The 520533-nt window shown below is 47.0% G+C and overlaps 1 protein-coding gene across 5 annotated transcripts; it reads left to right on the plus strand.

Annotated features, from left to right (window-relative positions):
- The first annotated feature begins 78618 nt into the window (after positions 1-78618).
- CREB3L3 (cAMP responsive element binding protein 3 like 3) lies at positions 78619-409454 on the plus strand. Of its 5 annotated transcripts, XM_063914872.1 has the most exons (11): positions 78619-78753; positions 203503-203617; positions 329420-329551; positions 329625-329859; positions 365252-365364; positions 365507-365638; positions 380160-380266; positions 398693-398761; positions 398928-399012; positions 400786-400882; positions 405477-409454. In XM_063914872.1, the coding sequence occupies exons 3-11, from the start codon at positions 329447-329449 to the stop codon at positions 405827-405829; spliced, it is 1296 nt and encodes a 431-aa protein (XP_063770942.1). In that variant the 5' UTR covers positions 78619-78753; positions 203503-203617; positions 329420-329446; the 3' UTR covers positions 405830-409454. The 5 variants fall into 5 exon arrangements, with proteins under 5 accessions (XP_063770942.1, XP_063770941.1, XP_063770940.1 ...); XM_063914871.1 differs by lacking the exon at positions 203503-203617; XM_063914870.1 differs by lacking the exons at positions 78619-78753; positions 203503-203617 and adding an exon at positions 78780-78902.
- Positions 409455-520533: the final 111079 nt, after the last annotated feature.

Below are 520533 nucleotides of genomic sequence, written 5' to 3' on the forward strand. Positions count from 1 at the left end.
CTGGCTCTTGGTGACAAACGGATCCTCCATTTGTGCAATAGATCTAGCTGGAAGGGCCTCGCATGAAACCTTCCGTACTGAAGCGCCTCATAAGAGACCACCATTTTCCCCAGAAGGCGAATGCACAGATGCACCGAGATCCAGGTTGGCTTCAGGACAGCCTAAGCCATCGACTGAATTTCCATAGCCTTCCCCACGGGTAGGAACACTCTCTGAAATTCCGTGTCCAGTATCATTCCCAGGAAGGAAAGCCTCTGCATCGGCTCCAGGTGAAATTTTGGTAAGTTCAGAATCCACCTGTGATCCAGGAGTTTTCTGGTTGAGAGGCGAATAGTGTCCATCAACTGCTCCCTGGATGGTGCCTTTATCAGAAGATCGTCCAGGTATTCAATTATGTTTTCTCCCTGTTTACGGAGTAGAAACATCATCTCTGCCATCACCATGGTGAACACTCTCGGTGCCGTGGAGAAAACAAATGGCAGGGCCTGGAACGGGTAGTGGCAGCCCTGCAGTGCAAACTGTAGATAAGCCTGATGAGGCAGCCAAATCGGAATGTGAAGGAACTTCATCCTTGTTATCCAAAGACACTAGGAATTCCCCCTCCTCCAGACCTGAGATCACCGCTCTCAGAGACTCAATTTTGAATTTGAACACTTGTAAGTACGGGTTCAATGACTTGAAGCTTACCGAACCATCCGGTTTTGGTACTACAAACAAGTTGGAATAATATCCCTTGTTTTGCAGATGTGGTGGAACTGGAACAATAACATGAGTCTGTACAAGTTTTTGAATTGCGTCCTGTAAGGTTATACTTGCTTACTGTGAAACTGGTAAGCCTGATTTGAAGAATCGGTGAGGTGGGAGCTCATGAAACTCCAGTCTGTTGCCCTGGGAAATAAGATCTATGACCCAGGGATCCTGGTATGATGTTGTCCAGATGTGACTGTCATGCTGAAGGCTTTGGGGAAGTAGAACTTGAGCTCTGTTACTGTGAACCTGCAGTTGTTGATTTTCGTGGTTTACCTCTAGCACCTGTAGTGGCTATAGAAGAACCTCTGTTTTTTTCTTTGATCTTGGCAGTCCGAAAGGACTGCAGATTAGGTCCTCAGTAAGCTTTCCTGGCTGGAGGAGCTGCAGAAGGAAGATACGTGGACTTACCCACAGTAGCTTTGGAGATCCATTTGTCTAGTTCATCTCCAAATAAGGCCTCTCCTGTGAAGGGCATGCTTTTCCTGGAGACCGCGTTGGCAGTCCACTGGCGTAGCCATAAGCCTCTGCATGCTGACACTGCCATAGCAGTGGTGCATGCATTAAGCAAGCCTATTTCTTTTATGGCTTCCACCATAAAATTTGCAGAGTCCTGTATATGTTGCAGGAGTAAAATAATGTTCCCCTTAGGCAAGGTACCTAACCCCTCAATTAGGTTACACAACCATTTGCGATAGCCTTAGTAATCCACCCTCATGCTATAGTGGGTCTCTGTGCCACCCCAGCAGCTGTATGCAAAGATTTGAGTGTATTCTCCATTCTACGATCAGTCGTGTCTTTTAGGGAGGCTGCACCCGGGACAGGCAATACAATTTTCCGTGACATGCTGGATACTGATGCATCCATTATCAGTGGATTTTCCCATTTTTTCCTATCCTCAAAAGGAAAAGATGATAGCAATCTTTTAGGGATCTGAAAATTCCTATCAGGATTAACCCACGTCTCTTCAAACAGGGTATTTAGTTCCTTTGACGCAGGAAAAGCGGCTGAGGATTTATTTTTTATATTAAAATAAGATTCCTCAGTCTCCTCGGTCACCTTATCAGGAATATGCAGAACTTCTTGGTTAGCTTCTATGAGAGCCTCTATTCCCTGTGACAGAGTAGCCTCCCCCTCCTCCATGTCTGACCCTTCATCATCAGAGTCAGACTGCAAAATATGGGCCAAAGGATGTTTTTACGGACAAATGGCAGGGGACTGAGATGCTGGTTTGGTTACAGAGTCTCTTCATAAACTCAGTCATCGATTGTCTTAAGTATTGCGTCTCTCATTGCGGGACAATTTAGTAGAAATATTGGAAATCATTCCCCTAATGGAGTCCAGCCGAGCTGGCTCTGCCCCGCTAGCCTGGGAAGGTACACTGCACTGAGTCAACTGTAGCAAACCCCCTGGTGAAGAGAAACACTGTGCCTTACATGAAACACACTCTTTGTCTGACATACAGTGACCGCACACACACAGAAAAAGGTTAAATGCACAATTAACCCACAAATAACCCTTGAAGAGAGACGCAGATAGCCTGGAGCCAGCACACAGTGCCCTTACTGCTAATGCCAATCTTAGCTGGGTCACAGACTAAGTACCCAGATTGGGTACACTAGCAAGCGCCCCCCCTCCCCTCCTCTCCTGCTATGACCCACTGGTACCGCTGAGGTAAACAGGAGTCTCTACGGAGGAGATACGCGTCCCTGTTGGTCAGCGTCTGTGTCCACTGCAGAGAGAAAATGGTGCTGGTGAGCTGCTGGATCTGCTCATAGTGAAGCCCCGCCCCTTCAATGGTGCGCGGTCTTCTCGCTTTTTTATACTGGCTGAGGTAATTTTTAGTACTTAACATGGAGTCAGTCGCCTTTAAGTCTGTAATGCCAGTCTGGGTACTGTGTACACCCGTAGTGTACTTAGACACAGTTCGCTCCCTCAGAAGCGGTGCATTTGCACTGTGTACTGAGTCTTGAGACTCCGCCGCCCCAGTAGAAGCCATGCGTCTGTACCTTCATGCCGCCATAATGGCCGGCGACCCGCTAGTCGTAACGCCGGCTTAGTACTCACCACTCTTCTTTCTTCTGGCTCTGTTAGGGGTGGCGGCGTGCTGCGGGGATGTACGCTTGCTGTGGTGGGGCGTGCGAATAGTTCCCTCAGGAGCTAGTGTCCTGTCAGCGAGGAACAGGACCATTAACCCTTCAAGAGGTTGGGCCGTTAGCCCCCCTAAGTACCACGAAGCAGGCAAACTGCCTGAAAATAACTCAGGAGCTTCCAGCGATGTGACCGGCTCCTCCGGGCACATTTTCTAAACTGAGTCTGGTAGGAGGGGCATAGAGGGAGGAGCCAGTGAACACTATCAAATTCTTAGTGCCCAAGGCTCCTAGTGGACCCATCTATACCCCATGGTACTAAATGGATTCCCAGTATCCTCTAGGACGTAAGAGAAAAAACATTTTCTCTTTGTCTGTGGCAATAATAAGACCATCCATGGCTTCAGCCTGGATGGCAAAAGCAATAGTAGCCTGGGCTGATGCATTGGAGGATGTTCAGAAGATAAGCCATCAGCCTGATGGTGCGAGCCTTCACCTGGGGGACCCCAGGGTGTGAAGCAGACTTCTTCAGTTTGCACAGATCTGGCAGCAATCTACCACAGATGCCTGAGTGCAAGAATCGGTATCTCACGGTTATGCAGTTTCCTGCACAATGAGGACAAGATTTTTATTCCAACCGATTTCTAGTCTAGAAGCCAAATGGGTCGTTCTGGCCCATACTCAATATCAAAGTGCTGAACAAGTACATTTGGGTGCCTTGGTTTCATATGGAGACTTTACGTTCCATTATTTTTGGCCATGGAGCTGGAGGATTTTATGGTATCTGTATATCCAGGATGTTTACCTACATGTTCCTATAGCACTGTCCCATCAGTGCTATCTCAGGTTTGCTTTCCTTCAGCATCATTTTCGGTTTGAGGCCCTACCATTTGGATTGGCCACAGCTCCCAGAGTATTCACCAAAATTATGGTGGTGATGGCATCTTATCTCCGTCAGCAGGGAATAAGGATTTTTCCATACCACGACGACTTATTAATCCTGACACAGTTTCAGGAATTGTTTCAGTGTCATCTGCAACAGACAATTGCTTGTTTACAGAGACGTGGTTGGCTCATAATTTGGGCAAAGTTGTTCCTGGTTCCGTCACAGTGGATGACTCATTGGGCGGCTGTGCTGGATTCAGGTCTTCAGAGAGTAATTTTACCTCTGAACAAAATATCCAAAATACAGTCAAATTCAGAAGCTGCTTCATAGTCAAAGGGTATCCATTCACGCTGCAATGCGTGTGATGGGGTTGATGGTGTCGACATTCGACATGGTGGAGTGTCAGGAATCTGCATTTTGCATCACATCACTTACCAGTGCTCTGATGTACTGGCCTCTGGAGGTCACATTCCCAGCCTGGCAGCATGTTCCATGATTGCCTGCAATGTGCAGAGACTCTCTCCACTGTGTACCCCGCTCACCATGCAGCGATGACCATGTACCCTGATATATTCCCACCATCTCCACAGTATGGGTGCTGCCATGACACTTACAGTCAGCTGACTTGGTGCTATCCACTCCTGAGCATTGGAGCGCTCACATGACTTGATTTTCGATCCAACTCTTTCCAAGCATAATCAGGCTTTGTTGAATCAATGCACCAGAGATTTCAAGAATTACAGGAATTGGAGAACTTCAAAACCAGTTCAAAGTCTACCATCTGTTGACGTAAGAGTTGGCTATGCTTCCGTTAACTCTATTCCTGTTGTCTCACAGAGGGGGATATCCAATCATCCCCGTTAAAACATCTGGTCCGAAAAACGGCCATTTATCTGACTTTTTTTCCGATGTTTCACCGATTTATTTATTTTTTAAATTGCGTGTAAAAAAAAATATTTTCTCCCGAAAACAGGTTTAGTGAAACCTGTGTGTTTTCGGGTGAAACAGCCCGTTTTCGGACGAAAACGTGGCTGTTTCCGAGGATTCTGCTTCAATCCCTGATAAGCCGGCGCGTGCCGCGGCTTATCAGGGCTAATTAGATATCCCCCGGTGGGACAATTAGCCCCGGTAAAAAACAGGGGTAATTGGATATCCCCCATAGTTTAAATTCACTGGACCACAGGTTGACTCAGATATTGTTGTTCCTAAACAAAAGACTCCTATGACCACACTAGACCTGGACTCTGAAAGTGAGATTGTTGATGACAACTCAAGTTACATTATGGGAGGTTCTATCCTTCCTAGCTATGTCTTTTCCCAGGAAGTAAATTCTGTCTCAAATGATCGTGAATGGTCTACTTGTTCTGATGAGAAAAGTCTTTCTTCTGAAGATGAAAGTTGGGAAGACTTTTGAGGATCTCTGCTTTTGTGTATTCCTAAGTTCTTCTTCAAGGATCCTCAAGTTCCAGCGTGGGTGTTCGGTACCCACCCATAAAAGGGGGGGTACTGTCAGGAATCTGCATTTTGCATCACATCACTTACCAGTGCTCTGATGTACTGGCCTCCAGAGGTCACATTCCCAGCCTTGCAGCATGTTCCATGATTGCCTGCAATGTGCAGAGACTCCAGTGTGTACCCCGCCCGCCATACAGTGTGTACCCTGATGTATTCCCACCATCTCGACAGTATGGGTGCAGCCATGACACTTGCAGTCAGCTGACTTGGTGCTATCCACTCCTGAGCATTGGAGTGCTCACATGACTTGATTCTCCAATCCCTGCTGACCAGGGAGTATATACTCAGAATTCCTGCTCAGTATCTGTGCCTTGAACAACGTGTCACATCCTGTGAACAAGCGCCTCCTGGCTCTAGTCTCCTGCCTTCAGAGATTCTCCAGTGTATTAGCTCCGTGGAACTACAGGCATCAGCCATCCAGTTTGGTACAGTACCATCTGCATTCAGATCCAGTCACCAGCAGTCTCCAGTGACTTCCTAGCTTCAGTGTCTCCGTGGAACTACAGGCTCCAGCCATCCAGCTCTGCTACAACTCCTTCCACAGTCATCTTCCACTTCTAAATGCATTAAGAGACTCTCTTCAGGTGCTGCCTCCTTATTCTCACCTGTGTGTTGTTAATCTGCATTCAGCACTGTGCTATTGCATCCAGCACTTAAACAACCAGCCTGTATATTACCAACTGTCTCCTGCTATAGCCTTGCTTGGCTCTGTGGACTTTGGGGGTAATTCTGAGTTGATCGCAGCAGGAACTTTGTTAGCAGTTGGGCAAAACCATGTGCACTGCAGGGGAGGCAGATATAACATGTGCAGAGAGAGTTAGATTTGGGTGTGGTGTGTTCAATCTGCAATCTAAATTGCAGTGTAAAAATAAAGCAGACAGTATTTACCCTGCACAGAAACAAAATAACCCTCCCAAATCTAACTCTGCCTGCAAATGTTATATCTGCCTCCCCTGCAGTGCACATGGTTTTGCCCAACTGCTAACAAAGTTCCTGCTGCGATCAACTCAGAATTACCCCCTTTGTGCATACATTCTGACTGTGTGAATCTATTGCTGTCGGTTTCCAGAGTGATTACCGGAGTTACTTATAGCCTGTATTTACTACCGTCGGCTGCATTACCTACCTACTGCCTATTGATCCTGTTACCATCGGCTTCCAAGCCAGCCATCAATTTTCACCATCAGCTTCCAGGCCGATCATAGCAGTTTGCTAATTACACTGGTTCCCAAACCAGTTCATTACCTGGAACTGTTATTACACCATTTGTATTACTTACCACTAGAGTACTGATTTCAGTTGTCATAGGCTCCCAGGCCAACCATAGTTATTTGCAAGTTGCTAATGGTTTCCAGACTGAATACAAAAAGTTACTTATTGCCTGTGTTGTTCCATCACATTCTCCCATCAGTTTCCAGGCCGATACTCTGTGTCATAATTTAACCTCAGGATATAGACTCTGCTGCACATCGGCTCCCATGCCGACCATCGTTTATTTGCCATCGGCTCCCAAGCCGACCAACATTGATAGCCATCGGCTCCCAGGCCGACCATCATTGATTGCCATCGGCTCCCAGGACGGTCATTACTGTTCTCTAATTACAGCTGGTTTCCAGATCAGCTCATTCTTCGTGACTGTACTTAAAACCAATGTCAGCTTCCACTCTGTGAAACTTCTGTATTGTTATTCCTGTTCCAGTAATCATTATATTGCTGTGTGTATTTAATAAACATCATTGCGCACATGCGCTGGAACTTACTACCCCCCCCTCCGGGCACAGACATTTACACAGACCTGACAGGAAGCAAGCACTGCTTGTGAAGTGATTGCAGACACTGGTGAAAGGTCACACCCTGCTGGTGATGGATGGCATTCACACACAGGTGTAAATTGTGCACTCTGTCAAACACCTTTTCCATTGCTGCAATAACATGTGTCATTGCCGGGTCTGCCCAGGTTACAACTTGGTGTAAAAGTGTCCTTGAAAAATAATCCAGTTCAAGTGACCTGGGAATTAAACCCTGGTAGCTGCTAGGGTTGGTCCCAGGTAACAGTGCAGTGTAAACAGCTCAACCCAGGTTATCTGACCCGGGTTATACTTAAAAGCTGCTGACTGGTTTTGTATGCAGAGGTCCGCCTTAAGGGAGAGTCTGTGAGTGACATGCAGGGCAGATCTGGGTTCAGTGTCCTGAGTCGGACCTGGGATTTTAGTGGAAAAGTGGTATAAATTAAGAGTGGTAATGCACACAGGTAATGGGTGTCTGCTCTGTAGGCTGTAAATGAATGCACGCAGGTGATGAATGTGATCTCTGCAGGTAGTGAATGAAATGCACGCAGGTACTAGATATACTGTAGGAATGATAGCATACAGAGGACAGCAGTGGTAATTGAACAGGCTTTGCAAGCTAACAATGATTAGCAATGTGGATACTGCTCAGGATTGCAGTGGTTAGTAACTGCAGAGGCTTTACTAGCTGGAGTTGATGAGCAGTGTCACAAAATTACAACTTTACTGGCTGGAGATGAGGGCTTCAGTCAGACACAAGATAGGAGGGGATGCCAACCGGTGGAATACCAATGCTGGAATCCTGACACTGGTCAGGAGACAGACGTTGGGATCCTGACATGGATCGCAATGCCGCAAACAGAATCCCGACTGCTGGCATCCTGATCGTAGGTATGCTGGAGCGGGTTAAGTTCAGGCTACGGGGGGAAGGTTAGGCTGCCGGTAGTGATGTTTAGGGTTAGGTTGCAGTCAAGTGGGATTAGGATTAGGTTGTTAGGGTTACAGTATGTTTACTAACAGGTGTCGGGATCCTGCCTATTGGGATGCCACTGCCGGTATTCTGACTGCTGGCAGTATCCCAATACCATCCTGATATGAGAAGCTGAGAATAGGAACTGGTGAATTCAGAACTTGAGTATACATCATGAAATGTGCACCGGACAGCAGATACAGCAATCAAACCTAGAAAAGGAAGTAGAGCTGCTGATACTGGAGTGAGGAACTGATCACATAAAATTTGCACTAGCAATGAGCAGATGCAAGTGAGGGGACCAATTGAGAAGCCCATTGTATATCAGAGAAGTTAACACCACCACTGGATGTGGGTTGTGTTGTAAATTCAATAATCCAATATGTGGCCATTTCCCTTGCCAGATGAAACGTCAAAATAAAAGTGGGTATGTGTAATATCCCTAGGAGTCAGTGGCAATGGCAAGATCTGCCTCAGGTACATAAGACAGGGAAACATAATTTAGATGAGATTTTTCCTGCCAATATATAGAATAGGGAGGAATTTGTAGTTCTCCAGCTCAACCGAAATCCCGCACAACTAACAGGTGAAATTAAGGTGATAAAGAAGCCTTCCCAGATAAGTAAAGTAATCTGATCACCAAGATAACAAGGAAGCATCCACTCCAGCAGGATGGGGACTATCCTGACCCAAATGGAGTGCATTAGATTTGTCCCAAATGACAGTAAAACCAGACACTTCCCCAAACAAGTGCAATTTTTCATTTATGTGAACTAGTGAGTCAGAAGGATTGGAAAGGTATAGTAAAATGTCATCCGCACAGGCAATTTTATTTCTTTGGAACCAATGGTTATGCCCCAAATGTGAGTGTTATTTTACAGTATACGTAAAAGGGATCAAAAGCTGTGTTAAATAGAAGTGGGAAATGGGACAGTCTTGATGGGTGACACGGTCAGAGGATTGGCACAATATCCATTAAGTAAATAAGTAATAAGTGGCAAGGGACATTTAAAGGTATCAAATAAAATCTATAAAAAATGGGTAATAGTTTTGGCTAACAATTTAACATCTGTTTTAAGCAGTGTAATGGGGTGGTAGAATACAAGTAGTAGGGGTCACGTTTAGACTTAGAAAGCAAAATACTCTGGCCTGAAGTGAAGTAAGGAAAGTGGGTGTGGTTGTGAAGACCATCATTGAGTAATTACACTAAGGTAGGGGCAATATTGGGCTGCAATATTTTGTAGTATACTTTAGAGAAGTCATTGGGACCTGGGATTTTGTGTAGCTGCAGTTGGGAGATGGCTGCAGTATTCTTGTCGAGTGCAATATCTTCACCTAGTGCTTCCGATTGGGAATGAAAGGAAGGAGGCAAGTCTGCTTCTCATATTAGGCTATCATATTTGACTTGATCAAAAGGGAGGGAGGAGTATAGGTTGATATAATAACATTTTCAAAGTTTTAAAATATAGAAATAGCTGATGGTGATCTGTCTGTGGATGTTTAATTGCTGTTATGAAGCAGCTGGGTTTCTCTGATTTGGCCATGTTCACCAACAAGCGACTAGTTTTATTACCCCAATGAAAATATTTTACCTCGGAGAACACCAAGTCCCATTTAGCCAGAAAGAAAGTGATAATACCACTGTATAGGTCATTGGTGCGGCCCCATCTGGAATACTGTGTCCAGTTCTGGAGACCATATCTCCAGGAGGATATAAATACATTAGAGAGTGTACAAAGAAGGGCAACTAAAATGGTGCATAGCCTACATCACAAAACTTACCCGGAAAGGCTAAAAGATCTTAACATGTATAGTTTGGAGGAGAGAAGGGAAAGGGGGGACATGATAGAAACTTTCAAATATATCAAGGGTCAGGAGGGAAACATTCTTCAAAGGAAGAGAAGTATTAGAACTCGAGGACATACACTGAGACTGGAGGGGGGGAGGTTCAGGGGAAATTTAAGGAAAATTACTTCACAGAAAGGGTAATGGATAAGTGGAATAGCCTCCCATCAGAGGTGGTAGAGGCTAAGACTGTAGAGCAATTTAAACATGCTTGGGATAGGCATATGAATATCCTTACAAAGAATTAAGGTTCAAAAAGGGTTGAGATTGCTTAAAGGATTTAAAAAAAAAGGGGCAGACTAGATGGGCCAAGTGGTTCTTATCTGCCGTCAAATTCTATGTTTCTATGAAAGAAAATCATTTAAAGATGTTTAGCTTGTGTGTAGTGATGCAGAGAATCATCAGATGGGGAAGCATGATGGACCTGCAGCGCCTGTGATAAGGCATTGTGCAAGGATTTATATTGTGCCTCTGGTTTATTCTTTTGTCTAGATACAAAGTCAATAATGTGACCTCTAAAAATCACTTTGGGTGCTCCTGGACATACCATTGGCCTATCCCACCGACCCAGGATGTCATCTAGATAGTTCACCCATTGTGTGGTAATAAAGTCCCTGAATTCTGTGGATTGGTAAAGATAGCTCGGGTAGCACCATAGACATGTCCCACCTGCTTTAGAGATAGATTAAGGGACAACGAAACTAGGGCATGGTCTGAAATTAAGATATTGTGGATGTCATTATGATGTACTGAGGAAACCGATAAGAATTGTTTCAACTCGTGAAAAAAAATTGAGTAGCTTAAGTTAAATACACATAACCTTTTAGTACATTGGGGGTCATTCCGAGTTGATCGCTCGCTAGCAGTTTTTAGCAGTCATGCAAACGCTAAGCCGCCGCCCTCTGGGAGTGTATTTTAGCTTGCCAGAAGTGCGAACGAAAGGATCGCAGAGTGGCTCCAAAAAAGAATTGTGCAGGTTTAGAGTAGCTCCAGACCTACTCAGCGCTTGCGATCACTTCGGACCATTCAGTTCCGGATTTGATGTCACAAACATGCCCTGCGTTCGCCCAGCCACGCCTGCATTTTTCCTGCCACGCCTGCATTTTTTCGAGCACCCCCTGAAAACAGTTGACACCCAGAAGCGCCCCCTTCATGTCAATCACTCTGTGGCTGCCATTGCGACTGAAAAGCTTCGCTAGACCTTGTGTAAAAATACATCAGCTGTTGTGAAAGTACGTTGCGCGTGCGCACTGCGCTGCATGCGCAGAAGTGCCGGTATTTTACTTAATCGCAGTGCAGTGAACATTTTCAGCTAGCGATCAACTTGGAATGACCCCCATAGGCAAATCACAGAAAAAAAACCTTAACTATCAAATTCAGCAATGAGGCCTAGCATGCTAGTGACATGCGCCCTAGCCTGGGCCAGGTCAGCGAAGTAGAAGGTGCAGCTAATATCCTGAATTCTAAGCTTGGCCAGATACAGTAATGCAAAATGAGTGTTATTATCATGGAGATGCTTACAGATGTCAGAAAATGCTCTGGGTTTCTGCGATACTGATGCAGAGAAATCTTGAAAAATTTGAATGTGAGCCCTTTCAGCCACCAATTAAGGAATTCTGCAGTAAGCAAGCTGAATGTACTCCTTCATGTGGAAATCTAGAAATTGACAGGTCTACATTTAGTGTCTGCGTCTGGTCTATCTGGACCTATACAGTAAGCTCTTTCAATATATGGGTGCAATGAATTACCAAAAATTTTGAGAGCCCCAATAACTGAGTTGGTGAGGAATTCCGAAAGTTGGTAACCATTGATGGTCTCAGGAATTCCTATAAACCAGAGGTTACTTATATACTGTATGTATATTTTCAAAATCGTCTATTTTAACTTGCATGGCCTGGACTGAGAATGTTAGGGTATCTGAGGAGTTTTGTAAGGCATGGACCTTGTCCTCAGAGTCACTGACCCTCTGCTCTAGAGAATCAAGGTTGAGCACAAATGCATTTGCAGTTGCTGATAATCGAAAACACTGCACACGCACAAAATTTGCATGGCGCATGTCTGCCGCTATATTTGCGTGCGGAATAGCGCAAAAATCACCTTCACTATATTATTCAGCAGACTTGCACATAAAAGCAACCCCTCAATGAAACAATGTTAAAAAGGCATGGCAGAGGAGTATCTGTGGGCAAGGTAACAAATCTGGGCATGTAACAGGAGTGTGCAGTGGGAGTATGTACCTGGGTCCAGGGCGGTGCATATGCATATCTGCAGATAGGCAACCGTAAAGCATACCTCCCAACATGAGCCTCTCCAGGAGGGACAGAATGTTCTGCTCCTGGACCTCCCTCTTAATGTATAATTGCCATCACCTGTGGTGAATCACCTTTCTTATCCACTAACCTGTTCAAAAAAGGTGATGGTAATCATAAATTAAGAGGGAAGTCCAGAAGCAGAGCATTGTGTCCCTCCTGGAGAGGGTCATGATGGGAGGTATGCGTAAAGTACAGAAAAAGTCAGTGCAGATTCTGGGCAGGTATAGAGCTACGCACATTCTGCAAGTCACTATAATGGCAGAAGTATCATCAATGATTGATGCAATCGCTGCACAATTAGCGAATAATCACACACAGCTGATGTTGTTTAATAAAATCACACACACCATTTTAGCTGCAGGTTTTTAACCCTTATGCATTCTGAATTTCAGGTTTATTTCTTTGTTTATCTTATGTTGATAAGTGCATCATTCAAACTGTTCATGCATTACAATTACAGTCGTAACATATGCACATTACCCTGTGTTTGTAGTTTAATTTACTGGAAACACTAAGGCAGAGGTTCTCACACTTTTAAAATTTATGTCACCCTGGAGATTGTTAATTTTTTTCATGCCACCCCAAGGCCAAATTAATCTTAAACTACTAAATTATAATTTTATAAAAATGTGTTTATATATTATCTTGGTTACTAGGATGGTGGTGGAAATGTGTTCCAATGTTTTAGTGCAAATGAATGCTAATCTGCAAAATAACTGCAGTAATATTGCTTCTAATGCTAGTTTGAATAGCTTCCAGGGTGACTCCTATTTTGTGTATTTACTTTTTTTTTTTGTTAGTTTGCACTGTGTGCAGATTTGCGTTCATTTTGGAATTGATTGCAACTTTGCTTTTGCTAATACATTTGCATTCAACCTTGAATTAGGCCCTTAATCTAGAAGAATAAGCCTCAATTTTGGTCAGTCAAAATGTGGGGGGGGGGAACAAAAAAAAAACACATTTTGTTTCCCCCAGCACCATGAATAATAGCAGTAACCAGATTTAAATCCCATACAATATCTTAGAATTCAGAGATCTTGGTATATGAGGACCTGGATCTCCTCCTAATGCAAGGCCCTTTTGCCTCTCACAACAAGCATATATAGTGAGTGACAGATGCTCAATTAGCTTAGTGATATCATTCAGGTGCTTGAAAGGGAGGGGTTTTTCTAAGCAGAGAAAAAAAACCAAAAACACATTTTGTTTTCCCCAGCACCATGAATAATAGCCGTAACCAGATTTAAATCCCATACAATATCTTAGAATTCAGAGATCTTGGTTACATATATCTGCGCAAATGTATGTATAAGCCCCCAAGCCGCGTCAAGGCTTCTCTGTATATATTGGGGGTCCCTAGCGCTATATCTAGGTGCAGGGCATGGCACCCCAAAAATCAGTATAAGCCAGACAGCCCAGGGTAGCATACCAGTAAAAAAAACTAGAATATTAATAGATTAGTGTTAAGAAGCCGAAGCTATAGAAAAAGTGATACAAAAATGAGATGTAATTAAAATAAGAAATAGTGATAAAGAAATTAACATGTAAAAAGTGTTAATAAAGTGTAAGGGTTTGCCACAGTAGAGCCATCCAGCTCAATCAATCCAGGGGCACCACGTCCCACACCTCCCACACTTTTTTTTTTCTTGCTTAGAAAAACCCTTCCCTTTCAAGCACCTGAATGATATCACTAAGCTAATTGAGCATCTCCCACTATATATGCTTATATCAAAACGTGTCTACATATTCACAAGCTTTTTCTCAATTTGGGGAATAATGATTTTTTAAATTTCTTGGGCCATTCCGTAAATCTAAGTAATGCCCAAAAGTGGTGTTTTGAGGTAGGGAACTCGCTAATGAGGTGTTCCCTGGTGGGGTATGGGATTTCCATGAGGACTGTTTGGCTTTGTTCATTCTTGTATTGACAGTGGATTGAGACAATTTGTTACATGAATTCTTATGGACGTATTTGTCCATAGCACACCCCACAGAACCTCAAGTGAGTTAGAGCAGGTGCAGAAAAGGACTCAGTGATGGGAGTATTGCATAAAAAGTTGAGCATCTATAGTTTAGCCAGGTACACACTAGACGACATTTGAAATTAATTTGCAGAGAATGACCATTCGTTATGACAAATTCTTAAAATCGTTCAGTGTGTATGCGAGTGCTAGTGATGCAAGCTCCCACAGGTCGCTAGCAACGTCCTTCATCATCTGTACATTCAACTCAATATCAAAAATGTCAATAACAACTAGGAGCAAATCGTGCAGTGGGTACACTTCCAATAATGAATGATATGTTAAATTAGGCTGGAAGCCAACAATTTGGTAGTGTCGAACGACTTGGTCATTTGTAAAATCACTCCAATATCATTTGTCCAGGAGTTCCAGGGAAATCATGAGCGACATCGTTTCATGTGCATGTCGTCTAGAGTGTATCCAGCATTTCACTTGATGTAATAGCAGTGGGCACTAGGTGGATATAGAGCTACAAATAAAATCAGAACAGCGATTTAGATTTCCTAACAAGACACTTATTTCCTCAAACAATCCATAGCACTATATCCTGTCATCACCGCCCCCTGGCTGTGCCTGCTGTGTGTGTGTGCGCCTCCCTTCCTCCTTTGCATGTTCATGAACCGACAGCAGCAGTACAGGTCCTACCTTCACTCCTGCCATGGGGACCAATTCTGCTCATCTCCAGCCTCCACCACCATCACCACCTCTCCCAGCTGCTGGGAGAGCTGCTGCTGGTGACGGACACTGGAGGGGCGGATCTATACTTTGATTTTTGGTGGGAGCTGGCAGTGGAAACCCCCCCCCCCAAGGTGAGGGGTTTCTGTTGCAGTTTCAGAGAGAGAACGAAGCCAAAGGGGGCTAACAACAAAAAGGGAGAGAGAGACCATTGACATGTACAAGAAGCGATATATAGGAGTTGGCAGTAAACATCTAAGAACAGAGAGAGAAAGAAAGCTCCAGTCAGCCTAATCTCCCATTAGTGGCCCTCACACACAGACCCTGACTGCCACAGTAACCAATTTATGGCCTTAACACCCCCATACCTCAGTGTTTTTTATTTTTATTAGATTTGCAAAAATCTCAAACTTTTTCCACGTTATCATTATGGGGTATTGGGGGTAATTCCAAGTTGATCGCAGCAGGAATTTTGTTAGCAATTGGGTAAAACCATATGCACTGCAGGGGAGGCAGATTTAACATGTGCAGAGAAAGTTAGATTTGGGTGTGGTGTGTTCAATCTGCAATCTAATTTGCAGTGTAAAAATAAAGCAGCCAGTATTTACCCTGCACAGAAATAAAATAACCCACCCAAATCTAACTTTCTGCACATGTTATATCTTCCTCCCCTGCAGTGCACATGGTTTTGCCCAACTGCTAACAAAATTCCTGCTGCGATCAACTTGGAATTACCCCCATTGTGTGTAGAATTTTGAGGGAAAAATGAATTTATTCCATTTTGGAATAATGCTGTAACATAACAAAATGTGGAAAAAGTGAAGTGCTGTGAATACTTTTCGGATGCACTGTATGAAAACTACTAATTTAAAACTCCTATCATGAGACTTAACAATGAAATGCAATATACCATTACGGAAGTGCTATGGAAGGCTCCTGCTGCCTCCTGCAGAAACACTTCCCCCATTGTCTGCTGTTGTTCATGCTTAGCACGCTCCCGCCACCACCTTGAATGGGTAGCGGGAGCTTGTGCTTCCGCTAGCTCTGCTGTATAACCTGCACCGGCTCCCTCTACGAATGGGTAGCGGGAGCACTGCTGCCTGCTACCCTGTCAGGCACCCAACCGATTGTTACCTTGTGCTGCTAGCGGGAGCATGCGTGTGCACGTCCAAGCTTTAATAGGTTATGCCGCGACGATATATAAGGCCACACTGTATGTGTTAAACACTGCTGTATATGAAAACTACTCATTTGAAACCCCTATGTTAGAACACTGAATGCTCTAAAACTGCGCTCCACGTCACATGAGGTAAGAGGTGCAAATTTGATGGCTGCTATTTCCATAAGATTCCAAGGCAGTGTTTCTTGCACAGAGAACAAAGCCCACTATTTCAATCTTCTTGAAATCAGGATTGCATGCCAGGACAGCCTCCAACTTGTTGGCTATGGATGCCCCAACTTCTCCAGGAACCACTTTGTTCCTCACTTCCTGCATTAGCTGAAGTGCCTCTGTCATTCCAAGAGTTGCTATTTCCAGCTTCTTGACAGTACAGTACATGTCTGACCACACACACATACTGTACATATGTGACAGTGCCACCATGGTGGTCAGTAGGTTCAATACACCCAAATGAGAAATCAAATCACACAGGGTGATGCTGGAACTGTCTGCCTTCTATTTCCAAACAGTTCCACAGTAAATGTATATACTTTCAACTTAAGTAACAGAATTAGGTTGTTTTAGGTTCTAATCATCAAAATAGGTAATTTTAGGTACTGACACCTAGATCAGGTAATTTTAGGTACTATATAAATTAAGTATGTTACTCCCTGGTATATAAAATATAAAAAGAAACTGAAATTTTGGGTGTAATGGGAACGGATTAGAATAAGTTAGAACCTAAGACTCCTGGGCATACTCATCACTACTCCTCCTGAGCCCTCTACTTAGATCCCAGCAGGGCTGTCTCCCGCTCCCCATCCTCATAGTCAGGTAGACAGTTGTCACATATTCCACTCCATCAGGGGACACTCTGCTCACTCTCTGGCTGCCCCTGGGACCCTCAACCTTCAGCAGGTGGCTGATCAGACTGTCAACTTTCAGACTGTCTCAATCCTCCATTTTGCATTTTGCAGTTAAAGTCCCTCTCCCAGTTCCTTAGGCTCAGTTACTTTGGACTCTGATCACAGTGACTACACTCCTCTGTTTGCTGCTGTACAGGCAGAGCTTGGAGGGGAAAGGTCACCAATGGATCCAGAGCATTCTCTCAGCACGGCCCATGCCCAGTTGGTGGGTACATCTGCCAGTCCTGGCTCCTCCCAGTTGGCTCAGGTTCTGCTGCGCACATCCCCAGCCACCACTCCTAGCAGTAGAACAACTGCTCCTGCAATCTGTGCCATGAAGAGGAAGCAGCAGCATCCCACATGCCTCTACTCTGGTCCGCTGTACTTGCCATGACAGGTGCTGGTGGCCTGCCTGTCTTCCAAAAAAGAGCAATCGCTATTGAGGGTCACATGTAAAATAAAAAAATGATTGGCAGGCTGCACTCCATAATATAGCCCTGTCAGTGGGCCCCTGGCACCCGCCGGGCTGTAAGCAGCTGCCTATGTTGCCTAGTGGTAAATATGCTACTGGCAGTAGATGTTAGCAGTAGCCAGCAGGTGGGGGTACAGAGCACTAAATCAGTGAAATAGAATACTTTGTTTTATCACTGAAGTTTTGCTATCTATACACACTCAATTAGCATACCAACATTAACTGGTGTTTACTTTAACCACAAAGCAGAGTTAGCAAGAAATCCATATAACAACTTTGCTGAACAGTAGTAAGTCAATGTATTAGTAAACATCAATCCAGCCAAAAGCTGAGGTTACCAGGTAAGAAAAACCTACCACTAGGTGGAGATATACCAGATACAGTGAGTTACAGTACATAAGCAGTAAGTATTCAAACATAGGAATCCAGGATAGCAGTAATTGTTAGCAGTAGCCACCATAGCTATGAATCGTGAAGTTACAGAGCTTTAGTAGTAGAACCAACTCAGAGAGAGAGGGGAAGATGTTAATAGTGTTAGGGTTCAAGGACCACCTCTTAATCTGAACATCAAATACCTTTGAACATCAGTCAGTGGTTCTGTACTTCGCAGCCGGCTGGAGACCAGAAATAATGAGACAACACACAGGAGATATGTAGAAGCTCAGCAGGTCATTTCTGATCTGCCTCATTGCTCTGGGAGTGTTTATTATACACAAATGAACAAAGGAATAAAGGTATGGCAGTGTATTAGCCAATCAAAGTACATTGTGTGCAAAGATAAACAATTCTTTAATTAAACCAATTTTATAATTCCTGAATATATTCTTATCACTTCTTGCTCATTAATTTAATGAGAAGTCCTTCTTCTTATCGCCATCTGGACATTAATCTTGAAAGCCTTCTTTCCATTGTCACCTGGACATTCCAAAACCCTACTCCTTTATTGTTCTCATCACACAATTAAAGTTTTATCTTAGGCTGGGAGTTAAACCAAATGTCCTTGTAACTGCAGCTGGAGAAATCATATTTCTCTTAAAAATAAGTTTCTCACAAAATATCTATGTAATTCATTTAAGATAATTACATATATTAGCTGGCTATGTTCATTGATTATAGCAATGAACATTCTAATCAATACCAAATTATGAAACATAGAATCACATAACTGCTTATTGGGTTGAAACTTATTATATAGCATTATACATCTTTTAGCTATTAAATACAAAACTTACAACAATTATAAAGATGTTTTTATATTTATAATTGTTCTAATTCCTTCAAAACTGTTGAAGGACAATTTTCTGGGCATCTTGCCAAAAAATACTATCTAGCAACTATAAATCTGCAGGTATGAATTCCTTAGTCTAACGAGCTAGCCTATACGTGTAGGGAGGTTCTGCCCTGTAAGATTACATTTTTAACAAGCTACTGACTTCTTATCATATAATAAACATATTGCTGGCTACAAATATATTTCTAACTGTTAATTGAAAGCAAAGTGCTTATGAATCAAAAAGACAAAACCTATACAAAATGGAGTCTTTATGGTTAATGTGTTTTAGCCCCATCATTCCCTTCTTAACTATTATTTCCTACCTAACAGGACCATAGTCTTGTTCTTATCATGATAGGTAACGTATACACATGCATCCCTGCTGCAGAAATCCATGCATAGGACCCCCCACACACACAGTCTGTGGTCTTCTTCTTGTGGGAAAATGATCCATCCCCCATCTTTGACAAGCACATGATCCTTTTCTTTAGTTGTCCCATGTTAAGCCTCTGGGCTCAGCAACATTTAGGAAATGATGAGGTCTTTGCATTAGTCACAAGTATTCACATATGTATCTGAAAAGATTTCTCCACAGACTCTACAGTTCTTTTGAAGTTGGTACTTTGTCTGGTAGTGATTGGATTGCGGTCTGACTTTTGTGTAGGTTTCAGCAAACATCAGGTTCTCAGGTAGTTTCACCTTAGCATTACAGTGTAAATATTTTTCAAATTATCCATATAACACCCTTAACCAAAATGTATATAACCTCTTGCGATAAAATATAGGATCCCTGAGATCCATCCACCTATTTCTGTACCTCAATGGCTTCTTTAATGAATTCTGTCTGAATTAAATAATTACAACATGTTTTTGCCACCATCAGACACATCTTTCCATCCTTAGTAGTAAGGAAGCTTAAACCCATTCTGTGGGCCTGCATTGAAAGCGGTCCCTGCTGTACCAAATGTTATTACATTTTCCAATATAACTCCTGACACTCTCTTAAAATTAGTGTAAAATTATGGAGAAGACAATTAGCGCCACAATCACTGACATCCCCATTATGCATCCCCAAAGGCCTTTATCAGGCTTGGGATCCAACAGGTTAAACATGGTATTAGTTTAAAAAAAAAAAAAAAACTAACTCCCCTTGGGTGAAGGTCTTGCAGTGGGATGCGTGTCTCCGGGTGTCTTGTTTTTACAGCTTCATAAACCTTCAAATCTGGGTTCAAGAGCCTTTGTGTGTCTTTTCAGATATACCCAATTGCCTGTTTGCAAGTTATAAGCTGCTGATCCTTCTGGATCTGGAATGGGAGATAACTCTTGACAATATATATTAGTCAGAGTTTCACAAGTTTGATATAACCTGTGAAATCTCCATGATCATGTTACAACTGTTGTGGGTAATAACATCCTGTCCTTGGTACTGAACCAAATAATATCTCATAGGGTGTCAATTTGTGTTTCTTTACTGGAGTGGTTCTACTATTAAACAGTACTATAAGTAAACACTCTGGCCATCTCTTTTTAGTTTCTGTGACACACCCACTAGCCTGTGGACGATACAGCACATGGAATGCCTGTTGTATTCCTAAATCCTGCATTATGTGCTACATTATTACTCCAATGAAGTGAGTACGTCTATCTGATACTATAACTTCTGGTACTCCAAATCTACAAATAACTTCTGAAATTAATTTTCTAGCTGTTGATTTTGCTCTAGCTTTTGCCACTGGCCAATAACTAAAAATGTCTGTGGCTACCAATACATCCATTATTTGGCAGCTGGATATAATTAATTAATTAGCAGTCTCTGAAAAGGATATATAGCCTTTGGTATGCTTCCTGATGGTGTCTTCACTTTGGCCTGGATTATGTATCCCACAAATCCAACAAGCTGCTATGTACATTGCTGCTGCTTCTGCGTTGAATCCTGGTGTAATCCAGTTCTGACATACTTTTTGTTATGGCTTCCTTGGAATGATGTACTTGACCGTAGGCTATCCTAACAGAACTGGAAAAAGTGCTGCAGGTAGACAGTATCTATCGTCTTTATCTCTCCAAAGTCCAGCTTCTGTTTCTTGTGCTCCCAATTTAGTCCACTTTTCCTTTTCACCATTGCTTGCTGATTTCTGAAAGATTATCGGATCTGCAAATGCTGGTATTTCTTTTTTGTCGTGTGCCATATAAACTGTAATTTCTTCTGGCTGTCTTGATCTTAATGCTGATTTCCTTGATCTTAATGCTAATTTCTTCTTATGGTTTCCTTGATCTTGATGCTGCCTTTTGTTGCTTCTTCATCTGCTAAGGCCTTTTCTTTTGCTTCTGGAGTGTTATTTCTGGTATGAGCTTGTACCTTTATGATGCCTACTTCTTTTGGTTATTCTAAAGCTCTGAATAACTCCATAATTAGTTAAGCATGTTTTATTGGCTTTCCATTTGACCCCAGCAAATCTCTGCTCTTCCATATAGGGCCATAATCTTGAGCCTTGCTCCACGAGTAGCTTGAGTCTGTATAGATGTTAGCTCACAAGTTTTCTGCTTGTATGCTTGCTTTTGTTAAAGCAACAAGCTATTCTTCTTGTTCAGACATGCTTGGAGGTAAGTGTCCTGATTCCAGAACTTCAAATGCTGTAGTTACTGCATACCCTGTTTTAGGGGTTTCTTCTTCATAATATTGTGATTCAGCAACAAATAAGGTAACATCAGGGTTCAGGAAGGGATCCTCAAACACATTCGACAATGGAGCAGTTCTCCATCTGCTCCCGCTTGTCCTGATGATTCACCTTCATCATTGATGCATTTATTATTGTCTGTTCTCCCCTCATTTTGAATCATCAATAGGGAGAAGTGTTGCTGGATTCAGGACTGTTCATCTTACAATGGTTGCATGAGATGCACTCAGTAAAGCCACTTAGCATTTGGTCAGTCTTGCTGCTGACAGGTGCTTGGTTCTTAGTCGATCCAGTATCTCTGTTACAGCGTGAAGTACTTTAAATATACAGTTGATGGTCAAGCACAATGTCCACCACCTTTTTCTTAAATATTGCTGCTGTTACTTGTTCTGACACAAGATGGTGCTTCTTTGATAATTGGATCCAGCTGGGCTGAGTAATATGCCACTGGTCTTTGCTGGGTTCCATGTTTATGAGTGAGCATTTTTAATGCATGCACTTTATTTTCATGGCAAAACAGGTTAAAAGGTCTCCTGTAATCATCAGATGCCTCCTAAGGCTGGCTCAGCGCTCCAGGACCGGATCCCATCTGTTATCCTGATGTGTACATTCCTGTATCCTCTCCTGTCACTCTGGGACGCTGTCACAGTAAACGCCATATTACACCTGGCATGGCGTCTCCCGCGGCCTCCGCCGCCGTCCCTGAACTTCTGCATGCAGAGTGTCTGAGTGGCGATTACGTCAGCCGCGGCCTCCGCTGTGTCCGCGTGGTTGGATGTGCATCTGTCAGCCTGGCGCCTCCTGTCTCCGGTGGCCGGCGCCGCCATTACTGTTTTCATTACCACATGGATTACAAACCAAACTTCCCTCCAAGTGTCTGCATGGGCGCAGCCATCTTGGATTCTGTCAGCTGATCATTTCCACCAATCTGTTCTCAGTATTGATAATCTGCATAATTGCCTAGCCAATCCCTTCCTTGCTGCAGGTATAAATACACTGTGCCTGAGCAAGGAAGGCGTCAGTGCTTTGGTTGTCAAACCTAGTTCCTGTTTGTCTCTCTCCTGTGATTGTCTTCCAGGTTCCAGCTCCTGTCTCAAGACTTCCACCATAGAGACCCGCACCAGCATTCCACCTGCGGTGTAGCCTGACTCTCCAATCCATTGTGGATTCATCTGTTTCCAGCTACAACATTACCTGCTTCCAGCTCAGCTTCCAGCAGAGTACAGCTTCCCTTAAAGGGCCGGTGTCCTTTCTACACTTTACCACTCTCCACCGGTATTATTATTTCTCCGCTCTCAAGTTCTACATTTCAGTTCATATTTCATCGCTCCCAAGTTCATTTATTATTTAACTGGTTCCAGCCAGTATCCACTCCGTGCTAACAACAGTCTGGTTCCAGCCAGTATCCACAGCAGCTGTTTTATCTTCAGCAACCCAGCTTTTCCTGGAACACCAGCTGGCACAATCCTGGGTTATCTCCATTGCTACAGTCGGGCCTGTAGATGGAAAGTCCTTTAGAAGATCATAAGAACTATCTCACACTACCAGTGCCCTATGGCTCCTGCCATCCTGTAGTACCCAGGAACTGTATTTATTCTTTGCTGACTTTTACGTTTTCTTTTACTGCTGCTGTGTTGCGGAGTTGTCATAATAAACATCATTGACTTTTATCCAAGTTGTCGTGGTCACGCCTTCGGGCAGTTATTATTCATGTTACTTACATGTCCAGGGGTCTGATACAACCTCCCAGGTTCCGGTACATCTCAGCCCCTACAACTGAGGCTGCCTCCCGTCAGCTCAGGCCCTCAGTTGTGACAGTAAGCACTGACCTAATGAATCCAGCCGGAGACCAGGATCAAGCGGCCAGGCCGATGCAAGAACTGGCAGCCCAACTAGAACATCAGGAGGCTGCACAGGGCCACATCATCCGCTGTCTCCAGGATCTCTCTACTCGGCTGGATGGGATTCAGACAACTCTCCGTGGATCAGGCGCGTCTGGTGCGTCAACCACAGTGACTCCAGCTATAACCCCACCCACCTTACCCATTTCTGCTCCACGTCTTCATCTTCCAACGCCAGCAAAATTTGACGGATCTCCAAGATTCTGCAGGGGATTTCTCAACCAGTGTGAGATTCAGTTTGAGCTACAACCTGGCAATTTTCCCAGTGACCGTACAAAAATTGCCTACATTATTTCTCTTCTCAGTGGCTCAGCCCTTGATTGGGCATCACCGTTATGGGAGAGGTCCGACACCCTGCTATCTTCCTACACTGCCTTCGTGTCAACATTCAGGCGCATCTTCGACGAGCCAGGCCGGGTAACCTCAGCTTCATCCGAGATTCTCCGTTTACGCCAGGGGTCACGTACTGTAGGACAATATCTGATACAGTTCCAGATCCTGGCATCCGAACTGGAATGGAACGACGAGGCCCTGTATGCTGCATTCTGGCATGGCTTATCTGAGCGTATTAAAGATGAGTTAGCTACCAGAGACTTACCTTCTAAGTTAGATGAGCTAATCTCACTCTGCACGAAAGTTGATTTACGTTTCAGAGAGAGAGCAACTGAGCGTGGAAGATCATCTGCTCCAAAATCTTCTGCTCCTCCTCCTCGTCAACTGTCACCATCTAAAGATGAGCCCATGCAACTTGGCCGTTCCCGTTTAACTCCTGCTAGGCGCCGAAGACGTCTCTCCGAGTTTCTCTGTCTCTATTGTGCAGCTCCGTCTCACACCATTAATGCCTGTCCCAAACGTCCGGGAAACTCCAAATCCTAGCTCGCCAAGGAGAGGGCCGGCTAGGAGTAATGATCTCCTCTCCATCTCCTCAAGATTGTAATCTCCCAGTCTCGCTTCAAGTTGCTCAACGTTATCGGAACGTCATTGCCCTCCTTGATTCCGGAGCAGCTGGGAACTTTATTACCGAAGCCTATGTTAAACGGTGGTCCCTACCCACCGAGAGACTTCCTTCGTCCATTTCTTTAACTGCCGTGGATGGCAGCAAAATTTTTGATGCAGTTATTTCTTTAAGGACTCTACCAGTTCGTCTGAGAGTGGGAGTTCTTCATTCCGAACTTATTTCTTTTTTAGTGATTCCAAGAGCCACACATCCTGTGGTCCTGGGCCTTCCATGGCTCCGTCTTCACAATCCTACAATTGATTGGACGACTACGCAAATCCTGGCATGGGGTTCCTCCTGTGCTGAGACATGTTTGTTTAAAGTATTGCCTGTCTGTTCTTCCTCCCCCAGGTCGTCTGATGTTCCACCTCCTCCATATCAAGATTTCACGGATGTGTTCAGTAAAGCTTCTGCTGATATCCTTCCTCCTCATAGAGAATGGGACTGTCCGATTGATCTCGTTCCAGGGAAGGTTCCACCTCGAGGCCGAACTTATCCGTTGTCTCTGCCTGAGACGCATTCTATGGAGGAATATATTAAAGAGAACCTAGCAAAGGGGTTCATTCGACCTTCTTCTTCTCCAGCCGGCGCAGGCTTCTTTTTTGTAAAAAAGAAAGATGGTGGTCTGCGGCCGTGCATCGACTACAGAGGTTTGAACGACATTACCATCAAGAACCGTTATCCTTTACCCCTGATTACTGAGCTCTTTGACAGAGTTAGCGGAGCTACCATCTTTACAAAGCTGGACTTGCGAGGTGCATACAATCTCATCCGGATCCGTGAGGGTGACGAGTGGAAGACCGCCTTTAACACCCGTGACGGACATTATGAGTACCTCGTCATGCCCTTCGGATTGAGCAATGCTCCAGCTGTCTTCCAGCATTTTGTCAATGAGATCTTCAGAGACATTCTATACCGTCATGTCGTGGTCTATCTAGACGATATCCTCATTTTTGCCAACGATTTAGAGGAACATCGTTTTTGGGTTAAAGAGGTTCTGTCCCGTCTCCGTGTCAATCATCTCTATTGCAAATTAGAAAAATGCGTCTTTGAAGTCAAGTCCATTCCGTTTCTAGGGTACATTGTGTCCGGTTCCGGACTAGAGATGGATCCTGAGAAACTACAAGCAATCCAAAATTGGCCGGTACCCTTAACCCTCAAAGGGGTCCAGAGGTTCTTAGGGTTCGCCAACTATTACCGAAAGTTTATACGAGACTTTTCCACCATTGTGGCGCCTATTACTGCTTTCACTAAGAAGGGTGCTAACCCGTCCAAGTGGTCTGAAGAAGCCATGCAAGCATTTCATCTTTTAAAACAAAGGTTCATCTCTGCGCCTGTTCTGAAACAGCCTGACATCGACTCTCCTTTCATCTTAGAGGTGGATGCCTCCTCCGTTGGAGTAGGAGCGGTGTTATCTCAGAGGGCTAAAGATGGCCATTTACACCCTTGCAGTTTCTTCTCCCGGAAGTTCTCCCCAGCTGAGCGCAACTATGCCATTGGCGACCAGGAGTTGCTAGCCATCAAGCTCGCTCTAGAAGAGTGGAGGTATCTGTTGGAGGGAGCTTCTCATTCAATCACCATACTTACAGACCACAAGAACCTTTTATACCTGAAGGGCGCACAATGTCTCAACCCTCGTCAGGCCAGATGGGCACTTTTCTTTTCCAGGTTCGACTTTAAACTCCAGTTCTGTCCGGGCTCTCAGAATCGCAAGGCCGATGCCCTTTCCCGCTCATGGGAGCAAGAAAATGAGTCAGAGTCTTCAGACAAGCATCCTATTATAAATCCGTTGGCATTCTCCACGGTAGGGATGGACTCTACGCCCCCATCAGGGAAAAGTTTTGTGAAGCCGATGCTAAGGAAGAAGCTCATGCATTGGGCCCATGCTTCCCGTTTTGCTGGACATACAGGTATCCAAAAAAACCTGGAGTTTATCTCTAGGTCCTATTGGTGGCCAACTCTGAAAAAGGACGTCTTGGAGTTTATTGCATCTTGCCCAAAGTGTGCCCAACATAAAGTATCCCGCCAGTCGCCTGCGGGGCAACTGGTTCCACTATCCGTTCCCCGTCGACCATGGACCCACTTGTCGATGGATTTCATTACAGACTTACCCATGTGCAACAAGTTCAATACCATCTGGGTGGTAGTTGACCGGTTCACCAAGATGGCACACTTCATTCCTCTCACCGGTCTTCCGTCAGCTTCCAAGTTGGCTCAAGTATTCATACAAGAGATCTTCCGACTCCACGGTCTTCCTGAAGAAATTATCTCAGATCGAGGAGTTCAATTCACAGCCAAATTCTGGCGAAGTTTATGTCAAGTCCTCCAAGTCAAGCTAAAGTTTTCCACGGCTTACCATCCTCAGACCAATGGTCAAACCGAGAGGGTGAATCAGGACTTGGAGGCCTTCCTCCGCATCTATGTGTCCTCCTCTCAAGATGACTGGGTTCGATTACTTCCCTGGGCCGAGTTCTGTCATAACAACCAGTATCATTCTTCATCTGCTTCAACACCATTCTTCACTAACTTTGGATTCCACCCTAAAGTCCCTGAGTTCCAACCGCTTCCAGCAACTTCTGTTCCCGCAGTGGATATCACCTTGCATCAGTTTGCCAATATCTGGAAGAGCGTACGATCAGCTCTGCTCAAGGCATCGTTCAGGTACAAGAAGTTTGCGGATAAGAAGCGTCGAGCAGTTCCTGCTCTCAAGGTGGGTGATCGGGTATGGTTATCCACGAAGAATTTGAGGTTAAGAGTTCCCAGTATGAAGTTTGCACCTCGCTATATCGGTCCTTTCAAGATTGAACAAGTCATCAATCCTGTTGCTTACAGACTCCAGTTGCCTCCCTTCTTAAAAATACCCAGGACATTCCATGTTTCCCTGTTGAAACCGCTGATCTTGAATCGGTTTCATTCCTCACTTCCTCCAACTCCGAAAGTCCAAACTCAACGAGGCGTTGAGTATGAAGTGGCCAAGATCCTGGACTCACGTCACCGTTACGGTCAACTACAATATCTTATTGACTGGAAGGGTTATGGTCCTGAGGAACGTTCATGGACCAATGCTTCTGATGTCCATGCTCCTGCCTTGGTCCGGAGATTCCATTCCAAGTTTCCTCAAAAGCCAAAGAAGTGTCCTGGGGCCACTCCTAAAGGGGGGGGTGCTGTCACGATTCGGGTATCTGGACGCCATTTCTTACCCATCAGATGCCTCCTAAGGCTGGCTCAGCGCTCCAGGACCGGATCTCATCTGTTATCCTGATGTGTACATTCCTGTATCCTCTCCTGTCACTCTGGGACGCTGTCACAGTAAACGCCATATTACACCTGGCATGGCGTCTCCCGCGGCCTCCGCCGCCGTCCCTGAACTTCTGCATGCAGAGTGTCTGAGTGGCGATTACATCAGCCGCGGCCTCCGCTGTGTCCGCGTGGTTGGATGTGCATCTGTCAGCCTGGCGCCTCCTGTCTCCGGTGGCCGGCGCCGCCATTACTGTTTTCATTACCACATGGATTACAAACCAAACTTCCCTCCAAGTGTCTGCATGGGCGCAGCCATCTTGGATTCTGTCAGCTGATCATTTCCACCAATCTGTTCTCAGTATTGATAATCTGCATAATTGCCTAGCCAATCCCTTCCTTGCTGCAGGTATAAATACACTGTGCCTGAGCAAGGAAGGCGTCAGTGCTTTGGTTGTCAAACCTAGTTCCTGTTTGTCTCTCTCCTGTGATTGTCTTCCAGGTTCCAGCTCCTGTCTCAAGACTTCCACCATAGAGACCCGCACCAGCATTCCACCTGCGGTGTAGCCTGACTCTCCAATCCATTGTGGATTCATCTGTTTCCAGCTACAACATTACCTGCTTCCAGCTCAGCTTCCAGCAGAGTACAGCTTCCCTTAAAGGGCCGGTGTCCTTTCTACACTTTACCACTCTCCACCGGTATTATTATTTCTCCGCTCTCAAGTTCTACATTTCAGTTCATATTTCATCGCTCCCAAGTTCATTTATTATTTAACTGGTTCCAGCCAGTATCCACTCCGTGCTAACAACAGTCTGGTTCCAGCCAGTATCCACAGCAGCTGTTTTATCTTCAGCAACCCAGCTTTTCCTGGAACACCAGCTGGCACAATCCTGGGTTATCTCCATTGCTACAGTCGGGCCTGGTAAGGACTTTCCATCTAGAAGATCATAAGAACTATCTCACACTACCAGTGCCCTGTGGCTCCTGCCATCCTGTAGTACCCAGGAACTGTATTTATTCTTTGCTGACTTTTACGTTTTCTTTTACTGCTGCTGTGTTGCGGAGTTGTCATAATAAACATCATTGACTTTTGTCCAAGTTGTCGTGGTCACGCCTTCGGGCAGTTATTATTCATGTTACTTACATGTCCAGGGGTCTGATACAACCTCCCAGGTTCCGGTACATCTCAGCCCCTACAACTGAGGCTGCCTCCCGTCAGCTCAGGCCCTCAGTTGTGACACAGGGGTCTCTAGAGGAAAAGGTTCAGATCCCTGTGATAATTTAACCATTTTGATAGGAACACATATTCCAGATCCACAATATTTGTTACACCTTATTGGTCTTAGTTGGAGAGGATTGTTAATAAATTTCTCACCAGTTCAGGGAGGAAAAGGCAATACAGCAATTCCAGTCATTAGTCCGCAATCCAGATACAAATAAAAACTTCCCATGGCCACTGTTAAAACAATATGAAGCAAAAACTGTGGTTGGGAGAGGGTTTCACATAAACATTGTCTGTGTGGGAGATTCTTCTAGCCAGAATTTAGGGTTGAAGGGTCCCATAAGGGTAATCCTGTTTACAGGAGAGGGGACATTTTAACAAACAAGAAATTACTAAGTATTCCCCTCTATTGCAGTCTAGATAGAAGTGGGCAATTCCTGAATTAAGTGAAATGTCAAGGCCAGACAAACCCGTAGATATTGTTCAACAGAGGGAAGGAAAAACAAGCCCTTAAAAAGGAATACAGGAATCTAAAGGAACAGAATTAGCTGCATGGGGGGACATTTGACAGTGATAAATGGAAATAGTTTGAATCCAAGAATAAAGTGTATAGAGACCAAGTAGCAATGTGGACAAATTTAGCTAGGGAAATGTGTGGTGAAAAGCAGAAAAGCAGAAATGCATAGAAGAGATGGCTGGAATAACGATATCACCATCAATTCTACAAAGACACCAGATATACCTATCACCATATGGTGCAGCATTTTTTTCAATACCTACATCACCAGTACCAGTGACCCCAATTGAGATCACAGAACTACAAGGACCAACAGTACCTCCAATCACACTCACGAGACAGGGAACATTATGGATAGAGAGCAGTGATGGAGCCAGTTTAAAAAGAACATGCACATTATCTTCAGAAAAAAATGTTCAGTGTATGCTAATAGAGTTTTTGAAGATTCCATAGTATGCTCATTTAGTGGATTTATTTACAAGTCTGGATCAAGGTTCCAGTACAGGAGAGTCTCCTGAAGAAGACCACAAATATATACAGTGCAAGTACCAAGAATAAGAAACCCAGCTTATATACCAGAAAATGTGGCTACAAGCCAATACAACCAGCAGTGGGACAAGAATATTTCATAGGTAACCAGCAGCATAAACCGTGGTTTGCCTCAGATATGCATGACATTGTATCAAAAGCTCCAAACCCAAGGAAGCATCCAGCAGCATTTTGGTCTTACATGAAGAGAGTATATGCAACTTGGACACCAGCATATGTGGACTTAGACCAAGTATGTACAGCCCTATTGGGAACAGAAGCAGCACATGAAATAGCTACAAGACCAACACAAGTAGATGAACATGGTTGTAAAATTGACTCTGCGCCACTAGAAAAGACAAAGAAAGACATCTGAGAGTGGTCAATATTACATGGCAATATTACAGAGGTGATGCCATGAGCAGAAGATGAGAGCACCAGCAGCTCAAGAGTTAAAACGAAAAATTATCTGGAAATTGAAAGACAATAGACGTTCACAGAGAAGTATTGTATATGTAGTACAAGAAGTTGGAAAATGGAAACAGGCAAATAATAAGGATCAAGACAAAAGAAGTACCAGACCGAATGTCAAGAAAGAAATGAAGACAAATGAACGATTCTTCTTCTGCAAGACCAAAAAGGACATATGAAGAAAAATTGTTTAAAGTATCAGGATTGGCTGTCTAAATAGCCACAAGCACAACAGTCAACATGAAGTGCAGGCTTCTCCAGGTTCCTCCCAGTGAACATAACGTCTCCAGAAGAAACAACAGAAGGTATGGTTACAGTCACCTTGCCCAATGGAGAAGAAAGTTTGTATCTAATCGATACTGGAGCCATCCGAAGCATATTACAGCAGAGGGAGGTACCACAAGAAATAATGACATCAGAAATACTTGAAGGGACAGGAGATGCAAGAACTACAGTCCTGTTAATAGAAAGCAAACCAGTTATTTTGCAAGTTAAAGACACCTATACACCAATACCAGTCCAGTTCTTAGCCTCAAGTACATGTCCAGTGAATTTGCTGGGACGCAATGTATTGAAGCTTATCCAAGCGAGACTACAGTACACCCCAGAAGGAGTTGAATTTTCCAGCAACTTCAAAGGAGGTACAGAACCAATTGGAAGCAACCATCTACCTCATGACTATAAAGAACACTGAAGATAAGGATACAAAATACCTACCTGAATGGATGAAAGAAGTGCCAGCAAAGGTATGGTCAAAGGGAAAGCATGATGTGGGTAATCTTCAAGTGGATCCAGTAAAATTACACCTACACCTGGTGTGCAACCAGTCTCTAAAAGACAATACCCACTAACAGAAGCTCAGTCAAAAGCCATTACAGAGCAAACCAGAAATACAGAGATATTGGAGTTATTAAAAAATGCAGATCACCATTCAACACTCCACTATTTTCAGTGAAGAAGCAAGTTGGAACAGAAGTTCAGTACTGGCTCGTTCATGCAGTACCAGTTGCGGAAGAAAGTAAACAATACTGTTGGACCAGTAAACAATGTTGGACCAGACTGCCACAAGGGATGCAACCAGCCCGTCAGAATTCTCTGAAGCAATGGCACTAGTCCTACAAAAATGGAAAGAAAAAGAAAAAGGAATGACTCAGCTTATCCAATACGTGGATGCCCTCATGCTAGCTGTCACAACTGAGGGCCTGAGCTGACGGGAGGCAGCCTCAGTTGTAGGGGCTGAGATGTACCGGAACCTGGGAGGTTGTATCAGACCCCTGGACATGTAAGTAACATGAATAATAACTGCCCGAAGGCGTGACCACGACAACTTGGATAAAAGTCAATGATGTTTATTATGACAACTCCGCAACACAGCAGCAGTAAAAGAAAACGTAAAAGTCAGCAAAGAATAAATACAGTTCCTGGGTACTACAGGATGGCAGGAGCCACAGGGCACTGGTAGTGTGAGATAGTTCTTATGATCTTCTAGATGGAAAGTCCTTACCAGGCCCGACTGTAGCAATGGAGATAACCCAGGATTGTGCCAGCTGGTGTTCCAGGAAAAGCTGGGTTGCTGAAGATAAAACAGCTGCTGTGGATACTGGCTGGAACCAGACTGTTGTTAGCACGGAGTGGATACTGGCTGGAACCAGTTAAATAATAAATGAACTTGGGAGCGATGAAATATGAACTGAAATGTAGAACTTGAGAGCGGAGAAATAATAATACCGGTGGAGAGTGGTAAAGTGTAGAAAGGACACCGGCCCTTTAAGGGAAGCTGTACTCTGCTGGAAGCTGAGCTGGAAGCAGGTAATGTTGTAGCTGGAAACAGATGAATCCACAATGGATTGGAGAGTCAGGCTACACCGCAGGTGGAATGCTGGTGCGGGTCTCTATGGTGGAAGTCTTGAGACAGGAGCTGGAACCTGGAAGACAATCACAGGAGAGAGACAAACAGGAACTAGGTTTGACAACCAAAGCACTGACGCCTTCCTTGCTCAGGCACAGTGTATTTATACCTGCAGCAAGGAAGGGATTGGCTAGGCAATTATGCAGATTATCAATACTGAGAACAGATTGGTGGAAATGATCAGCTGACAGAATCCAAGATGGCTGCGCCCATGCAGACACTTGGAGGGAAGTTTGGTTTGTAATCCATGTGGTAATGAAAACAGTAATGGCGGCGCCGGCCACCGGAGACAGGAGGCGCCAGGCTGACAGATGCACATCCAACCACGCGGACACAGCGGAGGCCGCAGCTGACGTAATCGCCACTCAGACACTCTGCATGCAGAAGTTCAGGGACGGCGGCGGAGGCCGCGGGAGACGCCATGCCAGGTGTAATATGGCGTTTACTGTGACAGCGTCCCAGAGTGACAGGAGAGGATACAGGAATGTACACATCAGGATAACAGATGGGATCCGGTCCTGGAGCGCTGAGCCAGCCTTAGGAGGCATCTGATGGGTAAGAAATGGCGTCCAGATACCCGGATCGTGACAGCACCCCCCCCCTTTAGGAGTGGCCCCAGGACACTTCTTTGGCTTTTGAGGAAACTTGGAATGGAATCTCCGGACCAAGGCAGGAGCATGGACATCAGAAGCATTGGTCCATGAACGTTCCTCAGGACCATAACCCTTCCAGTCAATAAGATATTGTAGTTGACCGTAACGGTGACGTGAGTCCAGGATCTTGGCCACTTCATACTCAACGCCTCGTTGAGTTTGGACTTTCGGAGTTGGAGGAAGTGAGGAATGAAACCGATTCAAGATCAGCGGTTTCAACAGGGAAACATGGAATGTCCTGGGTATTTTTAAGAAGGGAGGCAACTGGAGTCTGTAAGCAACAGGATTGATGACTTGTTCAATCTTGAAAGGACCGATATAGCGAGGTGCAAACTTCATACTGGGAACTCTTAACCTCAAATTCTTCGTGGATAACCATACCCGATCACCCACCTTGAGAGCAGGAACTGCTCGACGCTTCTTATCCGCAAACTTCTTGTACCTGAACGATGCCTTGAGCAGAGCTGATCGTACGCTCTTCCAGATATTGGCAAACTGATGCAAGGTGATATCCACTGCGGGAACAGAAGTTGCTGGAAGCGGTTGGAACTCAGGGACTTTAGGGTGGAATCCAAAGTTAGTGAAGAATGGTGTTGAAGCAGATGAAGAATGATACTGGTTGTTATGACAGAACTCGGCCCAGGGAAGTAATCGAACCCAGTCATCTTGAGAGGAGGACACATAGATGCGGAGGAAGGCCTCCAAGTCCTGATTCACCCTCTCGGTTTGACCATTGGTCTGAGGATGGTAAGCCGTGGAAAACTTTAGCTTGACTTGGAGGACTTGACATAAACTTCGCCAGAATTTGGCTGTGAATTGAACTCCTCGATCTGAGATAATTTCTTCAGGAAGACCGTGGAGTCGGAAGATCTCTTGTATGAATACTTGAGCCAACTTGGAAGCTGACGGAAGACCGGTGAGAGGAATGAAGTGTGCCATCTTGGTGAACCGGTCAACTACCACCCAGATGGTATTGAACTTGTTGCACATGGGTAAGTCTGTAATGAAATCCATCGACAAGTGGGTCCATGGTCGACGGGGAACGGATAGTGGAACCAGTTGCCCCGCAGGCGACTGGCGGGATACTTTATGTTGGGCACACTTTGGGCAAGATGCAATAAACTCCAAGACGTCCTTTTTCAGAGTTGGCCACCAATAGGACCTAGAGATAAACTCCAGGGTTTTTTGGATACCTGTATGTCCAGCAAAACGGGAAGCATGGGCCCAATGCATGAGCTTCTTCCTTAGCATCGGCTTCACAAAACTTTTCCCTGATGGGGGCGTAGAGTCCATCCCTACCGTGGAGAATGCCAACGGATTTATAATAGGATGCTTGTCTGAAGACTCTGACTCATTTTCTTGCTCCCATGAGCGGGAAAGGGCATCGGCCTTGCGATTCTGAGAGCCCGGACAGAACTGGAGTTTAAAGTCGAACCTGGAAAAGAAAAGTGCCCATCTGGCCTGACGAGGGTTGAGACATTGTGCGCCCTTCAGGTATAAAAGGTTCTTGTGGTCTGTAAGTATGGTGATTGAATGAGAAGCTCCCTCCAACAGATACCTCCACTCTTCTAGAGCGAGCTTGATGGCTAGCAACTCCTGGTCGCCAATGGCATAGTTGCGCTCAGCTGGGGAGAACTTCCGGGAGAAGAAACTGCAAGGGTGTAAATGGCCATCTTTAGCCCTCTGAGATAACACCGCTCCTACTCCAACGGAGGAGGCATCCACCTCTAAGATGAAAGGAGAGTCGATGTCAGGCTGTTTCAGAACAGGCGCAGAGATGAACCTTTGTTTTAAAAGATGAAATGCTTGCATGGCTTCTTCAGACCACTTGGACGGGTTAGCACCCTTCTTAGTGAAAGCAGTAATAGGCGCCACAATGGTGGAAAAGTCTCGTATAAACTTTCGGTAATAGTTGGCGAACCCTAAGAACCTCTGGACCCCTTTGAGGGTTAAGGGTACCGGCCAATTTTGGATTGCTTGTAGTTTCTCAGGATCCATCTCTAGTCCGGAACCGGACACAATGTACCCTAGAAACGGAATGGACTTGACTTCAAAGACGCATTTTTCTAATTTGCAATAGAGATGATTGACACGGAGACGGGACAGAACCTCTTTAACCCAAAAACGATGTTCCTCTAAATCGTTGGCAAAAATGAGGATATCGTCTAGATAGACCACGACATGACGGTATAGAATGTCTCTGAAGATCTCATTGACAAAATGCTGGAAGACAGCTGGAGCATTGCTCAATCCGAAGGGCATGACGAGGTACTCATAATGTCCGTCACGGGTGTTAAAGGCGGTCTTCCACTCGTCACCCTCACGGATCCGGATGAGATTGTATGCACCTCGCAAGTCCAGCTTTGTAAAGATGGTAGCTCCGCTAACTCTGTCAAAGAGCTCAGTAATCAGGGGTAAAGGATAACGGTTCTTGATGGTAATGTCGTTCAAACCTCTGTAGTCGATGCACGGCCGCAGACCACCATCTTTCTTTTTTACAAAAAAGAAGCCTGCGCCGGCTGGAGAAGAAGAAGGTCGAATGAACCCCTTTGCTAGGTTCTCTTTAATATATTCCTCCATAGAATGCGTCTCAGGCAGAGACAACGGATAAGTTCGGCCTCGAGGTGGAACCTTCCCTGGAACGAGATCAATCGGACAGTCCCATTCTCTATGAGGAGGAAGGATATCAGCAGAAGCTTTACTGAACACATCCGTGAAATCTTGATATGGAGGAGGTGGAACATCAGACGACCTGGGGGAGGAAGAACAGACAGGCAATACTTTAAACAAACATGTCTCAGCACAGGAGGAACCCCATGCCAGGATTTGCGTAGTCGTCCAATCAATTGTAGGATTGTGAAGACGGAGCCATGGAAGGCCCAGGACCACAGGATGTGTGGCTCTTGGAATCACTAAAAAAGAAATAAGTTCGGAATGAAGAACTCCCACTCTCAGACGAACTGGTAGAGTCCTTAAAGAAATAACTGCATCAAAAATTTTGCTGCCATCCACGGCAGTTAAAGAAATGGACGAAGGAAGTCTCTCGGTGGGTAGGGACCACCGTTTAACATAGGCTTCGGTAATAAAGTTCCCAGCTGCTCCGGAATCAAGGAGGGCAATGACGTTCCGATAACGTTGAGCAACTTGAAGCGAGACTGGGAGATTACAATCTTGAGGAGATGGAGAGGAGATCATTACTCCTAGCCGGCCCTCTCCTTGGCGAGCTAGGATTTGGAGTTTCCCGGACGTTTGGGACAGGCATTAATGGTGTGAGACGGAGCTGCACAATAGAGACAGAGAAACTCGGAGAGACGTCTTCGGCGCTCAGCAGGAGTTAAACGGGAACGGCCAAGTTGCATGGGCTCATCTTTAGATGGTGACAGTTGACGAGGAGGAGGAGCAGAAGATTTTGGAGCAGATGATCTTCCACGCTCAGTTGCTCTCTCTCTGAAACGTAAATCAACTTTCGTGCAGAGTGAGATTAGCTCATCTAACTTAGAAGGTAAGTCTCTGGTAGCTAACTCATCTTTAATACGCTCAGATAAGCCATGCCAGAATGCAGCATACAGGGCCTCGTCGTTCCATGCCAGTTCGGATGCCAGGATCTGGAACTGTATCAGATATTGTCCTACAGTACGTGACCCCTGGCGTAAACGGAGAATCTCGGATGAAGCTGAGGTTACCCGGCCTGGCTCGTCGAAGATGCGCCTGAATGTTGACACGAAGGCAGTGTAGGAAGATAGCAGGGTGTCGGACCTCTCCCATAACGGTGATGCCCAATCAAGGGCTGAGCCACTGAGAAGAGAAATAATGTAGGCAATTTTTGTACGGTCACTGGGAAAATTGCCAGGTTGTAGCTCAAACTGAATCTCACACTGGTTGAGAAATCCCCTGCAGAATCTTGGAGATCCGTCAAATTTTGCTGGCGTTGGAAGATGAAGACGTGGAGCAGAAATGGGTAAGGTGGGTGGGGTTATAGCTGGAGTCACTGTGGTTGACGCACCAGACGCGCCTGATCCACGGAGAGTTGTCTGAATCCCATCCAGCCGAGTAGAGAGATCCTGGAGACAGCGGATGATGTGGCCCTGTGCAGCCTCCTGATGTTCTAGTCGGGCTGCCAGTTCTTGCATCGGCCTGGCCGCTTGATCCTGGTCTCCGGCTGGATTCATTAGGTCAGTGCTTACTGTCACAACTGAGGGCCTGAGCTGACGGGAGGCAGCCTCAGTTGTAGGGGCTGAGATGTACCGGAACCTGGGAGGTTGTATCAGACCCCTGGACATGTAAGTAGCATGAATAATAACTGCCCGAAGGCGTGACCACGACAACTTGGATAAAAGTCAATGATGTTTATTATGACAACTCCGCAACACAGCAGCAGTAAAAGAAAACGTAAAAGTCAGCAAAGAATAAATACAGTTCCTGGGTACTACAGGATGGCAGGAGCCACAGGGCACTGGTAGTGTGAGATAGTTCTTATGATCTTCTAGATGGAAAGTCCTTACCAGGCCCGACTGTAGCAATGGAGATAACCCAGGATTGTGCCAGCTGGTGTTCCAGGAAAAGCTGGGTTGCTGAAGATAAAACAGCTGCTGTGGATACTGGCTGGAACCAGACTGTTGTTAGCACGGAGTGGATACTGGCTGGAACCAGTTAAATAATCAATGAACTTGGGAGCGATGAAATATGAACTGAAATGTAGAACTTGAGAGCGGAGAAATAATAATACCGGTGGAGAGTGGTAAAGTGTAGAAAAGACACCGGCCCTTTAAGGGAAGCTGTACTCTGCTGGAAGCTGAGCTGGAAGCAGGTAATGTTGTAGCTGGAAACAGATGAATCCACAATGGATTGGAGAGTCAGGCTACACCGCAGGTGGAATGCTGGTGCGGGTCTCTATGGTGGAAGTCTTGAGACAGGAGCTGGAACCTGGAAGACAATCACAGGAGAGAGACAAACAGGAACTAGGTTTGACAACCAAAGCACTGACGCCTTCCTTGCTCAGGCACAGTGTATTTATACCTGCAGCAAGGAAGGGATTGGCTAGGCAATTATGCAGATTATCAATACTGAGAACAGATTGGTGGAAATGATCAGCTGACAGAATCCAAGATGGCTGCGCCCATGCAGACACTTGGAGGGAAGTTTGGTTTGTAATCCATGTGGTAATGAAAACAGTAATGGCGGCGCCGGCCACCGGAGACAGGAGGCGCCAGGCTGACAGATGCACATCCAACCACGCGGACACAGCGGAGGCCGCGGCTGACGTAATCGCCACTCAGACACTCTGCATGCAGAAGTTCAGGGACGGCGGCGGAGGCCGCGGGAGACGCCATGCCAGGTGTAATATGGCGTTTACTGTGACAGCGTCCCAGAGTGACAGGAGAGGATACAGGAATGTACACATCAGGATAACAGATGGGATCCGGTCCTGGAGCGCTGAGCCAGCCTTAGGAGGCATCTGATGGGTAAGAAATGGCGTCCAGATACCCGGATCGTGACACCCTGCAGTTGCTTCTTTTGATAAAATTATTACCTTGGGCACTCTATGTTTGTTTGCCAAACAATAAAACCAGTACAATTTTTAAACATTTAAAATTAAACATATGTTCTCCCAATTAACTGGTTAATTGACCAACAGACAAGAATAAAAAAAATGCAAAATCAAATGTACAGGTGGCAATTATGACAGTATTACACTTTAAATTCAGTTATCTCCTATTAAAAATTATGTGTCCCGTTCACCCTGGGCAACCATACAAGAGCCCCACTCTCTATTGACTCCAGCTTGCACTTAGAGCAATGATACCCAAACTCCCTTTCTATTGAGTTCATCATACCCTTGAGTCTGAATTACAATATATTGTATATATTGCAATGTGTGCACGACAATCTAGACACTGGTTCCCTTACCTAGAAAATGCTTGATGCCTTTAAACCTCTCAGTAATATATCAACAGATCACACACACAAATACTACAAAACCAAGAGCAACAACAAGCACTGACTCTATTGGAATTTTGACCTTCTTACATTTCTTATTTTCCTGTCTTGTGGATAACTTTTTACCATTATCTCTGCTGCTCGAGTATGTTGCAGCTGTTTAATACTATATGGGCAAATGGGTCTTAAACCTGGAAATATATGATTTTTAGGCCAATAGACATTAGACCAATCTTCTTCAATGTATATTGGCCCTCATTCCGAGTTGATCGGTCGCAAGGCGAATTTAGCAGAGTTACACACGCTAAGCCGCCGCCTACTGGGAGTGAATCTTAGCTTCTTAAAATTGCGACCGATGTATTCGCAATATTGCGATTACTAACTACTTAGCAGTTTCAGAGTAGCTCCAGACTTACTCTGCCTGTGCGATCATTTCAGTGCTTGTCGTTCCTGGTTGACGTCACAAACACACCCAGCATTCGCCCAGGCACTCCCACCGTTTCTCCGGCCACTCCTGCGTTTTTTCCGGAAACGGTAGCGTTTTCAGCCACACGCCCATGAAACGCCGTGTTTCCGCCCAGTAACACCCATTTCCTGTCAATCACATTACGTTCGCCGGAGCGAAGAAAAAGCCGTGAGTAAAAATACTTTCTTCATAGTAAAGTTACTTGGCGCAGTCGCAGTGCGAACATTGCGCATGCGTACTAAGCGGATTTTCACTGCGATGCGATGAAAAATACCGAGCGAACAACTCGGAATGAGGGCCATTGTTTTAACAATTCCCTTTTTAAATGACAACCTATTGTGCAATATAATTCATTTTCATTTTCCACATAACCAAATGATATGTTAGTACTTGTAATTGCAATCAACTTAGGTGCAATAGACCCTTTATATCTTAAAACAACAACAACACTGGTACAATTTCTACACACACACCCCTTTGAATATCTATTGTTTCAAATTGTCTGCAGACATCATAATGTATCTTATTTATATAACAATTTATATTCTTTACCTTAAAGAAGATTTCTTCTGACTGACACCAGGTTAATTAGGATACTCTCTGATCCTCCCAACTGAACTTCCACAGATACACACAAGTGCTGAATCGAGCAAGCAGGTAGAAAATCTACACATCTCTTACTCACTGGCTTTGACCAGCAAATCTGAGATATCAGAAGATTCTGTCATCAGGTGGGAAGATTCTGGAGTATCCCGGACGAGCCCCCCAGAAATGTTAGGGCTCAAGGACCACCTCTTGGTCTGAACATCAAATACCTTCGAACATCAGTCAGTGGTTCTGTACTTAGCAGCCAGCTGGAGATCAGAAATAATGAGACAACACACAGGAGATATGTAAAGGCTCAGCAGGTTATTTCTGATCTGCCTCGTTGCTCTAGGAGTGTTTATTTATACACAAATGAACAAAGGAATAAAGGTATGGCAGTGTATTAGCCAATCAAAGTACACTGTGTGCAAAGATAAACAATTCTTTAATTAACCAATTATAGCATTCCTGAATATATTCTTATCACTTCTTACTCATTAATTTAATAAGAAGGCCTTCTTCTTATCGCCATCTGGACATTAATCTTGAAAGCCTTCTTTCCATTGTCACCTGGACACTCCAAAACATACTCCTTTATTGTTCTCATCCCGCGATTAAAGTTTTATCTTAGCCTGGGAGTTAAACTAAATGTCCTTGTAACTGTAGCTGGAGAAATCATATTTCTCTTAACAATACTTTTCTCACAAAATATCTATGTAATTCAGTTAAGGAAATTACATATATTAGCTAGCTATGTTCATTGATTATAGCAATGAACATTCTAATCAATACCAAATTATGAAACATAGAATCACATAACTGCTTATATCTTTTAGCTATTAAATACAAAACTTACAACAATTATTAAGATGTTTTTATATGTATAATTGTTCTAATTCCTTCAAAACTGTTGAAGGACAATTCTCTGGGCATCTTGTCAATATCTGGGAATCTTGCCAAAAAATACTATCTAGCAACTATAAATCTGCAGGTGTGAATTCCCTAGCCTAACGAGCCACCCTATACATGTAGGAAGGTTCTGCCCTGTAAGATTATATTTTTAACAAGCTACTGACTTCTTATCATATAATAAACATATTGCTGGCTACAAATATATTTCTAACTGTTAATTGAAAGCATAGTGCTTATGAATCAGAAAGACAAAACCTTGGAGTCTTTATGGTTAACGTGTTTTAGCCCCATCAATAGACAGCTAAAAGGTCGACAGTCAATATGTTGACACCATACAGTTGACATTCAAAGGTCAACAGGGTCAAAAGGGTGAAAAGGTTGACAGTCAAAAGGTCGACAGTGTCAAAAAGTTGGCACACATATGTTCGACACGTATTTTAGGGTGTTTTCCTGATTTTACAACTTTTTCTGCATTTACTATCCATGTCACAAACTATTACCTTTAGTAACCTTTTGGTGAGCGAAGCGGAGCAGAGTGAGCCACCAAGTCTGAAGCGTGACGAGCTGCGCCTAACGGGCGATGTCTATCTTCTGTTTCACACCCAGAGACCGAACAGCATATATCAGTATCACCAATATGTGGGAGAATTGTATAACAAGAGACTTTGCAGTCACACAGGCTGTGTAGTGTAACTATAAGGAAAAAGTAGGCTGATGACAATGAGGCTGTGAGGACAATACTAAATCCAGAGCAAAGTGGAGGTGCATATGCAGAATACTTTCATTGTCACAAAACAATTAATTAATAACAACGAATTACAGAAGCCAGGTGTAGCAGATGGATCAGCAAAATGTCGTTTTTTTGTCCCTTTTTCTGTTAGAAAAGGTATTCTGGCAGTATGTGGAAATAGTAGTTTATGATGTAGACATGCAGGTCACTTTGACCACCAAGTTCTAATTTAAATGTTTAGGGTCCAGTAGATAAAAATGGAGAAAATTGAGGGAGAGAACGAAGTGACGGTAAGTAGGTACTGGGAGAGTAAGGAATACACATGAGGAGGGAAGGGATGCAAGTAAGGAGAAAAAGAAGCTGAAACCAAAAAATTGCTAATAAAAAGTAGAAGGGGGTTTAACAAACAACATTATTACCAGGAGAGAAGACAACAGTCAGCAGCCACCACGATCACCAGGGCTCAGCGCAGAGACCCCAGAGGAGCAGCTCACATGCAGAAGCAGAGATGTCCTACAAGGCATGTCACTGTCCCCATCAGCAAAGTTGTGCAGGGCAGATCCTGGTCTGGGAGTCCAGTGCAGGCAGGAGCAAAGGAGTGAGGCATTTGATCCCAGCAGCAACACTCCACAGGAGAATGGATCCGCCAGGGAGCGTCACCCAAAGCAAGAGCAGAGGTCTGGAAACCACCACTTGAGTCAGCAGCAGGAGGGCGCACAACTGCACACAACCATCTCCCAGTCCTGCCGCCAAACTGGGGAGCAATCCACAGTCCTCAGCAATGAGGGAGGTAGGGTCCATTGCCCAGTGGTGCCATGAGGTACAGGCAGCATCAAAGAGCTCTCATGGCTTGAGGGCCACCCTGACAGCACTGAAGTCAAGACAGACCAGGAGCCAGTAAGTATATAGTGTCTTCAAGTCAGCATTCAGTGAGGGAGATCCTCTATGAGTAGAGCCCACAGGTTTCTGGTAATGATGCTTTGGCAGTCATGCAGGCCGTTGCGATTGATGGCCAGATTCCAGCAAATAAGTGATGCTCCAGCACAAAGGGGATTTTCCCAGGCTCTGCAGGTGATGGAGAATACAGTGGGAACTACAATAAGCCTTAAGGCAAAGATTAGAAGAAAAAAACAACACTAGCCCAGGCGCTAATCAATTTATAGTAATGAATATAATAAATATTCTTAGTTCTTTAACGTAATTTAAGCTGCAACCTCCGTCCAGCTGTACCTGTGTTCGTGCAGCTAAAATTGATTATGAGGTAGGGGGGCTCACTTGCTCTCCTTCCTCAAAAACCAAAGAAGTAGAAAAGAAAACGAAATGACTGATTGCGCTATATATTACCAGGTGAGTATATGAATAAAGACACATTTAAAGTTACCTCTCTGGTTTTTATTTAAATTCAAAATATCACAGATGTAAATATATAAAAACTCAATATGCATGCATATTCGCTATGAGCTCACTTAAAAACTACAACACTAATTTTTATGTTTAAGCGTCCAGTGCACAGATCTGTTTTTGGAAACCGTTTTATTTCTCCCACTGATATATATAAATATCTCGTATTTCCACACCAATAGATGATGTTTTTCCCAATATATTGGGACTCAGCTAGGTGGGGAGTCTGCTCTGCATGTGTCCGTATACAAGCGGCTCCAGCACGTTGAGGGATAGAGACCATCCAGCACCGCTACCACCGCTAAAGGGAGACGGGAGAAGGGAGAACTAGACACGCCGCTGTGCACAGCGAGGATCTCCCTAGCCCGTCTGTGCTCACGGCTGCGGCGGTAAGCGGCATTCATCTGTCTTAAAACTGACAGTTCATAGACTGTGGCCAGCACACAAATAGGAACTGTGTCTTTATTTAGAGGACTGAGTCTCAATATATTGGGAAAAACATCATCTATTGGTGTGGAAATACGAGATATTTATATATATATCAGTGGGAGAAATAAAACTGTTTCCAAAAAACAGATCTGTGCACTGGACGCTGAAACATAGAATTAGTGTTATAGTTTTTAAGTGAGCTCATAGCGAATATGCATGCATATTGAGTTTTTATATATTTACATCTGTGATATTTTGAATTTAAATAAAAACCAGAGCGGTAACTTTAAATGTGTCTTTATTCATATACGCACCTGGTAATATATAGAGATGAGCGGGTTCGGTTTCTCTGAATCCGAACCCGCCAGAACTTCATGTTTTTTTTCACGAGTCCGAGCGACTCGGATCTTCCCGCCTTGCTCGGTTAACCCGAGCGCGCCCGAACGTCATCATGACGCTGTCGGATTCTCGCGAGGCTCGGATTCTATCGCGAGACTCGGATTCTATATAAGGAGCCGCGCGTCGCCGCCATTTTCACACGTGCATTGAGATTGATAGGGAGAGGACGTGGCTGGCGTCCTCTCCGTTTAGACACTTGATTTACTAATTTTGGGGAGCATTAGGAGTACTCAGTAGTGTACAGTGCAGAGTTTTGCTGATAGTGACCAGTGACCACCACTTTTATTTATAATCCGTTCTCTGCCTGAAAAAAGCGATACACAGCACACAGTGACTCAGTCACATACATACCATATCTGTGTGCACTGCTCAGGCTCAGGCCAGTGTGCTGCATCATCTATATATATTATATATCTGTCTGACTGCTCAGCTCACACAGCTTATAATTGTGGGGGAGACTGGGGAGCACTACTGCAGTGCCAGTTATAGGTTATAGCAGGAGCCAGGAGTACATAATATTATATTAAAATTAAACAGTGCACACTTTTGCTGCAGGAGTGCCACTGCCAGTGTGACTAGTGACCAGTGACCTGACCACCAGTATATAATATTAGTAGTATACTATCTCTTTATCAACCAGTCTATATTAGCAGCAGACACAGTACAGTGCGGTAGTTCACGGCTGTGGCTACCTCTGTGTCGGCACTCGGCAGCCCGTCCATAATTGTATATACCAGTGACCTAACCGTGGTTTTTTTTTCTTTCTTTATACATACATACTAGTTACGAGTATACTATCTCTTTATCAACCAGTCTATATATTAGCAGCAGACACAGTACAGTGCGGTAGTTCACGGCTGTGGCTACCTCTGTGTCGGCACTCGGCAGCCCGTCCATAATTGTATATACCAGTGACCTAACCGTGGTTTTTTTTTCTTTCTTTATACATACATACTAGTTACGAGTATACTATCTCTTTATCAACCAGTCTATATATTAGCAGCAGACACAGTACAGTGCGGTAGTTCACGGCTGTGGCTACCTCTGTGTCGGCACTCGGCAGCCCGTCCATAATTGTATATACCACCTAACCGTGGTTTTTTTTTCTTTCTTTATACATACATACTAGTTACGAGTATACTATCTCTTTATCAACCAGTCTATATATTAGCAGCAGACACAGTACAGTGCGGTAGTTCACGGCTGTGGCTACCTCTGTGTCGGCACTCGGCAGCCCGTCCATAATTGTATATACCACCTAACCGTGGTTTTTTTTTCTTTCTTTATACATACATACTAGTTACGAGTATACTATCTCTTTATCAACCAGTCTATATATTAGCAGCAGACACAGTACAGTGCGGTAGTTCACGGCTGTGGCTACCTCTGTGTCGGCACTCCGCAGCCCGTCCATAATTGTATATACCAGTGACCTAACCGTGGTTTTTTTTTCTTTCTTTATACATACATACTAGTTACGAGTATACTATCTCTTTATCAACCAGTCTATATATTAGCAGCAGACACAGTACAGTGCGGTAGTTCACGGCTGTGGCTACCTCTGTGTCGGCACTCGGCAGCCCGTCCATAATTGTATATACCACCTAACCGTGGCTTTTTTTTCTTTCTTTATACATACATACTAGTTACGAGTATACTATCTCTTTATCAACCAGTCTATATATTAGCAGCAGACACAGTACAGTGCGGTAGTTCACGGCTGTGGCTACCTCTGTGTCGGCACTCGGCAGCCCGTCCATAATTGTATATACCAGTGACCTAACCGTGGTTTTTTTTTCTTTCTTTATACATACATACTAGTTACGAGTATACTATCTCTTTATCAACCAGTCTATATATTAGCAGCAGACACAGTACAGTGCGGTAGTTCACGGCTGTGGCTACCTCTGTGTCGGCACTCGGCAGCCCGTCCATAATTGTATATACCAGTGACCTAACCGTGGTTTTTTTTTCTTTCTTTATACATACATACTAGTTACGAGTATACTATCTCTTTATCAACCAGTCTATATATTAGCAGCAGACACAGTACAGTGCGGTAGTTCACGGCTGTGGCTACCTCTGTGTCGGCACTCGGCAGCCCGTCCATAATTGTATATACCACCTAACCGTGGTTTTTTTTTCTTTCTTTATACATACATACTAGTTACGAGTATACTATCTCTTTATCAACCAGTCTATATATTAGCAGCAGACACAGTACAGTGCGGTAGTTCACGGCTGTGGCTACCTCTGTGTCGGCACTCGGCAGCCCGTCCATAATTGTATATACCAGTGACCTAACCGTGGTTTTTTTTTCTTTCTTTATACATACATACTAGTTACGAGTATACTATCTCTTTATCAACCAGTCTATATATTAGCAGCAGACACAGTACAGTGCGGTAGTTCACGGCTGTGGCTACCTCTGTGTCGGCACTCGGCAGCCCGTCCATAATTGTATACTAGTATCCAATCCATCCATCTCCATTGTTTACCTGAGGTGCCTTTTAGTTGTGCCTATTAAAATATGGAGAACAAAAATGTTGAGGTTCCAAAATTAGGGAAAGATCAAGATCCACTTCCACCTCGTGCTGAAGCTGCTGCCACTAGTCATGGCCGAGACGATGAAATGCCAGCAACGTCGTCTGCCAAGGCCGATGCCCAATGGCATAGTACAGAGCATGTCAAAACCAAAACACCAAATATCAGTAAAAAAAGGACTCCAAAACCTAAAATAAAATTGTCGGAGGAGAAGCGTAAACTTGCCAATATGCCATTTACCACACGGAGTGGCAAGGAACGGCTGAGGCCCTGGCCTATGTTCATGGCTAGTGGTTCAGCTTCACATGAGGATGGAAGCACTCAGCCTCTCGCTAGAAAACTGAAAAGACTCAAGCTGGCAAAAGCACCGCAAAGAACTGTGCGTTCTTTGAAATCCCAAATCCACAAGGAGAGTCCAATTGTGTCGGTTGCGATGCCTGACCTTCCCAACACTGGACGTGAAGAGCATGCGCCTTCCACCATTTGCACGCCCCCTGCAAGTGCTGGAAGGAGCACCCGCAGTCCAGTTCCTGATAGTCAGATTGAAGATGTCAGTGTTGAAGTACACCAGGATGAGGAGGATATGGGTGTTGCTGGCGCTGGGGAGGAAATTGACCAGGAGGATTCTGATGGTGAGGTGGTTTGTTTAAGTCAGGCACCCGGGGAGACACCTGTTGTCCGTGGGAGGAATATGGCCGTTGACATGCCAGGTGAAAATACCAAAAAAATCAGCTCTTCGGTGTGGAGGTATTTCACCAGAAATGCGGACAACAGGTGTCAAGCCGTGTGTTCCCTTTGTCAAGCTGTAATAAGTAGGGGTAAGGACGTTAACCACCTCGGAACATCCTCCCTTATACGTCACCTGCAGCGCATTCATAATAAGTCAGTGACAAGTTCAAAAACTTTGGGTGACAGCGGAAGCAGTCCACTGACCAGTAAATCCCTTCCTCTTGTAACCAAGCTCACGCAAACCACCCCACCAACTCCCTCAGTGTCAATTTCCTCCTTCCCCAGGAATGCCAATAGTCCTGCAGGCCATGTCACTGGCAAGTCTGACGAGTCCTCTCCTGCCTGGGATTCCTCCGATGCATCCTTGCGTGTAACGCCTACTGCTGCTGGCGCTGCTGTTGTTGCCGCTGGGAGTCGATGGTCATCCCAGAGGGGAAGTCGTAAGCCCACTTGTACTACTTCCAGTAAGCAATTGACTGTTCAACAGTCCTTTGCGAGGAAGATGAAATATCACAGCAGTCATCCTACTGCAAAGCGGATAACTGAGTCCTTGACAACTATGTTGGTGTTAGACGTGCGTCCGGTATCCGCCGTTAGTTCACAGGGAACTAGACAATTTATTGAGGCAGTGTGCCCCCGTTACCAAATACCATCTAGGTTCCACTTCTCTAGGCAGGCGATACCGAGAATGTACACGGACGTCAGAAAAAGACTCACCAGTCTCCTAAAAAATGCAGTTGTACCCAATGTCCACTTAACCACGGACATGTGGACAAGTGGAGCAGGGCAGGGTCAGGACTATATGACTGTGACAGCCCACTGGGTAGATGTATGGACTCCCGCCGCAAGAACAGCAGCGGCGGCACCAGTAGCAGCATCTCGCAAACGCCAACTCTTTCCTAGGCAGGCTACGCTTTGTATCACCGCTTTCCAGAATACGCACACCGCTGAAAACCTCTTACGGCAACTGAGGAAGATCATCGCGGAATGGCTTACCCCAATTGGACTCTCCTGTGGATTTGTGGCATCGGACAACGCCAGCAATATTGTGTGTGCATTAAATATGGGCAAATTCCAGCACGTCCCATGTTTTGCACATACCTTGAATTTGGTGGTGCAGAATTTTTTTAAAAACGACAGGGGCGTGCAAGAGATGCTGTCGGTGGCCAGAAAAATTGCGGGACACTTTCGGCGTACAGGCACCACGTACAGAAGACTGGAGCACCACCAAAAACTACTGAACCTGCCCTGCCATCATCTGAAGCAAGAAGTGGTAACGAGGTGGAATTCAACCCTCTATATGCTTCAGAGGTTGGAGGAGCAGCAAAAGGCCATTCAAGCCTATACAATTGAGCACGATATAGGAGATGGAATGCACCTGTCTCAAGTGCAGTGGAGAATGATTTCAACGTTGTGCAAGGTTCTGATGCCCTTTGAACTTGCCACACGTGAAGTCAGTTCAGACACTGCCAGCCTGAGTCAGGTCATTCCCCTCATCAGGCTTTTGCAGAAGAAGCTGGAGGCATTGAAGAAGGAGCTAAAAGGGAGCGATTCCGCTAGGCATGTGGGACTTGTGGATGCAGCCCTTAATTCGCTTAACAAGGATTCACGGGTGGTCAATCTGTTGAAATCAGAGCACTACATTTTGGCCACCGTGCTCGATCCTAGATTTAAAGCCTACCTTGGATCTCTCTTTCCGGCAGACACAGGTCTGCTGGGGTTGAAAGACCTGCTGGTGACAAAATTGTCAAGTCAAGCGGAACGCGACCTGTCAACATCTCCTCCTTCACATTCTCCCGCAACTGGGGGTGCGAGGAAAAGGCTCAGAATTCCGAGCCCACCCGCTGGCGGTGATGCAGGGCAGTCTGGAGCGACTGCTGATGCTGACATCTGGTCCGGACTGAAGGACCTGACAACGATTACGGACATGTCGTCTACTGTCACTGCATATGATTCTCTCAACATTGATAGAATGGTGGAGGATTATATGAGTGACCGCATCCAAGTAGGCACGTCACACAGTCCGTACTTATACTGGCAGGAAAAAGAGGCAATTTGGAGGCCCTTGCACAAACTGGCTTTATTCTACCTAAGTTGCCCTCCCACAAGTGTGTACTCCGAAAGAGTGTTTAGTGCCGCCGCTCACCTTGTCAGCAATCGGCGTACGAGGTTACATCCAGAAAATGTGGAGAAGATGATGTTCATTAAAATGAATTATAATCAATTCCTCCGCGGAGACATTGACCAGCAGCAATTGCCTCCACAAAGTACACAGGGAGCTGAGATGGTGGATTCCAGTGGGGACGAATTGATAATCTGTGAGGAGGGGGATGTACACGGTGATATATCGGAGGGTGAAGATGAGGTGGACATCTTGCCTCTGTAGAGCCAGTTTGTGCAAGGAGAGATTAATTGCTTCTTTTTTGGGGGGGGTCCAAACCAACCCGTCATATCAGTCACAGTCGTGTGGCAGACCCTGTCACTGAAATGATGGGTTGGTTAAAGTGTGCATGTCCTGTTTTGTTTATACAACATAAGGGTGGGTGGGAGGGCCCAAGGATAATTCCATCTTGCACCTCTTTTTTCTTTTCTTTTTCTTTGCATCATGTGCTGATTGGGGAGGGTTTTTTGGAAGGGACATCCTGCGTGACACTGCAGTGCCACTCCTAGATGGGCCCGGTGTTTGTGTCGGCCACTAGGGTCGCTAATCTTACTCACACAGCTACCTCATTGCGCCTCTTTTTTTCTTTGCGTCATGTGCTGTTTGGGGAGGGTTTTTTGGAAGGGACATCCTGCGTGACACTGCAGTGCCACTCCTAGATGTGCCCGGTGTTTGTGTCGGCCACTAGGGTCGCTAATCTTACTCACACAGCTACCTCATTGCGCCTCTTTTTTTCTTTGCGTCATGTGCTGTTTGGGGAGGGTTTTTTGGAAGGGACATCCTGCGTGACACTGCAGTGCCACTCCTAGATGGGCCCGGTGTTTGTGTCGGCCACTAGGGTCGCTAATCTTACTCACACAGTCAGCTACCTCATTGCGCCTCTTTTTTTCTTTGCGTCATGTGCTGTTTGGGGAGGGTTTTTTGGAAGGGCCATCCTGCGTGACACTGCAGTGCCACTCCTAGATGGGCCCGGTGTTTGTGTCGGCCACTAGGGTCGCTAATCTTACTCACACAGCTACCTCATTGCGCCTCTTTTTTTCTTTGCGTCATGTGCTGTTTGGGGAGGGTTTTTTGGAAGGGCCATCCTGCGTGACACTGCAGTGCCACTCCTAGATGGGCCCGGTGTTTGTGTCGGCCACTAGGGTCGCTAATCTTACTCACACAGCTACCTCATTGCGCCTCTTTTTTTCTTTGCGTCATGTGCTGTTTGGGGAGGGTTTTTTGGAAGGGACATCCTGCGTGACACTGCAGTGCCACTCCTAGATGGGCCCGGTGTTTGTGTCGGCCACTAGGGTCGCTTATCTTACTCACACAGCGACCTCGGTGCAAATTTTAGGACTAAAAATAATATTGTGAGGTGTGAGGTATTCAGAATAGACTGAAAATGAGTGTAAATTATGGTTTTTGAGGTTAATAATACTTTGGGATCAAAATGACCCCCAAATTCTATGATTTAAGCTGTTTTTTAGTGTTTTTGGAAAAAAACACCCGAATCCAAAACACACCCGAATCCGACAAAAATAATTCGGTGAGGTTTTGCCAAAACGCGTTCGAACCCAAAACACGGCCGCGGAACCGAACCCAAAACCAAAACACAAAACCCGAAAAATTTCAGGCGCTCATCTCTAGTAATATATAGCGCAATCAGTCATTTCGTTTTCTTTTTAAAGATTAGAAGAAGAATGTCTAGGGATTTCATTTGTGCTTGGGGTAGCCATTCTAAAAAGCATCTATACTTGATGGCCTGTCCACTGGAAGTCTGGACTATATATGTTTATGTTTACTGTAGTTAACGTGAGAGCACAGTGTCTGGTAGGAAGGAGTTAGAGCCCATTGCGTGACAATACAATGTTAGTTTCTGTCATATTTGTTGCATATTTTTGTTTCTGCCTGTAGCTGGCTTCGAAATACTATAAAACCTCATAAAGATGTGTCTCCCAGCGGTGCTTATCCCTTTCGGCATCCTCAGAAAGTCAATATTTCACATTGTGAAATTTCAGATGTTGACATTGTGAACCTGCCGGCAGTCTGAGTATATCGACTTGGTGCTTGATGACAGTTGAACCATGTTGACGGTCTGATGTTGACATTATGAATATCGACATGGTTACTGTTGACCTTCTGACTGTATAGTTTCCAAACCTAAATTGGGCTTTGCATGAGCATTCTGAGGTGTATAAAGTTTCTACACAGATATTTAATTACACACATATAAAAGGATATTAATTAAGAGTTTCATAGTTCTGCCCAATGTGCCAGCTCTTTTCTCCCAGGTATTGACACAGCTACTAAAGACTCTGAGAAAAATTCAATTAAAATTACAGCTGCAGCAGGTACTTGAATAGGCAAAAAAGGAAGGATAATCCATATGCTCCTTTGATACACATTCTCACTCCCTTCTAAAAGCCATCAACAGAGCTGCTTTATTTTGAGTCAAGCATTTAAACTATTTTTTTCAAAATGTTATTGTTTTTCATATTCATAACCTGAGATAGGAGGATTGAATATTCATCACCTTATAACACAGAAAAGTATATTTTTTATAATTTGTGCTATATAGTGTTTAATATTTCCTTACTCAAATCCTGTGGGGAATCTTAGGAAGCACCATTTTCCAACACCACTCTCATTCTGTATATCTATCTGTGAGGCCAGAGTATTTGTATGGACAAATGGACCATAATCACTTGTAACTGGGTGGGTTAATTCCTCCGCGCCTTACCAAAATAACGGATAACGCCGGGCACAACGAAATTTAAGATAAATGACGAATATATCAGAGGAACTGTTTACATACACTAAACCAGCGGAGTTGTAACTATATTTATACACACTACACCAGCAGCGTTATGCCCCAAGTACAGTTTGGGCGGAAGTGACACCCAAAGCCGTAATAACCAGAATCTGAAGTGAAGCCAGAAGTCCGCGGTGATGCCAGCCGCAACACCGGAACCAGAAGTGACACCCAGGATACAAGTCGCTACCAACCACTGGAACCGGAAGTGCCGCGAGATGGTGCGGCGGGTTTAATCCCACCCAGTTACAAGGTTTAAAAGGAGGCAGGAGGCAATCCACTCTCCATCCTGACGAAGCCTGCATGGACAGGGGAAACGCATTGATGATCGAGATGAGAAGGGGACAGTGATTGCCATATCACCCACAGCACCCTTCTAGTTTGCCGGCAAACTACTTCTGCCTCACTCCAATTGGCATTGAAAGAACAGCAATAAGGACAACAAAGGTTTGGAACAATCTGAACTTTACCAATCTGCATTGACTTTTAATCATCTGATACTGTTGGATTACAAAATATTACAATTAAGATCCAGTGGGTGTGAGTAAGACTGCTATAGAGCGTCACTCCCACATGACTTTGGATCCCTTTTTAGGGTATGCACACCTGTCACTTGTTTCTTTTCTGATTACATGTTATGTCTTTGTCTTATATGTATGTACCGGTTTTTAGTTTATTGATGAACCAATTTGAATTCAATCGAGTGTGAATACTTTGAATAAATTTTAATTATATCAAACAAACACTCTATATGTATTTATTTTAGCAATTGTATATGAAATAGCATATGTATACGTTTGTGTAAGGGGAAGCGCCAGAGGAACACCTATTGTACACGTACTATATATCTATCAGGGGAGGGTGGATCCCCTCAATCCTCACCGGCAGCACAACCACTTCATTACAAAGAAACATCAGAGCGGTCAGTGCAGCCTTCAACCCAATTATCCCAACATTGGGTTTATATTGACTTTGCTGGGCTGTTCATAGATTGTATGTTTCTTATTGCAGAGGTCACTCATTCCAAGTGGTCAGAGGTGAAGATAAAACCCACTACATCTAAGAACCATATTTGCTAGAAATGGTCTCCCTGAGCAGATATGCAATGACAATGGGCCATAATTTATGTTCATGGAATTCAAAAGTTCATGTGGGACAATGGCATTAAACATTTTATGTAAGCTCAAAACCATTCAGCCATTAACGGTTTGGCTGAGAGATTTGTATAGACATTCAAAACAGCTATCAAGTCCATGCAACATGAGCATCTGCCTTTGCAACACAAGATTTACAACTTTCTGTCTATATATTGATGCAGCGAGCACTCCACTACTGGTCAGTCACTGGCTGTGCTATTTATGCAGTGTAACTTGAGGCCTCAATGGAACTTGATAAAACCAGAAGTGAGACATTGGGTGCACGACAGACAATTTCAAACTGTGTATAACAAACCTACTCAGGCATTTAACATTGGTCAAGTGGTACTTGACCATGATCACAGGTGAGAAAAATGGCAACTAGGAATAGTTTCTTCCAAAGCCGGCCCTCTGATGTACTGTATGTGGTTGATGTGGGGGGGGGGGGGGGGGGGTTGGTGATGCCACATTGACTAAATAATAAAGGTTAGGGGGCTAACAGACTGCACGCCAGCATCTGGTCATAGCCAGTGTACAAATATACAGTCCCCGTACTTCCCATACATAGAGGAGAAGCATGAAAGTAAACGGAGCAATAATATCTATATGTACAGGCATGACAAATGATAGAGTAATAGCATAGCAACATAGGTATTGGCTGGATGAAGAATAATAATCCTATTAAACCCAGTGGGAAAAGTTATCAGGTATCCTGTAGATTATCTGAAAATCCACCAAAATAAATGGTACATTGTGGGACAATAGTAAACTCAACAGGACCTTACAGGTATCCTTATATAAGAATAATTATAGATATTGTCGAAGTCAAAAATATTACATAGAGAGAACATACAGACTCCACACATTATGAGTCGCTATGCTTGCAAATACGAGCACAACAAATTTGGTAACATATGCATTTACACAGACATACCACAGAGATAGATTCAACACATATTTCATACAGCATATACATTTGAACATACCAAGCACCAGACATCATAAGGTTTTAAATTATATAATGGAGTAATGTCATGTATGTGTATTATTGGAACGGAGCAAGATGGACATGTCGTGCTTGGTATCAAAATAACCAGATTAATGTGTGGATTCATTTGATGCCTGTGATTCAGTTATAGCTCATTGCAATAGTTATGATTAAATGTAGGAATATGAAGTCACTTTTACTGGAACAAAAGGATTCTCAAAGGAGCATGTGATAGACAGGAAACCCGAGACCAGCAACCTTGAACAAAAGCCCTCACACTGACCAGTGACTCATCATGAATGAGAAAGTTCCCTCCCCTAGACTAATAACAAGAGATCTGTGCATGCCCCCAACTCTCAGTGTATTGCTGAACACACACACATGGCCCTTTTTGTCCCAGATGCTGAGCGAGATGGAGTGTTGGTAATATTTTGCTGCTGTTAGCTGGAGTTGAGACACAGCTAAAGATGGAGGAACTGGAGCGATTATAAAGGGCATTGAGGGAGATGGTGATGTATTACTGGCCGTGTCTGTATTTGAATAGTTTGTAATATCTGCTTACTGTGTAAATTGTAACCATGTAACTATATATATATATATATATATATATATATATATATATACTGTACATTGTGATATATTGAATACATATCCTTTTAATAACAAATATATACATCAATGAACTTTGGAACTCAGATAATGTGTGGGTGTATTGTTTCCTCTTATGGGATGTAGTGTTTTTGCGATGTATAGCGCATATTCATAGCACATGGTAATAAGATGCGCAGGCGTCCACAGTATATAATAGAGCTGGCATTTTAAATATTTGTTAAAAAGTAATTTGACTTTTACAGATGGGGGCTCGGAACCACGATATCACGTTCTTAATGATGCACTGTACATTACATACGCGGCTGTGGTCGACCAGCTAACGGTGGATGCATTGCGACGCTGACGAATCACATCCGTGTGTTCTATTGTGTTACCAGTAAGGCGCTGACATGAAATTCAAGGGACAGTGTGTTTCTCACAATATTTAAAATGCTCAAATGTATTTTTATTGTTGCAAAACAAAGTTCAAATAAGTCATATTGTGTTTGATTCAGATTGGATTGTTTATCTGTTAAGTAGATTTAAAGTACATTTAAAAGTTGCTGCATAGCCATAATATAGCTGTGTTAGCATGCTGAGAAAATTTGTATACTTTTTAAACTCAGGCCTAAAGTAACTTTTGGTGCCTGTATAGAGTGTGATTTCTTTGTGACAAAGGAGCTGCATGGTCTGTCCTCCATTTTGGCCTAGCCACATGGCCTGTCCACCATCTTGTACAAGCCTCATGGATGTGGAAGGGGGAGGAGCAGTGGTCATTTTAGGAAGGTCACTTTCTAAATAGCTGGATTTCAGTCTGGTTAGAACAATCAGTTTCCTTTGTCACAAAGTTTCCACATATCTACAAATCCAGCACCATTTATGAGTTACCAATTAATTTATTTAACCCATGCCATAATCAATTACAAATCGTTTCAATTGGGCCTAGTGAGAGTAAATGGTGAGATAAGTGAATGCCTTTCTTTGTTTTCTTGTCTGTGTGTAATTACCTTACATCAAGTGGGGGTGGGGGGTGGGGGGGGGGGGGGGGGATGTGTTGCACACAGATAGAAAAGGGAAAGAAAGGTGTTTTTTTTTCTTTCTTTTCTTCCAAGACTTGTGGAGTCTGTTTACTAGGGTAGGATAGCCATTGAAATGCAAATTAACCTGTGTAACTCCTTTTTTTTAGTAGTGCAAGTCAAATATCTTTGATATGCAAATTAGAGGCAGTGAAGAGGTGAGCTGTCTCATAGGAGTGCAGTAAATGGTGTGTGTGTGTGTATATATATATATATATATATATATATATGTATATATAATATTTTTATAATTATGTGTATATTTTTATCAGTGTATGCCCTGCAAGATAGCTATCCAATCTGAATCATATCATTTAAATTATAGATTATGGCAGTCATTATAAATCTGTGTGAAATCGGATACATTTATTTGCTATATATATATATATATATATATATATATTTGAATTAGTGTGATAGGGGAGTAATTCTAAAAACATGAAACGCAGTTCTGGCCTAGTCGCTTAGGTTTATACGGAAACAACTGTGAATTGTGTTTGTGAGCGATAGTAGTTTTATTGCTCACATTTATAGAGATTGTGTGGTTTATTGAGTTGCGAATGCACATTTGTACACATGGTACGAACAAAGTACAGGAGCTTGCACGTGGCGCAGGGTCGCACACGTGGTGTAAAGGCACGCTCGGTCGCGTGTTTACGCAAGGTTACGTAGGATTGCAGATGCTAAATATAAATCACACGATAGTTGTTCAATTAAAGGCGTGATAGTACACGTTTAATACAATAGCACATAACTATCCGATTTTAAAAGCAGATTAGTGTAAGACTTTGTTTAAACGGTACTGCCTCTGGGTTAAAACCATTGATCGAAGGGAGTGAAATTTTCTGTACAGAAAAGAAAAACACTGTGTGTTTGAGTGAGTGAAAGCAGGAGTGAGTGTATTGAACCCCGAAAATTCGGGTCCCATGGAAACACTGGGTTAGTAGAGGCTCAGTGGCGTAGGGTTTGCAACCTTACGTGAAAGTGAACTAGGTGTCCCAAGTGAACTGTGTGTTCCAAGTGAACTAGGTGTTCCAAGTGAACTAGGTGTTCCAAGGTGACAGCGATCGTAGGGCGGATAGATAACAAGTATCTTGTAAGCGATTGTTCCACACAGCACAAAGTGATACTATTGTGTCATAAGCGCTGTGGAAAGCAGACGTGATTGTGTAAACAAGGGGGTTTTCTCTGATTACATTAGGAAATCTCCCTGGTGGGCTTCCACTGGAAAGGGTGAGCAATAGTTATTGAAGTTTTCTATTTTTCACCCTATAAAAATTTCAGTGGAAAGATACCGAAAAGGAATTTCTCGAACGTCCTAGTGGATGCTGGGGACTCCGTAAGGACCATGGGGAATAGACGGGCTCCGCAGGAGACTGGGCACTCTAAGAAAGATTTAGTACTACTGGTGTGCACTGGCTCCTCCCTCTATGCCCCTCCTCCAGACCTCAGTTAGAATCTGTGCCCGGACAGAGCTGGGTGCATTTTAGTGAGCTCTCCTGAGCTTGCTAATAAAGTATTTTAGTTAGGTTTTTTTATTTTCAGAGAGCTTCTGCTGGCAACAGACTTTCTGCTATGTGGGACTGAGGGGAGAGAAGCAAACCTACTAACTGCGGCTAGGTTGCGCTTCTTAGGCTACTGGACACCATTAGCTCCAGAGGGATCAAACACAGGAACCTAACCTTGGTCGTCCATTCCCGGAGCCGCGCCGCCATCCCCCTCGCAGAGCCAGAAGACAGAAGTCGGCGGGTTGAAGCAAGAAGACGTCAAAATCGCCGGCAGAAGACTCCTGTCTTCATATGAGGTAGCGCACAGCACTGCAGCTGTGCGCCATTGCGCCCACACTAACCCACACACTCCGGTCACTGTAGGGTGCAGGGCGCAGGGAGGGGCGCCCTGGGCAGCAATTAAGTACCTCCTGGCAAAAGCAGCATATATACAGATGGACACTGTTATATGCATGAGCCCCCGCCATTAATTTCACACAAAATCGCGGGACAGAAGCCCGCCGCTGAGGGGGTGGGGCCATCTTCCTCAGCACTCACCAGCGCCATTTTCTCTCCACAGCTCCGCTGAGAGGAAGCTCCCCAGGCTCTCCCCTGCAGACTCACGGTAGAAAGGGTAAAAAGAGAGGGGGGGGCACATAAATTTAGCGCATTAATCATATATACAGCAGCTACTGGGTAAACACTAAGTTACTGTGTGATTCCTGGGTCATATAGCGCTGGGGTGTGTGCTGGCATACTCTCTCTCTGTCTCTCCAAAAGGCCGTGTGGGGGTCCTGTCCTCATATAGAGCATCCCCTGTGTGTGTAGTGTATCGGTACGCGTGTGTCGACATGTTTGACGAAGAGGGCTATGTGGAGGCAGAGCAAGTGCAGATGAATGACGTGTCTCCGCCGACGGCGCCGACACCTGATTGGATGGATATGTGGAAGGTGTTAAATGATAATGTAAACTCCTTGCATAAAAGGTTGGATAAAGCTGATGCCTTGGGACAGTCGGGGTCTCAGCCCATGCCTGATCCTACAGCGCAGAGGCCGTCAGGGTCTCAGAAGCGCCCACTATCCAAAATTGTTGACACAGATATTGACACGGATTCTGACTCCAGTGTCGATGAGGATGATGCAAAATTGCAGCCTAAAATGGCTAAAGCTATCCGCTACATGATTATAGCAATGAAGGATGTATTGCACATATCAGAGGTAAACCCTGTCCCTGACCAGAGGGTTTATATGTATGGGGATAAAAAGCAAGAGGTGACTTTTCCCCCTTCACATGAGTTACATGAATTATGTGAAAAAGCGTGGGATTCCCCCGATAGGAAAGTGCTGATTTTCAAAAGGTTACTTATGGCGTACCCTTTCCCGCCAACGGACAGGGTGCGCTGGGAATCCTCCCCTAGGGTAGATAAAGCTCTGACACGCTTATCTAAGAAGGTGGCCCTGCCGTCACAGGATACGGCCGCCCTAAAGGATCCTGCAGATAGGAAGCAGGAAAGTATCCTGAAGTCTGTTTATATACATTCAGGTACTCTACTGAGGCCGGCAATTGCGTCGGCCTGGATGTGTAGTGCTGTAGCAGCATGGACAGATAATCTGTCTGAGGAAATGGATACCTTAGACAAGGATACCATTTTACTGACCCTGGGGCATATAAAAGACGCTGTCCTATATATGAGGGATGCCCAGAGGGACATTTGCCTACTGGGCTCTAGAATAAATGCAATGTCAATTTCTGCCAGAAGGGTCCTGTGGACTCGGCAATGGACAGGAGCAAGAAGGTCAGAGGTGCGTCCTTTCTTGCCAGAGGCAGGGGTAGAGGAAAGAAGCTGCTCCATACAGCTAGTTCCCAGGAACAGAAGTCCTCCCCGGCTTCCACTAAATCCACCGCATGACGCTGGGGCTCCACAGGAGCCAGGAGCGATGGGGGCGCGTCTCCGAAATTTCAGCCACCAGTGGGTTTGCGCACAGGTGGATCCCTGGGCTATACAGATTGTGTCTCAGGGATACAAGCTGGAATTCGAAGTGATGCCCCCTCACCGTTACCTCAAATCGGCCCTGCCAGCTTCCCCCATGGAACGGGAAGTAGTGTTAGCGGCAATTCACAAGTTATATCTCCAGCAGGTGGTGGTAAAGGTTCCCCTCCTTCAACAAGGAAGAGGATACTATTCCACAATGTTTGTGGTACTGAAACTGGACGGTTCGGTCAGACCCATATTGAATTTAAAGTCCCTGAACATTTATCTGAAAAGATTCAAGTTCAAAATGGAATCGCTCAGAGCGGTCATTGCAAGCCTGGAAGACGGGGATTTTATGGTGTCTCTGGACATCAAGGATGCTTACTTGCATGTCCCCATTTATCCACCTCATCAGGAGTACCTCAGATTTGTGGTACAGGACTGTCATTACCAATTCCAGACGTTGCCGTTTGGGCTCTCCACGGCACCGAGAATATTTACCAAGGTAATGGCAGAAATGATGGTGCTCCTTCGAAAGCAAGGAGTCACAATTATCCCATACTTGGACGATCTCCTCATAAAGGCGAGGTCCAGAGAGCAGTTGCTGATCAGCGTAGCACACTCTCAGGAAGTGTTGCAACAGCACGGCTGGATTCTGAATATCCCAAAGTCGCAGCTGATTCCTACAACGCGTCTGCCTTTTCTGGGCATGATTCTGGACACGGACCAGAAGAAGGTGTTTCTCCCGGCGGAGAAGGCTCAAGAGCTCGTGACTCTAGTCAGAGACCTCTTAATACCGAAACAGGTATCAGTGCATCGCTGCACGCGAGTCCTGGGAAAGATGGTGGCATCATACGAAGCCATTACCTTCGGCAGGTTCCATGCGAGGATCTTTCAGTGGGATCTGTTGGACAAGTGGTCCGGATCACATCTTCAGATGCATCGGCTAATCACCCTGTCCCCGAGGGCCAGGGTGTCTCTTCTGTGGTGGCTACAGAGTGCTCACCTTCTCGAAGGCCGCAGGTTCGGCATACAGGACTGGGTCCTGGTGACCACAGATGCGAGCCTCCGAGGGTGGGGGGCAGTCACTCAGGGAAGAAACTTCCAAGGGTTGTGGTCAAGTCAGGAGGCTTGTCTGCACATAAATATCCTGGAACTAAGGGCCATATACAACGCCCTGAGTCAAGCGGAGCCTCTGCTTCGCAACCAACCGGTGCTGATTCAGTCAGACAACATCACTGCAGTGGCTCATGTAAACCTCCAGGGCGGCACAAGAAGCAGAGTGACGATGGCGGAAGCCACCAGGATTCTTCGTTGGGCGGAGAATCACGTGCAAGCACTGTCAGCAGTGTTCATTCCGGGAGTGGACAACTGAGACTTCCTCAGCAGGCACGACCTCCACCCGGGAGAGTGGGGACTTCATCACGAAGTCTTCACTCAGATTACAAATCGATGGGAACTGCCACAGGTAGACATGATGGCGTCCCGTCTTAACAAAAAGCTACAAAAGTATTGCGCCAGGTCAAGAGACCCTCAGGCGATAGCTGTGGACGCACTGGTAACACCGTGGGTGTTCCAGTCGGTCTATGTGTTTCCTCCTCTTCCTCTTATACCCAAGGTGCTGAGAATCGTAAGAAAAAGAGGAGTGAGAACAATACTCATTGTTCCGGATTGGCCAAGAAGGACTTGGTACCCGGAACTGCAAGAAATGCTCACAGAGGACCCATGGCCTCTGCCTCTCAGACAGGACCTGTTGCAACAGGGGCCCTGTCTGTTCCAAGACTTACCGCGGCTGCGTTTGACGGCATGGTGGTTGAACGCAGGATCCTAGCGGAAAAAGGCATTCCGGAGGAAGTTATTCCTACGCTGATAAAGGCTAGGAAGGACGTGACAGCAAGACACTATCACTGTATATGGCGAAAATATGTTGCCTGGTGTGAGGCCAGGAAGGCCCCTACAGAGGAATTCCAGCTGGGCCGGTTCCTGCACTTCCTACAGTCTGGAGTGACTATGGGCCTGAAGTTGGGGTCCATAAAGGTCCAGATTTCGGCCTTATCCATTTTCTTTCAAAAAGAACTGGCTTCTCTGCCTGAAGTTCAGACGTTTGTAAAGGGAGTGCTGCATATTCAGCCCCCTTTTGTGCCTCCAGTGAATCCTTGGGATCTTAACGTGGTGTTGAGTTTCCTGAAATCACACTGGTTTAAACCACTCAAAACGGTGGAATTGAAATATCTCACGTGGAAGGTGGTCATGCTATTAGCCTTGGCTTCGGCTAGGCGTGTGTCAGAATTGGCAGCTTTGTCACATAAAAGCCCTTATCTGGTTTTCCATGCGGATAGAGCAGAATTGCGGACCCGCCCACAATTTCTGCCGAAAGTGGTTTCATCCTTTCATATAAACCAACCTATTGTGGTGCCTGTGGCTACTACTGACTTGGAGGATTCCGAGTCACTGGATGTGGTCAGGGCTTTGAAGGTTTATGTTGCCAGAACGGCTAAGGTCAGGAAAACAGAATCTTTGTTTATCCTGTATGCTTCCAACAAGCTTGGGGCGCCTGCTTCAAAGCAAACTATTGCTCGCTGGATCTGTAACACGATTTAGCAGGCTCATTCTGCGGCTGGATTGCCGCTGCCTAAATCAGTTAAGGCCCATTCCACAAGGAAGGTGGGCTCTTCTTGGGCGGCTGCCCGAGGGGTCTCGGCATTACAGCTGTGCCGAGCGGCTACTTGGTCAGGTTCAAACACTTTTGCAAAGTTCTACAAGTTTGATACCCTGGCTGAGGAGGACCTTGTGTTTGCTCAATCGGTGCTGCAGAGTCATCCGCACTCACCCGCCCGTTTGGGAGCTTTGGTATAATCCCCATGGTCCTTACGGAGTCCCCAGCATCCACTAGGACGTTAGAGAAAATGAGATTTTACTCACCGGTAAATCTATTTCTCGTAGTCCGTAGTGGATGCTGGGCGCCCGTCCCAAGTGCAGACTTTCTGCAATACGTGTACATAGTTATTGCTTAATAAAGGGTTATGTTATGTGGGCATCCACTGTTGATGCTCTGTCGTGGTTCATACTGTTGACTGGGTAAGTTTATCACAAGTTATACGGTGTGATTGGTGTGGCTGGTATGAGTCTTACCCTGGATTCCAAAATCCTTTCCTTATAATGTCAGCTCTTCCGGGCACAGTTTCCTTAACTGAGGTCTGGAGGAGGGGCATAGAGGGAGGAGCCAGTGCACACCAGTAGTACTAAATCTTTCTTAGAGTGCCCAGTCTCCTGCGGAGCCCGTCTATTCCCCATGGTCCTTACGGAGTCCCCAGCATCCACTACGGACTACGAGAAATAGATTTACCGGTGAGTAAAATCTTATTTTTTCGCTGCCTCTCTCAGGAAAATATTCCAACAGAACTTCCACCGAAAGAAATTGCGGTGCTGTGAGGTCTGATAGGAGCCCTAAGTTGGGTACATTGCGATTTACTATCGACAGTATATCGTAGTACTGGCCAGCGTGGGCGAGAGCGGGTGAAGAGCGCTTGGAGAACTTTCACCGTCTGCTTGCATTGTGTATTTTGGGTTTGGGAGCCAGTTGCTCAAGTGAGAGACGTTCAGTAGCCAGGGTTCAGGCAGAAGAGGTGCGGCCCAGAGGGTCAGCGAGGTTATGGTCCACACGCGGAGGTTTTTTGCAATGAATGGATGCGTATGACTGCTGAAGATAGGGCATCATTCCCTGGGGTTGGTGAGTTTGATCCTAAGGTATTGCAGGTAGTATGTCTAACCAAAGTCATATAAGACAAGAACGGAAATATAAGAACTGTTTGAACTATAAACAAGTAGGAAGAAAAAGAGAAAGCAAGTACACCACCATATGTAGATGTAGTAGCAGTTACGGCCAGCATACAAACTATAGAAAATAATAAAAATATGAATGTAACCTATATATGTACTAATGAATGTCGAAGTTTTATCTAGGAGGAGAAGGCGACCTGACTAGTTTCAGCCATTTCTCATGCACTCAGAGGAGTATCCAACCGGTAAAAGAAGAGCAGTAGCCTGCGGGGGAAGTGGCTGAGACCATTGGAACTGGTAAGTATGGTGTCATTTGTGTACATATATAGTAAAACCCAAAAAAATAAAATAAAAATCAAGTAAGTAACGTCAGAAATGGAGAAAAACCTGTCCGCACATTAGTATTTGCCAGTAGGAAAGAGGACAGAGACAGGGTAACCCCCGGGTATTTCTTTTAGTTACCATATAAGAAGTATTCATTCCTAATAATGCCCCTAGTCAAGATGAGCTCGGAAATGTTTGTTGGACCATGTACAGACCCTTAATACGGGATGAGAAGGATTGAATGAATACTTCGCATGACCTAGAAGCTTCAAGCTTGTTAATTTTATTTTTTTTGTCTTTTGCAGTAATAGAAAATTCTCCGTCTGGATAAGATCACTGGTAAACACTAATTCAGCAAATGGGAGGAACGAAAGAATTGCAACATTACCCTTTGACAAAAACCTGCTGAAGTTACGATTGGGCCACCACAATGCCACTAACTTAATCAACAGAGATTTTGTTAAATGTGAAATACATATATTGTACTCCCGCTCAGGAAGTACAAGGAATGTTAGATACCCTCAAAGACTAATGTTGCATTCCACTGTTCTAGATTCATGTCCATCACAGGTAGAGGAAATTATCTCACAGATACCGGGTTCCCTTTGGACCAAAGATGGACAGGACACTGGATTGATGGCTGAAGTAGTCCCAGTAGTGACACAGCATGCACAAGCTTTAAGGGGGGTAGACAAAGTAGGTAATCAATTCCCCGTAGTGCCCAATCCAGTTGGCATTTTAATAAAATCCTCTCCACCTCTACAAACTTATCTGTCACCAACCTCTATTCTGTTTATCCACAGTTTCCTCTTCATCTTTTGCGTTCACACAGGGTGGTACAATACATGTACCAGATTACAGTTCAAACACTACATGCCTAATTGGTCCTTCAGAGTTCTGCCCGAACCCAGTATATCTCACCAGCACGATGACACCAGTATTACTGAAGTGTGCCTTGTCATGCACAAAGGGTGGAGGAAGGATGAGAATACTGGTGAAGGGAAATTTTTTATAGACACTGATATGCCTGTTGGTGAACGCAGATCTGATATTTTCTTCTTCTTTCTCTCCTCTAGAGATTTTTTTTCTTTTTTTTTTGAGTTATGCTCATGGTACTCTACATTGCAAACACACAACAGTTAAATTAAGATACAAATTTGTGTTCCCTACAGGAAAAGGATTTCTGGAAGTCGAAGGGGTATGGTTAGGAGTCCCCAGGACTCTGGAGAGACGGACAAGGTAAGCCAGTGGCCCCCAGGACGTATCTCCAAAGCCTAGCTGAGGCGGCATATGGTCTGACTCAGCTAGGGTAAGAAAGGTATGTGCAAATTGGTAAGAGCTTACTGGCATGTACCAGGGTTCTCTTCTCAGGCAAGCAGGAAAGCAATGACCTGTCTTACTTGCATGAGGAAGAACATTTGGTAAGGTAGTACTAACAGTGCCATCCCATATCCCTCCTGCAGACGGACCTTTTCAGGTAATACAAATCGACTTCGTACAGTTAACACCCTTTAGGAATTATTGTTATGTTTTGGTGTGCACTGATGTTTTCTCAAACTGGGTAGAGGCATTTCCTGCCGCCACGGATGCTGCTGTGTTTACCGCAAAGAAAATTGCGCAGAAATTTGTGTGTAGATATGGTACCCCTAGAAGTAGGAGCAAAGTGAAATTGGACTATTGTGGTTATATACACTGCCACTAGTATTATGTAGCATCGGAACCACTCCCAGATCTTCACTTAACGAATCACCTTCTTCAAAATTTTTGTTTTTGTGTGGGGTTTTTTGGAAGACAAACTCATGTCATGATTGATCCGCACAATGATCAGAAATACACCAATGAGGTGACAGTACAGTACCTTATCGAGATGAGCCAGCATTTGAGAACTTGACAAAAGAACTTGAAACTGTTGATTCCTGGTATGCCAAATACTAACTGTTTTGATTGTGAACCAAGAGACTGTGTGATTGTTCTTACGCTCAGGTTGCCTAATAGACAGGTGGGAAGGACCGTACCAAGTTTTGTTGACAGCACTATCCCAGTGAAAGTAGCCGAGACAGAGACTTGGGTCCACGATTCCCATTGCAGGAAAGTCGGTAGTCCGGAAGGAACACGTAAATGGAGTACGATCGCAAAAGTATCACCAGAGAGTCTGTTCCGTGAAGACTGAGAGGCGGCACTGTTGAACACTACCTAAGCGTACTAAAGGATTACAGAAAGACCAGTCGTTGTAATTGATTTGCTATGGACAAGATTTGTTTTGATCTATTGTTTTCCTTTCCTCTTTCCCACTGACAAACATTTTTTTTCAGGACATTCTATTTTTGCGAGGTTTTTTTCATAGGAGTCGAGTGTGGGACTGGAACTGGTTCTGGAGGAATGAGTGATTTCCTTATAGGATCCCAGGATTAGCCGATCAGTTTGTTAAAGCCAGAGAAAAATCAGAGGTCTCGTAGTTACGGAGTTCGGAGGTAACGTGATAGGCTATTGTCTGAGGAATACTGTATTTTGTAGTTATTGTGATCCCATATTTGAAGATGAGAGCATCCAGAGATGTCAGTCTAGCAAAAAGGTGACAGACATCCCTTGAGTGATTACCACTCACTAGTGGGTAAGGTCTTAAACCAAACGGAATGTTGGATGTGCTCACAGGTACCTCTAAGATGAAAAGATGCAGGATTAGTGCTATATTTTTTTTAGAGTTAGCTGAGGTACTTGAATTACACGGAAGGGGGAGGGGACCGGTGGACAAAGAATATAATATAACTAGACCCCCTAGCCTTAAGATCCACCAGTACCATAGATAAATCCTTGGTATGTTTAAATCTCACCAATTTCAGGAAATTGGGAGGTAATCAGGAGCAATCAGACAATGGCTATTCACACATAGCAGATAAAGAGCTCATTAATATATGTGGAAGAAAGGTTTATGAGTGGCTCTCCCCGAACTCTGAAGGTTTATGTTATTTAGGAAGGACACTACTTATAACCCTTGTTCAATGATGAAACAGACCTAGCATACTTTCCAGAAATGGAAACAATGTTCAGAAAATGATAGGAATATGTAAATCATGAAAATTTTATGTCACTTTCACGATTTGTTTGTGTTTTCTCCCTCTACCCAGCAAAACCTCAATTGAATCTGAACATCAGTGTTTGAATACATGTATGTGTAAAATGTTCATTCAAATCAGACATTATAGGCCAAAGCACTGTCCTAGCAAACTCTATAGGTTGAATGTTGTCCCACACCCAACCAGTGGTCCCGTGACCGCCAAGTGCATATAGAGGATGTCTCGTCCTCCTCCCTGTCTTCCCCAAATATAGTCAAATGTCTGATTTGCGAAATTAATACATACGTGTGTCTAGGTCACCGATTATTGTCTGAAATATTTTTTCTTATGTTAATTTATGGCAGTTATTGTTTACTGCCAAAGGGTGGACTGTTGAAGTAAAAAAATATTACATAGAGAGAACATACAGACTCCACGCATTATGAGTCGCTATGCTTGCAAATACGCGCAGCAAGCACAGCAAATATGGTAACATACGCATATACACAGACATGCCACAGAGATAGATTCAACACATATTTCATACAGCACATAAATTTGAACATACCAAGCACCAGACATCATAAGGTTTTAAATTATATGATGGAGTAACGTCATGTATGTGTATTATTGGAACGGAGCAAGATGGACATGTCGTGCTTGGTATCAAAGTAACCAGATTAATGTGTGGATTCATTTGATGCCTGTGATTAAGTTATAGCTCATTGCAACAATTAGTTATGATTAAATGTAGGAATATGAAGTCACTTTTACTGGAACAAAAGGATTCTCAAAGGAGCATGTGATAGACAGGAAACCCGAGACCAGCAACCTTGAACAAAAGCCCTCACACTGACCAGTGACTCATCCTGAATGAGAGTTCCTTCCCCTAGACTAATAACAAGAGATCTGTGCACGCCCCCAACTCTCAGTGTATTGCTGAACACACACACACACACACACACACACACACACACACACACACACATGGCCCTTCTTGTCCCAGATGCTGAGCAAGATGGAGTGTTGGTAATATTTTGCTGCTGTTAGCTGGAGTTGAGACACAGCTAAAGATGGAGGAACTGGAGCGATTATAAAGGGCATTGAGGGAGATGGTGATGTATTACTGGCCGTGTCTGTATTTGAATTAGTTTGTAACATCTGCTTACTGTGTAAATTGTAACCATGTAACTATATATATACTGTACATTGTGATATATTGAATACATTTCCTTTTAATAACAAATATATACATCAATGAGCTTTGGAACTCAAATAATGTGTGGGTGTATTGTTTCCTCTTATAGGATGTAGTGTTTTTGCGATGTATAGCGCACATTCATAGCACATGGTAATAAGATGCGCAGGCGTCCACAGTATATAATAGAGCTGGCATTTTAAATATTTGTTAGAAAATAAGATTTTACTTACCGATAAATCTATTTCTCGTAGTCCGTAGTGGATGCTGGGGACTCCGTCAGGACCATGGGGAATAGCGGCTCCGCAGGAGACAGGGCACAAAAGTAAAAGCTTTGGGATCAGGTGGTGTGCACTGGCTCCTCCCCCTATGACCCTCCTCCAAGCCTCAGTTAGGATACTGTGCCCGGACGAGCGTACACAATAAGGAAGGATCTTGAATCCCGGGTAAGACTCATACCAGCCACACCAATCACACTGTACAACCTGTGATCTGAACCCAGTTAACAGCATGATAACAGCGGAGCCTCTGAAAAGATGGCTCACAACAATAATAACCCGATTTTTGTACCAATAACTATGTACAAGTATTGCAGACAATCCGCACTTGGGATGGGCGCCCAGCATCCACTACGGACTACGAGAAATAGATTTATCGGTAAGTAAAATCTTATTTTCTCTAACGTCCTAGTGGATGCTGGGGACTCCGTCAGGACCATGGGGATTATACCAAAGCTCCCAAACGGGCGGGAGAGTGCGGATGACTCTGCAGCACCGAATGAGAGAACTCCAGGTCCTCTTTAGCCAGGGTATCAAATTTGTAGAATTTTACAAACGTGTTCTCCCCCCGACCACGTAGCTGCTCGGCAGAGTTGTAATGCCGAGACCCCTCGGGCAGCCGCCCAGGATGAGCCCACCTTCCTTGTGGAATGGGCATTTACATATTTTGGCTGTGGCAGGCCTGCCACAGAATGTGCAAGCTTAATTGTACTACACATCCAACTAGCAATCGTCTGCTTAGAAGCAAGAGCACCCAGTTTGTTGGGTGCATACAGGATAACAGCAAGTCAGTTTTCCTGACTCCAGCCGTCCTGGAACCGATATTTTCAGGGCCCTGACAACATCTAGCAACTTGGAGTCCTCCAAGTCCCTAGTAGCCGCAGGTACCACAATAAGTTGGTTCAGGTGAAACGCTGACACCACCTTAGGGAGAAACTGGGGACGAGTCCGCAGCTCTGCCCTGTCCGAATGGACAATCAGATATGGGCTTTTGTGAGACAAAGCCGCCAATTCTGACACTCGCCTGGCCGAGGCCAGGGCCAACATCATGGTCACTTTCCATGTGAGATATTTCAAATCCACAGATTTGAGCGGTTTAAACCAATGTGATTTGAGGAATCCCAGCACTATGTTGAGATCCCACAGTGCCACTGGAGGCACAAAAGGGGGTTGTATATGCAGTACTCCCTTGACAAACTTCTGGACTTCAGGAACTGAAGCCAATTCTTTCTGGAAGAAAATCGACAGGGCCGAAATTTGAACCTTAATGGACCCCAATCTGAGGCCCATAGACACTCCTGTTTGCAGGAAATGCAGGAATCGACCGAGTTGAAATTTCTTCGTGGAGCCTTCCTGGCCTCACACCACGCAACATATTTTCGCCACATGTGGTGATAATGTTGTGCGGTCACGTCCTTCCTGGCTTTGACCAGGGTAGGAATGACCTCTTCCGGAATGCCTTTTTCCCTTAGGATCCGGCGTTCAACCGCCATGCCGTCAAATGCAGCCGCGGTAAGTCTTGGAACAGACATGGTACGTGCTGAAGCAAGTCCCTTCTTAGCGGCAGAGGTCATGAGTCCTCTGTGAGTATCTCTTGAAGTTCCGGGTACCAAGTCCTTCTTGGCCAATCCGGAGCCACGAGTATAGTTCTTACTCCTCTACGTCTTATAATTCTCAATACCTTGGGTATGAGAAGCAGAGGAGGAAACACATACACCGACTGGTACGCCCACGGTGTTACCAGAACGTCCACAGCTATTGCCTGAAAGTCTCTTGACCTGGCGCAATACCTGTCCAGTTTTTTGTTCAGGCGGGACGCCATCATGTACACCTTTGGTCTTTCCCAACGGTTCACAATCATGTGGAAAACTTCCCGATGAAGTCCCCACTCTCCCGTGTGGAGGTCGTGCCTGCTGAGGAAGTCTGCTTCCCAGTTGTCCACTCCCGGAATGAACACTGCTGACAGTGCTATCACATGATTTTCCGCCCAGCGAAAAATCCTTGCAGTTTTTGCCATTGCCCTCCTGCTTCTTGTGCCGCCCTGTCTGTTTACGTGGGCGACTGCCGTGATGTTGTCCCACTGGATCAATACCGGCTGACCTTGAAGCAGAGGTCTTGCTAAGCTTAGAGCATTATAAATTGCCCTTAGCTCCAGTATATTTATGTGGAGAAAAGTCTCCAGACTTGATCACACTCCCTGGAAATTTTTTCCCTGTGTGACTGCTCCCCAGCCTCTCAGGCTGGCCTCCGTGGTCACCAGCATCCAATCCTGAATGCCGAATCTGCGGCCCTCTAGAAGATGAGCACTCTGTAACCACCACAGGAGAGACACCCTTGTCCTTGGAGATAGGGTTATCCGCTGATGCATCTGAAGATGCGATCCGGACCATTTGTCCAGCAGATCCCACTGAAAAGTTCTTGCGTGGAATCTGCCGAATGGAATCGCTTCGTAATAAGCCACCATTTTCCCAGGACTCTTGTGCAATGATGCACTGACTCTTTTCCTGGTTTTAGGAGGTTCCTGACTAGCTCGGATAACTCCCTGGCTTTCTCCTCCGGGAGAAACACCTTTTTCTGGACTGTGTCCAGAATCATCCCTAGGAACAGCAGACGTGTCGTCGGAAACAACTGCGGTTTTGGAATATTTAGAATCCACCCGTGCTGTCGTAGAACTACTTGAGATAGTGCTACTCCGACCTCCAACTGTTCTCTGGACCTTGCTCTTATCATGAGGTCGTCCATTTTCTTCGAAGAAGAATCATCATTTCGGGCATTACCTTGGTAAAGACCCGGAGTGCCGTGGACAATCCAAACGGCAGCGTCTGAAACTGATAGTGACAGTTCTGTACCACGAACCTGAGATACCCTTGGTGAGAAGGGCAAATTGGGACATGGAGGTAAGCATCCCTGATGTCCCGGGACACCATATAGTCCCCTTCTTCCTGGTTCGCTATCACTGCTCTGAGTGACTCCATCTTGATTTGAACCTTTGTAAGTGTTCAAATATTTCAGATTTAGAATAGGTCTCACCTAGCCTTCTGGTTTCAGTACCACAATATAGTGTGGAATAATACCCCTTTCCTTGTTGTAGGAGGGGTACTTTGATTATCACCTGCTGGGAATACAGCTTGTGAATTGTTTCCAATACTGCCTCCCTGTCGGAGGGAGACGTTGGTAAAGCAGACTTCAGGAACCTGCGAGGGGAAACGTCTCGACTTTCCAATCTGTACCCCTGGGATACTACTTGTAGGATCCAGGGGTCCTGTACGGCTCCAGCGTCATGCTGAGAACTTGGCAGAAGCGGTGGAAGGCTTCTGTTCCTGGGAATGGGCTGCCTGCTGCAGTCTTCTTCCCTTTCCTCTATCCCTGGGCAGATATGCTTATGGGGACGAAAGGACTGAGGCTGAAAAGACGGTGTCTTTTTCTGCATAGATGTGACTTAGGGTAAAAACGGTGGATTTCCCAGCAGTTGCCGTGGCCACCAGGTCCGATGGACCGACCCCAAATAACTCCTCCCCTTTATACGGCAATACATCTTTGTGCCGTTTGGAATCTGCATCACCTGACCACTGTCGTGTCCATAAACATCTTTTGGCAGATATGGACATCGCACTTACTCTTGATGCCAGAGTGCAAATATCCCTCTGTGCATCTCGCATATATAGAAATGCATTCTTTAAATGCTCTATAGTAAATAAAATACTGTCCCTGTCAAGGGTATCAATATTTTCAGTCAGGAAATCCGACCAAGCCACCCCCGCGCTGCACATCCAGGCTGAGGCGATCGCTGGTCGCAGTATAACACCAGTATGTGTGTATATACTTTTTAGGATATTTTCCAGCCTCCTATCAGCTGGCTCCTTGAGGGCGGCCGTATCTGGAGACGGTACAGTGACGTGCGGTGGGGTGAGGCAGGTGAGGCAGAGCCTTTTCTGTCAGACTTACGTTTAAACCAGAGTTTTGACTGAATAAAATATATGAAAAATACTGATAATTTGTTTGAAATATCTTCTTTGCATTATTCTAATAATTTTTATAGTCCAAACTCTGGAGTAAAAAGTATATGGCAGGTGAGGCAGTGCCTCACCTGTGTATCCTTTCCACACATCTCTAATCAAAACTCACCAGATTTCCAGGAGTTTATACTGCTGCACCTGTGTATAATGCCCAGATGTACCCTTTGGCTCATGTATTGCATTTAAATCTGGCTATGGGGTTAGCCAGTGCCTCCTGAGCCATTTAGCTCACCGCACGTCCCTGGGTACCGCCACTTGTTTTGATAAGCGTGTGAGCGCCTTATCCACCCTAAGGGGTGTTTCCCAACGCGCCCTAACTTCTGGCGGGAAAGGGTATACCGCCAATAATTTTCTATCGGGGGAACCCCGCGCCTCATCACACACTTCATTTAATTTATCTGATTCAGGAAAAACTATAGGTAGTTTTTCCACACCCCACATAATACCCTTTTTTGTGGTACTTGTAGTATCAGAAATATGTAACACCTCCTTCATTGCCCTTAACAAGTAACGTGTGGCCCTAAAGGAAAATACGTTTGTTTCTTCACCGTCGACACTGGAGTCAGTGTCCGTGTCTGTGTCTGTGTCGACCGACTGAGGTAAAATGGGCATTATAACGTCCCTGACGGTGTTTTAGACGCCTGGACAGATACTAATATGTTTGCCGGCCGTCTCATGTCGTCAACCGACTTGCAGCGTGTTGACATTATCACGTAATTCCTTAAATAAGCCATCTATTCCGGTGTCGCCTCCCTAGAGAGTGACATCACCATTACAGGCAATTTGCTCCGCCTCCCAACATCGTCCTCATACATGTCGACACACACGTACCGACACACAGCACACACACAGGGAATGCTCTGATAGAGGACAGGACCCACTAGCCCTTTGGGGAGACAGAGGGAGAGTTTGCCAGCACACACCAAAAACGCTATAATTATACAGGGACAACCTTTATATAAGTGCTTTTCCCTTATAGCATTTTAATATATGTAGTCATATCGCCAAATCAGTGCCCCCCCTCTCTGTTTTAACCCTGTTTCTGTAGTGCAGTGCAGGGGAGAGCCTAGGAGCCTTCCCACCAGCATTTCTGTGAGGGAAAATGGCGCTGTGTGCTGAGGAGAATAGGCCCCGCCCCCTTTTCGGGCTTCTTCTCCCGTTTTTCTGAGACCTGGCAGGGGTTAAATACATCCATATAGCCCCCAGGGGCTATATGTGATGTATTTTTAGCCAGAATAAGGTACTATCATTGCTGCCCAGGGCGCCCCCCCCAGCACCCTGCACCCTCAGTGACCGCTGTTATGAAGTGTGCTGACAACAATGGCGCACAGCTGCAGTGCTGTGCGCTACCTTATGAAGACTGAAAAGTCTTCTGCCGCCGGTTTCTGGACCTCTTCATTTTTCGGCATCTGCAAGGGGGTCGGCGGCGCGGCTCCGGGACGAACCCCAGGGTGAGACCTGTGTTCCGACTCCCTCTGGAGCTAATGGTGTCCAGTAGCCTAAGAAGCCAATCCATCCTGCACGCAGGTGAGTTCACTTCTCTCCCCTAAGTCCCTCGATGCAGTGACCCTGTTGCCAGCAGGACTCACTGAAAATAAAAAACCTAACAAAACTTTTACTCTAAGCAGCTCTTTAGGAGAGCCACCTAGATTGCACCCTTCTCGGCCGGGCACAAAAATCTAACTGAGGCTTGGAGGAGGGTCATAGGGGGAGGAGCCAGTGCACACCACCTGATCCTAAAGCTTTTACTTTTGTGCCCTGTCTCCTGCGGAGCCGCTATTCCCCATGGTCCTGACGGAGTCCCCAGCATCCACTAGGACGTTAGAGAAAGTAATTTGACTTTTACAATATCTAGTAGGTCCACTTACTACTGTTGAATATCAAAGATGTGTTTTAAAATTAAATATCTGAGATATAGTGCCACTATTGTTGTGAAAAAATAATACATATACCCAGTGACCAGGTAAATCATCGATAGTAGCAAAATGTTATACATGCTATCAAGAAAGAGCCCATTGTGTCAAAGTGTACGTGAATATCCGTACAAGGACCGAGTCTATAAGATCAAGTATGTCCGTATAGCCTGCAGCTTTTTCAAAGGTACCGTTGAAAAGCTGCAGGCTATACGCAGCGAAGCGCGTCAGGTATTGCTGATCTCGTTAGGATGTTTTACCCAATTGGAGCCGATCCAACCCTGGAAAACCACATCTTCACCAAAAGAGACTCAGAGAGGTTTCCGTTTTTTTATAGATACCGTATGGCATGAGGAACCCACTTATATAATGGGACAATTACAGCTACCATCTCTTCAAATGGTAAATTGGAAATTGCGCCATAAACTGGACTCCCTCTTTACCAAAGAGACTCATTGCATTGGACTTGCATTTCCACAAGGACACCTTTGGACCGGACCCCTTAAATGAAACTCCATTACATTTCCTGACTTGATACCCAGGGTAATATATACCCAGGGCCGAAACTAGGATTTCTGTCACCCGGGGCAAGGTAGTCATTTGACACCCCCCCCCCCCCCCCCCCGCGCAAAAAATAAATAAAATTATTTTACAATAAATAAATAAAAATAATAAAATAAAAAATAAATAAACAAATGAATAAAAATACTATATTTATATATATATATCTCTTTCAGAACTTTTTAACCTGAAAAACTGCCTTTTCTAACATAAATTTCATATCCAGGTAAAGTGTCCCCATTTTACACATTGCGGCAGGAAAAAGTGTCCCCATTTTACACATTGCGGCAGGAAAAAGTGTCCCCATTTTACACATTGCGGCAGGCACGTGTCCCCATTTTACACAGTAAGCTGGCAAGTGTCCCCATTTTACACAGTACGCTGGCAAGTGTCCCCATTTTACACATTGCGGCAGGCACAGGTCCCCATTTTACACAGTACGCAGGCACAGGTCCCCATTTTACACAGTACGCTGGCAAGTGTCCCCATTTTACACAGTACGCTGGCACAGGTCCCCATTTTACACAGTACGCTGGCACAGGTCCCCATTTTACACAGTACGCTGGCACAGGTCCCCATTTTACACAGTACGCTGGCACAGGTCCCCATTTTACACATTACGCTGGCACAGGTCCCCATTTTAGACAGTACGCAGGCACAGGTCCCCATTTTACACAGTACGCTGGCACAGGTCCCCATTTTACACAGTACGCTGGCACAGGTCCCCATTTTACACAGTACGCAGGCACAGGTCCCCATTTTACACAGTACGCAGGCACAGGTCCCCATTTTACACAGTACGCTGGCACAGGTCCCCATTTTACACAGTACGCTGGCACAGGTCCCCATTTTACACAGTACGCTGGCACAGGTCCCCATTTTACACAGTACGCAGGCACAGGTCCCCATTTTACACAGTACGCTGGCAAGTGTCCCCATTTTACACAGTACGCTGGCACAGGTCCCCATTTTACACAGTACGCTGGCACAGGTCCCCATTTTACACAGTATGCTGGCACAGGTCCCCATTTTATACAGTACGCTGGCACAGGTCCCCATTTTACACATTACGCTGGCACAGGTCCCCATTTTACACAGTACGCTGGCACAGGTCCCCATTTTACACAGTACGCTGGCACAGGTCCCCATTTTACACAGTACGCTGGCACAGGTCCCCATTTTACACAGTACGCTGGCACAGGTCCCCATTTTACACAGTACGCTGGCACAGGTCCCCATTTTACACAGTACGCTGGCACAGGTCCCCATTTTACACATTACGCTGGCACAGGTCCCCATTTTACACAGTACGCTGGCACAGGTCCCCATTTTACACAGTACGCTGGCACAGGTCCCCATTTTACACAGTACGCAGGCACAGGTCCCCATTTTACACAGTACGCAGGCACAGGTCCCCATTTTAAACATTACGGCAGGTGGTGGGGAGAGGGAGGGAGAGAGAGAGAGAGAGAGGAAGGGAGAGGGGCTGACTTACATTTGAAGCGGTTCTCGCCGCTCTTCAGCCGCCTCTCCCTCCTCGTCTGCGCGGCTCCGGGCTCCCCCTTCAGTTCTCCCTCCTCCGGCGGGGTTTCGTTGAATGACGCGTTTGCGCCGTGACGTCACGACGCAATCGCGTCATTCCGCGAAACCCCGCCCCCCGAGCTGGGCACTCGGGAGAAGGGGGTTTAAAAGTGCCGCGGCGGTGTTTGGGGGTCTCGGCGCCCCCTCCAATCCGGCGCCCAGGTCGCCTGCCCCCCTAGCCCCCCCCTAGTTTCGGCCCTGATATACCTTTCTTAAACACTACGTATGAATTCATACTATTTTTAATGTTGATTGTATGCATTTTGTGTATTTTATTAAAATATTTTTAAATATACTTACCTATTAACAGCTACTATTGTTTTAAATTATATGAGCACAGCCTCCATTTCTGCTTTACCCTGTTCCACTGTTGGAGTGACTTCCCCCTAATTTTTGGCAGCAGCTTAGCAAAGGTTCACATAAATCCAGGGCCCGATTATACCATGGCATAGTTTCCTTTTTGCATTAAATTTTTTTCTATGTCTGCAGTTAGCTAAGTTTGGCAAAGTGTAGTTTACATATTTCATTGAATCACATGTATTCGATGGAAGGTTACAACAGATCTAGTTTTATTGTGTGTGCATTGGTTGGAATATGAATCTCTCTTCTGTTTCTTTAGTTTCCTGCAGTCTACAGTAAAGAAGCATGCAACAACTACTGTGTCCTGATTAATGACCACATTTTTTAAACATAAGTCATAGACTTAACAGTTTTGTCCCATACAGGCGCTTCCCCTGATTACATGTGTCCTTGTAGACTTTGAATTAATAAAATGTGGAAATAATAAGGATGAAAAAACATAGTATAATAGTAGAAATCAGTAATAATATAACATCTAGAGTAAGCAAAGAATGAATGGTAGTGATCCCTTTTCCTACAAATAAATGGCGATGACCCTTTAGGGTGTGGCGCCTTACTAGAATTTGTCTTGATGTATGGCACTGTACAATACAGCTAGCTGCCAATTATATCACTCTTTTTTTCTCCTACTTCCTCAATGGATGGGATAATCCCTTCCATTCATAAAAGTGGTATAGGAAAATAAAAAGAGCGTTAATAGTGCAACACCTTCTAAATCTCCAATATTTAATGATGCAAAATTAGACTCACATGCACAATATTAAACAAAAGCATGGTTATGTTAGTACACTTGATTGACTTCTTAAGGTGATATAATGCCTACCAGATGCTCAGATGGTAAAAGTATGTATCAAAGCCAGCAAGATCCTACTCAGTTGTACTGTAGGTTCAAGTCAGCAATGGGTGTCCTATCACTACTGCTTAATGTGCTTCAAACCCTCTGCTTCTACCACAGAAGCGTGGTGGTCATTCATCTTTCTGCAGCTTGGAAAGTACAGCAGCACTGATACTCACAGAGAGAGAAACCAACAATAGTGGGACACTATGGAATTACAGACTTGCTGCAAAATAGGAACTAGGAATCCAGCAATGTGACATATTGCTCTGTCAGTGTGCTAGTGAACAGAAGGGTTTAAATAGGAGCTGCAGGTCACAGATTGGCTACCAGTCAGCTGGCAAGATCCAACATGGTGCCACCCATGTGTTAGCTCCACCTTACAAGTATAGCTAGAAAACCTGACCTGCGGGACAGGTAGCAAAGAGGTATGTTACAAGGTAAGGTTCAGGGGCATGACAAGTAGACTTTTACCATTAACTACTAAACTTTTTCACAACATTATATACTAAATAACTTATACAATTCAAAAAACAATTACCAATACAACAACCAATTACCAATACAATTACCCTTACGAATGAACTATTCTTATAGTTCAGTATAATATATTTTAGTCTAATTTAAGTGTCTTTAAGTTCACCATAGACAATAGCTCAGTGCTGCACAATGTTGCTTTGTTTATCCTGATAGTGCAATGTCCAGTTGAAACAAAGCCAGTAGCTGATTTAAGCTTTAATTGCACTGGGTGGGATTTCTATGACACATCCAAATAATATAATTGTTCAGAGGAAATCTGTAGGTTAGTAGCTGCAACTTTTGCTAATTGTCAACTGTTAGAGAAAAGTTACATTGTAGCTTCTAGCTACTGAGTCTAAGCAGTGGACCAAAGTACAGTAGGGATCTTTGCTAAATATCTCACTCTTAATGTCGAGTTGCTGAGTATATCTCCTTCTGTAGGTGTCTCAGTATGCCGGACACTTATACTTACCCGGTCCAGCAGCAATGGGGTCCCGCTCGGTGGTGGAAAGCAGGTGGAGAGTCCTTGGTGCCTGCTGCTGAGGTCCCAGCTCCTCTTCTCCAGCTTCAGCATCAGAGCACAGGCATCCACGGGACACAGCACTGATGTACGTGAAAGTTTAAAGGAACAGATTCCCAAACGTGATGTCATAATTTACACGAGTTTTGAATCTCCTCCCTATACAAGGAAGTCTCTGAGCACTGAACAATGCCAGACTGTAGGCTTTAATACCTCGCTCCAGCATTTAGCCTTGTGCTTCCCAACGTTTTGCCTTCCTGTGCTCATTTGTGGATGTTGCCTTCCTTGTGCCCCATTCCTGCTTCCCTTCCCTGTGCTCCGTTCCTGGTTCCTGCCACCTAGTGTCTTTTACTTACTGCCTGTGATATCCCACTCCTAGTGAGGACATTTGCTGTTAATTTGTAAATACTCCTTTATATACAGTTAATGGGACCAGAGCATCATTGGTGACAGTGGGACTAGAGCTATAGAGCTAGCTCGTGGTGAATGGGAACTCTCACACATGTGCTGGCTACACAGATGTCACATGCAGCTTCAGGGAGAGGCTGGCTCATGTTGGCTGGTGTGACAGTTGAGCAGTTGGGCAGCCATCTTAGAGAACATCCAGCGGCTGGCAGTGAGGAGAAGTGCTGCGCTATTTTACCTGGCCCTGACTACTGTTCCCGGTGACCAGAGGGGAGAGTGGCAGAAGGAGAGTAGCTGTGTGTCTTCCCCCAGTGAGTAGCAGCTTCCGACAGGCGCTAAACAGGGGCAGAGCAGCAACAGGGATCCCTTTGCAGTGTGGCTGGAGGGCAGTGATATGACTCCCCACCACTATGAGATGGCACAGGAGGCAGCCACAGCTTGGAGTGGCAACCAAAGAGGGGTGAGCCAGCTGCAGCACTGATCAGGCTGTAACACGGAAAGCGAAAGATCTGTAAAACCCCCCAATTACACTGCTCAGCTCACACCATCAAGAGGATAGGGATAGCAATTACATAAAGTTAATCCATCGCTTCCCAGCAGCTTCACCTGCACTCCTATGACTAGGTGAATTTAACTGAGACTATAGCTCCCTACAGATTGTACTTAGACTGAATGCATCAGATGAGAGTGGTTTTGGGACCACAAACCACCCAAGTATTTATCACCAGCAGAGGCGTATCTAGCACGGGGCGAGCAGGGCACGTGCCCTGGGCACCGTGGCAGCCCCAACAGAGGGGGCGCCACTGACACCTGCACGGCCCGCTCACCCCATGCAACAGGGATTCCGCCGGCGCTACCCGCGGCACTCTCCCTGTCTCCCTGGCTGCTGTGCCTGTCACACTGGACAGGCAGCGGCAGCCAGGGGTGCGCGGCTTTGGAAGTGCAGGTGAGCGGGGTTTATACTTTCCTGTCGGGAGAGGGGGGCAGAGGGGAGGGGAGGGAGGTGCGGGACAGTCTGTGTATGTTAATTGTGTGTGTGTGTGTGTGTGTGTGTGTTAATTGTGTGTGTGTGGGACAGTTTGAGTGTGTGTTAATTTGTGTGTGGGACAGTGTGCATGTGTGTTAATTGTGTGTGTGTGTGTGTGTGTGTGTGTGTGTGTGTGTGTGTGTGTGTGTGTGTGTGTGTGTGTTAATTGTGTGTGTGTGTGTGTGGCAGGGACGTGCAGTCAGGGGAGGCAATGCCTCCCCTGTGATTGATTATTAAAATAATATAAAGAAGATACTTATATGACACATATTCTGTGTCATAAGTATCTTCTTTATTTAATTCTAATAATTTCTCTTACGTCCTAGAGGATGCTGGGGACTCCGTAAGGACCATGGGGTATAGACGGGCTCCGCAGGAGACATGGGCACTCTAAAGACTTTAGAATGGGTGTGCACTGGCTCCTCCCTCTATGCCCCTCCTCCAGCCCTCAGTTAGATTCTGTGCCCAGAGGAGACTGGGTGCACTGCAGGGGAGCTCTCCTGAGTTTCTCTGAAAAATACTTTTTGTTAGGTTTTTTTATTTTCAGGGAGCACTGCTGGCAACAGGCCCCTGCATCGTGGGACTGAGGGGAGAGAAGCAGACCTACTTCAATGAAAGGCTCTGCTTCTTAGGCTACTGGACACCATTAGCTCCAGAGGGTCGGAACGCAGGTCTCACCCTCGCCGTTCGTCCCGGAGCCGCGCCGCCGTTCTCCTCACAGAACCGGAAGATAGAAGCCGGGTGAGTATTAAGAAGAAAAGAAGACTTCAAAGGCGGCAGAAGACTTCAGATCTTCACTGAGGTAACGCTGCGCGCCATTGCTCCCACACAGACACACACAGCGGGCACTGTAAGGGTGCAGGGCGCAGGGGGGGCGCCCTGGGCAGCAATATAAACCTCAAGGGACACTGGCAGATGGATTAGATACTGCAGTGGCAGTATATTAAAAAAACCCGCCAGTATAAATAATTTGAGCGGGACCGAAGCCCGCCGGTGAGGGGGCGGAGCTTGATCCTCCAGCACTAACCAGCGCCATTTTCTCCACAGCACACTGCAGAGAAGCTGGCTCCCCGGACTCTCCCCTGCTGAACACGGCTACAGAGGGCAAAGAAGCGGGGGGGGGGGGGGCACAATTGATTGGCGCAGTGAGTGTGTGTATGTATATTGTGACAAGAACACTGGGATAGTGTTTGAGGGCAGGTATATTTGTCCCAGGTTCTTGTCTTACATGTTTTAGAAAATGTTAACTTCTAGGAAAAATGCTTTTTGTTTTGTCTGAACCTTTTCAGTTTGCTGTAAAAGCTTGGTAAAGGCTCTGAGAGAGAGATAAGGCGAGTTCTAGACATTGGGCCCAGTTCGGGTCTTTGGCCTCACAGAGGGCTAATCAGGGTTTCAGCTGTGTAAGAGTGATATAGTGCTTCTAACCTGATTAGTATGGGCAGACTGCCTGGGAAGGCTGCAGGATCTGTGTGTGAGAGACACGCTTTCTGATGCAAGTAAGCTATACAGTATGTACTGAAGAACTCTGTGTTTTGTTTAGTGACAGTTAGGAACATCTTATGTTTAGTTAGTGCCGGACAGGCAAGGTATTTTTATTTTGGGGTTTGTTTTATTTTCTGTTTCAATAAAACTGGCCGGGGTCAGTTGTACCAGAAACTGGACTTGTGTTGTTCCTCAGCTGCTGTGTGCTGCCATATTCCCCAGGAAAAGGCACCTTGCACCCCTACAGTGTTACAACTTGGTGGAGAATGCGAGCAGGCCGTTCTGCGTATAAGTGAAAGCAGCAGCTTTGTGAGGCCTGCAGAAAACGGTGGTTTATGCAGATACAGCCCAGTGTGAAGTTACTGAGACTCACCCCTGAGGGTTTGATATATGTCCTGGGTGAAAGCAGCTGCAAAGCCGCCTGAAAAATCTGTTGACATGGAGGATCTGCTTAAAGCCTTGCTGCAAGCTACAGCGGCTCAGCAGGAGGCCAACCGACAGCAGCAGGTGGCAATGGAGGAAAATTGGAGACTACAGCGTCAGGATAGAGAGGCCTTAGCAGAAGTGGTGCAGAGACTTGCAGCTCGGGTTGGAGATGTGGCCGTCAGTGCTCCAACCAGCTCTAGTTCTATACGAGCCAGTCACTTCCTGCAGAAAATGACAGAGGCTGATGATGTGGAGGCCTATCTGACCACGTTTGAAAGGACTGCCGAGCGTGAGAACTGGCCGAAAGCACAGTGGGCCAGTCTGCTGGCACCTTTCCTGTCAGGTGAGCCCCAAAAAGCTTACTTTGATTTAAGCCCTGCTGAGGCTCGGGACTATGATAAACTAAAGACTGAGATCCTGACCCGCCTGGGAGTCACGCTGTCAGTACGAGCACAACGGGTGCACCGTTGGCTGTACGCCATGGAGAAGCCTCCGCGCTCCCAGATGCACGACCTTATTCAGCTAACAAAAAAATGGCTGCAGCCAGAGACATTAACTGGTCCCCAGATGGTGGAAAGAGTCGTCATGGACCGCTACTTGAGATCTTTGCCCATGGTCCTGCACAAGTGGGTGAGCCATGGAAACCCGGGTACTGCTGACCAATTAGTGGACATGGTAGAGAGGTATTTGGCAGCAGAGGAACTACTGATGACCACCCAGCAACCCATAGATCCTCGACAGCGCCCTTCAGTAAAGACTGATAAGACTGTTCCGTGGGAAAACGTTGCTGGGCGGTTAAGAGAACGCAAGGCTGGAGAGACTGTAAACACTGGCCCTGGAAACAGGCCAATGGGGCTAGAACGGTCTATGCTGCCCAAATGGGTTGATAATCGTGTGGTTAAATGTTTTAGGTGTGGTATGCCAGGTCATGTTATTGCCAATTGCCCAGTCACGCAAGAACCCATGCAATGTGATGCTGCCTTTGAATGTCGCAGAATGTCTTTCTTTGCTAGGTTAGCCTGTACTGTGGTACCTTCACCTGAGCTGGAAAAACAAATGTGTGATGTGTTCTTAGAAGGTAACCGGGTAGAGGCCTTGCTAGATTCAGGAAGTTTAGTTACCCTCGTGAAAGCTGGGTTAGTGAACCCCTTAAAGGTCCAGCAAATACCTATTGGGGTAACTTGCATACATGGGGATACCCAATATTATGCCACTGCTGAGGTGAATATAGAAACTTGTTGTGGGTCAGCAATGGTTAAAGTGGGACTGGTCCCTACCTTGGTGCATGAGGCCATAATAGGGAGGGATTTTCCTCATTTTTGGAAACTGTGGGAATCACGGTTATCAACAGATGTGAGAAGTAAAAAGCCAGTTGATAATACCGGTGATTTTTTGGATGTACGTGGGTCTTCGGAACTTTCTGGCCCTTTGCCTTTTGCTAGTTTGGCTGGGGAAGTGACAGATGGGGAGTCCAGTGAGGACCCTCTTGCCGGGAACAGAGACATAGTAGTTAGAACTGAAAGCGTGCCTGACCTGGAGGTAAAGAAGGATCTGTTTGCGTCTGAACAGTTAAAGGATCCTACCTTAATAAAGGCTAGAGAGAATGTTAAGATTGTTAATGGGGAACCTGTGGTACCAGGTGACAGGGTTACGTATCCCCACATGGCCATCTGTAATGAGCTCTTGTACCACATTGTCAAAAGGGGTGAGGATGTGGTGGAACAGCTGGTAGTTCCCCAGCCTTATCGGAGAACGGTACTAGATTTAGCTCATAGTCACGTTACCGCAGGACATTTAGGGGCAGAAAAAACCACTGAAAGAGTTTTACAAAGGTTCTTTTGGCCAGGGGTTTATAAAGAAGTGTCTGAATATTGTTCTTCCTGTCCTGAATGCCAGTATCATGCCCCTAGACCCCATTTCAGGAGCCCACTAGTTCCCATGCCTATTATAGAGGTCCCGTTTGACAGAATAGCCATGGATCTCGTGGGGCCCTTGTTAAAGTCTGCTCGGGGCCATCAGTATATCCTGGTAATTATGGACTATGCCACTCGATATCCTGAGGCTGTCCCTTTACGCACTATCACAACCAAGGCGATAGCTAGGGAGCTGGTGCAGGTATTTAGTACAGTGGGAATACCAAAAGAAATTTTGACTGACCAAGGTACTCCATTTATGTCAAGGATCATGAAAGAATTGTGCAAGTTATTTAAGGTCACTCACCTCAGGACGTCCATCTACCATCCCCAAACTGACGGGTTGGTGGAAAGGTTTAATAAAACATTAAAAAGTATGTTAAAAAAGGTTGTTGAGAGAGATGGGAAAAACTGGGATTGTTTGTTGCCCTACTTGTTAATGGCCATCAGAGAAGTTCCTCAGTCCTCTACGGGGTTTTCTCCATTTGATTTGTTGTATGGTAGACACCCCAGAGGGCTGTTGGATGTTGCCAAAGAGACGTGGGAAGGACAGCCCACTCCTTATAGAAGCGTTATTGAGCATGTAACACAAATGCAGGATAGGATTGCAGCCGTGGTACCTGTTGTCAGAGAGCACATGGAACAGGCCCAAAGTGCTCAACAGAGGGTCTATAACCGGAGTGCCAAGATCCGGGAATTTGCTCCTGGAGATAGAGTTCTTGTTTTGGTACCCACTGTGGAAAGCAAATTCCTAGCTAAATGGCAGGGTCCATTTGAGATTAGGGAAAAAGTGAATGAGGTTAATTACAAAGTATACCAGCCGGGAAAGAGAAAACCCGAACAGATCTACCATGTTAACTTAATCAAACCCTGGAAAGATAGGTTGTCTCTGTCAGCGGAGCCTTGCCCTTCGGTGTCTTCACCCCGGTTGCTTCCCGCAGTGAAGGTGTCAGAGACATTATCAGCTGATCAGAACAATCAGGTTAAAGAATTTCTCATCCAAAATAGGGAGGTATTTTCAGAGCTGCCTGGCCGAACGACCATAATAAAACATGACATTGTCACAGAACCAGGGGTCAGGGTTCATTTAAAGCCATATAGGATTCCTGAAGCTCAGCGAGAAGCTATTTCTAAGGAAGTTAAAACCATGTTAGAACTTGGAGTCATAGAGGAGTCTAACAGTGAGTGGTCCAGTCCCATAGTGCTCATCCCGAAGCCCGACGGTAGCATACGCTTCTGTAATGACTTTCGTAAGTTAAATGAGGTGTCCAAGTTTGACGCATACCCCATGCCCCGTGTGGATGAGCTTGTAGAAAGGCTGGGAACAGCCAGGTTTCTCACCACATTGGACCTGACCAAAGGTTACTGGCAAATACCTTTATCTGATAGCGCCAAAGAAAAAACAGCCTTTTCGGTTCCGGAGGGGCTGTACCAGTATAAGATGTTACCCTTTGGGTTGCATGGGGCTCCAGCAACCTTTCAACGGGCGATGGATAAAATTTTGAGGCCCCATAGAAAATATGCAGCTGCCTATTTGGATGATGTGGTAATTCACAGTACAGACTGGGGGTCACATTTGGTTAAAGTACAAGCAGTACTGGACTCAATCAGAGAGGCAGGGTTAACTGCTAACCCAAAGAAGTGCTGCCTCGCAATGGAGGAGGTCAAATACTTGGGCTTCACCATAGGCAGAGGTCTGATTAGGCCCCAATTGAATAAAGTTGATGCTATTCAAAACTGGCCTCGTCCAGTGAATAAAAAACAGGTAAGGGCTTTTTTGGGAATTACTGGGTACTATAGACGGTTTATTCCTAATTTTGCGACCACAGCGGTGCCGTTGTCAGACCTTACCAAAGGGAAGCAGTCAAATGTGGTGAAATGGAACCCTGATGCAGAAAAGGCGTTCCAAGCGTTAAAAGTGGCTTTGTGTTCACAACCGGTGTTGATAACACCAGATTTTTCAAAAGAATTTGTGGTACAGACAGATGCCTCAGAGGTAGGGATAGGTGCTGTGCTGTCCCAAACCAGAGATGGGGACGAACACCCTATCATTTATTTGAGTAGGAAACTCAATGAGCATGAAAAAAGGTATGCCATTGTGGAAAAGGAGGCTTTGGCCATTAAGTGGGCACTAGATACCTTGAGATATTACCTCTTGGGTAGACAATTCAGACTAGTGACAGACCATGCCCCTTTAAAATGGATGTATGTAAATAGAGGCATGAATGCTCGTGTAACTAGATGGTTTCTAGCATTGCAGGACTTTAAGTTTACTGTCGAACATAGACCGGGAACACAATTGGCCAACGCAGATGCATTGTCTCGCATCTTCTGTTTGGGGGCTACAAGTGTTCCGGCCCCTAGGTCGAAACAGGGGAGGGGGATATGTGACAAGAACACTGGGATAGTGTTTGAGGGCAGGTATATTTGTCCCAGGTTCTTGTCTTACATGTTTTAGAAAATGTTAACTTCTAGGAAAAATGCTTTTTGTTTTGTCTGAACCTTTTCAGTTTGCTGTAAAAGCTGGGTAAAGGCTCTGAGAGAGAGATAAGGCGAGTTCTAGACATTGGGCCCAGTTCGGGTCTTTGGCCTCACAGAGGGCTAATCAGGGTTTCAGCTGTGTAAGAGTGATATAGTGCTTCTAACCTGATTAGTATGGGCAGACTGCCTGGGAAGGCTGCAGGATCTGTGTGTGAGAGACACGCTTTCTGATGCAAGTAAGCTATACAGTATGTACTGAAGAACTCTGTGTTTTGTTTAGTGACAGTTAGGAACATCTTATGTTTAGTTAGTGCCGGACAGGCAAGGTATTTTTATTTTGGGGTTTGTTTTATTTTCTGTTTCAATAAAACTGGCCGGGGTCAGTTGTACCAGAAACTGGACTTGTGTTGTTCCTCAGCTGCTGTGTGCTGCCATATTCCCCAGGAAAAGGCACCTTGCACCCCTACAGTGTTACAACTTATATATATGTGTGTGTATATATATATATATATATATATATATATAAAGCACTGTACTGACTGGGATTTTATTCCAGGGTCAGGTGGCGCTGGGTGTGTGCTGGCATACTCTCTCTGTCTCTCCAAAGGGCCTTATTGGGGGACTGTCTCCATATAGATATATCCCTTAGTGTGTGGGGGTGTCGGTACGTGTGTGTCGGCATGTCTGAAGCAGAAGGCTCATCTAAGGAGGAGGTGGAGCAGATGATTGTAGTGTCTCCGTCGGCAACGCCGACACCTGATTGGTTGGATATGTGGAATGTTTTAAATGCAAATGTGTCTTTATTACATAAGAGATTGGACAAAGCAGAGTCCAGGGATAAAGCAGGGAGTCAATCCATGGCTTTGACTGTGTCACAGGGCCCTTCAGGGTCTCCGAAACGTCCCCTGTCCCAAGTAGCAGACACTGATATCGACACGGATTCTGACTCCAGTGTCGACTACGATGATGCGAGGTTACACCCAAGGGTGGCCAAAAGTATTCATTATATGATTATTGCGATAAAAGATGTTTTGCATATCACAGATGACCCCTCTGTCCCTGACACGAGGGTATGCATGTTTAAGGAAAAGAAACCTGAGGTAACCTTTCCCCCATCTCATGAGCTGAACGCGTTATTTGAAAAAGCTTGGGACACTCCTGACAAAAAACTGCAGATTCCCAAGAGGATTCTTATGGCGTATCCTTTCCCTGCACAGGACAGGGTACGGTGGGAATCCTCGCCCAGGGTGGACAAGGCTTTAACGCGCTTGTCCAAATAGGTGGCGCTACCGTCTCCAGACACGGCAGCCCTCAAGGATCCTGCTGATCGCAGACAGGAAACTACCTTAAAATCAATTTATGCACATACGGGTGCTTTGTTCAGACCGGCAATAGCGTCTGCTTGGGTTTGTAGCGCTGTAGCAGCTTGGACAGATACCTTGTCAGCTGACATTGATACCCTAGATAGGGATACCATTTTATTGACCTTAGGTCACATTAAAGACGCAGTCTTGTATATGAGAGATGCTCAGAGAGACGTTGGGCTGCTAGGTTCGAGAGCCAACGCCATGGCGATTTCTGCTAGGCGAGCCCTGTGGACCCGCCAATGGACGGGTGATGCTGACTCAAAGAGGCATATGGAAGTTTTGCCTTACAAGGGTGAGGTTTTATGTGGGGAAGGTCTCGCAGACCTGGTTTCCACAGCTACTCCGGGTAAATCTATTTTTTTACTTTATGTTCCCCCACAGCAGAAGAGAACACCACAGTATCAGATGCAGTCCTTTTGCTCGCATAAGTCCAGAAGAGGTCGGGGCTCTTCCTTCCTCGCCAGAGGTAAGGGTAGAGGGAAAAGAATGGAAAAAACGAAAATACCACCTGCCAATAACGAAAGAAGTTCCTGCGCACTAGAAAGGGTATATAGCACACCTTATTCAGTGTTATCAAATCATAAACCAATCTTTCTAATCATATGAAAGATGCTTTCTTCCAAACAATTCTCTCCAAATATATATATAAATAAAGAAAAATATTCTCCTACGTGTTTGAGAGGATATATAACACACCTTATTCAGGATTTTAGGATTATGACACCAATCCTTCTGATCACAGAAGGATAAAGTAATGTGCGAAATATATTCTTCCAAGTGATTTTCACCAAGCAAAAGTCTCGTAATTGTAAAGCTTAAAATGTCCAAATAAAATCAATCAGTCCAATAAAAATGGAATAAGTCATTTTGGGTATGCATTTCAAGTGTAAGAATATTGTTTCTGTAATAAACTTGTATAAGTCTGCACCATGATTCCCTATTATTTGTTTTGCATGTACCTTAACTGAGGAGCTTGACAAAGAATCATACACGGTGGGGACGACTTATTACAAGCATTTAGGAGGAGACCAGATAAGAGACTTATTCCATTTTTATTGGACTGATTGATTTTATTTGGACATTTTAAGCTTTACAATTACGAGACTTTTGCTTGGTGAAATCACTTGGAAGAATATATTTCGCACATTACTTTATCCTTCTGTGATCAGAAGGATTGGTGTCATAATCCTAAAATCCTGAATAAGGTGTGTTATATATCCTCTCAAACACGTAGGAGAATATTTTTCTTTATTTATATATATTTGGAGAGAATTGTTTGGAAGAAAGCATCTTTCATATGATTAGAAAGATTGGTTTATGATTTGATAACACTGAATAAGGTGTGCTATATACCCTTTCTAGTGCGCAGAAACTTCTTTCGTTAGAGGGAAAAGAATGCCTGCTACGGCTAGTTCCCAGGAGCAGAAGTCCTCCCCGGCTTCTACTAAATCCACCGCATGACGCTGGGGCTCCACTGAGGGAGTCCGCGCCGGTGGCGGCACGTCTTCGACTCTTCATCCACGTCTGGGTTCAATCAGATGTGGATCCTTGGGCGATGGAAATTGTATCCCAAGGCTACAAGCTGGAATTCGAAGAGGTGCCTCCACGCCGATTTTTCAAATCGGCTTTGCCAGCTTCTCCGCCAGAGAGGGAAATAGTTTTAGCTGCAATTCAAAAGCTGTATCAACAGCAAGTGATTGTCAAGGTTCACCTAGTTCAACAGGGGAAGGGGTACTATTCAACCCTGTTTGTGGTTCCGAAACCGGATGGCTCAGTCAGGCCCATTCTAAATCTAAAATCCCTAAACCTGTACTTGAAAAAGTTCAAATTCAAGATGGAATCGCTCCGGGCGGTTATCTCCAGCCTGGAAGGGGGGATTTTATGGTGTCACTAGACATAAGGGATGCATACCTTCATGTCCCCATATATCCCCCTCATCAGGCGTACCTGAGATTCGCTGTACAGGACTGTCATTTCCAGTTTCAGACGTTGCCGTTTGGGCTTTCCACGGCCCCGAGGATTTTCACCAAGGTAATGGCGGAAATGATGGTGCTCCTGCGCAGGCAGGGAGTCACAATTATCCCAGACGATCTCCTGATAAAAGCGAGAGCAAGAGATCAGTTGCTGAAAAGCGTGTCGCTCTCCCTAAGAGTGCTGCAGCAACATGGCTGGATTCTAAATCTACCAAAGTCACAGTTGGTTCCAACGACTCGGCTATCTTTCTTAGGCATGATTCTGGACACGGAACAAAAGAGGGTTTTTCTCCCGATGGAAAAAGCCCAGGAAATCCAGAACATGGTCAGAGACCTGTTAAAACCGAAAAGAGTATCAGTTCATCAATGGACTCGAGTACTGGGGAAAATGGTGGCGACCTACGAGGCCATCCCCTTCGGCAGGTTTCATGCAAGGACATTTCAGTGGGACCTTCTGGACAAGTGGTCCGGGTCCCATCTTCAAATTCATCAGAAAATAAGCCTGTCCTCCAGGGCCAGAGTGTCTCTCCCGTGGTGGCTGCAGAGTGCTCACCTTCTAGAGGGTCGCAGGTTCGGCATTCAAGACTGGGTTCTGGTGACCACGGACGCGAGCCTCCGAGGATGGGGAGCAGTCACACAAGGAAGACATTTTCAGGGAACATAGTTGAGCCAGGAGGCTTGTCTACACATCAACATACTGGAATTAAGGGCCATATACAACGGCCTATGACAAGCGGAGTATCTTCTTCGCGACCTACCGGTTTTGATTCAATCAGACAACGTCACAGCAGTGGCTCATGTAAACCGCCAAGGCGGGACATGGAGCAGAGTGGCAATCGCGGAAGCCACAAGGATTCTGCGCTGGGCGGAAAAGCACGTAAGCGCTTTGTCAGCAGTCTTCATTCCGGGAGTGGACAACTGGGAAGCAGACTTCCTCAGCAGACACGATCTCCATCCAGGAGAGTGGGGACTTCATCAAGAAGTTTTTGCAGAGATAACAAGTCAGTGGTGTCACAACTGAGGGCCTGAGCTGACGGGAGGCAGCCTCAGTTGTAGGGGCTGAGATGTACCGGAACCTGGGAGGTTGTATCAGACCCCTGGACATGTAAGTAACATGAATAATAACTGCCCGAAGGCGTGACCACGACAACTTAGATAAAAGTCAATGATGTTTATTATGACAACTCCGCATCACAGCAGCAATAAAAGAAAACGTAAAAGTCAGCAAAGAATAAATACAGTTCCTGAGTACTACAGCATGGCAGGAGCCACAGGGCACTGGTAGTGTGAGATAGTTCTTATGATCTTCTAGATGGAAAGTCCTTACCAGGCCCGGCTGTAGCAATGGAGATAACCCAGGATTATACCAGCTGGTGTTCCAGGAAGAGCTGGGTTGCTGAAGGTAAAACAGCTGCTGTGGATACTGGCTGGAACCAGACTGTTGTTAGCACGGAGTGGATACTGGCTGGAACCAGTTAAATAATAAATGAACTTTGGGAGCGATGAAATGTGAACTGAAATGTAGAACTTGAGAGCGGAGAAATAATAATTCCGGTGGAGAGTGGTAAAGTGTAGAAAGGACACCGGCCCTTTAAGGGAAGCTGTACTCTGCTGGAAGCTGAGGCTGGAAGCAGGTAGTGTTGTAGCTGGAAACAGATGAATCCACAATGGATTGGAGAGTCAGGCTACACCGCAGGTGGAATGCTGGTGCGGGTCTCTATGGTGGAAGTCTTGAGACAGGAGCTGGAACCTGGAAGACAATCATAGAAGAGAGACAAACAGGAACTAGGTTTGACAACCAAAGCACTGACGTCTTCCTTGCTCAGGTACAGCTTACTTATACCTGCAGCAAGGAAGGGGTTGGCTAGGCAATTATGCAAATCAACAACACAGACAGCAGATTGGTGGAAATGATCAGATGACAGAATCCAAGATGGCTGCGCCCATGCAGACACTTGGAGGGAAGTTTGGTTTGTAATCCATGTGGTCTGGGAAACAGTAATGGCGGCGCCGGCCACCGGAGACAGGAGACGCCAGGCTGATAGATGCACATTTAACCACGCGGGCACAGCGGAGGCCGCGGCTGATGAAAAGACCACTCTGTATGTGGAAACTCAGGAACAGCGGAATCCGGTCCTGGAACGCTGAGCCCGCCTTAGGAGGCATCTGAAGGGTAAGTAATGGCGTCCAGATACCCGGATCGTGACAGCACCCCCCCCTTTAGGAGTGGCCCCAGGACACTTCTTAGGCTTTAAAGGAAACTTTGCGTGGAAATTTCGGACCAAGGCAGGAGCATGGACGTCAGAGGCATTGGTCCAAGAGCGTTCTTCAGGACCATAGCCCTTCCAGTCAATGAGATACTGAAGTTGACCGTAACGGTGACGTGAGTCCAGGATCTTGGCCACTTCATACTCAACGCCTCGTTGAGTTTGGACTTTCGGAGTTGGTGGAAGTGAGGAATGAAACCGATTCAAGATTAGCGGTTTCAACAGGGAAACATGGAATGTCCTGGGTATTTTTAAGAAGGGAGGTAACTGGAGTCTGTAAGCAACAGGATTGATGACTTGATCAATTTTGAAAGGACCGATGTAGCGAGGTGCAAACTTCATACTGGGAACTCTTTACCTCAAATTCTTCGTGGATAACCATACCCGATCACCCACCTTGAGAGCAGGAACTGCTCGACGCTTCTTATCCGCAAACTTCTTGTACCTGAACGATGCCTTGAGCAGAGCTGATCGTACGCTCTTCCAGATATTGGCAAACTGATGCAAGGTGATATCCACTGCGGGAACAGAAGTTGCTGGAAGCGGTTGGAACTCAGGGACTTTAGGGTGGAATCCAAAGTTGGTGAAGAATGGTGTTGAAGAAGATGAAGAATGATACTGGTTGTTATGACAGAACTCGGCCCAGGGAAGTAATTGAACCCAGTCATCTTGAGAGGAGGACACATAGATGCGGAGGAAGGCCTCCAAGTCCTGATTCACCCTCTCAGTTTGACCATTGGTCTGAGGATGGTAAGCCGTGGAAAACTTTAACTTGACTTGGAGGACTTGACATAAACTTCGCCAGAATTTGGCTGTGAATTGAACTCCTCGATCTGAGATAATTTCTTCTGGAAGACCGTGGAGTCGGAAGATCTCTTGTATGAATACTTGAGCCAACTTGGAAGCTGACGGAAGACCGGTGAGAGGAATGAAGTGTGCCATCTTGGTGAACCGGTCAACTACCACCCAGATGGTATTGAACTTGTTGCACATGGGCAAATCTGTAATAAAATCCATCGACAAATGGGTCCATGGTCGACGGGGAACAGATAGTGGAACCAGTTGCCCCGCAGGCGACTGGCGGGATACTTTATGTTGAGCACACTTTGGGCAAGATGCAATAAACTCCAAAACGTCCTTTTTCAGAGTTGGCCACCAATAGGACCTAGAGATAAACTCCAGGGTTTTTTGGATACCTGTATGTCCGGCAAAACGGGAAGCATGGGCCCAATGCATGAGCTTCTTCCTTAGTGTCGGCTTCACAAAACTTTTCCCTGATGGGGGCGTAGAGTCCATCCCTACCGTGGAGAATGCCAACGGATTTATAATAGGATGCTTGTCTGAAGACTCTGACTCATTTTCTTGCTCCCATGAGCGGGAAAGGGCATCGGCCTTGCGATTCTGAGAGCCCGGACAGAACTGGAGTTTAAAGTCGAACCTGGAAAAGAAAAGTGCCCATCTGGCCTGACGAGGGTTGAGACATTGTGCGCCTTTTAGATATAGAAGGTTCTTGTGGTCTGTAAGGATGGTGATTGAATGAGAAGCTCCCTCCAACAGATATCTCCACTCCTCTAGAGCGAGCTTGATGGCTAGCAACTCCTGGTCGCCAATGGCATAGTTGCGCTCCGCTGGGGAGAACTTCCGTGAGAAGAAACTGCAAGGATGTAAATGACCATCTTTAGCCCTCTGAGATAACACCGCTCCTACTCCAACGGAGGAGGCATCCACCTCTAAGATGAAAGGAGAGTCGATGTCAGGCTGTTTCAGGACAGGTGCAGAGATGAACCTCTGTTTTAAAAGATGAAAAGCTTGCATGGCTTCTTCAGACCACTTGGACGGGTTAGCACCCTTCTTGGTGAAAGCAGTAATAGGCGCCACAATGGTGGAAAAGTCTCGTATAAACTTTCGGTAATAATTGGCGAACCCTAAGAACCTCTGGACCCCTTTGAGGGTTAAGGGTACCGGCCAATTCTGGATTGCTTGTAGTTTCTCAGGATCCATCTCTAGTCCGGAACCGGACACAATGTACCCTAGAAACGGAATGGACTTGACTTCAAAGACGCATTTCTCTAATTTGCAGTAGAGATGATTGACACGGAGACGGGACAGAACCTCCTTTACCCAGAAACGATGTTCCTCTAAATCGTTGGCAAAAATGAGGATATCATCTAGATAGACCACGACATGACGGTATAGAATGTCTCTGAAGATCTCATTGACGAAATGCTGGAAGACAGCTGGAGCATTGCTCAATCCGAAGGGCATGACGAGGTACTCATAATGTCCGTCACGGGTGTTAAATGCGGTCTTCCACTCGTCACCCTCACGGATCCGGATGAGATTGTATGCACCTCTCAGGTCCAGCTTTGTAAAGATGGTAGCTCCGCTAACTCTGTCAAAGAGCTCAGTAATCAGGGGTAAAGGATAGCGGTTCTTGATGGTAATGTCGTTCAAACCTCTGTAGTCGATGCACGGCCGCAGACCACCATCTTTCTTCTTTACAAAAAAGAAGCCTGCGCCGGCTGGAGAAGAAGAAGGTCGAATGAACCCCTTTGCTAGGTTCTCTTTAATGTATTCCTCCATAGAATGTGTCTCGGGGAGAGACAACGGATAAGTTCGGCCTCGAGGTGGAACCTTCCCTGGAACGAGATCAATCGGGCAGTCCCATTCTCTATGAGGAGGAAGGATATCAGCAGAAGCTTTACTGAACACATCCGTGAAATCTTGATATGGAGGAGGTGGAACATCAGACGACCTGGGGGAGGAAGAACAGACAGGCAACACTTTAAACAAACATGTCTTAGTACAGGAGCAAAACCCCATGCCAGGATTTGCGTAGTCGTCCAATCAATTGTAGGATTGTGAAGACGGAGCCATGGAAGGCCCAGGACCACAGGATGTGTGGCTCTTGGAATCACTAAAAATGAAATAAGTTCGGAATGAAGAACTCCCACTCTCAGACGAACTGGTAGAGTCCTTAGAGAAATAACTGTATCAAAAATTTTACTGCCATCCACAGCAGTTAAGGAAAAGGACGAAGGAAGTCTCTCGGTGGGTAGGGACCACCGTTTAACATAGGCTTCAGTAATAAAGTTCCCAGCTGCTCCGGAATCCAGGAGGGCAATGACGTTCTGATAACGTTGAGCAACTTGAAGCGAGACTGGGAGGTTACAATCTTGAGGAGATGGAGAGGAGATCATTACTCCTAGCCGGCCCTCTCCTTGGCGAGCTAGGATTTGGAGTTTCCCGGACGTTTGGGACAGGCATTAATGGTGTGAGACGGAGCTGCACAATACAGACAGAGAAACTCGGAGAGACGTCTTCGGCGCTCAGCAGGAGTTAAACGGGAACGGCCAATTTGCATGGGTTCATCTGTAGTTGGTGACAGTTGGCGAGGAGGAGGAGTAGAAGATTTTGGAGCAGATGATCTTCCACGCTCAGTTGCTCTCTCTCTGAAACGCAAGTCAACTTTCGTACAAAGTGAGATTAGCTCATCTAACTTGGAGGGTAAGTCTCTGGTAGCTAACTCATCTTTAATACGCTCGGATAAACCATGCCAGAATGCAGCATACAGGGCCTCGTCGTTCCATGCCAGTTCGGATGCCAGGATCTGGAACTGTATAAGATATTGTCCTACAGTACGTGATTCCTGGCGTAAACGGAGAATCTCAGACGAAGCTGAAGTTACCCGGCCTGGCTCGTCGAAGATGCGCCTGAATGTTGACACAAATGCAGTGTAAGAAGATAGCAGGGTGTCGGACCTCTCCCATAACGGTGATGCCCAATCAAGGGCTGAGCCACTGAGAAGAGAAATAATGTAGGCAATTTTTGTACGGTCACTGGGAAAATTGCCAGGTTGTAGCTCAAACTGAATCTCACACTGGTTGAGAAATCCCCTGCAGAATCTTGGAGATCCGTCAAATTTTGCTGGCGTTGGAAGATGAAGACGTGGAGCAGAAATGGGTAAGGTGGGTGGGGTTATAGCTGGAGTCACTGTGGTTGACGCACCAGACGCGCCTGATCCACGGAGAGTTGTCTGAATCCCATCCAGCCGAGTAGAGAGATCCTGGAGACAGCGGATGATGTGGCCCTGTGCAGCCTCCTGATGTTCTAGTCGGGCTGCCAGTTCTTGCATCGGCCTGGCCGCTTGATCCTGGTCTCCGGCTGGATTCATTAGGTCAGTGCTTACTGTCACAACTGAGGGCCTGAGCTGACGGGAGGCAGCCTCAGTTGTAGGGGCTGAGATGTACCGGAACCTGGGAGGTTGTATCAGACCCCTGGACATGTAAGTAACATGAATAATAACTGCCCGAAGGCGTGACCACGACAACTTAGATAAAAGTCAATGATGTTTATTATGACAACTCCGCATCACAGCAGCAATAAAAGAAAACGTAAAAGTCAGCAAAGAATAAATACAGTTCCTGAGTACTACAGCATGGCAGGAGCCACAGGGCACTGGTAGTGTGAGATAGTTCTTATGATCTTCTAGATGGAAAGTCCTTACCAGGCCCGGCTGTAGCAATGGAGATAACCCAGGATTATACCAGCTGGTGTTCCAGGAAGAGCTGGGTTGCTGAAGGTAAAACAGCTGCTGTGGATACTGGCTGGAACCAGACTGTTGTTAGCACGGAGTGGATACTGGCTGGAACCAGTTAAATAATAAATGAACTTTGGGAGCGATGAAATGTGAACTGAAATGTAGAACTTGAGAGCGGAGAAATAATAATTCCGGTGGAGAGTGGTAAAGTGTAGAAAGGACACCGGCCCTTTAAGGGAAGCTGTACTCTGCTGGAAGCTGAGGCTGGAAGCAGGTAGTGTTGTAGCTGGAAACAGATGAATCCACAATGGATTGGAGAGTCAGGCTACACCGCAGGTGGAATGCTGGTGCGGGTCTCTATGGTGGAAGTCTTGAGACAGGAGCTGGAACCTGGAAGACAATCATAGAAGAGAGACAAACAGGAACTAGGTTTGACAACCAAAGCACTGACGTCTTCCTTGCTCAGGTACAGCTTACTTATACCTGCAGCAAGGAAGGGGTTGGCTAGGCAATTATGCAAATCAACAACACAGACAGCAGATTGGTGGAAATGATCAGATGACAGAATCCAAGATGGCTGCGCCCATGCAGACACTTGGAGGGAAGTTTGGTTTGTAATCCATGTGGTCTGGGAAACAGTAATGGCGGCGCCGGCCACCGGAGACAGGAGACGCCAGGCTGATAGATGCACATTTAACCACGCGGGCACAGCGGAGGCCGCGGCTGATGAAAAGACCACTCTGTATGTGGAAACTCAGGAACAGCGGAATCCGGTCCTGGAACGCTGAGCCCGCCTTAGGAGGCATCTGAAGGGTAAGTAATGGCGTCCAGATACCCGGATCGTGACAAGTGGGGACTTCCACAAATAGACATGATGGCGTCACGTCTCAACAAGAAGCTTCGGAGGTATTGTGCCAGGTCAAGGGACCCTCAGGCAGTAGCGGTAGACGCCCTGGTGACACCATGGGTGTTTCAGTCGGTCTATGTATTCCCTCCTCTTCCGCTCATCTCCAAAATATTGAGAATCATACGAAGAAAAAGAGTGCAGTCAATACTCATTGTTCCAGATTGGCCTCGAAGGGCCTGGTATTCAGATCTTCAGGAGATGCTCACAGAAGATCCATGGCCTCTTCCTCTCAGGGAGGACCTGTTGCAACAGGGGCCCTGCGTGTTCCAAGACTTACCGCGGTTACGTTTGACGGCATGGCGGTTGAACACCGGATCCTAGCTGGAAAAGGTATTCCGGAGGAAGTCATCCCTACTCTGATAAGGGCTAGGAAGGAGGTGATGGCGAAACATTATCACCGTATCTGGAGGAAGTATGTTTCTTGGTGTGAAGCCAAGAATGCTCCTACGGAAGATTTCCACCTGGGACGTTTTCTCCACTTTCTACAGACAGGAGTGGATATGGGCCTGAAGTTAGGCTCCATTAAGGTACAGATTTCGGCCCTATCTATATTCTTTCAGAAGGAATTGGCTTCTCTCCCAGAAGTCCAGACTTTTGTAAAGGGAGTGCTGCACATCCAGCCTCCTTTTGTGCCCCCAGTGGCACCATGGGACCTTAACATGGTGTTACAGTTCCTAAAGTCACACTGGTTTGAACCTCTTCAAACAGTTGAGTTGAAATTTCTCACTTGGAAAGTGGTCATGTTGTTAGCCTTGGCATCTGCGAGGCGGGTGTCTGATTTGGTGGCTTTGTCTCACAAAAGCCCCTATCTGATTTTCCATGTGGATAGAGCAGAGTTGAGGACTCGTCCTCAATTTCTGCCTAAGGTGGTTTCATCGTTTCATATGAACCAACCTATTGTGGTGCCTGTGGCTACGGGGGACTTGGAGGATTCCAAGTGTCTTGATGTAGTCAGGGCCTTAAAAGTTTATGCAGCCAGGACCGCTCGGGTTAGGAAAACAGAGGCACTGTTTGTCCTGTATGCAGCCAACAAGGTTGGCGCCCCTGCTTCTAAGCAGACTATTGCCCGCTGGATCTGTAACACGATTCAGCAGGCTCATTCTATGGCTGGGTTGCCTGTACCAGATTCGGTAAAGGCCCATTCCACTAGGAAGGTGGGCTCTTCTTGGGCGGCTGCCCGAGGCGTCTCGGCATTACAGTTGTGCCGAGCATCTACTTGGTCGGGTTCAAACACTTTTGCAAAATTCTACAAGTTTGATACCCTGGCTGATGAGGACCTCATGTTTGCTCAATCGATGCTGCAGAGTCATCCGCACACTCCCGCCCGGTCTGGAGCTTTGGTATAATCCCCATGGTCCTTACGGAGTCCCCAGCATCCTCTAGGACGTAAGAGAAAATAAGATTTTAAACCTACCGGTAAATCTTTTTCTCCTAGTCCGTAGAGGATGCTGGGTGCCCGTCCCAGTGCGGACATATTTCTGCAAGACTTGTATATAGTTGTTGCTTACATAAGGGTTATGTTACAGTTAAGTTCAGTCGTTGGCTGATGCTGTTTTGTTCATACTGTTAACTGGTTGCGTATATTCCAGGTTATACGGTGTGGATGGTGTGGGCTGGTATGAATCTTGCCCTTAGATTAACAAAAATCCTTTCCTCGTACTGTCCGTCTCCTCTGGGCACAGTTTCTCTAACTGAGGTCTGGAGGAGGGGCATAGAGGGAGGAGCCAGTGCACACCCATTATAAAGTCTTTAGAGTGCCCATGTCTTCTGCGGAGCCCGTCTATACCCCATGGTCCTTACAGAGTCCCCAGCATCCTCTACGGACTAGGAGAAAAAGGTTTACCGGTAGGTTTAAAATCTTATTTTTTCTACCTTAAATGTGTATGGGAGGCACATACAGAATGGAAACGGGACAGAGCGGGGGCGGGGCCAAGCACTGGGCTGTAAAAGCCCATTAAAACAGATGGGGAAAGCGGCACTGAAACAAGTGCCTCGCTGACAGGGACACCACCCCCATGTCAGCGAGGCACCTGTGATTGGACAGCGGATCCAGTGCTGGATCCGCTTGTCCAATCACCCACACGCGGCGCTGGAGGCAGCGGGTCCCGGCGGTGAGTGGCGTCCTCCGCCGCCGCTGACAGGAGCGGTGTTGTGCGGCTCTCCCCTTCCTCCGCCGGCTCCGTCCTCCCGCTGACAGGAGCGGCGGTGTGCGGCTCTCCCCCTCCTCCGCCGGCTCCGTCCTCCTGGCATGGCCCTGCAGTGTGTGCGGCTCTCCCCAGCAGCAGCAAGTTAGTCTCTCTCTCTCGCTTTCTCTCTCCCCCTCTCCCCCCCCTCTCTCTCTCTCTCTCTCTCTCCTCCTGTGGATTGAAGTTTGTAAGTATAATTTCTCATACGTCCTAGAGGATGCTGGGGACGACATCAAGACCCTGGGGTATAGACGGGATCCGCAGGAGACATGGGCACTCTAAAGACTTTTCATTGGGTGTGAACTGGCTCCTCCCTCTATGCCCCTCCTCCAGACCTCAGTTTTAGAAATGTGCCCAGGCTGACTGGATGCACTCTGAGGAGCTCTACTGAGTTTCTCTGAAAAGACTTATGTTAGGTTTTTTATTTTCAGGGAGATCTGCTGGCATCAGACTCCCTGCTTTGTGGGACTGATGGGGCAGAAGCAGAACCAACTACCTAAAGAGTTTCATGGCTCTGCTTCTGGCTGACAGGACACCATTAGCTCCTGAAGGGTACTGAATGCTAGCTGTGTCTAGATGCTCACTCCCACAGTACGCCGTCACTCCCCTCGCAGAGCCAGAAGTCAGAAGACAGGTGAGTACAGAGGCGGAACTACCGCCAGTGCAACCAGTGTGTTGCACTGGGGCCCGCCAATGTCCAGGGGCCCAAAGCATGTAATGAGTCAAACTGACTCATTACATGCCGCTGTGAGCAACCACTGCCCGCAGCACACAGCCGCCCGGACGGAGGGGAGAGGAGCGCAGCGGTACGGGGGAGAAGGAGGAGGAGGGAGGTGGAGGAGGGAGCCGCAGCAGCGCTTTACTACTGGTTGAGGCGCTGCTGCTGCTGTCCCTCGGCTTCACTATAGGCTGTCTTCCGAGAACAGCCTATAGTGAAGCAGAGGGGCAGCAGCAGCAGCGCCTCCACCAATAACACAGCGCTGCTGCGGCTCCCTCCTCCACCTCCCTCCTCCTCCTTCTCTCCTGCCCGGGAATCGTGACCAGAAGCTGCACCGGGGAGCCTGAGCCAGCGGAGAGGGTAAGTATAATTCTTTCTTTCTTTCTTTCTTTCTTTCTTTCTTTCTTTCTTTCTTTCTTTCTTTCTTTCTTTCTTTCTTTCTTTCTCTCTTTCTTTCTCTCTTTCTTTCTTTCTTTCTTTCTTTCTCTCTTTCTTTCTCTCTCTCTTTCTTTCTCTTTCTTTCTTTCTCTTTCTTTCTCTTTCTGTCTGTCTTTCTTTTTCTTTCTTTCTTTCTTTCTCTTTCTTTCTTTCTTTCTTTCTTTCTTTTTCTTTCTTTTTCTTTCTTTCTTTTTCTTTCTTTTTCTTTCTTTTTCTTTCTTTCTTTTTCTTTCTTTCTTTCTTTTTCTGTCTGTCTGTCTTTCTTTCTTTTTCTTTCTGTCTGTCTGTCTTTCTTTCTTTGTTTCTTTCTTTCTCTTTCTGTCTGTCTGTCTGTCTTTTTCTTTCTTTCTTTCTTTCTTTCTTTCTTTCTTTCTTTCTTTCTTTCTTTCTTTCTTTCTTTCTTTCTTTCTTTCTTTCTTTCTTTCTTTCTTTCTTTCTTTTTCTTTCTTTCTTTCTTTCCATGTACAAAAATGGGGACTGCCTGTCGCAATGTATAAAAATGGGAGAATCTGCCTGCCGCAATGTGTAAAAAGGGGGAATCTGCCTGACGTAATGTGTAAAAATGGGGAATCTGCCTGACGTAATGTGTAAAAATGGGGAATCTGCCTGACGCAATGTGTAAAAATGGGGAATCTGCCTGACGCAATGTGTAAAAAGGGGGAATCTGCCTGACGCAATGTGTAAAAAGGGGGAATCTGACAGACGCAATGTGTAAAAAGGGGGAATCTGACAGACGCAATCTGTAAAAACGGGGAATCTGTCTGCCGTGATGTGTAACAAGGGCACGCTGTCTGCCGTAATGTGTAACAAGGGCACGCTGTCTGCCGTTATGTGTAAAAAGGGCACGCTGTCTGCCGTTGTGTAAAAAGTGTACGCTGTCTGCCGTGATGTGTAAAAAGGGGACGCTGTCTGCCGTTATGTGTAAAAAGGGGACGCTGTCTGCCGTTATGTGTAAAAAGGGCACGCTGTCTGCCGTTATGTGTAAAAAGGGGACGCTGTCTGCCGTGATGTGTAAAAAGGGGACGCTGTCTGCCGTTATGTGTAAAAAGGGCACGCTGTCTGCCGTTATGTGTAAAAAGTGTACGCTGTCTGCCGCTATGTTTAACAAGGGCACGCTGTCTGCCGTTATGTGTAAAAAGTGTATGCTGTCTGCCGCTATGTGTAACAAGGGCACGCTGTCTGCCGTTATGTGTAAAAAGGGGACGCTGTCTGCCGTTATGTGTAAAAAGTGCACGCTGTCTGCCGCTATGCTTAACAAAGGCAGGCTGTCTGCCGTTGTGTAAAAAGTGTACGCTGTCTGCCGCTATGTGTAAAAAGGGCATGCTGTCTGCCATTATGTGTAAAAAGGGCATGCTGTCTGCCGTTATGTGTAAAAAGGGGGACGCTGTCTGCCGTAATGTGTAAAAAGGGGACACTGTCTGTTGTAATGTGTAAAAAGAGGAATCTGTCTGCAGCAAGGTGTAAAAGGGTCTTTACCTGGTGTAGTGGTGCTACTGTGCGGCGTAATTTGAATAATGGAGACTACTGTGCACCGTTTTATGAATTGGTATTATTTTGTGGCCACACCCCTTCCCCACGAAGCCACGCCACTATGTACTTTTGTGCACGCCTACGGCGCGCACTGCCCCTGTTTTGCATGCAGGGGTGGGGCTCCGATGCCGTTTCTTGCACACAGTGCTAAAATATCTAGTTACGGCACTGTTGCTAGGTATCCATTTCTCTGGCTCTGAGCAGGTCCCCCTCACCAGGTCCTCTCCAGGGGTGAGGGGGTGGACTTGGATGGGATGGGGGGCCCAAAGCATTTTGTCGCACCTGGGCCCACCGCTCGCTAGTTCCGCCACTGAGAAGAATGATCTTCTATCAAGTAAGTGACGGCTGAGGTGCAGCGCGGCTGGTGGGAGCGCAGCGCGCCATTGCTGCCCACACACACAGGCACTGCAGGGTGCAGGGCGCGGGGGGGGCGCGCCCTGGGCAGCAAGCAATATACCTCAAACTGGCTAAAAGGGGGCATAAGATGCCGCTGGCACAGCCCTACCCCCGGCAGTATAAATATTGTCATGGATACTGAGTGTAAGGACGTGCCATTGTGAGGGCGGAGCTTCTTCCTCAGGCAGCCAGCACACTGCTCAGCGCCATTTTCTCTCACTCCTCAGGCTGCAGAGAACACGCTGGTCCTCTCCTCCACTTCTGACAAGTACAGGGTGCTATTAAGGGGGGGCAAAAAGCGATTGTGGTGCATTTTAATAGTGTGAATTACTGTTTAAAAGCGCTGTTGGGCTGAGGGCATACTGTGTCACAGGCAATATTGGCGCTGGGATTGTGAACTGGCTGCTCCTATCCTGTGTCCCTCTGACAGATTTTACTGTGGGTCTGTCCCCAAATAAGTCCCAGTGTGTCTGTGAGTGTCAGTGCCGTAACTAGGCATTTAGCGCTGTGTGCAAGAAACGACATTGCCCCCCCACCCCTCATGTAAGATAGGGGCAGTGTGCACTGTAGGCGCGCAAAAATTATATAGGGGCATGGCTTTATGGGGAAGGGGCTTGGCCACAAAATAATAGCAATTCATACTACGGTGCACAGTAGTCTCCATTATTCAAATTACGCTGCACAGTAGCACCACTACACCAGGTAGAAACCCTTTTATACATTACAGCAGACAGCGTCCCCCTTTTTACACATTACAGCAGACAGTCCCCCTTTTTACACATTACGGCAGACAGCGCCCCCCTTTTTACACATGACGGCAGATGGTGTCCCCCTTTATACACATTGCAGCAGCCAGCGTCCCCCTTTTTACACATTGCGGCAGCCAGTCCCCCTTTTTACACATTGCGGCAGCCAGTCCCCCTTTTTACACATTGCGGCAGCCAGTCCCCCTTTTTACACATTGCGGCAGCCAGTCCCCTTTTTACACATTGCGGTAGCCAGGCCCCCTTTTTACATATTCCGGCAGATGGTGTACCCCTTTTTACACATTGCGGCAGCCAGTCCTCCTTTTTACACATTACGGCAGCCAGTCCCCCTTTTTACACATTGCGGCAGCCAGGCCCCCTTTTTACACATTGCAGCAGCCAGGCCCCCTTTTTACACATTGCGGCAGCCAGGCCCCCTTTTTACACATTGCGGCAGCCAGTCCCCCTTTTTACACATTGCGGCAGCCAGGCCCCCTTTTTACACATTATGGCAGACGGTGTCCGAGAGAGAGAGAGAGATACTTACCATCTCCCCGCTGACAGGCTCCTCGTGCAGCTTCCTCGGTGCAGGCAGGTGAGAAGGAGGAGGGATGGGGACTGGAGCCGCAGCAGCGCTATGTAATTGGTAGTAAGCGCCGCTGCAGCAGTCCCCTCCTCTTCCGTATTGGCTGCCTGGCGCTGCTGTGGATGCTGGGATGGAGGAACCACATCCCAGCATCCACAACAGCGCCAGGCAGCCAATACGGAAGGAGAGGGGGCTGCTGCAGCGGCGCTTACAACCAATGAAATAGCGCTGCTGCGGCTCCAGTCCCCCTCCCTCCCCTCCTTCTCACCTGCCCGGCGCTGCTCTCTTCTCCCTCCACAGCGCGGCGGCACACAAGTTAATGGAAGCCCTGGACAACAAAATTGCATTCATGTCCTCCTCCCACTCCCTTCCCAGTCCCAAACACTAATTATTATTTTTATTTTTATTTTTTTCTATAAAAATGTACAATATATCACAAGTATGATGAGCAGGCAGGCAGCGGGCATTGGCGGCATCGGACTGAGATGCAAATTAGTGGCGGCGGAGGGCTGGGTCAGTTGAAGGTGGGTGAGTTTATAAGCCATTGGTGGTGGCAGCGGGCATCGGCTCAGAGGCAGTAGCGGGCATTGGCTCGGTGGCGGTAGGGGTCATCGGCAGGATTCGGCGGACATTATGGCTGTAGTGCCTCACCAGCCACTGACTTCACCGCACACCACTGGTGTGTGGGACAGTGTGCGTGTGTGGGACAGTGTGAGTGTGTGTTAATTGTGTGTGTGTGGGACAGTGTGAGTGTGTGTAAATTTTTGCAGTCCAGTGTGTGTGGGGGAGGGGAAAGTATGAGAATGTGTGTGTAGTCTGAGTGGGTGTGTGTAGGGTTTGGGGGTGGCCAGTCTGTGTGTGTGTAATCAGTGTGTGTAAGTAAGGGGGTGGGGCAGTCTGTGTGTGTGGGCGGGATGTACTAATGGCCATTTACCGAAGAGGGATATGTATTAAACCACGGGCACTGAGATGCCCTTCTCACTCACCATCCAGCTGGGTGGGCGAGCCGGGTGGGTGGAAAGCCAGCAGCAGGGGCAGCATGCCAGATATCAGCAGCCGAGGGTGCGGGCTGTAAGGCACGTGCGGAGCCCAAAGCCGAAGATCAGCAGCATGTTAACCGGCTTCTGCTTCCGCGTTCATCATGCTGCCGATCTCCGGCTTTGGGCTACGCAGGGTTCGGGGGATGGGTGTCCTCTGCCGGTGTACTGCAGCTCCGGGGGTGCAAGCTCCGGAGGCTTTCAGCACTGTTGAATATCCAGCTGCCTCAAGTATGTACAGCCCGCACCCTCGGCTGCTGATATCCGGCATGCTGCTGCTGCTGCTGCTGGCTGTCCCCCCGCCCGGCTTGTCCACACAGCTGTATGGTGAGAAGGGCATCTCAGTTCCCAAGGTTTAACATATATGCCTCAGTAAATGGCCTCTGCGGTGAACGATACTAATACTTACCGTGGCAGTAACAGCGGGGAGGACGGCACACATCGGGATCCTGCAGCAGGAGAGAAGAACCCCTTCGGAGCGCAGCAGACCACACTGAAAAGGGTGCATCCCTGGTGCGGTGCTCTGCATCCTGGGTGATGTCAAAGATGTGGAGTGTCGGACGTGGCAGAAGCGCCGCAGCTTGGGGTGAGAAACCGCTGCAGCCCTTCGGCTGCTAAACTCTGCAATTAGTCTATTAAGAGGGTAGGCTCCCCTCACCACAGTGCCCCACAGGATTAGTTAATTCAGGGGGTAGGCTCCCCTCACCACAGTGCCCCACAGGCCTTGTTAATTAAGGGGGTTGGATCCCCTCACTCTATAATGTGAATTTTGGCTCATTCCATGTGCAGTAACGTGAATTTCGGCTCATACCGTGTGCTATAATGTGAATTTCGGCTCATACCATGTGCTGTAATGTGAATTTCGGCTCATACCGTGTGGGGTAATGTGAATTTCGGCTCATACCATGTGGGGTAATGTGAATTTTGGCTCATTCTGTGTGCTATAATGTGAATTTCAGCTCATACTGTGTGCTATAATGTGAATGTCGGCTCATACCGTGTGCTATAATGTGAATTTCGGCTCATAACGTGTGCTATAATGTGAATTTTGGCTCATACCATGTGGGGTCATGTGAATTTCGGCTCATACTGTGTGCTATAATGTGAATTTCGGCTCATACCGTGTGGGGTAATGTGAATTTCGGCTCATACTGTGTGCTATAATGTGAATTTCGGCTCATACCGTGTGGGGTAATGTGAATTTCGGCTCATACCGTGTGCTATAATGTGAAGGGGCACCAGTACTAGATAGTATAAGGGGTCCTACTACACTGAAGTACACGCCCCTTTTGAGTGACCACGCCCCTTTTCCGGAGCGCACGCGCCGAAGGCGCGCGCTTAATTGCTATCTGAACTCTTTCATTCCCCCTTCAAAAATTCAACTTCGACCACTGCACCTACATCTATACATACACACCCTGACATCTTTATATACAGTGACACCAGTGGCGTCTGCACATACTTTCCTTTTGTATTTTTTTTAATTTTTATTTTTTTAATTTTTTTTGGGGGGGGGGCACCATTATTGATCTTGCCCTGGGCTCCAAAAACCTTAGCTACGCCTCTGATCACCAGTCAACTCAATTAGCAGTTCTTTGTAAATAGACAGTTATCCAGGGGCATGCAGCTCTTTACCATCAACTAGCAGTTACAGCTCATAGACTATTGTTAAGGGACATAGCCAGAATAAGTGGTTCAATTGTAAAGCACTATTCTTTAGAAAACAACATTGATCACACAGTCCGCTTCTAATGGAGGGACAGAGTCTTCATTCAACAGCACGAAGGGGCCAATTCAGTAAGGATAGTAAATTCTGCTAATCAGCAGAATTTGCTATCCTTTTGCACGTATGCTGGGGGCCGCCCAGCATGCGACCGGCGCCTCCCCCCCTGCTACAAGCAGAAATTGCAATCGCCTCGCAAAGGTTGACTCCTGCCGGCGCAGATTAGCGGCGGCCACAGGAGTCCCAGCGCCATCTTACCTGTCACGGCGGCTGCGTGTGATGTCAGGCAGCCGCCGCGACCGTACCCCCGACACGCCTATGTTTGTGCCACGCAGCCCACCATTTGGGTTGCCCCGCCCCCACAATGCTCCGTTTCCTCCCTGAAAATGGTGCATTGCCGCCCCCCTCCCGCCCTGCGACCACCTCTGCCTGATTGACAGGCAGAGGCGACCACATTGTCTGCGCCCCCCGCAGAAAATGCAAACGCATGCGCAGTAGGGCCCGCTGTGCATGCACCCAGGGCACCCCCGCAAAAATTATGGCCGGATCGCGATTTGCGATCCGACCTGAATTAGCCCCGAAGTCCAGCTGCTGAGTGTAGCAAACGTAGTAGGTTTTGAAATTATTCAGACATTAGTCAAGGAGATACAAAGTCACTAAAGATTATTGCTGAGGCACAGCAAAGAAAAGACGGGTGTAGTACTACTGACCGCCGGTCAGCTTACCGACGCCGGGATCCCAGCAGCATACCAACGCCGGGATCCCGGTGGGGAGGGGCGAGTGCAGCAAGCCCCTTGCGGGCTTGCTGCGCTTGCCACTCAGCGGGCTCGGTGGCGACCTGCAGTCGCCACGGATTCTATTCCCACTCTATGGGTGTCGTGGACACCCACGAGTGGAAATAGTCCCTGTTGGTCGGCATGCCGACCATCGGGATAGTGACCCGTCGGGCTGGTGGAGGAGGTCATGTGACCGTCGGTCAGCTGACCGGCGGTCACATGAATACCACCCGAAAAGACTACTACATTGTTAAGTCATTGTTAAGCCAGGAGAGAACTGCAAACCTGAATCAAAACCAGATGCATTTTGTATATATCACTCTCCCATTTGTTACATTTACCCCAAAGCTCGGGAGATGAACTTATGGATAGCTATAAAAGACAAAGGTTTATTGGGGCCCCAATTGCGGGTATATTTTAAATGCAATTGTTTCTGTACCTTGTAGCATAGATGTGATATGATTGTTTAAGGTTAATATCTTTTCCTGTACTTTATGATTGATGCTTGCGCTGCAGTTAAATAAAATAATTCCTTTATGGAAAATTGCATAATCAATGAGTGTACATAATATAACATAAGTCATACCTCCCAACTTTGTGTTTTTCCAAAGAGGGACACACGCGCAGCGAAGCCGTGCGCTCCTGTAAAAGGGGTGTGGTCTAAGAAAGGGTGCGTGGCTTCACGGAGGACCCGTGATCGCGAGCCACGCCCCGTTTTCGTCACTGAGGGGGCATGCCCAGCGCTCTGTGAGCCGCTGGCATGCCCCCTCTCCCTCTGACTCCCCTGAATAAACGCTGTGCGTATGCGCACAGCGTCTATTCAACGCTGCTCTGCTAAGCAGGGCAGCGACAGACAGAGACTCCCAACTGCCCCCCCACCGCGGGACACTGCGGCCCGCGGGTGGGACAGCGGGACAGTCCCCAAAAAATGGGACTGTCCCGCGAAAATCGGGACAGTTGGGAGGTATGACATAAGTTGCCCTGTATTGTAAGATGCAGAAAACAGTTTATAACATGTTGTGATATTTACCCCAGTGGGTGTCACATACCTGTTTCTGACAGTGACCAGCTCTGACCCTGTCTGTGTCAGTCATCTCTGTGTTTAACATCTCACTTAAAATTACTATACCAGCTCCAGGGTATATCAGCCCTGTAATTGAGAACCAAGACAGAGGCCCACAACCTGTGTTTCAGACACAGCAAAGCAAGGCCCAATCCTCCTTGTCTGGGACGATAGATTCCACACCTCTGTACTGGGTCTCTGCCAATACCTAAAGTACTGGTGGCATCTTCACCTGAGAGTTTGTGACAGCAGGGCTTTTTACTATTTATTATTATTATTATTATCCTTTATTTATATGGTGCCACAAGGGTTCCACAGCACCCAATTACAGAGTACATAAAGAAATAATCAAAACAGGAAAATAGCAACTTACAGTTGAAGGCAATATAGGACAAGTACAAGGTAAATAAACATAGCTACAGCAGCAGACAATACTGACATAAGTATCAGGTGGCAGAAGACTGCTGGATTTGGTGCATTTGAAGATTATTAAAGTAAGAAAAAAGATAAGCACATGAGGGAAGAGGACCCTACTAGTGAGAACTTACATTCTAAAAGGGGAGGGGTAGACAGACACGGGTGACACAGATGGGGTACATAGAGAGCGTGGAACAGAGGGTTAGGATGAGATTTGTCTGGGTTTGGTGAAGAAGTGGGTCTTGAGAGCCCGTTTGAAGTTTTGTAGAGAGGTGGAGAGGTAGGGAATTCCAGAGAGAGGGGGTAGCACGTGAAAAATCTTGGTGGCAGGAGTGGGAGGAAGTAATCAGTAGGCAAGAGAGTTGGCGTGCATTAGCAGAGCAAAGTGGATGGGTGGGAGTGTAAAGGGAGATAAGGTCAGAGATGTAGATGGGAGAGGAGTGGGTGAGGGCTTTGTAAGTGAGTGTGAGAAGCTTGAAATTGATTCTGAAAGGGAAGGGGAGCCAGTGAAGGTCTTGTAAGAGAGGAGATGTGGACGTAGTGTGTTTGGTGAGGAAAATGAGCCAGGCAGCAGCATTGAGGATATATTGGAGTGGAAAGAGGTCTTGGTGGCATCCTGCGTGAGAAATATTTTTTAGATGAAAACGGCAGGTTTGTGATAGGTGCTGAATGTGTGGTTTGAAGGAGAGGGAGGAGTCAAGGATTACTTCAAGACAGCGCACTTGGGGGCTAGAGGAGATAGTAGTGCCCTCAATAGATAATGAGATTGTGGGAGGAGATGATCAGCTCGGTCTTAGACATGTTAAGTTTAAGAAAACACTTTGACATACAAACAGAGATAGCAGAGAGACAGTTGGAGATACGAGTGAGGAGAGCAGGAGAGTGGTCAAAGGAGGAAAGGTAGATTTAAGTATCATCAGCATATAAATGATATTGGAAATCAAAAGAACTAATGAGCTTACCTAGTGGGGATGTATAGAGAGATAAAAGAAAAGGACCAAGGACAGAACCTTGGGGTACACCTACAGTTAGTGGAAGTGAGGGAGATGTTGAGTCATGAGAGAAGACAGAGAATGATCAGTCAGAGAGGTGGGAAGACAGCCAAGAGAGGGCAGTATCACGCAGACCAATGGAGTGAAGGATTTGCAGTAGGAGAGGGTGGTCCACAGTGTCAAAAGCAGCAGAGAGATCAAGAAGAATAAGTAGAGAGTAGTGGCCCTTAGATTTGGCAGCATGGAGGTCATTGCAGACTTTTGTAAGGGCAGTTTCAGTTGAGTGGAGAGGACAGAAGCCAGTCTGGAATAGGTCAAGCAGTGAGTGTGAGGAAAGAAAGGAAGTAAGGCGGTTGTAGACAATATGCTTGATGACTTTGGAGGCAAAATGGAGAAGAGAGATAGGTCGGTAGTTGGAGAGAGTGTTTGGATCAAGGGTAGGTTTTAAGAATAGAAGAGATGCTTGCTTGAAGGCAGGGGGGACAGTGCCTGATGAGAAGGAGAGATTGAGAATGTGGAAAGATGGGAACAGGCAGAAGGAGAGAGGTAGCGGGGGAGGCGGGAGGGGATTTGGTCCAGTGGGGAGGTGGTGATGGAAGAGGAAAGTTTGAGGGCCATGACTTCCTCTCCAGATGCATGGGAGAAAGATGTCAGAGTTGGTGAGAGGGATGGGGAGGGGTGGTAAGGGATGGGAGAATGCTGGTTGCTTATGGTCTGGTGATGTCCTGGGTATGGAGTCAATTTTGGATGTGAAGTAAGTGGCAAAGTCAAGAGCAGCGAGTGAGGAGGGGAGACGAGGTGGAGGTGGGCAGAGGAGTGAGTAGAGAGTGGCAAAGAGGTGCTGGGTGTTGGAATACTGGGAGGATATGAGTTTCTTGAAGTATGACTGTTTAGCAAGAGAAAGGGCAGCACTGAAGGATGTCACAGGCTGGGTTTGAAAAATGACAGTTACAGTAGTAGCTGATTGGCTGGTACTTTATCTCTGTCCACTTTATCTCCTTCCAAGGCTTAGTAAATAGACACCTATATATGAGCAGGATTTATCATAAGATAACTTTACTTCTCTGAGCTAGGGATGATGTCCTGAAAATACAGTGATGTTGGACAGTCCCTCTCCCTCATCAGTGTTAAACTACTGTAGTTACTCTCCCTGTGTGAAATATCCTGATGCCTCTAAATACTTGTTATAGTTAAAGTGTACAGTGAGTGACAGGTTTAGGATTTGCAGAGGCAGAAATCTGTAGCTTAAAGTAACTGCTGCACTGTCTGGTCCTGTAGCTGTTTGCAGGGGATTAGTATGAGATCCCGGCGGTCGGGATCCAGGCAGTCAGGAGATTGAACCCAGGATTCCTACAGCCGGGATCTCAGCGGCGAGCATAGCATGTCCTCTCGCCACACTTATGGCCCAGTGGTGACCTTTGCCCAGGCCTGTTGGATGGGCCCGAGTCCCCCTGCCTCCTTCCTTCCCCATTGTAGACAGCGGTACCTGAGCCAGAGAGAGAGAGAGAACTGACTGCTGCTGTGTTGTCAGGAATCTGCATTCTCCATCGCATCACTACTGTGGAACTACAGGTTCCAGCAGTTCAGTTCCAGTTTATAGTCTACTGCAGCCTGGAGTACACAGTGCTTCAGCGAACTTACAGCTGATCTGAACACCCAATCCAGCGGGGTGTGTTCTCACAGATGCAACATCCAATCATCACAGACCAAGGGGTATAAACTCCAGTTCCTGGCTCAGTCTCATCGCCTTGGACAACACGTCACATTCTGTGAACAGGTGTCTCCTGTTTGCAGTCCTCTGTCTGCAGAGATACCCCTGTGTATTGGACCTGTGGAACTACAGGTCCCAGCAGTTCCAGTTCCGTTCAAGATCCAGTTTCCAGTTCCAGGTTCCAGTCTGCAATCCTTTGTTTCCAGCAATCTCCTATTTCTGGCATCTCCAAGTTGTCTCCCTGTTCTAGTGTTCCTGTGGGACTACAAACTCCAGCCACAGCCAGCCACAATCCACCAGCAGTAAGAGACTCTCCTCAGGTGTTTTATCATTATCTACCTGTGCACTCATTATCAGTTACCATCTGTGCATCTCAGCAGTTAACATCTATTTGCTTAGAGACTGTCTCCTGCTTAAGCCCGTTAGGCTATCTGGACTTGTGCTTTATAGAGACTGTACAGTTATCAGAGTTCTGTTTTTCCAAAGTTATTTCATCCTGAGTTATACTGAGACTGTGTGCTTTTTACAATTACCGGAGTTCTGTTTGTTTCAATCATAGTTACCAGTGACTTTTGAATATTTATTTCCTGTTATTTCTGGTTTTGCATTTCCACTGCACCTGTTATTCAATTGCTTTGTGATCCCTGTGACATAATAAATATCAGCGCCTATGCGCAGGACTATTCTTCGGTCTCCTCGTGTATTACGTCACACCAACACTGACCCACTAGCGCCCCCGTCGGGGACAGACAAAATCAGAATCCTGACATGTGTGCTGCGCTGGGGAGAGAGGCAGCTGCAGAAAAAGTGTCCTCTCTTTCCATGCATGTTGTGCAAGGGCTGAGCACCACCCTCCCTCAGCTTCTGTCCCAGCCACACATAGGATCCCCATCTGGCACCTCCCTGTCCAGCACAAGTGGCCACACATACACTGTTTTTTTTATATGTTTCCTAAGGAGGGGCGCTGGTCACACCTCCCTGCATTGGCCACACTACCTCTGAGTACCTGGGTCCATCACAGCTGTCAGAGCCCCTGTTGTAGCCCAGCTATTGACACTTTTGAACAAATAATGGACATAAAAGAAAATGACAGAAGTGTATGGGCCTTCTAAAATCCCCAATTTATTTACACATGACCTATCAGATTACAATATGGAGATTTGAACATCATATGTGTGTTTGTTTACCAGCAATGGTATGAACATACCAACTTTCTGAAGTTGGGAGGAGGGACACAGGCCGCACAAACCTTTGGTGCACAGGCAAAATTAGGGGGTGTGGTCTCGTGGGTAGGAGGCACGGCCCCACAGGAAGTTCCATTATTATGGGCTACACCCCCATTTAGGCTGCTTTTTGGGGCATGCCAAGCGATCTGTGAGCTGCTGGCATGCCCCCTGTCCCTCTCTCCTGGTGAATAGATGCTATGTGCATGAGTAGAGAGTGTCTCCCAACTGCTCCAGCCACCGCGGGACACTGTGATCTGTGGCTGGGACAGCGGAGTAGTCCCAGAAATGTGGGACTGACACTCCAAAATCGGGATAGTTGTGAGGTATGTGTTCAAACTACAATTTGCTTATTTCCCCACAATGGCAAGCCAAGATGACACCCATGAATTACTATTATGTCTGGTAGCCAAAATATTAGGAGGATGTAGAAAATGTATAATGTCATACACTATTTTCTGCTTACATTTTTACAGCAGTCTTTGCTTGACTCTTCTTGTCCTTGAGGTTAATTTTCCATGGATTTCATTGTGGATTTACCACGATCTAATAGCATACCTCCCAACTGCCTGATGGTCTACTGAGGGACATTTGTGGGTGTCGAAGGCACACAACCTAATGAGAGACTCATGACTAGGGAGTGTTGCTTTGCAGGAAGTACTGTGATCAATGGCCACGCCCCCATTTTTACTACTGTGCTCTGTGAGCTGCTGGCATGCCCCCTGCCCCTCTCTCATGGTGAATAGACGCTGTGCGCAGCAGGTGTAAGAGGGTCTCCCAACTGCCCTACTCCCACCACTACAGGACACTGCGACCCATGGGTGGGCCAGTGGGACAGTACCAGAAAAATAGGACTGTCTCGCCAAAATCTATACAGTTGGGAGGTATTGTTAGGATATGGTGCACTCTGTGCCTGTCTCCTTCTACACAGCAGTCTATGGGTGCATCCCCTAGTGTTAATTCCCTAGTCCCAAGAGTCACTCGGAGGTGGAGCTATGAAATGTAATCCCCTGCTCCTCCATCTTAGAGTGAGAGAGACTGAGTCCTGGTGTTTGCAAGCGTGCAGAGCTGAGACCAGGAACAAATCTCAGCTACAGAGACTCACAGCGTTCCATTGCATGTAAAGCGGCTCCGGAGCTGACGCTGAGCCGGGCGCCACATCTTCTCTACAGCAGGTGTCAGACTGCACAGCCACTGGAGACAACTCCTGATAAGTACCTCTATCACTGCTGTTACCTTGTATGATATTAAGGGCCCCTAATTGGCTATATCAGTATTACATCTGAGTCACCTGTGTTCACTGAATAAACCTGCATTACTGTTTAAGTCATTAAGTGTGTGGACTGACATCACCGCACCAGGCAATTCCAATACACTCTGCCAACAGGTATGTCTAAAGGCATGACTACAGTTCTGATGGTTGTTGACTGCCTTTTTACATCCTGTCCTTGCATTAACTAGATAGCAATTTTACTAAACAGGGAAATGCTTTGGTTACATGGAGTACAAGATATGAGGCTGATTCTGAATTACACGCAGCAGCATCTGTTAGTGTTCAACCATCTGTGAGTTTATGCAAATGCCATTACAGGCTCCTTCCTGTTGATGGTTATGAATAGTTCCTTTAGTAAATAATGATGGGTTCACGAATTTTACAAAACATATTTCTCATACGTCCTGGAGGATGCTGAGGTCCACTTCATTACCATGGGGTATAGACGGGATCCGCAGGAGACATGGGCACTCTAAAGACTTTTCATTGGGTGTGAACTGGCTCCTCCCTCTATGCCCCTCCTCCAGACCTCAGTTTTAGAAATGTGCCCAGGTCGACTGGATGCACTCTGAGGAGCTCTACTGAGTTTCTCTGAAAAGACTTATGTTAGGTTTTTTATTTTCAGGGAGATCTGCTGCATCAGACTCCCTGCTTTGTGGGACTGAGGGGGCAGAAGTAGGAACCAACTTCCTAAAGAGTTTCATGGCTCTGCTTCTGGCTGACAGGACACCATTAGCTCCTGAAGGGAACTGAACGCTAGCCATGCCTAGATGCTCACTCCCACAGCACGCCGTCACCCCTCTCACAGAGCCAGTAGTCAGAAGACAGATGAGTGTTAGAAGACAGATCTTCAATCAAGAAAGTGACGGCTAAAGGTACTGCACGGCTGGAGGGAGCGCAGCGCGCCATGTTGCCCACACATACACAGGCACTGCAGGGTGCAGGGCGCGGGGGGGCACCCTGGGCAGCATGAAACCTATGGAAACTGGCATAAATAAGGGGCATAAGTTGCTGAGGCACAGTCCTACCCCCGCCAGTATAAAAAATTACCTCATAAAAGCTGAGGAGAAACACACCATTGAAGAGTGGAGCTTCCTCCTCAGTCAGCTAGCACACTGCTCAGCGCCATTTTTCTCTCTCTCCTCAGGCTGCAGAGACAACACTGGTCCTCCTCCACTACTGACAGGGGGGGCCACAGTGAATTTGGTGCTATATAATTGTGTGATTAACATTATAAAAGCGCTGAATGTCAGTGGGCATTTTGTGTTCACAGACATTGTGTCACTGGCGCTGGGTTGTGAACTGGCAAATCCCATCTGTGTCCCTCTGGCAGATTTTACTGTGGGTCTGTCCCCTATAAATCCCGGAGTGTCTGTGGTGTAGTTCTGCACATGTGTGACATGTCTGTGGCAGGAAACTCTGTGGAGACATGTTAGGGACACAGAGGTGTAATATGACACCAAGAGCCTGACTGGGTGAAAGGTTACATGATAGTGTGAATCATATCAGTAAGAGGTTGGACTGAATCTCATACAGAAAATGAAAATAATCTGTTGAAGATGTGATTTTTAATAGTTCTGCCTTTCATCTACAGGGACCTTTCTGATTCACATACAAATTTGCACAAGTAGTACAAACTGATACCGACACGGACTCTGATTCCTGTGTCGACACTAGTGATTCCAGGGGAATAGGTCCTAAGTTAGCAAAAAAGCATTCAAAACATGTTTTAGCTATAAAGGAGGTGTTAGAAGTTACGAAGCCTCCTCTTTTACCACAAGGAGAGGGTTTACTTTAGTAAAGAAGTAATGTAATTTTCCCTCCACCTCAGGTCTGATTTAACCTGAAAAGAAATTTCAGATTCCCAAAAGGAATTCAGGCAGCTTACCTTTTTCCAAAAAAGGTGGGAATCACCCCGCATTTTAGACAGGACCCTGTCATAAAAGAGAAAAGGTGTTTCTCCCTGCGCCTGGAATGGCTTCACTTAAGGAGCCAACAGACCGCAAGTGAGTGAGGTGATTTATTGATGTGGCCAATGGGACACTAGTCAGGCCTACCATTGTCTGTGAGTGGGTGAGTAGTGCTATTGAAAAGTGGTCAGAAAACTTCTCATTAGACATTGACACAATAGATGGAGACGAGATACTCCTAACGTTAGGTCATATCAAAGACACTGCTGCGTACATACTAGAATCCATTAAATATATTGGTGTCTTGGGATCAAGAACCGCTACCATGGCAGTATCGGCTCAGAGGGCGTTGTGGATTCGCCAGTAGAATGCTGATGTAGATTACAAAATAAAATATAGAGGCTCTCCCGTATAAAGGTGAGGCCTTGTTTGGTGATGGGCTGGATGCGCTAGTCTCGGCGGCTACCACAGGTAAGTCGACATTCTTGCCTTATGCTCCTACACTGACGAAAAAGACACATCACTCTCACATACAGTCCTTTCGGCCCAACAAATGCAAAAAGGCCAAAGGTCTCCCCTTTTTGTGCAGGTAGGGGAAGGGGAAAAGGAAAGAAATCTGCAGCGTCTCCCGGATCGCAGGAGCAGAAGTCCACCCCTGCTTCTGCCAAATCTGCAGCATAAAGCTGGGACTCCCTTGCGGGAGTCCACTCGGGTGGGAGCACGTCTGAAATTTTCAGCCAAATCTGGATTCAATCTGGCCTGGACCAATGGGTCTTACGAAAAGTGTCCCATGGGTACAAAGTAGAGTTTCAAGACATCCCCCCATGCCAATTTTTCAAATCGACCTTGCCAGCTTCTCTTCCAGGAAGAGAGGCAGTAACAATGGCAATTCAAAAATTATGTCAGGATCAGGTCATTGTCCTGGTACCCTTGGTACAGTAAGGAGAAGGTTTTTTTTATTCAAGCCTCTCTGTAGTTCCGAAGCCGGACGGCTCGGTCAGACCAATTTTAAATCTAAAAAATCTGAATCTCTACCTGAAAAGGTTCAAGTTCAAGATGGATTCCCTGAGCGTAGTGATATCCAGTCTGGTGGAGGGGGACTTCATTGTGTCAGTAGACATAAAAGATGCTTACTTGCATGTTCCCATTTATCCTCCTCACCAAGCTTATCTGAGATTCGCAGTACAGGATTGCCATTACCAGTTTCAGATATTGCCGTTCGGACTCTCCACGGCACCGAGGGTATTCACCAAGGTGATGGCGGAGATGATGGTCCTCCTTCGTTAAAAAGGAGTCAATATAATTCCTTATCTGGACGAATTCTTGATAAAAGCGAGATCCAGGGAACAGTTGGTGCAGAACATCGCACTCTCCCTGTCAATACTCCAACAACACGGTTGAATCATGATTTTTCCAAAGTCGCAGTTGGAACCGACGACAAGATTGTCCTTTTTAGGGATGATTCTGGACACAGAAGTACAGAGAGTATTTCTTCCAGTGGAAAAGGCTCTGGAAATCCAGAAAATGGTCAAACAAATATTGAAACCAACAAGCATGTTGATCCATCAATGCATTCGGTTGTTGGGTAAAATGGTAGCGGCCTACGAGGCCATACAGTTTGGCCGATTTCATGCCAGAGTATTCCAGTGCGACCTGTTGGACAAGTGGTCCGGATGCCACCTACACATACACCGGAAAATAATCCTGTCCCCCAAAGCCAGGATTTGGCTCCTGTGGTGGCTACACAGTTCTCACCTACTAGAGGAACGCAGGTTTGGGATTCACGACTGGGTCCTAATAACCACGGATGCAAGTCTCTGAGGCTGGAGAGTTGTCACACAGGGGGAAAGTTTCCAAGGAAAATGGTCAAGTCAGGAAGCCTGCCTTCACATAAACGTTCTGGAATTGAGAGCCATTTACAACGGCCTTCTACAAGCGGTACATCTTCTTCAAGATCCCGTGCAGATCCAGTCGGACAATGTAACAGCAGTCGCGTACATAAACAGGCAAGGCGGAACGAAAAGCAGAGCGGCAATGGCAGAGGTGACGGGGATTCTCCTCTGGGCAGAAAGACATGTTAGAGCTCTGTCAGCAATTTTCATTCCGGGAGTGGACAACTGGGAAGAAGACTTCCTCAGCAGACATGATCTCCATCCAGGAGAGTGGGGCCTCCACCAAGAAGTCTTCACAGAGGTGACGAGTCTTTGGGGAGTTCCTCAAGTAGACATGATGGCATCTCGTCCAAACAAGAAGCTTCAGAGGTATTGTTCTAGGTCGAGAGACCCTCAAGCAATAGCAGTGGATACACTGGTGACCCAGTGGGTGTTCCGGTCGGTATATGTTTTCCCTCCACTTCCACTGATTCCAAAAGTTCTCAAAATAATAATAAGAACAAGAGTTTGAGCAATCTTCATTGCCCCAGACTGGCCAAGGAGGGCTTGGTATCCAGATCTTCAGGAGTTGCTCATAGAAGATCCTCGGCCTCTTCCTCCTCGAGAGGACCTACTACAGCAGGGACCGTGTGTGTATCAAGACTTACCGCGGCTACGTTTGACGGTATGGCTGTTGAGCGTCGGATCCTAGCCCGAAAGGGTATTCCCAAGGAAGTCATCCCCACTCTTATTCAGGCCAGGAAAGGAGTAACGTCTAAACATTACCACCGTATTTGGAGAAAATATGGGGTATATTTACTAACATTCGTAATTTTCGGAAAAAGGTCAAAGTTCAATCACGAATGACATCGTAAGTGTAAAACTGCAACTTTTTGAATTTATTACGCCTAATTTACTAAGCTGCCGTATTCGGATTTTTCATTTGTTCCGATGTCGATGTCATTCGTGTTTTTTTCCCGTTTTTTACGGCAGTGATTAGCAAAACACTGCCGACTTTATCACAATGAATCTCGGCCGGATCTGTGTGATCCGTGCTGGGGTTCATCTTTTTTTTTTTTTTAAATAAACACTAAAACGGAGAAAAAAAATGCGTGGGGTTCCCCCTCCTAAGCATAACCAGCCTCGGGCTCTTTGAGCCGACCCTGGTTGCAGAAATATGGGGGAAAAATTGACAGGGGTTCCCCCATATTTAAGCAACCAGCATCGGGCTCTGCGCCTGGTCCTGGTTCCAAAAATACGGGGGACAAAAAGAGTAGGGGTCCCCCGTATTTTTAAAACCAGCACCGGGCTCCACTAGCTGGACAGATAATGCCACAGCCGGGGGTCACTTTTATATAGTGCCCTGCGGCCGTGGCATCAAATATCCAACTAGTCACCCCTGGCCGGGGTACCCTGGGGGAGTGGGGACCCCTTCAATCAAGGGGTCCCCCCCCCCCAGCCACCCAAGGGCCAGGGGTGAAGCCCGAGGCTGTCCCCCCCATCCAATTGGCTGCGGATGGGGGGCTGATAGCCTTTTGTGAAAATGAAAAGATGTTGTTTTTAGTAGCAGTACTACAAGGCCCAGCAAGCCTCCCCCGCATGCTGGTACTTGGAGAACCACAAGTACCAGCATGCGGCGGAAAAACGGGCCCGCTGGTACCTGTAGTACTACTACTAAAAAAATACCCAAAAAAACACAATACACACACACCTTGAAAGTAAAGTTTTATTACATGCATCCACACAAACATACATACATACTTACCTTATGTTCAGTGTTCACACGAGGGTCGGTCCTCTTCTCCAGTAGAATCCATGGGGTACCTGTTGAATAAATTATACTCACCAGATCCAGGGTCCCAGGCTCCTCGTAGCACCCATTTGTAATCCACGTACTTGAATAAAATAAAAAAACGGAAAGCCGAGCCACGCACTGAAAGGGGACCCATGTTTGCACATGGGCCCCCTTTCCCCGAATGCCAGAAACCCACTCTGACTGATGTCTAAGTGGGTTTCTTCAGCCAATCAGGGAGCGCTACGTTGTAGCACCCTCCTGATCGGCTGTGTGCTCCTGTACTGTCTGACAGGCGGCACACGGCAGTGTTACAATGTAGCGCCTATGCGCTCCATTGTAACCAATGGTGGGAACTTTCTGCCCTGCGGTTGACCGAAAGTGACCTCACCGCTGAGCAGAAAGTTCCCACCATTGGTTACAATGGAGCGCATAGGCGCTACATTGTAACACTGCCGTGTGCCGCCTGTCAGACAGTACAGGAGCACACAGCCGATCAGGAGGGTGCTACAACGTAGCGCTCCCTGATTGGCTGAAGAAACCCACTTAGACATCAGTCAGAGTGGGTTTCTGACATTCGGGGAAAGGGGGCCCATGTGCAAACATGGGTCCCCTTTCAGTGCGTGGCTCGGCTTTCCGTTTTTTTATTTTATTCAAGTACGTGGATTACAAATGGATGCTACGAGGAGCCTGGGACCCTGGATCTGGTGAGTATAATTTATTCAACAGGTACCCCATGGATTCTACTGGAGAAGAGGACCGACCCTCGTGTGAACATAAGGTAAGTATGTATGTATGTATGTTTGTGTGGATGCATGTAATAAAACTTTACTTTCAAGGTGTGTGTGTATTGTGTTTTTTTGGGTATTTTTTTAGTAGTAGTACTACAGGTACCAGCGGGCCCGTTTTTCCGCCGCATGCTGGTACTTGTGGTTCTCCAAGTACCAGCATGCGGGGGAGGCTTGCTGGGCCTTGTAGTACTGCTACTAAAAACAATATCTTTTCATTTTCACAAAAGGCTATCAGCCCCCCATCCGCAGCCAATTGGATGGGGGGGACAGCCTCGGGCTTCACCCCTGGCCCTTGGGTGGCTGGGGGGGGGGGACCCCTTGATTGAAGGGGTCCCCACTCCCCCAGGGTACCCCGGCCAGGGGTGACTAGTTGGATATTTGATGCCACGGCCGCAGGGCACTATATAAAAGCAACCCCCGGCTGTGGCATTATCTGTCCAGCTAGTGGAGCCCGGTGCTGGTTTTAAAAATACGGGGGACCCCTACTCTTTTTGTCCCCCGTATTTTTGGAACCAGGACCAGGCGCAGAGCCCGATGCTGGTTGCTTAAATATGGGGGAACCCCTGTCAATTTTTTCCCCATATTTCTGCAACCAGGATCGGCTCAAAGAGCCCGAGGCTGGTTATGCTTAGGAGGGGGGACCCCACGCAATTTTTTTTAAGAAAATAACCACTTTCCCACCCCTTCCCACTGATATACATGCACGGATCTCATGGATCCCTGCATGCCTATACAATCACGGATTAAAAAAGCAGGTCTGTTTTTTTTTAGCACTTTTTTACGAGTTGTAATTTTTCACGGCAGTGTTTGTATTTTTTTTGCTTTGCACTTCTTAGTAAATTACCGAGATTCATACTTAAACAGCCGCGTTTTGACCGATGGTGTATTCATTCGTAATTTTTTTCTTGGACTTCCCAAAAATTACGAATGCCCTCATCACTGCCGTGATTATTGCTTAGTAAATTACCGAGATGACACTTTGATGAAAAAACGGCATCTCGGTCAAAATCGGGACCTTAGTAAATATACCCCTATGTGTCTTGGTGTGAATCCAAGAAGGCTCCTACGGAAGAGTTTGAGTTGGGACGTTTTCTCCATTTTCTGCAGGCTGGTGTGGATGCGGGCCTTAGATTGGGGTCAATGAAGGTCCAGATTTCGGCCTTATAAGTTTTCTTTTAAAAACAATTGGCCTCCTTTCCAGAAGTTCAGACGTTCGTGAAAGGGGTTCTGCACATCTAGCCTCCATTTGTGCCTCCAGTGGTACCATGGGACCTTAATGTGGTGTTGCAGTTCCTTCAATCGGGTTGGTTTGAGCCTCTACAAGAAATAGATTTGAAGTTTCTCACTTGGAAAGTGGTGATGCTTTTGGCGTTGGCATCCGCAAGGCGGGTGTCTGAATTGGGGGCATTGTCCCACAAGTGCCCTTACCTGATCTTCCATGAAGATAGGGCAGAGTTGAGAACTCGTCAACATTTTCTTCCAAAGGTGGTTTCCTCTTTCCACATAAACCAACCTATCGTGGTGCCAGTTGTGACTGACACGTTTGCTGAGTCAAAGTCTCTAGATGTGGTTAGAGCTTTGAAGATTTATGTCGCTAGAACAGCTCGAATAAGGAAAACAGCAGTTTTGTTTGTCCTGTATACTCCCAACAAGATTGGGTGTCCTGCTTCCAAGCAGACTATTGCGCGCCGGATCAGAGGTACGATTCAGCAAGCTCATTCTACGTCTGGATTGCCGTTACCGATGTAGGGAAAGGCCCATTCTACTAGGAAGGTGGGCTCCTCCTGGGCGGCTGCCCGGGGGGGTCTCGGCATTACAACTTTGCCGAGCAGCTACTTGGTTAGGGTCAAACACATTTGCCAAATTCTACAAGTTTGACACCTTGGCCGATGAGGACCTCAAGTTCGGTCAATCGGTGCTGCAGGGTCATCCGCACTCTCCCGCCCGTACTGGAGCTTTGGTATAAACCCCATGGTCATGAAGTGGACCCCAGCATCCTCTAGGACGTATGAGAAAATAGGATTTTGATATCCTACCGGTAAATCCTTTTCTCCTAGTCCATAGAGGATGCTGGGCGCCCGTCCCAGTGCGTACTTTACCTGCAGTTTAGTTATTACAGTTACACAAGTTGTGTTTATCTTGGTTCAGCATGTTGCTGCAATTAGTTCATGCCTGTTGGCGTGTGTTATGTTGAATGCCATGTGTGCGGCATGGTTGAGGGTGTGAGTTGGTAGATATCTCACCACTACTTAAGTAATTCCTTTCCTCGAAATGTCAGTCTCCCTGGGCACAGTTCCTACAACTGAGGTCTGGAGGAGAAGCATAGAGGGAGGAGCCAGTTCACACCCAATGAAAAGTCTTTAGAGTGCCCATGTCTCCTGCGGATCCCGTCTATACCCCATGGTCATGAAGTGGACCCCAGCATCCTCTACGGACTAGGAGAAAAGGATTTACCAGTAGGTTATCAAAATCCTATTTTCAATACTTATTTTATTGAAGTAAAACACATAGGTAACAGGGGACCGGTAAGCCGTGGGGGGTGTTAGGTTTAGGATGCGGGGGGAGGGTTAGGATTAGGCTGCCCTTTTTGTGGATGTATTTTCCTTTACAGATGACACTAAAAACCAACAAGCTGAGGGGGATCCAGGGGAGGAATTTTGCCGTACCTATCATCATTGGCTTAGTGACATATTGTTTTTTTCCGCTAGCTATCTCGAAACTCGCCCTGATGATCACCATAATGCAATTAGGTACATTCACTTGGTGCATGATATTTTTCTTAAGTCTTCGGCTGGCATGATTATGATGAGCAGTTTCGGTGGAAGCACAGCGATATATTTACTATGCTGCTGGGTATCATGGATTTTTTTAAATTAGAATTTAGATGATTATTTTGATCCAATTATGGATATTCATTGTTAAATGGTATCCATATAATGAGGCTTAGGCACTATCATTTATACAAAAATATTGTGAAATTTGATGTAGATAAAATATGTCTAGTATTTTATATATGGATTAGTATATTTTATAATAATTCATTATCACTTATTATACATTTGATAACCACTACACATTCACATATATGTCTGTTTATCCATCACTAATGACCTTTTTTTACACTTTAATTTTTTTATGGGTATTATTCATTTTATTTTTGTTTGCATGGTTATATTTTTATCATGACATCAGATATAATGACACACACATTAATAATCACTTTAGTAATTTATTGTTAAAGATTTCACAATTGTCTATAACTAGCACATCATATTTCATTTTCATTTTATTGTCTCTGCTAATTATTATTAGAATTTTTATCATTATTAACATTATTATTATATTTAAGGGGCTATTCTATGCGCACCATCCCCACTACCATCCTCCAACCCCCCTTCACCCCATGGATGCTGGCACTTATCTCGGATTATGCTTCGGGTGCCTTAGGCCAGATAAGTGCCGGCCAGAGTTGCGATAACACATGGGATCAGGGACTTATGCCCGATCCCATGTGTTATCACGTGATTGCGGGTCCATTTTAGGCCGATGAAAACGAACCCTAATTGGATACCGCAATAATGACCATCGGCATTAATCAAGATATCCGTCAATTTTCACCCACTGAAAATCTTGCATTTCAGCTTTTGTATTTCATATATCATGATTCTAATGGTGGTCAATTGACCAGAGATTTCAATGCCAGATAAGTAGTGCCATAATCATCTGATTTTACTTTTTTTTACCCTTTTTTTTGGCTACTATTTTATTTTATGACACTAGTAGGCACTCCACTTTCTCTTTACTATTATGGGGGATATCCAATTAGCCCCTTTTTTTTACCGGGGCTAATAGCCCCCGGCGGGACAATCTAATTAGCCCCGATAAGCTGGCGCGTGCCGCGGCTTATTGACGATTTTGTTTCACCTGCCTCCGACAGGCGAAGCAGAGTCCCCGGAAACAGCCCCGTTTTCGTCCAAAAACAGGGCTGCTTCACACGAAAACACACAGGTTTCACTTAGTGATGTGCACCGGAAATTTTTCGGGTTTTGTGTTTTGGTTTTGGGTTCGGTTCCGCGGCCGTGTTTTGGGTTCGAACGCGTTTTGGCAAAACCTCACCGAATTTTTTTTTTCGGATTCGGGTGTGTTTTGGATTCGGGTGTTTTTTTTAAAAAACCCTAAAAAACAGCTTAAATCATTGAATTTGGGGGTCATTTTGATCCCATAGTATTATTAACTTCAATAACCATAATTTACACTCATTTCCAGTCTATTCTGAACACCTCACACCTGACAATATTATTTTTAGTCCTAAAATTTGCACAGAGGTCGCTGGATGGCTAAGCTAAGCAACACAAGTGGCCGACACAAACACCTGGCCCATCTAGGAGTGGCACTGCAGTGTCAGGCAGGATGGCCCTTCCAAAAAATACTCCCCAAACAGCACATGACGCAAAGAAAAAAAGAGGCGCAATGAGGTAGCTGTGTGAGTAAGCTAAGCGACCCTAGTGGCCGACACAAACACCTGGCCCATCTAGGAGTGGCACTGCAGTGTCAGGCAGGATGGCCCTTCCAAAAAATACTCCCCAAACAGCACATGACGCAAAGAAAAAAAGAGGCGCAATGAGGTAGCTGTGTGAGTAAGCTAAGCGACCCTAGTGGCCGACACAAACACCTGGCCCATCTAGGAGTGGCACTGCAGTGTCAGGCAGGATGGCCCTTCCAAAAAATACTCCCCAAACAGCACATGACGCAAAGAAAAAAAGAGGCGCAATGAGGTAGCTGTGTGAGTAAGCTAAGCGACCCTAGTGGCCGACACAAACACCTGGCCCATCTAGGAGTGGCACTGCAGTGTCAGGCAGGATGGCCCTTCCAAAAAATACTCCCCAAACAGCACATGACGCAAAGAAAAATAGAGGCGCAATGAGGTAGCTGTGTGAGTAAGCTAAGCGACCCTAGTGGCCGACACAAACACCTGGCCCATCTAGGAGTGGCACTGCAGTGTCACGCAGGATGGCCCTTCAAAAAAATACTCCCCAAACAGCACATGACGCAAAGAAAAAAAGGGGCGCAATGAGGTAGCTGTGTGAGTAAGCTAAGCGACCCTAGTGGCCGACACAAACACCTGGCCCATCTAGGAGTGGCACTGCAGTGTCAGGCAGGATGGCCCTTCCAAAAAATACTCCCCAAACAGCACATGACGCAAAGAAAAAAAGAGGCGCAATGAGGTAGCTGTGTGAGTAAGCTAAGCGACCCTAGTGGCCGACACAAACACCTGGCCCATCTAGGAGTGGCACTGCAGTGTCAGGCAGGATGGCCCTTCCAAAAAATACTCCCCAAACAGCACATGACGCAAAGAAAAAAAGAGGCGCAATGAGGTAGCTGTGTGAGTAAGCTAAGCGACCCTAGTGGCCGACACAAACACCTGGCCCATCTAGGAGTGGCACTGCAGTGTCAGGCAGGATGGCCCTTCCAAAAAATACTCCCCAAACAGCACATGACGCAAAGAAAAAAAGAGGCGCAATGAGGTAGCTGTGTGAGTAAGCTAAGCGACCCTAGTGGCCGACACAAACACCTGGCCCATCTAGGAGTGGCACTGCAGTGTCACGCAGGATGGCCCTTCAAAAAAATACTCTCCAAACAGCACATGACGCAAAGAAAAAAAGGGGCGCAATGAGGTAGCTGTGTGAGTAAGCTAAGCGACCCTAGTGGCCGACACAAACACCTGATTATAAATGTGTGTGAGTTCTGGCGCAAAAGCTAGCTGCCCAATCCTAACCTTCCTATGATCTGCCCAAATCCAGATCACAAAAGGGATACAAGTGAAGAAATAACAAGTGGAAGGGAGATCAAAGGCGCTGCTATACAAGTGACAAATATAATAAACAAAATTTGTATAATATACTTGCAAAACCTTGTGGTCCTTCGTTAATCTTTTTTTCATATAAATCCAGTAATTACCAGATGTTTACATGCAAAGAACAAAAATAAACAACAAATGTGTAGTAATATCTACAATAAGTTCAATTTTTTGTGTGTTCTCCGATGAAGCAGAGCCCTGTGATGTGGAAGTTTTTCTTGATAGGAGATAAGGATAGTTTCTCACCACCACTTCACAAACATAGGTACACGTACCAAAACTCACTTAGAGTTAAATATCACCATACGCATAAAGGTTTCTTTTATACTTCTACTTAAGACACGTGAAACAAGATCCGTTCAACGAAAACGTACCACACTCACGTTTTCAGCAGATGGTATCCCACACGTAGCGGTTTCTTTGAATAGATGAATAACTCTTCTCTTCCATAAAGAATTAGTTTATTGGTGCGTGATAACAAATTTTAAAAATAATTCATAAAAACAAATCTCCTTAAATAATTACCAAAAAAATCAGGATAGAGCAAAATGTGTGTCAGAATGGAAAATGACAATCACAAGTGAATTCCGGACTTACACTTGCGAACACAAATGCTGCATATTACCTTGATTTGGTATCGATATAGGAGAATTAAAAAGCACTGTCTGATATCAGACAGTGCTTTTTAATTCTCCTATATCGATACCAAATCAAGGTAATATGCAGCATTTGTGTTCGCAAGTGTAAGTCCGGAATTCACTTGTGATTGTCATTTTCCATTCTGACACACATTTTGCTCTATCCTGATTTTTTTGGTAATTATTTAAGGAGATTTGTTTTTATGAATTATTTTTAAAATTTGTTATCACGCACCAATAAACTAATTCTTTATGGAAGAGAAGAGTTATTCATCTATTCAAAGAAACCGCTACGTGTGGGATACCATCTGCTGAAAACGTGAGTGTGGTACGTTTTCGTTGAACGGATCTTGTTTCACGTGTCTTAAGTAGAAGTATAAAAGAAACCTTTATGCGTATGGTGATATTTAACTCTAAGTGAGTTTTGGTACGTGTACCTATGTTTGTGAAGTGGTGGTGAGAAACTATCCTTATCTCCTATCAAGAAAAACTTCCACATCACAGGGCTCTGCTTCATCGGAGAACACACAAAAAATTGAACTTATTGTAGATATTACTACACATTTGTTGTTTATTTTTGTTCTTTGCATGTAAACATCTGGTAATTACTGGATTTATATGAAAAAAAGATTAACGAAGGACCACAAGGTTTTGCAAGTATATTATACAAATTTTGTTTATTATATTTGTCACTTGTATAGCAGCGCCTTTGATCTCCCTTCCACTTGTTATTTCGACACAAACACCTGGCCCATCTAGGAGTGGCACTGCAGTGTCACGCAGGATGGCCCTTCCAAAAAATACTCCCCAAACAGCACATGACGCAAAGAAAAAAAGAGGCGCAATGAGGTAGCTGTGTGAGTAAGCTAAGCGACCCTAGTGGCCGACACAAACACCTGGCCCATCTAGGAGTGGCACTGCAGTGTCAGGCAGGATGGCCCTTCCAAAAAATACTCCCCAAACAGCACATGACGCAAAGAAAAATAGAGGCGCAATGAGGTAGCTGTGTGAGTAAGCTAAGCGACCCTAGTGGCCGACACAAACACCTGGCCCATCTAGGAGTGGCACTGCAGTGTCACGCAGGATGGCCCTTCAAAAAAAATACTCCCCAAACAGCACATGACGCAAAGAAAAAAAGGGGCGCAATGAGGTAGCTGTGTGAGTAAGCTAAGCGACCCTAGTGGCCGGCACAAACACCTGGCCCATCTCACGCAGGATGGCCCTTCCAAAAAATACTCCCCAAACAGCACATGACGCAAAGAAAAAAAGAGGCGCAAGCTCTTCCCGTCCAGTGTTGGGAAGGTCAGGCATCGCAACCGACACAATTGGACTCTCCTTTGGGATTTGTGATTTCGAAGAACGCACAGTTCTTTGCTGTGCTTTTGCCGCAAGTCTTTTCTTTTTTCTAGCGAGAGGATGAGTGCTTCCATCCTCATGTGAAGCTGAACCACTAGCCATGAACATAGGCCAGGGCCTCAGCCGTTCCTTGCCACTCCGTGTCGTAAATGGCATATTGGCAAGTTTACGCTTCTCCTCAGACGCTTTTAATTTTGATTTTTGGGTCATTTTTTTACTGATCTTTTGTGTTTTGGATTTTACATGCTCTATACTATGACATTGGGCATCGGCCTTGGCAGACGACGTTGATGGCATTTCATCATCTCGGCCATGACTAGTGGCAGCAGCTTCAGCACGCGGTGGAAGTGGATCTTGATCTTTCCCTATTTTTTTAACCTCCACATTTTTGTTCTCCATATTTTGCGCACAACTAAAAGCCACCACAGGTATACAATGTAGATGGGTGGATAGTATAGTATTATATTACTTATGGACGACGAGTGACGACACAGAGGTAGGTACAGCTGTGGCCTACCGTACTGCTGCTTATATATATAATATACTGTATAACGGACCTGGTGGACACTGTCAGCAGACTGCTAAACTAGTATGAAGAAAAAAAAAAACAACACAGGTATACAATGTAGATGGATGGATAGTATAGTATTATATTACTTATGGACGACGAGTGCACTGATGACACAGAGGTAGGTACAGCCGTGGCCTACCGTACTGCTGCTTATATATATATATATATATAATATACTGTATAACGGACCTGGTGGACACTGTCAGCAGACTGCTAAACTAGTATGAAGAAAAGAAAAAAAACCACAGGAGTGTTTTTCAGGCAGACAAACGTATACTGGACTGGTGGTCACTGTCAGCAAAACTGTGCACTGTACTCCTGCTATAACTGCTCCCCAGTCCCCACAATTAGGCAGTGTGAGCAGAGCAGTGCACTCAGCACAGATATATCATGCAGCAGTGCAGCACACTGAGTGAGCACAGATATGGTGGTCGGAGCGTTTTTTTCAGGCAGAGAAACAAAGGATTAAACTCACTGGTGGTATAATCAAAACCCTGCACTGTACTCCCTAACAGCTGCTCCCCGTCCCCAATCCTCCCCACAATTATAACTAACTAAGTCACTCTGTGTTCTACTATAACGGAGAGGACGCCAGCCACGTCCTCTCCCTATCAATCTCAATGCACATGTGAAAATGGCGGCGACGCGCAACTCCTTATATAGAATCCGAGTCTCGCGAGAATCCGACAGCGGGATGATGACGTTCGGGCGCGCTCGGGTTAACCGAGCAAGGCGGGAGGATCCGAGTCGCTCGGACCCGTGTAAAAAAAAGGTGAAGTTCGGGCGGGTCGGATTCCGAGGATCCGAACCCGCTCATCACTAGTTTCACTGAACCTGTGTGTTTTCGGGAGAAAGGTTTATTTTTATTTATTTTTTACAGGCGATCTATCTGGATAGCCTGTAAAAAAAAATCGGTGAAACATCGTAAAAAAGTCAGAAAAACGGCTGAAAACTGCCGTTTTTCGGACCCCTATGTTTTAACGGGGATAATTGGATATCCCCTATATGTTCAAGTTGCTATGTGATTTCCAACACATGCCACATGAATTAAGGAGCTGCCACTTACAGACTAAGGGGTCTATTAACTAAGCCTTGGATGGAGATAAAGTGGACGGAGATAAAGTGTCAGCCAATCAGCTATTAACTGTTATGTCACAGGCTCTGTTTGAAAAATGTCAGGAGCTGACTGGCTGGTACTTTATCTCCATCCACTTTACCTCCTTCCAAGGCTTAATAAATAGACACTTTAATGAGAAGTGTCATTTCACTCACATAGGGGGATATTCAGAGATTCGTGCAGGAACATCTGCATCCATCTACACACATGCTGGGGACCTGACCAGCACAGGACAAGGCCGCCCAGCATGTGTATGGCAGCACCCCGCAATTTAATTGTGAACGCATTGATTCGATGTTGACTCCTGCCTGTACAGCCTGGCTGTGCTGGCAGGCGGTCTGTCGCCATTTTTCTCTCACAGCGGCTGCGTGCGACATCACAGTCCAGGCACACCTGCATTGTCTGGTCCATGCCTGTGAAATGCCATGTCGACGTTCCCTCCGATGGCCGCCGCTGTCAATCACCCTGCAGTCAAATCCTTCCTGTCCTCTGCTGCCATATGACCAGTGCTCATATGCGTGCGCAGGGGGGGTGCCTGGTGCGCACAGGCACCCCCTAATGTCCGGCACCCCGATCTCACATGCCTGATGCAGAGATCACCGAGCAGGCACCCTGTCAGGACTGCATTACTGACCGGATGGCTGGGTTAAATAAAGGGTGCCACTGGCTTTCAAACTCGCGGCTCCACCTCCTTGTACAAAAACAGCGTGATGTGATGTGATGATGTCATGCTGCTCGCATACCCGCCACACGCCCACCTCTCTCCTTCTATTCTATGCCAATGCCAGCCACTGATGAGGAGCAGCATGCAGCCAGCGTTCAATACTGGCAGGCGGTCGGCAGCAGCATTGACACCTCATGCATTTCTCCAGTAGCAGCAGTACTAATCTGCGACTGTCAGTGTCAGGGTAAAGAGAGGGGGAGCCAGACCAGGCTGAGAAGGAACAGTGTAATTGCAGTGAGTCACGCAGAGCCGGCCCTAACCAATATGATGCCCTAGGCAAGATTTTGGCTGGTGCCCCCTAGCGCCACCACTGGTTTCGCCTCTGACCTTGCACCTCTTTCCCAGCACCATCACTCCTCACCCATTGCAGGCCTTATTTTGGTGTTTGTACCCCCTATATTTTAAATAGGAACAGTTCGCACATTTGGCACACAGCCCAAAAAGGGGTGTGTTTTTGCTGGCAAGGGGCATGGCCACACAATAGTAACCCCAATTCCAATTACGCCACACAGTACTGCAACTTTATTCACATTTGATCATACGATAGTGTCCATAATTCATATTACATCCCACAGTAGTATCACTTTACCTTATAAATGTTACTCCTCACAGTAGAGCCCCTTATTCACATTACATCACACTGAATTGCTCCTTATTCACATTACACCACACCCTATTTCTCTTTATTCACATTAGACAACACAGTAGTGCCCTTTCTATATGCAACGCCACATAGTAGAGCACCTTATACACATAATGCCACAGAGTAATGCCCCTTACACATATGAGACACATTATTAATGTCCTTATAAACATAATGCACCTTACGCATTATGACAACCTTTATTAATGTCTTTTTACACATAATGTCCCTTACACATATGCTGCACATTATTAATGCCCTTATACACATAATGACACACATAGTTCCCCCTACACATTTGCTGCACGTTATTAGTGCCCCTATACGCATAATGACACACATACAGTAGTACCCTGTTACACATATGCCGCACATTATTAATGCCCTCATACACATAATGACACACATAGTGCCCCTTACACATATATTGCACATTATTAATGCATTTTTACATGACACACATAATGCTCCTTACACATATTCTGAACACTACTTCACAACCAACCCACTCACATGCACACAACACTCACCTCTGCTTGGATACAGATGTGTCCTCATAAATCTTGCCTCAATGCTAACGTCGGGCACCTTTTTTATTATGAAAATGCATCTTATTTGCATTGCTATGTGGCTAGGATGCACAAGCAGCTTCTACTGATTAAAATGATATGCAGCATGCCTATATACTGTGTGAGAATGTGGCTGTATCTGCATATGAAATGTTACACACAGAATATAGGCATGCCGCATATCATTTTAATCAGCAGAAGCTGCTGATGCCCCTAGACATATCAAATGCCCTAGGCAATTGCCTAGTTTGCCTATGCCTATGGCCGACTCTGAGTGAGTGCCATCAGCGGTGTTTGTTTGGTGCACACCAAAACATCTGACAATGCATCTGCTTTATTAGGATTGGTACAAGGGTGGGTATTTTATATTGCGTTAACCGTCAATAGATGGTGCTAGACACGCCCAAAAGGCGATGCTAGACACACCCCTCCAACAGTGCACCCCCTAATAAAATGTGCTGCGCACGCCTATGCCAGTGCTGCTGTATAAGTCCAGTCCAATGGTGCTGTGTTGTGCTGCATCAGTTCAGTGGTGGTGTATTGTCAGTGGCGTAACTACTGCCCCCGCAGTCCTCGCGGTGGCTTGGGGGCGAGGGGCTGCGGGGGCGCCACTGATTTACAGCAGACTGACATGCGGACGAGCGTCCGCATGTCAGTCTGCAGTCTCCTTCCCTCCGCCGCTTGTTGGAGGGACACGGAGGGCACACAGCGCGCCTCCCTGTGTCCCTCCTGCTGCATCATCTTCGGCGGCCGCGGGTCTAATAGGGGGAAGTGCCGTCCGTGAGCTCTAATTGGCTCACGAACCGGCACTTCCCCCTAATAGACCCGCGGCCGCCGGAGATGATGCAGCAGGAGGGACACAGGGAGGCGCACTGTGTGCCCTCCGTGTCCCTCCAAAAAGCGACGGCTGGGGGGGCGGGGTAAATATATGGCACTGGGGGCATATATGGCACTGGGGGGGAGGCATTTCTGGCACTGGGGGAATATCTGGCACTGGGGGGGGATATCTGGCACTGGGGAATATCTGGCACTGGGGGGGAATATCTGGCACTGGGGGGGGGGATATCTGGCACTGGGGCATAGGCATATATGGCACTGGGGGGGAATATCTGGCACTGGGGGAATATCTGGCACTGGGGGGGGGATATCTGGCACTGGGGCATATATGGCACTGGGGGGGAATATCTGGCACTGGGGGCATATATGGCACTGGGGGGGGATATATGGCACTGGGGGCATATATGGCACGGGTGGCATATATGGCACTGGGGGGGAATATCTGGCACTGGGGGCATATATGGCACTGGGGGGGGATATCTGGCACTGGGGCATATATGGCACTGGGGGGAATATCTGGCACTGGGGGGAATATCTGGCACTGGGGGGGGGGGGATATCTGGCACTGGGGCATATATGGCACTGGGGGGGGGATATCTGGCACTGGGGGCATATATGGCACTGGGGGGAATATCTGGCACTGGGGGCATATATGGCACTGGGGGGGATATCTGGCACTGGGGGAATATCTGGCACTGGGGGGGAATATCTGGCACTGGGGGCATATATGGCACTGGGGGGGAATATCTGGCACTGGGGGCATATATGGCACTGGGGGCATATATGGCACTGGGGGAATATCTGGCACTGGGGGGGAATATCTGGCACTGGGGGCATATCTGGCACTGGGGGCATATGTGGCACTGGGGGGGAATATCTGGCACTGGGGGCATATGTGGCACTGGGGGGTATATGTGTACCTGGCACATGGGGGGGATGACTATATTTGGCACTGGGGCATGTAAGTACCTGGCACCGTGGGGGAATATCTGGCACTGGGGACATATGTGGCACTGGGAGCACAGCCCTAGCAACAAGGACTACCTCCTAGCAACGAGCATGACACCCAGTGCATGAAACACCTGGCAACGAGCATGACACCCAGTGCATGAAACACCTGGCAACGAGCATGACACCCAGTGCATGAAAACCCCTGGCACCGTGCATGGAACCAAGAGCATGAAACCCCTGGCAACGAGCATGACACCCAGTGCATGAAACCCCTGACAACGAGCAGGTAATTGAAAAGTAATTAGAAGCATTACTGTAGGACTTAATGTGTAATGGGCATTACGGTGTGTGGCATAATGTATCACGGACATTGCGGTGTGTGTCATAATGTGTCACAGGCATTACGGTGTATGGTATACTATATCGCGGGCATTGTGATATGTGGTATAATGTCTCAGGGTCATTGCAGTGTGTGGCATAATGTATCACGGACATTGCGGTGTGTGTCATAATGTGTCAGGCATTACGGTGTGTGGTATACTATATCACGGGCATTGTGGTATGTGGTATAATGTCTCAGGGTCATTGCAGTGTGGCATAATACATAACGGGCATTGCGATGTGTGGCATAGGGTATAACGGGCAGGGCATTGCGGTATGTGTCACAGGCATTACGGTGTATGGTATACTATATCACGGGCATTGTGGTATAATGTCTCAAGGTCATTGCAGTGTGTGGCATAATGTGTCACAGGCATTGTATGTGCTATAATGTATCGGGCATTGCAGTGTGTGGCATAATGTATCACGGACATTGCGGTGTGTGTCATAATGTGTCACAGACATTGTATGTGCTATAATGTATCAGGGGCATTGCAGTGTGTAGCATAATGTATAACGGGCATTGCGATTCCTGTCATAATGTGTCACAGGCATTACAGTGTGTGGCATAATGTGTCGGGGGCATTACAGTGTGTGCATATTGTGTCGTGCATTATTGTGTGCGGCATAATGTCTAAGGGCCATTGCAGTATGTGGCATAATGTATACTGGGCATTACTATAAGGAGGAAAAATGACAAATAATGTAAGGGGCATGAATCAGGATTATTTTTCTTTCCTGTGGTGGCCAACGTATGGGCGTGCAGGTTGCAAAACTGGGGTATAAGGTTGTCTTTTCCTGCAATGCCACGCCCCTTTATGCGAAACCACGCCCACTCCAACAAAACCACGCCCCTTTTTGGCGCACGCATATTTATCCCTTTCTTGCTCCCAATTATGGAGCATGAAGGGGGGGGGGGGGGGGGGGGGGGAGGCGCCGAAGAATTTTTTGGCTTGGGGGAGAAAAATTTCTAGTTACGCCACTGTGTATTGTGCTGCATCAGTCCAGTCACAGTGGTGGTGTCTTCTGCTGCCATATGTCCAGTGCTGCTGTCGCCGTCATTTTCACTCCAGCATTGGAGAGTGTAGCGAGAGGACGTGTCTCCGTCCTCAGTGTCTGTGCAGGATGGAAAGTGGGGTGACGATTTCAGTGCTTTCTTGTGCTGCTCAGTCCAGTGTAGTGCCTTATGCTGCATCAGTCCAGTCACAGTGGTGGTGTCCTCTGCTGCCATATGTCCAGTGTAGCTGTATAAGTCCAGTCCAGTGGTGCTGTGTTGTCCTGCATCAGTTCAGTGGTGGTGTCCCTGTGCTGTATCAGTCCAGTCACAGTGGAGGTGTCCTCTGCTGCCATATGTCCAGTGCTGCTGTATAAGTCCAGTCCAGTGGTGCTGTGTTGTCCTGCATCAGTCCAGTGGTAGTGTCCCTGTGCTGCTGTATATGTCCAGTGATACTGCCAAATATGTACATTGATACTGCCGTATATATGTCCAGAGGTACTGCCATATAAATCCAGTGATCCTGCTGTATAATTCCAGTGATCCTGCCGTATAATTCCAGTGGTACAGCCGTATAGGTCCAGTGGTACTGCCGTATAATTCCAGTGATCCTGCTGTATAATTCCTGTGGTACTGACGTATAAGTCCAGTGATCCTGCCGTATAATTCCAGTGATCCTTCCGTATAATTCCAGTGGTACTGGCGTATAATTCCAGCGATCCTGCCGTATAATTCCAGTGATGCTGGCGTATAAGTCCAGTGATCCTGCCGTATAAATCCAGTGATCCTGCTGTATAATTCCAGTGATCCTGCCGTATTAGTCCAGTGGTACTGGTGTATAAATCCAGTGATCCTGCTGTATAATTCCAGTGGTATTGGCATATAAATCCAGTGGTACTGGCCTATAAGTCCAGTCCAGTTATACTGCTGTACATGTCCAGTAGTACTGCCATATAAGTCCAGTCCAGTGGTGCTGCCATAAAAGTTTAGTGGTGCTGTCCTGTGCTCTTTACTCCAAATAAAGGGGTTATTAATATTTAATCCAAATAACTTTCACAGGGTTTCCCCTGTGTGGTGTAGAGGTACGCTCTTCTGTACCGCATATTGTTATATAACTCCAGAAAAATAATGGAGGACAAAAATTTGGAGGATAAAATAGGAAAGATCAAGAACCGCTTCCTCCTAGTTCTGGAGCTGCTGCTACTAATCATGACATAGATAATGAAATCCCATCAACGTCGTCTGACAAGGCCGATGACCAATGTGATAGTAGAGGGCATGTAAAGTCCAAAAAGCCAAAGTTCAGTAAAAAGACCCAAAAAAAGAAATTTAAATGCTCTGAGGAGAAACGTAAACTTGCCAATATGCCATTTATGAGTGGCAAGGAACGGCTAAGGCCATAGCCTATGTTCATGACTAGTGGTTCAGCTTCACATGACGATGGAAGCCCTCATCCTCACGCTAGAAAAAATAGGATTTTAATACATACTGGTAAATCCTTTTCTCTTAGTCCGTAGAGGATGCTGGGGTCACATCAAGAACCATGGGGTATAGACGGGATCCGCAGGAGACATGGGCACTTTAAGACTTTGAATGGGTGTGAACTGGCTCCTCCCTCTATGCCCCTCCTCCAGACTCCAGTTATAGAAACTGTGCCCAGGGAGACGGACATTTCGAGGAAAGGATTTATTGTTAAACCACGGTGAGCATCTTACCAGCTCACACCTAAAGCATGCCGCCGAATGTGGCATTCCACAGAATACAAGCCAACGGCATGAACAATTGCAGCACCTGGCTGACAAGAAATGTAACACAACATGTGTGTAACCACAAATAATCACTGCAGATATAGTACGCACTGGGACGGGCGCCCAGCATCCTCTACGGACTAAGAGAAAAGGATTTACCGGTAGGTATTAAAATCCTATTTTCTCATATGTCCTAGAGGATGCTGGGGTCACATCAAGAACCATGGGGTTATACCAAAGCTCTAGAATGGGCGGGAGAGTGCGGACGACTCTGCAGTACCGAATGACCCAACGTGAGGTCAACCTCGGCCAAAGTATTAAACTGTATTACTTAGCCAAATTGTTTGCTAAATGGCTGCTCGGCAAAGTTGCAATGCCGAGACTCCCCAGTCAACCGCCCCGGATGAGCCCACCTTTCTAGTAGAATGGGCCTACACCTATTTCGGTAACGGCACTCCTGCTGAGAGATGAGCATGCTGAATCGTACCACAGATTCAGTGCGCAACGGTCTGCTTGGAAGCAGAACACCCAATCTTGTTGGGAGCAAACAGGACAAACAGAGTCTGTGTTCCTAAACGGAGCCGTCTTGGCGACATAAATTTTCAAAACTCTGACCACATGCAAAGACTTCGACTCAGCGAAGGCGTCGGTAGTCACAGGCACCACCATAGGTTGGTACATGTGGAAAGAAGAAACCACCTTCGGTAGAAATTGTTGATGAGTTTCCAACTCTGCTCTGTCTTCATGGAAGATCAAATAAGGTCTCCTGTGAGACCAGGTCGCTAACTCAGACACTCGCCTTGCGTATGCCGAGGCCAACCTGATGACCACTTTCCAAGTGAGGGACTTGACTCCTCCTTACTTAAAGGTTCAATCCAATGTGATTGAAGGAACTGCAACACCCCATGAAGATCCCATGGTGCCACTGGGGCACAAATGGAGGTTGGATGTGCAACACGCCCTTCACGACAGTCTGAACTTCTGGAAGGGAGTCCAACCTATTCTAAAAGAAACCCGTTAAGGCCGATTTTAATTGAGCCCAAGTTTAGGCCCGCATCCACACCTGCTTGTAGAAAATGGAGAAAATGTCCTAGCTGAAAACTCTGCCGTAGGAGTCTTCTTGGATTCACACCAAACTTATTTTCCTTTTCTAGCCCGAGTAAGTGTGGAGAACTAATTCCGTGGGAATACCCTTATGGACTAGGATTTTGCGGTCAACCGACATGTCATCAAACGTAGCCGCGGTAAGTCCTAATACAAGCACGGCCCCTGCCGCAACAGGTCCTCGCACAAAGGGAAAATCCAGGGATCTTCTATGAGTAACTCCTGAGATCTGGATACCAAGCTCTCCTTGGCCAGTCTGGGACCATGAGGCTCGCTCGAATTTGATCCCAGAACTTTTAGAACGAGAGAAAACGTAGGGAATACATATACCGACTGAAAACACCCACAGTGTCACCAGTGCATTCACTGTTCCTGTTTGAGGGCCCCTTGACCTGGAACTCTGAAGCTTCTTATTGAGACGAGATGCCATCATTCCTACTTGAGGAAATCCCAACGACATGTCACCTCTTCGAAGACTACTTGGAGGAGGTCTCCCCTCTCCTGGATGAAGATCGTGTCTGCTGATTAAGTCTGCCTCTCAGTTGTCCACTCCTGGAACGAACCTCGCCGACAGAGCGCTTGTATGTTTTTCCACCCAGCGGAAAATCCTTGCGGTTTCTGCCATTGCTGTTCTGCTTTTCGTCTGTAGAAAACCGTTGTAAACGGCCCTTAACTCTAGACCGTTTATGTGGTGACAAGTTTCCTAACTTGACCATCTTCTTTGGAAGTTTTAGACGTGGCCCCACCAGTGTGGGCTCCCGCAAGAGAGTCCCAGCATCATGCGGTGGATGTGGCAGAAAACAGAGGATGATCTCTTCTCCTGTGATCTTGAAGAGGTTGCAGACCTCTTCCCTTTTCTCCTTCCTCTACCTGCAAAGAAAGAGGAATCTGTATCTATTGGGCCGAAATGACTGCAACCGACAATGATGTGTCATGATCCGTAGTGAGGGAACATAGGGCAAGAAAGCGGACTTACCAGCGGCAGCTGTCGAGATCAAATTAACTAGGCTGTCACCAAACCAGGCTTCACCTTCATAGGGAAGAGACCCCCCTTCTTCTCGGAGTCAACATCAGCATTGCATTGGTGAATCCACAACGCCCTCCTAGCCGAGACCGCCATGGAATTGGCCCGTGAACCCAGAGTCCTATATCCCTTGCAGTCGCACGAAAGTATGCTGCAGTGTCGTTGATATGATCCAACATAAGGAGTATCCCATCACTCCCCAGGGTATCTACATCGGATGACAAGGTACCCGACCATATTTGCATACTACTACTCCCCCATGCGCATGTAATGTCAGGACTAACTAACGTAGTTGTGGACACATAACTAGAATATAATGTAGCTTCCTGCATACGATCCGCTGGATTTGTGACAGGGCCCCATGCAGAACAGGGGCAACTCCCACATTATTCTGTCCGCGGCGAGAAAAGAAATAAACAATCAGAATCCTCATGAGGATTTGAAACCATCTTGTCAGGGCTGACCCAGACTTTCTCACATAGAGCTCTCAGCACATGAGAAGGAGGAACGATACCTCAGCTTTCATTAATACATATATATATATATATATATATAGAAGTACATATCAGGAGTACTCACCAGTCTTCATAAGCCTTATTTTATTAGTAGCATCAGGAAATCAGCATAGGGGTATCGACGTTTCGGGACACGCAGGTCCCATTGTCAAGATCACAAGCCAGTGTGAGTAACCCACTTTTATACCCATATAGCCCTCCCCTTCATTAGATAACCAGAAACACCTGTGTTATAATCAAAGAATTATATACAAAAGCGCTGAATATACCAGCACAAACAACACTTATCATGACAAGACAACATATATAGACAAACATCACAGTTATATGAAAATCAATGTGTAAACACTCACAGTTATATACTCAGACAGCACAGTAACGCGGTTTGCGTTCCACTTAGAGATGAGCGCCGGAAATTTTTCGGGTTTTGTGTTTTGGTTTTGGGTTCGGTTCCGCGGCCGTGTTTTGGGTTCGACCGCGTTTTGGCAAAACCTCACCGAATTTTTTTTGTCGGATTCGGGTGTGTTTTGGATTCGGGTGTTTTTTTCCAAAAAACCTAAAAAACAGCTTAAATCATAGAATTTGGCGGTCATTTTGATCCCAAAGTATTATTAACCTCAAAAACCATAATTTCCACTCATTTTCAGTCTATTCTGAATACCTCACACCTCACAATATTATTTTTAGTCCTAAAATTTGCACCGAGGTCGCTGTGTGAGTAAGATAAGCGACCCTAGTGGCCGACACAAACACCGGGCCCATCTAGGAGTGGCACTGCAGTGTCACGCAGGATGGCCCTTCCAAAAAACCCTCCCCAAACAGCACATGATGCAAAGAAAAAAAGAGGCGCAATGAGGTAGCTGTGTGAGTAAGATTAGCGACCCTAGTGGCCGACACAAACACCGGGCCCATCTAGGAGTGGCACTGCAGTGTCACGCAGGATGTCCCTTCCAAAAAACCCTCCCCAAACAGCACATGACGCAAAGAAAAAAAGAGGCGCAATGAGGTAGCTGTGTGAGTAAGATAAGCGACCCTAGTGGCCGACACAAACACCGGGCCCATCTAGGAGTGTCACTGCAGTGTCATGCAGGATGTCCCTTCCAAAAAACCCTCCCCAAACAGCACATGACGCAAAGAAAAAAAGAGGCGCAATGAGGTAGCTGTGTGAGTAAGATAAGCGACCCTAGTGGCCGACACAAACACCGGGCCCATCTAGGAGTGGCACTGCAGTGTCACGCAGCATGTCCCTTCCAAAAAACCCTCCCCAAACAGCACATGACGCAAAGAAAAAGAAAAGAAAAAAGAGGTGCAAGATAGAATTGTCCTTGGGCCCTCCCACCCACCCTTATGTTGTATAAACAGGACATGCACACTTTAACCAACCCATCATTTCAGTGACAGGGTCTGCCACACGACTGTGACTGATATGACGGGTTGGTTTGGACCCCCACCAAAAAAGAAGCAATTAATCTCTCCTTGCACAAACTGGCTCTACAGAGGCAAGATGTCCACCTCATCATCATCCTCCGATATATCACCGTGTACATCCCCCTCCTCACAGATTATCAATTCGTCCCCACTGGAATCCACCATCTCAGCTCCCTGTGTACTTTGTGGAGGCAATTGCTGCTGGTCAATGTCTCCACGGAGGAATTGATTATAATTCATTTTAATGAACATCATCTTCTCCACATTTTCTGGATGTAACCTCGTACGCCGATTGCTGACAAGGTGAGCGGCGGCACTAAACACTCTTTCGGAGTACAGACTTGTGGGAGGGCAACTTAGGTAGAATAAAGCCAGTTTGTGCAAGGGCCTCCAAATTGCCTCTTTTTCCTGCCAGTATAAGTACGGACTGTGTGACGTGCCTACTTGGATGCGGTCACTCATATAATCCTCCACCATTCTTTCAATGGGGAGAGAATCATATGCAGTGACAGTAGACGACATGTCCGTAATCGTTGTCAGGTCCTTCAGTCCGGACCAGATGTCAGCATCAGCAGTCGCTCCAGACTGCCCTGCATCACCGCCAGCGGGTGGGCTCGGAATTCTGAGCCTTGTCCTCGCACCCCCAGTTGCGGGAGAATGTGAAGGAGGAGATGTTGTTGACAGGTCGCGTTCCGCTTGACTTGACAATTTACTCACCAGCAGGTGTTTGAACCCCAGCAGACTTGTGTCTGCCGGAAAGAGAGATCCAAGGTAGGCTTTAAATCTAGGATCGAGCACGGTGGCCAAAATGTAGTGCTCTGATTTCAACAGATTGACCACCCGTGAATCCTTGCTAAGCGAATTAAGGGCTCCATCCACAAGTCCCACATGCCTAGCGGAATCGCTCCGTGTTAGCTCCTCCTTCAATGTCTCCAGCTTCTTCTGCAAAAGCCTGATGAGGGGAATGACCTGACTCAGGCTGGCAGTGTCTGAACTGACTTCACGTGTGGCAAGTTCAAAGGGCATCAGAACCTTGCACAACGTTGAAATCATTCTCCACTGCGCTTGAGACAGGTGCATCCCACCTCCTATATCGTGCTCAATTGTATAGGCTTGAATGGCCTTTTGCTGCTCCTCCAACCTCTGAAGCATATACAGGGTTGAATTCCACCTCGTTACCACTTCTTGCTTCAGATGATGGCAGGGCCGGTTCAGTAGTTTTTGGTGGTGCTCCAGTTTTCTGTACGTGGTGCCTGTACGCCGAAAGTGTCCCGCAATTCTTCTGGCCACCGACAGCATCTCTTGCACGCCCCTGTCGTTTTTTTAAAAATTCTGCACCACCAAATTCAAGGTATGTGCAAAACATGGGACGTGCTGGAATTGGCCCAGATTTAATGCACACACAATATTGCTGGCGTTGTCCGATGCCACAAATCCACAGGAGAGTCCAATTGGGGTAAGCCATTCCGCGATGATCTTCCTCAGTTGCCGTAAGAGGTTTTCAGCTGTGTGCGTATTCTGGAAACCGGTGATACAAAGCGTAGCCTGCCTAGGAAAGAGTTGGCGTTTGCGAGATGCTGCTACTGGTGCCGCCGCTGCTGTTCTTGCGGCGGGAGTCCATACATCTACCCAGTGGGCTGTCACAGTCATATAGTCCTGACCCTGCCCTGCTCCACTTTTCCACATGTCCGTGGTTAAGTGGACATTGGGTACAGCTGCATTTTTTAGGACACTGGTGACTCTTTTTCTGAGGTCTGTGTACATTTTCGGTATCGCCTGCCTAGAGAAATGGAACCTAGATGGTATTTGGTACCGGGGACACAGTACCTCCAACAAGTCTCTAGTTGGCTCTGCAGTAATGATGGATACCGGAACCACGTTTCTCACCACCCAGGATGTCAAGGCCTCAGTTATCCGCTTTGCAGTAGGATGACTGCTGTGATATTTCATCTTCCTCGCAAAGGACTGTTGGACAGTCAATTGCTTGGTGGAAGTAGTAAAAGTGGTCTTACGACTTCCCCTCTGGGATGACCATCGACTCCCAGCAGCAACAACAGCAGCGCCAGCAGCAGTAGGCGTTACACGCAAGGATGCATCGGAGGAATCCCAGGCAGGAGAGGACTCGTCAGAATTGCCAGTGACATGGCCTGCAGGACTATTGGCATTCCTGGGGAAGGAGGAAATTGACACTGAGGGAGTTGGTGGGGTGGTTTGCGTGAGCTTGGTTACAAGAGGAAGGGATTTACTGGTCAGTGGACTGCTTCCGCTGTCGGCCCAAGTTTTTGAACTTGTCACTGACTTATTATGAATGCGCTGCAGGTGACGTATAAGGGAGGATGTTCCGAGGTGGTTAACGTCCTTACCCCTACTTATTACAGCTTGACAAAGGGAACACACGGCTTGACACCTGTTGTCCGCATTTCTGGTGAAATACTTCCACACCGAAGAGCTGATTTTTTTGGTATTTTCACCTGGCATGTCAACGGCCATATTCCTACCACGGACAACAGGTGTCTCCCCGGGTGCCTGACTTAAACAAACCACCTCACCATCAGAATCCTCCTGGTCAATTTCCTCCCCAGCGCCAGCAACACCCATATCCTCCTCATCCTGGTGTACTTCAACACTGACATCTTCAATCTGACTATCAGGAACTGGACTGCGGGTGCTCCTTCCATCACTTGCAGGGGGCGTGCAAATGGTGGAAGGCGCATGCTCTTCACGTCCAGTGTTGGGAAGGTCAGGCATCGCAACCGACACAATTGGAGTCGGACTCTCCTTGTGGATTTGGGATTTCGAAGAACGCACAGTTCTTTGCGGTGCTACTGCTTTTGCCAGCTTTAGTCTTTTCATTTTTCTAGCGAGAGGCTGAGTGCTTCCATCCTCATGTGAAGCTGAACCACTAGCCATGAACATAGGCCAGGGCCTCAGCCGTTCCTTGCCACTCCGTGTGGTAAATGGCATATTGGCAAGTTTACGCTTCTCCTCCGACAATTTTATTTTAGGTTTTGGAGTCCTTTTTTTACTGATATTTGGTGTTTTGGATTTGACATGCTCTGTACTATGACATTGGGCATCGGCCTTGGCAGACGACGTTGCTGGCATTTCATCGTCTCGGCCATGACTAGTGGCAGCAGCTTCAGCACGAGGTGGAAGTGGATCTTGATCTTTCCCTAATTTTGGAACCTCAACATTTTTGTTCTCCATATTTTAATAGGCACAACTAAAAGGCACCTCAGGTAAACAATGGAGATGGATGGATTGGATACTAGTATACAATTATGGACGGGCTGCCGAGTGCCGACACAGAGGTAGCCACAGCCGTGAACTACCGCACTGTACTGTGTCTGCTGCTAATATATAGACTGGTTGATAAAGAGATAGTATACTCGTAACTAGTATGTATGTATAAAGAAAGAAAAAAAAACCACGGTTAGGTGGTATATACAATTATGGACGGGCTGCCGAGTGCCGACACAGAGGTAGCCACAGCCGTGAACTACCGCACTGTACTGTGTCTGCTGCTAATATAGACTGGTTGATAAAGAGATAGTATACTCGTAACTAGTATGTATGTATAAAGAAAGAAAAAAAAACCACGGTTAGGTGGTATATACAATTATGGACGGGCTGCCGAGTGCCGACACAGAGGTAGCCACAGCCGTGAACTACCGCACTGTACTGTGTCTGCTGCTAATATATAGACTGGTTGATAAAGAGATAGTATACTCGTAACTAGTATGTATGTATAAAGAAAGAAAAAAAAACCACGGTTAGGTGGTATATACAATTATGGACGGGCTGCCGAGTGCCGACACAGAGGTAGCCACAGCCGTGAACTACCGCACTGTACTGTGTCTGCTGCTAATATAGACTGGTTGATAAAGAGATAGTATACTCGTAACTAGTATGTATGTATAAAGAAAGAAAAAAAAACCACGGTTAGGTGGTATATACAATTATGGACGGGCTGCCGAGTGCCGACACAGAGGTAGCCACAGCCGTGAACTACCGCACTGTACTGTGTCTGCTGCTAATATAGACTGGTTGATAAAGAGATAGTATACTCGTAACTAGTATGACTATAAAGAAAGAAAAAAAAACCACGGTTAGGTGGTATATACAATTATGGACGGGCTGCCGAGTGCCGACACAGAGGTAGCCACAGCCGTGAACTACCGCACTGTACTGTGTCTGCTGCTAATATATAGACTGGTTGATAAAGAGATAGTATACTCGTAACTAGTATGTATGTATAAAGAAAGAAAAAAAAACCACGGTTAGGTGGTATATACAATTATGGACGGGCTGCCGAGTGCCGACACAGAGGTAGCCACAGCCGTGAACTACCGCACTGTACTGTGTCTGCTGCTAATATAGACTGGTTGATAAAGAGATAGTATACTCGTAACTAGTATGTATGTATAAAGAAAGAAAAAAAAACCACGGTTAGGTGGTATATACAATTATGGACGGGCTGCCGAGTGCCGACACAGAGGTAGCCACAGCCGTGAACTACCGCACTGTACTGTGTCTGCTGCTAATATATAGACTGGTTGATAAAGAGATAGTATACTCGTAACTAGTATGTATGTATAAAGAAAGAAAAAAAAACCACGGTTAGGTGGTATATACAATTATGGACGGGCTGCCGAGTGCCGACACAGAGGTAGCCACAGCCGTGAACTACCGCACTGTACTGTGTCTGCTGCTAATATATAGACTGGTTGATAAAGAGATAGTATACTCGTAACTAGTATGTATGTATAAAGAAAGAAAAAAAAACCACGGTTAGGTGGTATATACAATTATGGACGGGCTGCCGAGTGCCGACACAGAGGTAGCCACAGCCGTGAACTACCGCACTGTACTGTGTCTGCTGCTAATATAGACTGGTTGATAAAGAGATAGTATACTCGTAACTAGTATGTATGTATAAAGAAAGAAAAAAAAACCACGGTTAGGTGGTATATACAATTATGGACGGGCTGCCGAGTGCCGACACAGAGGTAGCCACAGCCGTGAACTACCGCACTGTACTGTGTCTGCTGCTAATATAGACTGGTTGATAAAGAGATAGTATACTCGTAACTAGTATGACTATAAAGAAAGAAAAAAAAACCACGGTTAGGTGGTATATACAATTATGGACGGGCTGCCGAGTGCCGACACAGAGGTAGCCACAGCCGTGAACTACCACACTGTACTGTGTCTGCTGCTAATATAGACTGGTTGATAAAGAGATAGTATACTACTAATATTATATATACTGGTGGTCAGGTCACTGGTCACTAGTCACACTGGCAGTGGCACTCCTGCAGCAAAAGTGTGCACTGTTTAATTTTAATATAATATTATGTACTCCTGGCTCCTGCTATAACCTATAACTGGCACTGCAGTGCTCCCCAGTCTCCCCCACAATTATAAGCTGTGTGAGCTGAGCACAGTCAGATATATATATACATTGATGCAGCACACTGGGCTGAGCAGTGCACACAGATATGGTATGTGACTGAGTCACTGTGTGTATCGTTTTTTTCAGGCAGAGAACGGATATATTAAATAAAACAAACAACTGCACTGTCTGGTGGTCACTGTGGTCGTCAGTCACTAAACTCTGCACTCTCTTCTACAGTATCACAGCCTCAGGTCAATCTCTCTCTCTCTCTCTCAACCCTAATCTAAATGGAGAGGACGCCAGCCACGTCCTCTCCCTATCAATCTCAATGCACGTGTGAAAATGGCGGCGACGCGCGGCTCCTTATATAGAATCCGAGTCTCGCGAGAATCCGACAGCGTCATGATGACGTTCGGGCGCGCTCGGGTTAACCGAGCAAGGCGGGAGGATCCGAGTCTGCTCGGACCCGTGAAAAAAACATGAAGTTCGTGCGGGTTCGGATTCAGAGAAACCGAACCCGCTCATCTCTAGTTCCACTGCGCCATACTTCCTGTATTTGGAACGCATCTTCCGGTCACATGACCGGAAGTACATGGTACTACAGAGCAAAGCATCAGGAAACCGTCCCCATGGCAACCCGGTCATTCTAATACCTATCGGGCACTTCAATGTCAAAATATTAACATTCCAATACCAGAAATACATACTTAGATGCCTATAATAGTCAGTAATATAACATTAAATCATATTACAATATTCAACTAGCAAAGTAATATACTGTGTGTACACAATGAATGGAGTACATCATATACCAGATATCCGCATGTGTCAATGTACAGATAATCCCCCCAGGGAAAAGATACATAAAAGCGCACAGTGTTTGAGTGCATATATGTGTGCGTGCACACAAGTGTGCACACACACATACACACACCCCCATCAGCACGCACAGTGCTACATATATACATATATAAATTAATATTTAATTCAGACTACAAAGCATATATCCCAATTAATTCAATTCAATCCCAACTGATGGGGCAGGACACAGACCATATTTCAGACCACAGACCAAAAAACAAAAAAACAGAAAAATAGATAAATGGTGAAAAATAAATAATAAATCAAAAAATCCATTGTATTAATCAAGAAAGATGCCATAATGTATGCCCTCATTCAGACCACAGGGCTGTATCGTGTCTAGTTGGTGGATCCACATTGCTTCACGCCGGAGTAGTAACTTAGCTCTGTCCCCACCCCTAATAAGGGGTGCAACACGGTCAATTATCATGCATTTTAGTGATGCCAGAGTATGGTGAGCCTCATAGAAATGTCTCGCAACTGGTTTATCCGAGTGTCCATCAGTCAATGCAGTCCTGATAGACAAACGGTGATTCGCCATCCTTCCACAGAATGGCCTGATGGTCTTCCCCACATACATCAGGGAGCATGGACATACCAGTATATAGATCACGAAGTCTGAAGTACAGCTCACCCTGTGATGGATTTTAATTCTGCGTCCAGTGTGTGGATGATGAAAGTATTCACCTGATGTCATACTTCTGCATGTCGTGCAGTTTATACAGCGGAAGCAACCAGTTCTCTGTGATCTAAGCCATGATTCATGCCCAGATGTTGGTGACCTAATAGGTTGCATCAGTATATCTTTTAAGTTACGTCCCCTTTTGAAGCTGATTAAAGGCTTATCTGGTAAGTGTTTGGAGAGTGTCGGGTCACTCTTAACCATCGGCCAAAGGTCCTTCACGGCATGCCTTATGGTAGGCCCTGCAGCATCAAATGTCGTAGTAACCACAAATGGAGTTTGTGCTTTTTGTCTCCTCCTCACATTGCCATTGGCAAAGATGTCTAGGGCTCTGTGTAGGCATCTGTTGATAACTTGTTGGCTGTATCCCCGCATGGAGAACCTTTAATAGTGGCGTGGATTGCACGCTTTTTCTCTGCAGTTCTGGTACATTGATTATATGGAGAATTTAGTGTCGGCTGAGTTGCTATTCTCAGCTGAACATGAGTTGCTGGCTTTGACTGATGATGACGCTAATCGGGTTTTCTCTGAGTTTGGTGATTTTGAACATCTACCAGCTGAAAGTGCACTTGACCTGTATCATAAATTGCTTAACTTGCAAAAGAAGGAAGTGGACCTGCTGCTGCATGGGCAGTTTCTTTCCGATTACTATCGTAAAAAACAACTGCCAAGGGGCTTTCGTATAAAGAATATTCCCACAATTGGGAGAAGTAATCCAGCCTTCTGCAGCAGATGTTGCACTGTCCTAAACAAATGCTCCTTTGACCTTCTCCTACTTGTCATTGAGGAGGTTGGGGCTGATCTTAGGAAAATAAGGGCTGATATAGCTATATCACGCACTCAGACAACTGAGATTTTTCAAACTGATACCTCACAGCAGTGGTTAAGCAAGCTTAAGGAGCAGGTAGATAAATATCATAAGGAACTGGTGACGTTCAAGAGAGACAAACTTGTTAAGGTAGAGCGTGATTATAAGGATCATCGTGTTTATAGATGGCTTACGGGAAAACTCTTTCTCCTCTAGGTTCAAAACAAATAGATACCGGTATAATCAGTCTCAGTTTGACAGCTACTCCTCTTCAGAAAGGGAATCTTCAGATTCACAAATAAGCTCTAGACCCCCGTTGCCTAGAGCAAAAACTAGATCTAAGATTAGTGATTTCCCTTTAAACGCAGAAGGCCCCACCTCCGGCGGGGCAAATTCAAAAGAAAATAAAGAAACAAGTGAAGAATCAGAAGAATCGGTAATAAACTTGTCATCATACACCTTAACTAAATCAGAGACGAGTTTACTCTCGAAGGGACTCAATTTTATACCGACTCCCAAATTTGATCAATTTCAGTGGTCAGTCGACAGATTTAAATTAGGTAGGAAACTTAGACTCACTGAAAAGTTCCAGGGTGCAGGGAGAATGGATCGTGCAACTATACCGTTTAAGAAAAGAAGTGTTTACGATCCCCCCTCACAGAATTCCAGTATAAAAACATTTACCAGGCTTCTAGATGTTAATGTTCAGAGTTCACTCAAGAGACAAAAGCATATGAGATATAACTTGAATCCCCTTGAGAGGCGGGCCCTTAAGGATCTCAGAGAGAATTAGTTTGCTCACTATACGCCCTGCAGATAAGAGGGGCGCAGTAGTGGTGTTGAACACTAGGGACTATGATGAAGAGGCTCTTAGACAATTAGCGGATACAAACACTTACAGATTGCTAAGTGGAGATCCGGCCGAGGCCTTCAAAAAACGATTAGATACTGTCCTAGAGACTGAACTGATGAATCGTTGGATTAGTGAGGAGGTGTTGGCCTTTCTCAAGACAGAGTTCCCCATTTGCCCTGTTCTATATCTGTTACCCAAGATTCACAAGACTTTGGTTAAACCACCGGGCCGTCCGATAATATCGGCTCGCAATTCGTTGTTTTCTTCCATTGGACAATATCTTGATAGTTTTCTACAGGTTTGTGTTAAACATACTTTGAGTTATTTACAGGACACGGGTGACTTCTTGAGAATGGCCAACACCTTACCTACATCACAGCATAAGATCTTGGTAACGATGGATGTTACCTCGTTATATACGATTATACCTCTTAATGAGGGTGTAGCGGTGGTTAGGCGGGCGTTAGCTCGTCTACATACCACTCCACCACCTATTGAGTTTCTGATTGAACTTTTGGAACTTACATTGACATGCAATTATTTTCAGTTTGGAGGCCGATACTATCTCCAGACGGCGGGGACAGCGATGGGTAGCAACATAGCACTGGCATACGCAAATTTGTATATGGATGCCACCGAAAACACGCACATCCTCCCGCTGTTTGGGGATAGTATCGGCTTCTATCGTCGTTTTATCGACAATGTTTTCTTTATTTGGTCAGGCAGTGAGACTGCCCTTCTGGAGATGGTTGATTATTTGAACCACCTGGAATCACCTGTGAGGTTTACTATGACATATAGCAGGGAGGAGGTCAATTTTCTAGATGTGACTGTCTATGCCACTGAGATGGGGTATGGGTACAGGCTATATAGGAAGACTACAGACCGTAATACGCTTTTACACTTTGGGAGTTACCACCCTGGTTCTCTCAAACAGAGTTTACCAGTTTCACAATTTCTTCGGGTGCTGCGGAATAATTCTGAACCTGAGAGTTCACAGGCACAATTGGAATAAATGAAACAAAGGTTCTCCATGCAGCGATACAGCCAACAAGTTATCAACAGATGCCTACACAGAGCCCTAGACATCTTTGCCAATGGCAATGTGAGGAGGAGACAAAAAGCACAAACTCCATTTGTGGTTACTACGACATTTGATGCTGCAGGGCCTACCATAAGGCATGCCGTGAAGGACCTTTGGCCGATGGTTAAGAGTGACCCGACACTCTCCAAACACTTACCAGATAAGCCTTTAATCAGCTTCAAAAGGGGACGTAACTTAAAAGATATACTGATGCAACCTATTAGGTCACCAACATCTGGGCATGAATCATGGCTTAGATCACAGAGAACTGGTTGCTTCCGCTGTATAAACTGCACGACATGCAGAAGTATGACATCAGGTGAATACTTTCATCATCCACACACTGGATGCAGAATTAAAATCCATCACAGGGTGAGCTGTACTTCAGACTTCGTGATCTATATACTGGTATGTCCATGCTCCCTGATGTATGTGGGGAAGACCATAAGGCCATTCTGTGAAAGGATGGCGAATCACCGTTTGTCTATCAGGACTGCATTGACTGACGGACACTCGGATAAACCAGTTGCGAGACATTTCTATGAGGCTCACCATACTCTGGCATCACTAAAATGCATGATAATTGACCGTGTTGCACCCCTTATTAGGGGTGGGGACAGAGCTAAGTTACTACTCCGGCGTGAAGCAATGTGGATCCACCAACTAGACACGATACGGCCCTGTGGTCTGAATGAGGGCATACATTATGACATCTTTCTGGATTAATACAATGGATTTTTTGATTTATTATTTATTTTTCACCATTTATCTATTTTTCTGTTTTTTTTGTTTTTGGTCTGTGGTCTGAAATATGAGGTGTGTCCTGCCCCATCAGTTGGGATTGAATTTAATTAATTTGGATATATGCTTTGTAGTCTGAATTAAATATTAATTTATATATGTATATATGTAGCACTGTGCGTGCTGATGGGGGTGTGTGTATGTGTGTGTGCGCACTTGTGTGCACGCACACATATATGCACTCAAACACTGTGCGCTTTTATGTATCTTTTCCCTGGGGGGATTATCTGTACATTGACACATGCGGATATCTGGTATATGATGTACTCCATTCATTGTGTACTCACAGTATATTACTTTGCTAGTTGAATATTGTAATATGATTTAATGTTATATTACTGACTATTATAGGCATCTAAGTATGTATTTCTGGTATTGGAATGTTAATATTTTGACATTGAAGTGCCCGATAGGTATTAGAAAGACCGGGTTGCCATGGGGACGCTTTCCTGATGCTTTGCTCTGTAGTACCATGTACTTCCTGTCATGTGACCGGAAGATGCGTTCCAAATACAGGAAGTATGGCGCAGTGGAACGCAAACCGCGTTACTGTGCTGTCTGAGTATATAACTGTGAGTGTTTACACATTGATTTTAATATAACTGTGATGTATGTCTATATATGTTGTCTTGTCATGATAAGTGTTGTTTGTGCTGGTATATTCAGCACTTTTGTATATAATTCTTTGATTATAACACAGGTGTTTCTGGTTATCTAATGAAGGGGAGGGCTATATGGGTATAAAAGTGGGTTACTCACACTGGCTTGTGATCTTGACAAAGGAACCTGCGTGTCCCGAAACGTCGATACCACTATGCTGATTTCCTGATGCAACTAATAAAATAAGGCTTATGAAGACTGGTGAGTGCTCCTGATATGTACTTCTATATTTGAATGGACTGGTCCTGGTGACACATGCCCATATGGATGCTACCCCAGCAATTGATCTAAAAGGCTAGAGTGTGGACTGTACGAGAATATATATATATATATATATATATATATATATATATACACACACATTGATGATGTACATATATATACACATTGATGAAATCTGAATGACGAAAAGCGTTGGACAACCTGGCAGTGACCTCATACCAAGTTAAGCTAAAATCTTTTTATATTTTTTAACTGGTATTATATTGTATTGTGTATATTGTTTTTATCCCATTTTTTAAAGAGTTGTTTCTGCTCAAATTTTATCTTAATTCCATTTTTATGTCTTAAAATTGTACTTAATAAATGTTTTTATAGATCCACCCTTTCTGATTATTCTTTTAGCACAAATTATATTATATATTATATAGTTTTATCCAACTATTTCTACTGAATCTCTCTTAGACACCACTGGTCGCTATTTCCCCCACCCCCCCTGTGTGTTATTAATTTCGTGCTACAGGGAACCACCATCCCTGTTTTTGGGGGCCAGCTGACGCCCTGCATGAGCCTCTAGGGAGTGTCATTTAATTTCAGGTATATTCATACCTTCGATTCCTAAATTGTTTATTATAGTTGTACACAAGTGGCGCAATATTCTCTCTTTTCTTTATATATACACACATATCCACACATAGACCCTTCTGTCAGGAACAGCCAGAGTCCTCAGTGACGTCTTTAATGTGCACTACGCATGTACTGAATGCTCTTTTTTTTTCTTAGCGGAACTAATCAGGAAACATTATGGTCGACATAGGAAACAGTATCCGTGTCGATATCAGGGAGTAGTAACTGGGCAAAATAAAAATTTTTCGACCCCGAGGGGTCTGAGGGAAATATAGCTATGAACAGGACATCCTCTATAGATATTTCTACGTCTGTGTTTGGGACACAGAGTTATGCAACCTTACTATATATATATATATATATATATATATATATAAACACACATATATACCCTTTCTGATATGCAAATTTATTACCCAGTCAGATATTGGTGGTGCCTACATGGCCACCCACACACGTCTGTGTCCCTAATATCGTTTCCTCTTGGGAAAAACATTCAGCCACCGACGTGTCAACACACATGTACCAAGTACCATCAGGAGCCGGCGGTGCCGACAGAGTCACTCCCACAGCTGTTTGTGGGAGGAGCACTCATCCTCAGATATGCCGACACACGTGTACCAAACACCCACCGACACACCGGGCATATAGGGGACAGACGCACAGTAAAGTCTGTCAGAGAGACACAGAGGAAGATTGCTAGCCCACAACCCAGCGCTAAGGAATGCCCCAGACCTGCAGCGCTTTTATATTAAATATATATATATATTGCACCAACATTTCTGTGCCCCCCCACCCCCGTTTTTGTGAGGAAGGACCAGCATGTCATGCATAGAAAATGGCGCTGAGCTGTGTGAACCGAGAGGACTAAGCCCCGCCCCCTCAATGGCGCGCTTCAGTCCCACTTTTTTTAACTAAATCTTTATACTGGCGGGGGTTAGGACAGTGCCTAGGCACCTATGTCCCCTCTTGCCAGTCTTATTTTTGAGGTTTATATGCTGCCCATGGCGACCCCCGCGCCCTGCACCCTGTAGTGCTGTTGTGTGTGGGAGCATGGCACGCAGCGTGCGATCGCTGTGCGGTACCTCATAAGCCATCACTGAAGTCTTCTTTTCTTCTTCTACTCACCTGTCTTCTGACTTCTGGCTCTACAAGGGGGGTGATGGCCGGCTCTGTGAATGAGCCCCTAGGCGTACCTAGTGATCAAACCTTCAGGAGCTAATGGTGTCCTGTAGCCAAAGAAGCAGAGCCTTGAAACTCACAGAAGTAGGTCTGACTTCTCTCCCCTAAGTCCCACGAAGCAGGGAGACTGTTGCCAGCAGTTCACCCTGAAAATAAAAAACCTAACATAAGTCTTTTCAGAGAAACTCAGTAGAGCTCCTCAGAGTGCATCCACTCTGCATGGGCACAGATCTAAACTGGAGTCTGGAGGAGGGGCATAGAGGGAGGAGCCAGTTCACACCCATTCAAAGTCTTAAAGTGCCCATGTCTCCTGCGGATCCCATCTATACCCCATGGTTTCTTGATGTGACCCCAGCATCCTCTAGGACGTATGAGAAATGATAAGAGTTTAGCTGGAAAAAGCACAGCAAAGAACTGTGCATTCTAAGATGGTATAACAAATCCCCAAGGAGAGTCCAAGTGTGTCGGCGGTTGCGATGCCTGACCTTCCCAACACTGAACGGGAAGAGGTGTCTCCTTCCACCCTTTGCACGCCCTCTGGAAGTAGCACCCACAGTCCAGTTTCTGATATTGAAATTGAAGATGTCACTGTTGAAGTACACCAAGATGAGTATATGGGTGATGCTGGCGCTGAGAAAGAAGTTGAAGATGATGATTCTGATGGTGTTGTGGTTTGTTTAAATCAGGCACCGGGGGAGACACCTGTTGTTCGTGGGATGAAGAAGCCCTTTGTGATGCCTGGGCAAAATGCCAAAAAAGCCACCTCTTCAGTGTGGAATTATTTCTCCACAAAATCCAGACAACAGGTGTCAAGCCGTGTGTTGCCTCTGTCAATCTGTAATAAGTAGGGGTAAGGACGTTAACCACCTAGGAACATCCTCCCTTATACGTCACCTTCAGCGCATTCATCAGAAGTCCGTGTCAAATTGTGAAACTTTGGGTAAGAGTGTAAGCAGCCCACTGACACCTAAATCCCTTCTTCCTTTTGTTCCCAATCTCCTGTAAGCCACACCACCAACTGTCTCAACTTCAACTTCTCCTCAGTCAGAAACGTAAGTAGTCCTGCAGGCCATGTTACTGGCAAGACTGAGGAGTCCTCTCCTAACCGGGATTCCTTCGGAGGATCCTTGAGTGGTACGCCTGCTGTTGCTGCAGTTGCTGTTGTTGCTGCTGGGAGTCGATCGTCATCCCAGAGGGGAAGTCGGAAGACCACTTGTACTACTTTAACTAAGCAATTGACTGTCCAACAGTCCTTTGTGAAGAAGATGAAATATCACAGCAGTCATCCTTTTGCAAAGCGGATAACTGAGGCATTGACAGCTATGTTGGTGTTAGACGTGCATCCGGTATCTGCCATTAGTTCAGTGGGACTTAGAGAATTGTTTGAGGTAGTATGTCCCCGGTACCAAATCCCATCTCGGTTCCACTTCACTAGGCAGACGATACCGAGAATATACAGAGACGTCCGAAAAAGTGTCCTCAGTGTCCTAAAAAATGCAGTTGTACCCACTCTCCACTTAACCACGGACATGTGGACAAGTGGAACAGGGCAGACTGAGGACTATATGACTGTGACAGCCCACTGGGTAGATGTATGGCCTCCCGCAGCAACAACAGCAGCGGCACCAGTAGCAGCATCTCGCAAACGCCAACTTGTTCCTAAGCAGTGTCAAAGTCGAAAAATATTGTAATGCATACATCATGTACTAACCACACACACATGCCCGCTGCGCGTGCACTTGTTCCGTCGTGCACATATACGCAATTTGCGTATGATCGCTCCAGCGATCCTGTGCGTGGTATGGGTATTTACGGCAGAGTTTGTGAGCGCATAGAGGGTTATCAGAACATTACATATTTAACCCAAATAGTGCACTTTGTACACATAGCTCCCCTGCACCACATCAGCAAGTATCAACAGTTTAAATGATTCCAGGACTAAGGGATTCGCCTTTGCATGATAGGAAGGGACAGACAAAGGGTGATGTCTAGTATCCAGCTGTAGGGTATTTTAAGGGTAACATTCCGGTGTTGGTTAGAGAAAGATCGCATGTTCCTGCGTATAGTTATGTGCAGAAGTAGAATATAGATATAAACTGTATTTACTGTATATTATGTATGCGGCGGGAATCCAGAGGAGACCACCCACAAGAGCAGTTGTGAAAGACATCGCCCACCTTTTCAAATCAACCTATGACCTCTCCTGTAATGTAAAGATGCATCTCTGTGTCCAATAGACAAAGGGATTACAGTGACCATTGTATTGTATATGGAAGTAGTGTATAAAAAGCCTGTTGCTGCCTGGCTGGTCAGAAGACTCTGAACGCTATCTACCTGATGAGCGGAGGACTGGTCCAGGTTGCGCAAGCGAACATTCTCACGTATGTACATTGACTGTAGCCATTATTCTGTTGTAGATTTATCTTGTTAGCCTTGTAGTGTATAACTTGTACTGTTATCCCCTTTCAATTAATCCACTGTGGTGTTAGAACCCAGCGGTTAACTACAAATTGGTGTTGTGTCCCCATTTCCCTGCTAGGGTTTAAAGTGTATCTAACTGTATAAGGTTTAAGAGTGTATTGATAAGGTGTGTACGCACAGCAAGTACTTTATACCATCAGCGCTGCGTAAGGTTTAAGGTGTAACATCATTATAGTGCTTTGCGGCACATGGTTTAAAGTGTAAGAATAACATAACATTGCATTGCATTACGAATAAGGTTTAAGGTTTATCAAGAGGGTGTGCGCGCTGTGCGCAGGGCCGTCTTAGCAGTGTGGGCCCCTGGGCACAGCAATACACTGGGGCCCCTACCCACCCTCCCTGGGTGGGGGTGCTATCAGCGGCAACTTTGATGTCCCACGGGCGGTAGGGGGTGTTCTATCTTCCGCTCAGCATATAGGACCTGGAGCAGTCATTTCTGCTAATTACTCTACTGCACAGATGGGGGAGATGGGGCGGGTGGGAGAGGCCAAAACTGTAGAAGGGGGCATTGGACTGAATGAAGGGGCCTAGGTACATGACTTCTAGGGTGGTAGTGGGTGTTTAATATGTAAGGGGGGGGTGGATAGGGGAGTGGTCTTAATTTCCATAATTTTCTGGTGAGAGGGCAGCTTGCTTGATTGCAGATATCTCAAGTTCCTGGAAAAAGATTTCTTAGTTTTGCATGGGATAAAAAATTAGAGAGTCCAACCTTTCAGGAGGTACTGGGGACACCTTTCAGGAGGTACTGGGGACACCTTTAGGGAGGTACTGGGGACACCTTTCAGGAGGTACTGGGGACTTGGAGATCAGAGTTCAGTAGCCAGAGCAATCCACCAACAAATATATAAAACTGCATATTAGGCGTGTGGAGATTGAGCAAGGACCAGCTGCTTGAAGGCTGATATCTCTGGTTCTGGGCATAGTAGAGACAAGCTGCTAGAGTCCACTGAAAGTGGAGAGTCCCAGCTCAGAAAAACTCTAAGTCATACAGAGCCTGAGATATCTGGCTGGGAAGAGCAATTAAAAGGCGTGGATGGGGACCACTGCTTTGAAGTCGGATATCTCTGGTTCCCTAGGGCCGATTTAAAAAAATCTGGTACCCCTGGAAAGAGGGGACCCTCAGCTATCAGCCTAGGGCCCTTATACTCTTGGGGCCCTTGGGCAAGAGCCCATTGAGCCCATATGAAAAGACGGCCCTGGCTGTGCGTACTCTGTACACCCAGCGCGGCGTGTGCACGCTAAGTACGTACACGGTTCGGGACTCTGTATGCAAATAGCATACAAAGTGAGTAGCGTGTGTATTAAGTCTAGCGGCCGCAGTGGCTCCATGGTAAAGGTGTGATTTAAGGTATAGCTTTATGGTGTAAGATAATATCGACATTATCAATTGGGGGCATCGTCTGGTTTTTCCTCATACCCACAGCCTAACAGATTACAGCAGACTTTATCTATCAGCAAAGGGCGGACAGGTATCCACGTAAGCCTTCTTCTGGCTGGTGGATACACTGGTAAACCCTATCTCAATTGCTGATAAGATAAGCGTCTGCTCTGCATGGTTTGTAGGGATGCTGGTGGGATCCGTAAGGTAAATACGCAAAGCTATTTTAAAAGTCTGTGAATTTCTGTTTGGCGCCAAATGCGCACACAACACACGCATACACCTGTATTTTGTACTTTGTATACCTGCTCGCATTGTTGCCATAAGTAGTGATTATTAGATTCATTTTGACCTGTGCTGAGAAATTTGTTGCTATTTAGTTAAAACATAGACTAGATATTAGGGAAGTAAAACGTAAAACACAAATACAGTCTGGCCTAGTTAAACAGGTTTATACAGAAAGATACTGTGTTGTGTTAAGTAAACGATTATAGGTAATATCGCTTACATTTATAGAAGTGTGGGATTTGTACTACTGCGGACGTACGGTCTTTGTACACGTGTCTCGGACAAAGTACGGGACTGTGTACGCAACGTAAAGACGTACGCACGATCGCATGTTTACGCAACGTGAGTAAAGGTACGACCGCTAAGTCCAAATTACACAATAGCAGTGTTTAGTTTAGGCGCAAAACGGTAGCCACGCGATAATAGCACAAATTGCTCAGTGTCCAAGATTTAGTTTAAATAAAACCTTTTTTACTGTATTACCTCTGGTACTAAGGCTGTTTATCTGAATGAAAGTTAATTTTCTGTACAGAAAAACCAAAGTGTATTTGAGTGAACGAGCGTGAGTGTGCAAACAATAAAGGGAATTCGGGATCCCGTAGGAGACCACACCAGGTGAGTGGGGACTTGGTGGCGTGAGACTAGCTTGCTCACATTAACATAGATTAAAGAACAAAGGAGCAAGGTAGCAGATACCGCAGACCAAAAGGTCAGCGAAGGTTGAGAGTACCGCAGACCAAAGGTCAGCAAGGTTTTTGTTTAGGTACCGCAGCCCAGGGGGTTAGTGAAGAACCCATATAGGCCCGTTTTGATACGCTCCGGCTGAGGTTTTGCAGCCTGAAAAATCGATTCCATTGGTCGTACGGCGGATAAGTAACAGTTACCTATACGCTGTGCGATTGGACCGCGCGTTTGTGAGTGCAATACTTAGCGCAAGGTGATACCCTTTTTACGAGCTTTGCGTAAAATCATGGGATCATTAGCGCTGGGTATAGCATACGCAAGCGTGATTTGTGTAAAAAAAATTTATTTTAAGGGAGTTTCGCTGGTCACTCAGGAAATCTCCAACAACCAATATTTACTGGAAAGGGTAAGTCACTCCCATATACTTCCAGTAAATAGAGGCTACACAGGGGCCCTAGGTTGGGTACTAACTTCGCTGACGACAGTATTTGGTAGTATTGGCCAACGTGGGCGGTGAGTGGGTGAGAGCACTCGTTGAACTTTCACCGTTGCCTTATATTGAGTATTTTGTGGTTTTTTGGGGGGAATTAGCTGAGAAGGCAATACCTGCAAAATATGGGGGCCAGTTGCTCAAGTAAGGGATGTTCAACCAGGGTTCAGGTTGATATTCCGCGGCCCAGGGGTTCAGCGAGGTACATAATGTGTGAGAAGCATGGGTCACACACTGAAGTTTTATGCAATGAATGGGAACGTGTGACCGCGGAAGATAGGGAACCATTCCCTAAGGTAGGCAGTTTTGAACCAGAGGTATTGCAGAATTTAAGGGTTAGGATATGTCTGATAAAATCCTAAAAGAAAAGGGTCAGACACACAAACTGTTTAAATTTATGGCAGCAAGAGGGCGATATGCAGAGGGAACTAGCTCACGCAGCCGGTTCCAAACCTAGCAGGAAACTGATGGCAACTGCACCACCACCACCGTCTATTATAGGGGAGAAAGTGGCTACAGACAATGGCATACTGATATATGATAAGAGTAAAGTTGATAAATGTACTAATGCTAACCCGTGCAAGTTGTATCCCATTTTAAACTTCCCTCAGGACTGCGAGCAAGAAGATGAGCCCAGCACGATATCGGCACTCTCTCTAGCAGCCACCATACAAGACACCCAGGTGGGCACGGCCCAACCAGTAAGAGCAGTAGCAAAGGCCCCTAGCGGAGGGATAGGTGAGGTCGTGTCCACAGGTAAGTACGGTACCGTACATTATGCAGAGACAATAGCACCTCAGATTGTAGAGTCAACTCAAAATGATGTAATTGAACTAAATCCTGTCAGGGTGATCGCAGTCCCCAATGGGAGGACTGACGCCCAGGGAGTCACTCCCATCAGGAACATTGCTATGCATTGTCCTTGGTCCCGGACAGAATTGAGGATAATTATGTCTGAATTTCCCGATCCCAGAAAGGATCTAGCCGCATGCCAGAGGTTTATTAAAGAATTAGGTAATGCCACCGAACCCACAAACAAAGATTGGCGAACAGTGCTACTGGCATGTTTACCCTCCAATATTGACCCCGTGAAATTCATTACTGATTGTAAATTAGACGCAGAAGTACCTCTCACTGATGAGTACACTCAGGAGAATGTACGACAGATCAATCTGCAATTAGGAGTATATTTCCCTACTGTTGTCAAATGGAATAAAAACTTTTCCATAAGACAAAAAGAAGGTGAAATGGCGTCTGAATATTTCCATCGAGCACTGCAGGAAATGGCTAGATACACTGGGGTCGAGGACATTAAGGAAAATGTACATCACAGGGAGGTAGCTGTGTCAGTATTAATGGACGGGTTAAAAGACACACTAAGAACCAGGGTACAAACCTCTCTACCTAACTGGAGAGGTATCTCGGTGGCTGCATTAAGAGAGTCTGCTATCGAGCACGAAAGGAACATCATTAAGCACAGGGAGTCACAGGGGGATAAGCTGATGACAGTAAGTATAAGTGCCCTTACAACCAAACCACATCAGCCAAAACCCCAGACCCCTGATGGTAAGTCGCATGTAGTAGTATGTTATAACTGTAAGAAGGAAGGACACTATGCAAGGAATTGTAGGTATAAGGACACACATAAGGTATACCGACCCCCTAGACCAGGATATGAACCACATTATGATACACGTAATTGGGACCAGGGATCGCATAGGAGGAGTTATGAGCCGCATGCAGGGGAAACAAGGAGGTACCCACCTAGGAGGGACTGGCAGACCTCTGAAAATTCTCAGCTACCCCCTCACATATTGTAGCTGCCAGCGCGCTGCGGGAGGGTCACATTATACAATAGGGGTTAGGCCACACCTGTAGTCTTCAGCAAGTGAAGTTGATTGCTAGCCTAGGTAGTGAACCTGAGGTCACAGTTGATGTAGCTGGTAGATCATTACCTTTTCTTGTAGATACAGGGGTGGCCAGGTCAGTGTTAAATTCAACGGTAGGTATGAAAACCACGGGTAAGACAATTTCAGCAATGGGAGTAACAGGAATAGTGCAACACTACCCTTTAAGTAGACCAGCAGAGATTACGATAGGGCCTTTGCAGACCAAGCATTACTTTTTGCTGGCTGCATCGGCTCTGACTAATCTACTTGGGAGAGATTTATTGTGTAAAATGAGGTGTGTCATATATTGTACTCCTGAGGGTGTCTTCTTGGATATACCCGAGAATCACGTTCAGGAAGTACAGGATATGTTAGACACCCCACAAAGGTTAATGTCACACTCTGCTGTTAGAGATAGGTGTCCATCCAAGGTAGAGGAAATGATCTCCCAGATACCAGAATCCCTCTGGACCAAAGATGGACAAGACACTGGATTGATGGCAAATGTAGCTCCTGTAGTAGTGCAAATAAAAGATGGTAGGATAGCTCCAAAAATCCCACAGTATCCTCTGAAGCCAGAGGTGGAATTAGGAGTGTACCCAGTCATAGAGCGCTTGCTACAACAGGACATCCTAATTAGGACGTCCAGCACTGCCAATAGTCCCATCTTCCCTGTGAAAAAGAGTGGGGGGAGGGGTTACAGGCTAGTGCAGGATCTAAGGGGGATAAACAAGATAGTTGAGAGCCAATTCCCCGTAGTGCCAAATCCAGCTGTCATTCTCATGCAAATTCCCCCTACTGCAAAATTTTTCACCTTAATTAAACTCTGTTCTGCTTTCTTTTCGGTCCCTCTGCACCCTGACAGCCAATACTTGTTTGCATTCACATACAGGGGAGTACAGTACACATGGACTCGCCTACCACAAGGTTTCATTGACAGCCCAAGTATTTTCTCCCAGGCTTTGCATGACTGTTTACAATCCTTTCAACCTGACAGCGGGTCAGTATTAATACAGTATGTAGATGACTTACTGCTGTGTTCTGAACTTCTGATTCACTCGAATCGTCCTTGAAAGATACGAAACAGCTTCTGTTTCACCTTTCTAATACGGGACACAAGGTTTCAAAGGACAAGTTGCAGTTGTGCCAGACCAAGGTAAAATATTTGGGACACTGCTTGACACAAGGACTTAGACACCTTACTGCTGATAGAATACAGGCGATTCGCGACATGACTCTGCCACAAACCCAGCAACAAATCCGCACTTTTCTTGGAATGTGTGGGTACTGCCGAAACTGGATCCCAGGGTTCTCCATACTGGCTTTACCTTTGCAGGAAATGGTCTCCTCGAACAAACCAGATCGGATCTCTCACACAGATGAGTCCGAACTGGCATTTGAGAGACTTAAACAGTGCCTATCACAGGCACCTGCATTAGGCATGCCAGATTATGGGAAACCCTTTGAATTGTACGGTACGGAAAGTGCTGGGTGCGCGGCAGGTGTCCTAACCCAGAGACATGGTGATGCCAGCAGGCCGGTAGCTTACTACAGTGCACAGTTGGACACCGTAGCGCGGTCTCTCCCCACATGCTTGAGAAGTGTTGCAGCGATAGCTTTGCTAGTGAGTAAAAGCGAAGACGTAGTGTTAGGACACAACCTGACCATCCATACACCTCATGCAGTGTCAGCCTTACTGAACTCTGCCCAAACCAGACATGTCTCATCAGCACGGTTTACAAGGTGGGAATTAGCACTAATGGCCCCTGTAAACATCACCATAAAGAGATGCAGCGCACTAAATCCTGCAACTTATCTGCCAGGTGTGCTTGGACAGGCACAAAGGGTGGAGGATGAGAATGATGGTGAAGGAGGATTTAGTATAGACACTGACACACATGATTGTATGGATTATCTGAACCAAACTTTCACTGCAAGACCCGACATTAGTGACAACCCACTGGAAGGCGTAGATTTTACTTTTTACACTGACGGTAGTTGCCACAGACAGACGGACTCGGGAGACTTGTGTACTGGATACGCAGTCATAGATGACAGAGGTATCATAGAAGCTGAGCCCCTGGGCCCACCGCACTCAGCACAAGTTGCTGAGCTGGTCGCCCTAACCAGAGCGTGTGAATTGGCCAAGGGTAAGTCAGCCAATATATATACAGATTCTAGGTATGCCTTTGGAGTAGTGCATGATTTCGGGGCCCTATGGCGCCTCAGAAATTTCATGACGGCAGCTGGCACACCTGTAGCGCATGCATCCCACATAAAAAGGCTTCTAACAGCGATACAAGAACCAGACAGAGTGGCTGTTATCAAGTGCAAAGCCCACACTTACAGTCAAGACCCTGTGTCACTTGGTAACAGCCAGGCAGACGAAGCTGCTAAATCAGCAGCCAGCACCCCCATACAAACAGATATCACATTACTGATGATATTCAACACCGTCAACACACAAAAATTAAGTGAAATGCAAAATTTGTGTTCTCCACAGGAAAAGGCAGTCTGGAGGTCAAAGGGGTATGGCCAGGAGTCCTCAGGACTCTGGACAGATGGACAGGGTAAGCCAGTAGCCCCAGAGCATATCTTCCAAGCTTAGCTGAGGCGGCACACGGTCTGACTCATCTGGGTAAAGAGGGTATGTGTAAGCTGGTAAGAGCCTACTGGTGCGCGTCAGGATTCTCTTCTCATGCGGGTAAGAGAGCAATGACATATCTTATTTGCTTGAGGAAGAATATTGGAAAGTCAATACCAACAGAACCATCCCATATCCCGCCGACAGACGGCCCTTTCCAGGTAATACAGATTGATTTCATACAGTTACCACCCTGCAGAAATTTAAAATATGTGTTAGTCTGTATTGATGTGTTTTCCAATTGGGTAGAAGCGTTCCCTGCTGCCACAAATACTGCTACGTTCACTGCAAAGAAAATTGTGCAGGAATTTGTGTGCAGATATGGTATCCCTAGAATTATTGAAAGCGATAGGGGTACCCATTTTACAGGTGAAGTCTTTCAGGTTATGTGCAAACTGATGGGAATTAATAGCAAGCTGCATACTCCGTACCGCCCACAGGCGAGTGCGAAGGTGGAAAGAGTAAACAGCACTATTAAGAACAAGCTGAGCAAAGTGATGGCTGAAACTGGATTGTTGTGGCCAGAAGCTTTGCCACTTGTATTGTACAGCATCAGAACCACTCCCAGGTCCCCACTTAACCTATCACCCTTTGAGATTCTTTTTGGTCGACAACCCCATGTAACGATTGACCCCCAGGATGATTTGAAATGCAATAATGAAGTGACTGTAAAATATTTGGTTAAGATGAGCCAGCAGCTGAGGAATCAAAACAGAAATCTAAAGCTGGTGATTCCTGACCTACCAAACAGTAATTGTCATGACATTGAACCTGGGTATTATGTAATGATTCAAAATTTTCTACGCTCAGGTTGCCTCATTGACAGGTGGGAAGGACCGTACCAAGTCTTACTAACCAGCACGACAGCATTAAAGGTTGCCGAAAGAGAGACTTAGGTCCACTCGTCCCACTGTAAGAAGGTCGCTGACCCAGAGAGAACCCGTGACAAAGAGCAGAGTGTAGAGAACATCGTATCACTGGAGTGTCTGTTCCGGGAAGGCTGAGAGGCAGGACTGTTGTCACGGCACCTGAGCGCGGAGAACAACAAGACCAGAGGCGGTTGTCGCACCAGTTTTCTTTTTCCTTTTTGTTATTTTCTCCATCTCCCATTACCCTCCTTTCCTCCCCCTTCTTGTTCCCTTTCTCTTCCCTTAACAAGATGGACTTACCCCAAGAGACTGCGTTCCGGGTTTTCCTGTTAACCCTGTTGTTGACCAGAACAGTCTGTTTCGGTGAGAGTACCAGGGAGGTCGAGAAAGGATCTGGAATGGGTTCTGATGGCGAGGACGGATTTGTAGAATTCCAAGAGCAACACATCAATCGAGCAAAGGCGAGTATCAGAAAACGATCTGGTAGTCAGGAAACTAGGAGGCACTGTGAGGGGTTATTGGCTGAGGAAAATTGCATTTGTAAAAATTGTGAGAACATAGTTGAGGATGGGTGCATCCAGAGATGTCAGTCCAGCCTTAATATCAACATGGACCGTCATCCATTGAGTGATTACCACTCACTAGTGGGTAAGGTCTTAAACCAGACAGAATGCTGGGTGTGCTCACAAGTACCTCAAGGTCAGAGCAAGTCAGGATTAGTACCGTACCCTTTACCAATAGATGAGGTACTTGAATTACGGGGTGGGAGACCGGTGGACAAGAAATTCAATATTTCTAGGCCCCCTAGTCTGAAGCTCCACCAGTATCATGTAGATAGATCCTTATTATGTTTCAATATTTCCAATTACCGAAAGCCGGGAAATTGGGAGGTGACATGGAATAACCAGACCATGGCCTTTTCGCACAGAGCTGATAAGATACCCATAGACTCTGAACTTGTACGCCAAATAGCCAACAGTGGAAGGTATTTCCAGTATAGGTATACTCGAGGATGCAAGACCATGTGGGTTGGAGAAGTATCACCAGGGTACTGTGCGCATATCATACAGCCTGATACGTGTACTGAACAGATGAGAGAGTTAGGGATAGGATTTTTCACTTGGAAAGTTTGCAATATGGTAATGTCATATTCTGTCCCATATGTTCTCCCCGATGATGCTTATTTCATATGTGGGAGGAAGGCGTATAAGTGGCTTGCCCCAAACTCAGAGGGATTGTGTTACATTGGAAGAGTGTTGCCAGAGGTCATGACCATAACCCATGATAAGATGAAAGACGTTCACCGCAGTGCTCAAGCTCCTTATACTCATACTCATTATGAACACATCGTTAAGAGACACCTCATAGATAGGACAGAGCACGTAGCCTCTGATTTGATCCACTAATCCACTGGGATTAAATTCCTTCTCGCATTAGACATCACCCGTACTGCCAGAGGAATCATAAATTATAGGTACATCCATGCGCTAGCGAACCTGATAGATAATATCACTGAGATGTATGACGACACCTTCAGGTATACGGGTAGGGAGTTGCAAGCTTACAAAACGGAACTGATCCAGCACAGGATGGTCCTCAATTATATCACAGCCGTGACGGGTGGGTACTGTGTCACTTTGGCAACTCAATATGGTGTGAAGTGCTGCACGTATATTACAAACAGCACTGATGACCCAACCGAGATCATCGATCAAAAGATGGATGATATCTTGCAGTTGAAGTGGGAGTTCCGAAGGAGACACAACCTTACCCTGACTGCTGTGAGTAATGAACTGACCGGCTAGGTCTCATGGTTGAACCCACGCAATTGGTTCTCAGGTTTAGGAGAATGGGCTCAAAATGTTATTATGTGTAGGAAAGTTTCTCCTTTGTATCCTGGGAGTCGTCATAATTATTGGATTGATATTTAGGTGTGTTCGAATTTTAGCGCGGCGCAAGCGCGGCACAAAATTGATGAGTCTAAGGAGCGGGGGCATTGTTACAGCAACAGGTTTAATTTACGACCCATCCATAGAAACTATGTTGTGATAAGGGTTGCAAATGAATTCCACGACCCGTTTCTTTCACCCGTTTTTCCTTTGTTTCCCCCTCAGCAAAAATACACCCATCCGGAAAAAGACTTCGATCAACACCCAAGAATGATTACGCAAATGTTATGTGAATGTATTTTTGATATGTGTCTTATCTTCATCTCTACAACCTCCAGTTAGTGACACACATAGTCGACAGGTGATATCCACATATATTAGCACTCACATATGTTCCCCCTCCATGTATCATCAACTAAATGTGCACCCCATTTGTTGGAACAAGAAGCCGAAAAAAGCTCGGTAGTGTTTGTTGGCCCACTTACAGACCCTTAATACGGGATGAGAAGGATTTAATGTATACTTCGCAATACCTCGAAGCTTACCTAGAACATATACGGCACAATGATACATGCCCATCAGACATGGATTCATACATACATGCTTTTACTATCTCACTAGGTCATACATTTCCCACCTACACCTCTCCTCCTACCACCCAATCATCTGTAGGTACTGTATTGTATATTTTTCTGTTTAATGTTTAGATAGTGGCAGTTATTGTTGACTGCCAAAGGGTGGACTGTCAAAGTCGAAAAATATTGTAATGCATACATCATGTACTAACCACACACACATGCCCGCTGCGCGTGCACTTGTTCCGCCGTGCGTGCACATATCCGCAATTTGCGTATGATCGCTCCAGCGATCCTGTGCGTGGTATGAGTATTTTTACGGCGGAGTTTGTGAGCGCATAGAGGGTTATCAGAACATTACATATTTAACCCAAATAGTGCACTTTGTACACATAGCTCCCCTGCACCACATCAGCAAGTATCAACAGTTTAAATGATTCCAGGACTAAGGGATTCACCTTTGCATGATAGGAAGGGACTGACAAAGGTTATAGGGTGATGTCTAGTATCCAGCTGTAGGGTATTTTAAGGGTAACATTCCGGTGTTGGTTAGAGAAAGATCACATGTTCCTGCGTATAGTTATGTGAAGAAGTAGAATATAGATATAAACTGTATTTACTGTATATTATGTATGCGGCGGGAATCCAGAGGAGACCACCCACAAGAGCAGTTGTGAAAGACATCGCCCACCTTTTCAAATCAACCTATGACCTCTCCTGTAATGTAAAGATGCATCTCTGTGTCCAATAGACAAAGGGATTACAGTGACCATTGTATTGTATGTGGAAGTAGTGTATAAAAAGCCTGTTTCTGCCTGGCTGGTCAGAAGACTCTGAGCGCTATCTACCTGATGAGCGGAGGACTGGTCCAGCTTGCGCAAGCGAACATTCTCACGTATGTACATTGACTGTAGCCATTATTCTGTTGCAGATTTATCTTGTTAGGTCTGTAGTGTATAACTTGTACTGTTATCCCCTTTCAATTAATCCACTGTGGTGTTAGAACCCAGCGGTTAACTACAAATCGGTGTTGTGTCCTCATTTCCCTGCTAGGGTTTAAAGTGTATCTAACTGTATAAGGTTTAAGAGTGTATTGATAAGGTGTGTACGCACAGCAAGTACTTTATACCGTCAGCGCTGCGTAAGGTTTAAGGTGTAACATCATTACAGTGCTTTGCGGCACATGGTTTAAAGTGTAAGAATAACATTGCATTGCATTACGAATAAGGTTTAAAGTTTATCAAGAGGGTGCGCGCGTTGTGCGTACTCTGTACACCCAGCGCGGCGTGTGTACGCTGAGTATGTACACGGTACGGGACTCTGTACGCAAATAGCGTACGAAGTGCGTAGCGTGTGTATTAAGTCTAGCGGCCGCAGTGGCTCCATGGTAAAGGTGTGATTTAAGGTATAGCTTTATGGTGTAAGATAATATCGACATTATCAGCAGGCTACGCTATGTATCACCGCTTTCTGTAAGAGGCACACAGCTGACAGCCTGTTATGGAAACTGAGGGACATCATTGCACAATGGCTTACCTCATTTAGACTCTCCTGGGGATTTGTGATATCGGACAACGCCACCAATATTGTACGTGCATTACACCTGGGCAAATTCCAGCACGTCCCATGTTTTGCACATACAATTAATTTGGTGGTGCAGAATTTTTTGAAAAATGACAAAGGCGTGCCGGAGATGCTGTCGGTGGCCTGAGAAATTGCGGGCTACTTTCGGCATTCAGCAACCGCGTGCCGAAGACTGGAGCACCCTCAAATGCTCCTGGGCATGCCCTGCCATCACCTGAAGCAAGAGGTGGTAACGAGGTGGAAATCAACCCTCTATATGCTTCAGAGGATGGAGGAGCAGCAAAAGGCCATTCAAGCCTATACATCCACCTACGATATAGGCAAAGGAGGGGGAATGCACCTGACTCAAGCGCAGTGGAGAATGATTTCCGTCTTGTGCAAGGTTCTCCAACCCTTCAAACTTGCCACACGTGAACTCAGTTCAGACACTGCCAGCTTGAGTCAGGTCATTCCCCTCATTAGGCTTTTGCAGAAGCAGCTGGAGAAATTGAAGGAGGAGCTAAGATGGAGCGATTCTGCAAAGTATGTGGGACTTGTGGATGGAGCCCTTTATTTGCATTGCATGGATTCAAGGGTGGTCAATCTGTTGAAATCAGAGCACTACATTTTGGCCACCATGCTTGATCCTAGGTTTAAAGCCTACGTTGTATCTCTCTTTCCGGCAGACACAAGTCTGCAGAGGTTCAAAGACCTGCTGGTGAGAAAATTGTCAACTCAAGCGGAACGTGACCCGTCAACAGCTCCTTCTTCATTTTCTCCCGCAACTGGGGCTGCGAGGAAAAGGATAAGATTTCCTAGCCCACCCACTGGCGGTGATGCAGGGCAGTCAGGAGCGAGTGCTGACATCTGGTCCGGACTGAAGGACCTGCCAACAATTACTGACATGTCTACTGTCACTGCATATGATTCTGTCACCATTTAAAGAATGGTGGAGGATTATATGAGTGACAGCATCCAAGTAGGCATGTCAGACAGTCCGTACGTATAGTGGCAGGAAAAAGAGGAAATTTGGATGCCCTTGCACAAACTGGCTTTATTTTACCTCCAGTGTGTACTCCGAAAGAGTGTTTAATGCAGCCGGTAACCTTGTCAGCGATCGGCATAGGAGGTTACTTCCACAAAATGTGGAGAAGATGAAGTTCATCAAAATGAATTACAAGACCTTTACCAGCAATTGCCTCCAGAAAGTACACAGGGACCTGTGATGGTGGATTCTAGTGGGGACGAATTAATACTCTGTGAGGAGGAGGATGTACACACTGAAAGGGGTGAGGAATCGGAGGATGAAGATGAGGTTGACATCTTGCCTCTGTAGAGCCAGTTTGTGCAAGAAGAGATTGATTGCTTCTTTTTTGGTGGGGTCCCAAACAGACCAGTCATTTCAGGCACAGTTGTGTGGCAGACCCTGTCACTGAAATGATTGGTTTGTTACAGTGTGCATGTCCTGTTTATACAACATAAGGGTGGGTGGGAGGGCCCAAGGACAATTCCATCTTGCACCTCTTTTTCTTCTTTGCATCATGTGCTGTTTGGGGACTAGTTTTTTAAAGTGCCATCCTGTCTGACACTGCCGTACAACTCCAGGGGTAGTGCCGTATAAGTCCAGGGGTACTGCCATATAAGTCCAATCCAGTGGTGCTGTCTTGTGCTGCATCAGTACAGTGGTAGTGTCTTGTGCTGCCATAAGTCCAGTGGTGGTGTCCTGTGCTGTATATTATTTACTCCAAATAAAAGTGTTATATACATTACTTATATTATTATCCAAATATTGTTTACAGGGTTTGCCCTGTGTGGTGTAGGGGTATGCTCGCCTGTGCTGCATATTATTTTAATAGCTCCAAATAAAAGGGTTATTATCCAAATTAATTTTACAGTCTTTGCCATGTGTGTGTTTGGTTTAAAGGTACGCTCTCCTGTGCCACCAATATTGTGCGTGTATTACATCTGCCGCACACTTGTGTCGCTTAGCTTAGTCATTCAGCTACCTCATTGCACCTCTTTTTCTTCTTTGCATGATGTGCTGTTTGGGGCTGTCAAAGTCGAAAAATATTGCAGTACACTCATCGCGTACAAACTACACACAGATGGCCTCCGTGCGCGTACTTATTCTGCCGTGCATGCACATATTCGCAATTTGCGTACGGTCGCTCCCGCGGTCCTGCGTATTAGTGCGTGGTATGAGTAATTACGGTAGTATTTGTAATCGCATGGAAAAGTCATAAAAACACATTACATATTTAATCCAAATAGTGCACAATGTACACATAGTCTACTTGCACCACACCAACGAGTTACACATGTTTAAATGGTACAAGAACAAAGAGATTCACCTTTACGGGATAAGAGGGGACAGAACTAGGTTATAAGGTGATGTTTGGTATCCAGCTGTAGGGTATTTTAAGAGCAATATTCCGGTGTTAGTTTGCAGAAGATCGCACGTTCTTGAGAATAGTTATGCACAGAAGCAGAATATAAATATTAACTGCATTTACTGTACACTTGATATGCGGCGGGAACCCAGAGGAGAACATCTGCAACTGCACCTGGAACAGACTGTTAGGATTACTAGGTTTCTCTGTGTGTGCATAGCTGAAATGAGGTCAGCTGAAGCCAGGTGAAAATTAAAACAAGGTTTATTGTAGAAAAGAACCAGTAAAATATCAGCATACAGAAACTGGATCCTTGATTAACATGGAACAGAACACAGTGGCCCTCATTCCGAGTTGATCGGTCGCAAGGCGAATTTAGCAGAGTTACACACGCTTAGTCTACGCCTACTGGGAGTGTATCTTAGCATCTTAAAAGTGCGAACGAAGTTTACGCAATATTGCGAACAAAAAAAACTTAGCAGTTTTAGAGTAGCTCCAGACTTACTCTGCCTGTGCGATCAGTTCAGTGCTTGTCGTTCCTGGTTTGACGTCACAAACACTCCCAGCGTTCGCCCAGACACTCCCCCGTTTCTCCGGCCACTCCTGCGTTTTTTCCGGAAACGGTAGCGCTTTCAGCCACACGCCCATAAAACGCCGTGTTTCCGCCCAGTAACACCCATTTCCTGTCAATCACACTACGTTCGCCGGTGCGAACAAAAAGCCGTGAGTAAAAATCCTTTCTTCATAGCAGAATTACTTAGCGCAGTCGCAGTGCGAACATTGCGCATGCGCTCTAAGCTGATTTTCACTGCGATGCGAAAAAAAAGAACGAGCGAACGACTCGGAATGAGGGCCAATATTCCCAGATAATTGTAATGGCTTGTTATAGAAACAGGGAGGATGAGCATGCTCGAATATAGGTATAGTCCAGGTTAATTACAGAGGTGAAATAAACATGAAGAAATCCGGGTTTAAACCAAGCAGGGGAAAATAACATACCAAAACGTAGTAATCAGGCAGGGGTGGAAACAGACTGCAAATAATAATACAGGAATGCAGATGTTGATCCAGCAGGGTTAGAAGTCTTGTAGCAAGGCATGTGTAACGGCAAACTGCAGGAAATGTCTCCAAGATGTAGGTATGGCAGGACAGGATAACTGGGAGAGAGCCTAGTCACACTCCAGACGGAACCACAATGATCTGCACATGAATGCTGGTGAGCTGGAGCTAAATAGCAGCACAAGGTGTTGGCCACAGCTGCTCACAATAAGGTAATCAACCTGCAGGGACAGAGTGTGCAACTGCCATTCAGACCTAAGGCAGCAAGTGAGACCCCTAGAGGCAGGAATGAGACAATGCAAGGCAACACAAACACACAGACATTCCTAACATTATCCCCCCCTTAAACAGGCGGATTCCAGATGCCTAAAAGTTCACCTTCTCTTCTTTTTTCCTCTCCTCTTTTTGGGTTGCCTAGACCTATTTGAAGGTGTCACAAAGACACTACTCGGCAGTACAGGTCCATCAATTATAAGTCTAGGATCCTCCAGAAGCTCGCTCTCAGAATCAGAGCCACAACCCAACGGCAGTAGTGACCCCTTATTTTCTTGGATCGTATCAAGAGCGGATGGTAAATTTGAAAAAGCCAAACTTGCCGAGCAATCTGCGTGAACACCTAAAGATACGTGCCCACATCTCAAAAACTGAGGGTGCTGCCCACACTGCAAAGGCAGGTTCTCAGACGGGCACACTTTAACAGATTCATCCAGGAGAGCGAGGACAGTTGGTGGACTGAATCTTTCGGACACTGCCTTGAGGAAAGCGGGCAAATCTTGTAAAACTGGATCTATAAGACCATTTACCCACTTCAAGGCCCTCCCTCTGAACCTCATACATATGTTAGCAATGATATCAATAGGGGAAAAGTCATCAAAACTCAGATAATACTTGAAGAGAGCTAAACACTGAGAGATATCTCCATCAAAGTAAGGCACTTCCTCAACGACTCGGCTTTCCAAATTAGATGTTACATCAGGGAGGATAGACAACCGTGGCCTCTCAGACAAGATGGACTCTTCTTGCACCTTAGACAGGGAAGTCTCAGATGGCCCCGGCTGGGCAGACACCTCGGGCAAATCTTGGATCTCGGGCATGGCAGGCACCTCTATCTGGTGCTGGACAGGCGGAGCCCCCTCCTGGGGCTGGACAGGCAGAGCCCCCTCCTGGGGCTGGACAGGCAGAGCCCCCTCCTGGGGCTGGACAGGCAGAGCGCCCTCCTGGGGCTGGACAGGCAGAGCCACCTCCTGGGGCTGGACAGGCCTTGGCACGACCTCTGGCAAGGCGGACACCTCTCGGACCTCTGGCAAGGCGGACACCTCTCGGACCTCTGGCAAGGCGGACACCTCTCGGACCTCTGGCAAGGCGGACACCTCTCGGACCTCTGGCAAGGCAGACACCTCTCGGACCCCTGGCAAGGCAGACACCTCACGGACCTCTGGCATGGCAGACTTGGATGACTGAGTGACCCTGAAAGCCAAAATAACATTTGGACTGACCATTGACACGGCCGTCCTAATTTGCCCAAGAGACGGAAAAACAGCATCCTCATGCAGACAGGTCCTCATGCCGTGAGGCAAGGGCAACAGAGACCTCATGCCGTGAGGCAAGGGCAACAGAGACCTCATGCCGTGAGGCAAGGGCAACAGAGACCTCATGCCGTGAGGCAAGGGCAACAGAGAACTCATGCCGTGAGGCAAGGGCAACAGAGACCTCATGCCGTGAGGCAAGGGCAGTAGGGACCTCATGCCGTGAGGCAAGGGCAGTAGGGACCTCATGCCGTGAGGCAAGGGCAGCAGGGACCTCATGCCGTGAGGCAAGGGCAGCAGGGACCTCATGCCCGAAGGCAAGGGCAGCAGGGACCTCATGCCCGAAGACAAGGGCAGCAGGGACCTCATGCCCGAAGGCAAGGGCAGCAGGGACCTCATGCCCGAAGGCAAGGGCAGCAGGGACCTCATGCCCGAAGGCAAGGGCAGCAGGGACCTCATGCCCGAAGGCAAGGGCAGCAGGGACCTCATGCCCGAAGGCAAGGGCAGCAGGGACCTCATGCCCGAAGGCAAGGGCAGCAGGGACCTCATGCCCGAAGGCAAGGGCAGCAGAGTCCTCATGCCCGAAGGCAAGGGCAGTAGAGTCCTCATGCCCAAAGGCAAGGGCAGCAGAGTCCTCATGCCCAAAGGCAAGGGCAGCAGAGTCCTCATGCCCAAAGGCAAGGGCAGCAGAGTCCTCATGCCCAAAGGCAAGGGCAGTAGAGTCCTCATGCCCAAAAGCAAGGGCAGTAGAGTCCTTATCCCCTCCTGGGGTCGCTGGGCCGGACACCCCTCCTGGGGTCGCTGGGCCGGACACCTCTCCTGGGGTCGCTGGGCCGGACACCTCTCCTGGGGTCGCTGGGCCGGACACCTCTCCTGGGGTCGCTTGGCCGGACACCCCTCCTGGGGTCGCTTGGCCGGACACCCCTCCTGGGGTCGCTTGGCCGGACACCCCTCCTTTTGAAATTTGAGCACCACAGTGGCATAACGGAGCAGAATTAGGCACTATGGCAGAATGAGAAAAGCTCTTTTTAGGTTTGCGAGCAGGTCATAATTTAATAAAATGTCCAGACCTGCCGCAACAAAAACAAAGTTTTTTATCCCTTCTGTGTCTTTTTTCGTCCTCAGAGAGGCTGGGTCGTGGAGAGCTCCAGAACTTGCCTTTGCTTGGGATTGGAAAACAGCAGCCAGAATTGAGAGCACCAGACTCATATTTTTCCCTTTTCCCCTGCGTCTCCTTAAAGGGAACTGGTAATCTTATTGAATATTCAGGCAGAGCAGACATTATCTCTGAAGACAGGGTTTGAATATTCTCCAGTTTCTCTCTGAAATCCACTAGCAATGTAAAACCCACGAACGGCATAAACTCGAGAGGCAGGGAATTTTTTTTAAAATGAAGCCATTTTATGAAATTCAGCTATACCTCAAACTCCTGCACACATTTATTTGGGCAGATCATTCTGTTAGGATTACTAGGTTTCTCTGTGTGTGCATACCTGAAATGAGGTCAGCTGAAGCCAGGTGAAAATTAAAACAAGGTTTATTGTAGAAAAGAACCAGTAAAATATCAGCATACAGAAACTGGATCCTTGATTAACATGGAACAGAACACAATATTCCCAGATAATTGTAATGGCTTGTTATAGAAACAGGGAGGATGATTATGCTCGAATATAGGTATAGTCCAGGTTAATTACAGAGGTGAAATAAACATGAAGAAATCCGGGTTTAAACCAAGCAGGGGGAAAATAACATACCAAAACGTAGTAATCAGGCAGGGGTGGAAACAGACTGCAAATAATAATACAGGAATGCAGATGTTGATCCAGCAGGGTTAGAAGTCTTGAAGCAAGGCATGTGTAACGGCAAACTGCAGGAAATGTCTCCAAGATGTAGGTATGGCAGAAGCAGGACAGGATAACTGGAGAGAGCCTAGTCACACTCCAGACGGAACCACAATGATCTGCACATGAATGCTGGAGAGCTGGAGCTAAATAGCAGCACAAGGTGTTGGCCACAGCTGCTCACAATAAGGTAATCAACCTGCTGGGACAGAGTGTGCAACTGCCATTCAGACCTAAGGCAGCAAGTGAGACCCCTAGAGGCAGGAATGAGACAATGCAAGGCAACACAAACACACAGACATTCCTAACACAGACATCGCCCACCTATTCAAACTGACCTATGACCTCTCCTGTACTGTAAATGACCATCCCTGTGTCCAATGGACAAAGAGATTACAGTTTCCATTGTGTTAGGTTTTGGACAAATGTATAAATAGCCAGCTGCAGGCCAGGTCTCACACAGACTCTGAAGGTCATCTACCTTGATGACAGAGGACCGGACCGGGAAGCGCAGGCGAAACCAATACGTATGTACCATTGACTGTAGCCATTTTTCTATTGTATTGTTTGTTATTGTAACCCCCTTTCAGCAATTATATGTTGGTGTGTAGAAACCCAGCATCTTAAATACAATCTGGTGTCGTGTCTCTTTTCTCTGCTAAGGTTATAAGTGTATTTCAGTCACACGTGTAGCTGCAAAGTGCTGACGGCGTGACTTTGGGTGTGTACGCGCTGCAAGTACTTTGTACGGCCAGCACGGCGTTTGTACGCAAAGTGCGTACACGGTACAGGGCTTTGCACGCTAACGGTGTACAAAGTACGTAGGCTAAGTTTTGATCACAGCGGCCGCAGCGGCTCCATTTTAAAGTGTATTGAATGTATTTTTAAAGTGTTGCTTTTAGTCCTGTATGTAAATCAGCTTTTACAATTGGGGGCTTGATATGGTTTTCACATGCTCACAGGCTAGCAGGTCATAGCAGATTGGCACCAAAAGTGTACACAAAGGGCACCGATACTTTGCATACACTCTCACATATTGTTGCCGCAAGGTATAGATTTAGTTAAAATGAATGAGCGCTTATGCTTAGATAGGAAAAAATAAGAGATAAAAAATAAAATAAAAAATAAAATAAAAAATAAAAGATAAAAATAAATAAAAGTTAAATGTGCATGGCACCTGTGGAGAAAAAGTTTGGTTAGAAACTCAATGTTTACAGCTCCTTTTGGAGCAGGTTTTTAGTTGGACAGTGAGGGAGTGGATCAGATGTAACTTTCCCTATCTTACCCTATTTACACGGAGATGGTGTTGTTCCGTCCCTCCTGTGGCTCCACGTGTGTGTTTCCGTATGCTTCCGCTGCGGGGAGCGGGGAACACTAGCTGATGTGGAGTCTCTGATGTTGTAGCGCCGTTTTACCACTGCGTCCAGCGGAAGTTGTTGGTGGCGCGATCGAGCCGGAAGTGCAGGTCTCTGGGATGGTAGATGTTCCGCCTGTCTGTGATTTGTCTGTGACCTAGGTGAGGAGGGGCACTGCAATCGGAGGATCACTACCCAGGACGAAGGACTGTTTCCAGGGACGCCTGAGGTCTCTTCAGTAATCCTGTGATAAAGTCTACTTTTATAGGGTAGACTATTCCATCTGGTAGGAGTCCTGTATTTGCAGTTTTAACAACTTGGCCAATTTTAAGCTGTTTTTGTCTACTTGCTGTTAGTAGACCACCTACAAGGGTGGGAGGCTAATTTTTATCTTTGTCTGTGAAAATAAATGTTATGGTTTTACACTATGGTGGTGATTTTCTGTTTTCACATGTGGAATCCGGAGGAGTTACTGTTGGAAGGTTCTGAAGGAGGGTCTATTGAGAGGAGGAACCCTGTGGGATTATCCTGAGTCTCAGATGCTTTTTTGTCTATCATTAACCTGATAGACAAATTTAAGGGTACGAGTTTCCTCATAAAGACTTATAAGAAATGTCATAGAGATATAACACTATATTGTATTTTTGTTTCCTTTTGAGGTTATACAAATCCTCTGAAAGACCATTGAAATATTCATCAAATTAATAAGTATCCTCTGTGTGCGCTATTCTATGTGGAGGTTTTCTATCTTTGTTTGTTTATATCTGTGAAGTGTTGGTGGAACTTAATTTCCTTCACTGAGAAAAGCAGCCACGTGTGCGCAATTGTGACTTTCTATCCATACCTACAGGTGAATCAGAGTAGACTGTAGAGGGTTAATCTCTGGAGAGTCGGGTTACACTGCAGAGTGTAATGACCAGGGAGTCAGGCTGAACTGCAGAATGGAATCACAGGAGAAAGTCTGTAGTGAAGCTTACAGGCTGGAATCACTGAAGACAATGAAAGCACTGACAACTTTCCAGCCCAGGAACAGAATATTTACACCTGCTGGGAAGTAGGTATTGGTTGGGCAAATAACCAGAGTCCAGAGTGCAGCTGCTGGGTAATCAGGCTGAGAGCAAAGTGCAGCTGATAGGCTGAAAGGTAACATGTGATCAGGAAAATATGGCTGTGCCCATGTTAGCTTTTGGAGGGAAAGTCTGTTTGTAACCTGCATGTGAAATTTAACCCTGATGCTGCCAGAATCACAGTGAGGAGACCTGAGATAATAAGATGCAACGTGCTGCACGCAGACAGCACAGATGGAATCCGGGCTTGGAACGCTGGGACAGTCTCAGGAGGCATTTAGAAGGTAAGTATTGATGAGAAATTACCCGAATCGTGACACAGATTGTTTGACCAGAGCTGATGTAATGAAGCTTTCGGCGGCTCCAGAGTCGAGTAGTGCAGGGATGAGAAGAGAAGAAGAAGGGAGCTCCAATTGGGTTAACAAGACAGACTCTTTCTTGGTATGTAATTCTGATAATTCTCCTAGCTTGACCTCTCCAGCACAAGCTAGGAGCGGGCGTTTCCCGGACGTAGATTGCAAGTTTTGACAAAGTGATCAGATGCACCACAATACAAGCAGAGGTTCCCTTGTCGCCATCTCTGACGTTCTTCGTTGGAGAGGCGGGAGCGATTGATCTGCATGGGTTCTTCCACAGTTGGTGATAATGATGTTGGTAGAAGAACAACTCTAGGCTTAGGGCGATCTGACCGCGACCTCACCATACAGCGTACTCTGTACCTCAGGTCTAATTTATTGCATAAAGAAATTAATTTATCCAACTTATCAGGTACGTCCTGAGTTGCGAGGTCATCTTTGATCTTTTTGGAGAGACCGCTCCAGAAAGCTGCAATGAGAGCCTCCTCGTTCCAGTTCAGTTCTGAGGAGAGAGTACGAAACTGGATCACGTACTGACTGACCGTACGCATGCACTGACGCAGGATCTCCAATGAGGCGGCAGAAGTCCTGCCCGCTTCGTCAAAGATTCTTCGAAAGGTGGCCACGAATTCTGAATAGTTAGACAGGATGGGATCCATCCTCTCCCACAAGGGTGAAGTCCATTCCAACGCTTGCCCGGTAAGTAAAGAAATTATATAAGCTACTTTGGTTCGTGCTGATGGGAAGTTGGCCGACTGTAGTTCGAACTGGATTTCGCATTGGTTAAGAAACCTGCGGCATTGTTTTGGATTCCCATCGAACTTACTGGGATATGGCAAATGCAAACGTGGAAGTGGTACTGGTACAGGAGGAAGCGGGACCGGAGGTGCTAATGTGGGAGCAGCTGTAGATACTTGAGGGGCCGTCATGGCAGCACAGTGAGAGTCGAGACGTTCTGACATATTCTGCATGAACTGCACAATTTGAGATTGTGTGGCCTCCTGCTTACTTAAGCGAGACCAGATATCTGCAGTTGAATCCCCTCCTGAGGCCTGATCACCCGTCGAATCCATTGGGCCAGTGCTTACTGTCACGTCTAGCAAAGTTTGAGGATCCGGCAGCTGAGACTTGCCCGAGGAGGTAGATGGCTGTGGGTGAACAAGATGAGGGGGTTGGATATAGTTCCTTCGCATGGGACACGGAGCAATGAAGAACGTAGGCGGGGTTGAAAGTCAATAAATAGTATTTATTATGTACAGGGCTGAGGTAGAGAACTGTGGCTGGAGCACAATGGTTAAAGAACGTAGTTGCGGATAAAGAACTGCAGGTTGTGGCTTGAAAAACGAGGTTGTGAATAATGAACTGCGGAACTGTGGATGGTGGTTAAAGACGTGGCTGGAGACAAGGACTGTGGACTGTGGTTTGGAGGATGAGGCTGAAGATAACAATCTGCAGGTTGTGGTTGGTGGTACAAAGACGTGGCTGGTGAAGTAGATCTGTGGAGTGTGGCTTGAAAGAAGAGGCAGAAGACCCGGGGCCGACTGTGCCCAAAAAGTCTTACTGGACCGGGTTTTCCAGGAGCGCTTCCACAGGCAGTAGCTGGTTAGGAACGGCAGGACTGCAGCAGCAATAGGGAACCGACCAAGCAGGAGCAGGAGTAACCAGAATACGACAAGGATCCTGGGAGCACATGCTAAAGCACCTACAACAGGGTTGTAACTTGAAGCACTGGTGTCCCTGTCCTAAACCAGCCCCCTTTTATAGGGAGAGCTTCCCCTGGATTGGCTGGAAGAAACAGGAAACAGGAACTATGCTTAAAACTTGGTCTCCAACATGGCGGCGCCCAGTAATGCAGACCTTTCTGCAAAGCCACATTGCTCACCGCCTCTGGTCTCCTAGCAACGGCTCAACAAGAGCAACCAGCAGTAGCGGCGTCCCGCCGCCACGAGCGGATCCCCTCACCGCCGTCACTGCTGCCCACGGACCCGCGCAGAAGCCCACATCCGCCGCTGCCCGCACACCACCAGAGAAGCCAGCCCCGCGGCCCCAGCGTACCGGTAAGACTCTGGACGCTGACAAGACTAAGCTAAGCAACACAAGTGTGCGGCACAAACACCTGGCTCATCTAGGAGTGGCACTGCAGTGGCAGACAGGATGGCACTTAAAAAAAAAATCCCCAAACAGCACATCATGCAAAGAAGTAAAAGAGGTGCAATGAGGTAGATGTATGGCTAAGCTAAGCGACACAAGTGTGCGGCAAAACCACCTGGCCCATCTAGGAGTGGCACTGCAGTTGCAGACAGGATGGCACTTAAAAAAAACTAGTCCCCAAACAGCACATCATGTAAAGAAGTAAAAGAGGTGCTATGAGGTAGCTGTATGGCTAAGCTAAGCGATACAAGTGTGCGGCACAAACACCTGGCCCATCTAGGGTTGGCACTGCAGTCCCACTGTACTAATGGCGGATACCGGACGCATGTCTAACACCAACATAGCTGTCAAGGCCTCAGTTATCCGCTTTGCAACAGGATGACTGTTGTCATATTTTATCTTCCTCACAAAGGACTGTTGGACAGTCATTTGCTTAGTTGAAGTAGTAAAAGTGGTCTTCCGACTTTCCTGGAGGAGAAAGTGGAGAGGTATTAGTTGCTGAAAAAGAGGTGGATTCCAGGATGAATTGCTCTTTTGAACGGTCAGAGGGTTCTTCAGAACTTAGGGAGCGAGATAATGCATCTGACTTTTTGTTGAGGGAACCTGGTCGGTAGCTAAGTTTAAAGTTAAAATGGGTAAAGAAGAGTGCCCATCTTGCTTGGCATGGGTTCAGACATTGGGCTAACTGTAGATACAGGAGGTTCTTGTGATCCGTGGTTACCGAGATTGGATGCTGAGATCCCTCCAACAAATACCTCCACTCCTCAAAGGCCAACTTAATCACCAGTAATTCCTGTTCCCCAATAGCGTAATTCTGTTCAGCGGGGGGAAATCTTTGCGAGAAGAACGCACAAGGATGGACCTTCTTGTCCTCGAAGAGCTGGGATAATACTGCTCCTACTTCTACAGTAGAGGCATCAACCTCCACCAAGAACGGACGGCTGAGATCAGGTTGTCGAAGAACTGGTGCGGTCATGAAGGCCTCTTTTAAAGACGAAAAGGCTTCCAAAGCCTCCGGAGACCACTTGGCAGGATCGGCTCCTTTCCTAGTTAATGCGGTTATGGGAGCTATGACAGAAGAATAATTTTTAATGAATCTTCGGTAGAAGTTAGCGAAACCCAGGAAACGTTGAACTCCTTTAAGGGTAGCTGGAAGTGCCCAATCCTGAATCGCCTGGACTTTAGCGGGATCCATCTGTAACCTCTGCCCTGAAAGAATGTAACCGAGGAATGGAATCGTGGGTACTTCGAAGGTGCACTTCTCTAATTTACAGAATAATTGATTCCTTCGTAAACGAGTTAGCACTTCTCTGACTTGTTCCCGATGGGTCTTCAGATCCCTAGAAAAAATGAGGATGTCATCCAGATACACTACCAAGCAGTCATAGAGGAGGTCTCTGAAGATTTCGTTAACGAACTCTTGAAAGACAGCTGGGGCGTTACATAGGCCAAAAGGCATTACCTGGTATTCGTAATTGCCTTTGCGGGTATTAAATGCCGTCTTCCATTCATCACCTGGGCGAATACGTATAAGATTGTAGGCCCCCCGTAAGTCCAGCTTAGTAAATACAGTACCTCTTTTAACACGGTCGAACAGTTCTGGAATCAGGGGTAACGGATATCTTTTCTTAATTGTTATGTCATTGAGACCTCTATAGTCAATACAGAGACGCAAACCCCCATCCTTCTTTTTGACGAAGACAAAACCCGCCCCGGCCGGAGATGTGGAAGACCTGATGAACCCTTTATCCAAGTTCTCCCGGATATACTCCGACGTGGCCTGTGTCTCGGGAAGTGAGAGATGGTAGATTCGACCTCGGGGAGGAGTCTTACCAGGTACTAGCTCAATGGGACAATCCCAAGTATGATGCGGGGACAAGGTGTCTGCCCCATGCTTACTGAAAACATCTTGAAAGGCTTGGTATTCCACAGGAAGGCTGGAAGGACTGGAAGAACAGAGAGGTCTTACTGAAGGTAAACAGTTTTGGAAGCAGTCTTGTCCCCAAGAGAGAACATCCATAGTTTGCCAGTCTATGTGGGGACTGTGCCTAATTAACCATGGAAACCCTAGGATCAGTTCATGAGAGGCTTTAGGAATTACAAGGAAAGAGATTTTTTTCTGAATGAAGAACTCAGACCTTCATCTTGAGAGGGATAGTACGAAAGGATACAATACCCTCAGGGATATAACTTCCATCCACCGCAGTAACAGAAATGGTACGATCCAAAGGAACCGTTTGTATTCCAGGTTGTCACAACTGAGGGCTGGTGATGGTGACTGGGAGCCTCAGTTGTATGGGCTGATGGGTACCGGAATGTGGGAGGAGCGAGTAGACTCCTAGACATATGCAAGGTAGCACTATGTAGAGCCCGAAGGTGTGACCACGAAAACTGGAAATCTCTTTCAGTGGTTTTATTACATAAAAAGTCATATAACGTGCAAAAGAAATAATAGAATGTCACAAGTGGTAATTTGGTGCACAACTGGTTAAAACCAGTAGTCTGGAATGTGGAGGAAAGTTCTGTAAAGTAAAAATGAAGCTAGGGTTCGCTGGAAGATGAGAAATGAAGCTGGGGTTCGCAGGTAGATGAGAAATGAAGCTGGAGTGCGCTGGAAGTTGAGAAATGAAGGATGGCTACTGGAAAGCCAGAGTTCAGACACAGGTGAATCAGGGTAGACTATAGAGGGTTAATCTCTGGAGAGTCGGGTTACACTGCAGAGTGTAATGACCAGGGAGTCAGGCTGAACTGCAGAATGGAATCACAGGAGAAAGTCTGTAGTGAAGCTTACAGGCTGGAATCACTGAAGACAATGAAAGCACTGACAACTTCCCACCCAGGAACAGGATATTTATACCTGCTGGGAAGTAGGTATTGGTTAGGCAATTAACCAGAGTCCAGAGTGCAGCTGCTGGGTAATCAGTGCAGCTGATAGGCTGAAAGGTAACATGTGATCAGGAAAACATGGCTGTGCCCATGTTAGCTTTTGGAGGGAAAGTCTGTTTGTAACCTGCATGTGAAATTTAACCCTGATGCTGCCAGAATCACAGTGAGGAGACCTGAGACAATAGGATGCAACGTGCTGCACGCAGACAGCACAGATGGAATCCGGGCTTGGAAGGCTGGGACAGTCTCAGGAGGCATTTAGAAGGTAAGTATTGATGAGAAATTACCCGGATCGTGACACAGATTGTTTGACCAGAGCTGATGTAATGAAGCTTTCGGTGGCTCCAGAGTCGAGTAGTGCAGGGATGAGAAGAGAAGAAGAAGGGAGCTCCAATTGGGTTAACAAGACAGACTCTTTCTTGGTATGTAATTCTGAGAATTCTCCTAGCTTGACCTCTCCAGCACAAGCTAGGAGTGGGCGATTCCCGGATGTAGATTGCAAGTTTTGACAAAGTGATCAGATGCACCACAATACAAGCAGAGGTTCCCTTGTCGCCATCTCTGACGTTCTTCGTTGGAGAGGCGGGAGCGATTGATCTGCATGGGTTCTTCCACAGTTGGTGATAATGGTGTTGGTGGAAGAACAACTCTAGGCTTAGGGCGATCTGACCGCGACCTCACCATACAGCATTCTCTGTACCTCAGGTCTAATTTATTGCATAAAGAAATTAATTTATCCAACTTATCAGGTACATCCTGAGTTGCGAGGTCATCTTTGATCTTTTTGGAGAGACCGCTCCAGAAAGCTGCAATGAGAGCCTCCTCGTTCCAGTTCAGTTCTGAGGAGAGAGTACGAAACTGGATCACGTACAGACTGACCGTACGCATGCACTGACGCAGGATCTCCAATGAGGCGGCAGAAGTCCTGCCCGCTTCGTCAAAGATTCTTCGAAAGGTGGCCACGAATTCTGAATAGTTAGACAGGATGGGATCCATCCTCTCCCACAAGGGTGAAGTCCATTCCAACGCTTGCCCGGTAAGTAAAGAAATTATATAAGCTACTTTGGTTCGTGCTGACGGGAAGTTGGCCGACTGTAGTTCGAACTGGATTTCGCATTGGTTAAGAAACCTGCGGCATTGTTTTGGATTCCCATCGAACTTACTGGGATATGACAAATGCAAACGTGGAAGTGGTACTGGTAAGTGATCAGATGCACCACAATACAAGCAGAGGTTCCCTTGTAGCCATCTCTGACGTTCTTCGTTGGAGAGGCGGGAGCGATTGATCTGCATGGGTTCTTCCACAGTTGGTGATAATGATGTTGGTGGAAGAACAACTCTAGGCTTAGGGCGATCTGACCGCAACCTCTCCATACAGCGTTCTCTGTACCTCAGGTCTAATTTATTGCATAAAGAAATTAATTTATCCAACTTATCAGGTACGTCCTGAGTTGCGAGGTCATCTTTGATCTTTTTGGAGAGACCGCTCCAGAAAGCTGCAATGAGAGCCTCCTCGTTCCAGTTCAGTTCTGAGGAGAGAGTACGAAACTGGATCACGTACTGACTGACCGTACGTACGCATGCACTGACGCAGGATCTCCAATGAGGCTGCAGAAAACCTGCCCGCTTCGTCAAAGATTCTTCGAAAGGTGGCCACGAATTCTGAATATTTAGACAGGATGGGATCCATCCTCTCCCACAAGGGTGAAGTCCATTCCAACGCTTGCCCGGTAAGTAAAGAAATTATATAAGCTACTTTGGTTCGTGCTGATGGGAAGTTGGCCGACTGTAGTTCGAACTGGATTTCGCATTGGTTAAGAAACCTGCGGCATTGTTTTGGATTCCCATCGAACTTACTGGGATATGGCAAATGCAAACGTGGAAGTGGTACTAGTAAGTGATCAGATGCACCACAATACAAGCAGAGGTTCCCTTGTCGCCATCTCTGACGTTCTTCGTTGGAGAGGCGGGAGCGATTGATCTGCATGGGTTCTTCCACAGTTGGTGATAATGATGTTGGTGGAAGAACAACTCTAGGCTTAGGGCGATCTGACCGCGACCTCTCCATACAGCGTTCTCTGTACCTCAGGTCTAATTTATTGCATAAAGAAATTAATTTATCCAACTTATCAGGTACGTCCTGAGTTGCGAGGTCATCTTTGATCTTTTTGGAGAGACCGCTAACTTGAAGCACTGGTGTCCCTGTCCTAAACCAGCCCCCTTTTATAGGGAGAGCTTCCCCTGGATTGGCTGGAAGAAACAGGAAACAGGAACTATGCTTAAAACTTGGTCCCCAACATGGCGGCGCCCAGTAATGCAGACCTTTCTGCAAAGCCACATTGCTCACTGCCTCTGGTCTCCTAGCAACGGCTCAACAAGAGCAACCAGCAGTAGCGGCGTCCCGCCGCCACGAGCGGATCCCCTCCCCGCCGCCACTGCTGCCCACGGACCCGGCGCAGCAGCCCACATCCGCCGCTGCCCGCACACCGCCAGAGAAGCCAGCCCTGCGGCCCCAGCGTACCGGTAAGACTCCGGACGCTGACAAGACTAAGCTAAGCAACACAAGTGTGCGGCACAAACACCTGGCTCATCTAGGAGTGGCACTGCAGTGGCAGACAGGATGGCACTTAAAAAAAAAATCCCCAAACAGCACATCATGCAAAGAAGTAAAAGAGGTGCAATGAGGTAGATGTATGGCTAAGCTAAGCGACACAAGTGTGCGGCAAAAAACACCTGGCCCATCTAGGAGTGGCACTGCAGTTGCAGACAGGATGGCACTTAAAAAAAACTAGTCCCCAAACAGCACATCATGTAAAGAAGTAAAAGAGGTGCTATGAGGTAGCTGTATGGCTAAGCTAAGCGATACAAGTGTGCGGCACAAACACCTGGCCCATCTAGGGTTGGCACTGCAGTCCCACTGTACTAATGGCGGATACCGGACGCATGTCTAACACCAACATAGCTGTCAAGGCCTCAGTTATCTGCTTTGCAACAGGATGACTGCTGTCATATTTTATCTTCCTCACAAAGGACTGATGGACAGTCATTTGCTTAGTTGAGGTAGTAAAAGTGGTCTTCCGACTTCCCCTCTGGGATGATGATAGACTCCCAGCAGCAGCAGCAGCAGTAGGAGGAAGTGGTTCTTGTTCTTTCCTTATTTTATCCTCCAAATTTTTGCTCTCCATTATTTTTCTGGAGTTATATAACAAAATACAGCAAAGGAAAGCGTACCTCTACACCACACAGGGCAAACCCTGTAAAAATAATTTGGATTAAATATTAATAATCCCTTTATTTGGAGTAAATAATATACAGCACAAGACAGCACCACTGAACTTATATGGCAGCACCACTGGACTGGATTTATACGGCAGTACCACTGGAATTATACGGCAGTACCACTGGACATATACGGCAGTATCACTGGATTTATACGGCAGTATCACTGGATTGGATTTATACACCAGTACCACTGGAGATATATGGCAGTATCACTGGAATTATATGGCAGTACCGCTGGACTTATACGGCAGTACCACTGGGCTGGATTTATACGGCAGTTTCACTAGACTTATACGGCAGTACCACTGGAATTATACGGCAGTATCACTGGATTTATACGTCAGTACCACTGGACTTATACGGCAGTACCACTGGAATTATACGGCAGTATCACTGGATTTATACGTCAGTACCACTGGACTTATACGGCAGTACCACTGGAATTATACGGCAGTATCACTAGACATATACGGCAGTATCTCTGGAATTATATGGCAGTACCACTGGACTAATACGGCAGTACCAGTGGACATATACAGCAGTATCACCGGATTATACAGCAGTACCACTGGATTTATATGGAAGTATCACTGGAATTATACAGCAGTACCACTGGACTGGATTTATATGGCAGTATCACTGTACTTGTATGGCAGTATCACTGGATTTATGCACCAGTACCACTGGACATATACGACAGTATCACTGGAATTATGTGACAGTACCACTGGACATATACGGCAGTATCGCTGGACTGGATTTATATGGCAGTACCACTGGACATATATGGCAGTATCACTGGATTTATACGGCAGTATCACTGGATTTATACGGCAGTACCACTGGACTTATACGGCAGTACCACTGGACTTATACGGCAGTATCACTGGACTTGATTTATACATCAGTATCACTGGACATATACGGCAGTATCACTGGATTTATATGACAGTACCACTGGACATATACGGCAGTATCACTGGACTTATAAGGCAGTATCACTGGACTGAATTTATACGCCAGTACCACTGGACCTATACGGCAGTATCACTGGACTTATAATGCAGTATCACTGGACATATACGGCAGTATCACTGGACATATATGGCAGTACCACTGGACATATATACGGCAGTACCACTGGACTTATACAGCAGCACAGGGACACCACCACTGGACTGATGAAGGACAACACAGCACCACTGCAATGGACTGGACTTATACAGTAGCACTGGACATATGGCAGCAGAGGACACCACCACTGTGACTGGACTGATCCAGCACAAAACACCACCACTGGACTGATGCAGCACAACACAGCACCACTGGACTGGAGTTATACAGCACTGGACATATGGCAGCAGAGGACACCACCACTGTGAATGGACTGATGCAGCACAAGACACTGCCACTGTACTGATGCAGGACAACACAGCACCACTGGACTGGACTTACACAGCTACACTGGACATATGGCAGCAGAGGACACCACCACTGTGACTGGAATGATGCAGCACAAGACACTACACTGGACTGATGCAGGACAACACACCACCACTGGACTGGACTTACACAGCTACACTGGACATATGGCAGCAGAGGACACCACCACTGTGACTGGACTGATGCAGCATAAGACACTACACTGGACTGAGCAGCACAAGACAGCACTGGAATCGTCACCCCACTTTCCATCCTGCACAGACACTGAGGACGGAGACACGCCCTCTCGCTACACTCTCCAATGCCGGAGTGAAAATGGCGGCAACGCACGGCTCCTTTTATGGGATCCAAACCCCGCAAGAATCTGACAGTGGGATGATGACGTTTTGCCTCGTTCTGGTTTCCGGGTCAAGCGGAAAAACCTGAGCCGGGCTCGAATCCGGGCACGGGTAGTGAAGTTCAGTAGGGTTCGGTTCTCAGGGAACCGAACCCACTCGTCTCTACTTAGGGGGTTTGAGTATTAGAGATAGCATATTCACCCAGTATGTGTCGGGATCCTGAGCACTGGTGTGCCACTGTCAGTATTATGACTGCCTATATCCCAAGCATCAGGATCCCGATACGATCCCCTAACTTTATGTATGATTTGTTTGCTGTATGATTTGTTATATGGACTGTCTGTTTTGTGGCACCTTAAAATAAATGATAATAATGGTTTCTCGCTCCAATATCTGTCAGTTTCAGTTATAACTAGAAGGTCATAAACTTACATTTTCTGAATAAGGAGCTGGATACAAAGCACAAAGTCTAAGCTTCAAACTCTTTTCCCAGACTCCATTCCGAACATTTAAATGCTGTGGTATGCAACACGAGTGGTTCTATTGGATCCGGTACTGTATGTAATACCGGCAGTCGGGATCCCAGCAGTCAGAAGACCAATGCCAGAATCGCGGTGGCGAGCGCAGCAAGTCCGTTGACAGGTTCGCTGCACTCCCCACACTTCAGGCTGGGTGCAAGCTTAGCTCGCCACATTATATTCCCCCTCGGGTGGTGGCATGGACCGACCGGCGGCATTTCACATTTCTATTACCTTCCACATAAATCCAGGATGTTACTCAGATAGATGAATGCATGGGGCATAACAAAAATAAATCATATATATATATATATATATATATATATACAATAAATATATGTGTAATATCTTAGGTAGATGGTTCTTACAATGTTATTATTAGTACAGTAATATGTATATATATATATATATATATATATATATATGTTAAAGGTCACAGCAACATCATCTTGGTGGACTCTGCACTCTTGTTTCACAAACACTATTTGACTGTGCCCCAGCCCGGTGACAAATACCTGGGGGAGGGAATAAGGAAATTGTTTTGTAATAAGCTAAGTGCAACATTTTAGAGATTGTGTGTAGATGAGCAGGTCAGATAAAGAAACTCTTATACATTCTGGATGAAGAGAAAGTGTACAGAATATAAACTTATGGTGAATGATTCGTTAAGAGGCATGGAAGTGGAAAAGAGACAGGTAAGTTTTTGGGGAAACGTACACAGATCCACCTGTACCTTTTTTTAAACTGTCCTGCTGTTGTACATATTCTTTACCAGTGTGCCGCCTACAGAACCGTATCTTTGACCCGTGGCTATACGGGTCTAGGAGGGCACCGGGCATTCATTATTGTTGTTGGGAGTGCTGCCGGAAATCTCTTGGATATATATATATATATATATATACACACACACACACACACACACACACACACACACACACACACACACAGTTACATGAATACGCAGTAAGATTGCACAATAACACTGATTCACAAGAAGTGTCTTTTTAGCTTTTACACTTCGACTGACATTAACCATCTAGATTGTTAGGTGCTTTTCGTCCTGTTGTGTTTGTAGTCGTGTTCTTTGTTACAATATGTCTAAATGTGAAAAAAGTATATAACTTCATAACAGATTTGAAATATTCCTCTTATGACTTTCTAAAGGATGGGAGGAATGTGAATTCTTAGCATATGTGGCACTATGTTTGCACGTATTCCAGATTTGGATAACAAAAATGCTTTTGCCAGAAGACTGAAGAGAAAGAAACACTTAAACAAATAACATATATAATGTATACAGTAAATTATATATCATTGTACAGTGCCGTTTCTTTCTTTGACTTTGGACCGTGTTTAGCTATCCACATGACACACACACACACATACACACACACACACTTTGGGGTAAAGTCCATGAACAAATATCTCACTGTCTGATGGCAAGTTATGAGCAGTAGGTTAGTTTTGTGAGTAATTAACTTTTCATCTTGTCAAAAAATATCTAACAATGTGTAATTCATAAATATGATATGTATTTATGAAAACAATATGTTAAAAAAATGTACATGGAGTGTGACTTGATGTATGCTACCATTGTCTACCTATTTCTATTGACTGATAACTATTTGATTAGAAGTACTGTAGCATATTAGGTATTACATAATTTTTTAGTCGAAATAATTTATTATCTGTTTTATATTATATAACTCCTTCTGGTACATTAGAAAGTTTCAAAAGAAGACTTTACTTCATCCCATGTAGAAAACTTTAGGAAAGTTAATATGTCTCAGAACAGCATGTATGTACAAGTTTGAGAGAGCACTATCTTTTATTCTATTTATGTGGAAATGTCTTGAATCTAAATGATGTTGCTATAACCATATAAGGTTACAGAACCATGATATAGATGGACAATGATAATTGTATCACATTAAACCCTTTACCATAGGTGAATTATATTTCTTTTAGACATCTCGAGATTCCCAGGTTTATGCCGGGTCTCGGCCAAACTATCCAGGTCCTGCGTATATCTGAAAGCCAGCAAAGTGGGAACACGTTCCTGGGTTGGAACCCCTGGTATTGACCATGGTTTTCCCTGGGACTATCATCCTGGGATTTTACTCCCATCACACTTAGAAGCTTCTGATTGGCCAGCCAGAGCTTTCTCATGCATGCTGGCCATCAGCTGGAGAGAAAGAGGCCACAAGAGATGATGCACATGCACGCACGTAGTGCTGACAGGACAAGGAGAAGAGAAGAATGTCAGTGCCAGTGGTCATAGTGGGCTGAGGAGAAGAGTGGCAGTGGCAGAGGATGAAGGAGAAGAGTGACAGTGGTGAGGTGGCATTTTGTTTGAGACAATGAGTCATTGGAAGGAGGAGGAGGTCCGGGAGCTATTACATGTGTGGGGAGATGAGGAAATAAAAGCCTAAGTTACAGGCACCATTAAGGACAGAAACCTTGGACATATATACCTGCCCTCAGAACAATTTCACTGCTTTTATCACCTATTCCTCCCCTCTGTTTTGACCTGTGGTATGGAACATTTGTAACCCCTACAGAGCAGATATGAGACAGCCAAGACCGGCTCTAGGGTGTTTGGCGCCCCCCTGCAAACTATAAATATGTGCCTTTCCATACTTTCCAAAGGAACATAGTGCTCCTCTGGCACACATTGAGAAAAGGAGTGTGGTATCACAAGGAAGGGGCATGGCCGCACAGTAGTAGCCCCATTTAAAATTATGACACACAGTAGCACAATCATATTCACATTACACCACATATAGTAGTGCCACCTATACACATAATGCCCACAGAAGTAGCGCCGCTTATCAGAGCTGGCTCTAGGCATAGGGAAACTAGGCAAATGGCTAGGGGCATGCATTCTAAGCCTAGGGTGAGCTCAGCTTGACAGTGGGCAGTGGTGGTTTGCAGGGCAACTGATGGGCACCTCTGGGCACAGACTGGTGAGGAAAAAAACAGTGGCTTTTACATCTGTACCACTGACCCTACTGCAAACCTCCACTAGTAGCACATAATGGGTTGGAGGCTAATTGTGGCACCTGGATCACTGACCAGAATATGAAGACCTGTAGGTATTGCGTTGAGATCCCAGCACTTCACTGGCACTTATTTGAATAGTAGAGAGCAGGTTATAAAATCCTGCTGAGGGTGAGGAGTGATGGGTTTTGCTGGCTGCTGCTGTGATCTGTGCTGCTGGGTGATGAGTGCTGTGTTGAGAGAGTGGTGCTGGGACAGAGGCAAAACGAGCAGCGGTGCTAGGGGGCACCAGCTAAAATCTTGCCTAGGGAATTAAATTGGTTAGAGCCAGCTCTGCTGCTTATACACATAATGCCCCCAGTGGTAGTGCTGCTTATACACTTAATGTCCACAGTAGTAGTACCGCTTATACACATATTGCCCACAGTAGTGCCACTTATACACATAATGCCCACAATAGTAGTGCCACTTATACACATAGTGCCACCAGTTGTACTGCTCCTTATACATAATTCCCACAGTAGTAATGCTCTATATACACATAATGCCCACAGTAGTAGTGCCACTTATACAGAATGCTCACAGTAATAGTGCCCTTTATTCATATAATGCCCACAGAAGTGCCATTTATACACATAATGCCCACAGTAGATGTGCCCCTTATACATAATGCCAACAGTAGATGCGTCCATTATATATAATGCCCATAGAAGTGCCACTTATACACATAATGCCCACACCCAATGCACACACACTTTCTCACTCACTCTCTTTCCTTCCACTTACCTGACAAAGTCTGACTGGCCAGATCTGTAGCAGCTTATCCTCCTCTGTGTAAGCCTAGTCCCATGTAGCCCTGCCCACTCAGTCCAGTGTAGCTTTGCCCCTTCATTCCCATTTAGTTCTACCCCCTTTTCAGGCCGTAAACACTTACACTGTCACAAGGCGGTGGAAGGATGCTTTAAGCTGCCAGATCCGCTGTCTGTTATACTGGTTGGCAGATGCAGCCTGCAGCAACAACAGACATCAGCAGGGATGCAGAGCAGGGGGGAGCTCCGGTCCTGCCTGGCGCGGGCGCCTTCATGCTTTTCATACCTTTGCTGAGCGTGCTACACTGGTCCTGGAGACAGCAGATCTGCATTAGCTATATAAGGAACTAGAGAATAGTGGGCCCAGGTGCAACAATATGCATTGGGCCCCATCCCATATTAAAAATAGGGAAATGGCGTACACCAAAATATGGTGTTTTGTCTCACTAACAAGAGGTGTCGCCACACAATAGTACTCCCAATTCACGTTATGGCACACAGTTGAGAGGCTTATACACGGTACGCCACACAGTAGAGAAGCTTATACTCGGTACGCCACACAGTAGAGAAGCTTATACACGGTACGCCGCACAGTAGAGAAGCTTATACACGGTACGCCACACAGTAGAAAAGCTTATACACGGTACGCCACACATTAGAGAAGCATATACACGGTACGCCACACAGTAGAGAAGCTTATACACGGTACGCCACACAGTAGAGAAGCTTATGCACGGTACGCCACAAAGTTGAGTGCCTTATACAACACACAGGGGGGTATTCAATTATTGCCAGATTTTTCGAATCGGCAATTATCAGCCATTTAGGGCGGATCAGATTTGCCTTATTCAATGCCTGTGACGATTTTTCGACTGGTCGAAAAATCTGGCACTGGCAAAAACCACGTGTATCGGTGAATTTACCGCCGATGCATGTGTTTTGTCGAATTTGTGAAAATACCCGTAATTGAATACCCTTGGTCGAATTTGTGCCATTTTTTCGGCTAGCCGAAAAAACAGCACATAATTAAATACCCCCCATAGTAGAGAAGCTTATACACCATACGCCACACAGTTGAGAGGTTTGTACACGGTACACCACACAGTAGAGAAGCTTATACACGGTACGCCACACAGTAAAGATCCTTATAAACAGTACGCCACATAAAGAGCCTTATACATGGTACGCCACACAGTAGAAAGCCTTATACACGGTGTGCAACACAGTAAAGATCCTTATAAATAGTACGCCACATAGAGAGCCTTTTACACGGTACGCTACACAGAAGAAAGCCTTATACACGTTACGCCACACAGTAGAGAGCCTTATACACGGTACGCCATACAGTAAAGATCCTTAGAAACAGTACGCCACATAGAGAGCCTTAAACATGGTACGCCACACAGTAGAGCGCCTTATACACGGTACGCCACACAGTAGAGAGATGCACATGTCAACATTTACTACCAGGAATCTAAGATAGATAGATACAGACGTAGCCAGCCTCATTGTTGCCGAAATGTGTAGGAACCGGCATACGCATCATGGCAAGCAGCAGTGAACGCCGTGCTGCGGATATTCGCAGACTCCATTCACTCCATAAAAGCCTATCAATTGCAGTTGAAAACTGCCGTCTGTCGAAAAGACGGCAATTTTCGACTTTTTAAGGTCGAATCCTGATTCGAAGTATTCAAAGCTTTTCGACAAGTCGAGGCATTCGACTTGTCGAAAAGCACGTGGATCGGCAGAATAGCTGCCGATCCACGTGTTGATGTCGAAAACGGGGCCAAATCCGACAGGTTTTGGCCCCGTTTTCAACCATCTCAATCCGACATCAAAATGATGTCGGAATGAGATGGACCCAGAGGAGGCAAGGGGGGGGGAAGCCGCAGGGAGACGGAGAGACAGCCGGCGGGCATCCAGAGGAGATCAGCGCTACAGTAGCACTGCAGCTGGATGTCACTCACCCGCCCGACCTCACGGCAGCTTCCACCTGGCTCCAGCACGCTTCTGGAGCCGAGTGGAAGCTGCCGTGAGGTCGGGCGACTGAGTGACATCCTGCTGCAGCGCTACTGTAGCGCTGATCTCCTCTGGATGCCGCCGGCTGTCCTCCCGCGGCTCGCCCCCCCCCCCTTGCCTCCTTTGGGACCCATCTAAATTCGACTTGAAAAAGTCGAATTTTAGATGGGATTGAATAGGGGTTGTCAGATCCATTCCGACAAATACATGTCGGAATGGATCCGACTTTAATTGAATATACCGCTATAGCGTGCACGCGTACACATGCGCGCTTCATAGACATGGGCACACTAGTGGCACCATCCATATTGTGATGCGTACGCATCGCGGGATGGATGAGTGTAGCTGCATCTGTAGATATGGATATACACACACATAGTAAAACACACACACAGCAAAACAAATATACACTGACCACCCACAGAAAACACACACACACACACACACACACACACACACACACACACACACAGAGACCAGGAAGCTGAGAGCTGCAGCAGTGCGGTGTCGAGAAGAAGGGTGATGCGATCACCCTCTCACTGGTGCCAGGGACCACGTCCAGGCTTCCTCTGTTAGGACCTGCAGCTCAGTGGCGGCAGCGTGTAATGAATCAGTGTGACTCACTACACTGCTGCCGGCTGCGGGCCCATTCACAGCGCTGGGCCTCGGTGCACTGCACCGCTTGCACTGATGCAAGATCCGCCGCTGAGAAGCTGCGCATCGCCGCCATTTTCACTCCGGCATTGGAGAGTGTAGCGAGAGGGCGTGTCTCCGTCCTCAGTGTCTGTGCAGGAGGGAAAGTGGGGTGGCGATTCCAGTGCTGTCTTGTGCTGCTCAGTCCAGTGTAGTGTCTTATGCTGCATCAGTCCAGTCACAGTGGTGGTGTCCTCTGCTGCCATATGTCCAGTGTAGCTGTATAAGTCCAGTCACAGTGGTGCTGTGTTGTGCAGCATCAGTCCAGTGGTGCTGTGTTGTCCTGCATCAGTACAGTGGTAGTGTCTTGTGCTGCATCAGTCCAGTCACAGTGGTGTTGTCCTCTGCTGCCATATGTCCGGTGCTGCTGTATAAGTCCAGTCCAGTGGTGCTGTGTTGTGCAGCATCAGTCCAGTGGTGCTATCTTATGCTGGATCAGTCCAGTCACAGTGGTGGTGTCCTCTGCTGCCATATGTCCAGTGCTGCTGTTTAAGTCCAGTCCATTGCAGTGGTGCTGTGTTGTCCTTCATCGGTCCAGTGGTGGTGTCCCTGTGCTGCTGTATAAGTCCAGTGGTACTGTCGTATATGTCCAGTGGTACTGCCATATAAGTCCAGTGATACTGCCGTATATGTCGAGTGATACTGCCGTATAAATCCAGTCCAGTGATACTGCCATATATGTCCAGGGGTACTGCTGTATAAATCCAGTGATACTGCCGTATATGTCCAGTGGTACTGCCGTATAAATCCAGTCCAGTGGTACTGCCATATAATTCCAGTGATACTGCCACATATGTCCAGTGGTATTGCCGTTTAAGTCCAGTGGTACTGGCGTATAAATCCAGTCCAGTGATACTGCCGTATAAGTCCAGTGATACTGCTGTATACGTCCAGTGGTACTGCCGTATAAATCCAGTGATACTGCCGTATATGTCCAGTGGTGCTGCCATATAAATCCAGTCCAGTGATACTGCCGTATATGTCCAGTGGTACTGCCATATAAATCCAGTGATACTGCCATATATGTCCAGTGGTACTGCCGTATAAATCCAGCGGTACTGCCGTATAAATCCAGTCCAGTGATACTGCCGTATAAGTCCAGTGATACTGCCATATAAATCCAGTGATACTGTCATATATGTCCAGTCATACTGCCGTATAAATCCAGTCCAGTGGTACTGCTGTATAAGTCCAGTGGTACTGCCGTATAATTCCAGTGATACTTCCATATAAGTCCAGTGATACTGCCATATAATTACTGTGATACTGCTGTATGTGTCCAGTGGTACTGCCTTATAATTCCAGTGGTACTGCCGTATAAGTTCAGTGATACTGCTGTATAAATCCAGTGATACTGCCGTATAAGTCCAGTGATACTGCCGTATAAGTCCAGTGATACTGCCGTACAAGTCCAGTGAAACTGCTGTATTAATCCAGTCCAGTGGTACTGCCATATAAGTCCAGTGGTACTGCCATATAATTCCAGTGATACTGCTGTATATGTCCAATGGTACTGGTGTATAAATCCAATCCAGTGATACTGCCGTATAAGTCCATTGATAATGCCGTATATGTCCAGTGGTACTGCCGTATAATTCCAGTGGTTCTGCCGTATAAGTCCAGTCCAGTGGTGCTGCCATATAAGTTCAGTGATGCTGTCCTGTGCTGTATATTATTTACTCCAAATAAAGCAGTTATTAATATTTGATCCAAATAATTTTTACAGGGTTTGCCCTGTGTAGTGTAGAGGTACGCTCTCTTTTGCTGCATTTTGTTACATAACTCCAGAAAAATAATGGAGAACAAAAATTTGGAGGATAAAATAGGGAAAGATCAAAAACCACTTCCTCCTACTACTGCTGCTGCTGTTGTTGCTGCTGGGAGTCGATCGTCATCCCAGAGGGGAAGTCGGAAGACCACTTTTACTACTTCAACTAAGCAAATGACTGTCCAACAGTCCTTTGCGAGGAAGATGAAATATGACAACAGTCATCCTGTTGCAAAGCGGATAACTGAGGCCTTGACAGCTATATTGGTGTTAGACGTGTGTCCGGTATCCGCCATTAGTGCAGTGGGACTGCAGTGCCAACCCTAGATGGGCCAGGTGTTTGAGCCGCACACTTGTGTCGCTTAGCTTAGCAATACAGCTACCTGATTGCACCTCTTTTACTTCTTTGCATCATGTGCTGTTTGGGGCCTATTTTTCAAATCTGCCATCCTGTCTGACACTACAGTGAGACTCCTAGATGGGCCAGGTGTTTGTGCCGCACACTTGTGTCGCTTAGCTTAGTCATACAGCCACCTCGGTGCAACTTTTTGGCCTTAAAACAATATTGTGAGGTGTACAGAATAGACTGGAAATGAGCGGAAATTAATGTTATTGAGGTTAATAATACCGTATGAGCAAAATTACCCCCAAATTGTGTGATTTTAGCTGGGGTTTTTTCCCCCCAAAAATCATCCAGATCCAAAACCAAAACCTAAACACAAAAGGGTGATTTTGCCAAAACCAATGCAGATCCAAAACACGAGCATGGAACCAGGACCAAAACCAAAACACGAAAAGTGCCCGCCACACATCTCTAGATTGTAGATGGCTAGTGACTAGTTTATCCATTAAGTCAGGGGTCAGAGAACTTTTTTACCTTTCACCCCAAAATATACTTAGATATTCCGATGTTATCCCCTTGATTTCAAAGGAAGGAAATCATATATTATTGTGCATATATACTGGTTATAACTGTTTATATGGCATTTCTGAGATACTAGATAGATAGATAGATAGATAGATAGATAGATAGATAGATAGATAGATAGATAGATAGATAGATAGATAGATAGATAGATAGATAGATAGATAGATAAAATTTCTTTTTTTTCTTTTTTCCCCTGCCAATTATTTTTGGGCAATGAATGGGTTAATTAACACTTTCTCCCCAAAACACCAGAATGAATGTAGGAAAGATGGAGGAGGGGGAAGGGGGACGACGACACACACACACGACTTTTAGGAGACAGATGGTCACATCCTCACTTCAGTAATGTCAGTGGGAATTTCCCACTGTTATGTGGGCCACTGTCCGATCCTGCGGAACTCCGTCAGTGGTCAGCCACAGAACACTTCAAGTTCTGTGTGTGGTTTGGCGGACCGCGGGCGGGAGGACAGGACAGCGCAGGACGGGCGGACATGAGGGAGCGCGGTTTGACGTCAGCATGTCACATCGCGAGCCGGCCGGTGCTGGACGGGCTGTGTCAGCACGACCGTCCATTACACCCAGGAATTTAATTTTTACCCCATTTGGGGTAGTTTACCCCTGTTCCCTGACCACTGCTTTAAGTTGTTTGATTTTTTTTCAACTTAATGACATTCTGTTTTCCAGATCTCCAGCTAGATCTTCGGCTGTACATAATATTTGCCAATGTTGTTGTAGAATATTTCTTATCCGTCATCCATCACTGAAAAATGTTTCCATAAAACTGATCTGATAATCTTTTAAGGGGATTTTGATACCAGTAGTTGTTATCTAGTATATTCTGTCATCTTTCTATAGGCCTATTTTACAGTTATTTTACTGTAACCCTTCATTATGAGTCTATTACTTTGTTGTAAAGCCCTTTCCTCAATTTCCTGTTCTTACAGCAGTTACATTAAGTCATAAGAAATTTTTCTTTAGGAACACCTTTGTGGCTGGAAGGCATGAGCTTTCAAAGTATAAGATACTATTTGTCGTGATCCTCTTGTGGAAAAGATCTGTACAGTAATGGTCATCACCTTTGATCTTGATGGTGAGGTTATAAAATTCACGTTGTCTTGGCCAATTGCTGATGTCAACGTCAAATGAAGTATGTTAGTACTCTCATTTTTGTGGACTTTTGGCAAGAAGTGGGATTTTAGGTGTAGTAATAGTTAAGAAATCAAAGTCAGTTTTGGTAATGGTTCCTCCTGACAAGGCATCTTGTGTTATGATGTTGTAACTGCCCAGGAAGTTGCTAGTAGGATTGCATATGAACCATTTATAATGTGACTCCTCCTATAGTTGTTAATTTGTTTCCTTGATATATTGACCCTATGGCCAAAGAACAATATAACCCCATTAACTGAGGGTTTAATAATTGTATCTCTCAATTCCTATGTCTCTAAGGACGTTCCTTTTATGTTTGCTTAAAATTACACAATTTTCTCATATTCCTCTCGTTAAACAGTATGTCTAAGACCCTAGAGCAGAGATTTTCAACCTTTTACAACTCGCGTTACACTGAACAAGATTTAAATATTGCCAAGGCACATTCAAATATAATGGTGATACATGGTGCAGTTGCGTGTCCTAGGATTTCATGTCACAGCTTCTCCATAGGTAACGCCTGAGCCACATCTGAGAAAGCCAGAAGAGCCCAACACTGCCTGGGCCCAAAATTAGAACTGGCTCTGCAACCACTAAACCCACCAGTATTGATCATTCCAGGGCCTCAGTAGCTGCAAAACACTGAAGGGCCTGGTTCTGCTTCTATGCCGGCACACCTGGAGACTGCTCAGGGCACACTAGTGTGCCATGGCACAGTGGTTGAAAAACACTGCCCTAGAGACTAGGCCTACATAGGTTTTACTTTATGGCAGTTTGAAAAGGCGGGATAGAAAACTGATTTCTTTTTTAGTATTGGTTTACTCCACGAAATGGTTGTGGAGTTAGTGATTGGATCAATTATTCCTAGTTCCTCTAATATGGATAGTGCTTCTTTTACTTCAATGGGCTCTAGACTAAGTGTTTGTGAATTGTTATGAAAATAATTACATTCTGTGGGGTGATTAATGTAGTTGCAGTGTGTACAGTATAAGAGTCATGGATTCTTCCTTGGAGAAAAAAGTTTTCAATAGGAGTTTCTGAGCAAATAGTTGGATATTCTTTGCAATTTCAAAATAGTTCAGATTTTATATTAGTGAAACTGATAAACCTTTATTAAGAGTGAAAAAATAGATTGCAGACTCTGCTTAAAAGCAGAATTTGCAATCCTTTTTTTCACATACTGGGGGCCGCCCATCGCAGGGCAAGGCTGACCAGCATTCTAACAGTGCCGCCTAACTGTGGAAGACCGCCTGCTTTCTGCGAAGGCAGGTGGGCCACCGCAGGTGGACCATTTTTTCCATTGGAGTGGCCAAGTGTGATGTCATACAGCCGCCCCAAATACGCCACCGACCCACCCCCGTTTTTCCCGCACCGTCCCCACAATGGTCAGTCGCCACTCCTGCTCGACCCGGAACGCCTCTTTCTTTCAATCAGGTAGAGATGTTTGCAACTAATGCAGTGCTATCGCATTGGCCAGGCCGCGATCGCTCAGGACAGGACCTGCATGTGCACAAAGGCATGGACCAGGGCAAATTGCGGTCGCGATATGACCTGAAAAAGACCCTAAGTTAAATAATTTCTGTCCCTTTGGAAATTATTTTTTTTATTTTTAGTCACTGATTTCTCAATATGATCTATTTTATCTTTGTAGTTATCACAGGTTACCTTGAATTTTTCCAGTGTTTCAAAACATTTTATTTCATGGGTGAGTTTTGGACAGTACAATATTATCATATATAACTAATATGTGATTCATGGGTCTATTTCATTGGTGTTTGTATAATGGGTGCAGTGTGTGCGAGGCACGCAGGCCCCCAGGTCCAGGGGGGGCCACCCCGCACACACTGCACCCATTTGCTTAATACTTACCTCTCTGAAGTCCCCCGTCGAAGCCATCCCTTTTCGGCAGCGCAATAGAGTTTGAACACTAGGGGGAACAAACTCTATTGCGCCTGCTGAAAACCCCAGAAAGATGGCACGGCGGCCATTTTTCCGGAGTTTCACGCATGCGCATTAGCAAAATCTTTGTGAAAATGGCCGCCGCGCCGTGTTCCCGGAGGTTTGCGCATGCGCAATAGAGTCTGGTCTCAGACTCTATTGCCGCTGCCGCGGAGAAGGATGGCACCGCCAGGAGACTCCGGAGAGGTAAGTATTAAATGCTGTGCATCAGAGAGGAGGGGGCCCCTGAAGCAGAAGGCTGCACATGGGCCTCCTCCTCTCTTAAAACGTCCCTGGTCTATTTACTAAGCCTTGAACGGAGATAAAGTGGATGGAGATAAAGCACCAGCCAATCGGCTGCTAACTGTCATTTTTCAAACCCAGCCTGTGGCATGGCAGTTAGGAGCCGATTGGCTGGGACTTTATCTCCGTCGACTTTATCTTCATCCAAAGCTTAGTAAATAGACCCCATAGTTCCAAAGAGCAATTTGTAATTATTTTCATCTTGAGACTATCTTTAGCCAGCTCAAAGGCTGGGAACACTTTGAGTCTAATGGTGGTGATATCACACAGTGGCGTCATGCCACGGCCAGCCCCGAACATGCAGCATCTGACGATATAGTCCGCTGGTTGGTGATGCGGTGGCTGGGATCGGCAGGGACCGCTGGTGTGCTGAGGCAGTAGGGAGTGGTGACTGTGTGGTCTGCGGCCACGGAAGTGCTGATGCTGGGAGGCTGGCTAAGTGAGATCCTGCTCTCTAGTGTGTCTGCATTGCTGGGGACCGCCATGTTCATGGTCTCTTCCAGCCAATCACGGGCTGGCTACTCTAGTAAAAGAGGGCAGCACAGTCTCAAACCTTGCCAGTGCTTTATGTTTCTGCCTCAGTGCAGGTGTTCTAGCCCCGAGCTCCCCACAAGTCTCACTTGTGGACATTCCAGTGTTCTAAGCATATTTTCAACTCCACTGAGTTGTCACCATGATCTGTCGTCTGCTGCACGAACCGCAAGAGGTTAACCCAGCTCCGCTGTCTATAGTCCATCACACCTGGTCGGCATCCTTGGGAGTCCTATCCGTAGAGGAAAGACCCCATGTCCCGTTTGCTCTTCAGCCACTTCTAGCAATCATCCATTCTGCAAAGCTCCTTAAGTGTTCTACAGCCACATCTAACAATCATCTATTCTGCAAAACTCCTTCAGTATTCTTCAATCACGTCAAACAATCATCCATTGTACAAACTCTTTCAGTATTCTTTAGCCACGTCAAACAATCATTCATTATATGAACTCTTTCAATAAACTCTGCTCCTCGAATATTCTACATCCAAGTCTTTCAGAATTCTTCATCTTTGTTCCTCAAATATGTGCTCTTATGTCTTTTTGTTAATAAAAGTATATGAGAAGAAACTACATTCATCCTCCTCATTTTCTCCTCACAGAGGCATTCACTTCTGCAGCTAGCACACACCCACCGGATTCACAGACTCAGCTGTCTATAACAAGATTGAGCTGCATGTACAGGCGATCCCCGGGAATGCGCATCAACTGTCGCTGGCAGTATATACACTGGGCGATAATATAAACAATATTGCTCAGAAGGGTACAAATGAGCGACATTGTTTACAAAATCGCCTAGTGTGTACCCACCATTAGCACTCTGGGTATCATATTGTTGCCCTTATTTATCAATGAGTGATAAATTTCACTGTGAGAGATAAATTACACCAGCCAATCAGCTCCTAACTTCCATGTTATAGGCTGTGTTTGAAAAATGACAGGAGCTAGTTGGCTGGTGCAATTTATCACTCACAGTGAAATGTATCACTCATTGATAAAGTATCAAAAGTGTTGTTTAAGTTTGCAGAGGTCATCCAACCAATCTGTAGATGCCATTCACATTGTCATCAAAAACTATCTCTGTGTGGTACTTCTTTTTATCCTGTCTGTCATTTTATTTACGACATAGACAAAAGGAGGACATGGTTCTTGGGGGAGGGAGGGGGAAATAAATTGCATAGTCTTTTCAAGGCAATCAGGTTAAATAAATAATATAGTGCAAATAGTGTATTCAACAATTAATAACTGTATGCTTCACTGTGTGTGGGAAAAAACAGTGTAATTACATTAACAGAGAGTGTGAAGAAATGAGCCATGGGGTAAAACTGTATTTGTGGTGTTTCATTCTCTGTGGTGATTAATGTAATTTTAAGCTCTTTAGTTCCCTTGTCTCTATGGCTGGTGTCCCTATTCCCCATTCGCATGTTCATTCACAGAATTAAAACTATTGTGTATATTCTGTACTGTAATATTATTCAGGTAAATGCAGATGTGTTGTGACCTGGCACATAGTGCTGTCATGCTGCTGTGTTATGTTAGGAGGATACCACTCTGTGTATGAGGTAACAAGTTATCATTGATATGCCTATTGGATCCATTTGTTATCCTTATATGGCCTCACAGGAAGTACCCATAAGGTAAAGGTATCCTCTCACTGATAAAGCATATCATGGTTTAAATTCCCCCTCCACAGGTGACCCTCAGGACTTAAACCAGTTTTCCTATCATTGTTCCTTCTATTTGCTCCTATTTTTCTTTGGGTTCTTTCAGACATCTCGGAGCCTGACCCAGCATGTGGTCAGCAGGAGAAGGACAGCTGTAGGAGGAAGGAGGGAGAGACCTGAAATAGGATCCCACCAATCAGAAAACTGTACAACTTCCCCAGGTTAGGACAGTATCATGGGAATTTGGACTGTTTCAAAAGAGGTTACTCGGGTCAGCTGCTCATGTTAGTTGCAGGACTCTGGCTAAGGGGCGATTAGCTGCCGAGGTACCTTGTGAAACGCATCACCAGTGCTGTGTGGACTTATAGGAATTTACTCTTGCTTGGACTTACTTCCCCACTTCCCCAGGAGTGCACAACATGAGCTAACTAGTTAGGGTGAACAATGCTTTTTCCAGGGGATCCCGTCAAGTGTGTCCCTTGGCTGTGGCATTAAGTGCTAGTGGAGCCCGGTGCTGGTTCTAAAAAAATACAGGGAACCCCCTACTCATTTTGTTCCCTGGATTTTTAGAACCAGAGCTGGCTCCAAGAGCCGGATGCTGTTTCATTAAATAAAGGGCAATATTAAAGGGGAACACTACACAATTTTTCCCCTGTATATTTTGAACCAGGGCCGACGCAAACAGCCCAGGGCTGGCAATGCAAGTGGGGTAAACGCCACACCATTTTTTATTTTTTATTTCTGATCTGTAATTATTTTTTTTACCTTTTACACACAGAAGCATGCACAGTCAAATCTCGCTGATCTGTGCATGCTTCAGTCAAACTCGCACCTTGTAATGAAACTCGCATTACAAGGTGCGAGTTTACCTGCAAATAAACTTGCATCAACACGCATTTGGAATAGCCTTGAGCTCTCCAACTTGCAGGCCATTACATAAGTAAGAGGGGTGCGGGTGGTGCCTGCTGCCGTGCAGATGTAATTTCGCTGCTTGCCTCGTGTCGCATACTCTCACCTTCAGGTCGTGGAGACTTCAACGGACCTGCAACCTGCACTTGGACCCAGACACGGTGATCCCCTTCCAGGAAGCAGACGATGGGCAAGCTAGGCAGAAATACAAACAAATTAACGGGTATCAATTCTTCTTCTAGAGCACAGGTTCTCAAACTCGGTCCTCAGGACCCCACACAGTGCATGTTTTGCAGGTCTCCTCACAGAATTGCAAGTGAAATAATTAGCTCCACCTGTGGACCTTTTAAAATGTGTCAGTGAGTAATTAATACACCTGTGCACCTGCTGGGTTACCTGCAAAACATGCACTGTGTGGGGTCCTGAGGACCGAGTTTGAGAACCACTGTTCTAGAGAAAAAGAGGATATGCTAGGGGTGGCAGCGACCTTTACCGTTTGGGTGAAGAGTCATCAGAGACACAAAGCCTCAGCCACCCAATTTTCACCTAACAACGCTGAGGTGTACGCTGGACCTCGCAAGGTCCACAGAACCGGTGCTCAAGAAACAGACAAACACAGAGACAAACAAACACAGATGGGGACACACAAACAGAGATGTTTCTCATCATCGACAATCTTGAACTTCGCCTGCTTCTCCACTTACAGGTCCCTGTAAGGAGACAAAACCATCACAACAACCGTGCAGGGGCAAAACCTATCCTAGTGTGCGTCCGCTACACTAGCTTCATTTATAGAGCCCTCAAACTAGGTCAGGTGTATGTGGTGCGACACAAACTCTATGCACAAACTTCAAACAAACTTTGCCATGCACGGAAACAGCACACATCACAATAACACAGTACAAGATTAAGAAACGTCCTATCTAATTACGTCTCTGCCTGTAAGCTGTCACAATCCCTACCTTCCTAGAACTGGCCAGCCCTTCTCTATCCCTGGCTATTGCGGCTATGTGTGTGGAGCTGGACCACTCCTCCACACAGGGGAAAAACTTACTTTAAATTACTTTTACAGTGACCTAGGCCTAGCGCCCAGCATCAATCCTTATACGCGGCTCAGGCCTATGGGCCTGCCTACTTGTGGGTACTCCAAAACTAATAGGGCTTAGTGCAATCTAACTGCCCACTCAGGCCTGAGGCCTGACAATTACCCATGGGCCTAGCGCCCGCCTAACATAGGGCCGGTTGGGTTACCTGGGCCTAATGCTCAGAGTCACCTTATATACCTACTGGGGGGATACTTGAACAAGGGCCTAATGACCTCTAATTTGGGCACTACCCTAATGCCTGAAATTACCCCATGGGCCTAGTGCCCACCCACCGTGTGACAGGCCTTTGGCCTGACTTTGCCCCTGGCCTAATGCTCGATCCCTGATGGTTTAGGGAGGGAGGGGGGGGGGGGGTAGGTGACAGGTGCCCTCACCGAACTACCTGCCTGTTAGGAGAGGCACCATGGGAAGTTTCATTAGATCTTTTCCATTCCACCCCTGGAGGACTCTCCGATCTTCAGCTTCTGTCTTCTGCCGCTGGCCCATCCTGGCCAGTCCGGCCGCCGCCTTTTCTCCACATCCTGCCGGCATCTTCTATCTTCAGTCATGAAGCCGGCGTCTTCTGGACTCTTCCACGGTTACAGGAGCTCTTCCCGCGACATCTTTTTTCTTCTCCTGGTGCCACACGTCTTCTCTCTCCGCCTCCATCTGACATCAGATGCCGAGGGTGGGGCCTGCTTTAGCGTTTCCTATTGGCTGCCGCTCTACGAGACGTGATTGGCTCATGGAGGGTGCCAGATTTGAAAGGCCGCGTGCGGCGCTTCCAATTGGCTGCCAAACCGGCACCAAGTTTGAAGCACCGCTGCCGCAGCACTGCGTTTCGCCGCAAGTCCAGTGTCAGGAACCAACAGATGGTCCAGGCACTGGACACCCACCGCTGATGTATTGCCAGCGCTGGGGACAGACACACTGCCCCAGCTATAGCTGGCATTACCCTCCGCGTAGGAGCCTCAGCTTCAGGGCTTTAGTAGATATGGAAATGTGGTATAAACCCCCCCCCCCAAAAAAAAAAAAAAATGTTTAACCGCATTTCTTCTTTAGTACATCCCGCCCATAGGCAGGTTAGAGAGCAATTCCTCCGAGGTATAGTCAGAATAGAATGTTCTCTATGCCACACAAGAAATACTTTTATGGCACGGTGCCACTGGCACCCCTAAGATAAAAGTTCATTATTGATATATTTGGGGAAAAATATAGTAATACAGATCTGATTGCAGCAGCAAATTTATTAGCAGTTGGGTAAAACCATGGGGGTCATTCCGAGTTGATCGCTCGCTAGCAACTGCGATCAGGTTAAAACTCGGCAAAACTGCACATGTGTATGCACTGCAATGCGCAGGTGCGTCGTACAGGTACAAAGAGGATCGGTGCTGGGTGATGAGTTTAACAAAGAATCCATTTGCACAGTCGATCGCAAGGTGATTGACAGAAAGAGGGCGTTTATGGGTGTCAACTGACCGTTTTCTGGGAGTGTTTGGGAAAACGCAGGCATGTCCAAGCGTTTGCAGGACGGGTGTCTGACGTAAATTCCGGGACCAAAATGACTGAAGTGATCACAGCGGCTGAGTAAGTCCAGAGCTACTCAGAAACTGCACAAACTGTTTTGTACTGCTCAGCTGCAAAGGCGTTCGCACACTTGCAAAGCAAAAATACACTCCCCCATAGGCGGCGACTATCTGGTCACAGCGCTGCAAAAAGTTGCTAGCAAGCGATCAACTCGGAATGACCCCCCATGTGCACTGCAGGTGTCGCAGATATAACATTTGCAGGGAGAGTTAGATTTGGGTGGGTTATATTGGTTCTGCGCAGGGTCAATACCGGCTGCTTTATTTTTACACTGCAATTTAGATTTCAGTTTGAACACAACACACCCAAATCTAACTCTAATTATAACGCACATGTTATATCTGCCACACCTGCAGTGCACAACGGCTAACAAATTTGCTGCTGCGATCAACTCTGAATTATCCCCATTGTGCCTACCTGTTTAGCTATGTGGCATACTTGCCTACCTGACCGTCTCCATGAGGGAGAAAATGCTCTGTTCCTGGACTTTCCTGGTAATGTATGATTGCCATCACCTGTGGTGAAACACCTTTCTTATCAATTAACTAGCTCACCATAGGTGATGGCAATCATACATTACCAGGAAAGTCCAGGAACAGAGCATTTTCTCCCTCATGGAGAGGGTCAGGTAGGCAAGTATGGCTATGTGGTGGTGTACAGTTGTGTTTCTATTTGTCCACATGTTTTATGATTGGCTGCCACTAGCACTGGTTTTGCCTGTCACCTAGGAAATAATAAGATTTTAAACCTACTGGTAAATCTTTTTCTCCTAGTCCGTAGAGGATGCTGGGGACTCCGTAAGGACCATGGGGATAGACGGGCTCCACAGGAGACATGGGCACTAAAAAGAACTTTAGGTATGGGTGTGCACTGGCTCCTCCCTCTATGCCCCTCCTCCAGACCTCAGTTAGAGAAACTGTGCCCAGAGGAGACGAACAATACGAGGAAAGGATTTTGGAAATCCAAGGGCAAGATTCACACCATTCACACCGTATAACATGGGATATACGAACCAGTCAACAGTATGAAACAAAACAGTATCAGTCCAAGACTGATCCAAACTGAAACATAACCCTTATGTAAGCAACAACTATATACAAGTCTTGCAGGATGTTGTCCGCACTGGGACGGGTGCACAGCATCCTCTACGGACTAGGAGAAAAAGATTTACCGGTAGGTTTAAAATCTTATTTTCTCTTACGTCCTAGAGGATGCTGGGGACTCCGTAAGGACCATGGGGATTATACCAAAGCTCCAAAACGGCCGGGAGAGTGCGGATGACTCTGCAGCACCGAATGAGCAAACATGAGGTCCTCCTCAGCCAAGGTATCAAACATGTAGAATTTTGCAAAAGTGTTTGAACCTGACCAAGTCGCCGCTCGGCAAAGTTGTAATGCCGAGACGCGTCGGGCAGCCGCCCAAGAAGAGCCCACCTTCCTAGTGGAATGGGCCTTTACAGAATTCGGTAACGGCAATCCAGTCGTAGAATGAGCCTGCTGAATCGTGTTACAGATCCAGCGAGCAATAGTCTGCTTAGAAGCAGGAGCGCCAACTATGTTGGCTGCATACAGGATAAACAGGGCCTCTGTTTTCCTAACCCGAGCCGTTCTGGCCACATAAATTTCCAATGCCCTGACCACATCCAGGGACTCGGAATCCTCCACGTCCCTTGTAGCCACAGGCACCACAATAGGTTGGTTCATATGAAAAGAAGAAACCACCTTAGGCAAAAATTGAGGACGAGTCCGCAACTCCGCTCTATCCACATGGAAAATCAGATAAGGGATTTTGTCAGACAAAGCCGCCAACTCCGACACTCGCCGCGCCGAAGCCAAGGCCAATAACATGACCACCTTCCAAGTGAGATACTTCAATTCAACTGTTTGAAGAGGTTCAAACCAGTGAGACTTAAGAAACCGTAACACCACGTTAAGGTCCCATGGTGCCACTGGAGGCACAAAAGGAGGCTGGATGTGCAGCATCCCTTTCACGAACGTCTGGACTTCTGGAAGAGAAGCCAATTCCTTTTGAAAGAAAATGGATAGGGCCGAAATCTGAACCTTAATGGAGCCTAACTTTAGGCCCAAATTCACTCCAGTTTGCAGGAAGTGGAGAAAACGTCCCAGATGGAATTCTTCCGGAGGAGCAGTCTTGGCTTCGCACCAAGACACATACTTCCTCCAGATCCAGTGATAATGTTTCAATGTCACCTCCTTCCTAGCCTTTATCAGAGTAGGAATGACCTCATCAGGAATGCCCTTCTCAGCTAGGATCCTGCGTTCAACCACCATGCCGTCAAACGCAGTCGCGGTAAGTCCTGGAACAGACAGGGCCCTTGTTGTACAGGTTGAGTATCCCTTATCCAAAATGCTTGGGACCAGAGGTATTTTGGATATCGGATTTTTCCGTATTTTGGAATAATTGCATACCATAATGAGATATCATGGTGATGGGACCTAAATATAAGCACAGAATGCATTTATGTTTCATATACACCGTATACACACGGCCTGAAGGTCATTTTAGCCAATATTTTTTATAACTTTGTGCATTAAACATAGTTTGTGTACATACACACAATTCATTTATGTTTCATATACACCTTATACACGCAGCCTAAAGGTAATTTAATACAATATTTTTAATAACTTTGTGTATTAAACAAAGTTTGTGTACATTGAGCCATCAAAAAACAAAGGTTTCACTATCTCAGTCTCACTCAAAACAGTCCGTATTTCGGAATATTCCGTATTTCGGAATATTTGGATATGGGATACTCAACCTGTAACAGGTCTTCCCTGAGAGGAAGAGGCCACGGATCTCCTGTGAGCATTTCCTGTAGATCTGGATACCAGGCCCTTCGAGGCCAATCTGGAACAATGAGAATTGTCTGAATCCCTCTTCGTCTTATGATTCTCAGTATCTTTGAGATGAGAGGAAGAGGAGGGAACACATAGACCGACTGAAACACCCACGGTGTCACTAGTGCATCCACTGCAACCGCCTGAGGGTCCCTTGACCTGGCACAATATCTCGGAAGTTTCTTGTTGAGGCGTGAAGCCATCATGTCTATTTGAGGCAGTCCCCACTGACTTGCAATCTCTGTGAAGACTTCCTGATGAAGTCCCCACTCTCGTGGATGCAGCACGTGTCTGCTTAGGGAGTCTGCTTCCCAGTTGTCCACTCCCGGAATGAAGACTGCTGTCAGAGCGCTTACATGACTCTCTGCCCATCGAAGAATCTTTGAGGCTTCTGCCATTGCCACTCTGCTCCTTGTGCCGCCTTGGCGGTTTACATGTGCCACTGCTGTGATGTTGTCTGACTGAATCAGAACCGGTAGACCTCGAAGAAAAGTCTCCGCTTGACGAAGGCCGTTGTATATGGCCCTTAATTCCAGTACGTTGATGTGTAGACAAGCCTCCTGGTTTGACCACAGATCTTGGAAGTTTCTTCCCTGTGTGACTGCTCCCCATCCTCGGAGGCTCGCGTCCGTCCGTGGTTACCAGAACCCAGTCCTGAATGCCGAACCTGCGACCCTCTAGAAGGTGAGCACTCTGCAGCCACCACAGGAGAGATACCCTGGCCCTGGGGGACAGGCGGATCATCTGATGAATCTGTAGATGTGACCCGGACCACTTGTCCAGAAAGTCCCACTGAAAAGTCCTTGCATGGAACCTGCCGAATGGAATGGCCTCGTAAGACGCCACCATTTTTCACAGAACTCGAGTGCAGTGATGTACCGACACCCTGTCTGGCTTTAACAGGTCTCTGACCAAGCTCTGAAGTTCCTGGGCCTTTTCCATCGGGAGAAAGACCTTCTTCCATTCCGTGTCCAGAATCATGCCTAAGAAAGGCAATCGGGTCGTTGGAACTAACTGTGACTTCGGTAGATTGAGAATCCAACCGTGTTTTTGCAATACCCTCAGGGAGAGTGATACGCTGTCCAGCAACTGTTCTCTCGATCTCGCTTTTATCAGGAGATCGTCCAAGTATGGGATAATTGTGACCCCCTGCTTGAGCAGGAGCACCATCATTTCCGCCATTAATTTGGTAAAAATCCTCGGGGCCGTTGAAAGCCCAAACGGCAACGTCTGAAATTGGTAATGACAATCCTGCACAACAAATCTCAGGAACGCCTGATGAGGTTGATATATGGGGACATGAAGGTATGCATCCTTTATGTCCAGGGATACCATATAATCTCCCCCTTCCAGGCTTGCGATGACCGCTCTGAGCGATTCCATCTTGAACTTGAACCTCTTTAAGTATAGGTTTAAGGATTTTAAATTCAGAATGGGTCTGACCGAACCGTCCGGTTTCGGGATCACAAACAGGGTTGAGTAATAGCCCATCCCCCGCTGCAGCAGGGGAACTTCGACCACCACTTATTGAAGGCACAACTTTTGAATTGCTGCCAAAACTACTTCCCTCTCTGGGGAAGAAGTCGGTAGTGCCGAATTGAAAAACCGGCGAGGAGGCACCTATTCGAATTCCAGCTTGTACCCCTGGGAAACAATGTCTATTGCCCAGGGATCCACCTGAGAGTGAACCCAGACTTGGCTGAAAAGACGAAGACGTGCCCCTACTGGAGCGGACTCCCCCAGCGGAGCCCCAGCGTCATGCGGTGGATTTAGTAGAAGCCGGGGAGGACATCTGTTCCTGGGAACTGGCTGTAGCTGGTAGCTTTTTCCCCTTGCCCTTACCTCTGGCAAGAAAGGAAGATCCCCGAGCTCTCTTGGATTTATGCGACCGAAAGGACTGTATCTGATAATGTGGTGCTTTCTTAGGCTGTGAGGAAACATAAGGTAAAAAAGCTGATTTACCTGCCGTAGCCGTGGAAACTAGGTCCGTGAGGCCTTCCCCAAACAGTTCCTCACCCTTGTAAGGCAAAACCTCCATATTCAGTTTCGAGTCGGCATCACCTGTCCACTGTCGGGTCCACAGTGCTCACCTGGCAGAAATCGCCATAGCGTTCGCTCTGGATCCCAGTATGCCCTCTGAGCCTCTCTCATATAAAGGACTGCATCCTTAATATGGCCCAGGGTCAACAAAATAGTTTCCTTATCCATCGTGTCAAAATCAGCAGATAAGGTATCGGTCCACGCTATTACAGCGCTACAAACCCAAGCCGACGCTATTGCCGACCTGAGTAATGTACCAGTATGTGTGTAAATTGACTTCAGGTAGTCTCCTGCTTGCGATCAGCAGGATCCCTGAGGGTTGCGGTATCCTGAGACGGCAGCGCCACCTTTTTGGAAAGGCGCGTCAACACTTTGTCCACCCTTGGGGAGGATTCCCACCGTATCCTGTCCTTGATCGGGAAAGGATACGCCATAAGAATCCTTTTGGGAATCTGCAGTTTCTTGTCTGGAGTTTCCCAAGCACTTTCAAATAACTCATTTAATTCAAAAGAAGGTGGAAAGGTAACCTCAGGTTTCTTTTCTTTAAACATGTGGACCCTTGGATTAGGTACAGCGGGGTCATCTATAATATGCAGCACATCCTTTATAGCAATAATCATATAATGAATACTCTTTGCCAATTTTGGCTGCAACCTCGCATCATCATAATCGACACTGGATTCAGAATCCGTGTCTGTATCTGTGTCTACTACTGGAGAAAGTGGGTGTTTTTGAGACCCAGAAGGCCCCTGTGACATAGGGAAAGGCAGGGCATGACCCCCTGTACAATCCCTGGACTCTGCTTTGTCCAAACGTTTGTGCAATAAATTTACATTTGCATTTAAGACATTCCACATATCCAACCAGTCCTGTGTCGGCATTGCCGACGGAGACACCACACTCATGCGCTCCACCTCATCCCTAGGAGAGCCTTCCGCTTCAGACATGCCGACACGCACGTACCGACACTGCACACACTCAGGGAAATCTCTAATCTGGAGATAGATCCCCCACAAGGCCCTTTGGAGAGACAGAGAGAGAGTATGCCAGCACACACCCAGCGCCAATAACCCTGGAAAAAATTACCCAGATATAGCGCTCTTTTATATATATATATATATATATATATATATATATATACTGCGCCAATTATGTGCCCCCCCCCTTCTTTAAAACCCTCTGTCACCGGTGATCAGCAGGGGAGAGTCCGGGGAGCCAGCTTCTCAGCGTGTGCTGTGGAGAAAATGGCGCTGGTGAGTGCCGAGGAACAAGCTCCGCCCCCTCAGTAGCGGGCTTCGGTCCCGCTCTTTTAAACAAACTGGCAGGGAATTCTCATAAATAACACCAAATAAAGTGTATATATCTATATATCCAGTCCTAGAGGTATACATTGCTGCCCAGGGCGCCCCCCCTGCACCCAGGGCCGGTTCTAAGACTTGTGGCGCCCCGGGCAAAATATGGGGGTGTGGCTTCAATTGGGGGCGTGGTCACGACGCTGAAAGAAAAAAATAAAAAAAATAAAAAGTATACTTACCATCCCCGTTCCTGATCCAGACCCCCTCCGCCGGCGGCGCCGCTCTTCTCCTCTCCTCTCCTCTCTTCTCTTCGATCTATTATTACGTCTCTCCCATAGAACAGCATAGACACTAGAGGTCAATTATGACCCCTAGTGTCTGTGCCACTATGCTGTGCGGTGCGCGATGACGTCTTCGCGCATCGCACAGCAAAGGTCCTCTACACGAAGGGAAACTAGACCGTAGCGTCTAGTTTCCCTTCATGGAGAGGACCTTTGCTGTGCGGTGCGCGATGACGTCATCGCGCACCGCACAACTAAGGTCCTCTCAATGAAGGGAAACTAGACGCTACGCGTCTGGTTCCCTTCAAAGCGGGGGGCACAGCAGGGCACTGCGGGGGGCACAGTGGCGGATCTTGCCCTGGTGCGGCGCCCTCCGGAAGGCGGCGCCCCGGGCAAAAGTACCGCTTGCCCGTGGCAAGAACCGCCACTGCCTGCACCCAACAGTGTGCGCTGTGTGGGAGCAATGGCGCTGCGCGTTACCTCGGTGAAGCTCTGAAGTCTTCTGCCGCCTCTGAAGTCTTCTGCCTTCCAATATTCACCCGGCTTCTATCTTCCGGCTCTGCGAGGAGGACGGCGGCGCGGCTCCGGGACGAACCGCAAGGGGAGACCTGCGTTCTGACTCCCTCTGGAGCTAATGGTGTCCAGTAGCCTAAGAAGCAGGGCCTAACATTTAAGTAGGTCTGCTTCTCTCTCCTCTGTCCCACGATGCAGGGAGCCTGTTGCCAGCAGGTCTCCCTGAAAATAAAAAACCTAACAAAATACTTTTCTCAAGGAAACTCAGGGGAGCTCCCTGTAATGCACCCAGTCTCCTCTGGGCACAGTATCAAACTGAGGCCCATACCTAAAGTTATTTTTAGTGCCCATGTCTCCTGTGGAGCCCGTCTATCCCCATGGTCCTTACGGAGTCCCCAGCATCCTCTAGGACGTAAGAGAAAAATAATTCCATTTGGTCCTTGACCACCAACCCGAGACACCCCTGCAATAGCCTCATGCATACCTCCCAACATGACCCTCTCCAGGAGGGACACAATGCTCTGCTCATGGACTTCCCTCTTAATTTATCATTGCCATCACCTGTGCTGAGACTCCTTTCTAATCCATTAACCTGTTCAACACAGGTGCTGGCAATCACAAATTAAGAGAAAAGTCCAGAAGCAGAGCATTGTGTCCCTCCTGGAGAGGGTCATCTTGGGAAGTATGGCCTCATGGCACCCCAGGGTGCTACAGCACACAGTTTGAGAACCACTGGGTTAGACCATTAATCCTGTAGATCACAGGTCTGCAAACTCAGTCCTCATTACCCCACACAGTGCATGTTTTGCAGGTCTCCTCACAGAGGGGCAGATGTATTATCCTGGAGAAGGCATAAGGAAGTGATAAACCAGTGATAAGTGCAAGGTGAATAACGTACCAGCCAATCAGTTCCAATATGTAAATTAACAGTTACGGGCTGATTGGCTGGTGCGTTTATCACCTTGAACTTATCACTGGTTCATCCCTCCTTATGCCTTCTCTGGGTTAATACATCTGCCCCAGAATCACAAGTGAAATAATTAACTCCACCTGCGGACCTTTTAAAATGTGTCTGTGAGTAATGAATACACCTGTGCACCTGCTGGGTTACCTGCACATGAGGACCGAGTTTGCAGACTTATGCTGTAGATGTCAAAGTTGGGGGCTTACTGTAAAAAAATCTGTTACTATCTAGTTGTTGTTTTTTTAATGGTCTTGTGAAATCTTAATACTAGAGGGAATTGGAATACACTTCAGATATACTTATTCTGTCCTCTCAGCTTGATAATTATAGTATTGCCAACATTTTTAACCCCTGGAGAGTTAATCGAAGTGTGAGCTTTTGCTAGTCATGGTAACATGAATTATGTGATTGTGCTCTCACCCCTGTTTAACAATTTGTAGCCACAATGACCAATTTCTACACAAATAGCATTATCAAGCCCTTGTACCACCCACTTTACTGGGAATCTAGAGATGAGCGCCTGAAATTTTTCGGGTTTTGTGTTTTGGTTTCGGGTTCGGTTCCGCGGCCGTGTTTTGGGTTCGAACGCGTTTTGGCAAAACCTCACCGAATTTTTTTTGTCGGATTCGGGTGTGTTTTGGATTCGGGTGTTTTTTTCCAAAAACACTAAAAAACAGCTTAAATCATAGAATTTGGGGGTCATTTTGATCCCAAAGTATTATTAACCTCAAAAACCATAATTTACACTCATTTTCAGTCTATTCTGAATACCTCACACCTCACAATATTATTTTTAGTCCTAAAATTTGCACCGAGGTCGCTGTGTGAGTAAGATAAGCGACCCTAGTGGCCGACACAAACACCGGGCCCATCTAGGAGTGGCACTGCAGTGTCACGCAGGATGTCCCTTCCAAAAAACCCTCCCCAAACAGCACATGACGCAAAGAAAAAAAGAGGCGCAATGAGGTAGCTGTGTGAGTAAGATTAGCGACCCTAGTGGCCGACACAAACACCGGGCCCATCTAGGAGTGGCACTGCAGTGTCACGCAGGATGGCCCTTCCAAAAAACCCTCCCCAAACAGCACATGACGCAAAGAAAAAAAGAGGCGCAATGAGGTAGCTGTGTGAGTAAGATTAGCGACCCTAGTGGCCGACACAAACACCGGGCCCATCTAGGAGTGGCACTGCAGTGTCACGCAGGATGGCCCTTCCAAAAAACCCTCCCCAAACAGCACATGACGCAAAGAAAAAAAGAGGCGCAATGAGGTAGCTGACTGTGTGAGTAAGATTAGCGACCCTAGTTGCCGACACAAACACCGGGCCCATCTAGGAGTGGCACTGCAGTGTCACGCAGGATGTCCCTTCCAAAAAACCCTCCCCAAACAGCACATGACGCAAAGAAAAAAAGAGGCGCAATGAGGTAGCTGTGTGAGTAAGATTAGCGACCCTAGTGGCCGACACAAACACCGGGCCCATCTAGGAGTGGCACTGCAGTGTCACGCAGGATGTCCCTTCCAAAAAACCCTCCCCAAACAGCACATGACGCAAAGAAAAAAAGAGGCGCAATGAGGTAGCTGACTGTGTGAGTAAGATTAGCGACCCTAGTGGCCGACACAAACACCGGGCCCATCTAGGAGTGGCACTGCAGTGTCACGCAGGATGTCCCTTCCAAAAAACCCTCCCCAATCAGCACATGATGCAAAGAAAAAGAAAAGAAAAAAGAGGTGCAAGATGGAATTGTCCTTGGGCCCTCCCACCCACCCTTATGTTGTATAAACAAAACAGGACATGCACACTTTAACCAACCCATCATTTCAGTGACAGGGTCTGCCACACGACTGTGACTGATATGACGGGTTGGTTTGGACCCCCCCCAAAAAAGAAGCAATTAATCTCTCCTTGCACAAACTGGCTCTACAGAGGCAAGATGTCCACCTCATCTTCACCCTCCGATATATCACCGTGTACATCCCCCTCCTCACAGATTATCAATTCGTCCCCACTGGAATCCACCATCTCAGCTCCCTGTGTACTTTGTGGAGGCAATTGCTGCTGGTCAATGTCTCCGCGGAGGAATTGATTATAATTCATTTTAATGAACATCATCTTCTCCACATTTTCTGGATGTAACCTCGTACGCCGATTGCTGACAAGGTGAGCGGCGGCACTAAACACTCTTTCGGAGTACACACTTGTGGGAGGGCAACTTAGGTAGAATAAAGCCAGTTTGTGCAAGGGCCTCCAAATTGCCTCTTTTTCCTGCCAGTATAAGTACGGACTGTGTGACGTGCCTACTTGGATGCGGTCACTCATATAATCCTCCACCATTCTATCAATGTTGAGAGAATCATATGCAGTGACAGTAGACGACATGTCCGTAATCGTTGTCAGGTCCTTCAGTCCGGACCAGATGTCAGCATCAGCAGTCGCTCCAGACTGCCCTGCATCACCGCCAGCGGGTGGGCTCGGAATTCTGAGCCTTTTCCTCGCACCTCCAGTTGCGGGAGAATGTGAAGGAGGAGATGTTGACAGGTCGCGTTCCGCTTGACTTGACAATTTTGTCACCAGCAGGTCTTTCAACCCCAGCAGACCTGTGTCTGCCGGAAAGAGAGATCCAAGGTAGGCTTTAAATCTAGGATCGAGCACGGTGGCCAAAATGTAGTGCTCTGATTTCAACAGATTGACCACCCGTGAATCCTTGTTAAGCGAATTAAGGGCTGCATCCACAAGTCCCACATGCCTAGCGGAATCGCTCCCTTTTAGCTCCTTCTTCAATGCCTCCAGCTTCTTCTGCAAAAGCCTGATGAAGGGAATGACCTGACTCAGGCTGGCAGTGTCTGAACTGACTTCACGTGTGGCAAGTTCAAAGGGCATCAGAACCTTGCACAACGTTGAAATCATTCTCCACTGCACTTGAGACAGGTGCATTCCACCTACTATATCGTGCTCAATTGTATAGGCTTGAATGGCCTTTTGCTGCTCCTCCAACCTCTGAAGCATATAGAGGGTTGAATTCCACCTCGTTACCACTTCTTGCTTCAGATGATGGCAGGGCAGGTTCAGTAGTTTTTGGTGGTGCTCCAGTCTTCTGTACGTGGTGCCTGTACGCCGAAAGTGTCCCGCAATTTTTCTGGCCACCGACAGCATCTCTTGCACGCCCCTGTCGTTTTTTAAAAAATTCTGCACCACCAAATTCAAGGTATGTGCAAAACATGGGACGTGCTGGAATTTGCCCATATTTAATGCACACACAATATTGCTGGCGTTGTCCGATGCCACAAATCCACAGGAGAGTCCAATTGGGGTAAGCCATTCCGCGATGATCTTCCTCAGTTGCCGTAAGAGGTTTTCAGCTGTGTGCGTATTCTGGAAAGCGGTGATACAAAGCGTAGCCTGCCTAGGAAAGAGTTGGCGTTTGCGAGATGCTGCTACTGGTGCCGCCGCTGCTGTTCTTGCGGCGGGAGTCCATACATCTACCCAGTGGGCTGTCACAGTCATATAGTCCTGACCCTGCCCTGCTCCACTTGTCCACATGTCCGTGGTTAAGTGGACATTGGGTACAACTGCATTTTTTAGGACACTGGTGAGTCTTTTTCTGACGTCCGTGTACATTCTCGGTATCGCCTGCCTAGAGAAGTGGAACCTAGATGGTATTTGGTAACGGGGGCACACTGCCTCAATAAATTGTCTAGTTCCCTGTGAACTAACGGCGGATACCGGACGCACGTCTAACACCAACATAGTTGTCAAGGACTCAGTTATCCGCTTTGCAGTAGGATGACTGCTGTGATATTTCATCTTCCTCGCAAAGGACTGTTGAACAGTCAATTGCTTACTGGAAGTAGTACAAGTGGGCTTACGACTTCCCCTCTGGGATGACCATCGACTCCCAGCGGCAACAACAGCAGCGCCAGCAGCAGTAGGCGTTACACGCAAGGATGCATCGGAGGAATCCCAGGCAGGAGAGGACTCGTCAGAATTGCCAGTGACATGGCCTGCAGGACTATTGGCATTCCTGGGGAAGGAGGAAATTGACACTGAGGGAGTTGGTGGGGTGGTTTGCGTGAGCTTGGTTACAAGAGGAAGGGATTTACTGGTCAGTGGACTGCTTCCGCTGTCACCCAAAGTTTTTGAACTTGTCACTGACTTATTATGAATGCGCTGCAGGTGACGTATAAGGGAGGATGTTCCGAGGTGGTTAACGTCCTTACCCCTACTTATTACAGCTTGACAAAGGGAACACACGGCTTGACACCTGTTGTCCGCATTTCTGGTGAAATACCTCCACACCGAAGAGCTGATTTTTTTGGTATTTTCACCTGGCATGTCAACGGCCATATTCCTCCCACGGACAACAGGTGTCTCCCCGGGTGCCTGACTTAAACAAACCACCTCACCATCAGAATCCTCCTGGTCAATTTCCTCCCCAGCGCCAGCAACACCCATATCCTCCTCATCCTGGTGTACTTCAACACTGACATCTTCAATCTGACTATCAGGAACTGGACTGCGGGTACTCCTTCCAGCACTTGCAGGGGGCGTGCAAATGGTGGAAGGCGCATGCTCTTCACGTCCAGTGTTGGGAAGGTCAGGCATCGCAACCGACACAATTGGACTCTCCTTGTGGATTTGGGATTTCAAAGAACGCACAGTTCTTTGCGGTGCTTTTGCCAGCTTGAGTCTTTTCAGTTTTCTAGCGAGAGGCTGAGTGCTTCCATCCTCATGTGAAGCTGAACCACTAGCCATGAACATAGGCCAGGGCCTCAGCCGTTCCTTGCCACTCCGTGTGGTAAATGGCATATTGGCCCTCATTCCGAGTTGTTCGCTCGCAAGGCGAATGTAGCAGAGTTACACACGCTAAGCCGCCGCCTACTGGGAGTGAATCTTAGCTTCTTAAAATTGCGACCGACGTACGCGCAATATTGCGATTACAAACGAGTTAGCAGTTTCTGAGTAGCTTCAGACTTACTCTGCCTGTGCGATCAGTTCAGTGCTTTTCGTTCCTGGCTGACGTCATAAACACACCCAGCGTTCGCCCAGGCACTCCCACCGTTTCTCCGGCCACTCCTGCGTTTTTTCCGGAAACGGTAGCGTTTCCAGCCACACGCCCCTAAAACGCCGTGCATCCGCCCAGTAACACCCATTTCCTGTCAATCACAATGCGAACGTCGGAGCGATGAAAATGCCGTGAGTAAACTTACTTTCATCATAGTAAAGTTACTTGGCGCAGTCGCAGTGCGAACATTGCGCATGCGCACTAAGAGAATTCTCACTGCGATGCGATGAAAATCTCCGAGCGAACAACTCGGAATGAGGGCCATTGGCAAGTTTACGCTTCTCCTCCGACAATTTTATTTTAGGTTTTGGAGTCCTTTTTTTACTGATATTTGGTGTTTTGGTTTTGACATGCTCTGTACTATGCCATTGGGCATCGGCCTTGGCAGACGACGTTGCTGGCATTTCATCGTCTCGGCCATGACTAGTGGCAGCAGCTTCAGCACGAGGTGGAAGTGGATCTTGATCTTTCCCTAATTTTGGAACCTCAACATTTTTGTTCTCCATATTTTAATAGGCACAACTAAAAGGCACCTCAGGTAAACAATGGAGATGGATGGATTGGATACTAGTATACAATTATGGACGGGCTGCCGAGTGCTGACACAGAGGTAGCCACAGCCGTGAACTACCGCACTGTACTGTGTCTGCTGCTAATATATAGACTGATTGATAAAGAGATAGTATACTCGTAACTAGTATGTATGTATAAAGAAAGAAAAAAAAACCACGGTTAGGTGGTATATACAATTATGGACGGGCTGCCGAGTGCCGACACAGAGGTAGCCACAGCCGTGAACTACCGCACTGTACTGTGTCTGCTGCTAATATATAGACTGGTTGATAAAGAGATAGTATACTCGTAACTAGTATGTATGTATAAAGAAAGAAAAAAAAACCACGGTTAGGTGGTATATACAATTATGGACGGGCTGCCGAGTGCCGACACAGAGGTAGCCACAGCCGTGAACTACCGCACTGTACTGTGTCTGCTGCTAATATATAGACTGGTTGATAAAGAGATAGTATACTCGTAACTAGTATGTATGTATAAAGAAAGAAAAAAAAACCACGGTTAGGTGGTATATACAATTATGGACGGGCTGCCGAGTGCTGACACAGAGGTAGCCACAGCCGTGAACTACCGCACTGTACTGTGTCTGCTGCTAATATATAGACTGGTTGATAAAGAGATAGTATACTCGTAACTAGTATGTATGTATAAAGAAAGAAAAAAAAACCACGGTTAGGTGGTATATACAATTATGGACGGGCTGCCGAGTGCCGACACAGAGGTAGCCACAGCCGTGAACTACCGCACTGTACTGTGTCTGCTGCTAATATATAGACTGGTTGATAAAGAGATAGTATACTCGTAACTAGTATGTATGTATAAAGAAAGAAAAAAAAAACCACGGTTAGGTGGTATATACAATTATGGACGGGCTGCCGAGTGCCGACACAGAGGTAGCCACAGCCGTGAACTACCGCACTGTACTGTGTCTGCTGCTAATATATAGACTGGTTGATAAAGAGATAGTATACTCGTAACTAGTATGTATGTATAAAGAAAGAAAAAAAAACCACGGTTAGGTGGTATATACAATTATGGACGGGCTGCCGAGTGCCGACACAGAGGTAGCCACAGCCGTGAACTACCGCACTGTACTGTGTCTGCTGCTAATATATAGACTGGTTGATAAAGAGATAGTATACTCGTAACTAGTATGTATGTATAAAGAAAGAAAAAAAAACCACGGTTAGGTGGTATATACAATTATGGACGGGCTGCCGAGTGCCGACACAGAGGTAGCCACAGCCGTGAACTACCGCACTGTACTGTGTCTGCTGCTAATATATAGACTGGTTGATAAAGAGATAGTATACTCGTAACTAGTATGTATGTATAAAGAAAGAAAAAAAAAACACGGTTAGGTGGTATATACAATTATGGACGGGCTGCCGAGTGCCGACACAGAGGTAGCCACAGCCGTGAACTACCGCACTGTACTGTGTCTGCTGCTAATATATAGACTGGTTGATAAAGAGATAGTATACTCGTAACTAGTATGTATGTATAAAGAAAGAAAAAAAAACCACGGTTAGGTGGTATATACAATTATGGACGGGCTGCCGAGTGCCGACACAGAGGTAGCCACAGCCGTGAACTACCGCACTGTACTGTGTCTGCTGCTAATATAGACTGGTTGATAAAGAGATAGTATACTCGTAACTAGTATGTATGTATAAAGAAAGAAAAAAAAACCACGGTTAGGTGGTATATACAATTATGGACGGGCTGCCGAGTGCCGACACAGAGGTAGCCACAGCCGTGAACTACCGCACTGTACTGTGTCTGCTGCTAATATAGACTGGTTGATAAAGAGATAGTATACTCGTAACTAGTATGTATGTATAAAGAATGAAAAAAAAACCACGGTTAGGTGGTATATACAATTCTGGACGGGCTGCCGAGTGCCGACACAGAGGTAGCCACAGCCGTGAACTACCGCACTGTACTGTGTCTGCTGCTAATATATAGACTGGTTGATAAAGAGATAGTATACTCGTAACTAGTATGTATGTATAAAGAAAGAAAAAAAAACCACGGTTAGGTGGTATATACAATTATGGACGGGCTGCCGAGTGCCGACACAGAGGTAGCCACAGCCGTGAACTACCGCACTGTACTGTGTCTGCTGCTAATATATAGACTGGTTGATAAAGAGATAGTATACTCGTAACTAGTATGTATGTATAAAGAAAGAAAAAAAAACCACGGTTAGGTGGTATATACAATTATGGACGGGCTGCCGAGTGCCGACACAGAGGTAGCCACAGCCGTGAACTACCGCACTGTACTGTGTCTGCTGCTAATATAGACTGGTTGATAAAGAGATAGTATACTACTAATATTATATACTGGTGGTCAGGTCACTGGTCACTAGTCACACTGGCAGTGGCACTCCTGCAGCAAAAGTGTGCACTGTTTAATTTTAATATAATATTATGTACTCCTGGCTCCTGCTATAACCTATAACTGGCACTGCAGTAGTGCTCCCCAGTCTCCCCCACAATTATAAGCTGTGTGAGCTGAGCAGTCAGACAGATATATAATATATATAGATGATGCAGCACACTGGCCTGAGCCTGAGCAGTGCACACAGATATGGTATGTGACTGACTGAGTCACTGTGTGTATCGCTTTTTTCAGGCAGAGAACGGATATATTAAATAAACTGCACTGTGTGTCTGGTGGTCACTCACTATATAATATATTATGTACTCCTGGCTCCTGCTATAACCTATAACTGGCACTGCAGTAGTGCTCCCCAGTCTCCCCCACAATTATAAGCTGTGTGAGCTGAGCAGTCAGACAGATATATATAATATTATATATAGATAATAGATGATGCAGCACACTGGCCTGAGCCTGAGCAGTGCACACAGATATGGTATGTGACTGAGTCACTGTGTGCTGTGTATCGCTTTTTTCAGGCAGAGAACGGATTATATTATGTACTCCTGGCTCCTGCTATAACCTATAACTGGCACTGCAGTAGTGCTCCCCAGTCTCCCCCACAATTATAAGCTGTGTGAGCTGAGCAGTCAGACAGATATATATAATATTATATATAGATAATAGATGATGCAGCACACTGGCCTGAGCCTGAGCAGTGCACACAGATATGGTATGTGACTGAGTCACTGTGTGCTGTGTATCGCTTTTTTCAGGCAGAGAACGGATTATAAATAAAAGTGGTGGTCACTGGTCACTATCAGCAAAACTCTGCACTGTACACTACTGAGTACTCCTAATGCTCCCTAAAATTAGTAAATCAAGTGTCTCTCTAATCTATTCTAATTCTAAACGGAGAGGACGCCAGCCACGTCCTCTCCCTATCAATCTCAATGCACGTGTGAAAATGGCGGCGACGCGCGGCTCCTTATATAGAATCCGAGTCTCGCGATAGAATCCGAGCCTCGCGAGAATCCGACAGCGTCATGATGACGTTCGGGCGCGCTCGGGTTAACCGAGCAAGGCGGGAAGATCCGAGTCGCTCAGACCCGTGAAAAAAAACATGAAGTTCTGGCGGGTTCGGATTCAGAGAAACCGAACCCGCTCATCTCTAGAATCTGGGAGGCTGATCTACTCTCTCTGGTGACTAGAAGAACTTCCCAAAATTTGTGAGTCTCCTCTGCATTTGGTAAGTGTAGGCTAGCATGATGTTGGATGTTGTAACATACGGAAGGGAGTTTATGCTATCATCATGTAACAAGTTTTACTGTGATGTCATATATAAGAGGTTATAAGGGGAATTCAATAACTGGTGAAGGGTGCACATTGCCAAGGTGTTTAAATACCACCAACAGCACCCTGTGTCACACCCATCGCACCATGATTTTCTCGAAAGTGCTTCCAATCTATGGGATAGCAAACACTTTTGTGTGAAATCCCGCTGTAGTAAAGTGCGGCAGTTGTCGCACAGATTTGGCTGGGAAAATAATTTGAATTTCCCCTATATCACTGTGGCCTATAATGTAGGTTTGCTGAATATTGTTCCCTTCCTTACATAATAAGAAAACACTACACAATGCATACAGTAGTTGCTGATATCTCAACTGTCCCTCCAAGCAGGATGCAGCCAGGTGGCAGGGCCTTGGGAGCATGGCACCAGCAGGTTCGTTATACTTTGATGTTATGCTAGCCATACATCAGGACGATATCGTTCCAACCAGTCAACTAGTTGGCTGGTTGGAAGATAATCTGGCAGTATATGGGAGACCACGATTATCAGCCGTTTGTTCCCACACGCTGAAAAATGTCCAGAAACGTTTGGTCCAACAAGTTGGGAGAATCAAACTTGTTTGATTTTCCCAACTAATCGTTCTAGTGTAGGGAGAACTTTTCCCCCAACTGAACGATAAGTAGGTGGACACTTTGACCATGAGTGTCCGTCTACTTCTTCATCGGGATCCTTGTCAGACACAGCAGCTGAGCAGGAGATGATTCAGTGCCCCTGCTGCACTGTCGCACCCCAACAGTGTTCACCACCTGCAGCAGCTGTGTCCCCCTGCCTGCACCCCATCAGGGGTCACCTGGCACCTTCCCTACCAACCCCCACATTACCACCCCCAGCAGCAGTGTTCCCCTGCCTGCACCCCATCAGCCGCGGTCACCTGACACCTGTCCCCATCCTCCCGCAATCAGCAGCCGCAGCAGCGCTGTTCCCCTGCCTGCACCCCATCAGCTGCAGACACCCAGCACCTGTCCCTCACGCCCGCGATCAGCAGCCACAGCAGCAGTGTTCCCCTGCCCGCAACCCATCAGCCGCAGACACTCGGCACCTGTCCCCCTCTCCCGTGATCAGAAGCCACAGTAGTGGTGTTCCCCTGCCCGCACCCCATCAGCCGCGGACACCCGGCACCTGTCCGTCCCGTCCCCCCCCCGCCCGCGATCAGCAGCCGCAGCAGTGGTGTTCCCATGCCCACACCCCATCAGTCGTGGACACTCGGCACCTGTCCCCCACGCCGGTGATCAGCAGCCACAGCAGTGGTGTTCCTCTGCCTGCACCCCATTAGCAGCGGACACCCGGCACATGTACCCCCCCTCCAGAAGCCGCAGTAGTGGTGTTCCCGTGCCCGCACCCCATTAGCCGCGGACACCTGGTGCCTGTCCCCCATCCCGCGATCAGCAGCAGTGTTCCTCTGCCCACACCCCATCAGCAGCAGACACCTGGCGACTGCTCCCCCCTCCCTGTCCGTGATCAGAAGCCACAACAGTCTTCCCCTGCCAGCACCCCAGCGGCTGCGGACACCTGGCACCTGTGCTCCCCCCCCCCCCCCAGAGCCGGCCCTAACCAATATGATGCCCTAGGCAAGATTTTGGCTGGTGCCCCCTAGCACCACCGCTGGTTCTGCCTCTGACCTTGCACCTCTTTCCCAGCACCTTATTGCTCTTTATTCACATTAGACGACACAGTAGTGCCCTTTCTATATGCAACGCCACATAGTAGAGCACCTTATACACATAATGCCACACATTAGTAATACATTTATACACAATTCCACACAGTAGTGCCCCTTACACATATGAGACACATTAATGTCCTTATAAACATAATGCGCCTTACACATTATGACAACCTTTATTAATGCCCTTTTACACATAATGTACCTTACACATATGGCGCACATTATTAATGCCTTTATACACATAATGACACACATAGTGCCTCCTACACATTTGCTGCACATTATTAGTGCCCATATACACATAATGACACACATACAGTAGTACCCTGTTACACATATGCCACACATGATTAATGCCCTTATACACATAATCACACACATAGTGGCCCTTTACACATATGTTGCACATTATTAATGCATTTATACATGACACACATAATGCTACTTACACATATTCCGAACACTACTGCACAACCAACCCACTACGTGCACACAGCACTCACACTTCCACTAACACTGTGACCTCTGCCTCTGCTTGGATACAGATGTGTCCTCACAAATCTTGCATCAATGCTAACGTTGGGCACCTTTTTTTTATTAAAATGCATCTTATTTGCATTGCTATGTGGCTAGGATGCAAAAGCAGCTTCTGCTGATTAAACTGATATGCAGCACGCCTATATACTGTGTGAGACTGTGGCTGTATCTGCATATGAAATGCTACATACAGAATATATTCATGCCGCATATCATTTTAATCAGCAGAAGCTGCTGATGCCCCTAGGCATATCAAATGCCCTAGGCAATTGCCTAGTTTGTCTTATGCCTGTGGTCGGCTCTACCCATCCCCCCCCTTTCCTCGCTTGCGAACAGCAGCCGCAGCAGTGGAGTGGGAACTGAGAGGAGGTTCTGTGGCAGCTGTAGCAGTCTATCACTGCTGCTGGGATGCCCCTGTCACCCCAGGATCAGTGTCGGCAGCAGCGGTTGTGTGGCAGCCTGGATGGTGTGCACGGCTCATTACACCTGCATTATAATAAATGTTTGCAGCATGAGGGGTATCAAATGCAATACGATATACAACATATTCTCTTGCATACTGTATATCAGTGTTCGTAAGTCCCCGGCTCCCTTATATTATAAATGATCATGTGTCACTTCAAATGCTGCCATAATGTCTAAAAGGGGACTCTGCCTGCCGTACTGTCTAAAAGGGGACTCTACCTGCCATAATGTCTAAAAGGGGACTCTACCTGCCGTAATGTCTAAAAGGTGGCTCTACCTGCCCTACTGTCTAAAAGGTGGCTCTACCTGCCGTACTGTCTAAAAGGTGGCTCTACCTGCCGTACTTTCTAAAAGGTGGCTCTACCTGCCGTACTGTCTAAAAGGGGGCTCTACCTGCTGTACTGTGTAAAAGAGGACTCTACCTGCCGTACTGTGTAAAAGGGGACTCTATCTGCCCTGTACTGTTTAAAAGGGGGCTCTACCTGCTGTACTGTGTAAAAGGGGGCTCTACCTGCCGTACTGTGTAAAAGGGGACTCTACCTGCTGTACTGTGTAAAAGGGGACTCTACCTACCATATTGTGTAAAAAGGGGACTCTACCTGCCGTACTGTGTAAAAGGGGGCTCTACCTGCTGTACTGTGTAAAAGGGGACTCTACCTGCCATACTATGTAAAAAGGGACTCTGCCTTCGATACTGTGTTGAATATTACAGCTCTGTAATAACCCTGACAACAGAGTGTGAAAATGCAACATACAAAGTTGCAATATGAAATGCTATTTGTAGTAATGTTGGATTAAAGGGAATTCAATTTTGACTGCTACAAAATAGAAACAGTCTAACCTTATAAAGATATCTCTATGCAGAGTTAACATTAAAGGACAACCGTGTGTAAACTGTGAAACCACTCTAATGGTGGGTACACACTAGAGCGACGGGGATTCGTTCCGACGTCAGAACGAATCCCTGTCAGCCCTAGATTGTGTGTACACACTGGGGTGATGCAAATGAAGGTCGGAACAAACATGTTCCATCCTCCATTAGCATAATACAGGACGCTAGCAACAATGCTTGGTTTTATGTGCAGCACACAGAACTAAGCGTCCATTGCTAGCGGCCACGTGAGCGCTCAATCATGCATACACACTGAGCGATGTAGGCAAAATGTTGTTACGAAATGGCATTTTGTGCCGACATTGCTCTAGTGTGTACCCAGCTTTAACCAATTAACTATCTTTATACCTTCTTATTTCACTTGCGCACATACAGGATTTTAGTATTGTTACAACATTGTTTAACACAAATAAAAGTTATATATTAGTTATAAAGTTGCCACTTCAGCTGGTATCCTTGTGCACTATGGGGGTCATTCCGAGTTGTTCGCTCGTTGCCGATTTTCGCTATACTGCGATTAGTCGCTTACTGCGCATGCGCAAGGTTCGCAGAGCGCATGCGCTTAGTTATTTTACACAAAAGTTAGGTATTTTACTCACAGCCTAACGAGGATTTTTCATCGTTCTGGTGATCGTACTGTGATTGACAGGAAGTGGGTGTTTCTGGGCGGAAAATGGCCGTTTTCTGGGAGTGTGCGAAAAAACGCTGGCGTTTCTGGGAAAAACGCGGGAGTGTCTGGGCGAACGCTGGGTGTGTTTGTGATGTCAAACCAGGAACGAAACTGACTGAACTGATCGCAATGTAGGAGTAATTCTCGAGCTACTCAGAAACTGCTAAAAAATTTCTATTCGCAATTCTACTAATCTTTCGTTCGCAATTCTGCTATGCTAAGATACACTCCCAGAGGGCGGCGGCTTAGCGTGTGCAATGCTGCTAAAAGCAGCTAGCGAGCGTACAACTTGGAATGAGGGCCAATGTACTGTACCATGATGCCCTCAATGGCGCACGCAGGGGGGGTTTCCGAGTACCTGGAAACCCCCCCTGCCAGGATGATCCATCGCAGTGCAACATTATTTCTTCATTTATGTGAGGAGCCGCGAGCTCGGGCTGTGATCTGTGCTGTCGCGGCAGCAGCTCCTCACAGCCCTTTAGATTTCCGAGCAGTGCAGGGGACCAGGAAGCTCCCATGAAACTCACTGCACTGCACTATTCCTCGGCAGGCAGGCACTCCGTCCTCCTCGGCTTCAGTCTCCACAGGTCAGATGTGTGTGTGTGTGAGCAGCAGTCCCCGGGGAAGGAGGGAGAGAGGAGAGGGGAGTGTATACAGTCTACGTGTTTGTGGTTCGTGTACAGTCTGCAGTCCCACTGTGTGTGTGTGTGTGTGTGTGTGTGTGTGTGTGTGTGTGTGTGTGTGTGTGTGTGTGTGTGTGTGTGTGTGTGTGGGAAGGGGGGTGTTGATGTTGTCTACAGTCTGTGTGTGTCTGTTCCACAGTCTACAATCCCAATGTGCATGTATTTGTAATCTGCATGTCATAGTGTGGTGGGGTGGGGAAGTCTGCAGTCCCAGTGTGTGTGTTTACTTTGTAGTCCCAGTGTGTGTCATTTGCAGTCCCAATGTGTGTGTGTGTGTGTGTGTGTGTGTATATGTGTATGTATATATATATATATATATATGTACACACATATTTATATATATATATGGGGTCTGCCAGCCCCTAGGAGTGTACCCTGGCAAGATAAGGTTGGTGCTAACTAGGGAGTGCCAGATAATAGGAGTATATATATATATATATATATATATATATATATATATATATATAATGTGTTACACACACACACGGAAACCCCCCCTCCCAAATCCTGCGTTTGCCACTGGCCCTAACCACCCTGTAACTGTACTGCACCCAGACCTCACTCGGTACATGTGGCATTGTACCTCCCTTGACCTATCTCTGTGCCCTAACCTCCACCACCTCCCCCCTGACCTCTCTATAGCTGTGACATAACCCCCCCACCTCCCCCTGACCTTTCTATCTCTGCACCCTATCCTCACCCTCCTTCCCCTGACCTCTCTGTTTCTACGCCCTATCCTCACCATCTTTGCACGCTAACCTTTTAAAATAATAAACAGGACATGCAAAAAGATGTTGTTTTTTTAATTGAATTCAAAACATGCAGAAGTAGGCAGAACCTGTCTGCCTACTTCTGTGACATCACAAGTTGGAGGAAAGTTGGCTGGCCTACTGAAAAAGTTGGCTGGTTGACTGGTCTGATGAAAAAGTTGGTTAAGTTTGTGGAGCACTGTTTTAGTTGGACAGACAACTGAGACAAGTTGGACGGTTGGAAGTTTGGAAAGTTGGAGGAAGTTGGTCTGATGTATGGCTAGCATTAGGTATGTGATTTTCTTCAAGTAATGGGGCTACACTATTTCAGAATCAGATTCTAGTTATCATTGGAATACAAACCATTTACCGGCAGGCGGGATGCCGGCTGTCAAGATCCCAATAGCGGCAACCCATACGTCAATATGCCAGCAGTGGGGCAAGTGCTAGAAGTCCTCTTTTCAGCTACATGGCTCACTGCGCTCGCCACAAGATCTATTCCCACTCTATGGATGTCCTGGACACCCACAAGTGGGAATAGCCCTGGTGGGTCAGGATTCTAGCTGTCGATATTTCGGCTTCAGTATCCTGAACGCCGGGATCCCAATAGATGGCATTTTAACTGCAACCCTTATCATTTACTAAAATGTACGAGAAATATTCTAGCTAGAATCTGATAGGTTACTATAGGCACAGTCTCCAATTGTCCTTGCTAGAACAGTATTTCCTAACTTTAGTGCTCCGGGACCTCTAGCAGTTCATGTTTTACAAATTTCCTCAGTATCAGTGAAATAATTAGCACCACCTCTAGGTCTTTTAAAATATGTCAGAAAGCAATAAATACACCTGTGTAGCAAGTAGGAGAGCTGGAAAACATGAACTGTTGGAGATCACTGAGGACTGGAGCTGGGAATCCTTGCTTTAATGCTTTAAAAGTTTGAATTATCCCCCTATCAGTACAATGGCCATACCTCCCAACATGACCCTCACCAGGAGGGACACAATGCTCTGCTTCTGGACTTTTCTCTTAATGTATGATTGCTGGCACCTGTTTTGCACAGGTTAATGGATAAGAAAGGTGTTTCAGCACAGGTGTTGGCAATCATACAGTAAGAGGGAAGTCCAGGAGCAGAGCATTATGTCCCTCCCGGAGAGGGCCATGTTGGGAGGTATGCAATGGCTGTCTGACCTCAAATGCTACTACCTGAAGCATGTAATAAGCTTCTGGGTATGGGAGAATCAGCATTTAAAGTGCCAGATACACTACACAGTTATTACAGAACAAGAGAGAGCCATAAGATAAGGAGCAGAGTGACTGATGCCCCCCTCCCCACTGGGCTCTACTTCATACATACCAAAGAATTGGAGACATGATTATGGTAAAAATTAGGTCCCAACATTGATCTAGAAAGAGAAATTAAAGCAAGAATAGCACTGTGGACAGTACACCCACTCACAAGACTTGACATATACAGAGCTGGTGCGAGGTCTCTGTGCACCCTAGGCAGGGCCGGTGCAAGGTTTCTCGGCACCCTAGGCAAATTGTCAGCTGCGCCCCCCCCCCATATATGTGTGTGCATGTAGTCTCATATTATATATATATATATATATATATATATATATATACATACACACACATGGTCGAAGTGGAAATTTGGAAGTGGGGGTATGCAAAAGTCAAGGATGTAAAATATGCACGTGCCTTCGGCGCGCACGCTCCAGAAAAGGGGGTGTGGTCACCCAAAAGGGGGCGTGTCCCGTGTAGTAAAACCCCTTATACTATCTAGTACTGGTGCCCCTTTCACATTATAGCACACGGTACGAGCTGAAATTCACCTTGTAGCACACTGAATAAGCCGAAATTCCCCTTGTAGCACACTGAATGAGCCGAAATTCACATTATAGCACACTGAATGAGCCGAAATTCACCTTGTAGCACACTGAATGAGAAGAAATTCACATTGTAGCACACTGAACGAGCCGACATTCACATTGTAGCACACTGAATGAGAAGAAATTCACATTGTAGCACACTGAATGAGCCGACATTCACATTGTAGCACACTGAATGAGATGAAATTCACATTGTAGCACACTGAATGAGCCGAAATTCACATTATAGCACACTGAATGAGCCGACATTCACATTGTAGCACACTGAATGAGCCGACATTCACATTGTAGCACACTGAATGAGCCGACATTCACATTGTAGCACACTGAATGAGCCGAAATTCACATTATAGCACACTGAATGAGCCGAAATTCACCTTGTAGCACACTGAATGAGAAGAAATTCACATTGTAGCACACTGAACGAGCCGACATTCACATTGTAGCACACTGAATGAGAAGAAATTCACATTGTAGCACACTGAATGAGCCGACATTCACATTGTAGCACACTGAATGAGAAGAAATTCACATTGTAGCACACTGAATGAGCCGACATTCACATTGTAGCACACTGAATGAGATGAAATTCACATTGTAGCACACTGAATGAGCCGAAATTCACATTATAGCACACTGAATGAGCCGACATTCACATTGTAGCACACTGAATGAGCCGACATTCACATTGTAGCACACTGAATGAGCCGACATTCACATTATAGCACACTGAATGAGCCGACATTCACATTGTAGCACACTGAATGAGCCGACATTCACATTGTAGCACACTGAATGAGCCGACATTCACATTGTAACACACTGAATGAGCCGACATTCACATTGTAGCACACTGAATGAGCCGACATTCACATTGTAGAACACTGAATGAGACGAAATTCACATTGTAGCACACTGAATGAGACGAAATTCACATTATAGCACACTGAATGAGCCGACATTCACATTGTAGCACACTGAATGAGCTGAAACTCACATTGTAGCACACTGAATGAGACAAAATTCACATTGTAGCACACTGAATGAGCCGACATTCACATTGTAGCACACTAAGGGGTACATTTACTAAGCAGTGATAAGAGCGGAGAAGTGAGCCAGTGGAGAAATTTCCCCATCAACCAATCAGCAGCTCTGTATTATTTTATAGTATGCAAATTATAGGTGTTACTTCAGTGCTGATTGGTTGCCGTGGGCAACTTCTCCACTGGCTCACTTCTCCGCTCTTATCACTGCTTAGTAAATGTATCCCTAAATGAGCCGAAATTCACATTGTAGCACACTGAATGAGCCAAAATTCACATTGTAGCACACTGAATGAGCCGAAATTCACATTGTAGCACACTGAATGAGACAAAATTCACATTGTAGCACACTGAATGAGCCGAAATTCACCTTGTAGCACACTGAATGAGCCGAAATTCACATTGTAGGACACTGAATGAGACAAAATTCACATTGTAGCACACTGAATGAGCCGACATTCACATTGTAGCACACTGAATGAGACTAAATTCACATTGTAGCACACTGAATGAGCCAAAATTCACATTGTAGCACACTGAATGAGCCGACATTCACATTGTAGCACACTGAATGAGCCGAAATTCACATTGTAGCACACTGAATGAGCCGACATTCACATTGTAGCACACTGAATGAGCCGAAACTCACATTGTAGCACACTGAATGAGCCGACATTCACATTGTAGCACACTGAATGAGCCGACATTCACATTGTAGCACACTAAATGAGCCGAAACTCACATTGTAGCACACTGAATGAGCCGAAACTCACATTGTAGCACACTGAATGAGCCGAAACTCACATTGTAGCACACTGAACGAGCCGACATTCACATTGTAGCACACTGAATGAGCCGACATTCACATTGTAGCACACTGAATGAGCCGAAATTCACATTGTAGCACACTGAATGAGCCGAAATTCACATTGTAGCACACTGAATGAGCCGAAACTCACATTGTAGCACACTGAATGAGACAAAATTCACATTGTAGCACACTGAATGAGCCAAAATTCACATTGTAGGACATGAATGAGCCGACATTCAAATTGTAACACACTGAATGAGCCGAAATTCACATTGTAGCACACTGAATGAGCCGACATTCACATTGTAACACACTGAATGAGCCGACATTCACATTGTAGCACACTGAATGAGCCGAAATTCACATTGTAGCACACTGAGTGAGCCGACATTCACATTGAAGCACACTGAATGAGCCGACATTCACATTGTAGCACACTGAATGAGCCGAAACTCACATTGTAGCACACTGAATGAGCCGAAACTCACATTGTAGCACACTGAATGAGCCGACATTCACATTGTAGCACACTAAATGAGCCGAAACTCACATTGTAGCACACTGAATGAGCCGAAACTCACATTGTAGCACACTGAATGAGCCGAAACTCACATTGTAGCACACTGAACGAGCCGACATTCACATTGTAGCACACTGAATGAGCCGACATTCACATTGTAGCACACTGAATGAGCCGAAATTCACATTGTAGCACACTGAACGAGCCGACATTCACATTGTAGCACACTGAATGAGCCGACATTCACATTGTAGCACACTGAATGAGCCGAAATTCACATTGTAGCACACTGAGTGCTACAATGCAACATGTGGGAGCCCAATTGTGGGGGAGGGGGGGAGAGGAGAGATGAACCTAGATACAAGATGCAGGGGGGGGGGGGGGGAGAAGTGGGAGCCTAATAGCTGTGGGGGAGCTGGTAATAAGAAGAGGCAGCAGCGGGGGGGGGGGGGAGATGACCCTAGGTACAAAATGCAGGAGGGGGGAGGGGGGAGCAGCGGGAGCCTAATAGCTGTGGGGGAGCTGGTAATGAGAGGCAGCAGCAGAGGGGGGGGGGAGCAGAGGGGGGGGGGGGGTTGAAGAAATTAACCTAGGTACAGGATTACTAGATGCAGGAGGGGGGGGGGGAGTTGAAGCAGGAGCCCAATAGCTGTGGAGGCAGCAGAAGGTTCTGATGAGATGCGGCCGGGAGCCAGTCGCGGGATTGCGGGATTGCGGAGGGGGGAGGGGGGGGGGGGGGGGGGAGAGGCGCAGATAAAAATTTGCTTGATTCTAGGGAGAGGCGGCGCCCGATGTGGCAGCAGAGCGGACCAGCGACCAGGCCCCTTCATGATGATGTGCATGTGCCCTGTAGTCCGTGGAAGACCATCGCGTGGGGGAGCGGCGGATCGTCTGCTCACATAACGTGGGACTCAGGAGCGCAGGCGGCAGCAGCAGCAGGCTGTGCATTATAACTCATTCCTCAGGAATGAGTATAATGCACAGCCTGCTGCTGCTGCCGCCTGCGCTCCTGAGTCCCACGTTATGATTCCTCTGTGGGCGGCTCAGCTGTGGGCTATGATCGCAGAGGTGGGGGCCCGGGGGGGGGCGGCTGCACGGCACTGACGGCAGGCCGGGTTGAAGAAGAACTTAAGTAGGGCACTGGCAGGCACACACAGACACAGTCAACTCACGTTTGAAGGCACGGCACTGGCAGACAGTCAGACGTGGTGGGCCAGGCGCCAACGAGCTGCTCCTCTTAAAGAATAGGAGGAGTGTGTGTGTGTGTTCTCTTTCACTTTCGTTCCGCCCTCCAGTGGTCGCCGCCCCTAGGCAGCTGCCTAAAGCTGCCTAGTGGTAGCGCCGGCCCTGACCCTAGGCAAAGCTTCAGCCTAGCGCCCCCCTTACCTACAAACCCCACCACCACGACCACCACCTCCTGGAGGGAAGATGAAGGTGGGCTGGGGTGAATTACATCATTATACATATATAGAGATAAGGGACAACACTGAAGGACTTTAAAAGTGATGAGGTACAGTATATTGTAAACAAAGTTAAAAAAAAATTGTGACTTTATTCATAATATACTTTCTTTTTAAAAGTGCTTGAGTGCTACTGTATAATACTGTATATGGGGTCTGGTGGGGATATTTAATTGGGGCTGGGTACGGGATGCCGCCAGTCAGAATACAGACAGCGGCATCCCAACCACTAGAATACCAACATCTTAAATTAAATTAACCTTACCCTTTACCCTAGCCCTACCTCTCCACAGCCTAACCCTAACCTAACCTAACCCTCCCCAGCATGCTAACATTCAGGATGCCGGCTGTCGGGATTCTGTCGTAATATATTTGTATGTTTCTGGAGGCAGCCACCCCTAGGCAGCCACCTAAAGCTGCTTAATGGTAGAGCCGGCCATGAACATAAAATATGGGGGTCCATACTCTGCCTATTCCGTGAACCATTCACCAAAAAGAAATGAACCCTTGCTAGTCCTCATTCTCAACTAGAGAGGAGCAGTCCGGATTCCAATGAATCTGGACTGCTTTTAACATTGATTATCTGAGCCGCACCTAGGGGGTCATTCCGAGTTGTTCGCTCGTTATTTTTTTCTCACAACGGAGCGATTAGTCGCTAATGCGCATGCGCAATGTCCGCAGTGCGACTGCGCCAAGTAAATTTGCTATGCAGTTAGGTATTTTACTCACGGCATTACGAGGTTTTTTCTTCGTTCTGGTGATCGTAATGTGATTGACAGGAAGTGGGTGTTTCTGGGCGGAAACTGGCCGTTTTATGGGAGTGTGTGTAAAAACGCTACCGTTTCTGGGAAAAACGCGGGAGTGGCTGGAGAAACGGAGGAGTGTCTGGGCGAACGCTGGGTGTGTTTGTGACGTCAAACCAGGAACGACAAGCACTGAACTGATCGCACTGGAAGAGTAAGTCTCGAGCTACTCAGAAACTGCACAGAGAAGTCTTTTCGCAATATTGCGAATCTTTCGTTCGCAATTTTGATAAGCTAAGATTCACTCCCAGTAGGCGGCGGCTTAGCGTGTGCAAAGCTGCTAAAAGCAGCTTGCGAGCGAACAACTCGGAATGACCCCCCTAGAGTGTTCACACCAGACTCGTATCCCATGTCGAGGCCGAACGTCATCCTCCTGGCATCGAATTCTCACGGGACTGATGAAGTTATAAAGCAGTGATAAAAAAGTGATAAGTGGAAGGTAATAACGCACCAGCCATTCAGCTCCTGTAATTTTTAACCCTGTAATGAATGGCTTAGCCCCGCCACTTCTGCCTTTTTCGGTGCCTCCCAAACTAAATTTAAGTGTTAAAATTATGAAAATAATATAAAGCAGAAACTTATGATACATAATATGTGTCATAAGAATCTTCTTTTGTATTATTTTGACCATTAATGATAGGGAAGAAACTGCCTCCACTGACGTGCAGTCCCTGATACAAACTGTGCCTGAATGTTGAGCTTATGCTGAACTAAAAGGATGATGGCTAACTCCAAAAGATGACTGATATCTATGTTCACATGTACAGATGAAACAAAGATGTATAGCAGTGTGACAGTGGAGAGGAAAGGTGATGAAGAGGGGAAGTCTCTTTAGGAAGAACATTTATATTCCTTTATGTCCCTATCAGAGTTGACCAGCAGATTACTCTCCTGGATCAAACCTAGTGCCTTTTTCGACCACGTGAAAGTAATGATATATGACCTGATGTAAGATAGGTATGTCTATCTAATTTTCATTGTCTTATTCCAAGTAGTAGATGACATTCTTTAATAGGACTGTGGATTCTAGTTCACTCCTCTTAACATAGGGGGCTCCCACGGCACCATCACAGAACCATGTAAACTGGGGGGAATTAAACCATCCCTTCTGTGCTTAGCCTTTGCAACTCTAACCCTCTGTTGCTCTGCTTATGACTGTACCATACAGAAGTGACTTCTCATGTTGCACAGAGCTAGATGGAGTGACATACTGCCCCACCATAGGACAACTTTCTGTGATTGGTTACAGAGCTGTTACCTTGGCTGTTGAATGGTGGAAAATTGATTCTAAACGCAGCAATAACAAACATTCAGTGACTTTGTTGTGGAGGAATGCGCTCACTATCTGGTGAGTGATGGACTGGCGGTGCTGCTATAACTACAGGTGTCCAACCTTCATGTAATTGACATTTTTGGGGATGTGCAACTCAGGGTCAGGGCGGGGAGTAGGAGTGATAGGTGATGCGGTATGATGTATTATATTGCAGGATGTTAATTATTATGATTAACTAGATGTTTGCTGAAATTAGGGTTGATGATGTATGGCGTAACTCAGGATGGTGGGGGGTGGTGATGTATTGTTTGTCTTCAATCAATTGCACTGGACTGGGTATTATAAATAACATGTACTCTATTTAAAATCAGAGGAGTCACAGTGCTCACTTGTCAGGTATGTTGCTCAGGAATACCCTTTACAGGGGGTATTCTCCCACTTCTAGGGGATCCCTCTAAGAGCGGGTGCAAGGTGAACTTTTAGGGAACTCCTTTAATCATAGAGTCCTAACCCAGAACCTATGTTCCCCTATTGATGTTGATAGTCCTTTGTGCAAGTCAGTCCAGGATGGAGAAACCTCCAGTGGCGTCCTGCTTTTTGGTCCCCACTACCGGTTAAATGCCTGTGTGTTCAGCATACTGTCAGTGTATGAGGGTTGTGGGCTTGTAGTGTACTTACCGCCTGGGAAGCGTTCTCTGCCGTCTCAACTACTGCACCCTGAATTGCGGCCTGCTCCTCACCTCTGGTCCCGGTCACCAGTCTCTCGTTACATCTTGCTGGAGAATGTAGCTTGTCTCCTCTGGCTGGGGTGTCTAGACTTCTGGGTCTGGAGTCATGTAGTCTGCAGCTTCTCTATAGATAACCTGCAGGATTTCTTCCATCTCTGGCCGCAGATGGGAAAATGCTGGTGCAGGGTAGTGTGCTGACTGTGTGGGGAGTGAACTCACTCCCTGGCAAGTATCCAACGCATTTCAGCATTTAGGGGTCTATTCATGAATCAGTAAGAAGTGAGTCTGTGGAGAAGTTGCCCAATCAGCTGCTCCGTACAATTGTATAGTTAGAGTGACCATATTATACCTTTTACCTGGGACACTCAAGGATTACACAGGTTCTGTGGCTGATTAAAACCAGCTGAAATTCAGGCTTGAAGTCAGCCACCCACAGAACCTGTGTAATCCATGAGCGTCCCAGATAAAAGGGATAATATGGTCACTCTGGTATAGTATGCAAATTATAAATGTTACTTCAATGCTGATTGGTTGCCATGGGCAACTTCTCCACTGGCACACTTCTCCACACTTTTCACTGCTTCATGAATAGACCCCTTAGTGCTCTTGATTATTTATTACAATATTTGTGCATTCATACAGGGAAATTCAATTGTTTGTGCGCACCCGATCCCTGAATGGAGTGCAGGGCAATCAGGTGCAATCTATCACCACACCAGATCTGCAGCACCTTGCATCTCACCAAAGTCATTCCCCCTGCATCTCTCCAGTGCCATCTTTCCTGCTTCTCACCAGCTCCATTGCTCCCTTATATCACTATCATCATTCCCCTGCTTCTCATCTGCATTATTCTTCCTGCATCTCACCAATGTCATTCCCCCTGCTTCTCACCAGCACCATTACTCCTGCATTTCACCAATCTCATTCCCCCTGCATCTCTCCAGTGCCTCTCTCCCGCATATCACCTTTATCTAACTGCGTCTCTCCCGTGTCATCCCTCCTGCTTCTCACCAGTGCCAATCCTCTGTATATCACTAACATCATCTCCACTGCTTCTCATCAGTGTCATTCATCCTGTGTTTCACTGTCATTCCCCCTGCATCTCACCAATGTCATCCCCTGCGTATCTCCAGTGCATCCCCACTGCTTCTACATCAGTGTCATTCTTCCTGCGTCTCACCAACAGCATTTCCCCTGTGTTTCTCCACTGCCATTTCCCCTGCAACTCACCAACATCTTTCCTCTTGCTTCTCAGCAGCGTCATTCATCCTGCGTCTCCCCAACGTCATTCCCCCTGCTTCTCACCAGCATCATTACTTCCACATCTCACCAATGTCATTCTCCCTGCATAGCTCTAGTGCCCCTCTCCTGCATCTCACCATCATTTACATGCATCTCTCCGGTGCCATTCGCCATGCTTCTCATCAGTGTCGTTCTTCCTGTGTCTCACCCACATAATTTCCCCTGTGTCTCTCCAGTGCCATCCCTCCTGCTTCTCACCAGTGCCACACCCCTGCATATCACTAACATCATCCCCACTGCATCTCACAAGTGTCATTCTTCCTGCATCTCACCAACTTCATTCCCCCCACATCTCACCAGTGTCATCCCCTGCGTATCTCCAGTGCCATCCCCACTGCTTCTCACCAGTGTCATTCTTTCTGCGTCTCACCAACTTTATTCCCCCCGCATCTCATCAGTGTCATCCCCTGCGTATCTCCAGTACCATCCCCACTGCTTCTCACCAGTGTCATTCTTCCTGCGTCTCACCAACTTTATTCCCCCCGCATCTCACCAGTGTCATCCCCTGCGTATCTCCAGTGCCAACCCCACTGCTTCTCACCAGTGTCATTCTTCCTGCGTCTCACCAACTTTATTCCCCCCGCATCTCACCAGTGTCATCCCCTGCGTATCTCCAGTACCATCCCCACTGCTTCTCACCAGTGTCATTCTTTCTGCGTCTCACCAACTTTATTCCCCCCGCATCTCATCAGTGTCATCCCCTGCGTATCTCCAGTGACGTCCCCACTGCTTCTCACCAGTGTCATTCTTCCTGCGTCTCACCAACTTCATTCCCCCTATTTCTCACCAATGTCATCCCATGCGTATCTCCAGTGCCAACCCCACTGCTTCTCACCAGTGTCATTCTTCCCGAGTCTCACCAACTTCATTCCCCCTATTTCTCACCAATGTCATCTCCTGCATATCTCCAGTGCCAACCCCACTGCTTCTCACCACTGTCATTCTTCCTGCGTCTCACCAACTTCATTCCCCCCGCATCTCAGCAATGTCATCCCATGTGTATCTCCAGTGCCAACCCCACTGCTTCTCACCAGTGTCATTCTTCCTGCGTCTCACCAACTTCATTCCCCCCGCATCTCACCAGTGTCATCTCCTGCGTATCTCCAGTGCTGTCCCCACTGCTTCTCACCACTGTCATTCTTCCTGCGTCTCACCAACTTCATTACCCCCACATCTCAGCAATGTCATCCCATGTGTATCTCCAGTGCCAACCCCACTGCTTCTCACCAGTGTCATTCTTCCTGCGTCTCACCAACTTCATTCCCCCCGCATCTCACCAGTGTCATCTCCTGCGTATCTCCAGTGCTGTCCCCACTGCTTCTCACCACTGTCATTCTTCCTGCGTCTCACCAACTTTATTACCCCCACATCTCAGCAATGTCATCCCATGCGTATCTCCAGTGCCATCCCCACTGCTTCTCACCAGTGTCATTCTTCCTGCGTCTCACCAACTTCATTCCCCCCGCATGTAACCAGTTTCATCCCCTGCGTATCTCCAGTGCCATCCCTACTGCTTCTCACCAGTGTCATTCTTCCTGCGTCTCACCAACTTCATTCCCCCCACATCTCACCAGTGTCATACCCTGCGTATCTCCAGTGCCATCCCCACTGCTTCTCACAAGTGTCATTCTTCCTGCGTCTCACCAACTTTATTCCCCCCGCATCTCACCAGTGTCATCCCCTGCGTATCTCCAGTGACGTCCCCACTGCTTCTCACAAGTGTCATTCCCGCGTCTCACCAACTTCATTCCCCCTATTTCTCACCAATGTCATCTCCTGCATATCTCCAGTGCCATCCCCACTGCTTCTCACCAGTGTCATTCTTCCTGCGCCTCACCAACTTCATTCCCACCGCTTCTCACCAGTGTCATCCCCTGCGTATCTCCAGTGCCATCCCCACTGCTTCTCACCAGTGTCATTCTTCCTGTGTCTCAAAAACTTCATCCCCCCCGCATCTCACTAGTGTAATCCTCTGCGTATCTCCAGTGACATGCCCATTGCTTCTCACCAGTGTCATTCTTCCTGCGTCTCAACAAATTCATTTCCCTCGCATCTCACCAGTGTCATCCCCTGTGTATCTCCAGTGCCGTCCCCACTGCTTCTCACCAGTGTCATTCTTCCTGCGGATCACCAACTTCATTCCCCTCGCATCTCACCAGTGTCATCCCCTGCGTATCTCCAGTGCCATCCCCACTGCTTCTCACCAGTGTCATTCTTCCTGTGTCTCACCAACTTCATTCCCCCCGCATCTCACCAGTGTCATCCCCTGTGTATCTCCAGTGCCATCCCCACAGCTTCTCACCAGGGTCATTCTTCCTGCGCCTCACCAACTTCATTCCCCCCGCATCTCACCAATGTCATCCCCTGCGTATCTCCAGTGCCATCCCCACTGCTTCTCACCAGTGTCATTCTTCCTGCGTCTCACCATCTTCATTCCCCCCGCATCTCACCAGTGTCATCCCCTGCGTATCTCCAGTGCCATCCCCACAGCTTCTCACCAGTGTCATTCTTCCTGCGCCTCACCAACTTCATTCCCCCCGCATCTCACCAGTGTCATCCCCTGCGTATCTCCTGTACCATCCCCACTGCTTTTCACCAGTGTCATTCTTCCTGCATCTCACCAACTTCAATCCCCCTATTTCTCACCAATGTCATCCCCTGTGTATCTCCAGTGCCATCCCCACTGCTTCTCACCAGTGTCATTCTTCCTGCGTCTCACCAACTTCATTCACCCTGCGTTTCTCCAGTGCCATTTTCCCCGCAACTTACCAACATCTTTCCCCTTGCTTCTCACTAGTGTCATTCTACCTGCATCTCACCAACTTCATTCCCCCCGCATCTCACCAGTGTCATCCCCTGCGTATCTCCAGTGCCATCTCCACTGCTTCTCACCAGTGTCATTCTTCCTGCGTCTCACCAACTTCATTCCTCCCGCATCTCACCAGTGTCATCTCCTGTGTATCTCCAGTGCCATCCCCACTGCTTCTCACCAGTGTCATTCTTCCTGCGCCTCACCAACTTCATTCCCCCCACATCTCACCAGTGTCTTCCCCTGCATATCTCCAATGCCATCCCCACTGCTTCTCAGTGTCATTCTTCCTGCGTCTCACCAACTTCATTTACCATGCGTTTCTCCAGTGCCATTTCCCCCGCAATTTACCAACATCTTTCCCCTTGTTTCTCACCAGTGTTATTCTTCCTGCGTCTCACCAACTTCATTCCTCCCGCATCTCACCAGTGTCATCCCCTGCGTATCTCCAGTACCTTCCCCACTGCTTCTCACCAGTGTCATTCTTCCTGCGCCTCACCAACTTCATTCCCCCCGCATCTCACCAGTGCCATACCCTGCGTATCTCCAGTGTCATCCCCACTGCTTCTCACCAGTGTCATTCTTCCTGCGTCTCACCAACTTCATTCCCCCCGCATCTCAGCAATGTCATCCCATGCGTATCTCCAGTGCTGTCCCCACTGCTTCTCACCACTGTCATTCTTCCTGCGTCTCACCAACTTCATTCCCCCCACATCTCAGCAATGTCATCCCATGCGTATCTCCAGTGCCATCCCCACTGCTTCTCACCAGTGTCATTCTTCCTGCGTCTCACCAACTTCATTCCCCCTGCCTCTAACCATTGTCATCCCCTGCGTATCTCCAGTGCCGTCCCCACTGCTTCTCACCAGTGTCATTTTTCCTGCATCTCACCAACTTCATTCCCCCCACATCTCACCAATGTCATTCCCTGCATATCTCCAGTGCCATCCCCACTGCTTCTCACCAGTGTCATTCTTCCTGCGTCTCACCAACTTTATTCCCCCCGCATCTCACCAGTGTCATCCCCTGCATATCTCCAGTGACGTCCCCACTGCTTCTCACCAGTGTCTTTCTTCCTGCATCTCACCAACTTCATTCCCCCTATTTCTCACCAATGTCATCTCCTGCATATCTCCAGTGCTGTCCCCACTGCTTCTCACCAGTGTCATTCTTCCTGCGTCTCACCAACTTCATTCCCCCTATTTCTCACCAATGTCATCCCATGCGTATCTCCAGTGCCAACCCCACTGCTTCTCACCAGTGTCATTCTTCCCGAGTCTCACCAACTTCATTCCCCCTATTTCTCACCAATGTCATCTCCTGCATATCTCCAATGCCATCCCCACTGCTTCTCACCACTGTCATTCTTCCTGCGTCTCACCAACTTCATTCCCCCCGCATCTCAGCAATGTCATCCCATGTGTATCTCCAGTGCCAACCCCACTGCTTCTCACCAGTGTCATTCTTCCTGCGTCTCACCAAGTTCATTCCCCCCGCATCTCACCAGTGTCATCTCCTGCGTATCTCCAGTGCTGTCCCCACTGCTTCTCACCACTGTCATTCTTCCTGCGTCTCACCAACTTCATTACCCCCACATCTCAGCAATGTCATCCCATGTGTATCTCCAGTGCCAACCCCACTGCTTCTCACCAGTGTCATTCTTCCTGCGTCTCACCAACTTCATTCACCCCGCATGTAACCAGTTTCATCCCCTGCGTATCTCCAGTGCCGTCCCCACTGCTTCTCACCAGTGTCATTTTTCCTGCGTCTCACCAACTTCATTCCCCCCACATCTCACCAATGTCATCCCCTGCATATCTCCAGTGCCATCCCCACTGCTTCTCACCAGTGTCATTCTTCCTGTGTCTCACCAACTTTATTCCTGCCGCATCTCACCAGTGTCTTCCCCTGTGTATTTCCAGTGCCATCCCCACTGCTTCTCACCAGTGTCATTCTTCCCGCGTCTCACCAACTTCATTCCGCCTATTTCTCACCAATGTCATCCCCTGCGTATCTCCAGTGCCATCCCCACTGCTTCTCACCAGTGTCATTCTTCCTGCGTCTCACCAACTTCATTCCCCCCACATCTCACCAGTGTCATACCCTGCGTATCTCCAGTGCCATCCCCACTGCTTCTCACAAGTGTCATTCTTCCTGCGTCTCACCAACTTTATTCCCCACGCATCTCACCAGTGTCATCCCCTGCGTATCTCCAGTGACGTCCCCACTGCTTCTCACCAGTGTCATTCTTCCCGCGTCTCACCAACTTCATTCCCCCTATTTCTCACCAATGTCATCTCCTGCATATCTCCAGTGCCATCCCCACTGCTTCTCACCAGTGTCATTCTTCCTGCGTCTCACCAACTTCATTCCCACCGCTTCTCACCAGTGTCATCCCCTGCGTATCTCCAGTGCCATCCCCACTGCTTCTCACCAGTGTCATTCTTCCTGTGTCTCAACAACTTCATTCCCCCCGCATCTCACTAGTGTAATCCTCTGCATATCTCCAGTGACATCCCCATTGCTTCTCACCAGTGTTATTCTTCCTGCGTCTCACCAACTTCATTCCCCCCGCATCTCACCAGTGTCATCCCCTGTGTATCTCCAGTGCCATCCCCACTGCTTCTCACCAGTGTCATTCTTCCTGCGTCTCACCTACTTCATTCCCCCCGCATCTCACCAGTGTCATCCCCTGTGTATCTCCAGTGCCATCCCCACAGCTTCTCACCAGTGTCATTCTTCCTGCGCCTCACCAACTTCATTCCCCCCGCATCTCACCAGTGTCATTCCCTGCGTATCTCCAGTGCCATCCCCACTGCTTCTCAAAAGTGTCATTCTTCCTGTGTCTCACCAACTTCATTCCCCCCGCATCTCACCAGTGTCACCCCCTGCGTATCTCCAGTGCCATCCCCACTGCTTCTCACCAGTGTCATTCTTCCTGCGTCTCACCAACTTCATTCCCCCCGCATCTCACCAGTGTCATCCCCTGCGTATCTCCAGTACCATCCCCACTGCTTCTCACCAGTGTCATTCTTCCTGCGTCTCACCAACTTCAATCCCCCTATTTCTCACCAATGTCATCCCATGCGTATCTCCAGTGCCAACCCCACTGCTTCTCACCAGTGTCATTCTTCCCGAGTCTCACCAACTTCATTCCCCCTATTTCTCACCAATGTCATCTCCTGCATATCTCCAGTGCTATCCCCACTGCTTCTCACCAGTGTCATTCTTCCTGCGTCTCACCAACTTCATTCCCCCAGCATCTCACCAGTGTCATCCCCTGCGTATCTCCAGTACCATCCCCACTGCTTCTCACAAGTGTCATTCTTCCTGCGTCTCACCAACTTCATTCCCCCTATTTCTCACCAATGTCATCCCATGCGTATCTCCAGTGCCAACCCCACTGCTTCTCACCAGTGTCATTCTTCCCGAGTCTCACCAACTTCATTCCCCCTATTTCTCACCAATGTCATCTCCTGCATATCTCCAGTGCCATCCCCACTGCTTCTCACCACTGTCATTCTTTTTGCGTCTCACCAACTTCATTCCCCCCGCATCTCAGCAATGTCATCCCATGTGTATCTCCAGTGCCAACCCCACTGCTTCTCACCAGTGTCATTACTCCTGCGTCTCACCAACTTCATTCCCCCCGCATCTCACCAGTGTCATCTCCTGCGTATCTCCAGTGCTGTCCCCACTGCTTCTCACCACTGTCATTCTTCCTGCGTCTCACCAACTTCATTCCCCCCACATCTCAGCAATGTCATCCCATGCGTATCTCCAGTGCCATCCCCACTGCTTCTCACCAGTGTCATTCTTCCTGCGTCTCACCAACTTCATTCCCCCCGCATGTAACCAGTTTCATCCTCTGCGTATCTCCAGTGCCATCCCCACTGCTTCTCACCAGTGTCATTCTTCCTGCGTCTCACCAACTTCATTCCCCCCACATCTCACCAGTGTCATACCCTGCGTATCTCCAGTGCCATCCCCACTGCTTCTCACAAGTGTCATTCTTCCTGCGTCTCACTAACTTTATTCCCCCCGCATCTCACCAGTGTCATCCCCTGCGTATCTCCAGTGACGTCCCCACTGCTTCTCACAAGTGTCATTCCCGCGTCTCACCAACTTCATTCCCCCTATTTCTCACCAATGTCATCTCCTGCATATCTCCAGTGCCATCCCCACTGCTTCTCACCAGTGTCATTCTTCCTGCGCCTCACCAACTTCATTCCCACCGCTTCTCACCAGTGTCATCCCCTGCGTATCTCCAGTGCCATCCCCACTGCTTCTCACCAGTGTCATTCTTCCTGTGTCTCAACAACTTCATCCCCCCCGCATCTCACTAGTGTAATCCTCTGCGTATCTCCAGTGACATCCCCATTGCTTCTCACCAGTGTCATTCTTCCTGCGTCTCACCAACTTCATTCCCCTCGCATCTCACCAGTGTCATCCCCTGTGTATCTCCAGTGCCGTCCCCACTGCTTCTCACCAGTGTCATTCTTCCTGCGGATCACCAACTTCATTCCCCTCGCATCTCACCAGTGTCATCCCCTGTGTATCTCCAGTGCCATCCCCACAGCTTCTCACCAGGGTCATTCTTCCTGCGCCTCACCCACTTCATTACCCCCGCATCTCACCAGTGTCATCCCCTGCGTATCTCCAGTGCCATCCCCACTGCTTCTCACCAGTGTCATTCTTCCTGCGTCTCACCAACTTCCTTCCCCCCGCATCTCACCAGTGTCATCCCCTGCGTATCTCCTGTACCATCCCCAATGCTTTTCACCAGTGTCATTCTTCCTGCATTTCACCAACTTCAATCCCCCTATTTCTCACCAATGTCATCCCCTGTGTATCTCCAGTGCCATCCCCACTGCTTCTCACCAGTGTCATTCTTCCTGCGTCTCACCAACTTCATTCACCCTGCGTTTCTCCAGTGCCATTTCCCCCGCAACTTACCAACATCTTTCCCCTTGCTTCTCACTAGTGTCATTCTACCTGCATCTCACCAACTTCATTCCCCCCGCATCTCACCAGTGTCATCCCCTGCGTATCTCCAGTGCCATCTCCACTGCTTCTCACCAGTGTCATTCTTCCTGCGTCTCACCAACTTCATTCCTCCCGCATCTCACCAGTGTCATCCCCTGTGTATCTCCAGTGCCATCCCCACTGCTTCTCACCAGTGTCATTCTTCCTGCGCCTCACCAACTTCATTCCCCCCACATCTCACCAGTGTCTTCCCCTGCATATCTCCAATGCCATCCCCACTGCTTCTCAGTGTCATTCTTCCTGCGTCTCACCAACTTCATTCACCATGCGTTTCTCCAGTGCCATTTCCCCTGCAACTCACCAACATCTTTCCCCTTGTTTCTCACCAGTGTTATTCTTCCTGCGTCTCACCAACTTCATTCCTCCCGCATCTCACCAGTGTCATCCCCTGCGTATCTCCAGTACCATCCCCACTGCTTCTCACCAGTGTCATTCTTCCTGCGTCTCACCAACTTCATTCCCCCCGCATCTCAGCAATGTCATCCCATGCGTATCTCCAGTGCTGTCCCCACTGCTTCTCACCACTGTCATTCTTCCTGCATCTCACCAACTTCATTCCCCCCACATCTCAGCAATGTCATCCCATGCGTATCTCCAGTGCCATCCCCACTGCTTCTCACCAGTGTCATTCTTCCTGCGTCTCACCAACTTCATTCCCCCCGCATCTCACCAGTGTCATCTCCTGCGTATCTCCAGTGCTGTCCCCACTGCTTCTCACCAGTGTCATTTTTCCTGCGTCTCACCAACTTCATTCCCCCCACATCTCACCAATGTCATCCCCTGCATATCTCCAGTGCCATCCCCACTGCTTCTCACCAGTGTCATTCTTCCTGTGTCTCACCAACTTTATTCCTGCCGCATCTCACCAGTGTCATCCCCTGTGTATATCCAGTGCCATCCCCACTGCTTCTCACCAGTGTCATTCTTCCCGCGTCTCACCAACTTCATTCCGCCTATTTCTCACCAATGTCATCCCCTGCGTATCTCCAGTGCCATCCCCACTGCTTCTCACCAGTGTCATTCTTCCTACGTCTCACCAACTTCATTCCCCCCACATCTCACCAGTGTCATACCCTGCGTATCTCCAGTGCCATCCCCACTGCTTCTCACAAGTGTCATTCTTCCTGCGTCTCACCAACTTTATTCCCCACGCATCTCACCAGTGTCATCCCCTGCGTATCTCCAGTGACGTCCCCACTGCTTCTCACCAGTGTCATTCTTCCCGCGTCTCACCAACTTCATTCCCCCTATTTCTCACCAATGTCATCTCCTGCATATCTCCAGTGCCATCCCCACTGCTTCTCACCAGTGTCATTCTTCCTGCGTCTCACCAACTTCATTCCCACCGCTTCTCACCAGTGTCATCCCCTGCGTATCTCCAGTGCCATCCCCACTGCTTCTCACCAGTGTCATTCTTCCTGTGTCTCAACAACTTCATTCCCCCCGCATCTCACTAGTGTAATCCTCTGCATATCTCCAGTGACATCCCCATTGCTTCTCACCAGTGTCATTCTTCCTGCGTCTCACCAACTTCATTCCCCTCGCATCTCACCAGTGTCATCCCCTGTGTATCTCCAGTGCCATCCCCACAGCTTCTCACCAGTGTCATTCTTCCTGCGCCTCACCAACTTCATTCCCCCCGCATCTCACCAGTGTCATTCCCTGCCTATCTCCAGTGCCATCCCCACTGCTTCTCAAAAGTGTCATTCTTCCTGTGTCTCACCAACTTCATTCCCCCCGCATCTCACCAGTGTCACCCCCTGCGTATCTCCAGTGCCATCCCCACTGCTTCTCACCAGTGTCATTCTTCCTGCGTCTCACCAACTTCATTCCCCCCGCATCTCACCAGTGTCATCCCCTGCGTATCTCCAGTACCATCCCCACTGCTTCTCACCAGTGTCATTCTTCCTGCGTCTCACCAACTTCATTCCCCCTATTTCTCACCAATGTCATCCCATGCGTATCTCCAGTGCCAACCCCACTGCTTCTCACCAGTGTCATTCTTCCCGAGTCTCACCAACTTCATTCCCCCTATTTCTCACCAATGTCATCTCCTGCATATCCCCAGTGCCATCCCCACTGCTTCTCACCACTGTCATTCTTCCTGCGTCTCACCAACTTCATTCCCCCCGCATCTCAGCAATGTCATCCCATGTGTATCTCCAGTGCCAACCCCACTGCTTCTCACCAGTGTCATTCTTCCTGCGTCTCACCAACTTCATTCCCCCCGCATCTCACCAGTGTCATCTCCTGCGTATCTCCAGTGCTGTCCCCACTGCTTCTCACCACTGTCATTCTTCCCGCGTCTCACCAACTTCATTACCCCCACATCTCAGCAATGTCATCCCATGTGTATGTCCAGTGCCAACCCCACTGCTTCTCACCAGTGTCATTCTTCCTGCGTCTCACCAACTTCATTCCCCCCGCATGTAACCAGTTTCATCCCCTGCGTATCTCCAGTGCCGTCCCCACTGCTTCTCACCAGTGTCATTTTTCCTGCGTCTCACCAACTTCATTCCCCCCACATCTCACCAATGTCATCCCCTGCATATCTCCAGTGCCATCCCCACTGCTTCTCACCAGTGTCATTCTTCCTGTGTCTCACCAACTTTATTCCTGCCGCATCTCACCAGTGTCATCCCCTGTGTATATCCAGTGCCATCCCCACTGCTTCTCACCAGTGTCATTCTTCCCGCGTCTCACCAACTTCATTCCGCCTATTTCTCACCAGTGTCATCCCCTGCGTATCTCCAGTGCCATCCCCACTGCTTCTCACCAGTGTCATTCTTCCTACGTCTCACCAACTTCATTCCCCCCACATCTCACCAGTGTCATACCCTGCGTATCTCCAGTGCCATCCCCACTGCTTCTCAGAAGTGTCATTCTTCCTGCGTCTCACCAACTTTATTCCCCACGCATCTCACCAGTGTCATCCCCTGCGTATCTCCAGTGACGTCCCCACTGCTTCTCACCAGTGTCATTCTTCCCGCGTCTCACCAACTTCATTCCCCCTATTTCTCACCAATGTCATCTCCTGCATATCTCCAGTGCCATCCCCACTGCTTCTCACCAGTGTCATTCTTCCTGCGTCTCACCAACTTCATTCCCACCGCTTCTCACCAGTGTCATCCCCTGCGTATCTCCAGTGCCATCCCCACTGCTTCTCACCAGTGTCATTCTTCCTGTGTCTCAACAACTTCATTCCCCCCGCATCTCACTAGTGTAATCCTCTGCATATCTCCAGTGACATCCCCATTGCTTCTCACCAGTGTCATTCTTCCTGCGTCTCACCAACTTCATTCCCCTCGCATCTCACCAGTGTCATCCCCTGTGTATCTCCAGTGCCATCCCCACAGCTTCTCACCAGTGTCATTCTTCCTGCGCCTCACCAACTTCATTCCCCCCGCATCTCACCAGTGTCATTCCCTGCGTATCTCCAGTGCCATCCCCACTGCTTCTCAAAAGTGTCATTCTTCCTGCGTCTCACCAACTTCATTCCCCCCGCATCTCACCAGTGTCATCCCCTGCGTATCTCCAGTACCATCCCCACTGCTTCTCACCAGTGTCATTCTTCCTGCGTCTCACCAACTTCATTCCCCCTATTTCTCACCAATGTCATCCCATGCGTATCTCCAGTGCCAACCCCACTGCTTCTCACCAGTGTCATTCTTCCCGAGTCTCACCAACTTCATTCCCCCTATTTCTCACCAATGTCATCTCCTGCATATCTCCAGTGCCATCCCCACTGCTTCTCACCAGTGTCATTCTTCCTGCGTCTCACCAACTTCATTCCCCCCGCATCTCACCAGTGTCATCCCCTGCGTATCTCCAGTACCATCCCCACTGCTTCTCACCAGTGTCATTCTTCCTGCGTCTCACCAACTTCATTCCCCCTATTTCTCACCAATGTCATCCCATGCGTATCTCCAGTGCCAACCCCACTGCTTCTCACCAGTGTCATTCTTCCCGAGTCTCACCAACTTCATTCCCCCTATTTCTCACCAATGTCATCTCCTGCATATCTCCAGTGCCATCCCCACTGCTTCTCACCACTGTCATTCTTCCTGCGTCTCACCAACTTCATTCCCCCCGCATCTCAGCAATGTCATCCCATGTGTATCTCCAGTGCCAACCCCACTGCTTCTCACCAGTGTCATTCTTCCTGCGTCTCACCAACTTCATTCCCCCCGCATCTCACCAGTGTCATCTCCTGCGTATCTCCAGTGCTGTCCCCACTGCTTCTCACCACTGTCATTCTTCCTGCGTCTCACCAACTTCATTCCCCCACATCTCAGCAATGTCATCCCATGTGTATGTCCAGTGCCAACCCCACTGCTTCTCACCAGTGTCATTCTTCCTGCGTCTCACCAACTTCATTCCCCCCGCATGTAACCAGTTTCATCCCCTGCGTATCTCCAGTGCCGTCCCCACTGCTTCTCACCAGTGTCATTTTTCCTGCGTCTCACCAACTTCATTCCCCCCACATCTCACCAATGTCATCCCCTGCATATCTCCAGTGCCATCCCCACTGCTTCTCACCAGTGTCATTCTTCCTGTGTCTCACCAACTTTATTCCTGCCGCATCTCACCAGTGTCATCCCCTGTGTATTTCCAGTGCCATCCCCACTGCTTCTCACCAGTGTCATTCTTCCCGCGTCTCACCAACTTCATTCCGCCTATTTCTCACCAATGTCATCCCCTGCGTATCTCCAGTGCCATCCCCACTGCTTCTCACCAGTGTCATTCTTCCTACGTCTCACCAACTTCATTCCCCCCACATCTCACCAGTGTCATACCCTGCGTATCTCCAGTGCCATCCCCACTGCTTCTCACAAGTGTCATTCTTCCTGCGTCTCACCAACTTTATTCCCCACGCATCTCACCAGTGTCATCCCCTGCGTATCTCCAGTGACGTCCCCACTGCTTCTCACCAGTGTCATTCTTCCCGCGTCTCACCAACTTCATTCCCCCTATTTCTCACCAATGTCATCTCCTGCATATCTCCAGTGCCATCCCCACTGCTTCTCACCAGTGTCATTCTTCCTGCGTCTCACCAACTTCATTCCCACCGCTTCTCACCAGTGTCATCCCCTGCGTATCTCCAGTGCCATCCCCACTGCTTCTCACCAGTGTCATTCTTCCTGTGTCTCAACAACTTCATTCCCCCCGCATCTCACTAGTGTAATCCTCTGCATATCTCCAGTGACATCCCCATTGCTTCTCACCAGTGTTTTTCTTCCTGCGTCTCACCAACTTCATTCCCCCCGCATCTCACCAGTGTCATCCCCTGTGTATCTCCAGTGCCATCCCCACTGCTTCTCACCAGTGTCATTCTTCCTGCGTCTCACCAACTTCATTCCCCTCGCATCTCACCAGTGTCATCCCCTGTGTATCTCCAGTGCCATCCCCACAGCTTCTCACCAGTGTCATTGTTCCTGCGCCTCACCAACTTCATTCCCCCCGCATCTCACCAGTGTCATTCCCTGCGTATCTCCAGTGCCATCCCCACTGCTTCTCAAAAGTGTCATTCTTCCTGTGTCTCACCAACTTCATTCCCCCCGCATCTCACCAGTGTCACCCCCTGCGTATCTCCAGTGCCATCCCCACTGCTTCTCACCAGTGTCATTCTTCCTGTGTCTCACCAACTTCATTCCCCCCGCATCTCACCAGTGTCATCCCCTGCGTATCTCCAGTACCATCCCCACTGCTTCTCACCAGTGTCATTCTTCCTGCGTCTCACCAACTTCATTCCCCCTATTTCTCACCAATGTCATCCCATGCATATCTCCAGTGCCAACCCCACTGCTTCTCACCAGTGTCATTCTTCCCGAGTCTCACCAACTTCATTCCCCCTATTTCTCACCAATGTCATCTCCTGCATATCTCCAGTGCCATCCCCACTGCTTCTCACCAGTGTCATTCTTCCTGCGTCTCACCAACTTCATTCCCCCCGCATCTCACCAGTGTCATCCCCTGCGTATCTCCAGTACCATCCCCACTGCTTCTCACCAGTGTCATTCTTCCTGCGTCTCACCAACTTCATTCCCCCTATTTCTCACCAATGTCATCCCATGCGTATCTCCAGTGCCAACCCCACTGCTTCTCACCAGTGTCATTCTTCCCGAGTCTCACCAACTTCATTCCCCCTATTTCTCACCAATGTCATCTCCAGCATATCTCCAGTGCCATCCCCACTGCTTCTCACCACTGTCATTCTTCCTGCGTCTCACCAACTTCATTCCCCCCGCATCTCAGCAATGTCATCCCATGTGTATCTCCAGTGCCAACCCCACTGCTTCTCACCAGTGTCATTACTCCTGCGTCTCACCAACTTCATTCCCCCCGCATCTCACCAGTGTCATCTCCTGCGTATCTCCAGTGCTGTCCCCACTGCTTCTCACCACTGTCATTCTTCCTGCATCTCACCAACTTCATTCCCCCCACATCTCAGCAATGTCATCCCATGCGTATCTCCAGTGCCATCCCCACTGCTTCTCACCAGTGTCATTCTTCCTGCGTCTCACCAACTTCATTCCCCCCGCATGTAACCAGTTTCATCCCCTGCGTATCTCCAGTGCCATCCCTACTGCTTCTCACCAGTGTCATTCTTCCTGCGTCTCACCAACTTCATTCCCCCCACATCTCACCAGTGTCATACCCTGCGTATCTCCAGTGCCATCCCCACTGCTTCTCACAAGTGTCATTCTTCCTGCGTCTCACCAACTTTATTCCCCCCGCATCTCACCAGTGTCATCCCCTGCGTAACTCCAGTGACGTCCCCACTGCTTCTCACAAGTGTCATTCCCGCGTCTCACCAACTTCATTCCCCCTATTTCTCACCAATGTCATCTCCTGCATATCTCCAGTGCCATCCCCACTGCTTCTCACCAGTGTCATTCTTCCTGCGCCTCACCAACTTCATTCCCACCGCTTCTCACCAGTGTCATCCCCTGCGTATCTCCAGTGCCATCCCCACTGCTTCTCACCAGTGTCATTCTTCCTGTGTCTCAAAAACTTCATCCCCCCCGCATCTCACTAGTGTAATCCTCTGCGTATCTCCAGTGACATGCCCATTGCTTCTCACCAGTGTCATTCTTCCTGCGTCTCAACAAATTCATTTCCCTCGCATCTCACCAGTGTCATCCCCTGTGTATCTCCAGTGCCGTCCCCACTGCTTCTCACCAGTGTCATTCTTCCTGCGGATCACCAACTTCATTCCCCTCGCATCTCACCAGTGTCATCCCCTGCGTATCTCCAGTGCCATCCCCACTGCTTCTCACCAGTGTCATTCTTCCTGTGTCTCACCAACTTCATTCCCCCCGCATCTCACCAGTGTCATCCCCTGTGTATCTCCAGTGCCATCCCCACAGCTTCTCACCAGGGTCATTCTTCCTGCGCCTCACCAACTTCATTCCCCCCGCATCTCACCAGTGTCATCCCCTGCGTATCTCCAGTGCCATCCCCACTGCTTCTCACCAGTGTCATTCTTCCTGCGTCTCACCATCTTCATTCCCCCCGCATCTCACCAGTGTCATCCCCTGCGTATCTCCAGTGCCATCCCCACAGCTTCTCACCAGTGTCATTCTTCCTGCGCCTCACCAACTTCATTCCCCCCGCATCTCACCAGTGTCATCCCCTGCGTATCTCCTGTACCATCCCCACTGCTTTTCACCAGTGTCATTCTTCCTGCATCTCACCAACTTCAATCCCCCTATTTCTCACCAATGTCATCCCCTGTGTATCTCCAGTGCCATCCCCACTGCTTCTCACCAGTGTCATTCTTCCTGCGTCTCACCAACTTCATTCACCCTGCGTTTCTCCAGTGCCATTTTCCCCGCAACTTACCAACATCTTTCCCCTTGCTTCTCACTAGTGTCATTCTACCTGCATCTCACCAACTTCATTCCCCCCGCATCTCACCAGTGTCATCCCCTGCGTATCTCCAGTGCCATCTCCACTGCTTCTCACCAGTGTCATTCTTCCTGCGTCTCACCAACTTCATTCCTCCCGCATCTCACCAGTGTCATCCCCTGTGTATCTCCAGTGCCATCCCCACTGCTTCTCACCAGTGTCATTCTTCCTGCGCCTCACCAACTTCATTCCCCCCACATCTCACCAGTGTCTTCCCCTGCATATCTCCAATGCCATCCCCACTGCTTCTCAGTGTCATTCTTCCTGCGTCTCACCAACTTCATTTACCATGCGTTTCTCCAGTGCCATTTCCCCCGCAATTTACCAACATCTTTCCCCTTGTTTCTCACCAGTGTTATTCTTCCTGCGTCTCACCAACTTCATTCCTCCCGCATCTCACCAGTGTCATCCCCTGCGTATCTCCAGTACCTTCCCCACTGCTTCTCACCAGTGTCATTCTTCCTGCGCCTCACCAACTTCATTCCCCCCGCATCTCACCAGTGTCATACCCTGCGTATCTCCAGTGTCATCCCCACTGCTTCTCACCAGTGTCATTCTTCCTGCGTCTCACCAACTTCATTCCCCCCGCATCTCAGCAATGTCATCCCATGCGTATCTCCAGTGCTGTCCCCACTGCTTCTCACCACTGTCATTCTTCCTGCGTCTCACCAACTTCATTCCCCCCACATCTCAGCAATGTCATCCCATGCGTATCTCCAGTGCCATCCCCACTGCTTCTCACCAGTGTCATTCTTCCTGCGTCTCACCAACTTCATTCCCCCTGCCTCTAACCATTGTCATCCCCTGCGTATCTCCAGTGCCGTCCCCACTGCTTCTCACCAGTGTCATTTTTCCTGCATCTCACCAACTTCATTCCCCCCACATCTCACCAATGTCATTCCCTGCATATCTCCAGTGCCATCCCCACTGCTTCTCACCAGTGTCATTCTTCCTGCGTCTCACCAACTTTATTCCCCCCGCATCTCACCAGTGTCATCCCCTGCATATCTCCAGTGACGTCCCCACTGCTTCTCACCAGTGTCTTTCTTCCTGCATCTCACCAACTTCATTCCCCCTATTTCTCACCAATGTCTTCTCCTGCATATCTCCAGTGCTGTCCCCACTGCTTCTCACCAGTGTCATTCTTCCTGCGTCTCACCAACTTCATTCCCCCTATTTCTCACCAATGTCATCCCATGCGTATCTCCAGTGCCAACCCCACTGCTTCTCACCAGTGTCATTCTTCCCGAGTCTCACCAACTTCATTCCCCCTATTTCTCACCAATGTCATCTCCTGCATATCTCCAATGCCATCCCCACTGCTTCTCACCACTGTCATTCTTCCTGCGTCTCACCAACTTCATTCCCCCCGCATCTCAGCAATGTCATCCCATGTGTATCTCCAGTGCCAACCCCACTGCTTCTCACCAGTGTCATTCTTCCTGCGTCTCACCAAGTTCATTCCCCCCGCATCTCACCAGTGTCATCTCCTGCGTATCTCCAGTGCTGTCCCCACTGCTTCTCACCACTGTCATTCTTCCTGCGTCTCACCAACTTCATTACCCCCACATCTCAGCAATGTCATCCCATGTGTATCTCCAGTGCCAACCCCACTGCTTCTCACCAGTGTCATTCTTCCTGCGTCTCACCAACTTCATTCACCCCGCATGTAACCAGTTTCATCCCCTGCGTATCTCCAGTGCCGTCCCCACTGCTTCTCACCAGTGTCATTTTTCCTGCGTCTCACCAACTTCATTCCCCCCACATCTCACCAATGTCATCCCCTGCATATCTCCAGTGCCATCCCCACTGCTTCTCACCAGTGTCATTCTTCCTGTGTCTCACCAACTTTATTCCTGCCGCATCTCACCAGTGTCTTCCCCTGTGTATTTCCAGTGCCATCCCCACTGCTTCTCACCAGTGTCATTCTTCCCGCGTCTCACCAACTTCATTCCGCCTATTTCTCACCAATGTCATCCCCTGCGTATCTCCAGTGCCATCCCCACTGCTTCTCACCAGTGTCATTCTTCCTGCGTCTCACCAACTTCATTCCCCCCACATCTCACCAGTGTCATACCCTGCGTATCTCCAGTGCCATCCCCACTGCTTCTCACAAGTGTCATTCTTCCTGCGTCTCACCAACTTTATTCCCCACGCATCTCACCAGTGTCATCCCCTGCGTATCTCCAGTGACGTCCCCACTGCTTCTCACCAGTGTCATTCTTCCCGCGTCTCACCAACTTCATTCCCCCTATTTCTCACCAATGTCATCTCCTGCATATCTCCAGTGCCATCCCCACTGCTTCTCACCAGTGTCATTCTTCCTGCGTCTCACCAACTTCATTCCCACCGCTTCTCACCAGTGTCATCCCCTGCGTATCTCCAGTGCCATCCCCACTGCTTCTCACCAGTGTCATTCTTCCTGTGTCTCAACAACTTCATTCCCCCCGCATCTCACTAGTGTAATCCTCTGCATATCTCCAGTGACATCCCCATTGCTTCTCACCAGTGTTATTCTTCCTGCGTCTCACCAACTTCATTCCCCCCGCATCTCACCAGTGTCATCCCCTGTGTATCTCCAGTGCCATCCCCACTGCTTCTCACCAGTGTCATTCTTCCTGCGTCTCACCTACTTCATTCCCCTCGCATCTCACCAGTGTCATCCCCTGTGTATCTCCAGTGCCATCCCCACAGCTTCTCACCAGTGTCATTCTTCCTGCGCCTCACCAACTTCATTCCCCCCGCATCTCACCAGTGTCATTCCCTGCGTATCTCCAGTGCCATCCCCACTGCTTCTCAAAAGTGTCATTCTTCCTGTGTCTCACCAACTTCATTCCCCCCGCATCTCACCAGTGTCACCCCCTGCGTATCTCCAGTGCCATCCCCACTGCTTCTCACCAGTGTCATTCTTCCTGCGTCTCACCAACTTCATTCCCCCCGCATCTCACCAGTGTCATCCCCTGCGTATCTCCAGTACCATCCCCACTGCTTCTCACCAGTGTCATTCTTCCTGCGTCTCACCAACTTCAATCCCCCTATTTCTCACCAATGTCATCCCATGCGTATCTCCAGTGCCAACCCCACTGCTTCTCACCAGTGTCATTCTTCCCGAGTCTCACCAACTTCATTCCCCCTATTTCTCACCAATGTCATCTCCTGCATATCTCCAGTGCTATCCCCACTGCTTCTCACCAGTGTCATTCTTCCTGCGTCTCACCAACTTCATTCCCCCCGCATCTCACCAGTGTCATCCCCTGCGTATCTCCAGTACCATCCCCACTGCTTCTCACAAGTGTCATTCTTCCTGCGTCTCACCAACTTCATTCCCCCTATTTCTCACCAATGTCATCCCATGCGTATCTCCAGTGCCAACCCCACTGCTTCTCACCAGTGTCATTCTTCCCGAGTCTCACCAACTTCATTCCCCCTATTTCTCACCAATGTCATCTCCTGCATATCTCCAGTGCCATCCCCACTGCTTCTCACCACTGTCATTCTTTTTGCGTCTCACCAACTTCATTCCCCCCGCATCTCAGCAATGTCATCCCATGTGTATCTCCAGTGCCAACCCCACTGCTTCTCACCAGTGTCATTACTCCTGCGTCTCACCAACTTCATTCCCCCCGCATCTCACCAGTGTCATCTCCTGCGTATCTCCAGTGCTGTCCCCACTGCTTCTCACCACTGTCATTCTTCCTGCGTCTCACCAACTTCATTCCCCCCACATCTCAGCAATGTCATCCCATGCGTATCTCCAGTGCCATCCCCACTGCTTCTCACCAGTGTCATTCTTCCTGCGTCTCACCAACTTCATTCCCCCCGCATGTAACCAGTTTCATCCTCTGCGTATCTCCAGTGCCATCCCCACTGCTTCTCACCAGTGTCATTCTTCCTGCGTCTCACCAACTTCATTCCCCCCACATCTCACCAGTGTCATTCCCTGCGTATCTCCAGTGCCATCCCCACTGCTTCTCACAAGTGTCATTCTTCCTGCGTCTCACTAACTTTATTCCCCCCGCATCTCACCAGTGTCATCCCCTGCGTATCTCCAGTGACGTCCCCACTGCTTCTCACAAGTGTCATTCCCGCGTCTCACCAACTTCATTCCCCCTATTTCTCACCAATGTCATCTCCTGCATATCTCCAGTGCCATCCCCACTGCTTCTCACCAGTGTCATTCTTCCTGCGCCTCACCAACTTCATTCCCACCGCTTCTCACCAGTGTCATCCCCTGCGTATCTCCAGTGCCATCCCCACTGCTTCTCACCAGTGTCATTCTTCCTGTGTCTCAACAACTTCATCCCCCCCGCATCTCACTAGTGTAATCCTCTGCGTATCTCCAGTGACATCCCCATTGCTTCTCACCAGTGTCATTCTTCCTGCGTCTCACCAACTTCATTCCCCTCGCATCTCACCAGTGTCATCCCCTGTGTATCTCCAGTGCCGTCCCCACTGCTTCTCACCAGTGTCATTCTTCCTGCGGATCACCAACTTCATTCCCCTCGCATCTCACCAGTGTCATCCCCTGTGTATCTCCAGTGCCATCCCCACAGCTTCTCACCAGGGTCATTCTTCCTGCGCCTCACCCACTTCATTCCCCCCGCATCTCACCAGTGTCATCCCCTGCGTATCTCCAGTGCCATCCCCACTGCTTCTCACCAGTGTCATTCTTCCTGCGTCTCACCAACTTCCTTCCCCCCGCATCTCACCAGTGTCATCCCCTGCGTATCTCCTGTACCATCCCCAATGCTTTTCACCAGTGTCATTCTTCCTGCATTTCACCAACTTCAATCCCCCTATTTCTCACCAATGTCATCCCCTGTGTATCTCCAGTGCCATCCCCACTGCTTCTCACCAGTGTCATTCTTCCTGCGTCTCACCAACTTCATTCACCCTGCGTTTCTCCAGTGCCATTTCCCCCGCAACTTACCAACATCTTTCCCCTTGCTTCTCACTAGTGTCATTCTACCTGCATCTCACCAACTTCATTCCCCCCGCATCTCACCAGTGTCATCCCCTGCGTATCTCCAGTGCCATCTCCACTGCTTCTCACCAGTGTCATTCTTCCTGCGTCTCACCAACTTCATTCCTCCCGCATCTCACCAGTGTCATCCCCTGTGTATCTCCAGTGCCATCCCCACTGCTTCTCACCAGTGTCATTCTTCCTGCGCCTCACCAACTTCATTCCCCCCACATCTCACCAGTGTCTTCCCCTGCATATCTCCAATGCCATCCCCACTGCTTCTCAGTGTCATTCTTCCTGCGTCTCACCAACTTCATTCACCATGCGTTTCTCCAGTGCCATTTCCCCTGCAACTCACCAACATCTTTCCCCTTGTTTCTCACCAGTGTTATTCTTCCTGCGTCTCACCAACTTCATTCCTCCCGCATCTCACCAGTGTCATCCCCTGCGTATCTCCAGTACCATCCCCACTGCTTCTCACCAGTGTCATTCTTCCTGCGTCTCACCAACTTCATTCCCCCCGCATCTCAGCAATGTCATCCCATGCGTATCTCCAGTGCTGTCCCCACTGCTTCTCACCACTGTCATTCTTCCTGCATCTCACCAACTTCATTCCCCCCACATCTCAGCAATGTCATCCCATGCGTATCTCCAGTGCCATCCCCACTGCTTCTCACCAGTGTCATTCTTCCTGCGTCTCACCAACTTCATTCCCCCCGCATCTCACCAGTGTCATCTCCTGCGTATCTCCAGTGCTGTCCCCACTGCTTCTCACCAGTGTCATTTTTCCTGCGTCTCACCAACTTCATTCCCCCCACATCTCACCAATGTCATCCCCTGCATATCTCCAGTGCCATCCCCACTGCTTCTCACCAGTGTCATTCTTCCTGTGTCTCACCAACTTTATTCCTGCCGCATCTCACCAGTGTCATCCCCTGTGTATATCCAGTGCCATCCCCACTGCTTCTCACCAGTGTCATTCTTCCCGCGTCTCACCAACTTCATTCCGCCTATTTCTCACCAATGTCATCCCCTGCGTATCTCCAGTGCCATCCCCACTGCTTCTCACCAGTGTCATTCTTCCTACGTCTCACCAACTTCATTCCCCCCACATCTCACCAGTGTCATACCCTGCGTATCTCCAGTGCCATCCCCACTGCTTCTCACAAGTGTCATTCTTCCTGCGTCTCACCAACTTTATTCCCCACGCATCTCACCAGTGTCATCCCCTGCGTATCTCCAGTGACGTCCCCACTGCTTCTCACCAGTGTCATTCTTCCCGCGTCTCACCAACTTCATTCCCCCTATTTCTCACCAATGTCATCTCCTGCATATCTCCAGTGCCATCCCCACTGCTTCTCACCAGTGTCATTCTTCCTGCGTCTCACCAACTTCATTCCCACCGCTTCTCACCAGTGTCATCCCCTGCGTATCTCCAGTGCCATCCCCACTGCTTCTCACCAGTGTCATTCTTCCTGTGTCTCAACAACTTCATTCCCCCCGCATCTCACTAGTGTAATCCTCTGCATATCTCCAGTGACATCCCCATTGCTTCTCACCAGTGTCATTCTTCCTGCGTCTCACCAACTTCATTCCCCTCGCATCTCACCAGTGTCATCCCCTGTGTATCTCCAGTGCCATCCCCACAGCTTCTCACCAGTGTCATTCTTCCTGCGCCTCACCAACTTCATTCCCCCCGCATCTCACCAGTGTCATTCCCTGCGTATCTCCAGTGCCATCCCCACTGCTTCTCAAAAGTGTCATTCTTCCTGTGTCTCACCAACTTCATTCCCCCCGCATCTCACCAGTGTCACCCCCTGCGTATCTCCAGTGCCATCCCCACTGCTTCTCACCAGTGTCATTCTTCCTGCGTCTCACCAACTTCATTCCCCCCGCATCTCACCAGTGTCATCCCCTGCGTATCTCCAGTACCATCCCCACTGCTTCTCACCAGTGTCATTCTTCCTGCGTCTTACCAACTTCATTCCCCCTATTTCTCACCAATGTCATCCCATGCGTATCTCCAGTGCCAACCCCACTGCTTCTCACCAGTGTCATTCTTCCCGAGTCTCACCAACTTCATTCCCCCTATTTCTCACCAATGTCATCTCCTGCATATCTCCAGTGCCATCCCCACTGCTTCTCACCAGTGTCATTCTTCCTGCGTCTCACCAACTTCATTCCCCCCGCATCTCACCAGTGTCATCCCCTGCGTATCTCCAGTACCATCCCCACTGCTTCTCACCAGTGTCATTCTTCCTGCGTCTCACCAACTTCATTCCCCCTATTTCTCACCAATGTCATCCCATGCGTATCTCCAGTGCCAACCCCACTGCTTCTCACCAGTGTCATTCTTCCCGAGTCTCACCAACTTCATTCCCCCTATTTCTCACCAATGTCATCTCCTGCATATCCCCAGTGCCATCCCCACTGCTTCTCACCACTGTCATTCTTCCTGCGTCTCACCAACTTCATTCCCCCCGCATCTCAGCAATGTCATCCCATGTGTATCTCCAGTGCCAACCCCACTGCTTCTCACCAGTGTCTTTCTTCCTGCGTCTCACCAACTTCATTCCCCCCGCATCTCACCAGTGTCATCTCCTGCGTATCTCCAGTGCTGTCCCCACTGCTTCTCACCACTGTCATTCTTCCTGCGTCTCACCAACTTCATTACCCCCACATCTCAGCAATGTCATCCCATGTGTATGTCCAGTGCCAACCCCACTGCTTCTCACCAGTGTCATTCTTCCTGCGTCTCACCAACTTCATTCCCCCCGCATGTAACCAGTTTCATCCCCTGCGTATCTCCAGTGCCGTCCCCACTGCTTCTCACCAGTGTCATTTTTCCTGCGTCTCACCAACTTCATTCCCCCCACATCTCACCAATGTCATCCCCTGCATATCTCCAGTGCCATCCCCACTGCTTCTCACCAGTGTCATTCTTCCTGTGTCTCACCAACTTTATTCCTGCCGCATCTCACCAGTGTCATCCCCTGTGTATTTCCAGTGCCATCCCCACTGCTTCTCACCAGTGTCATTCTTCCCGAGTCTCACCAACTTCATTCCCCCTATTTCTCACCAATGTCATCTCCTGCATATCTCCAGTGCCATCCCCACTGCTTCTCACCACTGTCATTCTTTTTGCGTCTCACCAACTTCATTCCCCCCGCATCTCAGCAATGTCATCCCATGTGTATCTCCAGTGCCAACCCCACTGCTTCTCACCAGTGTCATTACTCCTGCGTCTCACCAACTTCATTCCCCCCGCATCTCACCAGTGTCATCTCCTGCGTATCTCCAGTGCTGTCCCCACTGCTTCTCACCACTGTCATTCTTCCTGCGTCTCACCAACTTCATTCCCCCCACATCTCAGCAATGTCATCCCATGCGTATCTCCAGTGCCATCCCCACTGCTTCTCACCAGTGTCATTCTTCCTGCGTCTCACCAACTTCATTCCCCCCGCATGTAACCAGTTTCATCCTCTGCGTATCTCCAGTGCCATCCCCACTGCTTCTCACCAGTGTCATTCTTCCTGCGTCTCACCAACTTCATTCCCCCCACATCTCACCAGTGTCATACCCTGCGTATCTCCAGTGCCATCCCCACTGCTTCTCACAAGTGTCATTCTTCCTGCGTCTCACTAACTTTATTCCCCCCGCATCTCACCAGTGTCATCCCCTGCGTATCTCCAGTGACGTCCCCACTGCTTCTCACAAGTGTCATTCCCGCGTCTCACCAACTTCATTCCCCCTATTTCTCACCAATGTCATCTCCTGCATATCTCCAGTGCCATCCCCACTGCTTCTCACCAGTGTCATTCTTCCTGCGCCTCACCAACTTCATTCCCACCGCTTCTCACCAGTGTCATCCCCTGCGTATCTCCAGTGCCATCCCCACTGCTTCTCACCAGTGTCATTCTTCCTGTGTCTCAACAACTTCATCCCCCCCGCATCTCACTAGTGTAATCCTCTGCGTATCTCCAGTGACATCCCCATTGCTTCTCACCAGTGTCATTCTTCCTGCGTCTCACCAACTTCATTCCCCTCGCATCTCACCAGTGTCATCCCCTGTGTATCTCCAGTGCCGTCCCCACTGCTTCTCACCAGTGTCATTCTTCCTGCGGATCACCAACTTCATTCCCCTCGCATCTCACCAGTGTCATCCCCTGTGTATCTCCAGTGCCATCCCCACAGCTTCTCACCAGGGTCATTCTTCCTGCGCCTCACCCACTTCATTCCCCCCGCATCTCACCAGTGTCATCCCCTGCGTATCTCCAGTGCCATCCCCACTGCTTCTCACCAGTGTCATTCTTACTGCGTCTCACCAACTTCCTTCCCCCCGCATCTCACCAGTGTCATCCCCTGCGTATCTCCTGTACCATCCCCAATGCTTTTCACCAGTGTCATTCTTCCTGCATTTCACCAACTTCAATCCCCCTATTTCTCACCAATGTCATCCCCTGTGTATCTCCAGTGCCATCCCCACTGCTTCTCACCAGTGTCATTCTTCCTGCGTCTCACCAACTTCATTCACCCTGCGTTTCTCCAGTGCCATTTCCCCCGCAACTTACCAACATCTTTCCCCTTGCTTCTCACTAGTGTCATTCTACCTGCATCTCACCAACTTCATTCCCCCCGCATCTCACCAGTGTCATCCCCTGCGTATCTCCAGTGCCATCTCCACTGCTTCTCACCAGTGTCATTCTTCCTGCGTCTCACCAACTTCATTCCTCCCGCATCTCACCAGTGTCATCCCCTGTGTATCTCCAGTGCCATCCCCACTGCTTCTCACCAGTGTCATTCTTCCTGCGCCTCACCAACATCATTCCCCCCACATCTCACCAGTGTCTTCCCCTGCATATCTCCAATGCCATCCCCACTGCTTCTCAGTGTCATTCTTCCTGCGTCTCACCAACTTCATTCACCATGCGTTTCTCCAGTGCCATTTCCCCTGCAACTCACCAACATCTTTCCCCTTGTTTCTCACCAGTGTTATTCTTCCTGCGTCTCACCAACTTCATTCCTCCCGCATCTCACCAGTGTCATCCCCTGCGTATCTCCAGTACCATCCCCACTGCTTCTCACCAGTGTCATTCTTCCTGCGTCTCACCAACTTCATTCCCCCCGCATCTCAGCAATGTCATCCCATGCGTATCTCCAGTGCTGTCCCCACTGCTTCTCACCACTGTCATTCTTCCTGCATCTCACCAACTTCATTCCCCCCACATCTCAGCAATGTCATCCCATGCGTATCTCCAGTGCCATCCCCACTGCTTCTCACCAGTGTCATTCTTCCTGCGTCTCACCAACTTCATTCCCCCCGCATCTCACCAGTGTCATCTCCTGCGTATCTCCAGTGCTGTCCCCACTGCTTCTCACCAGTGTCATTTTTCCTGCGTCTCACCAACTTCATTCCCCCCACATCTCACCAATGTCATCCCCTGCATATCTCCAGTGCCATCCCCACTGCTTCTCACCAGTGTCATTCTTCCTGTGTCTCACCAACTTTATTCCTGCCGCATCTCACCAGTGTCATCCCCTGTGTATATCCAGTGCCATCCCCACTGCTACTCACCAGTGTCATTCTTCCCGCGTCTCACCAACTTCATTCCGCCTATTTCTCACCAATGTCATCCCCTGCGTATCTCCAGTGCCATCCCCACTGCTTCTCACCAGTGTCATTCTTCCTACGTCTCACCAACTTCATTCCCCCCACATCTCACCAGTGTCATACCCTGCGTATCTCCAGTGCCATCCCCACTGCTTCTCACAAGTGTCATTCTTCCTGCGTCTCACCAACTTTATTCCCCACGCATCTCACCAGTGTCATCCCCTGCGTATCTCCAGTGACGTCCCCACTGCTTCTCACCAGTGTCATTCTTCCCGCGTCTCACCAACTTCATTCCCCCTATTTCTCACCAATGTCATCTCCTGCATATCTCCAGTGCCATCCCCACTGCTTCTCACCAGTGTCATTCTTCCTGCGTCTCACCAACTTCATTCCCACCGCTTCTCACCAGTGTCATCCCCTGCGTATCTCCAGTGCCATCCCCACTGCTTCTCACCAGTGTCATTCTTCCTGTGTCTCAACAACTTCATTCCCCCCGCATCTCACTACTGTAATCCTCTGCATATCTCCAGTGACATCCCCATTGCTTCTCACCAGTGTCATTCTTCCTGCGTCTCACCAACTTCATTCCCCTCGCATCTCACCAGTGTCATCCCCTGTGTATCTCCAGTGCCATCCCCACAGCTTCTCACCAGTGTCATTCTTCCTGCGCCTCACCAACTTCATTCCCCCCGCATCTCACCAGTGTCATTCCCTGCGTATCTCCAGTGCCATCCCCACTGCTTCTCAAAAGTGTCATTCTTCCTGTGTCTCACCAACTTCATTCCCCCCGCATCTCACCAGTGTCACCCCCTGCGTATCTCCAGTGCCATCCCCACTGCTTCTCACCAGTGTCATTCTTCCTGCGTCTCACCAACTTCATTCCCCCCGCATCTCACCAGTGTCATCCCCTGCGTATCTCCAGTACCATCCCCACTGCTTCTCACCAGTGTCATTCTTCCTGCGTCTCACCAACTTCATTCCCCCTATTTCTCACCAATGTCATCCCATGCGTATCTCCAGTGCCAACCCCACTGCTTCTCACCAGTGTCATTCTTCCCGAGTCTCACCAACTTCATTCCCCCTATTTCTCACCAATGTCATCTCCTGCATATCTCCAGTGCCATCCCCACTGCTTCTCACCAGTGTCATTCTTCCTGCGTCTCACCAACTTCATTCCCCCCGCATCTCACCAGTGTCATCCCCTGCGTATCTCCAGTGCCAACCCCACTGCTTCTCACCAGTGTCATTCTTCCCGAGTCTCACCAACTTCATTCCCCCTATTTCTCACCAATGTCATCTCCTGCATATCCCCAGTGCCATCCCCACTGCTTCTCACCACTGTCATTCTTCCTGCGTCTCACCAACTTCATTCCCCCCGCATCTCAGCAATGTCATCCCATGTGTATCTCCAGTGCCAACCCCACTGCTTCTCACCAGTGTCATTCTTCCTGCGTCTCACCAACTTCATTCCCCCCGCATCTCACCAGTGTCATCTCCTGCGTATCTCCAGTGCTGTCCCCACTGCTTCTCACCACTGTCATTCTTCCTGCGTCTCACCAACTTCATTACCCCCACATCTCAGCAATGTCATCCCATGTGTATGTCCAGTGCCAACCCCACTGCTTCTCACCAGTGTCATTCTTCCTGCGTCTCACCAACTTCATTCCCCCCGCATGTAACCAGTTTCATCCCCTGCGTATCTCCAGTGCCGTCCCCACTGCTTCTCACCAGTGTCATTTTTCCTGCGTCTCACCAACTTCATTCCCCCCACATCTCACCAATGTCATCCCCTGCATATCTCCAGTGCCATCCCCACTGCTTCTCACCAGTGTCATTCTTCCTGTGTCTCACCAACTTTATTCCTGCCGCATCTCACCAGTGTCATCCCCTGTGTATCTCCAGTGCCATCCCCACTGCTTCTCACCAGTGTCATTCTTCCTGCGTCTCACCAACTTCATTCCCCCCACATCTCACCAGTGTCATACCCTGCGTATCTCCAGTGCCATCCCCACTGCTTCTCACAAGTGTCATTCTTCCTGCGTCTCACCAACTTTATTCCCCACGCATCTCACCAGTGTCATCCCCTGCGTATCTCCAGTGACGTCCCCACTGCTTCTCACCAGTGTCATTCTTCCCGCGTCTCACCAACTTCATTCCCCCTATTTCTCACCAATGTCATCTCCTGCATATCTCCAGTGCCATCCCCACTGCTTCTCACCAGTGTCATTCTTCCTGCGTCTCACCAACTTCATTCCCACCGCTTCTCACCAGTGTCATCCCCTGCGTATCTCCAGTGCCATCCCCACTGCTTCTCACCAGTGTCATTCTTCCTGTGTCTCAACAACTTCATTCCCCCCGCATCTCACTAGTGTAATCCTCTGCATATCTCCAGTGACATCCCCATTGCTTCTCACCAGTGTTATTCTTCCTGCGTCTCACCAACTTCATTCCCCCCGCATCTCACCAGTGTCATCCCCTGTGTATCTCCAGTGCCATCCCCACTGCTTCTCACCAGTGTCATTCTTCCTGCGTCTCACCAACTTCATTCCCCTCGCATCTCACCAGTGTCATCCCCTGTGTATCTCCAGTGCCATACCCACAGCTTCTCACCAGTGTCATTCTTCCTGCGCCTCACCAACTTCATTCCCCCCGCATCTCACCAGTGTCATTCCCTGCGTATCTCCAGTGCCATCCCCACTGCTTCTCAAAAGTGTCATTCTTCCTGTGTCTCACCAACTTCATTCCCCCCGCATCTCACCAGTGTCACCCCCTGCGTATCTCCAGTGCCATCCCCACTGCTTCTCACCAGTGTCATTCTTCCTGCGTCTCACCAACTTCATTCCCCCCGCATCTCACCAGTGTCATCCCCTGCGTATCTCCAGTACCATCCCCACTGCTTCTCACCAGTGTCATTCTTCCTGCGTCTCACCAACTTCATTCCCCCTATTTCTCACCAATGTCATCCCATGCGTATCTCCAGTGCCAACCCCACTGCTTCTCACCAGTGTCATTCTTCCCGAGTCTCACCAACTTCATTCCCCCTATTTCTCACCAATGTCATCTCCTGCATATCTCCAGTGCCATCCCCACTGCTTCTCACCAGTGTCATTCTTCCTGCGTCTCACCAACTTCATTCCCCCCGCATCTCACCAGTGTCATCCCCTGCGTATCTCCAGTACCATCCCCACTGCTTCTCACCAGTGTCATTCTTCCTGCGTCTCACCAACTTCATTCCCCCTATTTCTCACCAATGTCATCTCCTGCATATCTCCAGTGCCATCCCCACTGCTTCTCACCACTGTCATTCTTCCTGCGTCTCACCAACTTCATTCCCCCCGCATCTCAGCAATGTCATCCCATGTGTATCTCCAGTGCCAACCCCACTGCTTCTCACCAGTGTCATTCTTCCTGCGTCTCACCAACTTCATTCCCCCCGCATCTCACCAGTGTCATCTCCTGCGTATCTCCAGTGCTGTCCCCACTGCTTCTCACCACTGTCATTCTTCCTGCGTCTCACCAACTTCATTACCCCCACATCTCAGCAATGTCATCCCATGTGTATCTCCAGTGCCAACCCCACTGCTTCTCACCAGTGTCATTCTTCCTGCGTCTCACCAACTTCACTCCCCCCGCATGTAACCAGTTTCATCCCCTGCGTATCTCCAGTGCCGTCCCCACTGCTTCTCACCAGTGTCATTTTTCCTGCGTCTCACCAACTTCATTCCCCCCACATCTCACCAATGTCATCCCCTGCATATCTCCAGTGCCATCCCCACTGCTTCTCACCAGTGTCACTCTTCCTGTGTCTCACCAACTTTATTCCTGCCGCATCTCACCAGTGTCATCCCCTGTGTATTTCCAGTGCCATCCCCACTGCTTCTCACCAGTGTCATTCTTCCCGCGTCTCACCAACTTCATTCCGCCTATTTCTCACCAATGTCATCCCCTGCGTATCTCCAGTGCCATCCCCACTGCTTCTCACCAGTGTCATTCTTCCTACGTCTCACCAACTTCATTCCCCCCACATCTCACCAGTGTCATACCCTGCGTATCTCCAGTGCCATCCCCACTGCTTCTCACAAGTGTCATTCTTCCTGCGTCTCACCAACTTTATTCCCCACGCATCTCACCAGTGTCATCCCCTGCGTATCTCCAGTGACGTCCCCACTGCTTCTCACCAGTGTCATTCTTCCCGCGTCTCACCAACTTCATTCCCCCTATTTCTCACCAATGTCATCTCCTGCATATCTCCAGTGCCATCCCCACTGCTTCTCACCAGTGTCATTCTTCCTGCGTCTCACCAACTTCATTCCCACCGCTTCTCACCAGTGTCATCCCCTGCGTATCTCCAGTGCCATCCCCACTGCTTCTCACCAGTGTCATTCTTCCTGTGTCTCAACAACTTCATTCCCCCCGCATCTCACTAGTGTAATCCTCTGCATATCTCCAGTGACATCCCCATTGCTTCTCACCAGTGTTATTCTTCCTGCGTCTCACCAACTTCATTCCCCCCGCATCTCACCAGTGTCATCCCCTGTGTATCTCCAGTGCCATCCCCACTGCTTCTCACCAGTGTCATTCTTCCTGCGTCTCACCAACTTCATTCCCCTCGCATCTCACAAGTGTCATCCCCTGTGTATCTCCAGTGCCATCCCCACAGCTTCTCACCAGTGTCATTCTTCCTGCGCCTCACCAACTTCATTCCCCCCGCATCTCACCAGTGTCATTCCCTGCGTATCTCCAGTGCCATCCCCACTGCTTCTCAAAAGTGTCATTCTTCCTGTGTCTCACCAACTTCATTCCCCCCGCATCTCACCAGTGTCACCCCCTGCGTATCTCCAGTGCCATCCCCACTGCTTCTCACCAGTGTCATTCTTCCTGTGTCTCACCAACTTCATTCCCCCCGCATCTCACCAGTGTCATCCCCTGCGTATCTCCAGTACCATCCCCACTGCTTCTCACCAGTGTCATTCTTCCTGCGTCTCACCAACTTCATTCCCCCTATTTCTCACCAATGTCATCCCATGCGTATCTCCAGTGCCAACCCCACTGCTTCTCACCAGTGTCATTCTTCCCGAGTCTCACCAACTTCATTCCCCCTATTTCTCACCAATGTCATCTCCTGCATATCTCCAGTGCCATCCCCACTGCTTCTCACCAGTGTCATTCTTCCTGCGTCTCACCAACTTCATTCCCCCCGCATCTCACCAGTGTCATCCCCTGCGTATCTCCAGTACCATCCCCACTGCTTCTCACCAGTGTCATTCTTCCTGCGTCTCACCAACTTCATTCCCCCTATTTCTCACCAATGTCATCCCATGCGTATCTCCAGTGCCAACCCCACTGCTTCTCACCAGTGTCATTCTTCCCGAGTCTCACCAACTTCATTCCCCCTATTTCTCACCAATGTCATCTCCTGCATATCTCCAGTGCCATCCCCACTGCTTCTCACCACTGTCATTCTTCCTGCGTCTCACCAACTTCATTCCCCCCGCATCTCAGCAATGTCATCCCATGTGTATCTCCAGTGCCAACCCCACTGCTTCTCACCAGTGTCATTCTTCCTGCGTCTCACCAACTTCATTCCCCCCACATCTCACCAGTGTCATACCCTGCGTATCTCCAGTGCCATCCCCACTGCTTCTCACCAGTGTCATTCTTCCTGCGTCTCACCAACTTTATTCCCCCCGCATCTCACCAGTGTCATCCCCTGCGTATCTCCAGTGACGTCCCCACTGCTTCTCACAAGTGTCATTCCCGCGTCTCACCAACTTCATTCCCCCTATTTCTCACCAATGTCATCTCCTGCATATCTCCAGTGCCATCCCCACTGCTTCTCACCAGTGTCATTCTTCCTGCGCCTCACCAACTTCATTCCCACCGCTTCTCACCAGTGTCATCCCCTGCGTATCTCCAGTGCCATCCCCACTGCTTCTCACCAGTGTCATTCTTCCTGTGTCTCAACAACTTCATCCCCCCCGCATCTCACTAGTGTAATCCTCTGCGTATCTCCAGTGACATGCCCATTGCTTCTCACCAGTGTCATTCTTCCTGCGTCTCAACAAATTCATTTCCCTCGCATCTCACCAGTGTCATCCCCTGTGTATCTCCAGTGCCGTCCCCACTGCTTCTCACCAGTGTCATTCTTCCTGCGGATCACCAACTTCATTCCCCTCGCATCTCACCAGTGTCATCCCCTGCGTATCTCCAGTGCCATCCCCACTGCTTCTCACCAGTGTCATTCTTCCTGTGTCTCACCAACTTCATTCCCCCCGCATCTCACCAGTGTCATCCCCTGTGTATCTCCAGTGCCTTCCCCACAGCTTCTCACCAGGGTCATTCTTCCTGCGCCTCACCAACTTCATTCCCCCCGCATCTCACCAGTGTCATCCCCTGCGTATCTCCAGTGCCATCCCCACTGCTTCTCACCAGTGTCATTCTTCCTGCGTCTCACCATCTTCATTCCCCCCGCATCTCACCAGTGTCATCCCCTGCGTATCTCCAGTGCCATCCCCACAGCTTCTCACCAGTGTCATTCTTCCTGCGCCTCACCAACTTCATTCCCCCCGCATCTCACCAGTGTCATCCCCTGCGTATCTCCTGTACCATCCCCACTGCTTTTCACCAGTGTCATTCTTCCTGCATCTCACCAACTTCAATCCCCCTATTTCTCACCAATGTCATCCCCTGTGTATCTCCAGTGCCATCCCCACTGCTTCTCACCAGTGTCATTCTTCCTGCGTCTCACCAACTTCATTCACCCTGCGTTTCTCCAGTGCCATTTTCCCCGCAACTTACCAACATCTTTCCCCTTGCTTCTCACTAGTGTCATTCTATCTGCATCTCACCAACTTCATTCCCCCCGCATCTCACCAGTGTCATCCCCTGCGTATCTCCAGTGCCATCTCCACTGCTTCTCACCAGTGTCATTCTTCCTGCGTCTCACCAACTTCATTCCTCCCGCATCTCACCAGTGTCATCCCCTGTGTATCTCCAGTGCCATCCCCACTGCTTCTCACCAGTGTCATTCTTCCTGCGCCTCACCAACTTCATTCCCCCCACATCTCACCAGTGTCTTCCCCTGCATATCTCCAATGCCATCCCCACTGCTTCTCAGTGTCATTCTTCCTGCGTCTCACCAACTTCATTTACCATGCGTTTCTCCAGTGCCATTTCCCCCGCAATTTACCAACATCTTTCCCCTTGTTTCTCACCAGTGTTATTCTTCCTGCGTCTCACCAACTTCATTCCTCCCGCATCTCACCAGTGTCATCCCCAGCGTATCTCCAGTACCTTCCCCACTGCTTCTCACCAGTGTCATTCTTCCTGCGCCTCACCAACTTCATTCCCCCCGCATCTCACCAGTGTCATACCCTGCATATCTCCAGTGTCATCCCCACTGCTTCTCACCAGTGTCATTCTTCCTGCGTCTCACCAACTTCATTCCCCCCGCATCTCAGCAATGTCATCCCATGCGTATCTCCAGTGCTGTCCCCACTGCTTCTCACCACTGTCATTCTTCCTGCGTCTCACCAACTTCATTCCCCCCACATCTCAGCAATGTCATCCCATGCGTATCTCCAGTGCATCCCCACTGCTTCTCACCAGTGTCATTCTTCCTGCGTCTCACCAACTTCATTCCCCCTGCCTCTAACCATTGTCATCCCCTGCGTATCTCCAGTGCCGTCCCCACTGCTTCTCACCAGTGTCATTTTTCCTGCATCTCACCAACTTCATTCCCCCCACATCTCACCAATGTCATTCCCTGCATATCTCCAGTGCCATCCCCACTGCTTCTCACCAGTGTCATTCTTCCTGCGTCTCACCAACTTTATTCCCCCCGCATCTCACCAGTGTCATCCCCTGCATATCTCCAGTGACGTCCCCACTGCTTCTCACCAGTGTCTTTCTTCCTGCATCTCACCAACTTCATTCCCCCTATTTCTCACCAATGTCATCTCCTGCATATCTCCAGTGCTGTCCCCACTGCTTCTCACCAGTGTCATTCTTCCTGCGTCTCACCAACTTCATTCCCCCTATTTCTCACCAATGTCATCCCATGCGTATCTCCAGTGCCAACCCCACTGCTTCTCACCAGTGTCATTCTTCCCGAGTCTCACCAACTTCATTCCCCCTATCTCTCACCAATGTCATCTCCTGCATATCTCCAATGCCATCCCCACTGCTTCTCACCACTGTCATTCTTCCTGCGTCTCACCAACTTCATTCCCCCCGCATCTCAGCAATGTCATCCCATGTGTATCTCCAGTGCCAACCCCACTGCTTCTCACCAGTGTCATTCTTCCTGCGTCTCACCAAGTTCATTCCCCCCGCATCTCACCAGTGTCATCTCCTGCGTATCTCCAGTGCTGTCCCCACTGCTTCTCACCACTGTCATTCTTCCTGCGTCTCACCAACTTCATTACCCCCACATCTCAGCAATGTCATCCCATGTGTATCTCCAGTGCCAACCCCACTGCTTCTCACCAGTGTCATTCTTCCTGCGTCTCACCAACTTCATTCACCCCGCATGTAACCAGTTTCATCCCCTGCGTATCTCCAGTGCCGTCCCCACTGCTTCTCACCAGTGTCATTTTTCCTGCGTCTCACCAACTTCATTCCCCCCACATCTCACCAATGTCATCCCCTGCATATCTCCAGTGCCATCCCCACTGCTTCTCACCAGTGTCATTCTTCCTGTGTCTCACCAACTTTATTCCTGCCGCATCTCACCAGTGTCTTCCCCTGTGTATTTCCAGTGCCATCCCCACTGCTTCTCACCAGTGTCATTCTTCCCGCGTCTCACCAACTTCATTCCGCCTATTTCTCACCAATGTCATCCCCTGCGTATCTCCAGTGCCATCCCCACTGCTTCTCACCAGTGTCATTCTTCCTGCGTCTCACCAACTTCATTCCCCCCACATCTCACCAGTGTCATACCCTGCGTATCTCCAGTGCCATCCCCACTGCTTCTCACAAGTGTCATTCTTCCTGCGTCTCACCAACTTTATTCCCCACGCATTTCACCAGTGTCATCCCCTGCGTATCTCCAGTGACGTCCCCACTGCTTCTCACCAGTGTCATTCTTCCCGCGTCTCACCAACTTCATTCCCCCTATTTCTCACCAATGTCATCTCCTGCATATCTCCAGTGCCATCCCCACTGCTTCTCACCAGTGTCATTCTTCCTGCGTCTCACCAACTTCATTCCCACCACTTCTCACCAGTGTCATCCCCTGCGTATCTCCAGTGCCATCCCCACTGCTTCTCACCAGTGTCATTCTTCCTGTGTCTCAACAACTTCATTCCCCCCGCATCTCACTAGTGTAATCCTCTGCATATCTCCAGTGACATCCCCATTGCTTCTCACCAGTGTTATTCTTCCTGCGTCTCACCAACTTCATTCCCCCCGCATCTCACCAGTGTCATCCCCTGTGTATCTCCAGTGCCATCCCCACTGCTTCTCACCAGTGTCATTCTTCCTGCGTCTCACCTACTTCATTCCCCTCGCATCTCACCAGTGTCATCCCCTGTGTATCTCCAGTGCCATCCCCACAGCTTCTCACCAGTGTCATTCTTCCTGCGCCTCACCAACTTCATTCCCCCCGCATCTCACCAGTGTCATTCCCTGCGTATCTCCAGTGCCATCCCCACTGCTTCTCAAAAGTGTCATTCTTCCTGTGTCTCACCAACTTCATTCCCCCCGCATCTCACCAGTGTCACCCCCTGCGTATCTCCAGTGCCATCCCAACTGCTTCTCACCAGTGTCATTCTTCCTGCGTCTCACCAACTTCATTCACCCCGCATCTCACCAGTGTCATCCCCTGCGTATCTCCAGTACCATCCCCACTGCTTCTCACCAGTGTCATTCTTCCTGCGTCTCACCAACTTCAATCCCCCTATTTCTCACCAATGTCATCCCATGCGTATCTCCAGTGCCAACCCCACTGCTTCTCACCAGTGTCATTCTTCCCGAGTCTCACCAACTTCATTCCCCCTATTTCTCACCAATGTCATCTCCTGCATATCTCCAGTGCTATCCCCACTGCTTCTCACCAGTGTCATTCTTCCTGCGTCTCACCAACTTCATTCCCCCCGCATCTCACCAGTGTCATCCCCTGCGTATCTCCAGTACCATCCCCACTGCTTCTCACAAGTGTCATTCTTCCTGCGTCTCACCAACTTCATTCCCCCTATTTCTCACCAATGTCATCCCATGCGTATCTCCAGTGCCAACCCCACTGCTTCTCACCAGTGTCATTCTTCCCGAGTCTCACCAACTTCATTCCCCCTATTTCTCACCAATGTCATCTCCTGCATATCTCCAGTGCCATCCCCACTGCTTCTCACCACTGTCATTCTTTTTGCGTCTCACCAACTTCATTCCCCCCGCATCTCAGCAATGTCATCCCATGTGTATCTCCAGTGCCAACCCCACTGCTTCTCACCAGTGTCATTACTCCTGCGTCTCACCAACTTCATTCCCCCCGCATCTCACCAGTGTCATCTCCTGCGTATCTCCAGTGCTGTCCCCACTGCTTCTCACCACTGTCATTCTTCCTGCGTCTCACCAACTTCATTCCCCCCACATCTCAGCAATGTCATCCCATGCGTATCTCCAGTGCCATCCCCACTGCTTCTCACCAGTGTCATTCTTCCTGCGTCTCACCAACTTCATTCCCCCCGCATGTAACCAGTTTCATCCTCTGCGTATCTCCAGTGCCATCCCCACTGCTTCTCACCAGTGTCATTCTTCCTGCGTCTCACCAACTTCATTCCCCCCACATCTCACCAGTGTCATACCCTGCATATCTCCAGTGCCATCCCCACTGCTTCTCACAAGTGTCATTCTTCCTGCGTCTCACTAACTTTATTCCCCCCGCATCTCACCAGTGTCATCCCCTGCGTATCTCCAGTGACGTCCCCACTGCTTCTCACAAGTGTCATTCCCGCGTCTCACCAACTTCATTCCCCCTATTTCTCACCAATGTCATCTCCTGCATATCTCCAGTGCCATCCCCACTGCTTCTCACCAGTGTCATTCTTCCTGCGCCTCACCAACTTCATTCCCACCGCTTCTCACCAGTGTCATCCCCTGCGTATCTCCAGTGCCATCCCCACTGCTTCTCACCAGTGTCATTCTTCCTGTGTCTCAACAACTTCATCCCCCCCGCATCTCACTAGTGTAATCCTCTGCGTATCTCCAGTGACATCCCCATTGCTTCTCACCAGTGTCATTCTTCCTGCGTCTCACCAACTTCATTCCCCTCGCATCTCACCAGTGTCATCCCCTGTGTATCTCCAGTGCCGTCCCCACTGCTTCTCACCAGTTTCATTCTTCCTGCGGATCACCAACTTCATTCCCCTCGCATCTCACCAGTGTCATCCCCTGTGTATCTCCAGTGCCATCCCCACAGCTACTCACCAGGGTCATTCTTCCTGCGCCTCACCAACTTCATTCCCCCCGCATCTCACCAGTGTCATCCCCTGCGTATCTCCAGTGCCATCCCCTCCCTGCGCCTCACCAACTTCATTCCCACCGCTTCTCACCAGTGTCATCCCCTGCGTATCTCCAGTGCCATCCCCACTGCTTCTCACCAGTGTCATTCTTCCTGTGTCTCAACAACTTCATCCCCCCCGCATCTCACTAGTGTAATCCTCTGCGTATCTCCAGTGACATCCCCATTGCTTCTCACCAGTGTCATTCTTCCTGCGTCTCACCAACTTCATTCCCCTCGCATCTCACCAGTGTCATCCCCTGTGTATCTCCAGTGCCGTCCCCACTGCTTCTCCCCAGTTTCATTCTTCCTGCGGATCACCAACTTCATTCCCCTCGCATCTCACCAGTGTCATCCCCTGTGTATCTCCAGTGCCATCCCCACAGCTACTCACCAGGGTCATTCTTCCTGCGCCTCACCAACTTCATTCCCCCCGCATCTCACCAGTGTCATCCCCTGCGTATCTCCAGTGCCATCCCCACTGCTTCTCACCAGTGTCATTCTTCCTGCGTCTCACCAACTTCCTTCCCCCCGCATCTCACCAGTGTCATCCCCTGCGTATCTCCTGTACCATCCCCAATGCTTTTCACCAGTGTCATTCTTCCTGCATTTCACCAACTTCAATCCCCCTATTTCTCACCAATGTCATCCCCTGTGTATCTCCAGTGCCATCCCCACTGCTTCTCACCAGTGTCATTCTTCCTGCGTCTCACCAACTTCATTCACCCTGCGTTTCTCCAGTGCCATTTCCCCCGCAACTTACCAACATCTTTCCCCTTGCTTCTCACTAGTGTCATTCTACCTGCATCTCACCAACTTCATTCCCCCCGCATCTCACCAGTGTCATCCCCTGCGTATCTCCAGTGCCATCTCCACTGCTTCTCACCAGTGTCATTCTTCCTGCGTCTCACCAACTTCATTCCTCCCGCATCTCACCAGTGTCATCCCCTGTGTATCTCCAGTGCCATCCCCACTGCTGCTCACCAGTGTCATTCTTCCTGCGCCTCACCAACTTCATTCCCCCCACATCTCACCAGTGTCTTCCCCTGCATATCTCCAATGCCATCCCCACTGCTTCTCAGTGTCATTCTTCCTGCGTCTCACCAACTTCATTCACCATGCGTTTCTCCAGTGCCATTTCCCCTGCAACTCACCAACATCTTTCCCCTTGTTTCTCACCAGTGTTATTCTTCCTGCGTCTCACCAACTTCATTCCTCCCGGATCTCACCAGTGTCATCCCCTGCGTATCTCCAGTACCATCCCCACTGCTTCTCACCAGTGTCATTCTTCCTGCGTCTCACCAACTTCATTCCCCCCGCATCTCAGCAATGTCATCCCATGCGTATCTCCAGTGCTGTCCCCACTGCTTCTCACCACTGTCATTCTTCCTGCATCTCACCAACTTCATTCCCCCCACATCTCAGCAATGTCATCCTATGCGTATCTCCAGTGCCATCCCCACTGCTTCTCACCAGTGTCATTCTTCCTGCGTCTCACCAACTTCATTCCCCCTGCCTCTAACCATTGTCATCCCCTGCGTATCTCCAGTGCCGTCCCCACTGCTTCTCACCAGTGTCATTTTTCCTGCATCTCACCAACTTCATTCCCCCCACATCTCACCAATGTCATTCCCTGCATATCTCCAGTGCCATCCCCACTGCTTCTCACCAGTGTCATTCTTTCTGCGTCTCACCAACTTTATTCCCCCCGCATCTCACCAGTGTCATCCCCTGCATATCTCCAGTGACGTCCCCACTGCTTCTCACCAGTGTCTTTCTTCCCGCGTCTCACCAACTTCATTCCCCCTATTTCTCACCAATGTCATCTCCTGCGTATCTCCAGTGACGTCCCCACTGTTTCTCACCAGTGTCATTCTTTCTGCGTCTCACCAACTTCATTCCCACCACTTCTCACCAGTGTCATCCCCTGCGTATCTCCAGTGCCATCCCCACTGCTTCTCACCAGTGTCATTCTTCCTGTGTCTCAACAACTTCATTCCCCCCGCATCTCACTAGTGTAATCCTCTGCATATCTCCAGTGACATCCCCATTGCTTCTCACCAGTGTTATTCTTCCTGCGTCTCACCAACTTCATTCCCCCCGCATCTCACCAATGTCATCCCCTGTGTATCTCCAGTGCCATCCCCACTGCTTCTCACCAGTGTCATTCTTCCTGCGTCTCACCTACTTCATTCCCCTCGCATCTCACCAGTGTCATCCCCTGTGTATCTCCAGTGCCATCCCCACAGCTTCTCACCAGTGTCATTCTTCCTGCGCCTCACCAACTTCATTCCCCCCGCATCTCACCAGTGTCATTCCCTGCGTATCTCCAGTGCCATCCCCACTGCTTCTCAAAAGTGTCATTCTTCCTGTGTCTCACCAACTTCATTCCCCCCGCATCTCACCAGTGTCACCCCCTGCGTATCTCCAGTGCCATCCCCACTGCTTCTCACCAGTGTCATTCTTCCTGCGTCTCACCAACTTCATTCACCCCGCATCTCACCAGTGTCATCCCCTGCGTATCTCCAGTACCATCCCCACTGCTTCTCACCAGTGTCATTCTTCCTGCGTCTCACCAACTTCAATCCCCCTATTTCTCACCAATGTCATCCCATGCGTATCTCCAGTGCCAACCCCACTGCTTCTCACCAGTGTCATTCTTCCCGAGTCTCACCAACTTCATTCCCCCTATTTCTCACCAATGTCATCTCCTGCATATCTCCAGTGCCATCCCCACTGCTTTTCACCACTGTCATTCTTCCTGCGTCTCACCAACTTCATTCCCCCCGCATCTCAGCAATGTCATCCCATGTGTATCTCCAGTGCCAACCCCACTGCTTCTCACCAGTGTCATTACTCCTGCGTCTCACCAACTTCATTCCCCCCGCATCTCACCAGTGTCATCTCCTGCGTATCTCCAGTGCTGTCCCCACTGCTTCTCACCACTGTCATTCTTCCTGCGTCTCACCAACTTCATTCCCCCCACATCTCAGCAATGTCATCCCATGCGTATCTCCAGTGCCATCCCCACTGCTTCTCACCAGTGTCATTCTTCCTGCGTCTCACCAACTTCATTCCCCCCGCATGTAACCAGTTTCATCCTCTGCGTATCTCCAGTGCCATCCCCACTGCTTCTCACCAGTGTCATTCTTCCTGCGTCTCACCAACTTCATTCCCCCCACATCTCACCAGTGTCATACCCTGCATATCTCCAGTGCCATCCCCACTGCTTCTCACAAGTGTCATTCTTCCTGCGTCTCACTAACTTTATTCCCCCCGCATCTCACCAGTGTCATCCCCTGCGTATCTCCAGTGACGTCCCCACTGCTTCTCACAAGTGTCATTCCCGCGTCTCACCAACTTCATTCCCCCTATTTCTCACCAATGTCATCTCCTGCATATCTCCAGTGCCATCCCCACTGCTTCTCACCAGTGTCATTCTTCCTGCGCCTCACCAACTTCGTTCCCACCGCTTCTCACCAGTGTCATCCCCTGCGTATCTCCAGTGCCATCCCCACTGCTTCTCACCAGTGTCATTCTTCCTGTGTCTCAACAACTTCATCCCCCCCGCATCTCACTAGTGTAATCCTCTGCGTATCTCCAGTGACATCCCCATTGCTTCTCACCAGTGTCATTCTTCCTGCGTCTCACCAACTTCATTCCCCTCGCATCTCACCAGTGTCATCCCCTGTGTATCTCCAGTGCCGTCCCCACTGCTTCTCACCAGTTTCATTCTTCCTGCGGATCACCAACTTCATTCCCCTCGCATCTCACCAGTGTCATCCCCTGTGTATCTCCAGTGCCATCCCCACAGCTTCTCACCAGGGTCATTCTTCCTGCGCCTCACCAACTTCATTCCCCCCGCATCTCACCAGTGTCATCCCCTGCGTATCTCCAGTGCCATCCCCACTGCTTCTCACCAGTGTCATTCTTCCTGCGTCTCACCAACTTCCTTCCCCCCGCATCTCACCAGTGTCATCCCCTGCGTATCTCCTGTACCATCCCCAATGCTTTTCACCAGTGTCATTCTTCCTGCATTTCACCAACTTCAATCCCCCTATTTCTCACCAATGTCATCCCCTGTGTATCTCCAGTGCCATCCCCACTGCTTCTCACCAGTGTCATTCTTCCTGCGTCTCACCAACTTCATTCACCCTGCGTTTCTCCAGTGCCATTTCCCCCGCAACTTACCAACATCTTTCCCCTTGCTTCTCACTAGTGTCATTCTACCTGCATCTCACCAACTTCATTCCCCCCGCATCTCACCAGTGTCATCCCCTGCGTATCTCCAGTGCCATCTCCACTGCTTCTCACCAGTGTCATTCTTCCTGCGTCTCACCAACTTCATTCCTCCCGCATCTCACCAGTGTCATCCCCTGTGTATCTCCAGTGCCATCCCCACTGCTGCTCACCAGTGTCATTCTTCCTGCGCCTCACCAACTTCATTCCCCCCACATCTCACCAGTGTCTTCCCCTGCATATCTCCAATGCCATCCCCACTGCTTCTCAGTGTCATTCTTCCTGCGTCTCACCAACTTCATTCACCATGCGTTTCTCCAGTGCCATTTCCCCTGCAACTCACCAACATCTTTCCCCTTGTTTCTCACCAGTGTTATTCTTCCTGCGTCTCACCAACTTCATTCCTCCCGCATCTCACCAGTGTCATCCCCTGCGTATCTCCAGTACCATCCCCACTGCTTCTCACCAGTGTCATTCTTCCTGCGTCTCACCAACTTCATTCCCCCCGCATCTCAGCAATGTCATCCCATGCGTATCTCCAGTGCTGTCCCCACTGCTTCTCACCACTGTCATTCTTCCTGCATCTCACCAACTTCATTCCCCCCACATCTCAGCAATGTCATCCTATGCGTATCTCCAGTGCCATCCCCACTGCTTCTCACCAGTGTCATTCTTCCTGCGTCTCACCAACTTCATTCCCCCTGCCTCTAACCATTGTCATCCCCTGCGTATCTCCAGTGCCGTCCCCACTGCTTCTCACCAGTGTCATTTTTCCTGCATCTCACCAACTTCATTCCCCCCACATCTCACCAATGTCATTCCCTGCATATCTCCAGTGCCATCCCCACTGCTTCTCACCAGTGTCATTCTTTCTGCGTCTCACCAACTTTATTCCCCCCGCATCTCACCAGTGTCATCCCCTGCATATCTCCAGTGACGTCCCCACTGCTTCTCACCAGTGTCTTTCTTCCCGCGTCTCACCAACTTCATTCCCCCTATTTCTCACCAATGTCATCTCCTGCGTATCTCCAGTGACGTCCCCACTGTTTCTCACCAGTGTCATTCTTTCTGCGTCTCACCAACTTCATTCCCCCCACATCTCACCAATGTCATTCCCTGCATATCTCCAGTGCCATCCCCACTGCTTCTCACCAGTGTCATTCTTTCTGCGTCTCACCAACTTTATTCCCCCCGCTTCTCACCAGTGTCATCACCTGCGTATCTCCAGTGACGTCCCCACTGCTTCTCACCACTGTCATTCTTCCTGCGTCTCACCAACTTCATTCCCCCTATTTCTCAGCAATGTCATCTCCTGCATATCTCCAGTGCTGTCCCCACTGCTTCTCACCAGTGTCATTCTTCCTGCGTCTCACCAACTTCATTCCCCCTATTTCTAACCAATGTCATCTCATGCGTATCTCCAGTGCCAACCCCACTGCTTCTCACCAGTGTCATTCTTCCCAAGTCTCACCAACTTCATTCCCCCTATTTCTCACCAATGTCATCTCCTGCATATCTCCAGTGCCATCCCCACTGCTTCTCACCACTGTCATTCTTCCTGCGTCTCACCAACTTCATTCCCCCCGCATCTCAGCAATGTCATCCCATGTGTATCTCCAGTGCCAACCCCACTGCTTCTCACCAGTGTCATTCTTCCTGCGTCTCACCAACTTCATTCCCCCCGCATCTCACCAGTGTCCTCTCCTGCGTATCTCCAGTGCTGTCCCCACTGCTTCTCACCACTGTCATTCTTCCTGCGTCTCACCAACTTCATTACCCCCACATCTCAGCAATGTCATCCCATGTGTATCTCCAGTGCCAACCCCACTGCTTCTCACCAGTGTCATTCTTCCTGCGTCTCACCAACTTCATTCCCCCCACATCTCACCAATGTCATCCCCTGCATATCTCCAGTGCCATCCCCACTGCTTCTCACCAGTGTCATTCTTCCTGTGTCTCACCAACTTTATTCCTGCCGCATCTCACCAGTGTCATCCCCTGTGTATTTCCAGTGCCATCCCCACTGCTTCTCACCAGTGTCATTCTTCCTGCGTCTCACCAACTTCATTCCCACCGCTTCTCACCAGTGTCATCCCCTGCGTATCTCCAGTGCCATCCCCACTGCTTCTCACCAGTGTCATTCTTCCTGCGTCTCACCAACTTCATTCCCCCCGCATCTCAGCAATGTCATCCCATGCGTATCTCCAGTGCTGTCCCCACTGCTTCTCACCACTGTCATTCTTCCTGCGTCTCACCAACTTCATTCCCCCCACATCTCAGCAATGTCATCCCATGCGTATCTCCAGTGCCATCCCCACTGCTTCTCACCAGTGTCATTCTTCCTGCGTCTCACCAACTTCATTCCCCCTGCCTCTAACCATTGTCATCCCCTGCATATCTCCAGTGCCGTCCCCACTGCTTCTCACCAGTGTCATTTTTCCTGCATCTCACCAACTTCATTCCCCCCACATCTCACCAATGTCATTCCCTGCATATCTCCAGTGCCATCCCCACTGCTTCTCACCAGTGTCATTCTTCCTGCGTCTCACCAACTTTATTCCCCCCGCATCTCACCAGTGTCATCCCCTGCATATCTCCAGTGACGTCCCCACTGCTTCTCACCAGTGTCTTTCTTCCCTCGTCTCACCAACTTCATTCCCCCTATTTCTCACCAATGTCATCTCCTGCATATCTCCAGTGACGTCCCCACTGCTTCTCACCAGTGTCATTCTTCCTGCGTCTCACCAACTTCATTCCCCCCACATCTCACCAATGTCATTCCCTGCATATCTCCAGTGCCATCCCCACTGCTTCTCACCACTGTCATTCTTCCTGCATCTCACCAACTTCATTTCCCCCACATCTCAGCAATGTCATCCCATGCGTATCTCCAGTGCCATCCCCACTGCTTCTCACCAGTGTCATTCTTCCTGCGTCTCACCAACTTCATTCCCCCTGCCTCTAACCATTGTCATCCCCTGCGTATCTCCAGTGCCGTCCCCACTGCTTCTCACCAGTGTCATTCTACCTGCATCTCACCAACTTCATTCCCCCCACATCTCACCAGTGTCATCCCCTGCGTATCTCCAGTGCCAACCCCACTGCTTCTCACCAGTGTCATTCTTTCTGCGTCTCACCAACTTTATTCCCCCCGCATCTCACCAGTGTCATCCCCTGCGTATCTCCAGTGACGTCCCCACTGCTTCTCACCACTGTCATTCTTCCTGCGTCTCACCAACTTCATTCCCCCCACATCTCAGCAATGTCATCTCCTGCATATCTCCAGTGCTGTCCCCACTGCTTCTCACCAGTGTCATTCTTCCTGCGTCTCACCAACTTCATTCCCCCTATTTCTCACCAATGTCATCCCATGCGTATCTCCAGTGCCAACCCCACTGCTTCTCACCAGTGTCATTCTTCCCGAGTCTCACCAACTTCATTCCCCCTATTTCTCACCAATGTCATCTCCTGCATATCTCCAGTGCCATCCCCACTGCTTCTCACCACTGTCATTCTTCCTGCGTCTCACCAACTTCATTCCCCCCGCATCTCAGCAATGTCATCCCATGTGTATCTCCAGTGCCAACCCCACTGCTTCTCACCAGTGTCATTCTTCCTGCGTCTCACCAACTTCATTCCCCCCGCATCTCACCAGTGTCATCTCCTGCGTATCTCCAGTGCTGTCCCCACTGCTTCTCACCACTGTCATTCTTCCTGCGTCTCACCAACTTCATTACCCCCACATCTCAGCAATGTCATCCCATGTGTATCTCCAGTGCCAACCCCACTGCTTCTCACCAGTGTCATTCTTCCTGCGTCTCACCAACTTCATTCCTCCCGCATGTAACCAGTTTCATCCCCTGCGTATCTCCAGTGCCGTCCCCACTGCTTCTCACCAGTGTCATTTTTCCTGCGTCTCACCAACTTCATTCCCCCCACATCTCACCAATGTCATCCCCTGCATATCTCCAGTGCCATCCCCACTGCTTCTCACCAGTGTCATTCTTCCTGTGTCTCACCAACTTTATTCCTGCCGCATCTCACCAGTGTCATCCCCTGTGTATTTCCAGTGCCATCCCCACTGCTTCTCACCAGTGTCATTCTTCCCGCGTCTCACCAACTTCATTCCGCCTATTTCTCACCAATGTCATCCCCTGCGTATCTCCAGTGCCATCCCCACTGCTTCTCACCAGTGTCATTCTTCCTACGTCTCACCAACTTCATTCCCCCCACATCTCACCAGTGTCATACCCTGCGTATCTACAGTGCCATCCCCACTGCTTCTCACAAGTGTCATTCTTCCTGCGTCTCACCAACTTTATTCCCCACGCATCTCACCAGTGTCATCCCCTGCGTATCTCCAGTGACGTCCCCACTGCTTCTCACCAGTGTCATTCTTCCCGCGTCTCACCAACTTCATTCCCCCTATTTCTCACCAATGTCATCTCCTGCATATCTCCAGTGCCATCCCCACTGCTTCTCACCAGTGTCATTCTTCCTGCGTCTCACCAACTTCATTCCCACCGCTTCTCACCAGTGTCATCCCCTGCGTATCTCCAGTGCCATCCCCACTGCTTCTCACCAGTGTCATTCTTCCTGTGTCTCAACAACTTCATTCCCCCCGCATCTCACTAGTGTAATCCTCTGCATATCTCCAGTGACATCCCCATTGCTTCTCACCAGTGTTATTCTTCCTGCGTCTCACCAACTTCATTCCCCCCGCATCTCACCAGTGTCATCCCCTGTGTATCTCCAGTACCATCCCCACTGCTTCTCACCAGTGTCATTCTTCCTGCGTCTCACCAACTTCATTCCCCTCGCATCTCACCAGTGTCATCCCCTGTGTATCTCCAGTGCCATCCCCACAGCTTCTCACCAGTGTCATTCTTCCTGCGCCTCACCAACTTCATTCCCCCCGCATCTCACCAGTGTCATTCCCTGCGTATCTCCAGTGCCATCCCCACTGCTTCTCAAAAGTGTCATTCTTCCTGTGTCTCACCAACTTCATTCCCCCCGCATCTCACCAGTGTCACCCCCTGCGTATCTCCAGTGCCATCCCCACTGCTTCTCACCAGTGTCATTCTTCCTGCGTCTCACCAACTTCATTCCCCCCGCATCTCACCAGTGTCATCCCCTGCGTATCTCCAGTACCATCCCCACTGCTTCTCACCAGTGTCATTCTTCCTGCGTCTCACCAACTTCATTCCCCCTATTTCTCACCAATGTCATCCCATGCGTATCTCCAGTGCCAACCCCACTGCTTCTCACCAGTGTCATTCTTCCCGAGTCTCACCAACTTCATTCCCCCTATTTCTCACCAATGTCATCTCCTGCATATCTCCAGTGCCATCCCCACTGCTTCTCACCAGTGTCATTCTTCCTGCGTCTCACCAACTTCATTCCCCCCGCATCTCACCAGTGTCATCCCCTGCGTATCTCCAGTACCATCCCCACTGCTTCTCACCAGTGTCATTCTTCCTGCGTCTCACCAACTTCATTCCCCCTATTTCTCACCAATGTCATCCCATGCGTATCTCCAGTGCCAACCCCACTGCTTCTCACCAGTGTCATTCTTCCCGAGTCTCACCAACTTCATTCCCCCCACATCTCACCAATGTCATCTCCTGCATATCTCCAGTGCCATCCCCACTGCTTCTCACCACTGTCATTCTTCCTGCGTCTCACCAACTTCATTCCCCCCGCATCTCAGCAATGTCATCCCATGTGTATCTCCAGTGCCAACCCCACTGCTTCTCACCAGTGTCATTCTTCCTGCGTCTCACCAACTTCATTCCCCCCGCATCTCACCAGTGTCATCTCCTGCGTATCTCCAGTGCTGTCCCCACTGTTTCTCACCACTGTCATTCTTCCTGCGTCTCACCAACTTCATTACCCCCACATCTCAGCAATGTCATCCCATGTGTATCTCCAGTGCCAACCCCACTGCTTCTCACCAGTGTCATTCTTCCTGCGTCTCACCAACTTCATTCACCCCGCATGTAACCAGTTTCATCCCCTGCGTATCTCCAGTGCCGTCCCCACTGCTTCTCACCAGTGTCATTTTTCCTGCGTCTCACCAACTTCATTCCCCCCACATCTCACCAATGTCATCCCCTGCATATCTCCAGTGCCATCCCCACTGCTTCTCACCAGTGTCATTCTTCCTGTGTCTCACCAACTTTATTCCTGCCGCATCTCACCAGTGTCATCCCCTGTGTATTTCCAGTGCCATCCCCACTGCTTCTCACCAGTGTCATTCTTCCCGCGTCTCACCAACTTCATTCCACCTATTTCTCACCAATGTCATCCCCTGCGTATCTCCAGTGCCATCCCCACTGCTTCTCACCAGTGTCATTCTTCCTACGTCTCACCAACTTCATTCCCCCCACATCTCACCAGTGTCATACCCTGCGTATCTCCAGTGCCATCCCCACTGCTTCTCACAAGTGTCATTCTTCCTGCGTCTCACCAACTTTATTCCCCACGCATCTCACCAGTGTCATCCCCTGCGTATCTCCAGTGACGTCCCCACTGCTTCTCACCAGTGTCATTCTTCCCGCGTCTCACCAACTTCATTCCCCCTATTTCTCACCAATGTCATCTCCTGCATATCTCCAGTGCCATCCCCACTGCTTCTCACCAGTGTCATTCTTCCTGCGTCTCACCAACTTCATTCCCACCGCTTCTCACCAGTGTCATCCCCTGCGTATCTCCAGTGCCATCCCCACTGCTTCTCACCAGTGTCATTCTTCCTGTGTCTCAACAACTTCATTCCCCCCGCATCTCACTAGTGTAATCCTCTGCATATCTCCAGTGACATCCCCATTGCTTCTCACCAGTGTTATTCTTCCTGCGTCTCACCAACTTCATTCCCCCCGCATCTCACCAGTGTCATCCCCTGTGTATCTCCAGTGCCATCCCCACTGCTTCTCACCAGTGTCATTCTTCCTGCGTCTCACCAACTTCATTCCCCTCGCATCTCACCAGTGTCATCTCCTGTGTATCTCCAGTGCCATCCCCACAGCTTCTCACCAGTGTCATTCTTCCTGCGCCTCACCAACTTCATTCCCCCCGCATCTCACCAGTGTCATTCCCTGCGTATCTCCAGTGCCATCCCCACTGCTTCTCAAAAGTGTCATTCTTCCTGTGTCTCACCAACTTCATTCCCCCCGCATCTCACCAGTGTCACCCCCTGCGTATCTCCAGTGCCATCCCCACTGCTTCTCACCAGTGTCATTCTTCCTGCGTCTCACCAACTTCATTCCCCCCGCATCTCACCAGTGTCATCCCCTGCGTATCTCCAGTACCATCCCCACTGCTTCTCACCAGTGTCATTCTTCCTGCGTCTCACCAACTTCATATCCCCTATTTCTCACCAATGTCATCCCATGCGTATCTCCAGTGCCAACCCCACTGCTTCTCACCAGTGTCATTCTTCCCGAGTCTCACCAACTTCATTCCCCCTATTTCTCACCAATGTCATCTCCTGCATATCTCCAGTGCCATCCCCACTGCTTCTCACCAGTGTCATTCTTCCTGCGTCTCACCAACTTCATTCCCCCCGCATCTCACCAGTGTCATCCCCTGCGTATCTCCAGTACCATCCCCACTGCTTCTCACCAGTGTCATTCTTCCTGCGTCTCACCAACTTCATTCCCCCTATTTCTCACCAATGTCATCCCATGCGTATCTCCAGTGCCAACCCCACTGCTTCTCACCAGTGTCATTCTTCCCGAGTCTCACCAACTTCATTCCCCCTATTTCTCACCAATGTCATCTCCTGCATATCTCCAGTGCCATCCCCACTGCTTCTCACCACTGTCATTCTTCCTGCGTCTCACCAACTTCATTCCCCCCGCATCTCAGCAATGTCATCCCATGTGTATCTCCAGTGCCAACCCCACTGCTTCTCACCAGTGTCATTCTTCCTGCGTCTCACCAACTTCATTCCCCCCGCATCTCACCAGTGTCATCTTTTGCGTATCTCCAGTGCTGTCCCCACTGCTTCTCACCACTGTCATTCTTCCTGCGTCTCACCAACTTCATTACCCCCACATCTCAGCAATGTCATCCCATGTGTATCTCCAGTGCCAACCCCACTGCTTCTCACCAGTGTCATTCTTCCTGCGTCTCACCAACTTCATTCCCCCCGCATGTAACCAGTTTCATCCCCTGCGTATCTCCAGTGCCGTCCCCACTGCTTCTCACCAGTGTCATTTTTCCTGCGTCTCACCAACTTCATTCCCCCCACATCTCACCAATGTCATCCCCTGCATATCTCCAGTGCCATCCCCACTGCTTCTCACCAGTGTCATTCTTCCTGTGTCTCACCAACTTTATTCCTGCCGCATCTCACCAGTGTCATCCCCTGTGTATTTCCAGTGCCATCCCCACTGCTTCTCACCAGTGTCATTCTTCCCGCGTCTCACCAACTTCATTCCGCCTATTTCTCACCAATGTCATCCCCTGGGTATCTCCAGTGCCATCCCCACTGCTTCTCACCAGTGTCATTCTTCCTACGTCTCACCAACTTCATTCCCCCCACATCTCACCAGTGTCATACCCTGCGTATCTCCAGTACCATCCCCACTGCTTCTCACAAGTGTCATTCTTCCTGCGTCTCACCAACTTTATTCCCCACGCATCTCACCAGTGTCATCCCCTGCGTATCTCCAGTGACGTCCCCACTGCTTCTCACCAGTGTCATTCTTCCCGCGTCTCACCAACTTCATTCCCCCTATTTCTCACCAATGTCATCTCCTGCATATCTCCAGTGCCATCCCCACTGCTTCTCACCAGTGTCATTCTTCCTGCGTCTCACCAACTTCATTCCCACCGCTTCTCACCAGTGTCATCCCCTGCGTATCTCCAGTGCCATCCCCACTGCTTCTCACCAGTGTCATTCTTCCTGTGTCTCAACAACTTCATTCCCCCCGCATCTCACTAGTGTAATCCTCTGCATATCTCCAGTGACATCCCCATTGCTTCTCACCAGTGTTATTCTTCCTGCGTCTCACCAACTTCATTCCCCCCGCATCTCACCAGTGTCATCCCCTGTGTATCTCCAGTGCCATCCCCACTGCTTCTCACCAGTGTCATTCTTCCTGCGTCTCACCAACTTCATTCCCCTCGCATCTCACCAGTGTCATCCCCTGTGTATCTCCAGTGCCATCCCCACAGCTTCTAACCAGTGTCATTCTTCCTGCGCCTCACCAACTTCATTCCCCCCGCATCTCACCAGTGTCATTCCCTGCGTATCTCCAGTGCCATCCCCACTGCTTCTCAAAAGTGTCATTCTTCCTGTGTCTCACCAACTTCATTCCCCCCGCATCTCACCAGTGTCACCCCCTGCGTATCTCCAGTGCCATCCCCACTGTTTCTCACCAGTGTCATTCTTCCTGTGTCTCACCAACTTCATTCCCCCCGCATCTCACCAGTGTCATCCCCTGCGTATCTCCAGTACCATCCCCACTGCTTCTCACCAGTGTCATTCTTCCTGCGTCTCACCAACTTCATTCCCCCTATTTCTCACCAATGTCATCCCATGCGTATCTCCAGTGCCATCCCCACTGCTTCTCACCAGTGTCATTCTTCCTGCGTCTCACCAACTTCATTCCCCCCGCATCTCACCAGTGTCATCCCCTGCGTATCTCCAGTACCATCCCCACTGCTTCTCACCAGTGTCATTCTTCCTGCGTCTCACCAACTTCATTCCCCCTATTTCTCACCAATGTCATCCCATGCGTATCTCCAGTGCCAACCCCACTGCTTCTCACCAGTGTCATTCTTCCCGAGTCTCACCAACTTCATTCCCCCTATTTCTCACCAATGTCATCTCCTGCATATCTCCAGTGCCATCCCCACTGCTTCTCACCAGTGTCATTCTTCCTGCGTCTCACCAACTTCATTCCCCCCGCATCTCACCAGTGTCATCCCCTGCGTATCTCCAGTACCATCCCCACTGCTTCTCACCAGTGTCATTCTTCCTGCGTCTCACCAACTTCATTCCCCCTATTTCTCACCAATGTCATCCCATGCGTATCTCCAGTGCCAACCCCACTGCTTCTCACCAGTGTCATTCTTCCCGAGTCTCACCAACTTCATTCCCCCTATTTCTCACCAATGTCATCTCCTGCATATCTCCAGTGCCATCCCCACTGCTTCTCACCACTGTCATTCTTCCTGCGTCTCACCAACTTCATTCCCCCCGCATCTCAGCAATGTCATCCCATGTGTATCTCCAGTGCCAACCCCACTGCTTCTCACCAGTGTCATTCTTCCTGCGTCTCACCAACTTCATTCCCCCCGCATCTCACCAGTGTCATCTTTTGCGTATCTCCAGTGCTGTCCCCACTGCTTCTCACCACTGTCATTCTTCCTGCGTCTCACCAACTTCATTACCCCCACATCTCAGCAATGTCATCCCATGTGTATCTCCAGTGCCAACCCCACTGCTTCTCACCAGTGTCATTCTTCCTGCGTCTCACCAACTTCATTCCCCCCGCATGTAACCAGTTTCATCCCCTGCGTATCTCCAGTGCCGTCCCCACTGCTTCTCACCAGTGTCATTTTTCCTGCGTCTCACCAACTTCATTCCCCCCACATCTCACCAATGTCATCCCCTGCATATCTCCAGTGCCATCCCCACTGCTTCTCACCAGTGTCATTCTTCCTGTGTCTCACCAACTTTATTCCTGCCGCATCTCACCAGTGTCATCCCCTGTGTATTTCCAGTGCCATCCCCACTGCTTCTCACCAGTGTCATTCTTCCCGCGTCTCACCAACTTCATTCCGCCTATTTCTCACCAATGTCATCCCCTGCGTATCTCCAGTGCCATCCCCACTGCTTCTCACCAGTGTCATTCTTCCTACGTCTCACCAACTTCATTCCCCCCACATCTCACCAGTGTCATACCCTGCGTATCTACAGTGCCATCCCCACTGCTTCTCACAAGTGTCATTCTTCCTGCGTCTCACCAACTTTATTCCCCACGCATCTCACCAGTGTCATCCCCTGCGTATCTCCAGTGACGTCCCCACTGCTTCTCACCAGTGTCATTCTTCCCGCGTCTCACCAACTTCATTCCCCCTATTTCTCACCAATGTCATCTCCTGCATATCTCCAGTGCCATCCCCACTGCTTCTCACCAGTGTCATTCTTCCTGCGTCTCACCAACTTCATTCCCACCGCTTCTCACCAGTGTCATCCCCTGCGTATCTCCAGTGCCATCCCCACTGCTTCTCACCAGTGTCATTCTTCCTGTGTCTCAACAACTTCATTCCCCCCGCATCTCACTAGTGTAATCCTCTGCATATCTCCAGTGACATCCCCATTGCTTCTCACCAGTGTTATTCTTCCTGCGTCTCACCAACTTCATTCCCCCCGCATCTCACCAGTGTCATCCCCTGTGTATCTCCAGTACCATCCCCACTGCTTCTCACCAGTGTCATTCTTCCTGCGTCTCACCAACTTCATTCCCCTCGCATCTCACCAGTGTCATCCCCTGTGTATCTCCAGTGCCATCCCCACAGCTTCTCACCAGTGTCATTCTTCCTGCGCCTCACCAACTTCATTCCCCCCGCATCTCACCAGTGTCATTCCCTGCGTATCTCCAGTGCCATCCCCACTGCTTCTCAAAAGTGTCATTCTTCCTGTGTCTCACCAACTTCATTCCCCCCGCATCTCACCAGTGTCACCCCCTGCGTATCTCCAGTGCCATCCCCACTGCTTCTCACCAGTGTCATTCTTCCTGCGTCTCACCAACTTCATTCCCCCCGCATCTCACCAGTGTCATCCCCTGCGTATCTCCAGTACCATCCCCACTGCTTCTCACCAGTGTCATTCTTCCTGCGTCTCACCAACTTCATTCCCCCTATTTCTCACCAATGTCATCCCATGCGTATCTCCAGTGCCAACCCCACTGCTTCTCACCAGTGTCATTCTTCCCGAGTCTCACCAACTTCATTCCCCCTATTTCTCACCAATGTCATCTCCTGCATATCTCCAGTGCCATCCCCACTGCTTCTCACCAGTGTCATTCTTCCTGCGTCTCACCAACTTCATTCCCCCCGCATCTCACCAGTGTCATCCCCTGCGTATCTCCAGTACCATCCCCACTGCTTCTCACCAGTGTCATTCTTCCTGCGTCTCACCAACTTCATTCCCCCTATTTCTCACCAATGTCATCCCATGCGTATCTCCAGTGCCAACCCCACTGCTTCTCACCAGTGTCATTCTTCCCGAGTCTCACCAACTTCATTCCCCCCACATCTCACCAATGTCATCTCCTGCATATCTCCAGTGCCATCCCCACTGCTTCTCACCACTGTCATTCTTCCTGCGTCTCACCAACTTCATTCCCCCCGCATCTCAGCAATGTCATCCCATGTGTATCTCCAGTGCCAACCCCACTGCTTCTCACCAGTGTCATTCTTCCTGCGTCTCACCAACTTCATTCCCCCCGCATCTCACCAGTGTCATCTCCTGCGTATCTCCAGTGCTGTCCCCACTGTTTCTCACCACTGTCATTCTTCCTGCGTCTCACCAACTTCATTACCCCCACATCTCAGCAATGTCATCCCATGTGTATCTCCAGTGCCAACCCCACTGCTTCTCACCAGTGTCATTCTTCCTGCGTCTCACCAACTTCATTCACCCCGCATGTAACCAGTTTCATCCCCTGCGTATCTCCAGTGCCGTCCCCACTGCTTCTCACCAGTGTCATTTTTCCTGCGTCTCACCAACTTCATTCCCCCCACATCTCACCAATGTCATCCCCTGCATATCTCCAGTGCCATCCCCACTGCTTCTCACCAGTGTCATTCTTCCTGTGTCTCACCAACTTTATTCCTGCCGCATCTCACCAGTGTCATCCCCTGTGTATTTCCAGTGCCATCCCCACTGCTTCTCACCAGTGTCATTCTTCCCGCGTCTCACCAACTTCATTCCACCTATTTCTCACCAATGTCATCCCCTGCGTATCTCCAGTGCCATCCCCACTGCTTCTCACCAGTGTCATTCTTCCTACGTCTCACCAACTTCATTCCCCCCACATCTCACCAGTGTCATACCCTGCGTATCTCCAGTGCCATCCCCACTGCTTCTCACAAGTGTCATTCTTCCTGCGTCTCACCAACTTTATTCCCCACGCATCTCACCAGTGTCATCCCCTGCGTATCTCCAGTGACGTCCCCACTGCTTCTCACCAGTGTCATTCTTCCCGCGTCTCACCAACTTCATTCCCCCTATTTCTCACCAATGTCATCTCCTGCATATCTCCAGTGCCATCCCCACTGCTTCTCACCAGTGTCATTCTTCCTGCGTCTCACCAACTTCATTCCCACCGCTTCTCACCAGTGTCATCCCCTGCGTATCTCCAGTGCCATCCCCACTGCTTCTCACCAGTGTCATTCTTCCTGTGTCTCAACAACTTCATTCCCCCCGCATCTCACTAGTGTAATCCTCTGCATATCTCCAGTGACATCCCCATTGCTTCTCACCAGTGTTATTCTTCCTGCGTCTCACCAACTTCATTCCCCCCGCATCTCACCAGTGTCATCCCCTGTGTATCTCCAGTGCCATCCCCACTGCTTCTCACCAGTGTCATTCTTCCTGCGTCTCACCAACTTCATTCCCCTCGCATCTCACCAGTGTCATCTCCTGTGTATCTCCAGTGCCATCCCCACAGCTTCTCACCAGTGTCATTCTTCCTGCGCCTCACCAACTTCATTCCCCCCGCATCTCACCAGTGTCATTCCCTGCGTATCTCCAGTGCCATCCCCACTGCTTCTCAAAAGTGTCATTCTTCCTGTGTCTCACCAACTTCATTCCCCCCGCATCTCACCAGTGTCACCCCCTGCGTATCTCCAGTGCCATCCCCACTGCTTCTCACCAGTGTCATTCTTCCTGCGTCTCACCAACTTCATTCCCCCCGCATCTCACCAGTGTCATCCCCTGCGTATCTCCAGTACCATCCCCACTGCTTCTCACCAGTGTCATTCTTCCTGCGTCTCACCAACTTCATATCCCCTATTTCTCACCAATGTCATCCCATGCGTATCTCCAGTGCCAACCCCACTGCTTCTCACCAGTGTCATTCTTCCCGAGTCTCACCAACTTCATTCCCCCTATTTCTCACCAATGTCATCTCCTGCATATCTCCAGTGCCATCCCCACTGCTTCTCACCAGTGTCATTCTTCCTGCGTCTCACCAACTTCATTCCCCCCGCATCTCACCAGTGTCATCCCCTGCGTATCTCCAGTACCATCCCCACTGCTTCTCACCAGTGTCATTCTTCCTGCGTCTCACCAACTTCATTCCCCCTATTTCTCACCAATGTCATCCCATGCGTATCTCCAGTGCCAACCCCACTGCTTCTCACCAGTGTCATTCTTCCCGAGTCTCACCAACTTCATTCCCCCTATTTCTCACCAATGTCATCTCCTGCATATCTCCAGTGCCATCCCCACTGCTTCTCACCACTGTCATTCTTCCTGCGTCTCACCAACTTCATTCCCCCCGCATCTCAGCAATGTCATCCCATGTGTATCTCCAGTGCCAACCCCACTGCTTCTCACCAGTGTCATTCTTCCTGCGTCTCACCAACTTCATTCCCCCCGCATCTCACCAGTGTCATCTTTTGCGTATCTCCAGTGCTGTCCCCACTGCTTCTCACCACTGTCATTCTTCCTGCGTCTCACCAACTTCATTACCCCCACATCTCAGCAATGTCATCCCATGTGTATCTCCAGTGCCAACCCCACTGCTTCTCACCAGTGTCATTCTTCCTGCGTCTCACCAACTTCATTCCCCCCGCATGTAACCAGTTTCATCCCCTGCGTATCTCCAGTGCCGTCCCCACTGCTTCTCACCAGTGTCATTTTTCCTGCGTCTCACCAACTTCATTCCCCCCACATCTCACCAATGTCATCCCCTGCATATCTCCAGTGCCATCCCCACTGCTTCTCACCAGTGTCATTCTTCCTGTGTCTCACCAACTTTATTCCTGCCGCATCTCACCAGTGTCATCCCCTGTGTATTTCCAGTGCCATCCCCACTGCTTCTCACCAGTGTCATTCTTCCCGCGTCTCACCAACTTCATTCCGCCTATTTCTCACCAATGTCATCCCCTGGGTATCTCCAGTGCCATCCCCACTGCTTCTCACCAGTGTCATTCTTCCTACGTCTCACCAACTTCATTCCCCCCACATCTCACCAGTGTCATACCCTGCGTATCTCCAGTACCATCCCCACTGCTTCTCACAAGTGTCATTCTTCCTGCGTCTCACCAACTTTATTCCCCACGCATCTCACCAGTGTCATCCCCTGCGTATCTCCAGTGACGTCCCCACTGCTTCTCACCAGTGTCATTCTTCCCGCGTCTCACCAACTTCATTCCCCCTATTTCTCACCAATGTCATCTCCTGCATATCTCCAGTGCCATCCCCACTGCTTCTCACCAGTGTCATTCTTCCTGCGTCTCACCAACTTCATTCCCACCGCTTCTCACCAGTGTCATCCCCTGCGTATCTCCAGTGCCATCCCCACTGCTTCTCACCAGTGTCATTCTTCCTGTGTCTCAACAACTTCATTCCCCCCGCATCTCACTAGTGTAATCCTCTGCATATCTCCAGTGACATCCCCATTGCTTCTCACCAGTGTTATTCTTCCTGCGTCTCACCAACTTCATTCCCCCCGCATCTCACCAGTGTCATCCCCTGTGTATCTCCAGTGCCATCCCCACTGCTTCTCACCAGTGTCATTCTTCCTGCGTCTCACCAACTTCATTCCCCTCGCATCTCACCAGTGTCATCCCCTGTGTATCTCCAGTGCCATCCCCACAGCTTCTAACCAGTGTCATTCTTCCTGCGCCTCACCAACTTCATTCCCCCCGCATCTCACCAGTGTCATTCCCTGCGTATCTCCAGTGCCATCCCCACTGCTTCTCAAAAGTGTCATTCTTCCTGTGTCTCACCAACTTCATTCCCCCCGCATCTCACCAGTGTCACCCCCTGCGTATCTCCAGTGCCATCCCCACTGTTTCTCACCAGTGTCATTCTTCCTGTGTCTCACCAACTTCATTCCCCCCGCATCTCACCAGTGTCATCCCCTGCGTATCTCCAGTACCATCCCCACTGCTTCTCACCAGTGTCATTCTTCCTGCGTCTCACCAACTTCATTCCCCCTATTTCTCACCAATGTCATCCCATGCGTATCTCCAGTGCCATCCCCACTGCTTCTCACCAGTGTCATTCTTCCTGCGTCTCACCAACTTCATTCCCCCCGCATCTCACCAGTGTCATCCCCTGCGTATCTCCAGTACCATCCCCACTGCTTCTCACCAGTGTCATTCTTCCTGCGTCTCACCAACTTCATTCCCCCTATTTCTCACCAATGTCATCCCATGCGTATCTCCAGTGCCAACCCCACTGCTTCTCACCAGTGTCATTCTTCCCGAGTCTCACCAACTTCATTCCCCCTATTTCTCACCAATGTCATCTCCTGCATATCTCCAGTGCCATCCCCACTGCTTCTCACCAGTGTCATTCTTCCTGCGTCTCACCAACTTCATTCCCCCCGCATCTCACCAGTGTCATCCCCTGCGTATCTCCAGTACCATCCCCACTGCTTCTCACCAGTGTCATTCTTCCTGCGTCTCACCAACTTCATTCCCCCTATTTCTCACCAATGTCATCCCATGCGTATCTCCAGTGCCAACCCCACTGCTTCTCACCAGTGTCATTCTTCCCGAGTCTCACCAACTTCATTCCCCCTATTTCTCACCAATGTCATCTCCTGCATATCTCCAGTGCCATCCCCACTGCTTCTCACCACTGTCATTCTTCCTGCGTCTCACCAACTTCATTCCCCCCGCATCTCAGCAATGTCATCCCATGTGTATCTCCAGTGCCAACCCCACTGCTTCTCACCAGTGTCATTCTTCCTGCGTCTCACCAACTTCATTCCCCCCGCATCTCACCAGTGTCATCTCCTGCGTATCTCCAGTGCTGTCCCCACTGCTTCTCACCACTGTCATTCTTCCTGCGTCTCACCAACTTCATTACCCCCACATCTCAGCAATGTCATCCCATGTGTATCTCCAGTGCCAACCCCACTGCTTCTCACCAGTGTCATTCTTCCTGCGTCTCACCAACTTCATTCACCCCGCATGTAACCAGTTTCATCCCCTGCGTATCTCCAGTGCCGTCCCCACTGCTTCTCACCAGTGTCATTTTTCCTGCGTCTCACCAACTTCATTCCCCCCACATCTCACCAATGTCATCCCCTGCATATCTCCAGTGCCATCCCCACTGCTTCTCACCAGTGTCATTCTTCCTGTGTCTCACCAACTTTATTCCTGCCGCATCTCACCAGTGTCATCCCCTGTGTATTTCCAGTGCCATCCCCACTGCTTCTCACCAGTGTCATTCTTCCCGCGTCTCACCAACTTCATTCCGCCTATTTCTCACCAATGTCATCCCCTGCGTATCTCCAGTGCCATCCCCACTGCTTCTCACCAGTGTCATTCTTCCTACGTCTCACCAACTTCATTCCCCCCACATCTCACCAGTGTCATACCCTGCGTATCTCCAGTGCCATCCCCACTGCTTCTCACAAGTGTCATTCTTCCTGCGTCTCACCAACTTTATTCCCCACGCATCTCACCAGTGTCATCCCCTGCGTATCTCCAGTGACGTCCCCACTGCTTCTCACCAGTGTCATTCTTCCCGCGTCTCACCAACTTCATTCCCCCTATTTCTCACCAATGTCATCTCCTGCATATCTCCAGTGCCATCCCCACTGCTTCTCACCAGTGTCATTCTTCCTGCGTCTCACCAACTTCATTCCCACCGCTTCTCACCAGTGTCATCCCCTGCGTATCTCCAGTGCCATCCCCACTGCTTCTCACCAGTGTCATTCTTCCTGTGTCTCAACAACTTCATTCCCCCCGCATCTCACTAGTGTAATCCTCTGCATATCTCCAGTGACATCCCCATTGCTTCTCACCAGTGTTATTCTTCCTGCGTCTCACCAACTTCATTCCCCCCGCATCTCACCAGTGTCATCCCCTGTGTATCTCCAGTGCCATCCCCACTGCTTCTCACCAGTGTCATTCTTCCTGCGTCTCACCAACTTCATTCCCCTCGCATCTCACCAGTGTCATCCCCTGTGTATCTCCAGTGCCATCCCCACAGCTTCTCACCAGTGTCATTCTTCCTGCGCCTCACCAACTTCATTCCCCCCGCATCTCACCAGTGTCATTCCCTGCGTATCTCCAGTGCCATCCCCACTGCTTCTCAAAAGTGTCATTCTTCCTGTGTCTCACCAACTTCATTCCCCCCGCATCTCACCAGTGTCACCCCCTGCGTATCTCCAGTGCCATCCCCACTGCTTCTCACCAGTGTCATTCTTCCTGCGTCTCACCAACTTCATTCCCCCCGCATCTCACCAGTGTCATCCCCTGCGTATCTCCAGTACCATCCCCACTGCTTCTCACCAGTGTCATTCTTCCTGCGTCTCACCAACTTCATTCCCCCTATTTCTCACCAATGTCATCCCATGCGTATCTCCAGTGCCAACCCCACTGCTTCTCACCAGTGTCATTCTTCCCGGGTCTCACCAACTTCATTCCCCCTATTTCTCACCAATGTCATCTCCTGCATATCTCCAGTGCCATCCCCACTGCTTCTCACCAGTGTCATTCTTCCTGCGTCTCACCAACTTCATTCCCCCTATTTCTCACCAATGTCATCCCATGCGTATCTCCAGTGCCAACCCCACTGCTTCTCACCAGTGTCATTCTTCCCGAGTCTCACCAACTTCATTCCCCCTATTTCTCACCAATGTCATCTCCTGCATATCTCCAGTGCCATCCCCACTGCTTCTCACCACTGTCATTCTTCCTGCGTCTCACCAACTTCATTCCCCCCGCATCTCAGCAATGTCATCCCATGTGTATCTCCAGTGCCAACCCCACTGCTTCTCACCAGTGTCATTCTTCCTGCGTCTCACCAACTTCATTCCCCCCGCATCTCACCAGTGTCATCTTTTGCGTATCTCCAGTGCTGTCCCCACTGCTTCTCACCACTGTCATTCTTCCTGCGTCTCACCAACTTCATTACCCCCACATCTCAGCAATGTCATCCCATGTGTATCTCCAGTGCCAACCCCACTGCTTCTCACCAGTGTCATTCTTCCCGAGTCTCACCAACTTCATTCCCCCTATTTCTCACCAATGTCATCTCCTGCATATCTCCAGTGCCATCCCCACTGCTTCTCACCACTGTCATTCTTCCTGCGTCTCACCAACTTCATTCCCCCCACATCTCACCAATGTCATCCCCTGCATATCTCCAGTGCCATCCCCATTGCTTCTCACCAGTGTCATTCTTCCTGTGTCTCACCAACTTTATTCCTGCCGCATCTCACCAGTGTCATCCCCTGTGTATTTCCAGTGCCATCCCCACTGCTTCTCACCAGTGTCATTCTTCCCGCGTCTCACCAACTTCATTCCGCCTATTTCTCACCAATGTCATCCCCTGGGTATCTCCAGTGCCATCCCCACTGCTTCTCACCAGTGTCATTCTTCCTACGTCTCACCAACTTCATTCCCCCCACATCTCACCAGTGTCATACCCTGCGTATCTCCAGTGCCATCCCCACTGCTTCTCACAAGTGTCATTCTTCCTGCGTCTCACCAACTTTATTCCCCACGCATCTCACCAGTGTCATCCCCTGCGTATCTCCAGTGACGTCCCCACTGCTTCTCACCAGTGTCATTCTTCCCGCGTCTCACCAACTTCATTCCCCCTATTTCTCACCAATGTCATCTCCTGCATATCTCCAGTGCCATCCCCACTGCTTCTCACCAGTGTCATTCTTCCTGCGTCTCACCAACTTCATTCCCACCGCTTCTCACCAGTGTCATCCCCTGCGTATCTCCAGTGCCATCCCCACTGCTTCTCACCAGTGTCATTCTTCCTGTGTCTCAACAACTTCATTCCCCCCGCATCTCACTAGTGTAATCCTCTGCATATCTCCAGTGACATCCCCATTGCTTCTCACCAGTGTCATTCTTCCTGCGTCTCACCAACTTCATTCCCCTCGCATCTCACCAGTGTCATCCCCTGTGTATCTCCAGTGCCATCCCCACTGCTTCTCACCAGTGTCATTCTTCCTGCGTCTCACCAACTTCATTCCCCTCGCATCTCACCAGTGTCATCCCCTGTGTATCTCCAGTGCCATCCCCACAGCTTCTCACCAGTGTCATTCTTCCTGCGCCTCACCAACTTCATTCCCCCCGCATCTCACCAGTGTCATTCCCTGCGTATCTCCAGTGCCATCCCCACTGCTTCTCAAAAGTGTCATTCTTCCTGTGTCTCACCAACTTCATTCCCCCCGCATCTCACCAGTGTCACCCCCTGCGTATCTCCAGTGCCATCCCCACTGTTTCTCACCAGTGTCATTCTTCCTGTGTCTCACCAACTTCATTCCCCCCGCATCTCACCAGTGTCATCCCCTGCGTATCTCCAGTACCATCCCCACTGCTTCTCACCAGTGTCATTCTTCCTGCGTCTCACCAACTTCATTCCCCCTATTTCTCACCAATGTCATCCCATGCGTATCTCCAGTGCCATAACCACTGCTTCTCACCAGTGTCATTCTTCCTGCGTCTCACCAACTTCATTCCCCCCGCATCTCACCAGTGTCATCCCCTGCGTATCTCCAGTACCATCCCCACTGCTTCTCACCAGTGTCATTCTTCCTGCGTCTCACCAACTTCATTCCCCCTATTTCTCACCAATGTCATCCCATGCGTATCTCCAGTGCCAACCCCACTGCTTCTCACCAGTGTCATTCTTCCTGAGTCTCACCAACTTCATTCCCCCTATTTCTCACCAATGTCATCTCCTGCATATCTCCAGTGCCATCCCCACTGCTTCTCACCAGTGTCATTCTTCCTGCGTCTCACCAACTTCATTCCCCCCGCATCTCACCAGTGTCATCCCCTGCGTATCTCCAGTACCATCCCCACTGCTTCTCACCAGTGTCATTCTTCCTGCGTCTCACCAACTTCATTCCCCCTATTTCTCACCAATGTCATCCCATGCGTATCTCCAGTGCCAACCCCACTGCTTCTCACCAGTGTCATTCTTCCCGAGTCTCACCAACTTCATTCCCCCTATTTCTCACCAATGTCATCTCCTGCATATCTCCAGTGCCATCCCCACTGCTTCTCACCACTGTCATTCTTCCTGCGTCTCACCAACTTCATTCCCCCCGCATCTCAGCAATGTCATCCCATGTGTATCTCCAGTGCCAACCCCACTGCTTCTCACCAGTGTCATTACTCCTGCGTCTCACCAACTTCATTCCCCCCGCATCTCACCAGTGTCATCTCCTGCGTATCTCCAGTGCTGTCCCCACTGCTTCTCACCACTGTCATTCTTCCTGCGTCTCACCAACTTCATTCCCCCCACATCTCAGCAATGTCATCCCATGCGTATCTCCAGTGCCATCCCCACTGCTTCTCACCAGTGTCATTCTTCCTGCGTCTCACCAACTTCATTCCCCCCGCATGTAACCAGTTTCATCCCCTGCGTATCTCCAGTGCCATCCCTACTGCTTCTCACCAGTGTCATTCTTCCTGCGTCTCACCAACTTCATTCCCCCCACATCTCACCAGTGTCATACCCTGCGTATCTCCAGTGCCATCCCCACTGCTTCTCACAAGTGTCATTCTTCCTGCGTCTCACCAACTTTATTCCCCCCGCATCTCACCAGTGTCATCCCCTGCGTATCTCCAGTGACGTCCCCACTGCTTCTCACAAGTGTCATTCCCGCGTCTCACCAACTTCATTCCCCCTATTTCTCACCAATGTCATCTCCTGCATATCTCCAGTGCCATCCCCACTGCTTCTCACCAGTGTCATTCTTCCTGCGCCTCACCAACTTCATTCCCACCGCTTCTCACCAGTGTCATCCCGTGCGTATCTCCAGTGCCATCCCCACTGCTTCTCACCAGTGTCATTCTTCCTGTGTCTCAACAACTTCATCCCCCCCGCATCTCACTAGTGTAGTCCTCTGCGTATCTCCAGTGACATCCCCATTGCTTCTCACCAGTGTCATTCTTCCTGCGTCTCACCAACTTCATTTCCCTCGCATCTCACCAGTGTCATCCCCTGTGTATCTCCAGTGCCGTCCCCACTGCTTCTCACCAGTGTCATTCTTCCTGCGGATCACCAACTTCATTCCCCTCGCATCTCACCAGTGTCATCCCCTGCGTATCTCCAGTGCCATCCCCACTGCTTCTCACCAGTGTCATTCTTCCTGTGTCTCACCAACTTCATTCCCCCCGCATCTCACCAGTGTCATCCCCTGTGTATCTCCAGTGCCATCCCCACAGCTTCTCACCAGGGTCATTCTTCCTGCGCCTCACCAACTTCATTCCCCCCGCATCTCACCAGTGTCATCCCCTGCGTATCTCCAGTGCCATCCCCACTGCTTCTCACCAGTGTCATTCTTCCTGCGTCTCACCAACTTCATTCCCCCCGCATCTCACCAGTGTCATCCCCTGCGTATCTCCTGTACCTTCCCCACTGCTTTTCACCAGTGTCATTCTTCCTGCATCTCACCAACTTCAATCCCCCTATTTCTCACCAGTGTCATCCCCTGTGTATCTCCAGTGCTATCCCCACTGCTTCTCACCAGTGTCATTCTTCCTGCGTCTCACCAACTTCATTCATCCTGCGTTTCTCCAGTGCCATTTTCCCCGCAACTTACCAACATCTTTCCCCTTGCTTCTCACTAGTGTCATTCTACCTGCATCTCACCAACTTCATTCCCCCCGCATCTCACCAGTGTCATCCCCTGCGTATCTCCAGTGCCATCTCCACTGCTTCTCACCAGTGTCATTCTTCCTGCGTCTCACCAACTTCATTCCTCCCGCATCTCACCAGTGTCATCCCCTGTGTATCTCCAGTGCCATCCCCACTGCTTCTCACCAGTGTCATTCTTCCTGCGCCTCACCAACTTCATTCCCCCCACATCTCACCAGTGTCTTCCCCTGCATATCTCCAATGCCATCCCCACTGCTTCTCAGTGTCATTCTTCCTGCGTCTCACCAACTTCATTTACCATGCATTTCTCCAGTGCCATTTCCCCCGCAACTCACCAACATCTTTCCCCTTGTTTCTCACCAGTGTTATTCTTCCTGCGTCTCACCAACTTCATTCCTCCCGCATCTCACCAGTGTCATCCCCTGCGTATCTCCAGTACCTTCCCCACTGCTTCTCACCAGTGTCATTCTTCCTGCGCCTCACCAACTTCATTCCCCCCGCATCTCACCAGTGTCATACCCTGCGTATCTCCAGTGTCATCCCCACTGCTTCTCACCAGTGTCATTCTTCCTGCGTCTCACCAACTTCATTCCCCCCGCATCTCAGCAATGTCATCCCATGCGTATCTCCAGTGCTGTCCCCACTGCTTCTCACCACTGTCATTCTTCCTGCGTCTCACCAACTTCATTCCCCCCACATCTCAGCAATGTCATCCCATGCGTATCTCCAGTGCCATCCCCACTGCTTCTCACCAGTGTCATTCTTCCTGCGTCTCACCAACTTCATTCCCCCTGCCTCTAACCATTGTCATCCCCTGCGTATCTCCAGTGCCGTCCCCACTGCTTCTCACCAGTGTCATTTTTCCTGCATCTCACCAACTTCATTCCCCCCACATCTCACCAATGTCATTCCCTGCATATCTCCAGTGCCATCCCCACTGCTTCTCACCAGTGTCATTCTTCCTGCGTCTCACCAACTTTATTCCCCCCGCATCTCACCAGTGTCATCCCCTGCATATCTCCAGTGACGTCCCCACTGCTTCTCACCAGTGTCTTTCTTCCTGCATCTCACCAACTTCATTCCCCCTATTTCTCACCAATGTCATCTCCTGCATATCTCCAGTGCTGTCCCCACTGCTTCTCACCAGTGTCATTCTTCCTGCGTCTCACCAACTTCATTCCCCCTATTTCTCACCAATGTCATCCCATGCGTATCTCCAGTGCCAACCCCACTGCTTCTCACCAGTGTCATTCTTCCCGAGTCTCACCAACTTCATTCCCCCTATTTCTCACCAATGTCATCTCCTGCATATCTCCAGTGCCATCCCCACTGCTTCTCACCACTGTCATTCTTCCTGCGTCTCACCAACTTCATTCCCCCCGCATCTCAGCAATGTCATCCCATGTGTATCTCCAGTGCCAACCCCACTGCTTCTCACCAGTGTCATTCTTCCTGCGTCTCACCAAGTTCATTCCCCCCGCATCTCACCAGTGTCATCTCCTGCGTATCTCCAGTACTGTCCCCACTGCTTCTCACCACTGTCATTCTTCCTGCGTCTCACCAACTTCATTACCCCCACATCTCAGCAATGTCATCCCATGTGTATCTCCAGTGCCAACCCCACTGCTTCTCACCAGTGTCATTCTTCCTGCGTCTCACCAACTTCATTCCCCCCGCATGTAACCAGTTTCATCCCCTGCGTATCTCCAGTGCCGTCCCCACTGCTTCTCACCAGTGTCATTTTTCCTGCGTCTCACCAACTTCATTCCCCCCACATCTCACCAATGTCATCCCCTGCATATCTCCAGTGCCATCCCCACTGCTTCTCACCAGTGTCATTCTTCCTGTGTCTCACCAACTTTATTCCTGCCGCATCTCACCAGTGTCTTCCCCTGTGTATCTCCAGTGCCATCCCCACTGCTTCTCACCAGTGTCATTCTTCCTGCGTCTCACCAACTTCATTCCCCCCACATCTCACCAGTGTCATACCCTGCGTATCTCCAGTGCCATCCCCACTGCTTCTCACAAGTGTCATTCTTCCTGCGTCTCACCAACTTTATTCCCCACGCATCTCACCAGTGTCATCCCCTGCGTATCTCCAGTGACGTCCCCACTGCTTCTCACCAGTGTCATTCTTCCCGCGTCTCACCAACTTCATTCCCCCTATTTCTTACCAATGTCATCTCCTGCATATCTCCAGTGCCATCCCCACTGCTTCTCACCAGTGTCATTCTTCCTGCGTCTCACCAACTTCATTCCCACCGCTTCTCACCAGTGTCATCCCCTGCGTATCTCCAGTGCCATCCCCACTGCTTCTCACCAGTGTCATTCTTCCTGTGTCTCAACAACTTCATTCCCCCCGCATCTCACTAGTGTAATCCTCTGCATATCTCCAGTGACATCCCCATTGCTTCTCACCAGTGTTATTCTTCCTGCGTCTCACCAACTTCATTCCCCCCGCATCTCACCAGTGTCATCCCCTGTGTATCTCCAGTGCTATCCCCACTGCTTCTCACCAGTGTCATTCTTCCTGCGTCTCACCTACTTCATTCCCCTCGCATCTCACCAGTGTCATCCCCTGTGTATCTCCAGTGCCATCCCCACAGCTTCTCACCGGTGTCATTCTTCCTGCGCCTCACCAACTTCATTCCCCCCGCATCTCACCAGTGTCATTCCCTGCGTATCTCCAGTGCCATCCCCACTGCTTCTCAAAAGTGTAATTCTTCCTGTGTCTCACCAACTTCATTCCCCCCGCATCTCACCAGTGTCACCCCCTGCGTATCTCCAGTGCCATCCCCACTGCTTCTCACCAGTGTCATTCTTCCTGCGTCTCACCAACTTCATTCCCCCCGCATCTCACCAGTGTCATCCCCTGCGTATCTCCAGTACCATCCCCACTGCTTCTCACCAGTTTCATTCTTCCTGCGTCTCACCAACTTCATTCCCCCTATTTCTCACCAATGTCATCCCATGCGTATCTCCAGTGCCAACCCCACTGCTTCTCACCAGTGTCATTCTTCCCGAGTCTCACCAACTTCATTCCCCCTATTTCTCACCAATGTCATCTCCTGCATATCTCCAGTGCCATCCCCACTGCTTCTCACCAGTGTCATTCTTCCTGCGTCTCACCAACTTCATTCCCCCCGCATCTCACCAGTGTCATCCCCTGCGTATCTCCAGTACCATCCCCACTGCTTCTCACCAGTGTCATTCTTCCTGCGTCTCACCAACTTCATTCCCCCTATTTCTCACCAATGTCATCCCATGCGTATCTCCAGTGCCAACCCCACTGCTTCTCACCAGTGTCATTCTTCCCGAGTCTCACCAACTTCATTCCCCCTATTTCTCACCAATGTCATCTCCTGCATATCTCCAGTGCCATCCCCACTGCTTCTCACCACTGTCATTCTTCCTGCGTCTCACCAACTTCATTCCCCCCGTATCTCAGCAATGTCATCCCATGTGTATCTCCAGTGCCAACCCCACTGCTTCTCACCAGTGTCATTACTCCTGCGTCTCACTAACTTCATTCCCCCCGCATCTCACCAGTGTCATCTCCTGCGTATCTCCAGTGCTGTCCCCACTGCTTCTCACCACTGTCATTCTTCCTGCGTCTCACCAACTTCATTCCCCCCACATCTCAGCAATGTCATCCCATGCGTATCTCCAGTGCCATCCCCACTGCTTCTCACCAGTGTCATTCTTCCTGCGTCTCACCAACTTCATTCCCCCCGCATGTAACCAGTTTCATCCTCTGCGTATCTCCAGTGCCATCCCCACTGCTTCTCACCAGTGTCATTCTTCCTGTGTCTCACCAACTTCATTCCCCCCACATCTCACCAGTGTCATACCCTGCGTATCTCCAGTGCCATCCCCACTGCTTCTCACAAGTGTCATTCTTCCTGCGTCTCACTAACTTTATTCCCCCCGCATCTCACCAGTGTCATCCCCTGCGTATCTCCAGTGACGTCCCCACTGCTTCTCACAAGTGTCATTCCCGCGTCTCACCAACTTCATTCCCCCTATTTCTCACCAATGTCATCTCCTGCATATCTCCAGTGCCATCCCCACTGCTTCTCACCAGTGTCATTCTTCCTGCGCCTCACCAACTTCATTCCCACCGCTTCTCACCAGTGTCATCCCCTGCGTATCTCCAGTGCCATCCCCACTGCTTCTCACCAGTGTCATTCTTCCTGTGTCTCAACAACTTCATCCCCCCCGCATCTCACTAGTGTAATCCTCTGCGTATCTCCAGTGCCATCCCCATTGCTTCTCACCAGTGTCATTCTTCCTGCGTCTCACCAACTTCATTCCCCTCGCATCTCACCAGTGTCATCCCCTGTGTATCTCCAGTGCCGTCCCCACTGCTTCTCACCAGTGTCATTCTTCCTGCGGATCACCAACTTCATTCCCCCCGCATCTCACCAGTGTCATCCCCTGCGTATCTCCAGTGCCATCCCCACTGCTTCTCACCAGTGTCATTCTTCCTGCGTCTCACCAACTTCATTCCCCCCGCATCTCACCAGTGTCATCCCCTGCGTATCTCCTGTACCATCCCCAATGCTTTTCACCAGTGTCATTCTTCCTGCATTTCACCAACTTCAATCCCCCTATTTCTCACCAATGTCATCCCCTGTGTATCTCCAGTGCCATCCCCACTGCTTCTCACCAGTGTCATTCTTCCTGCGTCTCACCAACTTCATTCACCCTGCGTTTCTCCAGTGCCATTTCCCCCGCAACTTACCAACATCTTTCCCCTTGCTTCTCACTAGTGTCATTCTACCTGCATCTCACCAACTTCATTCCCCCCGCATCTCACCAGTGTCATCCCCTGCGTATCTCCAGTGCCATCTCCACTGCTTCTCACCAGTGTCATTCTTCCTGCGTCTCACCAACTTCATTCCTCCCGCATCTCACCAGTGTCATCCCCTGTGTATCTCCAGTGCCATCCCCACTGCTTCTCACCAGTGTCATTCTTCCTGCGCCTCACCAACTTCATTCCCCCCACATCTCACCAGTGTCTTCCCCTGCATATCTCCAATGCCATCCCCACTGCTTCTCAGTGTCATTCTTCCTGCGTCTCACCAACTTCATTCACCATGCGTTTCTCCAGTGCCATTTCCCCTGCAACTCACCAACATCTTTCCCCTTGTTTCTCACCAGTGTTATTCTTCCTGCGTCTCACCAACTTCATTCCTCCCGCATCTCACCAGTGTCATCCCCTGCGTATCTCCAGTACCATCCCCACTGCTTCTCACCAGTGTCATTCTTCCTGCGCCTCACCAACTTCATTCCCCCCGCATCTCACCAGTGTCATACCCTGCGTATCTCCAGTGTCATCCCCACTGCTTCTCACCAGTGTCATTCTTCCTGCGTCTCACCAACTTCATTCCCCCCGCATCTCAGCAATGTCATCCCATGCGTATCTCCAGTGCTGTCCCCACTGCTTCTCACCACTGTCATTCTTCCTGCGTCTCACCAACTTCATTCCCCCCACATCTCAGCAATGTCATCCCATGCGTATCTCCAGTGCCATCCCCACTGCTTCTCACCAGTGTCATTCTTCCTGCGTCTCACCAACTTCATTCCCCCTGCCTCTAACCATTGTCATCCCCTGCGTATCTCCAGTGCCGTCCCCACTGCTTCTCACCAGTGTCATTTTTCCTGCATCTCACCAACTTCATTCCCCCCACATCTCACCAATGTCATTCCCTGCATATCTCCAGTGCCATCCCCACTGCTTCTCACCAGTGTCATTCTTCCTGCGTCTCACCAACTTTATTCCCCCCGCATCTCACCAGTGTCATCCCCTGCATATCTCCAGTGACGTCCCCACTGCTTCTCACCAGTGTCTTTCTTCCCGCGTCTCACCAACTTCATTCCCCCTATTTCTCACCAATGTCATCTCCTGCATATCTCCAGTGACGTCCCCACTGCTTCTCACCAGTGTCATTCTTCCTGCGTCTCACCAACTTCATTCCCCCCACATCTCACCAATGTCATTCCCTGCATATCTCCAGTGCCATCCCCACTGCTTCTCACCAGTGTCATTCTTTCTGCGTCTCACCAACTTTATTCCCCCCGCTTCTCACCAGTGTCATCACCTGCGTATCTCCAGTGACGTCCCCACTGCTTCTCACCACTGTCATTCTTCCTGCGTCTCACCAACTTCATTCCCCCCACATCTCAGCAATGTCATCTCCTGCATATCTCCAGTGCTGTCCCCACTGCTTCTCACCAGTGTCATTCTTCCTGCGTCTCACCAACTTCATTCCCCCTATTTCTCACCAATGTCATCTCATGCGTATCTCCAGTGCCAACCCCACTGCTTCTCACCAGTGTCATTCTTCCCGAGTCTCACCAACTTCATTCCCCCTATTTCTCACCAATGTCATCTCCTGCATATCTCCAGTGCCATCCCCACTGCTTCTCACCACTGTCATTCTTCCTGCGTCTCACCAACTTCATTCCCCCCGCATCTCAGCAGTGTCATCCCATGTGTATCTCCAGTGCAAACCCCACTGCTTCTCACCAGTGTCATTCTTCCTGCGTCTCACCAACTTCATTCCCCCCGCATCTCACCAGTGTCATCTCCTGCGTATCTCCAGTGCTGTCCCCACTGCATCTCACCACTGTCATTCTTCCTGCGTCTCACCAACTTCATTACCCCCACATCTCAGCAATGTCATCCCATGTGTATCTCCAGTGCCAACCCCACTGCTTCTCACCAGTATCATTCTTCCTGCGTCTCACCAACTTCATTCCCCCCACATCTCACCAATGTCATCCCCTGCATATCTCCAGTGCCATCCCCACTGCTTCTCACCAGTGTCATTCTTCCTGTGTCTCACCAACTTTATTCCTGCCGCATCTCACCAGTGTCATCCCCTGTGTATTTCCAGTGCCATCCCCACTGCTTCTCACCAGTGTCATTCTTCCTGCGTCTCACCAACTTCATTCCCACCGCTTCTCACCAGTGTCATCCCCTGCGTATCTCCAGTGCCATCCCCACTGCTTCTCACCAGTGTCATTCTTCCTGCGTCTCACCAACTTCATTCCCCCCGCATCTCAGCAATGTCATCCCATGCGTATCTCCAGTGCTGTCCCCACTGCTTCTCACCACTGTCATTCTTCCTGCGTCTCACCAACTTCATTCCCCCCACATCTCAGCAATGTCATCCCATGCGTATCTCCAGTGCCATCCCCACTGCTTCTCACCAGTGTCATTCTTCCTGCGTCTCACCAACTTCATTCCCCCTGCCTCTAACCATTGTCATCCCCTGCGTATCTCCAGTGCCGTCCCCACTGCTTCTCACCAGTGTCATTTTTCCTGCATCTCACCAACTTCATTCCCCCCACATCTCACCAATGTCATTCCCTGCATATCTCCAGTGCCATCCCCACTGCTTCTCACCAGTGTCATTCTTCCTGCGTCTCACCAACTTTATTCCCCCCGCATCTCACCAGTGTCATCCCCTGCATATCTCCAGTGACGTCCCCACTGCTTCTCACCAGTGTCTTTCTTCCCGCGTCTCACCAACTTCATTCCCCCTATTTCTCACCAATGTCATCTCCTGCATATCTCCAGTGACGTCCCCACTGCTTCTCACCAGTGTCATTCTTCCTGCGTCTCAGCAACTTCATTCCCTCCACATCTCACCAATGTCATTCCCTGCATATCTCCAGTGCCATCCCCACTGCTTCTCACCAGTGTCATTCTTTCTGCGTCTCACCAACTTTATTCCCCCCGCTTCTCACCAGTGTCATCCCCTGCGTATCTCCAGTGACGTCCCCACTGCTTCTCACCACTGTCATTCTTCCTGCGTCTCACCAACTTCATTCCCCCCACATCTCAGCAATGTCATCTCCTGCATATCTCCAGTGCTGTCCCCACTGCTTCTCACCAGTGTCATTCTTCCTGCGTCTCACCAACTTCATTCCCCCTATTTCTCACCAATGTCATCCCATGCGTATCTCCAGTGCCAATCCCACTGCTTCTCACCAGTGTCATTCTTCCCGAGTCTCACCAACTTCATTCCCCCTATTTCTCACCAGTGTCATCTCCTGCGTATCTCCATTGCTGTCCCCACTGCTTCTCACCACTGTCATTCTTCCTGCGTCTCACCAACTTCATTACCCCCACATCTCAGCAATGTCATCCCATGTGTATCTCCAGTGCCAACCCCACTGCTTCTCACCAGTATCATTCTTCCTGCGTCTCACCAACTTCATTCCCCCCGCATGTAACCAGTTTCATCCCCTGCGTATCTCCAGTGCCGTCCCCACTGCTTCTCACCAGTGTCATTTTTCCTGCGTCTCACCAACTTCATTCCCCCCACATCTCACCAATGTCATCCCCTGCATATCTCCAGTGCCATCCCCACTGCTTCTCACCAGTGTCATTCTTCCTGTGTCTCACCAACTTTATTCCCCCCGCATCTCACCAGTGTCATCCCCTGTGTATTTCCAGTGCCATCCCCACTGCTTCTCACCAGTGTCATTCTTCCCGCGTCTCACCAACTTCATTCCGCCTATTTCTCACCAATGTCATCCCCTGCGTATCTCCAGTGCCATCCCCACTGCTTCTCACCAGTGTCATTCTTCCTGCGTCTCACCAACTTCATTCCCCCCACATCTCACCAGTGTCATACCCTGCGTATCTCCAGTGCTATCCCCACTGCTTCTCACAAGTGTCATTCTTCCTGCGTCTCACCAACTTTATTCCCCACGCATCTCACCAGTGTCATCCCCTGTGTATTTCCAGTGCCATCCCCACTGCTTCTCACCAGTGTCATTCTTCCCGCGTCTCACCAACTTCATTCCGCCTATTTCTCACCAATGTCATCCCCTGCGTATCTCCAGTGCCATCCCCACTGCTTCTCACCAGTGTCATTCTTCCTGCGTCTCACCAACTTCATTCCCCCCACATCTCACCAGTGTCATACCCTGCGTATCTCCAGTGCTATCCCCACTGCTTCTCACAAGTGTCATTCTTCCTGCGTCTCACCAACTTTATTCCCCACGCATCTCACCAGTGTCATCCCCTGCGTATCTCCAGTGACGTCCCCACTGCTTCTCACCAGTGTCATTCTTCCCGCGTCTCACCAACTTCATTCCCCCTATTTCTCACCAATGTCATCTCCTGCATATCTCCAGTGCCATCCCCACTGCTTCTCACCAGTGTCATTCTTCCTGCGTCTCACCAACTTCATTCCCACAGCTTCTCACCAGTGTCATCCCCTGCGTATCTCCAGTGCCATCCCCACTGCTTCTCACCAGTGTCATTCTTCCTGTGTCTCAACAACTTCATTCCCCCCGCATCTCACTAGTGTAATCCTCTGCATATCTCCAGTGACATCCCCATTGCTTCTCACCAGTGTTATTCTTCCTGCGTCTCACCAACTTCATTCCCCCCGCATCTCACCAGTGTCATCCCCTGTGTATCTCCAGTGCCATCCCCACAGCTTCTCACCAGTGTCATTCTTCCTGCGCCTCACCAACTTCATTCCCCCCGCATCTCACCAGTGTCATTCCCTGTGTATCTCCAGTGCCATCCCCACTGCTTCTCAAAAGTGTCATTCTTCCTGTGTCTCACCAACTTCATTCCCCCCGCATCTCACCAGTGTCACCCCCTGCGTATCTCCAGTGCCATCCCCACTGCTTCTCACCAGTGTCATTCTTCCTGCGTCTCACCAACTTTATTCCCCCCGCATCTCACCAGTGTCATCCCCTGCGTATCTCCAGTACCATCCCCACTGCTTCTCACCAGTGTCATTCTTCCTGCGTCTCACCAACTTCATTCCCCCTATTTCTCACCAATGTCATCCCATGCGTATCTCCAGTGCCAACCCCACTGCTTCTCACCAGTGTCATTCTTCCCGAGTCTCACCAACTTCATTCCCCCTATTTCTCACCAATGTCATCTCCTGCATATCTCCAGTGCCATCCCCACTGCTTCTCACCAGTGTCATTCTTCCTGCGTCTCACCAACTTCATTCCCCCCGCATCTCACCAGTGTCATCCCCTGCGTATCTCCAGTACCATCCCCACTGCTTCTCACCAGTGTCATTCTTCCTGCGTCTCACCAACTTCATTCCCCCTATTTCTCACCAATGTCATCCCATGCGTATCTCCAGTGCCAACCCCACTGCTTCTCACCAGTGTCTTTCTTCCCGAGTCTCACCAACTTCATTCCCCCTATTTCTCACCAATGTCAACTCATGCATATCTCCAGTGCCATCCCCACTGCTTCTCACCACTGTCATTCTTCCTGCGTCTCACCAACTTCATTCCCCCCGCATCTCACCTGTGTCATACCCTGCGTATCTCCAGTGCCATCCCCACTGCTTCTCACCAGTGTCATTCTTCCTGCGTCTCACCAACTTCATTCCCCCCACATCTCACCTGTGTCATACCCTGCGTATCTCCAGTGACGTCCCCACTGCTTCTCACAAGTGTCATTCCCGCGTCTCACCAACTTCATTCCCCCTATTTCTCACCAATGTCATCTCCTGCATATCTTCAGTGCCATCCCCACTGCTTCTCACCAGTGTCATTCTTCCTGCGCCTCACCAACTTCATTCCCACCGCTTCTCACCAGTGTCATCCCCTGCGTATCTCCAGTGCCATCCCCACTGCTTCTCACCAGTGTCATTCTTCCTGTGTCTCAACAACTTCATCCCCCCCGCATCTCACTAGTGTAATCCTCTGCGTATCTCCAGTGACATCCCCATTGCTTCTCACCAGTGTCATTTTTCCTGCGTCTCACCAACTTCATTCCCCTCGCATCTCACCAGTGTCATCCCCTGTGTATCTCCAGTGCCGTCCCCACTGCTTCTCACCAGTGTCATTCTTCCTGCGGATCACCAACTTCATTCCCCTCGCATCTCACCAGTGTCATCCCCTGCGTATCTCCAGTGCCATCCCCACTGCTTCTCACCAGTGTCTTTCTTCCTGTGTCTCACCAACTTCATTCCCCCCGCATCTCACCAGTGTCATCCCATGTGTATCTCCAGTGCCGTCCCCACTGCTTCTCACCAGTGTCATTCTTCCTGCGTCTCACCAACTTCATTCCCTTGGCATCTCACCAATGTCATCCCCTGTGTATCTCCAGTGCCATCCCCACAGCTTCTCACCTGGGTCATTCTTCCTGCGCCTCACCAACTTCATTCCCCCCGCATCTCACCAGTGTCATCCCCTGCGTATCTCCAGTGCCATCCCCACTGCTTCTCACCAGTGTCATTCTTCCTGCGTCTCACCAACTTCATTCTCCCCGCATCTCACCAGTGTCATCCCCTGCGTATCTCCAGTACCATCCCCACTGCTTTTCACCAGTGTCATTCTTCCTGCATCTCACCAACTTCAATCCCCCTATTTCTCACCAATGTCATCCCCTGTGTATCTCCAGTGTCATCCCCACTGCTTCTCACCAGTGTCATTCTTCCTGCGTCTCACCAACTTCATTCACCCTGCGTTTCTCCAGTGCCATTTCCCCCGCAACTTACCAACATCTTTCCCCTTGCTTCTCACTAGTGTCATTCTACCTGCATCTCACCAACTTCATTCCCCCCGCATCTCACCAGTGTCATCTCCTGCGTATCTCCAGTGCCATCTCCACTGCTTCTCACCAGTGTCATTCTTCCTGCGTCTCACCAACTTCATTCCTCCCGCATCTCACCAGTGTCATCCCCTGTGTATCTCCAGTGCCATCCCCGCTGCTTCTCACCAGTGTCATTCTTCCTGCGCCTCACCAACTTCATTCCCCCCACATCTCACCAGTGTCTTCCCCTGCATATCTCCAATGCCATCCCCACTGCTTCTCAGTGTCATTCTTCCTGCGTCTCACCAACTTCATTCACCATGCGTTTTTCCAGTGCCATTTCCCCCGCAACTCACCAACATCTTTCCCCTTGTTTCTCACCAGTGTTATTCTTCCTGCGTCTCACAAACTTCATTCCTCCCGCATCTCACCAGTGTCATCCCCTGCGTATCTCCAGTACCATCCCCACTGCTTCTCACCAGTGTCATTCTTCCTGCGCCTCACCAACTTCATTCCCCCCGCATCTCACCAGTGTCATACCCTGCGTATCTCCAGTGTCATCCCCACTGCTTCTCACCAGTGTCATTCTTCCTGCGTCTCACCAACTTCATTCCCCCCGCATCTCAGCAATGTCATTCCATGCGTATCTCCAGTGCTGTCCCCACTGCTTCTCACCACTGTCATTCTTCCTGCGTCTCACCAACTTCATTCCCCCCACATCTCAGCAATGTCATCCCATGCGTATCTCCAGTGCCATCCCCACTGCTTCTCACCAGTGTCATTCTTCCTGCGTCTCACCAACTTCATTCCCCCTGCCTCTAACCATTGTCATCCCCTGCGTATCTCCAGTGCCGTCCCCACTGCTTCTCACCAGTGTCATTTTTCCTGCATCTCACCAACTTCATTCCCCCCACATCTCACCAAAGTCATTCCCTGCATATCTCCAGTGCCATCCCCACTGCTTCTCACCAGTGTCATTCTTCCTGCGTCTCACCAACTTTATTCCCCCCGCATCTCACCAGTGTCATCCCCTGCACATCTCCAGTGACGTCCCCACTGCTTCTCACCAGTGTCTTTCTTCCCGCGTCTCACCAACTTCATTCCCCCTATTTCTCACCAATGTCATCTCCTGCATATCTCCAGTGACGTCCCCACTGCTTCTCACCAGTGTCATTCTTCCTGCGTCTCACCAACTTCATTCCCCCCGCTTCTCACCAGTATCATCCCCTGCGTATCTCCAGTGCCATCCCCACTGCTTCTCACCAGTGTCATTCTTCCTGTGTCTCAACAACTTCATTCCCCCCGCATCTCACTAGTGTCATCCCCTGCGTATCTCCAGTGACATCCCCATTGCTTCTCACCAGTGTCATTCTTCCTGCGTCTCACCAACTTCATTCCCCCCGCATCTCACCAGTGTCATTCCCTGCGTATCTCCTGTGCCATCCCCACTGCTTCTCAACAGTGTCATTCTTCCTGTGTCTCACCATCTTCATTCCCCCCGCATCTCACCAGTGTCATACCCTGCGTATCTCCAGTGCCATCCCCACTGCTTTTCACCAGTGTCATTCTTCCTGCATCTCACCAACTTCATTCCCCCTATTTCTCACCAATGTCTTCCCCTGTGTATCTCCAGTGCCATCCCCACTGCTTCTCACCAGTGTCATTCTTCCTGCGTCTCACCAACTTCATTCACCCTGCGTTTCTCCAGTGCCATTTCCCCCGCAACTCACCAACATCTTTCCCCTTGCTTCTCACTAGTGTCATTCTGTTAGGTTCCTGGTGCTCAGAACAAGGGAGATGTTGCGTAGTGAGTCCTGAGCACCAGAACATGACGCTGAAATAAGGTGTGGTGTGGAAATAGCCCCTAGCACCCTACCTCCATTGTTTCACCCGTGTGGTCAGTTCACGCCTGAGTGACTATGGTTTCTTGGGCCCACGGCAGCCGCGTTTGAAGGGCGGATTAGGTCTGCCCAACTCCGATGCCACCAGGTCTTAGATTGAGACAAGGCGTGAACCGAGACAGGATAATAACAAGGGGACCTCTAGCTAAAGCAAACAGAAGGCTAGGGGCTACTAACAACCCTAAAACTAAATATATGTGTGGCACGCCGCCAAAGGAAAAGAACAACCAAGGAAATGCTGTCCACTCGCCGACACACTACTGTTGTGTACCGGCGGTGACAGCATAAGCAGAACCCTCTGCAAAACACCAGTAACAAATTATAACCAAAGAATACTGCGGCCTAGGCCGACCGACGCGGCAAAGCCGCTACTCACGGAACCGGTACAAATACTGGCAAACGGACTGGAACCCCCAAAGTAGCCGACACAGACTCTCAGAACCGGAGGACAGGCAGAATCCCAAAGGACAGACCGGTGGACACCAAGAAGCCAGACACTCGCCCAGGCACAGACAAAGCCACAGGACTCCTGGACAGGAACGCTTCACGGCAGGACACAGGATCAGACACTGGAACCGACACTCAGGAACCGACACTCAGGAACCGACACTGGAAGCAGCTAGACAGATACTGCTAGACAGGAGCTCAGGAACTGGCAGAGACTAGCTCAGAACTCAAGAACTCTGGAATTCAGGAAATATCACCAGCGTCTGTGAATTGCACTGAGCCAGAATATAACAGAGAGTCTTAATTAATTATGTCGTGCAGCTGCCCTGCTGCACAACTGAGAGGTGCAATCAACAGACAGGTGAGGCTGAACACATGGGAACAAGCTGCAATTACACAGACTCACCACCGGCAGCAAACAAGAGTATTCTTAAACCAGAGCAACGGGAAAACCTGGCCTGCAAGACAACTATAAACATAAAATAGGAATGAACCACTATCTGTGGTTCATAACAGTACCCTTTCCTTAAGGGTGAGCTCCGAACACCCCCATGACACCCACGGGGAGCATGAACAGAAGTAGAACATAAAATACATAACCAAAATGCAAAACAGGAATGAGCCACAGCCGTGGCTCATAACATTATCCCCCCCCCCCTTGAGGAGGGGTCAAAGGACCCCAAAATTCAGGTTTTCCAAAACAAGGTATACATTAATAAACCTGACACTGGAATAAACATACAAAGATAAGAAACAGAAACAAGCTGTGGCAACAGCTTGTAACAGTGCCCTTCTCTTGACGGTGGCCACTGGACACAAGACAAGGGGAAAAAAATCTTTTTTTTTTTTATATCTCAAGACAAGAGTCAATAATTATTTCTTTTTCTTCTTCTTCTTACTTTTACAAAGTTCTTGAGGTCTGACCAAGGTAATTCCCCAAACATTGTCTGAACTGATAGTACCTCCCAGCAAGGCTGGGTTCAAATCAGAGATTGGTTTCTTAAACTTGGGAGCTGAACTTTCAGGCAAAGTACTACAATTAGAAGAAGACCGAAAAGCACATCCTGCTGTCAAAACAACGGGCTGAGACTCTTGTGCCGATTTTACAGTATACGGTGAACTCTCAGCAGATAAGACGGGTGACCTAGAGGAACCTGAACCAATTTCTTTGGAACCATATCTTTTAATAACTGCATCACTGAATGCTGGGGGATCCTGAAGGATCGGATCTTCAGTTTTCATTAAATTGGATGCCCACTCAAAAGGCTCCCCTCTAAAGGAATATATCAGATAGAGCACAAGGTTCTCTGAAGTGACGCCCAGAAATGGTCTAGACAACATAATGATGTAATAGTGTTTGTAAAGCGCCAGAAATTGGACTAAGTCCCCATCAAAGATTATAGATGTTGAGATATCAACAGAGTCAGGGTCTGCTTCCTTCCCATCTGACTGACTAGAGTGCTTTGCTAGGACCTGGCCACTATTGACCTTACTCGAGGCTGAGACTTTCTGAACCCCACCTGGGGCAGTGACTTTCTGAACCCCACCCGGGGCAGTGACTTTCTGAACCCCACCCGGGGCAGTGACTTTCTGAACTCCACCCGGGGCAGTGACTTTCTGAACCCCACCCGGGGCAGTGACTTTCTGAACCCCACCCGGGGCAGTGGCCTTCGGAACCCCGCTGGGGCAGTGGCCTCCAGGAACCCCGCTGGGGCAGTGGCCTCCAGGAACCCCGCTGGGGCAGTGGCCTCCGGGAACCCCACTGGGGCAGTGGCCTCCGGGAACCCCACTGGGGCAGTGGCCTCCGGGAACCCCGCTGGGGTCAGCACCTCGGATTCTTTTACTGGGACCGGACCGTCGGCCTCCCTCTCTGAGTCGATAATTATAGAAACTTCTCCCGGGACTATGACTTCCGGGACTTTTGCTGAAGCTATAACCTTCAGAACCTCCACTAATGCTATGCCTCTTAAGTCCTTTCCTGGGGAAACGACTTCTAGACCCTTCTCTGGGGCTGTGTCTCTCGAGACCCCACTTGGGGATATTATTTCAAAGATCCCTTCTGGGGTTTTGCTTCTCGAGTTCCCTTCTAGAACTATGGTTTTAGACACCTTCTCTGGAGTTGCGCTTTTCAAGTCTCTACCTGGGGTAACAGCTTCTGAGACCCCTTCTGGTATTGACACCTGAGCTATAATATTCGATGTCCCTCTATAACCTAGAGCATCGGGTACCGCTTCAGGACTCTAGGCATCGGGTACCGCTCCAGGACTCTGGGCAGCGGGTACCTCTCCAGGACTCTGGGCATCGGGTACCGCTCCAGGACTCTGGGCAGCCGGTACCGCTCCAGGACTCTGGGCAGCGGGTACCGCTCCAGGACTCTGGGCAGCTGGTACCGCTCCAGGACTCTGGGCATCGGGTACCGCTCCAGGACTCTGGGCATCGGGTACCGCTCCAGGACTCTGGGCATCGGGTAGCGCTCCAGGACTCTGGGCATCGGGTACCACTCCAGGGGCTTGCAACTCTGCTTCAACAGGAAAATCAAGAGAGGAGAGAAACATTCTCCTTTGGTTCCTGAATCTATAATGGGGCTCCCTAGCCCAAGGACCCCAATTATAGGACAGAGTGCTTTTTAGTGTGGGTTGTGTGACAAGTACCTCTGCCACAGTAGAGACAGGAGTAGGTTTTGTATACTAACTCAACTTGGCCAGAGGGCAGGACTTGTCGCCACACTTTGGCTTGCGCAACTCACAGGTCTGCAGATAGTGGCCTAAACCCCCACAATATAGGCATAAATCTAAGTTTCTGCGACGCAGACGCTCCTCTTCTGAGAGCCTGGGCCGCAGAAAACTTTCAAACTTTTTCTCTCCAACTGAACCTGAGGATTCTCTTGTCACCATATTGTGAACAAGAGTCTCTTTAGAGGTAGATAAACTCTCAATAACTTCTGGCAAGATAAGCAAAATTTTAGTCAGAAGGTTTTGCAGTTGCTTTAAGGATTGCTGCAAAACTTCCAGTCGCTCAGGTTTCAAAGCACTGAAAGCAGAGTTCAGGGCTGAGAGAGATGCTTGCAGGGCTTGCATAGTAGGCATACATTGTGGTCAGGTGTACTATATCTTTATATTTAGTAAGGTGTAGTCATGGTGTAAAGGACAGAGTATGATTACCGATTAGTAAAAGAAAACAAATACTGAGCAACATCCCCAAACAGGTAATTTCAACTTTAAACTTGTCATTTATTTTGTACGTTCTGGACATGGCTACTAATAACAAATGCACAGACAAAATTCTTAAAGCTATGTGTGCAAATGCTAGGAGCTTAGGAGACAAAATTCCAGAGCTAATTGCAATAATGACAAGGGATAACCTGGATTTTGTGGCAATAACAGAGTCTTGGTGCTATGAGAATCATGACTGGGACTTAGCTATACCAGGATACAATTTATTTAGGAAAGATAGAATAGGAAGAATAGGAGGAGGGGTAGCAATGTATGTGAAAAAAAAGCATAAATGCTACTTTAATACAAAATATTGAAGCCAAAACTGAGGCCCTTTGGGTCACCATAGAAACTGGGAAGAAGGACATTATTCGCATTGGGGTGCTCTATAGACCACCAGGCCAGGGGCAGGATTTGGACAGGAACCTATTGTTGGACATCTCTAAAATGGCTTTTAAGGGAGAAGTCATAATCATGGGAGACTTTAATTTACCTGATGTAAATTGGGAGGGGTCTTTTGCAAGTTCAGCTACAAGTGGCAAATTTTTACATTCCTTACAGGGAGCATCTCTCAAGCAATTGGTGAGGGAGCCCACTCGCAAAGACTCAATATTAGATCTAATTCTTACAAATGGTGATAGGATATCTGATATATATGTGGGTGAGCACCTGGGATCCAGTGATCATCAAGCAGTATGGTTTAGTATAAAGACAGGATCCAACTCTTGTCACACAAAAACAAAGGTGTTGGATTTTAGAAATGCTGACTTTGCAAAAATGGGGAGATGTTTAAGTGATTCATTGGCAGACTGGAGGAACTTGGAAGGAGTGCAGGAGAGGTGGAAAAACTGCAAAGTGCAATGCTAAGTGCAACAGACCTTTGTATCAAAATGGTTAGGAAAAGCACCAGGAAAAGGAAGCTAGTGTGGTTCACAAAAGAAGTATCAACTAGTGTGAAAGCAAAAAAGATGGCTTTTAGGAAATACAAACAGACTCAAAATAATAACGACAAAGAAGTGTATCTGGACAGACGGAAGGATGCTAAGAAAGTGATCAGACGTGCAAAGGCAGAAGCTGAGGAGAAAATGGCCCAGTCAGTAGATAAAGGGGGCAAAACTTTTTTTAAGTATATAAGTGAAAGGAGAAAATCAAATGGAGGAATAATAAGACTTAAGACAGTGAGTGGGCATTTGGTGGAGGGAGACAAGGCAATAGCAGATCACCTAAATAATTATTTTTGCTCAGTATTTACTACAGAAGAAGGGATGGGGCCACAGTTAAGTTGCAAGGACATTCATAAAAATAAGGTAGATGAAAATACATTTACAGAGGAGAAGGTCCTAACAGAACTTTCAAAACTAAAAGTGGATAAATCAATGGGACCAGATGGGATACACCCAAGGATACTCAAAGAGCTAAAAGATGTGCTGGTTACACCTTTAACAGAATTATTTAACCAGTCACTAAATACAGGTGCTATTCCAGAGGACTGGAAAAGAGCAAATGTAGTTCCACTGCACAAAAGTGGAAGCAAGAAAGAAGCAAGTAACTACAGACCAGTAAGCCTTACATCAGTAGTAGGGAAAGTAATGGAAAAACTATTAAAAGAAAGAGTAGTGGAATATCTTAAATCAAACAACTTACAGGATCCAAAACAGCATGGATTTACTGGTGGGAGATCATGCCAAACAAATCTTATTGACTTTTTTGACTCTGTGATGAAAATAATAGATCAAGGGGGAGCTGTAGATGTAGCATATCTAGACTTTAGTAAGGCATTTGACACTGTCCCACATCGCAGACTGCTAAATAAACTTGAAAGCCTGGGGGTGGATTATAAATCAGTTAAATTGATAAGAACCTGGTTGCAGGATAGGAAACAGACAGTCGTAGTTAATGGAGTGCAATCTATGGAGGGAAATGTTACCAGTGGAGTACCCCAGGGATCTGTACTTGGTCCAGTTCTCTTTAATATCTTTGTTGGTGACATTGCAGATGGTATTGAAGGGAAGAAATGCCTTTTTGCAGATGATACAAAGATATGCAACAGGGTAGACACACCGGGAGGGGTCAAACAAATGATTAATGACCTAGGTAGTCTTGAGAAATGGTCAAGAACGTGGCAACTACAGTTTAATGCTAAAAAATGCAAAATCATGCACTTGGGTCTCAAAAACCCAAAGGCTAAGTATAGTATCAAGGGTACTATAATGGAAACTACTGAGGAGGAAAGAGATTTAGGAGTCACTATTTCAAGTGACTTGAAGGCAGGAAAGCAATGCAACAAAGCAATGAGAAAGGCAAGTCAGATGCTTGGTTGCATAGGGAGAGGAATCAGTAGCAGGAAAAAAGAAGTGATAATGCCACTGTATAGGTCATTGGTACGGCCCCATCTGGAATACTGTGTCCAGTTCTGGAGACCCTATCTCCAGAAGGATATAAATACATTAGAGAGTGTACAAAGAAGGGCAACTAAAATGGTGCATGGCCTACATCACAAAACTTACCCGGAAAGGCTAAAGGATCTTAACATGTATAGTTTGGAGGAGAGAAGGGAAAGGGGGGACATGATAGAAACTTTCAAATATATCAAGGGTCTTAACAAAGTTCAGGAGGGAAACATTCTTCAAAGGAAAAGAAGTATTAGAACTCGAGGGCATACATTGAGACTGGAGGGGGGGGGGGTTCAGGGGAAATTTAAGGAAAAATTACTTCACAGAAAGGGTAGTGGATAAGTGGAATAGCCTCCCATCAGAGGTGGTAGAGGCTAAGACTGTAGGGCAATTTAAACATGCTTGGGACAGGCATATGAATATCCTTACAAAGAATTAAGATTAAAAAAGGGTTGAGATTGCCTAAAGGATAAAATAAAAAAGGGGCAGACTAGATGGGCCAGGTGGTTCTTATCTGCCGTCAAATTCTATGTTTCTATATGTTTCTATATGAGGATTTCAAACTAGACAAGACAAGACTAGACACGATTTTTAAACACCGGACTGGATTCTAAACACCGGACTGGATTCTTGACAGGACTCTGGACCAAAAAAGAAAAAACTACTATTTAGCTTTGTTTCTTTTTTGTTGTATGGCTGGTGATAATGTTAGGTTCCTGGTGCTCAGAACAAGGGAGATGTTGCGTAGTGAGTCCTGAGCACCAGAACGTGACGCTGAAATAAGGTGTGGAGTGGAAATAGCCCCTAGCACCCTACCTCCATTGTTTCACCCGTGTGGTCAGTTCACGCCTGAGTGACTATGGTTTCTTGGGCCCACGGCAGCCGCGTTTGAAGGGCGGATTAGGTCTGCCCAACTCCGATGCCCCCAGGTCTTAGATTGAGACAAGGCGTGAACCGAGACAGGATAATAACAAGGGGACCTCTAGCTAAAGCAAGCAGAAGGCTAGGGGCTACTAACAACCCTAAAACTAAATATATGTGCGGCACGCCACCAAAGGAAAAGAACAACCAAGGAAATGCTGTCCACTCGCCGACACACTACTGTTGTGTACCGACGGTGACAGCATAAGCAGAACCCTCTGCAAAACACCAGTAACAAATTATAACCGAAGAATACTGCGGCCTAGGCCGACGGACGCGGCAAAGCCGCTACTCACGGAACCGGTACACATACTGGCAAACGGACTGGAACCCCCAAAGTAGCCGACACAGACTCTCAGAACCAGAGGACAGGCAGAATCCCAAACGACAGACCGGTGGACACCAAGAAGCTAGACACTCGCCCAGGCACAGACAAAGCCACAGGACTCCTGGACAGGAACGCTTCACGGCAGGACACAGGATCAGACACTGGAGTCGACACAGGAACCGACACTGGAAGCAGCTAGACAGATACTGCTAGACAGGAGCTCAGGAACTGGCAGAGACTAGCTCAGAACTCAAGAACTCTGGAACTCAGGAAATATCACCAGCATCTGTGAATTGCACTGAGCCAGAATATAACAGAGAGTTTTAATTAATTATGTCGTGCAGCTGCCCTGCTGCACAACTGAGAGGTGCAATCAACAGACAGGTGAGGCTGAACACATGGGAACAAGCTGCAATTACACAGACTCACCACTGGCAGCAAACAAGAGTATTCTTAAACCAGAGCAACGGGAAAATCTGGCCTGAAAGACAACTATAAACATAAAATAGGAATGAACCACTACCTGTGGTTCATAACAGTACCCTTTCCAAAAGGGTGAGCTCCGAACACCCCCATGACACCCACGGGGAACATGAACAGAAGTATAACATAAAATACATAACCAAAATGCAAAGCAGGAATGAGCAACAGCCGTGGCTCATAGCACATTCTACCTGCATCTCACCAACTTCATTCCCCCCGCATCTCACCAGTGTCATCCCCTGCGTATCTCCAGTGCCATCTCCACTGCTTCTCACCAGTGTCATTCTTCCTGCGTCTCACCAACTTCATTCCTCCCGCATCTCACCAGTGTCATCCCCTGTGTATCTCCAGTGCCATCCCCACTGCTTCTCACCAGTGTCATTCTTCCTGCGCCTCACCAACTTCATTCCCCCCACATCTCACCAGTGTCTTCCCCTGCATATCTCCAATGCCATCCCCACTGCTTCTCATCAGTGTCATTCTTCCTGCGTCTCACCAACTTCATTCACCCTGCGTTTCTCCAGTGCCAATTCCCCCGCAACTCACCAACATCTTTCCCCTTGTTTCTCACCAGTGTCATTCTTCCTGTGTCTCACCAACTTCATTCCCCCCGCATGTCACTAGTGTCATCCTCTGTGTATCTCCAGTGCCATCCCCACAGCTTCTCACCCGTGTCATTCTTCCTGCGTCTCACCAACTTCATTCCTCCCGCATCTCACCAGTGTCATCCCCTGCGTATCTCCAGTACCATCCCCACTGCTTCTCACCAGTGTCATGCTTCCTGCGTCTCACCAACTTCATTCCCCCCATTTCTCACCAATGTCATCCCCTGCGTATCTCCAGTGTCATCCCCACTGCTTCTCACCAGTGTCATTCTTCCTGCGTCTCACCAACTTCATTCCTCCCGCATCTCACCAGTGTCATCCCCTGCGTATCTCCAGTGCCATCCCCACTGCTTCTCACCAGTGTCATTCTTCCTGCGTCTCACCAACTTCATTCACCCTGCGTTTCTCCAGTGCCACTTCCCACGCAACTCACCAACATCTTTCCCCTTGCTTCTCACTAGTGTCATTCTTCCTGCATCTCACCAACTTCATTCCCCCTGCATCTCACCAGTGCCATCCCCACTGCTTCTCACCAGTGTCATTCTTCCCGCGTCTCACCAACTTCATTCCCCCTATTTCTCACCAATGTCATCCCCTGCATATCTCCAGTGCCATCCCCACTGCTTCCCACCAGTGTCATTCTTCCTGCGCCTCACCAACTTCATTCCCCCCACATCTCATAAGTGTCATCCCATGCGTATCTCCAGTGCCATCCCCACTGCTTCTCACCAGTGTCATTCTTCCTGTGTCTCACCAACTTCATTCCCCCCGCATCTCACCAGTGTCATCCCCTGCGTATCTCCAGTGCCATCCCCACTGCTTCTCACCAGTGTCATTCTTCCTGTGTCTCACCAACTTCATTCCCCCCGCATCTCACCAGTGTCATCCCATGCGTATCTCCAGTGCCATCCCCACTGCTTCTCACCAGTGTCATTCTTCCTGCGTCTCACCAACTTCATTCACCCTGCGTTTCTCCAGTGCCACTTCCCACGCAACTCACCAACATCTTTCCCCTTGCTTCTCACTAGTGTCATTCTTCCTGCATCTCACCAACTTCATTCCCCCTGCATCTCACCAGTGTCATCCCCTGTGTATCTCCAGTGCCATCCCCACTGATTCTCACCAGTGTCATTCTTCCCGCGTCTCACCAACTTCATTCCCCCTATTTCTCACCAATGTCATCCCCTGCATATCTCCAGTGCCATCCCCACTGCTTCTCACCAGTGTCATTCTTCCTGTGCCTCACCAACTTCATTCCCCCCATATCTTATAAGTGTCATCCCATGCGTATCTCCAGTGCCATCCCCACTGCTTCTCACCAGTGTCATTTTTCCTGCGTCTCACCAACTTCATTCCCCCCGCATCGCACCAGTGTCATCCCCTGCATATCTCCAGTGCCATCCCCACTGCTTCTCACCAATGTCATTCTTCCTGCGTCTCACCAACTTCATTCACCCTGCGTTTCTCCAGTGTCATCCCCTGCGTATCTCCTGTGCCATCCCCACTGCTTCTCACCAGTGTCATTCTTCCTGCGCCTCACCAACTTCATTCCCCCTTTTTCTCACCAATGTCATCCCCTGCATATCTCCAGTGCCATCCCCACTGCTTCTCACCAGTGTCATTCTTCCTGCGTCTCACCAACTTCATTCCCCCCACATCTCATAAGTGTCATCCCCTGCGTATCTCCAGTGCCATCCCCACTGCTTCTCACCAGTGTCATTCTTCCTGCGCCTCACCAACTTCATTCCCCCTATTTCTCACCAATGTCATACCCTGCATATCTCCAGTGCCATCCCCACTGCTTCTCACCAGTGTCATTCTTCCTGCGTCTCACCAACTTCATTCCTCCCGCATCTCACCAGTGTCATCCCCTGCGTATCTCCAGTGCCATCTCCACTGCTTCTCACCAGTGTCATTCTTCCTGCATCTCACCAACTTCATTCACCCTGCGTTTCTCCAGTGCCACTTCCCACGCAACTCACCAACATCTTTCCCCTTGCTTCTCACTAGTGTCATTCTTCCTGCGTCTCAGCAACTTCATTCCCCCTGCATCTCACCAGTGTCATCCCCTGTGTATCTCCAGTGCCATCCCCACTGCTTCTCACCAGTGTCATTCTTCCCACGTCTCACCAACTTCATTCCCCCTATTTCTCACCAATGTCATCCCCTGCGTATCTCCAGTGCCAACTAGGGATTTACGTTTTAGATGAACTAATTTAACTAAAGGCCCATACACCCTTGACGATGCACACGTCATTAATGACCGTCGTTAACGACTTCCCTTGAACTTCCCTTGAACAGCTGAGCAAACGACATGAGCATTCACACTACCAACGACCAAACACCATTCGTCGTTGAAGCATCCAAGCTGAACAGTTTATTAAAACAATGAGCTGGGAACAGGGCTGGTGAACAGTGGCTTGGTCGTTGGTCGTTCACACCATACACATTCAACGACGTCTCTGGTCAGTAACGACCATAGTGGAAATTGAGCATACATGCTCCACAGATAAGCGAGGGTCGTTAACGTCCCGCAGGGCCGCGCATCGGTGGTCGTCGGATGCATACACACTTGATGATATAATGAGCGACGTCGTTGATGAGGGCTGAAATAAACGACGTCGCTCATTTTATCGTCAAGTGTGTATGGGCCTTAAGGCTTATTTACTACAAATGGCAACTAAATGAACAGAAATAATTTCAGAAAGTTGATAATGAATAATGAATCAAATATTTAAAGTTGACATGTGTAAACACTGCCTTTTGCAGTGAAACAAATTGTAAACATACTGTACAGTAGAAGTAAGATTATTCTTGCTGTAAGTAATCACTGTTCTCCCATATTACTGTTTTTCTCAGTCTCAGTGTCCTTTCATATCACAGGATACCAATGAATATGGGCAGAATAGCATGCAGAGTGTGGAGCTTCTAGACCTGCTGTTTGATTTCCAGGATGGTATTCTTCGCCATGAATATTCAACTGCAGAGCCATTCTGGACTAGCTCTGAGCCTAGCGTGAGTATTTAAGGAAATGGGTCATAATAACATGACTGCTTTTTTTTTCTCTAATTGAAACCTCTTGATACAGATTCCTACTCAGGACGAGGATGCATTTTTGTCTTTACTAATGGTATCTGATGACTCCCCATCAAACTCAAATCTCTGGTCACCGGCAGCTAGCGACAGTGGAGTATCTGAAGATGCCCAATCAGATCAACAGGACAGTCCTTTCCAGTACCAGTATACAGACTCTTGCCATGTGATGCCCAACCTGAGGGATCCTCAAGAACCAGATGTATCTATAGATCTGAGTGAGCATGCAGGTAGGTGCGCCAAAGAGCATTTTTTACTTTGATGGGTAAAACTTCAGTACGAAAAGAATTAAACTCATATAAAATATGTAACAAAAAAATATACTGTGGGTTTCAGCAGTCAAAGTAGGAATTTGGACTGACCGCTCACGTCGTATCTGAGGCAAGAAAAAAGTAACTTTCCTATGACTTCAGACTCTTGTGAGCTTTAGACTGTGTAATATTTAATTATATACCACTCCCTATTCAAGTGGGATTTTGTATGTTGTATTGAGAAATGTGTGAATAAGTTCAAGGACTGGAGCCTAATGAATCAGCAGTAGTGCAACTGAAAACAACTTTAATAGAATACAAATAGGGAATGTTTATTAAATGAATGACAATGACAGCCAATAGAATGAAAGTGGGTAATCAAAGATTAGACAATTGTGAGGCAAGGCCAGGAAAATATAATCTTTTATTTCGATATTTACAGCACCACACAAGCAGGTAAACATAAAAACATTACATAAAAACACAGTGACATAGCTAATTACTGTGCCACCAAACCTGTAGACAGCATGATGGCACAGCGATTAGCATTGCTTCTTCCTACCATGAAGATCCTGCAACAAGGGCCTGAACTGTGTACCGTTTGTATAGTCTGCCACAGTTTGACTGGTTTTCCTCCGGGTAGTCCAGTTTCTTCCCACTATCCAAAAACAAATTGGTAGATATTACTCAGATTACACAGTATTGCTTTATGGAATCATATTTATGAATATTAATATTCAATATAACATATATGGTTATTAATATATGGATATATTTAAATTAATATGCGTTATCATATACATCTGCAAATATATTATGTCAGGCTTACAAATTAATTGGCTGATAAATATATGCAGTCCTTATATATACATATGACATGAAATTATGAAGTTAAGATTCCTTAAAGAGAGTTCAAGCTTGAATATTACCGCTCTTTTTATATGATTCTTTATTTACAGGCAGATCAAATCGTACAGAATAAGATATACACAGTAGTGATATATATACTAATTATAATTATATTAAGCTATGCTATGTTTCCTTCGTTACATAACATAAAACAACATGACATAAGTTTCACAAACAGTTTCAATTATTATCATATTTATACTTGCAAGTTAAAGATTGCCATCCCAAGAATCATTCCTTCTGCATGTTCTCCATGACTTCTCCTCCTGACTGACTTCCTTCCTTCTCCTTCTTCTTCTCCCTCTCCCTCTTCCTTCTAACTCCTAACTACAAGTCTGGTCCTTTTATCTCATATTTTACCAATTCAAACTATCATATTCTCATAGTTTCCAATGGAATAGGTAATTATAGGTTTGTCAGATTCCAAGGTGTAATAAAACAAACATTGAACTGGGCTGTCGTGTCCTGTTCACGGAGGCATGGTGTCATAAAAGTGTGGTGTCCACACTGCCTTAAGCAAGTATAGTATTGTAAAATCTGGAATGTCTTTTCATCCAAAGTTCTGTTGTATTGACAAGTTTTCCTGGGGTCGGTTACACAATGTTTTATCAATGGATGTGATCTCTTTTCATAGTAGTTAATTTATACTCCCTAGCTTTTAACCTTCACTGGACAATAGACAAACCAGTAGATTCTGATCTACTGTAAGCACACCTGTGAATTCCAATGACCAACAGAGCTCTGTCACATACCTATTATCATTTATGGCCTAATACCTTTTCTCTACAATGACTCTTGATCTTACTGTAACCTCTCTGGCCTTATTTATGACTAGAGCAGAATAAACCTGTTCCCTACACTATTTTTTACCATCTTGCTGTAAAACACAAATATACAGTATATCTATATAAACACATACACAAACCTAATTTCTTAAATCAGCTAAACATTACCTCATACATTCAAACTTATTTCATATCTATTCCTTACTATATATATCCACTATACTGTCCACCATGGTAACATCGCCTATTTATAATGAATTATATTTTGATTCAGACAACATCTATTGCCCTAATATTAGACGAAGTGCAGACAATTACCTATAAGGCAACAGTCGCCCCCTTGTGGCCATGAGAAATTATTTTGATTGGCCACACATTAAACTAGCGTAATTGCTTCCAAATACATTTCAAAATATTCCTTCAAACATAACTTTCGTTGTAACCATAATATATACCATAAGTGTAATAATAATAACTATTGTGATTTAAAAAAAAAAAATCTCTAAAAATTCTTAGCTTACCTAACCTTATTCTACTTTTACTTTTAACTAAAGCAGACAAGACTGAGGTTTTTATTCAGTATTCATGAGGAAAACTAATTTCTACAGACATTTGGAATACCATAGCCCAATTGTAGACCTTTTTTTCTGTATCTGGATCAGTACGTTTGGACATTTTTGCTGTTCTTGGCTGTAGCAATTTACTGGGATAAGACTGTCATCTGCGTGGTTTGCTTGCAATTGGAGACGCCTTGCGTTTGCTTGCCATTTCGCTGTTTGAGGCAGAGGGCTGTGTACGTCGAGTGCTGTGTCTTGAACATTCAGTACTTGTGACGACCCTCAGTAATGGTCTTTAGCCTTGTGCGTCCTTTAAATGTTTTTCCAATGCCGCAGTTGTGACAAGTGTCCATATTGCTTTTGCACAAACAGGTTGCGATTTTGAATAGAACAGGCATATATGAAACAGTCTTTTTTTTTTTTTTCCTCTTTCTTTCTTTCTTTCTTTCTTTCTTTCTTTCTTTCTTTCTTTCTTTCTTTCTTTCTTTCTTTCCTTGCTTGTTAATAGTAGGTCTTAATTGTCTTCGGGCAATAGTACCACAAATGGCTGTGAGTAGTACACCTACTCTGTTCTGTATTTCCTCACTGAATAAATTACCATGCAGTCTTAAGTCTCCTTATTCTACCTTGAACCTATTTATACATCTCAATCTTAAATAACCCTATACCAGTTTAACCCATATAAAGGCGTTTTCTATCCTACCTATATTTTGACTAATAATTATTTAAAATGCTTTTGATGTGTATATAGTAACATCCTATCAATACAATAAATGAATACAATTTTGCTTCAAACAGATATTAAATATCATTTAGGAATGGCTTTGACTAAATCTAATTCCATCCAGTATTAGATATTTAATTACTTTTGAAGCTTTTACGAAGGAAGCATAGGTAGTATCTACTGTGTAATATAAAAAAAAAAACATAAAATATTTACAAGGTATATAATACAATGATATCAAATATATATATATATATATATATATATATATCAGACAAATGTTTACATATATATTTGATTAAGGTATATGAAGGGATGAGACAGTTCTGTATAATCACAGTGATGAGATGTGCTGTACACTGTTGTGGGAGTGTACATGTAGTTTGAAAGACAAGTAATGATTACTTGTGATGAAAGGGTTAATGAAAAACCTTCCCCTTTCTTGTGAACCTGGAAAACTCCTTGAGGATTTGTCCATATATCAGTCTTTAGGGATGCTATGTAGATTTTGCTGGATAGCAGCGATGAAAGGGTTAATGAAGACCTTTTCCCTTGTAAATTGGAGTCTTTTTGGAGTCTTGCACCATTCTGTATACAGGTTGCCAGGATTACTATGAATCAAACAAAAATACATACAATGAATATCACAGATATTTATACAGTGATTTAACATAGCTTGCTATGCATTCTGTCCTATCTGCTGCATGTTATCAGGTACAGAATTTACAAATGTGTCTTTAAAGATTGAAGAACAAACAAACAATTGTTTCTGGCCTGTGCCAATCTTTCCTGTCACATTGTGTGTCAATGACAGCACAATTGTCGCTGCAGATATGGTGCAGGTTTAATTTGGAAACTGTGGCTGTTTCAACATCAAAGCAAACAATGGCTACATTGGATCTAACAAGTAAAGGAATGATACTACCGTATTCACTTGTGACCATACTCCCTTGTGATGCAGCCTGGGCCCAGACTGTCCCCAACCATAGCGTTTGCTGCTTGCTGTGGCTCCTTAGTCTGGAAGAAACTTGGAGCTTCTGAAAAAACCTACTTTTGTGGGGAGAGAAACTTGTTAGACTTTGCCAAATATGTATTGCAGGTCCCAGGGCTTTCTGTCTTTCCACACCTGTAATAAAATGGTTATGGCACCAGGGCATAAAAACATTCTCATCCTGGTGATACTTTTTGTCATTGTTAATTGGTGTGTGGTTTGCAGAATGACACTCTGCATGTGGTCTCTCTGAGAGCATGCAAACATTTGCACCATCACTAGATGTCTCTGAGTGTTGTGTGGGGGTTACAAAAGTTTGGGAACTTTGTTTGTAAACATGCATTCCTGAATTAATTTCATGGATTTCCCCTTTAAACATGTTTCCAGGTGAATACATTTCAAGGTTTGCAACTCTGGTTGCCATGGGAGTTTTCACCATGGGGAACTTCTCCACCCCTGTGTGCACTGTACTGCAGCTATCAGTGTTTAAATCTGCTGACAATTCACCTTTGCCTAAGGGCATAACAAATTCTTCATTTACATTGGGAACTCTGAGAGTGTATTCAGCAGAATACTCATAATCTGAGTTACAATAATCTTCCCCTTTAGTAGAAACAGTATAGGGGACATCTCCTATTGCTGCTACCTCCTTTACATTAATGTGCTGTCTGATGATAGACACATCCTGCACATTGCTACTTTCTTCTTTTACCAAAGAGGCTGTTCTGCTGGTGGTCTGTGTGACCATAGCAGACTCTGTGTGCTGCACATGGACAATGCTGTCCTGAGTCTCACCTACATCTACAATGTTCTCCCTTGTACTTTCTTTTATCTCCTCCTGAGAGGTCATGACAGTTTGCTTACAATCTGCCAGGCTTTTTGCTTCTGCCCCAAACTTTTTTTGTTTATTTTTCTTTTTAAGGGACTTAAATAATGAATGCATTTTTGCATTAATGGTCAGGCACGCCTTACGAAGACGTGAACCTGATTCTTCTTTACATTTCTGTTTGGCTTCTAAAGCCGCAGTTCTGCGCATTTTTCTTAATGCTACAGAAAACTTTTGCATTTTTAACATTGCAATCATTTACAATGCTAAATTTTTATATTCCTTGTTTTTGTACTGACGGTATCCTCTCCTTAAGATTGACCGGTGTCTTAAGGTTAAACTCTAATACCTGGTACATTTATACATTTATTTGGAAATACTCATTTCCACTGTGCACATTTTCTATTCTAGGCCTTTAAATTCTTTATTCTCATTTGTAACCTATTCCACTGTGATCTTGTACTTTGCCAGCAGGCTTATAGCCATTGGTGCTGCTTCCTAATAGATATTATGTTAGTTAAAATAACGTATATTGCACTAACACATTTATCCTAGGTTATACAGAATACAAAATTGACATTACACAATGGTAATAAATTTTCATAGATACATCCCCACCGTGATTCTGCAGATTTGGTAGCCAGCTTATAGCATTTGCTACTCCTCATAAATATTATAAATCAGATAATCAGATTCAGTAATAACAAGTCCAATTCGTGGTCGCCAATATTGCTTTATGGAATCATATTTATGAATATTAATATTCAATATAACATATATGGTTATTAATATATGGATATATTTAAATTAATATGCGTTATCATATACATCTGCAAATATATTATGTCAGGCTTACAAATTAATTGGCTGATAAATATATGCAGTCCTTATATATACATATGACATGAAATTATGAAGTTAAGATTCCTTAAAGAGAGTTCAAGCTTGAATATTACCGCTCTTTTTATATGATTCTTTATTTACAGGCAGATCAAATCGTACAGAATAAGATATACACAGTAGTGATATATATACTAATTATAATTATATTAAGCTATGCTATGTTTCCTTCGTTACATAACATAAAACAACATGACATAAGTTTCACAAACAGTTTCAATTATTATCATATTTATACTTGCAAGTTAAAGATTGCCATCCCAAGAATCATTCCTTCTGCATGTTCTCCATGACTTCTCCTCCTGACTGACTTCCTTCCTTCTCCTTCTTCTTCTCCCTCTCCCTCTTCCTTCTAACTCCTAACTACAAGTCTGGTCCTTTTATCTCATATTTTACCAATTCAAACTATCATATTCTCATAGTTTCCAATGGAATAGGTAATTATAGGTTTGTCAGATTCCAAGGTGTAATAAAACAAACATTGAACTGGGCTGTCGTGTCCTGTTCACGGAGGCATGGTGTCATAAAAGTGTGGTGTCCACACTGCCTTAAGCAAGTATAGTATTGTAAAATCTGGAATGTCTTTTCATCCAAAGTTCTGTTGTATTGACAAGTTTTCCTGGGGTCGGTTACACAATGTTTTATCAATGGATGTGATCTCTTTTCATAGTAGTTAATTTATACTCCCTAGCTTTTAACCTTCACTGGACAATAGACAAACCAGTAGATTCTGATCTACTGTAAGCACACCTGTGAATTCCAATGACCAACAGAGCTCTGTCACATACCTATTATCATTTATGGCCTAATACCTTTTCTCTACAATGACTCTTGATCTTACTGTAACCTCTCTGGCCTTATTTATGACTAGAGCAGAATAAACCTGTTCCCTACACTATTTTTTACCATCTTGCTGTAAAACACAAATATACAGTATATCTATATAAACACATACACAAACCTAATTTCTTAAATCAGCTAAACATTACCTCATACATTCAAACTTATTTCATATCTATTCCTTACTATATATATCCACTATACTGTCCACCATGGTAACATCGCCTATTTATAATGAATTATATTTTGATTCAGACAACATCTATTGCCCTAATATTAGACGAAGTGCAGACAATTACCTATAAGGCAACAACAGACAGGCTGTTGCAGCTCCATCACTGAGTCCAAAAATCTCCGTCAGAAGAAGGAGACTCTGGCCTTGACACTCCCACAAAATGGAGGTGACACAAATCCGTTTTGAAAAACTGGGTCCATTGCCAACCCCTCCTCATCCCCAAATGGCTGCAGACTGTCAATTAACTGGCGTGCATATGCACTGTGTGGGTCCTGTGCATGCGCAATTTTCACATGGCACATTGGTGTTACAGCTCAGCATTGTTTTATTCTAATAAATTTAATAGTCAAAACTCACCACCAAATCATACGCGTGCGTATGTAAATCTGGCTCTGATACTAGCCAGTGTGCCTCGGCAGCCACTGACTTCACTGCACCTCACTGGTATTTATAGTACACTTTCAATTTCTCAGGCTTTGTTAATGTAGAGAGGAAGAAACGTTATACAGGTTGAGTATCCCTTATCCAAAATGCTTGGGACCAGAGGTATTTTGGATATCGGATTTTTCCGTATTTTGGAATAATTGCATACCATAATGAGATATCATGGCGATGAGACCTAAGTCTAAGCACAGAATGCATTTATGTTTCATATACACATTATACATACAGCCTGAAGGTCATTTTAGCCAATATTTTTAATAACTTTGTGCATGAAATAAAGTTTGTGTACATAAACACAATTCATGTATGTTTCATATACACCTTATACACACAGCCTGAAGGTCTTATAATACAATATTTGTAATAACTTTGTGTATTAGACAAAGTTTGTGTACATTGAGCCATCAGAAAACAAAGGTTTCACTTTCTCACTCTCATTCAAAAAAGTCCGTATTTCGGAATATTCCATATTTCGGAATATTTGGATATGGGATACTCAACCTGTATTTTATATCTGTCCCCATTACATAAGAGTCTCCTCACATAAGATGAATGGTGTGAGAAGTAACAATTCAATAATGTTATATTACCTTGGAGTCCTTTATAGAAAGTAGCAGCACAAATCTAAATGTCACATGTACGATATATGCAAAAGCAACATTTTCCCCAGCACAGTCTAAAACCCTAATAAATAGCAAATCTCGAACCAACTCTGGATAATTATTTTACTTGCATGTCATGAGCTATAGAGCAAATACATTTTCACTATTGCAAGAACATTTCTTTTTGCTAAAGCTCATGATATTGTATGAACTAAGATGTTCCAGAGTTGGTTCGTGATTTGCCATCTATTAGGGTTTTAGACAATTTCAGAGACAATTTATTATATGCATATTCCCTTCTGAGTTATTTTGGGAGCTCCTTCACTCCACTAAAGCTGCAGTCTTACTTACATGTACCCTGAAGGCACCAACCATATAGCCAATGATCATATGTATGCCAAAATAAAGGAAGGAGAAAAAAACTCATCCGTACAGGTGCGTATAGTGTTATTAGAACTGTGAAAAAATGAGGAAGAATCCTCTAATACGCAGCTTCTCAAACTCAGTCCTCAGGACCCCAAACAGTTCACTTTTTCCAGGTCTCCTCACAGAATTGCAAGTGAAATAATCATTCGTAAAAAATTTTTAACTTTTATTGGGGGATTTATATTGAAACATTATTGTTAACAAACAATAACTTAACAAGTGAAATATTATAAACAGAGAGAATAAGAAAGTGTTTAGAAATTAGAAATAACGAGTAAAATAAATGCACATGGCTAATATACCAACAGGTAAGTATAGTTCATTTTCTATTTTTCTACTAGTTATAGCCAATATTTTTGTAAACTGGATATTGTTGTATATGCATTAATAAACATCTATTTATATAAATCCATATGAGAGTTAATGCCTGTAGGGTAATCAGGACAGATTTGTGTGTTATAATTGGTGTGGGGATTAAGGTCTGTAGAGTAATTTAAATACACTTGTGTGTTACAATCCTGCTATAATGATTTCATATAGTTTTGTTTTGTTTGTTTTTTTTGTCTGTAAACTGATATAGCAATAGTTGACCCAAATATAAAACAGTATCAATTCATGTAAACTGCTCAATGTTACTAATTTGAAGCAGAATGAGGGTTTACTGTTTTTGTTAGGTCTCTCATGGTATCCACATATACCCCGTGGATTCAACAATTTCACATATATCAACAATAGATATCCCACTCGTAATAAGGAGATAGGTACTAAAGAGTATTTTAAAAGGGTCAGGTGTTGATCAATTAACTATATGGTGTTCATAAATTTAGATTTTCAGTCTCTGGTAGCTAAATATAAATAAGTATGCTCCTAAGCCTGAGTTTGTTTATATATCCAAATTGCAAGTACATTATAATTAAGATGCTGCACGTTATTTTTAAATTAGAAAATGGAGAGACAGAAGTTCCTTTTGGCACTCTTTATTATAATTGGTCGCTGCAGTATCTCAGATAATTCAAAAATTATATAGTGCAGTTTCCCATAGCCACATAAGAGGATCTCATTACAATCCTTATAGTTCAGGTTAAGAATGGACAATATGGTGTCCCTATATATTTATCTACTGTAAATACACAGTGAAAGCTGCCTGTGCCCATTTATCAAGAACTGCATATGCAATGTGAGCTGGGTGAGATATTAGCGCCCATAATCACATTGCCCGGTGTTTTCGAGTTAGGGGCTTAGTCTTGCAAGCCACCTTTTCTCATTTTCAATGACGAAAAAATGGTTCTCCATACAGTTTCTATGTTTTGCCGAAAGTGGTTTCAGCAATTTCCAGGAAATTGTTTTTTTTTATCACATTTGGCCAGTTCCTGGGATCAGAATAATCTGGCTCTACTGGATGTAGTTCAAGCTCTGCGGATTTACTGCGGCAAAACTTCTGTCTGACGCATGGATCCTCTACTTGTCCATTACGACAAACGTGGTCGGCCGGCTATTAAGCAGACCATTGCACTTTGGATTTTCTCGGTCATCACTGCTATTCTAGTGCAGGGTATCTGGCACCAGATTAAGCAGCTGCACATTTCACTAAGGCGGTGGAGACCTCTTGAGCAGCATGACACAGGGCTTTGGTGGAAAAAGTCTGTTGTACAGCTTCCTGGTCCTCTATCCACACATTTGTTTGTTGTTACTGTTTTTATGCTTTTGCCCCTGGTAATGCCTACTTTAAATGTACAGTTCTCCAGTAGGGCAGTCTGAGTATTCCCTCCCCTGGGGGCAGCTGTTGAGTTAATTTTAGGAAGATGGCATCTGTGCACTAGAGGGAAAGACTCACTGTGTGGCGTCATCTTCCCGAAGTTGTCACTGGGAAGATGGCGCTGCAGAGGAGGAACCCACTTCCAGGATCAAGGCCAGTGTACTCTGGAGGAGGAGGAGGGTGGCAGACCTGCCTGGGCAATTAGTATCCCAGGCCTGGGCAATTAGTACCCGTACACCCCCCTCTCTCGATGCCAGTGCCTATCACAAGGTCTCTATCATTTGCTTAATTATACATATGTTACATTATACATTACGGCTGTGGTGTATTCACTACACTGTGTTGCTGTTATCAGTTTGGTACATTATCATGTATACCTATCATTACTTATACAACTTTTCCACCAAAAACCCAGGTCAGACCCAGGTTTCAGGACATGGTTCCAACTCGGGTCAGACCCTGTTTACACTGCACCTTGGATCCGGGTTATTCCCAGGTCAGCCCCGTTTACACTGAAGCTGGGTCTGCTCAGCATGTCACTCACAGACACTCCCTTGAGGCGGACCTCTGCATACACATCAGCAACTTTTAAGCATAACCTGGGGTGGATAACCCGGGTCGAGCTGTTTACACTGCACCATTATTTTGGTCCAAACCTAGTAGCTACCAGGCCAGAATCCCAGGTCACTCAACCTGGGATATTTTTCACGGATCCTTTTACACGAAGCTCTGACCTGGGTAGATCCGGCAATAACCTAGGTTATAGCGACAGTGTAAAAGTGGTATCACTAATATATATTTATAAAAGGGGCAAAACGATGCACTCTCTAATGGTTAGGCAAGCCGCTGTGAGCCACTAATACTGCATTTCCTTGGTGGGACCTTCTTGCTCCAGCCTGACACTGACAGTCACAGTATTACCATATAATAATGATTTACATAAAGGACCATCATAACACATTTTTAGACATGAACCATCAATGTACAAATATATTCAGTGTTGGCAGCTGTAGCTCTATTAAAAAATAAGATATTACCACTAACCAATAGATGGCTGACGATTTTTCCTGTTCTTTAGGACAGTAAAGGTAATACATGATCTGCAGAAGTGGCATATTGTAGCGCTATGTCACTCACCTTGGACTATAGTTACTAATTGGCAGCTTTTAAAAGCTGCTGATTTTGGTGGTTTTGCCCATAGAATTTAAACGAGCAATAATATTAAGTGCAAATCATAATTTTGATTCCAAAACTGCGAAAATCAGCTTCTTTAACCCTGCTGCTCTGCTCGGGTCTACTATACTCATGTACTGTTCAGGTCAATATGACCCGTATCATAAAACTACGCTTTTAATTAATATTCAAACAAGGGATATCGAGGAAATTGAGGATGCATACGAGGGATATCGAGCAGGATGTCATGTTCACATTATATTTGTTCATTTATTTTTTTAAAGAACATACGGAGTTGTAGTGATGGTTTCATTTACAATGTCATCCCCATTGTGTGTGAAAACATGAAAAGATGACATATTCCAAGATGACATAATCCAAGATGACATAATCCAAATGTAAACCAATGAACTGACACTGTATTCATAATTTTCATAATTTTTATTGTTGAAGTAATGTGTTTCTAATTTCATTTTGGGTCCAATAGATCCGAACAGTACAGCAGGGTTTTAAAAAGCTGCCATTTAGTAAATATATCCCTAGTTTTGCAAAAAAGCACCTGAATCTGCAGGCCAGACGCTTGCACCAGTTGGGAAAATATTGTGAGTTCTTTTCTAAGAGCAAATACTTTGTACTGAATTAAAAAATTTCATTATGCGTAATCTCTTTATTTTAAATGACAGGAAGGGACTGCGGTTCTTCACTTTTTTTTTTCTTTCCAAAAAGGGCCCTGAACTCACTGGCATTTCAGAAGGGGATGTGGTTATGTGACCGGCGGTCACAATACCGACGGCTATATCCCACCCATTCTTAACCCCGACAGTCGGCATACCGACTAACAGGGACTATTCCCACTTGTGACACCACGACACCCTTAGAGTGGGAATAGAACCTGTGGTGAGCGCAGCTTGCAACCGAGCCCACAAGGGGCTTCGTTGCGCTCCCCTCCCCGCTGGCATTCTACTTCCTGGGATTCAGCGTCGGTATGGTGACCGGCGGGACCCCATGTGCCAGTCACCCATACACAACTCATCAGAAGGGCTGGAGATCATATCTGGTCTCTAAACACACAACACACAAATAAACAGTGAAATTAATAAAGTGTGTGGTTCTACAGTAGTATTAAGGCTTCACTTATTTATTTATTTTTTAAAAACAGCTAGATTGTTCTGCAGAGAAAGAAGACAAATTTGATGAATCAGGCCCAAGATATGTTTGGTTCGGTTTTTCTTCTCATACTTAATGGATGACCACAAATCACTGCCTTATGTGCCTCACACAGGAACATAGGGGAAATAGAGGGGGTCATGTCTCAGCTGCTGATTGAGATGGCCCTATTGTTCATGTGTCGGGGGATCTATGGGGTCTAAATTGGGGGTGGATAATAGTTGAATCGGGTGTAGTATGGTATGCCGGCGGCCGGCCTCCCGGCGACCAGCATACCGGCGCCGGGAGCCCAACCGCCGGCATACCGTCAGTGTGGCGAGCGCAAATGAGCCCCTTGCGGGCTCACTATGCTCGCCACGCTGCAGGCACGGTGGCGCGCTACGCGTGCCATGCTATTTTATTCTCCCTCCAGGGGGGTCGTGGACCCCCACGAGGGAGAAAAAGTGTCAGTATGTCGGCTGTCGGGATACCGGCGCCGGTATACTGTGCGCCGGGATCCCGACAGTCGGCATACTGAAGACCACCCGTTGAATCATGACCCCGGTAAGTGTAGCTAAGTACTTGTAAAGATAGAAGCATCAAAAATATATTGGGTGGGTTCAGCACTCAAAAAGATCACATCTAATCTAGTATAAACTACTGTGACAAGATCACTGGAATATTGTCTGAAGGCCCAGGTTTCTCAGCTATGTGTTTTAAAACCCCAGGAATATTGTGTTGGTTCTGCTGAGAGCTTTTGGTTTTTGGTAAGAACCGCATAAGCGTTCTGTGGTTGGATGTGAGAAGAGAGGCCGTGTTCTCCATCCATTTAGCATCACAGAATGCTAACTAGGGCTTTCAGCTATATGGGTGTGTAAAAAAAGCTGTCAACATTATCATTGCTCTCTCACACTGCTTGGGGAAAGAGGAGAGACTACGGAGTCTGCCTGGTAAACTTGTCCTTGTATTCTATTTTGTGAGATTATCCTTTGTTTAGTTAGTGGCAGCTAGCAAGGTATTTTATTTTGATGTTTATTTCTGTTTAGCTGCACAATAAAATGTTTGAGGTCAGTTGCACCAAACCAACAGACTTGTGTGATCTCTCAGCTATTGCACACTGCCATATACCCCCCTGACCGTACTACACTTCATATAAATCGTTCACTAGCCATGCAACAAACAGAAGATGTTGCAACAGAAGAAGGTGAAGGGATGCAGAGTTTTGGGAATAAATACGCTGAAGAGACTGCGACATAGATTTGAACATGTCCAGGTGACATTCAAGAGTGGTTTTAAAATCTCATAACATGGCAACACTACCCCAACTATAACCCATATATGCAGTAAGCAACTAAAAGTGTGGAAAAGGCCAGCTTGAGTGTGATTATGAGCATAAATATTTGAAAAGGTATAAGGGATATCACTTAAGCTCCCCACTAAACTTAAATATCTTCCCTCAGGATCCCAAACCCTCATGGACACAACAAAGGTAAGATGGTCTGCAAATAAAATGGATACACCTTTGTACAGTTAGGCGCAAGGGTGTGAAAGGTGCTTTGGAAACAATTGGATTTTAGTATCACATGGAGGGTACCAGAGAAAATGTGTCTCCTGCAGAACACCACGTCACCTCTCAGCTTTTGGAGTGTATGCATGGCCGGCAACAGAAATCGTGGCGGTTGCTGCTGTTTGTATGTCCCCATAGAATGGGTGTGTCACAGACTTGTGTCCGGCACCACGAGAGGCTGGGCAGTGGCATTTCTGCTGGGCTAGCTCAAGGCTGCTCCTTGGCGACAGCTGCAGTGAGACAGGGAGAAGTGCCAGCACTGCACTGCATCAGCTCAGCGTCATGACCGGCACCACAGAGAGGAACCAAACCAAGAGGCAGAATAAGGGAGGGGGAGCGGGGGTTTAAAGTTGGTGCCGCCGGCCGGCCTGCCTGCAAGGTGTTTTTTTTACTAATTGTCAGGCAAGCAGTATAAAAAGTATTAAAAGGCACTGCAGACCCATTATTTTCTGTCCCTGATCCACAGGGCCCCTCTGCCCCTCAGAGGACACCCCCCCCCCCTCCTCTCTTTGACCCCCCTGTTTCTGAGCCTAAGTGTATGTAATAGGGGGGAGTGCCTTTTGTATTCAGAAATATTAATTTAAGTACCATCTAAAGATAGACATGGCAAAGCAGATGGGTACCACAAACAAACAAACAGAAATGTAGAACAGTGAAGGCCACCATGGATGTGAAAGAATCAACATGTGCCCAACTTGGCAGCAGCTCTAGGTGACAAGGGACAAGAAAGAGAAAGGAATACAATGTGACATTTTTATTATTGTCATTCTAAGGGGCCTATTTACTGTATTAACATTATTTTTACTAAAAAATATGAAAGAGTGTTTTAACAACCTTTTTTAGATTATTTTAGTATCACTCTCAAATGTATTAAAGGGCTTTTGGAGCAGTTTTCGTGAAAAACTGCTCCTAACCCTTTAATTGTAATTTTTTTAGTAACCCACATCGCATTTCCGATACTTATAATGGTAAATATGATATGGCCAAATTTACTAAAAAACTTCAGAGAAAAGGCAAAGAAAGTCGTGCGGGACCCAGCCAGCGTGATCAGCTCTGTGTGTTCGATGGATACACAAGCTGATCACCTTTAAGAAAAAAATATACGTTATGGTAAGAACTTACCGTTGTTAACGGTATTTCTCCTAAGTCCACAGGATAACAATGAGATATGATGGAGTGACAGCGGATTGGCACCAAACGATCACAAGCTTTTAGTCCTCCCAGGATGCAACGGGCCCGTCCATATATCCCCACCCACTGGCTCAGGCAAATCAGTTGTATTCCAAAGCATTTAGGCAGGAACATCATGTAGAGCCCTAATCACGCGAGCAGAACACACATGCACACCCTTCCGTACAAGAAGGAAGAGGTTTAGTGAGTAGAAAGATCCTCAAATCAGGGGCGTCAGGGTGGGATCCCTGTGGAACCTGTGGACTTAGGAGAAATACCATTATCAACAGTAAGTTCTTACCATAACGTATATTTCTCCGGCAGGGTCCACAGGTTATCCACAGGATAACAATGGGATTTCCCAAAGCAATTTAGTGGTGGGGACTCTCCTGATTAGACAGGAGAACCTTTCGCCCGAATTCAGCGTCATGAGAGGCAAAGGAATAATGTCTAATGAATGTGTTAATGAAAGACCATGTGGCTGCCTTACATATCTGTTCTGCTGAAGCACCATTTTGTGCTGCTCATGAAGGACCTACCTTACGAGTAGAGTGAGCAGAGACATTATCCGGAACAGGGAGATCAGCTCGAGAATATGCTTCTGAAATCGTCATTCGAAGCCATCTTGCCAGCGTCTGTTTAGTAGCAGGCCATCCTCTCTTGGCACTGGTACGATCCACGTAGATCCTTAATGCCCGGACTACGTCCAGCGACGCATCTCCCACAGAAAGTCCCGACACCTGAAAAGCCGGGACTACAATTTCTTCATCAAGGTGGAATTTAGACACTACCTTCGGAAGATACCCAGATCTAGTTCTTAGAGCTGCTTTATCTGGATAAAAAGTCAGAAAAGGAGAACGTCAAGACAGTGCTCCTAAATCTGATACTCTTCTAGCTGATGCCATAGTCAGTAGAAAGAGAACTTTAGCTGTCAACCATTTATGATCCATTATTAAGTGGTTCAAATGGAGCAACTTGAAGGGCTTTCAGGATTACATTTAAGTCCCAAGGCACTGTAGGAGGAACAAAGGGAGGCTGAATGCGCAGCATTCCCTGGAAGAAAGTACGCACATCCTGTAAATTGGCAATTTTCTTTTGGAACCATACAGTCAATGCTGATACTTGTACTCTCAAGGAAGCCACCTTCAAATCTTTAACCATTCCTGCCTGAAGGAAATCTAAGACCCTAGAAATTTGGAAAGATTTCAGGTCTATATTTCTTTCACTGCACAAATGAATATAGGCTTGCCATATTCAGTGATAAATGCGAGCTGAGGAGGGTTTCCTTGCTCTGAGCATTGTTTGAACTATCTGTTGTGAGAATGCTCTTGACTTCAGGATAGAGGTTTCAAGAGCCACGCCGTCAACGATAGTCGATCCAGATGCCTGTGGTAACAAGGACCATGCATTAGTAGATCTGGACGTTGAGGGAGCAGAAGTGGAGCATCCATCAACATTCTCTGCAGTTCTGTGTACCAATGCCTTCTGGACCAAGCCGGAGCTATTGGAATCACGGCACCCTTTGCTTCTTTTATCTTCCTCACCACCCTGGGTAACAGGATGATTGGAGGAAACAGATGCGCCAGATGAAAATCCCATTTCACTGACAGGGCATCCACAAAGATCGCTCCGGGGTCCTTTGTTCTTGACCCGTACAAGGGTACATTGTTGTTCAGACGGGACGCCATGAGATCTATCTCTGGCAAACCCCACTTGTCTACTAGAGTCTGAAAGACTTCTGTATGTAGAGCCCATTCGCTTGCTTGAATGGCGTGTCGACTGAGAAAGTCCGCTTCCCAGTTTAGGACTCCCGGAACGAATACCGCAAACAGTGCTGGAAGATGGAGTTCTGCCCATTTTAGTATGCGACTTACCTCCTTCATTGCTGTTTGACTGCGCGTTCCTCCCTGATTGTTGAGGTACACTATTTCCCTTACATTGTCCGCGCAGATCTGGACTGGTCTTCCTTGAATAGTGTCCTTTGCCTGAATCAGTGCCATGTATATGGCCCGAAGTTCTAACAGTTTTATTGGCAGGCAACTTTTTTCTGCGGTCCATTGTCCCTGGAACCATAATCTTCCAGACACTGCTCCCCAGCCCTGAAGACTGGCATCTGTTGTCAGGATCTCCCAACCTGATATCCAAAAGGGTCTCCCTTTGTTTAGATGGGATGTTTGTAGCCACCAGGCTAATGACTTTCTTACCTTGTGTGAAAGTACCATAGTCTGTTTCTTGTCTGATGTATTCCATTCCATCTGGCCAGAATCAGACGCTGCAGAGGTCTTGAGTGGAATTGTGCATACTCCACCATGTCGAATGTTGACACCATCAAACCCATCAGTCGCATTGCTGCGTGGATTGATATTGTTTGACTGTGTAACAACTCCTGAGTTCTTCACTGTACCTTGGCTATCTTGTCCCGAGGTAAAAATATTTTCTGCAGACTTGAGTCCAGTACAGCCCCCAAGTGAGTCATCCGTTGTGATGGCACTAGGGACGATTTTGCCCAATTTATGAGCCATCCGTGCCTCTGCAGACATGATATTGTCTGTTGGAGATGGCACAGGAACAATTCCTGTGACTATGCCAGGATTAAAAGGTCGTCGAGGTATGGTAAAATTCTTATCCCCTGCTTCCGAACATAAGCTGTCATAACCACCATGATCTTGGTAAACACTCTGGGTGCCGTGGCTAACCCAAGAGGTAATGCCTGGAACTGAAAATGTTGCTGGAGGATAGCGAACTTGAGATAGCACTGATGCTATAGGAACATGTAGGTAAGCATCCTGAATATCCAGGGATACCATATAATCCCCTGGTTCCATGGCCAAAACTATGGAGCGTAATGTCTCCATGTGAAACAGAGGCACCCAAATGTATTTGTTCAGCATTTTGAGATTGAGAATTGGCCAAAATGACCCATTTGGCTTCTGAACCCAAAACAGGTTGGAGTAAAACCCCTGTCCCCATTGTGCAGGGGGTACTGGAATGATTACTGCTGACTGAAGCAATTTCTGAACTGCTTCTTGCAAAGCCCTGGCCTTTGTCTCTACCCGAGATGGGCTGGTGCAGAAGAACCTTCGAGGAGGATGCTTCTTGAAGGGAAAAACATAACCCAGAGATACCACTTCTTGCACCCAGGCATCTGTTGTAGACTGCTGCCATATCTGTGCAAACTGAAGAAGTCGGCCCCCTACCATGGGGTCCCCCAGGAGGAGGCCTGCACCATCAAACTAATGGATTATTCTCTGGGGCTATATGTGGAAGGAAATTTTACCTTATTGGAGTCTGCTTCTGACTCCAGAATATCTGTCAATTCTTTACCAAACAGAATGCTTCCAGTAAAAGGCAAAGATTCCAGAACCTTCTTAGATTCTGAATCAGCTTTCCATGTACGTAACCAAAGTGCTCTGCGAGCAGCTATTGTTGAAGCTGATGCCCTGGAGGCGATAGTGCCCATATCTAATGCTGCTTCTTCCAAGAATATTGCAGCCTGTTTTATGTGAGCTATATAGGATTCTTGCTCCCATGAAGGTGCTGAAAGACCATCTTCCAGTACCTCTATCCAGGCAGCAACTGCTTTTGCCATCCAAGCTGAAGCCATAGCTGGCCTTATGACTGCCCCAGACAGAGAAAATATGGTTTTCAGAAAACCATCCACTCTCCTATCCGTGACATCATCCAATGACGTTGATGGCAAAGGCAATATAGATTTTTGCACTAATCGAATGACATGCGTATCTACTTTGGGAGCCACTTCCCATTTTAAACAGTCCCCAGCTGGAAAAGGATAATTGGAATCCCATTTTTGGGGAATTCTATATTTTTTACTAGGTGTAGCCCAAGCCTCTTCCATAATTTCCATAAGCTGTTCTGACCCTGGAAACTCAGTCTTACCTGCTTTGGACCATTTAAATACAGGTGCCTTGGTTTTTAACACAGGCTCTGCTGAATCCTCTAATGATAGAATGACCTTTATTTCTCTAATTAGCTCAGCTATATCCACTGAGCTGAGACCTTCTACTTGTTCTTCGTATGCCGAAGTAGTGTATATAGAGCTTTCATTGTCCGATGAATCATCCTGTGTAGCCTGTGAAGTTGACGGTTTACTTACACTTGGTTTATCAGCTTGTCTTTTAGGAGAAGCTGGTGAGGGAAATGATATACCGTAAGTAGGGAGCTGCATGTATGGGTTATTAGTGTACCCAATTCCTGGTAGTGAAGCTGTAGGAATTACCCGTTCAGCTATACTGGACAAGGTCTGTGCAAACATCGCCCAAGGTGGATCTATCTGTACCTGACGTTGAACAGGGATCTGCCTTGTAATCTGCTGAAATGCAAAACAATTTGCACATAAACCATCCTGTACCAGATCCTGAGAGGATAATACAGGATAATACAGTTTTGCAAGACAAACATGATATGAGTGTTGGTGTTACTGTGAGTGTACCCTCGTCACCTTTGCCGCTCTTAGACATGATAAATAATCAGCACTTTCACAGAGTACTACACAATTTGTGACTGTAATCACTTTAACCGTCTAAAGTGATATCAATCTGATCCTACCCATGCACCAGCATTGAGGACCAGAAGAAACAACTGACAAACATATATTAAAGTTAGCAATCACACTAGCAGTCAGTCACATGTTATATATTAGTCACATGAGCACATAATCAACTATAAACACATTTTAAAGTGGACACAGATGCACTGTGCGTACAGACGCACTGGTCATACAGACGCCTGTACTGCGACCAGGTCTCCTCGCGGTAGCGCTTAGTGAACACAGACGCAGTGGCCTATGCTGCGACCGAGACCCCTCATGGTAGCATCTGAGACGGAAGTGAGGTAGCAGTTCATGGCGGGAGACTCGCGGAAACTGATCATGAACTGGGGAACCAGGAGAGCGTCTAACTCCCCACCGCTGACATCAACCCTAGGGATCGCAGCCTCATACTAATCCTGGTGCCTTATGATCCCTAAGGCCTAGCGCTGGAGCACCTGTGGTGGCGGCGCATCAGCTACTGTTTGGTCTCCTCCCAATACAGTGCGGCTGTGTCCGTATTCCCTGACTACGTGGAACCGATGCCTTACCTTCTCCCATTGCTCTGGCCACAGCCTGGTAATGTCTGCTGGACCTGCTAGTATATCCGGCACAGATGCCCGTCGATACAGCACTGTACGCATGGGTAAGCATTGTTGCAACCCGGCGGAGAGTTGTTGGAGCGACTCTTTCCAATATGTGTATAAGACGCTGTTAAGAAAGATCACTCAAAAACATAGTAAGACTATAAAAATAAAATAAGAAAGCTTAGGGCTGCCAAGAACAGCAGCCCTCTGACCATAGTCCGGCTCCTGCCGCACCAAACAAAAAACTGATTTGCATGAGCCAGTGGGCGGGGATATATGGACGAGCCCATTGCATCCTGGGAGGACTAAAAGCTTGTGATCATTTGGTGCCAATCCGCTGTCGCTCCATCATATCTCATTGTTATCCTGAGGATAACCTGTGGACCCTGCCGGAGAAAAACCCAAAACGTATCTGTCCCAGGAGCCGGTGATCGGTGCTCCGGTGAGCGCTGTCGGGCACCGGGTCTTCCATGTGATGCGCAGCAAAGTGATGCTGCACAGCGGCAGCTCACTTTAGCAGGGGATCACAGCACAGAAGCAGGATCTGGCACTCGGCAGCCTTCTGGAGCAGAGGATACCGCCTCCCGGGCCTTTTTGCCGTGCTGGGGTAGTCGTGACAGGGGGGGTCCCGGCGGCTGTGGTAGTGACGGGCGGCGGTGCATGTGCAGCAGGGCATTGGGGTATTTTTTACGAAAAATACACAGATGATGCTGTGGAGAGGCATTAGAGGGACAGAGCTTTCTCGCAAGCTCTGTCCCTACATGCGATAATTGATACATCCATGCGATGTACTCAATTACCGCATTGAGAGTTTGACCAATATTATCACACCCCATCATGAGATGCGGATGGTGAAAATCGGCCCCTAAACTTTTTCACCCTGCCAAACTAAATGTAGAATGGTTGTCACATGGATGTTTTCAAACACTGGTCCTGTTTTAGAGTCACGTGCGATGCACAAATGGTCAGTGTTTTTCAACTGCTCATGTGTCTAAGGGGGTCATTCAGATCTGATCACTGCTAAGTGTTTTCGCACAGCGGGCTATCAGTTCCTAACAGCGCATGCATCTGAGTCGCAATGCGCACGCACGTTGGAAAGCTACAATGGGCATCGACGGTCAGCAACGGGATGGTGCGAAGGATCAGGCGTTCGCAAGGTGATTGACAGGAAGAGGCCATTTGTGGGTGGCAACTGACCGTTTACAGGGAGTGTCCAGAAAAACGCGGGCGTGTCCAAGCGTTTTCAGGGAAGGTGTGTGATGTCAGCTCCGGCCCCAATCAGCAGGTAAGTCCTGGGCTGCATAGAGACTACACAAACTGATTTTTAGCAGCTCTGCTAACACACGGGCACAGCGAAAAAACACTTCCCCTGTAGGTGGCAACTATCTGAACGCAGGACAGCAAAAAATGCAGCCAAGCAATCAGATCTGAATGACCTCCTAAGTAACATAAAAGTCACACAGCGCATGCATCCCATGATGTGTGTGCAGAGACTTGCAGTAGCTAATGAAATGCAAGGCCTCAGCAATGCGTTCCAGGCCATTGACGTAGAGGTGGCAATTCAGACACATGTACCGCCTTATGTGGCATGTTATAGGAGTGTCACAGAAGTGTTACATTGGAGGTCATACACTGATGAAGAATTTGCACTTAGCATGGGGCAGGTGCAAGTTTCAATTATGTGTCCCAACTGGAATTGTTAACTCTAAGGATGTAATTTATAAATTAAGTTTACTGCCTACTTGAAGTTTGATACATGTCAAAAAGCTACTGTGATATCACTGTCTTGGCCATAAAAATCCACACAGTGCAGATGTCAGTTGCTGTTTGCTCTGCTAAAAAAAAATCTATCTACTGCACAAAAGTAATGTCCTTTGTTACAAATGGAAAATGTGTTTTTTCGTGTATACTATTCGTTTCAGCAGTACACAATCTGATTAGTATTAATGTCAAATATTGGCTTTACTTGCTCTTGAAGATAACAGTGGGGCGAAAACAGGCACTATGAGAAAAAATTAAACAATTAATTTAGGGATAGTACAAAATAGATTATAGGCAGAACCTTAAGATAACATTTTTACTTTCCTATCACAATTGCATAAATTGTTGAAAAAATAAGAATTTACTTACCGATAATTCTATTTCTCGTAGTCCGTAGTGGATGCTGGGAACTCCGTAAGGACCATGGGGAATAGCGGCTCCGCAGGAGACTGGGCACAAAAGTAAAGCTTTAGGACTACCTGGTGTGCACTGGCTCCTCCCCCTATGACCCTCCTCCAAGCCTCAGTTAGGATACTGTGCCCGGACGAGCGTACACAATAAGGAAGGATTTTGAATCCCGGGTAAGACTCATACCAGCCACACCAATCACACCGTACAACCTGTGATCTGAACCCAGTTAACAGCATGATAACAGAGGAGCCTCTGGATAGATGGCTCACAACAACAATAACCCGATTTAGTTAACAATAACTATGTACAAGTATTGCAGACAATCCGCACTTGGGATGGGCGCCCAGCATCCACTACGGACAACGAGAAATAGAATTATCGGTAAGTACATTCTTATTTTCTCTGACGTCCTAGTGGATGCTGGGAACTCCGTAAGGACCATGGGGATTATACCAAAGCTCCCAAACGGGCGGGAGAGTGCGGATGACTCTGCAGCACCGAATGAGAGAACTCCAGGTCCTCCTCAGCCAGGGTATCAAATTTGTAGAATTTTGCAAACGTGTTTGCCCCTGACCAAGTAGCTGCTCGGCAAAGTTGTAAAGCCGAGACCCCTCGGGCAGCCGCCCAAGATGAGCCCACCTTCCTTGTGGAATGGGCTTTTACAGATTTTGGCTGTGGCAGGCCTGCCACAGAATGTGCAAGCTGAATTGTATTACAAATCCAACGAGCAATAGTCTGCTTAGAAGCAGGAGCACCCAACTTGTTGGGTGCATACAGGATAAACAGCGAGTCAGATTTTCTGACTCCAGCCGTCCTGGAAACATGTATTTTCAGGGCCCTGACTATGTCCAACAACTTGGAGTCCTCCAAGTCACCAGTAGCCGCAGGTACCACAATAGGTTGGTTCAGATGAAACGCTGAAACCACCTTAGGGAGAAAATGAGGACGAGTCCTCAATTCCGCCCCGTCTGAATGGAAGATCAGATAAGGGCTTTTACAGGATAAAGCCGCCAATTTTGACACGCGCCTGGCCGAGGCCAGGGCCAACAGCATGACCACTTTCCATGTGAGATATTTTAACTCCACAGATTCAAGTGGTTCAAACCATTGTGACTTTAGGAACCCCAAAACTACATTGAGATCCCAAGGTGCCACTGGAGGCACAAAAAGGAGGCTGTATATGCAGTACCCCTTTTACAAACGTCTGAACTTCAGGAACTGAAGCTAGTTCTTTCTGGAAGAAAATTGACAGGGCCGAAATTTGAACCTTAATGGACCCCAATTTTAGGCCCATAGACACTCCTGTTTGCAGGAAATGCAGGAATCGACCTAGTTGAAATTCCTCCATCGGGGCCTTACTGGCCTCGCACCACGCAACATATTTTCGCCAAATGCGGTGATAATGCTTTGCGGTTACATCCTTCCTGGCTTTGATCAGAGTAGGGATGACTTCATCCGGAATGCCTTTTTCCTTCAGGATCCGGCGTTCAACCGCCCTGCCGTCAAACGCAGCCGCGGTAAGTCTTGGAATAGACAGGGGCCTTGATGGAGCAGGTCCCTTCTTAAAGGTAGATGCCACGGGTCCTCCGTGAGCATCTCTTGAAGTTCCGGGTACCAAGTCCTTCTTGGCCAATCCGGAGCCACGAGTATAGTTCTTACTCCCCTCCGTCTTATAATTCTCAGTACTTTTGGTAAGAGAGGAAGAGGAGGGAACACATACACTGACTGGTACACCCACGGTGTTACCAGAGCGTCCACAGCTATTGCCTGAGGGTCCCTTGACCTGGCGCAATACCTGTCCAAATTTTTTGTTTAGGCGGGACGCCATCATGTCCACCTTTTGGTTTTTCCCAACGGTTTACAATCATGTGGAAGACTTCTGCTGAGGAAGTCTGTTTCCCAGTTGTCCACTGCCGGAATGAACACTGCTGACAATGCTATCACATGATTTTCCGCCCAGCGAAAAATCCTTGCAGCTTCTGCCATTGCCCTCCTGCTTCTTGTGCCGCCCTGTCTGTCTACGTGGGCGACTGCCGTGATGTTGTCCGACTGGATCAGCACCGGCTGACCTTGAAGCAGAGGTCTTGCTTGGCTTAGGGCATTGTAAAAGGCCCTTAACTCCAAGATATTTATGTGAAGTGATGTCTCCAGGCTTGACCACAAGCCCTGGAAATTTCTTCCCTGTGTGACTGCTCCCCAGCCTCGCAGGCTGGCATCCGTGGTCACCAGGACCCAGTCCTGAATGCCGAATCTGCGCCCTCTAGAAGATGAGCACTCTGCAACCAGGGCCGGTGCAAGGTCTCTATGCACCCTAGGCAAATCTCCAGCCTAGCGCCCCCTAACCTGCAAACCCACCCACCTTTCGGCGGGGAGATGCAGGTGGCCACTAGGTAGACTAGGGTATATTGCATTATTATACATATACAGAAAGAAGAAACAACACTCATGGACTTTTAAAGTGAAAAAGTATATTTTCGGGACTTTGTTCACAATATACAGTACTTTTACCTTCAAATCCTTGAGTGATGACCGTTCTTTCTGCCTATGTATACATGCTAGCTGGCATGTTGGCAATTGTATAGGACTCTGAGGCCAATTTACATTTTTTTTAATCTATCTATCTATCTATCTATCTATCCTGTATACACCGCCTCTGTATATGGGGTCTGGTGGGATATTTAATTGTATGTGTATATATACATACAGTATTATATACATATATTTGTATGGTCCTTATTGTGTTCCATCCCCCCATCTGTAGGTTCATTACTGACCCCCCCCCCCCCCCTCCTCCTCCATGTACTGTATTGTACCCCGGTGCCTGTGTTTTCTCTATTATGCTGTTTACAAGTGCAAACCACCCACCAGGCTGTAAGATCTGTACTGTCTGTGGTCCTGTAGAAATCCCCATAGGTTACTTACCTAATAGTTGTTTCCTTGTTTTCCCTCATAATTGGTATGGCTCCTCTTACAGGCGGCAGCAGCATTACAGCGACGCTGCAGGTGCAGACATGTAGTCAGGTGCTGCTTGCTGCTGGAGAGTCGGGATCAGGAATATGAGGAGCGGCCGTGGGGGCGCCCCTTGGGGAGCCATAGTTACAACCGTCTCCTATGTGCCTTCATATGTCATGATGTTACACTTGTTAGCCTGATAGCGACGGCTGCACCTGATTAGGCCCGAAGTAGCAGCCAGCGCAGTGTAAGGAGGAGGCCGCACACAGAGTCATCCTTCAGTTTTTTGCTAGATGAATTTAGTGGCACCCTCCAGGAGCCGGTGCCCCTAGGCAGCCGCCTAAAGCTGCCTAATGGTAGAGCCGGCCCTGTCTGCAACCACCACAGGAGAGACACCCTTGTCTTTGGTGACAGGGTTATCCGCTGATGCATCTGAAGATGCGATCCGGACCATTTTTCCAGCAGGTCCCACTGGAAAGTTCTTGCGTGGAATCTGCCGAATGGAATTGCTTCGTAGGAAGCCACCATTTTTCCCATGACCCTTGTGCACTGATGCACTGACACTTGGCCTGGTTTTAGGAGGTTTCTGACTAGTTCGGATAACTCCCTGGCTTTCTCCTCCTGGAGAAACACCTTTTTCTGGACTGTGTCCAGGATCATCCTTAGGAATAGAAGACGTGTCGTCGGGATCAGCTGCGATTTTGGAATATTAAGAATCCAACCGTGCTGCCGCAACACTACTTGAGATAGTGCTACCCCGACTACCAACTGTTCCCTGGATCTTGCCCTTATCCGGAGATCGTCCAAGTAAGGGATAATTAAAACTCCCTTCCTTCGAAGGAGTATCATCATTTCGGCCATTACTTTGGTAAAGACCCGGGGTGCCGTGGACAAACCAAACGGCAGCGTCTGAAACTGATAGTGACAGTTCTGTACCACACACCTGAGGTACCCTTGGTGAGAAGGGTAAATTGGGACATGGAGATAAGCATCCTTGATGTCCAGAGACACCATATAATCCCCTTCTTCCAGGTTTGCAATCACCGCTCTGAGTGACTCCATCTTGAATTTGAACCTTTGTATGTAAGTGTTCAAGGATTTCAGATTTAAATTAGGTCTCACCGAGCCGTCCGGCTTCGGTACCACAAACAGCGTGGAATAATACCCCTTTCCCTGTTGTAGGAGGGGTACCTTGATTATCACCTGCTGGGAATACAGCTTGTGAATGGCTTCCCATACCGCCTCCCTGTCGGAGGCAGACGTCGGTAAAGCAGACTTTAGGAAACGGCGAAGGGGAGACGTCTCGAATTCCAATTTGTACCCCTGAGATACCACCTGAAGGATCCAGGGGTCCACCTGTGAGTGAGCCCACTGCACGCTGAAATTTTTGAGACGGGCCCCCACCGTGCCTGAGTCCGCTTGTAAAGCCCCAGCGTCATGCTGAGGACTTGGCAGAAAACGGGAGAGGGCTTCTGTTCCTGGGAACTGGCTGTTTGCTGCAGCCTTTTTCCTCTCCCTCTGCCACGGGGCAGAAATGAGGAGCCTTTTGCCCGCTTGCCCTTATGGGGCCCAAAGGACTGCGCCTGATAATACGGCGTCTTCTTATGTTGAGAGGCTACCTGGGGTAAAAATGTGGATTTCCCAGCCGTTGCCGTGGCCACCAGGTCTGTTAGACCTACCCCAAATAACTCCTCCCTTTTATAAGGCGATACTTCCATATGCCTTTTGGAATCAGCATCACCTGACCACTGTCTTGTCCATAACCCTCTTCTGGCAGAAATGGACAGCACACTTACTCTTGATGCCAGTCGGCAAATATCCCTCTGTGCATCACGCATATATAGAAATGCATCTTTTAAATGCTCTATAGTCAGTAATATACTGTCCCTATCTAGGGTATCAATATTGTCAGTCAGGGAATCCGACCAAGCCACCCCAGCACTGCACATCCAGGCTGAGGCGATTGCTGGTCGCAGTATCACACCCGTGTGAGTGTATATACATTTTACTGCTTTCTGTCAGCAGGTTCCTTAATGGCGGCCGTATCCGGGGACGGTAGTGCCACCTGTTTTAACAAGCGTGTGAGCGCTTTATTCACCCTAGGGGGTGTTTCCCAACGTGCCCTATCCTCTGGCGGGAAGGGGTATGATGCTAATAACTTTTTAGGAATTAACAGTTTTATATCGGGGGAAACCCACGCATCATCACACACTTCATTTAATTCCTCAGATGCAGGAAAAACTACAGGCAGTTTTTTCTCACCCAACATAATACCCTTTTTAGTGGTACTGGTATTATCAGAAATGTGTAAAAACATTTTCCATAGCCTCAATCATGTAACGTGTGGCCCTACTGGAAGTCACATTCGTCTCTTAATCGTCGACACTGGAGTCAGTATCCGTGTCGGCGTCTGTATCTGCCATCTGCGGTAACGGGCGTTTTAGAGCCCCTGATGGCTTTTGAGACCCCTGGACAGGCACAGGCTGAGTCGCCGGCTGTCTCATGTCATCAATCTTTTGTAAAGAGCTGACACTGTCACATATTCCTTCCATAAGCTCAGCCACTCAGGTGTCGACTCCCTAGGGGGTGACATCTCTGTTACAGGCAATTTCTCCGCCTCCACATCATTTTCCTCCTCATACATGTCGACACAACGTACCGACACACAGCACACACACAGGGAATGCTCTGATAGAGGACAGGACCCCACTAGCCCTTTGGGGAGACAGAGGGAGAGTATGCCAGCACACACCAGAGCGCTATATATATACAGGGATAACCTTATATAAGTGTTTTTCCCCTTATAGCTGCTGTATTGTTATACTGCGCCTAATTAGTGCCCCCCTCTCTTTTTTAACCCCTTTCTGTAGTGTAGTAACTGCAGGGGAGAGCCAGGGAGCTTCCCTCCAACGGAGCTGTGAGAGAAAATGGCGCCAGTGTGCTGAGGAGATAGGCTCCGCCCCCTTCTCGGCGGCCTTTTCTCCCGTTTTTCTGTGGAATCTGGCAGGGGTTAAAATTCATCCATGTAGCCCTGGGGGCTATATGTGATGTATTTTCGCCAGCCAAGGTGTTTTTATTGCTGCTCAGGGCGCCCCCCCCTAGCGCCCTGCACCCTCAGTGACCGAAGTGTGAAGTGTGCTGAGGAGCAATGGCGCACAGCTGCAGTGCTGTGCGCTACCTTGGTGAAGACAGGATGTCTTCTGCCGCCGATTTTCCGGACCTCTTCTTGCTTCTGGCTCTGTAAGGGGGCCGGCGGCGCGGCTCTGGGACCGGACTCCGAGGCTGGGCCTGTGTTCGGTCCCTCTGGAGCTAATGGTGTCCAGTAGCCTAAGAAGCCCAATCCACTCTGCACGCAGGTGAGTTCGCTTCTTCTCCCCTTAGTCCCTCGATGCAGTGAGCCTGTTGCCAGCAGGTCTCACTGAAAATAAAAAACCTAAAACTAAACTTTCACTAAGAAGCTCAGGAGAGCCCCTAGTGTGCACCCTTCTCGGTCGGGCACAAAAATCTAACTGAGGCTTGGAGGAGGGTCATAGGGGGAGGAGCCAGTGCACACCAGGTAGTCCTAAAGCTTCACTTTTGTGCCCAGTCTCCTGCGGAGCCGCTATTCCCCATGGTCCTTACGGAGTTCCCAGCATCCACTAGGACGTCAGAGAAACTAAAAATTCCTGGGACTGTGCCTTAAGATGCACTATATAGAAAAAAGTATTTGGACACCTGACCATTACACCAACAGGGACTGTAATGACATTGTATTCAAATACATATACTTTAATATGGAGTTGGACCCCCTTTTGCAGCTATAACAGCTTCCACTCTTCTTGGAAGGCTTTCCACAAGATTTTGGAGCGTTTCTGTGGGAATTTGTGCCCATTCATTCTGTAGAGCATTTATGAGGTCAGGCACTGATGTTGGACGTGTAAGCCTGGCTCGCATTCTCCATTCCAGTTCATCCCAAAGGTGCTCAATGGGGTTGTGGTCAGGGCTCTGTGTGGGCTAGTCAAGTTCTTCCACACCAAACTCCTCAAACCATGTCTTTATAGTCTTTGCATTGTGCACCGGGGCATAGTCATATTGGAATAGAAAAGGGCCTTCCCCAAACTGTTGCAACACAGTTGGACTCATAGCATTGTCCAAAATGTCTTGGTATGCTGAAGCATTATGATTGCCCTTTACTGGAAATAAGGGGCATAGCCTAAACCCTGAAAAATAGCTCCATACCTCCTGCACCATACTTCACAGTTGGCACAATGCAGTCGGGTAACGTTCTTCCAGCATCCGCCAAACCCAGACTCGCCCTTCTGACTGACAAACAGAGAAGCGTGATTCGTCACTCCATAGAACACATTTCCACTGCTCCACAGTCCAGTGTTGGTGTGCTTTACATCACTCCATCTGGCGCTTGGCATTGGACTTGGTGATGTGAGGCTTGCACGGAGCTGCTCGACCATGGAAACCCATTCTATTAAGCGCCCACTGCACAGTTTTTGTACTTACATTAATGCCAGTGGAAGTTCAGAACTCTTCAGCTATGGATTCAGCAGTTGGTGACTTTTCCGCACCATGCACTTTAACAGTCGTTGACGCTGCACTGTGATTTTACGTGGTTTTCCGCTTCATGGCTGAGTTGCTGTTGTTCCTAAATGCTTCCACTTTCTAATAATATCACTTACAGATGACCATGGTATATCTAGCAGGGATGAGATTTCACTAACCCTCTTATTGCAAAGATGGCATCCCATCACAATACCTTGCTTGAAGTCACTAAGCTCTTCCGAACAACCCATATTGTATCACAAATGTTTGCTAATGGAGACTGCATAGCTAGGTGTTTGATTTTATACACCTGTGGCAAGGAGTCTGATTGAAACACCTGAATTCAATAATTAACAGGCGTGGCCAAATACTTTTGTCCATATAGTGTACAAAAACTTTACTGAAATGAACAGAAGTAGTATGAAACCACCATTACTAACAGTTTACTACAAAGTACAAACCATTCAAAGTAATCTGAAGGTGGACAATACCTTTTTAACTTTCTATAGGGGCAACATGCTCTGGCCATTATCTGAACAGACCCACTTCACTTCCGGATCGCAGTGAAATGGGTTCAGATAATGATGGAATGTAAAAAACCCTGAACTGCCAAAGAGGGAGAGTGTTAAATCATCTGCCCGGCAAACTCCACTCTCCCACTATCAGCTTGTGACCTACGCTTGCAAAGCCTCTTTTATCCGGTGGCACCAGCAGCATTTGAAGAAAAAAGTAGTTCTTTTGTGCAGTCCCTGGCTGTTGGAGTAGACAACCAGGGACTGTGCTGTGCTGGGCAACAGCAGCTACAGCTGTTGAAATCGATAGCTGCAGTTGTTAGAACCAGTGCTATAACTAGACATTTTAGCGCTGTGTGCAAGAAACAGCATTGGCGACCCTCCCCTATATACAAAACAGGTCAATGTGCTTGGCAAAAATATAGGGGCGTGGCTTCATGGAGAATGGGCGTGGCCACAGAGTTTGCTTTTACACATTACGTTAGGCAGAGCTCCCTTTTACACAGTATGGCAGCAGAGTCCCCTTTTTTACACATTAGGCAGGCAGAGTCCCCCTTTTTTATACATTAAGCAAGCAGAGTCCCCTTTTTACACATTAGGCAGCAGAGTCCCCCCTTTCTTTTACACATTACATCAGCAGAGTCCCCCTTTTTTATACATTAGGCAGGCAGAGACAAGGAGAGGAAGAACAGAACTGACAGGGCCAGGACACTGTTGACTTGACTAAGATATAGATGTGACTGACTGGTGTCACGGCTGCTGTCCATCTCCAACCCGGGCGGACCTGAATCTGCTGCTGGGGGCTGGGCTGGACGTGTCCTGGGCTAAACGCTGTGGCTTTGTGTGTGGACTAGTTATAAATATAAAGTGACCTCGTGACCATACTAGTTCAGATGATGGTAGGTTCACACATACTGTATACAGTAATTATGTTTAACAGGATCAATCTCATAAGCATAACATTTAGACCAGACCATTATGTGTCCACACCTAAATTACCCACAGACTACACACACCATATATAACAGCAGCACCACTTGTTTCCTTTACTAATTATCTGATTGTGCTGCTGTGTCTGTTCCTGCAGCACACTCTCTGGTGCAGGTGCTCCCCTCTAACTGCCCCCGCCACTCCATTGTCACTCCCTTTTACCCCCCTGTGTACCCCAGAACACTCACCTATGTTGAAAGTCTACTTTTCATCACAGCATGCTTAATCAGCGGCAGCGCAGGCAAGGGAATTGCTGTGCTGAACGAGGAGCAGCTCTTAGACTGAGAAACTCATGGAACTGGCCAGCTCTTGCTCCTCAGCACCTCTTCCGACACTAACTGCTCACAGTGTGGGCGGCGTGACATACACAAAGCTGCCAGCCCCAGCCCACCAAGCAGCCAGATCACCAGGAGCCAGCGGATTAGCTGTTCTGAGTCTCATCCAGGCCACCTCATTAAAGAAAAAATGACACGCAGCACAGCTACCTTTCCTTCCGGTCCCAGCACATCTGTTTCATTTCCGCAGCTATCATCCATACGCTGATCCATCGGATGGCCCAGCTCTGCTGCTACTTCTGCCTTTCGCTGTGCCTGTAACTCAGTGACAGGTCTGCAGGCATAACATGAGGATGGCGCAAACAAGCGGGGACGGCGCTTCTCAAGCCCAGCACAGTCCTGCAATACATACAACCTTTGCTTAGCGCTAGCCCTCAGTGCAGACCTGCGGGTGATGCCAGCCGGTATTCCGTCCACAGAGCATATGCGCTGTGTGCGAGGCACCGCCAGCACACACCTAGTTACGGCTCTGGTTGGAACGGTCAGTAACATAGTTGTTGAGGTTGAAAGAAGACAATTGTCCATCGAGTTCAACCTATAGAGCCATATACTGTATTACATCATTAAAGATTACAGTGCATCCGGAAAGTATTCACAGCACTTAATTTTTTTCACATTTTGGTATGTTACAGCCTTATTCCAAAATTGAATAAATTAATTTTTCCCTCAAAATTCTATACACAATACCCCATAATGGCAATGTGAAAAAAAGTTTTTTATTTAGATTTTTGCAAATTTATTAAAAATAAAAAACTAAGAAATCACATGAAAGTATTCACAGCCCTTGCCATGAAGCTCATCCTTGAGATGTTCCTACAGCTTAATTGGAGTCCACCTGTGGTAAATTCAGTTGATTGGACATGATTTGGAAAAGCGCACACCTGTCTATATAAGGTCCCACACTTGACAATGTATGTCTGAGCACAAACCAAGCATGAAGTCAAAGGAATTGTCTGTAGACCTCTGAGACAGGATTGTCTTGAGGCACAAATCTGGGGAAGGGTACAGAAAAAAAATATGCTGCTTTGAAGGTCCCAATGAGCACAGTGGCCTCCATCATCCATAAATGGAAGACGTTCAGAACCACCAGGACTCTTCCTAGAGCTGGCCAGCTGTCTAAACTGAGCAATCGGGGGAGAAGGACCCTAGTCAGGGAGGTGACAAAGATCCCAATGGTCACTCTATCAGAGCTACAGCATTCCTCTGTGGAAAGAAAAGAACCTTCCAGAAGGACAACCATCTCTGCAGCAATCCACCAACCAGGCCTGTATGATAGAGTAGCCAGGTGGAAGCCACTCCTTAGTAAAAAGCACATGGCTGCTCATCTGGAGTTTTCCAAAATGCACCTGAAGGACTCTCAGACCATGAGAAACAAAATTCTCTGGTCTGATGAGACAAAGATTGAACTCTTTGGCGTGAATGCCAGGCGTCATGTTTGGAGGAAACCAGGCACAGCTCATCACCAGGCCAATACCAACCCTACTGAGAAGCATGGTGGTGGCAGTATAATGCTGAGAGGATGTTTTTCAGCGGCAGGAACTGGGAGACTAGTCAGGATAGAGGGAAAGTTGAATGCAGCAATGTACAGAGACATCCTGGATGAAAACCTGCTCCAGAGCGCTCTTGACCTCAGACTGGGGCGATGGTTCCACTTTCAGCAGGACAATGACCCTAAGCACACAATCAAGATATCAAAGGAGTGGCTTCAGGACATCTCTGTGAATGTCCTTGAGTGGCCCAGCCAGAGCCCAGACTTGAATCCGATTGAACATCTCTGGAGAGATCTGAAAATGACTGTGCACCAATGCTTCCCATCCATCCTGATGGTGCTTGAGAGGTGCTGCAAAGAGGAATGGGCGAAACTGCCCAAAGATAGGTGTACAAAGCTTGTGGCATCATATTCAAAAAGACTTGAGGCTGTAATTGCTGCCAAAGGTGCATCAACAAAGTATTGAGCAAAGGCTGTGAATACTTATGTACATGTGATTTCTTAGTTTTTTATTTTTAATAAATTTGCAAAAATCTCAAAAACACTTTTTTCATTGTGTCATTATGCACTGTTTATTCTTGGATGTCGTTTTCGGGTAAAAATGTATCTAACCCTTTCTTAAACACAACGATTGAGTCAGTCAATACAACCTTCTCTGGCAGTGAATTCCATAACCTCACTGCTCGCTCTGTGAAGAAACCCTTCCTCGGTTTGGTGTCTAACCTCCTCTCCTCCAACCTTAGAGGGTGACCGCATGTCCTGTGTATAGATCTCTTGATAAGCAAGTCACCTGAAAGTTCCCTATATTGTCCCTTTATGTATTTGTACATATTAATGATGTCTCCTCTTAGACGCATTTTATCTAGTGTAAACATATCTAACCTAGATAGCCTTTCCTCGTAATCCAATGACTCTAATCCTTTAATCAATTATGTAGCTCTTCTCTGAACCTTTTCTAGTTCTACTCTTTTATTAATAGTGAGGAGCCCAGAACTGTACACAGTATTCTAGATGGGGCCGCAACAAGGATTTATACGGTGGCAGGATTACACTTGCATCCCTTGTTTCTATTCCCTGTTTTATGCATGCTAATACCTTATTGGCCTTTACTGCTACATCCTGACATTGGGCACTGCTGCTAAGTCTACTGTCAATGAGTACCCCCTAATCCTTCTCTATTACTGATTTGCCAAGAATTACCATGTTTAATTTATAGATTGCATGTTTGTTTTTGCTTCAAAAATGCATAACTTTACATTTCTCTATATTAAACCTTATACTCCCCTTTGTTGCCCAAACCTCCAGTTTAGTTAAGTCACTTTGAAGAGAGTCAACATCCTGATCTAATTTAATTATCTTGCATAGTTTAGTGTCATCTGCAAAAATGGATACTTTACTCTTGAGTCCATTGCCTATGTCATTTATAACTATGTTAAACAGAAGAGGCCCTAGTAAAGACCCTTGAGGTACATCACTTAATACTTCAGATCCCTATTTTCCAACTACATTTTTGACCCAAGTACAAATGCTGTCCCCAAGACCAAGCTCTCTTAATTTAAGAATCACCCTCATGTGAAGTACTGTGTCGAAAGCTTTCACTAAATCTAAAAAGACCACATCCACAGCATTTCCCAAGTCTACGTTCACACTCACTTCCTCATAGAAGCTAATTAGTTTGACATTTCCTATCCCTCACAAACCCATGCTGGTTACCACTAATTATGTTTAAGCTCCCCAAATACTATCCCTTAATATACTTTTGAATATTTTCCCCACTATAGATGTCAGGCTTCTGTAAGTGCCACTGACCGTTCATACATTGTGCGGTATTCAAATTATATATCACGTCCAATCTCCTTTCTAAAGTGATCCTATTTATCGCACATATTGCTCCCATAGTAATCAGGTTTAGCTGCATAACAGGATGGGTGCCTTCGCTACCGCGGGGGTAGCAAGCTGAAATGTCTATACCACGCCCGTCAGCAGAGACAGAACAGGTGCGGAAGGGGATGAAAAAATTGAATACCGGCCATTGTCTGCCACATTAGCATGCACAGCATTTGCCGGTAAACACTGCTTTCTTACATGGGGGAGAAGTATCTGTGCACATAACGTGCGCGGATGCCACTTCACCCCCATAACACCACTTAATGCATCTATCCCTATATGTAGTGTAGCTGATTTTGTCTTATTTTTTTTTTTAGACATGTGGACAGGACAGCTAAGCCATGAGGCTAATCCTAAAATACCATCTCAGATAGAGATGTCTTATCCTCTGACTGTAAAAGATCTTCTGCTATCAAGTAGTTTTGACATGGTAAGTTATGCACTAATATAATTTTGACATTGCTTTCTTAATCCAGCTCTACAATCCTCCACTTCACCTTTAAGCAAAATGTAGGCATTTTCACTCAATACTGTTAATATTCCTACTTGTCATAATTCTATTCTTTGAATAGCAGCAAACCTACACTCTTCCACTGACTGGTCGTAATGGCGGAAACTGTGGAGAGTTAGTACTAACGGAAGATGAAAAGAAACTTCTCTCAAAGGAAGGAGTAATGCTGCCTACTCAGCTGCCACTCACCAAGGTAACATTATTATGGTCAACATTACTTATCTCTGCCTAAGTGCTTGAAATATTTATGATGCTCTGCCCACATGTACAGTATACAAACCTTACTAATATTAGGATTCGTAATCCCTATGGTAACCATACTTGCTTGTTCATGTCTCAAAACGTCTCAAAATCCTCTGAGCCTATAATACACATGCAACAATACAGAAGAGCTGAAGGCCACTATTGAAGCATCCTGGTCTTCCATAACACCTCAGCAGTGTCACAAGCTGATAGAATCCATGCCACGCCGCATTGAGGCAGTAATTCATGCAAAAGGGGCCCAAACCAAGTACTGAGTACATATGCATGATTACACTTTTCAGAGGGCCGACATTTCTGTATTTAAAATCCTTTTTTTATTGATTTTATGTAATATTCTAATTTTCTGAGATTTTGGATTTGGGTTTATCTTAAGTCCCCATAAGAGTTTCTGTAATCAAGCTAAAAAGATGAGGATTGTCATGATGTTCACCAAGATTAATATAGTCTGCTGTGCAGATGAAGACATCTTACCCCATGATAACTCTTAAACTAGCATAATTATTTGCAAATGCCACTTGAACAGTACCTTTTTCATACAAGCCTATATGTGTCTTTGGTTTAGGCCAGGGGTCATTTAAAGACCAACACTCCTAATGCACTGTAAACTCTGTTCCCAACATACTGTACTTTAAAACAAGTTGTCATGTGAATGAAAATGATGGCCACAGGGATTAATGATCACTATGAATCAGAAAGAATATATCAAACTTTAATATGATACACACTATAAGATTATCTGTCCAATCTTTCTGGCTGGGTCGAAAATCTGCTAATGTCTGGGAGCAAATGACAAATCAACCATTTCTTCCCAAAAGCTGGAAATTGGACAAAAAAATAACATTCGGATTTTATTAAATTAAATGGATTTAACCAATTTGTCTCAAAAGTCCAATTATTTTCTGTTTTCCAGTGTTTGGGGCAAATGGTCAATTGTCATTTGCTCCCATACATTACCAGATAATCGATCAACCAGAAAGATTGGACAGATAATCTTATAGTGTGTATCCATCTAGTATCATCACGATGGGTCACCAGAGGGCTGTGGGCCGGGAACATGATTGGACACACCAGATCACATGACTGTGAATTATTTCCCAAAGATAACACACCTGAACTTATTCCAACTGTCACCAAAACCCCATCACAGAACCACAGCCTCTGTATCACTCCACAACTGTAAACTCTAGTATCGTTCACAGAGACACTACTAACAGAAAGGAATCACATCGCCACCTTGCTAACAGCAGCACATCACTGCCTCACTGACATACACATTTCTGACAGAAAAATGGCAAAAAATGGCAAAATTACTACTAAACTCACAGGACCTGACATCAATTCTCACCAACACTGACTGGTGTAATGATGATCAGTTCAAAGAACGCAAACAGGACTACTTTTCCTCCTATTCTGTTTCACCTTACATCATCTTGCGTAGAACTATTTCTTAACAGGGACCATTTTAGAAGATAGGTATACCACTCTTAGGTGTGTGATCATGCTATGAAATACGCACGGCTTGGTTGGTTGAACATACTCTGCCTTTGGCATCCTATTTGGCTGAGCTTGAATAAGAATCACACTGATTTGAAAAGTTGCCATTTGCACAATATACACATTGGTTTATTGCATCTAATCTTGACTAACTAATCCTTATTAAGAATAACGGACTCTAGCACCTGAACTGTCATTTTTTATTATTCATTATTCATTTATATTTTAAGTCAGTGACTTGACACATATTTTATCTATCTACAGTATCTAACTATCTTTATCTATCCGAGTGGAGCTGGGTACTGCAGCTATTTTTTTTTAAATAAATATTGCAAATAAATATGTTGTAGTTCTTGCTTAAACATTAATCTACCTTTACAAAACAGCAAAAAGCTAGAAAACCTACCACATTCATTTGACATTAGACTTTGGAGATTTGGGTGTAACATCTCCCCACCATGTGGATTTTTTTTTGTGTGTACAGTAATATATCATCTATAGAAAAAGTATGTTTACCATAATCCATAGTAATATTGTCTGTTTATTATAGCTACTGAGATTCCACAGTATTTAAAAAAAGAGGACTAACATAGTCCAAATCTGAGTGCCCCCACTTGTGCAGGTTCCGTTATGGAGGTGATAGGGTACATGTAATTTGCCCAACCCAGGAAACATGTTTTCCATAGGCTTAATAATAAGAATTTACTTACCGATAATTCTATTTCTCGGAGTCCGTAGTGGATGCTGGGGTTCCTGAAAGGACCATGGGGAATAGCGGCTCCGCAGGAGACAGGGCACAAAAAAGTAAAGCTTTACTAGGTCAGGTGGTGTGCACTGGCTCCTCCCCCTATGACCCTCCTCCAGACTCCAGTTAGGTACTGTGCCCGGACGAGCATACACAATAAGGGAGGCATTTTGAATCCCGGGTAAGACTCATACCAGCCACACCAATCACACCGTACAACTTGTGATCTAAACCCAGTTAACAGTATGACAACAGAAAGGGCCTCTTAAAGATGGCTCCTTAACAATAACCCGAATTAGTTAACAATAACTATGTACAAGTATTGCAGATAATCCGCACTTGGGATGGGCGCCCAGCATCCACTACGGACTCCGAGAAATAGAATTATCGGTAAGTAAATTCTTATTTTCTCTATCGTCCTAAGTGGATGCTGGGGTTCCTGAAAGGACCATGGGGATTATACCAAAGCTCCCAAACGGGCGGGAGAGTGCGGATGACTCTGCAGCACCGAATGAGAGAACTCCAGGTCCTCCTTTGCCAGGGTATCAAATTTGTAAAATTTTACAAACGTGTTCTCCCCCGACCACGTAGCTGCTCGGCAGAGTTGTAATGCCGAGACCCCTCGGGCAGCCGCCCAAGATGAGCCCACCTTCCTTGTGGAGTGGGCTTTTACAGTTTTAGGCTGTGGCAGGCCTGCCACAGAATGTGCAAGTTGAATTGTGTTACAAATCCAACGAGCAATCGACTGCTTAGAAGCAGGTGCGCCCAACTTGTTGGGTGCATACAATATAAACAGCGAGTCAGATTTCCTGACTCCAGCCGTCCTTGCAATGTATATTTTTAAGGCTCTGACAACGTCCAACAACTTGGAGTCCTCCAAGTCGCTAGTGGCCGCAGGCACCACAATAGGTTGGTTCAGATGAAATGCTGATACCACTTTAGGGAGAAAATGCGGACGAGTCCGCAGTTCTGCCCTATCCGAATGGAAGATTAGATAAGGACTTTTATAAGATAAAGCCGCCAATTCAGATACTCTCCTGGCAGAGGCCAGGGCTAGTAACATAGTCACTTTCAATGTGAGATATTTCAAATCCACCTTTTTCAATGGTTCAAACCAATGGGATTTGAGGAAATCTAAAACTACATTTAGATCCCACGGTGCCACCGGAGGCACCACAGGAGGCTGTATATGCAGTACTCCCTTGACAAAAGTCTGGACCTCAGGGACAGAGGCCAATTCTTTTTGGAAGAATATTGACAGGGCCGAAATTTGAACCTTAATGGATCCCAATTTGAGACCCATAGATAATCCTGATTGCAGGAAATGTAGGAAACGACCCAGTTGGAATTCCTCCGTCGGAACCCTCCGATCCTCGCACCACGCTACATATTTTCGCCAAATGCGGTGATAATGTTTCACGGTGACTTCCTTCCGTGCCTTAATCAAGGTAGGAATGACTTCTTCTGGAATGCCTTTCCCTTTTAGGATCTGGCGTTCAACCGCCATGCCGTCAAACGCAGCCGCGGTAAGTCTTGAAAAAGACAGGGACCCTGCTGTAGCAGGTCCCTTCTCAGAGGTAGAGGCCACGGTTCGTCCGTGAGCATCTCTTGAAGTTCCGGATACCAAGTCCTTCTCGGCCAATCCGGAACCACTAGTATTGTTCTTACTCTTCTTTGCCGTATGATCTTCAATACCTTTGGTATGAGCGGCAGAGGAGGAAACACATACACTGACTGGTACACCCAAGGAGTTACCAGTGCGTCCACAGCTATTGCCTGTGGATCTCTTGACCTGGCGCAATATTTGTCCAGTTTCTTGTTGAGGCGAGACGCCATCATGTCTACAATTGGTCTTTCCCAACGGTCTATTAACATGTTGAAGACTTCTGGATGTAGACCCCACTCTCCCGGATGAAGATCGTGTCTGCTGAGGAAGTCTGCTTCCCAGTTGTCCACGCCCGGGATGAACACTGCTGACAGTGCTATCACGTGATTCTCCGCCCAGCGAAGAATCTTGGCAGCTTCTGCCATTGCACTCCTGCTTCTTGTGCCGCCCTGCCTGTTTACATGGGCGACCGCCGTGATGTTGTCCGACTGAATCAACACCGGCTTTCCTTGCAGGAGAAGTTCCGCCTGGCTTAGAGCATTGTAGATTGCTCTTAGTTCCAGAATGTTTATGTGAAGAGACTTTTCCAGACTCGTCCATACTCCCTGGAAGTTTCTTCCTTGTGTGACTGCTCCCCAGCCTCTCAGGCTGGCGTCCGTGGTCACCAGGATCCAATCCTGAATGCCGAATCTGCGGCCTTCTAATAGGTGAGCCTTCTGCAACCACCACAGAAGTGACACCCTTGTCTTTGGTGACAGGGTTATTCGCAGGTGCATCTGCAGATGCGACCCTGACCATTTGTCCAACAGATCCCTTTGGAATATTCTTGCATGGAATCTGCCGAATGGAATTGCTTCGTAAGAAGCCACCATTTTTCCCAGGACTCTTGTGCATTGATGTACTGACACTTTTCCTGGTTTTAGGAGGTTCCTGACCAGATCGGATAACTCCTTGGCTTTTTCCTCTGGAAGGAAAACCTTTTTCTGAACCGTGTCCAGAATCATTCCTAGGAACAGCAGACGAGTTGTCGGGATTAAATGGGATTTTGGAATATTCAGAATCCACCCGTGTTGTCTTAGCACCTCTTGAGATAGTGCTAAAGCTGTCTCCAGCTGTTCTCTGGACCTTGCCCTTATTAGGAGATCGTCCAAGTATGGGATAACTAATACGCCTTTTCTTCGAAGAAGAATCATCATCTCGGCCATTACCTTGGTAAAGACCCGAGGCGCCGTGGACAATCCGAACGGCAGCGTCTGAAACTGATAGTGACAGTTTTGAACAATGAACCTGAGGTACCCCTGGTGTGCGGGGTAAATCGGAACGTGTAGATACGCATCCTTGATGTCCAAGGATACCATAAAGTCCCCTTCTTCCAGGTTCGCTATCACTGCTCTGAGTGACTCCATCTTGAACTTGAACTTTTTTATGTAGAGGTTCAAGGACTTCAGATTTAGAATAGGCCTTACCGAGCCATCCGGCTTCGGTACCACAAATAGAGTGGAATAATACCCCTTTCCTTGTTGTAATAGGGGTACTTTGACTATCACCTGCTGAGCGTACAGCTTGTGAATGGCTTCCAACACCCTCTCCCTTTCGGAAGAGACGGTTGGTAAGGCAGACTTCAGGAAACGATGAGGAGGATCCGTCTGTAATTCCAACCTGTACCCCTGAGATATTATCTGCAGGATCCAGGGGTCTACCTGCGAGTGAGCCCACTGCGCGCTGTAATTTTTGAGACGGCCCCCCACTGTCCCCGAGTCCGCTTGAGAGGCCCCAGCGTCATGCTGAGGTTTTTGCAGGAGCCGGGGAGGGCTTCTGTTCCTGGGAAGGAGCTGCCTGTTGGTGTCTCTTCCCTCTTCCTCTGCCTCGTGGCAGGTACGACAAGCCCTTTGCTCTCTTATTTTTGTAGGAGCGAAAAGGCTGCGGTTGAAAGGTCGGTGCCTTTCTCTGTTGGGGAGTGACTTGAGGTAAAAAAGTGGATTTCCCGGCAGTAGCCGTGGCCACCAAGTCTGATAGACCAACTCCAAATAACTCCTCCCCTTTATACGGCAAAACCTCCATGTGACGTTTTGAATCCGCATCGCCTGTCCACTGTCGTGTCCATAAGGCTCTTCTGGCTGAAATGGACATAGCACTCACCCGAGATGCCAGTGTGCAAATATCCCTCTGTGCATCACGCATATAGATAAATGCATCCTTTATTTGTTCTAACGACAGTAAAACATTGTCCCTATCTAGGGTATCAATATTTTCAATCAGGGATTCTGACCAAACTACTCCAGCACTGCACATCCAGGCAGTTGCTATAGCTGGTCGTAGTATAACACCTGCATGTGTGTATATATTCTTTTGAATAACTTCCATCTTTCTATCTGATGGATCCTTAAGTGCGGCCGTCTCAGGAGAGGGTAACGCCACTTGTTTGGATAAGCGTGTGAGCGCCTTGTCCACCTTAGGGGGTGTTTCCCAGCGCGCCCTAACCTCTGGCGGGAAAGGGTATAATGCCAATAACTTTTTTGAAATTATCAACTTTTTATCAGGAGCAACCCACGCTTCATCACACACGTCATTTAATTCTTCTGATTCAGGAAAAACTGTTTGTAGTTTTTTCACACCATACATAATACCCTGTTTTACGGTATCTGTAGTATCAGCTAAATGTAACGTCTCCTTCATTGCCAAAATCATATAACGTGTGGCCCTACTGGAAAATACGTTTGAATTTCTACCGTCGTCACTGGAATCAGTGCCCGTGTCTGGGTCTGTGTCGACCGACTGAGGCAAAGGGCGTTTTACAGCCCCTGACGGTGTTTGAGGCGCCTGGACAGGCATTAATTGATTGTCCGGCCGCCTCATGTCCTCAACTGACTGTTTAAGGGAAGATAAACCATCACGTAATTCCACAAATAAAGGCATCCATTCTGGTGTCGACCCCCTGGGGGGTGACATCTGCATATTTGGCAATTGCTCCGCCTCCACACCAATATCGTCCTCATACATGTCGACACCACGTACCGACACACACCGCAAACTCACAGGGAATGCTCTAATGAAGACAGGACCCACTAGCCCTTTTGGGGAGACAGAGGGAGAGTCTGCCAGCACACACCACAAAGCGCTATATATACAAGGGATATCCTTATATTAAGTGCTCCCTTATAGCTGCTTTAATATATATATATATATCCATTAATGTGCCCCCCCTCTCTGTTTTACCCTGTTTCTGTAGTGCAGTGCAGGGGAGAGACCTGGGAGCCGTTCTGACCAGCGGAGCTGTGACAGAAAATGGCGCCGTGTGCTGAGGAGATAGGCCCCGCCCCTTTTTCGGCGGGTTCTTCTCCCGCTATTTTTCCAGTCAGGCAGGGGTTAAATATCTCCATATAGCCCCTATGGGCTATATGTGAGGTATTTTTAGCCTTGTATAAGGTTTATATTTGCCTCTCAGAGCGCCCCCCCCCAGCGCTCTGCACCCTCAGTGACTGCCCAGTGAAGTGTGCTGAGAGGAAAATGGCGCACAGCTGCAGTGCTGTGCGCTACCTTATGAAGACTGAGGAGTCTTCAGCCGCCGGTTTCCGGACCTCTTCACGCTTCAGCATCTGCAAGGGGGTCGGCGGCGCGGCTCCGGGACCGGACTCCACGGCTGGGCCTGTGTTCGATCCCTCTGGAGCTAATGGTGTCCAGTAGCCAAGCAGCAAATCCACTCTGCATGCAGGTGAGTTTACTACTTTCCCCCTAAGTCCCACGTTGCAGTGATCCTGTTGCCAGCAGGACTCACTGTAAAGAAAAAAAAAACCTAAACTAAACTTTCTCTAAGCAGCTCTTTAGGAGAGCCACCTAGATTGCACCCTTCTCGTTCGGGCACAAAATCTAACTGGAGTCTGGAGGAGGGTCATAGGGGGAGGAGCCAGTGCACACCACCTGACCTAGTAAAGCTTTACTTTTTTGTGCCCTGTCTCCTGCGGAGCCGCTATTCCCCATGGTCCTTTCAGGAACCCCAGCATCCACTTAGGACGATAGAGAAAATAATGTTTTCCGTAGTGCTTGATAAATCACAGGTGATCACTGATCAATAGCTACTAAGGTACCGAATCAAGTGCATACTTGCCTACTTTCCTGGAACGGCTGGTAGGACCCTGAATATTGGGTGGTGCTCCTGATTCCCCCCCCCCCCCCCTAGGGAAAATGGGCAAGTCTCCCAGAGCTGGGCTTTACCAACCGCATTCCCCCGCAACCGTCTGTGAAAGTGGGTGGTTCCAAGGGGCTGATCATGCTGAATCACACCCTCTGCTGTATAATGCCAGTAGTATTGGCATTGCACCGCAGGGGGCATGGAAATGATGACGCGATCATGTAGCCACACCCCCACTCACTTCCTCTACTGCCATATCACGCCCCTGCCCCCTATGATAAGCCACGCACCCCATAAAATCAGTGACTATGGTCAAATATGGGTTCTCTGAGTTTATGGAAGACAGAATAGGTTTTCACCATTACTGCACTCCATGATCTTTCTACATTGTAGGGATTTATTGTCTGGCAATGATACCGACCACCAGACAATAGTTTCCAACATCAAATTATTGTACCACAGATCTGCAAATAATCTTGAATAAGCCATAGGATAAAACACCAGAAGCACATTTGACTTCCTTCTTGAAATGTTTTTATTTCTCTAACGTCCTAAGTGGATGCTGGGGACTCCGTAAGGACCATGGGGATTAGCGGCTCCGCAGGAGACTGGGCACATCTAAAGAAAGCTTTAGGACTATCTGGTGTGCACTGGCTCCTCCCCCTATGACCCTCCTCCAAGCCTCAGTTAGATCTCTGTGCCCGAACGAGAATGGTGCACACTAGGGGCTCTCCTGAGCTTCTTAGTGAAAGTTTTAGTTTAGGTTTTTTATTTTCAGTGAGACCTGCTGGCAACAGGCTCACTGCATCGAGGGACTAAGGGGAGAAGAAGCGAACTCACCTGCGTGCAGAGTGGATTGGGCTTCTTAGGCTACTGGACATTAGCTCCAGAGGGACGATCACAGGCCCAGCTTGGATGGGTCCCAGAGCCGCGCCGCCGGCCCCCTTACAGAGCCAGAAGGCAGAAGAGGTCCGGAAAATCGGCGGCAGAAGACGTCCTGTCTTCAACAAGGTAGCGCACAGCACTGCAGCTGTGCACCATTGCTCTCAGCACACTTCACACTTCGGTCACTGAGGGTGCAGGGCGCTGGGGGGGGGCGCCCTGAGACGCAATAAAAACACCTTGGCTGGCGAAAATACATCACATATAGCCCCCAGGGCTATATGGATGAATTTTAACCCCTGCCAGAATCCATAAAAAAGCAGGAGAAAAGTCCGCGAAAAAGGGGCGGAGCCTATCTCCTCAGCACACTGGCGCCATTTTCCCTCACAGCTCCGTTGGAGGGAAGCTCCCCTGGCTCTCCCCTGCAGTCACTACACTACAGAAAGGGTTAAAAAAGAGAGGGGGCACTAATTAGGCGCAGTATTAACTATACAGCAGCTATAAGGGGAAAAACACTTATATAAGGTTATCCCTGTATATATATAGCGCTCTGGTGTGTGCTGGCAAACTCTCCCTCTGTCTCCCCAAAGGGCTAGTGGGGTCCTGTCCTCTATCAGAGCATTCCCTGTGTGTGTGCTGTATGTCGGTATTTTTGTGTCGACATGTATGAGGAGAAAAATGATGTGGAGACGGAGCAGATTGCCTGTAATAGTGATGTCACCCCCTAGGGGGTCGACACCTGAGTGGATGAACTGTTGGAAGGAATTACGTGACAGTGTCAGCTCTGTATAAAAGACAGTGGTTGACATGAGACAGCCGGCTACTCAGCTTGTGCCTGTCCAGACGTCTCATAGGCCGTCAGGGGCTCTAAAGCGCCCGTTACCTCAGATGGCAGATATAGACGCCGACACGGATACTGACTCCAGTGTCGACGGTGAAGAGACGAATGTGACTTCCAGTAGGGCCACACGTTACATGATTGAGGCAATGAAAAATGTTTTACACATTTCTGATAATACGAGTACCACCAAAAAAGGGGTATTATGTTCGGTGAGGAAAAACTACCTGTAGTTTTCCTGAATCTGAGAAATTAAATGAGGTGTGTGATGATGCGTGGGTTTCCCCCGATAACAACTGATAATTTCTAAAATGTTATTGGCATTATATCCTTTCCCGCCAGAGGTTAGGGTGCATTGGGAAACACCCCCTAGGGTGGATAAAGCGTTCACACGCTTGTAAGGGCTTTACCTTCGCCTGAGATGGCCGCCCTTAAGGATCCTGCTGATAGAAAGCAGGAGGGTATCCTAAAAGGTATTTACACACATACTGGTGTTATACTGCGACCAGCAATCGCCTCAGCCTGGATGTGCAGTGCTGGGTTGGCGTGGTCGGATTCCCTGACTGAAAATATTGATACCCTAGATAGGGACAGTATATTTTTGCCTATAGAGCATTTAAAAGATGCATTTCTATATATGCGTGATGCACAGCGGAATATTTGCCGACTGGCATCAAGTCTAAGCGCGTTGTCCATTTCTACCAGTAGAGGGTTATGGACACGTCAGTGGTCAGGTGATGCGTATTCCAAACGGCATTTGGAAGTATTGCTTTATTAAGGGGAGGAGTTATTTGGGGTCGGTCTTTCAGACCTGGTGGCCACGGCAACAGCTGGGAATTCCACGTTTGTACCCCAGGTCGCCTCTCAACATGAGAAGACGCCGTATTATCAGGCGCAGTCTTTTCGTGGACAAGCGGGCAAAAGGTTCCTCATTTCTGCCCCGTGACAGAGGGAGAGGAAAAAGGCTGCAAAAATCAGCCAGTTCCCAGGAACAGAAACCCTCTCCCGCCTCTGCCAAGCCCTCAGTATACGCTGGGGCTTTACAAGCAGAATCAGGCACGGTGGGGGGCCCGTCTCAATGAATTTCAGCGCGCAGTGGGCTCACTCGCAAGTAGACCCCTGGATCCTTCAGGTGATATCTCAGGGGTACAAATTAGAATTCGAGACGTCTCCCCCTCGCCGTTTCCTAAAGTCGGCTTTACCGATGTCTCCTTCTGACAGGGAGACAGTTTTGGAAGCCATTCACAAGCTGTATTCCCAGCAGGTGATAATCAAGATACCCCTCCTGCAACAGGGAACGGGGTATTATTCCACACTGTTGTGGTACCGAAGCCGGACGGCTCGGTGAGACCGATTCTAAATCTAAAATCTTTGAACACTTACATACAGAGGTTCAAATTCAAGATTGAGTCACTCAGAGCAGTGATTGCGAACCTGGAAGAAGGGGACTACATGATGTCTCGGGACATCAAGGATGCTTACCTTCATGTCAAAATTTACCCTTCTCACCAAGGGTACCTCAGGTTTATGGTACAGAACTGTCACTATCAGTTCAGACGCTGCCGTATGGATGGTCCACGGCACCCCGGGTCTTTACCAAGGTAATGGCCGAAATGATATTCCTTCGAAGGAAGTGAATTTTAGTTATCCCTTACTTGGACAATTCCCTGATAAGGGTAAGATCCAGGGAACAGTTGGAGGTCGGTGTAGCACTATCTCAGGTAGTGTTGCGGCAGCACGATTGGATTCTCAATATTCCAAAATCGCACCTGGTTCCGACGACGTGTCTTCTGTTCCTAGGGATGATCCTGGACACAGTCCAGAAAAAGGTGTTTCTCCCGGAGGAGAAAGCCAGGGAGTTATCCGAGCTAGTCAGGAACCTCCTAAAACCGAGCCAAGTCTCAGTGCATCAATGCACAAGGGTTCTGGGTAAAATGGTGGCTTCCTACGAAGCAATCCCATTCGGCAGATTCCACGCAAGAACTTTCCAGTGGGACCTGCTGGACAAATGGTCCGGGTCGCATCTTCAGATGCATCAGCGGATAACCCTGTCACCAAGGACAAGGGTGTCCCTCCTGTGGTGGTTGCAGAGTGCTCATCTTCTAGAGGGCCGCAGATTAGGCATTCAGGACTGGGTCCTGGTGACCACGGATGCCAGCCTGCGAGGCTGGGGAGCAGTCACACAGGGAAGGAATATCCAGGGCTTATGGTCAAGCCTGGAGACATCACTTCACATAAATATCCTGAAGCTAAGGGACATTTACAATGCTCTAAGCTTAGCAAGACCTCTGCTTCAAGGTCAGCCGGTGTTGATCCAGTCGGACAACATCACGGCAGTCACCCACGTAAACAGACAGGGTGGCACAAGAAGCAGGAGGGCAATGACAGAAGCTGCAAGGATTTTTCGCTGGGCGGAAAATCATGTGATAGCACTGTCAGCAGTATTCATTCCGGGAGTGGACAACTGGGAAGCAGACTTCCTCAGCACGACCTCCACCCGGGAGAGTGTGGACTTCACCCAGAAGTCTTCCACATGATTAAAAACTCGACAGGTATTGCGCCAGGTCCAGGGACCCTCAGGCAATAAGCTGTAGACGCTCTGGTAACATCGTGGGTGTACCAGTCAGGGTATGTGTTCCCTCCTCTGCCTCTCATACCCAAGGTACTGAGATTGATAAGATGGAGAGGAGTAAGCACTATATTCGTGGTTCCGGATTGGCCAAGAAGGACTTGGTAACCGGAACTTCAAGAGATGCTCACGGAGGATCCGTGGCCTCTACCTCTAAGAAGGGACCTGCTCCAGCAAGGACCCTGTCTGTTCCAAGACTTACCGCGGCTGCGTTTGACGGCATGGCGGTTGAACGCCGGATCCTGAAGGAAAAAAGGCATTCCGGATGAAGTCATCCCTATCCTGATCAAAGCCAGGAAGGATGTAACCCAAAAACATTATCACCGCAATTGGCGAAAATATGTTGCGTGGTGCGAGGCCAGTAAGGCCCGACGGAGGAAATTCAACTGGGTCGATTCCTACATTTCCTGCAAACAGGAGTGTCTATGGGCCTGAAATTGGGGTCCATTAAGGTTCAAATTTCGGCCCTGTCAATTTTCTTCCAAAAAGAACTAGCTTCAGTCCCTGAAGTTCAGACGTTTGTAAAAGGGGTACTGCATATACAGCCTCCTTTTGTGCCTCCAGTGGCACTTTGGGATCTCAATGTAGTTTTGGGTTCCAAAAGTCACATTGGTTTGAACCACTTAAATCTGTGGAGTTAAAATATCTCACATGAAAAGTGGTCATGCTGTTGGCCCTGGCCGGGGCCAGGCGCGTGTCAGAATTGGCGGCTTTATCCTGAAAAAGCCCTTATCTGATTTTCCATTCGGACAGGGTGGAATTGAGGACTCGTCCTCAGTTTCTCCCCAAGGTGGTTTCAGCGTTTCACCTGAACCAACCTATTTGTGGTGCCTGCGGCTACTAGGGACTTGGAGGCCTCCAAGTTGCTAGACGTTGTCAGTGCCCTGAAAATATATGTTTCCAGGACGGCTGGAGTCAGGAAATCTGACTCGCTGTTTATCCTGTATGCACCCAACAAGCTGGGTGCTCCTGCTTCTAAGCAGACTATTGCTCGTTGGATTTGTAGTACAATTCAGCTTGCACATTCTGTGGCAGGCCTGCCACAGCCAAAAATCTGTAAATGCCCATTCCACAAGGAAGGTGGGCTCATCTGGGGGCGGCTGCCCGAGGGGTCTCGGCTTTACAACTTTGCCGAGCAGCTACTTGGTCAGGAGCAAATACGTTTGTAAAATTCTACAAAATTGATATCCTGGCTGAGGAGGACCTGGAGTTCTCTCATTTGGTGCTGCAGAGTCATCCGCACTCTCCCGCCCGTTTGGGAGCTTTGGTATAATCCCCATGGTCCTTACGGAGTCCCCAGCATCCACTTAGGACGTTAGAGAAAATAAGAATTTACTTACCGATAATTCTATTTCTCATAGTCCGTAGTGGATGCTGGGCGCCCATCCCAAGTGCGGATTGTCTGCAATACTTGTACATAGTTATTGTTACAAAAATCGGGTTATTATTGTTGTGAGCCATCTTTCAGAGGCTCCTCTGTTATCATGCTGTTAACTGGGTTCAGATCACAGGTTATACGGTGTGATTGGTGTGGCTGGTATGAGTCTTACCCGGGATTCAAAATCCTTCCTTATTGTGTACGCTCGTCCGGGCACAGTATCCTAACTGAGGCTTGGAGGAGGGTCATAGGGGGAGGAGCCAGTGCACACCAGATAGTCCTAAAGCTTTCTTTAGATGTGCCCAGTCTCCTGCGGAGCCGCTAATCCCCATGGTCCTTACGGAGTCCCCAGCATCCACTACGGACTATGAGAAATAGAATTATCGGTAAGTAAATTCTTATTTTTATCATTCTCTGTGGATTAATGCTTTTTTGGGAAACACAACTAAACCTTTATACGTTCATTAGATTTCAATCGTAGGTACTCAGTCACTTATGTAGATTAATATGGCTCTTGAAATTATGATGCTTTGCAACAACGAGAGAGACTATAATTTTTAATCCATATTATTCTTATAATGCCAAAAGGGTTAATAATTGATAATGGTTGTTATTGATGAGAGAAATACATCAGGGCTGAGATGTAAGAAGGGTCTACACTTGTTCTGGGCTTGGAAAATTATCTGCTTTTGTTTCCATCTTCTATTTATGAAGCATCTCTCCAAACATGTTCCACCACTTTTTTTCAGTATGAAGAACGTGTCCTTAAAAAAATACGTCGCAAGATCCGGAACAAACAATCAGCTCAAGAAAGTCGAAAAAAGAAGAAAGAATACATGGATGGACTGGAGACCAGGTATATACAAATATATATGCACCTTGGGATTCATATTGGTTTTATGTTGAATGTATGTACTGTATTTTTGCTTAAGCATGCAACACTTTTGCATGCAATTCAGAAGTACGGACCAGTTTTAATTTATTTAGTTGAGGTACAGCGTGTCTGCGTATATTAATGATTTGTCACTGGAATTGTTTTTTGCTTCCTCTTTTTCGGTATGTCAGAGGTCATTTTTAAAATTGTTATTTTTAACTTTAGACATTACTGTTATGCAAACTAAGCTGTAAAATTTAGCAAACATGACATGATGGGTTCTGCAGTGCTCTAAGGTCCACTAACAACATATAAAATATGGTCTCGGAAATATATTTTTATTTATCTAACAGCATCCCCCCCAACTGAAACCATACATTAAGTTCTCTAGCACTGATGTAAATACTGTTGAAATGAGTCCTTGGAATAAGTGTTGATTTGTTATAAAAACTTTGGTGACGAATCAAATCCTTATAGAATGAGCTATACATATAGTAATGTCCACCCAGTATAAAGTGAATGATAGTTATTGGCACAATTCAATTTTGATTTTAGGGATAAACCACTCCAGAGACCTCATATGAATATTCAAGTACAAAAATTTGTCATAGAAAATATTCTCAGTTACATTAAAATCAATGTATTGAACTTCATAGTATCATATAAAATAAAAAGGCTTTAAAAAATCAGTTCAAAATAGATTTTTAAAAAAATATATAATAAAAACAAAATAAAAGCATACAATAAAATTCATTTCTCACATAAAACTCGCTGATGTGTTTTTTAGATGGTTATCCGCTTCGGCAAGCAGCAGAGAGTGAAACACTGTGGGCTCACTGTGTGAAGAGTTGGATAGCCATCTGAGAAATGCAGAGCAGTGAATTCTAAGGGGGAGATGTACAAAACCTTGGAGAGTGTTAGAATGGAGAGAGATAAACTACCAAACAATCTGCTCCTGTCACAGCTGGCAATATGGCAGTTAGGAGCTGATTCGCCGGTACTTAATCTCTCTCCACATTATTACTTTAGTACATCTCCCCTTAAGTGAGAAATTTATTTAATTTTAAGCTTAATCAATTAAACCCTTCACATATCGCCCCATATGGGGGCTTCCAGGCTAAATCACCAGGTCATACTGAATGTGACTGCATCAACATATTTTTTATTAGCCTCTGGACCAGATTAAGTTACCAAGAATAAACCTAACAGTTAAGCTGGGTACACTTTAGACCAGCAAATGATGAAATGTCGTCACTAATTTCCCTTGATCTCTCGGACAAACAATATAGTGTGTACACACTCTGCAATTCTGCGCAAGATATCGTCAGTGGCCACATACAGGAGTATGCTGTCGTTGACAATATATTCAGATTTTGATGGCTGTAGGTCCGACCAGAAGACGTCGCTGACGACTGCAGGGGTGCGCAAATAGTGCATACACACTGGATGATTTGTCGTTCTGATCTGTCGGAGTCGGGCAAATCGTTCAAAATATCGTCTAGTGTGTACCCACCTTAAGAGACTGGACCCGTGAGAGGTAGAAATAGTGTTGCTCTGGTGCATTCCCACCAGGAGGATGCAGCTAGGTCTATGACATGACTGGCTTTAGAATTTGAATTATATTATCAATGTTAGTGCAAGTTATATTCATTTTAACCTATTCTTACACATAGCAAATATTTGTAAATATTTTAGAGATGAGCGGGTTCGGTTTCTCTGAATCCGAACCCGCCAGAACTTCATGTTTTTTTTCACGGGTCCGAGCGACTCGGATCTTCCCGCCTTGCTCGGTTAACCCGAGCGCGCCCGAACGTCATCATGACGCTGTCGGATTCTCGCGAGGCTCGGATTCTATCGCGAGACTCGGATTCTATATAAGGAGCCGCGCGTCGCCGCCATTTTCACACGTGCATTGAGATTGATAGGGAGAGGACGTGGCTGGCGTCCTCTCCGTTTAGACACTTGATTTACTAATTTTGGGGAGCATTAGGAGTACTCAGTAGTGTACAGTGCAGAGTTTTGCTGATAGTGACCAGTGACTGACCACCACTTTTATTTATAATCCGTTCTCTGCCTGAAAAAAGCGATACACAGCACACAGTGACTCAGTCACATACCATATCTGTGTGCACTGCTCAGGCTCAGGCCAGTGTGCTGCATCATCTATTATCTATATATAATATTATATATCTGTCTGACTGCTCAGCTCACACAGCTTATAATTGTGGGGGAGACTGGGGAGCACTACTGCAGTGCCAGTTATAGGTTATAGCAGGAGCCAGGAGTACATAATATATTATATAGTGAGTGACCACCAGACACACAGTGCAGTTTATTTAATATATCCGTTCTCTGCCTGAAAAAAGCGATACACACAGTGACTCAGTCAGTCACATACCATATCTGTGTGCACTGCTCAGGCTCAGGCCAGTGTGCTGCATCATCTATATATATTATATATCTGTCTGACTGCTCAGCTCACACAGCTTATAATTGTGGGGGAGACTGGGGAGCACTACTGCAGTGCCAGTTATAGGTTATAGCAGGAGCCAGGAGTACATAATATTATATTAAAATTAAACAGTGCACACTTTTGCTGCAGGAGTGCCACTGCCAGTGTGACTAGTGACCAGTGACCTGACCACCAGTATATATAATATTAGTAGTATACTATCTCTTTATCAACCAGTCTATATTAGCAGCAGACACAGTACAGTGCGGTAGTTCACGGCTGTGGCTACCTCTGTGTCGGCACTCGGCAGCCCGTCCATAATTGTATATACCACCTAACCGTGGTTTTTTTTTCTTTCTTTATACATACATACTAGTTACGAGTATACTATCTCTTTATCAACCAGTCTATATATTAGCAGCAGACACAGTACAGTGCGGTAGTTCACGGCTGTGGCTACCTCTGTGTCGGCACTCGGCAGCCCGTCCATAATTGTATATACCACCTAACCGTGGTTTTTTTTTCTTTCTTTATACATACATACTAGTTACGAGTATACTATCTCTTTATCAACCAGTCTATATATTAGCAGCAGACACAGTACAGTGCGGTAGTTCACGGCTGTGGCTACCTCTGTGTCGGCACTCGGCAGCCCGTCCATAATTGTATATACCACCTAACCGTGTTTTTTTTTTCTTTCTTTATACATACATACTAGTTACGAGTATACTATCTCTTTATCAACCAGTCTATATATTAGCAGCAGACACAGTACAGTGCGGTAGTTCACGGCTGTGGCTACCTCTGTGTCGGCACTCGGCAGCCCGTCCATAATTGTATATACCACCTAACCGTGGTTTTTTTTTCTTTCTTTATACATACATACTAGTTACGAGTATACTATCTCTTTATCAACCAGTCTATATATTAGCAGCAGACACAGTACAGTGCGGTAGTTCACGGCTGTGGCTACCTCTGTGTCGGCACTCGGCAGCCCGTCCATAATTGTATATACCACCTAACCGTGGTTTTTTTTTCTTTCTTTATACATACATACTAGTTACGAGTATACTATCTCTTTATCAACCAGTCTATATATTAGCAGCAGACACAGTACAGTGCGGTAGTTCACGGCTGTGGCTACCTCTGTGTCGGCACTCGGCAGCCCGTCCATAATTGTATATACCACCTAACCGTGGTTTTTTTTTCTTTCTTTATACATACATACTAGTTACGAGTATACTATCTCTTTATCAACCAGTCTATATATTAGCAGCAGACACAGTACAGTGCGGTAGTTCACGGCTGTGGCTACCTCTGTGTCGGCACTCGGCAGCCCGTCCATAATTGTATATACCACCTAACCGTGGTTTTTTTTTCTTTCTTTATACATACATACTAGTTACGAGTATACTATCTCTTTATCAACCAGTCTATATATTAGCAGCAGACACAGTACAGTGCGGTAGTTCACGGCTGTGGCTACCTCTGTGTCGGCACTCGGCAGCCCGTCCATAATTGTATATACCACCTAACCGTGGTTTTTTTTTCTTTCTTTATACATACATACTAGTTACGAGTATACTATCTCTTTATCAACCAGTCTATATATTAGCAGCAGACACAGTACAGTGCGGTAGTTCACGGCTGTGGCTACCTCTGTGTCGGCACTCGGCAGCCCGTCCATAATTGTATATACCACCTAACCGTGGTTTTTTTTTCTTTCTTTATACATACATACTAGTTACGAGTATACTATCTCTTTATCAACCAGTCTATATATTAGCAGCAGACACAGTACAGTGCGGTAGTTCACGGCTGTGGCTACCTCTGTGTCGGCACTCGGCAGCCCGTCCATAATTGTATATACCAGTGACCTAACCGTGGTTTTTTTTTTCTTTCTTTATACATACATACTAGTTACGAGTATACTATCTCTTTATCAACCAGTCTGTATATTAGCAGCAGACACAGTACAGTGCGGTAGTTCACGGCTGTGGCTACCTCTGTGTCGGCACTCGGCAGCCCGTCCATAATTGTATATACCACCTAACCGTGGTTTTTTTTTCTTTCTTTATACATACATACTAGTTACGAGTATACTATCTCTTTATCAACCAGTCTATATATTAGCAGCAGACACAGTACAGTGCGGTAGTTCACGGCTGTGGCTACCTCTGTGTCGGCACTCGGCAGCCCGTCCATAATTGTATATACCACCTAACCGTGGTTTTTTTTTCTTTCTTTATACATACATACTAGTTACGAGTATACTATCTCTTTATCAACCAGTCTATATATTAGCAGCAGACACAGTACAGTGCGGTAGTTCACGGCTGTGGCTACCTCTGTGTCGGCACTCGGCAGCCCGTCCATAATTGTATACTAGTATCCAATCCATCCATCTCCATTGTTTACCTGAGGTGCCTTTTAGTTGTGCCTATTAAAATATGGAGAACAAAAATGTTGAGGTTCCAAAATTAGGGAAAGATCAAGATCCACTTCCACCTCGTGCTGAAGCTGCTGCCACTAGTCATGGCCGAGACGATGAAATGCCAGCAACGTCGTCTGCCAAGGCCGATGCCCAATGGCATAGTACAGAGCATGTCAAAACCAAAACACCAAATATCAGTAAAAAAAGGACTCCAAAACCTAAAATAAAATTGTCGGAGGAGAAGCGTAAACTTGCCAATATGCCATTTACCACACGGAGTGGCAAGGAACGGCTGAGGCCCTGGCCTATGTTCATGGCTAGTGGTTCAGCTTCACATGAGGATGGAAGCACTCAGCCTCTCGCTAGAAAACTGAAAAGACTCAAGCTGGCAAAAGCACCGCAAAGAACTGTGCGTTCTTTGAAATCCCAAATCCACAAGGAGAGTCCAATTGTGTCGGTTGCGATGCCTGACCTTCCCAACACTGGACGTGAAGAGCATGCGCCTTCCACCATTTGCACGCCCCCTGCAAGTGCTGGAAGGAGCACCCGCAGTCCAGTTCCTGATAGTCAGATTGAAGATGTCAGTGTTGAAGTACACCAGGATGAGGAGGATATGGGTGTTGCTGGCGCTGGGGAGGAAATTGACCAGGAGGATTCTGATGGTGAGGTGGTTTGTTTAAGTCAGGCACCCGGGGAGACACCTGTTGTCCGTGGGAGGAATATGGCCGTTGACATGCCAGGTGAAAATACCAAAAAAATCAGCTCTTCGGTGTGGAGGTATTTCACCAGAAATGCGGACAACAGGTGTCAAGCCGTGTGTTCCCTTTGTCAAGCTGTAATAAGTAGGGGTAAGGACGTTAACCACCTCGGAACATCCTCCCTTATACGTCACCTGCAGCGCATTCATAATAAGTCAGTGACAAGTTCAAAAACTTTGGGTGACAGCGGAAGCAGTCCACTGACCAGTAAATCCCTTCCTCTTGTAACCAAGCTCACGCAAACCACCCCACCAACTCCCTCAGTGTCAATTTCCTCCTTCCCCAGGAATGCCAATAGTCCTGCAGGCCATGTCACTGGCAAGTCTGACGAGTCCTCTCCTGCCTGGGATTCCTCCGATGCATCCTTGCGTGTAACGCCTACTGCTGCTGGCGCTGCTGTTGTTGCCGCTGGGAGTCGATGGTCATCCCAGAGGGGAAGTCGTAAGCCCACTTGTACTACTTCCAGTAAGCAATTGACTGTTCAACAGTCCTTTGCGAGGAAGATGAAATATCACAGCAGTCATCCTACTGCAAAGCGGATAACTGAGTCCTTGACAACTATGTTGGTGTTAGACGTGCGTCCGGTATCCGCCGTTAGTTCACAGGGAACTAGACAATTTATTGAGGCAGTGTGCCCCCGTTACCAAATACCATCTAGGTTCCACTTCTGTAGGCAGGCGATACCGAGAATGTACACGGACGTCAGAAAAAGACTCACCAGTGTCCTAAAAAATGCAGTTGTACCCAATGTCCACTTAACCACGGACATGTGGACAAGTGGAGCAGGGCAGGGTCAGGACTATATGACTGTGACAGCCCACTGGGTAGATGTATGGACTCCCGCCGCAAGAACAGCAGCGGCGGCACCAGTAGCAGCATCTCGCAAACGCCAACTCTTTCCTAGGCAGGCTACGCTTTGTATCACCGCTTTCCAGAATACGCACACAGCTGAAAACCTCTTACGGCAACTGAGGAAGATCATCGCGGAATGGCTTACCCCAATTGGACTCTCCTGTGGATTTGTGGCATCGGACAACGCCAGCAATATTGTGTGTGCATTAAATATGGGCAAATTCCAGCACGTCCCATGTTTTGCACATACCTTGAATTTGGTGGTGCAGAATTTTTTAAAAAACGACAGGGGCGTGCAAGAGATGCTGTCGGTGGCCAGAAAAATTGCGGGACACTTTCGGCGTACAGGCACCACGTACAGAAGACTGGAGCACCACCAAAAACTACTGAACCTGCCCTGCCATCATCTGAAGCAAGAAGTGGTAACGAGGTGGAATTCAACCCTCTATATGCTTCAGAGGTTGGAGGAGCAGCAAAAGGCCATTCAAGCCTATACAATTGAGCACGATATAGGAGATGGAATGCACCTGTCTCAAGCGCAGTGGAGAATGATTTCAACGTTGTGCAAGGTTCTGATGCCCTTTGAACTTGCCACACGTGAAGTCAGTTCAGACACTGCCAGCCTGAGTCAGGTCATTCCCCTCATCAGGCTTTTGCAGAAGAAGCTGGAGGCATTGAAGAAGGAGCTAAAAGGGAGCGATTCCGCTAGGCATGTGGGACTTGTGGATGCAGCCCTTAATTCGCTTAACAAGGATTCACGGGTGGTCAATCTGTTGAAATCAGAGCACTACATTTTGGCCACCGTGCTCGATCCTAGATTTAAAGCCTACCTTGGATCTCTCTTTCCGGCAGACACAGGTCTGCTGGGGTTGAAAGACCTGCTGGTGACAAAATTGTCAAGTCAAGCGGAACGCGACCTGTCAACATCTCCTCCTTCACATTCTCCCGCAACTGGGGGTGCGAGGAAAAGGCTCAGAATTCCGAGCCCACCCGCTGGCGGTGATGCAGGGCAGTCTGGAGCGACTGCTGATGCTGACATCTGGTCCGGACTGAAGGACCTGACAACGATTACGGACATGTCGTCTACTGTCACTGCATATGATTCTCTCAACATTGATAGAATGGTGGAGGATTATATGAGTGACCGCATCCAAGTAGGCACGTCACACAGTCCGTACTTATACTGGCAGGAAAAAGAGGCAATTTGGAGGCCCTTGCACAAACTGGCTTTATTCTACCTAAGTTGCCCTCCCACAAGTGTGTACTCCGAAAGAGTGTTTAGTGCCGCCGCTCACCTTGTCAGCAATCGGCGTACGAGGTTACATCCAGAAAATGTGGAGAAGATGATGTTCATTAAAATGAATTATAATCAATTCCTCCGCGGAGACATTGACCAGCAGCAATTGCCTCCACAAAGTACACAGGGAGCTGAGATGGTGGATTCCAGTGGGGACGAATTGATAATCTGTGAGGAGGGGGATGTACACGGTGATATATCGGAGGGTGAAGATGAGGTGGACATCTTGCCTCTGTAGAGCCAGTTTGTGCAAGGAGAGATTAATTGCTTCTTTTTTGGGGGGGGGTCCAAACCAACCCGTCATATCAGTCACAGTCGTGTGGCAGACCCTGTCACTGAAATGATGGGTTGGTTAAAGTGTGCATGTCCTGTTTTGTTTATACAACATAAGGGTGGGTGGGAGGGCCCAAGGACAATTCCATCTTGCACCTCTTTTTTCTTTTCTTTTTCTTTGCATCATGTGCTGATTGGGGAGGGTTTTTTTGGAAGGGACATCCTGCGTGACACTGCAGTGCCACTCCTAGATGGGCCCGGTGTTTGTGTCGGCCACTAGGGTCGCTAATCTTACTCACACAGTCAGCTACCTCATTGCGCCTCTTTTTTTCTTTGCGTCATGTGCTGTTTGGGGAGGGTTTTTTGGAAGGGCCATCCTGCGTGACACTGCAGTGCCACTCCTAGATGGGCCCGGTGTTTGTGTCGGCCACTAGGGTCGCTAATCTTACTCACACAGCTACCTCATTGCGCCTCTTTTTTTCTTTGCGTCATGTGCTGTTTGGGGAGGGTTTTTTGGAAGGGACATCCTGCGTGACACTGCAGTGCCACTCCTAGATGGGCCCGGTGTTTGTGTCGGCCACTAGGGTCGCTTATCTTACTCACACAGCGACCTCGGTGCAAATTTTAGGACTAAAAATAATATTGTGAGGTGTGAGGTATTCAGAATAGACTGAAAATGAGTGTAAATTATGGTTTTTGAGGTTAATAATACTTTGGGATCAAAATGACCCCCAAATTCTATGATTTAAGCTGTTTTTTAGTGTTTTTTGAAAAAAACACCCGAATCCAAAACACACCCGAATCCGACAAAAAAAATTCGGTGAAGTTTTGCCAAAACGCGTTCGAACCCAAAACACGGCCGCGGAACCGAACCCAAAACCAAAACACAAAACCCGAAAAATTTCAGGCGCTCATCTCTAAAATATTTATGATTTCAATACAAGTGGATAGGTTGGGTTCTTAGGGTATCGGCAATAAATAAACGTTTTCCAAGGTACAATCTTAAGGGGAGTGGGAGACAGGTTAAGCTACAGATTAAGTAGCTTGCTTGGGTTTGTGTGGATGTGAAAAGTGGTTGATCTTTGGGCATATTCATGATCACTTAAATGTTTGTTTTTTTACAATTATTAAATTTTCTTTTTTTTCACCCCAGCCTCATTCATCAAAGGCTGTAACGAAAGAGATATCACTCTTATCTCCTTGTTACAGCCTTGCCCTGATAATTTCATACTCCCCATAGATGTAGGGATTGTGAAATCAATCAAACTCCAAAAATGCATATTTTTTCAGTTTGTTAGTGAAACTGTTTGCCATTCTGAGACGGCGTTGTAGAAAACTTCAGCATGCATAACTATTCACCCTCCTAAAATGAGTACTTTGTAGAGCCACCTTTTGCAGCAATTACATCTACAAGTCACTTTGGATAAGTCTCTATGAGCTTGTCACATCTTGCCACTGGGAATTTTGCCAATTCCTTAAGGCAAAACTGCTCCAGCTCCTTCATGTTGGATGGTTTCCACTTGTGAATAGCAATCTTCAAGTCTGACCACAGATTCTTAACCGGATTGAGATCTGGGCTTTGACTAGGCCATTCCAACACATTTAAATGACCTTTAAACCACTCGAGTGTTGCTTTAGCAGTATGCTTCGGGTTATTGTCCTGCTGGAAGGTGAACCTCCGTCCCAGTCTCAAATCACAGGCAGACTGAAACAGGTTTTGCTCAAGAATATCCTTGTATTTAGCACCATCCATCTTTCCCTCAACTCAAAACAGTTTCCCAGTCCCTGCTGCTGAAAAACATCCCCACAGCATGATGCCACCCCCATGTTTCACTGTGGGGATGGTGTTCTTGGGGTGATGGGATGTGTTGGGTTTGCGCCAGCAATAGCATTTACCTTGGTAACCAAAAAGTTAAATTTTAGTCTCATCGGACCAGAGCACCTTCCTCCTTACATTTGGGGAGTCGTCCACATGCTTTTTGGCAAACTCAAAACGTGCCTTCTTATTTTTAACACTAAGTAATGGCTTTTTTCTGGCCACTCTTCCATAAAGCCCAGCTCTATGGAGTGTACGACTTATTGTGGTCACATGCGCAGATACACCAGTCTCTGCTGTGGAACTCTGCAGCTCCTTCAGGGTTACCTTTGGTCTCTGTGCTGCCTCTCTGTTTAATGCCCTCCTTGCCCGGTCTGTGAGTTTTGGTGGCCGGCCCTCTCTTGGCAGGTTTGTTGTGGTACCATGTTCTTTCCATTTAAAGATAATGGATTTTAATGTGCTCCGTGGGAACATCAAAGATTTGAATATATTTTTAAAATCCAACCCTGACGTTTACTTCTCAACTTTGTCCCTGACTTTTGTGGAGAGCTCCTTGGTCTTCATGGTGTGATGCCTCTTGCTTAGTGGTGTTGCAGCCTCTGGGGCCTTTCAGAAAAGGTGTGTTTATACTGACAGATCATATGACACTTAGATTGCACACAGGTAGACTTCATTTCACTAACTATGTAACTTCTGAAGGTAATTGGTTGCACCAGAACTTTTGAGGGGCTTCATAGCAAAGGGGGTGAATACATATGCACATATCAATTTTAAAAATTGTATTTATAAAAAAAAATTATAGCAATTTTTCTCATTTCACTTCACCAACTTAAACTATTTTGTGCATATCCATCACATAAAATTCAGATAAAAAAAAAATAAATTACAGGTTGTAATGTAAAAAAATAGGTAAAAAGCCAAGGGCGGTGAATACTTTAGCAAGGCACTGTAGGTGGATTTGCATAAGACCCGAGTTTGGTAGATAGTTACGTAACATCCCGGAGTAAATTCCAATAAGATATAGAAGTCGTGACAAGACTTCCAACCACCAGTGACTTAATCAACAATTTAATTAATTCTAAAACTATAAAAATTGAAACACATAAAAAAGTTAAAAAAAGAAGAGGGATGGAGGGGGGTAAAGGATCCATGCACAAAGGGAAAGAACATGAACGAGAAGAGGAGGTATAAGGAAGAGGGGAAATGGATTGCAGCATAATTCTACCCAATTTGAGAGCAAGAAGGAATAGGAAACACACCGCGGGTCAAAGAATCGGGTCTGGGACTGAGGGTCGACAGCACAAAGGTCGACACACCTTAGGTCGACGCCAATTGGTCGACACACCTTAGGTCAACATGGACAAAAGGTTGACAGGAACAAGGTCGACATGGAAAAAGGTCGACATGAGTTTTTTATGTTTTTTTGGTGTCGTTTTCTTCGTAGAGTGACCGGGAACCCCAATTAGTGCACCGCGTCCCCTCGCATGGCTCGCTTCGCTCGCCATGCTTCGGGCATGGTGCCTTCGCTCCGCTACCGATTCGCTCGGCACACTTTACCGTTCCAATCGTAGTCCACGTGGATCGTTAAGTATGAAAAGGTTCAAGAAAAGAAATAAATCGTGAAAAAATCATGTCGACCTTGTTCATGTCGACCTTTTGTCCATGCCAACCTTTTGTCCATGTCGACCTAAGGTGTGTCGACCAATTGGCATCGACCTAAGGTGTGTCGACCTTTGTGCTGTAGACCTGGAGTCCGGATACCCAAAGAATCAACTATGGTTATTTATGATGATTTATCTGGTAACTAGTTACATTACAGTCAAATATTTTGATATATGTAATTGGGTGGAGATTACTAATGTAAGAACTACATTTAACATAGAAGTTAAATGCTCCATTTTCCACATCAGAATACATCATTTCTCCGGCAGGGTCCACAGGTTATCCACAGGATTACAATGGGATATGATGGAACGACAGCGGATTGGCACCAAACGATCACAAGCTTTCAGCCCTCCCAGGTTGCAATGGGCTCATCCATATAACCCCGCCCACTGGCTCAGGCAAATCAGTTTTTTGTTTGGTGCAGCAGGAGCCGGACCATGGTCAGAGAGCTGCTGTTCTTGGCAGCCCTAAGCTTTCTTATTCGCTCCAACAACTCTCCACCGGGTTGCAACAATGCTTACCCACGCATACAGTGCTGTTTCGACAGGCGTCTGTGTCGGACATACTAGCAGGTCCAGCAGACATTACCAGGCTGTGGCCGGAGCACGGGGAGAAGGTAAGGCATCAGTTCCACGTAGTCGGGGAATACGGACACAGCCGCACTGTATTGGGAGGAGACCAAACAGTAGCTGATGCGCCGCCACCACGGGTGCTCCAGCGCTAGGCCTTAGGGATCATAAGGCACCAGGGTTAGTATGACGCTGCGATCCCTAGGATTGATGTCAGCGGTAGGGAGTTAAATGCTCTCCTGGTAGCCTCTCCCCCCAGTTTATGACCAGTTTCCTCGAGTCTCCAGCCATGAACTGTTGCCTCACTGCCGTCTCAGACACTACCACGAGGGGTCTCGGTCGCAGCATAGGCTGCTGCATCTGTGTTCACTAAGCGCTACCGCGAGGAGACCTGGTTGCAGTACAGGCGTCTGTATGACCAGTGCGTCTGTATGCACAGTGCATATGTGTCCACTTAAGAGTTCCCGGAGCGGCAGTGTACACTAGTAGCGTATGGGTCCACTCAGCGTTCGCTAACGTATTGATCGATCTTGGAAGTGAGGTGAGTCTCCCTGTATCCCACTCTACTGAGTAAGGGTTATACAGCACTAAAATTCTATCTACTTTTGTCAGTATGAATAGTTAAATTTAAGTGCTTATTGCATATAAGTCTGTGTACATTACTGTGGTTTTCTTCGCATTGCGTCTGAATACTTTAAGATCTGTATAAAAAATAATTCAGTAATATGTACTCTTACATACTTTAAAATGTGTTTATAGTTGATTATGTGCTCATGTGACTAATATATAACATGTGACTGACTGCTAGCGTGATTGCCGACTTTAATATATGTTTGTCAGTTGTTTCTTCTGGTCCTCAATGTCGGTGCATGTGTAGGGTCAGATTGATATCACTTTAGAAGGTTAAAGTGATTACAGTCACAAATTGTGTAGTACTCTGTGAAAGTGCTGATTATTTATCATGTCTGAGAGCACCAAAGGTGACGAGGGTACACTGACAGTAATACCAACACTCATATCATGTTTGTCTTGCAAAACTGTATTATCCTCTCAGGATCTGGTACAGGATGGTTTATGTGCAAATTGTTTTGTGTTTCAGCAGATTACAAAGCAGATCCCTGTTCAACGACAGGTACAGATAGATCCACCTTGGGCGATGTTTGCACAGACCTTGTCCAGTATAGCTGAACAGGTAATTCCTACAGCTTCGTTACCAGGAATGGGGTACACTAATAACCTATACATGCAGCTCCCTACTTATGGTATATCATTTGCCTCACCAGCTTCTTCTAAAAGACAAGCTGATAAACCAAGTGTAAGTAAACCGTCAACTTCACAGGCTACACAGGATGATTCATCGGACGATGAAAGCTCTATATACTCTACTTCGGCATACGATAAACAAGTAGAAGGTCTCAGCTCAGAGGATATAGCTGAGCTAATTAGAGAAATAAAGGCCATTCTATCCTTAGAGGATTCAACAGAGCCTGTGTTAAAAACCAAGGCACCTGTATTTAAACGGCCCAAAGCAGGTAAGACTGAGTTTCCAGGGTCAGAACAGCTTACGGAAATCATGGAAGAGGCTTTGGCTACACCCAGTAAAAAACACAGAATTCCCAAAAAATGGGATTCCAATTATCCTTTTACAGCTGGGGACTGTTTAAAATGGGAAATGGCTCCCAAAGTAGATACGCATGTCATTCGATTAGTGCAAAAATCTATATTGCCTTTGCCATCAACGTCATTGGATGATGTCACGGATAGGAGAGTGGATGGTTTTCTGAAAACCATATTTTCTCTGTCTGGGGCAGTCATAAGGCCAGCTATGGCTTCAGCTTGGATGGCAAAAGCAGTTGCTGCCTGGATAGAGGTACTGGAAGACAGTCTTTCAGCACCTTCAAGGGAGCAAGAATCCTATATAGCGCACATAAAACAGGCTGCAATATTCTTGGAAGAAGCAGCATTAGATATGGGCACTATCGCCTCCAGGGCATCAGTTTCAACAATAGCTGCTCGCAGAGCACTTTGGTTACATGCATGGAAAGCGGATTCAGAATCTAAGAAGGTTCTGGAATCTTTGCCTTTTACTGGATGCATTCTGTTTGGTAAAGAATTAACAGATATTCTGGAATCAGAAGCAGGCTACAAAAAGGTAAAATTCCCTTCCACATATAACCCCAAACGTAGGGGTCCCGCTTTTCGGCCCTTTGGGTCACAAGGAAAAGCAAAAGGAAAAAGTGATCGTAAGCAGCCCCAATACAATAAATTTGGTAAGGCAAAAAAGCAATGGGCTACCAGAACGCCAGCCTCAAAACTAGAGAAAAATCCATCAGTTTGATGGTGTGGGCCTCCTCCTGGGGGACCCCATGCTAGGGGCCCGACTTCTTCAGTTTGCACAGATATGGCAGCAGTCTACAACAGATGCCTGGGTGCAAGAAGTGGTATCTCTGGGTTATGTTTTTTCCCTTCAAGAAGCATCCTCCTCGAAGGTTCTTCTGCACCAGCCCATCTCGGGTAGAGACGAAGGCCAGGGCTTTGCAAGAAGCAGTTCAGAAATTGCTTCAGTCCGGAGTAATCATTCCAGTACCCCCTGCAGAACGAGGACAGGGGTTTTACTCCAACCTCTTTTTGGTTCAGAAGCCAAATGGGTCATTTCGGCCAATTCTCAATCTCAAAATGCTGAGCAAATACATTTGGGTACCTCGGTTTCACATGGAGACGTTACGCTCCATAGTTTTGGCCATGGAATCAGGGGATTATATGGTATCCCTGGACATTCAGGATGCTTACCTACATGTTCCTATAGCACAGTCCCATCAGTGTTACCTCAGGTTCGCTATCCTCCAGCAGCATTTTCAGTTCCAGGCATTACCTTTTGGGTTAGCCACGGCACCCAGAATGTTTACCAAAATCATGGTGGTTATGGCAGCTTATCTTCGCAAGCAGGGGATTAGAATTTTTCCATACCTCGACGACCTGTTAATTCTAGCACAATCACAGGAAATATAACTGGACCATCTCCAACAGACAATATCATGTCTGCAGAGGCACGGATGGCTCATAAATTGGGCAAAATCACCTCTAGTGCCATCACAACGGATGACTCACTTGGGGGCTGTACTGGATTCAAGTCTGCAGAAAATATTTTTACCTCGGGACAAGATAGCCAAGGTATAGTCAAGAACACAGTCAAACAATATCAATCCACGCAGCGATGCGACTGATGGGTTTGATGGTGTCAACATTCGACATGGTGGAGTATGCACAATTCCACTCAAGACATCTGCAGCGTCTGATTCTGGTCAGATGGAATGGAATACATCAGACAGTAAAGAAACAGACTATGGTACTTTCACACAAGGCAAGAAAGTCATTAGCCTGGTGGCTACAAACATCCCATCTAGACAAAGGGAATCAGAGTGGGAGATCCTGACAACAGATGCCAGTCTTCAGGGCTGGGGAGCAGTGTCTGAAAGATTATGGTTCCATGGACAATGGAACGCAGAAGAAAGTTGCCTGCCAATAAATCTGTTAGAACTTCGGGCCATATACATGGCACTGATTCAGGCAAAGGACACTCTTCAAGGAAGACCAGTCCAGACCCGCTCGGACAATGTAATGGCGGTAGCGTACCTCAACCATCAGGGAGGAACGTGCAGTCAAACAGCAATGAAGGAGGTACGTCACATACTAAAATGGGCAGAACTCCATCTTCCAGCATTGTCTGCAGTATTCGTTCCGGGAGTCCTAAACTGGGAAACAGACTTTCTCATTCGACATGCCATTCAAGCAAGCGAATGGGCTCTATATCCGGAAGTCTTTCAGACTCGAGTAGACAAGTGGGGTTTGCCAGACATACATCTCATGGCGTCCCGTCTGAACAACAAAGTACCCGTGTACGGGTCAAGAACAAAGGATCCCGGAGCTATCCTTGTGGACGCCCTGTCAGTGAAATGGGATTTTCATCTGGCGTACTTGTTTCCTCCGATCATCCTGCTACCCAGGGTGGTGAGGAAGATAAAAGAAGCAAAGGGTGCCGTGATTCTAATAGCTCCGGCTTGGCAGAGAGGGCATTGGTACACAGATCTGCAGAGAATATCGATGGATGCTCCACTTCTGCTCCCTCAACGTCCAGATCTACTAATTTATCACCGAATATGGCAGGCCTATATTCATTGGTGCAGTGAAAGAAATATGGACCCAAAATCTTTTCAAATTTCTAGGGTCTTATATTTCCTTCAGGCAGGAATGGATAAAGGTTTGAAGGTGGCTTCCTTGAGAGTACAAGTTTCAGCACTGACTTTATGGTTCCAATTTACAGGATGTGTGTACTTTCTTCCAGGGAATGCTGCACATTCAACCTTCCTTTGTTCCTCCTACAGTGCCTTGGGACTTAAATTTAGTCCTGAAAGCCCTTCAAGTTGCTCCATTTGAACCACTTAATAAAGTGGATCTTAAATGGTTGACAGCTAAAGTTCTCTTTCTACTGACTATGGCATCAGCTAGAAGATTATCAGATTTAGGAGTGCTGTCTTGTCGTTCTCCTTTTCTGACTTTTTATCCAGATAAAGCAGTTCTAAGAACTAGATCTGGGTATCTTCCGAAGGTGGTGTCTAATGTCCACCTTAATGAAGAAATTGTAGTCCTGGCTTTTCAGGTATTGGGACTTTCTGCGGAAGATATGTCGCTGGACTTAGTCCGGGCATTAAGGATCTATGTGGATTGTACCAGTGCCATCAGAAATACAGATTCTCTCTTCATTCTCTAAGGATTTCACAAGAGAGGCTGGCCTGCTACTAAACACTGGCAAGATGGCTTCGAATGACGATTTCAGAAGCATATTCTCGAGCTGATCTCCCTGTTCCGGATAATGTCTCTGCTCACTCTACTCGTAAGGTAGGTCCTTCATGGGCAGCACAAAATGATGCTTCAACAGAACAGATATGTAAGGCAGCCACATGGTCTTCCATTAACACATTCATTAGACATTATTCCTTGGATACTTTTGCCTCTCATGACGCTGAATTTGGGCGAAAGGTTCTCCTGTCTAATCAGGAGCGTCCCCACCACTAAATTGCTTTGGGAAGTCCCATTGTTATCCTGTGGACCCTGCCGGAGAAATATACATTATGGTAAGAACTTACCGTTGATAACGGTATTTCTCCTAAGTCCGCAGGTTCCACAGGGATCCCACCCTGACGCACCTGATTTGAGGATCTTTCTACTCACTAAACCTCTTCCTTCTTTTACGGAAGGGTGTGCATGTGTGTTCTTCTCGCCTGATTAGGGCTTTACATGATGCTCCTGCCTAAATGCTTTGGAATACAACTGATTTGCCTGAGCCAGTGGGCGGGGGTATATGGACGAGCCCGTTGCATCCTGGGAGGACTGAAAGCTTGTGATCGTTTGGTGCCAATACGCTGTTGCGCCATCATATCCCATTGTTATCCTGTGGAACCTGTGGACTTAGAAGAAATACCGTTATCAACGGTAAGTTCTTACCAAAACGTATATTTTCCTATCAAACTATAGGATTTGAAGAAGCTTTTGCTGTACCTCCATCAGGGAGGGAGCTGAACAGTTTACCCGATGAGTTAAAATACATTTTTTTTTACCAGTGTAAGTAGGGTACGGAGTAGGAGAAGGAAAACTTGCTTGTTTGGTCCTAACAACCAGTTCTTAAAATGTAGGCACACACATGCCAGAGGGTCAGGGGTTAATTGTAGAGAAAACAGTTAACAGTTTAAATCAAAATTGTTTAAGTTTTCTACACTCCCACATACAATGCAGAAAAGAGGCAGAGGATACGCCACATTTTAAACAGCGACCCGTCTGTTTGTGACATACGTCTATGCTCTAGAGGGGTAATATATGCCCTGTGGAGGGTATGGAGGTGTACGTCTTGCAAATATGTGGAATGTAAGAGCTTGAGAGACTGTTTACAACGACTAGTATTAGCCAATATTTCCATAAAGTTAGGGATATCAACTTTCCATTTCAAAAGAAGTTGCTCCCATTATGGAGTACAGGAAGAAGAGAGAAGTAATGTACATACATATATATATATATATATATATATATATATATATATATATATATATATATATATTTCCTCTTAAAGGGGCTGACTTTTGAGTAAATTATCTATGGCCTTTGCTTCTGGAGTTATTCCCCGAAACAAGTCCGAGTTAGAAGATCTACATGAGTTCAAGAAGTGAAGCACCTAGAAGTACATAAATAGGTGTTGTCTGGGGATATAATGCATACTTTACATACTCTGTGTTTATCTTAGGATGTCTGCATGCACAGCCCAGAATCAGGAGCTTCAGCGTAAAGTTCTTCAGCTGGAGAAACACAACATGTGAGTGGCATATGTTTGACAATTGAAAAGTTCTTTAAAGTATATGTTAGGTGTAGAGACAGACTGGAAGGATGGGAAATGTGTGATTCTGTGAAAGTTACTGTCACAAATGTATATAGGTTGTTGTGAAAATCTTTCACTGACTCCTTATGTTCTATGTACTTAGGTCCCTTCTTGAGCAACTGCGCAAACTTCAGTCCTTGGTCTCCCAGTCTGCAGGAAAGGCAGCTCAGACAGGCACCTGTGTGGCAGTAAGCAATCTTAATAATTAAGCATTTTAATAATTATTCTCGAAGGGAAAATAAGTGTGAAGTTACTGAACCAAATATAATAACCCATTATTTGCGGGAGCTGGCGCTATACCGACAAGATGGTCTCTAGATTTAAAGTAGCAATTAGTTTAAATCCAAAACCCGTCTGGTTTTGCCTTTTAACTAATTTCCCCTGAATTTAGTGACTATCTCACCAGAAACTTAATTTATGACCACAAGGGAATTTCTGTATTGTATAACATATAAAGCAAGCAGTGCATTTGTTTTAAAGCCCTTGCACTTGTTTGTCTAATGCCCATAAGAAAAACAAAAATCCGTTTTCCATGCAGGTGGAGAGTGGTGCGGGATGCTATCACTTGCTCCTACACCCACCCAAGGAGAGAGAGAGGGAGGACAGGCTGCCGCCCAGAGCCGGCCCTAACCAATATGATGCCCTAGGCAAGATTTTGGCTTGTGCCCCCTAGCACAGCCGCTAGTTCTGCAGGAGATGCCTGCCATGAGTCAGCTGGTAGCTCTGCAAATGTCGGGAGCCTTTTGTTTATAAAAATGCATCTTATTTGCATTACTATGTGGCTAGGATGCACATGCAGCTTCTGCTGATTAAAATGATATGCAGCATGCCTATATTCTGTGTGTGACTGCGGCTGAATCTGCATATGAAATGCTACATTATAGTGGTTTCCAGGACTACACTGCAATGTAGCATTTTGTATGCAGATACAGCCGCAGTCACACACAGAATATAGGCATGCCGCATATCATTTTAATCAGCAGAAGCTGCTGGTGCCCATAAGCATACCAAATGCCCTAGGCAACTGCCTAGTTTGCCTATGCCTAAGGCCGGCTCTGCTGCCGCCCCTCTCTCCCTAGCTCAGCATACAGCACTGAGTAGCGTGTGCTGGGCTGGGGAGAGCAGCGGCAGTCAGTTCTACCTCTTCCTGCCAGCTCTCTGCATTGGGGAACGAGGAGGGGGCAGCGGGACGCGGGACCCTCCAACAGGCTCGGGCAAAGAGTACCCCCTCTTGGCACCACTGCAGATACCCCACATGTTAATTAGCAGGGAGTTCACTTTTCCATATAAGTAATAATAAAAATGCAGCTCTGGTAAGTAACACAAATGGAAACCCCATTAGATTATGCATTTTATGTGGAATCAGTGGGTTACTGCATGGGGAAAAAGCTAAATAATTGAATAGTCCTGTGCAGTAAAACTCATAAATGATTGCATATGCCCCTATAAATGAAATACATACGTATTACCGGTGGCTGGGATCCCGGCTGTCATGATCCCGACAGTGGGATCCCGGCCACAAGTATGCCAGCAGTGGGGTGAGCGCTAGAAAGCCCTTTGCGGGCTCGCTGCGCTCGCCATGCAGGTTATATTCTTCCTCTGTAAGTGTCGTGGACACCCCAGAGAGAGAGAGAAAAGCCTGTGGCGGCAGGATTCCGGCGGCGGGATTTCACAGCATGTCGGGATTCCGGCGGTGGCATTGTCACAATGCCGGTATCCTGACAGGCAGTCTAGTGATTGCCTCCTTTATAAATGTGTTTTGTGAAACTTTTTGTGGGTTTGATGATCTAGATGGAAATGTGCATGGTAAAAGCAGCATATCAAAGTCCTGACTGATAATAACAACTGTTATCCATGCACTATTACTATGTTATTTCTAGTATAAATAGTATGCAAAGTAAAAACTAGTCTTCATTCCTTTCTCCTCCAGCTTGTTATTTTAATATATTTAACACTTGCAGGTACTATTGCTGTCTTTCTCTCTAATCATCTTCCCCTCCATGAGCCAATTTACAAGAAACAAAAACCAAGAGGGCAATGATTTCCTTCCTGTCAGAGGTAAATCTTAATTTACAATGTTCTTCTTTGCTGTTGCAGTACTTTCATGGTAGAGTTTGCTAGCAAACCAAAAAAGTTAGCAATTGGACAAAACCATGTTACACTGCAGGTGGGGTAGATGTAACATGTGCAGAGAGATTTAGATTTGGGTGTGTGGTATTGCTTCTGTGCAGGGTAAATACTGGCTGCTTTATTTTTACACTGCAATTTAGATTGCAGATTGAACACACCCCACCCAAATCTACTCTCTCTGCACATGTTACACCTGCCTCCCCTGCTGTGCAACATGGTTTTGCCCATTAGTGTGCTTTTCTGGTTTGCTGACAACTCTGAATAACCCCTCAATGCCCAACAAAGTCTCACAAGGTTTCCAAATGTGTGCAAATCAGATGGTATGTATAGGCATTAGACATAATCAATGAAACCAGAATGCAATTGATCAAAGGTTCAGTGTAATTACAAGAAAACAAAAGTGCAACAAAACATAATAACAGAAAGTTCATCCCTTTTAAAATATGATGGCTAACGCTAGAGCACCTCTTGCTCTCAGGTGTAAAAATCTGTGAAAAATAAAAATGAGGGTAGGCCAATAGTGAATTCAAATAGGTCCATCATATGTTGACATGCACCATATAAGGTGAGTAGCCTTGTACCAGATGTATGATGTTAATGAAAGCATATTTGTAATCCTGAACATCCAGGATTTCTTGTTGAGAGTAACACACTTAGTGCAAGGCCTTCAAATGCAAAAAGATGACATACATAAAGAGCCTATTCATCATGATAATTATCAGGGGCTGGGTGGAGTATCTAATTTCAGTAGCAGCGGTGGATACAAAATCACAGCGCAATTCAACATTGCTCTGGTGCTGATTCAAAGATAAACTGTCCCTGTGATTTTTTTTCATCGCTAGTTTAGTAGCAGTAAAACTTAATGCTATTGTGCATACATAAACTTGGGTTCACACAAGGTTATCTGAGGTTATCTGATCTGGTCTCCCTCACAGCCTCGGACTTCCTTCCCATAGGAAAGAAGTAGGGGGTGCGGGAACCAAAGATATCTGAAGACAGAGAAGTTTACCACAGTCGAGCTCTGAAAATTTATTTTTTGAGCTTGATGAATATGGGGTGCCCATACTAGAGAGTATAGATCGTGATTGAATGGTCAGCAGGAGGTATTCGTGACAGATACAGTGTGTGTATGTGTGTATATATATATATATATATATATATATAATTATTAATATTATTGAGTATTCCTTATATTCATTTTTCGCATTGGTTTCCAAATTGTTGCCAATATAATGCAGGCAATAAACGAAAACAGATAAGGACAGATATAGATATGATAACAGGAAAGGATACATTTTATTTTTGCTACCTTGTCTTCTGTCCCAACTCTCATTCCTGCTTGTTGGTCTGGGCTCCTATTAAAACATATTTTTTTTTACAATATGTACATAATAAATAATGAATCAATGCACACACTTTGCCCATGTTAATAACTGTTTACAGTTGTAAGTATCATGTATTTTCATAAATTGAAATATTTTATTTTAAAAAAAAAAACCTCTCGTACCTATCACATCACAGAAAACAGGGAATCTGTATCATCCTGCGGCACTCCAGATAATAGGTTTGGTTTTTTTTGGACACTTCAGAAAACACAGGGAGAATGCCTGCTTGGTTTGTATTTCATAGAGAATTCTGCTTGGAAGATGGCTATTACTGTGAGCCAATGATGGTTCAACATAGACTGTAACCGGAGTCGGACTGGGGCATGAAGGGCCCACTGGGGGAATGTAGCAGTAAGGGCCCATGTATAGGGGTGTGGCCAGTCTCCAGAGGGGAAGTGGTTAGCTGCCACAGAGGCTTGACGAACCATTAGAGAGTGCATGGTTTATGCCCTTTGATAAATATATATAGTAAATAGAGTACTGCTAGTGCAAGCATGATAATGTACCAGGTTATTAACAGTAATGCACTGTAGAGAACACACCATAGTCCTGTGCAGTATAAGGTAACATATGTATAAGGTGTAATTCAGTTGCACAATCTGGAACCTGAACCCTAGAGGAGGAGGAGGGCCCCAGGCAGTGGGGCTCACCAGGGGTTTCCTCTGTACCCCTGTGGGACAGTCCAACCCTGACTGAAACCGCATGCCAACCAATAAGAACATCAGCACATGCCTATGACTGCAGAGGCTCCACAATAAATGACAGAGTTGAAAAAGAAATAAAAATGATGTTCCAAAATAAAATTAAATAGTTATGTCTCTGTAAGAAATAAAATTTTTGCAGCAAGATAAAATAAAAGCTGTAACCAAAATAAATACCTACCATCTTCATTAATTCTTGGGGGGTATCCAATTAGCCACGATAACCTGGTTTTGCGATAAATTATCACATTTGCGATAATTCTGTAGCCAATTAGCTTCGAACAATTATCGTTGATAAGTCTCCAAGGGGTTTATCTGAATTACTAATTAGGTACTTAAAGGTATTTCATTATTTTTAATTGGTCAATTATGACATGTCATTTTTAGGGTAAAAAAATGCAAAGTGATGGAAATTGGGGTAAAAGGTATGGGACAAGTATATTGGGGTGCTTTATGAGTGGGACAAGTGTTTTTAGACTTGCAGGTGGGAATAATCAGTTTGGGGATTTTTTAAGTCCCCTAAAATTACTTATACCCATTTGTATGCACCCCAAATTGAATGAGAGCACTTATTTTGCTGGGAAAAAAAACTGATTTAATTACACCAAATAGTTATATTTTGGTCACTAATAGACTTCTATGTTTTCCTATATTAGTTTGGCTCTTTGGGGGGTATAGGCAGATTTACCCATTTGCTCACTGATCTTTCCGGCTAGAATTATCAAATCCCGTGCAAATCCTGTTATTGCTATTTTGGAATAGGATAGATGTAAAAAATGGAAATGCGCAGGCTGCGATAAGCTGATTTTTGAGAGATCGGTGCAATAAATTTTGCTGTGATAGCGGATCGCATTATCACTGCTAATTCGATATCCCTCTAGGTCTGATGGAATGAAATGAAATAAGAAGGTAATCCATAGGGGGGGAAAAAATATTCAAATTGAACAAACAAACCACTCAAGAGAAGTATCTGGTGCAAAATGAATGAAGCTCCGGGTTGCCTGGCTACTTTATACCTAGCAGCCAATCAAGAGTAGTCTATTCTTCTGCTCAGTCGGAGTTATTTTTAAAAACTATATTAAAATATTTTTTCAGTTCTTCCAGGCAATATACTTCAGACAGCAGTTTGATCTAGCCTATCAGAACCATGTGTTTCTTTGCTTAATAAATTGCAATTTGATTTGTAGTTTGGGGGTCATTCAGATCTGATCGTTGATGTTCTAAAATTAGCATATCTATGATCAGTTACTCAGACATGTGGGGGGATGCCCAGCACCCCAGCACATGGCTAGTCCGCCCTGCATTTCTGGCCCTTAACCCCCCTCCCCCCCCCTCACACACACACACACACACACACAGGTGCAAAAGCATTGCACGGCGGCAATGCTTTTGCACCCGAAAAGTAGCTCCCGTCCTGGGTCACAGCGGCTGCATGTGATGTCACGCAGCAGCCGCGGCGCGTCCCCGCAATGGTCCGGAAATGCCTGCCTTGTCCAGACCGCACCCTACCACTGGTGTTCTAACGCCCCATCCTGTCCTGCGACTACCTCTTCCTGTCAATCAGGCTTCACGGGGTGCACGTGTGCACTCCCCAAAGGGCTTCAGACTGTGATCGCTGCTGCGATCCAGTCTGAATGACCCCGCCCCCCCTTGTCCTTTCGTAATTATATGAGTGCACAGGAAATAAGCTCCCATAAATACTCACAGCTGAAGGAGTGTAATTTAATTAATGCAAATATAAAATAACAGTCTATAAAAATAGCATGTTAATACGCTAAAGAGCCAAGAACTATTCCAAGTGATCATTCCCATAATTACAGAAGATGCTAAATAGGAGAAGCAGTCAATGTGTCGATAGTGAACAGTGTCAGAATTATAATTTTAAACATGCATTACTCTAACATTATAACCATGCCTGCATTACGCCGTTGGCAATCTCCCAACAATATATTACAAAGTCGACATATTCACTGTTGACAAAATGTATGTATTCCCTAAGCAAGGTCAGTTTTTCATAAACCAGTATTTAATTTACACAACATTGTGTTTCTGAGATTTGAACAGGTGATTTCACACAAAAGTCTTAGGTCAAGTATTTAGGCATTATTCCAATAATATGATTTTTCATAAGGCAATATTTTTTGGTGGAGTTACCCTTTAAGAGCTTGGTCTTAGACAAATATTTACATGGTTGGTTATTTTTTAGATAGAATTGATCTTGATTAATGATTTGGAACTTGGGAAAATTTGGTTGACTATTAGTGTGTACAAATGTCTAGGGTGCACTGCCTACTCAGAAGTGTTTGGTACTATACAGTAGCAAACATGAAACATAGTAACAGTTTATAAGATTCTATCAAAACTCTTAATTCTATAGATGCTGGAGTCCTTTAAAAAATGTTCTCTGATCCAGCTTATGTTTACTATTTTTCACAGTCTTCTCCAGATCCTTGCATAACGCTGCCTCCTCCAGGATATTTAATTTACCGAGTGAGAGCAGAGACGCCACACACTGGGCGGGTCCAGGAAACCAGGCACAAAACAAAGAACTGAAGTCACTAAGAAAATATCTGGATGCAGTTTGGTCTAACCATACACGACAGTTTATGGAAGAAGATACAGTCAAACTGAAGAATCAGACAAGGCTGACAAATACAAAGACTGTTTTAGATAAAGAGAGCAGTAACATAGAAATAGTGAGTGGTGGCACGAAGGATGATTCTGCGACACAACAGGTGATAACACAGGTGTTTTGGAAAGAGCCCTTGAAACAAGAGGGAGAGCTGTAAATACACAGAAAATATAAATGAGAGGGTGTGTGAATGTAAGACCACATAATCAGAGCATTTAACCAGACATATGATCAAGGTTTACAACTCGTGTAGTCAAAAGAACCAGCTAGTCCATATTTGGAAGAACAGCGAGAGCATACATTTCATAATTTGTTTTTGTAAATTGAAGGATGTTTTTATATCCAAAAGGGAATGCTCTTGCAAGGAAATGTAGCCCAATAAACAAAACTTAAGATGAAGAAATGACAATACATCCATGAAAAGCTAGAGTTAGTTACTTATTGTAAATAGATGGGTTCAGTATGATTTACTGATGGACACAATACCGACTGTCATAATCCCGACAGTTATTGACCTACAGTCAAAATACCGACATTCATTATACCGACATGTTCAAAATGCCGACAGTCAGAATACAAACATATGAAATGCTGACATGTCAAAATACCAACATGAGTTTTAATGTTTTTTGTGTCAATGTTGACATAGGTCGACATGGACACCATCTAAGTGCACCGCGTCCACTCGCCATGCTTCGGGCACGGTGCCTCGCTGCGCTTAGCACGCTATTATATTCCCCCTCCAGGTCCACTGAGATGGTAAAGTATGAACAAGTCTGTTTTTGGGCAGAAATTCTTTAAAACCGCATGTCGGCATTTCAATTGTCGGTATTCTGACTGTTGGTATAATGAATGTCGGTATTTTGATTGTAGGTCAATGGTTGTCGGGAGTATGAATTACTTAAAAACATGTCAGCATTGTGTCATGTCTGCATTTCAAATGTCGGTATTCTATGTCAGCATTTTTAACATGTCGGCATAATGAATGTCTATTGTGACCGTGTCTGTATTTTGTAAATCAATGGCTGTTGGGATTATGAATTCCTGAAAACCACATGTCGGCATTTTGACATGTCGGCATTTCAAATGACGGTATTCTGACTGTCGGCATTTTTAACACATCGACATAAGAATGATGGGATTATGACCGTCGGTATTGTGTCCTTCGGTAAATCAATTGCTACGCACATAGGGGGTGATTCCGAGTTGTTCGCTCGTTGCTGATTTTCGCAACGGAGCGATTAAGGCAAAAATGCGCATGGTTCGCAGTGCGCATGCGGTTAGTATTTTAACACAAAACTTAGTAGATTTACTCACGCCCGAACGAAGATTTTTCATCGTTGAAGTGATCGTAGTGTGATTGACAGGAAGTGGGTGTTTCTGGGCGGAAACTGGCCATTTTCTGGGTGTGTGCGGAAAAACGCAGGTGTGTCAGGGAAAAACGCTGGAGTGTCTGGAGAAACGGGGGAGTGGCTGGCCGAACGCTGGGCGTGTGTGTGACGTCAAACCAGGAACAAAACTGACTGGACTGATCGCTATGTGTAAGTCTCGAGCTACTCAGAAACTGCTAAGAAATTTCTATTCGCAATTCTGCTAATCTTTCGTTCGCAATTCTGCCAAGTGAAGATACACTCCCAGAGGATGGCGTCCTAGCGTGTGCAATGCTGCTAAAAGCAGCTAGCGAGCGAACAACTCGAAATCACCCCCATAGACAGATACAGTAACAATGGAATTATACATTGATTTAAAGCAAAGCGTAGCTAAACTAAAACCAAGATTCTAAAGGGGGGTACTCACGGGAGAGATGTGTGCTGAGCGATCTTAACACAGACCGCTCAGCACACATCTCTCACCCCGCTCAGCACAGCGCGATGTGCTGAGCGAGGGGGAAAGCCGACAGGGGGCCGCTCACTTCACACAACGGTGAAGTGAGCGACCCGCTAGATTGAGCCTGCATGCAGCTCAATCTAGCATCGGCGATAGCGATGCGCGGGGCCGCGCATCGCTATCGCTGGAGGGCATACACACGGCAGATCCGTGCTTAAAATCTAAGCAATCTAGCAAGATTGCTTAGATTTTAAGCACGGATCTCTCCGTGTGCACCGCCTTAATGCTTTAAACTGATTTCAGACATTATCCTTTATGGGTGGGTCTCTTAATCGGGACACTAAAATAGTAATTGATTAACCCCAACTGACCGTATTTGGCACTCAAGTCTGACGATTTTCAAAGGTTTTTAATCGTATCTTGGGCTAATTATTTAGATAATAAATTGACACATTGGGATGATACCGTTCTATTCTGGAGGCCGTCAAAGGCAGCCATGTGAGGTCATGTTATACAGTATATCTCTAAGCTTAAACAGGAATCAACAAAACAATATGAAGCACTACAAGGCTGCAGTTTCAGGATTTAGGTGAGATCAAGCCGATCACTCTAGTACTAATCTAGACTTATCTTCAGAATAAACAACTTCTTGAATAATTTATAACTCTGCAGGCTAGAACTCTTCTTGACTACACTAAACAAATGTATTACAAATGGGGGAAATAGTCAGGGAAGTTACTCACACTTATGTCTAGGCCCTGGAAGAAATGCTCCTTTCTGCAGTAACTGCTATTAAGGATCCCTTTCTAGAAAGAATTTATGCTGCCACTATATATTTTCCCATTTTCACATTTATTATATTACTTTATACCAGTCTATTATTCCTGAGGGAGGAAGTTTCAAGAATGGATGCTTTTTGGGCTGCTCAATTGCCCAAACTGACACCGCAACGGGATATTTTATGTAGGGACATTTCGGAGAAGGAATTGCATAAAGTAACAGAAAATTTGCTTCCGCATAAATCTCCTGTACCAGACGTATTTTCCGGCATTTATTATAAGTTATAAAAACCTGATTTAACACCTACATTACTGGAATTATCTAATAGGATGTAATTTATGATACTACTACCTGATGATGAGTGGCCATACTATCTATTACATTATTATAATACTCCAGTCATTTCAGTACACAGGCTGGATTTGAATGTGATGTATTATTCATTTAGCACAGAATCAGAGAGAATTTGTGGGAGCAGGTGTGTGTGACAAGTCATATGTAACCCTTTACATTTGCTAATTATATCTTGCAAATGTTATTTTTTTTTTCTCCTTTTACTATGTCCTATACATTTTTTATTTGTAAATAAAGATATTTTCTGACAACATTCAGAAATATATAAATTGACACCGTCGACATTGAGCTATACATAGAAATAAAATTCTATGGCATATATTTACGAATGTGTACTTTTTTTTGGAAGTGGAGATGTTGCCCATAGCAACCAGATTCTAGCTATTATCTTCTGAAGCAGCTAGATCAGGCATTCCCAACCACGTTCCTCAAGGCACACTAACAGTGCAGGTTTTAGTGATATCCAGGCTTCAGCACAGGTGACTTAATTAGTAGCTCAGCTATTTTGATTTAACCATCTGTGCTGCAGCCTGGATATCACTAAAACCTGCACTGTTGGTGTGCCTTGAGGACCGTGGTTGGGAATGCAGGAGCTAGATAAATGTTAAGTGGGATCTGATTGGTTGCTATCGGCAACAACTCCACTTAAAAAAAAAGCCCAAAATACTTCACACCTTACTATATATACTCCCATGACTGTTAAAGGAAGTTATAGAAAATCACAGTTTTAACAATGTTTGCTTCTAGCTGGGGACACAGGAAAATGCCCATTATGCTCATGTCAACTTACACAGTAACATTAAAATTGCATTTTAAACTTTCTAACTATATTGTAATGTTGCACAGGCAGGTTAGTTTACTTTTATGGTCATTAGACCTGCCATGGATAGGACACTTTCACCTCCACACAATCGCATCACAAAACTCAAACCCACAAATGATCATTCCCTCAAGTAACTGCTATAGTGTCTGGTCAAAGACAGCTCAGATACTTCCCCTGAGTATAGAGGAGACTTACATACCCTCCAACATGACCCGCCCCACTAGGTACAAAATGCTCTGTTTCTGGACTTCCCTCTTAATTTATTATTGCCATCACCTGTGAAGAAACAGCTTTTCTGTCATTCAACTAGTTCAACACAGGTGATGGAAATCATAAATTAAGAGGAAAGTCCAGAAACAGAGCATTTTGTACCTAGTGGGGCGGGTCATGTTGGAGGGTCTGGACTTATTGTTTCCTATTTAACACCAATACCAATACGCCTGTTTCACACACTCCAGTTTTCACCAGGTGGTAAAAAGTCGGACAAACTTTGTCCTGCTTTTTGCCATACGGCAGTGTCTTTCACACACAACAGGTTTGAGCCGTGTTTAATGCTTTGTGCATGTGCAGCAGAACGAGCTGCTGCAAAAAAACTAAACGTTGTGTGCGAAAGCTACCATTCACACACTCAGCTTACTGCCTACAAGGACGGCATGGCAGCCAGACTTTTCAGTGGATATTTCAGACTGCAATCCAGCAGCCGGGCCCGGGCCGTGCTGTGTGAAAGGACCCTATACCTTACATTATTCATTAGAATACCGGCACGGCAAAAAGCCATCCAGGAATTTTCCCATCCGGCAAAAACCGCAGCATGTGAAATAGCCCATAGGCTGTCTGTGCACTTCATCACCCTGCTTGTCCCATGCAAGTCATGCCTCTTAAAGGCTCCATGTCTTAGCCCTGGATATCTACAGTACATAAATGTGCTCAAGGGCGGATCGGCCATAGGGCTCACCAGGAAAATCCCAGCTAGGCTGACTGTTTTGTGTGTTGTCATGTGGCCCCAGTGGGCACTCAGTACACTGCATTGTGCCCATTCATTCTGTTATTCCATCTCTGCAGTACAGCAACTCTGCCATCCAGTGATGCTGCCATTGCTACATGGTATGTTATACCTCTTGTGCTGCCTATGTCAGGCCACTTCTATAAAATTTTAAGGGCCACATTTCATTCCCAAAGGAAGGCTGCAATTGAGTACAATCAGGCCCTATGAGGAGGGAATGGGGGATTCATCAGACCAGTTATAGTAGGGGAGCAACTTATAGTAGGGAAGCACATGGGAAACAGCGACCACAATATGGTCACATTCAATATCAGTTTTCACAAACAGCCCTATATAGGTTCGACTAAGACTCTAAACTTTAGCAAAGCCAACTTAGCCATGATGAGGGAAGCTTTAAGGGACACTGACTGGGAAATTTAGTTTCAAGCCAAGAATACCACAGAGAAATGGGAGGTACTAAAAACTTTGCTCACTAGTTATACTCGTAAATTCATTCACATGGGCAGCAAATAATAGAGTAATAATTCCAAACCAATATGGCTTAACAAAAAGATTAAGGAACTAATGGCCAAAAAGAGGCGAGGATTCAAAAAGTATAAATCGGACTGGGAAGGCGGAGTCATTCCAGTACTATAAGGAATGTAACAAAATCTGCAAAAAATAAATTAGAGCGTCTAAAATAGAAACAAAAAAGCTAATAGCAATGGAAAGTAAATCAAACCCCAAAAAGTTTTTTTTTTAAATACGTCAACACAAAAGATTAAAGAAAGAGAGTATCGGACCTTTAAAAGGCCAGTTTGGTTGTCCTAATCAATGACGACAATGACATAGTGAAAAGATTAAATTAGTTTTTCTCGTCAGTATTCACAAGAGAGGACCAGATGGCGGGATTGACGTATAACCTCAGCAATGGGAATGCCCCACTGCTAAGTGCTTATTTAAGTGAGGAAGTAGTCTGTGACCGATTAAAAAAAATTAAGATTATAAAAGTCGCCTGGTCCCGATGGAATTCACCCAAGGGTTCTAATGGAGCTTCACACCGAATTAGCAAGACCCCTATATTTGATTTTCATTTACTCGCTTACATCAGGCATGGTTACCAAAGACTGGTGTATAGCGGAAGTAGTGCCAATATTTAAAAAGGGAAGTAAATCTGAACCAGGTAATTACAGTCCAGTAAGTCTTACATCTATAGTGTGGAAAGCACTGGAAGGTATTTTAAGGGATAGAATACAGTAGTTTCTTGAAACCAATAAGGTCATTAATAGGAACCAACATGGATTTGTGAAGGATAGGTCATGTCAAACTAACTTTCTCATACGTCCTAGAGGATGCTGGGGATGACATCAAGACCATGGGGTATAGACGGGATCCGCAGGAGACATGGGCACTCCAAAGACTTTTCATTGGGTGTGAACTGGCTCCTCCCTCTATGCCCCTCCTCCAGACATCAGTTTTAGAAATGTGCCCAGGTCGACTGGATGCACTCTGAGGAGCTCTACTGAGTTTCTCTGAAAATACTTATGTTAGGTTTTTTATTTTCAGGGAGATCTGCTGGCATCAGACTGCTTCGTGGGACTGAGGGGGCAGAAGCAGAACCAACTTCCTCAGAGTTTCATGGCTCTGTTTCTGGCTGACAGGACACCATTAGCTCCTGAAGGGAACTGAACGCTAGCCATGTCTAGATGCTCACTCCCACAACACGCCGTTACCCCCCTTACAGAGCCAAAAGTCAGAAGACAGGTGAGTATGAGAAGAATGATCTTCAATCAAGTAAGTGACGGCTGAGGTGCGGCGCGGCTGGCGGGAGCGCAGCGCGCCATTGCTGCCCACACACACAGGCACTGCAGGGCGCGGGGGGGGCGCCCTGGGCAGCAAGAAAAATACCTCAAACTGGCTAAAAGGGGGCATAAGATGCCGCTGGCACAGCCCTACCCCCACCAGTATAAATATTGTCATGGAAACTGAGGGGCGGAGCTTCTTCCTCAGGCAGCCAGCACACTACTCAGCACCATTTTCTCTCTCTCTCCTCAGGCTGCAGAGAACATGCTGGTCCTCCCCTCCACTTCTGACAAGTACAGGGTGCTATAAAGGGGGGGCACAAAGCGATTGTGGTGCCTTTGATAGTGTATATTACTATTTAAAAGCGCTTTTGGGCTGTGGACATACTGTGTTCACAGGCAATACTGGCGCTGGGTTTGTGAACTGGCTGCTCCTATCCTGTGTCCCTCTGACAGATTTTACTGTAGGTCTGTCCCCAAAATAAGTCCCAGTGTGTCTGTGAGTGTGGTGTACACGTGTGAGGCATGTCTGAGGCAGGGAGTTCCTCCCCGGAGGAAGCCATTTTAGGGACACAGAGTTGTAATGTGGTGGTGCTACCGGCACACCAAGAGCCTGCATGGGTGAAAGAGCTACGTGACAGTATGCATCTGATTAACCGTAGATTAGATAAGTCTGAATCTAAGGCTGAATGCTGGAGAAAATCTGTGGAAGATGTGATTTTTCAGGATGCTGTTATTCCTTATGCGGGCGGCCCCTCTGGGTCACATAAGAGACCATTTGCAAATGTTGTAAACACTGACACCAACACGGATTCTGATTCTTGTGTCGACAATAGTGAATCCAGAGAGATAGATCATAAATTGGCAAAAAGTATACAATATATGATTGTGGCTATAAGGGACGTGTTGGAGGTTACAGAAAGCACTCCTTTACCTCAGGAGAAAGCTTATTTATGTAAGGAAGAGATCTCCAAAGTCACATTCCCTCCTTCACACAAACTAAATGCTCTGTTTGAAGGGATGTGGGTGACTCCTGATAAAAAAATGTCGTATTCCCAAAAGGATTCACACAGCTTATCCTTTCCCGGTTGAAGACAGGAAAAAATGGGAGTCGCCCCCTGTGTTAGACAGTGCACTTTCCAGGTTGACAAAGAAGGTAATTCTCCCTGCTCCTGGCTTGGCTTCTCTTAAAGAGCCGGCAGACCGCAAAATGGAAACGACATTGAAATCCATTTATGTTACCAATGGTACACTGCTCAGGCCCACTATTGCCTGCGCATGGATGAGTCGCGCTATTGAAAAATGGTCAGAAAGCGTGTCATCAGAAATTGACACGATTGATAAAGATGAGATACTCCTTAAGTTAGGGAATATCAAGGACGCTGCCGCCTACATGCTGGAAGCAATGAAGGATATTGGACTCTTGAGTTCACAAGCCGCTACCATGGCAGTATCGGCTAGGCGGGCATTATGGATTCGCCAGTGGAACGCGGATGCAGATTCCAAAAGAAACATGGAAGCTCTCCCATATAAAGGTGAGGCCTTATTTGGCGATGGCCTGGATGCGTTAGTCTCGGCGGCTACCGCAGGTAAGTCAACATTTTTGCCCTCTGCGCCTGCACCGGCAAAAAAGACCTATCACCCGCAAATGCAGTCCTTTTCTGCCCAATAAATACAAAAAGGCGAGAGGTTCCCCCTTCTTTGCAGGTAGGGAAAGGGGAAAGAAGCCCACACCGGCTCCAGGTTCCCAAGAGCAGAAGTCTACCCCTAATTCTGTCAAATCCCCAGCATGACGCTGGAACTCCCTTGCGGGAGGCCGCTCAGGTGGGGGCACGTCTCAAACTCTTCAGCCAGGATTGGATTCTGTCTGGCCTGGATCCCTGAGTGTTGCAAATAGTATCCTGGGGATACAAACTAGAGTTTCAAGATGTTACCCCATGCCGATTTTTCAAATCAACCTTGCCAGCTTCTCCGCCAGAGAGAGAAGCAGTAACAGCGGCAATCCACAAGACCAGGTTATAGTCCCGGTACCGTTGTCACAACAAGGGCGGGGTTTTTATTCAAGCCTCTTTGTTGTTCCGAAGCCGAATGGCTCGGTCAGACCGATCCTAAATCTAAAAGATCTGAATTTCTTCCTGAAAAGGTTCAAGATGGAATCACTTCGGGTGGACATAAAGGATGCTTACCTGCATGTTCCCATTTATCCTCCTCACCAGGCTTATCTGAGATTCGCGATCCAGGATTGCCATTAACAATTCCAGACGTTACCTTTCGGTCTCTCCACGGCGCCAAGGGTATTCCCCAAGGTGATGGCGGAGATGATGGTCCTCCTTCGTCAGAAAAGGAGTCAATATAATCCATTATCTAGACGACCTCCTTATAAAGGCGAGATCCAGGGAGCAGTTATTACAAAACATATCCCTCTCCCTGTCAATACTCCAACAACACGGGTGGATCATAAATTACCCAAAGTCACAGTTGGAACCGACGACAAGGTTGTCTTTCCTAGGGATGACTCTGGACACAGAAGTTCAAGGAGTATTTCTTCTGCTGGAAAAGGCTCTGGAAATCCAGAAAATGGTAAAACAGATATTGAAACCATCAAGTGTGTCGATCCATCAGTGCATTCGGTTGTTGGGGAAGATGGTGGCTGCCTACGAGGCCATACAGTTTGGCAGGTTCCATGCCAGAGTATTCCAGTGGGACCTGTTGAACAAGTGGTCGGGGTCACACCTACACATGCACAGAAAGATAATCCTGTAGTCAAAAACCAGGATTTCACTCCTGTGGTGGTTGCACAGCTCTCACCTGCTAGAGGGATGCAGGTTCGGGATTCAGGACTGGGTCCTAGTAACCACGGATGCAAGTCTCCGAGGCTGGGGAGCAGTCTCTCAAGGAGAAAACTTCCAGGGACGTTGGTCACAACAGGAAGCCTGCCTTCACGTAAACGTTCTGGAGCTAAGAGCCATTTACAATGGCCTTCAACAAGCGGTATATCTTCTTCAAGACCATCCCGTGCAGATCCAGGCGGACAATGTAACAGCAGTCGCATACATAAACAGGCAGGGCGGTACGAAAAGCAGAACGGCAATGGCAGAGGCGACAAAAATCCTCCGCTGGGCAGAAAAACATCTACAAGCTCTGTCGGCAATATTCATTCCGGGAGTAGACAACTGGGAAGCAGACTTCCTCAGCAGACACGATCTCCATCCAGGAGAGTGGGGCCTCCACCAAGAAGTCTTTTCGCAGAGGTGACAAGTCTTTGGGGAGTTCCTCAAATAGACATGATGGCCTCTCGTCTCAACAAGAAGCTTCAGAGATACTGTTCCAAGTCGAGAGACCCTCAAGCAGTAGCAGTGGATGCACTGGTGACCCAGTGGGTGTTTCCGTCAGTGTATGTTTTCCCTCCACTTCCGCTGATCCCAAAAGTACTCAGGATCATAAGAAAGACAAGGGTTCGAGCAATCTTCGTTGCCCCAGACTGGCCAAGAAGGGCTTGGTACCCAGATCTTCAGCAGTTACTCATAGGAGATCCTCAGCCTCTTCCTCCTCGGGAGGACCTGCTGCAACAGGGGCCCTGTGTGTACCAAGACTTACCGCGGCTATGTTTGATGGCATGGCTGTTGAGCGCCGTATCCTAGCCAGGAAGGGTATTCCTAAGGAGGTAATCCCCACCCTTATTCAGGCCAGAAAGGGAGTAACGTCAAAACATTACCACCGTATTTGGAGAAAATATGTGTCTTGGTGTGAATCCAAGAAAGCTCCAATGGAAGAGTTTCACTTAGGACGTTTTCTCCATTTTTTGCAGGATGGTGTGGAGACGGGCCTACGATTGGGATCAATCAAGGTCCAGATTTCGGCCTTGTCAGTGTTCTTTCAAAAACAATTGGCCTCTCTTCCAGAGGTTCAGACCTTCGTGAAAGGGGTTCTGCACATCCAGCCTCCATTCGTGCCTGCAGTGGCACCATGGGACCTTAACGTGGTATTGCAGTTCCTTCAATCGGATTGGTTTGAGCCTCTACAAAAGATAGAGTTGAAGTTTCTCACTTGGAAAGTGGTGATGCTTTTGGCATTGGCATCCACAAGGCGGGTGTCGGAAATTGGGGGCCTTGTCTCACAAGAGCCCTTACCTAATTTTCCATGAAGATAGGGCAGAGTTGCGAACTCGCCAACATTTTCTTCCAAAGGTGGTTTCTTCTTTTCACATAAACCAACCTATTGTGGTGCCAGTACTTACTGACACATTCACTGATTCAAAGTCTCTAGATGTGGTTAGAGCTTTGAAAATCTATGTTGCTAGAACAGCTCGTATACGGAAAACAGAGGCTCTGTTTGTCCTGTATGATCACAACAAGATTGGCTGTCCTGCTACCAAGCAGACTATTGCATGTTGGATTAGAAATACGATTCAGCAAGCTCATACTACGGCTGGATTGCCGTTACCGACGTCGGTAAAGGCCCACTCCACTAGGAAGGTGGGCTCATCCTGGGTGGCTGCCCGGGGGGTCTCGGCATTACAACTTTGCCGAGCAGCTACTTGGTCAGGGTCAAACACATTTGCTAAGTTCTACAAGTTTGACACCTCGGCCGATGAAGACCTAAAGTTTGGTCAATCGGTGCTGCAGGGTCATCCGCACTCTCCCGCCCGTAGTGGAGCTTTGATATAGACCCCATGGTCTTGATGTCATCCCCAGCATCCTCTAGGACGTATGAGAAAATAGGATTTTGATAACCTACCGGTAAATACTTTTCTCCTAGTCCGTAAAGGATGCTGGGCGCCTGTCCCAGTGCGTACTTTACCTGCAGTTTAGTTATTACAGTTACACAAGTTGTGTTATCTTGGTATCAGCATGTTGCTTCAGTTAGTTCATGCCTGTTGGCGTGTGTTATGTTGAATGCCATGTGTGCGCCTTGGTTGAGGATGTGAGTTGGTAGATATCTCACCACAAGTTAAGTAATTCCTTTCCTCGAAATGTCAGTCTCCCTGGGCACAGTTCCTACAACTGAGGTCTGGAGGAGGGGCATAGAGGGAGGAGCCAGTTCACACCCAATGAAAAGTCTTTGGAGTGCCCATGTCTCCTGCGGATCCCGTCTATACCCCCATGGTCTTGATGTCGTCCCCAGCATCCTCTACGGACTAGGAGAAAAGGATTTACCGGTAGGTTATCAAAATCCTATTTAATAGGCTTTTATGAAACAGTGCGAACCATATCGGGGTAAAGAGGTGGATGTAATCTTTTTAGACTTTGCTAAAGCTTTCAATACAGTCCTTCAAATGAGACTTATCTACAAGTTAAGAGAACTTGGGCTAGGGAGCACATTATGTACTTGGGTAAGTAATTGGTTGGATAAAAGAAAGCAGTTAGTGGTGGTAAATGGAACTTTTTTCTAAATATACTGAGGTACTCAGTGGTATCCCACAGGGGTCTGTACTTGGACCACTATTGTTCAACATTTTCATAAATGATCTAGAAAAAGGTCTAGAGAGCACAGTGTCAATTTTTGCAGACAATACCAAACAGTGTAAGGTTATAAATTCGGTGGAGGATGCGGACTCTCTTCAGAACGACTTATTCAAACTGGATGGCAGATTTAAAAAATAGTCCCCAAACAGCACATGATGCAAAGAAAAAAAGAGGCGCAATGAGGTCGCTGTGTGACTAAGCTAAGCGACCCAAGTGGCCGACACAAACACCTGGCCCATCTAGGAGTGGCACTGCAGTGTCAGACAGGATGGCAGATTTAAAAAATAGTCCCCAAACAGCACATGATGCAAAGAAAAAAAGAGGTGCACCAAGGTCGCTGGGTGGCTAACTAAGCGACACAAGTGGCCGACACAAACACCTGGCCCATCTAGGAGTGGCACTGCAGTGTCAGGCAGGATGGCACTTCAAAAAAATAGTCCCCAAACAGCACATGATGCAAAGAAAAATGAAAGAAAAAAGAGGTGCAAGATGGAATTGTCCTTGAGCCCTCCCACCCACCCCTATGTTGTATAAACAGGACATGCACACTTTAACAAACCCATCATTTCAGCGACAGGGTCTGCCACACGACTGTGACTGAAATGACTGGTTGGTTTGGGCCCCCACCAAAAAAGAAGCAATCAATCTCTCCTTGCACAAACTGGCTCTACAGAGGCAAGATGTCCACCTCCTCCTCATCGTCCGATTCATCACCCCTTTCACTGTGTACATCCCCATCCTCACAGATTATTAATTCGTCCCCACTGGAATCCACCATCTCAGGTCCCTGTGTACTTTCTGGAGGCAATTGCTGGTGAATGTCTCCACAGAGGAATTGATTATAATTCATTTTGATGAACATCATCTTCTCCACATTTTCTGGAAGTAACCTCGTACGCCGATTGCTGACAAGGTGAGCGGCTGCACTAAACACTCTTTCGGAGTACACACTGGAGGGGGGGCAATTTAGGTAAAATAAAGCCAGTTTGTGCAAGGACCTCCAAATTGCCTCTTTTTCCTGCCAGTATACGTACGGACTGTCTGACGTGCCTACTTGGATGCGGTCACTCATATAATCCTCCACCATTCTTTCAATGGTGACAGAATCATATGCAGTGACAGTAGACGACATGTCAGTAATCGTTGGCAGGTCCTTCAGTCCGGACCAGATGTCAGCACTCGCTCCAGACTGCCCTGCATCACCGCCAGCGGGTGGGCTCGGAATTCTTAGCCTTTTCCTCGCACCCCCAGTTGCGGGAGAATGTGAAGGAGGAGCTGTTGACGGGTCACATTCCGCTTGACTTGACAATTTTCTCACCAGCAGGTCTTTGAACCTCTGCAGACTTGTGTCTGCCGGAAAGAGAGATACAACGTAGGTTTTAAATCTAGGATTGAGCACGGTGGCCAAAATGTAGTGCTCTGATTTCAACAGATTGACCACCCGTGAATCCTGGTTAAGCGAATTAAGGGCTCCATCCACAAGTCCCACATGCCTAGCGGAATCGCTCTGTTTTAGCTCCTCCTTCAATGTCTCCAGATTCTTCTGCAAAAGCCTGATGAGGGGAATGACCTGACTCAGGCTGGCAGTGTCTGAACTGACTTCACGTGTGGCAAGTTCAAAGGGTTGCAGAACCTTGCACAACGTTGAAATCATTCTCCACTGCGCTTGAGTCAGGTGCATTCCCCCTCATTTGCCTATATCGTAGGCAGATGTATAGGCTTGAATGGCCTTTTGCTGCTCCTCCATCCTCTGAAGCATATAGAGAGTTGAATTCCACCTCGTTACCACCTCTTGCTTCAGATGATGGCAGGGCAGGTTCAGGACTGTTTGCTGGTGCTCCAGTCTTCAGCACGCGGTGGCTGAATGCTGAAAGTGGCCCGCAATTCTTCGGGCCACCGACAGCATCTCTTGCACGCCCCTGTCGTTTTTTAAATAATTCTGCACCACCAAATTCAATGTATGTGCAAAACATGGGACGTGCTGAAATTTGCCCAGATGTAATGCACGCACAATATTGGTGGTGTTGTCCGATGTCACAAATCCCCAGGAGAGTCCAATTGGGGTAAGTCATTCTGCGATGATGTTCCTCAGTTTCCGTAAGAGGTTGTCAGCTGTGTGCCTCTTATGGAAAGTGGTGATACAAAGCGTAGCCTGCCTAGGAACGAGTTGGCGTTTGCGAGATGCTGCTACTGGTGCCGCCGCTGCTGTTCTTGCTGCGGGAGGCAATACATCTACCCAGTGGGCTGTCACAGTCATATAGTCCTGAGTCTGCCCTGCTCCACTTGTCCACATGTCCGTGGTTAAGTGGACATTGGGTATTTTTTAGGACACTGGTGACTCTTTTTCTGACGTCTGTGTACATTTTCGGTATCGCCTGCCTAGAGAAATGGAACCTAGATGGTATTTGGTACCGGGGACACAGTACCTCAATCAAGTCTCTAGTTCCCTGTGAATTAACGGTGGATATTGAAAACACGTTTCTCACCATCCAGGCTGCCAAGGCCTGAGTTATCCGCTTTGCAGCAGGATGACTGCTGTGATATTTCATCTTCCTCGCAAAGGACAGTTGGACAGTCAATTGCCTACTGGAAGTAGTACAAGTGGTCTTCCGACTTCCCCTCTGGGATGACGATCGACTCCCAGCAGCAACAACAGCAGCGCCAGCAGCAGTAGGCGTTAGACTCAAGGCTGCATCGGAGGAATCCCAGGCAGGAGAGGACTCATCAGACTTGACAGTGACATGGCCTGCAGGACTATTAAGCCAATAGTCCTGCAGGCCATGTCACTGTCAAGTCTGATGAGTCCTCTCCTGCCTGGGATTCCTCCGATGCAGCCTCCTGTGTAAGGAGGAAATTGACACTGAGGGAGTTGGTGGTGTGGTTAGCAGGAGCTTGGTTACAAGAGGAAGGGATTTAGTGGTCAGTGGACTGCTTCCGCTGTCATCCAAAGTTTTTGAACTTCTCACTGACTTCTGATGATTGCGGTCCAGGTGACGTATAAGGGAGGATGTTCCTAGGTGGTTAACGTCCTTATCCCTACTTATTACAGCTTGACAAAGGCAGCACATGGCTTGACACCTGTTGTCCGCATTTGTGTTAAAATAATTCCAGACACGAAGAGGTGATTTTTTTTTTGTATTTTGACCAGGCATGTCAATGGCCATATTCGTCCCACGGACAACAGGTGTCTCCCCGGGTGCCTGACTTAAACAAACCACCTCACCATCAGAATCCTCCTTGTTAATTTCCTCCCCAGCGCCAGCAACACCCATATCCTCATCCTGGTGTACTTCAACAGTGACATCTTTAATTTGACTATCAGGAACTGGACTGCGGGTGCTCCTTCCAGCACTTGCAGGGGGCGTGCCAATGGTGGAAGGTGCAACCTCTTCCCGTCCAGTGTTGGGAAGGTCAGGCATCGCAACCGACACAATTGGACTCTCCATGGGGATTTGTGATTTAGAAGAAAGCACAGTTCTTTGCTGTGCTTTTGCCATCTTAACTCTTTTAAGTTTTCTAGCAGGAGGATGAGTGCTTCCATCCTCAGGTGAAGCTGAACCACCAGCCTTGAACATAGGCCAGGGCCTCAGCCGTTCCTTGCCACTCCGTGTCGTAAATGGCACATTGGCAAGTTTACGCTTCTCCTCAGACGATTTTGATTTAGATTTTTGGGTCATTTTACTGAGCTTTATTTTTTGGTATTTTACATGCTCTCTACTATGACATTGGGCATCGGCCTTGGCAGACGACGTTGATGGCATTTCATCGTCTCGGCCATAACTAGTGGCAGCAGCTTCAGCACGAGGTGGAAGTGGATCTTGATCTTTCCCTATTTTACCCTCCACATTTTTGTTCTCCATTTTTTAATGTGTGGAATTATATGCCAGTAATATATCAATAGCAATGGCCTACTACTATATATACTGCGCACAACTGAAATGCACCACAGGTATGGATGGATAGTATACTTAACGACACAGAGGTAGGTAGAGCAGTGGCCTTCTGTACCGTACTGCTATATAGTATATACTGGTGGTCAGCTAACTGTGCAAAACTGAAATGCACCACAGGTATGGATGGATAGTATACTTGACGACACAGAGGTAGGTAGAGCAGTGGACTACTGTACCGTACTGCTATATATTATATACTGGTGGTCAGCAAACTGTGCAAAACTGAAATGCACCACGGGTATGGATGGATAGTATACTTGACGACACAGAGGTAGGTAGAGCAGTGGCCTACTGTACCGTACTGCTATATAGTATATACTGGTGGTCAGCAAACTGTGCAAAACTGAAATGCACCACAAGTATGGATAGATAGTATACTTGACGACACAGAGGTAGGTAGAGCAGTGGCCTTCTGTACCGTACTGCTATATAGTATATACTGGTGGTCAGCTAACTGTGCAAAACTGAAATGCACCACATGTATGGATGGATAGTATACTTGACGACACAGAGGTAGGTAGAGCAGTGGCCTTCTGTACCGTACTGCTATATAGTATATACTGGTGGTCAGCAAACTGTGCAAAACTGAAATGCACCACAGGTATGGATGGATAGTATACTTGACGACACAGAGGTAGGTAGAGCAGTGGCCTTCTGTACCGTACTGCTATATAGTATATACTGGTGGTCAGCTAACTGTTCAAAACTGAAATGCACCACAGGTATGGATGGATAGTATACTTGACGACACAGAGGTAGGTAGAGCAGTGGCCTTCTGTACCGTACTGCTATATAGTATATACTGGTGGTCAGCAAACTGTGCAAAACTGAAATGCACCACAGGTATGGATAGATAGTATACTTGACGACACAGAGGTAGGTAGAGCAGTGGCCTACTGTACCGTACTGCTATATACTATATACTGGTGGTCAGCAAACTGTGCAAAACTGAAATGCACCACAGGTATGGATGGATAGTATACTTGACGACACAGAGGTAGGTAGAGCAGTGGCCTACTGTACCGTACTGCTATATATTATATACTGGTGGTCAGCAAACTGCAAAACTGAAATGCACCACAGGTATGGATGGATAGTATACTTGACGACACAGAGGTAGGTAGAGCAGTGGCCTTCTGTACCGTACTGCTATATAGTATATACTGGTGGTCAGCTAACTGTGCAAAACTGAAATGCACCACATGTATGGATGGATGGTATACTTGACGACACAGAGGTGGGTAGAGCAGTGGCCTTCTGTACCGTACTGCTATATAGTATATACTGGTGGTCAGCAAACTGTGCAAAATTGAAATGCACCACAGGTATGGATGGATAGTATACTTGACGACACAGAGGTAGGTAGAGCAGTGGCCTTCTGTACCGTACTGCTATATAGTATATACTGGTGGTCAGCAAGCTGTGCAAAACTGAAATGCACCACAGGTATGGATGGATAGTATACTTGACGACACAGAGGTAGGTAGGGCAGTGGCCTTCTGTACCGTACTGCTATATAGTATATACTGGTGGTCAGCTAACTGTGCAAAACTGAAATGCACCACAGGTATGGATGGATAGTATACTTGACGACACAGAGGTAGGTAGAGCAGTGGACTACTGTACCGTACTGCTATATATTATATACTGGTGGTCAGCAAACTGTGCAAAACTGAAATGCACCACGGGTATGGATGGATAGTATACTTGACGACACAGAGGTAGGTAGAGCAGTGGCCTACTGTACCGTACTGCTATATAGTATATACTGGTGGTCAGCAAACTGTGCAAAACTGAAATGCACCACAGGTATGGATGGATAGTATACTTGACGACACAGATGTAGGTAGAGCAGTGGCCTACTGTACCGTACTGCTATATACTATATACTGGTGGTCAGCAAACTGTGCAAAACTGAAATGCACCACAGGTATGGATGGATAGTATACTTGACGACACAGAGGTAGGTAGAGCAGTGGCCTACTGTACCGTACTGCTATATATTATATACTGGTGGTCAGCAAACTGCAAAACTGAAATGCACCACAGGTATGGATGGATAGTATACTTGACGACACAGAGGTAGGTAGAGCAGTGGCCTTCTGTACCGTACTGCTATATAGTATATACTGGTGGTCAGCTAACTGTGCAAAACTGAAATGCACCACATGTATGGATGGATAGTATACTTGACGACACAGAGGTAGGTAGAGCAGTGGCCTTCTGTACCGTACTGCTATATAGTATATACTGGTGGTCAGCAAACTGTGCAAAACTTAAATGCACCACAGGTATGGATGGATAGTATACTTGACGACACAGAGGTAGGTAGAGCAGTGGCCTTCTGTACCATACTGCTATATAGTATATACTGGTGGTCAGCTAACTGTGCAAAACTGAAATGCACCACATGTATGGATGGATAGTATACTTGACGACACAGAGGTAGGTAGAGCAGTGGCCTTCTGTACCGTACTGCTATATAGTATATACTGGTGGTCAGCAAACTGTGCAAAACTGAAATGCACCACAGGTATGGATGGATAGTATACTTGACGACACAGAGGTAGGTAGAGCAGTGGCCTTCTGTACCGTACTGCTATAAAGTATACACTGGTGGTCAGCTAACTGTTCAAAACTGAAATGCACCACAGTTATGGATGGATAGTATACTTGACGACACAGAGGTAGGTAGAGCAGTGGCCTTCTGTACCGTACTGCTATATAGTATATACTGGTGGTCAGCAAACTGTGCAAAACTGAAATGCACCACAAGTATGGATAGATAGTATACTTGACGACACAGAGGTAGGTAGAGCAGTGGCCTTCTGTACCGTACTGCTATATAGTATATACTGGTGGTCAGCTAACTGTGCAAAACTGAAATGCACCACATGTATGGATGGATAGTATACTTGACGACACAGAGGTAGGTAGAGCAGTGGCCTTCTGTACCGTACTGCTATATAGTATATACTGGTGGTCAGCAAACTGTGCAAAACTGAAATGCACCACAGGTATGGATGGATAGTATACTTGACGACACAGAGGTAGGTAGAGCAGTGGCCTTCTGTACCGTACTGCTATATAGTATATACTGGTGGTCAGCTAACTGTTCAAAACTGAAATGCACCACAGGTATGGATGGATAGTATACTTGACGACACAGAGGTAGGTAGAGCAGTGGCCTTCTGTACCGTACTGCTATATAGTATATACTGGTGGTCAGCAAACTGTGCAAAACTGAAATGCACCACAGGTATGGATAGATAGTATACTTGACGACACAGAGGTAGGTAGAGCAGTGGCCTACTGTACCGTACTGCTATATACTATATACTGGTGGTCAGCAAACTGTGCAAAACTGAAATGCACCACAGGTATGGATGGATAGTAAACTTGACGACACAGAGGTAGGTAGAGCAGTGGCCTACTGTACCGTACTGCTATATATTATATACTGGTGGTCAGCAAACTGCAAAACTGAAATGCACCACAGGTATGGATGGATAGTATACTTGACGACACAGAGGTAGGTAGAGCAGTGGCCTTCTGTACCGTACTGCTATATAGTATATACTGGTGGTCAGCTAACTGTGCAAAACTGAAATGCACCACATGTATGGATGGATGGTATACTTGACGACACAGAGGTAGGTAGAGCAGTGGCCTTCTGTACCGTACTGCTATATAGTATATACTGGTGGTCAGCAAACTGTGCAAAATTGAAATGCACCACAGGTATGGATGGATAGTATACTTGACGACACAGAGGTAGGTAGAGCAGTGGCCTTCTGTACCGTACTGCTATATAGTATATACTGGTGGTCAGCAAGCTGTGCAAAACTGAAATGCACCACAGGTATGGATGGATAGTATACTTGACGACACAGAGGTAGGTAGGGCAGTGGCCTTCTGTACCGTACTGCTATATAGTATATACTGGTGGTCAGCAAACTGTGCAAAACTGAAATGCACCACAGGTATGGATGGATAGTATACTTGATGACACAGAGGTAGGTAGAGCAGTGGCCTTCTGTACCGTACTGCTATATAGTATATACTGGTGGTCAGCTAACTGTGCAAAACTGAAATGCACCACATGTATGGATGGATAGTATACTTGACGACACAGAGGTAGGTAGAGCAGTGGCCTTCTGTACCGTACTGCTATATAGTATATACTGGTGGTCAGCAAACTGTGCAAAACTGAAATGCACCACAGGTATGGATGGATAGTATACTTGATGACACAGAGGTAGGTAGAGCAGTGGCCTTCTGTACCGTACTGCTATATAGTATATACTGGTGGTCAGCTAACTGTGCAAAACTGAAATGCACCACATGTATGGATGGATAGTATACTTGACGACACAGAGGTAGGTAGGGCAGTGGCCTTCTGTACCGTACTGCTATATAGTATATACTGGTGGTCAGCTAACTGTGCAAAACTGAAATGCACCACATGTATGGATGGATAGTATACTTGACGACACAGAGGTAGGTAGAGCAGTGGCCTTCTGTACCGTACTGCTATATAGTATATACTGGTGGTCAGCAAGCTGTGCAAAACTGAAATGCACCACAGGTATGGATGGATAGTATACTTGACGACACAGAGGTAGGTAGGGCAGTGGCCTTCTGTACCGTACTGCTATATAGTATATACTGGTGGTCAGCAAACTGTGCAAAACTGAAATGCACCACAGGTATGGATGGATAGTATACTTGACGACACAGAGGTAGGTAGAGCAGTGGCCTTCTGTACCGTACTGCTATATAGTATATACTGGTGGTCAGCAAGCTGTGCAAAACTGAAATGCACCACAGGTATGGATGGATAGTATACTTGACGACACAGAGGTAGGTAGAGCAGTGGCCTTCTGTACCGTACTGCTATATAGTATATACTGGCGGTCAGCAAACTGTGCAAAACTGAAATGCACCACAGGTATGGATGGATAGTATACTTGACGACACAGAGGTAGGTAGAGCAGTGGCCTTCTGTACCGTACTGCTATATAGTATATACTGGTGGTCAGCTAACTGTTCAAAACTGGAATGCACCACAGGTATGGATGGATAGTATACTTGACGACACAGAGGTAGGTAGAGCAGTGGCCTTCTGTACCGTACTGCTATATAGTATATACTGGTGGTCAGCAAACTGTGCAAAACTGAAATGCACCACAGGTATGGATGGATAGTATACTTGATGACACAGAGGTAGGTAGAGCAGTGGCCTACTGTACCGTATTGCTATATATATAGTTATACTGGTGGTCAGCAAAATTCTGCACTGTCCTCCTACTATATACTTCAATGCAGCACAGATATGGAGCGTTTTTCAGGCAGAGAACATATAATACTGGTGGTCACTGGTCACTGGTCAGCAAAACTCTGCACTGTCCTCCTACTATATAATACTGCTGATCCCCAGTCCCCACAATAAAGCAATTAGCACACTGAGCACAGATATTTGCAGCACACTGAGCACAGTCAGATATGGAGCGTTTTTCAGGCAGAGAACGTAGATATTTGCACTTGCAGCACACTGAGCACAGATATTTGCAGCACACTGAGCACAGATATTTGCAGCACAATTTGCAGCCCACTGAACATAGAAACTGAGAGGGCGCCAGCCACGTCCTCTCACGATCATCTCCAATGCACGAGTGAAAAATGGCGGCGACGCGCGGCTCCTTATATAGAATACGAATCTCGCGAGAATCCGACCGCGGGATGATGACGTTCGGGCGCGCTCAGATTAACCGAGCAAGGCGGGAGGATCCGAGTTGCTCGGACCCGTGAAAAAAAAGGTGAAGTTCGGGCGGGTTCGGATCCCGAGGATCCGAACCCGCTCATCACTAGGCACAATGCGCAGGCGCGTAGCTGGCTGGCGACTGGGAACGCCGGGCAGCAACGGAATTAAAGAAGAAAATGATTGCTGCCGCGATCGCAACGAGATTGACAGGAGGAAGGCGTTCCGGGGTGGCAACTGACCGTTTTCTGGGTGTGGTGAAGAAAACGCAGGCGTGGCCAAGCGTTTGCAGGGCGGGTGTCTGACGTCAATTCCGGAACCGGACAGGCTGAAGTCATCGCAGTGGGTAGGTGAAGAGCTACTCAGAAACTGCACAAAAGGTTTTTGCATAGCTCAGCTGCACAAGCGTTCGCAGCCTTGCTATGCAAAAATCCACTCCACCATAGGCGGCGTCTACCTGATCGCACGGGCTGCAAAAAGTTGCAGCGTACCATCAGGTCAGAATGAGGGCCCCAATCCACCCCTGCATGTGTGCTATGTGTAATGTGGCAAAATATGAGGTCTGCCATGTGACAGTGTATGGGGCAGGCTATTTACAAAGCGTCTTGCATTTAACAAGGGGACTGATGATTGTGTGTGGTTATTCCAGAGGCAACAGCTGAGCAAAAGTGTCAAAGCAGACCAGTCAATAACATAGCTATAGGTCAGACAATATGGAGAGAAGTAGATGTGTCAGACAACCAGCCACATGTACAGAACACACACATTATAATACAGTCCTTGCACCCTGTACCAATCCTTCTTTACAGATCTCTGCTTACACAGCCTGTATATCACAATGTGGCTACGAAACATGTCTTAGATGAGCAGTTGTCCCAGGGTAACCCCTACAAACATATGTCATGTTTCTTATCCTCATGCTGTGCTGGCTACTACTCTGTGTTCATCTGAAGGATTTCTAAATCTTCCTCCTCCACTCAATATGGACTAACCTCATCTCCAAAATTTATTTAGACCGCAATAAAACGGAGTAAGTGATGGACACTACTCGCATTAAAAGCAAGAACTTTCACACTGGTGTGGCTCATGCATTATTGACTGCCAGGACATGGAAGACACCGCTGCAGCCGCCAGGAGAACTTAAGTCACTGCTGGGCCACCAGGATAAAATATCAACATAATAGCATGTTGATATTGCAGAACTGTCTACATGATGAATGTTGACATTTTGTACCCAAGTCGAAACAAATGTCAGGGAACAATCAATGGTTTGCATCCAGATGGGCATCCCTGCTGTGGGGAACTGCAGATGATGGGCCATCAGGGAAACTACTGGTGGTCGTTGGCATCGCTAATTGTGCACAAAATCTTCTATTATGTCTATGTTTACATAAGAAGTTGTAGCAGCCAGCATCTTCTCGTACGGTAAATCTAGGCACTGATTTCACAACCCAGCTTCACACATTCAGTTCTTGGAGTGGATACTGTCCCAGCTCATACCTGCTTAGGAAAGCAGACTAGTAGATCCACTGCCAACAGGATGGTAGGTACCCCCAGGGCTTGCAAATCACAATGAAAAAGAAAAGCATCATCTTTTATGATCTTAATTTCTAAAGAAAGGTCAACCAGTCAGAAAAAATTCCCATCCCACAATTTTTAATCACATGGTTCATACAGTAAACCTGGTAATACAGAGCCCGGTATTGAAACAAGGGCCTGGACAAATATGCAAAATGTCACAGTCAGGTTACTGGGTACTAAATTATTTGTTGGGGGATCAACTTTGCAGCAATGCATCTTTTGATAGATTAGTATCGTGCATTTTTTTTTCTTTTTTTTAACAACATTTTTTATTGAGACATTACAATATCACAAGTCTGGCCAAATAAATGGTCAGATTAAACAGTCTGAAAAAGAAATATATGAATACATAAAAAGAAAAACCATAACAATGGGTTATAACATCGCTTGTATATAACAATCAAAGCCACATCAAAGTATTGTAAATGAAACGATGAACATAACTATTCCGGGAGAGGCCATCACTACTCAGCTATATTGACAGGTGGATCTTGGGCAGCCAACCTCGTAAGATACCAAGTAGTATTTTTAAGACTAAAATTAATTTGCTGCCTCGTGGAAAGAGGAAGGGACGCAATATAAGAGTCCCAGAGAATAAAATAAACGTTCAACCTGTTTAACTTTATCCACAATAGCTTCTACCCAGTCCATTTTAAACAGAAAATTAAGTTTAGACAAGAATAAGGGAATTTGGGGGGTCAATCCAACCCTGAAGTATCGTCTTTTTCCCAGCTGCACTGAGGGCTAGCAAGAGCTGCTTACTTTCTAAAGTCATACGAAGAGAGAGGTCAAAGACCCCCAGTATAGCCCATTCAGGGTTGAAAGGTACGTATGTGACGAGCTTAGCCTCAGCGTAGCGCCGAATGAGATGCCAAAAATATTGTATGATGGGGCAAGCCCAGAGACAATGGTAGTTATCTGCCTCATCTTGGTGACACTTCAGACATGTATGTACGTCGGAAGTTCCCATATGGAAACGCCTCATAGGGGATAGATAAGTATTATGGTATATATTCAGGAAAAGTTCAGTGTAAATACTAGCTTTTTAACGTCTTACGTGAAAACAAAAGGGCTTTTTCCAGTATTGGTACGGACAAAGTGGGGAAGTGGGTCAACCATTTAGACGTGCCTCCCACCATCACTGCGTGGTTAATAATATTTCTCAGAAAAGTATAATGGATAGAAATGGCCCGACGTTGAGGCAATGGGAGTGTCAAGAGGCTCTCCAACGGGCCATTCCAATCCCCATACAAAAAGTGAGAAAGAACATGAGTAACATAAAATCTTGTTTGTAAATACGCCATTGGGTATGAGTTTATCAAAGGATATTGGGACGATACTTCAGATTAATGCAAAGGACGCTTATCCTTTATTGAGACCAGGGATCGCAAATTGTGAACTCCTATCAACCTCCACAAAGTGAAGGGGTGAGCAGCCATGCCATCCAAAAAGTTTGGGTTGCGAATCAGGTGTAGGTGAAGAGAATGGTATTGGTTAAGACCTGCTTTATGGCGCAGTTTATGCCAAATTTTCCTAGTAGTCCATAACAGGGGATTTAACTTTAGAGAGTCTGGTATTTCCTGATCATGTTGCTGTAGAAAACATGTCAGACTCACAGTGGGGAGAAAACCTTGGTCTAATGATGTGTTAGTGTATATTGAGCTATCCTGTAGACAATCTCTCAGATTGTAATTTACGATGTCTGGGAAATTTATCCCACCGTTAGATTTTGGTTGAATGAGTTTTAGTAATGCTATGCGGGTACAGCCCCCTTTCCAGATGAATCAACGAAAGATTGCATTCATTTGTTGCACATTTGCTTTAGGTGGACATTCCGAGTTGATCGCTCGCTAGCTGCTTTTAGCAGCCGTGCAAACGTCAAGCCGCCGCCCTCTGGTAGTCAGGCCGGATCTTGCCCTTGTGGCGCCCCGGGCAAAAATAGGGGTGTGGCTTCATATGGGGGCGTGGTCAGTTACGCCCCCATTTGTGACCCCTGTAGCGCAGCTGGGGAAAAAAATACAAGTATACTTACAATCCCCGCTCCTGATTCCAGACCTCCTCCTCCGCCGGCGCCGCTCTTCTCCTGTCCTCGGATGGTTGTGTCTGTCCTCGGATCTATGGGAGAGACGTCATTACGTCTCTCCCATAGCACAGCATAGACACTAGAGATGTGCACTTGAAATTTTTCGGGTTTTGTGTTTTGGTTTTGGGTTCGGTTCCGCGGCCGTGTTTTGGGTTCGACCGCGTTTTGGCAAAACCTCACCGAATTTTTTTTGTCGGATTCGGGTGTGTTTTTGATTCGGGTGTTTTTTTCAAAAAAACACTAAAAAAACAGCTTAAATCATAGAATTTGGGGGTCATTTTGACCCCAAAGTATTATTAACCTCAAAAACCATAATTTCCACTCATTTTCAGTCTATTCTGAATACCTCACACCTCACAATATTATTTTTAGTCCTAAAATTTGCACCAAGGTCGCTGGATGACTAAGCTAAGCGACCCTAGTGGCAGACACAAACACCTGGCCCATCTAGGAGTGGCACTGCAGTGTCACGCAGGATGGCCCTTCCAAAAAACACTCCCCAAACAGCACATGACGCAAAGAAAAAAAGAGGCGCAATGAGGTAGCTGTGTGAGTAAGATAAGCGACCCTAGTGGCCGACACAAACACCTGGCCCATCTAGGAGTGGCACTGCAGTGTCACGCAGGATGGCCCTTCCAAAAAACACTCCCCAAACAGCACATGACGCAAAGAAAAAAAGAGGCGCAATGAGGTAGCTGTGTGAGTAAGATAAGCGACCCTAGTGGCCGACACAAACACCTGGCCCATCTAGGAGTGGCACTGCAGTGTCACGCAGGATGGCCCTTCCAAAAAACACTCCCCAAACAGCACATGACGCAAAGAAGAAAAAAAGAGGCGCAATGAGGTAGCTGTGTGAGTAAGCTAAGCGACCCTAGTGGCCGACACAAACACCTGGCCCATCTAGGAGTGGCACTGCAGTGTCACGCAGGATGGCCCTTCCAAAAAACACTCCCCAAACAGCACATGACGCAAAGAAGAAAAAAAGAGGCGCAATGAGGTAGCTGTGTGAGTAAGCTAAGCGACCCTAGTGGCCGACACAAACACCTGGCCCATCTAGGAGTGGCACTGCAGTGTCACGCAGGATGGCCCTTCCAAAAAACACTCCCCAAACAGCACATGACGCAAATAAAAATGAAAGAAAAAAGAGGTGCAAGATGGAATTGTCCTTGGGCCCTCCCACCCACCCTTATGTTGTATAAACAGGACATGCACACTTTAACCAACCCATCATTTCAGTGACAGGGTCTGCCACACGACTGTGACTGAAATGACGGGTTGGTTTGGACCCCCACCGAAAAAGAAGCAATTAATCTCTCCTTGCACAAACTGGCTCTACAGAGGCAAGATGTCCACCTCATCATCATCCTCCGATATATCACCGTGTACATCCCGCTCCTCACAGATTATCAATTCGTCCCCACTGGAATCCACCATCTCAGCTCCCTGTGTACTTTGTGGAGGCAATTGCTGCTGGTCAATGTCTCCACGGAGGAATTGATTATAATTCATTTTAATGAACATCATCTTCTCCACATTTTCTGGAAGTAACCTCGTACGCCGATTGCTGACAAGGTGAGCGGCGGCACTAAACACTCTTTCGGAGTACACACTTGTGGGAGGGCAACTTAGGTAGAATAAAGCCAGTTTGTGCAAGGGCCTCCAAATTGCCTCTTTTTCCTGCCAGTATAAGTACGGACTGTCTGACGTGCCTACTTGGATGCGGTCACTCATATAATCCTCCACCATTCTTTCAATGGTGAGAGAATCATATGCAGTGACAGTAGACGACATGTCCGTAATCGTTGTCAGGTCCTTCAGTCCGGACCAGATGTCAGCATCAGCAGTCGCTCCAGACTGCCCTGCATCACCGCCAGCGGGTGGGCTCGGAATTCTGAGCCTTTTCCTCGCACCCCCAGTTGCGGGAGAATGTGAAGGAGGAGATGTTGACAGGTCGCGTTCCGCTTGACTTGACAATTTTGTCACCAGCAGGTCTTTGAACCCCAGCAGACTTGTGTCTGCCGGAAAGAGAGATCCAAGGTAGGTTTTAAATCTAGGATCGAGCACGGTGGCCAAAATGTAGTGCTCTGATTTCAACAGATTGACCACCCGTGAATCCTTGTTAAGCGAATTAAGGGCTCCATCCACAAGTCCCACATGCCTAGCGGAATCGCTCCCTTTTAGCTCCTCCTTCAATGCCTCCAGCTTCTTCTGCAAAAGCCTGATGAGGGGAATGACCTGACTCAGGCTGGCAGTGTCTGAACTGACTTCACGTGTGGCAAGTTCAAAAGGTTGCAGAACCTTGCACAACGTTGAAATCATTCTCCACTGCGCTTGAGACAGGTACATTCCACCTCCTATATCGTGCTCAATTGTATAGGCTTGAATGGCCTTTTGCTGCTCCTCCAACCTCTGAAGCATATATAGGGTTGAATTCCACCTCGTTACCACTTCTTGCTTCAGATGATGGCAGGGCAGGTTCAGGCGTTTTTGGTGGTGCTCCAGTCTTCTGTACGTGGTGCCTGTACGCCGAAAGTGTCCCGCAATTCTTCTGGCCACCGACAGCATCTCTTGCACGCCCCTGTCGTTTTTTAAAAAATTCTGCACCACCAAATTCAAGGTATGTGCAAAACATGGGACGTGCTGGAATTTGCCCATATTTAATGCACACACAATATTGCTGGCGTTGTCCGATGCCACAAATCCACAGGAGAGTCCAATTGGGGTAAGCCATTCCGCGATGATCTTCCTCAGTTGCCGTAAGAGGTTTTTAGCTGTGTGCGTATTCTGGAAACCGGTGATACAAAGCGTAGCCTGCCTAGGAAAGAGTTGGCGTTTGCGAGATGCTGCTACTGGTGCCGCCGCTGCTGTTCTTGCGGCGGGAGTCCATACATCTACCCAGTGGGCTGTCACAGTCATATAGTCCTGACCCTGCCCTGCTCCACTTGTCCACATGTCCGTGGTTAAGTGGACATTGGGTACAACTGCATTTTTTAGGACACTGGTGAGTCTTTTTCTGACGTACGTGTACATTCTCGGTATCGCCTGCCTAGAGAAGTGGAACCTAGATGGTATTTGGTAACGGGGGCACACTACCTCAAGAAATTGTCTAGTTCCCTGTGAACTAACGGCGGATACCGGACGCACGTCTAACACCAACATAGTTGTCAAGGCCTCAGTTATCCGCTTTGCAACAGGATGACTGCTGTGATATTTCATCTTCCTCGCAAAGGACTGTTGGACAGTCAATTGCTTGGTGGAAGTAGTAAAAGTGGGCTTACGACTTCCCCTCTGGGATGACCATCGACTCCCAGCAGCAACAACAGCAGCGCCAGCAGCAGTAGGCGTTACACGCAAGGATGCATCGGAGGAATCCCAGGCAGGAGAGGACTTGTCAGAATTGCCAGTGACATGGCCTGCAGGACTATTGGCATTCCTGGGGAAGGAGGAAATTGACACTGAGGGAGTTGGTGGGGTGGTTTGCGTGAGCTTGGTTACAAGAGGAAGGGATTTACTGGTCAGTGGACTGCTTCCGCTGTCGCCCAAAGTTTTTGAACTTGTCACTGACTTATTATGAATGCGCTGCAGGTGACGTATAAGGGAGGATGTTCCGAGGTGGTTAACGTCCTTACCCCTACTTATTACAGCTTGACAAAGGCAACACACGGCTTGACAAATGTTGTACGCATTTCTGTTGAAATACTTCCACACCGAAGAGCTGATTTTTTTGGTATTTTCACCAGGCATGTCAACGGCCATATTCCTCCCACGGACAACAGGTGTCTCCCCGGGTGCCTGACTTAAACAAACCACCTCACCATCAGAATCCTCCTTGTCAATTTCTGGTGTACTTCAACACTGACATCTTCAATCTGACTATCAGGAACTGGACTGCGGGTGCTCCTTCCAGCACTTGCAGGGGGCGTGCAAATGGTGGAAGGCGCATGCTCTTCACGTCCAGTGTTGGGAAGGTCAGGCATCGCAACCGACACAATTGGACTCTCCTTGTGGATTTGGGATTTCGAAGAACGCACAGTTCTTTGCGGTGCTTTTGCCAGCTTGAGTCTTTTCATTTTTCTAGCGAGAGGCTGAGTGCTTTCTAGCTGAGAAGCTGAACCACTAGCCATGAACATAGGCCAGGGCCTCAGCCGTTCCTTGCCACTCCGTGTGGTAAATGGCATATTGGCAAGTTTACGCTTCTCCTCCGACAATTTTATTTTAGATTTTGGAGTCCTTTTTTTACTGATATTTGGTGTTTTGGATTTTACATGCTCTGTACTATGACATTGGGCATCGGCCTTGGCAGACGACGTTGCTGGCATTTCATCGTCTCGGCCATGACTAGTGGCAGCAGCTTCAGCACGAGGTGGAAGTGGATCTTGATCTTTCCCTAATTTTGGAACCTCAACATTTTTGTTCTCCATATTTTAATAGGCACAACTAAAAGGCACCTCAGGTAAACAATGGAGATGGATGGATACTAGTATACTTATGGATGGACGAGCGACTGCCGACACAGAGGTAGCTACAGCCGTGGACTACCGTACTGTTTCTGCTGCTAATATAGACTGGATGATAATGAGATGAAATTAATATATATATATATATAATATCACTAGTACTGCAGCCGGACAGGTATATATATTTATTATGTAATGACTGATGACGGACCTGCTGGACACTGTCAGCTCAGCAGCACCGCAGACTGCTACAGTAAGCTACTATAGTAGTATGTATCAAGAAGAAAGAAAAAAAAAAAAAACCACGGGTAGGTGGTATACAATTATGGATGGACGAGCGACTGCCGACACAGAGGTAGCTACAGCCGTGGACTACCGTACTGTGTCTGCTGCTAATATAGACTGGATGATAATGAGATGAAATTAATATATATATATATATATATATATATATATATATAATATCACTAGTACTGCAGCCGGACAGGTATATATATTTATTATGTAATGACTGATGACTGACCTGCTGGACACTGTCAGCTCAGCAGCACCGCAGACTGCTACAGTAAGCTACTATAGTAGTATGTATCAAGAAGAAAGAAAAAAAAAAAACCACGGGTAGGTGGTATACAATTATGGATGGACGAGCGACTGCCGACACAGAGGTAGCTACAGCCGTGGACTACCGTACTGTGTCTGCTGCTAATATAGACTGGATGATAATGAGATGAAATTAATATATATATATATATATATATATATATATATATATATAATATCACTAGTACTGCAGCCGGACAGGTATATATATTTATTATGTAATGACTGATGACGGACCTGCTGGACACTGTCAGCTCAGCAGCACCGCAGACTGCTACAGTAAGCTACTATAGTAGTATGTATCAAGAAGAAAGAAAAAAAAAAACACGGGTAGGTGGTATACAATTATGGATGGACGAGCGACTGCCGACACAGAGGTAGCTACAGCCGTGGACTACCGTACTGTGTCTGCTGCTAATATAGACTGGATGATAATGAGATGAAATTAATATATATATATATAATATCACTAGTACTGCAGCCGGACAGGTATATATATTTATTATGTAATGACTGATGACTGACCTGCTGGACACTGTCAGCTCAGCAGCACCGCAGACTGCTACAGTAAGCTACTATAGTAGTATGTATCAAGAAGAAAGAAAGAAAAAAACCACGGGTAGGTGGTATACAATTATGGATGGACGAGCGACTGCCGACACAGAGGTAGCTACAGCCGTGGACTACCGTACTGTGTCTGCTGCTAATATAGACTGGATGATAATGAGATGAAATTAATATATATATATATATAATATCACTAGTACTGCAGCCGGACAGGTATATATATTTATTATGTAATGACTGATGACGGACCTGCTGGACACTGTCAGCTCAGCAGCACCGCAGACTGCTACAGTAAGCTACTATAGTAGTATGTATCAAGAAGAAAGAAGAAAAAAAAAACACGGGTAGGTGGTATACAATTATGGATGGACGAGCGACTGCCGACACAGAGGTAGCTACAGCCGTGGACTACCGTACTGTGTCTGCTGCTAATATAGACTGGATGATAATGAGATGAAATTAATATATATATATATAATATCACTAGTACTGCAGCCGGACAGGTATATATATTTATTATGTAATGACTGATGACGGACCTGCTGGACACTGTCAGCTCAGCAGCACCGCAGACTGCTACAGTAAGCTACTATAGTAGTATGTATCAAGAAGACAGAAAAAAAAAAAACACGGGTAGGTGGTATACAATTATATATATATTATATACAATTATATATATATATATATATATATATATATATATATTAAACTGGTGGTGATTAATTAAACTGGTGGTCAGGTCACTGGTCACACTATCAGCAACTTGCAAGTAGTACTCCTAAGCAGACAATCACAATATATACTGGTGGTCAGTGTGGTCACAATGGCAGTGTGGCACTCTGGCAGCAAAAGTGTGCACTGTACGTTAAAATATGTACTCCTGCTCTCAGACTCTAACTGCTCCCCACTGTCTCCCCCACAAGTCAGATATACAGTCACACTATCACTTCAGCAAGTAGTAGTACTCCTCCTAATGCTCCCCAAAATTACTAAAGTAAATACTGTGTCTCTCTCTACTCTAGTCTCACTCTCTTCTCTATAAACGGAGAGGACGCCAGCCACGTCCTCTCCCTATCAATCTCAATGCACGTGTGAAAATGGCGGCGACGCGCGGCTCCTTATATAGAATCCGAGTCTCGCGATAGAATCCGAGCCTCGCCAGAATCCGACAGCGGGATGATGACGTTCGGGCGCGCTCGGGTTAACCGAGCAAGGCGGGAAGATCCGAGTCGCTCGGACCCGTGTAAAAAAAACTGAAGTTCGGGCGGGTTCGGATTCCGAGGAACCGAACCCGCTCATCTCTAATAGACACTAGAGGTCAATTATGACCCCTAGTGTCTGTGCCACTATGCTGTGCGGTGCGCGATGACGTCATCGCGCACCGCACAGCAAAGGTCCTCTCCATGAAGAGAAACTAGACGCTTAGAAACTAGACGCACAGTCCTCTACATGAAGGGAAACTAGACGCTAAGCGTCTAGTTTCTCTTCATGGAGAGGACCTTTGCTGTGCGGTGCGCGATGACGTTCCGCACCCGCACCCTTCAAAGCGGGGGACCAGCGGCGGGCACAGCGGGGGGCACTGCGGTGGATCTTGCCATGGTGCGGCGCCCTCCGGATGGAGCCGGCGCCCTCCGGAAGGCGGCGCCACGGGCAAAAGTACTGCTTGCCCGTGGCAAGATCCGCTACTGCTGGGAGTGTATCTTATCTTAGCAGAACTGCGAACAAAAGGATCGCAGCGCTGTTACAAGAAAAGATTGTGCAGTTTCTGAGCAGCTCAAGACTTACTCCTAGCTTGCGATCACTTCATACTGTTTAGTTCCTGTTTTGATGTCACGAACACGCCCTGCGTTCAGCCAGCCACGCTTGCGTTTCCCCAGGCAAGCCCGCGTTTGTATCACGCCTGCGTTTTTACACACACTCCCCGAAAACGGTCAGTTACCACCCAGAAACACCCACTTCCTGTCAATCACTCTGCGGCCAGCAGTGCGAATGAAAAGCGTTGCTATACCTTGTGTGAAACTGCATCGGCTTTTGTGAAAGTACGTCGCGCGTGCGCATTGAGCCGCATACGTATGCGCAGAAGTGCCGATTTTTAGCCTGATCGCTGCGCTGCGAACAACGGCAGGTAGCGATCAACTCAGAATGACCCCCTTAGTCAATAAGACCGAGAGAATTTGTAACGGATAAAGCAAACGTGGAATGGCTACCATCTTGAGTAAATTAGCTCGTTCCAAATAAGATAACGGAAGACCTTCCCACCCCTTCACATCATTAGCCAAGGTAGTAATAGTACAATTTTTTTCTAATGGATTTCATTTGCTATTTTTAGTTATCAATATTGTAAATATAAAATAAAAGTAAAATTTCCACCCAAAGACAGAGATGATAAGAAATATACAGAAAAGGAGAGAGAGGTATATTGGAGAATGACATACTGTAGAAATGGGTGATAAGATAGAGACAGGCACAAGGACAAAGGGGTGGGGTGGGGGATTAAGGGGGTAATACCAAGTTGATCGCAGCAGTAAATTTTTTAGCAGTTGGGCAAAACCATGTGCACTGCAGGGTGGGCAGATATAACATTTGCAGAATGTAAAAATAAAGCAGCCAGTATTCCCTGCACAGAAACAAAATAACTAGTGATGAGCGGGTTCGGATCTCGGAATCCGAACCCCCCCGAACTTCACCCTTTTTACACGGGTCCAAGGCAGATTTGAACCTTCCCGCCTTGCTCGGTTAACCCGAGCGCGCCCGAACGTCATCATTAGAGATGAGCGGGTTCGGTTTCTCTGAATCCGAACCCGCCAGAACTTCATGTTTTTTTTCACGAGTTCGAGCGACTCGGATCTTCCCGCCTTGCTCGGTTAACCCGAGCGCGCCCGAACGTCATCATGACGCTGTCGGATTCTCGCGAGGCTCGGATTCTATCGCGAGACTCGGATTCTATATAGGGAGCCGCGCGTCGCCGCCATTTTCACACGTGCATTGAGATTGATAGGGAGAGGACGTGGCTGGCGTCCTCTCCGTTTAGACACTTGATTTACTAATGTTGGGGAGCATTAGGAGTACTCAGTAGTGTACAGTGCAGAGTTTTGCTGATAGTGACCAGTGACCACCACTTTTATTTATAATCCGTTCTCTGCCTGAAAAAAGCGATACACAGCACACAGTGACTCAGTCACATACATACCATATCTGTGTGCACTGCTCAGGCTCAGGCCAGTGTGCTGCATCATCTATATATATTATATATCTGTCTGACTGCTCAGCTCACACAGCTTATAATTGTGGGGGAGACTGGGGAGCACTACTGCAGTGCCAGTTATAGGTTATAGCAGGAGCCAGGAGTACATAATATTATATTAAAATTAAACAGTGCACACTTTTGCTGCAGGAGTGCCACTGCCAGTGTGACTAGTGACCAGTGACCTGACCACCAGTATATAATATTAGTAGTATACTATCTCTTTATCAACCAGTCTATATATTAGCAGCAGACACAGTACAGTGCGGTAGTTCACGGCTGTGGCTACCTCTGTGTCGGCACTCCGCAGCCCGTCCATAATTGTATATACCAGTGACCTAACCGTGGTTTTTTTTTCTTTCTTTATACATACATACTAGTTACGAGTATACTATCTCTTTATCAACCAGTCTATATATTAGCAGCAGACACAGTACAGTGCGGTAGTTCACGGCTGTGGCTACCTCTGTGTCGGCACTCGGCAGCCCGTCCATAATTGTATATACCACCTAACCGTGGTTTTTTTTTCTTTCTTTATACATACATACTAGTTACGAGCAGGGCTTAAAGTGGTCCTGGTGAGGTGGTGGAACTCTTGGAGGAGGACCATGGAGGCACCAGGACCTGAGGAAGGAGTAGGTGGCTGCAGCTCATCAGCAACACTAGTGCCGCCTGTATCGATTGATGCAGATGATGGGGTGGGCTTTTCTGTTGGAATTACTGTGCAGGGCAATGGAGATGGTGAAACTAGTTCCCCCTACAATTACAGGTGGTGGAACTCAGTTCCACCTCGTTCCCCCCCACTTTAACCCCTGGTTACGAGTATACTATCTCTTTATCAACCAGTCTATATATTAGCAGCAGACACAGTACAGTGCGGTAGTTCACGGCTGTGGCTACCTCTGTGTCGGCACTCGGCAGCCCGTCCATAATTGTATATACCACCTAACCGTGTTTTTTTTTTCTTTCTTTATACATACATACTAGTTACGAGTATACTATCTCTTTATCAACCAGTCTATATATTAGCAGCAGACACAGTACAGTGCGGTAGTTCACGGCTGTGGCTACCTCTGTGTCGGCACTCGGCAGCCCGTCCATAATTGTATATACCAGTGACCTAACCGTGGTTTTTTTTTCTTTCTTTATACATACATACTAGTTACGAGTATACTATCTCTTTATCAACCAGTCTATATATTAGCAGCAGACACAGTACAGTGCGGTAGTTCACGGCTGTGGCTACCTCTGTGTCGGCACTCGGCAGCCCGTCCATAATTGTATATACCACCTAACCGTGGTTTTTTTTTCTTTCTTTATACATACATACTAGTTACGAGTATACTATCTCTTTATCAACCAGTCTATATATTAGCAGCAGACACAGTACAGTGCGGTAGTTCACGGCTGTGGCTACCTCTGTGTCGGCACTCGGCAGCCCGTCCATAATTGTATATACCAGTGACCTAACCGTGGTTTTTTTTTCTTTCTTTATACATACATACTAGTTACGAGTATACTATCTCTTTATCAACCAGTCTATATATTAGCAGCAGACACAGTACAGTGCGGTAGTTCACGGCTGTGGCTACCTCTGTGTCGGCACTCGGCAGCCCGTCCATAATTGTATATACCAGTGACCTAACCGTGGTTTTTTTTTCTTTCTTTATACATACATACTAGTTACGAGTATACTATCTCTTTATCAACCAGTCTATATATTAGCAGCAGACACAGTACAGTGCGGTAGTTCACGGCTGTGGCTACCTCTGTGTCGGCACTCGGCAGCCCGTCCATAATTGTATATACCAGTGACCTAACCGTGGTTTTTTTTTCTTTCTTTATACATACATACTAGTTACGAGTATACTATCTCTTTATCAACCAGTCTATATATTAGCAGCAGACACAGTACAGTGCGGTAGTTCACGGCTGTGGCTACCTCTGTGTCGGCACTCGGCAGCCCGTCCATAATTGTATATACCACCTAACCGTGGTTTTTTTTTCTTTCTTTATACATACATACTAGTTACGAGTATACTATCTCTTTATCAACCAGTCTATATATTAGCAGCAGACACAGTACAGTGCGGTAGTTCACGGCTGTGGCTACCTCTGTGTCGGCACTCGGCAGCCCGTCCATAATTGTATACTAGTATCCAATCCATCCATCTCCATTGTTTACCTGAGGTGCCTTTTAGTTGTGCCTATTAAAATATGGAGAACAAAAATGTTGAGGTTCCAAAATTAGGGAAAGATCAAGATCCACTTCCACCTCGTGCTGAAGCTGCTGCCACTAGTCATGGCCGAGACGATGAAATGCCAGCAACGTCGTCTGCCAAGGCCGATGCCCAATGGCATAGTACAGAGCATGTCAAAACCAAAACACCAAATATCAGTAAAAAAAGGACTCCAAAACCTAAAATAAAATTGTCGGAGGAGAAGCGTAAACTTGCCAATATGCCATTTACCACACGGAGTGGCAAGGAACGGCTGAGGCCCTGGCCTATGTTCATGGCTAGTGGTTCAGCTTCACATGAGGATGGAAGCACTCAGCCTCTCGCTAGAAAACTGAAAAGACTCAAGCTGGCAAAAGCACCGCAAAGAACTGTGCGTTCTTTGAAATCCCAAATCCACAAGGAGAGTCCAATTGTGTCGGTTGCGATGCCTGACCTTCCCAACACTGGACGTGAAGAGCATGCGCCTTCCACCATTTGCACGCCCCCTGCAAGTGCTGGAAGGAGCACCCGCAGTCCAGTTCCTGATAGTCAGATTGAAGATGTCAGTGTTGAAGTACACCAGGATGAGGAGGATATGGGTGTTGCTGGCGCTGGGGAGGAAATTGACCAGGAGGATTCTGATGGTGAGGTGGTTTGTTTAAGTCAGGCACCCGGGGAGACACCTGTTGTCCGTGGGAGGAATATGGCCGTTGACATGCCAGGTGAAAATACCAAAAAAATCAGCTCTTCGGTTTGGAGGTATTTCACCAGAAATGCGGACAACAGGTGTCAAGCCGTGTGTTCCCTTTGTCAAGCTGCAATAAGTAGGGGTAAGGACGTTAACCACCTCGGAACATCCTCCCTTATACGTCACCTGCAGCGCATTCATAATAAGTCAGTGACAAGTTCAAAAACTTTGGGTGACAGCGGAAGCAGTCCACTGACCAGTAAATCCCTTCCTCTTGTAACCAAGCTCACGCAAACCACCCCACCAACTCCCTCAGTGTCAATTTCCTCCTTCCCCAGGAATGCCAATAGTCCTGCAGGCCATGTCACTGGCAAGTCTGACGAGTCCTCTCCTGCCTGGGATTCCTCCGATGCATCCTTGCGTGTAACGCCTACTGCTGCTGGCGCTGCTGTTGTTGCCGCTGGGAGTCGATGGTCATCCCAGAGGGGAAGTCGTAAGCCCACTTGTACTACTTCCAGTAAGCAATTGACTGTTCAACAGTCCTTTGCGAGGAAGATGAAATATCACAGCAGTCATCCTACTGCAAAGCGGATAACTGAGTCCTTGACAACTATGTTGGTGTTAGACGTGCGTCCGGTATCCGCCGTTAGTTCACAGGGAACTAGACAATTTATTGAGGCAGTGTGCCCCCGTTACCAAATACCATCTAGGTTCCACTTCTCTAGGCAGGCGATACCGAGAATGTACACGGACGTCAGAAAAAGACTCACCAGTCTCCTAAAAAATGCAGTTGTACCCAATGTCCACTTAACCACGGACATGTGGACAAGTGGAGCAGGGCAGGGTCAGGACTATATGACTGTGACAGCCCACTGGGTAGATGTATGGACTCCCGCCGCAAGAACAGCAGCGGCGGCACCAGTAGCAGCATCTCGCAAACGCCAACTCTTTCCTAGGCAGGCTACGCTTTGTATCACCGCTTTCCAGAATACGCACACAGCTGAAAACCTCTTACGGCAACTGAGGAAGATCATCGCGGAATGGCTTACCCCAATTGGACTCTCCTGTGGATTTGTGGCATCGGACAACGCCAGCAATATTGTGTGTGCATTAAATATGGGCAAATTCCAGCACGTCCCATGTTTTGCACATACCTTGAATTTGGTGGTGCAGAATTTTTTTAAAAACGACAGGGGCGTGCAAGAGATGCTGTCGGTGGCCAGAAAAATTGCGGGACACTTTCGGCGTACAGGCACCACGTACAGAAGACTGGAGCACCACCAAAAACTACTGAACCTGCCCTGCCATCATCTGAAGCAAGAAGTGGTAACGAGGTGGAATTCAACCCTCTATATGCTTCAGAGGTTGGAGGAGCAGCAAAAGGCCATTCAAGCCTATACAATTGAGCACGATATAGGAGATGGAATGCACCTGTCTCAAGTGCAGTGGAGAATGATTTCAACGTTGTGCAAGGTTCTGATGCCCTTTGAACTTGCCACACGTGAAGTCAGTTCAGACACTGCCAGCCTGAGTCAGGTCATTCCCCTCATCAGGCTTTTGCAGAAGAAGCTGGAGGCATTGAAGAAGGAGCTAAAAGGGAGCGATTCCGCTAGGCATGTGGGACTTGTGGATGCAGCCCTTAATTCGCTTAACAAGGATTCACGGGTGGTCAATCTGTTGAAATCAGAGCACTACATTTTGGCCACCGTGCTCGATCCTAGATTTAAAGCCTACCTTGGATCTCTCTTTCCGGCAGACACAGGTCTGCTGGGGTTGAAAGACCTGCTGGTGACAAAATTGTCAAGTCAAGCGGAACGCGACCTGTCAACATCTCCTCCTTCACATTCTCCCGCAACTGGGGGTGCGAGGAAAAGGCTCAGAATTCCGAGCCCACCCGCTGGCGGTGATGCAGGGCAGTCTGGAGCGACTGCTGATGCTGACATCTGGTCCGGACTGAAGGACCTGACAACGATTACGGACATGTCGTCTACTGTCACTGCATATGATTCTCTCAACATTGATAGAATGGTGGAGGATTATATGAGTGACCGCATCCAAGTAGGCACGTCACACAGTCCGTACTTATACTGGCAGGAAAAAGAGGCAATTTGGAGGCCCTTGCACAAACTGGCTTTATTCTACCTAAGTTGCCCTCCCACAAGTGTGTACTCCGAAAGAGTGTTTAGTGCCGCCGCTCACCTTGTCAGCAATCGGCGTACGAGGTTACATCCAGAAAATGTGGAGAAGATGATGTTCATTAAAATGAATTATAATCAATTCCTCCGCGGAGACATTGAGATGGTGGATTCCAGTGGGGACGAATTGATAATCTGTGAGGAGGGGGATGTACACGGTGATATATCGGAGGGTGAAGATGAGGTGGACATCTTGCCTCTGTAGAGCCAGTTTGTGCAAGGAGAGATTAATTGCTTCTTTTTTGGGGGGGGTCCAAACCAACCCGTCATATCAGTCACAGTCGTGTGGCAGACCCTGTCACTGAAATGATGGGTTGGTTAAAGTGTGCATGTCCTGTTTTGTTTATACAACATAAGGGTGGGTGGGAGGGCCCAAGGATAATTCCATCTTGCACCTCTTTTTTCTTTTCTTTTTCTTTGCATCATGTGCTGATTGGGGAGGGTTTTTTGGAAGGGACATCCTGCGTGACACTGCAGTGCCACTCCTAGATGGGCCCGGTGTTTGTGTCGGCCACTAGGGTCGCTAATCTTACTCACACAGCTACCTCATTGCGCCTCTTTTTTTCTTTGCGTCATGTGCTGTTTGGGGAGGGTTTTTTGGAAGGGACATCCTGCGTGACACTGCAGTGCCACTCCTAGATGTGCCCGGTGTTTGTGTCGGCCACTAGGGTCGCTAATCTTACTCACACAGCTACCTCATTGCGCCTCTTTTTTTCTTTGCGTCATGTGCTGTTTGGGGAGGGTTTTTTGGAAGGGACATCCTGCGTGACACTGCAGTGCCACTCCTAGATGGGCCCGGTGTTTGTGTCGGCCACTAGGGTCGCTAATCTTACTCACACAGTCAGCTACCTCATTGCGCCTCTTTTTTTCTTTGCGTCATGTGCTGTTTGGGGAGTGTTTTTTGGAAGGGCCATCCTGCGTGACACTGCAGTGCCACTCCTAGATGGGCCCGGTGTTTGTGTCGGCCACTAGGGTCGCTAATCTTACTCACACAGCTACCTCATTGCGCCTCTTTTTTTCTTTGCGTCATGTGCTGTTTGGGGAGGGTTTTTTGGAAGGGCCATCCTGCGTGACACTGCAGTGCCACTCCTAGATGGGCCCGGTGTTTGTGTCGGCCACTAGGGTCGCTAATCTTACTCACACAGCTACCTCATTGCGCCTCTTTTTTTCTTTGCGTCATGTGCTGTTTGGGGAGGGTTTTTTGGAAGGGACATCCTGCGTGACACTGCAGTGCCACTCCTAGATGGGCCCGGTGTTTGTGTCGGCCACTAGGGTCGCTTATCTTACTCACACAGCGACCTCGGTGCAAATTTTAGGACTAAAAATAATATTGTGAGGTGTGAGGTATTCAGAATAGACTGAAAATGAGTGTAAATTATGGTTTTTGAGGTTAATAATACTTTGGGATCAAAATGACCCCCAAATTCTATGATTTAAGCTGTTTTTTAGTGTTTTTGGAAAAAAACACCCGAATCCAAAACACACCCGAATCCGACAAAAATAATTCGGTGAGGTTTTGCCAAAACGCGTTCGAACCCAAAACACGGCCGCGGAACCGAACCCAAAACCAAAACACAAAACCCGAAAAATTTCAGGCGCTCATCTCTAGTCATCATCCCGCGGTTGGATTCTCGCGAGATTCGTATTCTATATAAGGAGCCGCGCGTCGCTGCCATTTTTCACTCGTGCATTGGAAATGATAGTGAGAGGACGTGGCTGGCGTCCTCTCAGTTTTATTCAGGTGGCTGCAAATATCTGTGCTCACTGCTTTATTGTGGGGACTGGGGACCAGCAGTATTATATAGGAGGAGTACAGTGCAGAGTTTTGCTGACCAGTGACCACCAGTATTATACGTTCTCTGCCTGAAAAACGCTCCATATCTGTGCTCAGTGTGCTGCATATATCTGTGCTCACACTGCTTTATTGTGGGTACTGGGGACCAGCAGTATTATATAGGAGGAGTACAGTGCAGAGTTTTGCTGACCAGTGACCACCAGTATTATACGTTCTCTGCCTGAAAACCGCTCCATATCTGTGCTCAGTGTGCTGCATATATCTGTGCTCACACTGCTTTATTGTGGGGACTGGGGACCAGCAGTATTATATAGGAGGAGTACAGTGCAGAGTTTTGCTGACCAGTGACCACCAGTATTATACGTTCTCTGCCTGAAAAACGCTCCATATCTGTGCTCAGTGTGCTGCATATATCTGTGCTCACACTGCTTTATTGTGGGTACTGGGGACCAGCAGTATTATATAGGAGGAGTACAGTGCAGAGTTTTGCTGACCAGTGACCACCAGTATTATACGTTCTCTGCCTGAAAACCGCTCCATATCTGTGCTCAGTGTGCTGCATATTTCTGTGCTCACACTGCTTTATTGTGGGGACTGGGGACCAGCAGTATTATATAGGAGGAGTACAGTGCAGAGTTTTGCTGCCCAGTGACCACCAGTATTATACGTTCTCTGCCTGAAAAACGCTCCATATCTGTGCTCAGTGTGCTGCATATATCTGTGCTCACACTGCTTTATTGTGGGTACTGGGGACCAGCAGTATTATATAGGAGGAGTACAGTGCAGAGTTTTGCTGACCAGTGACCACCAGTATTATACGTTCTCTGCCTGAAAAACGCTTCATATCTGTGCTCAGTGTGCTGCATATATCTGTGCTCACACTGCTTTATTGTGGGGACTGGGGACCAGCAGTATTATATAGGAGGAGTACAGTGCAGAGTTTTGCTGACCAGTGACCACCAGTATTATACGTTCTCTGCCTGAAAAACGCTCCATATCTGTGCTGCATTGTAGTATTTAGTAGGAGTACAGTGCATAATTTTGCTGACCACCAGTATATAATATATAGCAGTACGGTACAGAAGGCCACTGCTCTACCTAACTCTGTGTCGTCAAGTATACTATCCATCCATACCTGTGGTGCATTTCAGTTTTGCACAGTTTGCTGACCACCAGTATATAGTATATAGCAGTACGGTACAGTAGGCCACTGCTCTACCTACCTCTGTGTCGTCAAGTATACTATCCATCCATACCTGTGGTGCATTTCAGTTGTGCGCAGTATATATAGTAGTAGGCCATTGCTATTGATACTGGCATATAATTCCACACATTAAAAAATGGAGAACAAAAATGTGGAGGGTAAAATAGGGAAAGATCAAGATCCACTTCCAGCTCGTGCTGAAGCTGCTGCCACTAGTCATGGCCGAGACGATGAAATGCCATCAACGTCGTCTGCCAAGGCCGATGTCCAATCCAAAAAACAAAAGTTCAGTAAAATGACCCAAAAATCAAAATTAAAAGCGCCTGAGGAGAAGCGTAAACTTGCCAATATGCCATTTACGACACGGAGTGGCAAGGAACGGCTGAGGCCCTGGCCTATGTTCATGGCTAGTGGTTCAGATTCACATGAGGATGGAAGCACTCATCCTCTCGCTAGAAAACTGCAGTGCCACTCCTAGATGGGCCAGGTGTTTGTGTCGGCCACTTGGGTCGCTTAGCTTAGTCACACAGCTACCTCATTGCGCCTCTTTTTTTCTTTGCATCATGTGCTGTTTGGGGACTATTTCTTTAATCTGCCATCCTGTCTCACACTGCAGTGCCACTCCTAGATGGGCCAGGTGTTTGTGTCGGCCACTTGGGTCGCTCAGCTTAGTCACACAGCTACCTCATTGCGCCTCTTTTTTTTCTTTGCATCATGTGCTGTTTGGGGACTATTTTTTTGAAGTGCCATCCTGCCTGACACTGCAGTGCCACTCCTAGATGGGCCAGGTGTTTGTGTCGGCCACTTGTGTCGCTTAGCTTAGCCATCCAGCGACCTTGGTGCATCTCTTTTTTTCTTTGCATCATGTGCTGTTTGGGGACTATTTTTTTGAAGTGCCATCCTGCTTGACACTGCAGTGCCACTCCTAGATGGGCCAGGTGTTTGTGTCGGCCACTTGGGTCGCTTAGCTTAGTCATCCAGCGACCTCGGTGCAAATTTTAGGACTAAAAATAATATTGTGAGGTGTGAGGTGTTCAGAATAGACTGAAAATGAGTGTAAATTATGGTTATTGAGGTTAATAATACTATGGGATCAAAATGACCCCCCAAATTCTATGATTTAAGCTGTTTTTGAGGGTTTTTTGTAAAAAAACACCCGAATCCAAAACACACCCGAATCCGACAAAATAAAATTTCAGAGAGGTTTTGCCAAAACGGGTCCGAATCCAAAACACGGCCGCGGAACCGAATCCAAAACCAAAACACAAAACCCGAAAAATTTCCGGTGCACATCACTAAAATAACCCACCCAAATCTAACTCTCTCTGCAAATGTTATATCTGCCCTCCTGCAATGCACATGGTTTTGCCCAACTGCTAAAAAATTTCCTGCTGCGATCAACTTGGAATTACCCCCTAAATCCTTACATACATACAGTATATTCTGTCAGTCACTTATGGCACAAATTATCATTGAAATACCCTGACATTCTTACCTACGTAGTTAGTGGGGGAAAAAGGATTCTTACCTGGTTAAATCCTTTACTGGAGTCCGTAGGAGACACAGGGAACACTAGGGTATAGCCTGGGGAGGAGATAGTCTAGGCACCCAGGGGGTAATTCCAAGTTGATCGCAGCAGGAATTTTTTTAGCAGTTGGGCAAAACCATGTGCACTGCAGGGGAGGCAGATATAACATGTGCAGATAGAGATAGTTTTGGGTGTGGTGAGTTCAATCTGCAATCTAAATTGCAGTGTAAAAATAAAGCAGCCAGTATTTACCCTGCACAGAAACAAAATAACCCACCCAAATCTAGCTCTCTCTGCAAATGTTATATCTGCCCACCCTGCAGTGCACATGGTTTTGCCCAACTGCTAAAAAATTTCCTGCTGCGATCAACTTGGAATTACCCCCCCAATACTTACTAATTTTTTTTCCAGCCGCCCCAAACTCCCTCCCCATCATACCCCACCCTCAGCCAGCCAGTTTAGTTAGCAAAACCACAGCAGGAGCGAGGAGAAGGAAGACCAGCATACACTCAGACACACTTAAAGGAGAATTGTTCAGAGCACCGGTACCCCAAGTGCTAACTCCCGCAAACCAGGTGTGTCAGGGTGGGTGCCCTATGCTCCTATGGACTCGAATAAATGATTTAACCAGGTAAAAGCATTAATAACCTTTTCTTTTTGATCCACTAGGGGGCACAGGGAACACTGGGACGTCCAAAAGCTATCCCATTAACTGGCTGATTTTTCCAAAAAACACTCAGAAATTGTTGTGTTTTTTTTTCTAATGACTGAATTAGGGTAAGAATACCCATTTAAAATATATACAATACCATTTTATTAATAAAAAAATAAAAAAAGTAAACATTGGTACAAACATCCATCGATGGTCAGAACATCGCAACTTAGCATTTTCAGATTCAGCTGTTCACTGTAGCCTTCAGGGGTCAAGAGGGAAGGTAAGGGACTGCATTTTTACATTCCATAGTAGCTGCTAATGTCTGCAGCAGCGGGGTGGGGGGTGCTGCCGGCATGCACGGAGAGGAAGGAAACAGGAAGCAGTGGGGCCGTGGGGTCCCCCCGGAGAGCAGCAGCTACAGGGTGTTTGCTTTTCTGTTTCTCACTAGTTGTATCAGATGCGACCATGTCAGGGAAAGCCCAGCCTGGTGTGGTCGCATCTGATGCAACCATGCCGGGCAAGTGATTAAGGGCGGGGATGCCCCTGAGCTGCACTGAGAACTATACACCTGAAGGCTGCGTCTGAAGATGCAAAGGTGTCAAATGCATAAAAATGAATGAAAGTGTAGGCAGACGGCCATGTGGCCGCTTTACAAAGCTGCTCTGCAGAAGCACCATGCTGAGCTGCCCAAGAAGCCCCCAGTGACCAGGTGGAATGACAAGTTATCATGGCAGGGACAGGAAGATCCACTGCAGAGTAGGCGTGGTGGATAGTCAAGAGGAGCCACCTTTTGACTAGGAGCCAAAGTTTGTTTTGAAGCTGACCAGACCCCTTGTGAACATCACACAGGACAAAGAGAGAGTTCGACTTGCGGATATCCCTGATCCTGTCCATGTTTGTTTGGAGAGCCCTCACCACATAAAGTGGGCCCTCCACCGACCAAGTGTTCGGAGCATTGAAGGATTACACTAGACCACCAGAACATATAAGGCACTGGTTTTAGTGTATGAACTAAATTTATAAAGGCCTTTAGTACCTGGGGTGGAAGACCAGCAAGGGGAGGTGGTGCTTAACCTGTAGCCCATCCCTCTGCTTTTGGTGTCAGTCTACTGCAGATTTGTCAATATTCAGCTGTAAAAAGTGTGTGAGTGTGTGAGGAAAAGGTCGCAAAAAAGTCAAAAACCCATTTATTGCTTTCATGTAAAATGTGCTCTGCAGGGCTATCTGCACAGGATGTTGTACAAGATGGGTTATGTGCTAATTCTTATATACCTCCTAGCCAGTCAACAACTCCTGTACCTACACAGGAACCTCCCTTGGCTTCCTTTACACAATTATTGGGTGCTCTGGGGGATAGACTAATACCAGACATGGGTCCCCCTCTGCCAGTGCCAGCATTAGAAAAAAAAATCCACCCTGGGTGGAAACTCTGGTGAGTTAAGCTCGAAGTCTGGCAAAGACATCTATAGGTTTACAGATGCTGCCAGGGGACAAATAGCATTCTAGATCAACTAGAAATACTACATATTCCTCTCAGTCCACTATTATGTCAGACTCAAACGAGTCATCTGAGGAGAAAAGTGAAGAGAATACTCTCTCACGGATTCATGTGTAGCAGAGGAGGAGGCTTCTGTTATATAGATGTATCAGCATTAATAGATGCAATTGAACAAATCCTTCAGCTACGATGGGGCGTGGCTTGGCAGCCATTGAGGTAGGAGCTCCGACTATATAGCCCTAAATAAAGTATTTTCCTGGGGCATAACTATACGCCCCTGCCTCCCTGTATATCCCCTCAGCGTCAGGAAGCCTTCCCTGCTACAGGTGCCGGGTTCGCGGAGCCGGGAGGGGTCTCCTACCCCTCTGCGGGTTGCGGCCTGTCTCCTCAGCTGAAGCCGGGGACTTAATTTTCCTCCCCCACCCTGCTGGTGTCATCCGTGGTGTGGCCTGGTGCTTCTCACGCTACTGGTCCACCGCGCGACACCCCCCGCAGTTTACCTGTGCCGCTGGACGTATGGAGACTTTCTCCCTGCATCGGCCCTGCCGCCAGCTATCATCACCTCCCGCTGTCTGCACCACTGCACCCGGCGGGGGCCGCGGCTCCGGTCCTTGCCTGTGACGCCTGTCACTGCTGCTGCGGCTTCCTACCTCCGGGTCCGATGTTTGGCTCAGGAGCCCTGCCTGCCGCGGACTTCAGCCTGCCTGCCTCCTGATCGTGGAGAGGTGCAGGGGAGGTTGCATGCTAAGACCTCCTGCACCTGCAGATGTACATGGTGGCCATTTCTTCCCTGACCCCTGGGAAATCTGATGCTGCCTTATAACACCTATATCCACTGGTGAGATTTTCTCATTACTCCTATTCCTGGTGCCCCCCCCCCCCCCCTTCTACTCCACCATTATTCCACCTTTATTCATTTAAAAGGACATTTGCCCCCATTGAAACTGATGTGTCTGTGGGATTTATCACCTCCTGCTATTTGTCTCTTGCACAACTGTGAACTTGTATAGTGCATATGCTGGGTTGGAGCTCCCCATTGCGGCTCCCCTGGATACACTGATTCATTTCTGCTATTCCTTTGCTCTTACATGAATATATCCACATTGACAGATTTTGCAAATTATCTCGGGGCACTTGCCGGGTGCCGGAGGCACAGTTGCTGCCCTGTACTCGCCCCGTCCTCCCCGAAGAATGAGGAAACTAGTATCCAACGTGTTTCTGCTGCCCTATCGGATGAAAATTGATTAATGGCATGTTAATTCCACTCCACTGGGAGTCACCATACTGAAGGCACTTAACAGCGCACTGAGCAGTTCCCTTACAGCTTGACCCTCTGCCATATGACCTTGCCTCGTCATCTGTTCTACTCTCAGCATGGTCAGATCCGGGAAAAAGAAAAGTAATACAACGCAACCTAGAGAGGCCGTGACCCAGCCGGGAATGAGATCCTTCCTACAACCTACTCCTGCTAAATCTTCCGGAGATCTCTTTTCCTCCAGTCCCTCTTCCTGCCACTCCGCCTCTCCTGCCCACACCTTAGTGATGGATCAGCCTACTCCGCACGTTCATAGTGATACCGCTCTCCGGGACATTTTGCTGTTCATGAAAACTCTACCCACTAAGCAGGATCTTCAGGATACCATGCCTAGAGAGTTGGCGTCTATCAAGCATGATATCTCACAACTCTCTGACAGAGTGACCGCACAGGAGGATCATCGTGACTCTGCTGATGTCTTCATAGGATCCCTCACTGAAGTTATCAAGGCTCAATCAGGTGTAATCTGGTCTCTGCGATCCCGCGTGTCAGATTTGAATAATAGAGGGAGGAGAAATAATATCCGGGTGAGAGGTATCCCCGAGGTTGTCCCCCAGACAAGCTTAGTGGACGCTCTGACGAAAATATTTAATACAGTCCTGGGAAAAGACCGGGCTAACACTATAACCTTCGACAGAGCTCACCGTGCTCTTAAACTAAGAGGGCTCTCTACAGAGCGACCCCGAGACGTCATCTGTCGCTTGCACTACACCTTGATAGCCTGGACTTTAACGGGGACCCAATTGCCATTTACCAAGATCTTTCTTGGCACACTCTCCAGCAAAGGAAGGCCCTCCGACCCCTTACAGAGGAACTCCGCAAGCATCAGCTGAAATACCGTTGGGGCTTCCCCTTCAACCTCCAGGTCTCCTCCTCCGGAAAGATCCACACCCTACACATTTCCTCCGACCTTCCCACTTTCTGCTCCGGTCTTGGTCTCCTATCTGTAAAGATTCCTGACTGGGACTTCACCTCTCCTGATCTGCATCCGCCTCAACCTTCTGGACGTGGAGCGTCATGGCAGATTGTTCGTAATTCCCAAGGGAAAACTTCTAAAGCCTCTGCGGTTTGCCAGGACTCCTCCATTGCCTGATTGTATTTTCCCCTGCTGCCTTGAGCATGGACCCTTCTTTTTTCCTATATTTGCAGAGGTGTCGAACTTTCCAGACATGGCATGACGGATGAGATACATTTTACGCTGCTCCACATTGCTACTACCCTGTCCTGCCTATCTCTCTCCAGTTTATATAACAACATGGAGATTATTGTTATGATTAGGCTGTTATACTGTTTGTTGTTGCTGCCAGTTCCTGTTTATGCTACATGTTTTTAGCTGGTATAGTGCCTATGGAGGTGACTCCCTTGCCCCGTTCCTGCACATGGCCGTAGTGCCCTATGAGACTTCTGGTTTATACACCAGTTCTCCCATGGCGGGTTTCTCTTTGTTATTGATGTTTCTATTTTTTGCCATTTTTTCCTTCTCTTTCCTTTCTTTTCTGCCTTTTGTCTCTTTCCTTTTGGTGACCTATCCGAGTTTCCTGTTGCATTGTACTGTTATACGAAATGATGCCTGTCTCTAGTAGACTTAAATTTGTCTCAATCAATGCTAAAGGTCTTAACATCCCTGAGAAGAGGTCCAATCTGTTTAGGACACTGTGGTCAGATAGAGTAGATGTTGCTCTCGTACAGGAGACACACTTTAAGATTTCTGCCCGCCACCCCTCTCTTGTGAACCATAAATTTCCCCTTGCATTGTACTCCAATAACCCTGAAAGTAAATCCAAGGGGGTGGCTATACTTTTTTCTAAGTCCCTGCAAGTTGCTGACATCTCAGTTCACAAATTGGTCCCTGGTAGGTTATTGGTGGTCACTTGCACTATATTCTCACAAGCATACACTCTCATAGCTCTTTACGCTCCTAATCAGAACCAACTGTCATTCTTCCGTTCTCAACTTCCCCGCTTCGAGGCCCTTCGTTCTGACAGGTATTGTTATATTGGGAGGTGATTTGAATTGGTCTATGGACCCATCCATTGACACTTCACCTCCTGCCCCTAAATTTTCCGAACAAAAACACAGACAGGTTAGGAAGGTTTTTCATGAACTTCAACTTGCTGATTCCTGGAGGGTCTCACACCCCTCTGACCGAGATTTCTCATTCTTCTCTCACCCACACCAGGTTTACTCGTGATTAGATTATCTATTTCTGAGTCATAGGCACCTCTCCTTGTTAGTAGATGCCTCTATTGGCTCCATTACTTGGTCAGACATGCCCCGGTGATTTTGACTCTCTCGGCCCTGTCCTGATCCCCTGGCCCTTGGACCTGGCGTCTTAACGAATCCCTCCTGCATGACAAATTCTGCAAGGATGAACTGGATAAGGCGCTATCTGATTATTTTTTCATTAATGACACGGAGGAGGTAGCCAAAATAACTGTCTGGGAGGCACACAAATGTGTTATGTGGGGCAAATTGATCCAATTGGGCTCTTATATGAAGAAAGATAGACTGGCCTTAACCACCTCACTATTGCATAAAATTCATTCCTTAGAGACCCTTCATAAATCCTCCTTATCTTCCTCCGATTTGGTGGAGCTGTCTGAGGCCCGAGCACACCTAACGAAAATTCTTAATAGCAAAACCCAATTCTCTCTGCATAAATGCAGTAATAAATATTAGCAATGGGGTAATAAGCCAGGCCGTTTGCTAGCACAGGAACTTAGATCCCAGAGAACAGCTTCTTTTGTTCCCTCTATGAAAAATGGTGCAGGCGCTACCTGCTTTAAAACGCCTGAGATAGCAGCATGCTTTAAACATTACTATAACACCTTATATATTTTAGGTGACCCCTCTCCAGCCCACGACCCCCTTTCTAATATGTTGAGATCCAGGAAATATTTAGCAAAAGTGGCATACCCTAAATTATCTCTTTGATCGAGATTCCTTAGAAAAGCCCTTTACTTTACAAGAGGTCAAACAAGTTGTTTCCTCTACACCCTCGGTTAAAAGTCCGGGCCCGGACGGTTTTACCACCATTTATTATAAGGTATTTAAGGATGCTCTTGCCCCCAGGTTACTAGAGGCCTTTAACGCCATCTCGGCTGATGCCCATTTCTCCGATCAATCCTTGGAAGCCCAAATCACTGTAATTCCTAAACCGGGGAAGGACCCCTCAGTGTGCTCCAGTTATAGACCCATATCCCTGCTCAATGTGGATCTCAAATTTTTTGCAAAATTGATGTCTCTCAGGCTGAATAAGTTCCTCCATTCCCTTATCCACAATGATCAAGTGGGCTTTGTCCCAGGCCATGAAGCAAAAGATAACACTACAAAGATCCTCAGTCTTATCCACTTAGCCTCTAAAAATCAGATCCCTACTATATTACTTTCTATAGATGCCGAAAAGGCCTTCGATAGGGTCAACTGGGACTTCATGAGGGCTGTGCTGGAGCACATAGGGATGGGTCCACAAGCACTTCACAGAGTGTTATCCCTTTATACACGACCATCGGCTCGGGTTCGGGTTAATGGAGTCCTCTCCGATAATTTTCTCATAAGTAATGGAACGAGACAGGGTTGCCCTTTGTCCCCCCTGATATTCGTCCTCTGTATTGAAGCCTTGGCCAGGGCTATTAGAGCGAATGATCACATTAAAAGGCTTTGAGTGGGAGAAACTGATTATAAACTCGCCCTGTTCGCTGATGACTTATTGAGAGTTGTCACGCAACCTACTCACTCACTTCCACATCTCATGTGTGAATTAGACATTTTCAGCTCTCTCTCCAGCTTTAAGGTCAATACATCTAAATCATATGCCCTTAACGTCTCAACCCCTCATCCGACACTGGCCTTTTTAAAAGCTACTTTCCCATTTATATGGGGGATTTCTATATAACATACTTAGGGGTCCAACTTCCCAGCGATTTATCACGCCTGCTGTCCCTGAACTTCCACCCTCTGCTTCAACTCATTAGAAAAGATTACTGCAGATGGCAACACAATGATCTCTCCTGGCTAGGCAGAATTAATGTTGTGAAGATGAACACCTTGCCCAAACTGCTCTATCTCCTCCAAACATTGCCAATCCGGATCCCGGACTCCTGGTTCCATTCCATACGGTCCCTGATCCAACAATTTATTTGGCTTTGAAAGAGACCCAGGATTGGCAGGTCCATCCTTTCACGTCTACCTAAAAAAGGCAGATTTCAACACCCAGACATCAAAAATTATTACCGTGCAATACTGTTGAACAGGATCTTGGACTGGACCAGGAGTCGGGAGGTTAAGCAATGGGTGGTCTTGGAAGGCTTGTATGTTCAACAATACCCTGAAATTTTCCCCTGGCTCCCGACTTTACTCAAACTTCCACGATCCCACCCCCCTACGCCCTCCTTTTGGAAAGTGATGAGGTGGCGTTCGTCTCTCTCTTCAGTTTTTGGCCCCTCACTTCTTTTTTGGGTAACCCTGCTTTCCTACCTGGCCTCTCCCTGGTTTACTATCAACAATGGGCTCTGGAAGGTCTTTTTAGAGTGGGTCAGCTAGTACAACCGTCTGGTGTTAAACAATTTTCAGAAATTAGAGCAAAATGGGATATTCCACAGGTCAATTTCTGGAAGTTTTTGCAAGTGCGACACTTCTTGAATATGGGCAATATTTACCTCCAAGCAACTCAGGAGATGAACCCATTTGAAAGGATGTATGTTGCATCTTTACACCCTACGCATACGATATCCACCCTGTACAAACTCCTACTACTGTCTGACTCCTTGATCCCTCTTCCTTTCACTCAGAAATGGGAAAGGGATCTGAACCTTTCACTCTCGGAGAGGGATTGGGAATCTATATTTCTTAAGGCTCATAGGAGTTCCATTTGTATGCAAGTTAGGGAAACACAATATAATATACTGATGAGATGGTACAGACACCCCTCTCTTCTACATGCTATTTCTCCGTCTATCTCCCCAGCCTGTTGGAGGTGCCATAAAAACCTAGGTTCTTTGTTACACATTTGGTGGACGTGTCCCTTTATTAACATTTTTTGGGAAGATGTAGTTTCCATCTCCAGTGCTATTTTTCACACGCCTGTCCCATTCGACCCAGCCTTCTGGTTATTGAACCATTCCTGTACACCTCTATCCACTTACAAGTTATCGCTGTTAAGACACCTTGGCAATGCTGCCTGTGCAGCGATTCCCAATTTGTGGAGATCCACTAGTCCCCCTAATATATGGTTTTCTAGACTAGACTACTATATGAATATGGAGGATATTTTATTAAGATCTAGAGATATACAGACCGAGTTTAAACCGTATGGCTCCCTTGGATAGAATATAAATCCTCTGAGCCCTATAAAACCTATATCTCTTCACTGAAATGATGTGGCTGTAAAATTGCTACTAGTATATATATGAAAAGCAAAAGTCTACCGGCACTCCTGACCACTATTTACCGGCTCCGGTGCCTTCCTCTGGGGTGAACACCCCAAATATACAGAAATACCAGGTGATAGGCGGCACTCAGAGACTCCTTAAACGATCAGCAAATGTGCATAAAGGCCCCGAGGGGCGTACTTTATTCGTAACGTTTCGGGGATAGTTTCCCCTTCTTCAGACAAAGCATACAGTGAAAAACAGTGCATTTATATACATAACGGACTTACCCCCTTCCCGTCTGCTCCAGCGGGCTCCCGGTCCTGGCGGCCGCCCTCCGCAACGGGCACTTCCGGACGCGGCTGGACCCGTTGCGCCGGAAGTGACATCACCCGTCCAGCGTCCGGCGACCATGGCAACCCGCTGTAAACAAACAGGGAGTGGTGTGAAAAACGTCCTCAGTGTGCATAAAACATACGAGCAGGGTCAATCCCCCTGCAGACAGTGAATAAACAATCTCTAAAATAGTGGTGCCAGCATTGATCCGTAGGCGAGCGTACCACACTGGACCCATATTGTCCAGCATGGCGCGCTCTCACAGATCAACACAAAACCAGCTCTAAACATATCAGCATTTTTCTAAAAAAATGAAAAGTATTAGACTTACTCTACATCCATGGTATAAACCACATTACACAATATCGCATATTCCAATAAAACATCCTACATATGGATAAAAATATTCTATTAACTCCTAATTCCCCACAAGGGTGTTCTGGCACCCCAAAATATCCATGTGGAACCTATTTACTCTACCTTACTATTTAGATGTGCTATTTTCTTTCTATCCTTATTTCTTTTTCCTGCATTCTCGGCTCGGTCACCCTTTCTTTCTCTTTCTTCCTTCCACCTTTTTTCTCTTTCCTCCTTATTTTTCTGTTTTAAAATTTGTTAATGCAGACTTTTGCTATATTGGACACATTGTTCTGATTCCATTCATACTACTGTACACTGATGTGTACGACTGTTTTCTAAGTGTTCGTTACTGTATTCTTGTGTGACTGTTTCGATTTATGTCTGTATTATTTTCAATAAAAACAGATTATACAGAAAAAAAAATCCTTCAGGTACAGTAGCCAAAGATAAACCTGCAGCTGCCGCTAAGAAAACTGATGTATTTAAACAACAGAAAATAATCAAATGCCTCATGGGCAGCAAAAGCTATTGAATCTTGAATACAGGCAATAGAGGAGGAATTGCCAGTAGATATATCAGAAGAGTGCAGAATTTATTTGGATTATATTAAGAAAGCGACTTTTTACATTGGTGAAGCGCTATCTGATGCTGGTGTGTTGGCAGCAAAAGCATTGGCAACGCCAGTGCTGGCAAGACGTATTATCTGGTTACGCTCTTGGAAAGAACAATCCAAGAAAACTCTGGGGGCGGGATGTACTATAAGACATCGCCGCCCCTCGCCAACTACCGCAGCGATACTAATCGCATATGTACTAACATATGCGATTAGTATCGCAATGCGGTATAGGAGGCCCCCCGCGATGATGTCTGTCGTGGTCTGCGGGGGTCAGTGGAGGTCTCCATCACCTCCCAGACCCGGGAGGTGACGTGCGCAGGGAGTCCCCGGGCTCCTCCTCCTCCCCCCTGCAGCCGGAAGGAGACAAGGCTGTGCTGCAGGAGAGAAGGAGGAGGGGGGCCGCACCAGCAGCCTCTCAGGTATGCCGGGGGGAAGGGGGGGTCGTCGTGAGCGGCGCGGGGCGGCGGCGGGATCTGGCGGCGGCGGTAAGAGTCCCATAGGCTTCTATAGGGTATCGCCATAAAAAGATGGCGATACCCTATGGGGCGAAAACGCGGCGGTCGGGGGTTAGTACATATGAAAATGCGGTAAAACGGGGGTTTTACCGCATTTTCCCTTTAGTAAATCCCGCCCCCGTATTACCCTGTTTGGAGAAGAACTAAATAAAATAGTGGCATCCTTAGCGATTACAAAAGCAGCTTTTCTCCCTTCAGCTACACCACGGCCTAAGAGCTCTAATTTCGTACCTTTTGTCCATAAGGAAAAGCGAAAGGACAAGTGTTTCTAGGCAATGAAATGCCTCAAAGTCTACTAAGCAGCCATGGACAGCAATGCAACCCCCAGCAAAACCTGACAGGCCTCCCCCTGGGGGACCTCAGGGTGGGAGGCGGACTTCTTCACTTCGCACAAGTCTGGATCAAGACCTCTTCAGATGTATGGGTGCAAGAGGTAGTCTCCTCAGGCTCAATAAGGAAGGTGCTATTACGCGACCCTGTTCCTTGTACTAGAGCCAAATTGGACAAGTTTTGCATGGAAACCCTACGCTCCATGGCCCTCATTCCGAGTTGTTCGCTCGCAAGCGGATTTTAGCAGATTTGCTCACGCTAAGCCGCCGCCTACTGGGAGTGAATCTTAGCATCTTAAAATTGCGAACGATATATTCGCAATATTGCGATTACACACCTCGTAGCAGTTTCTGAGTAGCTTCAGACTTACTCGGCATCTGCGATCAGTTCAGTGCTTGTCGTTCCTGGTTTGACGTCACAAACACACCCAGCGTTCGCCCAGACACTCCTCCGTTTCTCCGGCCACTCCTGCGTTTTTTCCGGAAACGGTAGCGTTTTTTCCCACACGCCCATAAAACGGCCTGTTTCCGCCCAGTAACACCCATTTCCTGTCAATCACATTACGATCGCCAGAACGATGAAAAAGCCGTGAGTAAAATTCCTAACTGCATAGCAAATTTACTTGGCGCAGTCGCAGTGCGAACATTGCGCATGCGCATTAAGCGGAAAATCGCTGCGATGCGAAGATTTTTACCGAGCGAACAACTCGGAATGAGGGCCCATAGTTTTAGTATAAGACCCTGAGGATTTCATGGTGTCGTTGGACAAACAAGATGCATATCTGCATATACCTATTGCTCTTTCACATCAAAGATACCTGAGGTTTGCAATTCTAAACCAACACTATCCGTTCCAAGCGCTGCTATTTGGCCTGGCTACAGCGCCCAGAATATGGGGGTAAATCAGATCTGATTGCTGCTGTGCGTTTTTTGCACAGCGGGCATTGAGATCCAAACTGCGCATGTGTCTGAGCCACACTGCACCGGTGCGACGGATGGCTGCTACAGGGATCGGCAGCCTGCGACAGGATTGTGTGAAGTATCCATTTGCACAAGCGTTCGCAAGGAGATTGACAGGAAGAGGCCATTTGTGGGTGGCAACTGACCGTTTTCAGGGATTGTCCGGAAAAACGCAGGCGGGACCGAGTGTTTGAAGGGAGGGTGTCTGACATCAAATCCGGCCCGAACAGCCTGATGTGATTGCAGCGGCTGAGTAAGTTCTGGTCTGTGCAGAGACTACACAAAATTAGTTTGTGCAACTCTGCTACACATGCGTTCGCACACTTGCACAGTAAAAATCCACTCCCCCTGTAGGTGGTGATTATATGATCGCAGTGATGCAAAAATCGCTGCCCAGCGATCAGATCTGAATTACCCCCGATTTGCAAAAGTCATGGCAGCATACCTGCGTCGTCAGGGAGTCAGGATACTTCCTTACCTGGACCATACACTGCTACCGACCAAATCACAGGCGGTATTACACAGTCAACGATAGCCTTCCTATAAAGTCATGGATGGTTTATCATACTGTCACAAATGATGGTACATTTGGGAACCCTGCTAGACTCCCAAAATCATAGGCTGTTTCTACCAATGAACAAAATATCAAAACTGAGGGACAAAATACATCAGTTCCTTCACCATCCTCAGGTGTCAACTCATTTGGCCATGCAAATCCTCGGCCTGATGGTATCTGCGTTTGACATGGTAAAATTTGCCCAATTTCACTCTCTGCCTTTACAAATGCTGATTCTGGCCAAGTGGAATGGCCAGCCTCATCAGATCAAATGGCAAATAATAACTCTGAATCCAGAGGTTCACCTATCATTAACTTAGTGGCTCCACAGCAATCACCTAGACAGAGGTCACCCCTTCCTATTTTTTGCTCTGGATCACACACATAGAATAAATAGTAGTAGTGTACGGCAGCCGCTGTACTAGTAGTTACAGTTACGCACCAATAGAAATATAATGTTTGCTTCGAATCACACAGAGGGTATATAGCAGTAGTGTACGGCAGTACTGGTAGTCATCACTGAGTGATGCACCATTAGAAATATATTTTTTGCTCTGGAACACATTTTATATATATATCTGACAGCGAGATATTGACGTTTTGCCTCATTTTTGGATCCGAGTTAGGCACGAAAAACCGATCCTGACTCGGATCCGGGCTCGGATCCTCAAGTTCTGGCGGGTCCAGTTCTCAGAGAACCAAACCCTCTCATCCCTACTGAGAGGTATCAAGATCTATCATGCCGGCACAAAGCAGCTGGTAAAGGGGATGTCCGCTACTACAAATATCAATAGAACAAAAAGTATGAAATCAGTGCAAGTATACATATATACACACACATACATACATACACACATAATATTATATTGTATAATATATATATATATATATATATATATAATGCACATTTAAAAACCACAATAAAAATAAAATCACAAGGTTTAAAAACCAACCACTGGCTAGGTTACAGGTGTATTGGTAGCTTAGGGTCATGCAATATCAGACTGGCTCCTGTATTAATCAGTGTTTGAATTAGGACTTCCTAATTTGTGTCTATAAGGGATCCAATTTTAGCAGCAAGGTATTATCAGTAAGTGAATCTGGTCTGTCCAAGCAGTTCCTTTAGCAACCAAATGTGCAGATGATTGGGCTTAAGCAGTATCCATCAGGTATCCAGAATACTGAAGAATGGCCCTCATTTCGAGTTGATCGCTAGCTGCTTTCGTTCGCAGCGCGGCGATTAGTTGAAAAAGCAGCACTTCTGCGCATGCGTATGGGCCGCAGTACGCACGCGCGAAGTACTTTCACACAGAACTATGTAGTTTTACACAAGGTCGAGCGATGTTTTTCTGTCGCTCTTTTGATCGGTGAGTGATTGACAGGAAGTGGGTGTTTCTGGGTGGTAACTGACCGTTTTCCGGGAGTGTGCTAAAACACGCAGGTGTGCCAGGTAAAAACGCAGGCGTGTCTGGGGAAACTGGGGAAGTGGCTGGCCGAACGCAGGGCGTTTGTGACGTCAAAGCAGGAACTAAACTGACTGAGGTGATTGCAAGGTAGGAGTAGGTCTGGAGCTACTCAGAAACCACATGAAAATTTTTACACGCAGTTCTGCTAACCTTTCGGTCGCACTTCTGCCAAGCTGAGATACACTCCTAGAGGGCGGCGGCTTAGCGTTTGCACTGCTGCTAAAAGTAGCTAGCGAGCGAACAACTTGGAATGAGGGCCAATGTTCCAAGGAGAAGTCTAAATAGGAGTACAATGGAGTAATAAGAGCCCAGACGCAAGTTCAATGCATTTCCCTGGGCTATGGTCACCCAGCTTTCTCAGGAGCATAACTGTGTGTGGCAAGAGGACCCTTTATATACCTATTTGATAATCAAGAAATATGTGGCACCTGTAATTGCTTATGCCAAGACTAACCAACCGTCCATCAAAATATACTCTTAACTTTCTATTATGGCAATCTTACTTTGTCCCAAAGTATATTACATTCATCACATATAACAACACTTAAAATTATCTTAAAATCATTTATAATTAAATGTTCAAGTGCTCAGTTTCCAGATCATGTGATCTATACCAGTCACATCTCTTGAGTAGGTGTTTACGAAGACTTGCGCCAGTTGATCTTCCAACCGTGTAACTGTGGAAGATCCGTCAGCCGAACGTGGTCTGTCAAAACTTCTTGCGACTGGGCTAAGAGAAGACAGATATCCAGATAGGGTAAGATTCTGACACTCCTGCGATGCAAGTGTGCTGCCATGACCTTTGTGAACACCCGAGGTACCGTGGACAGTCCAAACCGGAATGCCTGAAATTGGTATTGATTGGACTGAATTGCAAATATGAAGAAATGCTGATGGCTGGCTCAGATGGAGATGTGTAAATAGGCATCCTAGATGTCCAATGATGCCATAGAAATCCCCCGGTTCCATGACCAGAATAATGGATTGAACAACCTTCATGCGAAAACTGGGGATCTGCAGATAACTGTGCTACACCTTCAGATTGAGTACAGGCCAGAATGAGCCATCTGGCTATTTAAGTAGGAAGAGGTTGGTATAAAAACCCACACCTCTTTGAGATGGGGAGAGGGGTGAAAACTGGGATGATTACTTTGTAAGCTAGAAGGGAGTGAACAGACTCCTAGAGAATTTACGCAATATTCCTGGATTTTTAGGAAATCTGGTGGAAAGAATCTGTTCTGAAGTAAGCTTTTAAAAGGGCAGAGCGTAACCCTGAGAGTCTAAGCCTCTGACCCAAGCATCTGTCGTGGTCTCCATCCAAACCTGGGCAAAAAACAGAAGCAAGTCTCCCACACTGGGGTCCCCTAGGTGGAGGCCCATCCTGTGACGTGGCTGGCTTGGGAGCAGGTCATCTCGTAGCCCAGGGCTTCTTGCCATGGGGCTTAGATCCCATTGAGGATGCACCCTGGGACCAAGAAGATGCCTGACCTCTGGCTTTCCCCTTGTGGACTCAAATTAGATGTTCATGCTCTGGGAGGAACTGCTGAGGGGATGAAAGCTGACTTGGATGCTGACAATGTAGCAATTAGCTTGTATAACACATGCCCAAAGAGGATATCCCCTGAATTTGGGAGCTCCTCTAAGGCTTTCTTAGAGTTTGTATCAGCCGAACAATGAGCGCAGCCAGAGAGCCATCCTGGCTGCCACTGTAGATGCCGACACCTGTGTCAACTGCTGCCTCCTCCAAATAAGAACTTGCATTCTTGATGTGTACTACCAGAGACAATAACTCCTTTCTGCTGGTATAGGAGTTGAGACCATCCTCTAGTTCCCCTGACCAGTGGTCAACAGCCTTAGCCATCCAGGCAGACACAAGGGCTGGGCATGCAATAACACCCTCATTGGAATAAGCAGTCTTAAGGAAGTCCTCCAGTTTCCGTTCTATGGGATCTTTTATGGGAAGACGTATGCAGAATAGGCAGGATAGAAGGCGGGCAATATGGGCATCAACTGGAGATGGGATCTCCCACTAAACATGATCCTGGTAGTGGATAAATGGAAGCTATGCACAAGCTGCCTCAAGGAGGTGCCGTAGCGGTGCAGAAGCAAGAAAATCGGTTATTTCCTTTTTCTGATGCTTGAACACTTACCTTGAACTGTGGAGTCTGCTTGAAATCCTCAATCAGGAGAACAGATTTAACTGCTTTGAATAATGGGTCTACATCAGTCAGTGACATAGAATCCTCAGGCACCAAGGAAGTCTCTACATCTGAGTTGACTCTGTGGATTGAGGAAAAGTCCGAATTCGCTTGCAGATAAAAGGTGTAGAACTCTCCCACCTGGAAGGACTGCGCTTGAATGTTCTATCCCTGTCCAGAAGCTGAGCCAACCCCTACATGGACTGTGCAAATGACTGCATCCACAGAGGCTCTACTGTAGATAACTGGGTAGCCTGCGCCAATGGAGCAGTAACTGCAGGTGCACACACCACTATACTAACAGGCGGGGCTTATGCGGGATCTGCAAGCTGGTCTACTAACTGAGACATTACCTGTGTCAACATCAAAGCCCACGTTGGCTCCTGACTGGATTACGCAGCTGAAGGGTCTCCCGCAGTAATGCCATTTAGCAACGGACACAATGGCAATCATTGTCTGGGTCCTTAACACAGGCTCTGCAAGTGCACAACACAGGAGTGCCCAACCTCTTGGGAGCTCTGTTCTTGAAAGACAAAGTAATCACAATCAAAGCATGCCCCCACACACACAAGCTGATACAGTGTACCTTAGGAAAGTGCAAAGAGTGGCAAGTGCACCCAGGTACCACATATATGGGTCAGCTACAGCTATCCATCTATATATATATATATATATATATATATATATCCAAAAAGCAGTGTGTACAGGCGTGCTGGTAGTTAAAAGGTAATAGTTCTCAGTCCACAGGTAATCCACTCGGGGCTGTAGCACTGGTGTACATCAACACCGCAGCAACTCTCCTTAGAAGGCTCAGGACTCTTATGAGCATTAAATAGCTAGACTAGAGAATGAAGAGAGTGCGCTCTTAGTGCGCCCCAGACCTTACAGGACTGGGGCTGGAGGCCTCCTGATGAAGTAATCTACGAAACATGTTGATGCTGTGCTTGCCAGATGTTTGATCTTCTCCACTTGCACTGCACAGGCTCCCTGAGTTCGTGACGCGGTGTCCTGACGGGTACGGTCTGGAAAATATTCAGCCGGCGCGGTGTAAGGTCATTGTGGAATGTATTATACCATCTGTTAACCTGCCCACGGTGTGGGTACGAGTCCTGTAGAATTACTTGATGTTTTTATTTCATTTGTGTTTTTAAATAAAAATTGATCTGCACTATGAGCGCACTCTTCATTCTCTATTCTAGATATATATATATATATATATACACAAAGCTGGTCAGGTCGGCACTCACTTGTATCGACATCTGCCAAGGTGCCGTCCCAAGAATTAATTGATATCCAGTATGGTTCTAATAAAGAGGGACATGCATCCATCCACTCTTCATAGGTATAGAACAGGCGGCACTCACTGGTCTTAGTGAAAAAAATGTATTTTCAAAAAAATCAATCAAATAATTGGCACATTTTGCCAACGTTTCAGCGCCACGCAGGGCGCTTTTTTCAAGGCTGTGTGCTTTGCACACAGCCTTGAAAAAAGCGCCCTGCGTGGCGCTGAAACGTTGGCAAAATGTGCCAATTATTTGATTGATTTTTTTGAAAATACATTTTTTTCACTAAGACCAGTGAGTGCCGCCTGTTCTATACCTATGAAGAGTGGATGGATGCATGTCCCTCTTTATTAGAACCATACTGGATATATATATATATATATATATATATATATATATATATATATATATACACACACACACACACACACACACACACACACACACATATATATATATACATACATATACATATACACACACACACACACACACACACACACACACACACACACACATATTTAGAATAGAGAGAATGGCAAGAGTGTGCAAAGCTGTCATCAAAGCAACAGGGAGATACTTTGAGGAATATGAAATATAAAACATATTTTGATTTAACACTTCTTTTTTTTTTCAACATAATTCCATATGTGTTCTTTCACAGTTTTGATGTCTTCAGTTTTAATCTTCAATGTAGAAAATAATAAAAATAAATAAAAACCATTGAACTTTTGACTGGTACTGTATATATACATATATATATATATATATATATATATGCGCAATATAGACACAAACTTTAGGGTACAATCACAGACCCATGGAGTGCTCCTAGTGATTGATATTTAGCCAGACACACCCACACCCACAGGTACACCCGCAGAAAGTCACATGCACACAGGAACACTCAATGCACAGAATTGGGCAAAAATAGACACTATGGTAAGAACTTACCGCTGATAACGTGATTTCTCTTATGTCCACAGGTATCCACAGGATAACATTGGTATATGGTTGAGCGGAAATGGCACCAACACGGTCACAAGCTTTCTGGCCTCCCAGGATGCATCAGGGCTTCCCCATATAATCCCGCCCACTGACTCAGTCAGATCAGTTCTTTCCACAGCGATTTAGGCAGGAGCATCAGGTAGAAACCTATTTAGGCGATAAGAACACACATGCACACCCTTCCATTCAAGAGGGAAGAGGTTTAGTGATTGTCAAGATCCTCAAATCAGGTGCGTCAGGGTGGGGTCCCTGTGGATACCTGTGGACATAAGAGAAATTACGTTATCAACGGTAAGTTCTTACCATAACGTCTATTTCTCTGGCTGGGTCCACAGGATTATCCACAGGATAACATTGGGATTCCCAAAGCCAATTTTAGTGGTGGGGACGCTCCTGATTACACAGGAGGACCTTTCACCCGAAGTCTGCGTCATGAGAGGCAAAAGTATCCAAGGCATAATGTCTGATGAATGTGTTTATGGAAGACCATGTGGATGCCTTACAAATCTGTTCTGCTGAAGCACCCTGTTGTGCTGCCCATGAAGGACCTACCTTACGTGTAGAGTGTGCAGAGACATTAGCCAGAGTAGGGAGATCTGCATGAGAATAAGCTTCTGATATTACCATTCGGAGCCATCTCGCCAGCGTTTGTTTACTAGCAGGCCATCCTCTTCTATGAAATCCATAGAGGATGAAGAGAGAATCTGTTTTCCTGATGGCACTAGTACGATCTATGTAGATTCTTAAAGCTCGGACTACGTCCAGCGACGCTTCTCCCGCAGATAGTCCCGATACCTGAAAAGCTGGGACTACAATCTCTTCATTCAGGTGAAACTTTGATACCACCTTTGGAAGATAACCAGATCTCGTTCTGAGAACTGCTCTGTCTGGAAAAAACTTAGGAAAGGAGACTTACAAGATAACGCTCCTAAATCTGACTCTCCTGGCTGACGCCATTGCCAGTAGAAAAAGTACTTTAACCATTAACCATTTAAGATCTGCTCTCTTAAGCGGTTCGAACGGAGGACCCTGGAGGAATTTAAGCACTAAATTCAAATCCCAAGGAGCTGCAGGAGGAACAAATGGAGGTTGAATATGTACAACTCCCTGAAAGAAAGTACGTACATCCTGTAAATCAGCAATCTTTCGCTGAAACCATACAGTTAATGCTGATACTTGAACTCTCAAGGAAGCCACTTTCAAACCTTTATCCAATCCTGCTTGAAGGAAATCCAAAATCCTGGATACTTTAAAAGATCTTGGTTTCAAATTTTTTCCAGTACACCAATGAATATAGGCTTGCCATATTCTATGATACACACGAGCTGAAGAAGGCTTTCTTGCTCTAAGCATAGTTTGGATTACTTGTTTCGAAAATCCTCTAGCTTCTAAGATAGAGGTTTCAACAGCCACGCCGTCAAAGACAGGTGATCCAGATGACTGTGACAACAAGGACCCTGCATTAGCAGATCTGGACGTTGAGGGAGCAGTATTGGTGCTTCCACGGACATCCTTAGTAGATCTGTGTACCAATGCCTTCTTGGCCAAGCTGGAGCTATTAGAATTATTGCTCCTTTTGCTTGCTTCATTTTTCTCACTACTCTGGGTAACAGAGATATTGGAGGGAACAGATATGCCAGACGAAATTTCCATTCTACTGACAGTGCGTCTACAAGGGCCGCTCCGGGATCCTTTGCTCTCGATCCGTACCTTGGAACTTTGTTGTTTAGACGAGACGCCATGAGGTCTATCTCTGGTAGACCCCATCTGTTCACTATTGCCTGAAACACTTCTGGGTGTAATGCCCATTCGGTTTCCTGAATGGTGTGTCGACTGAGAAAATCCGCTTCCCAGTTCAGTACACCTGGGACAAACACTGCTGACAATGCTGGAAGATGGAGTTCTGCCTATCTTAGCATGGGAGTTACTTCCTCCATCAGTCTCTTGCTGTGAGTTCCTCCTTGATGATTGAGGTACGCTACTGCTGTCGCATTGTCTGAGCGAATCTGGACCGGTCTTCCTTGCAGACTGTCCTTTGCCTGAACTAGAGCCATATAAATGGCCCTTATTTCCAACAGATTTATTGGCAGGCGACTTTCCCTTGCGGTCCATTTTCCCTGGAACCAAAGGCTTCCGAGTACCGCGCCCCAGCCTTGCAGGCTGGCATCTGTTGTCAGGACTTGCCATTCTTTTATCCAAAAGGGTCTCCCTTGTTTAAATGGTCTGTCTGTAGCCACCACGCTAGAGACCTTTTTACGTTTACTGGAAACTTTATCATCTGCTTCTTTATCGTCTGATGATTTCCGTTCCATTTGGTCAGAATAAGGTGCTGCAATGGTCTGGAGTGGAATTGCGCATATTCCACCATGTCGAAGGTTGATACCATCAGACCCAACAGTCGCATTGCTGCATGGACTGACATTGTCTTGGCGTGCAACGCTTCCTGAGCCATGACCTGCACCTTGACTATCTTTTTCTCTGGTAAGAGAACTTTCTGTAGGTCTGAATCCAATATGGCCCCCAAGTGAACCATCCGCTGTGACGAATTCAGAGACGACTTTTCCCAATTTATGAGCCACCCGTGTCTCTGTAAACAAACTATTGTCTGTTGAAGATGGCTCAAAAGTAAATCCTGCGAATGTGCTAGGATTAACAGGTCGTCGAGGTATGGGAATATTCTTATCCCCTGTTTGCGCAGACAAGCTGCCATAACCACCATAATTTTGGTAAACACCCTGGGTGCTGTTGCTAGCCCAAAGGGCAAAGCTTGGAACTGAAAATGTTCCTGGAGGATGGCAAACCTGAGGTAACACTGATGAGAGTAAGGATCCCATACATCCAGAGATACCATGTAATCTCCCAGTTCCATAGCCAACATTATGGAGTGTAACGTCTCCATGTGGAACCTTGGGATCCAAATGTATTTGTTCAACATTTTCAGATTGAGAATTGGTTGAAATGACCCATTTGGCTTCTGGATCAGAAATAGATTAGAGTAAAACCCCTGTCCCCTTTGTGATGGAGGTACTGGGACAATCACACCTGACTGCAGTAATTTTTGGACTGCTTCTTGCAGGGCATTGGCCTTCGACTCTATACGAGACGGGCTGGTGCAAAAAAATCTTTGAGGAGGCTGCCTCCTGAATGGGAACCCATACCCCTGAGATACCAGCTTCTGCACCCAAGCATCTGTTGTTGACTGTTGCCATATGTGTGCAAAATGAAGGAGTCGGCCCCCAACCCTGGAATCCTCCAGGCAGAGGCCCGTCTCTTCAGGCTGATGGTTTCTGTTCAAGCTTGGAAGCTGGCTTTTTGCTAGCCCACTGCTTCCTACCCCTGGTTTTGAACTGGGGTTGCTTAGACTCCTCTTTAGCTTTCGCTTTGCTTTGCCAACGAAATGAGCGAAACTTTGAACCCTTGGACTTAGGGTTATAGGTAACCGGAAATCTGAGCTTCTTTGTTTCAGCCTCTGATTCTAGAATATCAGATAATGGTTTCCCAAACAATTTATTACCAATGAAAGGCAATGCTTCCAATTCTTTCTTGGATTCCGCATCTGCTTTCCAGGTACGTAGCCAAACTGCTCTACGAGCGGCTACTGTCAAGGCTGAAGCTTTAGAAGCAACTGTACCCATATCAATTGCTGCTTCTTCCAAGTATTGGGCAGATTGTCTTAAACGGCTTAAATGATACTCCTGCTCCCTAGTAGGAGAAGAGATGTCATTCTCTAGTTCCTCTATCCATTCGCCCATTGCCTTTGCTACCCAGGCCGAAGCCATAGCAGGTCTTACCACTGCTCCTACTAGAGAAAATAAATTTTTTAAGAAGCTATCTACCCTTCTGTCTGTGACATCATTTAGTGAGATAGATGACAGTGGTAAAGCAGATTTATGCACCAGTCGCAGTACATGTGCATCTACTTTTGGAGGAATTTCTCTTTTCGAACAATCCACTGCTGGAAATGGATAATAAGAATCCCATCTTTTTGGAATCTTATACTTTTTACTGGGCATTGCCCAAGACTCATCCATCATTTCCGTCAGCTCATCTGACGCTGGGAATTCAGTTTTAACTGATTTTGTTCGTTTAAACACAGGTGCTTTAGATTTTAACACTGTCTTGGCCGGATCTTCCAAGGAGAGAACAGCCTTCACAGCATTAATAAGTTCAGCTACATCCTCTGAACTAAAACTCTGCGACTGATCATCATACAGAGTATTTGAATATACTGTATCATCATCTGTTGTATCATCTTGTGTAGTCTGCCACATAGACGTATCTGTCTTAGTCTTACCTGTCCCTTGGTTGCTTGTAGAGGCTACTGGAACCAAGCCGTAGGAAGTGAGCTGCATGTATGGGTTAATAGTGTAACCTAACCCTTGAGGTGGTGCTACCGGAGTTAACCTGTCCGCTATAGAAGATAGAGTCTTTGCGAACATATTCCATGGTGGCTCTGTTGGTGGTTGAACCAACTCCTGTTTTTTACTTTGCTGAAAAGCAAAACAGTTTGCACACAAGCCCTCATAAGTGACTAATTGGTCCATACCAATTAACCCTGTCTTACAAGATAAGCATGCTAGGGATGTAGGAGTGCTTGCTAAATTCTCCTCGTCACTTTTGCCGCTCACAGACATGGTAATAATCTGTTAATGACTACACAAATTGTGACTGAAAATCACCTATATATGAGTATATAGAAGTGAGATCAATCTGACCACAGTGCACCTGAATTGAGGGTCAGAACAGGACTGACGTTACATAGAAAAGTCAGCACACATACTAGCAGTCAGTCACATGTTAAAGCATTAGACATTGTCATATGAGAATACAACCCCCATAACAACTTATAAATAAGTAGGAAAATTGTACTTCTGTTTCAACTGGTTCTTTTTCAACATAACATGCAGAAAACACAGTAATATACAGATCTCATATGCAATATGTACTAAAAATTAACAATTCATACTAACAAGTAGAGAGAATTTTTAGTACTGTATACCCTTCCTCTGTAGAGCGGGATACAGGGAGACTCACCACACTTCCATATCCAAGCAAATGCGCTCGTAAGACGCTGAGTGGATTCAGACGCTACTGATGTACACTACCGCTCCTGATAACTGATAACGGACACAGTCGCTCACTGACAGACACGGACGCTCGGCGACTTCCACGTGTATGCAGACGCTAAGGCCTGCAACTCGGTCTAGGCGGGATCTCTAGTGTACACAACCGCAGCGTCTAAGCTGCGACCGAGTACCCTCGTGGTAGCGTCTGAGACGGAAGTGAGGTCATTCAGTTCATGGACGGGAGACGCGCGGAAATGGTCATGAACTCGGAGGAGGGGCGACCAGGAGAGCGTCTGAATCCCCCTGTTGACAAACTCTAAGGATCGCGGCCTCTACCTAGTCCTGGCGCCTATGATTCCTGGAGCGTAGCGCTGTCGCACTCGAGATGTTCGGCGCATCAACACACTGTTTGTAGTCTCCACCAATACAGTGTAGCTGTGTCCGGACCCCCCTAGTAAGAGGAAATCCATAGACTCACCTTCCCCGCATGCTCCGGCCACAGCCTGGTTACATCTGCTGGACCTGCTAGAACATCCGACACAGACACCCGTCGAGACAGCACTGTACCGTGAAGGTAAGCGTTGTTGCGACCTGGTGGGGAGTTGTTGGAGCGACTCTTTCCAGTATGTGTTTAAGACGCTGTTAAGAAAAGTCGCTCAAAAAAGAAAAATAATAAAAGCTTCAGGTTGCTTTATCTACAGCAGCCCTGTGACCATGCGGCTTCCTGCCGCACCAAGCAAAAAACTGATCTGACTGAGTCAGTGGGCGGGATTATATGGGGAAGCCCCGATGCATCCTGGGAGGCCAGAAAGCACGTGACCGTGTTCGTGCCATTTCCGCTGTCGCTCAACCATATCCCAATGTTATCCTGTGGATAATCCTGCGGACCCAGCCAGAGAAATACTCAATCCAACCAGAAGGAAGGAGTTTTGCAATACAACCAGACTGCTAGGAGCAATGTATGGAGGAGACAGGAGCCCATGCTTTTAACTGCGCTGTGCTGAGGCAGCAATATGCTTAAAATGGCTGCCTAGTTTTCTAGGGGGAGGAGAGAGGAGACGGTTGCCTGGGACAGCCTGACAACTGTTTGCAAGCATGCTCAAGAGTGTGGGAGGAGCTAACACCACCCCCTTAGGTGAAAAGCCCCAGGGACCATGGCTAGTACTGTTACAGTGGTGGCCTATTCCAATCTGCCCTGGTGGTCCAGTGTGCTGAGCAGAGCTTTGGGCCGACACTACACCAGCACCGCCAGTAGTCACAGACAGACCTGACAAGTACCATTACAAAGATGAGAGGATTTAAAAGAAAATCTTGAATCATTAACGGTGGTAAATTAATTTGAATAGATGACATGATTACCCCAGTTAATACTTACTGACTAGTAGTGTACAGAGTCTGGTCATAATACGAAATGACCAATTAGCTGTGCAAAGCCACTCCCTTAGGGGAGCCACTGCAGCTAGGCTCCTTCACATGACAGGGTGGTATACTCTGCAGACTGTGCAGAAAGGACTCTGTTGATGAGTACTCTGCCTCTAACCAGCAACATTGCTATACTCATATTTGTTAACAGTAAAGTGCCAAGGTAGAAGTTATACATCTCTAAAACTTACATATGATTGTGGAACTGCAAGCCCAAACAAGCCCTAGCAGCCACTGTTTGCTTGGCCATGCTGTTGTTTGTGAAACAAGTTCCAGCAAACACTGGCAGTCAGGCCCACTATAGCAATAAATGCATAACAGTATTTGATTAAATAAATAAAAAAAATCTATAAAAAAAAAAGCCATAAACACAATATATTGTTGAAAATTTTTATTGAAGTGTTTTTGGTCATTAATACAAATGGTATAACACACGATAGTCAAAATACCAAGTTAGGATTTACAAATCAAGCGAGAATAACAACATTGTATCCCCTGAGACCAGTTGAATACATATGTTATTACAACCATAATAAAAATCATGCTAGAACCAACATTACAAAAGGGCCACAAGGCCAGAAAAAATCAGTACTATACACTTACTAGTGATGTGCACCTGAAATTTTTCGGGTTTTGTGTTTTGGTTTTGGGTTCGGTTCCGTGGCCGTGTTTTGGGTTCGGGCGCGTTTTGGCAAAACCTCACCGAATTTTTTTTGTCGGATTCGGGTGTGTTTTGGATTCGGGTGTTTTTTTCAAAAAACCCTAAAAAACAGCTTAAATCATAGAATTTGGGGGTCATTTTGATCCCATAGTATTATTAACCTCAATAACCATAATTTCCAGTAATTTTCAGTCTATTCTGAACACCTCACACCTCACAATATTATTTTTAGTCCTAAAATTTGCACCGAGGTCGCTGGATGGCTAAGCTAAGCGACCCTAGTGGCCGACACAAACACCTGGCCCATCTAGGAGTGGCACTGCAGTGTCACGCAGGATGGCCCTTCAAAAAAATACTCCCCAAACAGCACATGACGCAAAGAAAAAAAGAGGCGCAATGAGGTAGCTGTGTGACTAAGCTAAGCGACCCTAGTGGCCGACACAAACACCTGGCCCATCTAGGAGTGGCACTGCAGTGTCACGCAGGATGGCCCTTCAAAAAAATACTCCACAAACAGCACATGACGCAAAGAAAAATGAAAGAAAAAAGAGGTGCAAGATGGAATTGTCCTTGGGCCCTCCCACCCACCCTTATGTTGTAAAAACAGGACATGCACACTTTAACGAACCCATCATTTCAGCGACAGGGTCTGCCACACGACTGTGACTGAAATGACTGGTTGGTTTGGGCCCCCACCAAAAAAGAAGCAATCAATCTCTCCTTGCACAAACTGACTCTACGGAGGCAAGATGTCCACCTCATCATCATCGTCCGATTCATCACCCCTTTCACTGTGTACATCCCCCTCCTCACAGATTATTAATTCGTCCCCACTGGAATCCACCATCTCAGGTCCCCGTGTACTTTCTGGAGGCAATTGCTGCTGGTGAATGTCTCCATGGAGGAATTGATTATAATTCATTTTAATGAACATCATCTTCTCCACATTTTCTGGAAGTAACCTCGTACGCCGATTGCTGACAAGGTGAGCGGCGGCACTAAACACTCCTTCGGAGTACACACTGGAGGGAGGGCAACTTAGGTAGAATAAAGCCAGTTTGTGCAAGGGCCTCCAAATTGCCTCTTTTTCCTGCCAGTATACGTACGGACTGTCTGACTTGCCTACTTGGATGCGGTCACTCATATAATCCTCCACCATTCTTTCAATGGTGAGAGAATCATATGCAGTGACAGTAGACGACTTGTCAGTAATCGTTGGCAGGTCCTTCAGTCCGGACCAGATGTCAGCATCAGCAGTCGCTCCAGACTGCCCTGCATCACCGCCAGCGGGTGGGCTCGGAATTCGTAGATGGATGGATAGTATAGTATTATATTACTTATGGATGACGAGTGACGACACAGAGGTAGGTACAGCCGTGGCCTACCGTAATGCTGCATATATATATAATATACTGTATAACGGACCTGGTGGACACAGTCAGCAGACTGCTAAACTAGTATGAAAAAAAAAACAACAACACAGGTATGCAATGTAGATGGATGGATAGTATAGTATTATTGTTACGATTCCTGTACTCCAGACTGGAGAAGATCTTATGGCAGGGATCTGAGTACAGGAACAATATACAGGTTGTGGGAGCTGGAGAGCCTAGTAACCCCTGGCGCCCTAACTCCGTTGTCTCGCCCGTGTTATCAGAAATCCCCTGCGAGACTATGGTTGCTTGAGCCCATGGCAGCCGCGTTCGAAGGGCGGATTATGTCTGCCCAACCCCGATGCCCCCGCAGGTCTTAATGGGAGACAAGGGGAAGTCCGAGACAGGGTGATAACAAGGGGCCCTCTGACTAAGCAACCAAGCCAGGGGTTACAAGCTAACTTAACTAAATCAAAAGGTATGTGCGGACTAGCCGCCAGGGAAAAGGACAACCAAAGATCCACTGATCCGACACTCCTATCCGGCACCGCTGGACACCAGAGTGGATCTTGTGGAAGCGGAATCCTCCGCAAAGCTCCAGAACGCAATATAAACAAAATAATAAATTATAGCGGACAAGCCGCAACACACGGCTGCGCCGCGACTCACGAACACCACCAGATGTTAACGGTGCTCGGTCAGACTCCAGGAACAGATGGTAACTTCCGAGTACTGGATCACTGAGAACAGGAACAAACGGATAGACCGGGACTGGGAACTCTCTCTGCAGCAGACACAGGCAAACAGGAAGCTATCACCGGCGTCTGTGAGAAGTCAAAAGGGAGCCTATAACTGTGAGCTCCCCAATCAGGAGCCAGACTGGTAATTACACTAAATGCCGTGCAGCTGCATGCTGCACGGCCAGCACACCCAGATTTGATTACAACAGACCCAGCAACGGGGAACGCGGCCCGAACGTGGCGTCCCCGTTGCTAAGGTCTCGAGCGGCTGCGTGCGCCCGGCGTCAGCGTTGCCAGGGAGCCGGCGGCTGTACGCGCCCGGCGTCCCTGGTTGCTAGGCGCCGGGCCGCACGGCCGCGCGGACCCCGGCGCCTAACAATTATATTACTTATGGACGACGAGTGCACTGACGACACAGAGGTAGGTACAGCCGTGGCCTACCGTACTGCTGCTTATATATATAATATACTGTATAACGGACCTGGTGGACACTGTCAGCAGACTGCTAAACTAGTATGAAGAAAAAAAAAACACCACAGGTATACAATGTAGATGGATGGATAGTATAGTATTATATTACTTATGGACGACGAGTGACTGACGACACAGAGGTAGGTACAGCCGTGGCCTACCGTACTGCTGCTTATATATATAATATACTGTATAACGGACCTGGTGGACACTGTCAGCAGACTGCTAAACTAGTATGAAGAAAGAAAAAAAACACAGGAGTGTTTTTCAGGCAGACAAACGTATACTGGACTGGTGGTCACTGTCAGCAAAACTGTGCACTGTACTCCTGCTATAACTGCTCCCCAGTCCCCACAATTAGGCAGTGTGAGCAGAGCAGTGCACTCAGCACAGATATATCATGCAGCAGTGCAGCACACTGAGTGAGCACAGATATGGTGGAGCGTTTTTTTTTCAGGCAGAGAAACAAACAAAGGATTAAAATCACTGGTGGTATAATCAAAACCCTGCACTGTACTCCCTAACAGCTGCTCCCCGTCCCCAATCCTCCCCACAATTATAAGTAAGTCACTCAGTCTTTATACTCAGTCTTTTTCTACTATAACGGAGAGGACGCCAGCCACGTCCTCTCCCTATCAATCTCAATGCACGTGTGAAAATGGCGGCGACGCGCGGCTCCTTATATAGAATCCGAATCTCGCGAGAATCCGACAGCGGGATGATGACGTTCGGGCGCGCTCGGGTTAACCGAGCAAGGCGGGAGGATCCGAGTCGCTCGGACCCGTGTAAAAAAAAGGTGAAGTTCGGGCGGGTCGGATTCCGAGGATCCGAACCCGCTCATCACTAACACTTACATAAAAGATTCTTACACACGCAAGACAAGACAGGGGTACGGTAAGAAACATGAGGTTCTACTCTACAAAGGGGTGAAATGTAATCCAGGTATGAAACAGAGATAAAACCTACACAGTTTCTGTAAGCCCATACCTAATGGTATAAACTAGAGCTGATAACGCCTAAGACAAGCTATTTGTCAAAGCATTACCGAACTGAAACCTGGAGTTCAAGTAAATTATTCTCAGATATCCTTGGCTTATCACACAATACAATGTAATTACTGTGTAAGAATAATAAAGTAGAGTGTTCCAAGCTACCAATCTGAAAGATGTGAATAAGTGATATAATGTCTATATCATATCAGCACCTGGAACACGGGCTGCGAAAAATGGGTTTGGGTATTATCATCTAGTAAGGAAATCTAAAAACTCAATTTCTTATAAAGAGCTATCGTAGGTTTTTCAGAGACACGTAGGATTGCCCGTATATTAAAGGGAAGTTGTAATAGCCTATTCTTCAAATCACATAAACTTGGGGATGAACGTTTAATCCAATGGGTAAAAATAAGTTTCTTTGAAACCGTCAATACAATGGTGAAAAAGGGTAAAGCATGTAGACTGTGCGAATGTAAATTCCAGTTTTTAAACCTAATGCACAGACATGCCAAAAGGGTCCGGGCTAAGGCTTAGATTGCAGGTGACACTAAGGAAAGCTATGATCTTTCATCAGAGTTTCAATACTTTAGAGCAGGGATGTGGAACCTTTGGCCCTCCAGCTGTTGTTGAACTACACATCCCAGTATGGCCTGCAACAGTTTTAGCATGGCCAAATAGCAGAACTGTAGCAGGGCATGCTGGGATGTATTGCTCAACAACAGCTGGAGGGCCAAAGGTTCCCCATCCCTGCTTTAGAGCATGCCCAAAAGCAGTGAAAAACTTTTGCATTAGCCATGTTGACTTTTTACATTCCCCTGATTCAGCAGATGACATAGGTTTACTTTGGGCCTATACAATATAGAGTATGTTAGATAAAATGCACATCCTGTAGATAAGCTGAGTAAAGGATTTTTAATGTGGATGCCATATGGTGGAACAGCATGTCCATATCTGTGATTTCTGATATGTCTAAACTCCAGGAATGAACCAGAGCAGGTAGGGGAAGAGTATGTATGGGCTCCAAAAGAACGTTCTATGAATTTTTTGTTGTATACTTATTTTTATGTGTTTGTAGAGTAGAGAGTATTTGTTGAAGGGGGTCAGTTAACGTTGGACATAGCATGGCTGAAGGGATAGAAATAACATAATAACGTAATTGCAAGCACATATAGAACTGATTGTTCGGGAGGTGATATATTTCTCGTAAAGTAGAGAAAAGTAGTATACAGCCTCCAGGATCGAAGATTTTGGTAGCTAAATCTAGCCCTTTGTCAATTAGCATTGTGTAGAGAGGGGGGAAAGGAAGGATTACCGCAAATAGGGATGTAAGGGTTGCTTGTGTAATTTCTATGGAGTGTCTAATTTATAAGGATCCAGGCATCATAAGTATCTTAGAATATGATTCAATGGGGGTAATTCTGAGTTGATCGCAGCAGGATTGTTGTTAGCAGTTGGGCAAAACCATGTGCACTGCAGGGGAGGCATGTGCAGAGAGAGTTAGATTTGGGTGTGGGGTGTGTTCAATCTGCAATCTAAATTGCAGTGTAAAATAAAGCAGCCAGTATTTACCCTGCACAGAAACAAAATAACCCACCCAAATCTAACTCTTTCTGCAAATGTTATATCTGCCTCCCCTGCAGTGCACATGGTTTTGCCTAACTGCTAACAAAAATCCTGCTGCGATCAACTCCGAATTACCCCCAATATGTGGGAAGGGATAAGATGCACTGGGGTATGTAAAAGAGCGCTAAGAGAAAAGGGAGTAATTAGAAGCATTAAAAAAAAAACATCTAAAATGTACTATCATGGCATACCTTCCAATATTAGGGAGATGAAGGCTCCCCGCCGATCTAGATGTGTAAAGTTTCGATAGTGTCATTCTAGGTTTTTTACCTCCCCACAGAAAGAAGGACATAACTTTATTAAGTTTAGTTAGATCCGATTTACGTAAAATACACGGGATCATTTGTAAACAGTAGAAAATGTTTGCAAATATGATGCCTTTTAATACCGCGGTTCGACCTAATAATGATAGGGGGAGCTTAATCCAGGCTTCTAGTGGAGTTTAAATTTTGGAGATCAAAGGAGAAAAGTTGGTAACAAAGTTTATGTGGGTCCCAAGTAATTAATATCCCAAAATATTTAATGTGATAATGTTGAATAGTATATTGAGAAAATACAGGGAGTGATCTTAATGAGGGTGAAAGAGGGGTTATTGGCAAAATTTCAGATTTGCTGATAGTAACCCTATAACCTGAACTAGGCCCATAACTGTGAACAACATCCATAATCACAGGTATAGAAATCAACGGATCAGAAAAATAAAATACACTGCTCAAAACAATAAAGGGAACACTAAAATAACACATCCTAGATCTGAATGAATGAAATATTCTTATTAAATACTTTGTTCTTTACATAGTTGCATGTGCTGACAACAAAATCACACAAAAATTATCAGTGGAAATCTAATTTATTAACCCATGGAGGTCTGGATTTGGAGTCACACTCAAAATTAAAGTGGAAAAACACACTACAGGCTGATCCAACTTTGATGTAATGTCCTTAAAACAAGTCAAAATGAGGCTCAGTAGTGTGTGTGGCCTCCACGTGCCTGTATGACCTCCCTACAACGCCTGGGCATGCTCCTGATGAGGTGGCGGATGGTCTCCTGAGGGATCTCCTCCCAGACCTGGACTAAAGCATCTGCCAACTCCTGGACAGTCTGTGGTGCAACGTGGCGTTGGTGGATGGAGCGAGACATGATGTCCCAGATGTGCTCAATTGGATTCAGGTCTGGGGAACGGGCGGGCCAGTCCATAGCATCAATGCCTTCGTCTTGCAGGAACTGGTGACACACTCCAACCACATGAGGTCTAGCATTTTCTTGCATTAGGAGGAACCCAGGGCTAACCGCACCAGCATATGGTCTCACAAGGGGTCTGAGGATCTCATCTCGGTACCTAATGGCAGTCAGGCTACCTCTGGCGAGCACATGGAGGGCTGTGCGGCCCCCCAAAGAAATGCCTCCCCACACCATTACTGACCCACTGCCAAACCGGTCATGCTGGAGGATGTTGCAGGCAGCAGAACATTCTCCTTGGCGTCTCCAGACTCTGTCACGTCTGTCACATGTGCCCAGTGAGAACCTGCTTTCATCTGTGAAGAGCACAGGGCACCAGTGGTGAATTTGCTAATCTTGGTGTTCTCTGGCAAATGCTAAACGTCCTGCACGGTGTTGGGCTGTAAGCACAACCCCCACCTGTGGACGTCGGGCCCTCATACCACCATTTTGCAGGGCTCTGGCAGTGCTCCTCCTGTTCCTCCTTGCACAAAGGCAGAGGTAGCGGTCCTGCTGCTGGGTTGTTGCCCTCCTACGGCCTCCTCCACGTCTCCTGATGTACTGGCCTGTCTCCTGGTAGCGCCTCCATGCTCTGGACACTACGCTGACAGACACAGCAAACCTTCTTGCCACAGCTCGCATTGATGTGCCATCCTGGATGAGCTGCACTACCTGAGCCACTTGTGTCGGTTCTAGACTCCGTCTCATGCTACCACTAGAGTGAAAGCACCGCCAGCTTTCAAAAGTGACCAAAACATCAGCCAGAAAGCATAGGAGCTGAGAAGTGGTCTGTGGTCACCACCTGCAGAACAACTCCTTTATTGGGGGTGTCTTGCTAATTGCCTATAATTCCCACCTGTTGTCTATTCCATTTGCACAACGGCATGTGAAATTGATTGTCAATCAGTGTTGCTTCCTAAGTGGACAGTTTGATTTCACAGAAGTGTGATTGACTTGCAGTTACATTGTGTTGTTTAATTGTTCCCTTTATTTTTTTGAGCAGTGTAATATCGTCTGCAAAGAGTGCAAATTTCAGTTCCTTGCCAGCTATTGTAATACCGCGGTATTCAGGGATAGACCTGAGTGCCAAAGTAACGGGCTCTATTGCAATAGCAATTAAAAGTGGAGAAAGCGGGCCACCCTGGGGAGTTCCTCTCTGAATCTGGAAAGTTGCGGTCAGAAAACCATTGCAAGAGATTTGCGAAGTAGGGTAGGAATATAAAGTCTGCAAAACAGATATACAGGCTACGAGAAAACTAATTTTTTCTAGAGTGAGATATAAATAAGACCACTGCACCAGGTCAAATTTTTTTCAGCGTCAAGTTTGGGGAACCAGAGGAGGATTCTGTATGAAAAGCATGAGTACTTTGCGCACATTCAGAACAGAATGCCTGCCTTTGATGAAGACTGTCTGGTCCTGATGATTAGTTTTGGAAGAATAGGGTTTAGTCTGTCTGACAGTATTTTTGTTAAAATTTTGTAGTCATTATTCATGAGCGAAATAGGTCTGTAGGACTCTGGTTTAGAAAGGTCTCTCCCGGGTTTAGGGAGGACTTTAATAATTGCAGAGTTAAAATGAGGAGGTAAAGTTTTATTTATAAAACAATTAAAGTTTTATACAATTAAACACTGAAACCACTGAAACCAAGACTTCTCAAAACCTGTAGAGGAACATTTGGTAGAAGTCTCCCCTAAATCCATCAGGACCAGGGACTTTAGCAGGTTTTGGAGATTTAATAGCCATAAGGACTTCCTCCAGTGTGATCGGGTTTGTAAGTTTAGGGTGATATTTAGAGGGTAGTGACTGGTATGTCAGGTTTGTCCACAGATTGGAGCGTATAAGTGGGGTCAAGAGGGGTGAGGAAAGGGGATTGGGGGGGCTGTGTGAGTTGTGAAGGAGAGGAGTAAAGGTTTGCGTAAAAATCCCTCATGATCTGCGCGATCTGGTTATTAGTTGAGGTGAGGGAACCATCTTGTAAAGACAAGGGATTAACCAGCATCGGAGCCCTTGTACTGTTCAAAATATTAGATAGTAATTTGCTAGTTTTGTTACCAAATCTATGAAAACAATAATTAGAGGCAAACTGAAGTTTATCTGTCATTGAAGATCATCCAAATGAGATTTGGCAGTACGGTACGAGGTTCTAAATTGAGAGTAGGCATTAGTCAGATTCTCTTGCAGGGTTAAATATGCTTGGGACTGCTACTGTCACATAGTTTTTTCAAACAAAACAGTAAGCCAATATAACGGAGGATCAGAAGCTAGATGATGTTTATTATGGAAATGAAGGGCCTCCTAGATGTTTGTTAAGTAGGACTGGAATTTAGGAGATTTAGTTGATTGTTCTTTATGTGCCTGTAAAGTAAATCAGATTAGGGCATGACCAGATAGGATAATGGGTTCTATACCTGCTATTATATGCAGGAAAATGGTTGAAGAAAGTAGAAGAAAATCAATGCGAGGTGTGATGTGCTAAAGACAAGCAGGTAAACTCTCTATTCGTGGGGTATAAAAAGCTCTCCACACATTCACTAATTGCAAGAAAGATGCTATAAAAGGAATCCCAAGCCTGGGAAGGGTCAGCTTGGGACTGCGTGTGTGAGACCTATCTAGCCTGGGGTGGGAAGTAATTTTGAAATCTCCACATAAGATCAAAGAATTAGAGGCAAGCAGTAAAAGTAATACTTTTCCTAAAAACTGATTTAGAGTAGTGATGAGCGGATTCGGTTTTACTCGGTTTTACTCGGTTCTCAAAACCGAATCTTATTGGCTCACTGATGTCACGTGTTTTGGATAGCCAATAAGATTCTGTTTTGAGAACCGAGTAAAACCGAGTAAAACCGAATCCGCTCATCACTAATTTAGAGTATACATTCGGGGCGTATAAGGTGCAAAGAGTATAAGGCTTATTATAAATTTGGATCGTGGTTATGAGATAATGACCATCAGGATCAGGTTGGACCGATTCTACTTCTAAAGAAAGTGATTTGGATTTGAAGACTACAACGTCTCTAGATTTTGAGTTATAAGGCACTGAGGCTATAACTTTCCATTTTAACATTTGTAATTTAAGAATTTCTAGAGGGGTGAGGTGTGTCTCCTGGAGATAGACTATATGCAACTTTTGTTTCAAAAGATAAAGCAAACCTTTGCAGGGCTTAGGCTACATTCAGGGATCCTATTTTAAGATCAGGCATAAGGGTGTTGTTGCATACAACTAATTAGGAATAGGACAGGCAGCAGGTTCTGGATGGAACACACAATATAATAAAGAGGAAGCATGAGGGATAATATGGGAGGGCAGAACATAGGCCCTCATTCTGAGTTGATCGCTCTCTATTTTCTGCAGAGCAGCGATCAGATAGTCGCCGCCTCTAGGGAAGTGTATTTTCGCTTTGCAAGTGTGCGAACGCTTGTGCAGCCGAGCGGGAGGAAAACGTTTTTTGCAGTTTCTGAGTAGCTCTGGACTTACTCAGCCCTTGCAATCTCTTCAGCCTGTCCGGTCCCGAAATTGATATCAGACACCCGCCCTGCAAAAGCCTGGACACGCCTGCGTTTTCCCTACCACTACCAGAAAACAGTCAGTTGACACCCATAAACGCACTCTTCCTGTCAATCTCCTTGCAATCGGCTGTGCGTATGAATTCGTCGCTAGAAGCACTGCACAGCAACGATGCTGTTTGTACCTGTACGACACGCGTGCGCATTGCGGTGCTTACGCATGCACAGTAGTAATCTGATCACTACGCTGCGAAAAATGGCAGCGAGCGATCAACTCGGAATGAGGTCCATAGAAAGACCAGACAGGGGAAACACCAACACGGCAAGAACTATGATCTTCTATCTGCTAGATCCAAGGGTCACTACTCTTTGCTTATTCTCCTTGACCTCTCTGCTGCTTTTGACACTGTGGACCACCTTTTCCTTCTGCAAATCTTTCACTCCCTTGGCCTGCATTATACTGCCCTCTCCTGGCTGTCCTCCTACCTTTCTGACCGTTCTTTCTCTGTTTCCTTTCATGGCTCCACCTCCACCCCAACTTCCACTAACTGTAGGTGTCCCCCAAGGCTCTGTTCTTGGTCCTCTCATTTTGTCTCTCTATACATCCTCTTTAGGAGAACTCATTATCTCTTTAGACTTACAGTATCATCTCTATGCGGAGGATACTTAAAAAATCTACCTTTCCTCCCCTGACCTCTCTCCTGCTCTCCTCACTCGTGTATACAGCTGTCTCTCTGCTATCTCTTCTTGGATGTCCCAGCGCTTTCTTAAACTTAACATGTCTAAGATTGAGCTGATCATCTTCCCACCGTCCTGCACAACCTCACCTCCCACAATTTAAATTATCTATCGATGGCACTACTTATCTCCTCTAGCCCCCAAGTGCGCTGTCTTGGAGTAATCCTTGACTCCACTCTCTCCTTCAAACCACACATTCAGCACATATGACAAACCTGTCATTTTCATCTAAAAAATATTTATAAGATCAGACCATTTCTCACCCAGGACGCCACCAAGACCCTTATCCATTCACTGCTCATCTCCAGACTAGACTACTGTAATCTCCTCCTGACTGGCATCCTCAACCCATACATCTCTCCACTCCAATCTATCCTCAATGCTGCTGCCCAGATCATCTTCCTCACCAAACGCACTACATCCACCTCCCCTCTCCTACAAGCCCTTCACTGGCTCCCCTTCCCTTCAGAATCCATTTCAAGCTTCTCACACTCACAAAGCCCTCACCCACTCCTCTCTGTTACATCTCTGACCTTATCTCCCTTTACACTCCCCTCCTCTTCGCTCTGCTAATGCACGCCGCCTCTCCTGCCTTCTGATTACCTTCTCCCATTCCTACCTCAAAGATTTTACATGTGCTCCTCCCTTGTTCTGGAATTTTCTACCTCTCCCCCTCAGACTCTCCACCTCTATACAAAACTTCATATCACTGACCTGGTTTGGGAGTGTTGTGGACTCGGGGTTTCTTCCGGTGACCGGGAAGAGGAACCGCAACTGGGCCGCAGCAGAGATGGCCGAATGTAGGTTTTCCTCATGCAGGATTTGGTCGGCAGACAGGAGGCACATGTGGACGCTGGAGGTCTTCTGAAAGACAAAACTTGAAAAGGCGCTGATGAATTAGTGAAGAGTACCGGATGCTGGAGGCACAAACTGCGCTTGGGAGCACTGGGTGCTTGGAGGCACTAAGGTGCTTGGAGGCACCGAGGTGCTTGGGGGCGCTGAAGTGCTTGGAGGCACTGAGGTGCTTGGAAGCACTGAGGTGCTTGGAGGCGCTGAAGTGCTTGGAGGCACTGAGGTGCTTGGAGGCACTGAGGTGCTTGGAGGCACTGAGCTGCTTGGAGGCACTGTGGTGCTTGGAGGCGCTGAAGTGCTTGGAGGCGCTGAAGTGCTTGGAGGCGCTGAAGTGCTTGGAGGCGCTGAGGTGCTTGGAGGCACTGAGGTGCTTGGAGGCACTGAAGTGCTTGGAGGCACTGAGGTGCTTGGAGGCGCTGAAGTGTTTGGAGGCACTGAGGTGCTTGGAGGCGCTGAAGTGCTTCTGGGAAGGCTGGAAACCACAGGGATACGGGAGCTCTGGAGATCACAACTTCTTTAGCAGAATAGATGATACTCAGGCGTCGGAGCTCTGCCTGGCGTCTGAATTTGAACTTCCCGCCAGTGTCTGATTAGGGAAGCGCTGATGACGTCACCCGCACCTTCAGTGGACGCCGGGCGTACCCGCGTCGTCCACACTGATCGCTGGACGGAGCGCCGGGAGCCGGAGACCGCCAGCGAGGACGGCCGCCCGGAGACCCAGCACACCCGGAGAGGTAAGTACGGCGGCGGCTGCATGACAGTACCCCCTCCTCTAGGAGTGGCCCCTGGACACTTTCCTGGTTTCGTAGGGTGTCTAGAATGGAAAATCCGGATTAGTCGAGGAGCTGAGACCTCAGAAGCTTTTATCCAACTTCTCTCCTCAGGACCATAACCTTTCCATTCCACCAGATATTGCAGATTCTTGTGATGGTAACGAGAGTCCAGAATAGTTTTGATCTCGAAGTCTGTTCCGGTTTCAGTTTCTACTGAGGTGGGGCGAGAAGACTCTGAATGAAAACGATTAAGAACGAGAGGACGAAGGAGAGAAACATGGAAGGCATTTGGTATACGTAGGTGAGAAGGTAAACCCAACTTACAGACCACAGGATTCAGGACTTGTAGCACAGGATAAGGACCGATGAACCTTGGAGCAAACTTCATAGTGGGCACCTTTAGCCGGAGATTGCGTGTGGAAAGCCATACCCTATCACCAACCTTGTATTGAGGAGCGGCTCGCCGTTTCTTATACGCGAAGAACTTGTATCGGACAGAAACCTTTTTAAGACTAGCATGAATCTTACTCCAAATTTGTCTGAAGTGCAGTAGAGTGGAAGTCACAGCTGGTACCTCTTCTGTCGGAAGAATTGGTAATTCCGGAACTCGTGGGTGGAATCCATAGTTGATGAAGAACGGAGACTCGCCAGTGGAAGAATGAAATGAATGGTTATGGGCAAACTCCGCCCAAGGTAACAACTCCACCCAGTTGTCCTGTGAAGGGGAGAGATAAAGGCGGAGGAAAGTCTCTAGATCTTGGTTGACTCGTTCCGTTTGTCCATTCGTTTGGGGATGATAGGCAGACGAAAATTTAAGTGTAATTTGTAAGGCTGAGCAGAGGGCTCTCCAAAACCTTGCGGTGAACTGTACCCCTCGATCAGAGACTATTTCTTGAGGTAAACCATGCAACCGAAAGTGTTCTCGGACGAACAATAGAGCCAATTTGGGAGCTGTCGGCAGACCTGTCAATGGAACGAAGTGCGCCATCTTTGAAAAACGGTCGACAATCACCCAGATGGTATTGTAACCCTTGGAACAGGGCAACTCGGTAATGAAGTCCATGGAAATATGAGTCCAGGGTTTCATAGGAATGGACAGAGGACGAAGCAACCCGGCAGGAGGCAGACGAGGAGATTTATGCTGCGTACACTGTGGACAAGAATTAACGTAATCCTGTACATCCTTCCTCATGGTGTCCCACCAGTAAGATCTTTGCAGAAACTTGAGCATCTTCTGGACGCCGGGATGACCAGAGAACTTGGAGATATGGGCCCACTGCAGTATTTTCGGCCGGAATTTAGTTGGTACAGACATTCTCCCAGAGGGAGGACCCGGAGTAGGGGAAGCAGCGGAAACAGAAATTGGATTCAGAATTAAACTCCGTTCAAAAGAATCCTCTTCATCTGTGGGAGTTTGTGAACGAGAGAGCGCATCAGCTTTAGTATTGAAAGTCCCGGCCCGATACTTGATAACAAAAGAAAATCGAGTGAAGAAAAGCACCCATCTAGCTTGACGAGGATTCAAACACTGTGCGGTTTTAATGTACAACAAATTTTTGTGATCAGTGTAAATAGTAATCACATGTTTGGCCCCTTCTAAAAGATACCTCCACTCCTCCAAAGCGGATTTTATTGCCAAGAGTTCTTGATCACCAATAGTATAATTCCGTTCGGCCGGAGAGAACTTACGAGAGTGGAAGCCACACAGATGCAATTTCTTATCCGAGGAGTACTGGGAGAGAACGGCTCCGACTCCGACCGAGGACGCATCAACCTCCAGAGAAAAAGGTTCTTCGAAATTTGGTTGTTGAAGTACCGGGGCTGACATAAAAGCTGATTTCAAGTAGGTGAAAGCTTCTATGGCTTCGGGTGACCACAAACCCGGGTTGAGCCCTTTCTGGTCAAGGCAGTAATGGGTGTAACTATAGTAGAGAAACTCCTAATGAATTTCCTGTAATAATTCGCAAAGTCCAGGAATCTTTGTATTGCTTTCAAAGAGAGGGGCTGAGTCCAGTCACGAATGACGGAGAGTTTCTCCGGGTCCATGCGAAGCTCCGTCCCCGAGATGATATAACCGAGGAACGGAATTGATGTTACTTCGAAGGTACATTTGGAGATCTTAGCATAGAGATGATTCTTTCGTAAACGGTGGAGCACCTCTTTGACCTGGGTCCTGTGTTCAGCAAGATCTTTGGAAAAAAATAAGAATTTACTTACCGATAATTCTATTTCTCGTAGTCCGTAGTGGATGCTGGGAACTCCGTAAGGACCATGGGGAATAGCGGCTCCGCAGGAGACTGGGCACAAAAGTAAAGCTTTAGGACTACCTGGTGTGCACTGGCTCCTCCCCCTATGACCCTCCTCCAAGCCTCAGTTAGGATACTGTGCCCGGACGAGCGTACACAATAAGGAAGGATTTTGAATCCCGGGTAAGACTCATACCAGCCACACCAATCACACCGTACAACCTGTGATCTGAACCCAGTTAACAGCATGATAACAGAGGAGCCTCTGAAAAGATGGCTCACAACAATAATAACCCGATTTTTGTAACAATAACTATGTACAAGTATTGCAGACAATCCGCACTTGGGATGGGCGCCCAGCATCCACTACGGACTACGAGAAATAGAATCATCGGTAAGTAAATTCTTATTTTCTCTGACGTCCTAGTGGATGCTGGGAACTCCGTAAGGACCATGGGGATTATACCAAAGCTCCCAAACGGGCGGGAGAGTGCGGATGACTCTGCAGCACCGAATGAGAGAACTCCAGGTCCTCCTCAGCCAGGGTATCAAATTTGTAGAATTTAGCAAACGTGTTTGCCCCTGACCAAGTAGCTGCTCGGCAAAGTTGTAAAGCCGAGACCCCTCGGGCAGCCGCCCAAGATGAGCCCACCTTCCTTGTGGAATGGGCTTTTACAGATTTTGGCTGTGGCAGGCCTGCCACAGAATGTGCAAGCTGAATTGTACTACAAATCCAGCGAGCAATAGTCTGCTTAGAAGTAGGAGCACCCAGCTTGTTGGGTGCATACAGGATAAACAGCGAGTCAGATTTTCTGACTCCAGCCGTCCTGGAAACATATATTTTCAGGGCCCTGACTACGTCCAGCAACTTGGAGTCCTCCAAGTCCCTAGTAGCCGCAGGTACCACAATAGGCTGGTTCAAGTGAAACGCTGAAACCACCTTAGGGAGAAATTGAGGACGAGTCCTCAATTCTGCCCTGTCCGTATGAAAAATTAGGTAAGGGCTTTTATAGGATAAAGCCGCCAATTCTGAGACACGCCTGGCTGAAGCCAGGGCCAACAGCATTACCACTTTCCATGTGAGATATTTTAAGTCCACAGTGGTGAGTGGTTCAAACCAATGTGATTTTAGGAACCCCAAAACTACATTGAGATCCCAAGGTGCCACTGGAGGCACAAAAGGAGGCTGTATATGCAGTACCCCCTTGACAAACGTCTGAACTTCAGGAACTGAAGCCAGTTCTTTCTGGAAGAAAATCGACAGGGCCGAAATTTGAACCTTAATGGACCCCAATTTTAGGCCCATAGACAGTCCTGTTTGCAGGAAATGCAGGAAACGACCCAGTTGAAATTCCTCTGTAGGGGCCTTCCTGGCCTCGCACCACGCAACATATTTACGCCAAATACGGTGATAATGCTGTACGGTTACATACTTCCTGGCTTTGATCAGGGTAGGGATGACTTCATCCGGAATGCCTTTTTCCTTCAGGATCCGGCGTTCAACCGCCATGCCGTCAAACGCAGCCGCGGTAAGTCTTGGAACAGATAGGGTCCCTGCTGGAGCAGGTCCCTTCTTAGAGGTAGAGGCCACGGGTCCTCTGTGAGCATCTCTTGAAGTTCCGGGTACCAAGTCCTTCTTGGCCAATCCGGAGCCACGAGTATAGTCCTTACTCCTCTCCTTCTTATGATTCTCAGTACCTTGGGTATGAGAGGCAGAGGAGGGAACACATACACTGACTGGTACACCCAGGGTGTTACCAGAGCGTCCACAGTTATTGCCTGAGGGTCCCTTGACCTGGCGCAATACCTGTCTAGTTTTTTGTTGAGGCGGGACGCCATCATGTCCACCTTTGGTTTTTCCCAACGGTTCACAATCATGTGGAAGACTTCTGGGTGAAGTCCCCACTCTCTCCCCACTCTCCCGGGTGGAGGTCGTGTCTGCTGAGGAAGTCTGCTTCCCAGTTGTCCACTCCCGGAATGAACACTGCTGACAGTGCTATCACATGATTTTCCGCCCAGCGAAGAATCCTTGCAACTTCTGCCATTGCCCTCCTGCTTCTTGTGCCGCCCTGTCTGTTTACGTGGGCGACTGCCGTGATGTTGTCTGACTGGATCAGCACCGGCTGACCTTGAAGCAGAGGTCTTGCTAGGCTTAGAGCATTGTAGATGGCCCTTAGCTCCAGGATATTTATGTGAAGAGATGTCTCCAGGCTTGACCACAAGCCCTGGAAATTTCTTCCCTGTGTGACTGCTCCCCAGCCTCTCAGGCTGGCATCCGTGGTCACCAGGACCCAGTCCTGAATGCCGAATCTGCGGCCCTCTAGAAGATGAGCACTCTGCAACCACCACAGGAGAGACACCCTTGTCCTTGGTGACAAGATTATCCGCTGATGCATCTGAAGATGCGACCCGGACCATTTGTCTAGCAGATCCCACTGGAAGGTTCTTGCGTGGAATCTGCCGAATGGGATTGCTTCGTAAGAAGCCACCATCTTTCCCAGGACCCTTGTGCATTGATGCACTGAGACTTGGCCTGGTTTTAGGAGATTTCTGACTAGTTCGGATAACTCCCTGGCTTTCTCCTCCGGGAGAAACACCTTTTTCTGGACTGTGTCCAGGATCATCCCTAGGAATAGAAGTCGTGTCGTCGGGATCAGCTGCGATTTTGGAATATTGAGAATCCAACCGTGCTGGCGCAGCACTATCTGAGATAGTGCTACTCCGACTTCCAACTGTTCCCTGGATCTTGCCCTTATCAGGAGATCGTCCAAGTAAGGGATAACTAAAACTCCCTTCCTTCGAAGGAGTATCATCATTTCGGCCATTACCTTGGTAAAGACCCGGGGTGCCGTGGACAATCCAAACGGCAGCGTCTGAAACTGATAGTGACAGTTCTGTACCACAAACCTGAGGTACCCTTGGTGAGAAGGGTAAATTGGGACATGTAGGTAAGCATCTTTGATGTCCAGAGACACCATATAGTCCCCTTCTTCCAGGTTTGCAATCACTGCTCTGAGTGACTCCATCTTGAATTTGAACCTTTGTATGTAAGTGTTCAAGGATTTTAGGTTTAAAATTGGTCTCACCGAGCCGTCCGGCTTCGGTACCACAAATAGTGTGGAATAGTACCCCTTTCCCTGTTGTAGGAGGGGTACCTTGATTATCACCTGCTGGGAATATAGCTTGTGAATGGCTTCCAATACTGCCTCCCTGTCTGAGGGAGACGTCGGTAAAGCAGACTTTAGAAAACGGCGAGGGGGAGACGTCTCGAATTCCAATTTGTACCCCTGAGATACCACCTGAAGGATCCAGGGGTCCACTTGCGAGTGGGCCCACTGCGCACTGAACTTCTTGAGACGGGCCCCCACCGTGCCTGAGTCCGCTTGTAAAGCCCCAGCGTCATGCTGAGGACTTTGCGGAGGCGGGAGAGGGCTTTTGTTCCTGGGAACTGGCTGTTTGTTGCAGCCTTTTTCCTCTCCCTCTGCCACGGGGCAGAAATGAGGCGCCTTTTGCCCGCTTGCCCTTATGGGGCCGAAAGGACTGCGCCTGATAATACGGCGTCTTCTTAGGTTGAGAAGCTACCTGGGGTAAAAATGTGGATTTTCCAGCAGTTGCCGTGGCTACCAGGTCTGATAGACCTACCCCAAATAACTCCTCCCCCTTATAAGGCAATACTTCCATGTGCCTTTTAGAATCCGCATCACCTGACCAATGCCGCGTCCATAAACCTCTTCTTGCAGAAATGGACAGCGCGCTAACTCTTGATGCCAGTCGGCAAATATCCCTCTGTGCATCACGCATATATAGAAATGCATCCTTCAAATGCTCTATAGTCAGTAATATTCTGTCCCTATCTAGGGTATCAATATTTTCAGTCAGGGAATCCGACCACGCCAGGCCCGCACTGCACATCCAGGCTGAGGCGATTGCTGGTCGCAGTATAACACCCGTGTGAGTGTATATACATTTTAGGATATTCTCCAGCTTTCTATCGGCAGGTTCCTTTAGGGCGGCCGTATCAGGAGAGGGTAGTGCTACCTGTTTAGACAAGCGTGTGAGCGCTTTATCCACCCTAGGGGGTGTTTCCCAACGTGCCCTATCCTCTGGCGAGAAAGGGTACGATGCCAATAACCTTTTAGGAATTATCAGTTTTTTATCGGGGGAAACCCACGCCTCATCACACACTTCATTTAATTCCTCGGATACAGGAAAAACTACAGGCAGTTTTTTCTCACCAAACATAATACCCTTTTTAGTAGTACTTGTATTATCAGAGATATGCAATACATTTTTCATTGCTTCAATCATGTAACGTGTGGCCCTAGTGGAAGTCACGTTTGTCTCCTCATCATCGACACTGGAGTCAGTATCCGTGTCTGTGTCTGCCATTTGAGGTAACGGGCGTTTTAAAGCCCCTGATGGCGTTTGAGACCCCTGGACAGGCACAAGCTGAGTAGCCGGCTGTCTCATGTCGTCAACTGTCTGTCGTAAAGAGCTGACACTGTCACGCAATTCCTTCCATAAGCTCATCCACTCAGGTGTCGACTCCCTAGGGGGTGACAACTCTATAATAGGCAATTGCTCCGCCTCCATCTCATTTTCCTCCTCAAACATGTCGACACAATCGTACCGACACACCGCACACACACAGGGAATGCTCTGATAGAGGACAGGACCCCACTAGCCCTTTAGGGAGACAAAGGGAGAGTATGCCAGCACACACCAGAGCGCTATATATAGACAGGAATACCACTATAAAATGTGCTTTTCCCTTTATAGCTGCTGTTAGTATTAAAACTGCGCCAAATTAGTGCCCCCCTCTCTTTTTTACCCTTTTCTGTAGTGCAGGACTGCAGGGGAGAGTCAGGGAGACGTCCTTCCAGCGGAGCTGTGATGGAAAATGGCGCCCGTGTGCTGAGGAGATAGGCTCCGCCCCCTTCTCTGCGGCCTTTTCTCACGCTTTTTGGTGAGTTCTGGCAGGGGTTAAAATACATCCATATAGCCCTGGGGGTTATATGTGGTGTATTTATGCCAGCCAAGGTGTTTACATTGCTGCTCAGGGCGCCCCCCCCTAGCGCCCTGCACCCTCAGTGACCGAAGTGTGAAGTGTGCCTGAGTAACAATGGCGCACAGCTGCAGTGCTGTGCGCTACCTTGTTGAAGACTGATGTCTTCTGCCGCCGATTTTTCCGGACCTCTTCTTGCTTCTGGCTCTGTAAGGGGGCCGGCGGCGCGGCTCTGGGACCGAGCTCCGAGGCTGGGCCTGTGTTCGGTCCCTCTGGAGCTAATGGTGTCCAGTAGCCTAAGAAGCCCAAGCTGGCTGCAAGCAGGCAGGTTCGCTTCTTCTCCCCTTAGTCCCTCGATGCAGTAAGCCTGTTGCCAGCAGGTCTCACTGAAAATAAAAAACCTAAAACTAAACTTTCACTAAGAAGCTCAGGAGAGCCCCTAGTGTGCACCCTTCTCGGCCGGGCACAAAAATCTAACTGAGGCTTGGAGGAGGGTCATAGGGGGAGGAGCCAGTGCACACCAGGTAGTCCTAAAGCTTTACTTTTGTGCCCAGTCTCCTGCGGAGCCGCTATTCCCCATGGTCCTTACGGAGTTCCCAGCATCCACTAGGACGTCAGAGAAATTAGTATGTCGTCTAAATATACCACAACACTTCGATATAACATGTCTCGGAAGATTTCGTTGACGAATCCCTGGAAGACGGCAGGGGCATTACTAAGGCCAAACGGCATCACCAGATATTCATAATGCCCATCCCTGGTATTGAAGGCGGTCTTCCATTCATCCCCTTCTCGGATGCGTATAAGATTATAGGCTCCCCTCAAATCTAGCTTGGAGAAAACGCGGGTGCCACGAACCCTATCCAATAACTCTGTGATTAGTGGCAAGGGGTATTTATTCTTGATGGTGATATCATTTAGGCCGCGGTAATCGATACATGGTCTCAACCCCCCATCCTTCTTCTTCGCGAAAAAGAAGCCCGCTCCATCCGGGGAGATAGAGGGGCGAATGAATCCCTTGAGCAGATTGGACTTAATATAGTCCGACATAGCTTGAGTCTCAGGAAGTGACAGAGGATATGTGCGGCCACGGGGCGGCATCTTTCCTGGGATAAGGTCAATGGGGCAGTCCCAAGGACTATGGGGTGGTAACTAGAGATGAGCGGGTTCGGTTTCTCTGAATCCGAACCCGCCAGAACTTCATGTTTTTTTTCACGGGTCCGAGCGACTCGGATCTTCCCGCCTTGCTCGGTTAACCCGAGCGCGCCCGAACGTCATCATGACGCTGTCGGATTCTCGCGAGGCTCGGATTCTATCGCGAGACTCGGATTCTATATAAGGAGCCGCGCGTCGCCGCCATTTTCACACGTGCATTGAGATTGATAGGGAGAGGACGTGGCTGGCGTCCTCTCCATTTAGATTATAAGAGACTGAGAGAGATTTACTGGAGCTGACTAGGAGGAGTACTGTTACTGTAGAAGTGTAGAGACTGAGTGGAGAGAGTTTACTAGTGAGGACAGTGCAGTTTACTTTATAATCCGTTCTCTGCCTGAAAAAAGCGATACACAGCACACAGTGACTCAGTCACATACCATATCTGTGTGCACTGCTCAGGCTCAGGCCAGTGTGCTGCATCATCTATTATCTATATATAATATTATATATATCTGTCTGACTGCTCAGCTCACACAGCTTATAATTGTGGGGGAGACTGGGGAGCACTACTGCAGTGCCAGTTATAGGTTATAGCAGGAGCCAGGAGTACATAATATATTATATAGTGAGTGACCACCAGACACACAGTGCAGTTTATTTAATATATCCGTTCTCTGCCTGAAAAAAGCGATACACACAGTGACTCAGTCAGTCACATACCATATCTGTGTGCACTGCTCAGGCTCAGGCCAGTGTGCTGCATCATCTATTATCTATATATAATATTATATATATCTGTCTGACTGCTCAGCTCACACAGCTTATAATTGTGGGGGAGACTGGGGAGCACTACTGCAGTGCCAGTTATAGGTTATAGCAGGAGCCAGGAGTACATAATATATTATATAGTGAGTGACCACCAGACACACAGTGCAGTTTATTTAATATATCCGTTCTCTGCCTGAAAAAAGCGATACACACAGTGACTCAGTCAGTCACATACCATATCTGTGTGCACTGCTCAGGCTCAGGCCAGTGTGCTGCATCATCTATATATATTATATATCTGTCTGACTGCTCAGCTCACACAGCTTATAATTGTGGGGGAGACTGGGGAGCACTACTGCAGTGCCAGTTATAGGTTATAGCAGGAGCCAGGAGTACATAATATATTATATAGTGAGTGACCACCAGACACACAGTGCAGTTTATTTAATATATCCGTTCTCTGCCTGAAAAAAGCGATACACACAGTGACTCAGTCAGTCACATACCATATCTGTGTGCACTGCTCAGGCTCAGGCCAGTGTGCTGCATCATCTATATATATTATATATCTGTCTGACTGCTCAGCTCACACAGCTTATAATTGTGGGGGAGACTGGGGAGCACTACTGCAGTGCCAGTTATAGGTTATAGCAGGAGCCAGGAGTACATATTATATTAAAATTAAACAGTGCACACTTTTGCTGCAGGAGTGCCACTGCCGGTGTGACTGACCAGTGACCTGACCACACTGACCACCAGTATAGTTAGTAGTATACTTATATTGTGATTGCCTGAAAAAGTTAAACACTCGTCGTGTGACTTCACTTGTGTGTTTTTTTTTTTTTTATTCTATAAAAATAAAACTCATTCTGCTGACAGACAGTGTCCAGCAGGTCCGTCATTATATAATATATAATATATACCTGTCCGGCTGCAGTAGTGATATATATATATTTTTTATATCATTTATCATCCAGTCGCAGCAGACACAGTACGGTAGTTCACGGCTGTGGCTACCTCTGTGTCTCTGCACTCGGCAGGCAGTCCGTCCATAATTGTAATACCACCTAACCGTGGATTTTTTTCATTCTTCTTTATACATACATAGTTACATAGACATCTTCTCTTTATCAACCAGTCTATATTAGCTGCAGACACAGTACAGTACGGTAGTTCACGGCTGTGGCTACCTCTGTGTCTGCACTCGGCAGGCAGTCCGTCCATAATTGTATACCACCTAACCGTGGATTTTTTTCAGTCTTCTTTATACATACATAGTTACATAGACATCTTCTCTTTATCAACCAGTCTATATTAGCTGCAGACACAGTACAGTACGGTAGTTCACGGCTGTGGCTACCTCTGTGTCTGCAGTCGGCAGGCAGTCCATAATTGTATACTAGTATCCATCTCCATTGTTTACCTGAGGTGCCTTTTAGTTGTGCCTATTAAAATATGGAGAACAAAAATGTTGAGGTTCCAAAATTAGGGAAAGATCAAGATCCACTTCCACCTCGTGCTGAAGCTGCTGCCACTAGTCATGGCCGAGACGATGAAATGCCAGCAACGTCGTCTGCCAAGGCCGATGCCCAATGTCATAGTACAGAGCATGTCAAATCCAAAACACCAAATATCAGAAAAAAAAGGACTCCAAAACCTAAAATAAAATTGTCGGAGGAGAAGCGTAAACTTGCCAATATGCCATTTACCACACGGAGTGGCAAGGAACGGCTGAGGCCCTGGCCTATGTTCATGGCTAGTGGTTCAGCTTCACATGAGGATGGAAGCACTCAGCCTCTCGCTAGAAAAATGAAAAGACTCAAGCTGGCAAAAGCAGCACAGCAAAGAACTGTGCATTCTTCGAAATCCCAAATCCACAAGGAGAGTCCAATTGTGTCGGTTGCGATGCCTGACCTTCCCAACACTGGACGTGAAGAGCATGCGCCTTCCACCATTTGCACGCCCCCTGCAAGTGCTGGAAGGAGCACCCGCAGTCCAGTTCCTGATAGTCAGATTGAAGATGTCAGTGTTGAAGTACACCAGGATGAGGAGGATATGGGTGTTGCTGGCGCTGGGGAGGAAATTGACCAGGAGGATTCTGATGGTGAGGTGGTTTGTTTAAGTCAGGCACCCGGGGAGACACCTGTTGTCCGTGGGAGGAATATGGCCGTTGACATGCCAGGTGAAAATACCAAAAAAATCAGCTCTTCGGTGTGGAGGTATTTCACCAGAAATGCGGACAACAGGTGTCAAGCCGTGTGTTGCCTTTGTCAAGCTGTAATAAGTAGGGGTAAGGACGTTAACCACCTCGGAACATCCTCCCTTATACGTCACCTGCAGCGCATTCATAATAAGTCAGTGACAAGTTCAAAAACTTTGGGTGACAGCGGAAGCAGTCCACTGACCAGTAAATCCCTTCCTCTTGTAACCAAGCTCACGCAAACCACCCCACCAACTCCCTCAGTGTCAATTTCCTCCTTCCCCAGGAATGCCAATAGTCCTGCAGGCCATCTCACTGGCAATTCTGACGAGTCCTCTCCTGCCTGGGATTCCTCCGATGCATCCTTGCGTGTAACGCCTACTGCTGCTGGCGCTGCTGTTGTTGCCGCTGGGAGTCGATGGTCATCCCAGAGGGGAAGTCGTAAGCCCACTTGTACTACTTCCAGTAAGCAATTGACTGTTCAACAGTCCTTTGCGAGGAAGATGAAATATCACAGCAGTCATCCTACTGCAAAGCGGATAACTGAGGCCTTGACAACTATGTTGGTGTTAGACGTGCGTCCGGTATCCGCCGTTAGTTCACAGGGAACTAGACAATTTATTGAGGCAGTGTGCCCCCGTTACCAAATACCATCTAGGTTCCACTTCTCTAGGCAGGCGAATCCGAGAATGTACACGGACGTCAGAAAAAGACTCACCAGTGTCCTAAAAAATGCAGTTGTACCCAATGTCCACTTAACCACGGACATGTGGACAAGTGGAGCAGGGCAGGGTCAGGACTATATGACTGTGACAGCCCACTGGGTAGATGTATGGACTCCCGCCGCAAGAACAGCAGCGGCGGCACCAGTAGCAGCATCTCGCAAACGCCAACTCTTTCCTAGGCAGGCTACGCTTTGTATCACCGCTTTCCAGAATACGCACACAGCTGAAAACCTCTTACGGCAACTGAGGAAGATCATCGCGGAATGGCTTACCCCAATTGGACTCTCCTGTGGATTTGTGGCATCGGACAACGCCAGCAATATTGTGTGTGCATTAAATATGGGCAAATTCCAGCACGTCCCATGTTTTGCACATACCTTGAATTTGGTGGTGCAGAATTTTTTAAAAAACGACAGGGGCGTGCAAGAGATGCTGTCGGTGGCCAGAAGAATTGCGGGACACTTTCGGCGTACAGGCACCACGTACAGAAGACTGGAGCACCACCAAAAACTACTGAACCTGCCCTGCCATCATCTGAAGCAAGAAGTGGTAACGAGGTGGAATTCAACCCTCTATATGCTTCAGAGGTTGGAGGAGCAGCAAAAGGCCATTCAAGCCTATACAATTGAGCACGATATAGGAGGTGGAATGCACCTGTCTCAAGTGCAGTGGAGAATGATTTCAACGTTGTGCAAGGTTCTGATGCCCTTTGAACTTGCCACACGTGAAGTCAGTTCAGACACTGCCAGCCTGAGTCAGGTCATTCCCCTCATCAGGCTTTTGCAGAAGAAGCTGGAGGCATTGAAGAAGGAGCTAAAAGGGAGCGATTCCGCTAGGCATGTGGGACTTGTGGATGCAGCCCTTAATTCGCTTAACAAGGATTCACGGGTGGTCAATCTGTTGAAATCAGAGCACTACATTTTGGCCACCGTGCTCGATCCTAGATTTAAAGCCTACCTTGGATCTCTCTTTCCGGCAGACACAAGTCTGCTGGGGTTGAAAGACCTGCTGGTGACAAAATTGTCAAGTCAAGCGGAACGCGACCTGTCAACATCTCCTCCTTCACATTCTCCCGCAACTGGGGGTGCGAGGAAAAGGCTCAGAATTCCGAGCCCACCCGCTGGCGGTGATGCAGGGCAGTCTGGAGCGACTGCTGATGCTGACATCTGGTCCGGACTGAAGGACCTGACAACGATTACGGACATGTCGTCTACTGTCACTGCATATGATTCTCTCAACATTGATAGAATGGTGGAGGATTATATGAGTGACCGCATCCAAGTAGGCACGTCACACAGTCCGTACTTATACTGGCAGGAAAAAGAGGCAATTTGGAGGCCCTTGCACAAACTGGCTTTATTCTACCTAAGTTGCCCTCCCACAAGTGTGTACTCCGAAAGAGTGTTTAGTGCCGCCGCTCACCTTGTCAGCAATCGGCGTACGAGGTTACATCCAGAAAATGTGGAGAAGATGATGTTCATTAAAATGAATTATAATCAATTCCTCCGCGGAGACATTGACCAGCAGCAATTGCCTCCACAAAGTACACAGGGAGCTGAGATGGTGGATTCCAGTGGGGACGAATTGATAATCTGTGAGGAGGGGGATGTACACGGTGATATATCGGAGGGTGAAGATGAGGTGGACATCTTGCCTCTGTAGAGCCAGTTTGTGCAAGGAGAGATTAATTGCTTCTTTTTTGGGGGGGGTCCAAACCAACCCGTCATATCAGTCACAGTCGTGTGGCAGACCCTGTCACTGAAATGATGGGTTGGTTAAAGTGTGCATGTCCTGTTTTGTTTATACAACATAAGGGTGGGTGGGAGGGCCCAAGGACAATTCCATCTTGCACCTCTTTTTTCTTTTCTTTTTCTTTGCATCATGTGCTGATTGGGGAGGGTTTTTTGGAAGGGACATCCTGCGTGACACTGCAGTGCCACTCCTAGATGGGCCCGGTGTTTGTGTCGGCCACTAGGGTCGCTAATCTTACTCACACAGTCAGCTACCTCATTGCGCCTCTTTTTTTCTTTGCGTCATGTGCTGTTTGGGGAGGGTTTTTTGGAAGGGACATCCTGCGTGACACTGCAGTGCCACTCCTAGATGGGCCCGGTGTTTGTGTCGGCCACTAGGGTCGCTAATCTTACTCACACAGCTACCTCATTGCGCCTCTTTTTTTCTTTGCGTCATGTGCTGTTTGGGGAGGGTTTTTTGGAAGGGACATCCTGCGTGACACTGCAGTGCCACTCCTAGATGGGCCCGGTGTTTGTGTCGGCCACTAGGGTCGCTAATCTTACTCACACAGCTACCTCATTGCGCCTCTTTTTTTCTTTGCGTCATGTGCTGTTTGGGGAGGGTTTTTTGGAAGGGCCATCCTGCGTGACACTGCAGTGCCACTCCTAGATGGGCCCGGTGTTTGTGTCGGCCACTAGGGTCGCTAATCTTACTCACACAGCTACCTCATTGCGCCTCTTTTTTTCTTTGCGTCATGTGCTGTTTGGGGAGGGTTTTTTGGAAGGGACATCCTGCGTGACACTGCAGTGCCACTCCTAGATGGGCCCGGTGTTTGTGTCGGCCACTAGGGTCGCTTATCTTACTCACACAGCGACCTCGGTGCAAATTTTAGGACTAAAAATAATATTGTGAGGTGTGAGGTATTCAGAATAGACTGAAAATTAGTGTAAATTATGGTTTTTGAGGTTAATAATACTTTGGGATCAAAATGACCCCCAAATTCTATGATTTAAGCTGTTTTTTAGTGTTTTTTGAAAAAAACACCCGAATCCAAAACACACCCGAATCCGACAAAAAAAATTCGGTGAGGTTTTGCCAAAACGCGTTCGAACCCAAAACACGGCCGCGGAACCGAACCCAAAACCAAAACACAAAACCCGAAAAATTTCAGGCGCTCATCTCTAGTGGTAACTGGTCAGCCGCCTGTTCCGAAAACACATCCTTGAACCCTTGATACGCCTCCGGAATAAGCTCTTCATCCAACTTAGAAGAGGCACGGAGCGGACAGACAGGAGTGAGACAGTTAGCGTGACAAAAAGAACTCCAAGACAGAATTTGAGAAGACTTCCAATCAATGTGGGGATTATGAAATTTGAGCCAAGGCATTCCGAGGACCAGATCATGATGCATTTCCAGAATCACCAAGAATTCCAGACATTCTTGATGTAGAGCTCCGACCTGCAGCTTAACTGGCTCCGTGCGCCACGTTATGAGACCCTTGGATATTCTAGTACCATTGATAGCCATCAAAGAAATAGGCCGCTCGATAGGCCGTACCTTTAAATCCATGCTTTGGACACAGGAAGAAGAAACGAAGTTCCCCGCAGCTCCGGAATCCAACAGGGCCTCACAAGACTTGGAGACTGACTTGGTGATTAAAGACACAGGAAGCAAACAATCCAAAGTCGGAGAAGATTTAGTCGTGACCCCCAACTTGACTCCTCCGGAACAAGCTAGGCCTGCCCGTTTCCCGGACGGGATTTGCAGAATTTGATTAAGTGATCTGCGGCCCCGCAGTACAGACAGAGTTTGCCCTCACGACAACGCTGTCGTTCCTCTGGAGACAATCGGGACCGGTTAATCTGCATGGGTTCGTCCGGACTTGGTACCACCGCTTGCCTAGAGGGAGGAAGCCGGAACCTGGAACGCTCCGATCGACTGCGTTCACCTCCACGTTACTGCATCCGGAGATCCACCTTGACGCAGAGAGAGGTCAGTTCCTCCAACGAATCCGGGAGTTCCCTAGTGACCAACTCATCCTTCAGGCGATCAAAGAGACCGTTCCAGAAAGCAGCTCTCAGGGCGTCATTATTCCAGTGAAGTTCAGAAGCAATGGTCTGAAAATGAACCACGTACTGGCCCACGGATCGGGAGCCCTGACGGATGCGTAGCAAGTCAGAAGAGGCCGTGGTCATCCTGCCGGGCTTGTCGAAAATTCTTCGTAAAGACGTGATGAATTCAGTGTAATTGGAAACCAATGAATCAGATCGTTCCCATAGTGGCGACACCCAATCCAATGCAGATCCTTCAAGCAAAGAAATAATATATGCCACCTTGGACCGCTCTGTGGGAAAATTATGTGCGAGTAGCTCAAAATGAACTTCGCATTGGTTTAGGAAACCTCGACAATTTTTTGGATTCCCATTATAACGGAAAGAAGTAGGGAGTTGAAGGCGCGGACTGATACCAGACGATGGTTGAACATTGCTGGGAGCGGCAACTGATGCGGCTACGGGAACTGGGGCCGGAATTACAGAAGCTAAGGATGCTTGAATCTGATCCAAACGACCGGACAACTCCTGGAGGTACTGCATCACTTGGCCCTGTGCTGCTTTCTGACTTTGCACGCGGGAAGCCAAATTCTGGATGGCACTTGAGTCCGTGTTCCGATCCCCCGGGTCCATGAGGCCTGAGTATACTATCACTGACCTGGTTTGGGAGTGTTGTGGACTCGGGGTTTCTTCCGGTGACCGGGAAGAGGAACCGCAACTGGGCCGCAGCAGAGATGGCCGAATGTAGGTTTTCCTCATGCAGGATTTGGTCGGCAGACAGGAGGCACGTGTGGACGCTGGAGGTCTTCTGAAAGACAAAACTTGAAAAGGCGCTGATGAATCAGTGAAGAGTACCGGATGCTGGAGGCACAAACTGCGCTTGGGAGCACTGGGTGCGCCGAGGTGCTTGGGGGCGCCGAAGTGCTTGGAGGCGCCGAAGTGCTTGGAGGCGCCGAAGTGCTTGGAGGCGCCGAAGTGCTTGGAGGCACTGAGGTGCTTGGAAGCACTGAGGTGCTTGGAGGCGCTGAAGTGCTTGGAGGCGCTGAGGTGCTTGGAGGCGCTGAGGTGCTTGGAGGTGCTGAAGTGCTTGGAGGCACTGAGGTGCTTGGAGACGCTGAAGTGCTTGGAGGCACTGAGGTGCTTGGAGGCGCTGAGGTGCTTGGAGGCGCTGAAGTGCTTGGAGGCGCTGAGGTGCTTGGAGGCGCTGAGGTGCTTGGAGGCGCTGAAGTGCTTGGAGGCACTGAGGTGCTTGGAGGCGCTGAAGTGCTTCTGGGAAGGCTGGAAACCACAGGGATACGGGAGCTCTGGAGATCACAACTTCTTTAGCTCTGCCCGGCGTCTGAATTTGAACTTCCCGCCAGTGTCTGATTGGGGAAGAGCTGATGACGTCACCCGCACCTTCAGTGGACGCCGGGCGTACCCGCGACGTTCACACTATGATCGCTGGACGGAGCGTCGGGAGCCGGAGATCGCCAGCGAGGACGGCCGCCCGGAGACCCAGCGCACCCGGAGAGGTAAGTACGGCGGCTGCGGCGGCTGCATGACACTTCACACTTCTTCACCAAAGCCAGCCATCTCTCATCCAAAGCCTTCTGTGGCCCACGCTCACTTTCTACCCCTGTCTGTGTGCCCCTCCCCTTTAGAATGTAAGCTCTCACGAGCAGGGTCCTATTCTCTAATGTGCTTTTACATCTCTTACTTAATCTATCATCTTTTTAATACTCCCTTTGATGGCACCAAATCCTTCAGTTTTCTGCCACCCTGATATTTATTTCAGTGCTGTTTACTGACGCAGTTATGTTTATATACCCTGTACTTGTCCTATATTGTATTGAACTGTAAGTCACTGTCTTCACGTTTTGCTTATTTGTTAACTCTGTAATTGGGCGCTGCGGATACCATGTTGCGCCATATAAAGGATAAGGATAATAATAATAATAATAATAATAATAATAATAAACAACAATAACATACTAGGCCGTTTGGAATAAATCTAGCACAATACTAACTTCCGAAAAGAGAGTCATACTTACAATAATGGAATCCTCCAGTAAAGAGGTAGACAGAAGAGTGGTAATGGAGTGTACAGGAGGTACAAGAGTGGTACAGGTTCCTGGACCCTTATATAATATGTTAACTTAACTTTTAATTACGTCAAGTAAAATACAATTCATACACAGAAAAACACAAAACTTCCAGTCAGTGGGGTATATTTACTAAGCTTCCGATTTTGACCGATTTGGTGTTTTTTCTTCAAAGTGTCATCTCGGGAATTTACTAAGCACAAATCTCGGCAGTGATGAGGGCATTCGTATTTTTATTACGGCTGTGTAGTAAAAATACGAATGAATACACCATCAGTCAAACGCAGCTGTTTAGGTATAGAACTCGGTCATTTACTAAGCATTCGTATTTGAAATCTCTTCCGTGAAAATGCATGTGCGGCCGTGAAAAAATACTAATCGTACAAAAAGCCTAAAAAAAAGTAGACCTGCTTTTGAGAAGCGTGTTTACATGTGTTGCCAATTCTACATTACTCACACCTGACTTTTTGGGCCTTTAAAAGGGGCCCAAACACATTTTTCTCCTCTTTCACTCTGAAATGGCTGCTACCGTGTGTAATTACTGTTTAAACACGAAGAACTCTAACAAATACAAAGTACTACATTTACATATTGGGTATGAAGCTTCCTTTGGAACAACACACACAATACAATAAATGTGCTGACCAATACACTCATACATTGTTCAAGGCAGTCAGTGGTGTTACAAAAATATGTTGATACGGCCAACATCACATCTGACACTAAACCATCTAAAAATACCTTAAAACCATCTGCTTGTTGTTGGTGATTATTGCAAGGATCAGTGATCATTTGTGTCATTTTTTTAAATCTGTACTAACAGTGGTGCAGATGTATAAACCTGGAGAAGGCATAAGGAAGTTAAAAACCAGTGATATGTGCAAGGTGATAAAGGCACAAGGCAAACAGCTCCAATATGTACATTCACAGTTGTGTTTATTTTGTACTGCTGCCTTTATCACCTTGCACATATCATTGATTTTTCACTTCCTTATGCCTTCTCCAGGTTAATAAATCTACACCACTGTTTTTTAACTTATTTACACGTAATTGTTATGTTTACTCACCAGACAACTGAGGGGATTGTGGATCCTCACTTTGTGGGCTGGCCAAAAGAGCTAGTGGTGGCAGGGCCGACACTGCGGAGATGCGCCGTTGGGGTGGTGATGCTGGTGCTGGTGCTGGAGCTTCAGCCTCAAGACGGCGTCTCTTGGGTGGCCTCGTAGCCACAGTAACCGAGCCCTGTGATGGCCGCCTTAGGGGAGGGGGATTTGCCGAAGAAGAACCTATGTGATAAGATAATCATTAAGATTTTGTGTTTCTATGTGTTTGCAGAATATGTGTTTACAGTTAAATCTTACCTGCATTGCCACCATCTGCATCTCTTGGCAGTGTTGGATGTGGCCTGGCTGTGCTGCTTCTCTGGCGTACTGTAGAAATATGAAGATTGTCCTTATGAACATACTTTGTTTAAGAATATGTTTATGCAAATTCATTATTGTGATGTAAACATATGTGGTACCTGATGAGAAGTAAACTAAACGATGCTTATGCTTTTCTGCCTGACTTCATTGGGTGTGTATACTGTAAAATTTTTTAAAATTGGCAAAATAATCCATACACAAAGGCGCATAATGCAAACAATTATACTACTTAAAACCAAAACGTCGTAGCTTGACACAACCACAATCTTGCACGCTAAGGTCCCAAATTTTGATGCTAAGAATCAAACACTAGCCACATATATCTGCTAAAACTTGGAAACATCACAACCAAATATGCATGAAAAAACACATCAAGCACACAAAGGACAACCCAGAACAACACACAATAAACATAAATGCTATGAAATGTATCTAAAAAAAACCATTGTAAAAATAAGAATTTACTTACCGATAATTCTATTTCTCGGAGTCCGTAGTGGATGCTGGGGTTCCTGAAAGGACCATGGGGAATAGCGGCTCCGCAGGAGACAGGGCACAAAAAAGTAAAGCTTTAGGATCAGGTGGTGTGCACTGGCTCCTCCCCCTATGACCCTCCTCCAAGCCAGTTAGGTACTGTGCCCGGACGAGCGTACACAATAAGGGAGGAATTTTGAATCCCGGGTAAGACTCATACCAGCCACACCAATCACACCGTACAACTTGTGATCTAAACCCAGTTAACATTATGATAACAGCGGAGCCTCTGAAAAGATGGCTCACAACAATAATAACCCGATTTTTGTAACTATGTACAAGTATTGCAGATAATCCGCACTTGGGATGGGCGCCCAGCATCCACTACGGACTCCGAGAAATAGAATTATCGGTAAGTAAATTCTTATTTTCTCTATCGTCCTAGTGGATGCTGGGGTTCCTGAAAGGACCATGGGGATTATACCAAAGCTCCCAAACGGGCGGGAGAGTGCGGATGACTCTGCAGCACCGAATGAGAGAACTCCAGGTCCTCTTTTGCCAGGATATCAAATTTGTAGAAATTTACAAACGTGTTCTCCCCTGACCACGTAGCTGCTCGGCAGAGTTGTAATGCCGAGACCTCTCGGGCAGCCGCCCAAGATGAGCCCACCTTCCTTGTGGAATGGGCCTTAACCGATTTAGACTGTGGCAGGCCTGCCTCAGAATGTGCAAGTTGAATTGTGTTACAAATCCAACGAGCAATCGACTGCTTAGAAGCAGGCGCACCCAACTTGTTGGGTGCATACAGTATAAACAGCGAGTCAGATTTTCTGACTCCAGCTGTCCTGGAACATATTTTCAGGGCCCTGACAACTTCTAGCAACTTGGAGTCCTCCAAGTCCCTAGTAGGTGCAAGGCACCACAATAAGCTGGTTCAGGTGAAACACTGACACCACCTTAGGGAGAGAACTGGGGACGAGTCCGCAGCTCTGCCCTGTCCGAATGGACAAACAGATATGGGCTTTTTTGAGAAAAAACCACCAATTTGACACTCGCCTGGTCCAGGCCAGGGCCAAGAGCATGGTCACTTTTTATGTGAGATGCTTCAAATCCACATATTTGACTGGTTTTAAACCAATGTGATTTGAGGAATCCCAGAACTACGTTGAGATCCCACAGTGCCACTGGAGGCACAAAAAAGGGTTTTGTATATGCAATACTCCCTTGACAAACTTCTGGACTTCAGGAACTGAAGCCAATTCTTTCTGGAAGAAAATTTACAGGGCCGAATTTGAACCTTAATGGACCCCAATTTGAGGCCCATAGACACTCCTGTTTGCAGGAAATGCAGGAAACGACCGAGTTGAAATTTCTTTGTGGGGCCTTCCTGGCCTCACACCACGCAACATATTTTCGCCACACGTGGTGATAATGTTGTGCGGTCACCTCCTTTCTGGCTTTGACCAGGGTAGGAATGACCTCTTCCGGAATGCCTTTTTTCCCTTAGGATCCGGCTTTCCATCTCCATGCCGACAAACGCAGCTGCGGTAAGTCTTGGAACAGACATGGTACTTGCTGAAGCAAGTCCCTTCTTAGCGGCAGAGGCCATAAGACCTCTGTAAGCATCTCTTGAAGTTCCGGGTACCAAGTCCTCCTTGGCCAATCCGGAGCCATGAGTATAGTTCTTACTCCTCTACGTCTTATAATTCTCAGCACCTTAGGTATGAGAAGCAGAGGAGGGAACACATACACCGACTGGTACACCCACGGTGTTACCAGAACGTCCACATCTATTGCCTGAGGGTCTCTTGACCTGGCGCAATACCTGTCCCGTTTTTTGTTCAGACGGGACGCCATCATGTCCACCTTTGGTATTTTCCAACGGTTTACAATCATGTGGAAAAAACTTCTCAATGAAGTTTCCACTCTCCCGGGTGGAGGTCGTGCTGAGGAAGTCTGCTTCCCAGTTTCCATTCCCGGGATGAAAAACTGCTGACAGTGTTATCACATGATTTTCCGCCCAGCGAAAAGTCCTTGCAGTTTCTGCCATTGCCCTCCTGCTTCTTGTGTCGCCCTGTCTGTTTACGTGGGCGACTGCCGTGATGTTTTTCCCACTGGATCAATACCGGCTGACCTTGAAGCAGAGGTCTTGCTAAGCTTAGAGCATTATAAATTTACCCTTAGCTCCAGTATATTTATGTGGAGAAAAGTCTCCATACTTGATCACACTCCCTGGAAATTTTTCCCTTGTGTGACTGCTCCCCAGCCTCTCAGGCTGGGCTCCGTGGTTACCAGCATCCAATCCTGAATGCCGAATCTGCGGCCCTCTAGAAGATGAGCACTCTATAACCACCACAGGAGAGACACCCTTGTCCTTGGATATTGGGTTATCCGCTGATGCATCTGAAGATGCGATCCGGACCATTTGTCCAGCAGATCCCACTGAAAAGTTCTTACGTGAAATCTGCCGAATGGAATTGCTTCGTAGGAAGCCACCATTTTTACCAGGACCCTTGTGCAATGATGCACTGTTTTTAGGAGGTTCCTGACTTGCTCGGATAACTCCCTGGCTTTCTCTTCCGGGAGAAACACCTTTTTCTGGACTGTGTCCAGAATCATCCCTAGGCACAGCAGACGTGTCGTCGGGATCAGCTGCGATTTTGGAATATTTAGAATCCACCCGTGCTGATTTTAGCAGTATCCGAGATAGTGCTACTCCGACCTCCAACTGTTCCCTGGACTATGCCCCTATCAGGAGATCGTCCAAGTAAGGGATAATTTAGACGCCTTTTCTTCGAAGAAGAATCATCAATTCGGCCATTACCTTGGTAAAGACCCCGGGGTACCGTGGACAATCCAAACGGCAGCGTCTGAAACTGATAGTGACAGTTCTGCACCACGAACCTGAGGTACCCTTAGTGAGAAGGGCAAATTTGGGACATAGAGGTAAGCATCCCTGATGTCCCGGGACACTATATAGTCCCCTTCTTCCTGGTTCGTTATCACTGCTCTGAGTGACTTCATCTTAATTTGAACCTTTGTAAGTGTTCAAAAAAAATTTTTTAGAATAAGTCTCACCTAGCCTTCTGGCTTCAGTACCACAATATAGTGTGGAATAATACCCCTTTTCTGTAGTAGGAGGGGTAATTTAATTGTCACCTGCTGGGAATACAGCTTGTGAATTTTTTCCCATACTACCTCCTTGTCGGAGGGAGACTTGGTAAAGCAGACTTCAGGAGCCTGCGAAGGGGAAACGTCTCGACATTCCCATCTGTACCCCCGGGATACTACTTGTAGGATCCAGGGGTCCTGTACGGTCTCAGCGCCATGCTGAGAACTTGTCAGACGCGGTGAAACGCTTCTGTTCCTGGGAATAGGCTGCCTGCTGCAGTCTTCTTCCCTTTCCTCTATCCCTGGGCAGATATGATCTTATAGGGACGAGAGGACTGAGGCTGAAAAGACGGTGTCTTTTTCTGCAGAGATGTGACTTAGGGTAAAAAACGGTGGATTTTCCAGCAGTTGCCGTGACCACCAGGTCCGAAGGACCGACCCCAAACAAGTCCTCTTCCTTTATACGGCCATACTGTGCCGTTTGGAATCTGCATCACCTGACCACTGTCGTGTCCATAACATCTTCTGGCAGTTATGGACATCGCGTTTATTCATGATGCCAGAGTGCAAATATCCCTCTGTGCATCTCGCATATATAGAAATGCTCTATAGTCAATAAAATACTGTCCCCGTCAAGGGTATCAATATTTTTAGTCAGGGAATCCGACCAAGCCACCCTAGCTCTGCACATCCAGGCTGAGGCGATCGCTGGCCGCAGTATAACACCAGTATGTGTGTATATACTTTTTATTATATTTTCCAGCCTTGTCAGCTGGTCCTTGAGGACGGCCCTATCTATAGACGGTACCGCCACTTGTTTTGATAAGCGTGTGAGCGCCTTATCCACCTTAAGGGGTGTTTCCCAACGCGCCCTAACTTCTGGCGGGAAAGGGTATACCGCCCATAATTTTCTATCGGGGGGAACCCACGCATCATCACACACTTTATTTAATTTATCTGATTCAGGAAAAACTATGGTAGTTTTTTCACATCCCACATAATACCCTCTTTTGTGGTACTTGTAGTATCAGAAATACGTAACACCTCCTTCATTGCCTTTAACGTGTGGCCCTAATAAGGAATACGTTTGTTTATTCACCGTCGACACTGGATTCAGTGTCCCTGTCTGTGTCTGTGTCGACCGACTAAAGTAAACGGGCGTTTTAAAACCCTTGACGGTGTTTTTGAGACGTCTGGACCGTACTAATTGTTTGTCGGCCGTCTCATGTCGTCAACCGACCTTGCAGCGTGTTGACATTATCACGTAATTTCCTAAATAAGCCATCCATTCCGGTGTCGACTCCCTAGAGAGTGACATCACCATTACAGGCAATTGCTCCGCCTCCTCACCAACATCGTCCTCCTACCTGTCGACACACACGTACCGACACACAGCACACACACGGGGAATGCTCTGATAGAGGACAGGACCCACTAGCCCTTTGGAGAGACAGAGGGAGAGTTTGCCAGCACACACCAAAAACGCTATAATTATATAGGGACAACCTTATATAAGTGTTTTCCCTTATAGCATCTTAATATATATATAAGCATATCGCCAAATTAGTGCCCCCCCTCTCTGTTTTAACCCTGTTTCTGTAGTGCAGTGCAGGGGAGAGCCTGGGAGCCTTCCCTCCAGCCTTTCTGTGAGGGAAAATGGCGCTGTGTGCTGAGGAGATAGGCCCCGCCCCTTTTTCGGCGGCCTCGTCTCCCGCTCTTAACGGATTCTGGCAGGGGTTAAATATCTCCATATAGCCTCCGGAGGCTATATGTGAGGTATTTTTAGCCAAAATAGGTATTCATTTGCCTCCCAGGGCGCCCCCCTCCCAGCGCCCTGCACCCTCAGTGACTGCCGTGTGAAGTGTGCTGAGAGGAAAATGGCGCACAGCTGCAGTGCTGTGCGCTACCTTTAGAAGACTGAGGAGTCTTCTGCCGCCGATTCTGGACCTCTTCTTACTTCAGCATCTGCAAGGGGGCCGGCGGCAAGGCTCCGGTGACCATCCAGGCTGTACCTGTGATCGTCCCTCTGGAGCTGATGTCCAGTAGCCAAGAAGCCAATCCATCCTGCACGCAGGTGAGTTCACTTCTTCTCCCCTAAGTCCCTCGTTGCAGTGATCCTGTTGCCAGCAGGACTCACTGTAAAATAAAAAACCTAAGCTAAACTTTCCTAAGCAGCTCTTTAGGAGAGCCACCTAGATTGCACCCTTCTCGGCCGGGCACAAAAATCTAACTGGCTTGGAGGAGGGTCATAGGGGGAGGAGCCAGTGCACACCACCTGATCCTAAAGCTTTACTTTTTTGTGCCCTGTCTCCTGCGGAGCCGCTATTCCCCATGGTCCTTTCAGGAACCCCAGCATCCACTAGGACGATAGAGAAAAACATATTCATAACACTTCTTTAAAATACACCTACAAACTTTTACTTTTGACATAAAACACCAGAAAAAGGCAAAGGTAACCAGAAAAAATAAACCAGACAAAGGATAAAAAGATACATAATTGAGAATAACACTACATCAGGCCTGGCCAACCTGTGGCTCTCCAGATGTAGTGAAACTACACATCTCAGCATGCCCTGCCACAGTTTTAGCATTCCCTAATAGCAAAACTGTGGCAAGGCATGATGGAACTTGTAGTTTTACAACAGCTGGAGAACCACAGGTTGGGCAGGCCTGCACTACATCACCAACACATTAGAAGAATGAACAAACTGACAATCACAATTAGATAGAAGACATTTCAGACAACTAAGGACAAAGCATAGATGTTAAAAAATTTACCAACACATTAGAAGAATGAACAAACTGACAATCACAATTAGATAGAAGACATTTCAGACAACTAAGGACAAAGCATAGATGTTAAAAAATTTAAAAAAAATTTAAAACACTCACCATCCTGCCTTGGCTGATCCGAATCCCGGACATGAGTGGCACCAACCACTTCTGGCGGAATGAGTACACGCACAGGCTCCTCCCAATCACGGTAAGATGCACGGAAGGGGTGTCCACCCCCGGTTTGGCGGGCTGATTTAGCCTCCTTGGCCATCTTCGCCTTGACACGGCGCTTTATGTCGTAGAAACGCTTACGACACGTGTCCTCGGTCCGCCTCACCACACCCTCACTATTCACAGCCGCCACGACCTTCCCCCACAGAACAGTCTTCCTGCGTGACGACACCTTTGCAGCATCATGGCCAAACAACTGCCGATGATGCCTCATCAGCTCCCGCACCAAAGCCATATTTTCTGCGTAACTGAATTTTACATTGCGGCCAGTCTTTGTAGTGGTGCGTGGCTGCGGAGCCACAACACCATCACTATCACTGGAGGCTGCAGCAACAACCTCCCCCTCCTCCTCACTAACCTCCTCCACCTCACTCACCTCCTCCCTCTCACTCACCTCCTCCACCTCACTCACCTCCTCCACCTCACTCACCTCCTCCACCTCACTCACCTCCTCCCTCTCACTCACCTCTGACTGGGACATAATCAGGACAAACAATAAATAACACTGAGAAAAAAATACAGTAAACACACTCCTCCACTACCACTACACACCACACACCAAACACACACACACACACTCACTCACAAACAATGACAATAGACGTGAAAAAAATAAGATTTTACTTACCGGTAAATCTATTTCTCGTAGTCCGTAGTGGATGCTGGGGACTCCGTAAGGACCATGGGGAATAGACGGGCTCCGCATGAGACATGGGCACTTTAAGAAAGAATTTAGATTCTGGTGTGCTCTGGCTCCTCCCTCTATGTCCCTCCTCCAGACCTCAGTTAGAGAAACTGTGCCCGGAAGAGCTGACAGTACAAGGAAAGGATTTTGGGAATCCAGGGTAAGACTCATACCAGCCACACCAATCACACCGTATAACTTGTGATAACTTTACCCAGTTAACAGTATGAACAACAACAGAGCATCAGATAAACCCTGATGCAACTATAACTTAACCCTTATTTAAGCAATAACTATATACTATCATTGCAGAAAAAGTCCGCACTTGGGACGGGCGCCCAGCATCCACTACGGACTACAAGAAATAGATTTACCGGTAAGTAAAATCTTATTTTCTCTAACGTCCTAGTGGATGCTGGGGACTCCGTAAGGACCATGGGGATTATACCAAAGCTCCCAAACGGGCGGGAGAGTGCGGATGACTCTGCAGCACCGAATGAGCAAACACAAGGTCCTCCTCAGCCAGGGTATCAAACTTGTAGAACTTTGCAAAAGTGTTTGAACCTTACCAAGTAGCCGCTCGGAACAGCTGTAATGCCGAGACCCCTCGGGCAGCCGCCCAAGAAGAGCCCACCTTCCTTGTGGAATGGGCCTTAACTGATTTAGGCAGCCGCAACCCAGCCGCAGAATGAGCCTGCTGAATCGTGTTACAGATCCAGCGAGCAATAGTTTGCTTTGAAGCAGGCGCCCCAAGCTTGTTGGAAGCATACAGGATAAACAAAGATTCTGTTTTCCTGACCTTAGCCGTTCTGGCAACATAAACCTTCAAAGCCCTGACCACATCCAGTGACTCGGAATCCTCCAAGTCAGTAGTAGCCACAGGCACCACAATAGGTTGGTTTATATGAAAGGATGAAACCACTTTCGGCAGAAATTGTGGGCGGGTCCGCAATTCTGCTCTATCCGCATGGAAAACCAGATAAGGGCTTTTATGTGACACAGCTGCCAATTCTGACACATGCCTAGCCGAAGCCAAGGCTAATAGCATGACCACCTTCCACGTGAGATATTTCAATTCCACCGTTTTGAGTGGTTTAAACCAGTGTGATTTCAGGAAACTCAACACCACGTTAAGATCCCAAGGATTCACTGGAGGCACAAAAGGGGGCTGGATATGCAGCACTCCCTTTACAAATGTCTGAACTTCAGGCAGAGAAGCCAGTTCTTTTTGAAAGAAAATGGATAAGGCCGAAATCTGGACCTTAATGGAACCCAATTTAAGGCCCAAAGTCACTCCCGACTGTAGGAAGTGAAGGAAACGGCCCAGCTGGAATTCCTCCGTAGGGGCATTCCTGGCCTCACACCAACCCACATGTTTTCTCCATATACGGTGATAATGTTGAGCCGTCACATCCTTCCTAGCCTTTATCAGCGTAGGAATAACTTCATCCGGAATGCCTTTTTCTGCTAGGATCCGGCGTTCAACCGCCATGCCGTCAAACGCAGCCGCGGTAAGTCTTGGAACAGACAGGCCCCCTGTTGCAACAAGTCCTGTCTTAGAGGCAGAGGCCACGGGTCCTCTGTGAGCATTTCTTGCAGATCTGGATACCAAGTCCTTCTTGGCCAGTCCGGAACAATGAGTATTGTTCTCACTCCTCTTTTTCTTATGATTCTCAGCACCTTTGGTATGAGAGGAAGAGGAGGAAATACATAGACCGACTGGAACACCCACGGCGTCACCAGTGCGTCCACAGCTATCGCCTGAGGGTCTCTTGACCTGGCGCAATATGTCTGTAGCTTTTTGTTGAGGCGGGATGCCATCATGTCCACCTGTGGCAGCTCCCACCGACTTGCAACCTGCGCGAAGACTTCTTGATGAAGTCCCCATTCTCCCGGGTGGAGGTCGTGCCTGCTGAGGAAGTCTGCTTCCCAGTTGTCCACTCCCGGAATGAACACTGCTGACAGTGCGCTTACGTGATTCTCCGCCCAGCGAAGAATTCTGGTGGCTTCTGCCATCGCCACCCTGCTCCTTGTGCCGCCTTGGCGGTTTACATGAGCCACTGCCGTGATGTTGTCTGACTGAATCAGAACCGGGTGGTCGCGAAGTAGGGACTCTGCTTGGCGTAGGGCGTTGTATATGGCCCTTAGTTCCAGGATGTTGATGTGGAGGCAAGTCTCCTGACTTGACCACAGACCCTGGAAATTTCTTCCCTGTGTGACTGCCCCCCACCCTCGGAGGCTTGCATCCGTGGTCACCAGGACCCAGTCCTGAATGCCGAATCTGCGGCCCTCGAGGAGGTGAGCGCTCTGCAGCCACCACAGGAGAGACATCCTGGCCCTGGGGGATAGGGTGATTAACCGATGCATCTGTAGATGTGATCCGGACCATTTGTCCAGTAGATCCCATTGAAAGGTCCTCGCATGGAACCTGCCGAAGGGAATGGCCTCGTATGATGCCACCATCTTTCCCAGGACTCGCGTGCAGTGATACACCGACACCTGTTTTGGTTTCAATAGGTTTCTGACCAGTGTCATGAGCTCTTGAGCCTTCTCCATCGGGAGGTAAACCCTCTTCTGGTCTGTGTCCAGAGTCATGCCCAGGAAGGGCAGACGAATCAACTGCGACTTTGGAATATTTAGAATCCAGCCGTGTTGCCGTAACACTTCCAGAGAGCGTGCTACGCTGATCAGCAACTGCTCTCTGGACCTCGCCTTTATGAGGAGCTCGTCCAAGTATGGGATAATTGTGACCCCTTGCTTCCGCAGGAGTACCATCATTTCTGCCATTACCTTGGTAAATATTCTCGGTGCCGTGGAGAGACCAAACGGCAACGTCTGAAATTGGTAATGACAATCCTGTACCACAAACCTGAGGTACGCCTGATGAGGTGGATAAATAGGAACATGAAGGTATGCATCCTTTATGTCCAGAGACACCATAAAATCCCCCCCTTCCAGGCTTGCGATGACTGCTCTGAGCGATTCCATCTTGAACTTGAACCTTTTCAGGTATATGTTCAGGGATTTTAAATTCAATATGGGTCTGACCGAACCGTCCGGTTTCGGTACCACAAACACGGTCGAATAATAACCCTTTCCTCGTTGAAGGAGGGGAACCTTGACCACCACCTGTTGAAGATACAATTTGTGAATTGCCGCTAACACTATTTCCCTCTCTAAGGGGGAAGCTGGCAGGGCCAATTTGAGGTATCGGTGAGGGGGCATCTCTTCAAATTCCCGCTTGTACCCCTGAGACACAATATCTATTGCCCAGGGATCCACCTGTGAGTGAACCCACTTGTGGCTGAAATTTCGGAGACGCGCCCCCACCGGGCCTGACTCCGCCTGTGGAGCCCCAGCGTTATGCGGTGGATTTTGTAGAGGCCGGAGAGGACTTCTGTTCTTGGGAACAAGCTGTGTTGTGCAGCTTCTTTCCTCTACCCCTGCCTCTGGCAAGAAAGGACGCACCTCGGACTTTCTTGCCTTTTTGTGATCGAAAGGACTGCATTTGGTAATACGGTGCTTTCTTAGGCTGTGAGGAAACATATGGCAAAAAATTTGACTTTCCAGCAGTAGCTGTGGAGACCAGGTCCAAGAGACCCTCCTTAAACAATTCCTCACCCTTGTAAGGTAAAACCTCCATGTGCCTTTTTGAGTCTGCATCACCTGTCCATTGCCGAGTCCACAGGACCCTTCTGGCAGAAATCGACATTGCATTTATTCTAGAGCCCAGTAGGCTAATGTCTCTTTGAGCATCTCTCATATACAGGACAGCATCTTTTATATGCCCCAGGGTCATTAATATAGTATCCTTGTCTAAGGTATCAAGTTCCTCAGATAAGGTATCCGTCCATGCTGCTACAGCACTACACACCCATGCCGACGCAATTGCCGGCCTTAGTAAGGTACCTGAATGTGTATAAATGGACTTCAGGGTACCCTCTTGCTTTCTATCCGCAGCATCTTTTAGGGTGGCCGTATCCTGTGACGGCAGGGCTACCCTCTTGGATAGGCGTGTTAAAGCTTTGTCCACCCTAGGGGAGGATTCCCAGCGTAACCTGTCCGTTGGCGGGAAGGGATACGCCATAAGCATCCGCAGTTTTTTATCTGGAGATTCCCAAGCCTTTTCACATAACTCATTTAGCTCGTGTGAAGGGGGAAGGTCACCACCTGCCTTTTTTCCCCATACATATGAACCCTCTTGTCAGGGACTGGGGTTTCCTCTGTGATGTGCAACACATCCTTAATTGCTATAATCATATAACGGATGGATTTAGCCAATTTAGGCTGTAACTTTGCATCATCGTAATCGACACTGGAGTCAGAATCCATGTCGGTATCTGTGTCAACAATCTGGGATAGTGGGCGCTTCTGAGACCCTGACGGCCTCTGCAACATAGGATCAGGCACGGGCTGAGACCCTGACTGTCCTAAGGTTTCAGCTTTATCCAACCTTTTATGCAAGGAATTAACATTATCATTTAAAACCTTCCACATATCCATCCAATCAGGTGTTGGCGCCGTCGGCGGAGACACCACATTCATTTGCTCCCGCTCTGTTTCCACATAGCCTTCCTCGTCAAACATGTCGACACAAGCGTACCGACACACCACACACACAGGGGATGCTCTTTTTGAAGACAGTTCCCCCACAAGGCCCTTTGGAGAGACAGAGAGAGAGTATGCCAGCACACACCCCAGCGCTATAACCCAGGAATCACACAGTAACTTAGTGTTAACCCAGTAGCCGCTGTAATAATGATTTTTGCGCCTAATTATGTGCCCCCCCCCTCTCTTTTTTACCCTCTTCTACCGTGTATCTGCAGGGGAGAGCCTGGGGAGCTTCCTCTCAGCGGAGAAAAAATGGCGCTGGTGAGTGCTGAGGAAGAAGCCCCGCCCCCTCAGCGGCGGGCTTCTGTCCCGCGTTTATGTACAATATTATGGCGGGGGCTCATACATATATACAGTGCCCAACTGTATATATGTCAAACTTTTGCCAAGAGGTCCTAATTGCTGCCCAGGGCGCCCCCCCCTGCGCCCTGCACCCTACAGTGACCGTAGTATGTGGGTGTAGTGTGGGAGCAATGGCGCACAGCTGCAGTGCTGTGCGCTACCTCAGTGAAGACTGGAGTCTTCTGCCGCCGATTTCGAAGTCTTCTTGCTTCTTTCACCTGGCTTCTGTCTTCCAGCTCTGCGAGGGGACGGCGGCGCGGCTCCGGGATCGGACGACGAGGGTGAGATCCGGTGTACGATCCCTCTGGAGCTAATGGTAACCAGTAGCCTAAGAAGCAGGACCTATCTGCAGAGAGTAGGGCTGCTTCTCTCCCCTCAGTCCCACGATGCAGGGAGTCTGTTGCCAGCAGAGCTCCCTGAAAATAAAAAAACCTAACAAAATACTTTCTTACAGCAAACTCAGGAGAGCTCACTGAACAGCACCCAGCTCGTCCGGGCACAGATTCAAACTGAGGTCTGGAGGAGGGACATAGAGGGAGGAGCCAGAGCACACCAGAATCTAAATTCTTTCTTAAAGTGCCCATGTCTCCTGCGGAGCCCGTCTATTCCCCATGGTCCTTACGGAGTCCCTAGCATCCACTAGGACGTTAGAGAAAAACAATGACAAAAAACTAGACAGACTTTTAAATAACTACACAACAAGTATGACAAGACTACTTACACACACAATATAGCACTCAACAATCACAAAGAACCTCCTCAAAACCGCCAAAAACTCCAAACAACTCACCAACTCCTAACACACCTTCCTCTCACCTCTCCACTAGCTAAACCCACGAGGTTCGGACGGTTTGGGGCGTTTTTATAGTAATGTGCACAGACACTCCTCCATCACGAATCAAACCAATCACGGACGAGTGACAAAAACGAAACTTAGGAAAAAAACGCGTCCGTGAACGGACAAACACTGCCGTAACCAAAATGTGACGCAGTCGTAAAAAAACCTCATAACACGGCCGCAAAACCAATAAATCGGCCGCATTCTACCTCACAAAACCACGAATGACATCGACATCGGAAAACACGAAAAATACAAATACGACAGCTTAGTAAATGAGGCGTAACAAATTAAAAAAGTTGCAAATTTACACATTCGATGTCATTCGTGATGAATCTCACTCCAAATCGGTACAAATACGAATTTTAGTAAATATACCCCAGTGTGTGGATCAATGTTATTAAAGCATTACAAGTTCTGGGAAATCCCCAGAACATAGTCATAAGAGTGTGCCAAGTCGAAAATATTAAAAGTAAAAATGAAAATCCGGTGGATATCCAGAAAGGGATATGTATTGACCTACAGACACACTTACAATCATATAGACTTTGTAATTGTCAGATATAGGGTGCTTCTAAGTCCTAAACGTGGATATCCAACA

Source organism: Pseudophryne corroboree, chromosome 1 (genome assembly GCF_028390025.1).
Source record: "Pseudophryne corroboree isolate aPseCor3 chromosome 1, aPseCor3.hap2, whole genome shotgun sequence".
NCBI lineage: Eukaryota > Metazoa > Chordata > Amphibia > Anura > Myobatrachidae > Pseudophryne > Pseudophryne corroboree.

What these genes read in the sequence shown, in the direction of transcription:
- CREB3L3 (XM_063914868.1), top strand. Translation starts at nt 189,219, where the DNA reads ATGAAGAGAAAGTGTACAGAATATAAACTTATGGTGAATGATTCGTTA. An exon ending in AGATCTGAGTGAGCATGCAG is followed by an intron (nt 329,860 to 365,251) that starts GTAGGTGCGCCA and finishes TTTTTTTTTTAG; the next exon opens with ACATGTGGACAGGACAGCTA. An exon ending in TGATTTCCTTCCTGTCAGAG is followed by an intron (nt 400,883 to 405,476) that starts GTAAATCTTAAT and finishes TATTTTTCACAG; the next exon opens with TCTTCTCCAGATCCTTGCAT.